The following is a 576,716-nucleotide window of genomic DNA, read 5'->3' on the forward strand; positions in this document are numbered from 1 at the left end:
TGCCTTCCTTGTTGTGCAGATGCCTATTCTGTTCATACGGTCCTGTTAGCATATGGTAATGCATCGGTAATTAGAAACATGTGATGCAAATGTGTTCTAGGTGGACATTCAATATGCACATAGCGCAATCAAATTTGAATTGGGTGAAAGCCTTTTCGTCTGAATATACCAATATCTGCACGATAATTGCGATGCGCTAGTTACAATAACTGCGCACCGCTGGCTCAAATAGTGTCGGAGTAACAGTCCACTCTGGAGTTGGCTACAGTAGTACAAACATACAATAGTACAGAAATAATACAGATATTGTGTATATAAAAATGCTTGATTGGTGTTTACTTTGCACGTGAATGAACTTGTTACATTTACAAATCAGAGAGTACAGTACACTTTGTCACGGCATGACTTATATAAAAAAAAAAAAAATTCAGAAAAAAAAAACCATACAGTATCCAAAGCCTTTTTTTTTTAATTTTATTTAAAAAACATACAGCTATGTCGGATCAGCTAGCCTTTAAAGAAACCTATGTAGTATTTCCTTGTGATACAGTACTGTCTGTATTCAATAAAACAGTGGCTTTAATTTGAAAACTCTGCGCCTAGCTATGGAGCCAATTCATGTGTATTTGAATGGTCCTGTATGTATGTGTGTGGTCTCGTCTGCTGTCATATCGGTACATACTGTATAAACACCAATGATAGCAGCTTGCAATAACAGATTTGCGAATTGCTCAAAAAACTGCTATATTCCAATGTCTCGCAACTGCTTTGTGCCGTTTTAGAATAAATCTCATTTTGTGCCAAAGCACTATTTTTTTGTGAGGGGATTGCGCAAAGATCGAAGATCGGGCCCAGAGAGTCATTAATTGCTTTTGTTTTTACTCATGGAATAAAGCTATAGAAAGGTTTACAGCTTCTGAAAAGATGTCTTTGCATCGTGCAGCAGTTCAGTGTATCTGCGTCCGAAAGGGGAGAAAATGTATGTGTTGTTTTATCAGCAACAAGGGACGTGGTGGACATACAGATGAAAATTCGAATTTTGTTCAAGTGTTGCATTTATGAGCTGAAAACATACCTGAACTTAAAACCTGGCTGCAGCGAACATCCTACAATTATTAATGAAATACTTGCTCTAATGTCAAATGAGGTGTTTCAAAGGCTGTAGAGTTTGGTGAACAACAGTACTTACTATGGAATACTTTTTACGATGAAACAAGAGGCTGTTCTGTAGAATATAAAGTGTCAATCTGCTTCAGGATTGTTAAAGATGATTTTTCTGTTCATGAGCTTTTTTTTTTAGATTTTACAAGACACCTCTGACCGATGCTAAAACATTATTTACCATCGTAAAGGATGCCCTGTAATTTTGACATCAGTTACTGCCGTGGTCAGTGTTATGATGGGGTTGCAAAGTGGTGTACTATCTGGACTGCAAGCTAGGGTCCAGATTGAGGACCCCAGAGAAGTGTATGTGCACTGCATGGCTCGCTCTCTCAGCTTGGTTGTGCAAGATGTCATGCAGCATATACAGTCTGTTAGGAAATTCATACCTCTAATCTTGGGGTTCATAGGTTTCTCCCAAAATGCTTTTTCTGTAAAGGAAAACATGCAGCTGCTAAGAGAAAATGGCTCAGATAATCTATGGAAAGAACCTTGTGCCTCAACTAAAAATCTCAATCTTGAAGAACCCTGCAATCCCCATGTTTTTGCAACCTCAGAAAATGTGCATCGAAAATTGTACCATGAGGCAATTCATAATTTGATTCTGCTGTTAGTTATCATTTGACAAGAATGGAACAATTTGTGACTGGGAGTGAGATCCTTAAAGCTCAGGAAGTAGCAAAGTTTTACGGAAATTACTTTGATGTGCAGAGATTAAAAGTTTACCAAGATGTTTTTTGATATAGCTCGTCAGAAAAACATATCAATCTCCAATGTTCATGATGTCAACAACTTTCTAAAAAACTGAAGGAAACGAATACTTGTGAAATATGTAACCTGAGCACTTCAAATTTTTAAGCTTTCGTTCAGCACCGCCTGTGTAGCTGTAACCGTGCAATAGCCTTGAACTGGCGCTGCTGCATTCTTAAACAGACATAGGCTTCCAGGGCACACCCACCAGCCAATCAGGATCTCCCGATCAGCTATATATATTGTAATCATAGGCAACTAACAAAAAGAAAACACTGCACCATTGAACTTCAAAATAAAATTAACATGGGAGGACAAATGAAGCAAATTGGGTGAACTGTTTTTTTAGCACTTTCAACTGAGCATAATCACAACTGGCAACTGGCACATGAACAATGGATAAAATCCTGTCTCTCTCGTTCTCAAGCTGCCTGTCCCAAGCCTGCAGCTTCTCTCTAGCACCCTATCTCTCACTGAACTACGGTTGTTGTTGGAATAATGCTACAATGACAGAGCAATCAACTGAAAATGAACCATAAACTGTGAACTCTGTCACAAGGCGAGAGGCTTACCTTCAGGTGATTGTTTCTCTGACTAGGAGTAAGTAGGATGTAGGAGTAATGAAAGTAGGACAGTATACCACTAGGATTGTTATCAGACATTACAATCAGTGGTGTAGTGGTAAATGAAAGTTTGATGGAGTTAAATAGATAGATTGAACAAATAAACATGAACAGATTGATTGTTGTTGCCCACCCACCGTTATTGTCTTTTCCAATGAGCATGCAAAGAGTTTGACGTGAGTCGTTGACCAGTGTTGGCCAATATGTTCCACTGTTGACTCATCTGTCCATAGAACATTGTTCCAGAACTCTTGAAGATCATCCAGGTGCATTTTGGCAAACTTGAGATGCTCATTCATGTTCTTAGTGAGCAGTGGTTTTCACCTTGCTACTCTACCATGAATCCCATTTTTGCCCAGTGTCTTTCTGATGGTGGAGTCATGAACACTGACCGTAGCCGAGGCGAGAGAGGCCTGAAGATCCCTGGTTGTTATTCCAGGGTTCTTTGTGACTTCCTGGATGGTTTTATGCCTTGCTCTTAGAGAGATTTTGGCAGGACGGCCACTCCTGGAAATATTCAATATTGTCCCAAACTTTCTCCATTTGGATAACACCAACTGTGCTTTGGTGGAGCCCCAGAGCCTTAGAAATGGCTTTGTAACCATTTCCAGACTGAGAGGCATCAACAAAGTTTTCCAGAGGTCTTCAGCAATTTCTTTTGATCATGGCATGATGTGCCTCTAGAACCTGTGTGCTGACAACTTCTGACGGTAAGGCCCATATTAGTCAGATTTATATTGGGCAGGGCTGGTCGAAATCAGGCCTGATTGTTAACTACAGTATTCAAACAGCTGACCCTAATTATCCCTTTAATTCTGTTGAGTTAACTAGGGGGGCAATAACTTTTTGCACCTGAAGATTGCATGTTTTATTACTTTGCACACCAAACAAATGAAAGAAGCACCAAACTTTGGTGTAATTTTTTCTCTCCCACGGCAGGAAAGAAATGCTGTAACATTGGGTGAAGATGATCACTCAGTACCATTAATTAATGATTCACATTGACTATGCCTTCAAAGGGAATGCATGCACCCAAACCAAGCCAGGAAAATGCGTCCCACAACATTACGGAACCACCAAAACCCTTCACTGTTGGAACTAAGCACTCAGGGCTGTGGAGTTCTTTAGGTTGGCGCCACACATGCACTCCTCCATTTGTCGAGAACATGGTGAAGAATGATTCATCTGACCATATCACATTTCTCCACTGCTCGGTAGTCCATTGCCTGTGCTCTTCGCACCACTGGACTCGCAAACATGCATTGCCAGGTGTGATGAGCGGTTTGTGCACTGCAACCCGACTATTGTATCTCGCTCTATGGAGTTCTTGGCGAATCATTTTTGATGAAACTGGCTGCTCGTGCCCCAGGTTGAAATTTGCAGTCAATTGATCTGCAGTTGCTCCCCTGTTTTGCCTTGCACTTCGAATTAATGCACGTATATCATGATTCTGGAGTATGCGCTTCCGCCCACTGTTGCCCTTTGCAGATGATGTCTTTCCCTCGGATTTCAATGCCAGCATCACCTTAGACACTGTTGCTCGTGAAACATCAGCAAGTTGAGCTGTCTTGGTCACTGAAGCTCCTGCCAAACGCGTCCCACAATCACCCCTCTTTCAAAGTCATTGAGGTCTCCTCTTGCAGCCATGCTAGCCATAATTCTAGGCAACCAGGCCTGTCTAGCATTTTTATACATGACCCTAAGCATGCTGGGATGTTATTTGCTTAATTAGCGCATGAGCCACACCTGTGTGGAAGCCTTTGCTTTCAATATACTTGGTGTCCCTCATTTACCCCCCCCCCCCCCACACACACTTTTAGTATGCCTGTGTTTTTTAGGCATAATAAAAGTGGATCGAACTTGCATCAAAAACACAAGCCAAATTAGAAGAAACAATTGGGGCAACCTTGACCCCCATCGTTTTACAGGTGTGTCTATTTGTTTTGTGCTGGCTAGGCACTTTTGATAACTTTCCGTTTTTTTTTCACATTTCCAATGTGTTTTTGTTTCAGATAAAAGAAACACACTATGGTGTAGTATTTCTTATTAAAACAGTTTATTTGTGGACTCTGTTTCATTTAAAAAAAAAAAAAAACTACTTTTGAAAAATATTGGTTCAGTATGTTTTAGTTTTAAAGCACTCTATTAAGCAAAGCTAGTAAAGTGTTATAAATTAAATAGTTAATAGTTAAAAGTTTTAAAATAAAATGCTACGTTAACACTTTTTTTCTTTTTCATGTCAAAAAAAAAAAGGAATTTAATTTTGCTCTTGGTAATGCATCACAATAATACCACATCTTACAAAAACATTAGAATCAGGGTTCTCAGAATATAAATGAGTTTGCACATTGTCAGGATTGAGTGCTGTTTTCTAGCTGAAGGAACATATGTTTCAACTCAGCTTGTGAGGTCTCAGATGTTTGTTAACAGTTGATTTACTCAAGTTGCAGTTCTTTCACTGTTTTATTTAGCTAATTATTTCTATGGAAATTACACTTGGGTTGCTTTTCATTATGATTTGGTTAGCGCTCCCTGATTTCTAGCAGTATAAAATAATTACTTTGAAAATTGTCTAAATATTTATCAGCCCAGCTGTGTGACACATTGATAAGTAAATATTGTTAGATATTTTGAAAATAAATTATGAGCAAAAGTTCACAGGGCTCAATGTGCAGTTTAATTATTATCAAACAGTCTTTCAGTTAAAATATTGTATTTGTGTATTGCAATAGAGTACAGTGAATACTTGAGGACCTCTAATGAATAATGTATTTTTGGCACAATGTTCCCCTTATTCATTCCAAATTTATCTGTAGGTTTAGCAAAAAGCCTCTGATGCATTGATTGAGATATATGGAAACCCTTCATACTCATTCAGTAGTACATCAGGTAAGGAGGATTTCTTCCAATCAGAGTCAAAACAACATTGTACGACAGCCTTGTGGTGGCTCTACAGCTCTCTACTTTGAAATGTTTTCAGTTATCCTCTCAATGCCTCTCAAAACTCATATGTACACCTAGCATCATGCTATATCTGCATATCTATGCCATGGTGTTGTAATCTGGAGACAAACAGAGAACATATGTTTTGCATGTGTCATTGTGACCCAGACGGAGTACTTAAACATTGCATTATATGTTATGAAACACTATTCTCACTATCTCCAGCCAACAAATAGTGTTGCTGATGTACTGCCAAGGCAAGTGTACCTGCAGAACCGAAATACCCTCTAATATCAACAGCAAGCTGTGCAAGCTAATGCTTCAGTGGGGATGATTTTTAATTTTAACCTCTGTTACTCTTGTTTTGATATATCAACATGAGTATCTAAAGACATACTGTAGTAGCATTGGGTGAAGAGTATGATTAAAGCAAGTTCCCTTTCAATTCAAAGATAACCACCAACCAGTACTTTTGGGATATGCCTCTTTTAGGTAGGTATTCACTGAGCATTTTATGTCAAAGCTGCTGATAGACCCCTCCATGGAGTGACATGTTGAGAGCTGGCTTTCTGCTTTCATGGAATAAGCAGCTCCATTTGAGTACTTTTTTTCTTTGTCGGCCTGCTTCGCTTGTATCGCAGGCCATCTTTTCTCGGCTGTCCATCATATAAGTGTGACTGCCTATGCAGTATTGGTGTGTGTGTGTTGTCTTTCAACGTACACCTTCAGGGTCAACACCGTTCCTTCGCCAGGGCTGGACTTGTCAACTTGTGCTCGGTGGACTCGGTGCATCTGGTGCACACACTACTCGTGCACTCAGTGCACTTAGTGCTTTAGTGCCTTGGTGTGCATAGGGCATTGGTGCATGCGGTGCCTTGGAGCACATAGGGCCGCAGTGCTCGTAGCGCCTCAGTGCTCTTGCCCGCCTTGGCTTTGGCCTGTGTGTCTCCCCTGGTGCATGCTGCATGCTGACCAGGTGTGTGACTAGGTTGCACATGAACCCTGCATTCCTGTCTAAAGTGATTACGGCTTTCCACTGGAACCAATTGTGGAACTAGAGGCCTTCCATCCCAGGAAACTGAATTCCCTACGCCCAGTGAGGGCATTGACAGGATCCTGGGTCAAGACCTCTTGAAGCAGTGACTGGCCCACTGGATTGTGGACACAGTATCAAATCGTCCGATAATGCCCGTCTACCCCCACTTGGGACAGTGGCCAGGCACTCTGTCAGAAGTGTGGCTGCATCAGGGGCTCTCTTTCGAGGTGCTTCATTGACTTAAATTTTTACTGCAGATAACTGGGCTACCTGCATACATTCTCCAGGTTCTACCGACTTAATGTGGTAGATATCTCTAATCCTTAATTAGGCACAAGGGGCCTTGAGATTGTACGCACACACTAACAACACTAGTTGGCGGTAACAAGGCATCCCTCGTATGCTGTCCACTCGCGCTCCCTCATGATGGCTCTGGTATACTTTCCCAAAAGTATTGGTTGGTGGTCGTCTCTGTATTGAAAGGGAATGCTAAGTTACTTACTGTAACCCTGGTTCCCTGAAAAAGAAGACTACCACCAAACCTTGCATCAATCATATTCTCGGGTTCGCTACAAAAGATAAAGTGAGCTCCACGGAGTAATTACTTAATCCCTCGGCAGGCAGGACTGAGGACGTCGCTCCACGGAGGGGCCTATCGGTAGCTCTGACATAAAATGCTCAGCGAATACCTACCTAAGGCAGGCATATCCCTAAAGTATTGGTTGGTGGTCGTCTTCTCTTTCAGGGAACCAGGGTTACGGTAAGTAACCTAACATTAAGATGTATACCAAACCCCAGTTCTATGTACATGGCTTTCTTGAGGGGTAGCTGACACAGTCTTCAGAGAAGCTGAAAAAATAAATTGTGGTGCGCAGTATTGCTTAGTGGTACAGTATATAAAAAATTGTAAAGTACTTTTAAAATGGGTTTATGAATGACTGCCTTGTCCTAAAATTAAATGTAAGCTTCAGCAGTTCTAAAAGAAAAAGCATGTGCATCTTTTCTGACTCTGCAAATAACAGCATATATTAACTAGAACTCTCTTGGAGCATAAAACCTTGCTAAAACTGCCGCTTTTATATTAAATGGATGGGCAAAATCTACAGTGGTCCTAATCTTTTTTTTTATTTAATTTTTTTTTTATTAATTTAGTAATGTTGGATCAGGATTATTTAAGTGTCTTTTGGGAATATAGACTTGATTAAATATTATTTAATGAACCTGTCAAAATATTCTATCTTCATGATTAACATCCTATTATAGCCTGGCAAGAAAAATTCCTGAGCTGTGATTGGCAGCATCATATCTCAGATCTACTACCAGCAACCACCTCACTGAAAAACTAGACAGACATATGTCAAAATGTCAATAACGCAGAATAAATTACACAATTCTTGAAGTAAATTTTACCTTAAACAACATGATAATTGTGGAAACCTTGTTTTGCAAAGATTTCATACACATATCAATTTGATTAATAACTCAATTTAGTTAATATTGAAACATATTAATAGCTTCAAATTAGTCACAAAACTTATTAAAACATATTAATCATAGGCATCATTTGGATTTCTAAATTCATGTTATCAAGTACAAAAGTTAGTATGAAAATGATTCTATAAAAAAAAAAAAAAAAAAAAATGTCAAAACCTAGCAAAAGTACAATCAATACAACTCAACAGCAAAAACAACATTCTATGAACAAACTTAACAAATTAATATTGTATACCAAAAGCATGTTTTTTTTTTGTTTGTTTTTTTTTGACCATCCGTTAGTAATATTTAAAGTTGATGGAGCTTTGTGATCCAGGAAGATTTTGGCACGTTCAGCTTGTTTTTTTTTTTGCCTGTCAGCGATTTGTGGATGTTGTTTGTGCATTGTGGAGATTTCGTTTAGATAAAAACTTCCAAGCAGTAGTTACATCATATGTAATAAACTATAACATTAATATTATGAGTTAGGGTTACAAAAACATCTCGCTATACAGTACAGACCATTGTAAACTGAGGCTACATTTATTGTATGTTGCCAGTATTGCATGTACAGTTGTAATGTATCTATTAGAATATGGTGAATTAGCAGTACAGTTCAAAAGTTTTGTATAATTTATTTTTATTTATTTAATATTAAAATAGTTTCTTATATAATGACATCATTTTGGTTCACAAAGTTGAATGAAGCCTGTGGAGTAATGCACATTAACTTACTGAATTACATACTGCTCTGTAGCTTTCCATATTTAATGAAAAACTATGACATTTATAAATGTGACATTTTGAAATGCAATACGCCTTAAATACTACCGTACAACTATTACAGCTTTTGCGATATCGTTCTGTAGTTTCATTGTACATGATTACAATAAAACATCTGCATTATGTTAATCTAGGCTTTTTTTTTTTTAATGGTCTCAATAAAAAAAAAAAAGAAATGATGCAAAAGTAGCTGTGCCATCTCTCTCAGCAAAAAAATGAAAAATATGTAAACACTTAATAGTTGGTAGTTTTCAAGTGAAAGCTTTAATTTTAAATTTAATTTATACTATAATATATATATAATATATATTATATATATATATGATATATATATATATATATGTGTATATACACACCGGGTATTAGTTATTGGATATTACCCATTCAAGAGATCTAACCAAAGGCACCACACATCCAAATTTTCATGCAAATCCATTGAATGGGGTCAAAGCTCTTAAAGTACAGAAATTGGGGTTTAACATTAAACTGCCTACTTAGCCCTAATTAGCGATAGGCTGACCACCCGTCCCTAATTGGGTGGGACAGTCCCGAAATGTAATGATCAAGTCACATTCCCGGGCTTAATGCCTGCAGGTTGGCATGTGTCCCGAATCCGTAGACACAGTGCAATCTTACAGTTTAGCGCCACAGTCAAACCATAGCATATCTGTTTATAACGCATCATAGCACTGCCCCTCCTGCTTTATTTTGCAATACCCGATGCTTGCTCACTTGCCAGTTAAAACATTTTTAAAAAAAATGTATGTATATATCCAGGCACGCTCCCAGAAATCTTTCACATGGTACGCACATCTCATCTCATGCTGATAACGACTGTGCATCAACATACTGTTAAGTGTTTCAGTCAGAGTGCTGCATTTCTGTACTTTCCCGAGCTTCCCTTTTTAAAAATGAATAAACAGAGCACGCTGCCATTGAGACAAAACAGCAACTACAGTGATAGTCCACAACAATAAAAGCTACAAATAAACCTATTTGAAACACAGACTTAAAGGAAAAACTAGCCCAAAAACATTTTATTCTGGTTCCATTTCTAATCATTTTAATCATTTTACTCTCACAATCACTACAAATAAAAGTGGCCAGTGCCTACAATAGTTTTATTGAACATTGTAATTAGAGATGTATTTATAGCTTTTATTCTGCTGTTTCATACCGTCCATTGTAAGGATCCACACTTTTTCTTATGTTCAGTGGCTACTTATAGGGTATCTTTATAAGGATTGATCTGGATACTTTGTGCACTTCAATTTCTACCTGAGGACCATCTATATTACTGACCAGTGGTTTGATAGTGCTTAGTACATGTAACTGCCATGGCATGAGTAATTTAAATGTTTCTGGAAAAAAATGTATACAAAAATATATATTTGGGATCCAGACATACAGTAAATGGACTGGAGAATTCACAGTTTTTAATCCTAGGAATAACCCCAAGAAATACGGTATATACAGCAACTTATTAAAAAAATAATATCCTTTTATTGGACCATTAATTAGTCATACCCATCACCTAGATATATTCATCCTTATTACATATTATTGTAATATTTTATTTGTTTGTTTATTTTAAATGTACTTTGTTACTACAGTCACTTAAATGTATAATAGCCGATTAGGATAATAATGAAGTCGCCTATACACTGGCTAACAAATATGAACAGGAATTCCACAGAGAAATGGTTCTTTAATTTGTTCAATGTAGATACATGCAGCTTATCACGTATGGCTTGTTTAGTGTCTATTAAAGAATTCATACTGGTATATTTTAGGGTTGACTCTGCTCATACCATTCTGGACTCCATTAGCCTCCAGCCCACAGCCTTATATAGTACATTCCTTCTAAATGCTGCTGATACATTTCTAATTTCATCTGCTTTAGGTTCATACACCACAGTTGATTTATTTCATATTTGCTTAAATGCATAGTCTGCACCACAGAGCTATTACAATTTAAGCCTTTACCAGAACTTGGCTCTGAGGTTATCTGTCAAACAATTTCTACTCTTGCATAAAAATACCACTTTGAAGCTTTGAAGACTGGAATTTGTTATAAAACCTTGAAGCTACAAATTACCATTAAACAAAGAAACAACTAAAATTCCTGCATAAACAGGAGGCAGTTTGACTGCTGGGTTTTCACTTTATCGCTAACATGTTGTAATAATCAAGCAAAACTAAAGTCCAAACAAGACTGGTTCTTTAAAATAAAGCTATTGATGTGCTTGTTTTAAATAAATTAAAAATTAAAAAAAACTAAATAAATTAATTATTTACACAAAGAAATACTATTTAAAAAAAACAAATAGTGAAATGTCTGAAGAATAAGGTTTTATGCTTTCTACTTCTGCATTTGTCACAGAAAAAGAACATTCTAGCTAGAGCCAGCCACAGTATGTTACATCAATCTAAGTGGGGTTTGTGTTTAGTCCAGTAATACTGTGAAATATAGATTCATGTGTCATCGAGAGTTCCCTACTCATAGTACTTCATCTTATTATAGGTGTTGTAGGAGCTGAAGAGTGCTGAAGCTAGTTGTTGTATTTTGGTAAAAGACAAGGCCTTTGATCATCCTATCTGGTCCACCACTAATATCACTCACTACAGCACTAAGAAAGTAAATTAATCAATACCAACAGAGGACCGTGGAACAGAGCATGGGACTAGCTTTACTGGGTATTAGTTTCACGTTCTGATAAGGAATGTCTGTAGTAGCATATAGAAACAGACTGACAAAATGTTTTAAAATATTTTTTTATCAACCACTGGGGATGTAGTGGTGTTTTTTTCGTACATATGAGAGTCACACTATTGAGAACCAACACCTTTTGTCAATTGCATTTCTTTGTACATAGTATGCTAGTAAGCCAGCCACAAAATTGTTCTTTCCCTTTACACATCATATGACAAAAGGGGAAATTTCTTTTTTTTTTTTTTTTTTTTTTTTTAATATTCTGTCATCAGACATTGAAATCTAAAATACAGTAGATGCTGCTTATTAACAATCTCTTGGTTCCCAGCAAAAAGTTGTCATTAACCGGAAGTTGCCAATAAGCGAAAAGCCCCCGTTTTTAAGTGTATTTATATGGAATGATATATACTGTAGTTGTACAAATATGGCACTGAAATGCATGTGTTTAAATGTTACAGTTTTAAAAAATTAACATGAGAAACATGAAATACCCAAACATAGAATTGTTTATTCACGCATGTGTAAAAAAAAAAAAAAAAAAAAAAAAAAGGAGTGGGCTTAAATAGTGCTTACAAACTCAAATTGGCTTTATTGGCAAAACAATAAAAAAAAAGGAATTGTGTTGCCAAAGCACATACATGGCATAAACAACTAAATAGACAGAGAAAACATATCTTTTAATACTGAGCAGTATACCCCTCCCACCCTATATATTAAACAGTACCCCCCCCTCCATCCCTGTATATTAAACAGAATCCCTCTCTCCATCCCTCTCTTTTCCCTCTCTAGTGTGACGTGTTCACTGTTTGTCTCTCAGGCTATGACAGGTCGTCACGTATTGACCAGCTATTATGGCTGTGTGTTTGTCTTCCCCAAGCAGGATTGACATCTTCTGGGTATCGTGCATTTTGGAGAATTCCGGGACTAAATCTCCGAATTTGGGGAAGAAAATGTCTCTTATGTTTTTATATTTTTCAAAGTGTGTTAGGAAGTGAATCTCTGTCTCAACCTGTCCTTACAATGAGTAAAGCAAACATAACAAATATGTGTTGTACTTATAATCAAAAATACGCAGCTGCGAAGTCAGTGTGTTATAAAAGCTGTTTGAAGAATGTGCATAAATCATGCAAGTGCGCTCTGTAGCCCTGGCAACTAGTAATAAAGTTGTCAATAAGCGGCGTGCAGATGCTAATATCAGATTCCATTAACATTACAGTCTATGGGACGAGATTGGTTCCTGGGAACATGTTGCTAATAACCGAAAGTTGTCTTTATCAGGGTTGCTAATAACCGGCATCTACTGTATAATATTTTCTGTGTGCTTATTTCTAAAAACGTTCTTAAATGTATCAGAATAAAGAGCTTTCCGTCAAGCTTTCTGATTGCCATGTTTATCCAAGCTCATTGTTTATCATTCGATCAAAGCCTCTAGAATGATTACTGGACAGTTCTGTAGGAAGCTTGTTTTTATACTGAATGTTTATAGCAAGATTCTGCAAGTAAAGTCATTGTAATAATCACATGTAAATCATTACATAATGTATTGGTGTTTTAAATAGGATCAGTGATGATCTATATAGATCATATAGTGATCTATATAGATCATATAGTGGCTATATTTTATTTTATTATGATAGTGAGTGGCCATGGTGTTTTACATAGTTTTTAGTGGCTGTAGTGAGTAAGCAGATTGAAATGTTCTTTGACTTATTGTGCAGGTGGTGTATAGGTTAGATTACAGCCTTTTTATGATTTCAGATCAGATTAAAGTTCTTCTAATCAGTAAAAGTGTGGATAAAATCTAAATCTACTTGGCACAGTAGACATTTCTAAAGTGCAGGCGAATAGAGATTATAACTGACATACAACAGGAAGGATCAGATGTGATTTTCTTAGACAGGTTCTACCTTGATCTGTCTGTCTGCTACCTGTATGTTAGAACATGCACTTTTATGTGCAAACAGTGAATGTATTGTAGGTCATGGTGATTTACTTTGTCATGATATTGATAACATTTACAGCCACGGTGGGGATGTATGTCGCTTGCATATTTATTTTAGCTGTCTTACCCATATACGTCTATTTTAGATACACATTTTTAAATACAAAGGTTGGAGAAATAATATAAACATAAGATTGGCATACTGGTATGTATCTAGTCCTGCTAATGTTGTGTTTTGATCAAATGATTCCGGCTTATTGTTGATGTGACTGACTCCCATCTTAGACACAGAATTTTTCAGATCTCTCAAGGTCATTGTTGGCTTCCGAGTGACATCCTGAATCAGTTTCATGCTTGCCCAGCTGCTCAGTTTGGGAGGGCAACCTGATCTGGGTAGTGTCTGAATGAGATGATGCATCTTTCACTTCTTAATGGTGGACTTCACTGTGCTGAGAGGGATAATCACCACCTTTGAAATTTTCTTGTACTCTTCTCCTGCTCTGTGCCTCTCTACCACTTTATCCCTGACTTGTTTTGAAAGCTCCTTGGTCTTCATAGTTTCTTTGTTGGAACACTATGTGAGTTGCAGCTTGGAAGTAATCATATACCTGAGGGAAATTATTGAAACCTTTTCACTAATTTTGTGACCTTTCAGACAAATCATTTATACCTGAGCTGCTCAGGTGCCAACAAAATGTGAAAACTTTTCAGGGGGGTGAATACTTCTGCAAACCAGAAAACTTGCAAATGAATCATTTAGCTCGCTTTATTTGTAGACATAATTAGCTTAGTGAATAGAGCTACCACGGGTTCAGTTTTGCGCTTGGTGTGGCTCCCCCCTGCCATGCGGTAATTCTGGTAATTTACTGCTGTTTAGTGAATGAGGCCCAAGGTTTATTAAGAATACACATTTTCTCGGTTCAGTCTCACCTCCACGAGGGCGGCTGTCTGTGAGCCAAGGAGGATCTCCTCACTCTCCTCTAAGTTATAAGCACATATTTTCTATCATCAATTCCTGAGGTCTCTTCCTTTACGTAGCCCTCGATCATGTCCAGTGAATTATATTTATGCAGGTACAGGTCAAAGTATGAGTGGTTGTAGCTGTTTCTGGAAGGCTGAAGGCTCTGAGATTCTGTGTTTGTACTATTTGTTTTAGCACTTCCAGGTTATTGATCTACCATTAACACTAGAACCATCATTTTGACGGTTTGAGGTTTTTAAATTTAGATTACTCTGCATGTCTGAAAGTTATGCGGTTGTCCGTTTATGACCTTTCCTAAATACATGTATTAAATACCTTAATGCCGTTTAAAAGGCAGGATCACGAAAATAAGGAAGTTATAATCCTGCTCACCTAGAACCGCCAAAGCAGTCATTTTGACAGCCTTTTACAATACATGTTTTTATTTTGAAATATTTTTATACTTCACTGCACACAGACTTTAGCCAAACCAGAAGTAAAGGAATCATCAGCTGCTCCGCTGTACAGGCTGACTCACGACACCTCTACAAGTATTAAGTATAGTGTCTTACCGAATTTTGCATTATTTTGACATATGTTTGGGTGTTTAAAAGTACATCTCATTTATAATACCGAAAATTCACATTTTACACATTAATAATAGTGTAAGTAATGAACCACTGAAGCATGCGCATATCTCTAAATAATGCAAAACGGATGGACAATGGTGCTTATGCAGCATGCAAATAACATAGCTACCTCTGTGACTACAAAAGGTACTTATTACATTTAAATTGATGTATTTATTTAAACTGTACCTATCTTTTTAAAAATGTGTAATTAATTTCAGCATTGCTCTATTAAACGGTTTTAGTTACCATACTGTTCACGTGTCATTATAATTACATTAGTGCAGTCAGATTATAAAAATACTTTCGAAACTAATCCAATTTTTGTTTTGTGTTTATAATTGTTAAATAAAGACAAGGTGACCTACTGTTTTAGATCCTTGAAGAATGAGAAGCCGCATAGTTTAAGAGAAAGGTGTAAGTCCAGGTCTGTTTTTGTTTTTGCTTTGTTATTGCATTACCATAAGTATTATGTCTAACACTTCTACTAAAAAGAAATCCAAAAAAGGTTTGCACTCAAAATTTTGAAATTATTTCCTTTATTTCAAATTGAAAACATTTCTTTTAAAAAGTGCAGTTCTCAGTGACGAACATATTTCACCTGTAGGCTTCATCAGCATTTACATTTTAGTCTACGGACCACAAGAAACAACATTGTTTACAAAGCACAGGGTTATTTTTACATTTCTATTAATTTTCTATTAAAATTTCTAATAATACACAATAATAAATAATTTTGCTTTACTTACCACAAAACTGTTTGAGCACTACTATGTTATACACAACTGAATTATTTATGTTTGACCATTGTTTTATAATAAATCATGGTCATTATTGTTTGAGTGTGTGTGTTTCTGTGTGTGTGTGTGTGTGTATGTGTTACACTTTAGTGTGTTTCATTACTGGGAATTTATCTCTTGGAATATTTTTCAGCCACAGCTTTCTTGTCTCTTTATGTACAGGAAATGAAGGAAAACATATTGTTGGGTTGTACAGTGCTGAAGCTGAGCATAATGGGACACAGCAATGTTTGGGTTTATATGCATGTAAAAATCGACTCTACAGTCATGACTGTGTGACGTTGTCACGCGAATACATCGTGAAACAGCAAAATGACGTCCTTTTGGTAGCGCAACTTTAAGGGCATGGTCAATCGCTTTCTCGTGATAAAAATAGCTGTAAAAACCCATCTAAACCTGAGTAGGAATCGTGCTTGTGGCTCACGAGATTTCAGCAGTCAAGATCCAGTTCTTCTGACTTAATCTCACGTAATCTCCAGCAGAAAGGCCATACAAAACATACACATGTGCACACACAAAATGTACATTTATGGACTACTTTAACACTAGAACCACCGGGGTTATTGCAGTTACCACCAGCGTTTATTTACAATATTTGCCAGCAGACCCGGCGCCTATTAGAGACAAGCGATTATTTGAGACCCGGCAATTATTTGAAGTTTTATAATATACTAATACCTACAACCGCAGACTGCAGTCATTATCATGGTACATTTAAAACATTATAAATATTAAAATGAAAGACAAACTATCAGATACAACTCGAAAGTTTTATTGAAGGCTATCAATCATCTGCACAGCCGAAACGTTGTATTTAAATGAACAATTAAACATAAAAGGGTTTATTTTCTAAATTACCACATATAAAGCACTACTTCAGAAAATGAAAAACTATAATAAAATAAACATTTCAAAAGAAACTAGTATGTAAACAGGTTTATGTACATACAAAACTGTAAAAACAAAAGTTGTTTTTAATCTAAAGCAAAAGTAACATGATTTCTCAAGTGTGTGTCACTCGCAGTACAGAATCCAGGTTGAACTGCTGCAGCCTGCAGCTTTGCAGTTTTCTGATTGAAATGTTTCTGCTGAAGCGCTGTGGCTAGCTTCAAGATGAAATCTCTCCTACTGATATTTTACACTGTGCATTTCTTGTACAAAACTAATTGATGGCAATGGAATATTGCAGGTTATTCAAAATAAAAATATGTATTGTAAAAGCCGGTTCTAGTGTTAATGATATTTAACTTTTAGATGTTCCCCACACATGTGCACTCGCACTCACGCGTACACACACACACACAAATATAACTTCGAAGTAGTAAAACGTGTATTTAGTAGAAATTCTATTTTATATAATTGTGTGTGTATTGGAAAGGTAACCAGACAAACAAGTAGCAAATGCGCAACCTAATTCAGAATGTGCGTGACAACATGTGAATTCATTTCTCTTGTTAAATGTTTTTTTATTTGCATGGCTACTCATGAAGCTCTCCCCACGATATTCAGAGTCATTCTTTTCCTACTTAGTTAGCAGACATGGACATGTAAATATCCCCTCCCCTGAATGACTATGCATTGAGTAATCTGCATGGGTATTACCGATTTTGTTTCCTAAATCAGAACTGCATAGCAACGTATTTCCTGAAAAGTATGACAACCAGGAAAACTGTCATGACCTGTGCATGTAAACTCCGCCAATGATCACTGCAGTTTCCTTTTCATCATTGATATTTAAAGTTGCCTGAACTACAACTTATACTTTTTCTCTCAGAAATTAAACAAACAAGTAAAAAAAAAGTTTAATACAACAAAGGAAAAGATGTAAACATACATGTAAACAATATCGTGATATGGAAATTATTATCGATATCGATAATGAAAAATAAGAAAAATAAGGTCTCAAAATGATCTCCTTCCTTGCCAGATATGATGAAGTCATGTACAACATCAACTCACAGATCACTTTTAAAATTATAATTGGTTTGGCTCATTACCCATGAATTGCCACTGTGTTCAACTATACACTAATTTCCATGGTGTATTTCTTCCATTAACAATATCTGTAATTTCAAAAAAATGTGTGTGTGTGTGTTGAATGACTGATCAGAATGACAGAACATGGGTAGTTTTTTTATTTTATAATATGATATTCTCATAATAAATACTGTACTCTCAACTGTGAAATTAATTATACGCTTGTTAAAGACATGAGTTTTCAGCCACTTAATCATTTTTTTAAAAAAGAACAAAAATGTGAGTTTGGCACAGGAAGTTTTCTTTCTTTTTAAAACATTTCTGTGACATCACATTTTGATCTTTTGATTGATTAATTCTATACCTTCTAAAAGTGGCTGTGTGACTTTCAAGAGAAGAGGAGTGCAGGGCAGATATATTGTTGATTCGTCCACAAAACCACAGTCAGAACAATTTAATAGACAGCTATTGTCTTTGAAACCTGTCCTTGTGTACTTGTCTGGCTTGTTAAATTACGAACAGGTGTATAAGCTTAACTCCTTGCCAGTCAATCAGTTCTTGGATAGCTATGGTATTCTGGAAGATGTAACTTTTCATTCCCCATATATCCCATATATCTCCCTTCTACAGTTTGTTATCCATATTCTACAACAAAATTAATTTCCATATAAACAACCCCATTCTAAATTTGATCTTCTGGACAGGGTCAGAAACAACAGCGATTTCGTTATCACTTAGTTAATCCATCCATTTTCTTTCCTGGCTTACAGCGCACTTACATTTTGTCTGAAAACCAATCGCTGGCAATGATATTTTGGTGTTCATCTAGTTTAGGTTTGGCAAAACGATTTAGTCTCCATTTCCGGTTCACATTCCTTTGTCTTGTTTTTTGCATTTTAATGCCACTTTAATATTGTACGTTTAAAACATAGTCCTCACTACTATCTTCACTTACAACAAACACTTAGGATTTCAAACTCAGAGGAACTTGTGACAACATTCACGCAATGTGAGAGACAAACATTTGAACTGTTTGAACTAAGCATAACAAAAGAGCAAAAAACTAATCCAATTACCAATTTAACAATCCATTGAATCTCATTATGAAGTTATCAATTAGGAAGAAATACTTAAGTGAAATAAACAACTATAAGAGTTGAATCGTTAAAAAGTAATCCACAGTTTCTCAAGCCTAACAACACTCCATACAGTGAATGATTTAAAAAAATTCAACACTTTTATTAATATACATGCATGTTAGTAAATATGGTAGTTAGTGATGTTTACTATAAGATATTGCTTTTTTTCATTTTTCCACCCAGCAGACCCAATTTTACAGAGATCTTTAAGACCATCAAGTAGAAATGTTAAGTCTAATAACCCTATGTTCAAGTCAGACTGGCTTACACAAATAGAGCTGTTTGCAAATGTTAATAAAATTGTTCCATTTGTTATTATTGTATACACTCACATGGACTAGTAAAGAATTACACAAATAAACTCACAGTTATTATTGGGAGCTGAAATCCCATCAATCCTAAAGAAGCCCAGACAAATCTGTAATATAATTTTAATAATAGTATAATATAAGGCTTCGAGGAATGTCTAGTACAGTACATGCACATGACAATACTTACATAATTTCGTTATTGCTTTAATCCTATGGCTTGATAAATTGTAGTACACTACTTTGGTGTAATAAATATTAAGCAGGAAAGTTCCAAACGTGTTGCCCTGCTGTTTTGTCCACCTTTGTAATTTACATGGTGGTGCCACGTTTGTAGTTTCTGTCAAAAACAATCCATATGCTGTCCACGGTCAAGGATGAATGATTGAGTGATTAAAAAGAAACCAAAAATATATCATCATTTATATACCTTATTTTATAATAGTGATAAGTTTCTTTTGACACTCGTATATTTAGTTTGTTTTAAGAAACAGAACATAATTCTCACTGCAAAGCTTTCTGTATCACTGTTCCCACTTATGTCACATTGCAAAAATGCAGTTTTAGCAGTTTTCACACATACCTAATGACCTGGCTCTTCTGTTTCTTGTTTTTTATTTATTTATTTTTTTAAATGTTCTCTAGGCTTCAACATATGATGCTTGCTGGCTAAAGCAATGAACAAAAAAAAAAAAACCTATGTGTTCACAAGTATTTCTAGCAAACTGAAAGGCAGAATGAATGCAGAGTTTCATAAGCTTAGTGAGGCAGAAAATAGATTGGGGGCACTGAGGAAATAATGTGTCAATCAAAACAAAAACCTGCAATCAGCTGCGACTATAACACTAATATGCTCTGACCCAGAACTATGGTCATGTGGTAAGCTTTTAGCTTTTATACTTTTTACTATAATCAATAGTAGTGGGGCTAGTAATTGAAAGAGTAAGTAACGGGATTCTGAAAAATACAGCATTATACGTTCCCACGTGTTGCCACAACTGTTTAAAAAACATACCTGTAATTTTTCTTTTCATTGTTAACATCCTGACAACTTTTTACATATATTTAAAGTCTGTTTCAAAGCTCTTTTCAAAATGTCAGCTCTAGTGCATCTGGGTTTGAGGTCTGTCCTCTAAATCATTGTATGAAGGGCGATTAAAAAACAAAATAGCATTACAACAGATGCTCTGGCTTTTCTGTTCCATACCATATCACGGATTGTTATTGCTGTGTTAGCTTTTTGACAATATGGGCAATAATCCTTACTCTATCAGACACTAGAGCTGACATTTTGAAAAGAGCTTTGAAACAGACTTTAAAATTATAAGTGTAAAACATTGTCAGCATGTTAACAATGAAAAGAAAAAAAATGACAGGTATGTTATTTAAATTGTTGTAGCAACACGTGAGTGCGTGTAATGCTATATTTTCCGGAACCCCGCTACTTAAATGCTTTCTACACTTATTCTATTCTGATGCTCCTAAGTTTAACAATAGATGTGTCTGATGTATCTTTCCTGAAAAACTAATTTGTTTCTGACTATATACTGAAATGTTGAGAACGATACTTTGGCATGCATAAAAATTATTTGAAAATGGATGCTCAGCATATTTTTTGTCGCCTGACTTACAGCCTTTTACTGAACATGTTTCTCACGTTGCCAGGGATTAGGATATTCATGATCTCTTACGAATCATATGTTACAAAAAAATCTCCTTAACCATATTCCATATTTCCACCTTCGGTACCCCAGCAAGTGTGGCAACTGCAACCACAGTGCAGCATGTGGTACAGATCATTTACTGCTGAATTACATTTTGTGAACAACCAGGTGTCACGTTTATCTTTTGAACCTAACTCATTTAGCCATTTAGAATGTACCAATGTACATCTGCAGCTATTGAAATTGATTTTTTTCTGCAGATTAAAAAGCAACCACAGTGATTTAAACGTAAAAAAATATATACTTTACCTTTTCAGTATGTTTGGATAAAAGCCAAACCACCCAGTCTGCTTCTTAGATTGCTCGCTGTAAAGCACTCCTTTATAGTTATGTATTTCAATCCTGACAGGATAATGTAGGCAATTTTCACCTGGCAACCGCGGCATTGCTTAGCAACTGCATGTTTGTATATCGTTTCTCTATGTGAATGTGATATTTACTTTGAGAAGTAATTTTGTTTGGATTTTGCATCTAGTTTAGACAACTAGAAGAGGGTCAAAACACAGATGAGCTCCATTTTTAGTTCATTGTGTTGCTATATTGCATTATTTCTATATTGGTATCATGTAAAGATTACTTGACTTGCACAGTTATCATATTATCATACGTTGTCTGTCAAAAGTGAACATTTCAATTCAACTGATATCAGGAACACATACAAGCAACAGTGATTCAGGTCAGTGATGGAGCTGAAGGTTTTCATCCACTAAATGCTGTAATCCACAGGTCTCCAATCCTGGTCCTGGAGGGCCGGTGTCCCCCCTGGTTTTTGTTCCAACAATACCCTACATTACTTTTTTTGACCAATTAAGTGCTTATTAAAAGCTTAATTGGTCCAATTAAGTAATGTAGGTACAGTTGGAACAAAAACTAGGAGGGACACCGACACTCCAGGACCAGGATTGGAGACCCCTGCTCTAATCTATACTGTGATACTGTGAGTGGGTCTCATCATTTAAAAACAAAAGCATTTTTACATGCCCTTATGAACTGGCTGCAGTAATTTAGAAAGGCCTGGTACTTAATTTTTGTTTTTCTGAATATACTTTTATTGTTTCTCAACTGTGACCCTTTTAATGTATTTAAATCAGTTTTTGATGTGCTTATAAAAGCAAAGAGTAGGCATTTAGTTTGCAAGCAAGAGTGTGTTAATGCCATGTTGCCCTTTAAGGTTTTTTGAACGTTCGGCTAGCGTCTCTTAAATCAGAGAAGAGTAGCAGCATTGCTGATGGGTTAAACGAAGCACTCTTTGAAACACAATGTGAATTGTGGTGCAGTTTTCTGAGTGCTCTGGAAGTTAGGTAGATGCCATCACTTTGGTACATTGATGGAATTTCTAGCAGCTGTCCCCACTGCCCCAATGAGCTATGACCTGTCTGAAAGAATATCTGTGAAGCCTTGATCCCAGTCAGCTGTATAACTCACTGTTCTGTGAAGAGAATCAAGTAGGCCTTGTAGAGCAGAGAGAGGTAGCTAATTAATATACTTTTGCTAATTAATATACTCTGTTTTATTACTGTTTGTAGAGTTTATAAAACAAAGATATGGAACTCATAGTTGACCTGTATTACAGTAAAGGAGCGTTGAGATAATTGCAGTCTGCATGACCAGTCCTAGGTAAGGTTTAAATATAATAGTTATTGTTTTGTTTTTGTACACATAAATATGAGCTTTTACTGGTATCACAGCAATATAAATATTGTCCTCTTTAAATGGCTGTTTGCAATTAATGCATCTAAAATACTTTACAGACAGTGTAATTATAATACATGACATTAATCTGTTAAATTGACTCACATTAAGAACCTTCACACTATTCATTTGAATAAAAACAACATTCTGCCTTTATAGCATTTATAGGTAATTTATTAAGTTAAAATGGCTTTATGAATTTGACTCCTGATATGTTATACAATACATGGATATACATATAAACACTGTATATTTTGCTTAGATATTATTTTTAATTTAGTCAAGTACTATTTCAGGCAGCAAGGCTTTTCACATTTATTAAGGCCTTGGTTTCTTCAAGCTCATGAAATGGAAGATGAATTTTAGCACTTTCTTCCTCTCTCCAGGACTGGTAGTATATCAGCAACATGAGGGAGATTTATTTTACCCTATTTGTGGCCTGGAGAGGGAACTTGCCATGTTCCTGATTGTGAGGGAGAACCTCCATTCATACCTGATTATTGGTTATAAATCTTTGTGAAGTTTGGAATGATTGGTTAACAAGTGTCTCTGATCACTGGACCATAACTATTAATCGCATCTGTAATTCCCATTGGCATTTCACATCAGTACCATGGCATGCTGTATTTAACAGAAAATGGGTCACACCAGTAAAGTAGTCATCCTTCCCTAGAGTCTGCATAATACCACAGTCGCAAATTAAACAAAATACCACAATAGATTACCTGAATGTAATCACAAATAACTTCTTATTAAATTATTATGAAGGTTAGGGATTACAGTTAAACGTGGGTGTAGAGGGTTATCTGATAACAGAAGTGTTATTGCCAAACTTTATTGTATTGTATACGGTGCTCTTTTCTGTGTCTGTTTGTTAAATAATGAATGTAAATATATTACCTGAAAGTACAACAAGTGTATTTATATTTGGGTACCGTTTTTCAGTAACTGACAATGGGACAGGCTTAAAAATATATCTAACTTCCACATGGTATTTAAATCTGTGCGGCAGTTAAGTGTTTTACAGAGTCTTGTTTAAAAATACAATATGAATGAGTTGACAGGAGTTGTAATTCCTGCCTTGTGTAGGGTGTTCAGTATTTCCAGCACTCTGACACAGTATATAACGTAAGCTGATATAAGCATGACACTTTCTGTTTACTACATACAGTAGTTGCATTTATGTTTGTTTTAATTTGGTTTAAAAATGTGATGGAAGGATGACTCTGTTATAAAGACATTCTCCTTACAATAGAATTGTTATTTCAAAGGTAATGGTCATTTTTATGCTGATAAAAGCCATTTATTGTGATTACATTGTTTTACAAATCAGTTGACTTACTTCTGCCCCACTGTCACAAACTAACTACTAACATCCCAGAAGCCATCTTTATGATTTGGAAAAAATCACAATCCCCTACCACCATAAAAAATGTTAAGTACCTATGTTTAAATTGATTAAATTGTACATACAAAAAACGATTGTTCTCTAGGAACTACTATATTATTACAATATCTATTTAGCATGACATCCGTGTAACGAGACAGATGGAGAAGGTCTTGTAATCCTGATTTATAGTATACAATCTGAATTATTGTTAACACTATTAAACACAGAGGTGGAATTGTCAGTGTTTATTCCAAATTGTTATAAACTCAATTTTCTACTTGTCAATATTTTTGCTTTTGGCATGAGTAAGGTCTCAAGGAACATATTCTTATATTATAAAAATATGCTGAGAGCAAAAACAATCAATTAGTAAGGAAAGGTGTTTCCTCGACATGTCACCCTTGAAGATCATTGTGTTTGCCACAGCAACCCTGTGACACTTGATGGTTGTCAGGTTGTCAGGTTTTATCTCTTTAGGACTACCACCTTATATACATGTCAATCAAATGTCCAGCCATAGAAGGACATGCCCCAAGAACACATTACATTGGTTAAAGAGTAAAAGGCTCTCACTAATCTGAGACTGATCCCAGTTCAGATAAGTGATTTGCACTGATTGCAACCTGTTTAATTCTACAAATGCCTTCTCTAGTCTGTGTGTCCTCTATTTCATATTTACATTTAATCAAAAATCAGAAAAATACTTTGAATAGAAATAAAGACTGCTATAAATATTTTACACACTTATCATGTAATTCTGATATTTAAGGTTATTTATTTATTTATTTATTACAGTTTTGGGTTGATGCACCTCTAAAAATTGTGATTGAATGCTACCTTAAAACAAGACAATAGTGCAGGTCCATTGTTTTTATATGTTGGGAAAGTATAATAATCTGTAACATGAATGTCTTTCAGCTCCTGAATTCTCAAAGCAGTGTTTGGGATTCATAAAGGTAAGTGTTGCATTGATGTGTAATACAATACTGTTTTATTTTTAGTTAAAATCTTCATGGTTTTGTGTACGATAGACAAGATAGATAAGATGGCAATACAGTTGAAGCTGGAGAGAATGTGCTGTATTGTATACACTTTCTAGTCTCTTAAAAACTAGAATGGAACTAACGGCACTTACAACAGTACATTGTGCAAAAATCCATTATCATACCCTAAACATTGATATTATTAATTATGTATTTTTAATAAAAACCTATTTTATGTAAATCAGCTTTTGTTGAGGATTGTTTCCAGTCATGTCGCAGAGCAAAATGAAAAGATTTATCAACCAATGAATATTCAGTAGAAATTTGTTCACCAAAACTGCCCTTTCTTCCTGGTCCAAACTGAAGTAAGAGTGACACAAAACCAGATATTATACATCAATAGGATCTATGTTGTTATGTTTTTTTGTTTTTTGTCACTGCCAACATTTATGAGATTTACTGCTGTTATATGGAGTGCCTCAATTCTATTTTTGTGGTTTCTTTTAAGCCCTATACAGACTTAAAGAGAAAAAAAAAAATCTATTTTGTTCACTCATGTTTATTTTTTTTTTCTCACATACTTCTTTAGCAGTTGCCAGGTTCTACCCAGCCAATAAGAACTTCAGCTCTGCCACATCTGACAGTGATAAATGGTTGCCTAGCAAACTTGTTCTCTGATTATCCCTGTTAGGAAAGAAACTGGATTATTTGGAAATGCATAAACTTGTGTTACTTGGATTAGGCTGCTCGCCAATGAAAGTATTTAAATTACAGGGGTAGAGTGAGGTCAGGTAGAGGTGATGTTGCATCGGGTGAGCCTCTCTTCCATCATATCTGTAAATCAAGCAATATACTTGCGTTAACTTTGAATCATCTATATTCAGAACATCATATTTAATATTGATCTTTACCTGGGTTCCATAAGTCTGTCAGGATTAAAGTCTCTTCACATCCTATGTACTGTCGGGTATCCTTCAAACTATAGCTATAACACTATTTCAGAACCATCGCTGGGCTTGGGAAAATGTGGAAGAAGTACAACAGTCTCTTAAAAGAGCTAGTCATTGAGTCACAGAACTACATACTATTACATATCTGAAACAAAAACACATTTTAAATGTGAAAAAAAACGCCAAGTTTCTTCTAAACTTAGCTTGTGTTTTTTTGATATACAAGTTAGTAGAAACAATTAGGGCAACCTTGGCCCCCATCGGTTTTATAGTTGTGCCTATTTGCTTTGTGCTGATAACTTGGCAAGAATTCTCAGGTGGCTGACTTCTTTCAAAATACTGCTTGTTTTCTCAACTAATCATATCTATATATATATATATATATATATATATATATATATATATATATATATATATATATATATATATATATAGTAACAAATGTTCCATTTTAAAACAGAAATAAATTATTTAATATAAATATAAATAATGTAGAAGCCAAAATAAATGTGTTCCCTGGTATATTTCAGTGTTGACAAAACATGTTAATTGTCATTAAACTCAGCTGTCCTGTAATATACATATGCTTGGATAAAAGTGCCGGGGGTCTGCAAAAATTAGCAAAAAAGTGGGAGAAAAAGGAGAAGGACTTTATATTTTTACTTTTCTTGGCGACTTATTTCTCTTACTGTATGACAGGTATTTTTTTCTACATTTCACTTAAGAGTGTTGGGAACTACAAATAAAAAGTGAAATAGTGCTTTTGGTTGATTTACCGTTCCTCTCAAAGGATAAATCTGTAAAGTGTAGGATGATTGCGTTCATTTTGGCTTAATAGAAATGTAATATTTAGTCAAGATGGTGTAATTTGATGGATGCCAGGAACCTGTCAAATCTTGTTGAAATGTGTTGGTAAATGTTAGATCTGTTCATGCCTGGAGCCTTTTGTCTTTGTATTTTACACATGTTGAAGTCCATGTGCATCCATCCCAACACCTTCCTTGGGGAGTGTATTATTTTTGGTCAAACATTGGTAAAAAAAAAATAAAACATAAAAAACAACTTTGGAACACAAAACACCAAACATCTGCTTTGGCTGTTGCTTTTCGATTTTGCCATTCCCATCAGGCTTCAGCAGTCTTTGTCTTACAGTGTGTTTCTATGTTTGGATAATTGTATTCCTGATATTTTTAGGGACGTGATTTATATGCTGCATTTAAGTAATCTGTTTTGAAAGGTATTATACTTTTAGTCTTTTTTTCTGAAAATATTTACAGATAGATTATGCTTTTTTTATTTTTTATTTATTTTTTTTTAAATCTAACGCAGTTGTCTAACTACCATATCTGATGTCATTGACAATACAAACTGTGATTTTTTGTATTCCAAATGTAACGGAATTGACTAGTTCAATAATCTAATCCAGTTTGCATTTTAATTTTTTGACCTTTGAAAAAGACGAATGGGTAAAGGTAAAAGTAATTTTCTGTATATTGTAAATTTGATGTGAACAACGTGGCAACAATGTGTAACCTTGTAAATGAATGGTTTTTGTTAAGTATCATTCTTGAAAAACCATACCTTTCTGATTGTATACAAAAAAATATACAGTAAGTATAGTGTATTTGATATTATAAATAATATGAAGTGGGAAGAGAAAGGGTCAGATTCATGGCTCTGGGTACAGAGCTGATTTAATGCTTGTCTTTATCCCATCCTAACCTTATTTCTTAAATTCTTCAAATTCAAAAACCTGTTTTACAATTATGAATTAATGTTGCAGTCCTTTCCTGAATTGTAACTGTATTTTGTATTTAGGCACGATTTATTTTACTCAACCTTTCAATCAACTTTTTTTTTTTAATTATTTTAATCTGAATTATCTGGACAAAGCAGTTCTCTGTATGGAACCAGTCAGTTTACCTGCTTACAAACTTGATTTTAGATATCTTTAGTGTATATTTGTTCATATCCCTTGGAAAATGCTGATAACCATGCATTGTTTTTTAATGATGTTGGTCCATATTTTAATATCTGAAAAACAGAATATCTATATTATAGTATAAACTTTTTTTTTTGTTTAAAAAATCTTCTACAATGCACTTCTACATTTTCAACTGTGTTTTAATTATTTTTTTTTTTTTACATAATTGATTTTATTATTATTTATTTCTTTGCAGTCACCCTTATCCAGGGCGATTTATAATTGTTACATTCTAAAGTATCACATAACTGAATATCACATTACAGATAAGACCTGTTGTAAAGTACAATAAACTCAGTAGCAAATTCCAATAAAAGCAAAAAATAGAGACTACAGTAAATAATTACATGTAAGAGCATGTTTGACTAAGACCAGTTAACTTATATTAAAAATATATGCTTATACAAGTAAAGTTCAGTATGAGCACATAGTAAGTACGATGAATGGCTGAGAATGATTTCAAATAAGTGCAATTACAAAAATGTGAATATGGATACTTGTAAGAGTAAAGTCAAATAGAAGATGCAGAAAGTAGTTAGAATTAAGAGCAGAAGAAGAATACGGCAAGGCATGGAGCAGTTGAGTGCAAGTGCAAGCTGATGCAAGTACTGGTACAATTGGGTGCCATATAGTCCAGTACAGTTGAGTTGTGAGGTTTACAGATGCTGTCTGAACAGGTGTGTCTTGGGGAGGTGCCGGAAGGTGCTGAGGGACTGAGCAGTCCCTGTGGGTAGGTCGTTCCACCATTGAGGGGCAAGGGTGGAGAAGGAGCGGGCTCTGGAAGCGGGGGAGCGGAGGGAGGGTACAGCTAATCTGCCGCTGGTGGAGGAGCAGAGGGGGTGAGAGGGTGTGTAGGGAGAAATGATAGTCTGGAGATAAGAGGGGGCAGAAAGATTAAGAGCGCGATAGGCGAGTAAAAGACTTTTTAATTGGATGTGAGCAACGATAGGGAGCCAGTGTAGAGAGCAAATGCTTTACACCTTAAAAAAGGCAATGCAACATATATTGTTTTGTGTGTTACATATTGTCCAATCAGTAAACAAACAAAAAGTGTACTTATACTTATTTAATTTGTTAAGGTTACCTTTATACTACGTTTTGTAGACAAACATGTGTGCTGCCTAGAAACAGTTTCTTAAAGTAACGGTAAACCTCTGAATTGATGGATGAATAGAAGATGTAAAAAAATATATAATTTTCATTAACATTTTCTATTTCTGCATAGTGATGGCATTATGTTCACTATAACACCAATTGTGACAATCACCATTGAAGTAACCCCCTTTTTGGAAAAATCATCTGCAAATGCTTTATTTACTTCAATGCCTTTCTGTCAAAGCCAGTTTTTTGCTGCTGACTCATAAAACCTAAAAACAGCTACATTGGTTCTATAATCTGACCCACATGTAAACTGTGAGCAAAAAATTGATCGTCACCTGAGCCAACTTGCAAATTTAGAAACTAGGCAAACTAACGAATTACATCAGGGGTGTTTCCGGAAGACACACTTTTTCCCCATCGTATTGGAAAGGACAGCAAATGTGTGCGGGTAATCCCAGTTTACTGAATGCTTGTTGTTTGATGGACCATCAGCTGTTATGAACTTATGAAACATGAAAAATGAGTTCACAGGGAAACAAATAGAGAACCCCGTGTTAGACAGTATTTACTGTTCATTCAGAAAAATTTCAGAATATACTGTATTTAATAGTAGTTCATTTTGATTATTTCAACAAGTAGTTGACATTTTTAATTCACTTGGAAGAGATTTTTTTTTTTTTTTTTTTTGGCTGGTTAGAAATGTAAGAAATAATCTAGTCCACCCATTATACTTAAATGTTATTATTATTATTATTATTATTATTATTATTATTATTATTTATTTATTATTATTTTTTTCTTTCTTAGCAGACACCCTTACCCAAATACCTCTCCAGGGGTTGTCCCTGAGTGGCTCATTCAGTTAAAGCGTGGGATGAGTCACACAGCTTGGATGGCACCAGTTCGTGTTTAGACTGTGCAAAGAGGCCAAACTTTGGTTCTTCCAGGGTGGGGGGGGAGGGATTGCTTCTCCTCATTGCGCAACAGTGAACCCTACTGGCCAGACACGAGCACATTCAGAGTGATAAAAAACAGGGCTGATCTCTGCTGTCTTGGATCAGTAGCCTGCCCACCTCCTCTCTGGATTGCTCGGCGTAAAAGCAATTCTGGCTTTAGGCTTATGAGATCGGAGGATGTTCGCACGCCCTCAGAACGTCTGTGCTGTGTGGGCGCTCGCTGCGTTGAGGAATATATATACGACACACCCACGAGATAATATATTATATATATATATAAGATATAATATATATATCAGTACTTAACATAACTTTTTCTGAAAAACTCTTTAGTTTTTACAACCTTGCAATTCTTTTTTAACACCCTTATGGTATACTTAAAAGTACAGCTCTGGCCAAATGTTTTCCATCACCTTACATAATTAACTAACATATTGAATTACATATCACTGTAAGGTTTGTTATTTTCTTAAAAATAAGTCTTCTTCAGGTAACAAATCAAAAGAGTTTTATATAGGGTGACCGATACGACCTTGCAAGGTTTGTTGATCATCTTCTCTTTCAGGGAACCTGGATTATGGTAAGTAACCTAACGTTCCCTTTCAATTCGAAGACGACCAACAACATACTTATGGGAAAGTATACCAGAGCAGTCGAGAGGAGGAACAGCAGCATACGAGGGACGTGTCAGAACCACATAACCCAATGTTAGCGGTGCAAGTGTGCAACCTCAAGGACCCTCATGGGAAGGATCTATCACATTGAGACGACAGAACCTAGAGAAAGTATGTGGCATAGCCCAGCTAGCAGCAATACAGATATTGGACAGCGAGGCCCCTCTGAAGAGGGCCCAAGATTTAGCCAACCCTCAGGTAGAATGCCTCCCTACCCTCCCAGATGGGGGCAAGCCGGCACTGTCATACGCAGTCAAGACTATGTCCACAATCCAGTGCGACAGTCGCTGCTTTGAAAGGGGCTGTCCTAGGGTCTGTATATTGAACATCATGTGCACTGAGGCGCTACACGCACCGAGGCACCAAAGTACTGCGTGCACTGAGTGCACCATGCACACCAGGCACTGTTTGCACCGTGTTCACCGAGTACCGTGCAGCACTGAATGCATGTGCACCGAATGCTGTGAGCAATGCATGCATCGAGAATCGCATGCACTAAGGCGCTGTGCGACCAAGGCACCAAAGCACCATGCACACTGTGAGCATCACGCACCACGTGCACTGAACACCGTGTGCAATGAGCACTGTGTACACCGAGGCACTGAAGTACCAGGGGCCGAGCGTGCACCGAGGTACTGAAGCACCTGGGGGCAGCTAATGCAGCAGTGCTTATTCTGACCATATGTAGTCACACACCTGGTCAGTGTGCAGCATATACCAGTGGGACACACAGGCTGAAGCTGCGGTGGGTGAAGAAACACAACAGAGAAAAACAACAGGGGAAAAAATACACTTTTTTTAATATATATGTATAGGCCCAACACACCTGGGTGGGCGGGCCAAGGTAGCCAGTGAGGTCTAGTCAACAGTCGGCGAATCACTGAATGGCGGGGATACAGCAGACCCTAGCCCCGGCGGAGGAACTGTGTATTCCCCAAGACTGTAGGCTGAAAAAACAACACACACGCACACACTTTTAAATAATACTGCACAGGCAGTCACTCACATATGACAGACAGTAAACAGTAAAGACAGCCTGCAACACAAGTGAGGCAGGCTGTGAAAAAAGGCACAGAAAGCACAAGAAGAGCTAGAATGGCGCCACTGATACCAGGAAAGCAGCAAACCAGCTTTCAGCACGAATGCAGGGGAACTGCAGTCGACTCGAAAAAACTCTTTCAAAATACGCTCAATTGTAAACACAGATGTCTTACCTTACCATCTTGAGAGGCAAAAAGAGAAATTGCTTCTAATGGCTGACTATTTTGGTCGAGGACGTCACCCCAGGAAGGGGCCTATCAGGTATAAAGAGCTCAGTAAATACCAGGCATATCCCATAAGTATGTTGTCGGTCATTTTAGAATTGAAAGGGAACCACTTTTAGCTGGGTTGAATGTGGTTTTCTCATATGATCAAAGAAGCAAGTCATGCATAGATATTATGTTCCTGTATGCTACACATAATAAAAACCTTATCAGAATAGTTGTTCAGGTTCTGAAATTGATAACCACAGGCTTCGTCAATCTTACAGATGTGTCTGAGTCAGGTTATCTGCCTGTAAACTACTGAAGTTTTAAGTTCATACTGTTTTTTCTCTAAATAAACATTGGTGTTTATCGTTTGAGACTGTGACCTGCTTGAATGTGGCATTGACATTGGAATGTTGTTTGAGAGATTTGAATAATTAAATTCCTTTAACAAGTTATTGGTTTACTATTTTTTCTCTTATAGAGATAAGGTGTAGCACACCCCACAATTGTCACAAATTCCCCATCAATATATTGCCATTATAGAATGTACAATGTAAAAGGATTGTTTGACCACTGAAATTATGAAAAGCAAACAGAAATACAAAACAATGGGGTCTATTTTAATAATCACGTAATATCTTCCCTCCTGAAACAGTGAGTTTGTTAAAGATGAAGAAAATCTCTTACAAACTGACCATTCATGGGGGAAGAAATTACTGGTGCACATTGCTCACACCTAGTGGTCATTTTCATGCTAGCCTAATTTTGTAATGCTACAACATGTCCTAGTCACTTAGGCTTGCTCAGAGATTACCCCAAAGTTAAAATATACTTGTTACTTTATTAAAGTAGCTTTAAAATATGTTTTACATTCTGAATGATTTGTATTGCTATTGAGTGCAGAAACAGTAATACATTAAATGATGATTAAATTAATATAATATAAACTCACAGGGTTTCAATTATTCCTTAAAGAGGACAAAGCGATGTATTTTTATTCAGACTGAGGGTTCAGATTCTTGTCTAGTTACAGTCAATTGGCTTCTCTGTGAATTCGCAGAAATGGCTCAATGGATGAAACCTTACATTGGTGCCCTTGCCCCAGGTAATTGGCTTTATTATTTTACCTGCAATGTTGCAAATGCAATATTAGGCATGTGGTTCAATCAGCTATCAAGTTCTGTCAGTGTACTGCTTTAAATAATTCAGTAGCCCATAAGGCATTTCTAAGTGAGTTATCAGAAAGAAGTGACGTACCATCAAAGAAGATCCATTGTTTATTTCAAGAAATGGTGATGTTCACTCTGTTCTTCACTTCTTTTGAGGATATTATTAGATGAGGGGAGTTCTGAAAGGAAGATCAACAAATAATAAATCCCATCCCATAATAGGACTCCTGGATTGATTGCTGTGTGAACTTTATGTACCATGCACAATCTTTCAAGTACTAAGGTTTTATTGTAATTACCGTATTCCTTCAAATTTAAGATGCAGCCCAAATATCCCACCCTCAATTTGAGGAAAAAATAAAACAAATAAATATGCATTAACAAAAATACAACCTCAATTACGCATAAGGAGGCAGTTTGCCGCCATCTGCTATCACACAGAGCATTACAGTGATGTGCCGTGTCTCATTTCCAGTCGTGATTACTCACACCTGTTTTTCTCCCAATTTGTAAACTGTAGTATTGCTTGGCATCTTGAAAAATATGGGGGTCTAATCAGCATTTCACATTTGTCCAAGCTGATCCTGTTTGTTAGAAATGCTGAAACTGTAAAAGCTTCTCTTTGAATTTCTCAGGAAGATAATGACGCTTCTTTGAAAATGGCTGCCTGTATGCCATAAATGATTCGAGATCAGGCAGTAACATTTTGGACTGCTTTTTTTCAGCAGTAAGTCACATTGGTGCTTGTGTATATGGGCAGTGCCGTCTTTGTTCATCTTTTCCCCGCAGTCAGTCACGGTGCTGTTTGTGTACTCGGTAACCACGTCTTTTATTGGCGATTTAATACACACATCACTACTGTAGTTGAATTTAAGATGCAGACTATTTTTTGAAGCAAACAATGATTTAAAAAGTGCATCTTAAATTCGAAAGAATATGGTAAACTGTGATACCATTTATCCAGAAATATACAGGCAGCATAGTCAGGTGGTTACTTTGTGTTTGTTACTGCTGCAAAACAGCTAGTTCAAATATGACATTTATTTTTCTTTGTGTGACCCGGGTGGCTGTGGTTGACATCAGGCTGATCAACACAAAAAAGTCCATACTGTCAAAGTGAAAAATAAAATCTACAAATTGTTCTAAATTAATTACAAATACAAAATAGAAAATAATTGATTGCATAAGTATTCACCCCCCTTGAGTCAATATTTGGTAGAGGCACCTTTGGCAGCAATTACAGCAATGAGTCTATTTGGATAAGTCTCTACCAGCTTTGCACCTCTGGACACTGCAATTTTTGCCCATTCTTCTTTGCAAAATTGCTCAAGCTCCATCAAGTTGGATGGGGACCTTTGGTGAACAGTAATTTTTAACTCGTTCCACATATTCTCAATTGGATTGAGGTCCAGGCTTTGACTGAACCACTCCAGGACATTGACATTTTTGTTTTTAAGCCACTCCAGTGTGGCTTTGGCTGTAGGTTTGTGGTCATTGTCCTGCTAGAAGATGAATCTTCACCCAAGTCCCAGGTCTCTTACAGACTTAAGCAGGTTTTCCTCCAGGATTTCTCTGTACTTTGCTACATCCATTTTGCCCTTTATCTTCACAAGTTTCCAGGCCCTGACGCAGAGAAGCATCCCCATAGCATGATGCTGCCATCACCGTGCTTCACGGTAGGGATGGAGTTCTCAGGATGATGTGCAGTGTTAGGCTTGCGCCAAACATAGCGCTTAGCATTGAGGCCAGAAAGCTCTATTTTGGTCTCATCAGACCATGAATCTTCTTCCACTTGGTCTCAGAGTCTCCCACATGCCTCCTGGCAAACTCTAGCTCTGTTGAAAAAAACTCACATCTATTTGATGTGAGTTTTTTTCAACAATGGCTTTCTTTTTGCCACTTTCCCATAAAGGCCAGTTTTGTGAAGCACCCAGGCTATTGTTGCCGTATGCACAGTGTCTCCCAGCTCAGCCGTGGAAGACTGTAACTCCTTTAGAGTTGCCATAGGCCTCTTGGTGGCCTCCCTGACTAGTGCCCTTCTCGCCCGGATACTCAGTTTTTGAGGAAGGCCTGTTCTAGACAGATTCACAGTTGTGCCATATTCTCCCCATTTCTTAATAAAGAACTTTACTGTGCTCCAGGGGATATTCAGTGCCTTGGAAATGTTCTTATATCCTACCCCTGATAGGTGCTTTTGAAGAACCGTATTCTGGATTTGCTTTGAATGTTCCTTTGTCTTCATGATGTAGTTTTTGTTAGGAAATGTACTAACCAACTGTGGGACCTCCCAGAAATAGGTGTATTTAACCTGAAATCATGTGAAACACCTTAATTGCACACAGGTGGACTCCATTCAACTAATTATGTGACTTCTAAAGACAATTGGTTGCACCAGAGCTTATTTACGTGTGTCATAGCAAACATGGTGAATACTTATGCAATCAGTTATTTTCTGTTTTATATTTGTAATTAATTTAGAACAACCTGTAGATTTTATTTTTCACTTTGACATTATGGACTTTTTTTGTGTTGATCAGTGGCAAAAACTCCTAGTTATATCAATTTTGATTCCGTGTTGTAACACAATAAAATGTGGAAAAGTGCAAGGATACTTTTGAGAGCCACTGTATCAGTGCTACAGCAGCAAGACTGGCTCCTCCAGCAAAGGCAAACTTGGCAGTGGAAATGTCAAGTGGCAATACTGACAGTGGAAATGTAACATTTCTGTTTGTCAGGGTACATGTTCAGGTATGCCAGGAAGGTGGAAAACCTGAAAAAGAACAGGATTAAACAAAAAACAAAAAAACATTGGAGTAGTAATCCTTGCTTAAATGCTTGGCCAGTCTACATCTTCTTAAAGATCTTTTGACATCTGATCTGTCATCATTCCTGCAGTATTAGTCTCTTTCAGAACCAGAAATAAGTCCACTGGAAATTCTACTCTGTGACTTTGAGTTCTCCTGTCAGGTCAAGAGCTTAAGAGTTTTCTATAGACTGCAAGTGAACAATTTCTCATCCTCTGTATAGGGACTGCCCTTTTTGCTGCATGTCTACAAGCACTGGTTTTTGAATGAATGATATAATATTTTTTATCAGTTATTTTGGTATACAGTCATTTTCCTTTTTGATAAAGTTGTGGCACTTTACATTTCATAAAATGTTCTCATTGGCTCCTCATTATTATGGGAATATTCACTCTCCCACTAGGGATTCCACTGCAAATTAATTTTAGTGATATATTTATTTAAAGGCATTTTAAAATGTATATTTATTAATGTTATACCTTATTGAATTAAACAATACAGGCTTTTGAAAAAGAGTTTAAATAAAACAGAAGTTTGTGTTTTGTTAACACACTAGGAAATCAGGGTCATTTCCATGGTGAGGAGTCTACACATTTTTTTGTCAGCTTAAAAACACCATAGACTTTGGTTTAGGAGATTGATCACTAGTACCCCAAATTTATACAGTGCTCTGCCTTGAGCTTTGCCTCCCTGTTGGCCATTTTATACTGGCTGCATTACACAAATTTAGCCCTGCTCAGGTTTGCTTAGAAACAGCTCATAAATTATGCTGCTGATTTTACTAAATATATATATATATATATATATATATATATATATATATATATATTATATATATATATATATATATATATATTATTGAATTGTAGTGATGATAATTCCTCATAGTTGCTTAAAAGGTGTATTGATTGGCTCTTATGAATAACCACATTTCACAGCTTTCATGTTGGTATTTCTGCATACTGATTTTTCATTATGATTTGTCAATGGCTCGTGATGTACTAGTTTACAGTGTAATAAAGGTTAATTGGAGATCAAGTTACTATCATTTATTTTAAACAAGCAGAAGTAAAGAAAAAAAAAAGGAATGGCCTGTCTGTAACCTTCAGGACTGTTAAAACATGAAAGTATTGTAAAAAAAAAAAAAATGTTTTTTATTTTTGTCAGCTGTCAGCAGAGTGTCCCAAATAATGCTTGGGGTTAAATTCCTCCCTGCAAAAACATGTGGGTGTATAAAATGGGTGTTTGTAGTTTTGTATTTGTATTGTGTATGAATAAATGCGTGTGAGCATTTGAACTGCAGCATTCTGGTCTCACTGCTAACGTTACATGGTGACACAACTCCAATGGACTTAATTAGACAATGTGGGGAAGCTATAAAAAAGGCTAACAAGATGCTCGGATACATTGTGAAAAGTGTTGAATTTAAATCAAGAGAAGTAATGTTAAAGCTGTACAATGCACTAGTAAGACCTCATCTTGAATATTGTGTGCAGTTCTGGTCACCTCGCTATAAAAAAGATATTGCTGCTCTAGAAAGAGTGCAAAGAAGAGCGACCAGAATTATTCCGGGCTTAAAAGGCATGTCATATGCAGACAGGCTAAAAGAATTGAATCTGTTAAGTCTTGAACAAAGAAGACTACGTGGCGACCTAATTCAAGCATTCAAAATTCTAAAAGGTATTGACAGTGTCGACCCAAGGGACTTTTTCAGCCTGAAAAAACAAACAAGGACCAGGGGTCACAAATGGAGTTTAGAAAAAGGGGCATTCAGAAAAAAAAATACGAGACACTTTTTTACAAAGAGAATTGTGAGGGTCTGGAATCAACTCCCCAGTAATGTTGTTGAAGCTGGCACCCTGGGATCCTTCAAGAAGCTGCTTGATGAGATTTTGGGATCAATAAGCTACTAACAACCAAACGAGCAAGATGGGCCGAATGGCCTCCTCTCGTTGGTAAACTTTCTTATGTTCTTATGTTCTTATGTTCTTAATGTTTCGAGCATCAGCCACGTATTCAATTTGCTAAAGAATTATATTGTCACAGCAAACAAAGAAAAGAATGGGATTATCAATTTCCAGACTAAACATCTGTATATGAGCGAGTATATGATCTCCCCCAACACCTCTCACTACAGTGAGAGCCGGTGCTGGGATAAGAATGTAACAGCAGTAGTAACACAAGAGCTAAAATTGCTGCATGTGGATACACATGACTGCCATTATACGCTACAGTTTATAAACTTCACATACAGCTAACCCCGTTTTCCACACAAAGTACCATTTCGTTAAAACCCCTACCACTGCTCACATGATCTGCTCGTTATCCCAAGCGTTCTCCCAGCTCTCTCGTTCTTTTTAATCAAGTAATAAAATGTAATTTATTTAATTAATTAAATTGCAATTTAATTACACAAATTGACATGTGTTTTCAAAGCATACCAATATAAATTAATCAAAGTGCAATGAAATATATACATACATATACACACACACACACACACACACACACACACAGTGCCTATAGAAAGTCTACACCCCCTTAAACTTTTATCACATTTTGTTTTGTCAATGCCTCAGAGTTTCTTGCATTTAAATAAGGATTTTTTTCCACATATCTACACATCGTACTCCACACAGTTAAGGGGAAAAATGTAAAACTGAAAAATCATAATTGGATAAGTCTCCATCCCCCTGTGTTAATACTTGGTGAAAGCACTTTTGGCAGCAATTACAGCTGTGAGTCTGTTGATCTCTACGAACTTTTCACACCTAGATTTGGCAATGTTTGACCATTCTTCTTTACAAAACTGTTCAAGCTCTGTCAAGTTCCTTCAGGAGCGTTGATGGACAGCAATCTTCAAGTCATGCCACACATTTTTAGGTCGGGGCTCTTACTGGGCCACTCAAGGACATTTACCTTTTTGTTCATTAGCTACTCTAGTGTAGCTTTGGCTGTGTGCTTTGGGTCGTTGTCATGCTAAAAGGTGAACTTCCATCCCAGTTTCAGCTTTCTTGCTAAGGGCAGCAGGTTTTCCTCAAGGACTTCTCTGTACTTTCCTTCATTCATTTTCCCTTTTATTCTGACAAGTGTCCCAGTCCCTGCCGATGACAAACATCCCCATAACATGATGCTGCCACCACCATGCTTCACAGCTGGGATGGTGTTCTTTGGGTGATGCACTGTGTTGGGTTTGCGCCAAACATAACGCTTTGCATTTAGGCCAAAAAGTTCCATTTTAGTTTCATCAGACCACAAAACTTTTTACCACATGGCTACTGAATCTCCTGAGTGTTTTTGCATATTTCAAACAGGATTCAAGGTGATTCAAGTAATGGCTTCCTTCTTGCCACCCTACCATACAGGCCAGATTTGAAGAGTGCTTCGGATATTGTTGTCACCTGCACAATTTGACCAGTCTTGGCAATAAAAGCCTCTCTATTTCATACATTTATCTCTATATCCTCGCTATTTCTGTTTTTATTTTTAATACATTTTCTACAGATTTCTAGAATATTTTTTTCACTTGGAAGTTGTGGGGTAGGATGTGTAAGTAAATGAAAAAAAAAAAAAAATGCATTTTAATTCCAAGCTATAAGGCAACAAAAGGTGAAAAATTTGAAAGGGGGTGTAGACTTTCTATAGGCACTGTATATATATATATATATATATATATATATATATATATATATATATATATATATATATATATATATATATATATACTGAGTGTACAAAACATTAGGAACACCTTCCTAATATTGAGTTGCACCCCCTTTTGCCCTCAGAACAGCCTCAATTCGTTGGGACATGGACTCTACAAGGTGTTGAAAGCGTTCCACAGGGATGCTGGCCCATGTTGCCTCCAATGCTTCCCACAGTTTTGTCAAGTTGGCTGGTAGTGGATCTCTACTCCGAATAGCACATTCCGTCTCATTCCACAGATGCTCAACTGGATTAAGACCTGGTGACTGTGCAGGCATATTGGTTCGATTCAGGTGTTTTCCACTTTTTAACTTTCCCCCACATCTGAAGAATATCCGTCGCCACCCTATATATATATATTATATTATATATAGATATATATATATATATCCACAGTAAGCTGAATTCATTGTCATGTTTGTGGAACCATTCCTGGACAATCTTAGCCTCGTGGCATGGGGCATTAACCTGCTAAAAATCCATTAGCATACACTGTTGCCATGAAGGGATGCATCTACTCATGTGGTTTTCTCCATACCCTAGTCCTCCCATCAGCATGAAACAGCAGGAGCCGGGATTCATCAGACCAGGCAATGTTTTTCCATTCCTCCTTTGTCCAGTGTTTTTCGTTCCTTAGCCCACTGAAACTACAGTTTCTTGTGTTTTGCTGAAAGAAGTGGAACGCTGTTAGGTCGTCGGCTGCCATACCCCATTCGTGTCAAGGTACGATGAGTTGTGCATTCTTTTATGGGTCTTTTGGCACCAATGTTGTACTGGACTGTCAGTTGACTAACTGTAGCCTGTCTGTTGCTCTGGACAATTCATGTCAGCCTCCTTTGGCCTATTTCATCAATGAGCCTTTTTTTCGACCACTGGCCTGCCATTGGCTGGATGTCCTTTTGGACCATCCTTCATACACACGGGAAACTGTTGAGCGTGAAAACCCCAGCAGTGTTGCAGTTCTTGACACACTCAAACCAGCACGCCTGGCACCTACTACCATACCCCATTCAAAGGCACTTAAATCTTTTGTCTTGCCCATTTACCCGCTCAATGGCACAGATACACAATCCATGTCCCATTTGTATCAAGGCCTAAAAATCCTTCTTTAACCTGGCTCCCCTTCATCTACACTGAATGAAGTGGATTTAACAGGTTACATCAATAAGGGATCATAGCTTGAGATCATAGCACTGGATTCACCTTGTCAGTCTATTTCATGGAAAGAGCAAGTGTTCCTAATGTTTTGTACACTCAGTGTGTGTGTGTGTGTGTGTGTGTGTATATATAGTCAACAGTCAACCTTGGTTAACTCGACACCCCACAAGGATGCCATTTAGTGTCGAGTTAACCCTGGGTTCACACGAGCCATTGCATTAACATGCATGTAAGTAACAGTTAAATGTCCATATGAAAACAGTTGAAAGAACTGCAGTGAATGAATCAATTACAGTACAGTACTGTAAAAACTCTTTACTAAACATGTAATGAAGATTCGGATGCACAGGTAGTTCTCAATTCACATTAACTTTATTCCATGGTTTAGTATTTAACATTAATGATGTTTGTTACTCTTCTCCTGCACTAATCTACCACTGTGCTGCTGCTATTCTCACCGTGTCTATCCACACACTGTCTAATACTTCCGGTTCTTGACCTTACTTCCTTTGTGTGACTACTGTTTACGTACCATTACTTAAAGGGGCAGCAGTACATTTCTGGACACTACACTCGGTACAACTCGTGTAGTTTGATTGAAATAAGAATTAATAAAATAACTACAGCATTATTTTTACAAAAGCAATCCAACCACAAACTGTTGACTATATTTTTAGTTATTGGCTTGTACTGTCTAATTTGGTGACTTAAATAGCAAAAGTAACACATGTACATTATACAGAATTAACTTGGTGAACAAAAGCAGTAATAAACAACTTACAGCTTCACACACAACTCAGCCATTGTTAATTGTTTTGCATGCAAAAACACGCGCTTTGAAAGATCTGCTGACAAGCTTATTATCCCAGATAATCTGAGCTTTAAAGCCAATTGAACGAGATCTAATGTTTTGCTTTCGTCTCATTGTGCAGTGTACAATACTGTAACCAGCTGCACTTGATAGTTGCGAGGGAATTCATTAACTCTCTGTTACCAGTCGGAGTTCAGTCACATGAAACGACAGTGTCGAGTTATCCTCTTGTCTTTTTCATAGTTTTTATCCCTTTGGTACTGGTAATAAGTCATGTCGAGTTATGAGTAAAGCGTGCTGTCAAATAAAAAAATTGAGGCAGGACGCACATATTTTATATGGAGAAAATTTGGGACCAAGACTGTCTGTCGAATTAAGCGACGGTGTCAAGTTATCCACCAGTCGAGTTAACCAAGGTTGATTGTATATTAGTGATGAGCGATTCATCGAAAATACGGTTAATTTCCGATTATTAAATGAAACACAGAAACTGCGTTTGAACGATTAATAAACTGCACCATTTCGATTAATTATTATACTATAAAGCTTCACGTCTTCCTTATGGCCACTCATCATAAAAGTTACTGCAGCATCCCAGACACTTTGGATTCCAGCGGTTTGCGTTAGCCAACTGAAGCTGCTCTCACTCAGGAATCTGTAGTCCAAGGGAATCTTGGGACCGGCCCTCAAGAGAAAAGCGGTAGAGATGAAATTATATAAATATAGGGTCAGATCAATCACTCCCGAAACCGAAGGTTCATGGATGTTGATATAAATATGGATTTATAAGTGACCTACCCAAAGTTATTGTATTGTTTTACTGGGACTTTCATGTACATATCTGTTATTGTTGACTCAGTTTCTCATTTCAATTTAGTCAGCCAGGCAGGTTAAGAAGTTACTTTTTTTTTTTTTTTTAATAATAATAATAAACAAAAATGTCTCAAATGACTATTTCTTGTATTATGTTTCATTTAATAATTGTTAAATGAAACATGATACAAGAAAGAATGGCAACCTGAAACAAAAGATTATAAAAATAATTGGAATTATTAATTACTAAAAATTATTTTTATAATATTTTGTTTCAGGTTGTCATTATGTCTTGTATTACATTATATTTAATGAGTTAATAAACTTCCAGACATGTATTATTATTATTATTATTATTATTATTATTATTATTATTATTATTATTATTATTATTATTATTTCTGTTATGCAGCATTATCAACTCTAGAGAGTTTGGGAATTTACACATAAAATGTATTACCATGCATAGGCACGCAATATTAAATAATATCACTGTTAACAGAGGACAGGGAAACATGTTGGATCACACAGAGGATCAAGAGAACATTGGTCGATTTTTCCTAAAAATGCTTAGGGGAAGATTTCAGGCAGTTGAGAGAAAGAGTGCTTTGTCAGAGGGTGCGTCCTTTTCTTCTTTATTAAAAAACGGTTTTGTGAAGTGGTAATGTTTATATATTAGTTATGCTGCTTTAGAAGTGACGTCAATATAATGCATACTGTATGCTTTGTAGGTTTGAAAGTGCTGTTGAAAAAAGTTATTTAAGTTTTATTGTAGTTTTTAATTAGAAATAAAAAAATGTTAAGAATGATGTTGTTAGAATAATCAATAATCAGGATTATTTTAAAATATCGAATCGATAATCGAATTGTAAAAGTGATAATCGCTCATATCACTACTGTGATATATATATATATATATATATATATATTATATATATATATATATATATATATATATATACAGCTCTGTAAAAAATTAAGAGACCACTGCAAAATTATCAGTTTCTCTGGTTTTACTATTTATAGGTATGTGTTTGGGTAAAATGAACATTTTTGTTTTATTCTATAAACTACATTTCTCCCAAATTCCAAATAAAAATATTGTCATTTAGAGCATTTATTTGCAGAAAATGACAACTGGTCAAAATAACAAAAAAGATGCAGTGTTGTCAGACCTCGAATAATCCAAAGAAAATAAGTTCAGATTCATTTTTAAACAACACAATACTAATGTTTTAACTTAGGAAAGGTTCAGAAATCAATATTTGGTGGAATAACCCTGATTTTCAAGCACAGCTTTCATGTGTCTTGGCATGCTCTCCACCAGCATTTCACATTGATGTTGGGTGACTTTATGCCACTCCTGGTGCAAAAATTCAAGCAGCTCAGCTTTGTTTGATGGCTAGTGACCATCCGTCTTCCTCTTGATCACATTCCAGAGGTTTTCGATGGGGTTCAGGTCTGGAGATTGGGCTAGCCATGACAGGGTCTTGATCTGGTGGTCCTCCATCCACACCTTGATTGATCTGGCTGTGTAGCATGGAGCATTGTCTTGCTGGAAAAACCAATCCTCAGAGTTGGGGAACATTGTCAGAGCAGAAGGAAGAAAGTTTTCTTCCAATATATATATATATATATATATATATATATATATATATATATATTGTAGCAATGTCAAGAAGGACACAAAGCAGAATTGCTTAAAGTAAACACTTGGTTTATTGCCACATAAATAAATCGAACAAAATAACCAGTTTAAACAATCCAGATTCTTGTAAGTTTCTTCTTCTCCAGGTTAACCCTGAGGTCCTGCTCACAGCCCCTTTTATAGGGGAGCTGGAGGGAGGCAGTGCCCGCCCCAGCCAATCCGCACATGGCTGGAAATACCCTGCCTGACAGTTGGTGAAGGAAGGTACAGGCAGATGCCGATGGGAAACTCCCCAGCCCAGGGATCCTGGAAAGTCCCTGCTAGGAGAGGTGGGCGGCTCCTGTGTTACACAGCCCCCCCCTAGTCCTCATCTTCCCGAGAGGCTCCTCAATCTAGAAAACGGCGGGGTCTGGTTCTCACCCTCTGTGGTCTTGGTGGAACAGCTCCTTGCAGGGTAGCTGTCAGACTGGGATAGTCTGCTGTTGGGGTGGCACCAGCAGGCAGGCCTCAGTGGTGGCGACGACCGGTGCCAGGAATTCGGCAGGAGGCGGCTCCTGTCAAGGTGGAGAAGTCGAGGTACCCTTTTTCCAAGGCGATCATCGCTGCAGCCACTTCCTCTTGCTGCACACAGCCATAGTTGACGAGTCGGGGAGAGGGGGCAATGTTCTAGGTCCAGCCAGGGTAAGGGCTGGACCTCCAGAAAGATGCAACACCCCCGCCTGTCAGTCCATCTGGGCCCCAATGTGATGGAGGAAATCCTATCCAACAATGCAAGAGTCCTGGAATGGGGCAATCCACAAAAGGTGCTTTAGCAACTGCCCCCCAAAGCGGATCGTCACTGTTCCTTTTCCCTCCATCGGCACCAGCTCCCCCCGTCACAGTCCCAGGCAGTGGTTCCCTCCATCAGCCACGATCTCCCTTGACGCCTTTTCAAGACGTCTGACCACACGACGGTTACTGTTGAACCGGTATTCACCAAGCGAACCCCTGGGCGCTTCCCAACTCTGGCCGAGAGTTGCTGGTGTTCCCAACATGGCGACTATCTGGACACTCAGCGCGCCAATGGCCAGGCTGTCCACATCTCCAGCACAAGAGGGGTGGTCGCGGACTGACTCCCGAGCTCTGAGTCGATACCGCCCTGAGGGGAGCCAGTCAGGCGGCCCCTTACATGGCACAGCCTCTTCTATCTCTAGCTGCACTGTCCGGACTCATGGTGGACCCCGTCCCTCAGGTTCCCGACACTCTGTGGCCCAGACCACCTCCCTCTCGTACGCCAGTTCCACTGTTTCCCGGAGGCTGTGAGGCAGGAGGAGTCGCACCTGCACCCGCAGTTCTCCGGTCCCAATGGCCTCTACAAACTGGTCCCTGGCCAGCTCTTCCTGCACCACGGGAGGCATGTGGGCAAAAGCGCAGCGTGTCAAGACCTCTATCGTCGTGGCTAGCTCGCAGAGGGTCTCGCCCGGCTTCCGAGTCCTTCCCTGGATCTCGTTGGAAAATAAAGACAATGTGTGAATAACATAAATCACACAGTAAATTTCACTTAGTTTGTATAATGAATATTAATTAAACAAAAGTTGTTGTATTAAAATTAATTACCAAATTGTTATAAGCTACTTAGCAACTCTATGGCGCCACTGGCATGTACTGGAAAAGGGTATAGTATTGCAAAGCACGGGGGGGGGGGGGGGGGGGGTACCTTTAGTGTTTGTAGTGCTTTGGTAAAATATGTACTCAATACCTGGTGTACACGACATTGTACGAAGTGTTATGGTACATGATCTTTGAAACATACAAAATACACAGTAACACCAATAATTTTAAATTTGAAAACCTAGTACTGTCCACCCCTCACACATGCAGCTCATATTATCCAGGCAGAACTTTAATTTCTTCATTCACCTTCTCGACAGCAAAGTGTTGTATAGCGTAAGCTGCATTGAAAGAAATGTATCAACTCCTCTTTGGGTTGTTTTTTTTTGTTTTTGTTAAATGCCCACATGACCAAAACAAAAGTTGAATGCAGACGGTGCAAGCGACTCTTGATGCATCATGGAAACACATCTCCGTGATCACTTGACAAGCATAAGTTCATATTATTATTAATATGTTTAGTAGTAGTAATATGTGACTGATAACCTGCTTACAAAATGCTGCTTTAGAGGGTTTTTTTTTTTTTTTTTTCCCAGTATACACTTCAAAATAAGGGCTTTGGCACATTCCTAGTTTTAGTAGTGGATTCTAATTATAGTGAGTGACTTCCTGCAGCAAAAAAAAAAAAAAAAAAAAATGCAAATTACAAAAATGATGTGTCAAATTACTTTATGTGTTCACAAATTATTCTTTTTGCAGTTAGCCTCTATATTTGCCTTTACATTGTTAGAAATAATTTGTTTCTGTTCTCAAAGTAAGGGTGAAAGCCAATGACACAGAGCTAATGCCTTGTCACAGTGGCTGACAGCAGATTAGTCAATGGATTACAGTGTAGCCATTAGATGTGCAGGAGGCGGAATGGCATAAGCAAAGAAATGGATGGTTGGGGAGTGAGAAGAATGCATTACATTGAAAGGACAGGAGTTTACTTTGGCAGTAAAAAAAAAACGTGTACCCTTTTGTTCGGTCTGCTTGCTTTGTCCGTGAATGCCTGTGTTCAAAATGTGTACATTTCCACTTAACGATATTTACTGTGTCTGTCAGATGCCAAATGATTGTGAGGCTTAGCCAAAAATATAAAATCTGATCAAGTAGTAAAATGGATGGCCACAAAAATGTTGTTTTTAAAAAGAGCTGTCATAGGTCTGGATTACATGTTGTGAAAATGTCATGATTCACCTGTCTACTGTCATTACTTATTTAAGGAGGTACGGCTGAATTGCAATTTTAAATAATTTTGGTTTGTTAATTTAACAATTCCTGCTTTGAAACTTCATGCTGTATTTGATTTTTGTATAATGTATTACATTTGTATTCAAACATAAACTAAACATAATCCAAAACTATCTAAAATTGTAATTTAGGCGTACCACCTTAAATAAGTCATGCCAGTAGACTTTTTCACATTTTCACAGCATGTAAACCAGGCCAGTGTGTGCACAACTATTGTAGAAACTGTATTCTAGGTCAGATGCCAAGTAACCAATAGGGGAAACAATAGTCTATATTCACAATAACCCAAACACTGAATATCTGTTGTGATTAAAACATATTTTATATACTGTATACAGTGAAACATCTCCTCACATAAAGGTTGACCACATGTATTTCCATGTTCTTGTCAACAATAAAGCCAAAATGAGTAATTATGTGTCCTGCTGTTCTGAAGCTCAGAGCATTTCTTACCCTTGACACTATTGTAGGCATCAATAGTTTTTCCTATGGGTACCATGGTTCCTGCTGCTGTCATGTCATGTGACTGATCAAAGTGAATGTGGTTCAAAGAAAGAAAGCCCCATTCCTGATTCTATAGCCCACAGGTAACAGGTCATATTATTTTTGGTTTTTGTCTGTGGCTGGATCATTTCGACAGGGCAGCTCATTCACATGCTGATAGCTGCAGTCCCATCATACGGATCACATGGATTTGCTGCAAAAACAACTGTTGGTGGCTCAGGGAGATTTAGAAAAGGGTTTACTCTTTTAAAGTCATGGACCCCACAAACCAGCCTTGCCGGCTGAATACCCTTAAACTTGTGTACATAAAAAAATGCATGCTGAATATGGAATTATTTATGTACACCAATTGATTTATTTATTATTAAGCTGATACGGTAATTGAATACGTTCTGGAGTGACAGTTCAATGGTGACTTAATAACTTTATGTCAAGAACAAGTATGAATCAATGAGAGGTTGTGATTGTTTGTCCCATCAAGGTACATTCCTTACTATCCTGGGCAGCACCTTACGGTTTGTTAAACTATTTCACCACTATAAAAAAGTGCCTCCTTCATACCCCCAGTACTGAACATGTTGTTTATTGCATCTGGTCTGGCAACTTGGTCTGACCTTATCTATACCACAAGATCTGATAAACTTCAACTAAACCTTCTCTTACCCAGCCACATCACTAGAGCAACGGTAGTTTACATTTAAGCTCTCGGTAGATTCTGTGGCAGCTTGTATAAAGAGTTAATGTCAAAAACAGAATGTTATCCTTGAGAGTTTGAGATGTGACTCCAAATAAATACAGCGTATAAACTCTTGACTGTTTCTTTATAGTTTTATTAAAGCAACCTGGACAGCATTGTATTCCTAACTCTAATCAAATCATCCAGGACCTTACCCAAACAGGTCATTACTGTATTGAAATATCCACTGTGAAAACTAGATAAGGATTTACAATGATCTTCAGATTTGAACATAAAGTATATAAGTAAATCCCTTTCAAGGACCAACAGAGATCTTATACAGTGATAAGCCTTTTTAAAATGAAGTTGAGAATTTAAGAATTTGCACTGGCTCTTACTGATAACTCCAGAGGGGGGCAGGCTGCATCCTGACGCTCTATTCATTGAAAAGCTTAATTCAAATCATTGTAAGGTTTTTTGGTAAATCCTAAAGAGGACAATACTGTTTACTTAGCTGAATTGTTGGTTTTATGTGAGCCTTTTTCTTTTTGGTAAATCCCTAAATGTGTGAGGAGAATTGCAGACCCTTTGGTTTTAATATGTTTGACATTTTAAAATAATTTGTAAGCTGCTGGAAAACATGATTTGCCACATAGTACCATGACCTCAAGGAGCAACAACATATTTGCTTGCCACATTCTGAGTTGAGCATTCCAAGATCCTTTAAGTGAAGGAAACATTTGGTTCTTTAATGACACGTTTACATCACAATTGAGTCATCTTAAAATGTTTCAATACCACAGCATTGAAACATATGTTAAATATTATTTTCTTCATGAATCTGTAACTTATGTTTAAGCGTAGTTAATTCGGATAATGTTTCAGTATGTGTTGTGTTAAAACAGCTAGTGTAGTACGTTTACAACCCAAATACAAAGAGAAAAGAAGAAATAACATCTACCCTTACATAATATAAATTATAGATTGCAAGTTTACCTAAACTGAAATTTATGCATTTGCATGTTTAGTGGCATCAGTATACTGTACCCCCCACCCGCACCCCCCCGTCCATTAACATTAATGTGATATGTGATCACTGTATAATGAGAGGTGCATCTGATTTTCTCTTGATTTTCTCAACTTTTGGAGGCTGCTGTTTCTGCTCCTCCCAATTTTATTATGAAATGTAACATGTAGAAATAAATAAATAAATACAAGTCAAAATAAATATTGCTTGCTGAATGTTGCTATTTGGAATTCTCCTAGTGTCTGCCAGGATCATTTGATTAATGCCCTCTTCTGGCTGCCTGCTGGTAACCCCAGGAAAGGCAAATCAGGCTAACCCACAGAGACACAGCTCTAGTTCATTATAAAATGATCACACATCATGTCTGTGGATGGGCAAAGAACCACAGGTTAGAAATGTTAATAGGGTAGTAAAACCATTTCTAGTGAGGGGGGTTTCCAGCTTGATGATAATGATAATGATGGGGTTGGGACATAAATTGTTTATTGCTGCAAAACAACATAGTTAGATTTACAGGGTTGGGAAAAAAGTAAGTAGGGTATAAACACATAATGGGCCTCATTTACTAAATTTGGAGTTAGCGCGCATGTGAAGTAGTGAGCCTAACATGCCCGATAAATTTGCCCACCTAAATTTACTGCCCCATTTACTAAGAGAGAACGCATTAATTTACGTGCACAGTATTTGGCTAATTTACATAATGTATTGTGAGCGATAATTTAATGCGCACAATAATGTCAGAGACTTACCCATGACCACCCTGATCAGTCAGTAGCTTATTGTGAGGTGGAGATGGCTTACATTGCCTGAAAATGAGCGATCAGTAGACACAGCACTCAGCTGGGGACAGGCAGAGGCAACGTAAAGTGAAACTGCACTGCTTACCTTTTAATTTTAACATGTATTCCTTGTTTGATGTAAAACAAAACAAAAAAAAAAGCCATTTTCCTGTCTCCTTTAATGGATACACAATAAAAATAATGCTGCGCAATGGCATATTTTTCTTTTTGTTCTGCTTACTCAAGAAATATTGTTCTATGAGATGTAGCCATAATTTTCTTCCATTTCGGCATTGCCATCCTGTAGAGCAAACCTGTCCTCTGTGTGTGAAATTTTATGAGCTTTAGCAGAGCTTTTTTGTGTAAATTTCAGTTTATTAATTAGGTTGCCATTAAAGCTGAATGACAAAGTTTAAATAAATAGTTAATACTCTAAAGCAGGGGTGTAAAACATATGGCCCGTGGGGTAATATTTGGTGGTCCTCCCATTAGTTTATAAAAATGCATTGTATCATTTTAGAATTCTTTAAAACAACTTCTCTCTTACGTCTCTTTAATATAACATGCGTATTCAACACGTGCATTCTGCATTGTATGAGTAACATTCCCATTAAGCAAATCACAGCTCACAGAGGTAGTAAAATAGCTCAAAAAGTGCATAGGGTCTGTTCCTTCACGGTCACATAATCTTGATAAGGATAGGGAAGAGAAGGCTTGTTTAAACTATTCATTTAATTTTCTGTAAAAATTCAATACAGTAACAAAAAAGTAACTGGAGATGTCACGGAAGCAAAAGGTGGAGGCGGAACACAGAAGATTCCAATCATTGGCCAGATGATTATTTTTTCACTGAATAATTTTGACGGCAAGGCAATATGTCTGATTTGCAGTGCAACGGTTGCAATTATGAAAAATTATACCCTACAACGTCACTATGATAAGCTGCACAAAGCAACATATTTTGAGTTTACTGGAAATTAAAGAAGCTATAGAGTCAACGAAAGGAACTTTTTTTAACTTCAAGAAGCCATGGAAAGTGCAGAACTACCTTTCAAGAAAGTACTGGTGGGATTAGAACAGAGGGTCACCATGACTGAGCAATGAGTGGATTGGCTAGCACTGCAGCTGGAAAAAAAAAAAGAAAGAAATGCAGAACTGTTTTCTTACACTGGATTCTGCATCAACAGGCAGTATGTGGAAAAGTTTCAGAATAGAACATGTAATGAGCATTGTTATCAATTGTCCTGACAGAAGTTATAAAAGGTACATTTCAAAATGGTATTGTTTACTATTTCTCATTTTCACAGCTTGTCAGTATCTTTTTTCCAGGGCTGTTAAAAAGGCTATATTTTGGAATATAAGTTAAATATTGAGACTTAGCATTATATACTGACATCTTCTTTTTACTGTTTGAGATTTCCATTGAAAGTGAAGTACTCTTCTATTTCCTCCATTATGTTACATTTTGGTTCATTTATATATTTTAAGGTGCTTTATTTTAAAACTAAAAACCCGTAAACATTTTTTCACATAGAAACAGCTAGTTGAGTCTATGCCAGTGAGAGTCAAGAATAAAATAACAGGCTCAAACCAAAGTCGTAAATCAGGAAAAAATGACAATACATCAAGGGTAAGCGTGAACTTCGATATTATAAAGAGATTTGTATATTTGCATTTGAAAGTAATTTGAATTGAACAGTCATAACTAAACTACTGCAGCAGGGATAAATAACAATGGCAATAAATACATTTTGTTTTGGTTTCTTTTATTTGTTAAGGTGCTTTATTAATGATGGGGAGCATGGAAACCAATTAACAATGCCTCATGAATAATGATACTGTTTATTCAATTATCTAAACACAATGACAAAGTGCACACAATATACAGGAGTCATAAACGCTTTAATCATCATTGTCTATGCCTTCTCAAGGTTGTCAGTCATTGAAGGCAGTGAAGTCAAGGTTGTCAGTCAGTAAAGGTAGGAAGGCACCTGGATGTTAAATATGGCTTGCAGTGGTGGGGACAAGATTGCAGGAGCTTTCAGCCGACCACACATACACTCCAGAAATTCACAAGCCACATTTACAGCATTTCTAGCAACAAGGACTTCCTAGAAAACTTTTTTAGTGATGCCTAATATTTTAGTTAATTAAAGCAACAACTATATTATTTTTCAATCATAGGACGGTAAATACTATCTATGCAACTCCCCTTTCCAGAACTGGTATTGTTGTGTAAATGGGGGTAAAAGTTTGAAAATGGGGTAAATTGGTTCACCAATAGGGGGATTTTATGAGTAGCATCTGGCAACCCTTGCAGTCTCTTAGCTATCCCACAAGCACAAAAACACAGAGAACAGAACAGCCCTGAACAAGAATAACAGTTTACAAATACACATTATTTACAATTATTTACAGAGTACTCCCACCCCTTTCCCCAGTCCATAATCAAGTCCATTCCCACGTTGTCTTGCAAATCAGCAGCCTTAGCAGTACAATAGGTTCTGTGACTAATTTGAAGATATTAATATGTTCCAATATTAACTAAATCAAGTTATTAATCTTGCTATATAATTGATTTATTAAAATGTTTGGATATACTGTTACTTGATTGATTACTGTCTTGTTAGAATATGTTTTGTTGAACAACAAATATAAGTTTTTGACCCGTTCAGATTTTGCTGCTGATGTATTTATTTTCAAAAGGTTTTCTTTAGGTTGTGCTGCAGCAGCGCTCTGCATTTTTATTTATTTATTTATTTTTTTATTTTTACTTCACAGTAAATCCCAGCACCGGCACTGGTCTCAGTGAATTTATTTTGTTAGTTATTTCTTTCCATGTTTTGTGTCTTTATTGTTTTGGGCCCTGCTAAGTGTTAAATAATATTTGCTTTTTTTTTTTTTTTTTTTTTTTTTTTCATTTTACATTTTACTAACTAACAGGTAAATATCTTTGTGGAAATTTAGCTTTTCTTTTTGGCCAGTGCTATTGTTGCATCAAGGTCAGAGACTGCAGAAGCCATAGCTCCATACTATTATATTTGCCTACTACTTCTTTCTGTTCACTCTGTTTATAACGAGATGCAAATTTCGATCTCTCCTGTATAATGGGCAGTCATTTTATGCTGTTCGTAAACTTGCAGTGATATTACGGTAGTTGTTCACAGAAAGAGCTGTTTAGAACATCACAGGCACAAATTCCACGAAGGACAGAGGCTATGAATTTGAAGTATTTACGAACACATAAGTAATATTACAACATAGAGCCCATTGTCATTCTTGTCCAACTAACACTTGCTATTCTATTATAAAAAGGCTTTATGTAACTTTCTTTTTCACTCCTTATGACTTCCATAAATTCGCATGTATTGTAATAATTACAATTTACTATTTGCTATATCCAGTACGTTATTAACAGGAGGAGTTTGTTTGTTATAATACAATAATTAAAAAAAAAAAAAAAAAAAAAACATTGACACATTGTTACAAAGATGGCTGGAGTGGGTGACATCAGACCAGAAACCAGGAACCAGGAAATAAACAAGAGAGGTGGAGTTTTGGGGAAGCTGAGCACTTGCTTGCGCTCAGCATTTAATGAATTAACAGAACAGTAAATAAAAAGGTTGTAACAAACAAAAACACAGGAGACAGCACATTCGCCAAATTAAAGAGCCAAACAAAACAGACTACACAGACAAACACGGTGATCTTCTATTTTAACTATTATTACTATTATTATTATTACAATTACCTCCATTTCTAATCCCGTTCTCCACTCGCTGAACAGAGAACCCCAAGTGAGTGAAAACATGCTGCTTTTATGCAGCTGTATCGAGACTCGATTGCTAATCAATCATTCAATTGGAGTCGTGGTACAACTGCCCGTGAATTAATAAAGTGCAATTCCCCATGCGCACATATTATTACTTTTTACCTGCATGTGAAGTGCTGTGCAATCCTTGTGCCTAAATACAAATATACATTTTAAACACTCGTGTTACACAGACCCGTTTATATCCTGTGTACCAATGACTATACACCAACATTAACACACAACATACAACACAAAATACACACAGGGGCGGGCACTTTGCCACACACATTAAATAAATAAATTACCAGACAAATAGTTCAATAGTTAAGAATAGCCACAACATATATTTCGCAGGACAAGACAAAAGAAGGAAATGTTTTTTTAATAGGCTATTTTTTTTATAAGGATATTATATTAGTTTTAGTAACGTGCCCAACACTGCCCTTATCATATGGTTAAACTTCTGTGTTAACAAAACCTGCTCATAGTAAATTGTGCACATATGGGCTTTAACATGAGCAATTTTATTGCATGATTGTGTTTCCGATGGATTGTTCTAGCCTGTTTTAGCACTCTGCATCCTCAAGATTAGTCAAAGTATACTGTGGGCATAGCGTAAACGAAGTGACTTTTTATACCAGCCTTCCATAACTGTTCTAGGCAAAAAGTCATCTTTTTTTTCTCCACTAAATTGTACATTTTAGTTAAAGCCTACATCATCACCTTTCAGCTGCAAAGCAGAATTGATCAGATAATATTTGTACAGGAGACCTCAGAAAAGAATATTATTCCATTATGCTTAACTTATCCCAGTTCAGATTTCCTGGCTTCCAGGTCTTTTTCCAGAACCCCCCCCCCCCAAAAAAAATTAACTTTTGTGTCCTGTAATTCCAATACAAATTCCACCTAATTTGAGTCTTCACTTTCTTGCTAACACATACATATATCAGGACTAGAGATCCCTTTAATTGAGATCCCTGCCTCTTTGCACAATGCGTTATTCAAAAATATAACAATTATTACAAATATGTTGGAATAATTATGCTTACCTGCAAATGTGACTGCTGTGCAGTTCAACCGATTGTTTTGTGATACAGAGGAGTGGGGTTTTGTTGCAGCAGTTTAGCTTAAATGTGTTCCACTACAAAAGCAGGCTTTTAAATCATTGAAAAAAGGCATTTGTAATCAATTGTAGCCTGTCAAGGCACTATTGAGCTTTTAGAACATCATGTCTGCTTTAAACAACAGTGTTCTTTATTATTTTAGCTGTTATACAAGACTGACTATTGCCAAAATGGTGCTTGTGATTTTTTTTTTTTTTTTTAGATAACTCCCCATATTCCACAGAGATCACACTTTGCAGACCATCAAACATATTTTTTTATTTGTAAAAATTAACTAACCCACAGGGGAGAAAACAAGAAAGATTAAGAAAAAAAGAGCAATATCATAAATTGTCAACCACTCGAGATCCAAACAGATACAATGACTGGGCTGATTGTTTCAAAAGTCACAATTAAGGTACAGTTTAAGAATAAAGACTATGCTTGATGGATCATCGCAAAATAAATATTACTTCTGTCTGTGTTTATCAATCAGCAAACCAATTATTTTCTTGTATGATCGGTGATGCACCATAGAAAGTGGAATAAGAGTTGCAAAAAAGATCCCTGCTCTGGGCTTAAGTGTTATAGTGGATTGCCCCATAGTTACAGTATTTGCGAGCAAAAGTTTGATAAGTATGTAAAAAAGTTAATGGCCATGACATATATTAACAGTATGTACAGAATGGTATATAATTAGGAATGGCAATACATTGTTAAATGTTTCATTAGGTAAGAACAGGGGGTGTTTGTATTATAGTATAACTTATTGTGTTCTTAAGGTACATGCAAAAATGTAAGTTTGACATATATCCGACAATCTGATATTCCCAATTACTTTTTGCTAAATAATATTACCTGTAATACCAAATTTCATCACAATTTAACAAGTGCTTTTCCAGATAGATGCAAAAATGTACAGTAAGTGTGACATACAGGTGGACAAATGTACAAATAGACACCTCCATATATCCCCAGAATCGAATACTCTTAATAACTTAAGCTAAAACATGTTATTGCCAATGTAAAGTGTAAAGTTTACAGCCTTACAACCATCCCCACTATATCCTCATCGCTAACAATTACATCATCAGCAGCTTATTGCAGGGAAATAAATTTGACAAAATTTTCTTTTTTCAAAAATACTTTATATGTATAAAAGAAAATAATGTTAATACAATCGTATAAACATTAGATATAAGCCAGCAAAAACACGCAGGTCACAGCATGCCTTAATGTATACGTTTGTACCATAACACGGACGTCTGTGGAGTCAAAGAAATGACTGACGATTCAAACAAAAACATTACATTAAATACTATGAATATATTAGCATTTCCACCCCATTTCTTATACTCTATTCCAATCAGTATGGATCCACCCTGCTATCACACACCTTCAACACACCTCCTGGTATATAACATTATATAGTGTGTCTTAATCTAATCTGTTAGAAACTGTTTCAAACTAGTCCTTTGTTTGTGATGTTCTGTTTTCACACTGTGTCTCCACTCCTCCACACATCTTGATTAGACACCTGCTAACTTTGGGTCTCTGCTTAGCTAGTTACATGTGCTTTAAGCCGTATCAAAAGTAAACAAAAAATAAACTTATAATCAAATACGTTCTTAATAGTTTATGTTGAATGTCATCTCCAAAATTATAATTAACAGACATTACTTAATTAATCCTTATTTCTGGGCAGCAGTGAGATCAGAATTTTGTGTGTTGTTAATTTAGATTGAATTTACAAAAATTCCTGCTTACAAGACTAGAAAGACTAACCTGGGTGCTGTAGTTATTACTAATACTAATGGATATAAAGGGTAAAAATAGTGCATTTGTATGTCTGGCAAAGTCCAGCCAAAATAAGTATATATGAATGTGCACAAGCACAAGATAAAAATATGCATTCATGTAATATTATTTATCTGATACAGTACATGATTGTTGAACCTGTGTATTGTTTTACCTGACCAAGAACTCGTTAAAATGTAATGCCGAACATGAATAAATCATACGTGCATGTGTCATATCATGTGTCAAGATATGTCAAGATGTATGGTCAATTGTGGTCCCTACAGCAAAATATATGGTTAAAGGAAGAACTACATGGTTGATTAATAACACTGCACGAATTAATAGTGGCCAAACAGTTAGAAACAACAAAATCCAGATCTAACATCTTGACCTGATTTATTCTCAGTATGAAAACCACTGTGAGATTAATTCAATATGTATGCTCTTGCTCTGTAACACTCAAAACCTGAATTTTCAATGACCTTGAAAGGTGGACTTGCAAAATAATCCTGGAGAATTATAAGGACGTTGTAGATTTCTATTTTACCTAGACTGCACATAATTTGTGATTCTGTGCTTTGGCACGAGAACAATATTTGAACATGCCATACAGTATGTTTATTTTGTTTGTGTTGTTTTACATAATCATCTTTTCACCCCTGTTTAAATTACCTTCACAAATACAAATTGCTTTAAAGAGAAAAAAATATTTTCAGATAAGAATGAATAAATAAATAAATAAATGCAATCTACTTTATTTCAACACAGGTGTGAACATTTAAAATGTATTCTTTACCATTATCCTACCTGTTTTCCCTCCAGTGGATTTTAATACATTGCTGAGTGACTGTGTATAAAAGCAGTCAAATGGAGACATCTTCAGAGAGACTGTGTCCAGTAAAGCATGTAAAACATGAAACAAATGGAAAAGAAATGTGCCTGGGAATTTGAGGCGTTATGATGTAGATACAGAAGATCTATCAAGACATACTATTTATTTACCACAGAGACAGAAATAAACTACAGGGTGCAGCAAACATTTACTACCTGACAAGTAAAGGCAGCCATTTCCATTCTCACCAGCGCCTTGTCTTCTGAGCATTGTCATGTTTGTTGTGTGCAGGGATGGTTATTTTGTTTACCTTCCAACTGCTAGCAGCTGCATTTCTTCACCATGCTTGGCAAAGTTTCTAAGACTTCAGTAGGAATATCATAAATTCCAGCTAGTTGTATGCTGACAGTGTCTTGCTGTTACACGCCGCAGGAAACTACAAAACTGAAGAAAAAAATCTATTTCATTACAAGGATTAGATCTTTGACAAATCAACTAAAGACACTTGTATCATTCTGCTTTCCTTTTTTCTCTGTTAGTAGTGAATTAATCTGGTCTTGTCCTCACTTCATAGTGTTTAATGGCACTTGAAATACCTTAGCAAATTAAATATATTTTATGAAATCAGGGAATTTATAGCTGTGCAATTATTAACTGAATCGTCGTCTTATGAAAACACTTGTCTGGAGGTTACTGCACACATGAACTTAGGAAGGTCTTGTTTTATTTATTTATTTTGTTTTTAATGCTTTACAAAAAACCTCTCTGTCTCCCTTCCTCTTCCACCTTCTGCCCCGACCCCTGAACCCTCTAATTTGCTAGCAGGGTTCTTTTTCATGCCATAACACACTTTATTGGCTGACTCAAGGGTTGATTGACAGTTAAGGGAAATCTTGCCAACTCTTCAATTAACAGAATTTAATATTTATTATATATATATATATATGATATATATATATATATATATATATATACACAGTGCCTTGCAAAATTATTCAGACCCTCTTACAGTTTTCACATTTTGTTGCTTTAAAGCTTGACACTTTGAAGTAGGAATTAATATGTGTTATATACACAACCTACTCCACACATTCAAAGCAAAAACATAAAGCAATGAGTAAATAGACAATTAATATGAAATAAAAATGGAAAAGTCATGATTGCATAAGTATTCAAGCCCTTTGCTGTGGCAAACCTAGATTAATTCAGGTGCACAAAATTACTTGAACGAGCCACACAATTAGTTGAGTGGCCTCTGTCTATGTGCAATATTAGTGGTTCTTATGATTTTAGAATAAAAACACCTGTCTCTGTGAGGTTCCTTGGTCAGGTAAGGCATGTCAAGCAAAGATTCAACCATGAAGACCAAAGAACTTTCAAAGCAAGCCAGAGATAAAGTCATTGAAAAGCACAAATCAGGAGAAGGGTACAAAAAAATATCGAAGTCTCTGAATATACCTGTGAGCGCAGTCTACTCAATCATCAAGAAATGGAAAGTGCATTGTACCACCCAGACACTGCCTAGATCAGGCTTTCCCTCCAAACTGAGCAGCTGGGCAAGGAGGAACTGGTGAGGGATGCCACTGTGAGGCCAACACTGAGAGGTTCAATGGCTGAGATAGATGAAATGTGCATCAGTCAACAATATCCAGAACACTTCACAAAAGTAGCCTATGGCAGGGTGGCAAAAGGAAGGCATTTGCTAAAAATAAGCCACCTCAAAGCCTGCATGGCTTGCAACAAAGCACCTGAATGAGTCTGCAAAAATGTGGCAAAAGGTGTTGTGGTCAGACGAGACCAAATTGGAACCTTTTGGTCTAAATGCCAAGCGTTACGTTTGGCGCAGAGCAAACACAGCACATCTCCCAGTCAAGCATGGTGGTGGCTGTATCATGCTATAGGGGTGCTTCTACTCAGCAGGGATTGGAAAGCTTGTTAGGATTGAAGGAAAAATGGATGGAGCAAAGTAAAGGCAAATACTAGAGGAAAACTTGTTTCAACTTGCTAAAGACTTAAAACTGGGGCGAAAATTCACCTTTCAGCAGGACAATGATCAAAAGCACAAGACCAAAGCTACACTGGAGTGGTTAAACAAGAAGAGAATTAAAGTCCTTGAGTGGCCCAGTCAAAGTCCTGACTTGAATCCTATTGAGAATCTGTGGAAAGACTTGAAAACTGCTGTCCATAAGCGATCCCCAAGCAACTTGAGAGAGCTTGAGCAAATCTGCCAAGAAGAATGGGCACAAATCTCATCAAGAGGTGTGCAAAGTTGGTAGAAACTTACCCAAAAAGACTTGCGGCTGTAATTGCTGCCAAAGGTGCTTCCACCAAATATTGAGTTGATGGGTCTGAATACTTATGTAATCAACATATTTCAGTTTTTTCTCTTTAGTTTTTGCTGACATTTAGAAAAAGTTTGGAATAGTAGTGAATCTTCCCATGACTGGCCGTAACGAAGTCACAAAGAAGTCACAAAGAACCCTAGAACAACATCCAGGGATCTGTAGGCCTCTCTTACCTCGGCTAATGTCAGTGTTCATCACTCCACCATCAGAAAGACACTGGGCAAAAATGGGATTCATGGCAGAGTAACAAGGTGGAAACCACTGCTCAGTAAGAAGAACATGAATGCTCATCTCAAATTTGCCAAAAAGCACCTGGATGATCATCAAAATTTCTGGAATAATGTTCTATGGACAGATGAGCCCATGGGCCCTGTTATGTCTGGCGAAGACCAAACACTGCATTCCACAGTAAGAACCTCATACTAACGGTCAAGCATGGTGGTGGTAGTGTCCTGATTTGGGGATGCTTTGCTGCATCAGGACCTGGACGACTTGCCGTCATTGAAGGAACCATGAATTCTGCTCTGTATCAGAGAATTCTACGGGAGAATGTCAGGCCATCCGTCTGTGAGCTGAAGCTGAAGCACAGCTAGGTCATGCAGCAAGACAGTGATCCGAAACAAACATGCAAGTCTACATCAGAATGGTTGAAGAACAAGAAATATTAAGTTTTGGAATGACCTAGTCAAAGTCCAGACCATTTGAGATGTTGTGGCAGGACCTGAAACAAGCAGTTTATGCTCAAAAACCCACAAATGTCATTGACTTGAAGCAGTTCTGCATGAAGGAGTGGGCCAAAATTCCTCCGTGGCACTGTGGAGACTGTTCAATAACTACAGGAAGCGTTTGGGTGCAGTTATTGCTGCTAAAGGTGGTGTAACCTGTTATTGAGTCTAAGGGGGCAATTACTTTTTCACACAGAGGCATTGGGTGTTGCATAACTTTCTTTAATAAATAAATGAAATAAGTATCAAAATGTTATGTTATTTATTCACTCAGGGTCCCTTTTATCTAATATTAGATTTTGGTTGAAAATCTGATAACATTCCGTGTCAGAAATATGCAAAAATGCAGAAAATCAGACAGCGGCAACTTATGTCCACATAAGTAAAATTATGTACCAAAAGGTCCCCTGAGGATACCAGCAGAGGGGCTAGTTTGTCAGATGCCACTGGGGTAAGGGAATGACACCACAGAGTAGTGCTCTGCCTTTCGGCTTGCATGGCGCCCCAGTAACGTTTCAGCATATGATGGACAGAATTCTAGACCCCATAAGGTGTATGCGGCCACTTACTTAGATGATGTCGTCAATCATAGTGAGGACTGAGACTCGCATCTGCCTAAGGTTCAACAGGTGCCAATCCAGTTAAGTGTGCTCTTGGCATGTCTGAGGCAAAATATTTGTGATACAATACAGGGAGGGGTGTTGTTCAGCCCCGGCCCATTACTAAGAAACAGGTACAAGCTTTTCTAGGTCTCATTGGGTATTATAGACATTCCATTCCAAGTTTTGCCATGATTGGAGTCCCTCTCACAGATTTGACCAGAGCAAGGGGTCTGCATATGGTGTCTTGGAGAGCGGAGGCTAACGGCCTTTCGCTCCCTGCAAGATGCCTTTGTCGACAGGTGGTTTTGGTGGCTCCAGACTTTTCCAGGGATTTTATTTTACAAACTGATGTGCCTAAAATTGGGTTAGGGACTGTTTTACCTCAATGGGTTAACTCCAAAGAACACCCCGTTCTTTTCCTAAGTAGGAAACTATCGTCACCAGTGAAAAACTATGCCGTGGTGGAGGAGTGCTTGGCATAAAGTGAGCTTTGGACTCCTTAAAATATTATTTGTTAGGCAGGCGTTTTTTGTTAGTGACTGATCACACCCCTCTCTCCTGGATGCACCGCAATAAGGACCGTAATGCCAGAGTGACCCAAAACTATAAATTTCAAACACTTTACCTTCTTTGTTTCCAGCTCCCTGGTAGTCTCTAATGTAGCTTTGTGTTCTCCTTGTATATATAATACGTGGATGAAGGCTATATTTCCATCCTGAGCCATTTGAAAAAAAGGCATAATACCAGTAGTGACATCAAAAACTGATAATTTGTCTAGAGGAAAATATACTTGAACTTTCACCCATTAGACTCCTCGAGACCATCACTTTCAATTTAATCACAAAATCAATCACTCAACAACACCCACATACACAGTACAATTTGAGTAATATAGTATCTGAAAAGCTTACTAATATAAAGCTTTTTGTAACAACAATAGTAGTTTACAGGAATTTTATAATGTCTAGAGTGCTGTACAGTATGTCTTTGATCCAAACATTTCACCAAATCAGTAAAAGGTATAGGGTATGAATATAACTGTTTTCATGTGGAAAGTGTACATAGTTTCCAATGATTTTAAACATGTCATGCGAGAAAGCAAAAACTATGATCTGCAGTTTGGATGATAATTTGTCTGAGGTTTATTAGGTATTGAAATACTGAGTAAAATAATGTCTTTGTGTCTCCTGATCACTATTTATAACAAGACTACACTGACACCAACCTAGTTTTTTAGGTCCTTTGTTTGTTTGTTTACCATTGCGCAGTGTCTTAAATACATTTTGCTCTATATGAACCGGTAATTTACCAGTAATGGACAGCTGAAAGATAATCCTATTAGAATTTCACGAAATAATAATATTAAACAGACTGGATCTGCAATGAATGCATGCTAGTTCAACAAAGGCATTTGTTTCATCTACCAGTTTGAGTTGTGTGCATGTTTTGCTGTAATGCATGTTATCTTGCATGAGTATAAGGCAAAATATGTACCATATGTTCATTGACCAGTGCATACCTAATTAATCAAAGACGTATCTGGCTAAACTCAACTCCAGATTCTAATTACAGTTCATTTCATAACACTGCTCGCATGCTACACCTGCCTTCCCAAGGGTATTGAGGAACAGCGGCCCCTAATTTATCAAATTGTCTATTTTAGGTTTTTTTTTCTAGAAATGTGTTCCTAAAAGTCTGTGTTTATATTTTTTTTTCTTAAAAAGGAGAATGATTCGTTAGGACTGTTTAAATAAAACAGACATTAGGAAAGCCTTTTATGACATATTGTATGTTCATAAAAATAAATTATCCTATGGCCTGCCTTAGCTAATTTGATGTTAAAGCCAATACTTACATTATTGGTTTACTTTTCTTTTTTTTCTGCTAAATGTACCAGCCTGTTCTTTTACATGTGCTGGGTTTGAGTGAATAGTAGTGTATAGTGTATTATTACACCAACATGTATTTGTATTTACTATTTTGTACATTTGAAGTACAATATATGGGAAAAGGTTGATTGACAGCCTAAATAGTCAACAATGTTCAAGGGCCACCAATATTACTGATGAAAGCCATCCTTCAAAAAGCACATGACAGCTTAATAACATTTATTTGGGCTGTATAAAAACATAAAATACAAGTTTCAATATAGGCTTCTCAGATACAACTTCTTGCACGGTAGCAACTTTTGCAGCCACAGCAACAATTTCTAGCTAATGAACACACAAAACAACCCTCTAGAGCTTTAATAATTGTATTAATTTGTTTACATTCCCATAGCCTTCTATAACCACTGGCACCACACACTTTAGATGAATGATCAATGAAGTTGTTGCACGATCATATTTGTTTTCCAGAATTTCCAAATTAAGTTAATCAGCTCTAGACGTGTTTGATAAACTTAATACATCAGGATTTTCATGCTGGATAGATGTGTTAGAGTTAGGGCCGGACCAAATCCAACCTATCGCTTGTTGACTACAAGTGGGTTGAGACGGGGGAGTGGTTTGCTATCGCCCTGACCAAATCTACTCAATTCCAGTTATAAATCACATCGCAAGACTTTCGCAGGACCGGATTTCATAATCAACTTTGAACTTGTCGAAAACTATTGTGTATTAAGCAAATCGTAAAAAAAATAACACTAAACATCCTGATATTTGCAAAAAAAACAGTACATGCCTCAAGACGCTCCACTGTCGTCATATATCAAACATTTGCGCACAACACTGAATAATTTAAAATGAACAACTTACAGTATCTGTATCGCATTGAAGATATTTTATCCGTGTAACATAATGAAATTGATTGACCCACCAAATAAGTCATTTCTTATTGATACTTGGTAAGAAAGAATAAAAAAGACCAAAAATGATTTCAGTTATTTTAGACAGTTTATTTAGTTTGGCATTTCTCGTGCTGGCAGGATGCAGACTGCTTATTTCTCTCCCTCTCTACTCCATAGTTCTTGTGAACTCGACGACCACAGGTAGTCTTCATTTACCTTCATTGCTGCTGATGCTCTTCTCTCTGTCTTTGTGTTGTCACATGTTCCTCTCACTCATAAAGAGGCAGAGCTTGTACATATCAGAAGGGCTGCAGTTATTGTAAACTAAACTGATCGCGTAATTTATTTTAATATAAAAATTATAAGTCAAGTAGAGTCTTTTGAGCAGGGACTCTATTCAAGTCTTTTGAGCAGGCTGGAGTCCAGTCTTCTTGCAGGGAGTTGAGTCCTTAATTGTACGGAGTCCAGTCTTGCAGTGACTCAAGTCGAGTCACTGACTTGAGTCATTATAACTATGGTAGCTGCCTGGGTAATCTTGTTATGCTCTCAGGGGCGTGCATGACTGCGTCACAGGCACCAGAACGCAGCTTTGGTATATTTATTCAGATTTCAGGGTCTAAATGCCTATTCGGTAATGCTTACATTTCTATTTTAGATAACCATGGTTGTGATAATAATCCAACATTTCGTGAAATTAGCTTTGAAGTAAGACATCTGATAAATTTCTGCATCTTGTTTTGCTGATGTGATGGTACAGGAAGGTACTTCCTACTTCTGAGGCTGTCATATCGACATCATTGTAACTTATCACATGTGTGGGAAGGTAGTTGAAATATTTTGGTTTGTCCAGTGGTGTAAGCTCAGCGATCAGAGGCTAAAATAATTTCTCTCTCTCTCTCTCTCTATATATATATATAGTTTGCATAATGACAAACTTTTATTCATAATTGTATATTTCATCAGATTTTTTCCTGTTCTATATTTTGAAAACATTAAATTTTTTTAAAAACAATTTTGATAAGTATTTCCCCATCCACCGGAAACCTTTCAGGATATATTTTTCTCCCTCTACGATTTGATTGTAAGATTGCAATTGTATTTTCTCCTGGTCCATTTAAATATGTTTTTTTAATAATTTCTGTTTTATTATACTACTGGTTGCCAATGATAAGAGTTATCATCGTAACCTGTACAACAAAATGAAATGGTAAATCAGAGATTTGTTTTTACCCATACCATCAGGAGATGCCCACTAATATACATCCTGTTACCTCAGTTCAAGAAAGTAATATTAACAATACTTTGAATGTAAATACTTATTTCATTATATTGATTTAACATATTTCATTTTTACTGTTGTAATCCTTGGTTTTAAGATGTTCAGTTTGTAGAATAAAGTAACACAACTGTTACAAAAAGTAACACTGCTATATAGGCCATAGTCTCTGTAAGTCGCCTTGGATAAAGGCGTCTGCTAAATAAACAAATAATAATAATTGCAATACAAAACAATATATTGTACAGAAAAGTGAACATGAAATCCTTATAGCATCTTTCTTGAGCAACATTTGAAATCTGTATACATCAGACTGAAAGCACAGCATTTCAAAAACAGTTCTGGTCCACTGAATACAATTCCTGTATTTAAATTAAGAGTTAAAGCAAGTGATGTAAAAAATGAAGCTCTCCAAATGAATGCTGAACTTTGTTTGCTGTTGGCATGTGGCTAAAACCTTGTGCTCCATGTTATCTCTCTGCTGTGAATGAGTTTCCACTGGCAGTCCTTGACAGTTGTGTTTGTTTAGTCTAAGTAGATCATGGAATAGACTTTCCAAAATAAAACACTCTGACCAGTTTATCTCTTGGAGCACTTTTCTGGCTAGATAATAATAATATAATTTGGTTCTCGCCTCCTGTGTTATTTTTTGAATGACTTCTAACATTTATAAAATGCTTATAGCTATTTAACAATTTAAATAAAATCCAAAGTAAAGTGGCATGAGAAAAAAATATGTATTTAATATTTCCGAGTGCAGCAGGTGATTAAGAAGAAAACATATCTTGGAATAAACAGATAAGAATGAGGCATTGTGCAAATTCAAAGTGTAAACATTATTCATTTAAAGTCCTGCTAAATGGACAGAATTTAAAACATTTTGACATAACTTTCTTTAACATTGATTTAATAAATCTGTATGATGGCATTGCCTTTAGCTGCTTCAAGTTCTTCACTGCACTGGAGGCCTGCCACAGTCTGTTCACCACCCCCACCTTCATTTACATATTAGTTAATGAGGATTATTTCAGTTGATAAAGTCATTAAGTTATAAGGCAAACACATCAATACGTGTCAGTTATTTTCTTAAGGTCACGTCATTGTAATGATTCCATGCACATCAAGCTAGCGATGTACATAGACAGTATTCTGTGTCAAACACAAATGTAGCTTGTGAAACTGGGAGATACAGTACTGCAGTATCAAAAACTGTGAATTTAAACATTTTAGAGGAAAATAGTAACCAGTTACAGCAACAGTTACTGTAACAATAACCGCAGTACTAGCTCAGGATTTAGAAACCTCTGAGGCATACACATTTCAGGGAACCATGGGTGGTGGGCTTTGACAAACATTCCAAACAGAAAAGCAGTGCATGCTTTGAGACCTCAAAATAGGAAGGAAGCAGGACATGTAATGTGACAGTATTTGAAGAGTCTGGGAAGGGGGAGGGCCTTAGCTGTTGCTTTTTTGGCATTAATTCCATCTGGTTTGACTTGATTGGTTTAGATTGAAAACAGCTCATTAATAATGTATGTTAAGGGAAGGGTTTTAAACACATACTGTACTGTTGGTTAAACTGATCTCCCTCTATATAAAGAGCCCTCTTTTTTTAAATAGACAAGGAAGGAGCAACTGTAAAATAAAAGAAGGCAGGACTGGGATTTGTTTCTGGAACTGCACTTCACAGCTATGGCCAACAGTTTTGCATCACCTGTAATTCAAGGATTGAGACATAATTAAAAAGAAAACTCAGAAAAAGTCTACCAGAAGCCATGATACAGTATTTCATGTTAGATTTTGAAATGTCACATTTTTCAATTTGTCAGTTTTGTTGTTAACTATATGATAAACTATGCGGTATGTAATTCAGTATGTTAATGTATTCAGCAGGTTTACTCGACTTTATGAAACAAAAAGCATTCCTTCTATAGGATGATGCAAAACTTTTGGCCATATAAGCACTGTTACCCTTTAAGAAGTAGTTGGTATGATAACACAGTGCATGCACATGCTATAGGAGGGGTAATTCGATTAAGGTAAAAAGAAAAATGGAAAAAAAAAATATTTAAAATTTAAAATATGATTATTCTCATCATGGTGAACTTCATGTATTCAGAAAGCTGCCAAGTTGTCATTGTTTTTATTGTTGATGAAGGTTATTTTGCTTTTTTGAATAAGAAAAAAAAAAAACATAGGCCTGTCCTAGAGTTGTGAATTTATTATTGGGATTAGACATATATTTTTTTCTTTAGAGGCCTTTGAAAGAGAACAACCAATATGTGCTATTTCTGTATATTTAACGACGCACCTTCTGACTTTTTTTATCTAGTAGCTTCTTCCCAGTGTCATACCTTCATGTGCAGGTCCAAGGTGAAATTAGTAGAATTCCTTATCACAAAATGCTCTTTCATAGTTTTGAGAGGTGTTGGACTTCGTAACCCTTTCAGAGTAGCCTAAAAGTTTGAAAAAAAAAATAGTACATATCAAAAAGTGCAGGTGTGTCATGTCTCCACCGTGACCATTTCCAATATATTTCGACGGATTCCTTTAAACAATGGACACTTTACTGCAAATTGTTTTGGTGAAATACATTTTTCAAAGGGTGAGCTCAGAGTTGACTCCTGGGAGTTCGTTGATCCCGTTTTGTGACGTCACTCTCCCAGCCCCTCTCTGCTTCTCTGCCTACCTCTCAGTCTGTGTTTGAGTCTCTGCAGGAAAGACAGTCGTAGTTACAGTGAACTACACATTTACAGCACATTTGGTTGTGAGACGTAAAAAGAAATCTCACACACGGGAAATGCCTATTCTGTTCTGTTCATAAGTAACAGCTCCAGATTCACTCCTGCTTTCTTGGGGTTAATCCTTGTTCAAAGCAAGACAGTCGTTGCTTTAAGAGATAAGAAAAGAAAGAAAAATAAGAGACGGTTGTTTTGAAGGTGGATTATTTCGCTCATGCTGTAACTGCACTGGATGTAACTCGCAACGATTCTTAAATTGACAAGAAGAGGAGAAATAGAGGTTTCGTATTTTAAAATCCAGCATGCCGTTAAGGTAAATCTCTATCATGCCATCGTTACGTTGTACCGGTAGCCGGGGGGCTGTTTTAATGTTTAAACTGATAAATGGATACTAGTGTTATAATGTTATGAAGGGAGCATTTCATGTGAATATTAGCAATGTATTATTGCCGTAAAGGGACATTTGTTTTCTTATTTCTTTTATACATATAGTGTGTTATACTTGTGTCTGGATAACGGTAAAAACACACGCCTATACACAAATTATATTTATGCAACCTTTTTTCCCCACCAAATACTTGTACAGTACTACTGCTATTTAGGGAGCACTTTTTCAACTTGCCGTGCTATGTGGAAGAATGTTTGGTGAGGTCTGTTTGTAGTGAATGGAATCTGCTGATTTTGAGATCGCTGAACAGTTTATTTTGTGTCTTCTTTAAACACCGTGAATTGTATTACAGTAAAAGTCTATTGAAGTATCAAATTAAAATCACAAATACTGTAAACAATTAAAAGTAGTTGCAGTTAGATATTAACAATATGTGCATTGTTTATATATATATATATATATATATATATATATATATATATATATATATATATATATATACACACACACACACACACACACACACATAACACTATGACTCATATCATTCTAGTGTGGCAATTATACAACAAAACCATCTTAGATGTGACACGGTAATATTGTTGTGTTTGGTATAATCTACAAGAAATTAATTTTTATTTAGCGGTATATTTATGCCCGTTCTTTTTAATGTAAATTTGTATTTATTTTTTTTTATAATGCCCTGGTTTAGTTTTACAATCAGATACCTAAATTAAACCCTCTAGTATAATATGAATGAAAGTTAAATAATCTCTAACTGCTGGATGCTGTTTTAATCCAGTTACAATGTAATCTAGTTGAGTAACGTAACTAACAACAACAATAATAATAATAATAATAATAATAATAATAATAATCATAATAATAATAATAATAATATATATATACGATATATATATAATATATATATATATTATTGTGGAAGTTGTTTCAACTTGGATATGTATGTGTGTTTAATATAAAAAATTGTCCTCAGTTTGCAGGCAATATTTTTATTTTATTGTTTTTATTCAGGCAATTGACTTTTAAGATTCAGACTTGACACAGGGTCTGCTAAATCAATGCGATTGTATTTTGAGGTATCTGAATTATTTAACTCATGAGATACTAAAGTTGCTTTGTTTTAGAATCACTTTTTGAGATGGAACCCGGGCTAATTAGGCTGGCTCTTGCCAAGCGGTATATGAATAAAGCGTATACATTTACAAATAGTGCTTACATGTATTTAATTCAAACTGAGAGTAAATATTTTGCCTTACAGTTATTGAAAATGAATCAGACATGTATGTGTTGTTTAATATAACCGCATCTTTATATACAAAAAAAATCAACTAGTATGCCAATAAGCTGTGGTATCTTTTATTGTTTCCATTTTTTTAAAGGTTAGTTATAATATTGTAGTCGCTGAAACTGAACTGAATCTACTGTAAAGCATTGGTGGTAAGCACTGTTGGAAACTCCTTCCAAAATGTATTCGGCAAGTGTGCTTACTTTGGTAAATTAATTAAAGCCTTAAAAGTACTTAATTTTCTATGTCGAGCATGTTACATTGACGTTCTTAAGCTCAGAAAAGCAAATCCACGGGGGAAAAAAAAAGTATCCTCTGCATTTTGATAATTGCAGATGGTAATTGTAACGTAAAACCATTTGTGATCCACCAAGAGGTGGAAGCCCTATTTAAGCTGTTTGTGTTGACTGGCTTTGGATTTGTATGGGGGATAGCCGTAGAGCTGTTTATCAGAGCTTCCCTGGGTGGCGCTGTCATTGTTGAACCACTAGGGGCCTGCATACCACTGCACAGTATAGTTCGACTTGTGCAGTAAACACCATCGCAGCATCATCGTGTACATGTCACAGTGCATTCCCTTACACTGAGAGAAAATGCATACGGAACTGATCGGTTCATTTGGCTAATTTCAATAAGTGCGGAATAATAATAATAATAATAATAATAATAATAATAATAATAATAATAATGTTGTAGGTAAAGTGAGTTATTGAATCCCCAACTAGACCACTTGTACATGCATTTATTACACAGAATCAAGGCTGTACAATTTATAAATCCTTAAAAAAAGGAACCTGTACCCTGATCTTAAAATAATGCAGATAATTTTTTTGTTGTTGTTTTTACATCATCAGTATGTGCACAGGAGTGGTGGATTAAGTGAACTACTTGCGGTTTCTCCATGAGTTCCTAATTTATTATCCATAATGTTATCCATTTGCATGGCATGGCATTGAGTGACAGTGTTGAAAGGTTTTTAAAAGTGCAGTAAAGGCTGTTATTGGTGAGGTGTTTAAAATGACTTGTGAGTGAGTGTGTGGAGTGGAAGGCTACATTTTGACAAGTCAGCATACACCAAGGCAGCAGTACAGGCTTTTATGTAGAATTCACACATTCTGCTTCAGTTAATTAGTAGTTTTCCTAATTTGACATGGAGTAATTAGGGCCACTTCACGTGCTGTTCCTTGTCGATTTCCAATTTTTCAATCCTGACAGGCCGGATAACATAAAACAAAAAAACAAAAACAAGTCTTGAAGATGTATTTTTTTTTTTTTTTTTTATTGTATGTGCTTTTCTTTGTACAACATCAGTTATGTAGATTGGAACACAGCAATGACGCAGGTATAGCTAACTCAGGTTCCAAGGGTTTTCAGAGCTGAGAGACTGTTATTTTATTAGTAGGGCTTCTGTTTTTTCGGGTTTTATTAATTGCATTTTTCGGTGATTATTTGTAGCTAGTTTTTGAGTTTTATGTAAATCTTTTTTTGGGGTGGGGGGGCTTTCTTTTTTGATATACTGTGTGGATTTTTTTTTTTTTCCCGGATACTTTCCAAAATGCTTGAGCGTTTTGTTTTTTTTTTCTGTCAAAATATGTACAGTAGTAACTGGACAGTACTTGCACACTTAAGTTGTAGCTTTTTCCCTTTGCTGTCTTCCACAACGAAATCCCTATGGTCACTCACAGACACATTCTTCAGGGATTTTTGTGTGGAGGCATTTTTGTACATTTCACCACAATCCTCTGTATCTTAACTGTAATACAGCTTTAAATCCTGCTAACAAGCCTCCATCCTGATTGGAATCTCGTTTTAAATCTTGCAAGCGGAGTCTCCAATAGAAATGTAGGAATGTGCTGTCACTCAGTAGTTGGGGCGGGTTTAAAGTATTCAGAACGAGTCATGCAAATCAATGATAGATGCAAGTCAGGAAGGCGGGACATTGCCCAGCAGCACTGGGAAATATATTTATTATTATTTTTGTAGTAGGTTTTATTTTTAAGGGAAAAAGGGTAAAGTCAAAGTGAATTGATTAACCATTTCCACAGTTTTTCCGGGGTTTTCCGGTGTTTATTGGCTATCCACCGATTTCACTTTTTTTGTATTGGGTTTTTTTTTTTTTTTTTTTTTTTTTTATCGGGTTTTAATGGTTCAATTTTAGGAAACTTTTTTTGTGTTTAAAGTACTTTTTTGAAAATTGCTTTTCTCCCTGCTATGTGCTCAGCACTGATACCTGATACATAAAGAAAAATACACCAGATTTAGTTTCAAAATAACCCTTGTTTAAAACATTATATTCCATTAATAATCTGACTATTATTTTTTGTTTTTAGTTAAACTGCTAATATAAACTGTATTCTGTTTTTTCAAAATAATTGGTTCAGGTAAATTTAAGTACAATGTCAGAATACATCAACATATAGATATAACACTACTGGAAATCCCAGTAGTAACAGTGTAAACCACTGACAAGTGGTACTTGAATGGATTTAGAAAGTAATAATTAACAGAGCACCAGTAAGCACCCTACATCACATCTGTATTAATCTGTTTTATTTCACCATATTTAAATTTGTCTTTGTCTCCAGTCATGTACTGTTTTTTCAGCATTGCGATTGCCATGCTTTTTGGCAAATACTGTGTGATAAATGAGAATGTAATGCCCACTCTCAGGGCGGGATGCTTGGATAAACCCCTCAGATTGGCATTAAATTCTCATATCACTACTCACTACTCCATACATTGTTCTTTATGTACTGGAGAGGGAGGGGGTGGTTACTAAAAAGGGAATTCCTTCTAGCTAGTGTATAAATGCAGTCTGTTGCTTTTTAGCACTGTGCTGTGATTTTGGTATAAACGAACAAGAAAAATAAGATTTAATTTGGTGCACAAATGAAGGACAGGCATTGTTGTACTATGCTGGCCTTTATAAGCTAAAAGATAAAACCTTTCTTTTCTTATTATAGTCTTTCCAAGGGTTAATAAATTGCTGAGATGTGTTTGGCAGTCCCTGCCATTCACTGATGGCTCATTCTCAGTCTAAAAGTAAAAGCAGCACTTCCTGATGAAAACAACAATAGATTTAGCTTATTATCGTGCAGAATCCTGTAGATTTTTTTTTTTCCCTCAGCAGTTTTTTCTACTTCTGGGACTTAATGGCACACGTGAGAAGATATGTGAATATAAAACATCCACTGAATGTAGAGAGTGAAATCAGCTTTTAAAAATATTCCTTCATAAATTATCAATGATTTACCAGGCAGGAACGGAGCTGAACAATTATTTTACTCTTGGATTGCTGCACTAAATGCTTCTATAGTACATTATTTTCAGAGAGGTGATGTAGGAAATGTTACTTGCATTGAAATCTGTGTCATTTTTTCTTTCCCCCAGTAGGCTATATCATTAAAGTATGTGATTTGCATCACAGTTACACTGAAGCTGAATAACCTGGTAAGCATGGTCATATTTGAAAAAGAACATTTGATTTTTTTTTTTATATGAAATAATAGACATTAATGATAAAAACAGCAGGGCTCTCCATGTGTTCTTAGTTTAAAAAAAAAAAAAAGTATATAGAAAGTGATTCTGTTTTATTGGTTAGTGAAAGATTAATAATTTGTATTGGGCATTTGAGAAAGTATATTGAATATTTAATCAAACTGGTGGTCATAATTTGAAACTGTTAATTATGTTCATGGGCACGCAAGCAGGTAACAGTTACTGTACAGTAGCGGTCTCTCACTATGAGCTACCTAATTTCAGCTGAAGCCAAACTACTGACTCTCAGCAGGAGCTGTTTGACTGTTGAGGTCATGTGAACAGCCGGCTAATGAATCCAATGCAGGTCAAGAGCTGTGCCAGATAAGCGTGAATGTGACAAATGGTAAAGACGTCTAGTATTTGAAGAATGCTGCACATTCCTGCAATAAACTAACACTTCTTTACTTTCAATGGGTCTGATTCCTCTGTCTTTTATTAATCATCCCCATATTTTCCTAAAGTCTGACCTTTGCTATGCCTGATACTTATTGTTTAAATTCATTGACTGGAAATGCATCTTCAAGATATCGATTTGTTGCTAGAGTAATGCTATTGTTGTTTCAATAGTCTGTTTACTTGAAAGGTACAATTAATACATTACCCTCATTATTGAATTCTATTTAGCATCCCGATAGACAACTGCATGTAATATTCCCTATATTTTAGTCAACGGTCTGGAATTGTTTTTACTTGGTTGGTACAATGTCTTTTCTAGTGTGTGCTGTTTTGACATTTTGTTTTTAAGTTTGATTGAGAAAATTTCAATCAGTAAGGTAGAGGAAAAAAAGGGGATGGCATCACTTAACTGCTTCCTAGTGCAGCTGTCCTTCCCTGATAGATTAGGTTTCAGGAGCAGTGATGGATGTTGGAGGCCTGTAGCCAGTTGTGGGGGTTTGCACTGGGGTCAGTTGTACTGATGAAGGTATGGAATTTACTGCCTACTGCCCTGTTTCCAAACGGCAGTTGGATTTATTTGATAGAACAGGAGCACGTTCTCCCACAGCGGTGTTAGCATTCATACAAAGAACTCCAGTGCAGTTGTTCACGAAACATAAGTAAAAGACAGAGCATTGAAGTTAAAAAATAACTATTATAAAAAAGATGCAATTAAAGGTAATTTGTGCCCTTTAAGAATAACAGAGAAATGGAAAATACCAGAGCTTGTATTCAATTTGTATATTCAGTGTCACCCCATGGTGCATCAAAAAGAAATGATCAGAGATGATGTGTGTTACCACAGCAGTACAAATGAGTCAAAACAGTACTGTTTTCCCCACACGTCAGATTCAAATTTGATTGCTGTGGAAAGTACAGAAATGTGGACAAATAACTGTTCAGTTTTGAATTATGGATTCCTTTCACCCAGTTAATTGGTTAATGTGAGTTAACTGGATGCACAGAGACAGAAAACAGTTTGATAAACTAAGATGATGCAGAGTAGCTGATTTAAAATCTGGTTGAACCTATGCTACGAACACAGCATATGGCGAGAAATTAAAAATGTAGAATAAAGTAGAAAGGCTGTGCACACATTGCCAATCAGTATATCTTTAGATCACTGATCCCTGCCAGGAGGGTGAGATGTGTCCAGCGTACTTGGTTGCTTTCCAGTGACTTTTTATTTGGCAGTAAAATCCCAAAGTTTAATTCATTTTAACAGTTTTGCTTTCAGAGCGTTGAGTGTGTCGTGTTCCGAACAGCCTTCGAAATGTTTGTGCCATATATACCACAGAAATCTTAAAGAGTAAGTAGCGGGTTTCCGAAAAATATAGTGTTACATGTCCCCACATGTTGCTGCAACTGTTTAAATAATGGACCTGTAATTTTTCTTTTCATTGTTAACATCCTGAGAACATTTTACACCTACTTTAAATTGTTTGTTTAAACCTTTGCGGTCCTATGTTGGAACAGGTCCGACATCACAATTTTCCCTTTCCAGTCCGATGTCAGATCTGTCCGACGTCATCAAAAAGACGTACAGCACAGGTCTCTAGTCGTTTTTTTCTCTCTGGAAAAAGCCGAGAAAACCTTTTGATGACCGAGTGAGATCAATAGGAGCCGAATGAAACCAAAAAAAAAAAAGGCATAGCTCATAGCCCAGCAGTACAGAGATAACACAGACATAACAAAGGAGGTAGCTGCTTCTGCATCCAGCGCTCAAAGAATATCACTGACATTTGCAGAGCTTACAGTGAATTGACTACAGTGAATTGACTACAGTGATTGTCTCTCTCACAGTTTTAGTTAACTGTGCCCCATCTTTCCTTCACTCCCCACAGCAAAAACACAATGGCCATTGTCTTGTTCTTTTTAATTATCCAAATGTTGCTGTGCCTTGCAGAATGTCTCCCCTAGAAATTTATATTAATTTAAACTAAAGCAAGCTTAACAACTTTGAGAGGGATTACAAGGTGAATGGGCAAAGCGTGGGAAAATGTTTTCTCTTCAAGAAACTACAATAGAAAGATGTAAAATAGTTCTGTAATTTATTTATTTATTTATTGCACTTTTGTAGCGCTTTTTATACAAAAGGATCGCAAAAAGCAATAGGCTTGTAACGACAACAATAATAATCAAATTATTTATCGATTGGAACCCCACGATAACAAATCGCTAATATTTTAATGAAATCGAATATTCCATGAAATTCAAAACATATCTTGTATATTAATTTACTGTCAAGAACGTAATCTGTGTTGCTTCTGAAAGTTACTGAGCATGTGCATCTGTGAACAAATACAGGATGGTGATGCAGAGATTAAGAGTAACCTGCTTTGTTGTAAATCCCAGCCCTTCTTGCACACATCAACCAGCCAGCCAAGTATTTAAGGTCCTAATTCTACTGAATACTTCATCCCCACCACCAAACAGGTAGTAGACCTGAGAGAATTATTCTGCATCCTAATTTTTTCAGCTGTCTTGTTAAGGATTTAAAATCCAGAATCTCAGATTTTCTCTTCCTTATGTCATTTATACCAGCATGTACAATGACCACAGAATCTCTTTTATGATTTAATAATCTGTGCATCTTGATTCAATATCCTTTACTTTTACTCCAGGGAGGCCGGTAACAATCCTATTTACGAGATCTTTACAGCTAAAATCACTATCGATGTAGTGTAAAATTGAATCACCTACTAACAACACCGCACTCCTGATTTCATCCAGCATTAAGTCGTCATTGCCCAGTGCTTGGAATCTATTAGCTAGATCAATCTCCTCTTCTCTCTGTTCACTGCTCAGTGTTGTCCTCCTCTTTGTAGTTGTTAAACACTCACCTCCTGCTTTTCATCCAGATTTCATGTCTCAGGTCCTTCTACACATACAATTCCACTGTCAATCTGTGGCATTGAAACGTCACATGGAGCAGGCGCATTTATAAAGTTAAAATCAGAGTAAGTTCGGCAAACTCCTGCATTCCTTCTTGCAAAGAAAGTCTTCCTTAAATTGAAATGCATTGGCCACCATATACATTTCACAAGAAATACAGATCAAAGCACACATTTCAGAATCCACAGTGTGTGGAAGACAATAAAGAAATATGATTTATAATAATTTAACAAGGAAGACAGCAGATGGCAAAATGGTAAGAACTGAATAAAAACAAAAGGGAAAATTATAGCCTAGGTTATTAGTGACTTAACCCTGTTCTGGACCCAACACAGTTCTCTCACAGGCTAGCTAGGGCCAATACAGATAACCAGCAACAGCCTCTCTCAGGTTTGTAGGACTGGTGGAAGTCTTAGAAATTGGTGACAAGAAACGGTGCAGCTGTTTTTCAGACCCCAATTATAATTAATCTGACCACTTTGTTTTTTATTCTATCCTTCTCCCTATTTGATTTCTCTTGCACTTGAACTTAATTTGTAAAGGAACCCAGACATATAAAGTAGTTATTTCACAAACATAGTCTATACTAATAACATTGATAATATTACCGTATTTGCTCGAGTTGAAGTCGAGAAGTTTAACCACAAAACACAATCCTGAAGTGGGGGGGGTGGGGTGGGGGGTTGTGTCAACGGTCGACTAATACACAAGTAAAAAAAAAAACCTTGTCAGCAAACCTTTAATGTCTGCAAAAGTTATGGCCGGTGTGTGGTTACTACAATCCCCGTCTGTACCAGGCAGGGTTTAGGACCCAGGGGAGCCCTGTTCACGAGGCAAGTTCACATACAATACTTAGCCACGCACCTGCAGGTCTGCTGGGAGGGACTGCCACTTGTTTGTTATTTTTCTTTATCAATAGAAAGTTCGATTAAGCTCAGGTTAACTTAGTTTAGAGAGAACGAATGTGTTCTGTTTCACTGCACTGCAGCTGTACTACCTATCTTTCCCTTGTGAATTACAAACTAATGAAGAGTGAAGATTTAATGTGGATGCTAAAACTCAGAAGATCTCATTGCTACACTTTTCTCAAATGGGTGGGATAAACACAGTTTATTCATTTTTTCTAGCTGGATGGCTAACTTGGATATTATTTTTTAAATGTGCATATTTTTTTGCTACTGAGCTTATAGCCCGCGTCTTGTATTTTTTTGTTTTTGTTGTACTGGACAATTGCTTTAAACAAATGGAACATTGCAACCTTACGTTCAATTAATTCATGGGGGATGAAGTTTAAATGTACGCTCTCCAGTTAATATTATTCATTCAGAATTAATTGTTTGTTGTGGTTTTATTGCATTGAATTGCGCCCGCTTCCCTGTGCAAGTGCTGCGTTTTTTTTTTTTTTGTTTTTTTTTTTTGTTATTTTGCAAGCTTGGTTTCATGTCCTTATTGGAGTGCAAATAGTTTTTCTTGTGTTAACCACTTCAACTCCAGATGTAAAAATGAAACCCCTTCGCAGGTACCAGATTTTGAAAATAATTATAATAATGTTTTCAAAACTGTAATTGCTATAGAATGTTAACATATGATGACTAAAACACAAATAAATGTCCTAAACTGTGTTTTTCATTAACCCTTTATGCTCCTGTGTACTACATGCCCATGTTCAATATATAGATACAAACTATTTGATTTTTAATAATGAGTAATGATCAAATAAAAATCAAACAACATCAAAACGTGTGCCATTAACGACGTGGCATTTATTGAAATGTTCAATACAACAAAACTGCACATTTTTCTTGTGTCTTTTCTTTTGTTTTCATTTTCGTAGCAGACCCTGCACCTTTGTTGCAGTCTCTGCTTCCCTTGTGTTGGAGGGATAGTCACAAATGCATGTACACAGCTACTTTGCGCATGCATTGTGATGGATCTGGCTGCCGCAAATGCCTGCTTCATTACCTGTACATGTACCAAATCTATGATTCAAGAGTATTGTGCTTCTTTGTTTCTTTTAGGTTACTGAAAGATAAAACAAATCAAATATCTTGCAATTTTGAGAACATACCCACAACCAACATCATACTTTATCACTTCCAGAGAGAACGTGCAATATGCTGTATGTAGAACCACTTAAAGATCTGAGAAGTTGTGGGTGTGCATATACAGAAATATATAATGTATGCATCCCAAGGTTTTGATATATATTTTAAAGTTTGCTGAAAACATTTTCAAGTGCTTGCATCATGTCGGTAAATAATATAGAAGGCCCTTGTTTATATTTAGTTGTGAAGCAAATATGTCTCAGATGACTCTTTAGTGTATTTATAGGAAAGCAGCCTATAAATTTCCTTGCCTTATGAGCCATACTTGTACAGCGTGATCATATAACAGCTTAGGGCATTCTAGGAGCCCACTTATTTTACTAAGGCTGGGCGATACCTAATTTTTCACTATCGATAAATCATTCTCCAAAAAAGCAGATGCTTCGATTTATCAACGTTATACAGTAATACGTGTGGCGCTGTGGATTGCTGTGTAACATTGCTAGTAACGCTTTAAAAACTATCATGCATATTAAATTGATTATATCTGTTTATGCATATAGTAATTAAAAAATACATTTAACTTGTTTTTTTTTTTTTAACTTATTTGTGTTACCTTGTACCAGTTGGGGGTCAAAGCAAAATCCAAAAAATAAAAACAGCTAAAACCAAGTTATTTAAATCCTAACAAGTCAGAGTAACAACCAATCAAGAGAAGAAAAAAAAAACTAATTTTACAAAAGTTATCACTGTCCACAGCAGTTTAGTAACATGGCTTATATTTTAATAGTGTTAAGGAACATGATAGTGTCCACATTTTGTTTTAATTTAAGTGATGACTTGCACTTGCTTACAATCTGCCCAGCATTACTGAATACCTTCTCACTAGAGACTGACGTTGCCGGGATGCTTAATTCTTCTGACCAAAGATACAACTTTTGGAACAATTTTGGTGATTTTTTCTTCATTCTTACTCCGGGGTAGTTCAGATGAGTAAATGCAGATTTTGTTTGAGGGTTTGCCATCTCATTAATTGGTCATGCAGATTAGTTGTGTGTTACCGGAGTATCCCAAACATTACTTTCTTTACTTTCTTGCAGTCTTACTTTAGAAAATAATTGCCAAACACTGGAAGGCATTGTATTTGTAGCTTGGTCAATACAGTATTTGTAATTCTAGCACAATGCTCTTAATTTGCTCTGCTACTTTGAAGACTCCTGCACAGATCCAGCCCCTCACAGGGGGTGGGGCAGGGGGGAGAAGGTGAGCTCAATCGCATGCAGATTCAGTGAGTCAGACCTGGGTGGAGCAGAGAAGCTCAGCACTAAATGCAAAAAATAATTGCAGATTCCAAATTTAATAAAAAATAAAAACAATAAAGCGCTTCAGCCTTATATTTTTCAGACATGAACAGTGCTAGTCAGTAGGATTCCAATGTGATTAGGGGATTGGGTGCAAGAGAGGTAAGAAAAAGTCATTTACATACTGTCTTGCTGCTGATCAAAACCGGGCTCACAGACAGCTTTGAAGTTACTGTGGAACAGAGCTAAAAATACATGGCAGGTCCAGTAACACATTTATGTATGAATAAAATAATAATAACAATAACTAAAGTAGATACCGTAGTTAAACTTAGGCTTATTGGGTGTTTCATTTCCTCAGACTACCGATTCAAAATTCACGGTTCAGTGGTTAACGTTTTATTTTTATTTTCTTTTTCCTTTTTTAAGCTTCTATGTACTGGTGTCAGGTTAGGTGGTTTGGAGTACCTTTGGCAGGTCTGGCATGAGAAACTTTTGAACTGTTTCCCAGGTTAAGTTGTTAATCAGGTGCTGCAGATCTAATGGGAATGTGGTTGCATAGCACATGGGGTTACTTGGTGATTTATTAACAGACATCAGCCTACTGCAGTTTTGTTGGCCTCTTTTTTCAGTAACTTGATACCTGCTTGACATCTACTTGTTTTTTTTTTTTTTTAAGGAATGGTTAAAATAATTTTTTGATTGTGGGTAGATTCTAGAGCTATGAGTTATTCAAATGTCCTGTGTCAAACCATATCAAAGAGCTTATTCCACGGTATGACAATATATAAACAATCCTTCCTCTCTAGTGCTTTATGGTCTTTTGTTTTGTTCTTGGAATATTGTGCTGTGCTGAATATAGTGCCATAAGGAGAATCTCCTGGACCTGCTCATCGTGTGGTATTGCCTGGCTGCCAGCTGATGCATGGGGCACCAGAGAATTAGACGTTGTTGCATGCCTATTGTCTGCTGACCGTATCTTTTCTCACAGCCAAAAAAAGGCTTCACTGAAGCTGAAGGGTTGCATCAAAGCTAAATAATATTCATAGAAAATGCAGCCTCATTTAGTGATCACTTATAAACATGGATTATGAATGTTTTTATTCCTGTGGTGTTATAGCAGCCTTTAAAAACACACACACAGATGCATATTTCACACAAAAGCCCACAGGTTTAGGCTAGATAGGAGTTCAGACCTTTCTGTTAACTTCAACAGGCAAGACTGGCAGAATGTTTTACGTTGCTTATCATCCAATCACAGCAGCCATCTGCAATTCCTGCCTGCCTGTGCAGTCACTGTATGTTCAGCATTCTACTGCAGCAATACAAGCATGACAGCCTAGTTCTGTTATTTAGGAAGAGAGTAAAGCTTGTTCTCGATATTTCTGGTCTTTGTTTCATAGAAACACCAAAACCTTATATTTGTTGTAATTTTTATTTAATACTCATTGGAACTGTGGTACTTGCTCGTCTATGTGTTTCAGTTGGTGTTGGCTGTATTATGTATTTATTGGTTAGATTTGTTCTGTTTCTTTTCAATGATATCTCAGACTGGATAGTTGCCAGAGGAGAGAGATACATTGTTGGCCAAAACTGTTTGTTTTGTTGTGTGTGTGTGTGTGTGTGTGTGTGTGTAAACAATCAACCTGACGTATATTAGGAAGGAAGCAGCATTTTGCCTTCTCAGTCAAAGTGACTGAATGCTTTTTTATCCTGCTGCCTGTGTCTCTGCGATACTGTCTTGGCATTCTTTTACAATATCAGCTTCAATCGCACTGCTAACATGTTTACAAATACTTATTAAACTCCATTGAACATGCTATAGTAAGTTGCAAAATAATCCTGATCATTTTTTTGTCACTGGTAAAAATTATCAACAGAATTATCATTAACATAAATATAACTCTTTTTTTGGACAATAAACATTAAAATGTCTGTGAAAATGGGGGGAATCATTAGGAAAATGCATGGATCCAGTGGCAGATGCTCTGCTGTGCAATTTCAGGGCTATTATTTTAAATGGATCTCATTCAAGAGCATTTAGCCGCAGTTTAATTAGGTTAGCTGCGTGTTCAGTTTAATAAAATGTTGGCAATAGTGGTAATGAGCAAAAAAGTCTTAGGAAAACTAATGCTAATGTATTAAAAATTGTGTGCCTCTTTATTTCATAAAGTAAGTCTCAGGTACACATAGGGTTTCCACCTTTTCCACAGACCAAACCCGGACATATTTCTCAGTCAGCCTAGATCAAAATTGCTGTATACTTTAATACAGTTAACATAATACCACCAGATCTCAGTACAAATTAGTAATTATATCACAGTTTTGTGCTGTTGATGTATCTAGCAATTGAATTTGCAAGCCAGAAAAACAGTAGCTATATCATGGTATGTTAGAGGCGTATTTTACCTGAGACAGGTAGCAGTGATGATGAGTAGCACAGTAGTAAATCAATGCAATTTCTGAAGTGACGATGCTGTCTACCTGTTTTTTTTCCCCCCACAGATTTTTTTTTTTCTGCTTTAAATTTTTTCAAGCAAATTTTCATCATCACTCACTGCCATTCTCATATTCACTTTCACATCCAACACATTCTTTTCCTTTTCCAGCAGAAGGCGGGATCGCTGACTGTATGCCACACTCTGATTGGTGGAAGTATTATTGGCAATCCAGTAAAAACCCCCAATAAAGACAAAATAGATGTCTTGCTAAAATTTCCTTTTATACACTATGCCAAAGAAACTACTAAAGGAAGGTTGGTGTTTCTTATCCGTTTCACTTAAAACCGGACATTACGGCATCTGGGCTTGTTAATTGTTGCCACCTAGACACGGATGCCAATTCCCTGACTATGAGTCAAACCTGGACAGGTGGCAACCCTAGGTGCACATTACTTAATCCCGTGTATTTAGACAAATACATTATTCAGACTCTAGACTCCATTGTCTGACAGCATATTGCCAGGCTGTATTTTTTTTTACGGTAAAAAAATGCTTATTTCATGTTATACAATTTCACGATTAAGCATAGTATTTATTAAAGCAGAAAACAATTGTATTGTCACATTTAAGATTGATATTATGCAACAAATGTTTATAAATATTGAAATGTTTACTGGAAAAACAATGAATGTTAAATTGTAGAATATTTAGGGGTAGATTTATGAAAGTGTTAAGGCTGTCGCAAACCAGTTGAAAAGAGTCGGAAGTCTAGGGTGAAATGTACTAAACATTTTTTTTTTCGGTTCAGCCTTAGATTATGGGTGTTCCTACATCAATTCGCAAAAAAGAGTATGGAAATATTACATCTCAGATATTATAATGAGATGCTCTAAAGCTGCAGGCAATTGCGACACTTACAATTGCATCGATTTCTTAAGAACTTTTGACTGTCACAGTTGTTACTGGCATTTCCCAGTCTGCTTTTTACGAAAATCTTTTTGATAGAAACGCTGTTTTTATTTAGGGGTGAAGGTGGGGGGCCCACTATAGAATCTGATGGGATTAAACAGTCTTATTATTTGTTTGAGAAAATGTCGCACAACTCACACTGCGACTGGCCCATCTTAGTACACCTACCCCTTAGTTGTTTATATCCACCTTTGAAAGACATTATATTTTCACCAGTGAATTATCAAACACAATGAAAACATAAATACATGTAGAAAATACCAATAAATACATGAAATTCTCCCTTCTTGTACTCGACAGATCTATCTTTAGTAGAAATATTTCCGATCTTTGATGCAGCTGGTGTCTTTCATTGAAGACATTTTAAAGATATCGTGAAGCTCCGTGGAGTGTGTTCAATCATTTACTGTAAGCAAACTAAACCGGCTGCCAGGTTCCTATGTGCAGTGTAACAAATGTGTTAATAAGGAAAACATTTGCTGTATTTAAATATGTATAGGAATCCTTTGTAAAGGGGAATAGATATCTTCTGTCTGAAAACAGGGGGGCTGTGCCTTTAAGCACTGGTCCTTAGAACTGCGAGAGTCGCTGTAAATTCTGCAGCCTGTGTGATGTCTAACAAAAAAACAAGAAAAACTCCACAATATTAACCATAAACATGGTGCCATTGTCAGATAATGAATCACTGTTTTCACAAACTTGATCTGCATTATTTCAATTTAAGCAAAGCTGGATTTTAAGCAGTATTGTGTAAACGGCCTCACTGTTTGTAGCATTTGTGCCACATTAGAATTAAAAAGACTTGCGGAAGACTCCTTAAGCGCTATTAACTGACTGCAACTTGGAAACGGTCCAGTAAAATGCAAGGCTGTTGTGGAAAGCTGGCATTGATTTGGCATTGATCGATCTGCTATCTGTATCCGCTGCATTTTCAGTTGTCAGGCCCAGTACTGAGTCTTGTGCAGTTTTGAACTTTTCCAGAGCCCCATGCAGTCTCAGAGACCCTGCCAGAGGGCTTTATTTGCACGGAGCCTTTTATAATGGAGTTAAAATGAAACCTATAGCTTAATTTACTGGGCATTGCAGGTGGTCTGGATAGTAAATTGTTTTATAAAAATGTATTTTAACAGGGTAAAGGACAGCATGTCTTTGGTTGTTAAGAATGGGTGCCTGTTATATTAAGCCACATTTTTTCTTACTTAGTATCACATATTTTAATTCATTTTCATGGCCTCATTAACATAAGTATATTCATTTCATGGAGGGGGACCTTGGTAAACTACTGTGTCTCCCTAGTGTCTCATGACAATCTGAGAGGGATTTTAATAGTTCCTTGTGTTCGTATGTATGTGATAAGATTTATACCGAAGTTGTGTTTTTTTTTTTCATCAAGTCATTTTTAATTTTTAAAAATATAATAAAAACATTAGGTTATCAATTAAAAACAACATTTTCAAAGTTATAAATGGGACTACTTTTTTGGCGTAAGGATATTTAAGAAAACAACCAATAATTTTTTGATCTAAATATGATTTATGCTTTTTTTTTCTTCACATCCACCGTTTGACCAGGATTATAAATGCAATAAGGCCCTTCAGGACGTCCATATACATTGAATATACAGATTTATCAGGGGTCTACGCTACCTTGTGTGTGTGTGTGTGTGTGTGTGTGGACTGGAAGGGAGGGTCACCGTGGAAACAGTAGTCTTTCCTTCAGGGCATTTAATTTTCCACTATGAGCTGAGTATGCAGTACATATTCAATATATGAATCAGTCAAGAAAATAAGTAGGCAAGGTTGACTAGTAAACATGACTTTATATATTTTATTTAAATATGGCTGATACAGCATAAGTAAATAAATAAATAACATTAATAAATAACAGAAAATGTTTTTGAAGTTCATATTGTATAGTTATCAAAGTCTTTTTGGCGTACTGCTCTCCATATGGCTTCCTGACTTTGCATAATACTCTTTTAGTAGTGCGTTTAATTCCTGGCCATCATATCTGTTTATATCATCGATTTGAATTTGTTTGAATTTCAGAAAGTCAGAAAACAATAATATTTCAATCACCATTTTAGCTTTTGGAGTAGGGGTGCTAGATTCCCTTTAATAAACAAATTTGAAATTTTTTTCTTATAAATATATATATATATATATATATATATATATATATATATATATATATATATATATATATATATATATTAAACGTGTAAATGTTAAAATAAAAACATTTTGAAAGACGCTGTGTAAGGGGGGTGGTATGCGTCCCCCTTGATGTGCGGTCTCGACAGCAGGAGAAAACCGGAAGTCGGCCATCTTTGGGGAAGCGCGTTACCTGCAAGGGCTCTGAGCATTTTAAAATAAATAATTTTCTGTAAATTACTGTATATATGTCTATAAATAGGTCTTTTACATTGGCTTTTCTACTCTCCTTTAATGCAATTGATACCTGTTTATCCATTTGTGTATCTTAATCACAACTGAGAAATGCGTTAATAGTAAAATTGGTTTAAGTTACTTTTTTTTTTTTGCTGTGAAACCAGTAAATGGGCTTTTAAATCTTAAGTTTTACTTTTTCATTTAAATGCCGAAGCGACTCATCTTTATTAATTTAAATACAGTTACTTGTCATAATGATTGTAATAGTGTGCCCAGCAAAATGCTTTATTTTTCATTCTAGGCGCTTATTAACATGTGTCGATCTTGTTTGTACATTCTGCTTGTAATGAAAAATGAAGGCTTGGCCTATTTAATAGCCCAGTTTTTTGACAGAAAAAAAAAAAAAAAAAAACTAAATTAAATAAATTAGTAAACTAAGCCCTATATTTAAATAAATGTATAAGCAATATAAAATAATAATAGCATCGGTGGTACAATAATGGTCTGTTTTGATTAGAAGGCGAGCATTAATTGCATTATTACAGAAATGTTATGCAGTTTAATTCAGGGTTAGAAACTAACAATATTGTGCTACTAATCCCTTTTGAAACTTCATAGTCCTGATGTAAACTTGGTATTCCTTATGTGAAGTGCCTAAGTTGGAATCAACAACAACAGTTGGGGTCCCTAAAAATACAGTACATATATAATATGTACATCCACTCTTTGTTATATCAGCCCTTGCTATTCTCCGGATTCGGATATATCGTGGTCCTGGAGTCGGCTCCCCATTTTTACAATCTTTAACTGCGCATTCCTTTGCTGCAATATACATAGGCAATTTCACTTAGAATTACTGTGTGTTTAATTTCATACTGCACGTCACAAATACAAATATTCAAAACAGTAAAAAACAAAGCATTAATATACTGTTATATACACACACATTGCACAATAACACAAAGCAAATTAAATATCTATGCTGAAGCGGTTTTTATTTTAGCCAAGGTTTTCACATGTGGCAGCAATGCCCTAGCAAAAGCCACAGGGCATAGATGTCAGCCCCATAGCAACAAACCTTCTATGTTGTGAATGGATTCTTTCAATGCAGTGGATTTGTGCATTTCAGAAAGGAGGGGAAGACTCATGAAATTAATTGGCGACTTAAGTTGATGAAAAGCAATTTTTCCCTGAAGTACGAATTAAAATGATGTGCTGCTTTTTTATGAAAAATTAGAAAAATCGGGGTGCATAGAGGATTTATATTGGACCCCGACGCCCCCGAAAAAACAAGGGAGTGGTTGTACAATATTTGTTAGCCTATTTATTTTTCTATGGGTCTCTCGCTGTATTGCGTCCCTCAATATATATAGTGGATTTATTGGACCCTGACACCTGCGATATATTGAGTGGGTGGTGTATATATGTATGCGTCCATATAAGTCCAATATACAAAGTCAAGTGCCTTCAACCCCGAGAAGTGTGTAAATTCAATGCATACGGACACCCTGAAGGGCCTTATTGCATTTATAATCTAGATCAAACAGTGGATTTGAAGAATAAATCATGTTTAGGGCACAGAGTTATTAGTTTTTTTCTTAAATATCCTTACGCCAATAAAGTAGTCCCATTTTTAACTTTGAACTACACACTAAGTTAGTTTTATTTATTAATTTTATCGGAACATGCAAAAGAAAGTACATCTGTATTTCTGATATTGTGGACATTGCCATGAAAAGATAGACCATGGGGTGGAGTTGAGACAGCACTGAGTTATTTTCCCTCCCCTGTCACTGACATTGCAGACACACTGAGCTGAACAGACGGGAGGATTAAAAATAAATACAACGACGTCTCGGATTTCAGTAGTTTTTCAAGGTGTGTCTCAGAGGGGTGGATAATATGCAGAAGTGTCTTCTGTTTTTCTGTAACATTTACAAACTGCTAAAAATACATTCTTTTTAGTGCAAAGTCTGGTGACTGAGTATAAAGACAGCGATTTTTTTTTGTTTTTGGTATTTTTTATTTGTATTTTTATTGCTATCTTCCAGTTTATTTAATTGTTCTTCATCCAAATCGGCATGTCTACTTACTACTGTGCAGGTAATTGGTCATTCAGTTTCATAGTTACAGCTGTACATCTGTAAAAGCAATTCTGTGATTCAGCGCAGTGATTTAGAATATGTGGCAAGGTTTCAGCTATCCATATCCATCCAATATATGGACAGCTGGAACCTTGCTCGACCAATCACATTGCTTCATGTTCCATTGCCAGCCATGGATTAAAAATCTATCGATCGCACCATAGAGTCCTGCTCAATGTGAAATGTCAAGCAGTTGAAAGCCATCTACACCTTAAGTGGCTCTTTTGGCACGTTGGGACTAGTTATTTGATTTCTGTAGCTATGTGATTTAGATCTACACACAGTAGACTATATAGACTGTGTGTGCAATATCACATATTTTATCACATAATATCACAAGGTTTAGAAGCATCAGATTTATTTGTTAAATTGTTGCTCTAAAACCCCATTACTGTTCTAATGGATATCACTTTTTTTTTCTCTCACATTTCTAGAATCGTGCAATGGCATGTTTTTTCTTTTGGAACCCTATTTATAATCTGATACTTTTATCTGGCATATGCCCTGTGCTGTAAGCATCTTTAGTAGCTTTAAAAGATTCCTTCAGTCAGCCCCCAATAATGTTTGCTTTCATGCTCTTTAAACATTCTGAAACAGGTTTGATATTTCTTGTTAGCATGGGGTCCTGTGGTTAGCAGAACATGTCTCATAAAAGACATCCGTTCTTTTTGAAAATGCTTGTTCTTTTTGAAATTGCTTGTTCTTTATTCCTCTTAGGCTGTCACACATGTGTAGTCTGACAGAAGGTTTTTTTTTTTTCATTGTAGTTATTTTATTTTTGTTTGTAGCAAAGCACAACTCCCATGGTCCTTATGCACAAACTAAACTTTAGTTGTGTAAGAGCATCATAAGAACATAAGAAAGTTTACAAACGAGAGGAGGCCATTCGGCCCATCTTGCTCGTTTGGTTGTTAGTAGCTTATTGATCCCAAAATCTCATCAAGCAGCTTCTTGAAGGATCCCAGGGTGTCAGCTTCAACAACATTACTGGGGAGTTGATTCCAGACCCTCACAATTCTCTGTGTAAAAAAGTGTCTCCTATTTTCTGTTCTGAATGCCCCTTTTTCTAAACTCAATTTGTGACCCCTGGTCCTTGTTTCTTTTTTCAGGCTGAAAAAGTCCCTTGGGTCGACACTGTCAATACCTTTTAGAATTTTGAATGCTTGAATTAGGTCGCCACGTAGTCTTCTTTGTTCAAGACTGAACAGATTCAATTCTTTTAGCCTGTCTGCATATGACATGCCTTTTAAGCCCGGAATAATTCTGGTCGCTCTTCTTTGCACTCTTTCTAGAGCATCAATATCTTTTTTATAGCGAGGTGACCAGAACTGAACACAATATTCAAGATGAGGTCTTACTAGTGCATTGTACAGTTTTAACATTACTTCCCTTGATTTAAATTCAACACTTTTCACAATGTATCCGAGCATCTTGTTAGCCTTTTTTATAGCTTCCCCACATTGTCTAGATGAAGACATTTCTGAGTCAACAAAAACTCCTAGCTGTCTTAAGAGAACTGGTAAACACTAAAATGAATAATGAGGCAAAGTATTAGATTCAGAGTGTTTGTGGTGATAATTTTAAATTAAACAAATTACAGTAATTACAGCTGTATGACCTTAAAGTATGTCATTCAGTTATTTGAAAGTCAATAGTGATAAGTTTGGAGCTGAATAACGTTGATTTGATACCACACACTATTTACAGATTTCCACACATACAGTAGGGGTCTATTTTAACAAACTAGTTGTAGATCAAATTACTGCCACTCTTTGTATTCATTCTGATGGTGTTTTTCACTCCAGATGATTTAGTGACCCTCCTAAAACCTTTACTACAATAATAAAACATAAGAATTAATTATCTGAAAAATCCTGATTTTAGGGCTGCAGTATTAAGATCAGCCACTGTTTAAATCCTTAAAACAAACCCCATATCAATTTTACTTGCAAACACACCATCCCTCGGGACAGTTTGACTGAATGTTGCCAAAGAACAGGACAATAATGCAAACTGAATCCACCACATATTGACTTATTGTTTTGCAGAGAACCAGAGACCAGAGATCCTATAAATGGCATAGCTGTGAAAGCAGGTACACATGGTCCTCCACAATGAAATCTTTATCTTTTCTTCGTCCCCCTGGGCGGATAAGTGCAGAGCAGTGCATGCTCAGCCGGAGATCCCTGCAGTGCAGTTCAGTGCTGTACTGAACAATTTTAATGTTCAAACGATCGCAGGTTCCCTAGTGTAAAATGACTCACAGGGGCTTGTTCTAGATTGTAGTGCTGCACTGTAACCCGAGTGATTACTCTTGCCTCGACTTGAACAAGAGGAAGTGTTCAGTGCATGTTTTCTAACTTTGGAAGCCAGGGGAATTGTGGTGTGAGTGAAAACACAGCGAAAAAAGCACTCTAATTAAACATCTTTCAGGAAGGCTTCATGAGGTAGTAATAACTAGATGGTTCTGCATTTAATTGTGAAAGCCCCAGATTCTGCAAGGACTGTGCAGTAACCCTTTATGGACTTCTAACATCTTTCAGCTTTAAAGGCTATGCTGTCTTAGGCTGTTCCGCTTGTCTGTCTTTAGAATTTAGTGCGTAATGTCAGAATACGTCTATATAGTTTCATACTGTATGTGTTAAACGGCTATCACCATAAACACTTTCAGATCTGCTGGTGTGGTTTCTATAGTGACTAGCATGCATAAAATGTACAGTATATGCTCCTTTTGTGTTTTGTGTTCTTTATAAGAATATCTTTGTATTCCTTGGAAGGGTTCACCATAGAAAACATTGTGGGGCTGTGCTTTCCTTGAATTGTACAGCACAGTATGGCTTGAGACATACTTGGAGTCTGCTTTGACATTCTTTTGAAAAGTGTGAACATACAGAACATTTTTTTGGAATTTCCATTGGTAATATAATTCATTCAAATAATGCAAATAGTAGCTGTTCTCTAAAGTTTGACACAAAGTAAGGAATACACTAATTCCCAAATGTAATGTTTTATTTAGTGTACTTTTGGATACTTTATATACTTATTGATATATCCTTATAGTAGAAACCTGTTCATATTCCCTTACATCTGAAGGATAATGGTGAACGAAGCATTCCCAGCATAGCAAAAGAGTACCTACACTAATAATATGGACTGTCGGCAGCTGAAGAATTATTTGAAATTGTCAAACTATTTTTACTCTAATTTGAATTCGCTTCTCAGAGGTGCCCCCTCCATTTCTAATAGCAAGATTAGTTCAGTGCTGTTTAGAATTCTTCAGTTTACAGGGCTGTAGATCTGTGATTGTATGTCCCATTAAAGGTTTAGCTTTCAGCAATCAAGCTCAAGTAATTGCCTTGGGGTGAAAAAAAAAAAGAAACAAATTTGTCTTTAGATAATTATTTCCTTTTGTGTGGCATGCTTAAATTGACCTAGAAAAATATAATGATTTGTATTAATTTGCTTGCATCTGAATCTGTTAAGTGCTCAAACTTCTCCCTGTCTTTCCTTTTGCTCATAAATGAAATTGAGGAAAATAATATTACCATCAAATCCTAGCTTTCTTTCACAATAAAAAGCCCAACAGGACACAGAACGTTGTTTGTTTTCTATTTTTATAGCAGAATAAAAGCTAATATGATTTATTAACCATGGTTTAAAACATATTATAAAGCCACTGATCTTGAAGTCCAGTTTCAGTAAATTCTGACTGAAGTTCCATTAAACTTTGTTACAGGTTTAGACATTATTTTAGTTTTAATAGATTAAATATAAAACCTGCTTTTTGACATGCTTTAAAATATGATTCTAAAATTGCCTGACTTCTTACAAGCATTGTTCTGCTGTTATTCATCTTAGTGGTATTTTACTATACAGCAAACATATAGTCTATTGTATTTTTATAAAGTAAGTAACCACAATTAGAACTGAGATCCTTCTGGGTTAGTATTTAGTAAAGGACTCCTTTAAAGTATTTGCCAATTGGGGTTGTGATGACTGTTGCAATTGTGTGCGTTAGTTGGCTTTATAGATTTGTACTGTTTATTTTCATGCTTTTTAGGGGATAAATGTTTGTGGATAGAAATTGTAGTTGTGAAAAACATTTTCTTTGTATTAAAAGTATTCCTCACACAGTAGGAAGAGTCAAGCATTTCTCTCATGTGTTTCTCATAGCCTCTTGTGCTCTCCATATTAAAGCAATTTATGAAGGTGATGATTAATTACATCATTAAGGAACTTGCCAACACCCACAAAGCGCAGGAGGACATATGTTTACCACATCAATTTGGGGTGCACTGGGGGCAGAGAGCATGGCAGAATTAGGCCACATCATCTTGGCATACAGCTGCCTGACCTCTGAGTAGTAATTGATAGTACAATATCCACCACTTACACTGTACAGGGCTATTTCAGGTAGCCATTTATATTAGACAAATAGTATTTCAGGGTTCTCGCCAGAGCTGTTGAGCGTAACGGGCTAAGTTGTTATCTGGAAAAATTACGCAGTATTCAGGCCGTTGTGCTGTGTTTTTAGTTTGTGTAATGGCCAAAAAATAACAATAATCCTTGGAAAACTTTAGTCACTTAACAATACTATAAACAAGCTATAAACATACTGTTTCAGCAAAGCAAAAAATGTGTATTTTATTTGAAATGCCATATTTAAATGCCAGACCCTACCATTTACAATACACACATTATATTTGAATTGCACTGTAACTCTGATTCCAATTTAATAAATGCCAAACTTAACTCTACGTGATAAAACGTCATTACAGATTACAAGATTAATGTGATTCATAATATTAGTAGGATTGTACAGTCACTACTGTGTTTAAAAAAAACACTTTTTTTAAAATGTTATTTTACCGTGTTCTTTCACTTGTGATTACTGACAGTAATATTGCAGTGATTCTGACATTAAAACTCAATACATCAGAGTGAGATGAATCCTTCTTTTTAAAATAACAAACGTGTTTATTATTTAATTAAATTATTCCTCTTTAAAATCCACTATTTTACTATTTTCAAAATATATTTCTACACATTTTAAAGAGATAGCAAAAAAAGCTGTGTGTTTTTGGCTTGCTATGTGAAAATGGTCATTCGGGACCAGAGGGTATGTTTGAAACCACGACTGCTTCATCTCCCTGTGATTAGTACCACGGTCATATTTTAGTTGTGTGCATGGGCGACTGGTATTCCTTAGGATACATCTTTCGCAACACGATTCTGGTAATTGTTCTGTACAATTTGTTTTATAAGATTTTTTTTTTTTCCGTTTGGATGCCGTGTTTTTTTTTTGGTTTGTTTGTTTGTTTTTTACAAGCAGCGCCTTCCATTTCTAATTAGAGCCTCTGTCCTCCCATAAACACAATGTTTGTAGCATGCCTATTTAACTACAAATAATCCAATACAACTCAAATGTAGAGACTACTACTATGCAGTAGGCTACGATTTAAAAAAAAAAAAAAAAATGACAGTCGTGAATTAAAAAAAAAAGTTTAGAAAACCTAATATTTATGCTATTTTTGAAAAAAAGAATAAAAACAATACTAATTATATCCACAATCGTAGGGCATTCTTAATGTTTTGAAATGTAAAAACAGGTTTTTCAGTCAGACAGAAACGATGACACTTTGGCAAAAATCTAGTTTCCCCCTCTGTGGAATGGCGTCCATGTGTTGCTAGGGAGTATGATGTAGACTATGCAGCTACCGGCTGACAACCACAGAATATTATATATGCTGACAACCACTTCCACAAAGCGTAAGCATGTGCATGTCCTGCCTCGCCTGCAGGGGGTTGCGAGGATCTCCATTTCTTTCACTGTCCCTGCCCCGCCCACACCCCGCCCCCGCCCCCTGCTTTTGGACTGGGGAAGGGGATGGGAGTACTCTGTAAATAATGTGTGTTTGTAAACCTGTGTTATTCTTGTTCAGATCTGTTAGTGTTCTCTGTGTGTTTTGGTGCTTGTGTGACTTAAAGCTGAAAGACTGAATGTGTTTTAGTGTGTCACTGAGGGGGTTGGGAGCAGGTCTGACACGATCAGTCAGAGATAGGGAGTGTTGGACAAATGAGTGAGGAAGGGGAGGCACTTACGTGTGTCTGTGGAGATGATAGTTTGAAAGTGAGAAGTGGGATCTGGCAACGGGAGAATCGAGAGAGAGAGAGTTGAGTGGTTGAGTTGAGAGGAGAGGAATGAGAGTCATTGTTCACTAAAAGCTAAAATATTTATATAAATACAGCGGTTTCCTACTGCTTTGAACCACAATTATATCCAAGAAACCCCACAGCTCAGCGCTACAATATGTAAATAAATCCTGTTCGTCTGCAGGGCGTATGAACTTCAACCTCTGTCTCGATCTCCTGCTTGTCACTCAACAGACAACTACTCTTTCACTAGTATTAATATCCTGTATCTTTCTAAACAATGGATTAGGAGAGCTCCCTATTAAAAGCTGAATCTCAAAACAATAATAATATAGTACAGTAATTGTCACTGTGGTGTATAATGGTATTTAAAATTCATTTAAGATTCATTTATCCACCTTTTTACATATCCGATGGTCCCATCGCAGTCGGATAGATGACAGATTACTGTACTTTTTATTACATTCATAGGTTTTAATACATGTTTTTTTTTTTATTAGTGTAATGAGTGTCTAGGTTTTTAACCACATGTATGCGTGTTTGTTTTGATCACTGTACTGGTGATTGGGGGACATTTTGAATGATAGGTTATATGTCAACACAAATGCGCCCGTTCTAAATGCTTTTTTAAAAAGGGGTTTTATTGAAATTGTGTGAATTTGTCTATAAATGGTAATGAAAGACGATGGTTTATAAATGGTCTTAATGGAGAAATGTTTTGCTTGATTAGATACTGCATTAGTTAAACACATAAAATTGGAGACAGTAAGCCTTTAAATTTGCTTGAATTCTGCCATCAATTCTACAAGCCATATTCAGGGCTCTTTGACAGAGTCAGACCTAGTTTGTTTAGAGTTTCATTTGATTTCGATTTTTTTGGTTTGTTTGCAACTTTATACAGTATGGACCAAATTTATTTTGGTTTCGCATTGCCTTTTGCAAGTGCATCAGACGGTTGTGCTGTAGGGTATTTGGTTTCATAAAGATATGTGGCACTTTGTGTGGCTGATTTTTATTAAACTCAGATTCACTTGGCTCTTGGCCTTTGCATTATTTTGGGGTCAAGTGAACTAGAATCACCTCTTAATGGAAATGAGGCTTCCATTTCAAGTAAACTGCAGTATACTCTGCTTGTTTGAAAATATGAAATCTAGAAAAAATAAATGAAGCTTGCATTGTTGCATTAGCTAATTAACTGGGTTTGAAAGGACACTAGAAGACACTGCTTGTCTTATCTTATAACTTGGGGTCTAGTTAGTTTGTATATTTGTATCAGGCACATTCTGCCCAAGGCTGAACTGTTTTGTCTGGACTTCAAGTTGCATTGCAAACAATGCAGACGACTCCACTAAAGAACATACAGCGAAAGAAATGAAGTGAACAAACTGAACCAATGCTATTTTTGTGTGCAATCAGTTTGCACTGAGAAGGAAGGAGTGGGTATTAAACAAACTGCTGTTTGTTCCCGCTATCCTTTTAATTTCAAGCTAATGACTCTTGCCCTTGTGCCTTCCATTGTGACAAATCACTGCCAGTCACGAAAGGTTGGAGCAAATTGAACAGTTGCTGAGAAAAGATGACTGTTGAAAGTAAATGCAGTGCATAAACAGAACACTCCTGATCAAAGATTAGACACAAATGTAAGAGAACAAATTTAGTACAGAAATTGATAAAAATGTTGAACCAGTGGCAAGATGATTAATGTTAAATGACATGTTCTGTTGTCAAATGTTGAAAAAGGTGAGACTGATTTACATTTTTCACAAGACGTAGTAAGTTTGAATGAACTAACCGCAAATGGTGAATATTTTGGTTCAAGGGATAGTGATGTATATTACGAAAACATTGTACTGTACATGTAGATTTAAACATAATAGACAAACACACACTGTAGGGGTAGAGAAAGGCACAGACTTAACTGGCACAAATATCTTGGTCTACACAGTGTTGTTATTTTTGCTCAACTCCCTCTCCCGTTTGGTGTATGTTTACTATTCACGTCACAGTGTGTTACAACTAGCTTTACAGAGCTAGATCATAGGGGACCCAGCTGTTCTCACTCAAGGACTGATTATTTCATTAGTCTCAGCAGACCTGGCTGTGTGGAATAGGGTTTGGGGGCAGGGGTGGTGGCAGCAGTAGCAGCAGGGGTACTTTTAAGGGCCTTTGACCCTTGTGTGGCAGCTGCTCATGCAGTGACTGGTTAGACTGGTTAGACGTTTTGAGGTGGGTGGTGAATAATTTAAGTAAGTTTAAATAGACTGTAGGTGATCACTGTGGAAGAAGACTCAATTTAAAAAGAAAAAAATAATATGTTGAGCAACCAACATTTTTTAGCCTAGTAACAACAATGGAAGTAAAGATATTATTTGAAAAGTAATTTAATTTGATATAGCCTACCTGTTAAAAAGTTGGCTTATAACTTGACAGTGTTTAATGATTTCAGTTATTTCTTTAAATAAAATCAGAATAATACATTTTGCCGTAAAACTAGTGCAAAGTTGCACACAGACGGGTTTATTTTGTATGAAATAATTGGCGGTGACAAGCTTTTGGAGCTATGTTGCTGTGGAAATTCCCAACAACACAAAAGAAATGGCTATTTAAAATATCTATTCATAACTAGAAAAAAAGCTATTAACATGTGTACTGCTATTTAGCTATGAGCAGCTTTTGATATTTACTGTTTGTGTCTGCCAAGAAGACAAGCACTGGACAGAGCTTGCATTTCAAGTATATACAACAACCGACCTTTGCATGGAATGCTAATGGATATACATAATAATAAAGTTTGGGTAAAATAAAATCTTCTGTAGCTAATTAATAAGTGACACCCTTTAAGGTATTATAAAGGCATACCACTCATTTGGGCAGAGGAGGTGCCAAAAGTCCGTTCAGTGGTTTGGTGCAGCTCTAGTCATTTTGTTATTCTTTGTTGACTCAGTTCCCCAATTGTAAGAGTAGCACACAAGCTCAGCTGGGTTTCTGGGGGCCTGGAAGTGGGTAGCTTCTTTTCTTAAACCTATAGTACAGCCACCCCTACAGTTTAGTGTCAGCTGCAAGGCACTTCAGAGACTGCAGGTGTCCCTGGCTAAGCTTAAGTATGTGACATCTCTGTCCACTCAAAGAGAATTATGAGACTTAGCTAAACAAACAGGGTCAAGGTGGGAGATGAGAAACCATACTGCCACAACTTTGCTGGATCTGACATACATAATGCCTCAGGTTTCAAAACTGAAAAAAGGCAGTTGGCAGTTTAATTTGTGTTTGAGAGTTGAAATGTAGAGCATTGTTACTCTGCTGTAATTAGAACGTGGATTAAGATTATGTTATAACCGTAATCATTATCCAATGGAAAATAACCTTTCCAGGTCATATCACTTTGTTTGCTGCAGTGAAATAAGTTTATTTCAGCAGTATGAAGCTGTTATTAGCCTGGCAGAGTCCACTTGTCTAGATTTTATGGAGCAGAACACCATTTGGCAGAGAAATTCAATAAATACTGTAATGTGAGAGGAGTTGACATCCAAGGGCTAAGGGGGCACTTGGAGGGGGATTTTTCACCAACATTGTGTTCTACAACCATTCTGAGAATTTCTCTGATATCGCAGGAGCAGAAATATTTGTTATTCAAAAGTAATTTTTTTTTTTTTGGTTTGTTTGTTTTTTAAATGTGCTACAGACAGAAGTGGAATAGCTGTTAATGGTGAGTGACTGTGTTGTATCCAGATTGAGACATTCATTTTTGAATAAAAAGAAAAGAAAACACATTATGAGCCTTCTGAGCTTTTGACCCACCTGTTTAGCCAGTTCAACCGTGTCAGGGTTGTGTCAGTTTCATTTTTCTTGCTCTTGGCAAAGAAAGGAGTTAAGTGTCATTTTATGTCAGTGTTCATCTAATTTACCTAGTCTACATTGTAAATATCTGTTTACATAAAAAGCAAAAAAATAAATAAAATACTGACAAGGAAAGCTGTATTTTTTTTTTTTACACTAAATACATTAACAACATGTAACCTATTTGATATATAGTATTAGTCTCCAAATCAAAGAACGTGGTGCCAAACAAACTGAATACATAATTAGGTCACTGTGTAAAGTAGCTGTATTGCAAAGTCTGCCCAACATATAAATAGCTTTTTTTCTAAACTCAAATTGATACAAAATATAGCATGAGGACAAAGAAGGAGAAATACATCTAGAAAGATAAACTCAGATTGGGCTGTAGGTTAGAAATAATACATACCAGTAATCTTAGGTATTCTATGATTTCTACATAACTACAGTAAATGAAGAGCAGTTGAAAAAGAACGATGCCTACCTAACTATAACATTTGTCCTGGTCCGAGACCTGCAGAGCAGCAGCCTTGAGTACATACGTAGTAAGTATGTGTCCTAAAATAGTATGTTGCTATTCAGAATGTTAGAAAAGGAGAAGCCAGCACTTTTACAAAATCAGTGAAATCCCTATTCATCAAGTAGGACCAATAGATGAAGTAAATATGTAGACAGCAGTGGTGAACTCCCTTCATTGTTGAAGAGTCCCACATGAGTTTCTTTGTATCATCTATGAACCTCTGGTTGTCTTGGTTTGAATACAATGGGTGATATGTGTTTGCCTGGGATAGTGGAATATGTTAGTGGCTACAGTGGGTTTTTTGGGGGTTCTTTTGGGTTCTTTTGGGGGGGGGGGGGGGGGGGTGTCCACCAAACGATGAAGAAGCACAGTTTGTGATTGCTACATTTTCAAATCAGCTCTGTTGTACTGGGGGAAACAGTTTTCACAAATCTTGCTTCTTTTCTGAAACTGTTAGGAATATATGTTATATGCATATTTATGAGAATAGTTATTGTATCACATTCAACTGGTCGTTTAATCATTTTTAATTTTTCATTTATAGCATTTTGCATTCTGAAGAATGTAATGTGTAGAAAAGTAGGTAATTTTAGTAAGCTGTTTAATGCAATGCTTTGTTCTAGCTTACTGCCACCATTTAACAGACATCTTGCTTATGTATCCAATCATTGTGCTATTAAAATAAATTGTGTTGAACAACCATTAAAAGAAAATAAAAATAAATCAGGTAGTAATATAAAGTTTAAAATACTGAGCCCCCTACTTTGTGAACAGTGGCTTGTCTCTTGGGGAGGGTGGTTACTATTAGCGATAACATTATTACATTTACTGCAGAATTCACAGTCCTTAATCTTGACTTGCCCCCCCAACCCTATTAAACGCATGAACTCTCAAAAGTGAACACTGTTTCACTGCTTCGCTCCTTCTTCAAATTAATGTAACTTGTGCTGTTATACAAGTTTTCAACCCGTGATGCAAGCTGTTCATCTGTTGTAAAAACAAAACTTTGATCAGTATGATGTGATTAACTGCTATTGTCAAGAATGCCAATACAGCACGATTTTATCTGACAGGATTAATTCTTCCCTTTGTTAAATCTTTATGACAATTTAACAGATACCAAAATGTACTGAAGTGGGATGGAATTTCGTAGATAACACAATTTATTATGACTTGGTGAAGGTGTTAGTCAGAAACGGATGCTGATTGAACAGAATTTAGTAATAGTGCAACAGCCCAACAGAGACTTGTCTGTCATGCTTGGAGTGACACACATTTGAGAGTATGACTGCAGCATTGTGGCCACAGTTGCCTATTAATTTTCTGTTTGGTAAAATAATGCAAAAATCCAGATGGATGATAATAACGTTTGGAGCATCTGCCAAATGTTGAAATAATCTATTGTTGATTGATTAATGAATTGCTATTCAAAGATTCTTTTTTAATAGTTACCCTCATTAGCCAAAGAAGACCCTAGTCTTTGGCTTCTTTCAGCCAGTGTTTCAAGGTCGACTTCCCCTCCTCCGTCAGTGTTAAGAACCACAAAGCAGCAGGCAGGTGTATCCCGTCTAACAAAGCATGCAACAGCCTGTACACCATGCTGGTATGCAGACAGGTGGACAATGCCCAGCATTCATTCTGAAAGGCTTTTGACTCTGTGACCAGCTGCTCCAGAGGTGAAAATTATTCTTACCTTGCCATGTGTTAGGATGAAGTGGCAAGCACACAGGCAGCAAGTGTGAAGGCAGCTGCAAAAGAGTAATGGTCTTCATAACCACACATTTATCACTTCATAGAAAGTAATGTGACACCTTTCTAATCTGAATATATTTCATTCTGCTGTTATATTATGCAGTTTTGGCCTCGGAGAGGAACTGATGACCCTCTCTGAGGAGACCATAATTCATACTGAAGTTGGAAATGGCACCTAACAGGCTGTAATTAGATAAAGATGAAGTTTCATTCTATTGGCAATCGTGGATGTTTTTCTGCAGAAATTTTTTTGGCTTTTCTGAATGCCGCTTGCCCATCTTTTTTCGCAGCAAAAATCGAGGTAGATATTTCTGCTGTAGATCTTAGATACAAAGAGCAGGACTCAGACTTGTTTGATGAGCTGGAGTCAAATGCGTCAGTAGATATCTCAGCATCACACAATAATCACTTTAAAAGTGCTTAACATATCTCTGTCTGGGGGCTCATTTTTAAATCGAGAAAACTTAATTTTGCACAGACATGAAAATATATTCTCTGTAATCACCGGAATACGTAGTCTTGTAGTCCTAGATTTATTTGTCATGTTTTTAACTGGACCTTTGCAATTGCAAAGGAGTGATGTCCAACAACTTAATTATTTCAATACACTCAAAGTATGTTTATGTAAGTATTGTACAGTTTGTAGCTATATTTCTATCTGTACATCAATAGGCTGCTTGCTGTATATGTAAAAGTGTATAGTACATACATAGAGTAGAGAGTAGCACATGGTAGTCTGCAATGTATGTTATTCCTGTTAGCTTTTCAACAAGCTTATGTGATATCCTGTAACATGCTGCTGTTGTTGTTGTTTTGTGCGGACGGACGAAAGCTGTCCAACATTATTATTTATTATTTGAGACCGGCGAAAAGCCGGTCTTATAAAATGTAGCTGGCATGGATGGAGTTAAATCCCCATCCCGATAAAACCCGTGGGAATGTGGCTGGAGCCTTAATAAGATAAATGATTAATAGGTAATTAAGGCTCCAGCCACAGTATAAAAGTGGGAGGAAAAAAAAGAGAGTTGACAGTGAGAGTCAGTGCTGCCTGGAAGCGAACCAAGTTACTTGTTTTTATAAAATAAATATAGTCAGTGTTTGTGTTTGTTTCGTTTGGCCAATGTGCCCTTTCTTTTGTGTTTTGTTAAACTGTTTTGCTTTTATAATTTAGTAAATATACTGCTGCGTCAGTTTCGCTCCGTAGTGCATGTGTTATTGTTTCATTTCCCTGGTCTGACGTCAACACTGCAACCCTCATGGCCACACGTGCACATTATAATGTTACATTTAGCAGAATGCACAGCGGTTTACTTTTTCACATTACCTGTCCATGTACTATAATCCTGAGAAATAGTGGGAGATCATGCAGTCGCAGACAAAAGTATTGGCACCCTACACTTACTATAAGATAATTCAAGAAAACATGTTGAATACAAGCATTTACAGTGAACATTAGCCACTAAGTAATATGAGAAAATACACAGTTGCTGGTAGTTTAACAGACAATGTGTAATATTTGTTCATGACAAAAGAATTGGCATCTTTACATTAAAAGTATGTAACAATTTAATATAACAAATTTATATATATATATATATATAGAGAGAGAGAGAGAGAGAGAGAGAGAGAGAGAGAGAGAGAGAGAGAGAGAGAGAGAGAGAGAGGTGGCAGGGGAAGGTCAGATTCATCCCTGCCTAAAAACATGTGAAAATGCACATTTTGTTTGATTTAATTGCTTTTGTTTGTATGATTGCATTATTTGTTAATTGTTTACTTATCACCTGCACCTGCAATTATTAAAAATTAGAGCCAGGTACAGGATATAAAAGGGGACGCGTCAGCCTGCTCGAGGCTGCTGCTGCTGTGGAGTGTAGAGCCTGACTGGAAGTCGTAAGGTCTGTTCGAAACCTACGTTTGGTTTTACAAAAATCAGTGTTAGTGTTTTGTTGTCGTGTTGTGCCAGGTAAACAGCTTAGCTGTCCTGTGTGTTAGTCAGGGACCTGCATATGTTTAGTTAGTGCTTTGTTTGTTTGATTTATATTTTAATAAAAGTTCACATAAGCGCTTTAAAAATCTAAGTTTTTATCTCTGGGTCACATTTTTAAAGGGGCACGAACCCAAACTACGGCCAGCCTGTTTACTATATATATATCGCCTGAACAGCAAAAAAAAAAAAAAAAAAATATCCAAGATTAACAGCCAAGGACTTAAAGATTTAGAAGAATGAGGCAAAAGAGTGCATGAAAGAACTGTACAAAGGGACCTGAACCCAGAACAGTTGTATACATGTAGACCTTGCTGCAAACCACTTTTAAAGAACATTGTATAAAGCAAATCATCTAAAATTTCACAAGAAATGTAAACACGAATCTGAAGTATTCTTCAACAAAATTATCTGGTCCAATGAGACTAAAATTGACCACAGTATGTTTGAGAGGAAATAAAGTGAAATCCTTCAATGATAAAAAAAAATGTATATACAGCTAAACATGGAGGTGGTACGATCATGATATGGGAGTGTTTTAGCAGTTAGGGACTGGAGACATTCATGTGATTGAAGAGCGAATGAATGCAGCCATGTATCAAAACATTCTAAAAAAAAAGTACACTGATACCATCTGCTCGTAGGCTGATTGGCAGACAGTTTCTACAACAACATCCCGAAGCATACGGCTAAGTCAACTCCAGAATTCTTGAAGAATACAAAGATATGTATTTTGATATAGATTCTTGTTTGTTAAATTACTAGAAATTGTGTATTTTACTTTGTTTTATTAAAAATTGGTCTACTAAATGATTGTCCTTAATCTGTTGCCTTGAATTGTAGTATAATAAGCGTTAATTGACAATACTTCATTTTTTTCTGCAATTGTTTTGTTTATATTGTCATGATTTAGCACACTGGTTTCATTGGTTCCAAGTTTTCTTTTGTGATTGTTCGGATTACTGTGGTTATGCAGGAGGTACAGTACATGTTTGTGGTTAGCCTGAGGGCACTGTGAATAAACGCATTCCTACTCAATTTCCACAGGGTTTGTATTTCAGATTCTTATTCCTTGTTCGGAATAAAGAAAGAATGACATTTATTACTTCTATCATCAATATTTATATTTAATTGCTGGTGGAAGTTGTACTTTATTGTTTATGCTGACCTGTTAAATACAAACAGTAAAAAAATAGTAATGCCTTTCAGTTTTACTATGTGTATACACTGAAATGCTTAGATTGTCTATTTGGCAAAAAAGAAAAATAATAATAATGGATATGGTACGAAGGATAATCAGATGTGTATTTTGCCATTTGTGTATTTCCCTTTTATTTGGTCTAATCTGCAGTCACAAGTTTCATTCATTTAGGTCACAGTATCCTTTATCCAATAATCCATTTTCAGTAGCACTATTCTGTGGTTTGTGCAGGCTATATGGAGTGAGTGCCATAAACCTGATAGCCAGTAACAATATTTCTGGATCTTTGCCATTGTAGTGTTTCATCACAATTTGAATATTACTGTACTTACAAACTGAAATAGTATGAGATTATACAGCATAATGTAGCCACAAGATCACTGATAGTGACCTCTATAAAGTTCAGCATACACAATGAAATTATTTCTTCCATCAGGAGTCGGTCATGTACATGTGTGAGTAAATGAAAGCTTTTTCTACCTCTTGCATTAGTGCCCAGATGATTGTTAAACCGAAGAGAAATAAGTCAGTCAGAGAGGTTTACAGTGTAGGATTAGGATAAGGGTAGTGCTTAGTTTTAAGTGATGCAGCTCTGTTCCTTTCAGCAGAGCAGATTTTAAGGTAACAAAATCAGATGGAACTAATGAGCTGGGCTTTGGCTGAGAAGCTGGTAATACTGGAGCAGACAGATTCCTCCTTCTTGTGGCTACTTTAGAAAAAAACAGTAATGGTGCAGCTAAGCATTCCACAGGCTAGTTTAATTTGATTAAACCTGGGTTTAAGTTTTTACCCAACTTATTCTAAACAACAGAACAGTGTTGATCAGTGATGGTAAATACATGCATATTACTTGTCAGACATTTATAGTCTTTATATTAATAATAAACGATTCCTTCAGACATTCCTGTATGTTCTTCTGAAGACATTTGTCTGTGCTGTTATTACACCTCAGTTAGACAATGCTAAATGGACAGTGACTTTGATGTCCTCCACTTCCTTTGAACGATTCTATTGCTGAAGAATTGGAAGAATCTACAGTACATCGAGCATCAAATCATGTGTGATTTTTCAGGAACAAACTAGACATGCAGTGTATCGCTTACAAATAACAACAGTAATCAAACAAGTTCTCTAATAAGATTCCTTATTTTAGTTAATATCAAACTACAATCACTGATATTTCTTTTGTTAAACAACATCTGTATTATCTGTGGAGTGTTGGAAGAAAAAAGCGAACACATGGTTTAGAAATAAACCCAAACTTCATTGTTATAAAAAGATGCATCCCAAACACTAGGTCTTGCTCTTTTCATATTGAACTATAATTAAACCTGCTCCATTTTGTAAGTTGCATGTAAACTTATTTGCTAGAGAATGCTGTAATACAGAAAGTTTGCACAGACAAGTTCACTACAGTACTGTTTGCTTTTGTTCTCATAGGTAGGAGTATTTTTATAAATAAGTAACCCTGGGGAGCGTTTTTTCCCCCCTACACCACAGATTTATTTGAGATGGCAGAACTTTTACACAATCTTCAAAAGAAAGCTGTATTTTATAACGCTGAAGTGGCTATTGATGATGTTTCAAGAAACAAAAGTGCCTGTTGTTAACAGCAAGTCTTTTTAAGTACATTCTCTCCAATTGGTATTGTTTCAGAATATATTGCCAGCTTCTTAATGAAATGCTCTATTACAATCTTTAAATGGGTAATTATAAAGACTTTATTCCCAAGATCCCGAGCTGTCTCTTCTTTAATGGCACATTGGCTCATGGAGAGAAGCCAAAATAAAAAATAAATAAAAAAAAACTTGCGAGGTGAACAACATTCTTCATTATTGCACTTTTAAGAGAAGATCTTTGCTAGCTCTAATAAAGTCTTAATGGACAGTGGCTGTGGGAATTCTTCTTTGATGACAGTCATAAATAAAACAATATAACTGCTGAACATATGTGTGCTAGTGTGCTGTATGAAACTTTTATTTCATCCTGGTACAACAGAAGACCAATTCTACACCATTATTTCTAAGTTTGGTTTTAGTGATTTTTTGTTATTATTATTATTATTATTATTATTATTATTATTATTATATTAATTAATTCTATTAAAAAGTTACCCTTTCCAGAAAAAAACCCCCACAAAAAAACAACTTCTATCTGCTTTATATATAATATTTTATATGTTTTAAACAGCTGTTTCAGTTATTTGGGGTAATACCACCAGAGATTACAGGGTCATGGGCATTGTTTCAGTAAAGAAAAATGTCTCAAATCAGACTATTTATAGCCATTTTGTTTTCTTAAAACCTCTTTCTTGACCTTATTATTAAGAGATAGTGAGGACAGGAAAGTGAATTATCCATAATGGCTTTGATGCTAATGTTGCTTATGGCTGATCAAGATGATGGTGTGTGCATGGCACATCTATTTGAATTATTATACCTGTTTATTTTGCGAAAAGCGAGATACTGGGCATTGTATGCGCGTTAGAAGGTTCGGGGTTTTATTGGCTATTTTGATTGGATCGCCCATAATACTTCCACCAATCAGAGGGTTGCATATAGTACTCGTAGCAATCCCACTCTCTGGCAGACTGGTATGTAGAGCAGGTTAAAGACGCGCCTGATAAGGGAAATAATGTGGCAGATATCAAAGTGGATATGAGAATGGCAGTGGTGAAGCCAATTTGCTTGAAAACATTAAAAGTAAATCGGACATTTCCATCAATAGATTTAAAAAATGTGGAATAGATCTGATGTGATCAGAAACCTACAGGCAGTATAAACTGTGCCTGCTACTGTAGTAGGACTGATCTTTTTTTTATGTGAAGCATTTTTTTTTATTATTATTTACAAGTGTTTAATTAAGTAACAGCCAAAATTGTTTGTGTCAGACTTGTTATTATAGTCGATACGTTGTCGATACAACTGTTAATGCAGGAATCATGCAGTTAGCAAAGTCCAGAAACAAAACGTTGAAACGTTTTGCACTGCATAAAACTGAGCTGATTTTGCCTATGCTTGCTAGTCCATTAACCAGTTTAAATCGATTTTGAAGCACATAAAAGCTTTCTCGTTTTGGCTTCAAGTACGGGACGGACGGATGAACATCAGGTACCACAGACAAGAGGAAGGGGGAAGCGGCCCAAAAACTCTGAGAACCACTGCTTTAGCCCATTCATTTGAAAGATCTTCTAATCAAGGAAACCATTCAACTGTTCACATGCAGCTGTAGTTTCTATTGCTTTCCTGAGGCTCATGCCAGGGATACAGCATCAAGAGGTCAGTGACTTTCCCTCGGTGTGAGAATGGCATTTAGATTGGATGAGACATTTTTTTGGAAGGAAATGAGGAAGCTGTTGGTGGCATACTGTACCCAATTTATGCCACAATTCTTCAGGGGACAATCTGCAAGTGAGTTAAGTTGACAATCTGTAAAGCCTGGTAGATTTTTCATTTGCATCAGGTAGTGTATTATGCTTTGCGATGCGATTTTACAAGATCGGCCGATCGATCGATCAGCTCACTTTTGTGATGCGATTCCCTAACGTCAGCTAATGTGCACCAGGCTTATGTGAGTGTATGTGTGATAGAGGGTTGTATTGCTTGTTTTCTCCTGCAAAGAAACAAAAATAAGTCGTTTTGAGTTGATGAGAATTTTTGATTTTCCTAGTTTATTTTTCCTTCAAACATGTTGCATTACACATATAACGTAAATGCTAGAATATGCTACTGAATATAGAAAATTAGGTTTCAAAGATCATGGAAGTAACTTAAGTAATCCTGGTTCTGGTTTTCATTTATAAAAATCTGTATTCAACAGTATCACAGAATATTAACACAAATGATCTTGCAGTATCTTAATACTAGCATCTAAGATTTTGTACATTTTGGAAAAGTATACAATATTTTGTATTGCTGCTTTCATTGCATCTGTGTTGGCTGAGTCAAACATCCAGGATAAAACAGAAGTTAGTGAGCTCTTTTTCTGGCAAACCACCAGAAAGAATTACATGTTGCAAAAAGCAAAGGCTGGAACAGGGGTTTTACTCCAATCTATACTACACTGTTCTACCCCTTTACAATCTTTTAAGAGGATGACTCGTTGACATGAAACAGATCTGATTTGCTGGGGAATCCTGTTCCAGCAGCAGGAATATGCAGAAGGTTGCATCACGCTTTTGATAACCACCATGGAGCCAATGGGATAGCCAATCCACCCAAAGTGAATTAGAAAAGTATAAAGGGCCTGAAATATATGTCTCTATTTTCCTTGGAGAGAGCTACAATGTGTTTTAAAATGTTAGTGATTCTGTTCTTTATTTATTTATTTTTTGATTGTACAGTACCACCAGCAATTTGCTATATCGACAGCACTGCTCAGTTTGTCTTCATTTTATTCATACTTCTAATTTAATGATAATATCCCCCTTCCCACCACAAGGTAATTCCAACAATGTCCTAAAATAGATTTTTATAGCAGTACACAATGTAATGGTAGGGATATTATATGGCACTATGCTGAGGGAAACATTGTGACAAAAGTCATAAGTTGCCTGTTGGAGGTATTATTTACCATGCAACGACAGGTACATTATTTCCTGTATTGTAATTAACTGGAGAGAACTCCAACTGAAATGCTATGCTTTTCACAACTATAATCCCGGTTTAGCTAAGGGTATATCACACCAAATTGGCATTTAGAAACAGTAACAGCAGACACTTGGCATTTTAATTATAACATAAAAGTATGAACCCACCTTTGTGCAACATTCAAACTGGTACTGCCTTGAACGAATGCAGTAGCTATAATTGCTGAACTCTAAACCTAGAGTATGGCTGTCGGCAATTTTTTCCATCGTTGCCCTCGTTCTGTCATCCTCCTACAATGGCGTCCCATGCAGCTACACAAATAGAGCATGGCAACAATTGCTTTGATTGCTTGTTATTATTGGACTGTGTGTGATATTTATTCCTTATAAAAAGTGCAGAATCTCAATGCATTGAGTCTGTGTTTCCCCCTCTTTTTTATCTTGATGAGTACAGTGCCTAAAACCATGTCATCCATTATGCAGTCTAAGGTAGTCTTCACAGATGGCTACATTAGAGCCAAGAGCATTTTTCTTACTTACTACTTTATCTAAGCACACTGGCACAGGATTGTACTTTGGCTTGGGGTTCTTTAGAATGTCACGTACATTTTTCTAAAATATGACTGCTGTTTTTTATTTTATTATACAAATGATAATATGTGGCTAGTAGCTACATATGATTAGTGAAAATTCTCATACATTGTTTAGATAAGGCTACAGAGGTTCATAAGTGGAGGGGGGAGTGCAAAAATCAAATAAACTACATTTAAAATGGGATTTTAGTCATCTGATGCTTAAAACACAAATCATTTAGCATTGCAGATTTTTATTTTGTATGGGGCGTTGCATGGTAGAGGTCAGTAGAAATGTTCCAAAGTAGCTAAAAATTATTGCTGTTGCCTTTTCAAGTTGACTATAAATACTGCACCACAGAGTGTGTGCAATAATTCAACATGATGGCAGAAGTACTTCATTGAAGACTTTTATTGAACTAAGCAGCTGTAAGAATAGTTACCATGGTAAGAGTCAGTAAATAGAAAGTTTGTATTGAGACAGGAGGAAGCTGCAGTAAATGTGATGTTTATTAATCAAAATATAAAAGCACTATAGATTGTAAAGTAACAGAACTGCTCATATAAATACAATCTGTACATGGTTGCTTATTCACGTTGTAATTTTTTTTACTGATACAGTATATGTTTTTCCATTAGCCCATGGCATTAAATTAGGCCCTGTTTTGAGTTGGCCACAGCAATGCAGTTGTTATTCAGTAGGTGTTATGCAACAATTACTATCATGTATGGTGGTGGTTAGAGACAGCAGGAAAAGGAAAAAAAGAAACTTACCTGATTTCCTTGCTTGCAATAGGAGTTTCAAGCTAATGGGTGCTGTTCTTTCAGAACATTGCCCATCTGTGTGCATTAATACAAGGGAACGAAGAATGAAAAGAAACCCTAAAGACCTAGATCACTGAGCAAAGTGATGGTGCATTGTTTATTTAATGGAATTTGTTTTAATTCAACACAGCTTCAATCTGGAGCCAGAGATACATGTTAATGAGGGGAACAATGCTCATTTAACCTGCTCCACTGGGCAAAATCAAGCCAGAGCAGTCCATTTACATATCAGATGGGTACAGACTTCAGGGATGTTGTGCTGTTAGAGACAGAAATATGCAACTCCTCCAAAAACAAATGCCAGCAGTTAGAAACAGTGCATTTCAAAGAGGTCAAACTGGCATTTGTGTAGAAATGTCTGTACAGTAATTACAATAAAAAGCACCCTCTTATGACATTTCTGCAGTATCTGTGATGCTGTTAAGCTTTAAAATATGGCATTTAGTTCAGCCTTTGAGTTTATGCTGGCTGAATTAATTATCATAAGATACTGTATTTGTATTAAGTGTTTAATGTAAAAAGTGACCTGTATTTTTGTAATCAAATCAGTCATGAATTTGAAATTATTATTGCTGTTGTTTTTTGAAAAGCATAACTTTAACATAACATAACTTAACATAATTTTAATAGAACGTGAACCACTCTACACATACTTTGTGAATAGTAGTAATACAGGTGCACTCCACTTACGGACTGCAAGGGACAGTGGAAATCAGTACTTTATAAGAAGTATGTTGTAAACACAGTTTGAAATGCTGTATATAACTGCAAACATAAGTACCTTAAATATTTACTCTCTGTAGACGCGTCATAAATGTTACAAAATCTTCGTTGTCCCTGTCAAATGAATACCGGTAAATATCAGCAACACAAGAAAGCTTAACTGCCAAAGAACTGGAGTTTATTATTTTTTTTAAAAGATGCCCCTGTGGACCTTACAATTTATAAGTAGTACCACTTTACGAATGTATATTTTCGCTAAATGTTAAAATTGTATACCATATACATTTAAACTGTACAACAACCGTGCCAACAAAAACATAGAAGAATAAAAGTAAACAGCAACTGTTTTCCTGCCTGATGTCACAAATGCCGCTGTGACTGTCATTTACTGTCCTGGATGTACCTTATTTGCACAAAATATCTACCTTGGGAACAGGAAAACTCTACAAATTAAACAGTACTGTATGTATTAAACTATGTATTAAACAGAAAAGACCTGCCTGTGGAACAGGAAAACTGTACCTATTAAACAGTGTGTACACTATAAACCCGAGTAATTCCCCGCTGTATGGCAGGGACATGCCTCCTCAACACGTTGTAAATGGAACGCTGTTCTAACAGGATCCGTTATAAGTGGAGTGCATCTGTATTGTAATCCATTAGTAATTATCTGTTTGCATTAGCATGCACATCAGTAACAGCAATTTATCAATACTCAATTAATAAAGTGCAGCTTTCTGCTTTAAAGGTTATTTTGAAAAGAAAACTGGTCCACTGGGGCAGTTTTGAATTATGCCAAAGTATATGTTGTCCTCTTTTAACTGAGTACAGTATGTTCTGTATGCTTTATTACATTTGAGTGCAGTGTGAAACATACCTGCCTGTAGAATATGCTTATTAATCATCATTTAGTAATCAATCAATACAAAAAAATTCTAGGTCTAATACTGTGTTTTTAGGTGTTTTATCTTGATTTGATGAAGTCAATAACGATTCAGCTGCCACCTGCATTTGTATGACAATGACTAAGCCCTTGGACTTTACTGAAATCTTACAGTTGTTCAAATTGCTTTATACAGCACAGTGTGCTGGAGCCTGCAGCCACTTGCATTCATTTTATTGTGATTTTGGACGTGTCAGAAAATGAGCCGATATAGGATATGGAAACAAGGCATCTCTTCAGTGACCAGTATGCTGCCCAAATGGTAATCTGTAGCAAGGCATCTTTAGTTGTCAGCATGAATGATTTTTGGAGGAGCTTTAAAAAAGAAAGACTTAATCACTCTGAAACTCATAATTATTCTTTGGTGGTAAAGATATCAATTTTTTGGCTGGTTGATGGTTTTTGTTTTAATAAAATACATAGCTTTGTGAATAGCCAGCTAAAGCAGAGAGGGAGACAAGAGAAAGGGCTTAGGCATTGTTGCTGTGCTTGTAAAACCTATTGCACAAAATTGAGCGTGAAAAATGTATTCCAAGATTGAATCTGGCGTGTTATCATAAAAAGCATTCAGCATTAATTTGGGGACATGATATAGGTCTGGGTGTTGCAGAAATGGACTCTCCCATTTCTGTGTTGGTAAGGCTGGCATAATTTCAAGACCAGTCCCTCTTTAGTCACATGCAGCATCCAGTGTAAATGCACTGCTTATTTGGAAATAAAGAGAAAATGCATCTGGTTTTATGCTGTTTTCACCCATTTTTATTTTGTTCAATGATAGAAGGGAAGCTATTATAAAACAGTTGGCCATCCATAGCTCTCTAGGATAGAAATTGAGCCTGACAGGACTGATATCTCTTGGTCTTTGCTGTCATTTAAAGTAGCAGCATTAAGGAGGAAGCAAAGAGACAGAAGGGAAATGTGTGCCTCGACTGCCCCTGTGATGGCTCTTTTAGGACACAGATAGTGAAGCAGAACATACAAGCACAGGCATTGGAATTTGACTAGCTAATTAGCCTCCTCATTTGTGTATTTATTATTAGTTTTTAATTCCTTCTGGTACATTATGGGTGTGATGGGCTATTCATGCTACCAATTTGCAAAGCCCTCCCGCCCCCGTTGCCTTTTTTGCTACATGCAATATGGGTACCAACACTGCATTAATAATCTCAATGCTTTTTTTTCAATGCCACGGGCAGTAGCTGTCACTTTTTTTTTTTTTTTTTTTCATTTAAGGCGAAAAGGCATCTCTTTTGAAACAATGTAATGTACTAAATTTGAAGTTAAAAGAAGACTAAGAGTAACATTTAAATTATGCCACAATAAATTTAATAGATTTGAAGATATGGGCTAATAGTTGCTAGAGTTCATGAAACAGCCTGTAGTGGTACTGTATCTTCTCAATGGACCTCAGTCTCAAATACTATAGATCAAATAAGCTCCCCTTTGATTTAGTTACAGGGCTCATGAACGGAATATTGTATTACTTTATGCTGATGGATCTTTCCTGGGAAACCTGGATGCTTGAGCCCTTAGCGATCAAGTTCTTGTCTGGCAATTGCTACATGACCCAGGGGGACAAACATTTAACTTAAACAGATGGGTTAATAATGAGCCTTCTTTATCTTTGCGATGGACATATTTTCAAACCTTATAAAAAGAAAGTAACCAGCTGCTCACTGAATGTCTCATACAAAGATATTTAGGAGTGGGTGCTCTTATATAATAGTTTGGGTATTATTATTAGTAGTAGTCATAGTCGTAGTAGTAAGTAATAATAATAATAATAATAATAATAATAATAATAATAATAATAATAAATGATAATGATAATATGGAAAATGTTTTGCTTTATCAGGGGTGTGTTCAATAGGCAGAGCGCTCCAGAACGTTATGTGGTGCTTTCTATTGAACGACCTGCATACCGAAAGCGCTGCATAACAGGAGCTCAGAGCTGCCTCACTGGAGGTCCAAAATGGCTGACCTGTATTATCAGTGCGGTGGCTGCAAATTGTTTTTTTTTTTTTTCAAATTTGGGTTTGTTTGACCAACACATGTGTGATAAGTAATACTTTTGATGTAATTTTAGCTTTTTAACAAAGATTATGGTATTTTTTTAAAGTGACGATTGTACTAGAAAAGGAAACATGGACTATTTATAACTTGACAAATCTGACTTGTGCCTCAATATGTTAAACCACAAACAAGTGTCAGTAACCACTACATAAATACAGTAGTAATTGAATTAAAAAAATAAATAAATAAATAATTGCAAAACTTTTGGGGCGCCGCGAGAGCGTTTTGCTTATTGAATGCACCCCAGTTGTGCTACTGTATTTTGTACTTGTAAGCATTTATTTTATAGTAACAAGTATACAGTATTTAATAAAAGCATGTCTCAAAACGTTTTTACACATCAGCAAAAAGGTTACATGTTCTTTTCACAATGGCTTATTTACTCTTGGGGACTATTATAAATCTGCTGAAAGAATAAGTGACTGACAGTACCTTGAAGCTGCTCTGGTCCAATGTGAATCAACTTTGCAAATCCATTACATTTTGAATTAGTAGGCACTTATTCAGTAGTCATATCTTAGAGGGGTTGAAAGGACAGAGGGCAGGGAAATTGAGAACCAGAAGCTGATGTAACAGGTGGTGCTTTGCAGAGATTGGGGGCTGAGGTGAATCAGTGGGATCGTGATACTATAGCTGTCCATTTTCCTTGGGATTAGACCTGACATAACTTGACAATTTGTCCTTACTGTCAGCCTGGATTAGAACCATCAAGCATTATAGTACAGTCAATGTTTTTTTTGTTTTTTTTTAAACAAAAATTTACAGTAGTTGATTTACTCTTTAAAACGTGATTATTAAACAAAGATTCTGAAATTTCCAAATACTGGGCTTATTCACTGTGACTACTGAGTAATTAAAATAATGTTTTTTCAAAGCTTATTTTGATTTTTAAAATACAGTCTGGACTAGTTGTTAACTTCTTAAAGAACATTCTAGAACAGTTTAATGCATGTTAAACTTTATTGTATTCAGAAATATAGAAACATATCTGAATAAACATGTTTATCCTAATTAATGCCCAGTGTATCACAGTGGTCTAAATATGTTTAGGAAACTCAAGTTAATGTATTTTATTTTCAGCTATAAAATGACACATGGCTCAATATGAAACCTCACCTAAAAATAACATGCAGTCGATGTGTTTCATAATAAATGCATAGGTTTTTGTTAAGATCTACATGTCTATATGTTTTTTTCTAGGCTGTGAACACACTGCATCTGAGAACTCAGACCAGACTGACTCACTGTGGCCTATGAGCCAGTGAGAACAAAGCTGCAAAAGGATGCTGGTGCCAAGCTGTCGGATGATGCACATAGCCAGGCCAGTGGTGGTGCTCCTGTGCTTTCTTCTCTTAGCAGATGCTGAAAGTAGGTCTTTCTTCTTATTTTTCTACTACACTCCCTTCTTTTTAGTCAACCCTTTAGATGCTGCAAGTACGGAGTCTCTTTGGCCCACGGTAAAATGTGAGGAATGGTTTTATGACATGACTTATATTTTATAACTTAAAGTCTGAAGATTATTGGAAATGTCGGCATTTCTGCAACAAAGTCCAACTCTTATACATTAACGATGCTGGAAACCATTTTATTTTTTGCCTGACGCTTAGATTTTTTTTTTATATACCTATATAACCCTGTAGGCCATTGACATAAGAAACATGGAGTCATTCTGATTGCAAAGACAGCATTTCTATGAAGATAGCACAGGGATAAATATAATTATTGTGCACAGTACAATTCTAGCTGGGTAATGCAGTAATGTTTTGTGAATGCTCATTTCTGCCTGTTCAGGCTATAATAATAACCTGAGGTGAAAAAAGGAAGATAAATCACTAACTGACATGCTTCAGTGAGTAAGAGCATTGCAAAGTAAAAAAAAAAAAATACAGTATGAGAAGGATCTAAAATTTTGCTGGAAACCTGTAGTGTTCTCTGCATCATTGGGTTGTATTCATGAATATCTTCCCTACAATGGTTAAATTAAAAGATGACATTTGGGGAAATATTATGCAAGATAATACTGATACTATTTAATAAAAGTTAACAAAACAACATTTGGAAAGGATTTTTTTGAAAACTAAGCCCCTTTCACACTGGCGCTGCTACCTGGGTCTCGACCCCATGTAGTGTGAAACCAAATGCCTGATGGTTTCACTTCCACAAGGAACAGTTCTGTTTTTTCTGTTTAGCCATATTTCTGTTGATTGAGACACATCTTGAGCCAGATTGCAGCAGGGATGAAGAAACATTTGCTCTAATCAACATTTGGGCCGACGATTCAATAGAAAGAAGCTGAACAGATGAAAGGGTGGTGGTCCAAAAGCAGTGTGAAATCACTTAGCTGACCTGCATGACAGAGCATACCAGTCTGAAAGGGGCTTATATGACAACGTACACTATATAAAACAATAACAGAAAATGGAATTAACTGTATGTTGGTTTATAAATATCCCAAGATCATGCAATGTACAGTATGTATGTACAATATGTGTGTATGGCTGTCCAAAATGTTATTTTAGGCACCACCTAGATTTTGTTGAAAACATCTGTAATAAAAATAAACACTTGCTTTTGGGCCCATTCAAATTCTGTACCCTGTATCACTGTCATAACAGCAGCTTTGATATAGTTTTTTTTGACAGCTGTGCAGGTTGATAGTATCAAAGCCAAAGAAAATTGGCCATGAGTCAGGGGACTTCAGAAACTGTCAAACAACGACCAAGAGACTGCAAATTGGTGTCCAGTGTTTAACCATTGAAATAAAATGACTATCATTATAATGCCATTTGCTGCAGGCTTTCTGTGGAAATACACTTTAAAACAGAGCAACACAGCTTTATTTCTGCTGAGATTGCAAGGTCTACCGTTATACTACAGGAGCCACTACATCTGTGTAAAACTCATAGCTTTTATTATCTACGCTGTAAATACTGGTGACTCCATCCTGGTTGGTGCTGGAATTGAACAGTTGACTGCAGTGCTTTCAGGGCTCTGCTGCAGTATGATGGCTCTGAATTGTATATGAATGTGCTATTTATGGTAAAAGATACATCATGTCTGCCTGACCTCCCTTCGTAGGGATATCTGAGTCTTCTGATCAAGAAGAGCTGGACCAGTAGGACAGTAAATGTTCCTAAGGTTACTTTGTTATGTTAGAATTTGTGTTGCCTTTCAGAATTTCCGAAGCAGAAAAAAAAATGCTTTGCTCAGCTTGAAGAACTTTCTAAATGCTGAAACGTTTTTGTTTGTGTCCTAAAGCTTAATCAACATCAGGCACTGGAAGTTTCTGCAGCTAAATTGTCTCAAAACAGAAAAAAAAGGCAAAGGAAATTGCAACTTTCAGTCTTTTGACATCTGGAATCAATAAGGCTGATTTTTTTTAGATCGCACTATTGAACGATATTTCACTTTGGATGTGCTCTTTAGTGTAAATTACACTGTATAGTTCCTGCAGTAGTGCACTTAAGCCTTGCCCTAGAACCACTAGGTCCTATTATTTTCTCTGGAGTCTTACTGTGTTAGTTTAATTTGTACTGTAAAAGATTCTAGAAAACAAGAATCTGGGATTAATTATTACTCCTGAGCAATGAGGACGGGAAGGAGATCAATTGCCAACCTGTATTTACTTGGTCACAGTGCTTCACAACCAGCACATTACTGCAGTCCAGATATATTGAATATGCATGTATTTACACCCAAGTGACTGAAATGAGACAGTACCCTAATACCTAGTGTATCGGGAGACCGACTCAGGAATTTTTAGAATTGACTTCTTCATCCCTGATTCACAAGCATGATGAAGCTCTGTTCTTAATGAACTATTTCTCTCTTCAACATCTTTTTTTTTATCGGTTAAGACACCATGCTTGTATAATCAAGGCTGTCTTTTGGGCAAATGTTCCACGTTTTTCTAAGTCATATCCACATTTGGATCCTTCATACTGTAAATGCCTATCTCATAAGGAATCAACAAGGACTTCAAATATTATAGTGCTATAAATCCTTGAGCACAGATCTGCTTCATGGTGTTTATTATGTATGTGTGTTTGTGAAAAATTGTTAAAGTAAATACTGAGATGAATAGTATAAACACCTAAACCAACATTTGTTATTTCTATTTGTTATTTCTTGTAAATATGTGCCATATAACACACACATACTACATATACATCATGTTAAATTAAATAAGCTCTCACCAGTCAGATAAATGTTAATGATGTCTTTGACTTTCCTCATTTGTAATAAGAAGTAACTTCTTGTCATTTTGATGCAAGACATTTAATTGTTGAAGATCTATAGCTGACTGCCTTGGCAAACCTCGTTTGTACATACTTATAATGCCTAATGTCTAAGATGCTTTTAAGCAACTTAGACAGACTTCTGCTACTGATCCTTGTACTTAGGTCCTCTTCACACCTGTTCAAGACACCACCATGTGCCACCATCTGTGGCCAGTCTAGACACCACAATTTAGATTAACACTTTCATGTTTCCAAAAGAATGTTAGGTTTCTTACTTGCATTTCTTTAAATTTTGAACATAGTTCCACACTACTTTGCATCAAAGGCGTATAACACATTGTTTTTGTAATTATTTCATAATACCATTTCATAATACCACTGTTGTTCATATATCATTTGTACACATTCCTTATGTTGTTATTCACAGGGACTTTCTTGCATGCAATTAGTCAACAGTCAATTCTGTTTAAAAAATGGAAACTTTTTTTAAGGATAGTTGGTCAGCTGTTAAATAATATTCACTCAGTATATTAAGCAGTTTAATTTGTGAGAAGTTCTTCATTATACCACACATGAATGTAAACTTGCGGTGAATAATAACCCAGCCTTTGTTGGTATAGTCTTAGTTTAGTCTCACTTATTGGAAAGATCATTGAACCAACGCCTAATTAGTTCTTAGCAGTTTTTGAATGCACCTTCGTGGCTGTCACCAGCACATCAATCTGCTTGCCTTCCATTATTTCTGCCTATTCCTTATATATGAAAACCTTGACTTTTTTTCTCACAGGAGCCTTATAATAAGGGTCTGCTTAAATCACAGTAAATTTACATATTTACAAAATACTTTTCGTCTGTGACTTTCAAGTTAATTTTAAAGCTGTTTGTCTTACGTTCTGTTTAGCAGCCTATTGTTTAAAGTGTGTGATTCTGAAGCTAAATATCGATCGATCGTATTTTCTCCAAATTCAATCACAAGATTTACAAAACAATTTACCTCCATCTGCATGTAAAGTTTATTTGGGACATTTCTTGACACGATCCTCAGCCGAAATATACTTTGCTTTTTTGCTTTGTTGTTCATCTTTGGTATTTTACCTCCTATGCTGAAAACTATTTAGCAATCTAATCAAAATAACAATGCAACACTGACTTTGTCCCACCTCCTACTGCACAGTACAGGTCACAGAAAAACCAATACAGACACACTGATACTAGGCTGATTTAAAGCACTGTTATCATGTGAACAGTAAAAAAAAAAGGCTAAGATATGTAGTTTGTGATAGTTTGCAGTGTGCAATAGTTCACAATTTGTCGATTTCCGCGAAATCGTAAATTAGTTATATCCCCTACTTATACTATATTGAGTTTAACATCGGGAAAATCTAATGATAGTGTAGTCCCAAAGGAAATAGTGCTGTAAATCTTGGTAAACATGTGTTTCATGCTCATCCTAATATACATTATTGTAATATATAGGTGTGTTTGCATAAACCTTTGAGGCACGCCACAAATTAGCATTTTTACAACAGTTCAAATTAAATCCCAGTGCTTAATTTGCCTGCACAGTAATTTGATTTAAATCGTCTGATTTTTTTTTTTTTTTCATTTTAATTGCGTATCTCTTAAAAGCTGCAGTTAATGGAGCAATTTCAAAGGGGATGAAGAGTTGGGAAGAAAATGATCCAAGCTTGCAATGTGATCTAGCTTCAGATATTCTTGTATTGAGATCATCAGCATGAGTTCTGTTTGGCTAAAATTTGTATATGCATTTACTACACCAGTACAGTGTACTCTTAAAACCTGTTTAAAATATACCCCATGTTACTGTTTTGCCCAGTATCTGGTTTCAGGACAAAGAATATATAATCAAGAAATCATTATTGTTATCTTGTTTTTGACATTTTTATTGTGAATTTATTTAGATGCCAAATACTACAATAGTAAAAACATTAAAACATACAAAAAAAAAACATTACTTAGTTAAACTAAACTTTAGTGTAACATGGTACGGCTTGTATAAAATACTATTCACATTAATCATTGCAGCTATTATAAATGCTCACCTTGTCTTAGCTTTGCCAATTCCGATGCAGGTCATCAGCTTGTAGTTCTCTGTACTTTTCCACGTAAACAGATACAACCACATTCAACATGCTGAGATGGTTTGGCAATGTAGGACAATGACCTTTGTCCTTGGTTATATAAAAGATTGCCTCTGTAAACTCCCTCCACAAATGGGAATAATAGATTTAATGATTAAGACTTTAGCTGTGGGCACTAATGTTTTTTTTTTTTTTTTTTTCCTATGTGTGCTTTCTTTCTGAAGTGGTTCCAGTTGAATGCTTTAGCTACTGATAAAGTAGATGTTTTCAGTTTGAAAGGGAAAAGAAGGTGAACCATTCGGCACGTAGCAAATGGCAGTCAGTTGCGCAGATGCTGAATAGCCAACATAGTATTGTTTTTTCGAAAGGCAATAAAATAGCATTAAAAAAAGAAAAGCTAAACAGTCTTATAGATACAATAGCATTTGTGTATTAGTTATGTTAAGTATGGATCGAAAATATCTGTGTTAATAATTGATTTCAGCACTGTCAGCTGAGTAACAGTTACCAGTATATGGACATATGTGCAGAGCTGTTCCTCTTATCTATTTAACTGAAATGAGCAGGCTGACATTGTGCCAAACAATTCTTCAATCACTGTTGTGGGCTAGTAAACTATACTGTATGCTGCTTATGTAATTACTGGGATGTTCATCCTGTGTCCTCTTATTCTTGTGGCCGTTTCTAATATATTGTACAATATTTAATTTATTTGCATTGCTTTCACCGACAGCCTTGATTTTTGTGTTCTGACACGTTCTTTGGCATTACAACCGATGATTCACAGCAGTTATTTAGGTTTTTTTAATTTACTGTATTATTGGCATATTATTAATTGTGGAGCACATTCATGGAGTATAATTATTATTTTTTTTGAATATAAAGTGTTGGTGCAGTTGTCTGTGGCGAAGTGAGCACCCCTAGGGAAACAGGCGAAGTGTTCTCTAAAGCCCAATTTGCACGACTAAAAATGAGGGCTGTAAAGAAGGGTACATGTCGACCTTCGAAGGTTTGGAACACATTACCGAAAGAAGATTCAAACCTTTAATAGTACTAATTTGCATAGTTTATTATCAGGTATTCTATATACATTTAATCAAACAAACATTAACATGTAGTTTAAAAATATGTTATATTGAATAGTAACCATGTTTTTATCATTTAAATAAATACAAATTCACATTGTTTATGTACACGTAATAATGATTAAATAAATACTTACACTTTATTACTTGCATTTTTTTTTTACCAGTGCAGGATACCCCGATTTGTATTTTTCTAGCATGTATTCCCCTTGATCCACCCTAGTCTGTTAAAAATAAAGGCTAATTTTATCCAAAACGTAACTTAGGTCAACGAAATACTTCAGACTGGGTGAACATATTTTTGCAAAATGTAGATAAATTAGAGGTTTATCTATTTTATGTCTTTTTATGTCTATCTTTCTGAAACCCGTTTCTTGGACACCGTCTGCCTCTGTGCTGTGACCTTTCAACTGTGGTTTGTTTATTTTTTTAAAGGGGCGGTGCTTTATCCTACTCAGGTGTTATGTATAATGACCTGGTAGTGGATTTTAATACAGTACAAACTTTTGTTTAAGTAATAGGCATTATACAAATCAAAAGATCACATTTTGCAATGACATTTAATTTGATTTGTAGTATTCACACATTGTCAAACGGGTTCTGTTAACGGAAAAATAATTAAAAAAAAAAACACCTGAGAGTGCGTGAATGCCTCCTGACAAACTTTCGAAGGTTTATTTAAGGTCTATTTAACGAACCTTTGAACGTTTGAACACAGCTCTACTCAAAATCATCACATAAACAGGTGGTTTCGGAATTTTTACCAACATGGGTGAAATGTAGTTTTGTGCAAACTGTGTTTTTTATTTTATCCCTGATAATTTTCTCAAATTATTTTACAGGACATTGGGACCTTCTGTAAAATTTCTAACTCAAGTGTCCTGTGTCTTGTTTTTATTCCTGTGTGAATCGAGCATGTCAGTGTTATGTTGAAATTCATCTAACATTTCAGGGGTATTTGCCTTAAAGCAATACCAGCCTTCGCAATAAACCATAATATAAGATTGCAATTGGTACGAGATGTCCTGAGATTCTACAGTTCAGTAAAACACAATGATTGGGATAACCAAATTGGGGACGGGCAAAAACACAAAACATAAATTAATGCTTTTAACTATGCACTAATTTGAAGATATGTATGGAAATGCATATCAATCAAAGGACAAAATGGTTATTCTATCCTTTGGAAAATAAGGTACAACAAAATTATTTATTTAAAACCGGTTCATTGTTTACAAATCATGTACAAAAGCGCCTTCTCTGGCCACAACATCACATTACATTTTTAATTTAGACTGTTATCATTGATGAAAAGGAATCCACTTGTGGGAGGCTACTAGACTTCCTCTGCTTTTGACCAACTCTGAGGACACCTGGTTTTTAGTCCCCTGTGAATATGCCAAGGCCAGTCACGATATGAATCAATAAATACAAATGTATTAATTACTTGTCATGAATACATGAATCAACATAACAGAATAATTAAGAGAAAAGCAATAGGCAAGCATATATTAATAAACTTTATTAATAAACTAAGTGACAAACTAAAATTTCAAAACACGCCAACATACGCTAAAAATGCAGCAGCAAGTCTAACAATAATTATACAATAGCACATAATACAATAGTAAATTTTAACACAATAGTTATTAACACAGCAGCGCCCTACACATGTTAAAAAATGCAGCAGCAGCAGCTCAAGATTATTCTTGCGATGACAAGTCAGTTTTGAAAAGATTGAATAAACCACTTGAATTTCATTTTGATGAGGAGGAATTGTCAGGTTACAAAACAGTACTGTATCAGTTTTGAATTGGTTACCAACAAATCGCTGTAAGTGCCAAAAAGGTGTTCATTTAAGAAAAGTTCCTGCTCCTTTAGGTGGAGCATTTACAATGGGAACATTCTGTTTCACCACAAGGCTGTTCCCTAAGCCGAAGTGTTCTCTTAGGAGGTGTTCCTAACACAGACTACTGTAATATATTTGGTTTTGAGATCCAGAAAAAGAGACCATGCAAACTCAGTAAGCTGACTTACTGAAGAACTGAATATACTATATATATATATATATATAATATCTATATATATATGATATATATATATAATATACAAAAGTTGTGGAATAAAAACACTTGTTTTTTTTTCTGTTTTATTAAAAAAAACAAAACAAAAAAAAAAACATATTTTTTTGTTTAAAAACAAGGCTGATACTTTTTATTGTTAATAATTTGGATGTGGCTAGTTTTTTCCTCTCTGACATGGTGAATTGAGCTTATTAAATCTGGTAATATCTCATTATTTAAAAAAACCTGCATGCAAAAATGAAGGCAGAGAAGACACTGAGAAAGATGAGACAGGAAAGTAATTGATAGTGCAGAAAATAAAACCACTTAGCGTAGCATTGAAAGTAAGGCTGATCAACCGCTAAGCTACAAAGGCTCAGAGCGGTTCTGCAGCTGTAGACTTTTATCAATTCTGTGTTCTGTCATGACTTTCAAGTTCCTTGCCTCAATGTCAATTCAAATTACATCAGGGTTTGTGTCCTGGGGTATTTCTAATTGGTAGTTACCTAGGGGGTAAACTTCTAGGTGGCTATTTCACCAATGGCAACTAATTCTATCTTCTAACCGCCGAGGCGCATTGTGCTAATTAGTGCTAACTATGGTAAATGATAATGTGTGCTATGGGCTGGTAATATGGGTTAATTTGTGTGGTTCTGATAACCTTTGGGCTTTTGCATCTCAGTAAATGCATCATTATGCTTAGACATTAAATTATCTAACGACTCAATCCATTAAAACTAAAAATGAAATGTACACATGGTTACTTCATTGCATAAATGGTTTGAAGGCCCAGGGAAGGGTTAGGGTATTTGATTTGAGGTAGTTTAAGGTGTTAATTTCAGTTTCTTTCAGTTAGGCATAACTTCCTTTTTCATTTGGCACATTCCAAACTGACACCAGGCTGAACATTTTTAGTAGCTTCTAAATGTGCATTTTGTTTGGGATTTATTATACCTTCCCTGTAGCTGTTGTTGGTTTTGTGAAGCCACTCACAAAAAAGAAATAAAACAATGCTCTGCAGGATTTTTTTTTCATTTCGTAGCCTGTAGTACATTGCTGCAGTGGCGACACAGAAGTACATTCCTAAAGCACCCACCCTTTTTCTCTTCTCATGCACACATGTGAGAAAAGCACCCACTTCAAATATGAAAAGGTATGCACGTGCTGCTTGTCACAATCAAAACTATTTCCATCAAGCTGAGCGCAATGTCTAAGGTTTACTGCGCAAAAGTAATTAGCTGTAGTCAAGATGCCATTGTTTTACTATTTGCCTTGAACAACATCTAATGAGTACTATTGAAAAACAGAGCCATGTGTTGGCTGAATGCTTGTACTCTTTATAAAGAGCTGCCGGCACTCCCTGGCTTCATGCTTCTTGACACCTCTAATAGTTCTATTGAAGAGCTGCATGATGAAGTGGATTGGCAGGTCTTAAGGGGATACAGCAGAAAAGCATAGAGCATGGCTATTAGTTCTTGAGGGATCAACTCCAGTCAATTAGCGATTTAATTACCTACACTAATTAAGAGAATGTATGACAACAACCTTACAGTCTATTCATTGTCTTCAGAACCTTACAGTTTAATACTGATCCTTTGAGGGCTTAAAATGTTTCCAGTGTATATGAAAGATACCATGAGAGACTATTCTGGCAAGAAAGGCAGCCCTTTTATTCCAAGTTTGACTATTAGAAGTGGTAAGATTTTGTTTTTAAGGTTATCTACTCCCTTTGAGATGTTATCAATTTATTTCCAGCCTTCCACCAAGATTGACAGTTACCATTGCAGTTACCATTTACTTTGAGGTAAAATGAAGATACATTATCGAACCCAGTCTATCTGCTTTAATAAAAAAAGGGGGAATTCACTGCCTTTCTGCCTTTCTCCAATGTCTTGCTTAATAAAATCTCTTCCTCCCTTTTGAAAGGGGGTGATTACGGAAATCCCCCCACCACCACCACAACATTATTTTTTTATTTTATTTTGGGGTATCACCATCATTAAAATCACTGGCATATATTTGAAGCCTTGGTATTCTGGAATACGAAGTTATTTAGTAAGTCATCTGTACAAAAAAGATATCAAGTATCCCTTCCCACTGTATACATTGCTTTTTACTTATTTTTTAAAATTATTTTAGCTTATAACAAGTGATTGGCTAGCAGATTAAAGACAGAGACCATAGAGGGGGACATACAAGGACTGTCTGCTAGGAACAGATAAACTATTCGCTATCACTCTATTTTCTAAGTACCGTATATTAACAGGAAATCCCTAAATTAACATCCTGCTTACCAGCACAACAATTTGCATTTGTGACTGAGATTGATTTTACAAGCCGTATAAGAAGACTTATTTTACTTTACAGAGGTAAAATGAGCTTATCAGCAGTGTCCTCTGTTGTGGTGCATATTTAATTACTATTATTTTATTGCTTACATCAGGGGATTGCCTTTTAATAATAATACTAATAAAACAGAAAGTGTCAAAAATATTAGTTTCCTCATTGTCCCCTGGTGTTCAATATAACCAGAATGCAATATATATATATATATATATATATATATATAGAGATAGAGAGAGAGAGAGCCGAGACGTGCGCCGAGCAGCAGACCGAGAGAGAGACTCATCTGACGTACCTCTCCTTCGACCGAGAGAGTGCTGGAAATCTGAGGCCGACATAACGAGAGAGAGAGAGAGAGAGCAATAGTTAAGCCAAACATAACTTTTTTTTGGTTGGTGGGCTTTGTTATAAGAGGTAAAAAGTACACTCATTGGAATACCGCAGACAGTGTCTTTAGTTGGTAGTACAAGCATGTGGAAATCTGAGCCCCCATACAGGCTACACAAATGCAACATAGCTAATGGAGTTCAGTTGAGGTGTACTTCCCAAAGTGGAGCGTAATAATAATGGACTTGTGTTTTTCATGGCTTAGACATGTCGTGCATAATGTGCTGCAGATGACCCTCATGTTTTCCCCACTCAGAGAAAGAAGAGCATTTACATGGTGATGGCCATGAGCAATACAAACATGCAACATTTGTTTTATGTAGTGTTTGCTACTTATAATCTTCAGTGCAGGGTCAGATAACTTAAGCTAACAGGTTTAGATGAGAAAAGATAACAGAACTATCTAACCGTCTTTTTTAGAAATAAAGGCCAACTTTAGTCCCTATGGTAGAAATTATATGATAAATATACTGAGTGGGTTTGGTATATAGCAGGGTTTGGGAAATGGTTAGCATATGCACCATCTGAAAAGTCAGTTAGTGTAGTTGTTGCTTAGAAACAAAATAAACAGGAATTTTAAGACTCTGGGAAAGGCCTAAATGATCCGCAACAGCAGAAGAATGTGTAGAAAATTTAATTTAGTAGGTTAAGTCTGTTGGTTACACTTCATAAAAAGAAAAGAGTAACAAAGCCATATTGGCTTTCTACTTTTTAGGCAGGGGTGCTCATATTAAGTGAAAAATATAATCACTTAAAAAGTTCAGACTCTATAGGGGACAGATTAGATCACAAATATTCAGATGCATGGGAGGGGCACAAATCGGAATGATCACATGAAGACTAGATGTTTTTGTTAATACAGTCAGATAGATATTTGTCTCCATTAGAGGCATTTCCAGGTTGAAATATAAGGGAATGTATATCAACTCCTGAGCTTCAAGTGTATACAGCATTTTGTGGATGACAAGAATCATATGCACTTAAGGGCTTTCCCAATCTTTTCTGAACATGGAACATTAACATTACTGCAGTTATCCTTTCTCTGCTCAATGGCAATATCTGATCATACAATTTGAAAGATCTCATTGGTATTTCCATTAGTGAGTGACCAGCCTTTTTTCCGTTAACTCAGTGACACTCTTTTCACAGATGAAATGAAAGGGGGATATGAGTAAAGCTGTGTAACAAAATACATAATCTGATTTACAAGTTAGAAATAATAAAATCTGTAAACAACTGACATGAGCAGTAGAGCAGTGGAATAAAATAACAATTTGCAGAAGAAGGGTTATTATAACAAATGGAATGGAAGAATAATGATAAAGGGGGCAATCAGGCTGCAATAAATTCAGTTTACCAGAACTGTGTGTGTGTGTGTGTGTTTGACTTTAGGGACAGAGGTAGCTGTACTTTTACTCTTTTAAATGTTTTATAAACAGTTCACAAACCATATTCGTTTTTCTGTACGAGGTACATGAACTGAAGAACAGCTCCATGTAAGTAGAAGTTTTTTTTCAGTATTGAGGTATTATTTGGCAATTGGAAATACCCACGAAGCGTCCACCGCTGAGATAATGAAGCCTGAGTGAAGGCTACCAGACCACAGATGGAATTCTGAGCAAACCACATTATTCATGGAATAATGAGGAAAACCATTGCATTCATTATCAACAGAAACTAGTGCTACATATTTGTTTTTTAACATTTCCATTTTTTAATAGCAATAGAACCCTCATAAGAGGGCTTTCCCATGTCGTTAAATGTCCCGAGCCAAAGGTGATGGCATTTAACATAATGCCCCCTTCATTGATTTCTATTGCTTAAACGGAAATTCATGATTTTTGCAGAGCATTTCTGAATGACAGCTAATTCTGGCATTGTAATAGGGCTTTGCAAAATATATGCAATTCAGTATGTTAACGTAACATTATTTAGCAGCTTTCATTGGACATTATAAAGCAATGCGAGTTCCTGCTATAGAGTGATGCAACAGTTTTGGCCACAGTTGAGGTATTTAGATAAAACTAAAAAAAAAAAATGAAATCATATCTTAAATGTAATACCAACTGGTACTTGTGTGTCATCCAGGAGAAAGTGATTTAAGGTAACTTGAGTCAAGTCACACACCTTATTTATTTCATATAAGGAACAGAGCCATCTGCTTATACTGAGGCATACAGCATACTAAATACAATACCGTATTACTTGGAATTACCATCGCCCTTGAATAAGCACAGCCCTTGAATAAGTGGCACTCTCGGATATCAGATTTGTAATAGACGCTGCCCACAAATAAATGCCGTTCTCAGCAATGAAACATGTTCCCTACCCCAGCTCAAATAAATGCAGCACTTAATAAAGAAATGCATACAAAACACAATATGGCAAAACATTACATTTAGAAACAAAATCAATTGAATAAACTTGAATAAAATGTATTTAAAATAATATATTTTAATTGAATAAACTTGAATAAAATCTGTTTAAAATAAAACAATTACACACTCAATCGTACCGGTATTTTACTGTAAAGTTTATGGAACCGAAACAACAAAAAAAATAGGTACTCAGCACTGTCTACTGATACTGGTGCAGGATTAATGAATACATCAGCAACTATATATATATATATATATATATATATATATATATATATATATCTATATATATATATATATATATATATAGCAAGAAAAGTAATACGTTTTAGTTGTAATTCAGGAGCTGTGTGATTATTATTTAATTTTATTAAATGCGTTTCTGTTTTGGTTGTATGCATGGTATTTTGACCAATAAGAGATGCTGAGGATAGACGCAGGATCAACTAATTTTCCTCACCGAAGCTCTGCCTGGATCAGGAGACCGTGAGTGTTTAGTTGTCTTGCTGGTTGAAGACAAAGAAACGCACCATATATTAAAAAGAGTTCAGCCCTGTGACTCTTAGAAACTGCTGTAAGAAAAGAAAGAGAAAATAAACCTCCTCTGTGTTGAATTGACATTCTCTTGTGTTATTTCCCTCTCCACGCTACACTGGTATGTGATCACCTAGTAAAACACGGAACTGATCTGCGAGCTTAACAACATTCAGTTTAAAGATGTAGGACTTCTTCGCCATCTTGATCAAGTTGTATCCACAGAAATAAACTTCAATATATGCCTCCCTCAAAAACCTTGAAAAAAACTGCGCCTTTCAAAAACCATAGTACTTCTAATTACCGCCACCCTTGAATAAGTGCCATAGCTGTTTTTAGCAATTTCAAAATAAACACTGCAGCATTAATTCAAAGTAATGTGGTATATTTCTCTGAAGTCAATATTTTGGAATATATCCAACAATTGTCAAAGCATACAGAAACACACATAACTGTATCTGATGCATGGTGAACCTAAAAGTTGTTATAAACTATGTCTGTCTTATGATAAATACAAGTATTTCTTTAGAACCATTGTACAACTTGTGTGCATTCATAACAGGTGCTCAACACATTCATTTCTGTCATTCTCTGAAGCAGATTGACAATAGTTGAAGCTCTCTGATGTATTCTTCGTTATGGAATGGGCTTTGATGAATTATTCATCGTGTACGTACAGTACAGTATTCTGTTGGTAAAGCACAAGACAGGGATTTCTTTTTATTTGATGATAATACTTTCCTGGGATTTTAAACAGCTAGAACCTCATCAGAGGTCATCAAAGGAGCAGGTTTTAATGTACTCTAAAAGGCACTTTTTTAGTTTTAATTTGTGGTCAGTCCTGACAACAGCATCCCAATTTTCTTTTTCTTTAACAGTGTTTCATCATATAAAATGCTTTTTATATTGTGTTCTGAGAGTGAAATACTGACCGATGAACTGCTGTTATATATGTGTGTGTGTGTGTGTATATATATATATATATATATATATATATATATATATATATATATATATATATATATATATATATATATATATATATATATTTATTTTAAAGGCCTGTTTCTTAGGGGGGTATTCAAAGCAGCTCGCAGCATGTGGGCATTCCACATCTATGTTCCCTGCAGTCTCCTTACCTCTGGGGTTTCAAGACTGCTTAGAAAAAAGTATTTGTGTTTAATATTAGACCAAGACTAAGGAAAATGAAAATTAGGCAGGCAACACAGGTTTTATTGCCATTTAACACTCCGGACCGGGAGAATTGGCATCAGCTTGTCGTGCCACTTTGCAAAAGCCATCTGTATACCGGTGCTGCATTGTATTGTTCACCATGCACACGTTTTTGTTGGAATAGGGATGGTAACTTTAATTATTTAATTAATGCAGAATACTGTCTGTGCCTGTTTCCATAGGCCAGCAGATAACAATTCTTATGGGAAAGATAAATGTTCTACAAAAGATGATTAATGTTTCAAGTGGCTGAAAAGCAATCTGGTAACAGTGACACTGGGGTGCTTTAATGGCTGGCTCTAGCAAAGGGACAAATGCAGGAGAGATCTGATGTGATACATTTTGCAGGACTGTAATTAAACTGTAGGCTAAAAAAGGGGGGTATTTGTGAAGGAGAGCCATTTATACAGAATTCTCTAGCTAGGATTTAGCTCTAAAGGGCTTGTACGGATATTGTCTTAAGATGCAATAACCCTAGCGTTTCAAAAAAGTGCATTATGAGTTCTGACAATACTGGTAAAGCAGTTGAATGATTCATGGAAGCACTGTCCTAAGTATTTGCTCAGAGTAAATCATTGGACACATTTACTTTGCAGGTTTCTTTAAGGAAGCAGCATACATTTTAAATGAAATATTCTCTCTTCTGCAAAAGGATAAAACCATAGTTTCTCAATTTAGATCATTCAGATCACTCAATTCTAACTGGTGTTTGAAGTATCTGCTCTGACTAACCATATAAATCTGGTCATCATAAATAGAGGAATGAATAACCAGTGCTGGCAATAGAAATCTGCAGCTGGGAGTGATTTATTACTCCCAACTGGTCAAGATGACTGTGATTATTGGCTTATAAATGTGTAGAAACTGTCCACTGTGTGATGGTCGGTTTTAACACCGGCTCAAAACATCACTGCACTCAGTAAATGTTTATATCAAGGTATCCGTGTATAAATTCTTCTACTCTCCATTTGAAGTGATCTACTGTATTCACTCATGCTTTATTGGTGTAGATTTGCATGTGTGTGTGAAGAAACTTGAAGTTAGATTTGTAAGCCATTGTAGCCACTGAGAGACAACAGGTTTGTTTGGGCAACTTTGATATATTTTAGAATCTACACACAAACTATGAATGATCTTCTTAATGATGTTAGCAGAACATTCTGTCGTAATGTTTCCCAATGTATCTTGTTTGAATTGTGACTGCCAGGGGTTTCAGGGAATAGTGCAATGACTTAAAGCTATTGAGATATATAAAAGCACATTTTGCAACGTATTTAAGTCTCCCATTGCAAGCTTATGCCAATGCTGGCCTATTGCAATAATAAATGTATCTTCTTGCAAGTCTAATGTATGCAATGACAAATTGACAACCATCAGCTATTAGGCCATTGACATTATGTTAAGATATTTTGGTTAAACTGGATATAGTTATTATCACAAGTGTGCATTCTACTGTGTAGGACATTCATCCTGCAGATAATTAGGGAAGCACTGAATCCAGGATTCGGTTTCGGATTTGGCCGAATACTTAGGATTTGGTAAAATGAATCCTGCATCCGTACATCCATTTTAATACATTCCTCCAATGTGTGCAGTTCTTTTTCAAATAAAAGACACTAATCCGGTATTGAATGTAACTGTTGTACAGTATTTAATGATAAGAACACATTTTATGAACTCTGTCGCAGCTCTTAACTCTCTATTACTGGTGGCGTACACACTACACACGCAGCTGCTGAATGCAAACATACCCCCGTCCCCCGTATGCAACAGCACATTTTTCATGGAGTAGTTATGTACTAAACTGGTATTCTATAGTAACGGTAAACTGTTGTAGGCTTGTGTGCTTTGTTGCTTTGACTGTCAGACGTGTTCTAGAGATTATACTGAGATTAGGAAAAAAAAAAAAAAAAAAAAAAAAAAATCGGTGAACATAAATATACAGTTTTTTCTAACTTTACAACTGTCAGATGTGCAAGACGTTGAACAATATATGCTTTAATAAATTAAATGTTGCGTTATTGCAATGTGCCAATATAAGTTGAACCATTTGGGAACTGCTGTGTTTTATTAAAATATTTTTAAAACTATTTCATAGCTTATTTCATATGTGTTACACACATGGTGCATTTAAATCAATGTGGGTTTTATTTTGTAGGGAGATCATTCCGGTCACTCATCATGGTAACTTTTTTCCTCATAGCTCTCAGTCTCAGATCAGGTGACACAGGTTGAAACGCCATTAAAGAAAATAGTGGGTTATAGCCAGTAGTTTAGTCCTAAATCTTAAAGTACCGGAACACCAATTAAAATATAGATTTTTCTAACACAAATGATTGGACTTCACGTTTTATTTGTACATTGAACTTGAGGGAACACATTTGGCTTGTTTTGAAAGCATCTAGCTCAGTATTTTTATTCGTCACCAATTTAAGAACTGTATCAGTAATTTTTTTTTTGAACAATTTAATTGTACACAACATTCTGAATATTAGCTAAAAAAAAAAATAAACAAACAAACTGCGGTTCTGTTATGTAAGTTGTGACTAACATTACCTACCAGTGTTTTTTTTTTTTTTTTTTTATTTATTATTATTTTAAATACATTTGTAGCACTTATTTATGGTTTTGTAATATATATTAAAACTTAAATGCAAGGGCAGTCGTTCACTCCAATCCCCGGGTCTATCACCGATGTACAAAACAGCTTTAAACCCGCGTTTATGGCCACAATCGTAGCATGCACTTCTGCAGTCAGATGCCATCGTCAGCGTTTTTCCAAAAAAAAAAGTTTTATCGTTCTTAAAGTAGTACTGTAGTTTGTAATAGAAGTAATATTGTTCCCTTCAGTATATCAAAAGGACGACTGAAGCAGACAATTGTGCGGGAGATTTGAACGCACACATTTAAAATACGTGCTATTCAGAGACTCAGATTCTGAACGTGCCATCAAAACTGGTACGTAGGGAATCGGTCACTGATTTATTTGTTCCTATAGTGCTTATTCAGTGGAAAGACAGAAAATAGATCACTACATTGATGCCCAGCCACGGAAATTAGAGAGGTCTGGCTCTATATAAGCATTTTCATTAAAAAAAAAGGTAAATGTTCATAGTTAATTAATAAATCAAGATTCTGCCTATAGAAAAAAAGTACCGGAACGTTTTTCCGGAGCGTTCCGGCCCAAGTTCACCACTCGTTATGGCAACGGTGGTGCTCTCATTTCTTGTAATGGTAAAGTAAACAGTTCTGCATTTTGACATTTATATTGCGGTGGGAGCGGGCTAGAGGTAAATTGTGTAAGTTTCAAACTGAAATCTTATTCAGGGATTTCCATTAGGTAATAAAAATACTATTAACTAAAAGGCTCAAAACTATAGATTGTGCGTGTCACTTGTTAGTAGCTGCCAGTCTGTTTTTCATTCAACAGTTTCCTTCAGTTTTCTTGAGTTTTTGTAGATTCGGTATTTGGTTCGGTATTCAGCCGAATCCCCAAAACTTGGATTTGTTGCATCCCTCATAATTATAAGCATTGAAGAAGCATTTACTTGTTTTTATATTAATTGAGATGCAAAGTATAGTTAATGCATGTCAAACGAAGTTATGGATAAGCTGCTCGCAAGCCTTCTGTGCAACAGAATGCAGTCAATGCTAAACTGTATAAATGGTATACAGTTTACAATGCATGACCTGTTACTACTGCGGTTTAGCCTCTTATTGAAAATGTGCGTGTCATTTACGTGTTGTCCAATCTCAAGAGAATTTCAAACTTCTACTTTTCAGCTTAGTACTTGTGATATTTAATGTAAGGTTGAAAACTTATCGTTAATACTCATTTTGATGCCTCAGAGGAACAATGTAGTATTATAAACACACTACAGAGTATATTAATTAGTACACCTTTTCCTCTGCATACACATAGACTTAAATAAATACAGTTGACATAATTTGCCCATGAAGCATTTAACATTTTTCTCTGTTGTTCACTAAATGACAACATTGTAACTATACATATTTCTTATTTTGGAAAATATAACTTACGGCACAAAATTGAGGACACTGCTATTTTAATCAAAAAAGTGATTTTGGTTTGCTAGATTTTGTCAGTTTCAGTGCTGTATTTTTACTTTAGAGTTTTAAAAGTCTTGCTGTAAATGTAGAATTACATTTAACATGTAAAAGGAAAATGAAATTATTCAGTTTATTATTTTTTATAACTATGTGTCTTAAGCGCAAACAGTCCCAACATTAAGTAAACACCTGCCCTTGTAATATGTAAAGAATATCATACACATTTCAATTCATTTATAAAGCTTAGTTAATTGACAGCATTTGAAAACCATTTCCAAGGTCAGAAGTCTTAAAATCAACTTGCCATTAAAGAGTAAAAAAAGCTAAATGGCTAATTAGCAAGCTATTTAAATTCAATCAGAGGAGTACTCTATCTGGGTTTGATAATTAATGAATACTAATGCTAATTAACATCTCCAGCAGAAAATAATAATAATAAAAAAAAAAAAAAAACATTTTGCCCTAGGACTTCGCCACACATTTATGCATGAAATAATCTGCTCATAACGAATGCTGCGAGTGTGGTCGACTGAAGAGAGCGTTCGAATCTTGGTACTTGTATGTGTTCTGCTAGTCATTTCTTAGCATGTAGCAAGTCCCTAAAATAACCCTTGAGTCCTATCAAATGTTTTATAACTAGAATATTTTTAAATAAAATATTATTTTTGTGTTCTGCTTAGACACTTTGAAATTGTTATTTATTAGGGATTTGACACAGTCTGTCTAAAAAGATTATAGTATGGTGAACATGGTATAGAGACCAGCTCATCTAGTTCAGCTAGCTTAAATGGGAATGTCTGCTATATCAGGCAACATAAAACAAGATTAATTTTATAATATTGATGACATTGATTTGTCTAGCCGTTGCATGCATGCGTTTATCATTCTGGTTAATTAAAATCTAGCAGTGAAGTGGTTAAGTAAAAAAAAAAAAAACAGATCTTCAGAGGTGCTGTGATACTTTAATACATCCGATTAACAAAAGCTGTTAATGGTGCCTTGAGCTGAAGGGAAGTCGCTGGTAAAGAATGAATACACCAAGGAAGTAGATTCTGAGAAAACAGTAAGTGAGCAGGGCTTCCCAAGAGGAGGAGACGTTACCCACAAATAATCCTGTTCATCTGTAGCACAGTAATGATTGTAAATGTTTGTACTTCAAACCACATGTTTGTTTATTCTTGGATTCTGCCAAACGAGACCTTGAGAAGGCAGTGCACTAGAAGATTGCTAGAACTGCAACAGTTAGAAAGTGCAATGCTGGAATTATTCTGAATGAATGCTCTGATGTTTTTAGGCTTTAAATATTTGAAGGCATTTTTAAGATCAAACTTATCTTCACTATTAATGTATACAACAGTAGTAGGCTTAAAGGGCAGCTGTGCACCTTAGAGGACTGTCTTTCAGGGAAAAGTTCAGAAAATCAAAGCTACATTGTATTTCAATTTTCTTTTTGTTTATTTAGTCTGTTTCATTTGTTCAGTCGTCCCCCAAGAAGGATTGATTACATTACAGTGGAGATTTTCCTTTTATGGCAGCATTGCCTTGAAAAGAAAACAACATTCTGTAAAAAAAAATAAAAATAAAAATAAAAAAATACTATAATTCTCTCAATATAAATAATTTTCCATAACTGTTTATTTTCTTCCAACAGCTCTGTTTTAATCTAAAATGGATATGTTCAGTCCTAGATCAAAGTAACTTAAGCAGTTAATGTAGCCAATACCCTTGACCTCCCATACTATTGTTTTTATCCTGGCAATGCGACAGGCTCTCATACTCTTTCTTGGTTTATTACTACTGATTATATATGCCTTTCTTTAACACTTTCTGTCATTAAAGGGAATGAGTCAGCCTTTAAATCCAGAGTCCAAACAGATTATTTTCTGAACATACTTTAGGCTACCAGATATCTGAGTCGCCTGCCGACGTTGTTTGATACAGTCAAGTTCTGGAATTGCAAGCTTGTGTCTTACAGGTATATTACAACTTTTGGTTTTATTCATATGAAAACATTATACCATTAAAAAAAAAAAAAAAAAAACAGCTACTGTATCTATCGAAAAAACAGCAGCGTGCCTTCCTTTGCATCCAAGTCTGATCATTTAAAATGGTATGTACTTTAGGGACTCAATATGAACTACTGTAGATGGATCTTTTTTTTTCTTTCTTTTTTTAAAAAATATATTCTGGGTCATGTTCTGAGCTAACGTTTCATAAAGGTCCTCCAAAGAAATCTATTATCCTACAGTATTTGCTCAGGGTTCCTTGAGAGGTGTGACTGGGTTACATTGAGGTAGCAAAAAAAAAAAAAAAAGTTTACACTAGCCTTAAGCTGAGATTGAAGTTACAGAACATGCAAACTCGGTTTGGAAAATATTTGCACAGCATGCTGATTGACAAAGGTATCTATCTCTGTTTCTGAAACAAACAAGAAAAATATACACTGAGTTTACAAAACTTTAGGAACACCTGTTCTTTCCATGAAATAGACTGACAAGGTGAATCCAGTGAAAGCTATGATTCCTTATTGATGTAACCTGTTAAATCCACTTCATGCAGTGTAGATGAAGGGGAGACAGGTTAAAGAAGGATTTTTAAGACTTGACACAACTGAGACATGGATGGGGTATGTGTGCCATTCAAAGGGTAAATGGGCAAGACAAAAGATTTAAGTGCCACTTCTTTCAGCAAAACACAAGAAATTGCGGTTGCAGTGGGCTAAGGAACGAAAAACACTGGACACTGGAGGATTGTAAAAACATTGCCTGGTCTGATGAATCCCGGTTCCTGCTGTTTCACACTGATGGGAGGACTAGGGTATGGAGAAAACCACATGAGTACATGCATCCATCATGCCGTGTGTTATCATTGCAGGCTGGTGATTTGATGGTGTGGGGTGTGTTTTCATGGCACACATTGGGCCCCTTGATAAAAGTGGAGCAACGTTTGAATGCCACAGGATATCTGAACATCATTATCAATCAGGTGCATCCCTTCATGGCAGCAGTGTATCCATCTGCTAATGGATTTTCTCAGCAGGGTAATGCCCCATGCCACAAGGCTAGGATTGTCCAGGAATGGTTCCAAGAACATGACAGTGAATTCAGCTTACTGCAGTGGCCTGCGCAGTCACCAGATCTCAATCCAATTGAGCATCTGTGGGATGAGATGGAACGAGCTATTCAGAGTAGAGATCCACTACCAGCCAACTTGACACAACTGTGGGAAGCATGGGAGTCAACATGGGCCAGCATCCCTGTGGAATGCTTTTGACACCTTGTAGAGTCCATGTCCCAACGAATTGAGGCTGTTCTGAGGGCAAAAGGGGGTGCAACTCAATATTAGAAAGGTGTTCCTAATGTTTTGTACACTTGGTGTATACATCAAAGTCATCATTATCCCTGCAGCCACATCAGCTTGTTTAATTCCTGATGATCCACGTGAAATAAGACAACATAATGCTTCTTTCAATGATTTCAGTATGGTGGCTTGTATACAATAGTAGTAGTAACTTTGGAATTAAAATTGAAAAATATCACAGTAGGAGAGAGCCCTGCGACTATTAGAGGGGGCAGGGCAAAGCCCTGCTTGTATAGATGTTTTGTGTTATTGTTGTTGTTGTTGTTGTTGTTCTTATTATTTATGTATAAATATAACAACATAAATATAATAATAACCGTGTGGCTTCCAATACGGAATGCTTTATCTTCAATTATTGAGCAGATATAATTTCTTACCATAAAGATAAAATAAGTAGCCTTTATTTAAAAATAAATAAGCAAATAAATAAAATAAAAAAATAAAACAATGTTAAATAAGTGTGCTTCCTCTTTGAATGAAATATTTCCTTGGCAGAGTTTGCAAATTCCATTGTTTCCTGCTTGGTAAAGAAATTCCACCCAATGCGTTACAATGATGCGATTGTTATGTATTCACAAGACAAAATTTAGTGATCAGGAGTGGCGCTTTATTGTTACATCCAAACAGATGCACATGTCTCTTTTGCGACTGCCATCTAAACCCAGCTGGCTCAATTTACGGTAGCTATTGTAACAGTCCATAATGTAATAGGGGTGCTGTACTACTGTTAGTTTTAAAACTGAACATAACAGCCATGTTCACAACAGCAGAATATCGCCAATATATGTCACAAAGATATATACAGTGCCTATAGTAAGTATTCACCGCCCTTGGACGTTTTCACAGTTTGTTGTGTTACAGCTGAAATCTTGATGCATTTAATGGGATTTTTTGGGGGGATTTACACAACCTACTCAACACTTTGAAGAGTTTAGAGCATTTTTATTGTGAACCAACAGTTAATGAAAAATAAAAAAAAAATAAAAAAAACTGAAATGTCTTGGTTAAATACGTATTTACCCCCACTGAGTCAATACTTGGTAGAAACACCTTTGGCAGCAATTACAACTGTGAGTCTTTTGGGGTAAGTCTCTACCGGGTTTGCACATCTGGGTCGTGCAATATTTGCCCCTTCTTAGCAAAATTGTTCAAGCTCTGTCCAGTTGGTGGACAGCAATCTTTAAGTCTTGCCACAGATTCTCAATCAGATTCTAGTCCGGGCTTTGACTGGGCCACTCTAGGACATTCACTTTCTTGTTTTTAAGCAACTCCAGTGTCATAGTCCTACTGAAAGGTGAATATCCTTCCCATTCTTAGGTCTTTTGCTCAAGGATTTCCTCAAGGATTTGCCTATACATAGCTCCGTCCATTTTGCCCTCTACCCTGACAATCTTCCCAGTCCTTGCCGTTGAAAAGCATCCCCATAGCATGATGCTGCCCCCACCATGCTTCACAGTAGGGATGGTGTTACCTGGGTGATGTGCTTTGTTGGGTTAGCGCCAGACACAATGTTTTGCATTTAAGCCAAATAGCTTGATTTTTGTTTCATCGGACCACATAATCTTTTGCCACATCTTTTCAGAGCTGTCATTGGCTTCTTGGTGGCTTCTTTGACCAATGCCCTTCTTACCTGGCAGCTCAGTTTAGGAGGAAGGCCTGTTCTAGCAGATTCTGGGCGGTGCTGTATATCTTCCGCTTCTTAATGGTTGGCTTGACTTTGCTCCAAGGGATATTCAATGCTTTTGAAATCTTTTTATACCCCTCCCCTGATCCGTGCCTGTCCACAACTGTATCCCAGAATTGTTTTAAAAGATCCTTGGTCTTCACGGTAGTATCTTTGCTCTGATTGAACTATCCAACTGTGGGACCTTACAGAGATAGATGTATTTAATCTGAAATCATGTGAACTGCTTTTATTGCACACAGATGGACTCCATTAATGTGTGAATTCTGAAGGAATTGCACCTGAGCTTATTTCGTATCATAGCAAAAGGGGTGAATACTTATCTAAAGAATACTTTTCAGGTTTTTATTTAATTGATTTGTCGTGTCCCCCCCCCCCATTTTTTCATACATTGAAAGTGTTGAGCAGGTTGTGTAAATCAAAGAAAAAAAAAAATCCCATTTTAGTGCATCAAGATTTCAGGTTGTAACACAACAAACTCTGAAAACATCCAAGGGGGTGAATACTTAACTCATACTCAGTTAATTTTGTGTGCACCTTTAGAGCACCCCATAATGCATTGTGCACCAACCAAGGCATGCAGTCTAGCCTTTTCACTGGGTCCTAGTGCCACCCAAAGTACTGGCTTGTGGTATACAATTAAATTCCTGAAAAAAAAAAAAAAAAAAAAAAAAATCAATGGAAGATTTTCTCAAAGTAATAAATTGATAACTGGGTAGTAAAATTGGACCTGGTTTGTGCCGGCGGGTTTAAACCTGACGGGTACCCAGTTTTCAGGTACCAGTGCCGACGTCTATCTAATGTTACATCCCGATATCAGACTGGTACTAGATGACCGTACCCACCGTACCCCCCCCCCCCCCACACACACACACACACACACACACACATACATATGAGTGTCACTTTATATAAACCTGTCTCAGGCTATTCATAACTAGTCACAGTATGATAATGTATGTCATTCACCATTTGTAGGTGTTTCCATTTTTTGATAGATTTGAATATGATCTACTCTTCACATGGGAAGCCCTGTAACAGCAAAATTAAAATGTTTTCATGGTTCCATAAACCTAATGAACTGTAAAAGGTCACCTGTTTCTTGGAATTGCTTTTCAGTTTGCTTTTTCAAACACATTACACAGTCGAGCCTAGTTGGCTGGACGTTTCTTTGTTACATTTTATGATTGTTTTCTCCTCTTACGAACTGAAAGATTTCCAATCTCACACACACTTGCCAGAAATAAATAAATACATAAATAAAATAAATAAATAAAAAACCTCTCCAGTTACTTGCCTTTTTGCTCTTTTTCCTTTCGTGTTTAGCAATATGCATTCCCATTGGTGAGAATCTTAAATCACAAACACAGACCAGGAAGCCAAAGATAGAATACATGTCTTGTCAAGTTTTGTCCTATTCGTCTTAGGTTTAAATTTTCTTGTTCCCATAAATACAGCCTTTGACATCTGTAACATAAATACTTGATGCATTTAATTATTACATAATGTTATTGTAATTTTCACTCTTGAAAAATGCCTGTTCTGTATTTTGAAAGTGGACTGGTAGCACATTATCTATAAAGTGGTCTTCCATCAGAATGCAATATGTTTACAGACACTTGTGCTAAACCTACATCCATATTCTTACTACAGACCTCAATCAAGTCAATGGCTGCACTGAAAAAACTAAAGATGTAACTGACCCCGTTGCTCACTGCTGATTTTAAACTACAACCTGTACTGTCTACTCTAATCTAGAGTCTTTTCTGAAAAAAAAAAACATTAAAATGCGAGATTTAAAAAGGGCACTCCAGTAAGAAAAAATAGTTTTGTGTCTTGAAATAAAATGTAAAAAAAGCCTACATGAGACATGGAGAGTGTTTGTGTAGATATAGTTTATCTAACATTTTTTTTTCCTGTTTTCTATAGAATTGCTAGACCTTGGATATTTACAATGCTACTAGGGGGCTGTCCTTTGCTTTAGAGTGGCGAGTGTTATCAAACCGATCCTATGAAGTAGAGTGATTTGAAGGAGACTCGTGCAATTATGAATGCTGTCAGTTAACATTTTCACAGTAATGCTTTCAATTAATCACTTTGAAGCTTTTTTGTGTTTATTAGAGTATTAAAAGTGGTAAGCCCATGTTAGAGATTTTCTTTTAAAAAAATTACTACATTGACTTTTCTGTTCTTAAACATGATTAATGTATTTTTTTTTTCTTTATATATTTTCTAGTCTTGGTGTTCAATCGAGTTCTAACACAGTCACAAAAAAAGAAAAATTATATTGCCATGCGTATGTACAGTAATTACACAGTTTTTGTCATGTTTTAATGCTTTTATTAAACTGTTACCTTTCGTGACAATAAATGCAAATAATGGTTTTAAATGGTTGTTTATTGTGGGGAGTTCTTAAAACTTTATGTCTGTGTTGGAAAATAGCATAGATTGGATATGCTGTACTGCATGTGCAGTTAAAACTTATCCAGATTTTAATGTGTAGTTAAAACCTCAGCAGCAATAAGTGTAACAATTGTTTTCTGTGTTTTTTTTGATAATGCTGCTGTTTAATGAAATATTCTTTTACGTGGATAAATAAATGAACCCATGCCATGTGTCAGCAGTAACCACAGTCTATCATATCAGATAATTAACTTTTGCAAACATAATGCTAGGACTAATAAGCGGAGGAAACTTCACAATTAAAGTTACTTATCTGTTTATTCTGTTATTTTTTTCATGGGCATTCTTTCCTACACCCCTTTTAAACAGCTCTTAATCCTGGCTGGTGAACCAAAGTATCCCAGCAGCTCCAATCAATTAGAAACTAGTCTTGTGTTCTAAGCTGCCATGCTGTCATTTGTTAACTAAAAATGCAATATACAACAATAATTCCATTGTAATTATAATTGTTATATGCATTCTATATTCCACTGTTGATTAGCATTCAATAGCCTCTGCATCATCTGAAGGTGACCTTACATTCCAGTTTGATAACAGTTTGTTAGCTGTGAATACTAGCTTCCAAGCCCACTGAATCCTTTACCACTTTCCATTTTGTAGAAGTCAAGCTTGGTTGCACTTTTTCCCCCCTTGTAATTATTTTAATGTTTAAAGACATGTTGACAACATTGAAAACACTTGAAGTCACCTATAGATTAAAACTATATTTGGCACTGTACCTTCAAAAAAGGACAGCTGTAATCAAGCAAAGCTATAGTGCATTTCTATCAGAATGGTTACAAATGGGGCATTATTACTATAATTTTATTTAGAAGACACCTTTATCCAAGGCGACTTACATACTGTAGGCTAGGGTAAGTGTACTATGCATCAGCTGCAGAGTCACTTACAACTACGTCTCACCGAAAGATGAAGCACAAGATTGTAAAGTGACTTGCTCAGGGTTACACAATGAGTCAGTGGCTAAACTGGGATTTGAACCCTTTTCTTTAATCACTGCACCACACAGCCTCCTATTATCCAATTATGAATATGTGATTACCAGCTACGTTGTACAATTGAACACATTATAATCAGTGTTCAACTTTACAGTCCAATAGCTTGAAACACAGAATAATATCTGAACATTAAGGTAGACAGTTTAGTGCTTGAATTACCTGAGTGCTCTATCAGTTGTTAACATACTTGTTTTACTTGTCCTGTTTTTGAAAGCTAAGTAAGTTATTCAAAACCTGCGCCACAAGTATTGAAGTCAGCTCATAAAAACCTCCTTTCTTATGTAAAAATGTCCTTTCTTATGTTGGTGGTGTGTGTTCTTTAATGTCAAAAACACACTTTAATTAAGAGGGTGTTTTTTGTCTCGTCAACCCATCTGGCACAGCATTAGGGCACTGGTTTAATGAAATGGAACTTGAAATTAACATACTAGAGTGCAACATTATTTGACTATCAGAGATGTGATAGTAACCTCCCTGTTAAGACACTTGCTGTAAATATATACAAATATCCCATGTTTGCAAGACAAGTGCATTTGGGTAGTACTGAGGCTTGCTGGGTGATATACAATATGTCAGGAATCAGAAAGGGTAATATAAAAGATTCACTTTTTATTTAGTGGCTTTGAAAAGAACAGTGGTGTTCTTGCTACATTTTCTGCGATAATAATAGTTTGTTCATGGTGAAAATCGCATTTTGTATTATTTGAAATCATTATTGGCATTCAAATTTAATGACTCACCAATGAAACTTCAAATTTGTAGTCTGGGGTAAGGTTTGGGTTATACCTTTGCAAAAGGTGTAATAACCAAGCTTTAAAAAACACAATGTTGCATATTAATCAACTGATTATCATGGTATTGCACAGTGCATGTCAACTGCATTAAAGCACAATAATATTATGCGTATGTTTAGAATGCTTGTGTACAAAATTTAGCCTGGCCTCTTTTTTTTTTTTTGCAACCCTGGCTGTCTTTTACCTCAGGCAACGTGGCTTCACACACTCAGTTAATTCCTTGTTCCTCGTATTGCATGAGGGGCATTGCTGTTCTTCTGTCTGATCTCCATTTTGTTTGCCTTCATCTGTCTAGACTTTTATTGCAAACGTTTTAAGTTTCCTGGCTGCCTTAGTAATTGACTGCACAATTTATATTAGGAAAGCCGTTCTATAATAAGTATGCTGCTAATTATTTTTGAAGTCCAATTTGGCAGAGATCATGACTGCTCTGCTTGCATATAAGCTGTGAGGTTGATTTTGCTGCAAACAGTGCACCAAGAATTTTTAAACTGGTTCATGGCTCTTCATTTGAAAACTGCTCCACTGCTAGTTTAAAAACCAGCAGAGTCCAAAAGTCCATCAGTATTTAGCACAACTCTAAAAGTCCTAAAAGAGTGACTTAAAAGAGGTTAATGACTTCTTTAAATGTTCTTTTCATCATGCTATCTCCATATTGTCAGACTGCCATAAAAAGTGATGGCTAAAATTAATTGCAGGTTCTTTTCTAAAAGTTGTTATTATAAAAAAATAAAATAAAAAAAAATCAAGTAGCTATTCAAATCTCTAAATATGAATATGCCACTCAATAACTCTAATTTAGAAGTTATTACTGCATTTTTTTTAAATTTATCAATAATTAAGTACTGTATATTCTCAAATTCACGCCTCCCTTTAATAAACGCTGCACTCAGTTACCAGATTTGTAATAAACGTCACCCTTGAATATACACCACACTCAACAAGAAACAAATAAACAGGGCACAGATTTACGATATTGGACACATTAATCAAAATAATAAAGCCGCCCTTGAATAAACGGCACCCTTGAATATAAGCTGCAGAGGCAATTTGAGGATATATGGTAAACAAATACCAGTAAATTATCTATGTAAATTGTTTATGGCTGCTACTAACTCATACTCATTTCAGCCTAAGAGGTTTGAAGATCATATAGTATGATGATGTTCAATAGGCTCCCAGTGTAGGATACTTAATATCAATATTCATTAGATTCCTAAAATATGTAGAAGTACAATAATATTGAACCCAAATTATGAGATATACATTTCTAAAAACATTGAAGATGCACTAAATGTGGTGGCTCTTCATTATTTTGTGTCTGTTCACAAACGCCATCTTGGACTGCGTCTATGAACAGTCAGTCAAGCAACTAAAGGGTATATGACTAAGAAGTGTATTTACATTGAAAGCTTTTTTTTTACCCCATGTCTTTTTCAAAGAGCGCAGTGCGGCATTTCAAAAAAAAAAAAAAGTAGCATGCTATGAACATGGTATATTGCACAGGGCTGCATGGTCCCTCAATGCAGTTTTGCCTCATTTCAGAATCCATCTGCCGAAGGCCTGCACCTAACATATTAAAGATTGACTGGAGCTTTCAGTCACCAAATTATTCATGCCATGTCTCCCCACGTTAAATTGAAAATAGAGCAGTGGGAAGCTATGAAGCGGAACTTCCTTTCATTAAGTTAGTGAGTATGACAGGGTTATATGATGTTCCAGAGAGAGATGCAGCCTTACACGTCACTAACCTTTTAGCTTTAGGCTTTACACTTTTCATTTGTTTGTGGGCAAAGGCTTAACACTGGATTAACCGAGCAAGTCCCTGTGTTAATTCAGGTAGATTAAGCCTGCCCAGATTAAGCAGTATATATCTAAATGAGGGGGAGGGGGAGGGAATACCCTTTTTGCCACAGCATGTTTGTTCTCTTATGGTAGCTTAGAATTTTTAAAAGCAAAAGCAATGTATTTCCCCTTGTCACAGTGGCTTGTTGTAAGCTTTTAAATAGAGAGATTTTCTCGAGTACCAGAATGCCATTAGTACATGTTTCATGACGTGACTGACTGCTGAATCTTTGATAAGATAATTAATTGTAAGCCCAGGATGGGAAATTAAGTCTTTTTTTGCAGCAGAAAACCTGGTCAACTTCTAGTATCATTTTTATGTTTGGTCTACTTCAGAGAATTACAATGTGCCAACTATATATGCTTTCTGTATTTATTTACTGTAACAGAATACAAAAGAAGAGTATCTTGTCTATAAAAAATGTATTATTCCAATATTGCCCTTTTGAACCTCTGATGATTTTATTGGTTACCGTAAGAGCACACACTTGAAGGAAGTCTAATTTTAGTGTCAATGATACCAGGTAACGTGTCATTGGTAGCCAGAGAGTTATACCACTGTGGAAACATCTATGGGTTAAGAGTCATGAATACTGTTTTTACAGTTTAGTACAAATGCTATAAATATAAAAAAAAAAAAAAAAAAAAAAAACTGATGCTGTCACCTTGGTAAAAACTGAATATCAAAGTTCAAATTTCCAGTCTAGTCTCATCCCTTGGGCCTAGATAATGTGCTTTTTTGTAAGAGTGATCTGTCTCAAATATAAATTTATGGGACTGGTTATTTGCCCTGGGAGACAAGCTCGAACATCCCTCTCACATCATTAAAATGCTTCCAGTCATTTTCTGTACCGCCAAAGATAGCACTTTGCTATAGGATTGGGTGTCTGTAATCTTTAGTCAACGCCACATGGAATGTACAGCATTTCTGCCAGTGTAACAGTATACAGCACATAAAAAAAATAAAAAATCTGGAAACACCAAGACACAGGTATTGTGGAATCGGAAGGCTCCAGTGTCATAAACGGTATTGCAGCTTAAATCATTTGTTATCAGAGCAATGGTTGTATTTTGTTTAGGCTTCTGAGTACAATGCTAAAAGCAGTATAGAGTAAGAAAGAAAAAGAATGTTGACAGAGTTTGGAGAAACAATGGGAACAACTAATTAATGTCTTATGCAAGCAAAATCCCTGCCATGTATATACATGCTGGCTAAGGCAGCAGATCAGACACAACAGGTATTCAAAATAGTAATCCTAGAACAACGTGTCCCTCTAGAACTATTTAACACTAGAACCGCCGTGGTTATACCCATATCTAAAATTGCCGCCAGCAGTCGTTATGACGGTTGCATTTTAAACAACATCAGTATTAAAATGAAAGACAAGCTACCAGATACAACTCAAAAGTTTTATTCAGTCACAACATATCAAACATCTGCACAACTGAAATGCCTTATTTAAATGAACAGTTAAACATAAAAGGGTTTATTTTCTAACTTACCACATATAAAGCACTACTTATCTAAAAGAAACATTTCAAAAGAAACTAGTGTGTAAACAGGTACAGTGCCTATAGAAAGCCTACACCCCCTTTCAAAATGTTCACCTTTTGTTGCCTTATAGCCTGGAATTAAAATCATTATACATACATACATACATACATACATACATACATACATATATATATATATATATATATATATATATATATATATATATATATATATATATATATACACACACACACACACACACACACACACACACACACACCACAACTTTCAAGTGAAAAAATATTCTAGAAATTTGTAGAAAATTAATTAAAAATAAAAACTGAAATAGCTTGGTTGGATAAGTGTCCACCCCCCTTGTAATAGCAATCCTAAATTTGCTCAGGTGTAACCAGTCGCTTTCAAAATCACACACCAAGTGAAGTGGCCTCCATCTGTGTTAAACTGTAGTGATTCACATGTTTTCAGGATAAATTCAGCAGTTCCTGTAGGTTCCCTCTGTTGGGTAGTGCATTTCAAAGCAAAGACTCAACCATGAGCACCAAGGCGCTTTCAAAAGAACTCAGAGACAAAGTTGTTTAAAGGCACAGATCAGAGGATGGGAATAAAAAAATATCAAAGGCCTTGAATATCCCTTGGAACACGGTCAAGACGATTATTAAGAAGTGGAAGGTGTATGGCACCACCAAGACTCTGCCTAGATCAGGCCGTCCCTCCAAACTGGATGACCGAGCAAGAAGGAGAATGATCAGAGAGGCTACCAAGAGGCCAATGGAAACTTTGCAAGAGCTACAGGCTTTTATGGCCAATACTGGTCAAAGTGTGTATGTGACAATATCCCAAGCACTCCACAAATCTGGCCTGTATGGTAGGGTGGCAAAAAGGAAGCCATTACTCAAGAAAGCCCGCTTTGAATCCCATTTGAAGTATGCAAAAGAAAAAAAAAAACACTCGGGAGATTCTGTAGCCCTTGGCAAAAAGTTTTGTGGTCTGGCAAAACTAAAATGAACTTTTTGGCCCAAATGCAAAGCATTATGTTTGGCACAAACCCAACACAGTGCATCACCCAGAGAACCTCATCCCTACTGTGAAGCATGGTGATGGCAGCATCATGTTATGGGGATGTTTCTCATCAGCAGGAACTGGGGAACTTGTCAGGATAGAAGGGAAAATGAATGGAGCAAAGTACAGAGAAGTCCTTGAGGAAAATCTGCTGCCCTCTACAAGAAAGCTGAAACTGGGACGGAAGTTCACCTTTCAGCAGGACAACGACCCAAAACACACAGCCAAAGCTACACTGGAGTGGCTAAGGAACAAAAAGGTAAATGTCCTTGAGTGGCCCAGTCAGAGCCCTGATCTAAATCCATTCGAAAATTTGTGGTATGACTTGAAGATTGCTGTCCATCAGAGCTCCCGAAGGAACTTGACAGAGCTTGAACAGTTTTGTAAAGAAGAATGGGGAGAGACTTATCCAATTATGATCTTTCAGTTTTGCATTTTAATATATAATTTTTTCTCGATAAAAACTTTTTTTCCCCTTAACAGTGTGGAGTGTGGTATCTAGATAAGTGGGGGAAAAAATCCTCATTTAAATGCATGAAACTCTGAGGCACTGACACAACAAAATGTGTAGACTTTCTATAGGCACTGTATATGCAAATACAAAACTGTAAAAACTAAATTATTTTTTAATTTAAAACAAAAGTAACATATGTTTTCTCTTGTGTCTGCCACTCGGTGCAGTTCTGAATCCAAGTTGAGCTTGCCTGCTGCTTTGCAGTTTTCTGATCAAAATGTTTCTGCTGAAGCGCTGTGGCTAGCTTCAAGGTAAAATCTCTTCTACTGATAAGAACATAAGAACATAAGAAAGTTTACAAACGAGAGGAGGCCATTCGGCCCATCTTGCTTGTTTGGTTGTTAGTAGCTTATTACTGGGGAGTTGGTTCCAGACCTCACAATTCTCTGTGTAAAAAAAAAAAAAAAAAAAAGCCTCCTGTTTTCTGTTCTGAATGCCCCTTTGTCTAATCTCCATTTGTGACCCCTGGTTCTTGTTTCTTTTTTCAGGTCGAAAAAGTCCCTTGGGTCGACATTGTCAATACCTTTTATAATTTTGAATGCTTGAATTGGGTCGCCGCATAGTCTTTGTTCAAGACTGAATAGATTCAATTCTTTTAGCCTGTCTGCATATGACATGCCTTTTAAACCCAGAATAATTCTGGTTGCTCTTCTTTGCACTATGATATTTATAATGCATATTTTTATTTCCTGCGTGCAGTACCTTACACTTTTCTCTATTAAATGTCATTTGCCATGTTTCTGCTCAGTTCTGAATCTTGTCTAGATCTTCTGCAAATATAACAAGTTTGCTATTTTCCCTGGTGCATTCCTTGTACAAAACTTGTAATTGATGACTGACAGGTACAGTAGAGATAACATCAGGCTTGTGTGTGTAATATATATATATATATATATATATATATATATATATATATATATATATATATATATATATATATATATATATAGAATAGCGTAGGTTATATATCAATATATAATATTTTCCGTCAGTTGAAAAAGGCAGTCAATCCAACCGCCGGTTCTAGGTGAAGGGATAATAATTCCTTATTTGATCCGTGATCCGGCCTTCATCAAGGGGTCAAACGGCGTCAGGGTATTCAGGGGTGTGCAATTTTTTATCGCCCGGACAACAAGATTTGTGCGAGGGACAAAACGTTTTGCCATTATACTTTGCCCGCCGGACAAATAATTTTTATGTATTTATTTTTCCTATGTTCGTTCTGTTGCTAGAAAACAGGTGTATATTTTTAGAGCCGCGCAAGTTTCTGAAAACTGAATCGCGGAAGTCTAGCACCTACAAATGCATATTTTTAAACATGTTTACATCCCACCCCTATCACTTCTGATTGGCTAGCTGTGGAAAAAGTTGATCTTCTATTGGTTACAAAGAAACCCAGAAATGGCTACCAAGAGTATATTTTAAATTTAAGGTATTATTTATGTTTTTTGTAAACTAGGAAATAAGTGATACTGCTTTCTTAATGTATGAACCTGACTTTTAAATGCAGGAATCTAGTAAAAGTTACAAAAATAAATAAATAAAATAAAATAAAATAAAACCCCATAGTCGCTAAGGTATTAGCAGATTACAAAAATCATGTTGTGTAATTGTATAAGTGAACTTTGTGGTCAAGCGTGTACAGTACGTGTTGGGATGTTTTAAAAAAACAAAAAACAAAAAAAAAAAAAAATGTTTAGAAGCATTTCAAGACAAACTTGTAAATATTTTAGTGTTGCTAACCTAGTTTGCTATTTACCATATTTATATTTTTTATTTAAACACTATTATTATTATTATTATTATTATTATTATTATTATTATTATTATTATTTTACTAGATTTGAAATTAAGTGGTCTTAGTTATTTATTGGACATACACAATCTATTGATTTTTGAAACTAATAAAACATGAAGATTGTCAAATATGTTTATAATGATAGAAATGAAATGCTTATATATGAGATGATCTATACAATATTGTATTGTAAAATATCATGGCAATGCGTTTATGTATGAATTAATGTATGTATTTATTGTTCAGTGAGAGTAGTGCAGGGAAAGAATGTTGTCCTTCTAAAAATAAAAATACATCAGTATGAAACCAGGATCACCGGTTCCAGTTAGCCATCATGGGACAAGATGTGAGTTGAGGAAAAAAAGCTTTAAAATGTTGTACGCTGTTTTAAAAAAAAAGTATATAATAGAAACAAACAAAAGAAAAAAAAATTGTCTTTGCAAAATTGGATGGAGCCTACTGTAATTATTGCATGCATTTTCTTAGAAAAACAGTCCAAAATGCAGAGAAACCTGGTGGGTTATACACAAAGCCTTTAACAATCTGGGGTTCAGCAGTTACAAAACTGAAAGAGCATCAAGAAAAATCAGAATTCCACAAAGCAGCAGTAATAGTTGGCAATGATTTCATATCTGTGATGCAACAAACTAAAACACCTGTACATCAGTAGCTGGATTCAGCTTATAGAGAGTGAAAAAAAAGGCAGAAACTATTTTTATATTTGAATAACTCCTGAGTATTGCTTATTATAGTTGTACCCTTAGTCTGTTATTTAAAATGTACCAGCAAATGTGTTCCAAACTGCACTGAAAGGAACATTTCCTTAAAGTATGATTTACATTTGTTGAGGGAACCTTTTGTGTATCTTGAAGAATTTAGTGAACCCTTGCAAGCTACAAGGCTAGATCCAACTCTGTTATAATAAAACCAAAATCCTACAAGTTATATTCTACTTTTTTGTGTGTGTTTTGTGCAACAGGGAAGGGCAAGTACATTTTTCTAGCATCTCGTCCCTTGGACAAAACGTTTTTTTCATGTAGGTTTTTACTTGTATTTAGGAAAAGTCATAAACGGACAAACACATACCTTTCAGACACGCAGAGTAATTTCAATTTGAAAATGTCAAACCGTCAAAATGACTGCCGTGGCGGTTTTAGTGCTAAACAACACAGACTCATCTTGTTGAGTAAATAGGGTTTTAGCTATCCATGGAGAACATACAGTATACTTGAACTATTATTGAAGAATAATATATTTAAAACAATTTTTCAATATTCTACAGTCAGCAACATATAGCTCCACCATGGCTTTCCCACAGACAAAAAAAAACAAAAAAAAAAACAGATTGAGTAATGTATGATTGGAATGATCTATTAAACATATATTTAAAAAATGGACTTCCTGCCTCAAAGGTTAGTCCAAACTGTAGAAGGCAATTACAATACTTACAGTAATAATATTCTATAAAGCTTGACTTGACAGACTTTGTGTTCTGGACAATTTGTTATCTTGTTACTGTACTTTGTCAATGGGGTAGTATACACAGACATCATACTGTTTAAGGTTATACAGTATTTAAAATCCCTAAATCCATCTTGTTTATGGCACTTGTCTAAGATTGTAGTTTGTTTACAAAGAGTATAAAATCACCAACAAATAGGCACATTTTGAGCAGCTGCAACTCTCTTCAACAGTGTTTTAAATATGTTTGCAGTGCTTTATTCTTTATAAATGATTGATAAGAGCCTATAGATTCATCTGCATATGTAAATATATTTAAATTGCAAGTTGTGGAGGTGTTATTATTTCAACTGTCGGTACAAGTTAAAAAGAATATGAAAAGGCATTTAAGCGATAAACTTGTTTACTTGTAAGCAAATGCCTTACAGATAATGACCTTAAATGATAAAGTGATTGATAACAATTGCTCTGCATCAGCACAGTTGGAGCAACACCTTATTCTGATCTTGATGGTCTCTTAGGAAGGCACCTGTCATATTTGAATTCTGTAGTGGAGTGCAGACACACTGTTCACAGTGAGATAACAAAGAGTTCTGATGCAGAAAAGGAAGCCAACAGTGCATGAATACCTAGTTTTAGTCAACACCAATTGGCTTTAAACCTCCATGAGAACAGTATAGATACAGCAGACTAGTGTGGAGCCCACTTTGAATTGACATTTTTTGTTAGGTTGGGAAGCAACTGCCAAATACCCAGTTCTCCCACACTATTCAGTCTGCAAGGGACAGAGATGTAAATTTGACTATAAGGCTATACCTGTTCAGTTAAAGTTGGGGCTAAGACAATGTTGTGTGGGACAGGGAGATATGAGTCAACACTGCTGTCTGATGACAAGATTGTGAGTGCTTTATAATAGCTGGTAGTTCCCAGACATGCCAAGATAACAGTATGACCCATGTGGTGGTGTTGGACAAAAGGAGCTGTTTTCTCTGAATGAAGGAACTTTTTTCCTTCATTCAGAGTTCTGTCACCTTTTTTCTCACTTGCATTATACAAGTTGTGTTTTAGTATTTACTGGACCAATCAGAACTTGAAAACCTTGAATGACCTATCAAGTGGTAGCCAAACAGCCTATCATGTAAGTGTACTAGTCAAATCAGTCAATGCAATGGAACTGTGCCAGGTAGATGTGTGACAGCAGCAGTTAACGAAGTGTGCTGGAATCATCCTCACACTTTGTTAGCTTAAGCAGCATAGTTGGCAGGGAAAGTTATAATTAGAGGCCAGCATTGTAGTGGTCCACAGTGCAAGCAAAATCTGAGTTACTTTGACCTAGTTCACACTTACTGAGCTGGCCTTGGGCAGTCTCTGAGCCGCCTCAAATTTCCGTTCACAGTTGAGGTTTAGAGTGTAAACAGTGATGTAAACACTGCATTCCCGGAAGTCAACTTAAGAGATTGAGCTGGGAAATTTGCAAACGTAAATATGGCCATCTTATTTTTTGCAACATTGTTGGTACTGTACTTATTGCATAAGGTACGATAAAGGCGTGTGTTGACAGTGCAGTCGGTTATTGTGGAAAGAAGTGATCGTGTTGGATCATGTGTAAATGCAGCAAACAAGGACGTGCACATTACATTAATCACAATACACATTATTATATTAATGGTGACTGAATATGCAAATTCGTATGCATTATTTATCAGTATTGAGATTTACAATATTAACTACAATCTGAAGTGTGTGTGTGTGTGTGTGTGTGTGTGTGTGTGTGTGTGTGTGTGTATGTATATGTATATAATTAATGTGAACCTGATGAAGACACAGTAGTGTCAAAACGTGTTGTTTGTTTGTTTGTTTTTATAGTCATGTTTTAAACTAATAAAGAGATTTATTTGAAGGAAATAAACGAGCAGCAGTTATATAATTGATCCTCTGATAATTCTGCTTCTTGCTCGGTCATCCAGTTTGGAGGGACGGCCTGATCTAGGCAGAGTCTTGGTGGTGCCATACACCTTCCACTTCTTAATAACACTATGTAACACAATTTTTGTTCCTGGGTAGTAAGTGTTATTTCTTAATTGCTTATCCCTCAAAAGTATAGAAAATGGCTATTATTCCCCACAAACTTTGCTTTTGTGACCAGGACAGTGATATTTCCAAATATCACTGTTTCTAATGGGAAAATGGGCAAATGTGTGTCTTTTCGTTCACATAAAGTCAGAAAAAAACAACATATGAATCCAAATTAACATGTATTTATACTAAAGTAATACAAAAATGACTATAAAAGATTTAGAAGTGAGTAGTTTTTCAAGATAATCGTAAATCTCGAAAAACTACTCACTTCTAAATCTTTTACATTACCGTAGAGACTCTACTTTTCATTTTATATATATATATATATATATATATATATATATATATATATATATATATATATATATATATATATATATATATATGTAAGTTTTATCATTTTAATGAAAGCTGTATGATGAAGAAATACTTACCATTCACGACTGACCCATCATCATCATCATCAAAAGTGTCAGTGTATTCAGAGCATTCCCCATTGCTATTTTCCGGACTGGAGATCCAATAAAATCCAAGATCCGTGGTGGGTTTATCTCTGGCCTACTGCTGAATATTTCCAAGATTACTCGGAAAAACTTGCAGGTTTTTCTCTGAACTCCACTCAAAATGGCGTATGATAGCCCCTTGCACCACAGAGAACATGGACATAAAGGAGATGGCTGCTTCTGCATCCAGCGCTCAAGGAATATCACAGACATTTGCAGAGCTTTTTGAGATGTTATAATAATAAAATAATTACTTGGATCACATTATTGAGGAGATTGGTGATAAGAGGAATGATCAGGAGAGGATTTATCGGTATGTCTATAAAGAGGTATGTGAAAAATACAGCGAACAAGGGGCTGGGCTTGGCTGGAGATACAGTACTGAGTGTACTTTTGTGATTCAGTGACTTTTAAACCTGTTTTACTCTTAAAATAAAAAATAAAAAATAAAAAATTAAAGCAGCACATGTAAAATAAACAGCGTGTGTGAAAATCAATTGGACCTGACTCACTTGACATGCACTGAATAAATGGACCACTAAGGGTTAATTTCTGCATCGTTGTTTGAGCTACGTCTCCGCATTGATGCGATAAGGCCAGCCTAGGGCCTGCATTGGGTTTACACATACAGATAGGCCAGCCCTGAGGCGGCATTGCACACTTTAGGCCGCCTCAAAAAGCTGGTCTAAAATTTTTCAAGCGTTCACACATGAGATAAGGCAGCCCTGGGCTGGCCTAAACCACAAGTGTAAACTGGGTCTTTCTGACTATGTTTAACTTTTGGTTGGCCATTACATAATGATTCCTACTGTAGAAACATGTATGTCAATCCTGCATGTAAAATAAATGATCAGTAATGTTTATGATTTTAATTGTACTGTGCAGTGAAAAGAACACTGATATGAACTAATGCTCTCCATTTTAAGAAACTATGCTATATGACAAATTGTGTACCTTTTAAAAAAAAAATAAATAAATAAATATTTCAGGACTTTTAAGCATGTTTTTAAAGACTTTGAGAAATGTTCATAAACATCAAGTTAAACAAGGCTTTAAAATGAGAATAAACTAGCAAAACCACTCTAAAACAGCTGTATAATTGAATAACTGAAAATGGGCTTTAAAAATGAGCCCTTGACAAAACATTACATTAAAATATCCAGTTCTTAAAGTTTTGTGAATGTGAGCCCTGTATGACATGAAAACTACTGATTAGTCATAGACAAACTCATTTAATTTATCTCATGGATTTAGTTATTTTCAGTGTCAATAGATAGGCACAGTAATAAATTAAATGTCTTAATTTTAGTTGAGTTAAAAACACTTTCAATGTGTGTCATGTTCAGGTAGCTATTTTAGAAGTTGCCACATATGATTCTAACTTTCTGTTCTTTTTTACTTTTGCAGTACCACCAAAGTTTACACGAACTCCAGATGATCAAACAGGAGTGTCAGGAGGGGTAGCATCATTCATTTGCCAAGCCACAGGAGACCCAAGGCCTAAGATTGTGTGGAATAAGAAGGGGAAGAAAGTCAGCAACCAGAGATTTGAGGTATTAGGTCTATTGTTCTGATGTAAAATGCTCGACATTTGAATGCTCAAAAGTGCTTGGTACTCCTCGTGGCATGCTTGTGGTCTGTAATGCATTAATGGGCTTTAATAATCACTTTATCAGGCTTTTACATGCATGGTTTAAGTGAGACAAGATTCATAGATCTGGGGAGAGATTTGTAATTAAAACACTGCCTTGCTCTAGATACTGTGATTAATCGCATGTTTGACATTTAAAAACTGGCAACAGCAAAATAATGATCACTGTGATATTGGTGGTCTAAAGCCCTTTGGCTTACGGTGGTTAAATTGCATGAATTTTAGTATCTATAGTGAATTTGATCTGTGCTAAAGAATTGTATTAAGGCTTTGGCTGGTCACCACCAATAACATCACACAGCACAGCTGAACACTGATAAGATTGCGTATTGTTTTTCTTTTAACTCTATCTTTGTCTAATTTGATGACAGTAGATTGGCATTGGTTGCAGTTTTGTTATCAACCAAGTGTTTGATCTTATCAGAGTTTAACTTTTTCATTGAGCACTGTTATTATCTCATAGCACCAGTGGCAAAAGCAAGCTGGCACTGACCCTCTGCTCTCATTCACATGGCACATCATCACTAATAAAGCAAACTTTCTTTCAGAGTCAAATTGATCTCTCCCGCCCAGTGTTCATTCAAACTGGGAGTGATTGGTTGTAACATCACATGCTGTTGCAAAGAACATCAAAGCACACAGCAGCTTGACCACTTCTTCATTAGGGTTAACACTCCATTAATGTATCCTGCGTATACGGTTTCTTTAAAAAATATAAAAACATTAATTGCACAGGTGTTTCTGTAAACTGTAAGTATTTAGCATGTAAGCAATATATATTTGTGTATGACTTACTGTATGGTTTTAGGATCAATGCTGTGCAGATATTTAATATTTCATGTTAGCATTAGGTATGTATTGTGGTTTAATTTGATTAAGTGTTAGGGAGTTGTCACGATTAGGTATTGTAAAATCATTGGAACAAACATGTTCTAACTATTTTTTTTTTTTTTTTTTTGAAGCTCATAAGATTTGTTTTATTTTTTTTTAAATATCCTTGTTTATTTTTAGCCTATGCTTAGACTTACAAAGCTGCATGATAGCATGAATTTAATTAAATTTCAGTAAACTCAGTCAAAAGTTGCATTTTTACATATTGTACGTGTGGCTGAGATAGACTACAGTATTCTGTATTCCATCTAACCACGTCATTCTCCCACGCTGAAACTAAATCCACCTTAAGAAATCAATTATAATGGTGGGGGGTGGGTCTACTTAAATCGCAGAGAATTTACCTATTTTTACCGGGTAGCTTATGGAATAAAATTAGGATTTTGCGGACATTTCATGGACCTGTTTAAACATTACATAAACCTAAATAGATACTATTTCAGAGCATTATAAAAGCCTAAAAATAGTGGTGCTTGCTTCCTTACAAAAACTGAGTGCTGTCATTTGTTAAAAGCAAACATGCAACATCCCCCTGCAGTTGCTGCCAACATTCTGTGTCTCTGTGGTGTGAAGGCTTGCCCATACATTGAGACTGCATGTTCTGCATCCACTGAATTAGATGACAGTATAAGGCAAAGCTTTGCCATGTTATATAGATGTGGAAATCGACTAGAAACAGGCCCAAAACTCAGTTACCCAAGAGCATCTGGCATTCTTTAATAAAGGCCATATATACAGCACGTTCGTTGTCATGTTGTTTGTCCCATCCAGGAATTAATTGTATTAGTACCAAGTCAAAACAAAGAAAACGTGCCTATTCACGTCTAAATTTCTAACTGTGTTTAAAAAGTAAGCAGCAGGTTGTTTGAAGCGATGTGGCTGTGCTAGATCATACCTGTAGTGCTGATTTAACTTGGCTACAACTGACAGGAATACTTTTTTTCTGTGTTGACTTTAAAGTTTGTTTTCTGAAAGCTGCTGTTTGTTTTACGTTGTGTTCAGCAGCCTCTGTAGTAGCCTTTTGCTTAATGTGTGATTCTGAAGCTAAATCGTGATCAATCGTATTTTCTCCAGTCAAATCACAAGATATGCAAAACAATTACCTCCTTGTGAGTGTAAAGTTTATTTGGGAAATGTATTGACATGATTCTCAGCCAAAATATACTTTGTTTTCTTTGCTTTGTCACCCATTTTTGGTGTTTTACCTCCATTGCCGAAAATTTGATTTTAGCAACCTCAATCAAAATAACAGTCCAACAGTGACTTTGTCCCACCGTACAGTACAATTCAAGTACAAAAGTAAGTACAGATGCAGTAACAGGTTGATTAAAACGTTGTTGTGCATGTGAACAATAAACAAGAAAGTTAACTGCTTTGGAGTATTTTGTTTAAATGTTATTTGTCTAAGCACTTTTTTTTTTTGCCTAAGTGCAAAACACACAGGGCGGCGAAGAAATAAAAAAAAAAAAAAAAAAAAAAAACTATCTACAGCATGAAAATACATAGTTTTGCGATCGCTTGCTGTATGCAGTAGTTCATTTTAAACTAGGTTTCTTTTTTTTCTCTCCGTGCATTGTCCCCTAAAATAAGTGAATTTCATGGTGATCCTTCAACTTACCGATTTCTGCGAAATTGCGAATTAGGTAGACCCCTAATTATAATGTTTATTGAGAGAAAAGAATTTGGATTATTTTTTACCATTATTCTTACCATTTCTGTCTGGACATTTAAGAAAAACTGGCATGTTTTATTTTTCTTTATAAACGTATTTATTGAATACCATAATTTAAATTTAGAGATACTGTAGCCAAGCATGATCAGCAAGCAGGGGTTCAGATTTCACTGTGTTTTGATTTGTCCATTGTGAGGATAATTGTATGTTTAATTGTGCCCTAATTGTATAGTAAATGAATAAACCATAGAACAAATGCTTTAAAAAACTATCTGGGTTATCAAATAATACATCATCATGCAAGCAGATGATGCATTATTTGATAACTTCTATGCCAAATACCACTTTTACTAGTTTTCACATTGAACAATGACTACATTTTTATTCCTATTTGCTTGTGGCACTAGAAAGATGAACTCTCAATAAATAAAACTGGTGTGCAATTAAATGTTGCATCGTATGCAGTACTTTGAATCTGTTTATGCATCAGAGGTAGTGCCAAAGCATGCTGTAGATAAAGGGGAGGTATGTGTCAAACATTTTAATGTTATCAGCCAAAATATGCACAACAATTCCATTGGTAAAATAAAGAAAATTATCTTTTCATCTCAGAGTCTTGTTTTAATCAGTCACTGTTAATGGCACTGTTGTATCTTGATGTTCAACACTGGGCATATATTTGAAAATGGTCTTTACTTGGTAAAAGGCTCTGTTTTGAAAACTAGTATTATCTTAAATTGTGAGGAACAATTATTGGAACCCCGGATAGTAAGACAAAGGATTATAATATATACTGAATCCTTAAGATTTCTACACTCCATTGGTAATTACTAATTATCAGACATGAATGTATTATTCTCATTTCATTGTGCTATTCTTACAACAAAACAAACCAAGCTCTCTAAACCGACAACAGACGTGCTACTGAAATCAAGTTTGAATAAGCCTACACACTTTCTGACAAATACTGAACAGTCATGTACATACATCCAATTAAGGGAATTCACTTTTGTGTAATATAATACTTAACAAAACACATGAAATTCATGGCAGAAATAAAAATAATAAATTAGAATTTGAATAAAATACCACTGAATATCTTGTTTTCAAGTCACATGGCTAGTTCCTTTTCATCTAACAAATTGTCATTTTCATTACTATTACTAAATTCAGTATATAGTGTAAACCACAATATCTGGCCTAAAAAGTGTTTTACAAGTCACTGACTGGTAATTTACTCTGAGCCAGCTATTGCAATTCTAAATAAATATAAAACAAAAACATTTATTTTTAACTTTAGAACATGTTAAGTCACATATTCTGGACAAAAAAAACTCCTTTAACATATCTTGTTTCTCACACCTGCAGGTGATAGAGTTTGATGATGGATCTGGGTCTGTGCTAAGAATTCAGCCCCTGCGTACCCCCCGAGATGAGGCTATATATGAATGTGTTGCCTCCAACAGTGTTGGAGAGACAAGTTCCTCCACCAGACTCACTGTATTACGTGGTAGGTCCTCTTTTGTCAGCATCATAAAAATACAAATAACTTTTTTATATCTGGATTTCCAGCTGGGCAGGTAAGCAAAAATATTTCTAAATGTATCTAATTTAATTTGCTTTCAACTGCATGCTGCTTTCAACTGCATGGTTCAATACCGAAAAACTTAAGTAGTCTGGTCAAGAAAGAATTTGGGTTGTTCTCCCCCTTCTTTTTTTTGGCTCATTTTGAAATCACATATGCTGCCCTGCATATACTGAGCAATGAAATTCTGTTGGAACAAGAGAAATGCAAATTAGTTTAGGAGGGTGACCTTGGGTGTTTGGAGAGCGTTGATTGATATGTAAATTAATGAAGGTTATTCCTACATTGTTAGCTTTGGTACCGTCAACTTTACTTAGTAGTAATCTAATTTTCTGCTACACTGACAACATATTTTAAGTGTGACCTATTGTTTTATTAGGGAAAAAAAAGTCTAATTAAAATGCTCAAGTTAAATATAAGAAACCATGCTCATTTTAGTTGAGGTGATTAAAAAAAGTGAGGAATTGTTATCTCTTTAAATGTAACCCAAATTATACAACTGGACAAAGATGAAATCCTACAATATATGTAGTACAATAAATGTAGGTACTGCACTAGATGACCACCATTTAGATTATGTGTTTTCACCAAGCTTGGGCATGTGAATCTCTTGAGCATTTTTATGGCAAATCCCAGGGCCTTATAGGAACATTTAGGTTGTATGTAAAAGTGCTGCCATATAGATAAAATACTGGCAGACTAACTGTCTAGCTAACTACCACAGTTCATCTGAAATGGCCTTTCCTTTGACCACTATTCTGGCATTTTTCTGGCACACTATACAATATTTGGTTATGATTTGGTTATGAATACTGATAGTTTCAATTTGTGATGGGGTACCCTCCCCTTGTGCATGTTATTTATTATTATTATTATTATTATTATTATTATTATTATTATTAGTATTATTAGTATTATTATTATTATGTGATATTTATTGTGTATTTAAAATGACGGTGAAAAGCTGTGTTATTGTTTGGCAGAGCGGAGGGGGAAGCCCCATCCAGTTAAACACCTTGTGTAGAAGGTGACCATCTCCCAAGTGAACTGATTAATTATTGCTAATATTGAGATGGTCACCTGGATAAAAGCTTGCAGCTCTCTGTATTTGGGTGGGAGGGGGTTGGAAGGAGAAGCGGGTGCGAGAGAGACAGAGGAGAAAAACAAAAACGAAACTAAAAGTAAGAAAACTGGATTAACTTACCTGTATAAGGATCAGGGAAGGCAATTGCTCAGCCTGACCGTAGCGTTCTTTTGTTTTCGAGACTTTGTTTTTGTTTGACTATTTATTTTGCTCTGTGAGCAGTGTTTTTTGATCAAACTGTTTTTTTTTTTTTTGTTTGAAAATAAGTGGTGCCGCATCACCTTTGCCCCACAGTGCTTTGCCTTTTTTTTTGTTCCTGCTTCTGACCTGACATCACCACATCAGCCAGCCTTGTGACAGTGCTCTTTTTAAAATCTGTGTAGAAATAAAATGAGTTGTTCCCCACTTCTCTTTCTGTGCCTCGGGGCTATATTTCAGACATTGACTTTTTGCTTTTTGCTCTTACAGTGGTGTGCCGTGACCTCTTAATCAAGGCATGCAACAACTTTTGACATGACATAAAACATTTTCTAACATGCATGGGAATATAAAATATGTGCTTACCTTCATTTTCTACTGAAATCGAAATTCCATTTTCAGAAACTCCTCAGTGACTAAACTGTAGAAATCCGGTAGGCAGCGTATATTCAGTTGTCAGGGAGGCTAAGTTGGACAGGCATCCACCTGCCTTTAGCCGCTTTAAAGTTGAAAAAGATCTTTCCACTGTGGCCGTAGAGTAGGGAATAGTTATAATTAATGCTGCCAACTTGTTGACCTCAGAAAAGCAAGTTTGTAAGTCCAGCATATGCATCGTTTTTTACAGGTCAAACGCACCTTTTTCTTGCAGATGATCTGAGTTATACACCACACACAGTTCAGCCCGAAATCGATTACTGTCAAAAACATTCGGATAAGATACTTCCAGAGATTTCATAACTGTCTGGAACTCTATGAATCTTTTTGGATGCACCAAATGGACAAACTCAAGTTTCTCTACACTTTAAAATCTTACTGACAGCTGCTCACTAATGTTGTCAATGACCGAAAAAAAAAAAAAAGTCATTTATATCTTGATTGGTCATCTGAACTTGGTCTTGCTCTTTTTTGCCTTGATTCATGTACACTCAGCTCCAGCACCTTGATTCATGTACACTCAGCTCCAGAAACACAAACTCAGCATCGTCAAGCATGGTCAGAAAGCCCTTGGCTGAGGAATAGGATGGAGCATCCCAGTCTGCTGGATTTTGCAGCACACTTTCAAAAAGTCAGATCAGCTTCTTTGCTCTGCTTAGCAGTTTGTACATGCCTCGAGTGAAAATTCCACCTAGTAGTACAAACAGAAGGCTGTCTTCATTTAAATATATTGTGAAGAAGATCAGACCGCTTTGTAGATAGAAAGAAAACGCAGCTATTCCTTACATATTTTTTTCTAATATTCTTTGCTGCAAAACTGAGGACAAGATTTAAAACATGTGCATAGCAGTGAAGAAAAAATGCAAAAGGGAACTTTTCACATACTTTTACTGCTGCAGCATCATATGTCTGAGCAACCAACTTGTCACCACATTTAAACTTCTGGCACACCGCAACATGCTTGAAAAGGGCAGCTGCAGTCTGACTGTCACTAACATCAGTAAAACCAACAAAGTGTTCCACAACGTCACTGTCTTTGGTCAACCGGGTGTTGCATACTGGACGGCATGCCACTGCTCTTATAGAATGTGTTGTAAATCCCAGAGAAACTAGTGGTTGTCTCAATCAGTGATCAGTTAGTGTTTGAGTGTTTTGTGCCTCACGTGTACATTTCCTTACGATTTGGAGACAAAGAGCATCTATATTTTTTTTTCTTTCTCATTTTGGTCTGTAACCAAATGCAGCACAAACAAAAGTTATTCTCCATTTTCTTCGTCTAACCATTTTTTTTAAAAGAAAAATAAAAGAACAGAAAAAAGAAAAAAAAAATACATTTTCCGAACCTACAGTTGTGGCCAAAAGTTTTGCATCACCTCGAATTTTAGGATTGAGACACAATACTAAAACTTTTATTTAACCTCATGTAGTCAAAGAAACTACAAAATGATATCACAAGAGTCTACCAGAAGCAATACCAGTAGTACAGTATTTCAGGTTAGATTTCAAAATGTCACTTTTTAAGTTTGTCAGTATAAGTAAAACTACAAAGCCATGTAATTCAGTATGCTAACATAACGTTATTTAGCAGGTTTTTATTCAACTGTGAAGCAAGATTAGTTAGGTGATGCAAAGCTTTTGGCCATAGCTCTATATTGTGGTGCCAATATGTGATTTTATTGTAATTTCATGCCTTTTATGGGTCCAAATAGCTGAACAAATAAATAATAAAGCAAATAATGAATTTGAAGTGACTTGGAATGAGGTTCATTTGTGTTTCAATGGCCTGTGGTAAAATTCAGTAGCATCTATTCTGTAATGGGCTCCTAGTAATTCCATAAAAATAAAAAAAAATAAAATAAAAAGTTATTGTTATAATTACCACGTCATAAGAAGAAAGGCCAGATGTAAAAGGTAACACAGAGATATTGCCATGTGGCTAGATTTGGAATACCATTAATCTATTACCAATTACACAAAATCATATCCATATGTCAAATATATATGACCTAGACCTATTATTGCAGTAGTGGAATAGACCTATTATTACTTCGTTTAGTACAACTAATAAAACAGAGTAGTGCTGTATACAATCATTAAGGAATTCTTATATCTACTTTATATATAGTACATGTACAGTGACATTTAAGTGTTGTTTTTTATATCATGGTAGGTAGTGGTGAAATGTTTGTTGGAATGTGGGAAATGTTTTTTTTATTTTTTTTAGATAATGAAAGATTTAGTGAGATACCCCTTTCTCACTGATGGATGGTTGGTTGTTCAAAGAGATTTATTTTTTAATACTTTATTTTTAAATAAGCTTGTGGTATCTTGTTATCTTTGTACCCTTTTCAACTAACAATGATTGATCAGCCTGTACAACACGCATGGCAGTGATTGGATTTCTTTTCATGAAGCATGTAAGTGAGCTTTCTTTCCCTTTCAGGCAAGAAACCGTTGCCCACAATTCCCTGTTAACTCAGTTCTTGCAAAACATTCACCTGCTTCCATTACTTACAGGCATAAATATATGGTGCATGGAACAGATAAAGAGAACAAAAACTTGAGGATTCAGTTTGAGATTAGAAATGTTTTACAGGCCAGATCAGAGTATTTTGTGCAGATTTTACCAGTGAGAGGGGTGGATGTAACTGCCTGTCTGAACCAGAAGACTTGTTATTAAACCCGACACATGTTTTCAGATTCTCATCTTGCAGACCTAGAGTATTAGAAAAGTGGTCACCCAACACCCCGCTCTGTTTTTTGTTTACAGCTTTTATATTGAAATTTCTCTAAGGCCCTTTTGCTAAAACTGCATGATTCACCATTTAATGAAAGAGTGGGCATCTAAAGCTCTTGGTGACAAAAAGCTACAGCTATATAGACCTCCCAATAGGGGAGTTAAACTAGAGTTGCTTAGTTAGTGTCAAAGAGGTAATGTCTTGATGACCTGAATAAATTAAGTATTATGCAAGTACTGTAGAACCATCAATAAGAGCTCATATAAATACACTGATGTACAGGACTTAGATGTTCAGGGAGAAGTGGGTTGTATACGGACACTCTGATGAGTGAAACAAACACAGCACTTAATGAACAATTCTGTTTATATAAGCACAATGTATGCACATGAAAGTATGTATAAACCTAAATTAAACAGCTGATTTTAGAAAATTACTTTCATTAGACCATGCTCCACAACTGCTTAGCAACGCAGTGTAATTTCGAATAGAACAATTCACCAATTCATTCTGTCTTTGAATTTGAATGAATGTAAGATACATTCCAAAATGCAGCTTTGAATACAAACAGCGATTCATTGCCAGGGACCGTATCATTTAATTGTTGATTCTTTTAGTACTGTATTTCTAAATTCAGCACTATTGAGTGTATAAGTCCCAACATTCATTATTGTTTAAATGATTGTGTATTAAAAATACAAATGTTATTTTTATTTATTTATTTCATTTTCTCAGATGAAGAGAAATTGCACATACAGATTTAGCATTTGCAAGGAGGTCAATCTCTCATTGCTGCCAAGGTTGTAATCAGGATAGGTACAAATCACATGCTTATTCAATAGCCCTTGGAAGGTTTCTGATATCGTATAAATGTAATATTACTGTGAAAATGGGCAAGAAATGGAAACTTGCTATGAATATTTCATAGGAAGTTGTTATCATAGCTGTTATGATTATCCTGATCCAACACAAGTTTATACTGTAAATATACTAATTTATACATTATATATTAACATTTATTAAAATAAAAATACTTTCCCATTGAAGTGCTTCCTCAAAAGGTATAAACAAATGGATAGGTCTGTGCCCAGCTTTATTAAGGATTTTACTTAATAGCTTTGAACCATAAACATGTATCTCATTGACCTTGATAAACCTTTCATGGTTTACAGCATAAACAAATTATTAAATTCCACCAGAAGATAAAAAAGATAAAAAGACAAAAAATGACATAAAAAATAACAGAAAATGCCTGAATAATGAAAGCATTTGCTTAATAGCATAGTCAAATTAGGTTCAACATGATACTCTTTCCCCATCATTAAGCCGATTACTGTTTTGAACAAAACTCTAATTTGGCTATGGTAAACTTGTATCCACATATAGAAAAGCTTTTAATTCTTGGGAAGTGAAAAATAAACGTATTGTTATTTCATTAAATTAGAAATCAATGCTATTATTATTTGAAAATAAACAATTATGAAAACAGCCATTGTTTAGTCCTTTGATTTAAACTGCCTGTAGCATTGCTGTCTAGCCTGGTCTAGACATGATTATGCCTGTGAAATGATGATAATGTTATCCGGTCAGTCGGATCCGACTCTCAGCGATTCTATAGGCCATCTCTCGCCACGCTTTCCGGTCCTGGACTTTCCCTTTCAGCTGTTCTATGCCTAAGCCAGTGTCCGTTTTGATGGCGTCGAGCCACAGCGTTCTTTGGTGGCCTCGTCTTCTTGTTCCACTGACCATTCCAAGCATTATTGCTTTCTCCAATGAATCTGATCGCATCATGTGACCAAAATAAGTGAGCCGGAGTCTGGTGAAAGCCTGTGAAATATGGCAAGCCAAATTATCATTTCAAGATATCTCAAATTGCATTTTAAGATATCTTGAAATGTTTAGAGATATCTGTAAAACATTTCGAGATATCTCATATTGAATTACAGATATTGTTAATTGTGCAGTTCTTAAGATATCTAAAATTAATTTCAAGATATTGAGATGGGGAGCCCCACTCCTATTTTTAAATTGTGCGCTATTTTTATGGTTTATTTGTATTATATGATTTATGTAAATATGACAATATTATTTGTATTATTATTAGTCGTAGTAGTATTATATATATATTGTGTTTTGTGCAGACGGACAAAAGCCATCCGTCATTGTTATTTACTATTGAGACCGGAGAAAAAGCCGGTCTCATAAAGTGTAGCTGGTGTGAATGGGGTTGTATCCCCATCCCGGTAAAACTCGTGGGAATGTGGCTGGAGCCATAATAGGGTAATTGTTTAATAGGTAATTAAGGCTCCAGCCACAGATATAAAAACCCCTCTCCAAGCTCAATATTGGAAGGGTGTTCGAGGGTGGAGAACGAGTGACGAGTTGGAATGTAAAGTTAATAAAGAGAGATAACAATTACTAGACGGGCTGGCTTTGCACCAGCATGACACTACTTGTTACTATTATTGTTTATTTGTTTGGCCAACGTGTCCTTTTGTTTTGAGTGGTTTGTTTTGTTAAATCTTTAATTTTTTATTCTTTAATAAAGCATGAGTGCCACTGCGGCTCAGTTTCACCTGCCATTCCTTGTTTTGGTTTCTGTTTCTGGTCTAACGTCACCCCTGCAAAGCCATCACTGTCACAGATATCTAGAAATCAACTAGGGATATCTGTAAATACATTAGATATCGCAAATCAATTTATTTAAAATAATATGGAAACCGTAAGGATTTTGCTAGTACGCCAAACTGTCATTTAGAGATATCTTAAAATAAGGGTTATCTCTAAATCATGGAAGATATCTTGAAATAACTTCCAGTTCTTTTATAGATATCTTCATTTAGAGCTATCTCGAAATAACTTCCTATTAATTAACTTCCTATTAATTTGGAGATATCTCTAAATAGACAGGAAGCCCATTCAAAACATAGACCATGTTCACAGGAAGTCATTTGTAACCATGGTTTTGTTGCATGTTGACTATGATAAGGGGGTTTCGCTAAATGAGACATTTCTCAATGGCATAAAAAGTATGTTTTTTTTTTAAAGCATAAAGGTCTCTGCTTGAATGGAAAAATAAAGATTGAATAGTAGCAAGCTTCGGTCCATATGACATTATTAATATAATATTATTAGTATAATATTATTATTATATATTTAATAATAATAATACATAATTAATTTATGGGGGTTGGCTGTAAATCAATGAAATGGGTTTTTAAATCCTCCACATCCTTTTTTCTCATTTAAATGTGGAATGAAGAATGAGAATAAGTGACTATGTATTGATGTTAATACAATTACAAATAATGATTGTAATAAAGTGTATCTATCTTAAAAATATATAATATACTTTTTTTTTTTTAAGATGCCAAATTAACACAAAATCAAGTAACATATTAAGTAATTAATATACTGTTTGCCTGTATATGGTCAAGTATTACTAAATAATGTAAAGTATTCAAATTCACGTATGCACACAACTTTACATTAAGTTGTAAAAAGAGATGCCTGGCCTACCTGTTTGAAGTGTGTCTCAGAGGTCCTTTACTTTAGTGCAGTAGTTCCAACATACAAGTAAAAACAGTACTAAACATAAATGGCCGTTCGGTCCAAAAGAACCAAGAAAAATTGAAAGTTTTGTATGAACAGCTGCAGCATGATTTTCTTTAAGTTTTTTCAGCCTTACTGTTATTGTTTTATGGGATAATCTTACATCGACTTCAAAACTGCTGCATTCACGATTCACATGCACTGTCCTCATGAGCGATAACGTGATCACACCCTGTTCGGCCAAATCTATAGCAAATGTTGTTGTGGATGTTTGCTTTTTATTGCCAACAGTAACATCCACAATAATTCTGAATGTTTTCATTTCAAACTGTGAAGCATTGAACTTGTATTTCTGTGGTACGGCAATTTTATTTGGCATAATTATTTACATACCACGGTTTTTCGTCCGGTTCCTCAAAATACTTCCAAATGTGGCTTCCTTTGTTTAGAGATGCCATTTTAAATATAGAACAAACTCAGAAAAAAAATGCTGGTCATTAATGTTATTTAACTCCGTCGTGGAATTGATACCACACCACGCCTACTACAGGCATAAACACACACCAATGAAGCGTCAGATCGACCGAGAATAAAACCCACCCCAGTGTCAATCTTTCTGTTGCACCAATTAGAAAAGCTACATGGAGGCAATTGCCAAACCCCATCCTTTTTATAATCTCCGCCCTTACTGTGGCACTAGAGCAGTCTCGTACGCGACGGACTACTGATGATAAATTACTAAACTTAATGCATAAAATAGATATGCGTTTGGTGACATTTGTCACGTGACCTGTTATACGTTTAGCATATTATTAAATATTTTACCACTTTTAGAGTTTATATGTTTAAACGTTTATAATTCCCATCCCTAGTGGAAGGCTGTACACGAATTGTATCATTCAGATTAACAATAGGGTGGCACATTTTAAGTGGTATTGGCTCTCCACTTAGTAAGTTATTAACATTTTTGGAACTGATTTTTGAGGGAAACACTTTTGGGCAGTGATAACCATATTCCCTAAAACAAACCTGAAGACCAATTAATCAGAATTACCAACAATAAAATAGGTATAATAATTAGACTGACTGTTTTCTTCTTTACCCCATTTGATAGCAAATCAAGTATTAACAGCAAGTAAAAACATATGAATAAAAACTAATAAATAAATAAATACAGGATACAGGATTTGGCATCATTAAATCCATCGTCGCTTTTCAGACCCCACGGTGTTTGCATTGCCTAGAATGTTATTTCAGCAGGAAGCATTATGTGATGAAGGAAAATTGTGTTTTCAATCATTTTTATAATGCTCTTGGCATTCATTCTGATGAGGTGAGGGGTTAGGCATATTTGCAAGCAGTTTATACTGAATTACAAAATCAGTTCTGGTGTTTATTCTGCGAGTCATTTCAGAGAAGCAGAATAAAAGCATAAACAGACTATTTTGGGGCATGATTTTGAAGCAGAAACAAAGCATAAAACCCTTTCTTCCTGTAAGGAATAAACAACAAATTTCACAACACCATTATTGTAAAGATAGCAGGAAGCAACTTGGTTGCAGGAAGGATCGGCCATATTATTTGAGTAGATTCTTGTTTTATTACATTTTTTTTATGGGCAAACTTTGCTTACTTCCAAATAGGGCCCTTTGTTTTAATGCTAATGGAACTGTGTTGCTTTTGGTAAACTGACATGATAAAACAGATCCCAAGTCTGAATGTTGTGCCGGAAATAAGAAAAAACAAAATAAGTGCTATTGTAAGATTATTCATTTATTAGTCATTTAGCAGACGTTTTTATCCAAAGCGACTTACAGAGACTAGGACATGAACTATGCATCAACAACTGTTGTCAACTACAATAAGACCTTGGTTTTGCATCTCAGCCGAAGGATGGAGCACATGGAGGTTAAGTGAGTTGCTCAGGGTGCCACAGTCAGTGTCTGAGCCGGGATTAGAACCGGGAACCTCCTGGTATCAAGCCTTTTCCTTTAACCACTGGTTGATGCCTTGAGAATGATTGATTGATTGATTGATTTGTAGATATTCCTAGACTGTATAAGAAGTGTAAAGGGTTTGGGGGTGCTTGATCTTTTTTTTTTTTTAAACTGTAAATACCTATAGACGCTCTGTGAACCTGTGTGTGGATGCATCCTATTGAAAATCAAGGCCATTGTGTTCATTTAACTTCATCCCTGTTTAAACAAGTCTGAAAAGACAGCTAGGGAATAGGATTGAAATAAAAGGCAACACAGCTGGGGAGGGAAGGAAATTAAAGAAATAGTTAAATCTATAAAGGAATCAATAAATTCAACCCTAAGTCAAGGGTGTCATCTGTTCCTGTCACCGAGCTGGCAGCCATTTAATCATTAAGATGCAAGATCGTGGCAGGACTTAAATCAATGTTAAATATTTTCTGACAGAAAATATAAAGCACACGTATTTGTATAGGGTTTCTGGCTCAATGGTTTCAAATGAAATCTTATATTATAATAACATCAATCAGATACAGCTGATGACATTAGAACCTGCTATGACTATTAGAGAAATACTTTCTTTCTTTCTTTCTTTCTTTCTTTCTTTCTTTCTTTCTTTCTTTCTTTCTTTCTTTGTTTTATCAAAGTAGGCCAAATAGGAACTAGGCAGCTAAGCATATTTTAAACCTGTTGGTTCTCACTTCTGACCGCTTTTAAAATACACAAAAAAAAGTTTTATGACCTATTTTAGAAATCATGTCTATAGTTGTTTATATGAGAATAATCTTAAGCCCCTACCCGGGTGTCATGCGGTTCGGCTATGAGATTTTACACTGCTTTCGGCCTGGGTGACAGAAGCAAGTACACAATGCGTATATCAATGCCCCGGAAGCAGATTGATACGGATGCTTCCATCCAAGCTTATGTGGATTGAACCATCAGCCCAAATGTTGATTAAAGCAAATGTTTCTTTATCTCTGTTGCAATCTGGCTCATGGTGTGCGTTAATAAACAAAAATGTGGCTAAACAGAATAAAAAAATGTTCCTTGAGGAACTGAAACCTTCATGCAGGTGTGGCTGTTTGTTCCTCTTGTGGGTCCCTGCAACCTGGGTCAACCTGATTGTGACGGGGTAGCCTGAACCCGGGTCAGGACACAGGTAGGAGTGCCAGCGTGAAAGGGACTGTTTACTCCATGTTCCTTGGTTCAAAGTCTTTCTGATTCACAGCTCCTTTTACAGATGACCACAGCTGACTCCCAGTTTCTTGTACAGTATATTGCACCTTTGTAAATTTTTTGTTTGTTTTGTTTGTTTTTTAACCAGTCTCGATTTATGGCATATAAATTAAAATGAAGTTAATCCCAGGCCTGTCATTACATTTATTTCATGTTCTGCTTTTACTATAAGCTTCTGAGTATGGTGTGGGCAGCTTCACATTCCTCCAAGCAAAGTTGTAGAATTATTTTATACATTTCCAAAAATAGGTCTGAGAGCTCACACATCATTCAGGTCAGACTCCGCACTTTGGTTGTTGGCAAGTGTGACAGGCAGTAAAGACCGACTTTCACATTTTATAAAGTAAATAGGAGGAATACTTAAGACTACATAAATAACCCAGGAATGAGGCTGTCAACTTTAAACATATAAACTCCTCCGTTTAGTTTAATATATGTTTAGAAAATCCATAAACTATTAACTAGCATTAAGCAGATAACTAGTCTGTATCAATTTTCCACAATCTAGTTTTGTATTATGTTGCAGTTGCATACTGACGCAATGGCAACGCTGTTCCTTATTAAACACCCTTGCTTTTCTCTCAGACTGGCTGTAGATGTACTTCTTTAAATACACCTGTGCCTACACCATTACACAAGCACTGTCAGAAAACTACAGTGCGCAATAATACCCTGCCGGACTTCCTACCAAATGAATACTCAGAGGCAGGCCTGTGGGTTGTAAATTATCACAATGTCAGCATTTTAAAAATATCTCTATTTGGAAAAGGAGACTATGAGAAAAAGAAAAAAGTATTTTAGTAAGCCCATTTTCAGAAGCAATATTTATTGTAAGTAAGCACATTTTTTTTAATCTAGCAGTTTTATTGCCAAAATATATTATTTTTTTCTTAGTTTGCTCATGTAAGTTACTTGTAGATTTGTAGAATGCCCACTGTTAGTGTGTGCTTAAGATCATGCTTTATGTTAAATTAGCTATGAGCTTTTCCAAATCCCCAGGTTTCTAACACAGAAGCACATGTGTGCAAATAACTTTTTATAATCTAAAATCATTTCTAAAATTAAAGTAATAAAAATTTCATTTCCCTCCTTACGAATTCAAAGATCTTATATATAATCCTTTACATTTCCATAATATATGAGTATATCACAAAAAAAATTAGACATCTCTATGTATCAGTGGTATTTTATATTTGAAAAATGGAATAATATACCAAATTATTTACATTTAAATCAAAAATTATACTATAAAAACTTCGACTACTCCCCACGATTGACTCCTGCAAACAAAAATTTAAGGACAGTCTACACGGGAACTTATAAATTAATAACGTACATCATTATAACAAGTATTTAAATCTTAGGATTACTAATAGGTCGCAATTAACAAAATGCAAAGTGATTGAACAGAAGACAAATCTACATCAAATCAATTTTTGCTGTGAACACCCTTTGCCTTCAAAAATACACAGGTCAATAGTTCTATTTTTTAAGTTTGAGGGTTTGCCAATATACCAGTATTTGTTTTTTCTTCAAAAGTCCCCATGCCATTTAATTTATTGCAGGTTGTTTACATGTTTCCAAAAAATGTAAACATGTCAGCCTTACTCAGTAGTAAGTGTGTTTTTTGAATCTGGTTTACTTTAAGCTGTGGATGTGTTTACACTGAGTTTGGGTAGCATTGACTTTAAAATTCCTAACAGATACAGTTGAATGAGGGGGCCATCTGGGGTCATTGGCAAACTTTTCCTTATCAGATCACCCCCTGATATATAGGTGTGAAAAAATGTTGTAAAGTAAGAATGCTTTCAAAAATAGACATGTTAATAGATTATATTAATAATAATTAACAAAATGCAAAGTGAGTGAACAGAAGAAAAATCTACATCAAATCAATATTTGGTGTGACCACCGTTTGCCTTCAAAACAGCATCAATTCTTCTAGGGACACTTGCACACAGTTTTTGAAGGAACTCGGCAGGTAGGTTGGCCCAAACATCTTGGAGAACTAACCACAGTTCTTCTGTGGATTTAGGCAGCCATAGTTGCTTCTCTCTCTTCATGTAATCTCAGACAGGCTCGATGATGTTGAGATCAGGGCCCTGTAGGGGCCATACCATCACTTCCAGGACTCCTTGTTCTTCTTTACACTGAAGATAGTTCTTAATGACTTTCACTGTATGTTTGGGGTCATTGTCATGCTGCAGAATAAATTTGGGGCCAATCAGATGCCTCCCTGATGGTATTGCATGATGGATAAGTATCTGCCTGTACTTCTCAGCATTGAGGAGACCATTAATTCTGACCAAATCCCCAACTCAATTTGCAGAAATGCAGCCCCAAACTTGCAAGGAACCTCCACCATGCTTCACTGTTGCCTGCAGACACTCATTCGTGTACCGCTCTCCAGCCCTTCGGCGAACAAACTGCCTTCTGCTACAGCCAAATATTTCAAACTGCATTTGCAGAAATGCAGCCCCAAACTTGCAAGGAACCTCCATCATGCTTCGCTGTTGCCTGCAAACACTCATTCGTGTACCGCTCTCCAGCCCTTCGGCGAACAAACTGCCTTCTGCTACAGCCAAATATTTCAAATTTTGACTCATTAGTCCAGAGCACCTGCTGCCATTTTTCTGCACCCCAGTTCCTGTGTTTTCGTGCATAGTTGAGTTGCTTGGCCTTGTTTCCACGTCGGAGGTATGGCTTTTTGGCCACAAGTCTTCCATGAAGGCCATTTCTGACCAGACTTCTCTGGACAGTAAATGGGTGTACCAGGGTCCCACTGTTTTCTGCCAATTCTGAGCTGATGGCACTGCTGGACATCTTCTGATTGCGAAGGGAAGTAAGCATGATGTGTCTTTCATCTGCTGCAGTAAGTTTCCTTGGCCGACCACTGCGCCTGAGGTCTTCACCGTTGCCCATTTCTTTGAGCTTCTTCAAAAGAACTTGGACAGCACATCTGGAAACCCCTGTCTGCCTTGAAATTTCTGCCTGAGAGAGACCTTGCTGATGCAGTATAACTACCTTGTGTCTTGTTGCTGTGCTCAGTCTTGCCATGGTGTATGACTTTTGACAGTAAACTGTCTTCAGCAACCTCACCTTGTTAGCTGAGTTTGGCTGTTCCTCACCCAGTTTTATTCCTCCTACACAGCTGTTTCTGTTTCAGTTAATGATTGTGTTTCAACCTACTTATTGAATTGATGATCATTAGCACCTGTTTGGTATAATTGTTTAATCATTCACCTGACTATATGAGTACAAAATCCCTGACTTTGTGCAAGTGTACCTAGAAGAATTGATGCTGTTTTGAAGGCAAAGGGTGGTCACACCAAATATGGATTTGATTTAGATTTTTCTTCTGTTCACTCACTTTGCATTTAGTTAATTGATAAATATAACCTATTAACATGTCTATTTTTGAAAGCATTCTTACTTTACAGCATTTTTCACACCTGCCTAAAACTTTTGCACAGTACTCTACATTTGCTCTGTGCTGCTGGTATCAGATCTTGAAACCGCCACACACCCTTTAACTCGTTTTGTTCGCCCAAGGGGCAACTTTATGGACATCACTGAATACTATCTTTAAAACACTGAAACAGACCCTGTTATTAAAACAACAAAAAAAATCTGATTCCAGACTGTATAGATAGAATCTGAATTTTTCACATGGTCATTAACCCCATTATGGCCAGTTCTTTTTTTACTCTTTTTCAATGATATGATTAACGCAGAGTTAACAATTCTTACCACAGTTGATAACTGAAAAATTACAAACAAAATCCAAATGGTCAGCTTCATTCTCTTTGTCGTGGTTCCACTGTATCTTTTACGAAACATATAACAGTGCAATCAATGAGCTGGGAGCAGGCATGTCTAAAACTGCTCAGGTGTGATGGATAGCATGGATCTGGATGGGTAATAGAATGCTTGGAACTGTATTATCAAAGCTGTTTACTCCAGATCATCATTAGCATGATTGTTTCAGAAAGGAAAAAACGTAACCGAACCAACAACTCAGTCACATTATTTAGCAAAACGTTTTGGTAACCTTGTTGTCATTTTATTATGTCATTGACCATTTTTTGGTGTTATTGACTCTGGTGAAAGACAGATAGTATCCAATGTCAAAACAGGATGTTCTTGTAAAGTGTTGTATTGTTCTTTCAAAATACTTATGCAGGGCCCAATTCAATTTATTTGTTAGCTGGAGAGAAACATTTGGGTACATTTTAATTCCATGCAATAAATGTAGTAAATGTTGTGGAGCCATTCATTTTGGGATTGAATTATCACATCATCAATGGTGTGTGTCAATGATGTGTTAATCGCATCAAAATGAAAATAAATATAATTACCCCCAAATTATTCCCTCTAGCTAATTAGCTAGCCACTTTGAGAGAGACAACACTTACTGAGAAAAAAATAAATAAATAATTTTAAAAAAAATTATAGATATTGTTTCACTCTAGTTACTTTGAACAACTACAGCTAAAAATGAATCATTTGTCTTTATAAAGGTAATTGGAAAAAAAAAAATAATAATTTCAGGGTAGTTGGTCTCACCACCATTCACTATCTTTAATCTAGAGATTGTCATAATCTCCGTAACTCACCATAATGCTGTGGTAAAGTTCCCTGAATGGGATCTGATTGTATGCTTTTCTTTTTTAAATCCTAAAGCCCTCACTTTTGCAACTTGTACATCACAAAAATGGAAGCGATAATGGCTATACAATCTAGTTATTTATGATTGTAATTAAGAAATGGAGTTGACTGTCCATGTTGAAATTGATTTCTGTGAGTAAATCTTCCTAAATTTTCCAGTGTAATTAATAGAGGCCATAAATCTTTGAAAGCGTTATTGGTACAGTAATGTATAAGATTTAAGATGGAGAGCCTATTTAATGGTTAGCTAAAAATTACCCCGACTGTTAACAAGATGAATGTGTTTTTTCATAGTCCTACAGAAACTGAAAAAAAAAACAGCTGCTCCAGCCATAAAATGGTTTAAACGTATTTTTTTAAATGACAGATTGCAACACATACGGAGCAGTTTATAAAATAAACTCCATATCTTATAAATAGAAAATGCGATTGAGTTAAAATTAGGGCAATTACAAGCACACACTATGACTATGTTGTTAATTGTATATAACTGTTCCAATATTTGAGACACATTCTGCTTAATTGTTTGCAGATAAAAAGCACTGTCATCAAGAGATTTCCTAGATATGAAATTCAACTATTTCATATTGATTTAGTGCTGTGTATCACTTGATTGCATTTGATTGCACTTGGGTAACATCAAACACTTGTGGGACAAGGTCATGTGACGTGTATAGAGTTAGGATCTCATACTGTAAATGGTTCTACCACTGTACAGATTTACATATTTAAAAAAAAAAAAAATACATGGAAAAACATTTACCACAGATTTATTTTAATGTCCACAAAATAAAAACATGTATCATTGACTGTTCAATTATCTTTATGTTCTTGAGGTACTGTAGTTGGATCGACGCTCCGAATTATCAGACATGTGCAACCTAGAAAATGCAATTGGCAGAGGTACTTTAGTGAAATGCATTACCAAAACAACACTTGCAGTAAAAAACCTGGAAACAAAAATTTGTTAACACTTCTTTGAGAGTCAAGGGCTGTAAAAGCAGTGACTGTCTTTCCATATCTAAGCCCTTTGCTAGTGATATAATTAAGGAGCTTTGGGTTCTGCTTAAGTGGTCTAATAGAGCTCTTAAGGGAGGAAAGCCCTCCGACATACCATAAAATGCCAATGAAAATGAGATCAAAGGACATGGTTTTACACATCAGTGCATTTAAGAGGGGGTGAATAGTAAGTTGGCTACTGGCTTGAAAAGAGCGCCCACAACCATGACCCAGTGATGAGGATCTTGATTGCCTGGGGATGCTGGGGTAAGATGCAAGTTGAAATGAAAGTTTGACATAAGTAGCTTCAGAAATAGTGTTTACTAGTGGCACTAAATTAACCTGAATAAAAAACAGATTTTGACTTTTCATTTGTCTTTTTGGGGAAATCAACAGAGGTGCTGAGTTGTAAATGATCTGAAGCTCCTAGAGGCTTTTACCAAACATGACTAAATCAGTGTTTGGATTTGTTAAAGTCCGCTGTTGTGTTTGTAATGTCTTTGAATAAGTAGAACCAGACTGGCTGCAGAAAAGAAGAAGTATGTAGGCTCTTTTTCTTTTTTACGCTTGGATTAAAAAAAAAAAAAAAAAGGTTGAGGTACAAGTTCAGCTATTATTTAAAAAGAAGCTGGTTCTTTATATAAATGATGATGTAACTTGCATCCATTAGGGCCACTGGAGAATAAGATGTCTTCCAGTTAGTGCTGTCTAAATGTGAATCATCTCCATCACTAGCTTTATACTTGTAACTAGGGAGATCTCAATAATGTATTATATTATCTCTGTTGCATTCCAGCAAATGCAGTGCATTGGGTGTTCCATCAGTAAATCAGGTCTGTATTCAGTAAATGTGATTTGATACAAGGTCTGAGCGAGGGTTGTAGAGGACAGTAAATACAGTATAAACAGTTAATAAGCTGTGGTTACCTTCCTAATGCACCATATCATAATCTCAGCCATGAGTATTGAATTATTTGAAGTGTCTGCCACTTTGATTTGAGGACTTCTCATCACAATCTGTACTATTTACATAGAAATGGATCTTGTGTAAAACTGTGAATAACAGACGCTAGCTATTTTTTTCCAAATGAGTACATCATTGAGTCTAAACATAAATGAATCGCACTGCTCTGACTACATTGCTTATCTGTCATCATAGCTATCTACTGTAACTGAGTTCAGTAATGGACTCAGTGTAACTTAAAAGATAAGGTGGTGGTACCAATTATTTGTTGAATGTTCTTTCTATCAGGGTCAAAACAATGCAGAAATGTTTGTCTTGCAGACAGCTGTTAAAAACATTGCTTACAATTTAAGATTAAGGGGTAGATGTATGGATCTGCACAAAGTGATTTGCGGGTGCAAAGCCCTCATAAAAATGTGGCGCATGTAAAGAGTGGTGTTCACCTGCTGTTCTGCACCCGCTATCAGATTTGCACTTTGCCATCAATAATCCATTAAAATTATATTGAAATGCATTCAATGAAGAAAACGAGCATGGAATTGGTTAGGCTCTGGATACTAATCTGGTGCAAACATTATAATGTGATGTAAGGATTTTGCAATTAGCAATTGCTGACCCTCCAAGAACTTTACACTTCTTCTTCCAAGGTGCAAACCATTGCAGAAACGAGTAACTAAGAGCTGTATAAAAGCAGACACCTGCATAGACCTGTCATTGGCTTCAGGATGGCTGCTGTGGTACAGTTCCTGATGCGGCGACTCTTGCCTCTTGTTGAGGAGAGGCAGGAACACTTTCGGAGGAGAAGGGCAAGACTAAGACCCTGCATATTCATTCCCAGGGTCATTGTTTGGGATGCCGGAGGATGCGGTATTAAAGCGTTATCGTCTCACTCCGCAGGTCATCTTAGACCTAATAGCTGAATTGAGGGATGAGCAAGACCCAAGCATCAATCTAGGGGCCTCTCTCCTTGCATATGTGAAAGTGCTGTGTTCTCTGCATTACTTAGCCTATGGTTCATTTTAGACCACAGTTGGAATGTCTGGAGGGATAGCCCAATCCACCTTTTCCAGAGTGCTAGGCACATTTCTGGATGTCATGCTGAAAAGGGCAGGCCAATACGTATAATTTCCTAAGGCTACTAGCATAACTGATGTTGGCTCAGACTTTTCCAAACAACTCAGTTTCATGCTGAGTGACCTCAGCCATAAGGACTCTCGGAAAACTTTTCTTTTCCATGCGCTAGGAGGACTTTGCTGCCCTTCCTCTGACATTTTTTTTTTGGTTAGTATTTTCGTGCTCCACAAATGTCATACAGCGCCTACTGCTCTGTGAACTCCTAACTCTGTCACCTCTGGGCTGCACGTGCGGCCGCTAAATAGAGCGATGCGCTCATTGAGACCCTCATTATCATAATTGCGGATCATTATTTGTGTGTTGAGTAATTTGCTTTGCTCTTAAGCTTACATAGGGCACAGTGCAAAATAATGCCTGCCTTGCCTGGCCGCAATGCAATTAGAACTTTGCATCTGCAATTATTTGCACTGCGCCTATACTTACAGCTACACTTAAGTGTATTCAGTAATGGACAAATAAGGCACTGCAGTTTACTGTCACGATTGGAATCTGCTTATACAACATCATCATCAATCTCCAAGCATGTTGCTCCTCTGGCCCTCAAATACATAATACCCTATTGACATTGCCTTTGTTGTGACATACACTTCATTGTAACTTAGGAGATACAGTAGCATTATGACAAAGACAGAGTCCACAGGCACAGTTTATTTAAACACAGAAGTAATTTGTTTATGTGACCCAGAGTATTAGAATCAATGTATTAGCATGCTGACCTGCCTGCTTGTGATTATAAGATGTATAGGTTAATTACAATAAATTCCTGACAAGGGTGGCTTTTGCCAGCTATCCAGCCTGGGAGGGTAGCCTGTCTTAAATTTGACAACTGTTCCGAACACCCACTGAGAGAGATTTCTCCATGGTGTCATCGTGGTAAAAGTCCTTCCTTCAGTTAGTATGCAAATTATGATCTGCAGGTTATGATAATTATGCATAAGGCTTATAAGAGCCAGTGTACCTGCAAGGTCCTGAGCAGTGGGTAATGAGTATGCATTGTTGTTTGTGTGTGTGTGACTCTGATTTGGCTAATGGTAATTTTCTCAAAACTGCTTGAGTAAGTGAATTTCAAGTAAGAAAGCAGCTGGTGGCACAAGATGAATAGTATTAGGTGTTTGAAACAGCTCAGTGGCTAATCATTCTGCCTGGCAGGGGAACTGATGCCAACTGATTGCAGTAGACCATTGCATTTGCTAAACTGTTTTATATTGTGCAGTTCCTGGCTGGCCTAAACTACTGTCTTTGTTTGGAATCACACCTGTACTAAACTCGCGCACAATACTTTTGGATGTAAATGATGATATGAGAACTAGTTGTACATTTTACTTCCATAATCTTACCAGTCATAACATAGACTGATTTACCCTGCGGACTAACAAAGTTGCTGCCAAAAAGTTTTGTGTTATACAAACAAATGTTGTTCCATTTTATCAGACATTACTTTTTTAGCAGAAAAAAAAACAAACCTTAATGGATTATTGCTTAAGGTCACAACTGGTAAATGGAATATGCTAAATGCAATCCTAAATGGAAACTTTTTCTTTTTTTTTATCCCCCCCCCCCCCTCCAATACCCCTTGGTGTTCTTTTAACATTGAAATGTTAGGGCTCAGTGCATTTATGCTTTACCCCGAGGAAACAATTTTATTTCTTAAATGCTTCAAGAGCATTTGAGCATAATGGGCTTTGTACTGCCTACATCAGTTATACCCTGTGGAGAGTCCATTCAGCTTGATCTTCGTTTTATCTATCTCTTTATCCATTAATTTTATCTTGACCTGGGGCACAAAATATATGCACTTTTTATGCTATGTGGTTGTGCACAAATAGAGGAACGACATTACCAATCCATCACTTTTATGAATGATGCAACATTAAAATAAACATAGACCAAAACAATGGTCTGTATTGATTCCTGTAATGCTGGGCTGAAAGGAAAAAAGTATAAAGCCTCTGTATGTAGTTGAGAAAGATGGGACATATGGAAAACAAATGTTATCTTAATTACTTGCATGTCTGCAGTTAAATCAACATACCCAAGGTTGGGTGATAGGGCACTAATTAATTTACTTAAAGGAACTACAACTACTTAGAACTACTATTTTCCAATATAGGCTGATCATTTTGTGTATGTACAGTATGTTTTTGGGACTCCATAAAGTACCAAATAGTCTCTCAGTTTAGAAATGCTAATATTAAATCAGAGTTCATAAAGGCTCCGTTCCAGTGAGTTTTGGAAATTATTTTAAAATCCTCCTCCCAACTGTGGTACCTGCATAGCACACTATGATTAAGGGCTACAAGATAGGAGATGAAATCAAATTGTTATTCCTGGAATACCCCCCCTATATATATATATATATATATATATATATTATATATATATATATATATATATATATATATATATATATAATGTGTGTTTTTGTTTAAACATTTAAAATGGTGATTTCCCTTGAGATTAGTGGGCTCTGATGTCCTAACTCTCCCATCGATTTGTCAGAAGACCATGGGTGGTTTGGGCATCTTCTGCCAGTGAGCGCAAGTTAGAAAAAGCCAGATTTCATAAATGATTGCTGACATGCAGATGTTAGGAGATGTGTGTGTTTGGTGATGTTCCTATAAACCTGAGCATGGTTGTTTTGGATGGCAACAGGATAGATAATCTGTGCAGTCTGGTACCATGCCAGGGTGTTTAAAGACTGTGTAGGAATTTGGGATCTGGTGCCAAAAGCAATTGTAATCCCCCCACCCCCATCAATGCAAGTCATAACCAGGACACCTGAATAGATACACAGTGTATTTTCTGATTATCTGACAGTAGGAACTGCTTTTTTGCCTGCGCTCATGAAAGTGTCTATTTCTTTATTAGGGCCACAGGGATTAGCCTCGGCCTGCAGGCCCTTGATACATACAGGAAATCTGATAGTAAAGAAGTAAAAGAAAATGGTGCCTATTAACAGGCTGATCTACAATTACGTATGGGACTCTGTTTTACCACCCAGTTTTTGTGCATGTTTTTTTCTACCTGAAACGTTTCTCATTTTGTTTTGAAATATGCAAATCTAAACTGTTTTAGAGCTACAGTTTTTAAAGAAAGATTTTTTTTTTTTTTATGGAAATAGATTTTATTCTGACATTTTATCATATAAGTCCTGTTATTACTATTTGTGCTAGGAGTAGAACAGTATTGATAGTTTATATATTTATTAATAAATCATCACTCAACTGCAATAAGAAAACTGTAATCTAAAATGTAGTTTCTCTGTGTTGTTTTTGATCTGTCAATTTAGTAAGGTTAATAAATGAATAATACTGTAAGATGGTTGCCATAGCAAAGACTTGGCAAAGCCTTGAATCAGGTTGTTTTGGTTGTTTACAATGAGGTCAATAACCTGTCAAAAGATCAAATGAATGAGGTAGAACCTCCATGTCTGGAAGCCCTTGAGGTTAAACAATCTAGTGAATGTTTAACTAGTAATTGTGAGTGAAGTGTCAGTCACTAGTGTGAATCCTCCTGCTGTAGCTGTGCAATGATGAGATTTGGAGCTATACTGTAAATGATGAACCCCTCTAGTGTTCTAAATTGTTTCCTGTGCTCAAGTGAGATCTTATTGTTGATAGTTGGTATTGGGATCGACAGTATAGTAGTAGAAACTTTAGAGGCATGAGAATTGATATGATGTGTGTGTTAATACAAATAATGTTCTTTCTTCATTTATAAGATGGAGTGCTGGTGCTGTTTATTTCCCAATGCAGTATAATTGTTATATGTTTTTATCCCCCAGCATGTGGTAAGTTGCCAATCCCACATAATGCATTTTCATGAGAAGTTCTTTGCATTTTGAAAGATCATTTAGAACTTGGTAGCTGATAAGGCAAAGACCCAGGGGGTTGGGGACTCCAACTGTACTTCAGCCCTTGCGTCAGCCAGTGGTGTGTTTGCCCTCCAGCAATGATTTTTTTTTTCCAAGGTTAAAGTTCACCACATTCTCTTAAGTTTGCAGATGTTCATTTCACCTGTTTTTGGCAGTCTTATTACTTTTTTTGCATTTAAAAAGGAGAAAAATGAAAAATTATTTTGAGACAAAAAGAAAACTCCTTCTAATAGGGAAGTGACAGAATCACTTTATTTGTAGGGAAGGGGATGTCATAAAGCATAAAACTCTTCAGCTGTTCTGTTCTTGTAGATGCTGACTGTACCAACATGATTAAATTGAAGATACGGTGCAAGAACAGCGTTTTGAAAATATATCATGCACCCTTAAATACATGTTTCTTTTACGTTGTGGGGTTACTTCCAGATCAATTGTGCTATGGAATAACTTTTTCTTTTTCTGAATTTTCCCTTTATTAAATACTATTTGAGCTGATCGAAACGAGGCAGTCATACAAAAACACTGTACGTTCCTGTAAGTAGCTCAAAGAACTACAACGTGTAAAAATGTTTTTATTTATTTTTTTGTTCCTGGGTAGTAAGTGTTATTTCCTAATTGCTTATGCCTCAAAAGTATAGAAAATGGCTATTATTCCCCACAAACTTTGCTTCTGTGACCATGACAGTGATATTTTAAAATATCACTGTTTCCAATGGGAAAACGGGCAAATGTGTGTATTTTCGTTCACATAAAGTCAGAAAAAAACAACATTAGATTATATCTTGAAAGACTACTCACTTCTAAATCTTTTGTAGTCATTTTTGTATTACTTTAGTATAAATACATGTTAATTTGGATTCATATGTTGTTTTTTTCTGACTTTATGTGAACAAAAAGACACACATTTGCCCGTTTTCCCATTGGAAATAGTGATATTTTGAAATATCACTGTCCTGGTCACAAAAGCAAAGTTTGTGGGGAATAGCAGCCATTTTCTACACTTTTGAGGCATAAGCAATTAGGAAATAACACTTACTACCCAGGAACAAAAATTGTGTTACATAGTGCTGTCATTACAGTATATCTACTTAGGTCAGGTCAGTTGAGTTATCAGTGTGTCAATTCCTTACGTTCAATATCTGATTACAATGAAAAGCTCTGGTTTATTCACCAGAAACATTACCATTATCCTTGACCACATCAATAGAGTAAGCAAAGACCAACTGTCAGTATAAAACTATTAAAAGCCCAAGAGAGAGTTTTCTGCTTAGATCTGCAACACAACAGAATACTAAATGACTCGGTAGCATGTCTGACTGTATGTTGCTTGGTGAATTACTATTGGATGAGAAAGACTGAAATAGATGATGTGAGACTATACTAGCAGATACCATTGACTTATCTACTCCCCTTAAAAATTAAATTCATACCTGTTAAGCCTTTCTTGTATCTCAGTCACAACTGAGAAACATGTTTATAGTAAAATTTACAGGGATTTTCCATGAAACAACTAAATGGGCTTTTAATAAGTCTTACTTTTTCAATTCAAAGTAGAAGTGACTCCTCTTTATTAATGTAAATACAGTCATGCAGAACGATGGCAATAAAGTGTGTCCAGCATAAAATACTTTATTTTTCATTATAGCTTTAATAAAGAGTAGTTGCTGATTAGCATGTTGCAATCTCGTTTGTACATTCTGCTTGTTAATCAAAGATTAAGGCTTGGTCAATTTAAAAGATGATTTAGTTGTTTCACAGAAGAAAAAAAAAAAAACCTGTAAATGAAATCAATTTTACTATTAACACGTTTCTTAGTTGTGATTGAGATACACAAATGATTGAATTCTTTACGGAGAGTAGAAAAGTCTGAGTAAAGCACTGAAATATACACTGTAATATACTCACACAATAAAACAAGCTTCCTTGTGGTTCAAGGATGTATTTTTGCTGTCTTGTTAATGTATACTCCTCTTTTGTGTACTCACTTCTCCTATTATGCTCTAGGCAGTTTGAATGATACAGTACCGTTTTTGTATTCTTCAGTGTACCTCTCTACTTGAATAATGTAACACCAGTGCTTGAAATGGAAAAAAAAAAAAGTGGCAGTACTCACAGTACTCTCATGTTCCCTTTCCACCTCTCCCTGCCCAGCTCTCTCCCTTTTCACACCTGCACACTGGATCCGAGCCGAGCCAAGCCCTCACTGTACAGCTAGTTCACTGTTGTCATTTTGTCGAGCCGAGCCGGAACCGTGAAACTCTGGCCTCGCCAGATATCTGGTACTGGTTCAGTGCTGAGCAAGGCTCGGGGTGGGTTAACTCTTAAGATTTCACTGGAATTGAGAAACATGGGACTAAACCACAGCGCGAAACAGTGTTGTGAAAAAATAAAAAAATAAAACAGGATTACAAAAAAACTAAAGCTCATAACAATAAAGCAGGTCAGACAGCAAAAAAAGTAAATATTATGATTTAATGGACGCAGTTCTTGATCACAGACCTGCAACGACCGATATGTTTTTTTTTGTTTGTTTTTTTTAAATACTGTATATTAATATTGCATGTATAAATACAAGTTGTAAAGGAAAATATATTTAAATGTGTTATGTTTAGATTTTGTTTTTAATAGGCCTGCATTAAATCTATTTTTACTGACATTTTTCAGATATTATCTGTAACGTTTTAAAGTTGTTAGTATTATTAGACAGTCTGCTGCCACGTTTTGTAGCCTACTTTAAATTACTTTACAATTTCAGCTTGAGTGCCTTTAAGTAAGATGACACTGGCTGCAACTCTATTCGTTTTTTGTATACACAACAATAAGCTTACTTGATTTGAAAAACACCATAAACAATACAAGCAACTTTTTACACTACTTGGTGTGATTAAATGAGTAGTACACAACAAAATATGAAAGCTGAACGTTAATTTCAACAAAGAACAACAACTTGTTAATGAAAATATATACACACACATTGTAGCCTACTTCCAAAACAATAAACAATAATAATGATCTGGTTCTCTCTTGCCTTTTTCAATGAATACAATGTAATTAATAGAGAAAAAAATACTAACATAACAACTACCTAGCCTAAGTTTTATTAATCATTTTTGTAATCTAGCAGAGGATTCTGTTTCATACACATCGCTGATAATAGTGTAGTTTTTCTACAAGTACTGCTACGTTGTATGTGATGTACAATACGTGAATGTAAAAATCTCGGCTTGGTTCTGGCTTGGCTCGGGTGTGCAAGTGTGAAAAGGTGTGTCTCCCTGTCCAGCTCGCTCTCAGGCATCCTGTCCAGCTGTCTCTCTTTCTCTCTCTCTCTCCCTGTCCAGCTAATTTAATCTAATCAGTACTGCGTCTAAAGCAACTTGACCTGGACCATTCAAAATAAATTCCCCCACTCTATTTTGCAATACACTCTGGGAGCTGCAGTTGTGTTGTAATGCACTCTGGGAGTTGCAGTTGTTTTGTAATGCACTCTGGGAGTTGCAGTTGTTTTGTAATGCACTCTGGGAGCTGCAGTTGTTTTGTAATGCACTCTGGGAGCTGCAGTTGTTTTGTAATGCACTCTGGGAGCTGCAGTTGTTTTGTAATGCACTCTGGGAGCTGCAGTTGTTTTGTAATGCACTCTGGGAGCTGCAGTTGTTTTGTAATGCACTCTGGGAGTTGCAGTTGTTTTGTAATGCACTCTGGGAGTTGCAGTCTATGCTCTGCTGTGATGTAAACCTTGCAGCTGCTGCTGGGACAACAAAGTAACAACTAGAAAGCCACATAATTGCAGCTGACAAGAAATGAAAATGGTCAGATAGTCAGTGATAAGCGCCAAAATAGCGGGACTCAAATATTTGAAATTGAGAAGTGGTGGTACTCGATACCACCCCATTTCAAGCATGGTGTAACACTGTTGATTGATTATTTCCTCCAATTTTGTAGTTGCCTGAACTTAAAAAAAAAAAAGTTTACATTTTATTGGACTTTTGAAACTGCGATTAAAGGTACACCTTTTGTTATTCATGTTTATTTTTTTTACTCCATGTGTACCCTTCTTAATGGAAATACTAGATAGGCTATCCAATCCCCTACAGTTCTTAGACTACAGAAAAAACAATCTTTGCACTGAATATTATTTTGAGGATGTGAGTGATTATTGTTTCTGATGTTGAAATAAGAATTGTGCAAGGTCAAAGTAGACTGGGTTTAAAAAAAAATGAATATGTCTGGTTTCAAACTGGTTTCTTTTTTAGTAACATTTCAGTTGATATTGGCCAGAAAAAGTGTAAATTTTTTTCTCCAAAGAGAAGAATAATAACTTTGAACTTTATTGGCTGGGACTGCTTAAACACCCGTTTAAACACATAAGTAGCTGGTTAAATTTAAAGTAAGCTGAATCCCATCTATGTCTTATTTGAACTGTTAAAGCCATAAAGCATTTACTGCTGTGAGAGGAATTGTGTTGATACAAGCTCAGAATTCAAGGTCAGTTAGAATGCAATTTTTTAAGTACAGCACACACTAGCACAGCTTGGTAAAAAAACACCCAATCTTAAAATTCAAAACCCATAGCTAAGGGGTTTGCAAATCAGCCAGAGCTTAGTTTTTATGTAGCTTTAGCCAAACTGCACTGCAAACTGTTCTGTGGTACCTTTCAAACACAACAATGAAAATCTGACACAATTTAAAAGGCTATTTCTGGGCTGTCAATCACAGCAAGACCAGGGGTGCACTGATGACATACTTGTTATCTGAGAAGTGCCACGCTGTAGCAGGAGTGTTACACAACAGCATGAAACATGCATTGTAGGGGAATAACAAACCAGAGAGAATAGGAATGAAGAAAAAGTGACATCATCGGGTTGGCACAAGCCAGGAGCAGCAGAGAGTTGGTGTTTGTGTTGTTAATCACGGCCATTTACAGATGGTAAAGTTGAGCTGTAAGAGGGTAGTAGAAAAGCATCAACAGTTTCTTCAGTTTAAACAGAGGAAAACACATAAATTATGTAAGGACAGTTTAAGGACCAGGGAGCACTTGAACAGCTACTTTCATAAATTATGACTTAACCTCTGACTAGTGCTGACTTATAAAAAGGCAGCCTTACCTAATGTAAAAAATAAACTAGCTGGGGGCGGGAGGTAAACAAACATGTAATAAAAATCTGATTCTGCAAGTTAAGGAAAGAAGATACAGTCTATAACAGCAATACAAAATAAGTGTAGGCAGCTTTTGTCCTTCTTGGATAGGTAGCCAGAGTAAATGACATTTTTTAGTAAATTGTTTCTCACCTACTTAAATAAGTTTATATCCTTACCTCTAGCTTTGTTTCAGCTTTCAACATGGCCAGAAAACAGTATGGTATGTATATTATCTGCAGGATAATAGCAGGCATCTAGCTTTTGAGGAATGTGTATGTATATGTATATTTTTACCTTGCCGGTCAGAGAATGTGTTATCTTTTTTTAGAAAGGGCTTCTCTTGCTGTGGAAATGATTGAAAAGGTAAACCAAGACTGGGATAACTACATAACAAAAGCCTAAAGTTTGCAGACACAAATATAACCTCTTAAATGTTTTTTGACCTGATAATCTTTAGACTGTGGTGCTGAAGAATATATAATATAGTGAGATATATTCTTCCTCATCTTATTTCCTAAGCAATTGACCCGTGGCAGTCCTACTTAAGAAAATGGCTTTCCTTTAGAAAGCATTCTGAGATGTTGTTTTATTATAAACCAAGAGGATTTTATAACATGAGACATGAAAGGAAAGGACCTATTCGTCATGGACAAACTAAGACGATCACTAAATCATTTTCCCAGTGGGAAACCACAAAAGAAAAAGGGGTGTCATATGCTTACAAGTGTACATTATGGCATCACCGACAGAAGTTGCGATATTAAGTTAATTTATAGTGACAGTCATAAAAGCCTAAGCATGGCTTTAAAAATAAATAAATAAATAAATAAATAAGCTTCCTGCAATTTGCAAACCATGACAGTTATTTGATTACAGTATTTAAATCTAACCTGTGACCAAGAGAAAGATATAATGATCCAGTGGTACAAAGATTATGTAAGGCAGTGCTAGGACTCAAGTGCATTACTGGCACATGTGTGTTTGCAGGTTGAAATTGTAACTGCTGTTTGCACTCTGATTCTGAAAGGCCCTCTGTAATAATTAAGTGTACATGATGATTTTATCTGTCTTGCACTTTCAGCAGTCTGCTTTTACAATTATTTTGAGGGCTCAAAATTAATAAACAAAAGAATAACTCATGTCTAAAATGTATGTCTTTTTTCTGTTTTCAATTACAACATGTAATCATAATAAAGTGCCTATACTAAGATAATGAAATTTGCATTCAGTACACAATCTGATTTCAGTAAGCTAAGCACACTGGTACTTTGTCAAATAAACACATCCCTGCTGACCTGGTAGATGTTAAGTAATTGGGTTTAAATGTTATTCAAGGCCTCTTGAGAGATTATCATCTTCATTTAATTAGAGCTATTTGTAGTGAACTTATTAGAGAGTTGTGTCTGTCATTATGTCATCACAGACTTAAATTCATTTTAGGCTTGCCTTTTGTTGCTTTCAAGAGTTAGTGTGTTTGTGCCAGTACTTTGCAGCAGTCCTTTGCAGTTTCTTTCCAAGGCAATTGGTTCCATATTCTTTTGAGATGAAAATGTCTTTATTAAGAGGCTAATTGTAAAATTATGAGCTGAATTTCTTCTCTGTTGTTGAATGTAGAAGCCATCCTGTTGCAGTATACTCTGAGATTGTGCCGCTGCATGAGTTTTAAGTTGACGGTATTAAGATATTCCGCTGTTTATTAAAATAGATTGCATTGTCTTTAAATAGAAGAAAACATTGGTGAACATATTAACACTTTTGCTCCTGCGAACATTCGACCTCTTCGAGGTCTCACTGACATAACGTGACTTTTGGCTTGTGTATCAGGACAAATATCCATTTATACAATTCTTTCTGATCCTACTTTCTGAGAGTTGTGGCTACCAGTGACACCATTTTTAGGTAGGAGATTGCTAAATTACACTTAAGGAAACATTTCTAAAGAAATTAATTTGAGTATGTTTTAAAACTTATTTTTTACATTCAGACTAGGTGATCACAGGGTATATTTCATCATAGAGTAAAAACATTCTCTTGATAATCTTCAGATTCTCAGCTATTTTGAAATGTATAATATGGTATTCCTATGGTGGATATTTGTCCTGATGTCGAAAGTCACGTTATGTCAGTCAAACAGGTCAAATATTTGCCAGAGCAAAATGATCAAATCTGTTTTATCAATTACTCACAAATGTTGCATTAATCAGTTCATATCTTCGTAATTGATAGACCCCCCTCGTCATTTATTCTACACAATTGGCCCAGTCATGTTAATGAAACTGATTTTTAGCTTCAGTTTTGTTCTATTTAATTATTTAGAAGATTCTAACAATAGAATCTTGAAATGCATTCAGTATAAATATGAAAGAAAAGTGTTATTGAATGTGTTTGGTTAAAGGCATTCGATTAACAAGACTAACATTTCAGATTAGTTGTTTCTATTGAGAGCGTTTAGTTAAACCATATCTCAAACAGAAAAAAATTTTTCAGCCCCCTCTTTTATAAACCTAAAGTTGTGACTTGGGGCTAATGTCAGTATGCAAGTGCACCGTGGAGGTTTAAAACAGCACATGTCAGCACTCATTGTATTGAACTACAAAGAATACATATTGAGATATTTTTGTTTTCTCTTTAATGCATCAGCCTAGAGACACATTTCAGGGGTTTTAGATTGTTCTGTAGATCCAAGATTATGTGTAGGCTACCTTTAGGCACTGACTACTACAGTAACTGTGTTCAGGTGGTTAGCTCTGTATGTAAAATTAAGTTATCAGGAGAATGGTGTGAGTCCAAATAATCCTGACAAGTCTTCATTGAAAAGGTGCGTCCAGTAAAGGCGCTCCCCATGGAGTGCAGGATGCGCCCTATAGCCTGGACGTTGCCGATTCGAGTCCAGTCTATTCCACTGCCGACCGGAGGGCTGAGGTCAGCCAGGGTGTCCTCAGCTCACCACACACCAGCGACCCCTGTGGTCTGGCCGGGCGCCTGCGAGCTTGCCTGTAAGCAGCATTGTCCTACGATGCTGTAGCTCTGAGGTGGCTGCATGGTGGTAAGTCAGCACAGGGGTGGTAACAGTAGGCTAAGCCTAAAAATTATTGGCTATCCCAAATTGGGGAGAAAAAGACAAAAACAATTGGCAACTACTATATTAAAAAAAAAAAGAAGTAAAATTAAAAAAAAAAAAAAAGATTTATTTTAATCTCTTGGTGATTTCTTATTTAGATGTTATAGCAACGGGATGTCCCTACCATTGCAGTGTTCTTTTATTGAGTAAATAAATCAACTCTTTTTCCTTACATGTTCTTTAGACTGCATCGCACACAGCCTGTACACTGTATATCAGCATTAAGTTTTATGATTTGGTATTGAAAAGATGAGAACAAAGTCTTACCAAGGTCAGTCAGAACAATGGTGAGAGTGAGAGAGGTCTCAATGGTGAGAGTGCAAAAAAAAAAAAATGAATCTTGGCCATAGTTCAGTTGTCAAATCTGGAGTCCTCCATTCTCACTCTCTTTGGTCTCTATAAACGGTGCCTGTTGGTTTTGATATCAAGAAGCAATCCCCCACCCTATCATTTAGTCCATTACAGATCAGAAACACACTACTATAGGACCAAGGATATAGCAGACAATGTCTGCATTTCTTTTTATACTGTAGTACAGTATTCTACAAGTATACTTTATCCAAAATAGTATATTATTATACAGTATGCAGACAGTGAGTGTTCGAGTGCAGGTGGGGTGAAATACAACAGTTCGTGAAACGGGTGCAGTGTAGTCCGGGTTTTGGTGCTGGCTAGTAGCGACAGCTCACGGTTTGTGTTAGCCATCTTAGTGACAAAAGACAAACAGATAGCACTCACCATAATTAATTACTTCCGTTTTCTACCACAACAAAAGGAACAGATTGCTCGGCCACTTCCCCTAAATACCCTCAGTCACGCCCTCTTTTGGTGGTGCGGCTAATCACGTATCCTCCAATCCGTGACTGAAACATCGCCTACCGCATTAAGGCGACGACTTTTGGTATTGTGGCTTCATCCCCTTCCTGGATGGCCGGCTTCTGACTGACCCTGGAATGAACTGCCAAACCATTCAGTACCTCTTACACAGCACCCTCACAGATCGAGAGGGAGATTGTTGACTTGGATTCACTCGCTCTCTGTCACAACATGGCATATTCCATTACGACATTTTAAAAGGCTTGTTTTAATGACTATCAGACAAAAATAATAGTATGATATAACCTTTTAATGGTTGTGTTAATGAGAAGAGTAAACCCCCGTTCTAATGATTGGAATAAGTGGTATAGCAACTGTCTCTTTGTGTGTATGATTACAGTCTAATTAGTGCCTCTGATTTTATTTTGTCAGTATCACAGGCTTTTATGTACTAAGAAAAGGAAGGTTCTTCCGATAACGTTCATAAAGCTGACAAAACCTAGGGTAAATGCTGGCACACATAATCCAACTGCAGATTATAGTGCTATTTTATTAGTGTTCACGATAAAACAACAGTTTCGTTCGGAAGGAGAGATTTACAGTTCTCTGCTCTATTGTTAATAAATAGCACATTTTCCTTACCTACTTTGCTCATATTTCAGGCACCTCATTAAAAATATGAAGAAAGGTTAGAAAATGAACTCTTACTGCATGTCCCACAGTTGCTAATGTGACTAGTCTTTGGTATATAAATCTGTTCCCATCACAATATAAATCAAATGTGCTGTTGATGTACATTTGATGCTGATTAAAATTGACTTACTACTACGTGCTTAACCTTGGGATTGAATTGGATCAAACAGTTTTATTGGAAACCAACTAGATCATATAATGTTTGCTAAAAAAAAAAAAACCTGTTATTTCCTCAGTACAATTCCCTGTGTTGCTTTTCCTCTTGGATAATTATACTCCAAGAGCTGTAGATTTTTTCTTTAAACCACCATAAAATACAGGAGTTGTTTTGGAGTGAGAGTTATCTAAACATTAATTAATGTTAATTAAGGTTAATTCCAAATGAAGTTGTCTCATTGATCTCAAAAAGCCAATTATACACAATGAGAAGATACATTAAGGTGTAGAATTAGCAATAGTCATCTAAAAACATTGGTTACAAATTGATAGTCACATTTTTGCCATTAACTTTATTCAGGTAATTTCTTAGATTATCTTGTTCTTTTCATGGTCAAGACTTTATACAATTGTAATCAATTAAGCCAGTGCCAGCAGTGCTCAACAACTTTGACAGCTCTACCATTGAGCACTAACCCCCCTTAGCAAAGAGACCGCCAAAACTCATTTAATATAGGCACCTTCATTTTAATACCAGAGCTTGAACTGAATAAATAAACAACTACATCAAACTATGAAATCACCACCAAGCCCATATCATATACTCAAATTGGTACTTGTGCCTCTACTGTATGCACCACTGTGTGAAATGAGCTCCTTTTCTTAAGCTGATGGCTTATGAAGAAAAAAGTGACTATTTATACACATCAGCCAAAAGAATACTATGTGTAATCACTGCTTCTGCTTGCAGACAAATGGTAAATCAAGCTGCAATGCACAGACGGTATCTCAGCAATTCAGAGAATAATTATTTTAAATGCAGCTAAATACTTGTAGGTTGCACATGTAAGTGCCTTTCTATCTCCTCTGTGGCTCAGGGAAAATAATGTGGGTATTAAATTACCTATTAGGATACTTGTCAGATCTGTTCTTTCTGGGCTTTTTTTTTTTTACAGCTTCCACTGATGAATCCTCGTTATCAATACCTTGTTTCCATTCTTACACACCGTGATTGATTGTAACCTCAGACTTTAATACAGTCAGCATAGCCCAACAGGTAGCACAATACACTGCAAACACACTGAAATTAGCATGTCTGAACCATTTGTGGTATTTACTACTAATGACAAAGGTGGTGTTGTGTTGGGGTTTAGTGTTGGGGGTAAAAAACAACAACAACAAAAAAACAAGTACATACATACGTACATGCATACATACATACATACATACGTACATACTAGATGGCTATGGCAGGGCAGGAGCCCTGCACATGAAGAGTGGTTTGTGACTATTGCGACAAGCACAACACAGGCAGGTAAACTTACCCCTAAGTCTCTCTGTGAAACTCGAATCCCCCACTCTTCCCAAACACCATATGTGACAGGCTGCTGGTGTGTGGGTGTGTGTATTTGCTGCTGACTGACAGGCACAAGATGGAGACAGAGGTTGAAGTTGACATCCCCTGCAGGCGCATAGGTTTTATTTACAGACACACAGACAGAACCCCATGTGACGCTACCAGCAATGGTAGCTCACGGGATACATACGGTTTGGCGTACAAATGGCAAAATAAAACACAAACTTAAAATAAAAGGTGCCGTGAAAACGGCGTGCGCAACTCCCTAATGCATGGGAGGTCCCACTTACTTAGGTTCACCCTCTATACATTAGTGGGATCTACAATTCCTGAATTCATCTTCTCTGTTCCATACTAAACAAACCCTGACTCCGGCTACTCGCCGGGCCGTCGGCACTTTCGATTTCTTTATGTTCTGATCCCGGGTCACTCTCACGCCGATTAGAGGATTACAGTAAGGTCTTTAGGTCTTTTGTCCGGGTAGCTTGGACGATATTTAGCCCATTGTCCTTAGCTTTGCAACAGCCCTAAGGTGAATAAATGTCACCTTGTTATACCTGGCGCCCTGCTGGAACATGCACCCTGCTGATTATCCACAGCTGGCAATCACACATAGCAACCAGACTCTCCCAGGAGCATCAGGTACAATAAACACACACTATTTACAATACACATTTGCACAAAAACCCCTCCATTTGCAGGGCTCTTGCCCTGCCATATACCATCTCCCTTGAGTAAAGCACACATGGCCGCCACCTGTCCACCTCCCCCCTTGAATGACGCCTCTCTGCATGGATGGGAGTTACAGCTGGGTGGAGGGTACGTTGGGTCTTTGTGTGGGATGCTCTTTCCATCCCAGTGCCCCCTTAAAGGGACCCAGGAGGCATGGATAGGGCTGGTGACCAAGAGGCTGCAGACGAGTTCCTGGTGGTGCTGCGACCTAGGACCCAGGCCCAGTGATGTGAGGTCCAGACACGACGGTGGGGTGTCTGGGAGCATGGGCTGAGGGAGCTGACCCACAGGTGTCGGATTGGAGCGCAGGGGTTGTGGTCTCCACGACTCCTCCGCCATAGAAACCCTACGCTTCTCTCCTTCCTCGCATTTGGGGATGGTAGTTCCTCCTCCTAAGGCTGTCGGGACTGTAGCTCCTCCTTCTTTGGCCCAGGGGATGGCAGCTATTCCTTGGACCGTAGCTCCTCCTCCTCTTGCTCTTCAGACAGGCAGGCAGCCACTCCTACTCTGAGGATGGTAGCTCCTCCTACTTTAGCCTTCGAGGACGGTAACTCCTCCCCCTCTGGCTTTCAGGGCTCCCCCTCTTACTCTTTGGCTATTCACACACATCTCTGTTGGCTCCCCTCTTTGGCCAGCTGGACATTTGCCTTCACAGACCAAAAACAAAATTACAGAGCACCCAGCAGGACTCACCTAAACAACACACTCTCAATCCAACAATTTTCTTCCCTAATATCCCATATGGCCTGATTAATCATCAAGTATTAAATAAAGGCTCCAGCCACATTCCTGCATTTTTTCTCAGGGATAGGAACTAACGTGAGCTAACACAATTAGTATATATGGATCTTTATTTTCATTAAAACATTAACTAGGTTTTGAAATAAGACTTTAGTGTGCTTCACAGAACACATTTTAATACAGTGTTTATTTATGTTTGCGATCAGAACCATTTAAGTTAGGATAGCCAAATAGAAAAAATGGTTTTGTGTCATATGTGCTACTTCTGAAATCAGTTCTATTGGACAAAAAAAGCTCCAATGCATTTATAAAATAACATGAAATTAGTATATTATAGCTTGTGTACACAGAGATAAGCATTCCAATTAGAAAATGTATTATTTTTAAAGAACATTTTATGTTCAATGCTGAGGTTTTTATTGCCGAAATACCTGACAGCCAGACTGGGAACAAGCCATGACTGTTAGCGTACAATAACTTCAGCTGTTTGAATCTGTTCCATTAGAATATTTCTCATGAAAATTGAGTGAAGTGAGTGAATCAAAAAAGTTGCTGTGCATGAGGAAGAGGGAAGGAATTGAATTACCCCTATTAAAAAGGAAAGGAAAGCGTAGGGCAACTCAGTCTGGTTAGCATGCAAGAGGTGTTATCTTGTTGTGCACCTCTACAGTATGTATGTAAAACAAAAAGGCTGCAGTTTTCCACAGCCCCTGAGAAGACACAAAAGATCATGCATATGCATTAGGAGTGAGTTTTGTATGGGCACAAGTCAAACGTGAGCTACTGTGAAGTTGGCTGTATCTAACCCTTTGACATTCACTGTTTAGATAAAGGGAAATATCAGCTCAGTGTTAAGAGGGGATGGATTTGTTTAGCCTAGCATCACCTCTGGAACAAGTTCCTTGACTCTGTGCTGCTGAAAAGCAAACAGCACAGAGGGTAGTAACAGCTTGTGCTTAGCCAAGTAGAAATGTGACAAATATTTAAAGAAGTCCTGAATGCAGTCCCTCAGCTCCTTATGTAGATTGGAGTACAGCACACAGTAGTTCTCTCACAATTCCTCTCTATACACATATCAGTGTCATAATACAATTATGTAATGTCCGTCATATTACTGGATCTGTACAAGTAAGTATATTTGATGGACAACAAAACTAACAAATAAATCTCACTGTTAGGACCCATTGTATATAATGTGTCACAAAGAAAAAACATGGTGGAGATATATTCCCAGGACAACAAACTGTTAAATCTTTTTCACTGGTAGCTTTTTACATTTTGACTTCCAATGTATTTCAATCCCAGAATAATGAACTGATAACTAAACACATAAGGTACATGACTTGAATTGTACTGAGATTACTCCTAGTCCCTGTAGAGCAAAATGTTCGGTAAGCTTAAGGCTCATATAAAACAACTACAGTGAAATAGTAAGAGCATCTGGTGTCTTAAGCAATAATATAAATTCAAAGGTTGTAAAATAATACAGACTGTTTCATTGAGGGCTGCCATATCCTCCACAATTCATAAACTACTACAGGATACCAGTTTGCCTAATTTCCACAACACCTACAGTCTTTCTAAGTCCAAGTTCATCTTTAAGTGGCTGGGAAGCCCATTACCATACTAACCAATGCATGGAAATGAATAGCTCTTCAAATATCCCAGAAATAATCCTGCTTGCCTTTAGTGCTACAGAACACATGCAATTAAGTAGTTGCTAAAGCACAGTAACTTAGACAAATGGTAAAATACATTTCCAAATTGGTAAGTGCTGACACTTCATTAGACTACAGAATGATACAGTTGTCATCTCAGATTTTACTTAGGGGGACAAGAAATGACAAGGTTCTTCTTTGTAATTTGTCATTTTTTAAGTATCGTCATCTCTAAAAAGCAAAACTGGCAACATGCTGTAATAAAGTCTTGCGTTTGTCATTTGAAATGAACCAATAGCAGTAACGGTAATTTCTGCTATTGGTTCATTTACATTAAAAGAATATATGCTGGGGGTGGTAAGAAGTACAGTAGTCTCCACAGACAAGTAATCTTTAAGACAGATTGTATGTATGTCAATATAATGCTCGTATAATGTGTGTCTTTGTGTGAATTTGTTAACACTAATCAAGTTAAACTGTATTGATATATTAGGAACAATGCATGGCTGCTTCTGGCAGCCGCAAAATAAATGCCCTGTTTTTTTCATGTGTTTCAGAGGACCAGCTCCCTTCTGGTTTTCCCACCATAGACATGGGCCCACAACTGAAAGTGGTAGAGCGCACGCGCACAGCCACCATGTTATGTGCAGCCAGCGGAAACCCTGATCCAGAAATTACCTGGTTCAAAGACTTCTTACCCGTTGACACGACTAACAATAATGGCCGCATCAAGCAATTACGATCAGGTAGGGTCTTGTTGTTTTTATGCATTAACGCCAAAGAGCTCCTTCCTTTCCTTTGTGTTTGATTTGTAGGTAATGATTTTGCTTCTACTCCTCTCCTCTTCTGTGTATTATTTGGTGTGTCGTCTTTGTCTCTAATGTTGTCATGCCCTGTTCCAGTGCCTATGTTTTTGCAGCTTCTGTTTATTCCGCATTGCTCACTGCTGTGACTGTATTTTTTGATGATTTCTTTCTTTACTGCCTTTTCACAGTATTTGACGGATCCATTTTCTCCCTTTTCTTACTTTGTTTTCCTTTTTATTTTTCAAAACGGTTAATTTTCAACATTGGGCTTCATTCAGAACTGGAAAAGGAGTACCAAGAGTTAAACCATTAAAAACAAACTAAATAAACCTAAAACACAAAGCAGAATCAACCAAACAAGTATATCTATATTACTATATATATATATATATATATATATATATATATATATATATATATATAATATATATATATATATATATATATATAGTTGTAGTCAAAAGTTTACATACCCCAATGGAAAGTTTCTTGAAATTTCTCAAAAACAATGAATTATAGGAACAATCTTTTGTAGCAAAAGTTTTGAGAATTAGATGTATACAATTATTTATTTTAGCAATTTTTTTGCAAAACTCTAAAAAAACTAATTTGTGCTAGAAATTTAAGTATGATAATGCACAACCTAATTCTAGAAAAGGCTGGATTGTAGTTGAACAGTCTTAAACCCTGTTCACACTTACTGAGTCGGCCTTGGGCTGTCTCTGGGCCGCCTCAAATTTCCGTTCACAGTTGAGGTTTTAGGGGACCTAAGTGCGTTTACATATGTGGCTGAAAAAGAAGCCTAAATTGCAGTGATATGCTTGTCTAGAATGTTAACAGTGACAGAACACTGCATTCCCGGAACATAAGAGAGTGAGCTGGGAAATTCGCAAACGCAAATATGTCCATCTTATTTTTTGCAACACTGTTGGTACTGTACTTACTGCATAAGATACAATAAAGGCGTTTGTTGACAGTGCAGTCGGTTACTGTGGAAAGAAGCGATCGTGTTGGATCATGCATAAATGCAGCAAACAAGGACTTGCACATTAATCACAATACAGATTATTATATTAACGGTGACTGAATATGCAAAGTCGTATGCATTATTTATCAATATTGAGATTTACAGTCTTAGCTACAATCTGGAATGTCTGTATACAGTGACAAAAAAAATTTGTGAACCCCAATGATAATTATGGAAATTCCATAATTTTACCATGATAGCCTTCTTGAATCAAAACCAGTCTTTTCTTAAATATCCAATAGGGTTTATATTAATCAATTCCATGTCTTTTGAAACAAAATGATGTATGAATTAGACAAACAATGATGAATTAAGTTATCCAGGGTATGCGAAAAAGTAAGTGAACCCCTGGTTGTATTGCTCAATTAAGGGGATAATTAGAATCAGGTGTTTAAATAATTAGGTAGATATTCAGGGGTGAGTTTGGGAGCCCCCACCCTATATAAAGATCAGAAACTTTGTGAGTTTGGTCTTTACCATACAGGTGTGTGGAAATACGTCATGCCACGATGAAAAGAAATCTCTGAGGACCTCTGTAAAACAGTTATTGATGCTCGTCAGTCTAGAAAGGGTTACAAAACCATTTCTAAGGATTTGGGGCTCAACCAATCCACTGTCAGACAGATTCTACAAATGGAGAAAGTTCAAGACCACAGTCACTCTACCCAGTAGCGGTTGTCCTACCAAAATCTCTCCAAGAACAAACCGGAAAATCATCAAAGAAGTCACAAAGAACCCTAGAGTAACATCCCAGGATCTGTAGGCCACTCTTGCCTTGGCTAATGTGAGTGTTCATGACTCAACTATCAGAAATAGACTGAACAAGAGTGGTGTTCATGGAAAGATAGCCAGGAGGAAACCACTGCTCTCTAAAAAGAACATTGCTGCCCATCTGAAGTTGAGCACATAGATGATCCACAAGACTTCTGGAACAATGTTCTCTGGACAGACGAGTCAAAGGTAGAACTTTTTGACCTCAGTGAGAAACGTTATGTTTGGCGAAAACCAAACACTGCGTTCAAACAGAAGAACCTCATCCCAACCGTCAATCATGGTGGTGGGAGTGTGATGGTTCAGGACATGGACGGCTTGCCATCATTGACACAACCATGAATTCTGCATTGTATCAGAAGATTCTAGAGGAGAATGTCAGGCCATTCGTCCGTGAGCTGAAGCTGAACCGAAAGTGGGTCATGTAGCAAGACAATGATCCTAAACATACAAGCAGATCTACAAAAGAATGGCTGCAGAAGAAGAAATTCTGTGTTTTAGAATGGCCTAGTCAAAGTCCAGACCTAAACCCCATCGAAATGTTGTGGCAGGATCTGCAGCTGTCCATGCAAGGAAGCTCTCAAATGTCACAGAGTTGAAGCAGTTATGTAAGGAGGAATGGGCCAAAATTCCTCAAAAACGATGTGAGAGACTGACCAACAGTTACAGGAAATGCTGAGTTGAAGTCATTGCTGCTCAAGGGGGTGCCACCAGTTACTGAATCTAAAGGTTCACATACTTTTTCACACATGGATATTGAATGTTGAATCATTTGTGGATAAGTAAATGTGGAAAAATTACCATGTTTTTGTGTCATTTGTTTAATCATGCTATCTTTATCTATTATTAGGACTAATAACATTTTAGGATTGAAATATGTGAAATATGTGAAAATCCTAAGGGGTTCACAAACGTTTTCTCGGCACTGTGTGTGTGTGTGTGTATATATATATATATATACACACACACACAGAGGTGAAAAATACAGCGAACAAAGGATGGAGCTTGGCTAGAGATACAGTACTGAATGTCCTTTTGCGATTCACTGCCTTTTAAACCTGTGTAAAAATAAATAGCGCATGTGAAAATAAATTCGCCTGACGCGCCTGACAAGCGTTGAATAAATGGACCGCTAAGGTTAATTTCTGCATCATCCCAGTTGCTACCTCTTAAAACCGACATTGTTTAATCTACTACAGTTATGCTTAGCAACTGTAGCTCTGTTACGCGCTCGACCTAGTAGGGGAGTGGTTTGAGCTACGTCACTGCATTGACGCGTTAATGCCGGCCCAGGGCCTGCGTTGGGTTCACACATACAGATAGGCCAGCCCTGAGGTGGCATTGCCTACTTTTGGCCACATCAAAAAGCTGGTTTATTTTCATCCGGCCGAGGGCCATCTTTTCATTTTTCACACATGAGATAAGGCGGCCCTGGGCGGGCCTAAACCGCAAGTGTGAACAGGGTCTTAGAGTGTAAAAGGGTTAGACATAGGATGATTGTTGTCAATACCAATGTCAACATGGGAAAAAGTAAAGAGCTATCTGAAGACTTTAGGCAGAAAATTATTTTCTAAGGATACAATTTCCAAGCATTTGAGTATCCCAATTTCAACTATTGTTTCTATTATCAAGAAAACTTATGGTACTGTCAACACTCCCTCGGTCTGGAAGAAAGAAGGTTCTTTCACCAAAAACAAGTAGAAGAATTGTGAGGAAGGTTAATAATCTGAGATTGACTGCCAAAAATATTCAAAGTGAATTGGTTGCAAGTGGGACTGGGGTTTCCATTTCAACCATAGGGCGAGGATTGCATGGTGAAGGTCTCAATGGTCACAAGCCAAAGAAAAAGCCACTCTTAGGAAAACATACAAGGACAAATCTCTTAAAGTTTGCAAAACAGCATTTGAATGATGGATATGAGTTCTGGTCAAAGGTTTTGTGGAGTGATGAAACAAACATTGAGCTACTTGGTCAAGCTAATAGTTGTTAGGTTTGGAGAGTCTGATGAGGTGTACAAAGAACACCATACCTACTGTACCTACTTAAGCATGGAGGTGGTAATATCCTTCTATGGGGGTGTTTTTCCTCTAATGACCCAGGAAATTCAGTTCCAATACATGGTAAAATGATTCCATAGCATACCAAAAGATATTGGCTAATCATCTGAAACCCTCCTCTACAAAACTTGGTTTTAAAGCGCAACTGGACGCTCCAACACAACAATGATCCAAAGCACACATCAAAAATGTACTTCAGAATGGTTAAAGAATAAAATCAAGGTTCTGGAATGGCCTAAAAGTCCCAATCTAAATCCGATCAAAATCCTTTGGTATGAGTTGAAGAAGGTTGTGCAAAAGAAAAGTCCTCGGAATTTGAATGAACTGGAACAATTTTGCATTGAAGTATGGTCAACAATCACAAAAGAATAATTCCAAAAGCTCATCGCCAAATATCCTAATAGTTTAAAAGATGTTTCTATTGGTAAAGGTGCATGAACTAGCTATTAATTTAATTTTCCTTGTCTGGGTATGAATACTTTTGAATTTGCATTTTTGAAGTTTTGCTAAAAAAAAAAAAAAAAAAAAAAAAAAAAAATGCTGAAATAAATAATTTTAGACCTGTATTTCTTGTAACGTTTTTTTTTTCCTCATCAAGAAAAGCTTTTGCTACAAACTATTTTTCCTAAAATTATTTGTTTTTTGAGAAATTTCTAGAAATTATAAATTTCCATTGGATATATAAACTTTTGACTACAACAGTGTGTGTGTGTGTGTGTGTGTGTGTGTGTGTGTGTGTGTGTGTGTGTGTGTGTGTGTGTGTGTGTGTATGTGTGTGCTCTGTGTATATAGTGCTCTTTTCAGTATTTGCAACTGAATCAATACTAGACAGTTTGGATCTAAAACATTGCCTTGCACTAATACATAACACTTTTTTTACATAACCTAAAACATAAAAAAGTTGTATTGACTAACTGATAAAACATGGTGCTTTTTCCAATGGAACATTTTTTTTATACCTATTTAGCCATAGTAGTGTGTGAGACCAAGCAATACCTTTCACATTCCTTTAATTATTTCTGGATCTACAATCTACAACCCCTGCTTCTGGTGTAGACTCCAGCTTTTGCTTCTCTCTTTGCCCAAGGCGTTTCCCTAATACTCCCTTTCCCAACCCTTAATTTTCTCTTTTTTGCTATGATAAGATATACCAATACTTTTTATTCAAACATTTATAAAGCTTATACAAAGTAGTGCGCAGCCTAGCTTATTTGCCCGTAAGAAGCTGTTTACATTGGCTTTAGTAATTATATAATTTTTGAATCTGAGATGTTTGATCATCTGTCGTCCAGAATTCTCAACTTTTTACCTGTCCTGTGATGTCAAGTCATCTTGTTACCTTGCCTTTTACTTGTTGTCAGCAGAACTGTGTAAATTAACCTTCTGTTACTGTAAGCCATAATTTGTTATTCACCTGTGAAGTAGACATATATAGTATATAAAGCTTTAATTCTGAAAACTTTGTACCAAAATCTAAGGAATATAATAATATTTTTATGCTGTCTTTCTTCTCTCCGTATTTAAATCTCCAGAATCCTTTGGTAAGTGCTTAGTTCTGAAGCGCACTTCACCCCCACTAATTTTCATATTGAAACTATTATTAAAATGCATGGCATGCATTTTACTAACAGTTAGTGTAGTCACCAGATATCCGTAGTGGCACACACTTCCACACAATTGTTGTCGTATCAACCATAGAAGCACCTGTCTAAAAGCACAGCTATCACTTTGATGTAGTCAAGTAGATGCCATAATCCCACCTAAACTGCAGTACTTATTTCCCTACCTGCCTCCAGTGTAACCGATATATATATATATATGTGTGTGTATTTATATTTATATATATATAATATATAGATATATATATATATATATATATATATATATATATCTATCAAATATTATAATCCACGTGTTAACATTGGTTCATATCCAATATATGTTTTTAAAAATAGATACTGTGTTAAATATTTTTGTAAGGATAAGTTAAGGGTTTTAGGTTGTCAAACAGTATGTATCTACAGTACCCCTTTGACCAATCTCCTTAATAAGAGCTTCTCAATTTCTGCTCTTGCAGAGATAATGCCAGCACTAGTTGGCATTGTCCATGTGGTACACTACTGTACAACTTGCTTCTTAACCTAATACTGCTATCTAATATCTGCTATCTGTTTTACCAGTAGAGTAAAGTAAATAATCTTTCTTTTTAGTACCTTTATTTACTTACTCTGTAAAATCTAATTTGACTCTTCTTCCAAAGCCCTAGCCTCCTCCTTCTCGTACTAATGCTTCTTCTTTCTAATCTTATTTGCATTCATATTATCCACCCAGGTGGTACACCAATAAGAGGTAAGAGTGCTGAACTAACGTTCACAGAATGATGTAATTCATTCTTGCTGTCCTCCTCATCTTTCTCATATTTGTCCTGCTTCTGAAACAGAAATCCATCACTACCCCATTTTGTTTTCTTATTATTTGTCCTGTTCAGTTATTCCCATTAACTCTCCATGTTATGTCTGTTTTAATTTTCTCTATTATTTCCATTTGATGTTAAAAAAAGGAACTTTTTAAAGTTGCGATATGCTTAAAGAAAAGAATCAACAAGCATATCCAATTCTTTTTTGGCCATAGCCCAGTCACAGCGAATCATTTGTCCCACTTTTTTGTCCAAAACAACCAAACATTTTTTTTCCCCTTAGCTGTTCTTGCTCAGCACTAAAACTCAAGATGGTCTGGATAACCCACAGATATGCAGAGGACACCACCACATTTCTTGTACTTCTTGTACGTTTTTTCCCCCTAAGAAAATCTTTCTATCTTTGCAAACTTTTTTTTTCTTTCTACTCATCTTCTTCTACCTTCTTAAAAAAAAGCCCCAAACAACTACTTTTTTGATAAAGTTTCTACGGTGCTTTTTTCTTCCACCTTTTTTTCTTATTCTTTTTCTTGGGTTGAAAGCTGTTTCCTTTTTTGACCTTTTTTTATTCTTCAGGGTTTGGAAATGGAAAGTCTCACAGAAAGCATAATCTTTTTGTAATTTTTGGCTCAAGTTTAAGGATGATTGTAGCTCAAAGTCTTTTTCTTGGGTTTTGTGACACCACACTGCTAATCCCATTGGTGGATTTTCATGTGTGTCTCTTGGGGGGGCTGTCCAGCTCCCACAGCAGTGTTTGGTTACGTTCTTGTTGGCTAAGGCCATGATTTTTAATTTTGTCTTCTAATCCAATTTGCATTTTATTTTTCAGCTAAGGGTTATGAAAAGGTTGTAAGTTGCACCGGCATTCAATTCTTGTTCTTGGAAGATCTGCATGTCATAAAAGTTTTGTAACTTCCAATGATATTTTGGTATTAATTAATTAACTAATCACATTTCTTTTTTTCTTTTTCTTAAATATAAGCAGCCTTTTTGTGCTTGCTGCATTTTTAAGCCCCCCCCCCCCCCCCCCCCCCCCAAAAAAAAAAAAAAAAAACCCCAAAGGTATTAGTTTTTAAAAGATCCCTGATTTTATTTATTTTTAAACTGTCCCCTACCTTTATGCTGCTTTTGTAAATTGTTAACCTTTTTTGTTTTGATTTAAAAGTCATGCTTCCTTGAGGCAACCTCACCCATCTCCATATTGACCAGTCCAGTGAAATGTTATATATAGCTGGGTTGTAGCTTAACTGTGTCAGTTTTTGTAAATAAAAAAGACAAATAATCTCCTTGAGTTTCTCCATTGCTTCATTTTCTGTCTGTTCAAGAGCAAAAAAACAATAGTGAAGCAGCAAGTCAAGTGGGAGGACCTTCGCATACAAGGCCTATCTGAAAGTGTGCAAAGGATGTTTGTATGGAAAATCTACTGCAGTCTCTAACTTTTCCTTCTGCCCATACATTTTATTTCCATACAGGTGCCCTCCAAATTGAGCAGAGTGAAGAATCTGACCAGGGAAAATATGAATGTGTTGCAACCAACGGTGCTGGTACACGATATTCTGCCCCTGCCAATCTATATGTCAGAGGTAGGAGCAACATAACCCTGCCCACCCACTCTTCCACAGGTTCAGGATATATTGGTAGCAGCAATAAACTGTAAAGTATTTTATATATAGTGATGTTAGACAAATAAGTGAAGGACTACATAAAAGGCGATAACAGGAACACAATAAAAAGATGATTAAAGATTCTTGAGTCCAGTGCATCCAGTCACAAGGGGTTTGTAAGTATACAACTTTTTACATTCAATTTTCTTGCATTAATTTGGACCTGTGCTTTACATTTGTTTTGTTTTATATTTCTTTATTTGAACTGTTTTCATAACTTGATTGCTTGGTGTGTTACTAATTGCCTTTAACTCCTGGTTCTGTGGGGCGGGATCTCTGGACTTGGGTCCTCTTTGATCAAAGAACGTTGAGGAGCTGCTTCAGACATTTAAACACACAGCTGGGGTGTTTCTACTTCATCTGCTCTTTCTTCTTTCTGTTTTTCCTCAGGACAGTGCGAAAATGTCCTTGCTTTTTCAATAATGACCTGTTGCAAGAAAAATAGCTTTTTTAAAAAAAGCTTTTCAGAAAATATGCCAATTATCATATAAAAAAACATAAAATATATCCCCCCCCCCCCCCCGCGATTATGAAGGTTTATTATCCAAATGTAAAGAAATTAAGGAAAGATCATAAATATATGATACTACTTATATTCGTCATTTTGAATATAAGCAGTAAAACTAATTAACCTTGTTAACTTTTTCTGTGCTAGTTTGATAATTTTCCCATCATGAAAATAAAAATAATAAAAAAAATTTTATTTTGTATTGGTAAATATAATCCATACACAGTAACCAGCGTCATAAGCTTGTTACTACAGTGTGGATGATTTTTAAGGTAGACATATAGCCTGATTTTGAAATTATTACGAATTGCTTTTAACTTTTATTCTGTTCTAGTTTGATAATTTTCAGTTCCATGACTATTAAATAATGACACCTTCTGAAGTGATTTTACTTTTTTATTTTCCAAAAATATATCAAATTTCAAAATGATGCTAGCTGTTTTTTCCAGCTCTAAGATACAGTAGTATCAAGGAAGATGCAAATTTTTTCAAGTGGAGACAGGAAGCCTTCAAAGAGAGCTCGTAAAGATATTTCAAATAGCAGTTGAAAGCCTTGATATGGCCTTTTTACTCTCTCTGTGTTTCCCTTGTTTTTCTCCTTTCCTCATTTCATTGTGTTCTGCATCAAACCCCCTACATCCCTCAGAGCTGCGAGAAGGTTGGTGTGTTTTTACTTTTTAACCACCTTACAAAAAATATTAATTTAAAACAATTACAAGAATACAAATGAAATGAATGTAGCTGCATTGCGTGGCCTTTTATCCTTTTTTATTTTCTTTCTTTCCCTAATTTGGTTAAGTGTATGTTTCTGTAGTGAATGCTGTGGTCTTGCTTCCAGTGCTTGACTGTGCCCAATAGTAGTGGTTGTGCATGACGAGAGAGAGTGTGCATTTTGGGGTGCATGGCAACCTGTATATGCACAAACTGTGGTCTGCTCTTGTGGTCTCCTTTTGCTGTTCAGTGTTCCTGCTTTGCTGCTCATACTAGAGCCTGTCTCTCCAGGGGCTCACGTGTTACTTTGCCAAGATGCTGTGTCACAGCTGAAGAATTATCACCTGAATGCAGATTATTTTTTTTTAGTGGTTGATTATAGGGTTCTTAATTAATCCTGCAATATTTGGTGAAAAATCTGCAACTTTCTTGCATTTTATGTGGTCAGTGGGAGTTTCCCAGAGGAATAATGCCTGCTTTTTTTGCCCTTCCATCTTTTCTTGCGGTCACGGCAACTATAGGCCCCCTTTTTTTTGTCCTTAAAAAACTTGCACAAAAAAAGGGCACCTAAGGAAATGGTTACTAAATAATGTACTGTTTTAGTATCTGCATTCAAGATGTAAAGTCTCAGAAACAGCCAGGGACCCTGAAGGGCATGTCTTGAAAACGTCAGAGTGTTTAAGATTGGCTGGGTCCGAAGTACTTTGCTGCTTTCAATTGTTTAACACACACAAGCCTAGAAAACAAATGGCATTGCAATTCTTTAGAGTATGTTAAGCAGGAACACTAATTTAGTACTCTCCCATAATTTATTCCAAAACCCTAAATGGTATTTGCTTGATTGTAACAGTCCTTGTAATGTTGTGCTTCTTTTATTTAAGCTTCCCTTTAGTTCAGACCTAAATAGCTACTACTACTATTTGTCTTTATTGGTTGGTTCGGCTGTATTCACTGAATGTTACCCCTGCTGCTTTTAGTTTGATTTTTTGGTTTCTATCTGATGCTTGGCACTCCTACTATTTTCTAATAGTAGGTACTAAAGCCTCTCCTCCTCTCCCCCTTTTTCTCTTGCCCTCTTCCTTTAAATCTTAGTAGGTTGTCAGATTTCCTTCAGTTTTATTTCTGCCTCTTTTCAATTTTCTCCTTTTTCCTGTACTTTTTATTTCACCCCTCTTCCCACCTCTCCTAAGCATGGTTGTCCTTCAGAGTCAGCCATTTCCTTGTGTGCATGACCGAGATCCAGTTTAAGTACCAGGCTCTTGCCTTGTTTCTTTTCATGTGCATAATACTATATATATTTATAGTTTTTGTTTGTTTTTAAGTTCATTTTCAATGGTAGTGTGAGGTCTTGAGGCTGCATCCACTTTTTGATTGAGAGCAAATCGAGCTGCACTTTTCCATGTACTGTAGTTGGATGTGGTTATCAGAGGCTACATGTGATGTGACAATGTGGTCCGGCACATTTCTTCACATCAACTGGAAGTACGCAGCATTGAAGTTGGTTTCCGTACTCAACTCAAGCATGCTGTTGATCCTCCAGTAGTTCTTCTGTGCTGTTCTATATATATATGTATATTTTGATATATATCTTTTTGCATGGTGTTTGTGTATTGCTAGTCCGTAGTTAGTCCAATGTTGGACCCTGTTAGGTTTGAGTCTACTTGTGTGTGAATGTGCTTTTATAAATCACCAAGCAGTGAAGGTAAATACATAATTAAATAGCTTTATTACAAAAAACAATAAATATAAAATATATATTTTTAAAAAATGTAAGTAGCAGGGTTCTGAAAAATACAATGTTATATGCAACAGTTTTTTTTTTTCTTTTCATTGTTAACACCCTGACACATTTTTACACTTATAACTTTAAAGTCTGTTTCAAAGATCTTTTCAAAATGTCCACTCTAGTGCACTGGGGTTTGAGATCTGTCCTCTAAATCACTGCAGGAAAAGCGAATAAAAAAATAACAAGTGCTCTGGCTTTTCTATGCTGTGTTACCTGTTTAAAAGTGTGGGCAATATCCTTACACTGTCAGTGCACTAGAATGTTTAAAAGGAGCTTTGAAACAGACTTAAAAGTTATGTGTAAAAGTTGTTAGGATGTTAGCAATGAAAAGAAAAATGTTATTTAAACAATTGCAGCATCACGAGAGGGAATGTAATGCTATATTTTTCGTAACCCAGCTACTTACTCTTTAATAATAAAAGTAATCTGATTTAAATTAACATCTTTATTGTTTTTGTGTAGAGAAAAACCTGCTCCCTCCTTTTGTACATGTTATTACCTACTTGTGTTTTGTTTCAGTACGGCGTGTCCCTCCAAGGTTCTCTATCCCTCCAACAAACCACGAGATCATGCCAGGCGGCAGTGTGAATATCACATGTGTGGCAGTGGGTTCCCCCATGCCCTATGTGAAGTGGATGTTGGGGGCTGAAGACTTGACTCCTGAAGACGACATGCCCATTGGGAGGAATGTACTCGAGCTTACAGACGTGAGGCAATCAGCCAACTATACCTGCGTGGCCATGTCAACTCTTGGTGTCATTGAGGCTGTTTCACAAATTACTGTGAAGGGTAAGGGTTTCTGAGCTTATTCTTCTTTAGTAAAGGTCTCCAAACCACTAACTACGGTTTATCACTAAACCGCCTGGAACATTCACTAATATTTGTATTCCCACTTGTTTTTTGAGGTTCCTCAGGGAGGTACTCTCATAAGGGGTGGCTTCTAGACAAAACAAATAGTGATCTGTAATCTCTGCGGAAGAAATAGATACATATGTCATTTTAAAACAAAGCATACCGAACCGGGAAAAGAAGAAAAAAAATATTTTAAATGTAAACAATACAATGCCAATACAACATTAAATAAGGTTTTAGGAGAGAACTGGAATGGACCACTTTTAAATGTCAAACCCTAAGTCAGCTCATCTTGGCCCGCAATATAGATGATCTGATGACAGCTAATTTCATTTCTATCTTTCCTTGAAGCTGCTGTTTAAACCATTGCAGAGAACCATTTTACTGGCTATTTTTAGCCCTTGGGTTTTACTGGATTTTATTAGGCAGTTACCAGTTTTGGAACAACATAAAGATACACATATATAGATATTCTTTACTTGTATATGTGAATCTATTTTATGGTTGTCTTTTGGTTGTTCCATGTTGTAAATCCACTTTCCACTTTCACTTCATGAGCTTCTAAATCTGTCAAAGACTTAAATTGCAAATTAGCTTTGTATGTCCAGGGTTGAATTAAGCAGCAGCTACTCAGAATGTGAAATTGAGTTGAGCTTTTCTTTAGCCCCAATGGGTTTATGCACACATACATTATATAGCCAAGGCAGTGTTCAATCAACATTGATGCATAATAAGCTGTTTACACACTGTAATAGATGATACTTACAGTTCTGTGGCAAATTCTAATGTGAAAGTATTGTGGTATATTTTTTACATTTGCATAAGAAAGAAACCCAGTCATACAGGAAAAGCTCTTAGCAATTTAAAATTCAATGAATATATTAAGTAAAGCTAGAGCAACATTGGTGCTCTGGTATGCTGGCACTGCTTAAAGTCAATCCCTACTCTATGAACCTGCCTGTGATATGTGCCAGCTAAGCAGAGAGCTTGTAGAGCTTTGATTGCACAGGTGAATTTGGGGGATCATGCATCTGTGCATTTTAGACATCTGGCACTGCTTGCTGTTGATCAGACGAGGTAATGATGACAGGAAACCCTGTATCTGCTTCAAACACACCTCTGTTTCAGGGTTATTTTCTGAGCACTCCAAGGTTAGATAAAACATTGTCTCAAGGAGACCATACACTATAATAACAAATTACAAAATATTTAATAAAGCACATGTAATCCAATATCACATAGCCAACTCACTGTGGACTGGGGTATAGGTGGATATGTGAAAATTTCTATAGATGTTCGCAAATCTGACAATGACAATTATGGGACAAAAATAAAGCCCAAACTGCTTTAACACTAGAACCGCCACGGCAGTCCTGCCTTTTACAGTAAATGTAGACACAGTAAATGTAGACACACACACACACACACACACACACACACACAAGTCTGTTATTATCTCTGCTGGACTTGGCAGCCATCAATTTCTTAGTACCAGGGAAAATATTTCATCTTGAAGCTAGCCACAGCACTTCAGCAGAAAACTGCAAGGCAGCAGGCTGCTGCAGCTCAGCCTGGATTCAGTGCTGCACCGAGTGACACACGCGAGAGAAAACATATGTTACTTTGTTAGTATTATATATTGTAGGTATCAGTATAACCGCAGTGGTTCTAGTGTTAAACATGGGGAAATGTTTTACTTTAAAAGTAAGTGAACATAAACGAAATTAAGAATACATTGCTAGGCGGTTTACAATATAAAACAAGAAGCCTTCTGCAAGCAAAACTTTTTAAAGAAATACAAAGCAAGGGGTACTAAATGTACAATAACTTACATTTGATGCCTTATTAACTGTTAAAGAAACACTTAACCCTTTGCAGTCCATTTATTCAGCGCTAGTCAGCTGGGTTGGGTCCAATTTACACATGGTGTTTAAAATTACTGTAAGTACTGTATCTCCAGCCAAGCCCCACCCCTTGTTTGCTGTATTTTTCACATACCTCTTTATAGATGTGCATACTGATAAGTCCTATCTTGATCACTCGTTTCTCACCAAATTCCTCAATAATGTGATCCAAGTCATTCTTTTATTACTATAACATCTTAAAAATCTCTGCAAATGTCAGTGATATTCTTTGAGCTCCTTTGTTATGTCCATGTTATCTCTGTAATGCATGGCGTAATGAGATACGCCCTTTTTTTATTTATTTATTTTTTTGGTTTGATTCGGCTCCTATCAGTCTCACTCGGCCATTGAAAGGTTTTCTCTGCTTTTTCCAGAGAAAAAAACACTAGAGACCTGTGCTTTACGTCTTTATGATGATATCGGACAGGGTCCAACATCTGACTGGAAAGGGAAAATTGTAATGTCGGACCTGGTCCGACATAGGACCACAAAGGGTTAATGGTTTTCTGTTCAGCTCAAGCGGCATCCAGAAGCATTGTCCATAAACAAAATGAATAATCAGTCGGGAAAGTCCATGACCGTCCGGAAATCTCCAGAGTAGCAAGTGTTGTATACTCTTGTGCTTGTGATATGAAAGATTCTGTGACAGTGGGTGTCGTGCTGAATTTTGCACTACTTTGACATATGCTCATGCATGACTGTTTCGTTGAACTTTGTCCATGTGATTACTTAAGCTATTAATGTATTCATCGACATGGTTTATCGTGTACTTTCACTGTAGCCTGAGGCGACTCGTAATTTTGAAATATGTGTTTAAGGTTAAAATTAAAGGTAGAAGCATTTAAAACCATGTAAATGTATAAATCATTCACCCTTTTCCTTACACTATATGCTTAATATGAGCACAGTACTAGTAAGCCGCAGTCTTTATTTGCAGTGAAATATTGCACCACAGTAACTGAAGTTTGATCATTTTGATGCCTAATCCAAACAATGTCAGCGTAGTATTAAATGCCTAATGCACGTTTCAGTAAACCAAAACCATAAAAAAGAATTATACAATATAGTAAAGCACGGTTTAGCACAATAAATACAGTAATGAAACATGGTAACACAGTCACATACATTACATTAATGCAATTACGCATATATATATATATATATATATATATATATATATATATATATATATTACTATATATATATATATATATATATATATATTGAATGATGTATCAGTGCAGTGTAGTATACAAATGAAAGATATAGAATTACATTTTTTTGGATGTAACTGGTTAAAAATATCTATTTCAGACAAAAGCCCTTCTGCTTTATAGAAAATTCTCTATATATGTATGTATAATTATATATGTCTAAAATGTACATTACATTTGCAATACCGAAAGTTAACAGCAAACCACTGCGATGAATAAACTATAGATTAAACAGATGATTACTTAACTATGTCTTATTACCAGTGGTGCAGAGGAGGATGGTGATTTCCTAAGCATGCGAAAAAAATGACAAAATACGAAAAAGCCTTTCGTTTTTAGTATGCTTCCTTCCACTATGCTCTCAAGTGGCTCACTTGTGGCTTGTGGCGAATAACATTTATATCAAAATCAAATCCATTGAGGAGTTCCATAAGAGAAGCAGCTACAGCTGAAGGCTCTTGAGCAAGAACTGGACAGCAATGTGCTTGAGATGAAAAACTGAAGCAGCAACGTATATACTTTGTAAATAGTGTATATATGTTTGACAATCATTTGTACATTCTATCTATACGCACTGTCTATCTGGTTATGAATATCAAAAAACATAAAACACAAGTGTGGAAAAAACTAATGGAAGTCTGGAAAAAGTCCAGCTGATAATGTCTATTCCGAAGGGTGAGCTGGTGTATTAACGAGCAAGAGGATGGAGCTCTCTGGTAGGTTTAATTGATGCAGTTTGCGCTTCACATCTTGTACAAAATTCTTATGTAATCAGTCTTTAAAAAGTCCCCTATCCATCCATGCATTTTTATGTGATCTATAGATCACGGGAAGTGCTTAGGTGTTTATATGTTTAAAACAGAAAGGTTTGGCTGACTTTCCCACAATCATTAATGGAACCTGATGTGTTGGTGCACAGCAGTAGAGTTACATGGTCTTTAACAACTTTGAATCCTGGTGCTGATTTTTCAGCTCCAGTTCTCAATGTGCGCCTAGGAAAACATTTCTAAAAAAGACCAGTTTCATCACACTGAAACTAGTGCATGCAGGTCGGTAACGAATGGCTCCATTGCTTCTGCTACTACACAGAGTTTAGTTTCTCGCCTTTGATATACAGCTGTCATATTCCATGATGCTGCTGAAAGAACTTCAGCCAGCCAGTTGAAGCCTTGAACTGAGGATCGCCATCCAGCATAGAGCCTCATGCACTAAACAGTGGTAACCAGTTTACCACACAGTAAGTCCATTACTACATGCTTTGGACACCTGCTATATTCGCTAACCAGCTGCAAATGACTTTGCACGTGAAATGAATCGCGTGGAAAAACATACCGCGTGCAAATCATTTACATACAATTAATAATGGCAGTCCATGGAAATGTATTCAAATTATCTCCCTTTCTTAAGTATCTCAGAGCGTGTTAAGTTTATGGCTTATTGAAACCAGACGGTGTCTGTCTAAATCACAATATAAATAGAGCAGATCACAAGTATTGCTGCGTGGGAAACATGATAAACGCATATATCTGCTTTCAGGTTCTGTATTTAATTTTTTCCAGGATAAACGATTGCCCATGTTCTGCAGAACACTACAAATAAAATGTCAGATATAGGCTACATAGGATGGATTTTGTTGGTTTTGTGGATTAAGGGCACTATTTTAACATACAGTTTTGTAATACTGTACATAATGATATGATTCTGAAAATGCAACTTACCAAAAGATGACTGCACGTGAACTGTATTACATAATCATTTCCTTTATTCAGATTCCAAACATGTTGCTTTCTCAATGCAAGTTGTATTGTAGGAATAGACAGTGCTGTATAAAATCCCATGATGTCCGCGCACTTGCAATCCCTTTAAAAAAAAACACATTTATATTTGGCCAACATTTCACTACCAGAGTACCTTCAAAATAAACCAGAGGGGGATAAAGGTGAACAAATATTTGTTTTCAGTTAATTATTTTCTTTTTCTCCGATTTGACCGTCTCACAGGAAGACATTCCTTGTGTCACGCAGAATTCTGTATCTCCGCACGATTCCATGGCTGCTTAGGTGCTGTTTTTCAAAGCTGGACGTGGATGCACGATATTCCTGTGCCCGAGTCCCGCCATTGAGTTCTGCTGCAGTTTGCAACAAATATTGAAAACAAGACCAAACTAATTCTATAGCAAAAATAAAACAGCACATTTAACACCACTGATTTCTACAGTACACTCAGACTCCTGTGTTGCTCAATACACAGAACCCTTGATTAAAAGTAACCTTATAAAACTGTATTTTTCTTTTAAAACACATTTTAATTTTATTAGATGCAAGTACTGTGCAGGCATCAAATCTAAGGGGATATAGAATTCTATGGGGATGCAGAAATCTGTGTAACACCGGGCCGCCTCCCCTCATCGTACGGAGACCCACTGAAGATGTAGCTGGTGCCAGCTGGTGCCTCCTTGGTTGCTGTCATTCTAACAAAGTGAGAGCCGGACTCCCTGTCCTTTGGAGTGCCCATATACTAAAATAAAGGGTGCTGTGATGACTGGCAAATGAATCATTTAGCTCGCCTAATTCGTGCATACTAGTATATTAGTGAATAGAGAGGTCACACCTTCCTTTTTGTGCGTGGTATGGGTTTCTCTTACCACGCAGTATTTCAGGTAATTTACCACTGTTTAATGCATGAGACACATTTGGCTTTATCACTCAGAACTGGACCAGCTGTTGGCACTCCTCATTTCTCCTTTGTACAAACTAGGTAAAAACTGCTTTGTCCAGTTGATCATCTTGATCTCTGTTTGCAAGCACTGAATGATTCTGTTGATCCCACAAACTATTTTATATTTTCTTCTGCCTTCTTAATATCTGTCACGATACTTTTGCCTATCCCAAAATCAGCTGCTATCGTTTCCCTATTTTCTCCCTTTTCAAGTCTTAAGAGGATTTCCAATTTTTGTTGTTGTTAAAATGTTTTCTTTTTGTTGCCATCGCGGATGCTGCACCTGCTGCCGACACCATTACTGCTGTACTAGCAGGCTGTGTGGTCTGGTGGTAAAAGAAAAGGGCTTGTGACCAGCAGGTCCCCAGTTCAAATCCCAGCTCAGCCCCTTACTGATTGTGTGACCCTGAGCAAATCACTTAACCTTCTTGTGTCTTTCTGGCGAGATTTTGTTGTAAGCGACTGTGCAGCTGATGCATAGTTCACATACCCTAGTCTCTGTAATCCACCTTGGATAAAGGCATCTGCTAAATAATAATAATATTAAGCATGGGTGGTTAATTGGTCAGGGCAGTTACATGACAGTTGGATGTGAAACATACCAATGTACTGAAATAAGTTGAAAACAATATCTCTGAATAAAGTTTTTCTGACAATTAAGGTTTATTTTAAATTGCTGGAGAAGGTCATTTGTTTACATGTACTAATTCAGATGGCATTTATGTATTTTTTTATTTTTTATTTCAGCTTTGCCAAAGCCTCCTGGAACCCCTGTGGTGACCGAAAGCACAGCCACAAGCATTACACTGACATGGGACTCTGGGAATCCGGAGCCTGTTTCTTATTACATCATCCAGCATAGATCAAAGTCTGAAGAGACATACAAGGAGATAGACGGGGTGGCCACCACACGGTACAGCGTGGGAGGCCTCAGTCCGTACTCTGAATACGAGTTCAGGGTGGTGGCAGTGAATAATATAGGAAGGGGCCCACCGAGTGAGCCAGTGGAAACTAGGACTGCTGAACAGGCCCCCAGCACTGCGCCTCGTCAAGTAACTGCACGAATGCTCAGTTCCACCACCATCCTGGTCCAGTGGGAGGAGCCAGAGGAGGCAAATGGACAGATCCAAGGCTACCGAGTTTATTACACCATGGAACCCAGCCAGCACGTCAACAACTGGCAGAAACACAACGTGGGTGACACTCACATTACAACCATCAGTGGCCTCACTCCACAGAAAACCTACCATGTCAAAGTGCTTGCGTTCACCTCTGTTGGAGATGGGCCCTTATCAAGTGACATCCAGGTTATAACTAAGACAGGAGGTGAGCTTTAAATATGTTCCATCTAATAACACATATCCTTGCAAATTCCAGGATTTATTACAGGCAAAAAAGGCAGTGCACAGGCTGTAGAAATTGAACTGAAATTCATCAAGAGGAACATTATCAGGGGAGTAGTTTTCTATTTAAATTACCCTTTGCCAGAATATGCAACCTGCTACCATTGAGACAACAAATAGCTCAACAGCAGTTTACATTGTGAATTGGTACCTGCTACAGCTTGGATCATGTTTGCAAGTCTGTGTTTTACTAAACATGTACATTTGGTTGAGATGTTAAATTATTTATTTCACTGTAGCTTTTTTTATATTCAGAATTCCAAGGAAAATGTCATAAACTGTGAAAAACATGTGCCTTTAACCGCAGTTTATTTTATAGCAACCTTGGAGATTTAGACCACTAATATTCCATGTTCTTTTTCTTGGGATCAGGGTAAATATTTTGATAGACTAATAGCATTGCTTGGGTGTTTATAAACCAAGGCAAATTAAAGTTATAACAGATACATTGAAATACAAATTTTATGTTTAATTTTACAACTTTAACAAAAGTTAACAAAAAATTAAGAAATTAGTGTTTGAAAAGAGAGACGAGACTTAAACTTAGGTATCTCTGGCTCTGTGGAATTGTAAAATTTGAATGCATAAGGAGGGACTGTATCTCAAACAGCTGGGACGAAAACACGGGCACTTGGTCTGTCATCGGACTGTTATCTACAGAGAGGCTGATCCAAGCTGAAAAAATGTCCTTGTGCACACTAGACAACAGCTGGGACTAGAGAACTGTCTATGCCAGTTAACTTTTTTTTTTTTTTTTTAATACTCCATGAAATGGGTTTTTATACTACCTATAGAAGATTAGAACTTGGTGGATTTGTCATTTGTACAACTGTGTATTCTAAGCAATTATGTTGTCACATAATTGTTGACTAAGTAGGCTTTACATCTTGCATACCTCATTGCCCTTCATACTTGGAATGCAGCATGTTGAAGTTTTACAGTCTGTTTTTAGAACAAATTAGATTCATTTAACACTGTAAACAAATCACATAGAAATTCTGCCCTGGGGGGAAATTAAGTTGATCTAGAGGTTGAACAGGTGTGATGCTGTGATAAATTGAAGCTATGCTCCTGTAAGTAAAAGCCTGTGATTTTCTATTTTCTACCTGGTGATAGTTTAAGCAGTTTTCAACCAAGGCCCCTTCAGATGAAATTGTATCCCCTCTAAAGTATTACCCTCTCGTGTGTGTTTTTTTGGTCCCTAATACTTTTTTTTGTATCATTTGTATTAATTTGTTTATTTTGTTATGTATAGTTCCAGCTCAGCCAACTAACTTCAAAGCCGAAGCAAAGTCTGAAACCAGCATACTGTTATCATGGGTGCCTCCAAAAGGAGACTCAATCATTGGTTATGAGCTTGTTTACAAAAAAGGGGAACAAGGAGAAGAGGTATTAATCCATTTTCTTATATAGCATGATAAGCTGACATTTAAGGCTAGAAGTACTTTGTTGCATGGCAGTTTATCCATTCCGAATTTCACCACAAGCTTGACAAGGCACGCCTGAAGAAAAGATTAAGAATACATTGAATCACTTAATTTTAGCACTCGCTGGGAAAACTTAAAATGCAATTGTTTCTAAACCTTTATTGTATATTTTCTCTCCTATACAGCAACATGTCACTTTTGAGCCCGACACGTCCTATCTGTTGCAGGGACTGAAACCCTTTACAAACTACTTCTTCCGTCTGGCTGCCCGCTCCTCATATGGCCAGGGTGCTGCCACTACAGAGATATCAGCTGAAACCCCACAGACACGTAGGTCTTCTTTGAATGATCATTTACGGCCTCTTGTTCAGTCAGTCAAGTTTGCCACAAGCATATGTGATGGTTGAATAAGTTTAAAAAAAAAAAAAAAAAAAAAAAAGAGTTGACAAATAAAAGATTCCTTTTCAAAAGATCCTAAAGATACAATTGAGATTATTAATAATCCTAGATGACTAACTGACTTGCAACATAGTCCATTTGGTGTTAAAACCACACCTGCAGAAATCCCCTTGGGTACCAGAAAATATAAATATAAAGAGTTTTCTGCAAAAGGCTTTAGACAAATTAATTATTCTGCCAAGCCTTAATCCGAGGCATCTTCATTTTTTCTCATTTAAATTGGTACGCATCTTTTGAAACAGGAATGCTATGACTGATTTGAAACCGAGCTATAAAAACAAGGTTTGGACCTGGCTGGCTCCTGAGGATAATATTGTTGAAACTCCTTTTAATATTAAAAAAAAAAAAAAAAAAAAAAAGATTATGAGGACATTCCTTGTGTGGGCTTGACTGTACAGTCAACTGAAAAGTTTAAAAGGATTACAGAAAATTACATTTATATTTGTGGATACAGCTAGGATTTTATTGTTATTTCTAAAACTAATGACAGCATTTCATAACTTTGAAGTGCTGATTTATAGGCATCTAAGAAAACCAACATAACAGTTTAAAACCTTGTCTCTTGGTATGTCACATCAGCTCAGTTATGTACGGTAATAGGATGAGGGAATAGACTGAGCTTTCTGAGGCAAATAAACATACATAAACCTTCCTTCAATACAGGCCAGAGAACTCTGCCAGTGATTTGTATTAGCCATCCTGATGTTCTGTGCTTTGAATTTGAAATGATCTGATATTGTTATTAAGCCTGTTACATCACAAAGACAACTCAACCACTAGCATCCTCACTCAGAACCACAATAAGTAAAATGCTGGATATGTAAACAGACCTCTGGTTTATAAAGTCTTTAATCCCAAACAATTGACTCATTTTTGCCAAAAAGAGATCTTTATTGATTAATAAGAAAGGACAATAAAAGCAAACACTTGAGGGCCAATTGTGCAGCCTTTGTGCCTAACCATGCTATTGTATCTTGTTAAATCAGAGGTCTGATACAGAAGCAGTAAGTCAACAGGTGGGTACAAGTTACAGTCCATGATCATCAAGTCTGTCCTGAACTTGGTACGTAAACTAAACCCAATATTATTTAGGGCTTTAAAAGATTTCATATTCAGATGGCCATGCATGCCTCTGGTCAAATAATGCTTTTAAATAACCTTTTGTACTGTATAATATATTCAAGCTTTTACCACAGAGCAACAGACTTCAGAAAGGTTGGTAGATCTTGTAACATCTCAAACTGAAAAAAAAAGTGTATAACACACTTTACGCTCTAACCTTTATTTTTTGATTTGTGGCAATTACTTGCATATTTGTGTTGCATAAATTTTATAGTTTCCGGTATACCATGCCAAGCTTCAGAATATTGCTGTACATGCATTCCTTAGATGCTATTTAATGGTTTACTTAATATTATTTACTTTGATGCTGATCAGCCTAAAAGTTAGTTTATGAAAAACATGAGAGCTGCCCTTTGCAGCAATCCTACGTAACTCAGGATAATGCACTGTAGAAGACAGAAAATAAATGGTTAAGCAGCACAGGTAGGTGTTATATGAAGGTCCTATTTTTAAGACATTGATTCCCTCATAACATATCCTCAGTGTGTGATTTTCATTTATTCATTGGTTAATCTAACTCATAAGCCAAGGAGTTGGTCTTGTTTTTGTTACTTTTTGTCATCTGATTTTCAAATACATCAATGACTTTTATTTCATTTAAGTACTTGGTCCTATTATTATTATTTTTTTCAGTTTTTTTTTTTCTTTTCTGTGTCTTTTTTGTTTGTTTGTTTGTTTTATACCATCACCCAACCCATTCTCACCCAACCTTTTCTGAACCCTGAAACCAAATAAATGTAATAAATAAATAAATAAACACCCAACCCCCGTAAACCCATTAGAGCCCTCGGCTCCTCCACAAGACATCAAGTGCACTAGCCCCAGCTCCACCAGCATTCTGGTAAGTTGGCTACCACCACCATTGGAACTGCAGAATGGATTCATTACCAAGTACTCTATCCAGTATGCCACCATCGAAGGAGAGGACACAAACCCCCGTCAAATCTCAGGCCTCTCCCCCGAAACCTCCCAGTACCTCTTGGAAGAGTTGGAAAAGTGGACCGAGTATCGAGTGACAGTGAGCGCCCACACAGATGTTGGACCGGGCCCTGAAAGCTTGCCCCAGATCATCCGCACCGACGAGGATGGTATGTTGGGTCCCACAGCTCCAGTAGACAACTAGCAATTTAGGCTAACACACGTCTAACCCTCTCCCTCTCCCAACGCTTTTGCTCGGGCTTTATTCCTGCGTCACTATGTATATCAATATCTAAGTGAAAGAACTGACTCCCACATTAACCCCCAAAGACATCCGTTGTTTGCTATTGCACTCCAGCAGAGTATATTTTTTTTTTAATATACATTTCTATTTAACTTTTTTTTCCCCTCCAGCTTAATTCGTGCTGTACATTTTTACTCCTCAGCTATATAGTGGGCAACTTTAATTCTAAATTCCAAATGCCTCTTTTTTTCTTCCTGACAATAAACTTGACTTTTTTTGTGTTGTTGAGACTGAACAAACACTTTGGTAGTGAAAAGGAGAACTCAAGAAGCCATGGACACTTTTTTTTTTCCCCCCCGACCTGAAAGCATTCTTCTTTTTGTCTTCCTGCAAACTGTTGTAGAAGAAATAATTCACAGCCAAATTCGTAGATCTTTTGGGATGCTTTGCTCATCAAAGCATCTTCCTTGGCTTTTTCTTGCATTTTTCCCGACAGTTGCATTTTTTTATTCCATTTTTTAATCCACTGATCACTTTTTTGATGTTTTTCAAAATGTTAAGTCAGATGTCAGACCTTTTTTTGGGGTTGTTTTTTTTTTCTTGCCTTTGTTAAAATATTGATGTCATTCAATATTGTGAGATCTGCCTATTTTTGTTTTTAAAACGACTCTACGGAGTTGGGCAGGAGGGGGTCACTGTAATCTTGACCTTTTGTTTTATCCCATGATGTTCCTCCAGTTCCCAGCGGTCCCCCTCGTAAAGTCGAGGTGGAGGCTGTCAACTCCACATCAATTAAAGTGATTTGGCGTTCACCTGTCCCCAACAAGCAGCATGGGCAAATCCGAGGATACCAGGTGCATTATGTGAAGATGGACAATGGAGAGCCAAGAGGACAGCCCATGATTAAGGACATCATGCTTGCTGATGCACAGGTAACCAACTTCAAATTCTGGACTTCTGTATTTTATCAGGAATAGGCACATTTAGACCATAGCAATAATGTCATACGTTTTAAATGGGTTTTTGAAAAATGGAAGTGGCATAATGATTCATGTTCTAATTTTCATCTTCAACACTGCATGTGGTCATACAGTAAAATTCAGGCTTGCACATATTTGAAATATAAGTCAGATGTAGACTAGTCTCATATAGTGTATCATGATTGTATTATTATTATGTAATATACAATTGAAGAGAATCATTAGTTGGCTAGAATATCTGAAGTTTAGATTTAAAGAATTTTCTGTATTCTGTGGGTTGAGCTGTTGCATTAGAATCCAAATGATATTAGATGTTAGATCAACTTTTTTATGGACAAAACATGTGTTTTGTTCTTACAGTATGATGAGGGATTAGCCTGCTTGGATTTCCTACAACTCTAAGCAGTGCTTTACCATCCTTCTATTTATACAATTCTCTTCAATTTATAAACTGTAAACTGTTCTTTTTATACTTTGGCAAAATGTTTCTTTTTGCACTTTACTGTTATCAGCAGGTGATCATATCACCACATATGGTAGAATAAGGATTTTAGATAACAGATCAGTTACTTTATTAAAATAGTTTGTTGCACCCTTCATCTTCATAATTTATCAAATGGTGATTACTTTTCAGTGTCTAATGCACACTAAACATACTTTAAAGAATGCAAAAAAAAAATGATATATTGTAAAGTTCAAGATAAAGTTAATCAAATGTGCTTCTTATTGATTTTTTTTCATGTTGGGTTGCATATGGTTGGACAAAAAATGAGAAACACCCGCCATGACACTGGCAATAACATGGGCAGTGATGATCTGACATATGAAAAGTTTTTATTTGTGTAAGGTATATGACCATTAATCAGTGATTATTGTCTCTACTATACTGAGTCATCAGCTCTGAGACTGTTCACTGTGACACATCCCTGCTGAGCATCCATATAACCAGCAACAGGGTTATAGTGGTGACAAGAGTACATGTGCCCTACATACTTCCTTTCTTATGTCACACTTTAGAATGTTGCATATATTCTACAGAGATCCAATTGTACAGTTGTAACAACATTTGCTAATAACCTTGTGTAATGCAAGTCATAGAGGTGGCCTGTCTGTCTGACCGTCAGTAGTATTTCACCGTAACATTTGTACAAAGGTGGAGAAGCACAATTATGATGAGAATCTGGTGGTATATGGATGTATCTCATGTACATAAAGTAGATCATTGATACTGATAGCTCTATTTTCTATATGTATAGCTTTAGCAGGGGTTAACATGGTTATTTGTACCTGTCTGTTGCAGGTGTTTGCATTTTTTTTTTGTCTAACTCCTGGAAATAAGTATGCAATGAAGCCATTATTCTAACTTTCATATGTTACTCATGGTGTTTCTGTGAAGCACTTAAAAAATCTCCAAGGAAAACAATTCTGCTGCCTGTTTTCATATTTTGTAATGACTATTTTAAAAGTTTTGTTTTTTAGTTATTTATTTAGTAGAAAATAATAATCATTCCTAACTGGAATACACGTACCTTATATTGGCATAATAAGAATAACATTAGGCCCAAGTAATATATTTTCACCTAAAATTACTAAATCAAGGCAGATTTAACTCAGTCTCGGCTCTTTTGAATTATTTACAACGTTTGTAGTTTTAATAGAAAGTTTATACATGTGTATTGGCTTTAATATAGCATGGGTGTACCCATAGTTTATATGTAGTATACAGTAGTGTATACAGTAGTATATACATTTTTTACAATGTTACTGTCGTCTTGTCTCTGTCAGTGCTCCCATATTTAGTTTCATGTTATTTTTTTTTTCCTTTCTGACACGTTAATCTCAATCAGTGGGAATTTGATGATTCTACTGAACATGTGAGTACTTTTAGACGGATGCAAGAGTGTAACACTTGTTTATGTTAAGTGTCTATCTCTGCATGATCTAACCAAGTCTTGATCATTTATGTATTTATCTATTCATGCTCATGTTTGTTGTTTTGTAATGAGTTTTGGTTTTGTGAATTTGCATGGTATTCGAGATCACTGTGTACCAGGGGCTCTGTGGCTTTTGTTTGACATTTCGATTCTGCTGATGACAATGGCTGTAACTAACATTTTGAGAATAGGTTTGAAGCATGACCGATCAGATACATTTTATGGCAAATAGGATTTTTTTTTTTTTCAGCAGATTTTAGCAGACCCAGATTATTTGAACCTGCTGGTGATAAAGTGTAGTTTATAAAACCTGTACATTACTTATTGTTGTTGCATCCTGCCCCCCATGAATTGTTGCACTTTCCTTTTAAACTTACTTGGAATGTTTTAATGAAACTCGTTTTACTTTCCGCCAACTGTCCTGGATGGCTACATCAGTGCTCTGTCAGTCTAAATGTCACACTACCTGTATCCAACTATGATTTCAGTGAAAAATAGCTGCCGTAGAAAACAGTAGATTGTTTCAACCTAATTTTGTGTGTGATTGATTACCACTTGTTAGAGCTACATTAATATAAGATGCGGAGGTCTATTTTAATGACTTATCAGTGGCCGATCTACATCCTGCTTCCCTTTAGCTCTGTATTAATCATGCTGGAAATATTGTTGTCCACCTTCTTAATATTATTGGAAAAATAAATAAATAAATAAATAAATAAATAAGTAAAACACTAGGAAGAAGAAAAATAAGAGGAATTATGAAAAGGACCTAATTTTCTAAGGAAAAAAAAAAACCTTACACTAAATGTTTAAATGCTATAAGTGTCCGTTTGCTGCATTTGCTACATTTTTAAGTTACAATACATTTTAAAAAATGAAGTAATTCAGCTCAAACTCAATGGCATGTATGTTTTCTTTTGTCTTCAGGAGATGGTAATTTCTGGTCTTCAGCCTGAAATGACGTACTCTGTCACTGTGACAGCTTACACAACTAAAGGAGATGGAGCTCGCAGCAAGCCCAAGCTGGTGTCAACAACTGGTGCAGGTAGAGCATTTTCTTCTTTTTTTTTTTTTTTTTTAAACCGTGAAACACAGTTTAACAGAAGGAAGTGCAGCTGATGCGTTTATTATAAGAGTCAGTTTCTAGTGAAAGATTAACATTAACATTTAATTAAAAAATAAAATGTATTTTCTATGTGAAAATGTGTTATGTTTCAGAACCCAAGACAAAACTATACATAAATATACAGCTGTTTTCACAGACACAATAAGTATTTATCTCAAACTTCTTGTTTTAATGTTAGGTAGTCCAAAATGTGTGTTAAACACTGCAATAAATAATTTTATTATCTTGTGTTTATATATGTTTCAGTTCCAGGAAGGCCCAGACTCCTAGTTAGTCCCACCCAGATGGGGACAGCTCTAATTCAGTGGCACCCACCAGTTGAGACCTTTGGGCCTGTGCAAGGTTACCGTCTCAAATATGGCCGCAAGGACACCGACCTTCTAACCATACTAGAATTTTCCGAAAAGGAAGACCACTTCACCGCCACGGACATCCACAAAGGGGCCTCCTATGTCTTCTGTCTTTCCGCCAGGAACAAAGTTGGCTTTGGTGAAGAGATAGTGAAGGAGATCTCAATTCCTGAAGATGTGCCGAGTGGCTTCCCGCAAAACATTGTTGCCGACAGTCCAACTTCGACCACTTTCCAGCTTAGCTGGCAGCCTCCGGTGTTGTCTGAGCAAAACGGTGTCATTGTCAAATATACTGTGTTATACAAAGATATTAACAGCCCCAACAACCCGTCCGAACTCATTGTCATGCCTCCGGAAACCACAGTGAAAATTAGTGGTTTAAAAGCAGACGCAACGTATGATATAAAAATACGCGCATATACCAGCAAAGGGGCTGGCCCTTATAGCCCAAGTGTCCAGTTCAGGACACAGCCACTGGATCAAGGTAGGATCTCTCCCCAACTGCCCCCTCTCAGAAAGAGAACGAGAGGGGAATCAGATTATATATTCTGAATCTTTACAAAATTTTCATAGGTAATCTTTTCCTATGCATACACGCAACAATAAGTTACAGGTATAGTACTAAAGCTACCAATTTATCCCACTGTCTGGTCATATCAGTAATTCTGTGCAAGGGGTGCAGCTTCCAAAGGTAAGGCAGACACATAGTTAGAAGGTACCGTAACAGAGTTTAAAGGCTGATGTTAATGGTTGATTACCAGGTAAGAAACCTGATTTCCATTCTTCCATTACACTCTGAAAGAATTAAAAGCGGACTGTAGCTGAAATTGTAACCCTGTTGTCTAAATCATCTGCACTGCCTTTTCTTTTAGCAGTGTTTGCAAAAAATTTTCATGTGAAAGCCGCAATGAAGACATCAGTGCTGCTAACCTGGGAGATTCCAGAAAGCTATAACCCTGCCCAGCCTTTCACAGTAAGTGGCTTCGCCCTCAGGTCTTAAACAGTGAGCTGTATAATATAATTCATTCAAACAGTGATAAATCTTAACTGCAAATTGGGTATAAAAGTATTTCCATTAGGTAACTTTTTGGTGATTTAAAACACCCCATTTTCAGTTCCTTTTTAAGACAGCACAGCAATGTGCAGCACACCGTACACATACTACCTGGAAAACATGTTTGAGGGAAATATTTCAACATATTTTATCTAAATGAAGAAAATCCATCCATCATAAGCGAGTTCCATGCAGGAATAGGATTGCAAAACATCTGTCATCAAACCATGTACAGTCAACAGAACAGCTACTGTAGAAAGCCACTGCTAATTTTCAGAAGATGTGTGAATAAGGCTCAGTATGCATAAGTTATGTAAATAGATATAAAAAAGAGGTATCAGTGCGTGACAGGATAACGCTGTGGCCCCAAGATGTTACCGGCAGGAATTAGAGACTCAGAGACAGAAGCTTCAGTGAAGCGCTGCTGCACACATTTATTACACAAAACATGGTAACAAATAAATTGGCAAGAGGGACAAAATAACAGGTTTAAACAAATCAGCCCTGTACCCAAACAGTGCTGACAGTCTGGGCATTCACATTCACTGAACAGTTACGCACAAAACACAGTTTCACATACCTCAGTCCCTACTTCCAGACAAAGGAATCCTCCCTTTTATACATGTGGACATTCTCCAAATGCCTAATTGGAGAATGGCCACACCTGTCATTGTTGGTAGGGACATAATTAACCCCACCTTTGCCAACCTTACATTCCCACATACACTATTTACACAAGCAGGGTTTTTTTTTTTTTTTTTTTTTCTCTGCCACACAGTGTTTCTTATTTGTATGGTAGTGTTCTTTCAGAAAAAAAGATAACAACTGTGAGTGAAATGCGTTGAGCATCAAGCTAACTATTTTATGAAAGTATTTTAATTAGTTTTTATTTTAGTTTGGGTTTTGTGTACTTATTTTACTTGGTTCAGAAACTTCTTCTAAACGTTGTGGTCCACTGGTTAAAGAAAAGGGCTTGTAACCAGGAGGTCACTTAACCTCCTTGTGCTCCGTCTTTCGGGTGAGATGTTGTTGTAAGTGACTTTGCAGCTGATGCATAGTTCACACACCCTAGTCTCTGTAAGTCGTTTTGAATAAAGAGTCTGTTAAATAAACAAATAATAATAATAATAATAATAATAATAATAATAATAATAATAATAATAATAATAATAATAATAATAATAATAATAAAAAAAGCTTTCCAGTCATGCCTTAGGTTATAAAGCAACAGACTATTTTTTTCACCCCAGGGATTTTTAAGGACTTGAACTTATATATCTATCTAACATCTATCCAACATTAAACTTTTGCCTTCAAATTTTGTGTTGCAAGTGGTAATGCTGTGCCAAATGTTCAAAGGGCAATGCTTTTAAAACTTTTAAGACTAGCTCCAAATAGATTTGTTTACAACCTTTTTTCTTTACAATTGATTTTGCTCGTGCTTCATATCTTCACAAGGCTGTTTATTACAGCGGGCAAAAGGAAATCTTGAGGAGACAGGGGACTGTTATTCCTTTTCATTGGATTAAAATAGACAGTTATAGAAAAACTGTAATTACATCAAATAAATCACTTTAAAATATTAATAACCATGGGTTATATTACAGGCTCTCTGGTCTATGTGGGGGCTATTTTCTCAATTCAAGTAAATAGTGTCTGTGGTTCAAAGGTGGCAAAGTTGATCTAAAAGCTCCTTACTGAAATACTGGATAAATTAATTTTTTGAAAACACGATTACAAAATATGTTATTGAATAATTATAAGAACCCCTAATTAAAAATAACAAAATATTCACTTCAGAGTTAAGAGTTTATCAAGTCTAGGCATTCCATAGTATCACCCTTAATCAATGTTGACCTTTTATAGATTCTCTATGACAATGGACAAAGTGTTGAGGTGGATGGGAATGTCACGCAAAAACTGATCATCAACCTTCAGCCGGGTACCCAGTACTCCTTCTTACTGACGAATCGAGGGAACAGTGCCGGGGGACTCCAGCACCGTGTTACAGCCATGACTGCACCGGACGTACTGCGCACTAAACCCTACTTCATAGGGAAAACCAACACGGATGGGATGTTAACTGTTGAACTTCCTGCTGTGCAAACAACAGAGAAAGTAAAGTGAGTATTGATCCCAACATTCCACGTTACCATCTTGATAAAAAGGAAAGTAATTAGAACGGAGGTGGGGCAGAGTATGTTATTATAAATTTTGTTGAACTGGCACTAAGCAACTCTACAGGTGAGTGCATGGATTCACAACTCAAGTTTTTTTTTGTTTTTGTTTGTTTTTTATCTGTCTGCTACACCACATAACTGTCCTTCTTATCATAACAAATTAATTAGTGCTGAACTTCCCAGCAATCTTAATAGAAGAAAGAAGCACACCTGAAGCCACTACATCCTACTAAATGAAAATCCTTTTAATTTCAGATCACATCTAAGCATCTTATTAGCTCACCAGGCCCAGGTGACGTATGACAATCAGTTAACTGACCGTGCTTAGAGAAGAAGTATAACATCATTTTATAGACAAAGAACACAGTAAAATGTCTCTGTTATATATAGCATTTTAGTTGTTCTTTATTGCTTTTTATCACAGATACAAAAATAAATGGAATGCTAATACAAGACTGTCCAGACTCCCTGCAGTGCTCAGAACAGTGGAACACATTGTTATGTGGATTGTGCATCATTCATACCCAGGAAGTCTCTGAGGAGGACTATTGTTTAGTCTGATCTCAGACTGCCTGTGCTGTTGTGATTGTATTCTCAAAAGCTGCCATTTTCTTTACAGGGCATACTATATAGTGGTGGTGCCTTTGAAGAAACAACGTGGAAAGTTTATCAAGCCCTGGGTCAGTCCAGATGAGATGAATCTGGAGGAGGTATGTGTGTAACCACCACCTAATTTCATGCTTCATAACCAAATGTAAATTGATCTATAATCAACACATGCCTGTATGGGCACGAGGGGCCAATTAAAAAGGAAAGACTTTAATAACATATATATGTATCGCTCACTCTAACACGTGCCAAGTTGGTTTACATTTTACTTAAGCGCCAGCTAGAATCAACGGTATCTTATGATTTACCACTGATATCCCTCAGACAGTTTTTCAAGAACACAAATGAAGTTTGATTTCAGACATAACAAACAATAAATATACTCCTTGCAAGTCCAAAAAAAAAAAAAGGGGGGGGGGGGGGGGGGGGGGGGGGTAGCATAATAAAATACCTTTTTATACCACTTACAAACAAAAAACATATTTGAAATGGTTCACTCTATATTTTCTTTGGTATAGATGTATCCATCCATCACTTTCAACACCCAATTATATGATATACAGTATACTTTTATCTTAATTAAAATTATGCACACATTTTGACAAGCTTTGTCAATGGTTTTGTAAGTTATAAGATAAAATCCATTTACAGAAACTTCTTGTCAAAACATGTTTAGTAGTTTTAATACATATATATATATATATAGATATATATATATATATATAATAGACCGGTAATATATTATAAAAAGTCTGAATCCTACGATAGAGAATTCTTTCTGGATTACAAAACGCAACGGTATGCAGTTTAAGAACAGAAATCCTCAATCAGAAGAATACATGTGATTCACCTTAAGGCTATTATGTTTTCAGCTTGCATTTGTTATGTTTTTCTATCATTTATTTACATTTCCAGGGAGACTATCTGAAGTAGTCTAGGCTCACACTAATTCCAACAATATTTTAGGACAAGAGTCATATTTTATGTCTATTTATGTTAATTTCCCAGAACATATTCTTAAGCACAGAATATCCATATTGACAGTGTATTCATCTTGTTTAAATATTACAATGACATGTATTATTATGAGAACAGATAAGTTGAAGAGAACTGAAATTACTTTTTTTTTTTTTTTTTTTTTTTTTTTTTTCCATTTTGTGCAGTTTCTGTGATTATAATCTTTGGCTGAATCACTTTTTATGTTTAAATGGGCATCAATTTGGCCAGCATTGGGAGCTGTCATAGATTAGTCATTTCTTTTATTGTTTTAAACAAATAAAAAGAGGAATACACAGCAATGGTGATCTACAAGCCTGGGTCGTTGTCACAGTATGAGTGATTATCAGGCATTACTCTTCATATTCCATTTACTTAAGTAAATATCTGCACTCTGACCTGCAAGAGTTTCTGAAAATGTAGTGGGTATAGCAAATACCCATTAAGCAATAGAGCAGTCGCTACTGCTGTAGAGAGAAGCTGTTGTGTTTATAAACTTTGCCATTATCATAACTGATGTAGGTCAGGAATTGTTTTCTGTGAAGTCGTAACCCAGGACTTTGGAGAGATAGTGTCTCATGCAGTTGGTATGGACACAGATTTACCCCTGGTACATTTTTAACGATGGGGCCGGTGAGCTACCAAGGAATGTGTGAATTAGATATCAATCTGGAGGGCTAGAACAATCATTTCCACACAGGTCTATTCATTATTTAGTTTATTAATTTATCTACATCCTGTATCAATACAATTTGAATATATCTGTTCAGCTACAGTACATACCCATGTATTACATAGAGATTGTTATGCTAGAGGGGAATTGATTTTTTAAAAATCTGTTTTACCAGGAAAGCCCTTGAGATGAAAAGACACAATTTCCTGACTCTCCTGCAGGGCAGTTTACTAAATTAAAATAGGAAAACACTTAATAAAAAACGTGAAACTGATATGGCAGGCAGAATTTTAAAACAAAAAGCATTTTAGTCAATTGTAGCCTGTAGATTCCATTGCTGTAGGATTGTATAGAAAATAACCAGGGGTACTAGATTTAACTTTACTATCTGTGTGTTTTACTCAGTAATCTGTAATATGTGTGACCCCTTGTGTAATTTTCTCCTTAGCTACTCAAAGAGATTAACAGAACAAGCAGAAGCCTCCGGTTCAGGAGGCAAGCAGAGCCCAAATCCTACATTGCTGCTTATTTCAAAGAGCTCCCCACTGAGTTCACTCTTGGAGACCAGAAGATCTATGGCGACTTTGAAAACAAGCCACTCCAAAATGGTCAAGAATATATCTTTTTTGTTTTGGCTGTTCTGGAGATCTCCGATAATGTAAGTTTTATCACTTGTAGCTTGTGTATGTTTTCTAACAGTAGTTTAATCTCAAACAAGAGTGAATTTAGAATTAGACCTGCCACTGAGTAAGTTATTCTAATGTCTTTGATAGTATTAGAAACTGCTTGTTAGATTAAAAGACCAAGCCTAGTAAGAGAACCCTGCAGTCAAATCTGCCACTTATTTTAGTCCATTTAAAAACAATTAACTCTGGAACCAAATCCAATATAGAGTGCTGTCAAGAAACAAAGTAATTTCTATAAGAACAGTTTGAAATACATGCCTAATCAGAGGTATACTTAGATAACCCACACTGTTTTAATTGGAAAAGAGTGCTGAGAATCTTATCGGAGATATTTATGTGTCAGAGGATAATAGATTAATGATTTGGTAAATTTTGAGGGGTATTCCAGAGCTGTGGATTTATCATTTGCATCAATTCTTTGCTCAGTACTCATTATAGTAGATTGAATGCCTGCAGGAAACACATTCCCTGTTTATTAAATAAATCCTATAAAAGTTATATTGAGAGATCAAAATAATTGCCACTTTCTCAAGCCTTGAAGACAATACTCTTTAAATGCTCCTTTTCGACATTTTTAAATGGTTACTGTACATACAATTGTATGCATTGCTTCAAAGTGGAGCCCCATGGTGTGCTGCTGGTGAAATATGTTCTTTTTTTGGCTGAGGAATTATATAAGGGTTCTGTAATGTCCACAGAATCAGAATTTACAGCTAGAAACTGTATTTTGACTCATATGGGAGTTGGTTACCAAAGTTTAATCATATAATATAACCATAAAGAAAAAGAAAGATTTCCTATAATGTTAACCTCAGTGGATGCTGAGATGCATGTCTTCTTCATTTTCCACAACACATTAACCCAACTCCCCTTTTGCAGTTCAGCAGCATATAGACATGCTAACACAAGGCACATCTAGTCAGCGTGTCACATCAATTTTGGCATCCTTGATTTTTATATCCTCTGTCGCTATAACATCTGACGATGTTTCCCTTGTGCATCTCAGGCCAACCTTAGAGGTTTGTGAATGCTGGCTTTTTGTGCTGCCTATGACATCAGCACATCTAGCATCTACAACAGATTATTGAAGATCATGTTTAAAGATTTTTAATGATTCCTACTCATTTCACTACTTTTTCAGGAATGTTTTGGTCTTGATACAAGTGGATTATTGTATTAGTATGTATTGCTAAGCGGTAGTTTTAACCAGTGGCTTTACAGTTGTAATTTTATGTTCGAAGGGACAGAATTAAAAAATGTTTGTGGCACTTTTTTCTCAAAAGGATTGAGTAATGTTTGAACTCTTAAAATAATGTTTATACCCTTTTAAGAGACACAGTCCTCATTGACACCAAAGAAAGCATGGTAATCAGGTTTCCTTGAATCAGAGTATCGGGTTCAAACTTGGTGCTGAGACCTGGCTACTTTTGAATCGGTCCTCAGTATAGATCCTGTGAAGCCATCACAGTGACTCATTTGAGCTCCATGAAATATTAAAAAGTGCTTCATATGAATAGAATGTGTAGTGTGCTTGTGCTTTAGATGCATGCACCATGTATTGACTATAAAAAGCAATATAAGAAAATGTACAATTAATATGACTTGATGTGTTTATGGTTATTTATGTCTTTACCCAGTTATGGTGACATCCGTGGACCTTGTGTGCACCTCTCCCATTGTGCATGAGTTTTATTTTTCTAACTTTATTTCAGACAATGTACTCTACTAGCCCATATTCAGATCCAGTAGTTTCTGCTGACATTGATCCCCAGCCGATCATAGATGAGGAGGAAGGATTGATCTGGGTGGTGGGGCCAGTGCTTGCTGTCGTGTTCATTATCTGCATTGTCATTGCCATACTCCTCTACAAGAGGTAAGGGAATAGGACAGAGCTGCTGGAGATAACCTCTTTATTCAACTTTAGCGAGCAGCTGCTGTCAAAGCTCATTTATGTCTTCTCATCAGAAGATTTTGCCACTTTGCAATATGTTGTATGACACAAGTAGGAATACATAGTCAAAAAGCTCTGGGCCTCTAATAGAGGTCTTCTTGAGGACCTTGATCTCAGAGCTATAACTCTTTAACCAGCCTTTAAGCAGAACAAAATTATGTAAAATAAAATAACAACCGCGACACATGTTCTAAAATTGAGCGCTACTGTTTTAATGGGTGAAGTTTGGAGAACTTTTTTTTAAGGTTTTTTTTGTTTAGTTTTTTTTATTAAAGAGCGATGAGTACATTTTAAAATTAATAGTAAGAAACATGTTCATTGATTTATGCGTACATGGATCTGGTAATCTGGCAATAAATATATGAGGTCTTGCAATTTGCATTACATTAGAGAGCAATGCAGCATTTTTTTTGTTATTTTCTGCACTTAGAATTGGATTTATGCCATACCTTGTTTGTGAACATATCATAATGTTGCCACTAGAACTTCCGAGACCATCACAAATTGCAACCAGATGCAGTATGCACATGTATGTATGCTTATTTAATGCATTTGGATAGATTTTTTTTTTTTTTTTAGGAATTTGATACAGTACACAAAATAATTAAAGTTTTATTATCTTCCTCTTATGTGCATATGAGGACCACAGTAAATGGTTACATAATTGTATTTCCTACATAATTTACTTTCAGCCTTAAATTCATTTTGGAATTATGGCTATGTTTTTCATGTAGACAGACAGATAGGCCTTAATAATGTATTTGTCCTTATTAAAGGCAGTTCTTACATCCACAGCTTCATGTGAAAAAAAAGTGTGTTATTTAGTTTGTTTCTTTTTTCATTCTGTGTTCTGCTATCAGCTCCACCATAAAACATTTCATGCATGAAGTCAATCAAATCAGTGAATATCCTATTCAAAGAAAAACTCCTGCTGGATTTAGTTGGTATCAAATTATACTTCCCTCAACCACCCCCTCAGGCTAGCTAATTGAGAATAGTGCTGTTTTGCAGCTAGCAAGGAGAAAAAAAAAATATGACATGTAAACTGAAATTATTTCTATAGTGATCTTGCAGGGTTGTCATTTTAGCATCACCCTGTCCACTCCATTATAGCATGATTAAAACACATTATCTGTTTTGGTGAGCTCTCACTCTCTAATTTGCTGTTAGGATACATGTCCCTGGCAATACAGCTGTGACTGAAATATACTGTTGTCATGGTTACTGTTATTTTGCTTTGGCCTTCTAATGCCTCGCCTTCTTTCTTTATGCTGCGTCTAAATGGAACAGCAAACCCGACAGGTAAGGAAAAAGATTAAGGATATGGCGCTTTATGTATTTATTTATTTTTTTAATTTTTTTTTTTAATTAATTATTGTTTTGGTACCTTTTCAAAAGGAACGTGACAGGTTGTTTCACTTTCACAGAAATTGTAGTTCAGTTAAACTTTCACTTTGGTGCTGGTTGTACTATATGTCTTTAATAATGATGTATTAGAAAAACCTAAATCGTAAGATTTGATGCTTTGAGTGTAATGTTGTGTTCCTGAGAGCAAACCGCTATTGGAACACAATGACTATTACCTCTATGTCACCACAAGTCAAGTAATTATCACTATGTTTACACAGTTTGATTCTTGGTAATCATTTACTGTGCTTCCATCAGTCACTGCACACAATTATTGTTGCCAACAGTAGTTAGTGACCTGTCTAAAATGTACTGCCCTGGGTATGTTCCCATACCTATTTAATGCAGATTTTCTTAATGTCAAGTATATTTCAACCTCACTAAAATCTCAGTGCAGGGCATGTCTTTACTTCAAACAGCAAATTATATTTCAAAATAAAATGCATGCATTCCCTTTAGACAATTAATGCAATCACTTGGTACTATGAATTTGTGAACAGCTGGCTTCGAGTTTTTAGTGCTGATATATCAACATTTAGATATATCTAAATTTTCTCAACAGTATGACATCACAATCAAATTTACTGACTGGCAGGGAACAATCAGTCTACCGGTACTGTACTTCTTTTACACATTTACATGGCCTTCACAACTTAAAATCAAAGCATTTCACATTTCTAATTTTGATCAAGATGTACATGCACAAAGCAACCTTGCCTTGACTTTTAATCTCATGATGAGAGTGCAATGAATCACTTATTTGAGCCATCTTTTCAGTATTGAGGCGGCCCCCTTTGGCTGGGAAAATACAATTTGAGATACCCCATAATTAGCTCTAAGTTCTGAATTTACAGACTTGATACAATTGTGTTGCATGTCATGTATTCCATTCATTGTCATGTGTGTGCTATACTATTTAAGAATTCCATTGACACCTAACACTGTACAGCATGACAGTGCCATGATGCAACATCCTAACGCTGTTGCAAAATACTTTTTAGTTTTTAAAAGGTCAAAGAAAACCAAATCTAATCATGCAGCATCGGGTTAAGCTAAATACAATGTTATACTAAACAAGCAGGCATGCTGACCTTCATTTTTGAGCATCTGCTTGTGGCATAAAATAGCCTACATTATTACAAGCGTTATCAACACGGTAGAACAATGATTGGGCATGTTCAGTCCATTACTGAATTGCATACATGCCTTTTGTGTGTCTACTTTCAAATGTAAGATATTTTGACAAGACAGTGACAGTTCATCTCTGCCATTTTTGGAAAGCCTGGAGTCAAGGTCTCCAGAAACTGTGGTCTCTGGCTTGTTGAGTGACAGTGCACTGCATGTTTGGCCTTGTATGCCAGCATGTACCATAATACTTGTAGTACACTGTATGTCAGCCTTAAGCAGTCACTCAGCAGATTTGTTTTGTCTTCAAGAGCATATCAGAATATTTTTAAAGCAAATTCCAGTAATGTGTGGCTGACATTTTATGTACTTTTTAATTCAAAATAATTTAATCTATAAAAAGATTGAACAGAAGTATATCATGTTAAATTAAAAATGTATGTTGTACCATATGTTTATAAGCACTTAATGTTGTAGAAGCAGTAATATTGAATAGACAGCTGTGAGTGTTTTATTTATCACAGAATTAGGTTGATAATATCTAATAATCTGTTATTTGTCAGTATTAGTTCTAGACATCTACCTTGTGTATTAAAGTGTTACTGAACTGTAAGGTTTAAAAAACAATGCATTACTTTCCCTAGCTTTCTGCTCTGTTTTACATATTCCTGCAATATCTTTTTCAACATATTTACAATTGTTCTGATCATTTTATTAACATATCCCTAGTGATAAATCTGTTTACGTGAAAAGCATTTACCATCTCTCCGAAATCCAATAAATTGCCAAACATCGATTTTCCTTCTTCCCTCTTGCTTTACCCCCAAAATACCCAAACCAGTCAGATTCTTTTTTTTAAATAAAATAATTTTGTAGCTTTAATTTTTGAATCTGGAAAATGTAAATATAATATGTTTTACTGACTTGCACAAAACAAATCCAGAGGGCGGAAGGTTCGTAACCTAGCAACGCACTGACGTTGGATACTTAACATAAAAACACATAACTATATGATCAATGTTTTTTTACGCAAACTGGTTATGAGAGACATTAAACTGGGCTCTAATTTGATGAGTCAATTCACCAATATATAACTGAATCTGGGGAAATTTCGGGACTGATGACTAATCGATGCATCAATTGTTGCATCTCTAGTTTTTATATTTTCCTGCATGAGCTGAACTTTCAAACTTACTCTGATGCACTAGTGCTCATGCAGCTCATGCGTCTTCTTCTGTAGTGGCTTGTAGTAGTTTTGTAATTTTGTTCAGTAGTGATCAATTCTCAAAGTCACAGTTCCCTCTTTAAAAGGCATAAACCTTGTGTGTTGCTCATTCAAACTGCCAGTCTGTTTCATCTCATTCCCCCTCCATCTTTGTCTGATGGTCAGGCTGCCTAGACCTGAGCTGTTCTGTCTCCCACAGGCTGCATCTGTTACTGTTAGTTCATTGCTACCCTTCCCCTCAAGCGTTCTGTACTTTCCGTTGATCCAGCATTCACAATATCTTTAGACACCAGCGCTGAGGTTGATTGCGCTCTCAATGAATTACTGCTTTTCAATATTCATATCCATTTCACCCAAAAGTGGTTAGTATAGATGTGAAAGCAGTGCCTCTTTTTTCAAATTGATTTTGTACATTTGTTGTGCAGTTTAGCTTTTTTTTCTGTTTGTAGGTGCATTTGTTTGTGATGACATCCATGGTACATATTTTTTGTTTGTTTTTTTTTTTTTTTTCATTCAGGAAAAGAGCAGAGTCTGACTCCAGAAAGAACAGCATTCCTAATAGTAAGGAGATCCCCTCCCACCACCCGACAGATCCTGTGGAACTCAGGCGCCTCAATTTCCAGACCCCAGGTAAAAGCCTCCACTTTGAGTCTGGTGTTTGTTAATTGTGAAGGTGTTGTCTTGAGTGAATATGACACAAACTCCAGTGGACTTTTAAAAATTATATTTTCTTTAAAATACATTTGTGGAAATAGCAGAAAAAAAAAACAAAAAAACAAAAAAACTTTACATTCTGAAAATAAAGCTTAAAAAAGGATACAGTATGTAAATACAGCATGTAAATATAAAACATGTTTTGAAAACAGATATTTATATTAGCATTTCTGTTGTGACAAATTGTATGCAGAGATTTGGATGGTTTTAAACTGAACAAAGAAAACTTTTTTCAAATAATGTGTTTTTTTGTATTTGTTTGTTATTACAGTATATAGATGTATAGTGGAGCCAAGTTTAAGTATTAATTGTAAAGCGGTGTTCCCAAATGTTTTATTTTACTCTTTTTATTTAAACATCACATCATACATGTTCAATAATGCCTGGAATCTCAATACGTTTTTCAAAAAAAAAGTGTATTTTTAGGCATATTCAGAAAATATGGCATATGTCACCAACATTGTTCTCCTGAATATTATGTTACGAAAATATGTACCACTCAACATGACTAACTTTTGAATTGTATTTACAACAGATGTATCCATTCTTGTCATATTCTTTTCAATACATATCTACAACATATATGTGAAATATAGGGATTTGAACCTCTGGTTGAGTCAACACTGATGACATGTGTCTAAAGAATGATTTGGTAACAAAATTACCTGTCACAGAATTGTCAATAAAGATTACAATTCCATAGCTCCTCAGATGTCATCAGTATGTGAGTTGATACTAACTGTTACTTACCAACTGACTTTCCCTTTTTATAGCATTGACCAGTAACTCAGTTCCCTACACCTCCCTGATTGGCTATATCCCTTCCCTCTCTAGCCAAACCACTCAGTCCTTATATGATAATTGCTCTAGCTCTCTCGCTCTCTCTCAACTTGCTCAAAAAGGTCTAAATATATTTGTCTCTCTTATATTTTCTTTCTGAGCTCAAGTATTGAATATGAGTTACATAAATCCCCACCTCCATTTTCTAAAACATAAAGTCACACACATATTCCTTTAAAGGGAACTTTATGTTAGGATCCAACCTCTTTTGATGGTCAGACAGGGTTCTTTGCTATTCAAAGTGCTAATACCTGTTTAGTACTGGGAAGTCGTATTTTCACTCAGTTAACAGCCACTTACTCCACAGGTTAAGTGGAGAGAGAAAAAAAATGATATTTGTGCCTACATATAACTAATGGAGGGCTTAGATGTGAAATTAAGAAATGCTAATGATACTCAAAATAAAAAACACAGAAACAAGCAAACAAGGTCAAACGTTCCCTGTTAAAATAAAGGACCCACAAAGACATACTGTACAACCCCCAACTTACCACCAACATAAGACACACACCTACACAGTTTCGATTTTCACAGCAACTTGACTGCAGTTTAAAATGTAATTAAATAGTGTTTTTTTTTTTTTCAGTGCTGCATAGTTCATGTAATGTATTTGTTGAAACAAAACAGAAAAAAAGAGGGGCCAGAAAGATGTAGCGCAGTTGGCAGACTGAAGCTTGTGGCTTCTCATTCCCTTTCATCCAATAGACAAAGGTGTTTACACCGAAAGTACATTGTAGGACTCATTTGTGGAGGTTCACATGAGCGACCAGTAAAATGTTTCTTCCTAGATTATTTATAAAAACATTCAGTCATGCAACTCCAGACCATTGTTTAGTGCTGTTTTTTTTCCCTCTCCAAACCCCTCTCACTACAATATGCTGTTAGTGAAAAATAATTTGGAAGTCTGGTTGTTTGCTCTTCAGTTAATTGTGATTGTTGCTATTGCAAGAGCATGAAAAATTGTTTTTGTTTCACTGACAAAACTTTAGCATGTAAAAGGCTGTGTTGTAAACTAACGTATGCAATAAAATAGAATTTTTTTTTTTTTTTAAAGTAAGATCCTGCCTGTATTTACAGTGGCTCTCAAGTATTCACCCCCTTTGACTTTTCCACATTTTATTGTGTTTAAATATGGAATCAAAATGGATTTAATTAGGAGTTTTTGTCACTGATCAACACAAAAAAGTCCATAATGTCAAAGTAAAAATAAAATCTACAAATTGTTCTAAATTAATTACAAATATAAAACAGAAAATAACTGATTGCATAAGTATTCTCCCCCTTTGCTATGACACACCTAAATAAGCTCTGGTGCAACCAATTGTCTTTAGAAGTCACATAATTAGTTGAATGGAGTCCACCTGTGTGCAGTTAAGGTGTTTCACATGATTTCAGGTTAAATACACCTGTCTCTGGGAGGTTCCACAGTTGGTTAGTACATTTCCTAATGGAAACTACATCATGAAGACGAAGGAACATTCAAAGCAAATCTGGAATAAGGTTCTTCAAAAGCACCAATAAGGGGTAGGATATCAGAACATTTCCAAGGCATTGAATATCCCCCGTAGCACAGTAAAGTCCATTATTAAGAAATGGAGAGAATATGGCACAACTGTGAATCTGTCTAGAACAGGCCGTCCTCAAAAACTGAGTATCCTGCCTAGAAGGGCACTACTCAGGGAGGTCACCAAGAGGCCTATGGCAACTCTAAAGGAGTTACAGTCTTCCACGGCTGAGCTGGGAGACACTGTGCATACGGCAACAATAGCCCGGGTGCTTCACAAAACTGGCCTTTATGGGAGAGTGGTAAAAAGAAAGCCACTGTTGAAAAAAACTTGCATCAAATCTCAACTAGAGTTTTCCAGAAGGCATGTGGGAGACTCTGAGACCAAGTGGAAGAAGATTCTATGGTGTGATGAGACCAAAATAGAGCTTTTTGGCCTCAACGCTAAGCGCTATGTTTGGTGCAAGCTTAACACCGCACATTATCCTGAGAACACCATCCCTACCGTGAAGCATGGTGGTGGCAGCATCATGCTATGGGGATGCTTCTCTGTGTCAGGGCCTGGAAAGCTCATGAAAATATAGGGAAAAATGGATGCAGCAAAGTACAGAGAAATCCTGGAGGAAAACTTGATGATGTTTGCAAGAGACCTGAGACTTGGGTGAAGATTCATCTTCCAGCAGGACAATGACCCCAAACATACAGCCAAAGCCACACTGGAGTGGCCCAGTCAAAGCCCGGACCTCAATCCAATTGAGAATATGTGGAAAATTGCTGTTCACCAAAGGTCCCCACTCAACTTGGCAGAGCTTGAGCAATTTTGCAAAGAAGAATGGGTAAACATTGCAGTGTCCAGATGTGCAAAGCTGATAGAGACTTATCCAGATAGACTCATGGCTGTAATTGCTGCCAACGGTGCCTCTACCAAATATTGACTCAAGGGGATGAATACTTATGCAATCAATTATTGTCTGTTTTGTATTTGTAATTAATTAAGAACAATTTGTAGATTTTATTTTTCACTTTGACATTATGGACTTTTTTTGTGTTGATCAGTGGCAAAAACTCCTAAATAAATCCATTCTGATTCCATGTTGTAACACAATAAAATCTAAGATAAAGTCCAAGAGGGGTGAATACTTTTAAGAGCCACTGTAGACTGTATATATATATATTTTCATATCTTTAATCCTCTGTACTGTGCATTCGTTTACCTGGCCTGTTTTTATGATTTTAAGTTATCCATTTCATTTTTTTAAAGTGTACAACCTTTGATTTATACCACCATTTCCTTTGCAGGTTCAGGTGTCTCCGGTTACCCTGGTAACCTCCATTCGTCAAGTTAGTTGGCCTTGTTTATGCATATGTCACTTCCAATGTTTGGTGTATATACCTTCTTTTTTTCTCTTTAGGCTCTTTAAATGTCTATTTTAAGTTCACCTTACACCATCTAATCTACACAGTGTTCATGTCATCCATTACAGGAGGAGAAGTTTGAAATGACATTGTCTAGCTTGTCATTACTCAAAGCAGAAGTCATCATCAGGCCTAACTTTTGTCTTTCTTTGTCTAGCTAACCTGATTGCTACGCAGCACAGTAACATTTTCTTTTACACTAGGAATGTAAGCTTTGGAAATATGCTTGATGACTTCTCATTGGCTTCAGAACTCATCTCCTGTGAGCATGTCCTGCTTTGAGTAATCAAACTCTCTGCCTAACGAGACTCACCTTCCCATTACTACTTTACACACATCATACTTCTTCACCTGTCACCTGAATCTCTGTAGGATGATTTACTCAAAATGTGTTTCGTCTGATTTGGCAGGTATGGCCAGCCACCCCCCTATTCCCGTCATGGAACTTGCTGATCAACTTGAAAGGCTAAAGGCAAACGACAACTTGAAGTTTTCACAAGAATATGAGGTAATCTGCTTATTTCCGTGTTTCATGTATGGTCCCCTTTCATTACACATAGTCAATATCAAAACATGCCAATAATAACATACCCTAGACAAATTGCATTTTATAATTATAATTCTTTGGACAGAAAAGGTTCATTTATCCATACTTGTATATAAGGCAAAAGCTGCCTTTCGGTTTCTTTCTCAGAACTCAAAAACAAAGTTGCCAGTTTAATTATAGTTCACTCTAGCCACTTTTTTTAGGCATGAAAGAGACAATATATATTCAGCCTTTGGTGCTGCTGAGGTTAAAAGGCAATTTTATGCACAGTGTTATACTCACATAGGATATGGCAGTTTAAGTATTTAAGAAATAATATAATGTGATGGAAGAAAGTATACAGAATTGAACTAATAACAGTATAAATACTCACAAAACTCCTCAACTTCCACCACCAAACAAAGGGTTTCTTTCTTTTTTATACCATGTGGCTAGGTCTTAATTAATTACCAATTATTTAATTAAGACCCAGCCACATTCCCCACATGTATTCTGCAATTAACCCAATCCCTACCAAACTAAATACAAATACATCACCCACATCGTTTACATCAGCAGGGCATCCACCCTGCCACAAGCACATTTACTACCTTGGAATAACAATTGTTTACCATTTAATATTTATTGTGCTGAAAAGGTTACAAACTCTACTCTGTAGTGTAATCATAGCACAGCTCAAAGAAAATATTATATGGAGTATTCAGTGAAATGTATTTATTGGAAAGGTGTCCCAGGGCTAAGGATGAGGGCATAATAACATTTCAATTACTAAAAAGTACAAATTAAGTCATCTGGTTTGAACTACAATGAATGGTGTTTATACTTTTTTTTGTCTTTTTGAAGCCTTCTGTTTTATTAAGCCCGAAAAGGTAATATACAGACTTGCCAGATGCATATTTTTTTCTGATCACCCTACAATACACTTCAAGAAATGTCAACCAAGTACTATCATGGGTGCAATTCATTTTGAAAATTTGTGCTAAACTATTAGACACAATGTGTGCTATATAAACCTTCTCACCTGTGCATGTGGTTGGGTCATGGGAATAGTCCAGACCCAATGATAAACTATCATCATCTATGGTTGCTAAAGAATAAAACAATTAAACATGTATATTGGTGGCAGAATTGAATGTTGCTGGTGCTATATGAGGTACCCCGGACCTAGAATCTAGCGCCATAGTGCCAAATTTGCACCCCTGACTATAAACAGATCCCCTGGATCCAAATGCCCACCTGTGCAGAAACTCAGAGAAGAAATGTACTAAACAAGCGCAATATACTATTTGTGACTTTTTAGGGAATGCTTTGCAGCAGCAGTTTCAGTTCAAGCATAATGAGTATGTAACTATGGGAGTTCCTGCATAAATTCGCAAAGATAGGGGTGGAGGTAGTGCAAATGAGGGTCCTCAGATATCATAATGAGTACAAAAGACAATTGCATCAATTTAAGAACTGTTTTAAACAGTCACAGTTGTTGCTGGCATTTCCCAGTCCACTTTTTCTCATGCGTTGCCAGTTGAGCTCAATGTATTTTTTGAGGCGAATGGCCACATAGTGTACTTACAATCCTTAAACTAATTTCCATGACATTTCTGGTTTCCCCAGCGTGTTGGGAGCAATAGACTGCACACATGTGCTGCTAACCCTTCCAGCTCATTCTGAACATCTGTATAGGAAGAGGAAACACACCTGTTCTATTACTGTGCAGGTGTTTTGTAATTGTGCACAATTTAGCACTGCGTCCCTGACTACCTTAAATAAAAACAGACAGTATAGATTTGGCTTATTGGCTACTAATGATAATACGGATTAGTGGTACCGTATAATGCAAATGTGTTGCTGGCACATTGTCAGTGCGGCACTATGATCTATTTGGTGTTGATTATCTAGGCTGCCAAGATAATAATAATAATAATAATAATAATAATAATAATAATAATAATAATAATAATAATAATAATGATGTTTCAATTAAAAATAATCTTTTATTCTCATTGTACACCAAAGTTACCACCAATGGGCTGCTGTATGATTAGGAAGAGCTTTTCAATAGAAACACATAAAAAATAAGTCCCAAATTCAACCCCCGTGGTGACGTCTTAGACTACCACTAAATTGATGGAAAACCACCTTTATATATATATATATATAGATATATATTAATATATATATATATATATATATATATATATATATATATATATATATATATACAGAGAGAGAGAGAGAGCGAGAGAGAGAGAGAGAGCCTTGTAAAAGTATTCAGACACCTGACCAATTCTCTCATATTGCCGAGTTACAAATGGTACATTGAAATTTGGTTCTGTTCGATATTTTATTTTAAAACACTTAAACTCAAAATCAATTATTGTAAGGTGACATTGGTTTTATGTTGGGAAATATTTTTAAGAAAAATAAAAATCTGAAATATCTTGCTTGCATATGTATTCAACCCCTGTGCTGTGGAAGCTCCCAGTTTGCACTGATGAAAGAAATTGCCCTAACGAGGAACAATTACCTTACCATTGGCCTCTACCTGTGAACCATTAAAGTTGCTGTCACATTTTCTGGATAAAAACCCCACTGTTGAAGGATCATTGGTGAATCTGAAGGAAAATAAGACCAAAGAGCATTCTACAGAAGTTAGAGATAAAGTAATACAAATGCATAGATTAGGGAAAGGGTACAAAATAATATCCAAGTGTTTGGATATCCCAGTGAGCACAGTTGGATCAATAATCAGGAAGTGGAAGCTGCATCACACCACCCAGGCACTGCCAAGAAAAGGCCGTCCCTCAAAACTCAAACAAGAAGGAGACTTGTGAGAGAAGCCAACAATCACTTTGAAGGAGCTACAGAGTTCAGTGGCTGGGAGTGGAGTAATGGTGCACCAGTCAACCATATCAAGAGCTCTGCATAACACTGGCCTGTATGGGAGGGTGGCAAGAAAGAAGCCATTACTCAAAAAGTACCATCTGAAAGCACGTCTGGAGTTTGCCAGAAAGCATGAGAGTGACCCAGCTGCGGTGTGGGAAAAGGTTTTGTGGTCAGATGAGACCAAGATAGAGCTTTTTGGCCAAAACTCAAAGGAACTTGTTTGAACAGCGCGGTTGCGCTACTGCATTTACAGAACCTAACTTCATTAAGTGCACTAACTAAACACTTTTTCTGGAACCATCCACTCAAACCAGGCAGCTACTCTGCTTACTGGTTTAAAAAATACACTTCACAAACAGTTTTCTCACACAAACAACCAGATTTTCCTACTACATAACTTCAAAGTTGCACCCTCACGATCAGGCTTCTCACTCTGCAGCAGCCCAGAACAGACTGGCTGTTATATTTTTATTCTCTGTAGCTGGCTGTAATTTTCAGTGCTTGCCAGCTGGTCATAATAATTAACACTAAATACACAATTAATACATTATAGGCTTTTTAGCCCTGTGGCCTTCTGGGGAATGTAGTCCCTCCCTCCACTTGCCAGGCTACATTATATATATATATATATATATATATATATATATATATATATACCACACACACACACACACACACACACACACACACACACACACACACACACACACACACACACACACATGCCGTGTTATACCGCAATAACGAAAAGCGGGAGGGGGTGGGAGGCACCGTGGGACACATAACAACACACATCTGACTAAAATACAAAATAAAATAACTCCCTCTCTATAGTGCAAATATAGTGAAGCAAAAATGTAACTTTCCGTTAATTAACCATGCATAAAGCACCATGTAATCAACACTATATTTTACAAAAAATAAAAAAGTAAAAAAATAGGTACATTCCCACTCATGGATCATTTTAATTAGCAGTTTTTAACCACCAATGTGTGATGACAGGTTGAGAGTGAGAGGAAAGGAGTGAGAGCCACTGTTAGCTAAAAGTTAAAAGAGTACAGTGGTTTATAACTGCTTTGAACCGCAACTTGTCTCTGTCGTATTATTTTCCTGGAAACCCTGCAGCTCAGCACTACAGTAATACGAAATATTACACTATGCAGTAACTGCTATAGAGAGGGAGTTTTGTTTCAAGATATCCTAAAAAAGGAATGATGTTATAAAAAAATAGTATAAAAAAAACAACTGTGCTATGAACAAATGATACAAAAAGATGTAAGTCAAACAATTCACAATAGGGGCTAAAATACCCCTTTTTTATGTACCAGGCACTGGTACTGATGTACTGACTTGACTGTTTTACTCTCTAGTGTATTCTCTGAAATAATCCCAATACTTTCCAGACCCTGGGTGCTCACCTACAACAGGACCAGGCCATGCTACAGATAGCCTTGGATTTTGTACTTATTACTTACAATTATATATTCTGTGTGTTTCTCTGTTGTGTTTTTATGTGTACATTAATCACAGTGATCTATTCCAGAAAAAGATGAGTGCATTTCAGGCCGAAACAGTATAAAAGTAGACATCACGTTTCTTTATTGTTTTTTGTGGTTGTTTTTTTGTTGTTGTTTTGTTTTTTGTTTTTTTTAATCCCTGGCATTGCGGTTCCTACACATTAAGCAAAGTGGCAAAAGACACATTTTCATAAAGTAATACCATTACTGTGGTTTACTTATGCTTTTAGATATACACGCAAGTGAAAAACTCATATGCAACTTAAATAAACTCTTCAAAAAATGTAGAAAATGGGGCATTGTACAAAGAAAAAAAGACACCTCATCATTTTTGTTTTCATTCATTACAGTTAGGATTACCAACTGGCCCCAAAATTCCAGGACACAAATGAATCGATTTTAGAGGCTTCAATACATATGTATCATTGTTTAATTGTGGTGGCAATTCTGTCCAGAGATCATCATAGCAGCATGTATTAAAACTGTGTTACTTGAAATTGTATATGGTAAACAATAATATCTGTCAAAATAGTACAACTCTAGTTAAATGGAATTTTGCATTCACCCGCACGCTTTCTCATTTAACCTTGTGGTTAAGTTTCTTTTTATTTAATATTTCTTTCTGCTTCACACCTGCATCTATATATATCCCAGGTTTGCCAAATCTGAAGCAGCACTTTCTTAAGCCTCTTTTTTTTAATGTTATCCCTACTGTCCCACACTTGCCATTTTATAAACATTCATGCAAATTCTGGCAAGGAAATCTGTTCAAGGCAACATGCGCTGTGATAATTATTTTTTAATATTTATCAACTATGTAATTTATGGTAGACACTGAAGTGGATGTTTTCCTTTAAATGAATGTGTTTAAATATTCAGATAGTTTCTCTGCACTTAAAAAAATTATAATTACACCAATGCCTCTGTTTCCACATTGCACTACTAAAGTCTTCACTTGTTGATCAACCAATGAGCACTGACACAAAGCTAAATGGGGGGAGATTTGTGATCAAAGTTAAGGCTTGGCCAATCAACATGCAGTGATAAAACTGACGTTAATGTTGGCCAATAGCAGCTAAAAGAAACAGAAGCAGCAGGAGGAAACAGAATGCAAGCAGCATGAACTGTGCTGAATGAAAGCGCATTTGAGAAACGTTGCACGCTAGTGGAGTGTGTCATTGGCTGGAATGCATCTGCGTTGGATGAAAAGCAGGTTAATTAAGTCCCGGTACCCAGCACCAGCATTAAAATAATATGAGAACTTCACCCCTTGCTGTATTACATGCACAGTACCAGTACTGTATGTTAAAACACATACTATACCATTATTTAAAAAAAAAAAAAAAAACAATACTTTCAAAATGGTACTAAAATACAAAGGAATAATAAGTAATTAAAAGTACACTCAAATAGTGTATTTTTAGATTGCTTACTACACTGGGTGCTTCAAATAAAGGGCAATAATACACTTTCAGATTGAACAAAGTGGAGCATGACCAAAATATATTTTCTCCTTTGCATTCTCATTTTTCTTAAGTATGAATTTCACATATCACGGTAATTTACAATACAAAAAGGTGAAGGTATTGTGTTTCCAAGTCAAGGTACAATAATTTAAATGTATTTCGGTCAAGTACTGAATACTGTAATAGGTTGTTAGGAGCAACATTATTATACACTGTTTTAAATAAAACAGTGTTCTCCTTAGGGTCTGCTCTGCTTTACTGAACATCCAAATCCCCAAGGTCTCTGAATACAGTAGTCTCCAGCTAAGAGAACATCCCTTGGGAAGCAGGCAAAGTATTATTATAGTATTCTCTAAGACAGAGTTAGCCACCAGACACAATATTAATCAATAAATACAGTGCCTATAGAAAGTCTACACCCCCTTGAACCTTTTTTACATTTTGTTGTGTTAATGCCTCAGAGTTTCATGCATTTAAATGAATATTTTTTTTTCCACTTATCTCCACACCATACTCCACACTGTTACGGGGAAAAAAATATTTAATATATTAAAAATACAAAACTGAAAAATCATAATAAGATAAGTCTCCACCCCCCTGAGTTAATACTTGCACCTTTGGCAGCAATTACATCTGTGAGTCTTTAGGATAGGTCTCTACCAACTTTGCACACCTAGATTTGACAATATTTGACCATATTTGACCATATTTACAATACTGTTCAAGCTCTATCAAGTTCCTTTGGGAGCGCTGATGGACAGCAATCTTCAAGTCATGCCACAAATTTTTGATTGGATTTAGGTCGGGGCTCTGACTGGGCCACTCAAGGACATTTACCTTTTTGTTCCTTAGCCACTTCAGTATAGCTTTGGCTGTGTGCTTTGTGTCATTGTCATGCTGAAAGGTGAACTTCTGTCCCAGTTTCAGCTTTCTTGAAGAAGGCAGCAGGTTTTCCTCAAGGACTTCACTGTACTTTGCTCCATTCTTTTTCTTTTCTATCCTGACAAGTGTCCCAGTCCCTGCCGATGACAAACATCCCCATAACATGATGCTGCCACCACCATGCTTCACAGCTGGGATGGTGTTCTTTAGGTGATGTGCTGTGTTGGGTTTGCGCCAAACATAACGCTTTGCATTTAGGCCAAAAAGTTCCATTTTTGTTTCGTCAGACCACATAACTTTTTGCCACATGGCTACAGAATCTCCTGAGTGGTTTTTTTTTTTTTGCATACTTTAAAAGGGATTCAAGGTGGGCTTTCTTGAGTAATGGTTTCCTTCTTGCCACCCTACCGTACAGGCCAGACTTGTGGAGTGCTTGGGATATTGGTGTCACATGCACACTTTAACACTTCTTGGTCATAAAAGCCTGTAGCTCTTGCAAAGTTGCCGTTGGCCTCTTACTAACCTCTCTGATCAGTCTCCTTCTTGCTCGGTCATCCAATTTGGAGGGATGGCCTGATCTAGGCAGGGTCTTGGTGGTACCATACACCATACACCCTACACCCTACACTTCTTAATAATCGTCTTGACCGTGCTCCAAGAGATAGTGAAGGCTTTTGATATTTTTATACCCATCCCCTGATCTGTGCCTTTTGAAAACTTTGTCCCGGAGTTCTTTTGAAAGTGCCTTGGTGCTCATGGTTGAGTCTTTGCTTTGAAATGCACTACCCAGCAAAGGAAACTTACAGGAATTGCTGAATTGATCCTGAAATCACGTGAGTCACTACAATTTAACACAGGTGGAGGCCACTTGTTAATTTATTTTATTTCCAGGCTATAAGGCAACAAAAGGTGAAAAATTTGAAAGGGGGTGTAGTCTTTCTATAGGCACTGTATATATGTATTACTTGTCATGACGCACATGCATCAACTTATGAAATTAACTGAATAAGTAAAAGAAAAGCAATAAGCAAGTGAATGTTAATAAACTGTAATAATAAAGTAACTGTAAAACTAACATTAATAACCTAACTATCAAACTAAATTAACATAAACTAACTGTCAAACTAAATTAACACAGCACCCCTACACATGTTAACAAATGCAGCAGCATTATACAAGATAACAGAATGGTGAAACAACTCAATAGAACGGGAAACACCAAATTGCTGGGTTACTTGTGTCTGATGCAGGTTTTTTCAAGCGCTCGAACAATTTCCAACTTTTTGTAGCTAGAGAAACAGCGGTGCATTTTGCTGTTTGTTTACATGCCATTTTGTAGCGATGAGGTGCACTTGTGGAAATCAGAATACAAAACAATTCAATGATATGTCGCTTTTGAAAAAACTGAATAAACCATTTTAATTTATTTTAATGATGATGAGTTATCAGGTTACAAAACAGTACTGTATCAGCTGTGAATGGATCACTATCAGTGCCAAGGTGTTCTTTTAACTAAAGTTCCTGTTCCTTTAGCCAGAGCATTTACAATGGAGAAAAATGTTTTTCACCACAAGGTGAATATATGAATAATATAAAAATTTCTCTCCTGATTTGAACGATTTAGTTGAAAGTCACATTTTCATCGTGTATTTCCGGTTTATAAAAACCGGGCGCAAATAATGCCTGAGGGGAAATATTGCAGCTCAGATAAATAGAAAAAATTGCCTAGAAGTAGTTGATGTGTGCATTAATGACAGTTGCTTGCATCATCAATGATGGAAGTTCAGATGATGAAGATGTGGAGTTTGATTATGCTTTCCTGTTATGCTACAATTCGTATCTTGTCATATATATATATATATATACTTATTATATATATATATATATCTATACAGGAATGGCAACCGGAGGAGAGTCAATAATTTGTTGTTTTGGAAAGTTTTTTAGACCTTGCAGGCATTTTTTTGTATTGAACATTTTAATGCTGTAGTGCTACTTTGTATGCTATGTTAATTTATTAATTTCGCCCCCTACACTTTTGCCTTAACTACAACTTTATCAATCAATCAATCAGTTTTTATTTTATATAGCACCTTTCACAGTGGACCACCATCACAAAGCACTTTACAAGATGCAGTAACAATAAGAAAATCCATAATACTTTAAATACAGATAAATGCATAATACATGCTATAGTTTAAAAAATAATAAAGTATTTTAAAGTAAAATAATAAATAAAGTGCATAATACATTACAGTAGCATAATATATGAAACAGTAGTAGCAACACAGCAGCTAATATCAGATATCATGCTTAAACGGCACAGAAAGCAAGAGAGAACTGGTGGGTCTTGAGATTTGATTTAAAGCGAGGGACGGTGGGAGTATCACGCACCAAAGCAGGGAGAGAGTTCCAAAGAGTCGGAGCCATATACACTTTTGTTTGGGGATAACAAGCAGGCCAGAGTCAGAGGACCTCAGCTTGCGGACAGGGACATAGCGGGTCAGCAGGTTGAGGAGGTACTCGGGACCTGTGTGATGAAGGGCATTGTAGGTGAGCAGGGCAGTTTTGAAAATAATCCTGAAATTTAGTTTTTTGAGAACCGGTGTAACTCGGGAAAAGCTTAAGGGCAGCAGGAACCGAGCCAGTCCATAGACAGGTTTAGAGTGTGCATAATGGAAGGAGCAAGATCAGAAGCACAGAGATGGATAAAGTTAGTTGGCTAGGGTTCTAGGGGGCACATGGCAGTAGTTGATTTCAACAGTAAGCCGGAGATATCAGCAATGGAGAGATGAGAGAAGGAAAGGGCAGGAATGGCAACCGGAGGAGAGTCAAGGTGGTCAAGTAGTGAACTGGTTTTGTGGTGGGAGAGCGTGGAGTAGATGTTGCCAATTTTTTTACAAAAGAAAGAGGAGAAATCAGTGACGATAAAATGAATTCAAGTGGTAGAGACAGACAACAGAATGCGATATATGATGATGTACAATATTTGGCCTGTTGCCGACTGGGCTTAGTGAGATGATAACAATAGATATTTCTGTGGCGATCAGACCGCTGCTTAAGTCTGCCAGCAGCTGTTAAGGCAGAGAAGGGGGAGGTAGAGGGAGATTGATTCTAGTGCAAACAAATCCTGGAAGTGGCATAATGCTGGGGCTCTCTTTCCTCCTGAACTATCCTTAACAAGGATCATGCAAGCCTACAATCAAATGTTAGAGAACTGCTTTTGTATCAATAAGGACAAAACTCAAACAACTAAACATAATAATATTACATAATTCTGTTACTTTATACTGCTTTGGATAAAATCTGAGCACACCTGTTTGTGTAACAAGCTATCTGTGTTATTTTTGTTAGTGCTGTCCAGAAACTTAAGTATAGCATATGAGAAATGTACTGATTTAAAATAAATCTAAAACAAAATCAGTCTGAGAAGAGTCCCAAGTTTCTAAGGAAAGCTTCTGATTGCTGCTAATTTTGGTATGCAGAGACTGGTAAAGAGGTGAAATGCTTTAAATGACTGTGGTTTAACAAGAACAAAAGCCAGTTAGCTGTACATTTCTCAAGATAAATGTTACTTTGTACTAAAACATTCTTAATAAACCATTCCAGTGAAACATGTAACTAATTGTGATGAGGTAACCAGACTCAAAAGTTAATTTTCGAAAGTTAACATAGTGAAGTATATCGAGCCTCTGTCAAACCATTAATTATGCAGTCTAATTTATACTGAATTGCATGCTCTCTGTATGTGGGTTTGCATGTGATTTTCTAAATACCATAGCACTAGCTGTATGGTTGTTGGTAAACCTAATTTAGATACTGTTTCATACCCTTTAATTAATCCAAAGATAGACTTATGCCAAATGAAAGCTAACCTCTACTTAGTTCTGGCTATCATACTGCAGGAATATAGTAGGACACCCTTTTCAAATGAAGCCTTTCAGCAAACTCTTAATACCACCTTGGAGAAATCAGCTTCTTGAAGTGGATGCAAACTTTGCACTGCTACAGCAAAAATCGAACACACACAAAATGACATATTTTAAATTTCTAGATCTCAAATTAACAGTAATTATTTTTAAAAAAGCAATATTACTAGTTGTCAAGCATTGTCTAACTATTTCAAAATAGTTATTCAGCATGTAACTGTATGTGATAGGGTACACCTGTGCATTTTATGTTTTGTATTATGTTTTGTGTATAATATTATTTAATTGCAGGACGTCATTGTTATTGTTTTATGTTTTGGCACATCTCGTGAGAATGCGTGGCTGTTCGGCTAGTAATTATTTAATTAGCTGACAGTCACACATATTTATTAATCTCATGCAAACTATGGCCGAGTGGTAATAAGGTAATGAACTGGCAGTTAATCCCTTGGCCATAATATAAAAGACCTACAACTTTGGCTACACGGGGAGTGTTCAGGAGTGGAGAACGGGAGTAAGAGAGAGAGGAGGTAAAATAATAATTAGAATAAAACAATTGCTACTTGTTATTATTTGTTTCTTTGTTTTGGCCCTTCTGCTTTGTGTTTTTGTTTTTGTTTTAATAAAAAAAAAAAAAAAAAAAAAAAAAAAACATGAGCGCATTTGAGTCTCGCTGTAATACTTGCCTGTGTTGTGGTTTCATTTCCTGACTAACCACCCAAGCTATCCTGTCACACTCTAATCTAGGTGTTTTTTTTTTTTTTTTTTTTTTTGATTTTATTGACTTGTGTTAATCAGTGTAGTATCAAGATAGTAATATAGGATAGCATCAGTGCAGGCAGACACTGTTGCATTCAGTACAAATCTTTCACTATACTGCCTACATTCAAAACAGAGTGACCTGTGTTGTTCCAGCTTCAGCTTTTTCCTACCTGAAAGTTAACTTGGTAAGGTTATTTCCAGAGGTGATGGATCTCCTTTATTCAAGTGACAAGAAAAATTACCTCACTAAAGCTGCAGTTTAAGTCTGACCTTTTCAAAGTTTCCTTTGTTATTAGTTGTTTCACATCTGTGAAGAAGTATATGACGTGCAAGTACAAATGGCTAAGAAATTATGACTGTAGCTGCCTTGGGAGTCAGAATTGTGTAATTAGTTATTTGTGGTTTCGAAAGGTTTAAGGTTATATCCTAAAAAAGATTCTTGTGGTCAATTTGAGAGACAGAAGCTCAGTTACAGATATTTAAGGTAGGTATATAAGGAGGTGCTATATGAAAAGTTAATTAAACTATTCAGTATCCTGATTATAATGTATTATGCTTTCACTGGAATTTGTTTGCACAGCTTTATTCAGACTCAGGCTTTTATTGTGATACTGTGAACGGGTGGGTGGCAGTGCGTGGGGTGTAGGGGTGATGCAGGTGCTCCAGACAACGACAAACACAAAGTTCACAGTTCAAGATCTTTTATTTCTTTTTAATGTTCTCCTTGACCATATGAAATAATAATGCTGTCTCTACCCAACTATGGGTATTGCCGGCGTATAAACCAAGGGGTTACAGTCCCAAAATAATAATAGAAAATACAGACAGTTTCCAGACAGTACGTGCTTTAAACAGTGGTGCTTGCTTGTTTACAGGTGCAGTGAAGCGTCAGCTTCCAGATTTGTATTAGCCGTCTGGCAAAGACAAATGTACAGTTACTAAAACAAACAAAAAAACTTCACTCACGATTTCAAAGTCCTTGTTTCCTCCCATTAACCACAACAAAGGAACCAGTTACGGCGTCACGTCCCCCTAAAGTACCCTAAGCCTGCCCCCTCCAATAGCTAGTTCAATCACATCTCCTCCAACTAATGACTGAAACTTTGCTCACCGTACTAGGGCGATGACTCCTGGTACTGTGACACCACCTCCTTCCTGATTGGCCAGCTTCCGACTGACCCTGGAATGAACTGCCCAACCATTCAGTACGAGGCACACAGTTCCTGTTGTACAGTGCCCTCACAGGTCAAAGGGGAGATTGTTGATTCAGAGTCATTCAATCTCTGTCACAGATACATACCTAAAGAACATTTGACTGTTTTGGGCATGTGCAGAAACCACAGGCTAAGTTTAATCTTGATGAATATTCAGATTATTTTGTCTTGTTGCTAAAATAAAAAAATGTAAATGTAGTGTGTATTATATGGAAAGTAAGTGTCAACCTGCTTTACAAAACATTTTCTAAACGGTATTAATAAAATGTGCATCGTTTCTCTTGCAGTCTATTGATCCAGGCCAGCAGTTTACATGGGAGCACTCCAACCTGGAAGTTAATAAACCAAAGAATCGATACGCAAATGTGATTGCATATGACCATTCCCGGGTCCTGCTTTCTGCTATTGAAGGTAAGAAATGTATGAAATAGCAATCGATAATAATAACATTTCAGAGGCAAACTAAAGCCAGAGTCTCATGAGACAAAAAATCAGGTGTCCCCAGAGTTGGTCAAAAGCAGAGGACATTGAGTAACCTTCCAGATGTGCAGTTTTCATTAAGGAAAGTTGATAAATTCTAAATGAAATGTGATGTGACCAGAGAGAGCGTTGTGCATGATTTCTTTTCCGAAGGCTACCAGCACCAACCACGTTGAATAACTTTTTCTTCCCTTGAGTGACAGGTATTTCACTATAACTTGAAATGCTTTGTTCAAAGAATCAATTTCTTAAGTCGCCAATTATGTTTTGTATTTTCGGCCGTCCCCAATTTGGATATGCCCAGTCACAGCGGTTTACTATAAAATTTTAATATTCTATTATGGTTGATTGCAAAGGCTGGTATTGCTTTGAGGCGAATACCCCAGAAACACTTATTTCAAACCAGCCATAACACTGACATGGTCGATTCGTACACAGTAGATTGAAGACACAGGATGCCTGAGTTTGAAATTTTACAGAAGGTCTTGATATCCTTTAAGTAAAATGTACGTTCATAAGGACAGAGGCACATGTTTGTTTATTCAGTTTAGATCTCTTTTTTTTTATTCAGCTGCAAGCCTATCCAGTATATGCATCGATGACTTGAATAATAGTACATTAATTGAATTGAAAATGCTATCATACATTTTCATGGATGACTCTGTTGTTATAATTAACATTTACAGCAGTATACATTGGAGCTGTGAGAAATATATCAGATTGGTCAACGGGTTTAGGGTTTGTGCATATTTATTTGGAATGTTTTAGTGTAAATGTCAATGTTAAACTTGTTTAAAGCCAATACAAAATCAAATTTCCTGCATTAAATTAGAATTCCTAATTAAAGCTACCAGAAGCATACTATAATGTGAGTTAACCTAGTCATTTAATTCTGAGATAAAATATCTTGACTAATAAATACAGTTAGCTTCATGCTATTCTTTAATTTGTGACTACAAAAGAAAATAAAATAAAAAATCTTTAAAAAAAAGTCCATCTATGTATTAAGGTATTTATAAGATTAAAAGATTCTGCCAGACATTGCAAGTGTGTGACAGCTGTGTTTGTTTCAATGTTACCATAGTAACAAATTGTCATAATTGCTTTCCAGTCCACAATCAGTGCACTTGGTTTTTTGTTTTAATACTAAAATATACTATATAGTTTAAATACAGTGGGTGGCTATTGGTAGGGAAAATGGCCAGAGTTCCAGTATGAGCTAGAGAAAGTACAGAAAATGAACACGTTTTTGCAGCAGGCCAGATTAAATGGTTCTTTAGTAGTTTGGGATTAGTCGTGTAATGAACCATTTACCTTTTCAAGAGAATGTTACACGAAAAGAAAATCTGTTCAAACCAGATAACGCTAATAAAAGGAGATAAGCAATTTCTAAAAGGAATTGCTGGTGTAGAGCTCCTAAAACTATGACATAAATGTTAACAGACAGTAACAATAGCAAGTAAATTAAGACCAGAAGAAAGCAAGTCTCTAACATTAACTTTCCTTAACATCAACATTAACACAACATAGCTGTATTCCCACAGAAAATGCAGGATCAGTGCCAGCACTGATGCTGCATTTCATATTTTAAATTCACCTTTTACACAGAACAATATTGCCAGTTCAGTGTCTGCAATTTGGCGGCTTACCCCCATTTACACAGAACTCGCGTTAACATAATTTGCTAGTGTTCAGAACTGTGATCAAAACAATGATGCCTTTGGTACCTGGCGTGGTAGGTGTGATATTTCTCATTATACTTTCTGAATATCACAATAGACTAATGAAAAGATTGGAAAAAATACAGATAAAATTTTGCCATCACTTGCTTTTTATTACGCAGAACACTGCGTGTCATTAACTTTTCTGCTATTGTGGAATACACATGAGCATCTCGCAGTTCCATCAAGTTGTGCATTTATCTCTTCTTTTGATAACCAGCGTGCATTTTAAATGTTTGTAGTCAAATCTCCCGCACAATTGTCTGATTCAGTCATCCTTGCGATGCACCGAAGAGAATATTAGTACTTCTATTACAAACTACAGTACTACTTTAAGAAGGATTTTTTGTAAAAATGCTGACGACGACTGCTGACAGCAAAAGAGCATCCTTCGATTGTGGCCATAAACACACGTTTACAGCTGTCACAGAGACCCGGGGATTGGGGTGAACAACTGCCTTGCATTTAAGATTTAATATATATATATATATATATATATATATATATATATATATATATATATATATATATATATATATATATATTACAAACCATAAATAAGTACTACACATTTATTTAAAATAAAAATACTTACATTAGGGATATGTTACTGACACAACTTAGAATACCAGAATATTCTGAATGTTGTGTACAATTAAATTGTTCAAAACTGTCAGCTGATAGTCTTTAAAAAATATATTATTTTTTCTTTTTTTCTTTTTAATTGTACTGATACAATTCTTAAATTGGTGACGAATAAAAATACTGAGCATTAGTGTGATTCGTAATTTTATTGAATGCAGAGCTCCAGAAACAAGACGGGGGTAGGATGTAATGTACTATATAGGGAATCGTGGTGATTGAAGTTCTGCGCTGAAGTTGACATAATAGGAAAAAATAGAAAAAAAAAACATGCGTTATAAAAATAGCCATAAAACAATCAAACCACCATTATCCTGACAACATTATCCTGCTAGTTGCTTTCAAAACCAGCCAAATTTGGCTAGAAAAATGGCAATCTCAGCACTGGGGCAATAGCCTTAAATGTCACATGCGAGGCGCATGCATTATCTATTAAAATGAATGTACCCTGAAGTTCAATGTACAAATAAAACGTGAGTTCCTATAATTTGTTTTAGAAAAATAAATATTTGAATTGACGTTCCGGTACTTTAAGATTTAGGACTATACCACAGAAAGCTCCATTACTTCTTTTTCGGACCAATTACTGCCTGGGTCACTTGCCATTTTGTTGGATTTATTTCTTCATTCAATACTTGGTGGAAAAGGAAATTTTGTTAATTGGGGGAAAAAAAAAAAATCCACTTTGAACCAAGATACTGTGGCTGTGATGGCATTGCTGTTTACACTGAAAGTAATGCACTTCACTACCTGCACTGTGGCGTCACTGAACCACCTCGAGACATGGTTCAGTGGTGGAATAAAGCGTGGCTGCATTTTACCAGCATTTCCCACTTACACTTAAGAACATAAGAACATAAGAAAGTTTACAAACGAGAGGAGGCCATTCGGCCCATCTTGCTCGTTTGGTTGTTAGTAGCTTATTGATCCCAAAATCTCATCAAGCAGCTTCTTGAAGGATCCCAGGGTGTCAGCTTCAACAACATTACTGGGGAGTTGATTCCAGACCCTCACAATTCTCTGTGTAAAAAAGTGCCTCCTATTTTCTGTTCTGAATGCCCCTTTGTCTAATCTCCATTTGTGACCCCTGGTCCTTGTTTCTTTTTTCAGGCTGAAAAAGTCCCTTGGGTCGACACTGTCAATACCTTTTAGAATTTTGAATGCTTGAATTAGGTCGCCACGTAGTCTTCTTTGTTCAAGACTGAACAGATTGAATTCGTTTAGCCTGTCTGCATATGACATGCCTTTTAAGCCCGGAATAATTCTGGTCGCTCTCTTTCTAGAACAGCAATATCTTTTTTATAGCGAGGTGACCAGAACTGCACACAATATTCAAGATGAAGTCTTACTAGTGCATTGTACAGTTTTAACATTACTTCCCTTGATTTAAATTCAACACTTTTCACAATGTATCCGAGCATCTTGTTAGCCTTTTTTATAGCTTCCCCACATTGTCTAGATGAAGACATTTCTGAGTCAACAAAAACTCCTAGGTCTTTTTCATAGATTCCTTCTCCAATTTCAGTATCTCCCATATGATATTTATAATGTACATTTTTATTTCCTGCGTGCAGTACCTTACACTTTTCTCTATTAAATGTAATTTGCCATGTGTCTGCCCAGTTCTGAATCTTGTCTAGATCATTTTGAATGACCTTTGCTGCTGCAACAGTGTTTGCCACTCCCCCTACTTTTGTGTCGTCTGCAAATTTAACAAGTTTGCTTACTATACCAGAATCTAAATCATTAATGTAGATTAGGAATAACAGAGGACCTAATACTGATCCCTGTGGTACACCACTGGTTACCACACTCCATTCTGAGGTTTTTCCTCTAATAAGTACTTTCTGTTTTCTACATGTTAACCACTCCCTAATCCATGTACTTGTGTTTCCTTGAATCCCAACTGCGTTCAGTTTGAGAATTAATCTTTTGTGCGGGACTTTGTCAAAAGCTTTCTGGAAATCTAAATAAACCATGTCATATGCTTTGCAATTATCCATTATCGATGTTGCATCCTCAAAAAAATCAAGCAAGTTAGTTAGACACGATCTCCCTTTCCTAAAACCATGTTGACTGTCTCCCAGGACCCTGTTACCATATAGGTAATTTTCCATTTTGGATCTTATTATAGTTTCCATAAGTTTGCATATAATAGAAGTCAGGCTTACTGGTCTGTAGTTACCTGGTTCAGTTTTGTTTCCCTTTTTGTGGATCGGTATTACGTTTGCAATTTTCCAGTCTGTCGGTACCACCCCTGTGTCAAGAGACTGCTGCATGATCTTGGTTAGTGGTTTGTAAATTACTTCTTTCATTTCTTTGAGTACTACTGGGAGGATCTCATCCGGCCCAGGGGATTTGTTTATTTTAAGAGCTCCTAGTCCCTTTAACACTTCTGCCTCAGTTATGCTAAAGTTATTTAAAACTGGATAGGAACTGGATGACATGTGGGGCATGTTGTCAGTATCTTCCTTTGTAAAAACTTGTGAAAAGTAATCATTTAATATATTTGCTATTTTTTTTTCTTCATCTACGATTTTGCCATTTGTATCTCTTAAACATTTAATCTCCTCTTTGAATGTTCTCTTGCTGTTGTAATATTGGAAAAACATTTTGGAATTGGTTTTAGCTCCCTTAGCAATGTTCATTTCTATTTCTCTCTTGGCCTTTCTAACTTCCTTTTTGACTTGCGTTTGCAGTTCCGTGTACTCTTTCTGCTTACTTTCTTTTTGGTCCTTTTTTAATGCTCTATAAAGTGCCTTTTTTCGCTGAATATTTTTTTTTAATTGATCTATTAAACCATTTTGGCAATTTAGTTTTACATTTAGATTTGTCTACTTTAGGGATGTAATTGTTTTGTGCCTCTAGTACTACATTTTTGAAGAACAACCATCCTTCTTCTGTGGGTGTTTTCTCTATTTTACTCCAATCTACTTCTGTTAGTCTCTGTTTCATACCTTCATAGTTTGCTTTTCTAAAATTGTAAACCTTAGCTTTAGTCATTACTTTTGGGGTTTTAAAAAACACTTCAAATGAAACCATGTTGTGGTCTGAGTTTGCCAGTGGTTCTCTGACCTCTGTTTTAGTTATTCTATCTTCGTTATTTGAAAAGACTAAATCAAGGCATGCCTCCCCTCTAGTCAGTGCCTTGACAAATTGTGTTAGGAAGCAGTCATTTGTCATTTCCACCATTTCTATTTCATCCTTCGTGCTACCCACCGGGTTTTCCCATTTTATTTGGGGGAAGTTGAAATCCCCCATTAGTATGGCTTCTCCTTTGCTACACGCATTTCTAATGTCATTGTATAACAGATTATTTTGCTCACCGTCTGAATCTGGCGGTCTATAGCATGCTCCTATTATTATGCCCTTTGAATTTTTGTCCGTTATTCTGACCCATATTGATTCGGTTTTATTTTCTTTGTCCAGGTTTAACACCTGGGCTTCAAGACTGTTTCTTATGTATAGCGCTACCCCTCCTCCTCTTCTGTCCTGCCTGTCTTTCCTATACAGTGTATACCCACAAATATTATATTTGTCCCCATCACTCTCAGACAACCAAGTTTCAGTAACACCTATCACATCATAGTTACCTGTTAGTGCAGTAGCTTCAAGTTCTAGAATTTTGTTTCTGATACTTCTAGCATTTAGATAAATACATTTAATGGTTGTCTTACCTGAGTTGTTGTTCTTGTTTTGATGCGGTCTCCCTTCTGTTTTTTTGTTGATTTCTCCCCCCTTCCTTTCTAGTTTAAATGCTTCTGAACCTGCTCGAGGATCTTTTCTCCAAGTAGACTGGTTCCCTTGTTATTTAAGTGCAGTCCGTCCCGTCTATACAGATAGTCCTCGTTGTAGAATGTGGTCCAATGATCAAGATAGGTGAAGCCTTCCCGTGTGCACCACGTCTTCAGCCATGCGTTTTGATTAATTATTTCCAGCTGTCCATATGGTCCTTTGCAAGGTGCCGGTAGTATACCAGAAAATACCACAGTTTTGGTTTTCTCTTTTAATTTCCTTCCTAGCTCTCTGAATTTGTTTTGCAGGGATTTTGGTCTGTCTCTTCCAATGTTGTTTGTACCGATGTGGACGACTACTACCGGGTCGTCTCCTGTTCATTCTAGGAGCCTGTCCACGTTCTCAGTGATGTGCTTGACCGAGGCTCCCGGAAGGCAGCACACTGTTGTAGTAAGGGGGTCCAAACTGCGAATTGAACTTGCTGTGTTTCTCAATATGGAGTCCCCAACAATCATGACCTCCCTTCTTTTTGCTGTCTGGTCACCACTGTCAATGGGGTCCTGGATGTTGTTCCTTTCATTCTCTTGTTGTTGGTTCTGCTCATCAAAATTCTGAAGTGACTCAAATGTGTTGGTTGTTTTGATTTCTGGTGGTTGTGTTTAACGAAGTTTCTTTTTTTCCCTGCTTCTGCCTACCTGAACCCAGCTGTTCTGACCTTCTATCTCCTTGGTGGCTTTCAGTCTGTTAGGGGTGATGCAGACTTCCATGAATTGTGGGTGTGCCAGTTCCTCAAGATCCTGTTGCTGTCTCACTTCTTCCAGCTCCATTTCTAGCATACTTACTAGTTTATGCAAATCCTGGATCGCGCGGCACTTTACGCACACTTAGTTTAGCTCCGCTGGGTTTTCTCGGATTTCCCACATCAAGCAGGTGTCACAGATTACTGGCTTGAAGACCATGTTGAGGGTTTTTTATTTTTTGAAGTTTAGTTTCTTCTGCAGCCGTCAACCTGCTTTCAAACTGCTTCTAAACTGCTCTGTACTTTTCCACGCCTGTACTTCTCCCACTCGCTGTCGCTTCCACTCGCTGTCGCTGGGAAGACTGCCTCGTTTAACTGCGTTGTTCTGCTGTGCTGTTGGCTCCTCCCCTCGCCCGTATCTCAGAACGGCGCTGAATTTGAATCAGCTGCTCCGAGTTTCAGCTTGTTTGTTATCAGTAAAACACACGTGGCTGTTTGACTTTGAGCTGCTGCTGTGTTTCCCTAATGTCCTTTGTTTTCTGATTAAAGCAATTCAAGATGCAATTTCTCCTTACTGCTTCTAAACTGGTGTGTACTTTTCCACGCCTGTACTTCTCCCACTCGCTGTCGCTTCCACTCGCTGTCGCTGGGAAGACTGCCTCGTTTAACTGCGTTGTTCTGCTGTGCTGTTGGCTCCTCCCCTCGCCCGTATCTCAGAACGGCGCTGAATTTGAATCAGCTGCTCCGAGTTTCAGCTTGTTTATTATCAGAAAAACACATGCGGCTGTTTGACTTTGAGCTGCTGCTCTGTTTCCCCCAATGTCCTCTGTTTTCTGATTAAAGCAATTCAAGATGCAATTTCTCCTTACTGCTCCCACTCGCTGTCGCTTCCACTTAACGTGATACCGCATCAGTGCCGCCACAGACACGACAAATTGCTTCAGTGTAAACATGCCTCATGATGCTCAAGTTGTAGTGCTACAAAAAAGGAAAAGTTTGCTTTTTCTCAAAATTTAAATACATTATAATGCATAGTCCTGCTCTTGTTTTGATGGTGTTTCATATTATATTTATATATTAGCAGCTCTGTTTTATTTCCAAATACAAACAATACATGAACAAAGTACAAGAAATATAGTATACACATTAGGTCTTCATAATCCAAATCCTTAAAGTTAAATAAATAACGGCAAATAAATTTTGAATCACTAGAAATGGCACTTACTGTTTTAGCACTGCCTGCTTTCCAGTGATGTCATCTGTGCACGAGTAAATGTACAGGTATGACGTGTCCAAGTATGAATACTAAAAGTAATGGGCCCTTCACCCACCTCTAAAATATAATTCAAAAGATACTACTTTCACTTCCCTAAAATGTGTTTGTTTACAAATGTAGAGTGTATATATACACACACACACACACACACACACACACACACACACACCCACACACCCACACCCACCCACAGTACTGTGAAAAGTATTTGCCCTCTGTCTGATTTTCTGCATTTTTGCATATTTTTGACACTAAATGTTATCTGATCTTCAACCAAAATCCAATATTAGATAAAAGGGACCCTGAGTGAACAAATAACACAAAATTTTGATACTTGATTCATTTATTTATTAAAGTTATGCAACACCCAATGCCCCTGTGTGAAAAAGTAATCGCCCACTTAGACTCAATAACTGGTTACGCCACCTTTAGCAGCAATAACTGCATCCAAACGCTTCCTGTAGTTATTGATCAGTCTCTCACAGCGCCGTGGAGGAATTTTGGCCCACCCCTTCATGCAGAACTGCTTCAACTCAGTGACATTTGTGGGTTTTTGAGCATAAACTGCTCCTTTCAGGTCCTGCCACAACATCTCAATGGGGTTTAGGTCTGAACTTTGACTAGGCCATTCCAAAACTTTAAATTTCTTGTTCTTCAACCATTTTGATGTAGACTTGCTTGTTTGTTTCGGATCATTGTCTTGCTGCATGACCCAGCTGCACTTCAGCTTCAGCTCACGGACAGATGGCCTGACATTCACCTGTAGAACTCTCTGTTACAGAGCAGAATTCATGGCTCCTTCAGTGATGGCAAGACGTCCAGGTTCTGATGCAGCAAAGTATCCCTAAATCATGCCACTACCGCCACCATGCTTGACCGTTGGTATGAGAAACTTATGTGAAATGCAGTGTTTGGTTTTCGCCAGACATAACGGAGCCCATGTTGGCCAAAAAGTTACACTTTTGACTCATCTGTCCATAGAACATTGCTCCAGAACTCTTGAGGATCATCCAGGTGCTTTTTGGCAAACTCAAGACAAGCATTCATGTTCTTCTTAGTGAACAGTGGTTTCCACCTTGCTACTCTGCCATGAATCCTATTTTTGCCCGTGTCTTTCTGATGGTGTAGTCATGAACACTGACCTTAGCCTAGGCGAGAGAAGCCTGCAGATCCCTGGATGTTATTCTAGGGTTCTTTGTGACTTCCTGGATGATTTTACAGCTTGCTCTTGGAGAGATTTTGGAGGATGGCAACTCTTGGGAAGATTCACTACTGTCCCAAACTTTCACCATTTGGACAGTATGGCTCTGCCTGTTCTTTGGTGGAGCCCCAGAGCCTTAGAAATTGCTTTTTAACCCTTTCTAGACTGATAGGCATCAACAACTTTTTTTTTTTTTTCTCTTTTCTGGAGGTCTTCAGGAATTTCTTTTAATCGTGGCATAATGTGCCTCTAGAGTCTGTGTGCTGATAACTTCACTCTGATGGTAAGGGCCAAAGTTAGTCAGATTTATATTGGGCAGGGCTGGCCCAAATCAGGCCTGATTGTTAACCAACGTATTCAAACAGCTGACCATAATTATCCCTTTAATTGGGTTGAGTTAACTAGAGGGGCAATAACTTTTTCACACCTAAAGATTGCATGTTTGATTACCTTGCACACCAAACAAATGAAAGAACCACCAAAATTTGGTGTCATTTTTTCTCTCAGACTCCCTCTATATATTACTACAACCCACAAAAAGATTTGACCAAATTCAATGTGAAAAATGTGCAAAAATGCAGCAAATCAGACAGGGAGCAAATACTTTTTCATGGTACTGTATATATGTATATAGCTTGTGGTGTGTCTGTCAAATTTTCTTATAGTTTTACCTGCAAATGTATGACTGGGTGTTTTGAAGTGTCGATACAAATCGTCTAGTCTGTTTAGGGCTAAGTTAAAAAGATGTCTCTGTCATTTAGAGGTATGATGGTTAGAATAAACTTTTCACTGTTGTCTTTTGGTTGAGCATGGAAGTGTGTAGTTTAATTGTATTTTGCTGAACAGTTTTGAAGCCTTTATGCTTAGTGATTTTTTTTTTCAGTTTTATGCCTTACATACATCTTAACCATTAAAGCTCTTTTTTTCCCCCACCATTATACAAATAATTATTAATATATTTTTCACAATTATAAAGGGCTACTTTTGATGTCAGTATTTGTCTTCACAGCTTAAAATACATGCCTTGACTGTCTATATTGCCAAGCAGTTTAAAACAATGCTTTGAATTTAAAAAGCATACATACTTTGGTGTTCTCATGAAATCAGTTACCTGCAAAAGGGAAAGTTAGAGCTCAGGCAGTGGGCAGACGTGCAGCCCATGCAGATGAGACTTATCTTTGCAGACCATGTGTGAACACTGCTCACAGCTGCCAGTCCTGCAGCAATGACTTGCTGACAGCCTGACTTCTCACGAGATTGAAAAAGACCAACTGCTTTCATTTTAGAAGAAGCCAAAAATATATAAATAAATAAACACACACACACACACACACACACACACACACACACACACACACACACACACACTGGCAAACACGGGTTCTTCAGAATTAATTTATTTTCTAAAACGATGTGACACAAATTATTCATTTGGTGGAACCTTGATTTTGAAACACAATACCAGACACTAAGAATATTTTAGCCTCAATATACCTCAGACCCTCCTAAAAGTGACAATTGTATTAAAGAATAGAAAATATCTAAGAAAGGCTAGCTTTATAGTTTCCTTTGTATAAAAATCAGAAAACATTGGCTTTTGGCAGAAACATGTATCTCTTAAGCCATTATGGATTGAGACAAGACCACTTCCAATCAACAGTGTTGGTCATTTGATAGAAGGTGGTCCATCACCACATCTAAACTTCAGGCCATTTCCTTGTTATTACACAAAAAATAGGAACCACCAGAATTCAATTTTTTATCTTTTTTTTTAAGAAAGCTGAAAGATAGGATTGACCGTAAGAGAAGACTAATGTACTCTGGTGGTTGTTGTTAGGGAGATTGCGTGTAAGATTGAAGTACTTGCTAAAGGCATGTCTGAACCCATCAGCTATTGGGATAAATGACTTTAGAGACCATCAAGTTGAAGAGAAAATCAACAAGTTATGATGAATTATGTGCTTTAAAATTAAACCTAGAAACAAAGTTGCTGTTTGCCTTAAGGAATCATGAGTTCTAGTATATGTCAACTGTGGGTTTAAAAATGAATCTCTTACAGTGGGCAATAAAATAGGGATTTATATAGCATGAAACTTCTTAAAGAGATATACATACTGTATAATAAAACAACTAAATGCCTTGTCAAACAAATAAGTATATAATCGTGATTTAAAATTTTGGCCCTGATATGTTTCGGCAGAGAATTCCAAAAATAGGGAATGCGATACCTGAATAAGCTGAGTCTTCGGGATGGTCAATAGCCCTGCCGTAGTAGAGCTTAGAGAACGGGCTGGAACATATTCAGACAACGGAACCGATTTTTATGACAAAAGTCATGTCGCTGACGCTGTTAAAATCTTTAGAACCATGCAAGGACATTGGTTGTCAGTGAAGCCCATATCCATTCTAAAATTTCAAAAGGCAAGTGATCATTATGATATTATTACTTTAGGAAAATTAATATTATCCATTTCTATTAACAAACAAATGAAAGCTTTAAGGAAAAAAACTAAATTACATATTTTAATAAGATTATCACCATATCGATAACCTCCTTTGTTGTGATGCAAGACGACCAAACATCTCTTTATTATGAGTAACAATTTTTTCAACTTTTTCAACTGTATATGGAAAGTGTATATTCTGGAACATACTTTTTTGTCACAGAGGTCTTAGAAATCGTGAAAATCATGAGTTTGAACAAAAGCCTGAAATCTTGGAAATGGATGTAAAAACACATTTGGTTAGGCACATCCTTTATTTCCTTTAAAAATGCAGTAGGTCATGCACTGAAATTACAAATCTGCAAGTATCTGTAAATTGTTTTGTTGTAAGCACACAGTATTTACATGTAGCTATGTAAATCAGCGAATGAGATTTGTATTTTGTAGCTGAGCGAGGAAGCAAGCATGTAAATTAACACAGCTTGTATGTTACTGTAAACTCTGAAACAAAAAAATGGGCTTGCATCTTTAAAAAATATTAATTAATACTTGCATTTTATGTCTTGAAAGTTTTTTTTTTTCATACAATGTAGTGTACCCAAGTATCTACTGAAAATAAATACTCACTCTCTAAAACTAAGCATTGCAAATCAAAATACTTCAGACTGCCATTGAACATCTTTTATTTCCTGTAAACTGGATAAAACAAGAGGTTTATCTGTTTTTTAGTGGTTTTTCTCTGATCTTTCTGATGCTACGGCCCTGTTTCTTGGACACGGTGACTGCTTATGTGTTTTGACCTTTCAACTCTGTTTTTTTTTTTTTTTTTTTTTAAATGGGCAGTGCTCTGTAGGCTACTCGGAAACCAATTTAAATGTCTTGTTCTTATTATTGAAGTAAAAATATATACCGTTTCATTTTGAACACTGTAAAAAAAACAATTATCTGATGAAATATATTATATATATATATATATATATATATATATATATATATATATATATTGTGTGTGTGTGTGTGTGTGTGTATGTGTGTGTGTTAAACAAGCACATTTAACGCCAGACACACAGGGAAATACGAACACCATTTACTTCAGACGCCATCTGTTACGCGACCAGTGTGAAAGCCTGCATCATACAGTATTCTAAAAAAAAAAGTTACATTGGTTTGAAATGACCTTTAACTAAGTTTTGTACTCTAAAGTAACATTTAAACTTGTCAGCAGTCAATAACAATACTCCTTTATATTATTGTTTTTTGTGTACTTAAAAGCTTTTGTGTAATTTGATGTAGCTAAAACACCATTTTCTGTTGTCCTTTCTGTGAATTTTTTAATTTAACCTTTTTTAAATTCTTTTTTTTTTCCCCACAACTCGTCCATGAAATGTACTACAAATTACCATGCCAAAATCGTAGCCTTAATTACGAGTAAGGCCTTGTGTTTTTCACGACTTGTCTTTTACCTGTAATATAGTCCTACAGCCATAAGATGGCGATATAGCCTCCACAGTAAGCCACGTAATGAGAAATCATTAAACAATCATTCCATTACATTGCTTCAACCATTTGTATTGCTCATCCCATTACTACAAAGTACATATTAGCAAATTAATAAACAGAACGCTGTAGGTGGCTACTGACATTTATTTAACCCTTACATCCCTGTGAATACGTATAACAGGGTTTTAAAAGGAAGTTTTTTTTTTTCAATACTCATAAGTGTAAATACATTATGTATGCACTTTTCTTTCTCGTTCCTGTGTCCCTGGGCAATTGCAATTGAATTGCAATTGGCTGCGCTTGTAACAAGATAACTATAAACAGTGAATGTCAATCATAGGGGGGCATATCCCCCTCACTTTTTCAACTGTATATGGAAAGTGTATATTCTGGAACATACTTTTTTAGATATATCCATGATATAGAGTTAATGTGAGAATAAGAACATATTATTTAGATATACCCATGATATAGAGTGGTATATTTTTTAACACTAAAATAAAAAACTAAATGACAAACATTTAGACAGTAAGACATCAAGAAAGACAGCTGAAACTTTGTTTCAGCATTTCTAAGTATTTTTAAGTATGCTATATTTTGATCATGGTTTATGTTTAGAGTGTAGTATTTCAAATATTGGATCATATTTATTTTTCACCTTATGAACATTTCCTTTTTTGTAGGTATTCCTGGCAGTGATTATGTCAATTCCAACTACATTGATGGCTACAGAAAGCAGAATGCCTATATTGCAACACAAGGCCCCCTCCCAGAGACATTTGGTGACTTTTGGAGAATGATTTGGGAGCAACGCAGTGCCAACATTGTCATGATGACTAAGCTGGAAGAAAGATCAAGGGTATGTTAATGATCATTTAATACTTAATGTGGAATCTCCAAAAGCAAAGGAAAAGATTAAGGGGAAATTAATGAGACAATCACTATCAGCTTTTGGAGCATAGTATTTTAGACATCAACTCTTTCACATGAAGCAACTCGCTGGCCTCTTAATTCTTCTAACAGCCATGAACCCCCATCAATACAGCAACACTTTAATGTCGGATTATTCTTAAGAAATAAAAGATGCTTAAATGTGCATTTGAAATGGAAACACTAAGAAGTCATGATGAATAAATAAAACAAAGAATGTGCTGTTTGGGAAACATTAATACTTTGCTTTCATGAAAAATAATAAGTTAAATGACACTGATAGTACAAACCAAATTGATTTTAAAATCATTTAAAAGCAAATAACATTACCACTAGTTCCATTTTTTTTTTTTTTTTACTCTATATTAATCTTGCTCTATTTGAGCTTCTGAAGCGAAATTTGAATGTGAAAAAGTACAACTCTAAATGTTTCTTCTGAAGGTTTTCTAATTCTAAACAATAACATTATTATAAAGTGAAATAATGTATACATATACATTTGTTTTCACTTTGATATTCATGTTTTGCATTGTAATTTCACTTATATAAAAAAGTATTACAATTATACATGGTCAATGATATCCTTCCTATAAACTTTTGTTTTTTTTACATTCATATTAGTCATTGTGGTAGCATGAGATTCATGTATAATAAGATTAGGTGGTGGCGTGTGACCTGTGTATAATAAGATTGTTCGTCTATAGTACTGTTGATAAAACTGCTAACCTAAATCTTTAAAAACAAACTCAACCACCAGTACATGAACCCAACAAAACATTGTCAAAATAAAAAACAATGGCCAGCAGATTTAAAACTGAATCTGCAGAAGACCAATAAATGTGTGGAAGACCAGCAAACTCAAAACAACAATATGCAAAATAGATCTATTAAGAAATTACGTCAGCCCTGCAAGGGATGTTAGGCAGTGTAAGAACATAAGAACATAAGAAAGTTTACAAACGAGAGGAGGCCATTCGGCCCATCTTGCTCGTTTGGTTGTTAGTAGCTTATTGATCCCAAAATCTCATCAAGCAGCTTCTTGAAGGATCCCAGGGTGTCAGCTTCAACAACATTACTGGGGAGTTGATTCCAGACCCTCACAATTCTCTGTGTAAAAAAGTGCCTCCTATTTTCTGTTCTGAATGCCCCTTTGTCTAATCTCCATTTGTGACCCCTGGTCCTTGTTTCTTTTTTCAGGCTGAAAAAGTCCCTTGGGTCGACACTGTCAATACCTTTTAGAATTTTGAATGCTTGAATTAGGTCGCCACGTAGTCTTCTTTGTTCAAGACTGAACAGATTCAATTCTTTTAGCCTGTCTGCATATGACATGCCTTTTAAGCCCGGAATAATTCTGGTCGCTCTTCTTTGCACTCTTTCTAGAGCAGCAATATCTTTTTTATAGCGAGGTGACCAGAACTGAACACAATATTCAAGATGAGGTCTTACTAGTGCATTGTACAGTTTTAACATTACTTCCCTTGATTTAAATTCAACACTTTTCACAATGTATCCGAGCATCTTGTTAGCCTTTTTTATAGCTTCCCCACATTGTCTAGATGAAGACATTTCTGAGTCAACAAAAACTCCTAGGTCTTTTTCATAGATTCCTTCTCCAATTTCAATATCTCCCATATGATATTTATAATGTACATTTTTATTTCCTGCGTGCAGTACCTTACACTTTTCTCTATTAAATGTCATTTGCCATGTGTCTGCCCAGTTCTGAATCTTGTCTAGATCATTTTGAATGACCTTTGCTGCTGCAACAGTGTTTGCCACCCCTCCTACTTTTGTGTCGTCTGCAAATTTAACAAGTTTGCTTACTATACCAGAATCTAAATCATTAATGTAGATTAGGAATAGCAGAGGACCTAATACTGATCCCTGTGGTACACCGCTGGTTACCACACTCCATTCTGAGGTTTTTCCTCTGTAGAATGATGGCTGTCAGATAGCAGAGGCCTTTAAGTGGCTTCACTTCACTTTGCAAATCTTCTACAGCGATTCTTAGTAATAATACATGAAATAATAGATATGGTTTTCCATTGTTTTTGGAAATAGTTCTACAATTTATGTCATTATGTATCTCAGATTGCTGTGTAATTTTTAAAAATAAATATAGCAAATGTTTGCCTGATTGACGCACTACCTGTTACACTGCATTTAGGAACTCTGTTTAGTTTGAACACACTGCATACAGCTGCACCATTTCTTTAAAATGTCTTCAACGAAAAAAAGGTCAGCTGCATCAAAGATTGGAAGTATTTATGCTAAAGATCACTCTGTGCAGTACAAGAAGGGGACATTTCATGTGTCTGTTGTTATTTTCACATTTATTATGTCTTTATTTTGGTTGATAATTCACTGATGGTGAAAACAGAATGTCTCTAAAAGTTGGACATAAAAAAACGCAATATTCGCAGTTTAGGATTTACTTTTTTTCAAGTAAGCATTTGACTATTTAAGATAATTAGTTGTGTAATAACTTTAGAGAAAATTATGCTTTTTGAATGAATGTGACAATGCTATTTGTTCTGCTTATATAAATATTATAAATATAATTTTAGACTGTGAAATGCCATGAAATAAGACATTTTTTACCAAGAAAAAAAATACAGCAGTAATTATGACAAAAAATATACACCAGCACTGTATGTTATAAGGCTGTAATTCCATCTCGGGTTTCTCTGGCTAGTGCTTGTGATTTATATAAAACTATAACTTCTCAGTAGAATTACAGCCATATTATGTACAGTTAGGTGTATATTATTATTATTATTATTATTATTATTATTATTATTATTATTATTATTATTATTATTATTATTATTGTTGTTATTTATTTATTTTTGTCCTTGGCCGTACTAATACTACAATACGTTTCATTTGCCAGTGTAGTCACATGACATTGTGGTATAAATAACAATAGTTTAACGGAGCTGACAGTTGTCATGTTAGGTCACTGTGTTCTTAGTGTTACCAGCAATATTAAGAGACATTTGGAAAATAAGTGTGTCCTCAGGGTGTAAATTCAGTGCTATTTCTTGCTATTGGTCTTGTAGTCCAGATTACCCAGATATTAGCTGTGTTTTCTTGTTATACCTGCCTATGGTAGCTGAGAGGTTTATTTTTCAACAGAAATGGACCTGCTAAGGCACAGCCGCTGCACTGTAGCATACGGGACTACACGTGTCACATACAAATAAACGTACTTGTGATGCAGCAGCAAATTACTTAATTTTACACAAAAAATATAAATTATTGTATGAAACCTATATATCATAACCTACATATATATACATTTTTTGTTCTGTCTTTTATTAATATAATTTCTGGACTGAATATAGAAATATTTATTTACAAGGAAACACTTGTATACTAATGTTATTTTTATCCTCAAAACATCCATTATTTTCAGAGTCAACCATGCAAATAAACACTTAGAAAATGCTCAATACAAATCCCCAACATGTTCTTTTTAAAATACATAAACCGCAAATGGTCTGTAAGCAACGTATCAAAAATACATACAATTTTGCAAGCAACACATCTATCTACAAATAGGCCAGAGCCACAGGTAAATGTACTTGCCCTCAAAAGCCATTTCTTTTTATTTTTTTTAATTTAATGAAAGTTGTTGAATTTTTATACCAACACAAACATAAGGAGTTTTCACAGTATTATATACATTTTAGTATGACAGGAGTGCAAAAATGAACTAGCCAAATGTTATTCTATAGTCATCATTTTAAAAATCATACAAGCAAATAAATGTTTAATAAATATTACTGCAATTCCCGATGTATTCTTGCTTTCTTTTTTTTTTTGCTTTATAAAAAACAAATCTGCATAAACACTTACTAAAATAGGCATTTCTGTAAGCAACACCATCAACAGACCAGAGCCGAAACACATTTCCATCCACAAACAGACATTTATTTACCAGCTAGTTTCTTTTACAAAAAAAAAAAACATGAATAAAAAAAATGTAACCACAATCTTTACCTGCATTGTTATGCATCATGAAAACCAAACAAACAGCATAAACCATATATAATATAGCATGGCATAAACGCCTACAGCACTTTTGCACTTGAAGTAATAAATAAACACACCTTACTGTGAGTTGTCGAGACACATCAGGATTAGCAAAGGGAAGCTTATTCTCAGTTCATATGCAATAAAGTCCTTTTTAATGTTTTGTAAATCCAGTTCTATGGTATGCTGAAAATATATAGATCCTTTTTTTATGTGTGATATTTCTAATTATTGTATTTGGTAATAAAAAAAAAAAAAAAGTTTGCCTTTCTTTTGCTTCTGTTGTCATTCAAGTGCAGATTTGCAAGACAAAATAGAAACTTGTCTCGAGACATTATTCGCGCCAATCCTGGCGTTGCTTGCAGTGTATCTTTCGCATTCCAGTATTCTTTCATGTCGGGCTTCCTCACTAACCCCATATTCAGCCACAACCCTAAAACAGCATGTAATCTATTTCTTGTCATACCGCCAGAATCCATTTTGGATTTAGCATTTCTTTACTTTTTGTTCATTTCTAATGCATATTTGGTGGACTCTGATGAAAATGCCAACTCAAAGAATTCAGCTGGTCGGGCTGCGCTGCATGGTATGAATCTCGGACCACTAACCTCTGAGTAATTCTTTATATTCAATGTTATTTTCTGTTCTGGTAATTCTGTTAGTTGGGTCATCCTCTTCCTCATTGTGCTCTTCATTTAAATCGATATCGCTGTCATCCCCACCCAGATTCATATAGGCTTGCCCAGTTATGCTTTTATCAGCCTCAGAAGCCGTAAAACCCATAAATGATTCTCCTTCTTCGTCAGACTCACAACACACTCACTAAATTTATCATCTTTCAACCATCAGCGGGGGTATACGTGTTTTTTTTTTTGGTTTTTTTAAACCAGTAAAAAGCTGTATTTTGTTTTGCAACTATTTAATTGGCTAATATTAGTAGCAAAACTCTCTACTTTTGGTTTTTGTTGCTATGTAAAATAGCCCATTAAATACATTTCTGACAGCAAATGGGAGGGACGACGGTGCTTTAGCTGCATACATCACTGGGCCGATTATTAGCCCAATAGTACTCTGAGGGTAAAGGGTCAATCCCTGCTGTCACAACATCAATGACCCCATGCATCATCCATGCTTCATACAGTTTTTGTGTAGACTGCTTTTGTAAGGCAATATGTCTAGACTGTGGTCTTACAGTTCTTTTAAATAAATAAAAAAACATACCTGTGTGTCTTTTTTATATGCTGTTTTAGGTTTAATAGTATATGATGATGAGTTTAGCATATTGCTTTATTGTAATAAAAATTCTGAAAAAAATTAAATGATGTAACTTATTAACTTTGTTTCCACATAACAAACTTCTGTCTATAGTGTAGTTGTTAAGTTTGTAATTATAGACTCACTTAGATTTACAAATATGACTATATGTATGATTGAATGGTGTAAGCTGATCTCTTAAAAGGTGAAGCTGCCTAACTAGTTATTGTCAACTGTATAGCCTGTATGCATTAATTTTGTGTTTAAAGAATCTATGTTTGCTTTTAACACAACAGGGTTGTGCAGTGGGATATGTAAATAAGATGTTGTTTTAGAAGGAGATGCAAGATTAAGAAATTCAAAACTTTTACATCATTACCTTATTACCAAGGAATTACATTTTTCTTGTATGGCTGTTTCCTTTCCTCCTTTATTTTCAAAATGATGCAATGCACTCTTCTGTTGCAGGTTAAGTGTGACCAATACTGGCCTACAAGAGGAACTGAAACCTATGGGTTGATCCAAGTGACATTACTAGATACGGTGGAACTGGCAACCTACTGTGTTAGGACATTTGCACTTTATAAGGTGAGGTTTAGGTGTAGCATTACGGATGTGACTAGAGCAAGCTAACAAGACAGCTAACAAGCTACCATGGCCATGTCCCTAGTATTGGGATAAATCTACTTATAATATTGAGATGTTAGTCTGCCAGTGCTGTTCTCCTCATATACATCTTGTTAACAATAAAGAGATTATAACAAACCAATAGCCTTAAATACACATTCATTCAATCTACATTGCCCAAGTGAAGCCAAATGTGTCTGATTGTTATCCAGTGCCACTGGTATCACGAGTACCAAGATTAAAATGATTGTATTATTATTTAAATAGATGTGACCATTTGACCATAACTACCAGGAATACCCCTGAATCAAATGCAGATGCTTTTAAATCCAATGTTAGCCTTTTACCAATTACTAATAATGAATTTGAAAGCAGAAAAATAAAATAAATTTGAATGCGAAAAGAAAACATGAGACTTTCTATAACACTTTATTAATCCCCGAAAAGTTATAATTGTAGATAAATATTATAGAGTGATTTGTTGTCAAAGTAACATTTTTCTTTAATAACAGAATGGTTCTAGTGAAAAGAGAGAAGTCCGACAATTCCAGTTTACAGCCTGGCCAGACCATGGTGTCCCTGAACATCCTACACCATTCCTAGCCTTTTTACGTCGTGTCAAAGCCTGTAACCCACCAGATGCTGGGCCAATGGTTGTACACTGCAGGTAAGCACTCACGCTTAACTTCATCTTAGGAGGCTGTGTGGTCTGGTGGTTAAAGAAACAGGCCTGTAACCAGGAGGTCCCGGGTTCAAATCCTGGCTCATCAACTGATTCACTGTGTGACCCTGAGCGTCATTTAACCTCCTTGTGCTCCGTCTAACAGGTGAGACAATGTTTTAAGTAACTCAGCAGCTGATGCATAGTTCACACACACTAGTCTCTAAGTCCCCTTGGATAAAGTCATCTGCTAAATAAACAAATAATAATAATCTGGCCTAAGATCTTTATTTGACCCGACAGTAATTTTATTATTATATTTTTACTTGGACATCATGTTTTATTGTCGCTCTATTATACTACGTTGACATTCAGATGTGAGGTGAGGCATATTTCAGCATGTGCAAACAAATACCTATTCATACTTGTACACAGAGTTCTTATCCTTGTATGGGTACCTGTGCTGAAACTGGAAATTGCATGCAAATCAATTTCTTGCACTCAAAGTGAATAGACAAGTTTTGTATTGTTGTTTGATATATATATATATATATATATATATATATATATATATATATATATATATATATATAGTATAAATATATATATAGTATAGTATAGTATTTTTTATCATTTTTAAATAGTTTGTAACTGTTACCCATTACTACTTTTTACTTGGCACACCCCTGTTAAAAAGTGAGTTTTGATCTAGAACAACATATTGTGCATTGGCCGAGTTGTGTTGTTAGAGGACTCTTCTAAGGTCAACACTGATTCTTATTAAAACAAGCAAACAAAAGAATGATAGCTAGGATCCTAGCTACAGGAACATTATGGTTACAAGTTGAAATCCTTCCTGGGGATACCATTGACATACCAGTATGAGACATACTACTCTGGAACAGAGTGTGTGTGATTGATGGGCTGATTGATGAAGTTCTAAACTTAAATTGAGTCCTACTGTAAATGCTGTTGATGTAGAAGATCCCAAGGTATTTGCTGATGAATACTAAGAGCAGTATAAATGACAGTGTGCTAGGCAAGCTAAAATCCTTTACCTTTGCATGTTCAGCAGAAACCATGTGGGAACTAGCTAGTAAGCACTGGGGGTCTCCAGAAGAATATCATATATAATAAATCATAGTATAATATAATAGTAAATCATAATATAATATCATACTACAATAAGTAAATATCCCAAATAAATAAAGCAATTAACAACCTGCATAGCAAATATAGGGTTCATAATATGCCTGCTATTTCTAGTGATTGTACTTCAGTGATTTTGCTCCCTAGCCCTTTGTTTCAACGATGTTTCTCAAGTCAGGTGTGAACAATTCTCTTTTCATTTATGCTGTGAATAACGATCTTCTATCCATGACCCATGTGGCCTGATGGTGTATTCGTTTGTGCTAGGAAAAATGAATTTGACCCATAGCTGACCCCAATGGCCCACTAGTCAAGTGTTATTGATTGTACTGTTCTATTGTTAATACTGTTCAATCACACACTGGTAGAGCCTGAATTCTGATTGGTTTGTGGTGTCTGCATTAACCTCTTCTACAGTGTTGCAGGATGACTGTACACTGATGAAATTACAGTGTGCATGTATGGTCAACATTCTAAATTTAATGGTATATGTTTACCTTGCAATGTGTTTGATTAAGTTTTAATTTAATTTTCAAATAGAAAAGGGAACAACGTAGGTCATTTTATTTAAAAAAAAAAAAAAATGTAAAATACCATTGTATTTTAAATAATGTTAAATAGAAATCAAGTTAGAAAAAAAGGAACATCATACAGATAGAAATCATACCTTCCACAGCAGACATTACCGGTAATTTATTAACCATAGTGAGAATTAAATTCTTTAGTGTTTACCAAAAAGACAGTGACCTCTGTGATTATTATTTAAATTGTCATGGTAAAGTTGATATTAACCACCCAGCTGCCCATTTATTTTGTCATTTTCTAGTTAAAAACGCTCTTTTTTTGTGCAGATTTTTCACTCTTGTCTCTAAGCAATTTGGACAAAACAATTTTTGCTATATTGTTTTTAAATACATACTTTTTTATTGTGATTATGATAAATGGAAATACAGTATTTCAATAGGACTTAAATAACAAAATAACAACAATGTTTTTGCAATTGTAGCATTATAATATAGAGCACAACATAGCATTTTTTTCCAGTGGCAGCGTTGTAAGTATAAATAACATAATTCTTTACAATTGCAGCAATAAATATTATAATTCTTGTGCAGGCATATACATTTTTAGATTTTTTTTGGTAATAGATTTCAAAGCAGGCACCCTTCAAACTCTCATCAATGCTAATGTCTTTATCTAGCACATATACATCACAACACTTGTGTCGCAAATTTTCAATCCCATCATATACAGAATCTTCCTCATTTTCAGGCACGAGTGTATAGCGCTGTTATATGAATTAATATCTGTGAAATGTAGGTACAATAAATAAATAGGTCATTTTGACCAGTACCAAACCTGACAAGGCTTCCTTAGAACCTGTAACACCAACAAATAAATAAAGAAATCTTCTCATTTTAGTCTGTAGATACATAGGCATCCATTTTTCGCTCTCAGCTGTGTATATACAGATGACCCGGTCTGTCAAGAACATTTCTTAGGGACTGCTGCCATCTGCGAGTAAAAAAGAAAACTGCTTGCACTTTTACAATACAGTTTTCTTATGTTTTCATTGAAGCATGTTAAAAAGACGTGTTAAACTTTGCAGATGCGCTTATAAACGGCTGCATGCTATTCCTACGGGAGTGACAAATTTGGACTTGCATGCGCCGCACCATGTGGAAATCGCAGGATAAGCAGCTGAGTGGTTGAGGCACAAGTGGGGGGGTGGGAGTTGTTGCCTCAGGCAGGGCTGAAATTACAGGCATTATTGCAGAGGATGTATTTTTAACATTAGCTAGATAATTACATTGACTCGGCACAATCAGGTATATGCTTTGGGTTTGTTGAAACAGCCAAAGAATGATGTACTGCAAGTAAAGAATTTTAAATTGAGAATCCAACTGTAGCTGTCTTTCACAATCTCTCTTTTATATGAATGGCTGGAAATGTGCAGACACTAACCTTTCATTAAATGCAAACAACAGCAGTCAATAACAGTGTTAGGAAAACCTTTTTCATAGACTAAAAAGAAAACGACCACATGATGAAATGTGTATTAACATATTACATGTCGACACACACTTAGAAATATTTCTTTCAGTTCTGGCTTTGAATTTATCAGCCTTGCATGTGGATATTCTTCATTACAATAATTTAGCAAAAGTAAAATACAAGTAAAATTAAAGAGAGCAATTCACTTAAAATTGGATGTGGGAGCAACATACAGATATTAGCTGTGTACTGCAATAAAAAAAAAAAAAAATGATACAGTATGGTTTTATTGCACATTTTCCTTTAAGAAATCATGCAGGAGGCTTATTAATCATCTGTTTTTATTCTGAGTGCCGAGTTATTATTTATCAGCTTGTTTTACTGTATTAATTTGGCTATTTGTCACATTATTCTTGAAAGGAAAATAAGTGGTTACAGCTGAGTCTGGTATGGAAGAAGTAATTAAGTTACCTACAAGGCAACAGCTGTTTTTGAGATGAGCTCTGAATCTGAATTACTTTTGAGAAAAATAATTCAACCATCTGTAGGAAATATGACAATATTTTTATAACCTTACAGCTAAAATCTGGACGGCAGGGAATACTGAATTTCCTTCGAAGCATACAAGGCAAGGTGATTTAATTCCCAAATATTTTTTTTTTTTACGAGACGGGAGATAGACTAGAACACATGTGGTTTCCACGGATTTCATATAGAGTTGCCTCAGATGCAGCAGAGTCAAGGTTTAAAAAGTAATTTGATGTAAGAATCATGCCAGAGTGTGACATGCCATATGGATCTCATCATGAAACACTTGGCTAATGATGTAACTGTCACATGATCCGCAAGTAATTTAAATTTCTTGGATACCATTCGCACAGCTTGCCTTGTCCTTAGTAGTTTTTTTTGTTTTTGTTTTTTTTTAAATCAGTTTCTGCTGATTTCATGCATTTATGGTCAACTACTGTGTAACTAAACACATCAATTATTGTAATAACCAGTTTTCTTACTAGGTTATGAAAATAAGTAAGAACTGCAGAGGAGTAAGTTAATTTTATGTTTAGTAACCATCTAGACCAAACAAAAGTCATGTATGATTTATATGAAATTGCCTAAAACAGATGTGATGTTTTTTTTTTTTTTTTAGTTTTTAAAAACAATACAGTAAAATTATGAATGAGAAGTCTTTGTAAACATTTCACTTTTTTTTGTTGTTGTTAAAGAACCCACTGACAGGCATAACATATGTTTTTGTTTTTGTTTTTAGGGTTTTTATTTTTTTGCTCTGTCATGCATAACCAATGTTATTTGGGTTAAAAAAAAAATTAAAGTTTAGGTTTATCTATAGTTTTCCATACTATGTAATGAAAATCTGACAGAAATTGAAAAATGTGACATTTTGAGATTTAACATGAAATACTGTACTACTATTATGGCTTCTGGTAGTCTTTTGCAATATAGTTTTGTAGTCTATATATATACTGTACAGTATGTCTATTTTATAGGTGTACATATATATTGGCAGTTTCCCTTAGAATTACTGTTCATTTTATTCTGTACTGCATGATACACATCACACATAAAAATATTCAAAACAATTAAAAACAAATCATTACTATCGTACTATTTCCATATACACATTCATTGCATAATAATACAAAGCAAGTTCAATATCTACTTGCTGAAGCGTTTTTTTATTTTAGATGACGAGTTGTTCAGTTGTAGCAGGCAGCAATGTAGCAAAAGGCACAGGGCAGTGACATCACTCCCTAGCAACAAGTCTCCTATGTTGGGAATGGGTTCTTTCAACGCAGCGGGTTTGTGCATTTGAGAAAGGAGAGGAAGACTCAAGAAATTAGTTGGAGACTTAAGTTGATGAGAAGCAATTACCCTCCGCGGTACTAATTAAAACGGTGTGTTGTTTTTTATGAGAAATGAGAAAAAGCAAGCAAAATTTAAACAAATATTTACGATATAGTCATAAGTGAAATGGAATTAATGCACTGGGCCTCAGTCAGACGATAAACGGGCCGCAGGTTGAGTGTCCCTGACTTAGATCAATCTCTTGATCTGTTAAGCAGTGCTGTGTATTTTGGAACAGTAACATTCAGCCAGTTATTTTGACATTGTATTTAAATGAAAGAAAGAATTTTGAGACATCTAGCATTGAATATCTTGCATATTCAGTGGTCCTGAGTGTTTTTTTTTTTTGTTTACTGGATCTCTTTTTGGAACCATTTTGAAATCTTTATGAACATTTTTTTCTTTTGCGTTTTACTTCTTCTAAAATCCTTTTGGTTATTTATTATTTGTTAAAATCTTTGTGCAGTTGTGGTATTCAGTTGGTCTAATCAGTGGGGGGGGGGTCTAAATACTGCCACTGTTTAAATACTAAAATAGGCATAAACTTAACATTTTAAATAGTCACTACAGACTCACACAGCTCCCTTTTTGAATGGGAGTATTTCCTCCCTGTATATTTTAGATGTTTATCGCAAGGCTTATCACTCAGTTAGATTCTTATTCCTCAAAACAAATGAAGCCTGAAAATTGTATAACTACGACATTGTACTCTGCCAGGATCACTGAAGTATCAAGCCTAGAACTATGTTAAAATAGTAACAAATTATTCATTTAGGGCCAAACTTTAAACATAACCATATGAAGATTTCTGACACAAAATGGCTTCCATACGCATCTTAATTTTATTCTTGCATGCCTATATCACATCATGGGACATTAACCAAATTTTAGCTCAGGGGACCAACTCAGTCATGATTTTATAAATTAAAAACAAATGTTGCAATTGAAAAAAGAAGAATGGCAAAAGGCTAGATACCTAGTAGGCATGTTTGCTTAATGGATTGGGTAACACATTTAGTTTTAAGCACCATCCTAAGGACTAAATCTGAGATGAGGTTCAGGAATGGCATATAAAGAACCCAACAGGAATGCTAAATGTATATTTTAAATTTCTCTCTCCCAGAGCCAGACATTACAACATTTGAGTTGTTACTTTTAATGACAGACAACAGGAACATTGTGTTATTAAATTATATGACAGAGATGAAGCAAGGCAATAAACCATGTATGTACTTAACCTATCATACTCTCAGGTAGCACGGGGCATATATCAGTATAAAAATGTGATGTTTAGACCAGTAACCATTGATACCAGTTGGTGGCTTTACAATAATGTGATGTCCTTCTGAAGAGGTTTGTTTGTTCCAGGAAGTTTTTGTTTTAAAGTACTAGGATTTTCCACTTTAGGTTGTATTAGTATTTTTGTTTTGTTTGTTCAATTCACTGTGAAGCCCAATTTAAAAAAAAAAGTGCTGTTTAAAACAGTCAAGTGGATCGTATCAGAGGTTGGTTACATATCGCCATTTGAAACAACAAACTTAATTGAACTTCATCTAACCAGTCTGTTTTTCCAAATATATCGATGAGAAAGTTATTGTTTTCAAATGTTGACACAGATTGCATCTTGAAGGCATTCGCACTCTACGGGTCAGCCTCTGAGTATTAATTTGACAGAAAGTTGTGGACATGTGGTTGTTTCACAACTGTGTACATGCCAAACAAAAAAAAACAAAAAAACGTGAACCAGATTTCCTGAGTCAGTATGTAATTGCAATGTAATACAAAAATATATTGGTGATAAGTTATTACTAGTAAACTAAACAGAGATGTTTACATATCTAAAGGTGTCAGCTTTACATAGTATCAGTGATGATGCCCACATGTATCTGTGTTTAATTGATTGATTAAATGCAAATTCCCAAATTGATTTTGCCTTTGAGGCAGCTAATCAGATATCATAGGGGGGGGGGGGGGGGGGGGGTTCAAAATTCATCTTTGTTACTGATGGATGTCCTTGAAATAAATTAAACTCCAACACATCAAGCTCGGCTCAGAGATTTCTCCATAGGAGGAGTTTTCCTATTCTTTATGCACACTGTGATCAAGTAGTTCTTTCCCAGCATGAGTTAGGTTATTGCTTTCTGGAAGGGCATTGTTTCCTTCACTGCATGCACTATACAGCTTTTAGAAGAAAATAACAAGAAACATTTGACTTCTCACCTACATATTAATAGTATATATGATGGCAATTAAACAAAGAGTATAGGTTATTCAAGGACTACTTTATACACTTTGTTTACAAATTTAAATATGTTCACACTTAAGGATTTGGGTTATACTGTATATATTGAAAATTATTAACTTTCTTTTTTTTTTCAGTGCTGGCGTTGGCAGAACTGGGTGCTTCATTGTAATAGATGCCATGTTGGAGAGGATAAAACATGAGAAGACTGTAGATATTTATGGCCACGTTACTCTAATGAGAGCTCAGAGGAATTATATGGTTCAGACGGAGGACCAATATATCTTTATCCATGATGCACTGCTGGAAGCGGTGACATGTGGAACTACAGAAGTGCCAGCCAGAAACCTGTATGCATACATTCAGAAACTGACACAGATAGAATCGGGGGAGAATGTAACTGGAATGGAACTGGAATTTAAGGTAAATCAAATATCTGTGCATTGTAACAAGACAATGTAAAACGAGAGGGCTGTGCAACAGATGGATAATATCATAGAAAGAGAGACAAAACTATTTGGTTTATTATTATTATTATTATTATTATTATTATTATTATTATTATTATTATTATTGTTGTTGTTATTTATTGCTATTTATTTCTTAGTGGACGCCCTTATCCAGGGGGTCTTACAGTTGTTACAAAGTATCACATTACAAAATTAGTAATGACATTATTACATTGCAGATAATAGCAGTTATAAGATATAATAAAATCAGTAGTAAGAGCAAATTCAAATGAGGGAAAATAAAAAATACAGTAAATAATTACATTTAAAAGCAATCACAACTAAGAGCAGTTAAACTTAAAAATATTTGGTTATACAAGTAAATTCCATTAAAGCAAGTCAGTAAGTACAACGAATGTATCGGAATGATTTCAAATAAGTGCAATTACAAAAAACGTGAATACGGTTACCTTTAAGAGTAAAATCAAGTACAAGATATAGAAAATGTAATTATGATTGAGAGCAGTACTAGAATATAGCAAAGTGTGGAGCAGTTCAGTGCAGGTACTGATACAGTTGGGTCCATATAGTCCAGTATAGTCAAGAGTTGTGAGGTTTAATGATGTGTCTTGAGGAGGCACGGTAAGGTGGTCAGGGATTGAGCAGTCCTGATATCCCTGAGTAGGTCGTTCCACCACTAAGGGCAAGGGTTGAGAAGGAGCGGGCTCTGGAGGCGAGGAAGCGGAGTGGGGGACAGGGAGTGTAGGGATAAATAATAGCCTGGAGGTAGGAGAGGGCAGAAAGTTTGACACAGCGATAGGAAAGTTTTAAACTGGATGCGAGTGGCGATAGGGAGTCACTGGAGGGAGCAGAGTAGCATGGGAGAAACGAGGATGGGAAAAGACAAGGCGAGCAAACCTATAGACTGTGTCCCAATAATCAATTTGTGGTAAGAATATACAAGCAATTAGCCCTTTTTGTAACTACAGAAAAACAAGACTGGCATCTATAAAAGAAACCTATTATGAATGTAAGTTTATTTAAGCAAGATTATCAATGTGGACCTTAAAATCAAGATTACTATCCAACCAGATACCCAGGTACTTATAGTTATCAACTATCTCAGTAATGTTGTTATCTAAAGTAACTAAAGATAATACTTTAGTAGCATTTGTCCTTGTATAAGAAGATACCATAGCTTTTGTCTTACCAGAAGTTTTAGATTAATTAAGGCTTGTTGAATGGAATCAAAATCATCCTGCAAATTATTGATTGCCAAGGAAGGGGAGGGATTGTATAAAATAGTGTCATCTGCATAAAGATGGTGCTTACAGTGTTTAGTGTTATCACCGATGTTATTAATATATAGGACAATAACAATAACAGGCCCAGAATAGATCTTTGAGGAACACCCTTATTTAATGAAACAAGATTTGACATCATATTTGCATGTTTGACAATCTGTGGTCTATTAGTAAGGTTATTTTGAAACCATCCAGCTGCTTGAAATCCAATACCAGCACACAATAATCTTTTATTGAGTAATGCATGAGCAACCATATCAAAGGTCTTGGAAAGATCAATAAACAGATATAAACATGTTGATTTTTTATCTAGAGTCATTTTGATATCATCCATAACTTTCAGTGCTGCAGTCACAGTACTATGACCTGAGCTAAAACCAGATTGCATGTTGTTTAAAATGTTGTTTGTATCCTAGTAACATTTCAGTTGATTACTGACCATAGATTCCAAAATTTTTGCCAAAACTGACAAATTGGAAATTGGACTGGAAATGTTCATGTCAGATGGTTTTGCAGCTTTTAAGGGAGGAGTAACATAGGCTGACTTCCAGACATTAGGCAGTTCATTTGACTCAATTGAAAGATTATAAATATAAGTAGTAGGTTCTGCAATAATTACACCAGCAAGACAGATATGTGCCAACAGGATGTACCGGCTTCTTACAGTCAATAGCTTGTAGAGATTTTAAAATATCAGTTGCTTGAAAAGAACAACATTGAAAGCTGGATGAACATGGGGAGGATAGACTGTTACTATCGGAGTTGCATAGAAGTTCAAAATTAGAGGCATCACCGTTTTAATCATCAAAAATATGACCCGCTTTATAGAAATGCTCATTAAATGCACTCAACATATTAATCGGATCAGAAATAATTGAATTTCCCAATACTATTTGTTGAGGAAATCCAGATGAAGTTTTACATTGCAAAAGTTTAACTGTTTTCCAAAATTTAGTATGATTAAAATCTTCAGTCATGAGTTGAAGAAAGTAATCTGATTTAGCTTAATTAAGAAGGTACACTTATTTCTGAGTTATTTAAATTCCCACCAGTTTTGTGTTTTTTTGGCCTTTCTAGCTTAACCCAACATATATTCCTTTGAATAATTTCAGCAAGATCTTGAGAGAACCATGGATTTTCTCTGCCTTTAATTCTGAATTTCTTAGTAGGAGCATGTTTCTTTTTTATTAAAATAATTTGCCATTCTTGTCATGTTGTGGTTTTTTTTTTTTTTTTTTTTTTTTTTTTTTCTGGACTTGCAATTTTAGTGCATTAGTGATTTAATGGCTTCCCCCTTCCTAATGAAAAAAATGAACACATTTGAAATATTATTCAGTTTAAAAGCCCTTAGTGTATTGGGGGTCTGTAAATGTCTAAATACCCATGATGTACTCCAGCAGAGTCAGCAGAATAAGACTGCATGAGACTGGCCCCCCTATTCTTATTATAATGCATATATTTTACTTTCAATAGCATATGCTGTATTGATCCCAGTAGAGGTTTGTTTCCAATATATCAGTATCTATCAAGTATAGGTATTTGAAAACTAACAAAAGTGTGTAAGTGGAAAGGTGGCGTGCATATTTGAATGGCTAGATGTCTAAAGTGTACAATTAATATGTAAATTTATATGTAACTTACGGTACTAAATTAATTATTCTATAAGCAGTGAGGCATCATTTTAGATTTCATATCCAAGGAAGTAAGTCGTGTGTGTTACTTCGGCTTCTCTTAGTGGTATGTTTTTTTGTCCTGTTACAGACTTATTTTTCTCAGAAGAAAGGTACAGCAAAGGAACAGCAATCCATTTGTCTCCCATTTACCAAACTACTATAGTAAATAAATAGAAGTTTTGAGTTTTGAATGGCTGTGACTGTAGGGAGCTTGTAATCTTCTCTGCACGTTTTCCCCCTGTCAAGGAGCTTATTATTAATGACAGTCGTGTGTTTATCTTACAAGAAGTGCTTTACATAAAATGCAGATGTACTAAAGTATGTAACTGTGCGATTTTTAACAAAATGTGCGTTATCTCTCCCCCACAGCGTTTAGCCAACACTAAAGCTCATACGTCACGATTCATCAGTGCCAATCTTCCATGTAACAAATTCAAGAACCGCCTTGTTAATATAATGCCATATGAATCCACAAGAGTATGCCAACAGCCAATCCGAGGGGTAGAAGGCTCGGATTATATAAATGGCAGTTTTATTGATGGATATAGGTAAGGGTTATTAGTACATTTTTTTTTAATATACAAATGTCCAGAATATTTTTAAAACCTAATACATATCTAATTATTAGTGTTTTTAATTCTTATTCTGTAAAGGAACTATATTTTGTCAAATCTTTTCCACTCAATCGAAACATAAACATTTTCCATAAAATATAAGCACAGGCTTTTACTAATCTATAGGTGCTAGAAGTGGAAATTTCACTGATATGTATGCTTTATGAAGTGACACGTAATCATGAAAGTTGGTGTTTTGTAGTGCACAAAGACTATATGACTTGGAAACTCTGTTAACCATAGCTAATACTATGCTAAATCTACAGCATAAAAATTATATCAATAAAGCAGTATGTGTGCTGTGCATAAACAAGGCTAAAAATGTTCAACAGTGTAATTGCTTGATTAATCTGTCTTAATGTTGTTTTTATGTGCAGGCAATCATTACTTTAAAGATTTTGCAGTGAAAGGTTTTTTTAAAGCATTTTTCTTTTTCTCTCCCTTGTGCTCTTTGTAGACAACAGAAAGCCTACATTGCCACACAGGGACCCTTAGCAGAGACTACAGAGGACTTCTGGAGGATGCTTTGGGAGCACAACTCCACAATTGTTGTCATGCTTACAAAGCTCAGAGAAATGGGGAGGGTAAATGTTGATTATTTTTATTCAGCGCAGTATTTGCTGATACCCATGTAACTCTAGTTTTATCAGTCATGCATCCTAACCCTATTGAAGTAAAGCTGAAGACTGAAACGGGCAAGCACTTGGACAACAGTTGCAGTACTGTACACTTCTGTCAAGGGTTTGTTAGAACTGGTACTGTAAATGCATCTGCCTGAATCTAGGGGGTAAAGAAAATCTGCCTTCTCTCAAAAAGAATTATGTGATGGTGGATTGTTTGCTGTCAGACACATTGTTTTCTTTTATTTGTTTTGGTCCACCCTATGTTTAAATATATTCATTAGTACGTTGGGTTTCATTTTAATGGTTACATATCAAAATTAAATATGTAAATTAGAGTGCTGCACTAGTTTAAAGGTAATGTATTATATGCTGTTATTACAGTATGCAGTACTGTGGCAAAGTGGTTTGTAGTGCTCCGGTGTATAGGTGAGTTGAGGTGCTCCAACAAAGGACAAACACAAAGTCTACCGGTCAGGTTTCTTTTAATGTCCTTTTTAAACCGGGTTTCAAATAATAAAGCTGGCTCTACCCAGCAATGGGTATTGCCAGTGAAAACTGGACCCAAAATAATAAAGCTGGTTCTACCCAGCAATGGGTATTACCAGCTACAAAACAAAGGAGTTGCAGTCCCGAAATAATAAACACAAAAACATGTCTCCAAACTGGGTGCTCTGGTGCAGGTGCGGTGCTCTGAGTGCTGGTGCTCGTGCGCGTTCAGGTCCGGGCTTCTTGCTGCAGCTCCAGCTTCGTATCAGCCGTCTGGCAAAACAAACACAATACTCCTCAATGAACCCACACTTCATTCAAGATTCCGTCCTTGTCTCCTCCCATTAACCACAACAAAGGAGCCGATCACATCCCCCTAAAGTACCCTAAGCCCTGCCCCCTCCGATAGCTAGTTCAATCACGTCTCCTCCAATTCATGACTGAAACTTCGCTCACCGTACTAGGGCGATGATTCCAGGTACCGTAACGCCGCCCTCTTCCTGAATGGCCGGCTCCCGACTGTCCCCAGGATGAACTGCCCAACCATTCAGTAGGAAGCCTGCAGCTCCTGTTGTATAGTGCCCTCACTGGTCGAGAGGGAGATTTTTGATTCGGATTCATTCGCTCTCCGTCACAAGTACACATAGTGGTGATGTTGCTGTATAGTTTATCTGTATGTTGCGTATGTATGTCAACATTTTTATTCAGGTTATTAAATTGTATTTGTTAAAACACTGTGGCCTTTCTTTAGCATTTGTTTACAACCACAATATTTTTCCACAACAGGAAAAATGTCATCAGTACTGGCCTGCAGAAAGATCTGCCAGGTATCAGTACTTTGTGGTGGACCCCATGGCAGAATACAACATGCCCCAATACATCCTGAGGGAGTTTAAAGTGACTGATGCTCGGGTGAGTTGGGTGGATTTTGTTCTATTTTCTACTTATTCAACAAGAATGTACATTTTTACACAATGGCATGGTTTTGTTTGTAAGAATAAGATAAAAAGTTCTGTATATTTTAATTAGTTTACCCCAAATAACATGGTACCTTTGTCAAGGGAAGTGTACCATAACTGATTTTAAAAGGTAGGATATGCATCACTTCTTGACTGACTGTTTTTCCCTTTTTGTTTTTAATGGATTTCCAGGATGGACAGTCTCGGACAGTAAGGCAGTTCCAGTTTACTGATTGGCCCGAGCAAGGAGTGCCAAAATCAGGCGAAGGGTTTATTGACTTCATTGGCCAAGTGCATAAAACAAAAGAACAGTTTGGGCAGGATGGGCCAATATCAGTTCATTGTAGGTAAGAGACTGTTGATTCCAAATGGGCTTACATTGTGAATGCTGTCCACACAAATGAGTTGGATATAACCATAAGCTACTGAAGTAAGTCAAGACTGATTACTTAAAATGTGTACTGTGTCAGCTGTGAAGCTGATATGGTAAGTACTTTAATTATGAAAGTCAGTTGGTTTCATTAGCTGTTGCTCCACAGAGGCATGGACTAAACTCCTGCCAGCCTGAGCTTTTCAAAGGAGTTTAAATGGTGCTGTAAAATAAGGAACTTGTCTTGATAGCTCAATTAAGTTCATAATGGCCAGGCCTCAAAATTCACTCCTGGTGTTCAGACAAAAAAGCCATTTACAGTGCCCTTACGCAGGGGTAGATTGAAACAGGGCTCTCAGAAATATTTGTGTTGTTGTTTATTATTTTATAATTACTGCTTAGCGAGTTGGAGACCATTAGCAGGAAAGCCTTTAGCTGTTTGATTGTCACCTAATTAAAGATGTGTTTTTGTTCTCACACAGTGCTGGTGTCGGGAGGACTGGTGTTTTTATTACACTCAGCATTGTCCTGGAGAGAATGAGGTATGAGGGGGTGGTGGATATATTCCAGACTGTCAAAATGTTAAGGACACAGAGGCCAGCCATGGTACAGACAGAGGTAAGAAAAAATATATACATATATATTATTATAAAAATAACCATGGGTCATCCGAACAACGGTATGTGCTGAAAGTCATTCTCAATATAGTTATATCCCTACATGACTGCATTTGTTGCTAGACTGCAGTTTAATACAGTGAAGTCGGTAACGGGAAGCAGGCAGGATTTGGGGATGGGTCATTGCATTGTGGATAATTGTATTTGCACACCTTTACAGTTAACGTCTGTCTGATATGTTAGAATGTGTGCAGCTTACAGTCAACAATTTGCAAAGGTGACCTCTTGAATTACTGTGTTTTCTTACCTCAGCCAAAACTTGAACAAGAATCCTTTAAAATCTAGCCAAAATCTTCCCTATGCAGAAAAACATGCCCTGCAGAAGCAGCAGAAAGCCCACACATATGATTTCATATCCAAGCATGCTTTTGAAGCAATGAAGACACCTCTAGTCACTTATTGTCTGGTATTGCAGAGTAACAGCAGAGGAGGAAAGGTCTTCATGTGTTAAAGTATAAATTATTCTAGCATTAGGTTAAACACAATTTACATTGCACTAGAGCATAATGGAAACTGCTGCCTAATATCTAGATGAAAGTTTGTCACAAAAATTAGTTGGGTCCTTAACTTGTGGTAACTTGGGTAAAGTAAACATAATGAAACAGATTGTATCTTCACTGAGAAAGTACAAACGATAACATAGCTGTTGCCATGCTCAGTTTAACAATATTAAATGCTTCTCTGTACAATGTACTTGTTCATTTGTAATGTATGCTGTCAATCTATCTTCATTGACTTTGTATTCTAGCCTTTTTGTAAACTAGCAGTGCCCAGAACTTTATTTTTCAATTCTAAAGATGGCTTCCCTGACATGTCAGTCAGTCATAACTAGTTTGTGTTTCAGCAGAAATAAAAAAGACATGTTGTGTAAGGGTGCCTCAGATGTTCAAAGTCTCCTTGTTCCTTAGGACCCCAAGCTGATTGGCAAGAAATGGCAATGAAATGTGTTCCTACTAAATGTTTGTTCATTTTGTTTTCATGTAGCCTTTAGCTTTGTTTTAGCAGACACATACAAACTCAGCTTCAAAAGATTAAAATTATAATCGGTGGTTTATACAAATGGAGTCATAACTTACACCTGCTGCATTTCACTACCAATTTAGTGCCAAAACAGCAGCAGGATGTGTGTTGGTTAGAACATTCAGCTTTTATCTTTGGGGTCCGATTCCTACCTAAATACGTTTGTTTACAAAACTGACATCCTGACTGCATATAGGGCAGAAAACAAGAAGACATAAAGGGGAAGCCTCATCTGTGCTTGCTTGGAAATTCAAATCTCAAGAAAGCAGCCTGTTGTATGAGTGCAGTTGAATGTCAGGTGTTAATTATCATCTCCTTCGCTCCTCTTTAGGATCAGTACCAGTTTTGCTATCGAGCCGGATTGGAATACCTTGGAAGCTTTGATCACTATGCAACGTAAAAGCCCAATCCACCCTGGATTTTACAGCAGGCCCTTTAAGATCCAGAGAGCCTCTTCTGAGCCATAAATACATGCTTGAGAAGTACTTCTTAACTTCTAGCTAAAGACAAATTGAGTGAAGAATATTAAAAAAAGAGATATAATTAAAAAAAAAAAAAAAAAAAATTCCAGGTGGACCAAGAATTTCCTATTTAATAACCTACCCTGAATGAAACAGAAGAATCCTGACTGTTGAGGCATCTTTAAAGAAGTGTTGTTGTTGTTTTGTTTTTTTTTCAGTTGCCTCAAGGATTCAACTTGGGTTGAAATTTTAAAAACTAAAATCTTGGGAGGAGCAGTAATTGCTTTCAGGATTGTTTGAAAACTGAATGCGCATTGTAAAGGTAAACTTTGATAGTGATGCATTCATGTGGAAGAGAACATTTCAGTAAATGGACACCAGGTGTTGGTAAATTACAAGAAGACACTGCTTCAAAAATACCCCCTTCCCATCATAATGCTCATAACTAATTCTTAGGGAGAAACGGGGAATGTTAAAAACAAAACAAATAAAAAACAGAAAGTTACTGATTTAGTTTTTTAGTACTGTATTATACTGCTGACCTGTGCTTCATTTTTATCTGTGTAAACTTGGTTCCTTCATTTTTTAAATTAATTTTTCATGTAGATTTTTTTTTTTTTTTTTTTTTTTTTAAGCTGTAGAACTGTTCAGTGTACAACCTGGTCGAGGAAGTGTTACATTTCAGTTTTCTAGTTTCTTTTTTTTATCCTACCAAACTTTTACTCTGTTGCAGGGTTTCTTGTGTCCCTTTTTTAAAACTGCCTCATAATGATCATGTGATAAAGTGGGGCTTTGTGGAATCAACAGGGATGCGCAAAGTATAAAGTTGCTGCTACTGATTATCTTAATTCTTCCATGTTAAGGTGATGTATACAAACAGCCTCTGATGAGATACTTATAGTGGGGGGGGGGGGGGGGTAGACTATTTTAAAAAGGCTTCCATGATGAGATTTTGTAATTAAGGGGAAATTAAAAGTTTTTTGTTTTCCCACTGGAATGCACATCAGTTGGATAAAAGAGTATTCAAATACAGTGCATCTTTTCTCGTGCAATAACTAGCTATATTATAAATAGGATTTATGTAGTTCTTTTGTGATTCATTGCATAATTATTTCCTGAAAAGAGGATAGGGAGATTGTCATAGGTGCACCAGTGAGTTCAGTGTATTGTACTTACATCATATTGGTAGTGATTTGTTCAGAAGGCTGCAGTAGTATAGGTAAAAAGCCTACTTAGATGTCATTTTTGTGATGTAATAGTGCAAGGCATACAAAATATAATTCTCTTAAAAGTAGGTTATTTAATAGCATAATGATTAATGTTTTAATTTTGCATTTAGAGTGCCTTATATCTAATGCCTGTTTTTTTATAATGTTCATTTTAAAGGCTTTATGTATCCTTAACTTAGTTCATATTTATTTCATTTTACTTAAAATACTACAATTTATTAGATTATATAAAATTATATATGCAAAGAACTCAATTACCATTCTCCTTTTTGTAGGTTTCTTTAGATCTTGTTCGGGCTATGTTTTAAAGGGATATAGTTTCACATGGAGGAGGTACATGACATATTTGGCCTTACAGAAACAGAAACAATAAGAAGGGAGGTTCTCTATTAATCATGAAAACAGGCCATACACTACCCCTTATACTGCATTATTTCATATTTGAAACTATTAATTTAACAATTATATTTTTTCTAACCCTTTAGCATTTATTAGCACTTTCAAAATGTAGACATATTTATATACATTATATTAGCGGCTTTTTTTTTTTTTTTTTTTTTGTCAGCATGCTGCAGTTTGTGTCAGGGCAGTAAAGCCACATAGGTAACTTGCTCAACGAAACCATTTGTGAAGGCACACATACAGCAGCATTTGTTATATTGAAGAAGTACAAGCTACTTTGTGGAAGATAGACACTTTTTGACTGTTCGAAGACCAAACCTTAGCAGTAAGAAGCACTTTTTATACATATTACGGAAGGCTACCTCTAAATGGACGCTGGAAAACATTTGGTTGTACAGTGTGTTACGCTTCGTACAGTTTCACAGCTGAAAAAATGGCCTTATGAAAAGAACAAGGCAGTGGACGGGTCACATTTCTTTGCAGAACCGGTCAGAGCCAGATTAGAAAAAGAACCACTGGAATCTACTCACATTACGATCCTGACAATCTGAGGTAGCCACTTGTACAGTATGTTTAAGTCTGCAGATGCGCTTTGAAGCTTTTGCTGGAAAAAAAGGATGCATACGAGGCACCTTCTTTTAATTCTACTTTCTTTAGTTTTGTAGGTGTGCATTCCAGTTGCTTCCTTTCCCTTATTTTTTCCGCAATATCAGTTTCTGCAAATCATTTCAGCAATCTGGGTTATTTGTTTTTCCGTTAGCATAATGAGTAAGGTGCTATATTATTTAATCACATTTAGGTGTAGGTATCATGTATCATTTACTAATTAGTTAAATTCAGAAACCTGTATAATTGGGTGGGGGTGGGTATGCATGGTGATGCATTGCAGAAGGCCACTGGGGGCCTGTTAGGAAGAGTTGCACTTTCTATATCTTTGTACTATGCACTGCCCTATTGATTCTAAACCCAATAATATATTACTTGAACCCATCTGTAAGAATTTACTTAAACGTTCACTCTTTGTGTGTATGTAAATAACACAGAATAGCAAACAAAAAACACACAAAAAAAAAAAAAAAAAAAAGAGTTTGTGGCAAAAGAGCATCCATGTCTGGTGCCATGATACTCCAGCAGAAGACTGTAGATTTTGTCATAACCATCTGTTATGTGGCTTTGCCATTTAAGCTTGGAGTGTCATTACAAAAATAAACGTTGTGTTCTCTCCTCTCTATCTATCTCTCGTCTGGATGCATAGACTGAAAATAATAAATTAAATTGTAAAAAAAAAAATGGCTTGTTAAAAGAATCTTACGATTACCTCTGATTAGTAGTACACGTAAATGTTTTTCTGAATGAAAGGAGTGCTTTTTATTTTCTTACTTGGGTTACATTGGTGGCGAAAGAAGTCTGTATGAAAATCAGTTCTTTGCTGACACAAGTTCCATTTGTTACAAATGAATTCTAATAAAAAAAAATATGTCAGTGTTATGCACTATAGTCTCGATTCATTAATCTTTCTTTTTTCTTACAGGCTAGTTCACCTTTTCAATGCAGTGCTGGGCATTTAATCATTCCCATTAATACGGAAAGCAGAAGAAAATATATTTCACAGTCTAGTGGATCATTTTGTGGTTAATTAAAAATACTTTAGTTACACTGGCCTCTGGACCTGTCATTGTTTTGTTTATATGATAAAGGTTCTGGTTTAAACAGGTGTCTTTGCTTGAAATGTTATCACTGCTGGAATGTTAAACTCAGAAATATTCCTGCAGCATTCGTAGAGCAATTACATAGTAAACTTCACACTTGTTGCCCTGCCTAGTGTTAAAGTAATTCACTATATCCTGGTATGGGTAGAATTAGGGCCCTACCAAATTCGCTTGCAATTTTGGTAAATATCACGGTCGTAACATTTTAAAAATCTTAAATTTCACGTTTTCAGCTATTTAAATCTTACATTTCATGGTGGTGTAACAAAGTATGAACATGTAGTTAAACTGCAAAATATAAATATTAAAAAGACCTGAAGTTAAGAAAAAAGCATGTGACTAACAAAGTAGAAACGCTAAAAGAAAATGCAACTGAAATCTAGAAGATCACTCTTTGATTGATGTGCTTCTGTTGTTGTTATTAAGAACTGTTTTGGTTTTACATGTCATTTTTTGCAACAGTAACTCAAAGACTCTTCTGAAATGCTGAGCATTAACAGGTCTCCATTTTTACCTAAGCCAGGGGTTCAATGTGAGCATGGAGCATCCTGCAACTGCTTTTCTCTGTGGTCTAAATACCTGGCCATATTTAGACGCAGTTCTCTCTGCAAGCCCAGGCAAGGAAGGACAGGTCTGCAGCTGGACAATATATCCAGACACTAATAAATATAAACGTGAAGTCCCTTAAATTACTGTCATTTTTTATTAATTTTTTGTCCTAAGGTTGCTGCTTGTACTTCTACTTCATATATATATTTGGTTCCAAATTCTTTTACAAGATCCGCTGCAGTAATGATTGTAGCACTTTTTGATTATTTTGGATACTCATTTTAAAATCTACCATAGGTCTAATTTGACTCGCCTAATGGTACTACCAGTTGAGATCCGTAGGTCATACTAAACCCACTCCGGATGCCCGTGTCTACCAATCAGTGAGTACAGCCTGGTTACTAGCTTCTGTCAAGTATCAATCAATAAATTCATAATGAGCTTTCTTTTTTAAATTGAAACAAGCTAATAATCGCATCAGGAACCTGAAATGGTACATATATTTTAGTGCAGGTTAAAACTACACAAAACAGGCCAGATTTCACGGTGCAGAATTAATATCATGGTGTCATATTTTTTACGGCCGTGAAATGGGTAGGGCCCTAGCTATAATGTGCTGTAAATAATAGAACAACCTGTAACAAAAGACTAAAATATGTAATCTACCATGCAGCACCATCAAACATAAGTGGTGCCCTGCCCCACTTTAGCTTTATGTCTAAAATCAGCAAGTACATTATGCAAAATATGTATTGAGACAATGGGTAGTATTCATTACAATATCTTTAAACTACTCCAGCAATATTTATTATATATATATATATATATATATATATATATATATATATATATATATATATATATATATACTGTGTAACAAAAAAAAAAATTATACAGTATAATTACAGTATAATTGTAAATCTCAAAAAACTACTCACTTCTAAATCTTTTGTAGTCATCTTTGTATTACTTTAGTATAAATACATGTTAATTTGGATTCATATGTTGTTTTTTTCTGACTTTATGTGAAAGAAAAGACACACATTTGCCCATTTTCCCATTGGAAATAGTGATATTTTGAAATATCACTGTCCTGGTCACAAAAGCAAAGTTTGTGGGGAATAATAGCCATTTTCTATACTTTTGAGGCATAAGCAATTAGGAAATAACACTTACTACCCAGGAACAAAAATTGTGTATATATATATATATATATATATATATATATATATATATATATATATATATATATAGGGAGATAAGCCCTACAGATTCATGCATAAGATTGTTGCTTCTGCTTAGTATTTGCAGCCTTTGGGTTGAAACATTTAGCATACCTTTTTACAAAAAACATACTCTCTGATTTACTCCATGGTTACAAAGGTGAATTTACTAAATGTGTAAACTAACTTTGGAATTTTGAAACTAAAGTGTTATCAAGACTGAAGAAATAAATGGCGATAAGGCCAGCACCTTGTAGAAGAGGCCATTGCTGATGTCTTCTGGTAAGGGGCTGAGTCATCTTAATTCATTGCAGATGGAAGTGCAGTGCTCACTGCCATGTCCGTAATTCTAGGCATACCGAAGGATCTGTTGTTAGTTCTTCAAAGAATAAAACAATGTTAATAAGGACATTAGATCCTCAAAGCTTTCGGTCTCCAAGTGGTCATTAGCAAGATTTTTTGCAAATGGAAAAGCCCCCAGTTGTTACCAAACCACAAATAAATAACTCAAAGGTCTGGTAGGTGGTATTTCATTTTTTATTATTACTGTTACAATTTGAATAGTTTTTTTTTTTCCTTTCAGAAACAAATTTTGCACATTTTTAGTTCTAAAGAATGTTGGGAGAAGATTACAGCCAATGCATTATAGGAGGCCGTGTGGTCCAATGGTTAAAGAAACAGCCTTAACCAGGAGGTCCCCATTTTAAATCCCAGCTCAGCCACTGACTCATTGTGTGACCCTGAGCAAGTCACTTAACTTCCTTGTGCTCCGTCTTTCGGGTGAGACATTGTTGTAAGTGACTTCTAGCAAGTTAAATTAAAAACAATATTGTAATTTAATCATCTGCTTAACCAAGTCATTTTTTTTCCATATTGTATTATGTTTGCACAAATTGGTGATACTTAGCAGTTATAGTATCTAATTTGAGTTAGCATGTTCCACTTCCCAGGCCATGGTATTAAATGGGAAAAAAAGCTGTATAGTGCATGTAGCCACTGACATTGCTACAATAACCAGCAATGGACAAAATTGGTTGTGTGTTGGATATCATCTGGTCTTAATGGTGCAAGAGATTTATGTCCCTATTCATAAAAAAAAAAATGTAAAGACTTGTACTGAATGGCAGTCGGCCCATTGAACTAAATGGAAAAGCAAGGGGTGAGTGTGAACTGCAAACATACGGTTCAAAGACAAATGTCTTACCATTCAGCTAAAGAGCAAGCTCTGTTAAGTCTTATGCTGATATCAGTAGCATTAACTCATCGCCCGCTAGGAGGAGATCCATTACAGACTGCTTTGAGTTTATAAACTTTCTCTTAAGTGAGAAAACATTTCATGAACTTCAAAAGTGATATACTTATTCAAAACGAACATTTAAAAAATCCTAATTATTTTGGGATCTACCCACTTTTAAACTCACACATTTTAAATCAGCACAGCTCAAGTGTGGCCCCAGGTCAGCCCAACTACTGCCAGCCAGTGTGAGTACTGTTGGATGCACAGAATGCTACATTCCCTACTGTTGGATCATGTAACTTCATTTTCCAAAACCAAGTGCCTGGATCTCCAGCTGGTCTTATGAATGGACTGATGGTTGTACCAAACACCTGTTATGGTTTTATTTTTTTTTCTAGATTACTGTTTGTGAATGCTTACATGTACACACTCACAAACCTCTCCCTTCACTAGAGTAATGACTGTTGTGGATTCCATATTGATCCTAGGGCTATTTGTACTTCAAGCAAAGTAGAATTCTGATTTTTGTGGCATGAACCACCAATATTTCCATTACCATAGCACCAATCTCAAATGAATTTACACTGTATTCAACACAGCAATATTGTGACAGTTTGATAGTTCTAGACTCATTGAGTTGTTTCTGCATAACTACCTGATACTATTCCATTTTTTTCATAATTATATTTTAAATTACATTATTTTTTGTTACAACAAGCTAGCTTATTCTTTTCTTCTGTTGTATGGAAATCCATTACATTAACTTACATTTCTGGGTTCCTAAAATATTTTGACTGGATGAGGAAAGGATTAAATTAATAAGATACAAAGCAGTACTGTATGTACAATTTGCAATTTGGGCAGTTTTGTTCCACCTGAATTATTGAGGTTGAAATAATTAAAACGGAGACATACACAAATGATTGAATGAATGAGTGTTTTATAAATGAGGCTGTCACATTAATTATGATACATTACTACATTTGACTCTGTGCTTGCTACCAACTATGGGTTGTATTGGATTATTTTAGTCTTGTCTGACTGCTGGAAACACCTCAGTTCATATGAATCCTAAAACATAAAAAAAACAATGTCCTCATATGATTATTATATTTATCATATATTTAGTTATTTTATTATCACTATGGTTGTTAAGACAGCTATTTACATGTGTAATGACACAGGGGAAGGTTTCTTACAAAATGATCTACCTAGTCTAAACACTTAATTGTTTTACTGTATTTCTTTAGGCTGCAAAGGAATCCTCTAAGACAAATCTGAAGGAAAGCCGGTCCCCAACAGCTCATCCTTAAGTTGATATCCCCGCAGTGATTTATTATAAGGCACATGTGCTCAAAGGGTATAGCTGCCATTGAAAAGATTGCAAAATTAGTAACAGGATAAAACAGTTCTGATAGAAGTGCTAATTGGTGCAATATTACTTGCCACAAGTGTTATGTTATATTCTCTAAAACTTGGTTCCTAATAATGCCACGTAGTTAATAAAAAAATGGCTTTTATTCATCTTCGCAGGTATTCAACTAAAGAGCCCCAGTTACAGAGGACTCTTGTGATATCTCGGTATTTATCAGTAAACTTTAATAAAATAACACCATTACACCATGTGCAGCAACTGTAACAGTATTATATCAATATTAAAGAAACAAATGTTTCCATAATGAGATCTAGCATCATAGTTAAAAAAATATGCTGTAAAGGTGAACAACGAATTTGGCAATAGGTAATGTCTGAAATAAAACTTTGTGTAAATTAATTGCACACATACTTGCATAAATAAAATTTGGTAATACAGTTTAATAAGGGATCAGATACCAAATTATTTGTATTACAAAATGTTAGTTTAGAAAAAATAATACCTAATTTGCACACAGTCCTTCCAGTATTTTCAATACTCTACCACCATTGAGGTACGTCTTATTGCCCTGTCCCATTAAATTTACAGTATACAGTATAAAGTTGTAGGAAAAACAATTCCACATACTGTATTATTCAAAAGGAAGTACAATATTCAGTACCCAAATAAATCTGGGCTTTTAACACATACTGTAAAGTCATATTCAAAAGTTGCTCTTTATTTTTTTTTTTTAAAGGAGAAAAGTGTGTTAATAATTTCAGAAAAACAAATGCTTACGTATGCAAAATGATTGATCATTAGCCCCTCTTTGTAGCCTGTATTATGAGAATTGCCATAATTCCAAAATAGAAGAAACATAGTTGAATTTAGAAGGGTATTGAAGAGTACCTTAGTTGATTAGTAGCTGACCACTTTATTACAGTTATGTACCATGTTGTTGACATTTTGTATTCCAATTTCCAATTCCTGTTTCATAATCCTCTTATCGTGTTCTAGTCCTCTTTTGCTTCAGATCTAATTAGCTGGAATTTGTGGCAGCCTGGCTAAATTTAGTTTAGTGCGATGGTGTGGACAATGACTAGTTATATAAAACAAAACTGAAATTGATTTTTATTTTGCACACAAAGATAAATACAATTTTTAGTATACCACCATGACATTAACAAACCTCAAAAACAAAAGGGTGTTCGTATGATATCCATTCTAAGGGTGAGCTCATTTCTACAAAGAAAGGGCCCTAAAAGGGCAGACAAACGACAGACTTTTTTTTGGTCTAAACCCTGTGAGCCAAACCATCATAACTGGTTATTAAAGCATAACCTAAGGTGGTTGTTGCTAATAATATATATATATATATATATATATATATATATATATATATATATATATATATATATATATATATATATATATATATATATAGTACTGTGCAAAAGTTTTATGCAGGTGTGAAAAAATGCTGTAAAGTAAGAATGCTTTCAAAAATAGACATGTTAATAGTTTATATTTATCAATTAACTAAATGCAAAGTGAGTGAACAGAAGAAAAATCTAAATCAAATCCATATTTGGTGTGACCACCCTTTGCCTTCAAAACAGCATAAATTCTTCTAGGTACACTTGCACAAAGTCCTGGATTTTGTAAGCATATAGTCAGGTGAATGATTAAACAATTATACCAAACAGGTGCTAATGATCATCAATTCAATAAGTAGGTTGAAATACAATCATTAACTGAAACAGAAACAGCTGTGTAGGAGGAATAAAACTGGGTGAGGAACAGCCAAACTCAGCTAACAAGGTGAGGTTGCTGAAGACAGTTTACTGTCAAAAGTCATACACCATGGCAAGTCCATGAGCACAGCAACAAGACACAAGGTAGTTATACTGCATCAGCAAGGTCTCTCCCAGGCAGAAATTTCAAGGCAGACAGGGGTTTCCAGATGTGCTGTCCAAGCTCTTTGAAGAAGCACAAAGAAACGGGCAACGTTGAGGACCGCAGACGCAGTGGTCGGCCAAGGAAACTTACTGCAGCAGATGAAAGACACATCATGCTTACTTCCCTTCGCAATCGGAAGATGTCCAGCAATGCCATCAGCTCAGAATGGGCAGAAAACAGTGGGGCCCTGGTACACCCATCTACTGTCCGGAGAAGTCTGGTCAGACATGGAAACAAGGCCAAGCAACTCAACTATGCACGAAAACACAGGAACTAGGGTGCAGAAAAATGGCAGCAGGTGCTCTGGACTGATGAGCCAAAATTTGAAATATCTGGCTGTAGCAGAAGGCAGTTTGTTTGCCGAAGGGCTGGAGAGTGGTACACGAATGAGTGTCTGCAGGCAACAGTGAAGCATGGTGGAGGTTCCTTGCAAGTTTGGGCCTGCATTTCTGCAAATGGAGTTGGGGATTTGGTCAGAATTAATGGTCTCCTCAATGCTGAGAAGTACAGGCAGATACTTCTCCATCATGCAATACCATCAGGGAGGCATCTGATTGGCCCCAAATTTATTCTGCAGCATGACAATGACCCCAAACATACAGCGAAAGTCATTAAGAACTATCTTCAGCATAAAGAAGAACAAGGAGTCCTGGAAGTGATGGTATGGCCCCCACAGAGCCCTAATCTCAACATCATCGAGTCTGTCTGGGATTACATGAAGAGAGAGAAGCAACTGAGGCTGCCTAAATCCACAGAAGAACTGTGGTTAGTTCTCCAAGATGTTTGGGCCAACCTACCTGCCGAGTTCCTTCAAAAACTGTGTGCAAGTGTACCTAGAAGAATTGATGCTGTTTTGAAGACAAAGGGAGGTCACACCAAATATTGATTTGATGTAGATTTTTCTTCTGTTCACTCACTTTGCATTTTGTTAATTGATAAATATAATCTATTAACATGTCTATTTTTGAAAGCATTCTTACTTTACAGCATTTTTTCACACCTGCCTAAAACTTTTGCACAGTACTGTATGTATATATATATATATATATATATATATATATATATATATATATATATATATATATATATATATATATATATATATTGTCATGAATGTCCATTTGCTATAAAGGTCTCTGATGTACAGTTTTGAAAGTATCATGTTGTACTACACTAGTTTAAAGAAAGTTCTCAGTTTGCTCGCCACTGTTTCACTTCTTAGATAATTTCACCTTAGTCGTGTCTTTGGGTTAAAGTATGTTGCCTAATGTCATACCATATATCATGTTTCAAATCACAATGTTATATACATTCTCTAGCAAATGGATTAAATGACAGTTAAGATGTATGGCATTATTTTGTCAGCTATGACCACTTTGAAGGAGTGGTATCCAATGATACTTCAAAATCTATTTTGTAACCTTTCTTCACAAAACCAGCACATGGTTGAATTTAGAAGGATTTTTTTCTTTAGAAAGTGTTAATTAATAACCCAAGCTGCATATACGACGATTATAGTGCAATTCTCTGCGGTACAAATGCCTTAGTAGAAAGAAACAGTTGCATCATATGATAGGGTGGTAATAATAATAGTAATAGCTTTATATAATGCCTTTCATAGTGGACCACCCACACAAAGTGCTTTACATGTTATGAGACTAGAGTGTGTGAACTATGCATCAGTTGCAGAGTCACTAACAACAACGTCTCACCCGAAAGATAGAGCACAAGGAGGTTAAGTGACTTGCTCAGGGTCACAGAATGAGTCAGTGGCTGAGCTGGGATTTGAACTAGGGACCTCCTGGTTACAAGGTTGTTTCTTTAACCACTGGACTACACAACCTCAATAGAGCTTATTCCAATTTGTAAACAACATGAAGATCTCTCTCTATTGGAGAATTTCCATGGAAAAGGAAAGCCCCCTCTTTTTTCTCTCTGTTTTTGGTAGTACTTTCGGGTTGCGTGTATTTCCCTGAAATTTTCTTTTAGCCAGAGAAATTCTCATCCCAAATGCAAATGACCTAATTCATATTAAGGTACAGGAGGGTATATTTTAAATTCTTTACAATTTGGTCTCGCTCAGCGACTGATATTGTACACATTTCTTAAAATACTTTGGCCAATGCTTAATAGCAGTTTTTCTTTATTGTTGTTATTCATGTTTAACATGGGAGCTAGGAGCAGACTTCCAAGCATTCCAAGGAAGGATGAGATCAGACTTTTTTGAACCAGAAAGCATTCTCAACATTAAACAGATCCTTGCTGTTCTGGAAGTCCATTAGCCAAAGCAGTAATATCTAGAAATAAAGGAGACAGATGCTGGACCTCAGGCAAGTCCCCCTGGGCAAGGGTGGCAGCATTTTTGATGGATAAAAGAGAGGAACATTCATATCCCAGGGTAAAGTTTCTGAAGGAATCATTAAATTATTTTTCATTGTTTAAAGCTACTATAGATGTCAGCTATGCAAGCAATATGTTCTTAAACAGTATACACATCACTAGCATGTGCATGCACAGGCACATGCAATATATTGCCATCTTTAGCCTCAAAGGCTGGACTATCCAGTAATCTTAAAACAAAATCTGACATTCAGTAATTTCTATATACCAAAGGATCAGTGGTCCAAAGTCACATCTTCATACACTACAGTGGCCATTTAGCACAGTCTACATATGCATACAATACTGTATTTATCCCTTATTCTTATAGCTCAGTGTAAAATAAAATAGAAACTGATTGCTTTGACTTACCATGTCCACACTAATATGATACAGTAACTTGAGGAAATAAGGATTTATTGACAGCTTGCAAGGCAGTTAGTGCGGATCTGTTCAAAAGTCACAGACGTTTATTTCAATGTGCATTTTTAAAGTAAGTTAGTAGCAGTGTGGTGGTAAACATGGTAAAATAAATATATGCACACTTTTAAGAGTTTATTTTAGTAGAAAGGCTCGAACGAGCAGGATTAAAACAGCTGGCAGAATCCTGACAAATAGCTTAAAATTGCTGTCATTTGAAGAGATATGTGCGATTTTCTGGAGTGCCATGACTAACTGCAAGCCCCGACGCTTTATGCTGTGTAAGGTGGAGCAGAGACGAGAGGATACTAACTAGGCAATGGTAAGAAATTGACTGACTTTCATTGTATTTAGTAATTGCTTAAAATGTAATACTGTGTTCTCACTGGTTTGGTGACGCTGCCTGTTTGAATTTTTAAAATACATTCACAGCGAATATATGTAAGTACATTTATTTCTGTCTACTTAAAACATTTTAAATGGTTTACATGGGAGATATAGTGGTTGGGAATGTTCTGTCTATAGACAGTTTTCCTCTTAAAAAGTATTTTGGGAATGGGAACTAAAAAATGAGTGTGTGTTTGGAATGTGTACTGTAGGCAGGCATTGGCAAAAAAAAAAAAAAATAAGTTGCTTTCAGCTTCTTGCAATTTACCGTAAAAAAAAAAAAAAAGCCATTTTATTTTCCTTACAGTTTTTCACACTGTGAATTTATATTTTTATCAGCGCTGTGCATTTGGTTACTATGGCAACGCGGTCAAACAAATACCGACTTCATGATTGGTGTTCATAATACTACCGTACAATAGTTTGATATAATTTGAAGGTATCTGTGGTTTTAAAACTTCATAATTATTTCTACGTAGTAAAGCAATACAAAAACTTGTGTTTTGTCTTTCAGGTTTGCCGTTAACTTTTCTTCCATGTATAAGATTTCTGGAAATTGGTTCATTAGCGTGTCAACATCATTTTAAATTTTTTTTGCAAAACTTGAAAAATGTTGCTGAATGTGTAACTCAAGGCTGTTTTAAAAAAATCTATTTTTGTCTGCTTGTTATGTTTTTTGCAGCCAACGCAATATCTTTTTATAGTTGTATCTGAGAAAATGCAATGAAAACTAAAGCAGCATTATTTAGCTAGAAACGTAGTATTCTCAGCACAGCTAATATTTTAGTGTTGGTTTGAAGGCAGCAGGAGCTTAGCCTGATTTTTAATTTTTGTTTGACAGATGCCCTTATGTAGGGCGAGTTACAGAGGTAACAAGTTATTACAATATAGCTAAGAGATTTACAATACAGCTAAGAAAGAAAGCAATACAGCTTTTTGTTTGGGGATTTTTTTAGTTTCTGATTGCGCTTTTTTTGTCAAATGAAATGGTTTTTGTAGTTATTGTGCACAGTGTGTTTGTTTCGGTAGGTTGTATGCATAAGTGGTTTGTATTTGTAGTGTATACGTGCAAGTACTGTTATAAACTGCACCAAACATTCTCAGTCTTGGCTACTTTGCTCTGCTCAAACCCTGGGGAGATATTTGATGTATTCAGAGTTTTAATTGATTTATATCATGTTTGTAACGTAAACTATTTCCTGTGACATCAGACCTTAGGTACTTAGGTTCCACCCGAAGTTGGGGCCCATCCAAATTTCCATTCCTAGCTATGCCCCTGCTTTAAAGACTTTTTTTTTAGTAATGAATTTGTTGTTTTCCTTTTCAGTCTTGTACACATGCTCTGAATATATTTTAGCAGACATGCAGTTTTGTTCCTACATAAATAATTAAGCACAAGATGTGACAAAATATGTAACATGTAAAATGTCATGTTGTCTAACATGATGGCTTCCTTCCTCATTGAAACCAACATTGATCCCATGTGCATATTCATTATCTGATAAGCAAAAGTTGTTAATTCAATCAATGAAATACTGGTGTGACCTTAACCTCTGTAATAGGACCCTATAGCTTACTACTCTCTATTTAAAAAATACATGAGCACTTGTACTGATATAGAATTAACCTTTTGGTCATTTTTAATGTTGGGAAGTTTTAGATCATGAGGTCAAATACAGTACACTTTATTGCCAATAGTTCTCAACAAGATAATGTGTTTGCCTATGTTGACCTTCTTACCCTCCTGAATAAATGATTAAATCTATTTTACAATGTATTTTCAGTATATGTATGTCAGTAGAAAGACAAACATCCAATTCAACAGAAAGAACACTGGCACCCCATAACTGATCCATTTTGTGTTGCAGTGTAAACGCAGTAACACAAATGCCTGTATATATACAGGTGCAATCACTTTTAAGCAACATTGCTAAAAAATGTGACTACACAGGTCTGGATCCCCACTAGTGATATTTTAGTCCAGGAACACAAGCAATTATTCTGAGGATAGCTGTGTTTAAGATACATTTGTCCTCCTAATCAGAATAAATGACCAGTGCAGCAAAATGCAAGTGGAGTTAAGCCCCAATATTCCTCAGAGAATAGAGGCTTTCAGCTGCAAACAAATCCATTACTGCTAGGTAAATAGAACGCATCAGCAGTTTTACCTTATTTAAATGTTTCTGGTCCATGACTATAGGAATCCTCTATTTTCTATTAGGTGGTGGATAGCCACAGCTCATAAGCTCAGTTAATCTTATACAATGCAACATGATTAAACTCTACCTTATGTGGTTATGGTGCATGCAAAAAATAGCTGTGGCTATCTGTGTGTAATGAGAAAATTCCATTTACTCTAGTAAAACATGTTTTTAATTTTTTTTTTTTTTTTTTGCAAGTTAAACACCTGTAAGATGTTGGATTGCTCAGCATTAAAATTCCAGCAGGATTTGGGAAGTAATTAAAATAAGTTGTTATGAAAATAAAATATTTTCTAACTATCTTACAGTATTTCCTCACTGTCGGAAGGTGTTTAGTGGTTTTAATTTGGAAGGACATAAAAGGTATATTGTGAAAATACACTTGAAAAATTAGGCTAACAGCCCTGAAAGTAAAGAAGATGTCTTGTTTCCTTTATGTTTTACGCTGCTAATCTAATGAAGACATTAGTGTCATATACCCATTTTCTGTATTCTTACAGCCATTTACATAGCTAACCACTGCTTTGAACTTTTCTCAAATCTACAATTATTTCTGTGAACTATATATATATATATATATATATATATATATATAATGATATAGATCTATATCATATATTATATATATGTGTGTGTGTGTGTGTGTGTGTGTGTGTGTGTGTGTGTGTGTGTGTGTGTTAGTGTTAAGGACTTCCTGATACACATAATAATATATATATTTTTTTTGTATATATGTTTTCTCGACTGATATAATTCCATGATTAATTAAAAACCATATATTGTACTGTACTTTTGTTCAGAGCTGATTAGGTGACACCTCAAAACATTTGGAAAATGTCATGACACTTATTTGTTTTGAAAATCTCAGATCAGAAAACTGAATAACAATTAACCTAATTAACTGAAGTAGGTACTGAGTTTTGTAAAGACTGCTAAAATCATCAGTTCACCTTTTATTATCATACTAAGAATGACATGTTTTACACTTTTTGAAAATCACTGGCAGCAAAATGTGTGATGTGATGTGAGATTCAGTTTGCTTGTTGTATTTCAAAATTAAACTGCAGGGAAATTTGATGGAAAAATTGCAGAAACAGATTTAGCTATGTAAGATGTTTTATATTAAAAAAAAAACAGTTAAAGTAGTAAATTTATGAAGATGAGGAAATTCAATATACTAATCTTAAAACTACTGTAAAATGTATACTACCATTATCTGCCCAAATATATGTGGACATTTTATTGTCAAAAATGGATGGGGGTTAGAAAGTGAATTTTAATTCCTCTGTATCATATTCTACCACGTGTTGGGGGTCTGACAAGGTCTTTAGCAATTTGCTATAAGAATTCACTAGATGGGACTGTTTATTGTCAACTGCATGGTGCACTAATGCATCGTTATTCAACATACTTAGTGTTCCACGTTTTCGGTTTTTATCTTTAAAAATTCCAGGAATTTATTTTACATATATTAAAATAGGGATAGAATTGGTACAAAAAAACAAACGTTTTATTGAAACATTGGTAAAAATCGGGGGGAGATACACACTTTACATGTGAAATTTGATATGGAAATAGTATCTGCAGAAGGTATGATCATGACATCAGCACAAAACAAGCCAGGTTTATTCACCTTGAAATCATAAAAAGAAAAGAAAATTGACAGAACTGGGCAGTGCAAACAATCGGGAAACACTTAAAAAAATCACACTGGACATTTACATCAATGCATTCCATAGGTTTACCAACTAAAGCATCACCATTTTCTGTCAAATATTTACGATTACATTGTCGGCTTTAGGCAGTATTTTAGCTGATGAACAGACAGTACTGTTGCATGAAGTTACCAATATATACTTTTCTGCAATAAACAGTGGCTGTCCAGCAAAGCACAGTGCTCTGACAAACTCATTAACACAGTCATTCTACGCTCTTTTTATTAAAGCGTGTGTAAAAGCCGCATAAATGGATTGCTTGCCTCTCAGTTCACTTTCTTATTTTAATTTAATGTGTCGCTTATTTTTCAGTATGTACTTTTATTGTCAGCGCAAATATGCACCTCAATGCAGCAGTAATTGCAGCGCTGTGCATTCCCTGCCTCATCTGACCCACTTTAGTATTACAGTGCACTCCATTTATAATAATCACATCCATCCTGCATGATTCGATTACACCGTGTAACAATTTTTTTTTTTTTTGTTCCTGGGTAGTAAGTGTTATTTCTTAATTGCCTATGCCTCAAAAGTATAGAAAATGGCTATTATTCCCCATAAACGTTGCTTTTGTGACCAGGACAGTGATATTTCAAAATATCACTATTTCCAATGGGAAAACGGGCAAATGTGTGTCTTTTCGTTCACATAAAGTCAGAAAAAAACAACATATGAATCCAAATTAACATGTATTTATACTAAAGTAATACAAAAATGACTACAAAAGATTTAGAAGTGAGTAGTTTTTCGAGATTTATGATTATATTGTATTTACAGTATAATCATAAATCTTGAAAAACTACTCACTTCTTAATTTGTTGAAGAGGGACGTCCTCACAGAAGCACATCGCCATTTTCTCTTTCATCTCTCTGAGACAGGTCGTACATAGCTTTTGCTTTCGCACACCGAATTTGGGTGATTTGTTTAGTTTTTGTTCCAAATAAATTTCAAATTCATGGTAGTCACGCTCTCGATAGTTGGTAACACTGCTCTTGCTATATTCTCGAGTCAGTTTTCTGGCGAGAGCTGGTTTCGACCCCTCTTCAGGGATTAGCGAGCGGCCATTACTCTCACTACATGAGGCTTTGTGTAGCTGATACACCGTGTGAGAGCTGTTGTGGTGCTGTAAGGTTTCTCTGACGCTGCGACGTCAAACAGGTGCCCTTCTCAAGCCTTGGGATATCCTAGCGCAGCTGCGCTTGCCCTCGGTGACCACACCGATTGAATCGGCTGCATACCCCGGCACTGACCGCAGTTTTCCCACCGACTTGCAAGCCATGAGAGAATGAGACCGGTGGTCCAAAAGCCTCCGCAGAGGTCATCCAGGACCCCCCCCCCCACTACAGTGACCAAGGAACTCTCCCACATAACCGGGTCACCATCCCCTTACCCACCATCCATACAGAGGCGCAGACACCTCTCAGGGGAGGCTAGAGGGTCACCGTCAAGGCAGACGGTCGCCACACAGGCACCGCTCCCCTTCCCCAGGGGACAGGAGGTCGCCTCGCAGGCATCGCTCCCCTTCCCCACGCAGGCACAGATGTTCGCCATCGTAGTCGACCAAGCTCAGCCGAGTGGCGCTTCGCAGAGCTGGCAGAGACTGTAAGGGCTCAGCAAACCATGCTTGAGACCGTACTGAAGTCTCAGGGCAGGCTGCCCCCTACCACCGGGCAGCCCCAGCCCCCACAGTCTCGTTCCCCATTCCCTCTGCCTAGACCAGACGAGCTGACCTTCATGGCATCCAGGTTGGACGTATCGGACCCAGCCACCTCTGTCGGGCAGGCCACAGTGGGGAGCACCCTGCCACCCTTGCCACACTTGTCCCAGAGGAAGGAGTTCTGGGCGCTAATGCAGCGTGCAGCTGCAGCCACGGACGTCCCGTGGCCGGCGGAACAGGAGGGAAAGAGGAACTGCTTCCTCCAGCAGAAAGGTCACCCACAGCATGCCCTCCCCTTATGCAAGGACTTCCTGGATTTGGTGTGCTCCTCCTGGGGCAACCCAGCATCTGCACCCTCAGCATCCAGAATAGCGGAGTCTCTGCTGCACACTGTATGAGCCCAAGAAGCAGGCCTAGGTGCAGGGGCACGATCATGGTGCTGGTGCAAGGTTCCACCTTCACCAAGGGGGATAAGGACCCAATATGCCTGTCAAAGCCTTGCAGAACAACGGATGCGATGATGAAGAAGGCATACGTGTCTTCAGCGCTGTCCGTGCGCATCAGCCGTTTAACTGTCACTGGTTCTCAGTCACATCAAAACAATCAGAACAAGTCTTTGTGGGTAGGCAACTTGCCAACAATCACGATTATGTTTACTCAAGGCTGCAGAATCCTATTTTACTACAGTATCTAGTATACTTGAGAAGCGATCGTCTCGTGAGGGTGCCTAGTTTAATTGTCGTGTGGTGTTACGTGTAATGAATGGCCTTTGAATTAAAATAACATTACAGTACAGTATTTTACTGTCAGAAATACCACTGCATTTAAGCTTCTGTGGCTTACTTATTTTTAGTTGCGATGCAAATCTCTGCAATCCCCTCTTCCCTCCCTGTTAAAATATATATATATATATATATATATATATATATATATATATTATATATAGATATTAATATATATATATATATATATATATATAGATAGAGAGAGAGAGAGAGAGAGAGAGAGAGAGGGAGGAGGCTGTGTGGTCTAGTGGTTATAGAAACAGGCCTGTAACCAGGAGGTACCCAGCTCAGCCACTGACCCATTGTGTGGCCCCGAGCAAGTCACTTAACCTCCTTGTGCTCCATCTTTCGGGTGAGACGTTCTTCTAAGTGACACTGCAGCTGATGCATAGTTCACACACCCTAGTCTTGTATCTTGTAAAGCACTTTGTGATGGTCCACTATTGAAGCCGCATATCACACAATAACAGTGATGTACTCAATAGGTATTCAATGAATGTGTATTCACTTTATTGAAACAAGTTTTCACTTACAGAGAACACAACAAAACATCCCTGCACAATGCAGTGGTACATTCACTGTCTAATTACAAACAATTCAGTGTTTCCTGAGTCACTACACTATCCATGCTGCGTACGTTCCTAATCACGCGAGATGTGATCAAATTCAAATTCAAAAACAGCGTTATTGGCTGTACGCGTCATTGCACTTGATACAGTACCATCTTACATGCAGTCAGTTTGCCCTGAAATTTTGCTTATAAACGGATTGCTTGATTCTTGAGTATTTTAGCATGATTAGTGTAGAAATTATTTTGTCTCAGCGATTTTGATCACAATACGCGGTTGATTCTTGTATCAGTGATTATTATAAACGGAATGCACTGTATACTCAAAATATCAAAACAAAAGCAATATACATTTATCAGTAAGCCATCACAATTAATTGCTAGGGATGAAACAGTAGCAATATATGTTTTACTTTTCAACAACGATCAGTTTATTATCAGTTGAGCAAAAGCAACTGAACAACATAGATAAATAAACTCAGAAGCGCACAGCACAAAAAGTTATAAATAAAAGTCTAATTTCTTTTTCTTTTTCTTTTTTTTGACAGAAGGGTATTCCTTTACCTTCAGTCTAAGGCTGTTCACAATCAACACAGATAATGCGCTTCTCCACGCCGCCTTTGTGCTCAGGGCACAACTGTCCAAAGTTTTATTTTTATTGCACTTGCCAACCTGGCATTGACGTCTCTTCTGGCTCTGAACGGGGTTGCCAGCTTCAGCTGTGGGTACACGCTTGGCAGTCTTCCTCTTTTCCAAATGCTTCTTGTGAAGCTCCTATGCTAACTGTAAAATATATTCTCTCCTTGGTAAATTCTTCTCCTTGCATTCTTTGTAAAGTACCCAGGAGTTGATGACTGTTAGGTCCAATACATTGTAAAACACCTGAACAGACCACTGTCGGGAGCCAGCTTTCACGGAATACTTCCGTGCCATCTGATCTAAAACATCAACTCCATATTTTGTTGCATAGTAAAACTCCACGGTCTCTGGTATTTATTTTCACTAGTCCCGATGCTAATCGACTGACCAAAGCAGCGCAGCTGGCAAACAGGCGATCCAGAAAAGCCTATTGTACTCTTTGATTAAATATTTGCTCTGACAGGAGTTTTCTGGAGAGCTTAACATTTTAAATGCCAATGCCTTGTATCATGATTTAATGTACAGGCCTAACATCTTTGGGCACATTTATATTAGTTATTCATACAGATCATTAAATTAAAATGTTATACTATAATCTTCATTCACAGACCCACATTCATTTGCTTGTTAATCCATTTGATTTATGAAAAGTTTATATATACTATAGAGATTCCAATCTCTTAAACAGCTCTTTAAGTCTATTTTCATCTTTAAAAAAGCAATTTTTAAAAATATCGGTAGTTTTCTCCAAATTAGACAGTAAAAAGGATAATTTCTCAGCCCAAGAAGTGTCAAAGTATTACAATCTTAAAACATAGGAAGTTTGAATACATTGTGGTTAGTTGTATGTTTCTAGTTGTTGTATGTGTAATAGTTTCTATTAGGTGTTTGTGAGGGCATTGCTAGGGTATGTTATGTATATGGGGTCCTGTCACAAAGACGGGCGGAGTGAGTGACGTCAGACCAGAAACAGGAAATAAACAACGAGAGGTGGAGTTTGGTGGAGCTGAGCGAATGGCTTCGCTCAGCATTTAATGAGTGAACAGAACAGACAGAAAATAAACGGTTGCAACAAACAAAAACACAGGACACGGCACATTCGCCAAAACAAAAGGGACAAACAAAACGGACTATCACTAAACAAAACACGGTGAGCTTCTATTTTTTTTATCTTTTACAATTATCTCCATCTCCAATCCCGTTCTCCACTCACTGAACACACAACCCTGAGTATGTGAAAACATGCTGCTTTTATGCAGCTGTACCGAGACTCGACTACTAATCAATCATTCAATTGGAGTCGCGGTACAACTGCACGTGAATTAATAAAGTGCAATTCCCCGTGCTCACATATTACATTTTACTTGCATATGAAGTGCTGTGCAATCCTCGTGCCTAAATACAAATATACATTTTAAATACTTGTGTTACACAGACCCATTTATATTCCATGTGCCAATGACTATACACCAACATTAAAACACAACACATAACACAAAATATACACAGGGGCAGGCACTTTGCCACAGGTCCCCATATCTAATAAAATAAAACAGCTTTGTTTGAAACTAATAAATATAAAATATATATATATATATGATATATATATATATATTATATATATATATATATATATATATATATATATATCAGCAAAATGTTATAAATGTTATAAAGTTACATATGTGTATATATATAGAAACAATATATATAAACTTGTCTTGTTTTGTATAATTGAAAAAATACATTTCATAACATGTTTTAATACGTTTGTTATATTTTTCTTTGTAAAAGAAAATTTTTATACTGTACATTATACCTACATAGTGATATTCCTGCGGTATATATAAAACTCTCCTCAGTGGGACGCAGATAGATAGGGATTGGGAGGAAAGTCACAGAAGTTGTGATCTCTTGTTCCGACTTCAAAACACATATCACATTACTAACTCTGCCTTTAGGGATCGAATGACAGCAGTAGGGAGCTGTGTGCAGCAAGCAGGCTGATACTACAGCCAGAGTCCTGTAATAGCACAGTACTTGTGAGTGCTCAGAGCAGCACTGTACTACAACCAGAGTGCTTTCCCGTGCACTTGTGGATTAGGACTGAAAACCTGCCATTTTACCCCCTTGCCAGTCCTAAACAAAAAGATTTTACAAAACAATAACACAGTTCAGTGATTATTATTAATTCAAAATATAATTATTTTGGTAATTATATGACTGTCTGGACATTCACTTTGTCATCCACTCACCTCCTGACAGGCATGCATACAAAGAGATCAGATTGAAAAATAAAACATAGAATAGACAGCAAACCTTGATGTACGCAGGTATGGCATGGTACTGCAAGTGCTCTTTTGTTTGAGATACATGCATACATCTTGGAGTTGAAGTGGTTAAGCAAATTAAACTCAATTTTGCCTAAATTAAAATTTTCCCAAAAGGTTTGTTCCAATGTTAAGTTAATGGCATTGGACTTTTTGGCAATGCTGGCTCCAGAGATCAACCAAAGTGCAGCCTTCATAATATCTCAGCATGGTACCTGCCTGGAATGGGCAATCGCAAAGGTGATGGGCACCTCCACAGTAAGCCTTGACAGTAATGCTGGTGTCCCAGTACTACCCCCCTCAGCCCAGTTTCCTTACCTTAGCTATCCAGTCCTTTACATTGATGTTAACATCCTACATTACTTACCTTAGCCATGCATTCTCTTTCATTGATGTTAACTTCCTTTATCACCTCTCTTTTGAGGTCCCCGATCTGCCTCTTTCTTCCTCAACCAGAGTCAGTTGCTATACTATATGCTAATGAATCCCCAACAACCCACCTCTGCTAGATAAACCCAGACTTTCCACCCCAGCTGTTTCACCTCAGTGGCTAACTCAGCATAGCAGAATTTCTTCCTCATGTATGTCTCCTTCATGAATACTCCCATAGCACTAAATAAAATCTAATTAAGTAAATCCAAACTCATGCTGCTTGCTTTTACTCTTTTCCATTCTCTCCCTCTCTCACTCCTGTCTCCTCCTACCATGTTTCGCTAAGATCCGCCCCCAACCCTACTCTATCTTTCAGATTGGCTCACTGTGGTAGTCTCTGACCTTTACATCTAGCTCCTCCATTGGCCAGTGAGCTGTTGACTGACAGGTCCTATGCTTTCCCGGTGCTGTTTAAACTCAGAAGTCCTGCGCACAGCTATTGCGGAGCCCGTCATACGGGGCTACATTAACATTATGATTTATAGTGCTAGACAGTGGCAGAAAACTGCTTTGAAAGGTTCATGGTGCTTCAATAAAGGACATTATTTCTTCTACAGTAGCAGTAAATGCGACAGGTATGAGTGAAGAGTTTACAGCTAGTGATTATGGAACAAAAATCGACAGTACCTCAAGTGCAAAACACAATATACAGTATGAGTAGTGACACCTGCTTGCAAATTAATCTTTAAGGACAAAATGTTACGTATACTGGAACAAAATCATGTTTTGGGGGTAGAGTAACTGGTACTGGTGATCACTGTGTAAATAGGGACTGTAGTAACTGCCAACAATTAAGCTAATACTCTTGTGTAACTGTGATATGCATGCAGCGGCATTGTCATTATAATTCATAGTAAACTCACAGATTCATTTTAATGTGCTCAGTGTTCCAGCTCTTGTACGTAACCTGATCGCTTCATCGCTGCTTGTTCCAAATTCCCAATAACTGCCTGACTTGCATTTATTGTTTTGACACTCTCTCCTTTATATTTTCAACTAGCTTATTCTGAATCATCAGCTATTTGATATTCACTGTGAGTTTCTCTCTTCAAGTCCCTTGCTGGTTTTCACATTGTTAATGTCTCACATTTTTTATGCTTGTCAAATGATTGTTGCACGCATGGTCCTATTTCTTTTTTTTTTTCTTCAAGCAGCTGCTACCTCTATTTTTTTTCTTATGTCACCTGAAAGCAGATTGCACTTCTGAACCTCAAACCCATTTGTGGGAAACACTTTAGTAAAATGATACTTTATAACATATCTATAACTTATGTTATAAACACTAGACAGTCAACATAATAACTAAGGGTGCCCAGAGGGGTATTGTTGTGTCTGTGTATAGTGCAGTAGTATTACATCAGGCACCTGGTTTCAAATAAAAAAGTAATGAAAACGAGGAAAGAGTTTAAATTTAAAGATGCTGCAAGTAAAAAAAAAAAAAAAACTAACAGCACAAAAAATCTTAATTTAAGACAAAAAAAAACTTCTTATAAGATAATATATGAATGATTTGCTTTTCATGGTTTCTTGTGAGACAAAGAAAAACAAACACAACACCTTTATTTAAATTATATACCATTCATTGTTTTCTTTCTTTGAAAAATACATATATAATGTGTTGCACGATTGAGCACACGCACGAACTAAAGGATTACCCTTGAAAAAGGATAAAATCCCCAAGTTAAACAATATTCCTTTAGAAAGATGGTTAGAAAATCAATTTTTCAAAGTGAAAGTAATATATCTCTGAAAAGAATGTGATTCTGAGCCAAATGTTCTGTCTGTCTGTCTGGCCTCCTCACTCATGCAAAATGGAATGACACTTAGTTCCACAGTGTTAGACTTAACTCTCCTCCATCCATCCTGGATTGGATCTCTATCTCTAGACTTGACAGTCGTCACTGTCTTACTGGATGATTTACCTAATGATGATTTTTTAAAATTTTTTTTTACATATTTTCCTTCTCCAAATCAAAAGTAATAACAACAGTACTTATGTATTACTTGTACTGAAAATTGCCATACCTGTTACAAATACTCATTTCCACTTGTTATCCGGCACATCCATAATACTACAAACATTCTATAGCAATACAGTGTTATACGGATATGCATGGACGTTTACAGTATAAGCAATCTTATAATTGCTTTATGGAGCTGTATACATTGTAGTGTGTCATTTTCTAGTTTAATAAATACTATAATTACTCAAACCATTCATGTTTATTGACATATTATTAATGGATCTAAAACTAAGGTGTGACCCATTTGTAAAACATTGAAATGTTTATGTTATCCATATTGTCATCTTAATGTTATTAAGGATGAAGTTTACCACTTCTATTAGTAACTTCTCTGCTATTGTATTCTTTTAAAATGTAAGACCACTGTCAATTATACATAATATAATATATAAGTCCTTTTCATTTCATTCATGTTATTATTAGTATTTGTTTTCATTATTATTAGTTTTTATCTTTTGCTTTTACTTTGCTGCATTGAACATACAGAATGTATTAACTTGGTGAATTTGCACATTTAAGCAGGTTGTTCAAGTTTTTTGCTGATAAGAACATTTATGAACGAGGAGACCCTTTGGTCTACCTATGTTTGTCCGGTTCCTTGTAGCTGATTGAATTCAAAACTTTGTCAAATTGGATCTTAATGGATCCAAGTAATTCAGCTTCAGCAACATTACACTATGTGTCTATAAAATATATTTTCTAAAGAAAATAATTTTGTACTGTTTAGATTCAGCAGGTTTATATCAAAATAATTAATGCTAGACAAAATATATTAGAGTTCAATTTGATTTTTCAAATAAAGATTGTGACAAATAAGTGTGATCTTTTTAAAAATGCATTGCCACTTTCTGGTTATCCTTGGTCATATTCTGAGGTCTTGTTTTTAATCTTGTTAGGAAGTTTTAATCTAGTGAGATGATGTAGTCAATCAAGTAAATAACAGGTTTAAAATACTGTATTCCTTCGAATTTAAGACGCCCTCAAATTTAAGACGCAGCCCAAATTTACCACCCTCAATTTGAGGAAAAAATAAAACATAAAATAAATATGCATTTACAAAGATTCAACCTCAATTACGCTGTTGTATCGTACAAAACTGACACGAAACAGTGTTCTTGTTGTGGATTAACTACAGAGCTTGTTTAGTGTGCTGCACTCTGTATAATACTTAACGTACACCTACTACCTCTCACGTATGGCATCACACAGCCTGGCAACAGCAAGCACGACACAACACTCCATGACATCAGGCAACATGTAACCCAGCAACCACAACATCATTGAACATTGTTTGGCATGTCAAAAATTACAGGGGGTCTGTCCAAGCTAAAACTGCTTTTTAGAAATGCTAAAATTGTAAACGTTTCTCTTGGAATTCCTCAGGAAGCTTGGTTTGTTTTTTCTCAGCAGTGTCACGTTGCTGCTTGTGTATTCGGGCAGAAGACTTTGTTGTTTTTTCTCGGCAGTCAGTCATGTTGCTGTTTGTGTACTCGGGTAGTCACGTCTTTTGTTGCCAATTTTAATACATGCCTCACGATACTGTACTCGAATTTAAGACGCAGGCTAGTTTTGAGAAGCAAAAATTGTTAGAAAATTTTAAGGAATACGGTACACATTCAAAAGTATTTTTTTTTTTTTCAGTGGTCTATTTTAGAAAAAAATTTCTATAGCAAAAAACATCTTAATTTCAATGTGATATGTTATAAAATTGTAAACAAAATTGATCTGACTGCTAGTTTTCTGTTCTATTTAGCTTGGCAGTGGAAATTACAAAAAAATAAACAAAAAGATAGTTATGTTAAAGCTTATATAAATTACCAATAGTCTGTCATAATCAAAAATGCAATATTCTGTGCTGTATAATTTAAAAGGGCTAAAATGTAAGTAGTCTATTCAATATTTAATCCACTATACTGAAATTGTCATATTTTAATGGAAAACGCCATGTTCAGTAATAATGGCTTGGTAAAGCTGATAGCATCTCTAATATAGGCAAAGAGACTTTGAAATGATATGAAGTTCCTTTCAACTGCACTGAAGTTACAGCAAGTAGAATTAGTTTTATAGCATTGCAATTTTTCCAATGTTTAAAGCTGTAAGGCTGCAGATGCCACAGGAAAATATGAAAGAGCAAGCACAGGCAAAGATTTATGCATTTGTAGCTGCAGAATATAAGCATATTCCTGTAATGGTTGTTTTGAAAAAAAAAAAAAGTTAAATACATTAAATATATGTTCATTTTTCACAAATATTACAATGTTACAATATATTATAACAATATATATTTTATGTAAGTTAAAATCAATTCCGCAAAATTGTCTGTTTTTAGCCGTGACTGTATTGTGATTTTTTACATATTTTTACTGTGAAAATCGTATCCTTAATGATTGTCACTGCTTGCAACCTGGCACCTCTCTCTGTACAAATCAAGCACTGGTTATTGGGGTTGCTTACAGTCAATCATTATAACTTAGGTTAGGATTGGTTGCTGCAGAGAGCTGGCCCTGTGATTCCACATGGTTCATAGAGAATAGAGGACTAGTTCTCTTGCATTCAGGGCTTCTCTTAATAAAAGTGTCCTGGTGGCTGAATTGTGCTGTGCGTCTACAGTGACCTGTGTGTCATTCACTTCCACTGTATTCAGAAAAGGGGTTGGACCCTATTTGACCCTACCTGTGACTCTCACCTTGTTGTTACAATACATTCCAATTTTTTTTTCTTTAAAGCTAAATGTGGAAGATGACAGCTTAAAATACCAGTATTATCTGTTTTCAGGCACTGATTGCTTCTGCTCCTGCTTATTCACTTATTCACTGCATTTTATTCTATGCTTTTTTGTGGACTGGGCTGCCATTTCTTATAATTAAGAGCTGCTATAATCTCGATTGATTTCCCAAATTGCATTGAAAAAGGTTTGACCTTTCTTGCTGTAATTAAGTCTACACGGATAACTGATGTTATGTGTTAGTAGTTTTGATGTGTACATGCTACTGCGTTTAGGGTATTATTTTTGAACATGCACCCTAAGCTTGCATTTCACTTGAACAAAGTTTAATATTCTGTTTTATTCTGCACATCTGGAAATAAACCAGAAATTTATCCCGATTCTCAAGCCCAGCTTTTTGAGAGCACGCTGTGTAACATGAATCCACTCGCAACAGGGTTCCCAATAAAACCGAAGCTTAGTATTAATGTAAGTCTCTTGCAAAGCATTTTCTCCATCACATTATATAATTTACATTCAAACTCCATCTCGATAGTTTGTCAAGTGCAATCACTGTTATTACAGTTGCTATAATCGATTGAAATCATAATGAAGGGAACAGAAGGAAATCAATAGACTAAATTACAAATAAAGAGAAGCTATTATTTAAAAGCATTTGGCTCAAATCTTCCACATTAATGGAGTCAGAAATGGCTGTGGTACTCTGAGACACTGCAGTGTGTAATTCACTTGAGTGCATTAGAACAACGAAAAGCTATTGAAACTATTAGAACCTCCTACCAAGAAATTGTCCACCTCACTAGAAGCACAACTGAGTCGTTTATTATAGTCCCAGTTTTGACATTGCCAGGCTTTTTTTTCTAATCAGGAGAGGTTATTTGCCACATGGCACGGGAATAAGTAGTACAACTGCTTTGCTTTCTTACAGCTAATATGACATTACGGGCAGAGATGTATTGGATAAAGCAGCACACATTGAGCTCAAATCTGCTCCGCAAAACAAAACAAAAAAAGGTCCAAAACTTAGCATATCTACAAATCAGCATACTGTTAAGATTAGCCTAATTGAAGTATCAGCTGGAGAAAATTGTGGGTGCAGTTGGGTTAATGAAGGGGCAGCAGTGATGTATAACTGCATTCCCATTATAAGGTTATCAGTCATAGTTTTGCTGATTCTGATAAGACGGCAATATTCCTGCATCCCTTTTGTGCCTGGCTATTCTGTAGCTTTATAATAGGGTATAATTAATAATAGGTTTAAGCAGGGGCAGTGGTTAACTGAAGAATATTTACAGTGCATTATGAATATTTGTTCTGTTATCATTCTCTGTTGTTCTTTTCACCCACTAACATCTTTCTACTAATGTCTGTCTTTAAAAAAAAAAAAAATAATAATAATTTGTTGAATATTAGAAAATGGATCGCAGCTTTAACCTGATTGGTTAATACAAGGGTTATAATCTCTGGTAAAGGACCTTGAATGTTATCTTTCAAACTGTGTTTAACCCTTTAAGGACCGGGATCGTGTTAACATGATCATACTGAAGTGGGGTTCGAGGACCATGGTCATGTAAACACAATAAAAAAGTACTTAGATTTGATGACTTATAGGGCCACCATACTTTGCAGTACAGACTTGAAACACATATCATTGGATAGAGGAGGAAATTACATTCACGTCCTGATAGCTTTTTTTTTTGTTGTTGTTTGTGTGACATCACTGAGAGGGGCATTTAGTGTCTAAAGGGCGGAGAAAGTTTTGGCAGCTCGGAGAGAAAAGACATCACAGCCTGCTTCAGAGAAACTTGTAAGAAAGATAAGAAAGACATGGAATAATGCTGTAAATCTGAAGAATTTGCCATAGTTATATCAGAACATTTATTCTGTGTCATGTGTTTTAATATGTGTGTGTGTGTGTGTGTGTTTTTACAACATTTACAAATATCAAGAAACTAGTGACAATAAGCAGATACTATTTCATGAACAAAATGTGTCAGGCACATTTCCTTGTTACTGATATTAATGGAATGAATAACTATTATTTTATTTATAAATGTTTATTTAAAAAAAATAAATTGAGAGTAGTGTCCATAATTGCTTATAAAGACCCTGACAATAAACGTGTAGTATGTCACTGCAATCACTCAGTAATTGTAATTTGTAATTTGCACAAACAAATATTTTTAAACAAAACTTTCAGGAAATAGTGTAAGGTCCCTTGGGTCATTGAATCAATGAGCAGAATTCATAATAAAAAATACAAAAAAGTGAAATGTTTGTACAGTTTCTGATGTATTGTATTTTGTTCCATTGAGTGTTCTGAAAAAAGGACACCATTTTCAAAATGCTACCTTGCTGGCTTTGGCTACTTTAGGTCCCAGTCAATCTCCATCTGCAACAATGAAATCAAAACTAAACAAACAGGGCTATACTCAAGTAGTTGCGTCCCTTTTCTACTGCCAAACTCCTCCCTGTGATCAGCATGGCACATTTCTCTATCCAACATTGCCTACCCCACAGCTGATCACAATAGATTTGTTTAGCAGTCTTATAACTACTCCCTTCCAACAATCTGGCCGCCTTCCGGTTCCGTTCTACCACGGAGTTGGCCCATCCCTGTGAAAGCGTCCCATCAACCTTACTTAGTACCCTTCCTGGTCGGGAGGGAGATTTACACAGACTCCTTCTCTCCCCATCACAGTGTATTTTACCTTTTTTGTGCTTGATGAAAGAAAATCTTCATTCTTGTACATGCCCTTAAAACTAAAACCACCGAGATTTCGGACTACATACCACCACCGCACCCGCAAAACTGCTTCGATATAGAAATGAAAAACAAACAATCGGATACAACTTAATATTTTTTATGAACATCATACATAACATTTTCAGAACAGAAACTCTGTATTTACATTGAAAATTAAACTATTTTCTTATTTTTTTTCAAAAAGACCACAAATAGATAAACATGAAAAACTGTAATAAAATAAACGCAATAAACTTCTGTGTGAACAAGTGTAGAAAGCTGTCTGCACATATAAAATTATAAAACATAAACAAGTGTAACGTCTCACGGTCTTCAACCCGGTTGTCTGTCCCCATTCACTGGTCTCCTTTCGCACAGCAGACAGTCTCAGTAAATCACGGACACCAGGTTTGTTTGTGCTCTGACCGGTGGAAACATATAAAAGCAATCAGATCGATATTTCTATTTTACAACATAGGACCTAATGATAACTTAAATACTGAAACTTACACAAAAACACGAACATGCAATCAAGTCCTAATTAAAAAATACAAATAAAGTTGGCTGTACTTTTATTCTTTCCATGTTTTACAAACAGTTCACAGTAGTATTATTTTGCAATTGGAAATACCCACGAAGCGACCACCACTGGGATAATGAAGCCTGATTGAAGGCTACCAGCCCACAGATGGAATTCTGAGCAAACCACATTACTCATGGAATAATGAGTAAATTGTTTTGCAGTACTCATTACAGGGGGCGGGCCTTACCAGACGGTAAAGCCCTCTTCAGGTTCTATTTCTTAAATAGGGTTGTTCAAAGAATACTGTTAAGTGTCTGAGATATTATACTGTAAGTGGCCCACTGTAATGTTGGCACTTTCAATTGACAGTTGAGTGGAATTCCGAGAAGTGCCTCAGTTATGGTTTTTTAACCCCTACATGCTGGACAGCTCTAATTTCAGGACTTAAATCTTGATAACGCAATCTCTCTTCCGGGTTGTCTCACTGGAATAATAAGTCGTGGGACAATCAAATCAGTCTTTCTGAGCCTTGTCATTGGATAAAGCTATGCAATAGCAACAAAAAAAATGTATCCGTACATGCCAAATTTGCCGATACATTTAAAAAACATCACACAGGAGACATGTCTATCAGCGCGTAGTTATGCTCAGAAATCACCAGAAGATTTGTCTGTATGTTGTAGTTTTGCTCAGAAAGCACCGGAAGATTTGTCTGCTGTAAGGCAAGTATCTCCTGAACATAATTCAATAACGAATGTAGCTTCAAAATAAGAACTTGAATAGTTTTTGTGTGTTTTAGATTTGCTTAAAGTGATGACCACATTTATTGCATTACCTCATTATATTTATGTTTATTGCTTTATCACCATATAGTTTGTTTTTCTATAGAGGTTTTTTATTTATTTATTTATATTTTAGTTATTGTTGATTTGCAAAGCATGGTTATATTGAATTCTATAACCTTTGTATATAAATATGATTGTCTCTTCATGATGCAAAATTAATACAGTACATGAATGCAATGGGAAACCTCTTTGTATGCTTCGCCTTGCTTCCAAATTTGGCACTCTCTGGATGCTGATCAACATTGTGTTGCTAGTGAATAGTAGCATAAAGTTATTCTCAGATGGATTTGGTTGAAGAGAAATGAAAAGGAATGGATGACCAAGGTAATTAAGCTGGGCTGGATTGAGTGCTGGGACACCGGCATCACCTTCAGGCTTACCCTAGGTGTGTTCATTTTTGCCAGGTAATAAATTATCAAATGTAAGTTCTTATTTGGATTTTTTTTTTAATGTTGTGCAGTTTTCTTGTTATTTATTTTATAATATACATGACATAAACAATTTTACTCTGAGAATTAAACTTGTTTTGGGAAATGTGTTTTTTGATGCACTTTTACTAAAAACAACTGCATTTTTCACATTTGTTTATTCATACATTTCATGGTTAAAGGGTTTTACATAAGATTTGGCAATGTAGTTTGTGATATTTTGCTTAGTCTGAACTGCTTCAATAAGATAGCTGACAGCGCTGAAAATATGTTCAGTTTCAGGCATTTTGGCATTCAAACAATGCTCAGACAAAAGCTTGTATCTCCTCAATGGTAGAAGATATTTAAAATATGTTTATTTAAAATCCTCATAAAACTGTGCAGCTGTGACATGCTAATATGTTTTATATATTAGAAAGGGGTAACAAATGGAGGTTTCTAAAAATATTATTTATTACATTTTTTGGAGGCTGCAACTATATATATATATATATATATATATATAGTGCCTTGCAAAGGTATTCAGACCCTCTCACAGTTTTCACATTCTGCTTTAAAGCTTGCAGTCATGACACTTTGAAGTAGGAATTAATATGTTATATTCACAACCTACTCCACACATTCAAAGCAAAAACAAAATAGATAGTTAATACAAAATAAAAATGGAAAAGTCATGATTGCATAAGTATTCAAACCCTTTGCTGTGGCAAACCTAAATTAATTCAGGTGCACAAAATGACCTTAACGAGCTACACAATTAGTTGAATGACCTCTGTCTGTGTGCAATATTAGTGGTTCTCATGATTTCAGAATAAAAGCACCTGTCTCTGTGAGGTTCCTTGGTCAGGTAGTGAATTTCAAGCAAAGACTCAACCATGAAGACCAAGGAGCTTTCAAAGCAAGTCAGGGATAAAGTCATTGAAAAGCACAGATCAGGAGAAGGGTAAAAAAAAATACTGACATCTCTGAATATCCCTGTGAGCAGTCTACTCAATCATCAAGAAATGGAAGGTGCATTGTACCACCCAGACACTTTTTAGATCACGCTGTCCCTCCAAACTGAGCAGCCGGGCAAGGAGGAAACTGGTGAGGGATGCCACTGTGAGGCCAACGACAACTTTGAAAGAGCTACAGAGTTCAATGGCTGAGACGAGATATACAAAACACTTCACAAAACTAGCCTGTATGGCAGGGTGGCAAGAAGGAAGCCATTACTAAAAATAAACCATCTCAAAGCCCACATGGAGTTTACAACAAAGCACCTAAATGATCCTATAAATATGTGGCCAAAGGTGTTGTAGTCAGACGAGACCAAATTGGAACTACAGTCAAGCATGGTGGTGGAAGCATCATGCTATGGGGTTCTTCGCCTCAGCAGGGACTGGAAAGCTTGTTAGGATTGAAGGAAAAATGGATGGAGAAAAGTACAGGAAAATACTAGAGGAAAACCTCTTTCAGTCTGCTAAAGTCTTCAAACTGGGGCAAAAATTCACCTTTCACAGGACAATGATCCAAAGCACAAGGCCAAAACTACATTGGAGTGGCTTAAGAATAAGGAAGTGAATGTGTTTGAGTGGCCCAGTCAAAGTCCTGACTTGAATTCTATTGAGAATCTGTGGAAAGACTTGAAAACTAATGTCCATAAATGATCCCCAAGCAACTTAAGAGAGATCTTGAGCAAATCTGCCAAGAAGAATGGGCACAAATTGCACCAAGCCATTGTGCAAAGTCAGTAGAGACTTACCCAAAAAGACTTGTGGCTGTAATTGCTGCCAAAGGTGCTTCTACCAAATATTGAGTTGACAGGTCTGAATACTTATGCAATCAACATATTTCAATTTTTTTCTCTTTAGTTTTTGCTGACATTTACTATAACTTATCTTACCCTTAGAAGTCTTCAGTTTGAGCATTCAAGTTATAAAATATTAAGTTTAAAAAAATGTGTATGTGTAGGAAGTGTCTGAATACTTTTGCAAGGCACTGTGTGTGTGTGTGTGTGTGTCTGTGTGTGTGTGTGTGTGTGTGTGTGTATATATATATATATATACATACACACAATCCTGGAATATATGATATCATTGTGAACATCTACTTTCTGTGGATATATTTGGTTTAATTTCTGATTTAGGGTTGCCAAACTACAAGAGCTAAAACACAAAGTGGTCATATTCATGCCCATATAGGGTCATTCTGTTTGGGTGTCAAAGGGTTAAACCGGGTGACATAACCCATACCAAATATTGAGAATAAAACACTGTACAAACTCAATATGGTGCTGTTAATGTCATGGATAGGGCAGTCTATAATTTAATAATACTTCAGAAGTTCAAGGTTTGTAAATAGGCATCAACATTTTTCATCAATTGTCATCAAAAAAGTATGCATGATGCCTTGCATGGAATTCATCCACTATTCTGCTGGAAATCCAATCAAGCCTGCTATCCCTTTTAAAAATGGCTTCTCTCTTACCCAAAATATTGTACTTTTTTTCCTGTTACTTGCTGTACTGCGGGTACTGATCAAGATGTGTTTATATGTGATATATTTATGTACCTTGCAATCATAAAAACTACTTCTAACAACATTAATGCTGCAAAATGTTACCAGTCCACGAACATTGTTCTTTTAATTCCAGTAATACATATTTCATTATAAAGCATCCAGATTAAATATTAATGTATTTCTGGGTGATGTATTACAGTCATATGACAAATTGTTTAAGAGAACAGAAAATAGGAGTTTAAATGGTAATAGCAACAGTGTGACAGGAATAATAATAGCTAGTGTGTACTGTATGTATATACAATAGGTAAGAATACCTATATTCCTAAATTACTTTTTAAATTATATATTAATAGTGGGTATTAAGTGCAAAATAATACACATCACGGTATTCCAAGAACATAATTTTAAGCTTCATTTTGTCCTCTGTATTCCTATAATGAAACGTTGCAGACTCATTTTCTTAGGCATGGCCTAAGATTTACTAATTTGGTGGCGCATTTCTGCAATGTATTGGAATTCATCATTAAAAGTGAATGTTATCCTAAAATTACAGGAATACCTGCCAATGTGAAGATTGTCAGGACTAAGGAATCAAAGACAATATCTTGTTTGTGTATTCAAAAATTCCAGATTTATTAAAATATAAATATTTAAGTAACTGAAAAAGTCTGGCTGCTGCATTTTTATTTTTGCAGTTGCGTGAACACTCATAAAATTAAATTAAAAGTCAAACACACTGTTTCCATAGTTTCCAAACTCGCTGAATCAATGTATTATATTTAGAAGTGAGGTTCTGAACAAGATGGCTGTAGGGGTGATGTCAGGCCAGAAAGAAAAACACAAGCAGGCAGTACTGGGGTTGAAACTGAGATGCAATGACTGTGCTCAGCGTTTTAATAAAACAAAAAGGTTTAAGCAAAACAGCACTCAGCACTTGACACCAAATAAAATAGATGAACAAAATGACAAAACAGTAACCAAAAGTGGACTAACAGACAAACACGGTCAAAACATTGGTTATATATTTACCTAGTTTAGTTTTCTCGTTTTTAATACTCTCCTCTCCACACCCGTTCTCCACTCGCCGAACACACAACCCTGAGTGAGTGAAAACATGCTGCTTTTATGCAGCTGTACCGAGATTTGATTGCTAATCAGTCATTCAATTGGAGTCTCGGTACAACTGCATGTGAATTAATAAAGTGCAATTCCCCATGCCCACATATTACATTTTACCTGCACATGAAGTGCTGTGCAATCCTTGTACCTAAATACAAAGTACACTTTATAACACTTGTGCTGATAACCCATATTTATATCCTGTGTATTTTATACATAAACACCAACATAAACACGCTACATACAACATAAAACATTAATAAACACAAAGGGGAGAGTCACTCCACCACAGAGGTGAAATCATTTTTTTATTTAATTATTTTATATCATAATCTGAATCTGACAGGATAGCAAAGGGTTATTGAGACTCAAAGACAGTAACTGCAGTTTTTAGCGCTGGGGCGTGCATTTATTAAACGCAATTAAATCAAAACCCTGCTCACAGAGCAAAATAAAAAGGGTAAACCAAAACAAGTTGCGAACACAGACATCGACAAAAGAAAATCCCTCGCCCAAGTCTTCCGCTATCACTGAGTTTTATTTGAATTATAGGCGTGCGTCCATGTCTCTTTCTCATACATTCTCACATGAATTTGACAGGGATATGATTTAACCCCATCCCTGCCAGTGTTATGTCTCACTAATGATGCTTTATTACTTGAGGGTGTACAAATCAAGCACATAGCATTGTTGTAAGACACATGTTTCCTGAGAGAAGAAAAGCTTGTCCTAAAGTATTAAAGTGATCATGTTCTGCAGCTCTCAACTAATATATTTATTGCTTCTGATTGGAAGAAACTGCAAGATGGAAGTCTTTGACAATAAATCCTAATAAGTGAGCATTCAAGCATTAGGATGCAGGTGACTTTTTGACCACCACAGCTCATGAGTTTTGTTTGTTTGCATACACCATTTTGACATACTGTCTATTTATTCTACCATTGACATATGTATGTACATACATATGCATTATGACCCACCCCCCGTGAGGCTGAAAATGAGGTGTGGGTTGGAAAGGAGGCACCAACTGGAAAGAGAGGTTTACATTTACCTGGCTTGATTAGTATTGGTAGCTGACTTACAGTGGCTTGCGAAAGTATTGACCCCCCCCCCCCCTTGGCATTTTTCCTATTTTGTTGCCTTACAACCTGGAATTAAAATGGATTTTAATTTGGATTTCATGTAATGGACATACACAAAATAATCCAAATTGGTGAAGTGAAATGAAAAAAATAACTTGTTTCAAAAAATTCTAAAAAATAAATAACGGAAAAGTGGTGTGTGCATATGTATTCACCCCCTTTGCTATTAAGCCTCTAAATAAGATCTGGTGCAACCAATTACCTTCAGAAGTCACATAATTAGTTAAATAAAGTCCACCTGCGTGCAATCTAAGTGTCACATGATCTGTCACATGATCTCAGTATATATACACCTGTTCTGAAAGGCCCCAGAGTCTGCAACACCACTAAGCAAGGGGCACCACCAAGCAAGTGGCACCATGAAGACCAAGGAGCTCTCCAAACAGGTCAGGGACAAAGTTGTGGAGAAGTACAGGTTAGGGTTGGGTTATAAAAAAATATCCGAAACTTTGAACATCCCACGGAGCACCATTAAAGCCATTATTAAAAAATGGAAAGAATACGGCACCACAACAAACCTGGCAAGAGAGGACCGCTCACCAAAACTCACGGACCAGGCAAGGAGGGCATTAATCAGAGAGGCAACAAAGAAACCAAAGATAACCCTGAAGGAGCTGCAAAGCTCCACAGCGGAGATTGGAGTATCTGTCCATAGGACCACTTTAAGCCGTACACTCCACAGAGCTGGGCTTTACGGAAGAGTGGCCAGAAAAAAGCCATTGCTTAAAGAAAAAAATAAGCAAACACGTTTGATGTTCGTCAAAAGGCATATGGGAGAATCCCCAAACATATGGGAGAAGGTACTCTGGTCAGATGAGACTAAAATTGAGCTTTTTGGCCATCAAGGAAAACATTATGTCTGGCGCAAACCCAACACCTCTCATCACCCCGAGAACACCATCCCTACAGTGAAGCATGGTGGTGGCAGCATCATGCTGTGGGGATGTTTTTCATCAGCAGGGACTGGGAAACTGGTCAGAATTGAAGGAATGATGGATGGCGCTAAATACAGGAAAATTCTTGAGGGAAACCTGTTTCAGTCTTCCAGAGATTTGAGACTGGGATGGAGGTTCACCTTCCAGCAGGACAATGACCCTAAGCATACTGCTAAAGCAACACTCGAGTGGTTTAAGGGGAAACATTTAAATGTCTTGGAATGGCCTAGTCAAAGCCCAGACCTCAATCCAATTGAAAATCTGTGGTATGACTTAAAGATTGCTGTACACCAGCGAAACCCATCCAACTTTAAGGAGCTGGAGCAGTTTTGCCTTGAAGAATGGGCAAAAATCCCAGTGGCTAGATGTGGCAAGCTTATAGATACATACCCCAAGAGACTTGCAGCTGTAATTGCTGCAAAAGGTGGCTCTACAAAGTATTGACTTTGGGGGGGTGAATAGTTATGCACGCTCAAGTTTTCTGTTTTTTTGTCTTATTTCTTGTTTGTTTCACAATAAAAAATATTTTGCAAGTGGTAGGCATGTTGTGTAAATCAAATGATACAAACCCCCCAAAAATCAATTTTAATTCCAGGTTGTAAGGCAACAAAATAGGAAAAATGCCAAGGGGGGTCAATACTTTCGCAAGCCATAGTACCTCAGTCCAATGTCTGCTTGTACAATGTGGATCATTCTCGGTAGCAGCAATGTTCCAAGATGGAAGTGATATTCTAAAGCTTGGAGAGAAACAAATTGTGGGGTAAAGAGGAGATAAAACAGAATATCAACAATAATACAAATCTACTTTAAAAAAAAGTCATTATGTTTAAAGGCAGATTGTTTCTAACCACACATTGTTTCAATTATTATATTTAAGTTGATGAGTTAAACTAGGTATATTAATAGGTATATATATCTATAATCTATATATATATATATATAATATTATATATATATATAGTATATACTAATTTCTTTCTTTTAAGCCATATTCTTTTACATGATAGTATACATTGCATTTTGCAGCTAAATGCAAATATGGCAGGAATTCCAAGTATTTGTATGTTTATAAAACATTTTATGAGTCATTCAAATTTCCTCATCTCCACAGCTAATTAAAACAAACATTTTCATGTACGTGTTTTGCACAGATAGCCAACACAGAAAGGTTTTCTAATAGCAGCTACAGTATGTCAACTGGAAGAGACTCTTCTCTATAATTAATGTTATGAAGCCAGTGTCAAAGTCTTTCACTTTATTGTCTAACAGTTTTTCATGCAGTAAAGATTTTCCAAAAGCACTGTTCTCTCCAATGACTGTTTTGGATGGGAATTGATTTGTTTTCATTTTTAAAAGAACGCTCTGGGATTGATGCCTAGTTGTCTTTTTAACAATGCTAAATTGATGAATACTGGCGAAGTGAAAGACATTTACAGCTTGTTGCAAGGGGATGGAGTACATAGAATTGATCCGCTGGGAATGGTTTACACTATAGAACATTTGGCACATTATTTGTAGTGTAAATACCTATTTGATTTAATCTGTAGCCTTCAGCCAAACTTTTAAACCATAGCTTTCTCCTCCATAAACCTTTATGAAGGTAAAAAAGCAAGAGAGCAATGTTTAATTGCTGTTAGGTAGCTGTTATTTAGATTTAATTTCACTTTCTACATTTTATTTCTAGTGAAGTTTAACTCCCAGTGGTCTCAGTTTTTGTTCCTGGATTTGTGCATGTCTTCAGCAACAGATAGGGAATAGCTGGGCTACAGATGCATTGAAAATCTCGAACTAGATAAATACATAGCCTTGTCACTAATGTGGCAATGTTATGCATAGGAGCTGAACAATGTGACATGGATTCTGTTTTTCAAAGAAACAAAATCAATCTTTGCAGGACAGCACAGCTTACTTGATTTATTGCCCCATTTGCTGATGTTTGACTAAATTAATTTGAAGTTGAGCATCATGAATGAAGTATGCTAGGGAGCACATGCATGTCTCGGTGATGGAAGCAGTAGTTTTGATAGATACATCTATTAGGATACTGTGGAGTCTAAGAAGTTTACTGGAATTTATGATTGTATGAAATGTATTCTGTTTCATTCTTGTCTAAATTCCTAAATTCCCTGTTATGGTGACCAGATTTTTAAGTCCTTAAACTGGGACAGTATAGAAATATTGTGAATAACTAAAACTCTCTCTCTCTCTCTCTCTCCCTCTCTCCCCGTATCTAAATTTTTTTTATTTATTAAATAGTTAATTCTTTTTTTTCAAAATATTTAATTTCTTACCTTTTAATATGTCATGGTAATTGTTCTGTAAATGCATTCCTATTGCAGTTTCTGCTTGGATTAATAGATACTAGGAAATTATTTTTTCAGCCACTTCCTATTATTAAATAAGAATCATATTTTAGATTATGTGGTGGAAAGCCTAAAGGTGATGAAATGTGTTAAAAATCCAATATTTTGATTTTATGCAATAAATTAAGCCATAAACTTCAAATATTTACAATAATCAATAAATAATCGCAGTTTCCTAAAAATCCCAACCCCCAGCATCCTTTGCAACTAATTTACATGAGTCTGCTCCGGCAATATGCATATATGACAAATACATATATGAAATGAACAAGATGGGCTGAATGGCCTCCTCTTGTTTATAACCTTTCTTATGTTCTAATGCTTTGTATGATAAATATATTGATTAATATTAAATTTAAAAAGGCAAATACATGTTTCAATACAATTAAATATATAATGTATGTACTGTATGGTGTTTTATATATATATAAAATATATATATATATATATATATATATATATATATATATATATATATATATATATATATATGTTTAATTATAATAGATTCCAAGTTAAGTTGTCACAATTGTAGTAATATGTGAAGTCCGTTTGAATACTTATGTAAAGAATTATTAATAAAAATCAGTCAAGGTTTTAAAATTTTACAGCGATTTATATAGATATATTATAGATATATATATATATATATTTATTAGTATATAGATATATATATATCTATATTATCATATATTATATAACAGGGAGTTTAAATAAAAATTTATGACAACTATTGTATTATATAAAAAAATTACATTAGCCATTTTAAACGTATGGTAAGTTTGTTGCAATTGTATATTTAACAGTATATTGTAATCACGTAAATTTTGCAGACAGTTGAAATAAAATTAATAATGTATAAAAAAAATACATTAAAACATTTAAACATTATTTATAAATATTTTAATTAAATATAATTTATTTGATATATTTATTTTATATGTTGAAAATATATGGTAAGGTTATAAATATATTATTTATATATTTAAAATGTTTTCCATTCACACACACACACACACACACACATATATATATATATATATATATATATATATATATATATATATATATATATATATATATATATACTAGGCGACTAAATGAAGACATTGATAAAGACTTTTAATTGAAATATTAAACAGACAAAAGTTAAGATTTTTGTTATGAGCAAGTGTGGACAGGATGGTCGAGTGGCGATGTTACACACCAGTGAGTAACCACACACAGCAAGTACTACGAGGCGAGTTTCAGATGCACTCGTATTTCTTTTATTAATAATAAATTGAATGTTTAAACAAAACAAAACACTTTCCCCCAAACAAAAAGGCACGTTGGCCAAAACAAATAATGAACAAAGACAAGCAAGCAAACAAATATTGTGCTGGTCTTAATCCAGCAAGAGTAGCAATTGTTCATATATTTTCAATTCTTACCTTTTAACACTAGAACCGCCGAGATTTCTGACTACATACAACTGCCACACCCACAAAAAGTGCGGCTTCATTTTAAAACGGCTTTGCTATGAAAATGAAAAACAAACAATCAGATACAACTTAATTTTTTTTTTTATGAACATCATAGATAACATTTTCAGAGCAGAAACACCGTACTTAAAACGAAAATTAAACTTTTTTCTTATTTTTTCCAAAATGAGCACAAATACATAAACATGAAAAACTGTAGTAAAATAAACTTTACGCAATAAACTTCAGTGTAAACAGGTGTGGAAAGCTGTATGCACATATACAATTATAAAACACAAATAACTAGTTATATAAATAGCATAAAAAAAAATGTAACATAACTTATGCAACGTGAAAGCGCTTTGAGTGAAACAGAGTTCAAAGGCGCTGACTGTCTGTTCAGATTTCTATTACAGCTTTCCTAGTACAATCTACGCAGAAAACACAGACTGCCACATTTGCCACAGATTGCCTTTATACAATGGGCGCAGACATCAGAAGTTCTGTTTTTATTGCATTTAGCAACCTGGTATTGTCTTTTATTTCATGTGCAAGTGGGCGCAGCGCTGGCTGAAGGTTGAGGGGCATTTGCCAGCCGGCTTTTGTGTCTCTTATCAAAATATTTCTGCCCTTGCTCTAGGGCTAGCTACAAAATGAAGTCCCTCCGAGTGATTGTGTTGCCGGTGCACTCCTTGTACAAAACCAAAGTGTTATTAAAAAAAAACATCCACAGGCCACCTGCGAGTACCACCTTTGACAGAATATAGCCGTGCCATTTGATCCACTATCGTACTTCGATGCGTTGTAAAATGCAACAGTCTCTGGCTTGTGTTTAGCATTAGTCCCGAAGGTCACTAATTTGCGCAGAGAGCTTAGAAAAAGTTTTTTTTTTTTTTAAACCTGTACACACTCAGTGTGGCACAGTCGTTCTGCCTGAGGAGTGCAGTGGAATGCAGGGGGACAGTTACAAACTTGATTCAGCTGATTCAGAGGACAGGTAGACAAGAAAAAAGTAGCATAGCTATATCAAACTGTATTGTGATTCAATGTGTATATTTTGTGACAACTAATAATAATAATAATAATAATATATGATGTGCTGGAGGCACGCTGGTGTGTTGGTTAGCACTGCTGCCTCACAGCGCCAGGGTCTGGGTTTAATTCCGGCCTAGGGGTCTGTCTGTCTGTGTGGAGTTTGCATGTTCTCCTCGTGTCTGCATAGGTTTTCTCCAGGTACTCTGGTTTCCTCCCACAGTCCAGACATGCTGTTCAGGTTGATTGGTCATTCTAAATTGCCCTCTGTGTGAGTGTTTATGTGTGTGTGGTGCCCTGCGATGGGCTGGCATCCCATCCAGGGTGTAGTCCTGTCTTGCACCCTGTGTCTGCCGGGTTAGGCTGCAGCTCACCACAACCCTGTAAAGGATTAAGCAGTTAATGATAATGGATGGATGGATGGATGGATATATGATGTGTAGATTGACTTTCGTTAGTGTTTCAGCACTTGACAGGAGTATATAATATGTTCTTTCACAATGACTTTGATTTTATTACAAAGCCCAGACTAAATTGCCGGCTATATTGTATTGATTTCAATATGACGCATAAACTGCGGGTCTGGCAGTTGAAGAAGCAAGTGTTTACAACTTATTCATTTTTATGATTCTGCAGATAAAACACTGTATGGGTATTTAATTAAAATATTTAGTAACACTTAAGAACGGACATGCATGAGATATTCACATACGTGGAGATATTTAAATTTGAATTGCAAAAGACATTCAAAAAGTGGCTATGGCGGTGCTAGTATTAAGTTCCTCCTCTGATCAACCCCAAACCCCGATTGAGAGGTTCCTGACTCTTATGCAGCTGTGCTTAAGCTTGATTGCTTGTCAATCATTCAGTCATGCTCAAGCATATTCTAAATGTTAATTGATTTGGCAGGGGAGGCAATTAACCCTTCCCTACCAACCTAAACCAACAGTGCAAATAAAATACATTTAAATTATAATACAACAGACTATAAATAAACACAGGGGAGGGGTGTACCCCATCACAGTAACAAAAAAGGAAAACCACAGGATAGCGATGAAAAAGAGCATGACTCAAAACAAGCAAAGAAACTAATGGAAAATAACAGCATCACACAAGCAAAGAACTGTTTATATTACGGTTATATTGTATCTTTACTGAATTCTACATTCTCTCTGTGAATATGACTGAATTAATTGACCTTTTCACATAAACAGAAGGTCAATATTTGCTACACAAAGATCAGCACACATTTTCTCTTAATGGGACCATTAACCTTTTGCGGTCCTATGTCAGACCAGGTCCGGCATCATCAAAAAGACGTAAAGCACAGGTTTCTAGTCGTTTTTGCTCTGGAAAAGCTGAGAAAACCTTTCAATGGCCTAGTGAGACTGACAGGAGCTGAATGAAACTGAAAAAAATAAATAAAAAGGGTGTATCTCTTAGCCCCATCCACTACAGAGATAACATGGACATAACAAAGGAGATAGCTGCTTCTGCATCCAGCGCTCAAAGAATATCACAGACATTTATAATAAAATAATGACTTGGATCGCATTATTGAGGAGTTTGGTGATAAAACGAGTGATCAGGAGAGGATTTAAAGAGGCACGTCTATAAAGAGGTATGTGAAAAACACAGCGTACAAGGGGTGGGGACAGTACAGAATCCTATTGCGATTGTCGATGCCTTTTAAACCTGTTTTACTCTGAAAAAAAATATTTTAAACAGTGCTTGTAAAATAAACAGCATGTGTGAAAATAAATTGGACCTGGTTCCCTCTGCTGGGTGGTGCATTTCAAAGCAAAGACTCAACCATGAGTACCAAGGTGCTTTCAAAAGAACTCCGGGACAAAGTTGTTGAAAGGCACAGATCACGGGATGGGTATAAAATATATCAAAGACCTTGAATATCCCTTGGAGCATGGTGAAGACGCTTATTAATAAGTGGAAGGTGTATGGCACCACCAAGACCCTGCCTATATCAGGCTGTCCCTACAAACTGGATGACCAAGCAAGAAGGAGACTGATCAGAGAGGCTACCAAGAGGCCAATGGTAACTTTACAATAGCTACAGGCTTTTATGGTCAAGACTGGTCAAAGTGTGCATGCAACAACAATATCCCAAGCACTCCACATATCTGGCCTGTATGGTAGTGTGGCAAGAAGGAAGCCATTACTCAAGAAAGCCCACCTTGAATCCCTTTTAAAGTATGCAAAAAAAAAACACTCAGGAGATTCTGTAGCCCTGTAGCAAAAGGGTTTGTGGTCTGACGAAATTAAAATGGAACTTTTTGGCCAAAATGCAGTGTTATGTTTGGCGCAAACCCAACAAAATGCATCACCCAAAGAACACCATCCCTACTGTGAAGCATGGTGGTGGCAGCATCATGTTATGGGGATTTTTCTCATCTGCAGGGACTGGGGCACTTGTCAGGATAGATGGGAAAATGAATGGAGGAAGGTATACTCCTTGAGAAAGACCTACTGCTGTCTGCAAGAAAGCTGAAACTGAGACAGAAGTTCACCTTTCAGCATGACAACGACCCAAAGCACACAGCCAAAGCTACATTGGAGTGGCTAAGGAACAAAAAAGTAAATGTCCTTGAGTGGCCCAGTCAGAACCCTGACGTAAATCCAATCAAAAATTTGTGGCATGACTTGAAGATTGCTGTCCATCAACGCTACCCAAGGAACTTGACCTTGAACAGTTTTGTTAAAACGAATGGTCAAATATTGCCAAATCTAGGTGAGCAAAGTTGGTAGAGACCTATCTCAACAGACTCAAAGCTATAATTGCTGCCAGAGGTGCTTCCACCAAGTATTAACTCAGGGGGGTGGAGACTTATCCAATTATGATCTTTCAGTTTTGTATTTTCAATATATATATTTTTTCTCAATAAAAACTTTTTTCCCCTTAACAGAATGGAATATGATGTGTAGATAAGTGGAAAGCACTGGGTGTATATATGTGTGTATATATAGCAGACACCGGTAGAGTGTCATTTTTATAGGGATAAGGTGACGTTATCAAGTTGAAACTTAAGGCAGAATTCCCAAATCCTGGTCCTGGGGGCCTACTGTGTCTTCTGGTTTTCATTCCAGATGAGTTCTCAGTTACTTAATTGAACCCTTAATTGAACCATTCATTAGCTTAATTAGAATTTTTAAATTGTTTTCAGCTTTTAAACAGTTGGAGATTTCACATTAACAATACAATTTTACAAGCAACTTGAAATCTGCAAGTTTTGAGGAGCTGAGAACAATTAAAAAGGTATAATTAAGCACATTATTAGTTCAATTAAGGGTTTAATTAAGTAACTGAGAACTCAGTTGGAATGAAAACCAGAAGATAGTGGGTCCCCAAGAGCAGGATTGGGAAACCCTGCCTTATAATTGTACGGAACACCTAAAGCAGGACTTCTCTCGGTCCTGGGGACCCCCTGTGTCTGCTGGTTTTCATTCCAGCTGAGTTCTCAATTGCTTAATAAGACCCGTAAATTAACTGATAATTTTCTTAATTAGACCTTTTTATTTGTTTTCAGCTCTTAAGCAGTTGCAGACTTCAAGTTAGCTGTAACATTTTATAAGTAACTTGTATGTAGGTGCGGAAAACAATTAGAAAGGGGCTAATTAAGCAAATGATCATTTCAATTAAGGATCTTGTTAAGTAATTGAGAGCTCGTTGGAATGAAAACCAACAGACACAGACACACCTCCGAAATGTGCTCCTGCCAATCTGTCATTTTTTGCACTGTGGATCCACAGCGAGGTCACCAGACCTATAGTGCCGGAGAACAAAGATTTGGTGGCTACAGGGGTCGCTGATGTGTGGTGAGCCATGGATTCCCCTGCCGACCTAAGCCCTCCCTGCCCTGGCAGCACTTGACCAATTGTGCACCGCCCACTAGGAACTCCCGGTCACGGTTGGCTGTGACATAGCCTGGACTCGAATCCGGGCAGCACTTGGCCAATTGTGCACCGCCCCCTAGGAACTCCTGGTCACGGTTGGCTGTGACATAGCCTGGACTCAAATTTGCGATCCCCAGGCTATAGGGCACATCCTGCACTCCATGTGGAGTGCCTTTACTGGATGTGCCACTCGAGAGCCTTGCTTTTGGTTATGTTTAATGGTGCATATCTGCTAAAAGGGTGTGTTTGTGTGCATGTATGTAGAGATGGTTTCCCTTTTGAACAAACCAAACTATTTGATGCCTTACTGTATAGAAATTTGCATAAACAGAATTTGGAAAGATGATGCAAAAAACATACCACATATAGCAGAGAACCTTTGTTCACAAATTGTCTGTAACTTGAACATTTTCAGTATTTTGCTGAAATGTAAATTATTGGTATGCTTTTAAGGATCATGCAGATCACTGCTTTTAAAAAACTGAAAAGGATAATGCGTCCTTAATCGACAATTGGAAACTTCTACTTTGCACACTACAAAGTAACTTTAATATTATGCCATTAAATGTAGTTTAAATTACATCTGTCAATTTGTCCAAGCACTAGTAATACACCAATACACTTAAGTCAGATCTTTGCTGCACCCCACAGAGATATGCAGTTATCACAGCACATAATTGGTAAAAGAGCTATATTTATCATTGATTTTAATTCAATTGTTTGGTAGCTTTATAGCTTCATTTAGCTTAGTCCTTATTAATACAACTGAAATTGCTGTTGGAATCTTTTGACAGGTAGGACTTTGTCGCTTGTTCGTGAGCGGAAGCGTGCAGCTGTGGCGAGTAATAGGAGATGCGTTGCTAGGCAGCCAATTGAGCAGTTAGACATCAATTTACTTCTCCTTTGATAATGTGTGATTGTAATCTTGTAATCAGTGTTTGCTGTCCTTAGCAACCATTGAAACTGTTTAGCTTGTTTAGTCATTTACAATAACCTTTCTATACGATGAGCCCCAGATTTTTGAACTATGTTGTCGGAACTGTTATGCCTTTTATATTAAAGTTTTCAAAAAGAATATATATATATATATATATATATATATATATATATATATATATATATATATATATATATATATATATATATATATATATATATTATATATATATACTTTCGACATTATCTGTGATAGAGATTTTCTGTCAATCGCGGAAACTAGCGAGACAAAAAGTGAAAGTACAAACGTATTCACATACAATCTAAAAACAAACAATACGATAATTTTTATTTTATCATATGTTTATAAAATATTTAATATGTCACACGTTACGTCGGAAAGATGCGTGTGCATGAATGTCTCTTCAAATGTTTAACAGTATTTTATTGATTAAAAACAATGTCGAAAAGTTTCAAAATGGGCATACACGACAAAAAATTTTTTTTTATTGTGTTAAATTAAAAGTTCATTTAAATTGGTTTAACAAAATCAGAGAAACAGTAACTGCCCTCCAAGAAAAGTTTACCCAAGTTTTCTACTCTTTCCAAGATATGTGCATTAATGAGTCGCTTATGCTGTGGAAGAGAAGACTCTCATTCAAGCAGTACATTCCCTTAAAGCGACATCGTTTTGGGATTAATTTGTTCGTCATCTGTGATGAGAAGACCAAGTACATTTCTTATGTTATTGTTTATACTGGTGGCACTACTGATATTCTTCACGACACAGATCTCGTTGTGTCTCATGAAGCTTTACCTGGGCAAAGGCCACATACACAGATAATTGTTATAACAGCCCTGCCCTATTTGAGTGTCTGCACAGTCAATGTGCGATCTAACGGAAAAAAAAAACACCCTAGTTAAAAAAAAAAATTAGAAAAAGGCAAAATCCAGTTTTTACACACAGATAAGTTGCTGGCTGTGAAGTGGAGTGACAAAAGAGATGTGCATATCCTCACCTTTGGGCGTAGGCCTGTGATGATCACAAGTCGATCACGGCACTGGGGATAACAAGGTGAAAGCGGAGTGTGTGCTGGAGTACAACCAGAAAATGGATTTGGTGGACAAATTGTGTGCAAGGAAGTCTCTCAAGTGGTACAAAAAGTTATTCTGCCACTTCTCCACAAAACTGCATCCAAAAAAACAATCACTTCCAGCAAGTTCAGACACAACCTCATCTCGCAGCTGGTAGAAAAATACCACATACCACGGAAGTGATCCAGTGGAGGATGTCCAAGCTCAGATAACCCCACAAGGATCACCAACCAACATTTTCCACATCCCATACCCCAAACAGCAAAGGGCAGTCGTACACAGAGCAGGTGTCACGTCTGTATCCACACCACTCATAGGCCCAGGCAAAGGAAGAACACGCAATTTATGTGCATGGAGGGCAACACAGCTCTGTAGTATCATACGCTGAAGCATTATTGACACTCTCACTCCCTCCGCCCCGTCCTCCTGTTAACCCGGACATGATTTCCTCTCTCTCTCAGCTATCAGCTATGTTTTGTTTTTTTTTTACATTTGAAACATGTTACAAGCAGGCTCAGCAAATGCTCTAATATCCAGAACCAAAAGATTTGTTTTTTACAGCACTAATGCCTTTCATATTGTTGTAATATTACCTAAGCACTAATGTGAGCAACCTCTATTTGCCTTTTTAATAATAAAAAAAAGACTTTAAATGCACTGAGGCAAAGTGCTAACCAGTGTGCAGGTGCACGTGTGCAGCAGTGATCAATAGACAGACAGACAGTGATAATCCAGGTGCAATGGTGTTTTATTTTAAATCCAGTTATCTGACGACACAAAACACACATTAAATAATAACAATGATAAGCAATACAGCGGCGTGTATGGCTTTACTGTAATCCATGGGTTGGTCCTGAAATAATAATAGTCTCGATCTGTTACACCCACACGTAACTCAAGCACAAGTCCACAGTGCGTGCTCCAGTGCTTATAGTGCAAATACAGTTTATTGTTCAAACAAGGTGAAGTGTTGTCCGAGTTTAGTACTGGCCTTTGGCGACAGCTCCGGATCGTATTTCAGCCATCTAAATAATAGCAAACAGTATTTTCAGAAAGGACAAGAAACAAACAAAACACTCACGAGAACAATACAGGTTTCTCCTTCAGGTTCACATTTAACCATTACAAAGGAACAGATCACCTCGCTTTGCCCCCTTTTGTATCATCTATCATGACCCCTCGGTTAACGAGTGCAACAGCTCCTCCAATCCATGGCTGCCCCATTGTTTCCCTTCCGGGTTGATAATTTAGTGTACCAGAGCTCCATCCCCTTTCTGGATGATCAACTTCCACCTAACCCTGGGAATGAATTGTCTGGCTATCCAGTCCAGTTCCCTTTAAATAGCACCCTCACTGGTTGGGAGAAAGATGCATCACCAAGAATAATTTTGTCTTTGTCACATGCATTTACATTTGTTTAACAGAATTATTAGTGCATGACTTTCATGTTTGTAACTTCAAAGACTATTTGGTCATTAACTATAAACAAAGAACAGGTGATACTGTAAAAAGGTTTTCCAATGTCAAAAGCTCTCAGAGTTAATAGAAAGTAACTTTAGTAAGCTGAGACAGTTGACCAAAACAAAATTTATCTGGTATTCTACCAACCATGCTTTAAAGAGACAGAACACTGTCCTGCAATGTATCTAAATGGACAGCCACATAGAGGCATCTGTCACCAGTACCTTGCCAGGGCTAAAACGGGCAACTCTCACACATTTATTGAGATGTCACTTATCAGCAGGAGGTTAAGAAAATCAAAGTAAACTCAATTATCTATCTGCTGACAATGACAAAACCATTTCATTTTTGAGCTCTTAGCTGAATGTGAGAAATTAAAAGCGTGTACATTTTTAATGAGCACAATTATTGGTTCATCAGTCACCGAACCCATCTGCTGTAGAGTTTTCCAGCGAATGAGGAGGGGGGGGGAGAGACATGACTAAAAAGTGTTGTTGCGAATGTTTAAAAGTTCTGTAAAGAATGGCTAATGATATGCATTCATCTTGTGCACAATCGAGATGCTATGAATCACTCCATCAACATATCTTGTTCGGTTAGCCATTAATTTTGAGAACTCACACAAACTCTGCACAACTAAACCTCTGCAATGTCAGATATCACCCTGCAGACATTCAGGCTTCTTGTCAAGTGTGCTTTCAGCAAAATGTATTACTCATTTCAGCTGCATTATTCAAACAAAACTGATTATCATATCTGTCTGACAGGGTCAAATATAAGGGGACTGTTGAGCAGCAAAAATCAGAAGAAAAACTTTTTTTTAATCTGTTGAAAAGGTTTACACTTGATTTCTAGGATAAAAAAAGGTTAAATATATTATGTTAATATAGAAAAGGTTCAATTAAGGTGTGCCTCTCATTTCCATTAACTAAGTACTCTGATTTAATATACTAGTCATGGCTTTGTGTGTTGTATGTAAAAAGTTAAGATACTGTACTTGTATAGACTACATTTATTCTGCTTGCATGAAAAGCATAATGAGAACCTACACAATGCGATCATGCATTTCACCAGCTGTTGGTCTGGCATACTTTGGCAGACTTTTTCTGATTTAATGTAATGGGTTATAATTATCTTTTGGATTTGAGTAAGCTTAATTTAATGCAATTATTTTACTTTCCGAATTGTAAATAAATGTAGGGCACACTTAAAAAAACGTGACCCTAAAAAGGTTATTTAAGCATAGTTTAGTAGGAAGTCATTCCAGTCATTAAAGTATAGAGGTTAAAGGATGAACAACAACAAAAAAAATCTTACATCTAATTAGCATAAGCAACATTATCTAATGTGCCCTTAAATTTGCACTACTCAAAAAAAAAGTTTATCGTTTATTGGTAATAGATGGACTATTCTAGTGCCAATCTGTATTTTAATACGTTTACACTGATGCACACATCATGAATAAATCACATTCTGTAGCTGACCTTTATGATTAAGTATACAATAAAACACGACAAGTAATCCCCAAAATCAAAACATAACTGAGGAAAACAAAGATGTAAAAAGCTGGATTAAAGCAAAAAATCCCTCCAAAACCTCAACAAAGTAACATTCATGAAGCTATAACAATAGTACCAACCACACGTAAGCAGTTGCAAACATCATGCACTGTGGATTGTCAGGTCATGGGTTCAGTCTATGGCCAGCCTTGAGGCAGTCTAGACTGAGGTGAAACCACAGCTATCTAAAGCCTTATTGAGTGCTGTATGAAATGTAGGTCAAAAAGTCACAGAAATGAGAAGTTCAATAACACATTTATAAGATATAATATTATTATATCCAGGTTGATTTATATATTTAATTATATATATATATATATAATTATATATATATATATATATATATATATATATATATATATATATATATATTAGCTCTTAATCGAGAATCGAGAATGTCGAGAATGATAAACGTCCTACTCGTAATATACTAGTATTTATATTGGAATTTTTCGAGGATATACAGGAGTATCTTTGCAACCATCACAAAAGGGTAGGTAAACCTGGGAGTATTCAAGGCAAGTACATTTAAAATTTTCCTCTTTGCAGTCAGTGCCATGTTTTGAGATTCCCACTACCTTCCCAACCTCCCCCTCATAGTTGACCTTTCCAGTGGGGTTGCCAATGGAGCTGCCTCTCTGCCTATAAGCAAGTCAAAATGCTATGGAGCATGCTATGTCAACAATTTTGTATTATTTAATAAAAAAAATAAATAAATAAGGAATTGAAGCAATGATTACATTTTCAAACTGCATGTTTTTTTTTTTTTCGTGTATGTTCAATAAACAAGCAAAAGCAGATGTCCCCCGCACAGTACTTGTCTGAATAGAAGAGGAATGCACGAGGAGACAATACAAAAACTTTTGCTCATAAAGGCATTGCTGAAAAGCGTGGCAGAGCTGCTTCTAGACAGTATGTAACCAATGGCATTGTAATGATGAATAATAACAAATCTATTGTTAGTCTATAATTATTTGTTTGATGTTTATTGCAAATGTTGAATTGATTTGAAGTTCAACACTGTATACTGAATGTAACAAAACAAATGACACATTAATAACATATTGTGGCAGTGCGATTGCCCTGCACAGTGGTAAATTAGTGTTGGTGTGATTTATGTGGGAATGGGTTTATTGTGTATTGTTTTGGAGTTGATTAGTTTGATTGTATTATTGTTTACAGACGGGCGCTCGATTGAGACTTGCTGCCTGCTATGCTTGGTTGAGGGAAGGGCAGCAAGTGATTGGCTGTGCTGGTCCTCAATCAGCACGTGGGCGGGTCTCGACCGAGTGTCCGTCAGTTTAAAAACATCCGCGGGAGATTGCTCGGGGCTGCTGCAAGGCTTGCCGTTTTCACGGCACCTTTTGAGTTATAGTTTGGGGTATTGTGTTTTATTTTGCACTTTTTGTACAGTTTGCTGTATTTGTCCTCTGTGCGTTACCATCGCTGGTAACGTCACATGACCTCCTTTATTTTACTTTTCGTTTTCTGTTTGTTGTTAATAAATCCTGCGCACCTGTGCCAGCGCGTCAACACCAACCTCTGTCTCTCTGTATGCTTGAACAGCGGCTACCCACGCGTGTGACTCGAGGAAGACCCTGTCACATATGGTATCGGAAGTGGATTCCGCTGCATCCTGCCGAAGCAAGGCTAGATGGCTACAGAGAGACAGGAGGAGCAAACCCCTGAAATTTTTTGGGGGGGACAAGGGCAGACCGCAGATAACCCTGAGGGGCTGCTGAAGGAGAGGGATGGAGCCGCTGTCCTTAAAGGCACTGCGAAGGAGCCGAGACATCCCGCCCGAACGCCAGAGAGGCCGAGGAGGGTCCGTTCCCGAGAGCTGCAGAAGGAGGAGTTCCGGTCCTGGAAGCTGGCGAGGGAGGAGGAGAGACTGCCTGCCCGGACGCCAGCGGGAGGAACTGCCTGCCGAGCGTCAGCGAAGGAGGACCTGTCGTTTTTGGGGGATCGTCTCAGAAGGAGGCGGGTCAATCCTCTGGAGAGGAGCCCCGTGAAGGGACACTGGGTTTAGGGGGTAAGCGGGGTTGAATGGGTGCCCCTTATAGAAGCCCTGGGGGTTAATAATTGTTGGTGTGTTAATTGTTGCATGTTAGTAGATTGTTAGTAGATTATTGTATAAATGATGGTGATGGGAAATAAATAGTGATGGTAATGATAAATTATCGAGATAATAATGATGATAAATTATATTGATGATACTGTGGTGATAACATTGGAGCCAGTTAGCTGTCTGGTGGTTGGTTGAGGCTGGCTGGGCTCGAATGTTCCCTCCCACCCACCCATATGTAGTGTGTTAAATAAAAATAAATAAATAAATAAAATTAAATAAGTGAATGGTGTTGTCGGATGAACCCTTAGGGCTCATCCTAAGGAGGGAGGTATGTGGCAGTGCGATTGCCCTGCACAGTGGTAAATTAGTGTTGGTGTGATTTATGTGGGAATGGGTTTATTGTGTATTGTTTTGGAGTTGATTAGTTTGATTGTATTATTGTTTACAGACGGGCGCTCGATTGAGACTTGCTGCCTGCTATGCTTGGTTGAGGGAAGGGCAGCAAGTGATTGGCTGTGCTGGTCCTCAATCAGCACGTGGGCGGGTCTCGACCGAGTGTCCGTCAGTTTAAAAACATCCGCGGGAGATTGCTCAGGGCAGCTGCAAGGCATGCCGTTTTCACGGCACCTTTTGAGTGCCGTGAAGGTATTGTGAGGTATTGTGTTTTATTTTGCACTTTTTGTACAGTTTGCTGTATTTGTCCTCTGTGCGTTACCATCGCTGGTAACGTCACATGACCGCCTTTATTTTACTTTTCGTTTTCTGTTTGTTATTAATAAATCCTGCACGCCTGTGCCGGCATTTCAACACCAACCTCTGTCTCTCTGTATGCTTGAACAGCGGCGACCCACACGCGTGACTCGAGGAAGACCCTGTCACACATATATTAACATAGTGATTAGTTATTAGTTGAATCAGAAGTATGTTTATAGCAGAGGTTGGGAACCAGTGGCCCACAAGGCTTTTTGTGGTGGCCCGGAAGCATTGTTTAGTTTTAGTTATCGACTAACAGTTATTATATTTATTTCTGTTCTCCCACTACTTGTGCTGTCCTGCTCACTTGTTGCTAGGCAGATTTTGCACAGCTAGGATGAACATGTCACTGGTTGCTAGGCAGCAGCATACACTTGCGCAGCTGGGACGAACTCATCACAGCAGTATACACTTGCTGGACATTGCAGTAATTTGGTCCTTAATTAGAGATACATTTATTATTTGAAATAAAGCTTTAGCTCCAGTGGCAGAAACGAGTGCTAGTGGCATTCATAGTCAAGACTTGCATGAGCCAGCAGCTAAAAAAAATCCTGACCAGTCTGAAGTTTTGGTGCAAGAAAATAAAATATTCCAGTTGACTCTGCCAGAATAAAAGCCACAATTCTGCGGCTGAATCAAATTTACGAGCAACAAAAGCGATCTTTGAAACGTTTTATGACTGACTCTGAACTGGTGATGCTGGCTAGTTATAAAAGTTGGATTCTTTTGAGATGGAAGTAGGAATTGAGTGACGCAGACATTGTATTCAGAAAATAATCCAGATGAGGATTACCACCAACACCTCAGCAAACACAGTGGACCAGATTTTAAAATGTTTTAATCTGGATCAGAGTGATCCCATATTTTGTAATCCTATATTTTGTGATTGAGATTACTTTTATCTGGATCACTTTGATCTGGTTTTTCAGAAAATGTCACTGCTGGATTACATTTATCCTGATAACAAATATATCACAATTAAGAAATCCAGTTTTTTGAATAGGCTAGTTCTTTTTTAAGAGGCATTATTTATGCTATAACCTAATTTAACTAAAGAAATAAGATTGTGGTAATAATGATTAATACACAACTTTATTTTGTTTTATATATATATATATATATATATATATATATATATATATATATATATATATTATATATATATATATATATATATTTTTTTTTTTTTTTTTTAACAAAATCTAAATCACTTTTAATATTAGTGCACAATTAACTCATGGAAATAATGGTTATTTTATTTATGCCTACTTAGCAGAAATTAAATAACTAAATCTAAATTGAATAAAAATATTTTTTTTTTTTTAAAAAAAGATGTGTTTTCAGTATAAGCTTTGTGAAATTTTCAATTAACATGGTTCATATACAAGCACACAATGGCGTTTGCTGTTGTAATAAATCTCTTACTGTGCAAATTGGATATTATTGATTATTTTGTTAACATTAACCTTTTTAGTAGTATGAACACACCGGTACATTCACTGCTCTCTGGTCCCCAGGGAGTACAAAATTACCAGTACGTTCTGCAACTTTAAACTTGAATTACTAACCCTACAAAACCCCTGATCACATGATATTGTAACACAAGGTTACTGTAACATCTGTTATTGGTCCTTTGCACCCTCTGCCAAATATTGACTGAATTACATATAATTATCCCAGTCACAGAAATGTCAACAGTGTTTGTAAACCAGCAAAAATTGCTCAGTGAGAAAGAAGTATTAGTAATAATACTAAATTCAGATTCTGATTTAAATCCAAATACATACAATTCTTCCACAGAATAGGATATCAGCGAGTGTGTCAGTGAAAAAAAAATAAACCTCACTCCCGTAGGACCGGCAGTGCATTTTAGAACTGTCTACTCAAATGGTTAATTATGCAGGGCGATTTCATACATTGCACAGTATTGTCAGAGCATTGCAAAAGCTGCATCTTTTATGTACAGTGTCAAATATTTTTCCTTTTCAAAACATCTTTTGGAGCGGGTGTTGGAGCGGGAGCGGTGCTAGAGGCTTTTCGTACTCATGCTCCGCTCAGACACTTTACCCGCTCCACTCCATGCTCCTAGCTAAATGGTCCTGCTTCGCTCCTCACTCCGCTCGTGCCCCACTCCTCACTCCGCTCCTGCTCCACCCCTCACTCTGCTTACGCTCTGCTCCTCACTTCGCTCGTGCCCCACTCCTCACTCCGCTCATGCTCCACTCCTCACTCTGATCGTGCCCTACTCCTCACTCCGCTCGTGCCCCACTCCTCACTCAGCTCATGCTCCGCTCCTCACTCCACTCGTGCCCCGATCCTCACTAAACTCGTGCTCCACTCCTCACTCAGCTCAAGCCCCACTTCTCACTCTGCTCCTCACTCAGCTCGCGCTCCTCACTAAGCTCGTTCCCCTATCCTCACTCTGCTTGTGCTCCACTCCTCACTCCACTCATGCCCCACTCCTCACTCCGATCATGCTCCACTCCTCACTCCACTCCTCATTCCGCTCCTCACTCCGCTCGTGTTCCACTCCTCACTCAGCTCGTGCTTCACGCCTCACTCCTCCCGTGCTCCACTCCTCACTCTGCTCCTCACTCCGCTTGCGCTCCGCTCGTGCTCCACTCCTCACTCCGCTCGCGCTCTACTCCTCACTTCGCTCGTGCTCTGCTCCTCACTCAGCTCATGCCCCGATCCTCACTCTGCTCGCGCTGTGCTCCTCACTCCGCTCATGCTCCACTCCTCACTCCGCTTGCGCTCTGCTCCTCACTCTGCTCATGCTCCATCCTCACTCGGCTCATACTCCACTCCTCACTCTGCTCACGCTCCACTCCTCACTCTGCACGTGCTGCACTCCTCACGCCAATTGCACTCTGCTCCTCACTGCTCCTCACTCCGCTCACACTCCTCAATATGCTCCTCACTCCACTTGTGCTCCACTCCTCACTCTGCACGCGCCGCACTCATCATTCTGCTCGCACCCTGCTCCTCACTTCGCTCGTGCTCCACTCCTCACTTCGCTTATACTCCAATCCGCTCACATGCTCTGCAGTGTACTGTATAACCAGATCTTATAACCTTATTTTGATTGTAAGTCAACAAACCATTAGAATTACCATATAAGTGTCTACCTTAAAGAATTCAATTTTTGTGTATCTTCTATTTGTCTTGCTTTATGTATCCAAACATAAAAAAACATGAACTAGGAAAACTCAGTTAAAGTAGAGATTGATAAACTAGTTGAAACTTAGTAAACACTAAAATGTATGGCTTGTAACAAACTGTAATTGCCATTCTAAATCTTGCACTTTATGATTTCTAAATATAAATGTGTCTTGCTGAAAACATATGCAAAGATATCATAGCTGATTAGTTCAGTTAGTTAGGCCCTCCTTCCTATTTCTCTAAACTTTGAATTGTTGTTTAACAAGCACTTTTCTGTATGGAGGCATTTTTAAAACTGTGACAGTTAACCTGCAGACCAGGTTCACTTGTATACTGGTTTTTGCCTAAAATTCCATGTAATGGGTGCAAAATAGTTGTGAGACTGGAAAGTCGGAAGAATGATGCAAGTATGACCCTTATTGGTCTACAGCTTTAGCCTGTGACAATGATAAATGTAAGACTTCTAAAACATTCAGTATATTTGTCATCTATTGTGTGGCAGTTTTCATAAACTCAACATGTCTGTCAAGGTTGGATACGTTTCAAGCTGTCCATCTTAATCAATTAATCAATGTTCAATCAAAACTAATTAACTAGGCAATGTATTTAAAGTGCTTTTCATTTTTAATTACTCACCACCTCTAACACAAATACATACTGAAAATCAGTGCAAACAAATTGAGGTTTTTGTTTGTTTTAATACTAGCAAACTTAACTGAATCACTGAAACCTGCAAATTACCTTTCAGATGCAACAAGGATCTGTCGGAAATGAAGTCTGCCTATACAAGGAAAGCATTATCAGCACAGACAGACTGTCATGTGTATCAGATTTCTGACACTCTTCTTCGCGTTCATCGTCTTAATGGGCAGACCTGTCAACTCTCTCTTGTCACCATGACATGAATGTGTCCAATCCCTTGGGGATATCTTGGATGCAATTTACTTCTGTAAGCATCACAGTTTGTAAGCTATTCAAATCTGGGGCAGATCCAACTGATTTCTCATTTTAATGAAAATACAGATACATGTTTGGCCTATGATCAAAACCTGCATTGCAATACACATTGTTTAGCAAATACTCAACAAAAGAAAACAAAGAGAAATTAATATTCAACCCCTATTTAGCTTCTACAGCAAACAATTTAAACTGGGAGCTTGTTTAGAAAATATTGTTTAGGGTGCCCACTTTAACCCTATTGAGGACAGACAGGTCATTATAATTTCAATTGAATTAGATGGAATGATGACAATTACATACAACGTGATGACAAGTATGATATATATTTTTTTCAAATTAGCAAAAGAGCCTTTGTCAGACTTCAGGCAATCGCCCAAAACATAGTAGTTGGATCTATAAACCAGGTACAATATTTTTGTATCATTTTTTAGCATAAAGTTTTAGATTTTTTTGTTTTCTGACAGGGAGGTTGGTGATTTAAAGTACCAAGCTTACCTAAAATACTAACTCGCCAAAATGTTCATAAACCCCTAAACACATTGTGGCAAAGTGCCTGCCCCTGTGTGTATTTTGTGAGGTGTGTTAATGTTGGTGTATAGTCATTGGTACACAGGATATAATAGAGGTGTTTAAAATGTATATTTATGTTTAGGCACGAGGATTGATTCACGTGCAGGAAAAATTTAATAATATGTGAGCACAGGAAATCATACTTGATTAATTAATGTGCAGTTTTACCGGGACTTCAATTGAATGATTGATTAGCAATCGAGTCTTGGTACAGCTGCATAAAAGCAGCATGTTTTCACTCACTTGGGGTTGTGTAGAGAACAGGTGTCGAGAAGGAAAAAGTAAAAAAAGTAAAGTAATTTAAATTTAACCACATAATTGCTATTTCGTGCTGGAAGGACCAGCACAAAATTTGTGCATTTGTTCGGACTCACCGTGTTTGTTTAGTGTTAATCCGTTTTATTAGTCTATTTATTTTGGCCTCAAGTGCCGTGTCAGCTTCACCAAACTCCATGTCTCTGTCTGTTTTGTGTTGGTCCCTGTTTCTGGTCTGATGTCACCCACTACAGCTGTCTTTGTGACACACATTTACAAAATATTTACTGTAGTGAAATATCCATGGAAGAAACTTTAGGGATGACTCTCCAATCAAACCACATTTTACTGAAGCTCCAAGCCAATGCAGTGCAGCATTTCACTGTATACCATGGCTTCAAAGCACACACATTAACAGAAAGCATACTAAATCTCTCTACATAACCACTACTGCTTACCAACCAGAAAGTTGATGATGAGGACACGACAGAAGAAGCTTCTTCACATTGATTCTTGTAAAGAATCTGATTTAGATGAGCCTGCACATCCATCAAACAATTTTGTTTAAAATCAAAACCATGCATGGTATTTATAATATTGTTTCTGATCCTAGTTCCTGAAGGTTGTGGCTATCACTGGTATTTTTTTATTATTTATTTATTTATTTATTTTTACAGTTAAGGTAGGATTAATAACCTTTAGACCTTTAGCATTTTAGAAACGTGAAATACACTATTTGTATATTTGTACTGGTTCAAGGCCTACAGTCAAGTCATGTCAGGCGTACCAGAAAAAGATTTTCAGTCTGCAAAGGGTTAAGTGCTGTAATATTAACAGGACTATTGAAATATATTATTCTAATTAAGGTTAATTGTTATAACATTATTCTTCTGCATGTAGATTTTTAGTAAGTACATAGTACAATGCTTTGTTTAGAAATAAAAATTCAAAAACTGGCACTGAATCTCACTGTAGCCTTTGACTAATTTTCCTTGGAATTTTTGGTATCATCTGTAATCCTTCTGCCTATGTAGTCATTTAGAGGCATTCTCTTACAGCAGAAAAGCATCCAGTTTTACAAATTATTTGCTTATGACTTACCAATAACAAATTATTGTTTTGCTAGAGCAGTAATGATATTCCAAGTGACTATGATGTCCTTAGAAAAAGGTAATTTAATTATTTTAAAAAAGAAAATAACTGATTTCAAAATGAATACAACATGGTATTTAAATTACAGATTGCAGATAAAGACTATGTGATGCTGTATAATTTTAAAGCATGTTTTTTTTATGATTTTATTGAATCTAACAAAAATAGAACAAATTACATCTTGAGATTAGAATATGAATAAAACATACTGATTACATTTCAAAAAAAGTCAGGTTAGAAAGAAAATGTTTAAGCAATTTCTTTGATACGTAAAAAAAAAAAAAACTTTCTAAGCTCATGTAAGCAGAAGTGGGCTGGGACTTATGTTGGGTTTCCACTGGTGATTGCATAAATATGTGACATGCATGAGTGGCAATACATATCCACAGGCGATGATATATATACCATTGCTTTAAAAGCATTAAGTGATGCACAATAAGGGTTGAGGTTTTTCTACCTTTAAAATGTCTCTTCACATCCCAGAAGCATGCATGTCCTGGAAAGTAAGTGGTGCTGCAGTAGCTCCACAAGCTTGAATAATGGTCATTCACTGGTACACGTTAGGTACTTACCTAGCTGTTGATATACACATAATTTGTAAATATTTTTTGGTATAGAACACTGACATTTTGAACAATAAAAACATTGAAAAGTATGGTCTTTTTTTTTTTTTTTTACAAACTCCCAGACTACTGGATTTTGTTTTAGTTTGACCTTTTTATTTTATTTTCTCTGACAATTTCCTGTAGACCAAATGTAAGTCTAAATCAAGTTGCTTTGATTTCCCCTGAAACAGGAATTCCAAGCATTATTAAACATAACTGCCCTTTAGAGATTTGGGTTAAACAATATTCTTTTTCCCCAAACACGCATTAGAGTTCCAGCAAAGTGCATATTTGTATTGCATTTGTTTTCTTTATGTAGAAGAGAAAGCATTTAGAGTGATTTATGTTGATTTCGTAATGCAATTATGCCATGTTGGGTCTGAAACATTTCATTTCCTAATCCCTAACTAGGAAAAAAAATATCTGTAAATGTCTGTTAATTTCATGCAAGTCCTGGGCAGGTTGTTTATTTTCATATGTCTCTAGCAATGTTTCCAGATGCATATGCGCTATGTACCATAAGTGAGACATTTCCACATATTTTTTTTTTAAGAAATTCTTAATAAAACATTGAGTTAGCATTTCTTAAAAAGACACCTGAGCTAATCATAAAGAGTATCTGAAGGTGAACTTTTGAGGGTTAATGCTGAAACTTTTATGAATTTATCATTCTCCCCAATAACTTCAATTTCATAACATTTTTAAACCAGTATGTTTTTTTGTGCAAACCTCCACTGTGTAATATAATTTCAACAGCATTCATTGATTGCACAGCCTCCATGGGGATGGTGCTGAATTACTGGTTCATTCAGTGGAATACAAATATTTACAATCTGTTCAACACCATCCACCACACATTAGGCCAAAAGTCTCCATTCAAAGATTTCTCAGCCAGCAGCTGTTGGACAGATGGAGCAGTGATGGGGGTGTATGTGCTGCATAAATATAATCTGAACATGGAATACAGGCAATATGGACTTTATCATGTCATGTTTTGGTAACACTAAACTAAGGTGCTGCTTATTAATGTTTTATAAATGTTTTCAAAATATATAAAATATGCTTAATAACTGCATTATAGAGTGTTAATAAAACATTATAGATGATTTATAACCAGGCACTAGCCATAGACAGAATTACGTTTTTATAAAGGGGACAGTTTTTAGTCACATTGTACTTTGGGATGTTTAGCACCAGAAGGATAGGATATATTCATACTTAGAAGCCCTCTAGAAGCTTTCTGACGGCTGTATTCAAAACAATGTAAATAGTATAACGAAAGGAGAAACAGTCGGATGTAATTCGTTTTTTGTTTTTTTTTGAGTACGCCACAAATATGTGAACAACCAACGCATGCATACCTATATATCACGGCTTGGAAAAATAGCAACCTCTGATTGGTTAAATAGCATCACATGACCTTGCATATATATATATATATATATATATATATATATATATATATATATATATATATATATATATATATAGTATAGCATGGCTTGCATACTAATGAGCCGCTTCACACTGAAATAAATCACTACGCACCACTACATTCTAAATTCCATGACAAGCTGCCATTTTATTTGTTATTAGTTGCAAAACCACAGCCAAAGATTAATGGCATTCAACCTATTTCCTTTAATATATCTGGGGATGAAACTCTAGGTAACTAGTACAACACCAACTTTGAGTGAAATAAATAAATAAAATAAGTGTACCAGGAAGAGTAGACACTTAACAGTAGACGAGGAACAGCTAAATGAAATAGAAAACGAAGACTGAAAAACACACACACACACACACAAAAAAAAAAAAAAAAAACTACAGCATGGGCTGTTTAATGTACTAATAAAAAAATATGGACATTCATTTTATGATGAAGATGAGGACTAGGATTCAGTCTCTAGTTTTGAACGCCTAAGTCAGAGATCTAAGCTTGCGACCTGATGACTGACGAGATGTTAACAATTTGAAGATGTGAAAATAAATAAACCGGCCCTGGATTTTAAGTGCCCTTTGACTCCCAAAACTGAGGGGACTGTCCCCTGACACCGCCGTGTCGGATTGGACACCACGGTCGGATTGGTGCGTCAAGTCTGGTTTGATCATCAACTTAATCTTGCACGACTTGGACGCGAGGGTGTCCAACAACTAACAAAAACATATTTTGTGATCCAAAAGGATAAAAACATACTAGAATATGTGTGCCTCGCATATAACAAGTTCAGAACTCACTTCAAGATCTGGCTTCAGTCTCCTGTGCAGCTGCTTTCCTTACTTCCTTAGTGTCATTTGAAACTCCGGCCATCATCATAGCTTGTATTCAAATATCCAGTTTTAGTGAGATGGCACTTTTGATGCAGAAATTCACAATAAAGTAATGTGTGCAATTTATTTTTAATAAGTGAACAATTAGGGACTATATGACACGGTGGATGTATACACAATAACAGTTTCTGGTTACGTCTTAATTAAAATGTGTTTAAACCACTTCGGGCCGTGCGATTCCGATGATATATCACAGTGATATAATCACAATTCTGGCCCGTTTTTTTTGGCCAGGGGTTTATGGTCTTGTGCGGAAGTATGTATCTGAGTGTCTGGAATGTCAATTAGCTGCCCCTAAGTTAGTTCGCCCTGCACCTCTGGTCTCACTGCCAATTATTGGAGTACCGTTTGAGAGGATTGGTGTAGATTTAGTAGGCCCTCTGGAGGGAGCAGAGTCAGGATATCGGTATATTTTGGTAGTAGTGGACTACGCAACACGATATCCAGAAGCTGTTCCCTTACGCTCTATGAGTGCAGAAGTAGTAGCAAATTAATTGGTTAAAGTATTTTCTAGGGTGGGAATCACAAAAGAAATTCTCACTGATCAGGGCACTAATTTTATGTCTGGCTGTATTCAGCAATTATACAAATTATTGAAAATCCGTTCAATTCGAACCTCAAACGGATGGGCTTGTTGAACGATTTAATCAGACTTTAAAAAGTATGGTGCGCTGCTTTGTAGATCAGGAGAAACGTAATTGGGCTAAACTGCTTCCCTACTTGCTCTTTGCAGTTCGTGAGGTACCACAATAATCAACGGGGTTCTCTCCGATTGAGCAGGAACAGATGTGCACGGGCACGGGTTGCAAAGAGCACAGGTGTGCATGGGGTGCATGGATGTGTACTGTATGCACGGTGTCCATGGGCACGGGTGTGTGCGAAGCACAGGTGTGCACGGGGTGCATGGAACAGATATGCATGGGGCACAGTGCACGTGCGTGCATGGGATTGCACTGGTGTGCACGGGCATGGTGCACAGTTGTGCATGGGCACAAATGTGCACGTGCACAGTGCATGGGAGTTCACGGGGCACGGGTGTGGACGGGTGCGCGTTTCGCTGCGAGGGTGTGGTGAGACACACTTGGGGAATAATCCCTCAGAAAACCTGATTAAAATTTAAATTGGGAGATCTAAGCCAACACACAGGGAAAAAACTCTGTGCAGCTACTGTCTGGAGCAGGCTATGGTCTAATAAAGACCGCTGCTGAGGGTCTAGCAGGCTATGATCTAAAAAGATCGCTGCTGTAGTGTTCCATCTGTCCCACGACCAACACACACACACCTCGTGTTTCTCTCTGAAAGAAAGAAAAACAAATGTTAGTACAAGTAATAAAATATACAGGTAATAACAATAAGCTATCAAAGTAAGTAATAATAATAATAATAAGGGAGACAGACTCAAAGTCAGCAAGCTGAAAAGAGCGAGAACGCTCGAATAAGCGACTCAACCGAGTGCTTAAGGGGCAATGCCAGCCGGCACGTTGATTATGAGAGCTAAAGGCGGGCGCGAAAGAGGCTGGGCTTCCTACGCTCTGAATAGTCATTTAGCACCCGAGGGGTGGGGCGCTGACGTCAGAGCTATGGAGGCCTAAAGGCAGCTTTTATATTAAGCTCAGCATAATCCTATCACCTAACGGTGATACCCATTAGTTGATGGCTATTTTTGAATTGAAAAAGAACCACTTTAACTAAAAGATTGTACACACATGCATATACACCACATTAATTAAGTGTATGAAATAAATATAAGGAACTGCAACTATCTGTTTGATAACAGTCTAACCTTGCGAAATACTTCATTAAAGACATAGATAGTGTTTTTCAAGTGTGACCTGTTTAATTTGTATAATTTGTACATATCTTTACAATAAGGTTAAGATAAGAAAAACAAATTACTTGAGTAGTTTCTTTAAATTAATAGTAATAGTGTATTAAATTGTAGTTACTGGGTCTTTACCGCAATAAAGATAAAGATCATTTAAAGCAGTCGAATGTGATGGAGGATATGCACTCTGGAGCATGTGGTTCATCAGCCTAATGGAGTCCATAATGTAACCCTTGATTGCTCAGACCTGGAGGCAGCAAAGAAAAAGACCAGAACCTGATAAGGTCATCTCATGAGGAAACATCTGTCCTGTATGTTTCTGCTTATGCCAAGTATAACACATTATATATTAAAATAACACATAAAAAATAGTGCCTCATACATAATCATAATATTACTCTTGTAAAAAACAAAAAACAATTCCTGCAGTGTATTGTATCTTGCTTAAAGTAAAATGTCAAATAATATAAGACAGTAATCTTTTGACAAAACAAAACATATTTAACAGCTCCATGTCAGGCACCCAGTGCTCATTTATCTTTCATCAGGTTTCAAATTGTGAAGTGTTTTTTTTTAGCTAATTGTGGCAAGCTGGCCTGAGTGGTGGCGTCAGACCCAGAAGAAACACACACAGCACTGCGAGTGAAATGTGAACGCGCTGCTTGTGTGTTTAATAACAAAAAAAAAAGTTCAAACAAAACACTGATACAAAAACAAAACGGCATGTTGGCCAAACAGACAAACAAAATGGACACAGAACAAACAAACAAATATTGTGCTGGTGTATAACAAGCACGCGTAGCAATTGTTTATATCTGTAACAGGGAGAGAAGCCCTGTACAGTGTTTACTTTTAGAATTGGGTTTCCCCCCTCTGCCCCTGTGTTATTTTGTATTTGTTTTGTTTTATGATTTATTGTATTAGATTTGTTTAAATGACAGCATAGCCGTGTTGTTTTTGTTATTGTATATATGACGCGAAGCACCGTGTGTTTTGTTATTGTTTTTGTATTGTTTTGCAGCGTGGATGGGAAGCCCCATCCACATTAAAAGCCTGTGCAGAAGGTGGCCATCTCCTGAATTAACTCAGTAATTAATTTGTTGCTATTCGGGAGTTAGTTTTCCCTGCTCTGGGTGGGTGTACCGAGGAGAATACAGGAGAATGAGGTGATTGAAAACAAAGCAAAAAATATAAAGATAGGATCAGTAAAGGCGATTGCCCAGCCTGACCTAGATGGGTTTTGTTTTGTGTTCGTGATTTGTTTTGTTCAATTATTTATTTTGTGCTCTGTGAGCAAGTGTCTTTTTGTTTGTTTAGATATTTTATTTCATTTTGTATTTAATAAACGGTGCGCGCTGCGCCTTTGAACTGCAGTTATTAACCTCTGTGTTTTTGTTCATCCTTCTGGCCTGACGTCACCACTCAGCCATTTCCTGTCACAATATCTTTAAGCTTTATTTTACCTCCTGATCCTCGTTCTGCCTCCGAACACAACAACCTGTGTCGTCGTCTTTTTCTATAGGGTTTATGTCCATCAAGTTTCTGTCGAAACTTATTTTCGCCACCTACTGTACAGGTTTGGCAGTTAGAACTGCCATACTTACTTTAAAATATCTATGTTATATTTTTTCAATCTTCTGGTTTTTCTAACATATTTTCCAGTACTCCCAATAATACCATTATCTATTTTACCTCCATCACCTATACCATCTTTAAAAAAAAAAATGGAAATAAGACCCTAAATTCTTTCCACATATCTTCTCTCACCTCCCTATATCTAATACATTCAACCATCATATGCTCCACTGTTTCCTTTACACTACATAACCCACTGTCAGGTACTTCAATCCTATATAAGTGTTCTTTAAGTGTTGAATGCACTATAAGAAGCCTTATGAATGCTACCTCCTCCTTTTTTTCCTTAATTCCATATATTCTGCAATTCATTAATAGTCTGTTTCTCAGTTATTTTATATATTTCTTTTAATCCATACTGCAGATCCATATACACTTTCTCTTTCTTCACTGTTATTTTAGCTAACATATCCACCCTCTCATTCCCATCTCTTTCTATATGAGCCCGATGCCATGCTAAAATGACATACAAACCTAAAAAACAGCATTATGAAAATAAATACATTATTTCCTGCACTAAATGTCTTCTATCAACCTCCCCTCCATTTCTAATTGCCTGTAAACCCAATAAGGAATCTGAATAGATTACTTCTCTATTCACCTTGACCTCTACAATCCATTGCAATGCCAATATAATCCCTATCAATTCTGCTGTCATAATTGACACATCACTTGTACTATGTATATGCTTTCCCACCTCAAATTCTGGTATATAATAAGCTGCTGCAACCCTGCCATTATCTGTACTTTTTTACCCATCTTTAAAAATTTTACAATAATTCTCCCAATCATTGTTTAACCATCTCAATGCCTGTTTACGAAATTCATCTCTGTCCACAACCCTGTGTCACCAGTGATCACTATAGTTAGAACTAAAGAACATCTCTTAAACTCAGGTAAAAACATCTTAACACACTTATGTAAAACAACTCAATAATTGTGTAACTGAAGTAAGAACCACACAGAATGAAGGCAGACGTCATGGAAACATAAGGTATAAAAACTGTATAATATAATTTGAAGCTAGTTCATTATTTGGTTTTACAATAGAATGGTTTCAGTTGTTTCACTACCATGGAACCTGTGGAGCTGTTAAACAAATTTAATGTCTAGGATGTACACCATATGCTAAATGTAGCATATACCTACAGACACCTCTTTATTATAATTGCCAGCAGGGACAAGTTTGAAAATTCGTACATTTTCTGCCTACCTAGTTCTAATCCTGTTTGAGCACTTCTAGCTGCTTAACAAGCACACCCTATGTACAATTGTAGGTTTGCATACCCAAAAGAACAGAAGCCTAAAGAGCTTAGCTGTCCTGTGCGTTAGTCAGGGACCTGCATACGTTTAGTTAGTGCTCTGAGGGAGCTAGGGTTTTGTTTGTTTGTTTGTTTTGTATTTTGAATTAAAGTGCACGCAAGCGCTAAAAACAAAGTTTTCTTCTCTGGGTCACACAAGAGGCATAAACTCAAATTACGGCCATCCTGTTCACTATATATATATATATATATATATATATATATATATATATATATATATATATATATATATATATATATTTGAACCCTAACTAGTTATACATTCACTCCAACTACATAACCATTACGCTGCACAGATTCACATCTTAGCCCTTTCAACAGACTAGGCTACTGTTTACATTTACCCTATCCAAACAGCAATACATTGCCTCAGTATGGGTTTAACAATTTTTCTATTCTCGTAATGTGTGTGTGTGTGTTATAAGTGATATCTGAAACTAAAACACATTGAAAATGTGATAACATGTAAGTTATCAAAGTGCCCAACCAAGTGGAGATATCAAAATCACAGGCACAATAAAAGCAGAACGAACGCATGAAAAACACAAATCAAGTTAGTAGAAACAATTGTGGGAACCTTGACCCCCACTGCTTTTACAGTTGTGCCTGTTTGCTTTCTGCTGGGCAAGGTTGCCCCAATGGTTTCTTGAAACTTGGCTTGTGTTTTTGATATCTCCAGTTTAAATGGCTGGGCACTTTTGATAATTTGTTGTTTTTTCACATTTCCAGTGTGTTTTTGTTTTAGATATATTACTCAGAAGTTACATATGAAAAAAGAAAGTTTACATTTTCGCCGGCAAAGACTGTTACATGAACAACCTTTATATTAAGGGAACTTCAAAGTTGCATAAAAAATAAGGGTCTGAGACAGAGAGTGAATGAACTGTAGTCAACAATCTCTCTCCCGACCTGTGAGGGCTCTGTGTAGCAGGAACAGTGTGCCCCAGACTGGATGGTTTGGCAGTTCATTCCAGGGTCAGTCGGAAGCCGGCCATCCAAGAAGTTGTGAGTCACAATACCAGAAGTCATTGCCTTAATGCGGTAAGCGGTGAGTCAATCGCTACCTAAGGGGGGCGGGACTGAAGGTATATCTGAGGATGTGGCCAAGCAATCTGTTCCTTGTGTTATGATTACGAGTCGAACGACAAGGAAAACTAGTGTACTTGTTTGTCATTGTTAGATGGCTAAACTATCCAGGAGCTGTAGTGAGAAGCCAATATTAAACCAAGACTACACTGCACCACTGTACAATATTGCATTTCACCACCTGCACCAAGAGCACGTATTCTGGACTTTAAAAACGTGCTGTGTTCGTGTGTGTGCTTATTTGTGCTTTATTATTTTGGGACTGAAATCATGTTTATGAACAAAGTGATACACATTGTTATGTAAAGCCTATTCTTTATTATTTAAATGTTGCAGGCATGCAACCCATCATATTAAAGAGCTGTTTTTCACTGTGAACTGTCTTTGTGTCCATCTTTACTAAGCACTGCATCACCTCTACACCTGCTCACTGCTACTCACTTTGCCACAGGGTCATATTCACACAATTATTTTTTTTTTCCAGTAAAAATACACAATGTTTATGCTCTAAATCTTTAAATAAGTAAACCAGGTGGTTATTTGTGGAGCTCCTATATGCAAAATATATTGTTTTCACATACAATGCCTTTTCCTCTCGGATACTAGTTAAAGTCTTCACAATTTACAGACTTAATTCTGTATTTGACATACAAACACCTGAAGAGTAAATCACTCGCAGATTGTTCTCAGGTGTGAAAGGGAACAGTAGTGAACCTAATCTAGAACAAAGTTTGAAAATAATATAAGTTGTGTCCTAGTTATGCAACATTAACAGTTTGTACACACAGACATAATGGGCGAGGCAATTCGAAATCAAGATCACACTGTGGGAAATACCACTGGGTGTCTTCTGCATATCAGTGAAACCCCATATTCAATTTGCAAATACCTGAACCAAGGGCCAGCATATATAAAAGCCCTGAGTAACATCATAGCCATAGCAGCCATGTTTGGATTCAAACCAGGATAGAACTACACAAGACAATCATATCTGGTAGGACCACTCTCCAAAACTGGTTGACCACTGTGCTGTGCACTGCAGATGGGTTTAGTAATGTTAAAGAATCTTAATCCATAATAATTAAGAGATTGTTGCAAACTTTAAATAAAAGGTCACTTGCCTGTGGTGAGGACGAAAACCAGATTATACACATCCAGACACACAATTTCAGGAAAATAACTATTGGCTATTGTAATATATATATATATATATATATATATATATATATATATAGATAATATATATATATATATATATATAAATCAGTCATTTTGAAACTTTCACCATGTTCGGTAATTAAAGATGTGGTGGGGGGACCCTGCCGGTATTCGACCGTGTCGACGGTATGTGACATTACACTTTTTATGTTCCCGAAAAACATTGATAACGTTTAAGTGCTCCCCAAAAATGTCAATGTGCACATTGAAGAAGGGTTGCTTCTGTTTTTGGACAAGGAAGTTCTTGGTATCAAAATAAAGGTAAGCGATTACAGACAATAGCTTGTGTGTACAAAGTCAGTTAAAAGCTGAATTATTAGTTACATAAATTACTTTGGTTTAACTAAAAGAACAATAAGACAATAAGAATTTAAAGACACTGCAGAACAAGCTGCAGTCACTTTCAGCAAATAAAGCTTTAATATACAATAATTTGCACGATCGAGCACATGCACAAACTGAATGACTAGCCTTGAAAAAGGTCAAGTTACCCAAAGTATATTTTAATAAATGACAATATTTTAGGAAAGTTGTAAGGACATCCCTTTTTAAAAGTTTGAGTAATAAATTTCTGAAATGAGTTTGATTCTGAGTCTGACCTCCTCTTCCTTCCTCCCCTGGATTGGCGATCTATCTCTAATTTGAGATTCAGTCATCACTGCCATATTGGAGCCAGGAGCTGATTCAATGCATTTTTTTTTTTTACCTATATATTTTTTTCTTAGAATAATGAGTAATAGAAAAATTTGTCATGTATTACTTGTACTGTTTGTGGGTTATATTCCTCATGGAGGGTTTTAACTAATGGGATAAAGTACAAAGTAAAAATTTTGATCGACTGAAATGGTCAAAGCAGAAAATGCACAGGCACAATTTGAAATACATTTTAAGTTTTAAATGGCACAGTTCACATTAGGAGTAGAAAGTTACTGAAGTTAATGAAGATGTTATCAACCAAAATGTTGGTATTCACTTAAATCTTAATCTAATTGTATTCTTGTCTAGACAGAAGTTCACCATGACTATCAAAGTGTTTGGGAGGACTTGTGAAATCTTTTTCATTTAAACATTTATAAAGAGCTTGCCATTATCCTTTGAAGCTGTCCTATTATAAAAGCTCAATGTCTAGACAGTAAATATTTCAATAAAGTGAACATTTAAGGCGATATAGAAACCCTTAACGGGGGTGGGGGGGGTGGGGTTACTTCTGTATAGTTTCATTTACTTCTATATAGTCAATTGAATACATTTAAATTGAATATAAGAAGACATTTCCCTAATCAGCAGACCTGTACATTTTATACAAAATAAAAATAAAAAACTCAATTGCATGGTTAGGAAGGAGATGTTATAAAAGATATACTGGTGTTTTTGGAACGGCAGATTTCTTCTATAGTACCATGTTTAACATTTTAATATATATAGTAACATGAGCACAAGCAGACTTTATTTTATATAAAGTTCTCGGGCTATTAAAAATAATCTAAATCCCAGCACAGCATCGTTTTCTTTCAATTAAAAAATAGCCATCAACTAATGGGTATCGCCGTCAGGTGATAGGATTTTGCTGAGCTTAATATAAAAGCTGCCTTTAGGCCTCCATAGCTCTGATGTCAGTGGCCCGCCCCTTGCGTGCTGAATGACTATGCAGAGCGTAGGAAGCTCAGCCTCTTTTGCTTTCAGCCTTGATCGGGATTGAATGGAACTATACAGTTGCTCTTACATCTCTCTTTTATTATTTAATTCAGTGTCTGTACGGCTGCCCCTACCCCGGGTTTATTTCACTGAATCTGTAGTTTTATGTTCGCTGAGCGCGGGCCACAAAATCACCGGGCTCGGTTGGTTTTTAGTGCCCACTTTTAGCTCTCGTATTTGGTGTTATTACTTGTATTATTTTATTACTTGGACTAACATGTTGTTTTCTTTCTTTCAGAGAGAAACATGAGAACATTACAGCAGTGGTCTTTATTAGACCATAGCCTGCTCCAGGCACTAGCTGCACACAGAGTTTTTTCCCTGTGTGTTGGCTTAGATCTCCCGATCTAAATTTTAGTCGGGTTTTATGAGGGCTTATTCCCCAGGTGTGTCTCACCACACCCTTGCAGCGACACACGCACGTGCTCACCCATGCCACTGTGCCCCGTGCACTCCCATGTACACCCGTGCCCCATGTACTCCCATGCACACCCGTGCACCCTGGTCCCTGTGCATTCCCGTGCACACCAGTGCCCATGCACCCCGCGCACACCTGTGCCCGTGCATACCGTACCCTGTGCACATCCATGCCTTGTGCTGAGACTTCTGAAGAAACACCTTCGGGTGTTACATTTCAAGATGCTCAAGCACCACCATGTTGTCCAGGCCATTTGGCCGGGCGATTGGTTTACCACCGTGGACCTGAAGGATGTGTACTTTCACATACCCATCAAGCCTGGGCACTGGAAATACCGTCGCTTCGCGTTTCAGGGCAGGTTCTATGAGTACTGCGTACTCCCCTTTGGCCTGTTCCTTGCTCCTCGCACCTTTTCCAAGTGCACGGACGCCATTCTGATGACTGATGAATTAAATAGACTACTGGCTTGTCTGCGCTGAGTCACAGGAGCAAGCCATGGCACATATGCCGTTGGTTACAGACCACCTCCAGTGGCTCGGTGAACGTGAAGAAGTGCCGCCTCATGTCAAGCCAGTAATCGGATTTTCTGGGCCTCCAACTGGACTCAGTGTCTATGAAGGCCGCATTAACAACTCAGAGAGTTACCGCAATAGAGTCTTGCCTCTCCCTATTCAGGTTGAGAGAGACAGTAAGCATGGTGCTTTGTCAGCGCATGCTGGTGTTGATGGCTGCTTCCTCACAGGCCCTTCCTTTGGGCCATCTCCACCAAAGGCCTTTCCAGGCCTGTTTCAACTCGTTTGCACTTCACCTGCAACGAGACAGACATTGCAGGCTGCTGATATCCCAGTCCTACTGGAGAACCCTGTGCTGGTGGAGGATCCCCTCCAACCTTCGTCAGGGGACAACCATGGGTCCCATCTTACGGAGGGAAGTAATCACCACAGACGCCTCCAACCACGGCTGGGGCGCAGTCTAGAACGGTGTGGCGACTCGGGGAGTGTGGACGGGGCCTTGGGCCTCAGCCCACATCAATGCCCTGGAACTCAAGGCAGTAGATTTCGCCCTACAGCACTTTCTTCCGGTGGTTCGGAACAAACACTTGCTGGTGAGGTTAGACAACACCATGGTTGTGGCATATATCAACCGCCAGGGCGGCCTGAGATCTCTGATCCTTCACTGCATGGTGGTTTTGCTTTACTGTGGTTGCAGCCTCTTCAAGCAGTCCACTTACCGGGCCAACCAACTACGCCGCGGATCTCCTCAGTGTCTGGTTCGAAAGACATATGTCTTTCGAACCAGACACTGAGGCGCTGTTCTGTGTATTTTTTACATGTAGACTGATCCTGTCCTACTGCCACATGGTCTCCCTCGCAATTGCTTTGGTATAGTACCTATTAGTTGATGACTATTTTCGAATTGAAAGAGAACGTAAGGTTGTGGATGAAACCCCGGTTCTCTGAAAGAGAAAATAGCCATCAAGGAGAGAGGTCACTTCAGTAGCCCTTGCGGCCTGAAGCAAAAGAGGCGGAGGGGCAGGGCGCTGACGTCAGAGCTACGGAGGCCTAAAGGCAGCTTTTATATTAAGTTCAGCATAATCTTATCACCTGACGGCGATAACCAATTATTGATGGTTATTTTCTCTTTCAGAAAACCGGGGTTGCATTCGCAACCTTACTTTTGTAGTGGCTTCTATACAAGTAAAGTGGCACGCCATTTATCCACATGCTTGGTTGGACATAGGGGAGGTCCCGGGTTCATGCCCAACCTCTGTCTGTGTGTGGATTGCCTCGCCTTGTGTGAGGCGCCTGCCTGCAGAACCAAGATCGCTACAATATTAAATAATAGTAGTGTTGTTAGTTTTCTGAGATTTCAAACAAAAAATATAATTCTATTATATATATATATTTATATATATATATATATATATATATATATATATATATATATATATATTTTTTTTTTTTTACTTTAAAACTAAATAAATAAGCCTGTTGTGTAATTTAAACTTTTCTTACATTTCAACAAAATACGTGCCAACAGAAGTGTTTTATTTTCGTAACAGCTTTTTAAAAAAAATTTGTTCTTTTGAACCTTGAGAAAAAACATCATAGTCTTTTGTTTTAGTGAGGCCTAATATGTTTGCTGGGATTCACAAAGTAGTAACTGCCTCAGGAGAACACATTTTATAGAATCAGCGTCCTTCTGAGCTCATACCAAGAAATGAACCCTCCCCTCTGTACTGCTGCTGTCTTCGTGTCGACTCCGCTGGTTTTAGACTGATCCATGCGTCGTTTATGTGTGTGTGTGTGTGTGCACTGTGGGCAGTACATTGGCAATAATGTATTGTATTTCAGAACTAAGACTCGTCAGGGAGCAGCGGATCAATGAGGTTATAGAGTATAAAAGCACTCATCTATGTAGTGATTGGTCCAAAAACTAATCCTAATCATTGTAAAAAATAAATCTAACAAAGATTTCCTAAAAAGATAATCAAAACACAGACCCTGCTATGCCATTCCAAAACTACTTCGTAGGGGACTTATGTACTGAATACTTAACACAAACAAATTTACACAAATTTACAAATTTTACACAAATTAGTGTAAATAAACAGAATTAGAACACCAGAAACAAGACTAATCCCAGTCCCAATTCAAGGCTACAAGTGCTGTAATACTGGCGAAAATAAAGCATTTTGCTATAGTTTTGAAGATAAATATACTCCAAAGAAACTTGAGGGCTAGAGTTAATGTAAACACAAAATATACCTAACAAATGGCATAATTACTAGCAGTAATATTCATATAGGACTGTTAGAATAAACTGGTTAAGACCCAATAATATTGTAAATCATCTGCATTCATTAAAATAAATATATAAAATGAACGCTATCTAGACAAGCAAAAGGACCACACTTTTTAAGATATCTAGGTCAGCAAGACCACATCTTTAAAATTGGCTTTCCACTAAAGCAAGGTATTTTGTTCTTAGGGAACGCCTACAAGTACAGAGCGAGCAATTAGATTTATTTTGGCAATGACTCATGTCATTTTTTAAATGTGGCAGCTGACGGAATATGGTATGATGATTGGACACCGCAAAGCTTTCCTAAACCCCTTCCACGCAATCACGCATAGTGTGAAACCATGTACCTGGGTCGTATACGGGTTAACACAGGTCCCAGCAACCCACCTCAGGATGTGGGTCAACACGCTTTGACCTGATTTGAGCAAGGCAAAATGCATGACAGAGGATAGAATAACCAACAGCCACACCTGCGTGAAGGTTTCACCTCCACAAGGAACATTTTTGTTTTTTCTGTTTAGCCATATTTTTGTTGATTGAAACACACCATGAGCCAGATTGCAGCAGGAATGAAGAAAAGTTTGCTCTAATCAATATTTGGGCTGACTGTTCAATCCAGAGAAGCTTGGATGGCAGCACCTGTGACAAGCTGTTTCTGGGGCTTTGATACAAGCATTGCTTACTCGCGTCTGTCACCCAGGTCAACCCTGCTTTATTAAAAGCAGTGTGAAATTGCGTAGCTGACCTGCATGACACCGGGTCCTGACCACGTTAGGTTCCAATGTGGGTATTGCATGCCACTGTGAAAGGGGATCTAGTTGTGCCATGTTTTCAGCCATGACCACATAAACACACTGTCTCTTTGAGTCATCTTATTTAAGGCTGCCATCCAAACTTGTAAAAGTTTGCAAGGAGGAAAAATAAGCAACCGGTCATCCACAAAAAAAAAAAAAAAAAAAGATATAAATGGCTGGATTCACAAAGACAGGGATCAGCAAGTGTCTTTGGGGTGCAGCTGTGCCACTTGGATATTTTACTCAATGTGTGTTGTTATTGGCTCTGCTACAGACAAAACACAAGCACCGCCCCCTTAAGAACCATTCAGACTTTTAGTGCATGTGCTGCAGATTTTTTCCCCTGTGGCTTGCCTTTATTTTCTGCCAAGATCATGGTACTTTTCCACACCCTGAACTTAACAACTCAAAGTAAAAAATAACTTTTTAATGCAAGTTGTTAAAAGAAACAGAGGGTGAAATAGGTCTATAGAAATCATTTCAGTTTTGTTTTTCAGTGCCATGAAGTTTCAAATGGTGTTACACTAGATCAATTAAACCAGTAGGCCAGTAACATACATCCCCTACTATGCACATGACTATGCATTAAAAATTAGATCTATCAGCGTACTGTTGTAGTTTATTCCCATTCATGTTTTATGTACAGCTTACTAAACTCAAGCCCCTTTCACACTCCTACCCTGGTCCCAGCGACCAACCTCAGGATATGGGTCTACGCACTTTGACCCAGGTTGAGCAAGACAAAATGCTTGACGGCCATTCCTGAGCCGAAGCAATACCAAACAGCCATGCCTGCGTGAAGATTTCACTTCTGCAAAGAATGTTCTGTTTTTTCTGTTTAGCCATATTTTTGTTGCTTGAGACACAAGCGGTGTAAAATCGCGTACCCGAACCGCATGACACAGGGTCCTGCCCGGGTAGGTTCTGAACAGGGTAGGTCATGCTAGTGTGAAAGGAGCTTCAGTGAAGCACATTCCAGTTCCAAGTTTTAGAGAATGCACTTGGAGAACCGAGTGTGAAAGATGGGCCCAGTTCAGTGGGATCTATTTATAAGTTTAGAGTGTTTGGGTTTTCTCCAAAAGCCTCAGCATGACTACACTATAATCAGTATGATGAAAAAGTTGATTTCCTTGACATACATCAACATAATTTACAGAATAGTATGGAAAAAGAATTGTCAATTAAATGTTAAATCACCAGTGTGATTTTCCAGTTATATGCAAAAATGTAGGTGTGACGTATAGAAGGACAGAATCTGAAATCCTGATTAATGTATGCTAAATAATGGTACTACCAGGTCTTATAAGAATTGGATAAGAGATTCTCTAGATATACGCAAAAATGTAAGTGTGACATACAGTTTGACCAATGTACGAACAGACACCTCCTTCCTATATGACCAGATTCTGATAGTCTCAATAACATATGTTAAATATTGTTAATACCAAGTATGTGACAATTGATAAGCAGTTCTCCAGATGTATGGAAAAATGTGAATGCGAATAGGTCTATACATACGTGTACATGTATATATGACTAGTTTTGATCAGCTTCATAACTTTATTTTTCCCTTATACTTTATTACAAGTAACTTAAAATACTGAACAAGTTCAGAAAAATAAAGCAACAATAAATACGTTGTACGCTCAATGTAAAAAACTCTATTATCTGGCAACGTACAATATGAAAAGTAAAATAATGTATATAACAGTCGGTATGAACTAAGTTATTGTAATACAGTACAGTAGTTAAACATAAAAGTTAAACAGGTGTGTACAGTATCTCACTATAGATCTTGTGACTACAATGTAGCAGAAAACTATTTGATGTGGCAGTATGCACAGTATTCGGCCGATTGAGCTGATAAACAACTGTAAAAAATTGTCATAAGTCTGTGTAGCAGGGCTAGGAGCTCTACTAAGGAGAAGGGGGCAGGGCAGAGCCCTGCTCCTATAAAGAATATTTGTTTTGTTTCTGGCAGAGTTGAGATTAGGCAGCTCATCCTCTGCCAGTGTGTGTAATTAAAAAGAAAACCTTGTGTAGAAGGTGGCCATCTCCCAAATTAATTGAGTGATTAATGTGTTGCTAATTGGGAGATGGTCACCTAGATAAAAGCTGGCAGCTCTCTGCAGTATGGGTTGGTGTTGGAAAGGAGGAATGAGAGTGGGCAAGGTGATTAAAAACGAAACTAAAATATAAACTAAGGAACAGTGAAAGCGAACTGCCCAGCCTGACCTGTGTTGGGTGTTTTTTGTGTGTTTGAGATTTGTTTTTGTTCACACTTTTTATTTGGCTCTGTGAGCAAGTGTTTTTATTAAATCTTTTATTTTGTGTTAAAAAAAAAAAAAAAACAGTGCCGCAGCATCTTTTCATCTCAGTACCTTGCCTGTGTTTCTTCCTGCATCTGGCCTGACATCAGAACCCGGCTATCCTATCACAGTCTGACAACCATTTGCATCCATGAAGGCTTATGTGCTGAGGCTCGAGTTTTACAGATTCACTTTGCCATTTTCTGTGTCTTTCTTGCCGACTTTTCCTGCTGTCATGTCACTGCTATTTCTGAAACACTCAATCTTTCTTTTAAAAAAAAAAAAAAAAAAAAAAAACACTTGAATGTTGTTTGCATTATGCAATTATCCAAATTAAAAATGCAATTATCCAACATGAAAACAGGTGGAGTCGTCTGTACTTTACAGTTGATATGCTCGCCTCCCCTTATATCCTCTTCACAGTGGATTTCATATCCAGGATGAAAATAATCATTTTGGAATTGGTTGGAACAAGGTTTTGCAATGGAATAGACCAGGGGTCTCCAATTCTGGTCCTGAAGAGCCCCAATCCAATGGCTAAAGATGTGGAACACATGTTAATCTTGACTAATTAAGCCAATAATTGGTTTAATTAAGTAACTGAGAGTTCAGTTGAAATGGAAACCAATTAGAAGTCAGATAATTTCTTACACTTAAAAAATCAAGAAGGGAACTGGAAAGGACTTGGAACCTGAAATTAAAAAGCTTGAGGCATTACATGACAAGACAAGATCTGCAGGTTTATATAAAACACTTACTAGGAAAATGAATAAATACAATATTTCTAGCACTTACAAAATAGAGAAAACAATGCTCAGAACCAGGCAATGCTATTATGAGCAGGAGATAAGGCACATAAACTCTTGTCTTGGCAATTAAAATAAGGCATTGTGAATACCTGTCTACAACATGTTAAAAATTATTTGTTGGGGGTTAGGACGATGACGACTAATATTCATTTTTTAAAATTAATTGAAACTACCTGTGCTTTCACATATGGCCAGTGAGGCACTGGAGCAACCAATCAATAAGGGAGAAGTTCTATCTGCCTAAATGACACTTCAATCCAGCAAAGCATGCAGTTTAGATGGGCTCACAACTGACCCCTTGTTTAAAATGTGCCAACATATTCTACATACTGGTATTTTACCCCCAACCCTTCATGGTGCCCTTATTTCCTTAATCTGTAAGCCTGATAGAAACCCCGCCTTCTGTGGATTGTATTGTCCCATATTGTTCATAGCTAAAACACTCCTTCTCAAGCTTGAAAAAGTTCTACTTCTTTGATTAATGCAGACCAAACAGGGTTTATTAAACGTAGGATGTCCAGCAATAACTGAAGGCATTTTCTTCTTATTATTGATTAAGCCAAGTGCTGGGACGGCTCAACAATAGCAATTCGCTCGACGTGAAAATAGCTTTTGACCGCGTGCAGTAGGATTATCTTTTCAAAGTATTGGAACATTTCCAATTTGGTCACTATTTTGTAAATTGGATCAGCACCCCTTTTGATAACCCTCAGGCCAAAGTTGGCACAAATGGAGTAGTCTGCAGTTCGTTTTCTATCTCACGCGGCACCAGACAGAGATGTCCATTGTTCCCTTTACTATTTATGCCCTTAACTGAAAAAATAGGTCTGATCTAGGTATTACTGGCTTAGATATAGGGAACAAAATTCACAAAATTTCTTTATATGCAAATAACATCTTATTTTTTTTGGCAAAACCAGGAACCTCATTGAAAGCTCTTTAAGAAATTATTGAAGACCTCAACAAATTTTCAGGATATAAGACAAACTGGTCTAAGAGTGAGATCCTCCCCCTCTCAGATTCAGACCACTCCCAACTGGAGCAGCTCTTTCCATTCAAAATCAAACCTAATGGAATAAGATATCAGGTATTTACATAGATAAACATTTTAATAATTTATATTTATATAAGTTAAATTACATCTCACCCCACTCACGTATTTCACCAAATAAAAGCCTGATACTTACAACTGCGGGATTATATTCAATTAGTGCAGGGAGGTGGCTCTCTAGACCAGCCTAAGTACTCATTTTTAGAAGCCCTGTTACTTAAACCATATATTATGTTTATTTTGGAAGCGTATCAACTCCTCTTGAGGCAGGCTCCAGTCAATAATAAACATCTGAAAATTAAACATGAAAAGGATGTGGGAACGTAAGGTTGCGGATGCAAACCCCGGTTCTCTGAAAGAGAAAATAGCCATCAACTAATGGGTATTGCCGTCAGGTGATAGGATTAAGCTGAGCTTAATATAAAAGCTGTCTTTAGGCCTCCGTAGCTCTGATGTCAGCGTCCTGCCCCTCAGCAAAAGTGCTTCAGGCCGCAAGGGCTACTGAAGTGACCTCGCTGCTTGATGGCTATTTTCTCTTTCAGAGAACCGGGGTTACATCCGCAACCTTATGTTCTCTTTCAATTCAGAAATAGCCATCAACTAATGGGTATTGTGTACCATAGCAGTCGCGAGGGAGACCATGTGGTAGTAGGACAGGATTGGTCTACAGGTAAAAATATACATGGAACAGCGCCTCACCGTGTGGTTCGAAAGACATATGTCCTAACACTATTCTATGAACTGAGGGTCTTTAACAGTACAAAATCATACCGGGATACTATTACCACATGGGTAACACTGGAGAGTGTACTCAAATAGTACAGCAGTCGAAACCACACTAACACTAAATGGTCTCTTTCACTGGTGTAATAGAGTCCAGCTCATTCAGTCTGTAGAACCTCATGAAAGTGTGTGGCGTAGCACATATTTCAGACATTGGGACACCTCAAAAGAGAGCCCAGGACGTCGCCATATCCCTGGTAGAATGCTCTTTCAATTGCCTCGGAGGGGAAAGGCCAGCAGATTCATAAGCCAGAGCAATGGCGTCCACTATCCAATGGGACAGGCACTGTTTAGACAATGCCTGACCCAGCGTCCTAGAACCATAGCACACAAACAACTGTTCAGTGTGTCTGACACCCCTTGTACGGTTAATATAGCACCTCGATGCCCACACTGGGCAGAGCATGTGCAACCGTTGGTCCTCCAGAGAAGAGAAGGGAGGAGGATGGAATGCCATCAACTCCACAGATTGGTTCACGTGGAATGGGGATATTATTTTCGGCAAAAATGCTGAGTTTGGTCGCAGAGACTCTAGACCCGTCTCCAGCGAAGCGAGTGCAAGAAGGGTGCACTGAAAGTGCATGCTGCTCGCTCACCCGTTTGCTGAAGCAATAGCCAGCAAAAACGTAGTCTTTAAGGACATGAGCTTCAGATCCACAGTGTGGAGTGACTCAAATGAGGCTTTTCTAATAATCTTTGGAGAAACTGTAAGATAACTGCCATGGGGCAAGTAACTGGGTCCTGGCCCTGGTCGAGACACCAGTCCTGAAATAATGCCACTTATACGCGTATTGCGACCTGGCAGAGGGACCTCTCTGAATAGTGGCAATAACTGCTGATAACAGCCCTAGAGCTGACAGGTGTTCCCGTTCAGACCCATAGCTGCATCAGCTGGGGGTTCAGGTGCCACAGATCGCCTTGGGCTTGAGAGAGGAGATCCACCCGCAGGGGGATCTGCCTCGGCTGACCGTGCAGGAGATGCACCAGGGTCAAAATCCAGGTCCTTCAAGGCCACTAAGGAGCTACTAGAAGCACAGTAGTTTTCTCTACCCTGACCTTCTCTAGGAAGGCGGGGAGCAGTGGTATCGGTGGGAAAGCATATAGGAGACAAGCAGGCCACTCGTGGGCCAGGACGTCGACTCCTAAGGGACTGTCAAGGTCTCTCATCGAGAACCAAAGAGGGCAGTGCATAGACACCCGCAACACGAAAAGATCTAAGTCTGCTCTTCTGAACCACTCCCAGATGCATTCCACCTCCTTGGGGTGCAGATGCCATTCCGAGGCCAGAGGAACTCCTCTGGAGAGGAGATCCACGGAGTAGTTGGTCGGCCCGGTAAGTGGACTGCTCGAAGAGGCTGTGACCACAGTAAAAGCAAAACCACCATGCAGTGAAGAATCAGAGATCTCAGGCCGCCCTGGCGGTTGATATATGCCACGACCATGGTGTTGCTTGACCGCACCAGCAAGTGTTTGTTCCGGACCACTGGAAGAAAGTGCTGTAGGGCGAGATCTACTGCCCTGAGTTCCAGGACATTGATGTGGCCCCGTCCAAACTCCCCGAGTCCTCACACCATTCCAGACTGCGCCCCAGTCGTGGTTGGAGGAATCTATGGTGATTACTTCCCTCCGTAAGATGGGACCCATGGTTTTCCCCTGATGAAGGTTGGAGGGTATCCTCCACCAACACTTGGTTCTCCAGCAGGGTTGGGATATCAGCAGTCTACAATGTCTGTCTCGTTGCAGGTGAAGTGCAAACGAGTTGAACCAGGCCTGGAAAGGCCTTTGATGGAGACTTGGACTTTTGCAGGTTCATCCTGAGACCAAGCCACTGGAGGTGGTCTGTGACCAACGCCGTATGTGCCAGGGCTTGATCCTGTGACTGAGCGTCAGACAAGCCAGTCGTCTAGATAATTCATCAGTTGAACGCCTTGAACCCGCAGCGGGGCCAGAATGGCGTCCATGCACTTGGAAAAGGTGCGAGGAGCAAAGGACAGGCCGAAGGGGAGTACGCATTACTCGTAGAACCTGCCATGAAACGCGAAAGAAAGGTATTTCCAGTGCCCTGGCCTGATGGGTATTTAAAAGTACGCATACGAAACAACGCATATTGTGACTTTGTATATACAGTATGTTGCATTGTTGAAAACTTGAATAAAAAAAGTGTTGAAAGAAACAGAAAGCAGAAGACCTTGTAGCTCTCCAAGACCAGGACTGGAGACGCTGGAACTGACTGAAAGGTCCAAAGATTTTATCAGCAGAATGGATTTTGAGCCTATTTTAATGCTCTAACAGCTATTAATAATGCAGTCCTTAAATTCAGAAATCTACTTTTTCGCCACCCTCTGCCCTTTATTATTAAGGATGTTAGTAATGAGGTTTTCAATGTGAGGCTAATGACTAATTATTGAATCTGCAACCTCAAGTAACACATATATTTACCAAAAATGTACTTTGGAAAGTGATACTCAAAAAAAGGACTTAGAAAAAAATCAAGTGTTGCCCTTTAAACAGTGAACACAACTCATTAAAAAACATGGAAAATATCATTGCCAAAAATATCTATCAGCAAAGCAAACAATAGTTTGTGTATTCAAAGTAAATCAAAAAAAGTGGAGTTATTAGTTATAGTACAGGTCTTTTGAGTGTTCTCTATCTATACCAGTACTATTACAACATTAAATTTTACATCTGATCTCAAATAAGCTAACAAGGAACATGATAAAAATATATACTTCCCTGCAAAGGGTTGCATTTTTTTTTATTTAACTAAAACAAGGAAAGGAAGACTGAATTTGAAAACATGACGGCACGAAAAGAAGCTATTTTTACACAAACAACTTGAAATACCGTATTATTACAATTTGCCGCCGCACTCGAATTAAAGAGGCCCTCATACTGGCGCAGATATATGTGCACATGGACTGAAATAGTAACCTAGAAAAAAGAAAACAAATTTGAAATAAAAATATATATTTTAGGAAGTATACCCTTTGGATATCACTTTTTTTTCAAAGTGGATGTATGTTTTCGAGTCAGAAGACAAACAAACTGAGGCCTGCAGCAGAGAAAATAATTGACACAGCATGAATCATAAAGGCTTGTAGTTGTTGTGGTGACAATTACAAAAGAGGCAGCTCAGTTGTGTTGATGAAAATGGTATTACAGGGCTCTGACAAAGCTCTAAAGAGACTCTTGTGTTATTTTCAGTTCATCCTAAAAAAGTTTAGTTACAAAAATAAAAACTGTTGCAGGATATCCCGCAAAAATAAAAATGACATGATTAGAATGTTGTTTTACATTTCACACAGCAATTGTATAGTGCTATTTTATAATGAAAGGAGTGCCATGAGACTGAATCACACATCACAATTAAAATAATAGTTGAAGCAATTAATGCACATGTAGGGTCTCAGCTAAAAATAGTTAGTGATTTGGTTCAGACAATGTAACACATCTGAAATCTGACCAAATAATAAATACATCATTTAACCAATATTTATAGCATATGTAATGCTGGAATCTTCAGAATCTGATGAAAAAATAACAATAATACATATCACAGCTAATATTACCTACAGATATCATAATATCTATCAGTTAAACATACAGAGAAGGGGATATTGCATCCTGTGAGTCAGCCTGCCTCTCAAAATGAATGCAAGCAGGCTCATAGGAAACAAGACACTCCTAGTTCTTCGTTTAAACCATCAGGCTGTATAGTTTTAAGATTTTTTTAAAAAATCCATTTAGATTCACATTGTAAAAGTCTTTGCTCAAGATTACCAGCTATACGGGCCTGTAGTATTCTTAAAATAGCACGAAATCTCAGGGCCTTGAAAATCTCTTGCTATGGGTGAATTAGGATCTCATCTTCAGATAGTGCTTTTATGTTTGTTGATGCATTTCTGGAATTGACGACTGGTTTTACCTATATACTGTAGATTACAAAGACATGAAATTTGATAAATCACATTATCCAAAGCACATGTAATACACTGTTTAATCTTATACTGTTTTCTAGTAGCAGAACTCATAAAAGTATCTGTTTTATGGCAATTTTCACAACCCGCACAGGTGTGGCAAGGGAAAAAGCCAAATACTTCATCAGTCTTACCTGAATTGTAATTACAGTTGCACAAGTATCAGCATGAACTAAAGTGTCTCTCAAATCATTTCCCCTAGAATACGTAAACAGCAGCATGGTATTAAAAATTGTCCTACCAGTAATATCAGTGAATAGAATATGCCAATATCTTATAATGAAGTTTTGTATCTCAGCGCTGCAGTATGTGGAGTGAAAGTTGTACAACGCATGCAGGAATAATTATTTTTTACTTTTTCTAGGCACATTAAAAAAGTTAATGTATCTCTTTTAAACGTGTGATACAAAGGGCTTCAACTAGCTTCAACTGTTCCGGATATTCTCTCGCTAAAAATGTATCATACAGTTTGATCACTTCGAGTTTAAAATCAACAAAATAACTGGCGATATAGCAGACCCTGTTTTAAGAGATACAGTGTTAAACAGTTGTCAATAATGATCCATAATATTATCAGAGGTCCAGTTTTAAAAAGTCACCAGAATGTGACAACTGAAACAAAAGATTATACAAAGTAAATCTAAATATCTAAACGGATTGTAGTTTAAAGGAAGTGTGAGTGAAGTAGAGGTGAACTACAAGCTAATCAAATGAAAAATATAATAGTTTAGTGTTTCTTAGAAATAGCACTAATTGGATTGATGGTGAGGGTAAATAAACAGCTTTACAGAACAACGACAGGGATAAAGGTAACTGATGATTGTGTGTCTATCTGAGTTTCATTACATTTAACATTGTTGTCTTTGGTTTGTAGGTTGCAACCTTCCAAGCTAGGCACGCATACCATATGTTTAGTATTGATATCCATGTTCCCTGATTATTTTACAATTCAATAATTCTGTAATTCAGTTGTAGATGTGCTTTTTGGTGAGGTGTTTAATAGGGTTATAGTGTTGGCTGTAAGAGAAACTACTGAATAAAGGACTCTGGTCCCCTCAGCATTTTTTAGAAAACCATGCTATGAAGATTATGGATTGTTCTGTCCTTTTAAACACCATCGCCATTAAGATTAAAGCAATCTAAAGCATATTTTGTGGATGTGTCATTCCATGCCAACCCAACCTACTCATTTTGCAATACTATAGCTAACATTTGGTTTGGCTAAAGATATCACATATTTATATGGCTGATGGCTGGTCCCTTTATGCTAATGTGGACGTTTTAGTAGCTGCAAAATGTTTCTGGACAGATGTAATATAGCTTTTACCAGTAGTTTTGAAAATTTGCCTCAATCTTTGACCTTGCATTACTGAGGGACAGCTAAGCAATATTCATAGAAGGAGTGTATATATTACCAACCAACAAAGGTGAAGACATGTATAAGTATAGGGACTTTTCAATGGCTCCCTAGAGCTCCCTACTGCCACTGGTAACTGAATGGAATTACATTATTGAGTATAAGGCAGCGCAGAGTGTCATTTCTGATAACCATAGCCCTCAGGAGGAATGTAGGCGTTTTCTTCTAGTCGGTGTCATTAGCATTTAACTTTAACACAATTTAGGCCTTTTGGTCTTATCCCCCTGGAGCGTCCAATTTATCGAGTGTAATTCTACAAAACACTTAAACTCAAGGTTCTGTCTCTCTCCTAGTCATCAGAACAACCTGGTGCTGCCACAGCAGGTAACTTGTTGTAAGTGACTGTCAACTACCTGGGTGGAGGCCATTAACTCCCATTTTTAAAATTAGATACTATAGATGTTTGTGAACAAAAATGAAGCATTCTCTGTGGTCCACTGTAATGTGAATGTTACTATCAGAGGATATAGCACTCCTGTTGGTTTTATCTGTCAGCTGATGTCTTTTCTTCAGGGTAAAAAGGGAAAGAGCCTAAGGCAAGTTTGTTGTTTTGACACAAGGAAATTAATGAGCTAACTAGGAAACAAAAACAAAACAAAAACAGCAAACAGTAACTAATGACTTTTGTATCTACAACATTTAAATGACTTTTCCTTTTCCACCAGTCTGTCTTTAAACCTGAAATTGACTGCCCTAGTAAAAGTAATAATTAATTATGATTAACATATTTCTAGTTACTGTTATAGTTTCAGTGCGAATCATTAATGGTGATCAAATACGTAGTTGTTTTCATTCTTACGTAAATGACATGAGCTGGAAATTTGAACTGATAAACAATCTTTTGTGAGCATTGATTTTTTGTTGTGTCTTTGTGCTTTATAGAAATGCATGGTATAATAAAATAATATGCAACTTATCAGGAAAAACTACATTTAAGAAAATAAAATGCAGGAAATTGATTCACTTTAAGGCATTCACTGTCCTCCAAAGGGGACAGTCAACCAATCATTCAATCAATCAATCAATCAATCAATATTTATTTTATATAGCACCTTTCATAGTGTACCACCATCACAAAGCCCATTACAAGATAGTGAGGAACAATGCATAATACATTAAATACAGTGAAATAAAGGGCATAGTACATATAAATAGTATATAAATAGTACATTATATAAATATAGTAAATATAAATAGTAAAAAACAATGCAAATACATTACATACAGGTATAATACATTAAATAAAAGGCTAGGGAGGGAGAAAACTGAAATAGCAATTTAGACAACAGCTAATAACAGATATCTGGCTTAAAGAGCATTGATCTGAAGCGAGCGACTGTGGGAGCTGCACACACTAAAGCTGGGAGAGAGTTCCAGAGAGTCGGGGCCATGAAGCTAAAAGATTGCTCTGCGAGTGTGGTGTACTTTTGCTTGGGTATAACAAGCAAGCCTGATTGCATGCAGGGACATAGCGGGTCAGCAGGTTGGAGAGATACTCTGGAATTTTGAAAGTAATCCTGAGCTTTACAGGTAGCCAGTGCAGCTGGGCAAATCAGGGGTTAATGTGATCATGATTTTTACATCTGGTAAGGATCCTGGCAGCGGCATTTTGAACTAGCTGCAATCGGTTTATGGAGCATGACGGAATACCACCACAGAGCGAGTTGCAGTAGTCGAGTCGAGAGGAGATGAATGCATGACAGAGTATCTCTGCATCTGGGAGAGAAAGGTAGGGACGGACCTTTGAGATGTTTTGGAGGTGGTAGAAGTAGGATTTGACTACAGAGGAGATTTGGGCATCAAAGGAGATGTTATTATCCAGAAGTACACCAAGGCTTGGTACAGTTGGGGAAGGCAGCAGCAGACAGTTTCCAAGGTTCAAGGCAGCAATATTGAGATTCTTGAGTTGAGTTTTCAATCCTACTAGAAGAAGTTCCGATTTGTTAGTGTTGAGCTGAAGAAAATTTGCAAACATCCAGGTCTCGCTGAGGGACGGACCATGGCAGAGGGACATCCAGGGTCATCTGCATAGGAGTGAAACATGAGGCTATGTTGCTGAATGAGGTGACCCAAGGGAGGCATGTAGATGTTGAAGAGAAGAGGCCCAAGAACAGACCTTGTTCCAGTGGCTAAACTATGCCCTCCAAAATCATAGTTCCGTATCTGTCTTATAGTTTCAGAGTTTATAGCTTTCAACGTTTCCAGTTAAAAATAAGTTGTTGGTATTTTAGAACAAAATTAACTGTTTTTATGAAAAGGAGTTTAAAACACAATGTGTGGGTTTCACCCACATGATCACACATGACATGAGTGGCAGTACTTAATACTCTCCTCTGGCATATGCATAAACCTTATTTTAGATTTTATGTAGTATTTTTAATGAGCAGGTCAAAAGTTAAATATAGATACAGAGTATGTTGAGATCATTTAAATATACCCAATGTCTACAGCATAACATTAACAACAATATAATTTAAGCAATAATTTCCAATGCAGTGATCATTACCTGCTAGATCATTCACAGCGACAAAATAGTCTAGGGAGATTTGTGTCACATAAATCCAAACAAGAATAAAATATTTGTTTGATATGTGGAAAATATTGTTTGGAAGATTATTTTTTTATGAACAGTTACAGATAGTATTTATCTTATTTCAAGATTTCCATTACATGAGAGTAGATGTTGAACTTGCTGATTTGAACTTGTCTCTCGCCAAGATAAGCACCAACTAAGATGTAGCTTTGCAGAAAACTAATGTGATCCATCTGCATCTCCATCCATTTGCGTAGTTTTCCATCTGATGATGTAGATATACTTCTGTCTGGTGTTGATTGCTGAAGTGTAATGCTGGCTCCAGGGATCAGCTCATTTTGCCTCCCCAGTGCATCAGCACACACAACGGCTGTGATGCTGGCTCCGGTGATCAACCCAGTGCGGTCTCCCCAGCACATCAGCATGACAACCGTCTGAATTGAGCTAAGTAGGGTACATCTCTGGGGTCTTCAAGTGGGCACCTTCCATCCTTGGTGTTTTGTTGACTAGCCCAGCATCACCCACCTCCATCCCCCACTCAGCTCAGCCCAGCCTGTACATCAGCGTTGCTTTCTTTCTATTGTGCTTGAGATCACCATCCAGAATCTTTCCGTCTCAACCACAGCCAGTTGCTGCTCCTTTCTGCTGCTTCAGATAAGTTCTTCACAACTTTTAGCAACTGAACCCGACATCTCTGAGAAACTTGGTCCATCCTCGCTGTTCTGCTTCAGCAGCTAGTTGAGCATACCGAAGTTTCTTCCTCTCATACGCCTCATCCACTGCATTTTCCTATGGCACTGTTAGCTCTACCAGATGAACAAGGCGTGCTGATCCAGACCATAGGACAATGTTTGGTCTAAGGTTGGTGGTGGAAATCTCAAGTAGAAAACTAAGCTGTTGACCAACATCTGCCAGTATTTTCCAGTCTCTAGCAGTTTCCAGTTGTCCTGGGCGAGGCTTGGTTTTAACACCTTTTCTTGGTGGTTGCTCTCCTGGATGGAGGAATATTGTCTTTTGTGTGTATTGCTTTGATGGAACTGGTGGCAACTTATTTTTAAGGTTATGCTTGTCTTCCAATGCTAAGGCCAAACATCGCAGCACCTGGTCATGGCGCCAAGTAAACCATCCTTGGCTAAGACCCACCTTACATCCTGCCAAAATGTGCTTTAATGTTGCAGGTAATGAACACAAAGGACATGAGTTAACCTAACCCACCCAGAGGTTTAGGTTCTGTGGTGATGGGAGAACATTATATGCTGATCTGATGAGGAAGCTGATCCTGCTCTGTTCCATTGTCCATAGGTCTTGCCAGCCAATCTTGCGTTGTTCCACACTCTCCCATCTCATCCATTCTCCCTATTTGGCTTGGGAAATGGCCTTTACACACCTGATCCTCTCCTCCTGCTTGTGCACCTCATTGACTACCCGCTTCCTCCGTTGAGCTGGGGTTGTCTTATGCCATGTAGGAGGAGCTGAACTGAGACCAAAACCTCCTTTTCCATGCTGAACTTGCCCCATAATAGCTCAGATTCAAAGGGCAGCCTTAGCATCTTCCACAGCTTTCTTTGCCATCCATTTTTTTCCAGTTTTCAACATAGGTGCTGCCTCCCTTCCTTCACCTTTAACTATAGAGATGCTCCTTTATTTAGTGGACTTGAATTGCATTGTGCCCATTCAATGTTCTTGGTTAATTTGCCCAATAACCAATTAGTGCAGGCTACTGTTGTAGTCATTGTTATCAAGTCATCCATGTATGCTCGAATTGGTGGTAGTCGCATTCCAGAAGCCAAGCACTCTCCTCCCACTACCCATTTTGATGCCCTAATAATTACTTCCATTGCCATAGTAAAAGCCAGTGGAGACATGATACATCCTGTCATTATTCCAACTTCTAGGCATTGCCATGTAGTGCTGAATTCTGAAGTTGAAAAAAATTGAAAATCTCCAAAGTAGGCTTTCACTAAATTTGTTATTGTCATCGGTATGCTGAAAAAATCAAATGCTGCCCAAAGAAATTCACGTGGCACTGAACCATATGCATCAGCCAAATCCAGGAATGTCAAACGGAGCTCCTTCCTCTACTTTTTTGCTGATTGAATTTGTTGCCAGATTACACTGATGTGTTCTAAGCATCCTGGGAAACCTGGAATGCCTGCTTTTTGTACTGAAGTGTCAATGACGCAGTTCTTTAATAGGTAGGTTGACAATCTCTGCAATAATGCTGAAGCAAATCTTGCCTTCTACGTTTAATAAGGAAATAGGACGAAACTGACCGATGCTTGTAGAATCCTTTTCTTTTGGTATAAAGACTCCACCTGTTCGGCGCCATGCTCTTGGTACAACCTGTTTTTCCCATGCCACTTTCATCAATTTCCACAGGATTCGTAGAACTCCAGAAGCACTCTTGTACACTGTATGGAACTCCATTAGGCCCTGTAGAAGATGATGTCTGTGCTTTTTTCACAGCTTGCTCTACTTCTTTCCACTTAAGTGCACAGTCCTCCATTTGGTATTCGGATGGATTGATAGGTGGGGTGTCTGAAAGAATTGCCATAGGCTCCTGCCTTTTTGAATCTGTATGTGTTGCTTCCAAATATCTCTCCAGCTCAAACTTAGATGATTTTAGTGTGCCATTTTTCTCACTGGTGAAGATCTTCTTTACAAATTTGAATGGATCTTTATAAAAGTTAGTTCTTGCATGCTCTTTCTTTTTGTAGTGTTTTTGTAGGTGCTCAGCTCTGCGCAATGTTGCAAGCTTATCTTTTATGACCCATTTGTAACAGATGGAGTCACATCCTTCTGACTTTGTTCTGCTTTTCTCCATTGCTTCCTCAACTGCCTCCTTTCTCTAACTAAGTGTTCAATCTCCTGCTGCCATCTAGACTTTCAAAATCATCGTTTCAGTGTAGTAAACCTTTCAGTAATGCAGTGATCTGCCGGATAGGGCCTAACTGACCTCCTGGGCTTAAGATTAGTATCCTATATTTTGCGGGGTGTCTAATTTTCAAATTAACATGCCTCAGATTGCAAAACTAGGTTAGGATGTTAATCTAAGTTTTTTTGTTTTCTTTTTGTGATGCTATTTGACAAGTTTCACAAACACTCTGCCCCTGCGAAGACCATGAAAGGATGGTCCTTGCTTCCTTTTCTCTCTCTTTACATTTTTAAATAATTGCAGTAAAGTTGAGATACCGGTGTCAACAGTATGGAGCAGATGGTTTTTAAAATGTAAAGGGACAGTTCTAAAATTGCAGCCCTCTACTGTGAGGTTTATAATTGCCAATATGTTTATGTGAAATGTGTGGGAAATTATTTTGGAGACCACCAGTCTTGCTACATCAATACTTTTATTCCAAACAACAAACGTGGTATGCTGTGTGTTTAAATTGATGTCATCTTATGTTGTGTATTTTAAAACAAAAATTAGCACAGCACAGAATCCTGTTTTAAAACTAAAAAAGAAAAAACATTACCATGTGTTTATACAAATTACTGTAATATAATCTATTTGCTGTCATAAGTAAAAGACAAGTAAATATCATCAAAGTTATAATGTTTACCTACTGTACATGGGACCCTTAAAAAGCTGGTGTTTTTAGTGTAGGAAATGTAAACTCCAGAGTAGTTTTGCACTGAAATTAGGAAAGAAATTACTTTTGTTTCTGAGTTGAGTTGTTATGTGAGAGCTTGGCTGAAAATCTTGTCATTGCGACTCATTAGGAATGTTCTATTTGGAAAGTCACAGATGATCATTACCACTATAATATGGAGCCACTGTAATGAAAAACAATTCAGCAGTTCCTATGCACGGATAGTTGTGTTTGTCATAAATGTATTGTGGAGCTTCAGAGTGAATGATCCACATCTTATTGGGCGATGCTTTCTTTATGACTAACAAGTGAATGTTACTGAAAGGTTGGGCCAATGTCAGGCACAATCTAATTGTTAACCCTAAACCACAGCTCCATCTCTGTAAAATGTTATCATTAGGTGAAACTAAAGAATCTGACTCTAAATTACAAGCGTCTGACTGGGTTCCCACAGGCTTGTAGAGGAATATTTTAATGATATTAAAATTTAAACTGAAACTAAGTTACTAGTCATAGCAAAGACATTAACCAAGATGCTTGTACTTTTTAAAATTCTACCGCAGACTTTAAAATTGAGTGTTTGAAATTATCAGCGTATTCCTAATCTGACCAAAAACATCTCGCACATACAAAAAAAAAATAATAAAGGGTGGGCTATAAAAAATAGACAAGTTTTAAATATATATATATATATTATATATATATATATATATCTATATATATATATATCTATATATATATATCAGTATATAATATATATATATATATATATATATATATATATGCACTAACTTGGCCTCACCATGTTTATGGCTAACAGTAAATACTAGTAATATTGGCAACATTTTCTTTTTTTTCTTTTTAAACCTGGCCTCTGAGATGTCACATCTTGATATGGCTGATGTCGTTATTGTAACTTGACTGTTTTTGTGATGTTTTAAACACTTTTTTATCACTTTTAACATTTAGTTTTTTATCACTTTTAACATTTACAATATGTTTTGCTTCTTCAAAAAGGAGAACAAAAATTGTAACAATACCATGTGCCTCCATTAATTGATGATTGTTTATATAAAGCTATTTTTGGTTTATAATGGTAATAATCAGTTCATTCCTGGAAGTTAATTATACCTTTATCTAGCATTATTGACACTGATGAGCAGCAATTATCAGCAAGGGAAAAATACAGAAAGCCTTTACTGTAGTACAAGTATAGATAATTTGGGGTAGGATTTTATAACACATATGTAAAATGCTGGTTTATAACTAAAACAACATTAATTTGTGTAATGTGCCAATGCAATGTTACTTGAGTAGTCTAAAAGTCGCAGACATGTAATGACCAATGAAACTACACAGAACAGTATTTCATATTCTGTTCAGAATGCCTTGTGTTTTCTTTGTTAACTTTTCAGAAATTGAAAACATTTTACATTTATACCATTCCAGCATATTTTTTACAGTAACTTCAGTTCGTCAAAGTTCTTGACATATTAAGAAAATGTCACCAGGCTATGTCCAGTATACAAATTATCAACACAGTACCAGGTATTGCGCAGGTATTACAATAGTATTACATGTTCATATTATTATATGGTCATAGTATTACATGGTCATAGTATTACCTGATCATAGCATTACATGATCATAGTATAACATGATCATAGTATTACACGATCATAGCATTACATGGTCATAGTATTATATGATCATAGCATTACATGATCACATAGTATTATATGTCCATATATCCCCTGTAATCTAAAGTGCTGCCACATATTTTGTTTTTTGTTAAAGGAAATTAAACTGCTAATGAGAGGAGTAAAAAATACTTTGAATAGTTTTTTTTTTTTTTTTTTTTTTTTTTCCCTGGGATCAAATTAACACCCTGGTTGTGTTGTACACATTTTGTATAATTTGCAGTTTTATTGTCCTTTCACACAAAATTGCAAATTACATTTTTTATGTAAAGACTTTGATAAGTCTGTCCCACTGTGCTTGAAAATTTGAACAACTGCTGCTATTTTGTCTAATTAACAAGCGGTCAAGGCGTTGGCAAATCACCTATAAAAACCCCATATCAGGATTCATGTATGGAGTGGGTAGGAACATAAAATAAAAAAGAACACTCTAGATTTGAAAAAAATAAGTATATTTTTCATTTAAAAAGAGAAAAGAAATACTAGGTAAAATGATTTGAATTTAAATAGTTTGCAAAAATAGGGAGTCTCCCGTTGTGAAGCATACATTGTTCACAGCAGTGTGTCTGGCTGATGAAGCACCCCATATAATGAAAGGAATTGAGTTCTTATAATAAAACCAATCTTCATGGTGGGAAAATGACATTATGGTTGTCAAGAAACGGATTCCTTTAATTTTTACAGTCAGAAACATGACTTTGTGATTAGCTTTACCTAAATAATTTGCTTCTGAAACATGTGTCGTATTTAAAACAAAAAAATAGCCTTTGTGAAAAAAACTATTTAAAGAGAGCAAAACCGCAGTAAAACTGTAAAAATCCTCTACTACCATACCAAATAGATTTTTACACACAGAACAGTGATTATTATGTATTTATTTATTTTTATGAAAGAAGAATGTGACAGGTAATTATGAAACAACTAAAATGAAAATATGCCATAACAAAACACTGGTCCCTATTAACAAAAAAATATATATAAGACAAACTCGGATTAAACTCATTTCCTAATGCTACAAATACTTTACACAGTCCCGGCCAAATTTAACACTTGCTTATTGTAAATTACTTCTTAGAATACACATTCACTTCACACAAATTTCATGTTTGTGCAAATTATTTTGGAACCCCCTCATGGAAGAGCCGAGTGTACAGGATATTGGGAAATATAGTGCTCACACATCAATGACATTTCCATGAAGCATAGAAATGTGTGACCGAGGCAAAAAACCTGCGTTATCCTTGCAGACAAAAGTGGAGGCGTTGAAAGTGGTGGATAATACACCACAAGAAAAAGAATGAAGTTGCTGTAGATTTCAGCATTCCCGTAAACACTTTCTCAACCATTCTGAAAAAAACAGGATACAATAACACAGTAAGTAAAATAGGGGATGCATGTCATCAGCCTTTTTGATTTGCTCAATACCCGGATGTTGAGGACACCTGTGATCACAATAGGATAAACAGATTTCAAAATGCAATGAATACTTTTTTAAAGTTCATTTACAAGCATATTTTCCATAAAATGCACAGTACTTTTAAAAACGTAATACTTTTAATTGTACAGTAATTGAAATGTTATTTCAGTGTTAATGTAACTTCAATAAAAACTGACAGTATGTATTTGGCTTAGACTCCTGATAACAAGAAATAGTGATAAGACGATTCTTTTTGCCGGACCCTTGAAATTCGTATAAATGAGAGTTAACTATTTTTCCCACGCAAACGTATCTGAACAAAACTTACTATTCAGGATATACCCCTAAATATCTCACAAGACAAATGCATGCTGCCAGTGAAAAAAACGACACAGTGTATTATGGTTGTCTGTTGTTTTTAGAGTAATATATATTGAGCTATAATATTAGGGTATATACCATGGTTTGTATGTTCTAGGTATTTTCAGCCACTGTTAAACAAGCAGAGCAAGCTAGAAATAACTGCTTATTTTTGTGTTAGTTATTTACATGATGCACCGTATACAGCCCAATAAATCTGTTGATGCAGAGAGCAGGTTAGGAGTTTAAAGAGCGCCATGCCTCGACAGTGGATAACTGAAGGATGAAAAAATTAGACTATGAAGGCAGCTGCAGACATATCTTTTCCTTGACTGTTTTATGCCAACTGTCTAAGATGTTTGTGGCTTTGTACTGATTTTGTTGGCGTGGTTTGGGACTAGTTATCTATTTGGAGGGTATAGTCAATGCCCATACATTTATGAACATTGTAGCTGATCAGGTACGTTCTTCAAAGCTTCACTTGTGCACTGATGGATGAGTTGAGTTTTAAGATGACAATGCAACTATTCAACCTGTGTGTGGTTCGAGGAACATAAATTAGAGCTCACACACCTGCTCAATCCCCAGATCTCAATGTAACTGAGCCTCTGTATGATAAGTTGGAGTATCGAATTCGTCAGTGACCAGAGGCGCCTGCATCATTTTTAGTGACCTTGTTGTATCCAGAACACCCTGACATCTATCTTGCTCAATGTACAAAAGACACATAAATGCATGCTACGATTATATAGCAAATTCTATGAAATGCAAACAACAATGCAAACCACAAATTGTGTCCAGTTTTTGCTGTCTTTTTTGTTTAGATCTGTTCTTGTGCAGCATGCCTCAATGCCGTGTTGTTTTTAACTGCAGAATTGACCTAATGACAGCCTTTCCTTTACGTTTCAGAGATTTCTCTAAATAGAAAAAAAATTGCAAAAATTACAGAACCCTTTGGAGATTCTATTCAGTGTCATTCGCTCCATCTAATACCTTCATGCACTTCTGTAAAATATGTTAAAAAAAAAAAAAAAAATGAAAAAGGGCAGAGACCTGTCTGATTCATCAACTTTTCTTTTAGAGGTAAGGATTATGACCTCCAGTCTATCTGTGTATCTGCTGTAGGAAACAGAAAGGAATGTTCACTGTTCCGTGGCAGAGGAGCAACACAGTCCAAGATGGCTGCAGCCATGCATGAAGCGAGTTGCTGTATGAAAAAGGCAGCTACTTATTTCATTTTTAAACTTTAATGAAATATCCAGGAAAGCTCAGTCAATGTGTACAACATTGTGAACAAAGTTTTCTCTGTGCAGTTTTTGGTGCTTTCACATTATTGTGCTATCTATATATATATATATATATATATATATATTATATATATCTATATATATATATACAATTAGATATAATATATAGATATACTAGACGTTTGTATTCATAACATAAGTAAAAACAAATCATGATTTTAAAAAAGGCAACCAATGTTTACAGATGTTTGCTAGATATTTTATTTTCAGTACCATTTCAAGAATGCAATGCAAGAATGAATGGGTCATCTTTAAGGTATATGCGAACTGCAAAGATGGTTTCAGCACAATGTAAGGAAATTACCTGAATGTTGGGTTATTCTTTTTTTTATTATTCTGGGAAGGCTTTAAGGTCAGCATCCTGCATTTAGCATTTACATATTTCTAGAGCAATTCAATAAATAAACAATGCCTAAATTCTATTGAGGTCACATTGCATTTAAAAAGATATGTTACTAATATAAAACCAAAAAGAGATAATCAAGGATACATGTAGGATAACCTATAAACAAACCAAAAAACTAAAATAAGAACTCATCCCAAGAGAAACAATGTCATGGATTTCTTTTCAATTAGTTAAATCTGCCATTGGAACACTTATATTTAAAACCAACTGCAGTCAGTAGTGTTCCACTGCAGATGTGATTCTTAATCATTTGTTTTAGTTTAAATTTCTAATTTCCAGGACATGATTGCTTCAGCCTTTAAACACTGTTTTAGTGGAATAAAAATATAGTGCCAACAATGTGCTGTGGTTAGAACTAAAACGTTTAGACAGGAAAGTAACTTAAGCTCCACAATAATACCATAGTGTGTAGTATCTGGAAGTAATAATGTTTATTATCAAGAACATTCAACGGAACAGCTGCATGACATCATTTGAAGTTTAACAGATTGCAGAGTGTTGCTTTTTTTCACAGCATCTGTCCAGGGGGGCACAAATATGAGCTAAACTTTATAAAACTGGAAAATGCGGCTGTCTAAGTAGAGCATGAGAACATTCTGATGCATATATGTGAAGATGTATTGTAAAAGTCTAGCTGTTTGTTTCTATGTGGATGTCATCAAGTTTGTTTTTTTTCTAATACAAACTAAATATGCAAAACTATCTGCCAAAAACGTATAGTAAGTTTATAGCTAAAATCGCTTCTGCCAAAGTCCAGTACATTCTAAATAATGTGAGGTCTCGAGCTTCACTTTTCAAAAAATACCACAATAAGTGACATAAAAGCAGTGTTTTTATTGGATGAATTCCATTAAATAAGAGTAGATGTTAAAACTGCATGCTGATATTGGACTTAGCCCTCACCAAGATAAGCACCAACTAAGACAAGGCTTCTTTGACTGTAAACTAATGTGATCCATCTGCGTTTCCTTCAATCTGATGATGTAGATATCCTTCACCCTGGTGTTGATGGCTGAAGTGTAATGCTGGCTCCAGGGATCAGCTTATTTTTGCTTCCCTGGTGCATCAGCACACACAACAGCTGCAATGCTGACTCCATGGATCAACCATAGTGTGGCCTCCCTAGCACATCAGCATGATAACCGTCTGGACTGAGCTGAGTAGGATACTTCGCTGGGTGGGCATCTTCCATCCTTGGTGTTTCATCGACCACGTCCGACATTACAATTTTCCCTTTCCAGTCCAATGTCGGGGTGGATCTGAGCAATACACATAGCCTTTGCACCACAGAGATAACATAGACATAAACAAAGAAGATAGCTGCTTCTGCTTGCAGTACTCAAAGAATATCACTGACATTTGCAGAGCTTTTTGAGATGTTATAGTAATAAAATAATGATTTGGATCACATTATTGTGGAGTTTGGTGATAAAACAAGTGATGAGGAGAAGATTTATCAGTATGCACGACTATGAATAGGTATGTGATAAATACAGCGAACAAAGGGTGGAGCTTGGCTGGAGATGCAGTGCTAAGTGTCCTTTTGCTATGCAGTGCCTTTTAAACCGGTTTTACTGTGAAAAACATCTTTTAAACAGCGCATGTAAAATAAACAGCGCGTGTGAAAATAAACTGGATCTGACTCACCTAACAGGCGCAGAATAAATGGACCGCTAAGGGTTAAGAGGGCTCGACAGTGATTCAGGCATCCCAGCATCACCACCCTCCGTCCCCCACTCAGCTAAGCCCAGCTTACTTACCTTCCTTTACATCAACGTTTTATTAATGTATGGTTGGAAAGTGCCATACATGAACAATTGCTTAGAGCAATACGAAAGGACTGCATCAGACTGCAATACAGTGCCGTGACTATATAAAGAAACTAAAAATACAGTACAAAAAGGTTAAAGATGCCAACAACAAAAGTGGCAACTGTACGACAAGAACTAGAAAACCAGAAGCAAGCACCAGAAAAGCAAAGACTGCTTATTAATGTGTTGGCATAACTGGTGACTGCACTTACAAGGAAAACTGATCAGCTGGATAAAACTGTTGTACTAAACTTTGCACTTATTTTTTTACATAAGCAGGTAACACTATAGACTTGTAAAATATTCAGTTTTTATATTTGTGTTCTAAATTACTTAAATACGGTCTGTTTAATTTTTATATCTGTGTTTGTGTTTATTTATATACAATACAACATTTTTTTAAAGCACTCTCCAGTACTTATTTGTTTGTGCAATACCTCATACGTAGAATTTAATGGCACGCTTTTATATTTTAGTTTTTTATTAATTAAAAAACACACAAACATTGTTAACTCACATCAACAATGCACAAAAACAATGAGTTTAGTATGAATTAATGCAAGCATAATGATAAAGTAATGCCCAGCTGCAAAGTGTAATGCCAAAGCATGTCTGCTGTCCACTTCAGAGGTATCTGGGTTTTCTGCCATTACATACACCGGTTGCTGCAGCTGCACAGAGTGGGCGAAGCTTGACCAGTCCTCAAAGTACCTTTTGCCTTCCTGCTCACAAATGTTTGTTTTTACAGATTCAATTTTCTACATATATGCTATTAAAAATACTAAAGATGTATATACTTCAAAATCTTTAACATTTACTTAGATATTTTGTTTTAATGATTTGTATTTACATAAGATTTAGCTGCTGGATGAGAACAGTGCTTTTAACATTGAGGGGAAGACTAAATGCAGAAATACACATAATTTTTCTTAGCAGTACTTACAAAGTTGAAGTAAGCTAAAAAAAAAAACCCAACAACAACAAAAAAACTACATTTATCAAATACCTTCTGTCAATAACTACATTTTTTGCCAATAACTTGATTTCCTCACTTCTATTAGCATTATGGTATCATATTGAATAATTACAAAACTCCATGGCCACTGTAAAACTATACTATACTCAACCACTACAATATTTGCTTTAATAGCAAACATAATGTAAAAAGCAATACAACAACAAATATTATACAATGTTTTACATCTTGTCCTGTGTACAGCTTTTTTTTAATTTTTAAAGACCACCAACACAACAAACAAAATACTTTTTTGCTGCCAGTTGCTTTTCGCTTCTTGCTATTTACTCTAAAAATCTGTATTTATAAGCATGTCAATTAAAGTGCGGACAACAAAAATAAAAACAGCCATTCTTTCAACCTCCATGTTTACAAATGATCCGTTGTTTCTGAAAAGACACAGAATCCCAGCATCCTGTTCTTCACAGAATGCCATTTGATATCTGGCATTGCGCAAATACTTCCTAGGTTAACTGTACCTGAGAAAATGCAGTGGAAATGCAGGCAGCCTGTGGCAGGACAGGTCACTGCCTGTAAATAACATATTGTTTTGTGGTGCTTTGGTGGTGGTTGGCAGGGATAGGATTAATTTCCTATCCCTGCCAAAATACATGTGAGAATGTGGCTGGAGCCTTAATTCGATCATCGCTAATTATTAATGAATTAGGCTCCAGCCACATCCCATAAAAGGAGAGCCAAGGGTTCCATTTGGGAAGAGGAGTTTGGTGAGTGAACCTGTGTTTTGTTTCTGCACAGTGATGGCTCTGCCCAGCCTGACCTGTGTTTTACATTTTTGTTTAACCCTCTGCGGTCAATTTATTCAACGCCTGTCAGGTCCAATTTATTTTCACACACGCTGTGGTATTTTACACGTGCTGTTTAAAATTATTTTCTTCATAGTAAATAAGGTTTAGAAGGCACTACATATCAACAGGAAACTCAATACTGCATCTCCAGCCCTGCCCCACCCCTTGTTCACTGTATTTATCACATACCTCTTCATAGTTACGCATACTGATAAATCATCTCCTGATCACTCGTTTTATTACCAAACTCCTCAATAATGCAACCCAAGTCATTATTTTATCATCTATTATGACATCTCAAAAAGCTCTGCAAATGTCTGTGATATTCTTTAAGCTCTGGATGCGGAAGCAGCTATCTTGTTTGTTTCTGACTGTGTTATTTCTGTGATGCAGGCCCTGTGTGTATTGTTCAGATCAGCCCTTTGCCTCGGCTCCTATCGCTCTCACTCAGAGATTCAAAGGTTTTCTTTGCTTTTTCCGGAGAAAAAACAACTAGAGACTTGTGTTTTTCCGACATTGGACTGGAAAGGGAAAATTTTAATATCGGACCTGGTCCGACATAGGACCGCAAAAGGTTAAACCTTTATTTTGCCCTTGTGCCTTTTTGTTTGTATTTATGTTATTTTTGTTTATTAAAGTGCGCTTTAGTGCTTGTATTGCAATTTCCTGGCTTCTGAGTCTCACTGCCGTCCTGTCACACCATGGTAAAAGCCAGTGGTGAAGAGGTGCATCCTGCCAATTTCATGTAGTGGTGAATTCTGAAGTTAAAAAACTAAATTGCAAATCTTCAAAGTAGGCTTTCACTAAAATGCTGCCCAAAGAAGCTCATGTGTTATTGAACCATATGCATTAGCTAAATCCAGGAATGTCACATGGAGCGCCTTTTAGCTGTTTGAATTTGCTGCCAGATCACACTGATGTGCTCTAAGCATCCTGGGAAACCTGGAATACCGGCTTTCTGTACTGAAGTCTCAATGAAGCAGTTCTTCAATCTAAGCTGACAATCTCTGAGCAACAGTGCTGAACAAAATCTTGCCTTCCACGTTTAACAGGGAAATAGGGCGAAACTGACCAATACTCGTAGAATCTTTTTCTTTTGGTATAAAGACCCTACCTGCTTGGCACCATGCTCTGGGACAATCTGTTTTTCCCATGCTACTTTCATCAATTTCTTAGTACGGAACTCCATTAGGCCCAGTAGATGATGACGCCCTTGCCTTTTTCACAGCGTGCGCTACTTATTTCCACTTCGGTGTGCAGTCCTCCATTTGGTTTTCTGGTGGATAGATCGGTGGGATGTCTGAAGGAATTAATATAGGCCTTTTGGAATCTGTGCATTACCTTGAGATATCTCTCCAGCTCAGACTTAGTTACTTTTAGTGTGCCACTTTTTCTCCCTGGTGAATAACTTATTTGCTAATCTGAATGGGCCTTTATAAAAGTTAGTTTTTGCAGTGTTTCTGTAGATGCTCAGATCTGTGCAATGTTGCAAGCTTATCTTTTATGACCCTTTGTAATAGATTGAGTCCCTACTTCTGACTTTGTTCTGCTCTCCTCCATTGCTTCTTCAGCTGCCTTCTTTCTCTAACTAAGACTTTACAGGAATAGTTTGTACTTTCTTCTTTCTTTTTTCAACTCCAAACCTCTCTCTTCCATATGCGTAGAAGGTATCCACAAATTTATCCAGCTTGACTGTCCAACCCAACCTTTACCAACGCAAAACAGAGGTCTGTGTTTACTGTGTCCCATGTTGTTTTCTCAGAGGCTCTTGGCCATTTAACTCCAGACTCGTGCCCGTTGAGGTTCTTTTCTCTCTTATGCTGGTTCATCTGACCGGGTTCGCAAGGATCATTAGGTTCATCATTAGTTGTGTTTATGCAAGTCCTCATCTATGACAGGGGTGCTTATCCCACACAGGAGATTTTTCTTGTAAAAATTATGCTGATAAGTTGTTTACAAAGAGTCATCACTAAACTGACAATTGCAATACTGGTTTTGGGATCAAAACAAAGATCAGTCACCAAAAGCATGTATTTTATCTGTGAGCCTTTCATTAGTCTGTCTGCCACGTTCCTCTTGCCTGATGCAGTTTTTCAAACTATTGTCTGAGCCAGGTTTATGAGAAACTATCCATGACGAGCTAGGGTATGGAGACAAGGTTAAAAAGTAGTTGCTGAAATTAGTATGTTTTCACAAGGCTTGAAAAGCAATTCATTTCTAACTTTCTTTCTAAACCACTGTTTCAGAACATGGGCAGGTAACCATGGCACTTCCAACCCATGTCTTTTTTGCAACCATATTATTGATTAATTGAGGAAAGTAATCTTCTGACCAGATCCTAAATCACTTATTCATTGAATTATATCTTTTAAACCTAAAATGGAATGGCACTCCAGGACCAAAGTTACTTTTCCCCAAAGCATAATGTGAATATTAAATTGGTTTATGAAAGTTGAATCCTGAATGCCAGATTCTACCAAATTATTCAGGAATCAATCTGAAATTAAATAATTGTTTTCTTTTCCTTGGGTTTTGGTAGATAGAAGTAATGGTCCACATTGAAATTAGATGATTGGCATCTTGATAACAGAAGTAGGAGAAAGAGATTATTCCTAACAGTGTGTTTATAGATGAGTCTGTGCAATCAACACAAGGCCAGTTGAACTTTACCAGAGCTTATATGTGGACAGGCCAGGTGTTTTGTGGTATACAGTATTATGATAAGAGAAAAATAAAAGCAGGGAAGGCTGCTACTGTACGTTTTGGTGTGAATTAATTTCATTTGTATGCAAAATATATTTTGAAATACAAAATGTTAGTTAGTGCAAGCAAACTATTGGTCAGCCTTTTGCTGTCGCATATAGAATTGGCTTGAGCCTATTTTTATAAAAGTGTTGGAATTGAGATAGACTGCCACATTGCTTTAGTTAAACCTCACTAGGCAGTTCTGGCAACAATTGGAAAACAGTTCAAGGCCCAAACATCCTCAAAAGACATATATGCTGATCAATGACATATTAAAGTCAGAAATATGTGTGTTCCGAGATCTCCAGACTTCCAGGGAAATGGAGGAGACGCACTATGCTAGGCTTTTAGAGCATTACCTGAATGTCTGCATACTTTTGGACACCACCACATTTGCATGTGGAATAGCTCAACTGAGCTTGTGAATTACTGCAGGAGTGTAAATATCCAACAGTTATTGCAGGTAACTTTCAGTCACTGATGTCAACACAGCTTTTGATTAAAAAAATGATCCTTGCATAACAAATTTACAAGAGTCTGGGTTCTCATATAATTATTATTTTATTTATTTTACTCAATATCAGAAAATGTGTCTTTACCAGCAGCATCCTTATCTATTTCATACAGCGACAAATAAAATATGCATGGGAAATGGAGATTAACACATGCCTGACGGCTTGTATAAGATTCCATCAGTAAAACATCTCTGGGATCAAAACTCATTTTTTCTTTCAAATTACTGAATGTCCTGCTTATCTGAAAAGACTAAAAGGGCTTAACTTTAAAATATGTTTCACTAGTTACATATGATGTAATGTGGAATAGTAAATGTCCAAATTATTTCCAATGTCTTCCTCACATTTTATGAAAGAGATCATCATTACTATTCAATTAATATATGTTCACCTTTATTTTAGAATCTTAGTTTGCCTTTTTCAGATAACACAGAAGGACAATCAGCAAGTTGAAAGAACAGAAAATATATTATTAATAATAGGACTACCTGCATTTAAGATTTGTGAACAGAAAAAAATATCTACATCCTGGCATTTTTTAGTTAAGGTGGTTGATTTTACAACAAACACACGGGCTAAGTTTCGGGACATTGATTTAGTGCCATATTGTATATACTGGGACACTCTGGTTTCTAATTCTTTTAGCTCTAGTCATACTGGATTTACTTTTACACTGCCTTGACAACCAAACAGTCCGCAGACTTGGAGTGTGATATTGATTGTGGTTTTCCATTGTCTTTCGTGCAAAACATCCACAGGCTGCTTAACTCTTTAGTGTCAAGAAAAGCTTTGCTGTTTTTGAACTATTTTGTCCACATAGAAACAATGGAGAAATACATATCTCTGTGGTCAAGTGCATTTAGGGGGAAATGCCATTTTAATGTACTGTGCTGTGTTGTTCATTGTTCTGCCTTTCTAACATGGCAATCATTCAAACTGTAAAGAACAGGCAGGCTGTATTTGAGTTAAATCTAGGACTTCAAGCTATAGTTCTGCATTTTGGCTAACACAGAAGGTGTGCTTGACAGTATACGCATCTGCCTGACATTCTTACATACACTATGAAAAGGACCAATCAAGAAGAACATATAAACAAGCAAATTGAAACTTCAAGTGATAGCATATCAACAGCCCCCTCAGCATTTACCATAGATCTTTGTTTGTTTTCCAGCAGTTATTTTTCTTTTTTGCTTTGTATTGTCAATTATTTTCAGTGAAAGTATGTAACTTTTATACAGAGTTTCCAGCTCCATGTACACACTCTATGCTTAAAGCTGTACTCAGTGGTTGAGTGTAATCAGAGTGTATTTAATTGAACCATAATAGACTTCTGGACAACCACCACCAAAAAATCTAAGGTCTGGTTCTATTTACATTTTAAAGTTTGTTTTATTCTGCTTTCATCTCAAGGTTATCATCCTTGATGTTACCTGACCTTACTTGTTGGAATTGTAAAACATTTGCATTTCAGGAGAAAATCTATGCTAATACCAAGAGTTATTGTTTTTGTACCTTTTTTTTCTGCGTCTGCAGGTTGTTTTTTGGAACTTGCACTATTGATTTCTGTATTGGTGACACAGCACTATCTTGAATTGAAATATAAGACAACATGGCACTTTAAAAACTTGTTTGTGAATATGGAAATGTTTAAGACAAGCATTAGCATTTCTCGTCAGGTGAATGCTGATATTGTTTTCCTTCTTTCAATCTCCCTTTCTGGTTTGCCAAAATGATTTACATGTATTTGTTGCAGAAGAAATAAAAAAGGTCGACGGCTAGTCAAAATCCATGTAGCCTTCACTTAAAGTTGGTCTAGTATCGGGAGTCAAGCTAAGATGTATGGGCTCACTTCTATAATGGCTGTAAATCCAGTAAGGAACACCAGAAATTCTCAAAGCTGCTGCTGCTTAAGTCTATTTAAATTTGTGGTCTATTTATTTTATTTTGTTGTGATTAATTTGTCTTTTCTCATTAAGAAGCTGGGTCACAAGTGAATAAAATAAAATTATTAAATAAATAAATAAAACATTGCAGGCTTGAGCATTACTGGTGCTATCAATTTTGTATTCTGAAAGCATATGTCACAGCAATGGAAACAAAGGACACTGGTGTTTACTCTTTTTAAGTAGTTTCCAATATAGTTCATAATCCTTGGTAAGTCATGTATAATAAAACATCAATAATGTGCCTTCAGGCAGTCCGTGGGCATGTGAAAAGTACTAAATAATAATAAAAAATATGCAGCATTTATGACCCTTACAGGCACCTCCAGAAAGTGCTGTTTATCATCGTTTAACAATTTTTATTTAGCTGCTAGGGGAGGTCTTTTAAAATAATACATATGCAAGTAGGGGATAAGAACCATTGAGAATTTGACTTATATAGATTCTAATAGTTTGACCTCAAAATGTAAGATTAAAGTTATGGATGTAGCAGGAGCAGGCAGTGACAAGACGACATTGGTTTCAGAGATTTGTTTTGACTGAAAAAGGGAAAAACAGGAAAATTGGACATTGATCTTACAAAACAGCATCCTGGCTTGATAATTTGATCGGTTTGGACCTGGTTCCAAATGTGGGGCTAACTTGGACCAGCGTAACATTCCACTAGAACCCACCAGTACTGGTTTCCTGTCCCACAAGTTTTAATCTACCACTAGCTTCTGGGATTTCTCTGTCTACAACAAGAATTGCATTCATTTTTTGTGGCTCAGACTTGTTTGTAATTCTTGTCACTGACATGTCTCTGTCTGACCTCAACCCCCTTCCCCACTATGTTGCTTAATTATAAGTTGATGAAATCAAAGTATGATTTCTTATTGTGGTGTCCTATTATTTTATATTGTATACATATATGGCAGGGGTACTCAATTACATTCAGTGGCGGGCCAGATAAGGCAATGTCCAAACCTTGGGAAGCCACAAGACAATCAAGCTGTGAGTACTGGTGGGTGGTTGTTTAAATGATAATGAAAAGATGACTTTCGAATCACACTTCACATACAGTAGCAGAACTTTGCAACACTTGCACCAATCAACTAATACATGTTAGAAATAATTACTTACAATGATACAATGCTTCACTGCCATTTAATAATAAAAATAAAAATAAAAAGCAAATATATTTTTCCTGATATCTTGCAAACAAATAATTATACAAATCTCACTGTAATGCTATTGAAACAGCATATTATTCATTTTAATTTTATTAAAACTAGAAAATGTTCTGAAAATGCCTGTGCAGACAGCATTCAAGTTAACATGAAAGCACTTCAATTAGTGAACGCTTTATTTATGTTGTAAATAAAAAGTTTACAAATTAAATACATATCATGACAGTAAAGAGAGGGAAAATAAACAAGTGCATATTCAATGTGTCAACTTTGTAAGGAGTGCCATAGGCATATTTCTTACTGTTGCCAAACAGGGTTTTTTAAGCCCAAATAAAAGATCTTTGACAGGCTTGGTTTCTTTTGCCAATTTCCTGTGCCTGAACACTTACTGGTGGCTGCATTGTTATTTTTTTTTTTTTTTTATCAAAAATAAAGAAAATAGACATTTGCACTTAAGTTTTTCATGTATTTCAATAAAAATGCCAAACTGTTTCTCATTTTAAAATATACAGCAGCTCCTTTCAACTTCCCAAACCTTTCGATAATAAACTGGAGACAAAAATCTGGTGTTTTACAAGATTTAAAAAGAACTGCTCTGACACTAGGTCAAATATAATAGGTTAATCAATCATATAACTTAATAGAATACCTAAGCTAAAGTACATTGCTAACGTATTTAAATTAAACGACTACAAAAACTACTTTCACTTTCATGTTCCAATCACACGCTGCACAATTTCCAGCTAAATATAACAAAATTAAAGCGATTTCCAATAATATTTATTCTAAAACCATATGTAAAACTGTAATATTCCAGAATAGGTTGTGAAGGCTTTATTTTGCTCCACTGTATTAACTATGAAGCAAAGGATGTTAAAACTTAAAACAGTACAAAAATATATATCGCTTTTTTTCTTATTTTATCCCTGCCTTTGTAGTTTCTTCAAAATAAAGCTGTCCACACAAGTGAAAACTATCAAATTTAACTTAAACTCTTCAAGAAATAAATGCATCACATTGTTGATGTTGTGCTAATACCACACATCATTTGCTATTTTAGACAGACGTGGATTTTTGCCTACAAATTAATGTGCAGTATGTTTGTAAGAATATTCAGTTAGCTTCTCTGCATTAAAGAAAATAATATTACTCCAATACACTGTTTTCATATTGAACTAACACTAAGCTAAATAGATTTGTGACGCATGCCAAAAAACAAAAACAAACGCTTTTTAGGGGACACAAATACCCTGTAGGTAGCGGCGACATCACAATCTTGCGTATTAGCAATATCAACTTTTGTAATGAAGGACACCTGATGCTCGACAGGCCAAATGGATGGTTGTCGCGGGTCGCCAATTGATATATAGGCTTGGTTTACAAAAATAAGTCACAAAAATAAGTCTTGCTAATTTGGAGTACCATTTTGGCAATTTGGGTTTACAGGTAGTTTTCTTTTAGGGAGAGAAATGGTCTTTCAAAATTCAAATGAAGTGAAATTTAAATATGAGATGGTGTATTTAAAAAATGTGTCAGACTGGCTATGCACGACTATTGATTCAGGTCAGCTTTCATAAACTGGGTTTAGAAGATTTAAGGTTGTGTTGAAGGACATGCAGTAAAGAGAAAATAACCATGACGAGTCCATGTATAAATTTATCAAACATGGGATTTAACAGCTTGCTTCGTGAATTTTACCACAAAAATCCAGTCAGCATGCTTCTCTGGGAGCCTGGCTGACCCAGAGGGACTGAAGTTCAGGCTGCCACGCCACACGTTTAAGTTTGTTAATTGCCATCGTCACCACTGACCGCCAGCAAGATTGGGATGTCCAGCTGCCCTCAGTTCTGCTGGCCTGCTTCTCCCCCACTCTACTAATGCTCGTCCGGGAGCTGCATACCAGAGATAAGGGATGGGGCACTGTGATTGATTGTGGTTATTACGTTGTTGCAAAATGTTAGTGCTATTTAAAGGCTGCCAGATCCTTGTGTGAGTGTAGGAAGGAAAGCTGAGGGTCCTGTTGAACAGCTGTCTACTGTGCTTGCTGAAGAAAATAATTGCTGCTTGTTCCTGAATCTCTTCTCGTCTCCTCTTCCTTCTCTCCAAATAGCTGGTATGCTACAATATATTTACAGAAAATATGTTTAGTGGAAAATCTCTGTGATAATTTAGAAGTTTTGCAAACCAAAGTTTTTACATCCTGTTTTCCCCTAATTTTATTTGTATTTATGTATTTTAGGAACATTAATGCTTTCCTTTTATTGTGTTGAGAATTTTTTGGTTCTTCAGATAAATTACTAAATTAGTGAATTTTGTGTTTGCTTTCTCGAAGCATCATCTGGTCATTGTCAGATGTAGAAAATGCTTCAATTTGAGGAGCAACATTATGATTTACATGTCTATATTTCTAAATTATAATTTATGATTCAGATTCATAACCAATTTCAATCCTAGCATCTGAATACATTTTTTTTATACTATTGGTCAATCAAAGTGATCCCCTTGTTCTTGAATTGATCTGTGTCACTATTATCTAGTGAAAACTAGATAGAACATAATGAGAGAACCAATATATCTGAGGTATGTATTATAGTAGTAAGATTAAAATTGGTTCGGTATTATATAGTATCTCAAATTACACATCAATTAGTAACTTATGCAAGTGCCCAGATGAAAGCAAAACATAATCAGCATTTGTTTGTGATAGTAATAATTCAGCTATTGCATGAGTACTGCAGTTTTTGATTAGTGAAGAGCTAATCCTTTTTAAATGTGAACTGAACATAAATAACTTATATTCGTTTTGTATGTATTTATTTATTTATTGTCAAAGGGAATACATATAACCTTTGACCTATTTATTATTATTGTTTTTTTGCCAGAACAAACCTTTGGCAGAAACCAATCTTTGGGGAAAAAAAAAGGATGCTTAAAATGTTTGAAATAAAATGTATATCTTATGATTTTCTAAGAAATACAAAAATGACAGATTTAAAATGAATTTACATGTTTTTGTTTAAACTAGCTAAGTCCTTGTATTGCTAATGCAGAGCACAGTATAAAGTAGCACGTCCTCAGAGTTACTGTATAACAAACTACTGGGTGATATAATTGTTCTTCATTTTGGCCGAAAAAAAAAAAAGTTTTTATCGTGGTAACTGACAAGACGGGTATGCTAGTCAGTCACAATAGCAGAAACCTTTTTTTTTTTAAATATTAATAAAGTTATTTTTCAACATGTCAAGCAGATAAGAAAATTGCATTTTAAATAACCCCATGTCGATATTCTGACTTAAACCTGGAGTCCTTATTACATGCTCAATTTACAGTTTAAAGTAATTTCTGATCTTTCTAAAATAGCTCTCATGAAAGATCTGGGTCACTTAGTTCTTTCCAGTAAAAAATTAGCTGTCATTAACTTTTACCTGTGATATCTAATCACAACACAGTTTAATCTAGGAAATACAAAATTAACATATTGCAATTTCAAAATTAACTACTTTTGCCTTATTATAATTTGGTGATAAAATGGAATGTCTTAGTTCAAACAAAAGTTTTATTAATAAGTCAATGGGGCACAAACATTGATGCTTAAAACTTCTTGAAGGAGAAAGAAATCAAAGAAAGGGCCATATTCTCAAAGATTTTGTGATTATATGCAACCTTTTTTGCATTGCGAATATCATGCATCTATTTGCAAGTCTGTGAAATTCAAGAGAGTTGCAGGGAAATTGCCAATATCGCCGGGTTGCAGAAATGAATCCATTTAAATGAATCTAAACAAGAAATTTCTCGCAACTCAAACTACACCCAATTGATGCATGTGAGGCGAGTGGCTCAGTGTTCAAAAGTATAGAAAGGGCAACTTTAAGAGATAATAATATCTGACAAAAAACAAACAATGCTAAACATATGCTACGCAATTACACCATCACTGTACTATACATATTAAAAATAATTATCAGTTCTATGAATTTTCATATTTAATACATTCAAATGCTTATAGACCAAGCCAAACCTTTAACTACTAAACCAATGAGAATCATATTACAGAGCACAAGTGATGATTAGAAAATTTGGACGCCAGTCAACCCTGCGACTATCCAGTCATCCATGCCATTCAAAGGCATCAACATTCCTGCCAGCAGTGATTGCCTGGCTCTATTCAATTTATACTGCAAAGCTATATCCGCAGAGCCCGTCCTTCCTCCTCGCCTGCAAGCAACTTCAAGCGGACGTATCTTACCTGCTCCACAATCCGCACCCAACCTCACAGAGCTTTCTCAAATCTCTCTTCCACTCCGAGACCCTGTTCTCCATCTTAATCAAAGCATCTTTGAAGATTTCAAAGACCTCATCCAGCCTATAACAAGCTTTATTGCATCCATCAATGCCCAGCTCGACAACTTGGATAACCGAGACACACTACCAACTTCATCACCTCTGTATTTTCTAATCAGTAGCTTCCACTTCCAGTACATCATCCTTGGTCCCCGCTATCGACTTCCCAGAATAAAGCCTTGCATCAGGCTTCTGACTCCCACTCAGCCTCCAGCATTAAGCGTCACTCCCTTTCAGCTAATATTACGAAACAAATAATTGAAGGTTTCTTGGTTTCATCATTTGGTCCCCGCAGCATCCCCATACCCTCTTCAAACGCCTCAACTCCGACATCTGCTGTTCAACTGAATTCAACACTTTTCAGCCTCCTACAATCTGCCCCACGCTACATGGCCACAGCGCTAGCCCTGGCTACTAGATCATCCTACACACCACAGGCTGGACAATACTCACAACTTTCTGTGTACAAAATCATATACTGTACATCCTATCCCATTCAATGAGCAATGGATCCTAACCTTTATTGTCTATGCAAGCGATTCTCCCCCATCTAGCTACCGCTACCGTCAAACCATACATCTCCAGAATCCAGCACTTCTACCGCCTCATGTCTGTGCCTTCTCCAACTCTTCTATCCATTCCAAAAGTCCGTCTGACACTCAGAGAGATCCTCATGAGTCCCCCCCCCCCCCCCCCCCCCCCCCCGGGGGGTCCATTCTTTGATCACAGGTAACCCTTTACTATCATTTCGTTTCAGGTCTCAACAGTGCCAAGACCTATTCTCTTGCCCCGGGAGGCAACTCTGCCGGGTCAGAGCTTTCTTATCTTTTCAGATCCTCGGGACATGCAGCCTTCGAGACCGAGCCCTCTCCTCCGAGTAGGACGGCTCCCCGGTCAGGGATCTCTTACTATCCAGACCACTGCCTGTTCAGAACTCTGGGCCGGCAGCACGCTTCTCTAAGTCAGTCTCTCTCTGCCCGCTACTCTCCCACTAACAGCTCGTTTCTGCCTCCTCTGTCCTATCCTATAGTCCCAGCAAATGCCTCGTGAAAATATAGTTAAAAATAAAAGATACAGAAATGTACAAGTATGGAAGCAAAAGAACAATAAATGTAATAATTGTAGCCAGTCCTTAGCTACTGAATTACTTCTTATACAGGTGTGTTGCTTATAAATGAAATGTATAGATTAGTATAAAAACTTGATTTATTTTGCTCTAAAATTACTTTTCTTACTACAGAAAATTTAAAATAGGCATACTAGCCTGGCATTAGAAAAAGGCATTGTTGTCCAGACTATTCTTTTAAACACTTGATACTTTGCCAGTTATACAGAAGGGCATCTGAAGTTGAGCATGAAAGGAATATTTCACTTTGCATTATCGTCTTCTTCATAACAAAATGAGTGCTTTAATACAGTATAATCTCTGTGAAAAGAGACCATTTTGTGGTACATGCATGCTTGAAAAAAGGATACATAGCCTAGCTCAAACAGGCATAGATTCATACCCTTAAAACTGACTCCACAGTCTGTGCTACATATACCATCTGTAGGTCATTACCTCTTCCAACTACATACAACGATCTCATTCATTCATACCCCCAAATAATTGTTTTTCATTTCATAACAGAGATACATTTAGTTCAAAATCCAATGGGACCATGGGACCTTTTACGCCTTGTACACACACAGCCTAAACGTGGTTGTGAGTTCACCTTTTAATATGGTTTAAGTACACACAGTTCAGTTGCAAAAGGCAACGAAAACCATACTAGTTAATCCTGTTTGGAACAAGTAGCGAGTTCAGTTATTAATTCAGTTTGGTTACTTAATGTACTGCAACTGTATGTGTGTGTGTGTGTGTGTATTAAAACTGCAGTAAAATAACCGCAGTAGGTGCTCGATGAATTTCTGCGCAACTAATGATGTCATTGTTTATCAGACATTTCCGTGTGATAAACATGCCTAAATACATAGGTGCCTGATGAGCCAAGTTGAGTTTGTAATATTGGGGAATAGTAAATTCATAACAATAGTAAATAGTGCATACATATAACATACTTTTCTTTAATCAAAGTACAGTTATAATATTCGTTTGTAAGAAGAAAAAAAAACGCAAAAATTGTATTTTTGGTTTTGCAACGTACATAAAACAATATGGGACAATGCCACAGTGCGACTGCAAGTCGTTTTTTCACCGATATCAAACTTCTCATCTGTGTGTTTTGGCACGCCAGTAAATGGCAAAGATGCATCTACGACTCCTTAGACATGCAGACATTTTTAATCCAGTTTTTTGGAGAGGTCCCGGGTTCGCTCCCACCCTCCATCTGTGCGTGGATTGTCTCACCTTATATTAGCCGAGATCTCTACAATATTATCACACATAGGCAGGCTTTCCATGCAGTTTAGAAACTCCAAATTTTCTCTCCATTGTCGTGAGAATGTGACATAGCACGCATATATAACGCACATTCCTCACTCTATAGAAAGTGCGCGGCCAAAGCACTGTATGACTTAAAAGGGTGAGTAAATTACCTTCTCATGCTAAAAAGCTGTGCAAATTGATCAAAAACTATATTGTTTTGCATGGAAACATGTCCAAAAGCTGTATGTTATGTTCACAACACTTCAACAGTGAAGATCCCATTTGTGATGTAACCTTGCACAACTTTGTACTATAGCTAAAGTCCATACCAAGCAATTCAGATCAAAACATCTGAGGTCTTCTAGAAGTAGTCCTGGGGACAGGGCAGTACAGACATTAAAACAACTTTGTACATAAAATAAAGTGTCCCGGTTTGACAGAGCAGTGCCAAACAATCACAACAGTGTCCCCCAGCATGCACCTCTCAGCCTTGTCTGTATGGCACAGGACCTGGCAGCTCTGTCTCGTTGCTGTGTTTGTGGGGAGATAGTCCAACAGGTGGCAGTAGCACGAGTCACCCACCGGCTCGATATATTATTACTGTTATTATTATTATTATTATTATAATAACAATATTATGGGAAAGATGGGCAAGTAGGGTAGCCTATTGTAGATTTACTACCAGTATTTACAAAATGTACTGTACTAAACATCTGAAACTTTGTTGATCCTATTTTTTTATTGTACATCCCACACATCACTTAAGCAATAGAACCTGAAGAAGGTGCTTTAGAGCCTGGTAATGCCCACCTCATGTCTTTAAAGGACCCAGGCCAAAGGCGAGTGCATTTAGCATAAAGAGAAGGGCCTTACCAGACGGTAAAGCCCTCTTATGAGGTTTCTATTGCTATTTAAAAATGCTGTTTATTTTTTTCATGATTTTATGCAGCACTAGTTTTTGTTGCTACTGCATACAAATGTTTTCCTCATTATTCCGTGAGTAATGCGGTTTGCTCAGAATTCCATGTGTGGTCTGGAAGCTTCAGGCTTCATTATCCCTGTGGTAGAGGTCAAGTTCTGGATATTTTAAATAGTCTAACTAATACCTCAATACGAAAAAAAAAAGTTTATACTTGATGGGACTGTTCTTCAGTTCAGGTACCTTGTACACAAAAGCAATCATGGTTTGTGAACTGGTTGTAAAACATTTAAATAAATAAAAGTTCCGGGAACTTCATTTTTTTATTAGGATTTGAGTGCAGGTTTGTGTATTTGTGTAAAATTCTGTATTTTAGAAAAATAAAAACATATCTAAGTGATTAAACATATCTAATATGTTTATTCAAAGCCTCTTCCTGGCTTTTTTAGAGAAGATAGCACCATACCTGTGTTGTTATTATTATGATATGCTGACTTAAAGTTGCTGAAAGTAATCAGACTGCATCCAGTTGTTTGATTTCTAAATGTTTAGGATCCAAGTGGGTATCCAGGAGAACATATTAATATGAAACAATACATTAGAAAATAATACAGTCACTGCTTCTGATTTTAATAGTATAATCTTTTAGCATATACCATGATTATAGTTTGTGGTGATTAGGTGCACACTCAATGGGGTAGGTAAACCAATCAGGTTAAAGCTAATCTCTGATCCATTTTCTAATTACCATTTTAGAAACTGTTGCACAAATTCTGGCAAGGTAGTAAATTGGTGCAATACACACACGTTGTGCTACGTATTTCTGTCAACTATGTAATTTATAGTTGACACAGACATGGAATTTTGTCTTTTAATTCATGTGCAGCAATGTTTGTTCAAATATTCAGACAGCTTCTCTGCACTAAAGAAAATAATATTTATCAACCAATGAGCATTGACACAAAACAAAATGTGCGGAGATTTGTTACGTATGCCAAAATGAAATCTGATCAAAATTAAAAGCTGGATAGCGGCACCAATTAAGATAAAGGTTGATTAAGAGAGGAGTTAAGGGGGGCTGCTTTGGCTACACAAAATCCCACTGGTGGCCGCATTTGAGAAACATTGCCCAGGCAACTGTTTTTCATTATTAATTTATGACATTTACAAGCTTTTTGTAGATAGGCAAAAATCTATGCTTTTCTGGGCTTTTATTTTATTATTCAGTCTAAAATATGAATTGACCACTTCTTTCTAGTATTGTCCAGATGTATTGAGAAACCCTAAGGACTCAAATAACAGCATAGATGTGAATCATAGTGCAGGCTTTGCCTCTATTGCGACAAATTACAGTGAACTGCACCACATAGAGGGGTAGATTAATACAAAATAAGTAGATGTCTTCAGTGTCCTGTCATGTTTGTATGCCAGGTGTTTTTCTTATCACATTCAAAGTGTGTCTCAAAATACAAGATAAGGATAAGCAGGAAAGGCAGGAATGTTATTTTTTCAAATTTATTGTCCACTACTGTCTCCACTAACCTAAAGCTAAAACCATTTGCCAATTGTTGTCCTTTTTCTTATTTGTTTGGGATAGAGCCATCCATTTTATTTTACATTTGCTCAGGCAATTGTTGAAGCAATCAAGTATGTACCGCAGGGCTGGCTATTGTCACAAAAAACACTTCAGTTTACTGCTGCACCAAGATAGTAAAGTTTTTGTATGATGTTTAGCCAACACTATTGGAAATAAAAAGGATTTGGTTAGAAAGGGATGCAAATTTCACAGTTTTACAACTTCATAAAAAGAGGCAAATAGTGCATTTTCATAGTTGCATTTGCAGTGTGCCTGCCCCTGGAATTGTTGTACTTTCAAGCCTTTCATTTTTTTAAAAATGTCTAAGAACTAAGCACACAGAAAATTGTTTTATATAGCAAGCACATGTTTCAATTTTTGACTTGCATCAAATAATGATAGGGATTACAAATGGGAAAGGTTTAATTATTCTAAAAATATAACCCATTGTTCATTCAAAAGTTCTGTGTTCCAAAAGGAGCTACTCATAAAAAATAAGACTATGAACATTGTCAAAAGTTATACACTCAGTAACATAACATTATACAGTATCACTTCAAAACTGTAACCTGTTTACTCTCATAAAATGTAATTACGGTAGCAAAAATAAACGTTAGTTTATATTTACACAAGTACATGTAGTTGTAAATAATACAAATTCAATTGTGTAGGTCTACTTATTTAAAATTGTAGATTATGTTTAGAAATAAGAATTATATTATATAGGCCTACATTTCTATTAGTATACTAGTGCATTTTCTTACTTCTGTCATTTCAGACAAATCTGTACCAGTGTTCACTGGTTCCTTGATTTAGCTTTCTTTTTTGCAGGTGGATTCACAAAAAAATAACTAATATCCATCATTAGACCAGTGGCACTATAATTTTCTTTAAAAACTTTTGACAAGGTAAACGGGATTGATGCTGTTCAAATTATCCGTTACACATGATGCAACAGTCAAATTCGGACAAGACCAATAAGAAAAACTAATGTGAGCCTGGGGGAATTATTTTTAATGCGGCCTAGAACTTGTTTGACTAACAAGAAAACAAGAAATCAATTTTTTTAGCCTGTTACCCACACTGAGAAAAGTGCAGGGAACGTTAGGGTGGCCAAACACGATTTTAGATTACAACTTAAACATATCAAATACTTTTTAAATGTATTAGAAACACTTTTTACACACCAACTGTAGCTTCTTTATTTAGCTGGTGGTCATGGTTTATTTTACATCTCTGCCGACTTGAGCTTTCTTAAATTGCCAAAATATTTGCACTAAATGAATAACACATTTTAAGAAAGAATGTTACTGTAAGCTAAACAACCCCTTTATATTGGAGGAACAATATTTTATATGTACAAACTGACAGAGCAGGACAAACAGAAGGTAGTAATAGTGTGACACCAACATAGATGATATGTCACAGCAAAATTGCACTTTTGCCATTATCTCAGAGCAGCGAATGAGTTAAACTTAGACAAACCTGAATAACGCATTAAAGGACCATGATTATGTAAACACGATAAAAAAACAGTTTGGTTTTTAGACTTATAGGGCCACCGTACTTTGCAGTACAGGCTTGAAACACACATCAATGGATAGGGGAGAGACTGACGTTCACTTCCTGTGTTGTTTTATTTTTTTCGTGCGACGTCACAGAGGGCATTTAATGTCTAAAGGGCGGAGACTGTTTACAGCAAGCAAGAGACAGACAACAGCCAACAGCAGCCGGTGCAGCAAGCTCTGGGTAACAAAATGCAGCAATTGAAACGTGTATTCTGTGTCGTTGATAGTTTCCTTCAAAACCATGATCAAAATACAGTATCAATTCACAAAAAAGATCTTCTGCAGACACTTTGCTAAGGCTGCAAGTACCATCGCTTGATTTAGAAGAAGCGTGTTTGCAGTTAACTGGATTTACAGAATTTACAGATTTAAAGGAATTACGATAATTGAGGTGAAGAATAAAAGGAACAGTATTAATATCGTAATGTACCTAAACCGCGGTAAACCGAGAAACCGGTATACCGACACATCCCTATCTGGAACAAATAAAAAATGGAAGGTTTGTACACGACTACATTTCACAGATGTCGATAAAAATTCTGAGGTCTCCTGTATTTGTGGTCATTTATAGTCATGTGCGAATCGTATTCAGGATGAATTTAACATAAGGTTTAGATGAGGTTAAGCAGGCCAAGTGTTTGTGTATGCCTGCTAGTACTATCACGAGACCCTTTCATCAACAAACCTGAACTACCAGACTAAATGCCTCTACACACCAACGTGATGTGACAAATGAATGTGCTGTACGACACACCGCACCATGACAAACAAAATAAAACATGTATTTTTGATACGAGCCGTTCACACTGCCTGCGATGCAACGATCGACACTGAAGTGATGCAAAAAAAAAATAGGATTGGTGTCTATTTTTGTGATTTTGTACTGTGACAGCTAGGGAACTGACCAATGAGAAACACAATTTACCTTCAGTAAACAGTGACGGAAGAAAAGATAATTCTTGCAGTATCAAGTTATACAATAAAGGACACAAAAATGATAAATACATGGCAATGAGAAAGCAAATCTGACAAGTGCTGAATATATGGACCGCAAAGGTTTAATTATGTATTTGATTCTAAGTTTCTTTACTTCTGTGTTGAAGTTTTATTTTCATATTTTGATACAGCTTAAAGCACATGTAACTAGCTAAGCAATACATTTGCAGTCTCTCGTATCTTGACATCTGGGCAGAGAGCCAAAGTTAGCAGGTGTCTAATCAAGATGTGTGGAGGAGTGGAGACACAGTGTGAAAACAGAACACCACAAACAAAGGACTAGTTTGAAACAGTTTCTAACAGATTAGGTTAAGACACACTATAGAATGTTATATATTTGGGTGAGTTTCACCCCCTTACCAGGAGGTATGTTGAAGGTATGTGATAGCAGGGTGGAGCCCTACTGATTGGAATAGAATATAAGAAATGGGGTGGAAATGCTAACATATTCATAGTATTTAATGTAATGTTTTTGTTTGAATCGTCAGCCATTTATTGATTTGACTCCACAGATGTCTGTGTTATGAGACAAATATATACATTAAGGCATGCTGTGACCTGCATGTCTTTGCTGGCTTGTATCTAGTGTTTACACGACTGCATTAACATTATTTTCTTTTATACATATAAAGTATTTTTGATTAAAAAATCATTTGTCAGGTTTGTTTCCCTACAAATCCAACACAAGTACAAAATAAACAAAATATGCAGAGGGGCAAGGTGTACCCTATCACAGTCCCTGTAAAACCTGTATGCCAATCCTAAACACAGTGTACATGCTGTAGTGATGTCACTCGAGAACAACCCACTCAAAATTTAAGCAAAGCAAAAGTTCTTCTTGTTCTTTTATTGTGAAGCTGGAAATGTGTTTGAAGGTATCATGCCGATACCACAGATTACACTGTGTAACAATTTTTTTTTTTTTTTTTGTTCCTGGGTAGTAAGTGTTATTTCCTAATTGCTTATGCCTCAAAAGTATAGAAAATGGCTATTATTCCCCACAAACTTTGCTTTTGTGACCAGGACAGTGATATTTCAAAATATCACTATTTCCAATGGGAAAATGGGCAAATGTGTGTCTTTTCGTTCACATAAAGTCAGAAAAAAACAACATATGAATCCAAATTAACATGTATTTATACTAAAGTAATACAAAGATGACTACAAAAGATTTAGAAGTGAGTAGTTTTTTGGAGATTTACAATTATACTGTATTTACAGACACTATAAAGACTTTAACAAACTCCTCTTGTTCAGACTTGGCATTTAACATTCACTCAACCACATTTCAACTGTGTATTTGGCAGGGATGGAATTAAACCCACCCCTGGCAAAATTAAATACAAAATACACTTCTGCCCTGTCACAGTGCCCAATACACATTCAAATGTATACTCAGTAGTGTAGGAACATGTCGACTCTGAAATCATGTTTCTGTTCCAGCATGTTAATGAAAACAGGACAAAATAAGAACTCAGTTAGAAAATAGGTTTGCTGCTACGATGCATATTCCAAAGGGAAAAAGCCGTCAGAAGAGAAGCAAATTTGTCCACTATATTGTAATTAACAGCCTAAATCCCAGTTAAAAATAGTCACATTTTGACCATTATGAAAATGTTAGTGTACTAGAAGTTTGTATAAATAGAATATTAGTATTCAGAATGATATAAACTAAGCTCTGTTTGCTTGTATGTGTTTATCCAGGATGGAACCAATGAGAGACACTTGTAATTGTAAGGGGGTCCATGCAATATGGCAGCAGCAGTTACATTAAAAAAAAAAAAAACCTTCAATCAGTTAATGTAGAGCAGCAAACACATATTATTTGTATTATTCATGTGAAACTTTTCCACTATCCATCATTTGCTTTGTTGTGGCAAATGATGACTGAAGTTATGTATTGCCCTATTGGAAGTGAAACTGTATGCCTCAGTGAGTTCTATCATCATTTCACCCCCTAATGAGAGAGATTGTTTGGAGGCAGATGAAATTAAATTGTAAGCTCTGCTGACTTCGACAACAGGTGCTGTTTGTATAAGCCAGAGGGAAGAGAGATTTTCTTATAGAATTAACACTTTCTTACACTTGTTCTAGTTGCGTTACCAACCAGGTACTGCACAAAAACAATATCATATTTTACTAACACTGTATTGTATTTATGATTTTTAAAACATCTGAACCACTCCACACATTGCTAACTTAGGTAAATTGATTGTTTATTGGTAAGAATTTTAATTATTTGTTATATTTTAGTGGTTGTATTATCCACCTACACTATATAAGAACTCCCATATTTAATAATTTTTCAACCACATATGTATCACTCCTGTCAACCCATTTCTCATGATAAAATAGATGGTTATTTCTCATGAAATTTGGACTCCTTTTTTCACAACTGTATCTGCTTGAAAAGAATTCTGTCTTTAAGATTACAATTAAAAGTTTACATTACTAATGGTAAACCATCCACTTTTCAGGTCTGTGTCTCACAGATGACTTTCTGCTGCTATGGAAGCATTTCATAATTACTACTTTTTAAATGTCTTTACAGCACATCACTAGCTGAAATTGTGGGATGAGTAATATTGTAGCTATTGTACACGGATTGTTTAAATATTATTTTGACATTTGTACACTTTTTTAAGTACATTTATCAGTATGTACATTATTTAAAAGTAACATTGCCAAAATCAAACTTTTAAAAAGATATACTGTGAATACCTAGGAGAGCTAACCTACTACTGTCAAAAAAGATGTGAATCACTATATTCTAGTAAATTTCTACAGTGTACTAGTCACAACAATATGTTGCTCACACAATTCTGTGTAAAATGCAATTTATGCACATTTAACTATATACTTGTTTAAGATGACTATTCTTATTGAAACATGTTGTGCTTTCTTCAGTATAATCTTAATGCTGAAGGTATAAAATTTGCATGTGGGAATATAACATTAGGCTTGTAAACAAAAGTGTTTATGCTTGTGGCAGGATACACATTTTATTCATTAGAGAAATAAAATGTTTTAATGGCTTCTTTGACTGTTAATGATATTGTTTTCATTTTGAACACATCATTGCACAGATATTGAAACCATTAATTTCTGTAATAGGGTATATGTCTAAGGAGTATTGCAAATAGCGTGTTTGACAGTTCATATTGTGTTAATAAATAGTATACTGTATAGTTGTGATTGCCAAACATTTAGATTTTCATAGCTATCTGAGGGCGGCTTTGCATTTCAGCATTTTTTCCATTTTAAAATAAGAAATATGATTGAGCATTGTTCAGCTATCAGATCGACCTAGCATTAGACATGTCTAAGCATTCTTCTGTAATGCTATATAAGAGCTGTTTGTGTGAGATGAAGTGATAGCAAAATAACCAGGGAGTATTTCACTGAGTGAACGAAAACAAACCATTAACAGTTATATGTTGGCTGTCTGCATTTAACTAGTGATAGCTTTGTATGATAATCTTAAACTTACAGTCCTATGCATTTATAGTATAACCTCATATAAATATAAATCCTTTCATCTCAACAACCTCAAATTTTCAAATAAACATACAAAATATGTTTTGTCTTTGTTTACAGTATTTGTGTATGTTGTTTTCCAACATTCTGGAACACTGTAAAAGTGCTATATTTACCAACATGGACAAATCTCCTGAATATTTTAGCTATGATATTTTTGTCATGTTTCCTTGAGCATGGAATTACTGCACTGTAACCTAGTGCATATTGCTCTGGTCTGCCTGCCTCCCAAAACACTTGAAATGAGCCATGACATTACACAAAGGTTTTATTTACCTGCCACAATATGTATTTATTATAAATTAACAACCTGATGTACTTTAATCATGCACCCTTGATTTAATATCAACTGGGCTTTTAAAAAGTACATAAAACATTCCGATGTTATTTTAAATAACTGTTATTCTATGTTTTTATTGGCAACTTATTGATGTCTATGGTTTTATTAATGGATCATTAAATGAAATTGTGACCCAGGACTTTGCCTTTCTCAGGGATGGGACAGGAGGTAAAATATCAGATGGTGGGCCTTATCTACGAAAGGAAATTACTGTCTCATATCAGTGTCCGCTCCAATTCTTCTGGCCATTCCAGCAATCCACCTGACGCTCCGTGGCATATCTAAGAGATCCCCTCCAACTTCCCCATTTTTACTTCCTATTTCCTCGGCTATTCTACAGTTGCTCATATCAATCTTGCGAAAAGGATGTTTCAACCCCTTTGATCTCCTTATGGAAGTCATGTGCTTAATTGCTTTCTTTGGATTCCTCAGATGCTCTGAATATACAGTCCCATCCCTTTACAGCTTCCCTTCTCTCAGCATCTGTTTCAATAACATCTCCTTAGTTTAATTATGCTCTACATCTCTAAGACAGATGAACTTCATTAGGGTCAATTTATACAGCTGTCGAAGATCAATTCTCCATTATGTAACTACACCTTCATGTCTAGGCTTTCCTCATGATGGATCCACTGTTCACCAGCTCCTCTCGTGCAGTAGTTACAAGACATTGGTTCTCAACTCACCTTGCCTCTCTCATCTCCAAAGTAGACCTTTCTCCTCAGTTCTACACTCCTCACTCCTTTAGAATTGGAGCAGTCGTGTCAGCAGCAAAAGCACACATCAATCAGCATCTAATTAAGAGCCTAGGATGCTGGTCCTCCTCAGCAGTAGAATCATACATACGCACATCTGTTTCCAATGTAGTTGTAGCTCACCAAAAAAAAAATTGTTAACATGTCTGGAGTTGAGGCTATCTGATCCGCCGGTGGGGGGTGTGTGTATATACATGTGTGTGTATATATATATATATATATATATATATATATATATATATATATATATATATATAAATGGGGGGGTCCTCTCCACTGTGCAGCAGGTAAACACATAATTTAACTCTACCCATTATTTTGTCCTAAATAAATAATCAATTTTGTTTGTCCAGTATGGTTTTTTTACTCCTTTCATAAATGTTATGCATTGGCACGTGAACTATTGTTTATCCCATTGGTGTGGGGTTATGTGGGGAGCCGGGGGTCCAATCTTTGGGGGTAAGTGAGGCTCACTTCCCCGACCTCTATGGCTACCGCCATCCACCCTTCCACCGGGGGTGAGGGTTCTCACCGCGTGAGTCAGAGGGGACCTCCTGCCACACACTCTATCCTTTAGCAGCTCCTGCTCTTTATCTTGCTCAAATTGAGACTGGGCTCTATTTCCAGCTCCCTAACCTTTTCCAGGTTCTTCAGTGCAAGAGCCTATTCCTCCTACACGACTGCAACTCCTCAGAGCCTGTCGTGAGCTCCGCCAAGCCAATCTAGCTTATGTGTTTTCTGGTTCCTGAGGACAACCTGCCTTCAAGGCCGCTCTTTCTCCACTGGTCAAGAAGGCTCTTACCGGTGGGGAACCTCTTTTCTTTCTTATCCTATCAACTGAGGCCACTCAAACTACCTCTCCAAGTAACAACCTTTCACTCCAGCCCTGGCTCTCGCCCAGTGAAATGATGCCCGATGTTTGTTGTTTTGTGTACAGCTTCCTAAAACTTAAAGGAGACCACCAGAAGGCTTCTGTAGAACAAGCATATATCTAGTGTTCCAGATTCATCACAGTACAAATATACTTAGAAATAGAGTAAGTGAATAACTCTCAATGTCTTACACCCAACTTCAATAATCATGCTACAAAAGAGGACCTACTGTAATATACAGTCAGCCCTCACATATCCGACCCTATAAACTCTTGACTTCAGTAACATTTTATTGCGTTTGACACATAACTGATTATTTCATTTTGGTCCATTCCAACCTTTGTATCTTTTTTGTGTTCCCTGAAAATACATATCTGAAAGGACAGTGTTTTAAAATAAGTAAGCTTCCATTTAGATGTACTGTATTGGTTTTGTTGGTACAGTACTATATTTTTAACAACAGTAGTATTTTAATTCAGAACGATATGATTATGAAAATCCCACTTCAAAACTAAAGAGACAACACGGTAACTGTAATACAGTACATACTTTTAAATCTGATACGTACTGTAGAAGTATGTAAAATTTCCCATTAACGACCTAACAGGAAAATGAAATCAAAATGTTACCCATGCACAGAACTGCGTAAAACATGAAAGGCAATGCAATTTAGCAAAACCAAAAGATAAAAAAAAAAAACAGTATCCAAAGTCAGTATTCAGAATTGCAGAACATAGTGCTCGATAAAGCCCTAATGTCACAGTTCACTTTCAAATGTCTTTCAAATGAAAATACACAAAAGCAAGAAAAGATCACAGATTAAAAAATAAACTGTTTAATTAAAAACTGTTTAATGATTAACTGTTACATTACCCCAGCTTGTCTCATTTGCTTTGTCTTGGCTGCACTTTCGTCAGGTGAAACTGGAAGAAGTGCTGCGTAACTGCACAATATAAGACACACTGATTTGGCATTAGACAGAATACATATTTTTTTTTTTTTTAAATGCGGGCTGTGAAGGATAGTCAGATAAATTGTAACATTGAAGAGATGGGTTTGGTATCAGAAAACTGGTGACAGAGTCGGAAATTGCGTGTGACGGCTAAGTGCATTAAATTTTTATTATATATATATATATATATATATATATATATATATATATATATATATATATATATATATATATATATATTGTGGAATTCTTAATACAAGGGCTCTAAAACACGACTGAGGTGTATCTGGGTAATAGGATGTATTACCCCTTGGAAAATGTAGATGGGAGAATGCCCTTATATGAACAGCAAAAAGTATAGAGTAACTGGGTTTAGGAATACACTAAAGATGTTAAAGGGTAAAATCATACAGTATTATGCAAACTAGTATTGCTGTGACCAGACAATTGCTCTCTGGCAATAACGGAGAAATAAATTTGTGCTTCTTGTTAGCTTCAGTACAAATTTTTACGAGAACAAATAGAATGACACAACATAAATTAGATCAGTTAGTCCAAGTGAATTCAAATATACTTGGTGTAGAAGTCGTATCCAGAATTTTTTCTACATTATTCCAGTTGTTAATTTTCATCAAGTCAAAACCTTGGAATATAATTACACAAGGTCAATGACTACAGAGGTATACTGCATTCTAATATGTCAAGGATTAACTGCTTGGAAAGTACAAGAAAAACTGCTTGAACTTAAACTTGAATGTCCTTTGTTATCAAAATATGAGCTGCTTGAGATGCATCATTCATTCTCGACAGGGTATTCAAGCTGGTACATAAAAGCAAAATTGCATGAAACAACGGACAGCTATCATACCTTGTTTTATGCTCCTGTTGATTCACAATCTCTCAACTGATAAACACAGAAATAAACGTTTACTTTTAGAGCGTCCAATTATTTTACCCCTGTTTTCTCCCAAATTGGCAATCTCTTCCTGATGTCAAGCCAATCACATTTTTTCACCTGTTACAGTAAACATAGTTGTGCCCTTGCTGCTGAACTCTCGAGTAATCAAGTCACATTTCCTATTGTACCTAACCTGCAGGAAAACAAAGGCCAATGCAGCCAAGATCAGCAACACATCATGACTGGGCGTTAAAATAGCTATAGTTCCCAATTTCATGTCATTCTGTAACTTTTAAATCTTGATTTAGTGATAATAATTTTTAAGAAAACTTGTCTACAGATTACAGAATGAACAATACCTAACTCCCCAAACCAATGATGTGCTGTATCAGTTGTAAACTTTTTTTCCAGTGTATAATGTAATACAAACCTCTTCCTTGCTCTACCATACTAATGGTAAATAAACACCATTTCAATGGGGAATTCAGTAATTGTTGTATTTTAAAGAATGTGTAGAATTGTTGAATTTGATATAAATCTGAATACAAAGCACTCAAAAGGCTTTGCATGCATTTGTGAAATTACTGTGTATACTCGATTTACCATGCATAGACTCACATGGAGTTAAAGTGTACTTCCTTTACCTCTGATCTATGGAATTTCAATCTTCTTTTCATTCCTAGAGCAACTTGCCCATGCTTGATGTAACACTAGGTGTACAGGTAGACATAACAGCACTTTAAAAAATAAAAACAGTCTATTTAAATCAAAGCGTAGATTTCAAGAGCATGGCCTATGGTGTCTGATGTGTTTAAAAGACCAATGAACAGATGGAATGTTCCATTACTATTGTTATTTTCTTTTTATAACATAAACAGCATTATATTTACATGGCCATGATTATTATTATTTTTTTCCATCAAAAAGCTCCTTTAGTGTAACCTAGTTACCTAAACTCTCAATATCTTTTCATCTAAAAAATATTTATTATAATGTAAATTAATAGGTATGGCTGGAGGGGGTGAGAGTGTACCACATTAAGTTAGCTAGCATACTGCCATTCTCCCTTACACTCCAATGAAGTTAAATTTGGTTATCTGAGATGGCAACAGGATTCTCCAAGGTCAAAGCCAATGGCCTAAATTCTGCTAGTTCAAAATATAAATTACATTAACATGAGTTAAATAGTTTACCCTGGGGGCAGCAGTTCAACTATCACTGCCTATCACTTAGCTGTCCATGAGTGATGTAAGGAAACGCATAAAGCTATCCTTAAAGGATACTCCAAAAAGCTCATCAAGACAAAATGTTGTTCATATGGCTGACTTTGATCATTTAAACTGCACAAATTGTTTTCTTAAGGACAATCAAAAGCCACAAAAAAAATTCCAAATTAACATCAGTAAAATCAAAAAGTAAAATGTGGATAACCGAAAAAGTACACCTTTTTGGTAAAAAGAAAATAAATACATGCATATGCAAATAAGGTATAAACATCCTGTATAAACATTCTGGGCCCAATTTTCATTACAGGGTAAGGCACTGACGCAAAGGCAAGGGTCGTTACATCTAAATTGGGCACTAGGTGTGCGTAAATGGGAGCAATCTAACGTTACACTGTGAAAGTATTTTGGTACCATGTTTTGCCCTGAGTTTTTATGCCTGCACTACCACCAGGTGTCTGTCAAAAATGTTGGGAGTGGCTTTATCATTTTCACCTCATCAATTCTAAAGACAGGGCAAAGGCAGGGGTGCTGGAACTAAGGGTGCTGGGGGTATATATAGGGGTTACAATTTTGTTCAATGGCTTTCAGCACCCTCACTTTAAAAACTGTTCCAGTGCCACTGGATAAAGGTTTACTTACCTTTGCAATCCACAGCAGGTTTTATCAAATAGCAAAAGCTATCACAGAATAGCTACTGAACACACACTAAATAAGTTATAATCCCTTTGAGGGATACAACTAAGGAGACAGTCAGTATGTTTACATGAGTTTACAGGGATTTCTTTTTTCGGAAAACATAGTGCATTTGCACATATGCAATCGTAAGTAGGATGGGAACAGACACCAGTGCTCAGTTCAGTCTGCAGTAAAACTGAGGCATGAATTATCAGGTGTTTTAGACTGAGCAAATTTGAAAATTCTTATGCTGTATTCAACAGATTATTATCCTATTCATCTCTCTTGTTCTAATTCCTCAGCGTGTGCAAACTGTCCACTCCTTGCAACTGCTTATTCTTTTCTTCATATAAATTCTCAATGCATTACCTAGCTAATATTTATAAAATGTACTACTGTGTTGGTCATGAGATCCAACAATTAGCCAATTGGGATGCAAGAGCCAATTGAACAGAGGTTTAATAAAGTATCAGTATGTATATAGCAGGCCCAAACATTTTTATGTAAAACTGTCATTCTCCCAGCTCTCCTTGTTCTGGCACTAAGTATTTTCTCTGTGTGTCTGAAAAGTTAAATCATTATTGCCCCTGCTTTATTTTGCTGTTGTTATTGTTTTGGCAGGAAATATGGTTAAAGATGTTTTCTTGAGAACAGTGTTCACGTTTTGGATGCTTATGCAAGCAAACAGGAATGATCAATTTCAGGCTCTATTATCATTTGCCAGTAGACATAAGAAAGAGAATGGGAGGATCTGGGGATTTAACATCAAAGGGTTGATTTTGGGTTTAGCATTTGGGGGTGTTGGTGAAGGTCTCAGGAGAAGGCTAAAGGCTGAAGGAGAAGGTTAGGAGTAAGGACTGGTGAGAAAGGATAGTGATATCCCAGTGTGATGACACTGACTAGAAAGAGAACTTGAGGATGACCAGAGCATCATTTCAAAAACTCTGTAGCTTGTTTCATGAATCGTGTGGGAATTGATACCTTTAAATATGAGAGTGGCAATAGTGCTGTATAAATTAGGAAGTGCTGGAGAATACAGAATAGTTGCTAACCAGTTTGGGGTACATAAAAGTACTGTGAAAAATTGTGTATATGTTCTGCAAGGGACTCAACTCCCTACAATTGAAAAAGCAATAGAGATTGCTTCCCATTTTGAGCGAATGAGTGGGATGCCACAGGTTAGTGGCTGTATAGATGGCCTCACATACCCATTCTTCCTCCATCTAATGGGTTTCGTGGTTTTATAAATCGAAAAAGGTAGGCGTCCCTAAGTCTGCAAGCTGTCGTTGATGACTCATATTGGAAAACTTTGTTGTTTATATTAATAGTGGATATCCATTGTTTCTTGCAATCAAATTCTGTCAAAAAACTATCTTGTTAAGACTTAGAAAAATGAATTAGCATCGTGAGCTTTATTCTGCCCCACTTTCATAGATAGTAGTGGCTGCTACACCAGCTATTTCTGAATTTCCCCACCAAAATGAATGAAATAAACTTTTCATGTTACTTTTCATAATTCATGATACCAAACCAAATTCAGCCCTTTGGGTATTATTAGTTGTCTTAACAGTTCAGCCATATTTAGGTGACAATATTTTATTAAAATAAAGTAAGGTGGTGGAATATTCATGATGAAAACAGGTTGAATGGCAAACTTGAGAGAGAATAAAGGAAACATAAACAGTGGTTAGAGACAGGTTCTTACATTTGGGTTTTTTTGTGTTTTTTTCATGTTTCTAGATCATAAATTACTCCATGCTAAGCTGTGCACACAATGCATGCATGTTAAAAAAGTTCCAAAATCTAAAAGCATTCAGATCTGTTACCCTAAGTAAAGATATTCATCAGTTTAGAAGTTTCAAAATTGTTTCTAGTGAGCAAATACTGCACATAACTAATTATGTAGTTTCATAAACATTTGTATTTATTGAATCCTGTTAATGCTACATAATTTTAAACACAAGTAAACATTTTCAAAATAAAATTACTTTTACTAGATAACATCACAATTACCCTATACATTACCTATGCCACATTAGCATTTAGTTTTATATTTTACATGCAATTGTATATAAATGCAAATTTGCAATGTTGCTATTACACATTTGTATTTTGTATTTTCTTGTTCACATAGCACTCCAGTGGTTGGTGAAAATGAAATTCTGATGTACATCCCTGGAGACCAAGCAAGCTCATTATTCGAGTGGCTAATGAAAGGATAACTCTCTTCTACCCAAAGGACTCCTGCACAGGAGTAATTCAATGCTGCTTTTATGACGTCTACAAGAATAGTGGTAGAAATAGCATTTGGGAGAGTAAAGGCAAGGTGGCTGTTGCCTGTCTAAGAGGAGTGATTTTCACTTCACCTTTACTCCCTATGTCATAGCCATTTGTTGTGGTCTCCATAATCTGTGCAAGAACCAGAAAGAGCAACCAACACAGTGGCATGAAGAAATTCAGACTGAGGGAGTGAGGCTACCCCAACAAGTATGTCACAAAACAACTACAACAGCTGGTAGAGACACAGAAATCAATCATCTTACTGTCTATTTAGCTGAAAACCCCTCTTTGTAGACAGTATACCAGAATTTGAACTTGAATACTGGGGGAATGTATACTGCAGGTGGTGGCCTTGACTACTGCATGTAGTACAAAAAATGTAGGGCAGCTGGCTCTTTGAGCTTATATATATATATATATATATATATATATATATATATATATATATATATATATATATATATATATTGTAGCAAACTAGGTTAACGCAGGCAGGCGCATCACACAGGACGAGGCAATCCACACACAGACGGAGGGCAGGTGCGAAGTATACCGCCGATACCGTTGTACAAAAGAGACGGCTCCTTTGAAAGGAGAGTATATCGGGCTTATGTCACCTACCAGGGCTGCTCCGATAAACAGATTAATCGGGTCGATTAATTAACTAATTCATTGATTGGAGATTTTCACAATTTAATCAAGCAGCCCTAACTGCTTACATGCCCTGATCAAAGTTTCATCAGTGTCAGTCATGTGGACAGCACCAATGATGTCTCTTTTCACAGCTGAAAAGGGTGTTAATAGGAATAAAATAGCAAACATTTCAGAACTGGTAAGAATGCAGCTGTGACAGATACTAAAAAAAAAAAAAGTCTGCATCACGATAAAAGTTTCCATCGGACGGGTGCTGACATTCTTTGGAAGTAAACAACGAAACACTCCAACGCATTATGCAAGTACAAGTACAGTTGTGTACAATTTAACTTTGTTCTACTTTTCAGTTTTAGTCTTTTAATTTATTTGAGCTAATGAAAACAACCTGTAGATTTTTTTTGTTTGTTTGTTTCATTAGATTTATTGTGTACCCACAATGCATTTGTAAATTACCCGACAATAATGAGAATCTGTAGTGCACTAATAGGTCTTTTCAATGCTGAAACAGGAGTTACTAGGAATAAAATAGCTAGGGTGACCAGAAGTCCCGGTTTAGCCAGGGCATTCCCGGTTTTCCATCAAAGGTCCCGGTGTCCCGATGTTTTGCTCAAAAACTTAAAAATGTCCCGGTTTTCAGCCACTTCCTGTAGCACGACACGTTGTAATACCTTTTGTCAAAATAATGTCAACAAAAGTTTTTAGTTTAGTTTATGGCACCTGTAGTTGAAACAAAATTAGGGTAATCAAGAACATTATTTTTATAAAGTGATTAACAGATATACGTGTTTATTCCTCAGTGTGCCATGCATTTTCATTTCATTTATTTATTCAATATGAATCTACAATTGTGTGTAATACGGTAATTTTGCAGATGTTCAGTTCTGGCGGCATTTAGCCCAGACACTAGGCAAAGCAGTGAGAGGTTGCAAGCACCCAACAACGTGCAAATCAGGTTACAATGCTGTGACTGTGCATATTATGTATTGTTTTGTATTTTTATTATGTATTATGTTTTGAAGGATGGGCGAAAACTCATCCGCCATTATTTGTTATTGTTTTTAAATACCTCTAATGAGAACGCGTGACTGTTGGTTAGTAATTGTTTAATTAGCTGACAGTCATGCAGAATTATTAAACTCGTGCAGACTATGGCCAAGGGGTAACAAGATAATTAAGAGCCAGTTAATCCCTTGACTATAATATAAAACACCTGCAGCTTTGGCTGCATGGGGTGGGTTGTCCAGAGGAGAAAAGAGACAAGTAAGAACAGATACTAAAAGTAAACAATTGCTACTCGTGCTGGCTTTAACCAACACGATACTTGTCACCATTATTGTTTGTTTGTTTGTTTGTTTGTTTGTTTTGGCCCTTGTGCCTTTTGCTTTATGAAAGTCTTTTTGTTGTTTTGTTTAAACCTTTTATTTGTTTAATAAACTTGCCGCAGCGCTTTTCGTACACCAGTCTGCTACTGTTGTGTGGTTTCAGTTCCTGGTCTGATGTCATCCACCAGCCATCCTGTTCACAAATGCCTATTAATTTCCATCTCCATCTAGCCTGTAAAATCCTATTCGTCTTAGCCTGTAAAATCCTATTTATTTGCTCCTTTACTGTACTTCCTCCTTCCAAAGAAATCAGAATACAGATTTCTGAACTGCCCTACTTACTTCATAATCACCTTGTATAATGAAGCCTCTGTCCTCACATAAGTAGTCACATTTTTCCAAGTAATTGTAGCCTACCAAGCATCATCATATTAACAACAACTGACACACATTATTCTGATTACTGGGAAATATTATGTATACTGAAGTAAAACCTGTAGAGCTGTCCCCTTCAGCTGGACCTGCCTCCCCAACTTGATTGGTGGTCCCTCCTCTGGGCTTTCATGATCTGTCTGCAGACCAGGATCCATTCAATACTGCTTTCTGAGCGTGAATAATGCTCTTCATTTGTGGAATTGGGATATTTGCCTTAAAAAATAAAAAAAGAAACAGTGAACAAAAATAAACTCTTCCAACAGTGCAAACACATAATCAAATAAAACTACAGCATGTGCTGTCTATTTTAGAAAGTCTACCACATCAACACACTATATCTCATGTGGTAAACTTACTTTCTAATCACCCTGTACATTAAAACTTACAGTGGACTAAATATAGACAAGGAACTTTATTAAAGAAAAAAAAAACACACAGTACGTACATTTAAACTAAAAATTATTTGGCTCCCGTTTTATTTTAATGCCATCAATTTACTGGGCAGTTGCAGTGAGTTTTGTACATTCAATTTACAATATTTAAACTACCAAAATTATCTTTCTAATAAAGAAAATAAATTGCTTAGATTTTCTACACAAAATTACTGTTGTGCCAGCAAATACACATCGATACAAATTTTTACTGATAATAAACATGCACCAGCCATGTTTTACAGTATTTGTAGACTACCGAGCTAACATAATTGCTCCAACAGAAAATGACACCATAAAGAAATGCATGTTCACATATTGCTCACCTTCCAACTGCAAGTCCTTCTGGCCACCTGGTAAGTCGTCTACACTTTCCTCTTCTAGCACACCGACATCTGTTTAGTCCCTCCAGGATTCTGTGATTCTGTGATTCTGCGATAGTGGAAAAAATGAAAACTCAAACATTTTATCCCTACTATCACTGTACATGTCACTAGAGCGCATATACACTATTTGTATAGTGAGAAGTGTCGCGGGGTTTCAGTACAAGCTTTAGTTCAGCCATGGAGAGATTCCTAAGGCCATTGGTGAGCTCTGGAAACAGATCTAAATTAGCACCAAAACATAGGGCACAAGTGCAAAATGCAAGTCCAGTATTTCCAATAACTCACCGTTATAGCTTCTGTGAAAACAGCAGAAGACTGTGACAATGACCATGGATAGACAAACAGTAGCTACTGAAGAACGAAATAAGGTAAGATTAGTATTATGATTATTATTTCACAAAAGGATTTCATAGTTTGGTCGCAAGTTCAAAGCGAAGCGTTGTTCTGTTACTCCTATGTGAAAGGTGATAAAAACAATAAGGGCCTTGCTTGTACTCCCTGTGTTGCAGGTCCTGAATGATCACATTCTAATTATATATGGAAATATACACAGTAGCAACATGAATGCTCAAAAAGGAAGGGGACGATGAACTATATTAGATATTATCCGACTACTTGGGATGACTTAACATTTTTGTGAAAATCCTTTTTTTTTTTTAAATCATTACTTTCTCTGTTTGTTTTATGGTATGTGATGGTAGCACTTTCACATTGTGGTCAAAGAAACAAAAAGGCTAGTTTATCAGCCTAGCTGTCACTGTTTCCAAGCGCTTGTCACCATTTCTGAACGATGTCTATGTTCTGTCTTGATGTGGATACATTTTAAAATCACAACATTTTGGTGAACAACGCATGTTTCTAAAAATACCCTGATACATTTGTACAAAAATGCTCCAAGCCTACTACACAATTGTAAAACAGTACATTTATAAAATATACCAATGCTAATTTGAGTCCCAGTGTACCAGTCTTATTCTGCAAATGTTATTATTACTAATGTGATTAAATATAGTCATATTTTTTTATCATAACTGTATTTAATTTATTTTTAAAGAATTGTTTTATTTTTTGTATATTTAAAAAAAAATGGCATCCTATAGTATGTGCTGTAAGAGTTTTTTTTTTTTTAAAGTTAACTCTGCATTGTATGTTTTTTTTTCTTCTTTGATTCCCATAAAATATGTCAAACATGTTTTCTGTTTTGTTTCAGATTTTAGTAATGTGATTTAATAAGAAAAATAATAATCATTTCACTAACTGACTTACTTTCTTATTTATTTATACTCATTAACACTGTTTTTCATTAAAAAGTCATTGCAGCAGAATTTTACAGAAAACACAATTTTCTCAACACAGATTTCTGTGGGGACTATTTATCGACCACTGGAAAGCTGTAAAAGAGCTCATCCTTCAGTCCAAGCATGTCGTTCATCAGATCGAAAATGGAAAAATCGAAGGAGAAGTCCCACTTTTTTAGTTCCTTCTTAGTTGCTTCGTAATATTTGGATTTAAGTGTTTTCCAACGGTTTGCAATTTATTCAGTAGTTCAGCTGCATTCGTCTTTTACCAGATGTTCTTGTGCCATACTAAATATATTGCTGTTTAACATCCATCAAACTGTTTTACAACTTCCAAGTTATTCAAAGTATTCATTAAACAAAGGGGGTCCCTGAGTAGCTCATCCAGTTAAAGTGCTGCCACAGGGAGTGAAGGATGAGTCATACAGCCTGAATGGCGACAGTTCGCGTCCAGGCTGTGCAAAGAGGCCGAACTTTGCCGGGGACTCCAAAGAGGGCATCACATCGGCTCTGACACTCTCGGGGTTAGGATTCTGGCTTTCGGCTTGTGAGATTAGAGGATTCCCTCAGAACGTATGTGCTTTGTGGGGAATAGCTGTGTTGAGGAGAAAAACATAATTAGACATTCCAAATTGGGGGAAAAATAAATACAAATAACAATTGGTCACTCTAAAATAAATAAATAAATAATAAACATATTATTTCAGCTTCTGACCAAAATACACTTTTCTCCTTTCCTCCTCTATCTTTGCCCTGGTGTTAATAATTAATGAGAGAGGAGAGGAAATTATGTAACAGTTTGCACATGAGAAGAGTACACTATCAGAATATGTTTTCTGGAAAGTGTGTTTACATTACATAAATTGTTAGTTTTTGGACTACTAATGGAATATTCTAGATTAACTAGATTCAAGTCCTATTCTACTATTTGAGAAACTGGCACATATTCCATTCTTGTCAGGTTTAATATGCACAGACATGCCGAAGAATCGGACATTAAACCTATAACTGCATTAACAAAACAAGCAACAGACATAACATGGTGTTTATCTTACACATTCACAATAAAGCACGTCTGCAATGTGTTAGTTTATTATTGAACAGAGAAGATTAGTTCAGCTATTGTAGATCCTACCAGAGTTTTCATACACTGTGTTGTATGTGATACATGCTCTCCCATTGCTGGCAGTGTCACGTGAGCTGTTCAATGTGTTGATGTAATTAAACCTGTTCGCCTGCGGGGCTTATCAACTGTAACCTCTGTCTCGATCTCCTGCCTGTCACTCAGCAGAAAATGCACACACCGACATAGCAGACGGCTACTCTGTCACAAGCATTAATACCCTGTATCTTTCTAAACAAGAGATTTAGGGGAGCTCCCTAATAAAAGCTGAATCTCAAAACAATAATTGTGTGAATATAGTAATTGTTACAGCTGTGTATAATGGTATTTAAAGCAGGATTCATTTATCCGGCTTTTTCCATACCCACTCTTACTCTGGTCCCACCGCAGTCGGATATGCGATGGATTACTGCAATACAATAATTACTCAAGCTAATTACTGCTTAGTGCAGTTCTTATATAGCCTAGATTTGTGAAATGACATCACATTAGAGGCCTACACAACCTTCTAAGTGTATCTAATTTCTTGTAATCACAGTATGTGATTCTAAAGTCCAGAATTTGTCAGCATTCCATCCCTGCTCCCTGCACTGTCACCAAACAACCACTTTTCATAGTGTAGGTATAGATTCAGTCATGTTGAAGTTGCAAAGGGTAATGTGCACTGCATTAATGTAAATAAAGGGTTTTATTAACATCTTAGTTTGATTTAAAAAAAAAAAAAAAAAAAAAAAAAACAGGGTGCTGTTTACACCTTGGATCAAACTCAGACATTGATCTCTTCTTTAAATGCGACAGCCTACAACCAGGCTGATTGGTACTGAATATTTGCTACCCTAAATATTCTGTAACCCATCAAGTGTTTTACATGCTGTGATGATCAATATTTTCTTTTTTTTCACAACGACAGCTCTTAATCAGGGCATGGAATTGTGCTACAAACAGAAACCAGCAATTTAAAGCTTCTGATTTTGAAATGCTTATCAGTGTGCTCCACCGAGTGGAATTTAGTTTTAACTGAAACTTTCCTTCAAAAAATGTCAGCAGCCAAATTGTGTTATCATTTGTTTGCCTTCACCTATTGGTCCCATCAAATTCCTTATACAAGTTTACCATAGTAAAAGCATAGCTAAGTGCAATAAAGCAAAGGCACAGCAAAGCATATTGAGGTATGATGAAGCATATAAAAAAAAAAAAAAAAAAAAAAAAAAAAAAAAACATGGTAAACTGTAGTAAATGCATAGTACAATATAAGCATGGGAAAAGCATGGTGAAACTCCAAAGATACTGACAAATCCTATGCAGAAATCATCTTTTTAAGGAATAGCGATATACAGGCCATTAAATCTCTAGAAACTCTCTTGTGCACCCTGCTGGAAAAATAAAGTATTGGATTTAATTCAAGCTGCACCGCGTGATAACTGCGGTATACTATGCTGTGCCTCGAGGTACTACAGATTTACCGTGGTACCGGGGAAGTTTTTCACGGAAACCACTGCATTCTTGATTTTGGTAGCAGTATTCACAGTAATAACCTTTTCACTGTGTAGTTTGTTTAACATCAACACTAATTTAAACACAGCAGCTTCAATGCTGTGATATTATCCACAGAACAAGTCTAAGTTACATTTGTGTAGAGATTTATTCACCACATAATTGTTTGTATTATTTATACTGGTTTAGAAGTTCATATCAGAATGCTCATATCTCAGATGACGTGGAAACTTCAATTTTGGACACCAATGGAAGGTTGGGTGACATCCAAATTTGGACAGCTGCTAAGGGAAAGACACTAGGAGAGTAAGACTGACAGCCAAACAGAAACTAAGGGACTCTGACAACCCAATTGTATGCCAAGTTGTATACATGCATGATTAGAGAACAAATGTCCTGGACAACCTTCGAGATGAAACACCAGACAAGTAGACACAAACTGAGTTTTCCTGGTGCTCTCCAGTGTTCGATGTGTACATCACCATAAAAACTATGTTGCATTTGGAAAACAAATCTGATGGCTTCCATGCTCCCTGCTAACAACCAGGCTGGAACCAGTTCATATTATTTAGATTGGCACATTTTTTACATTTCACTGTAAGTGAAACATATTCCAGCAATTTACTGTCATATATTATTTTTTGCTCCTGTGGGAATTGCAACAAAGTTTAGAGAGTTACACAATGTGAAGTAGCTAATCATTATTTGGTTACATAACATGTTCATATGGTTTGAACAGTTTGCATTGTGAAAATACTTGTCAATTCCTCTCTGTGTCTCAAGATGGTTACTAACATTAGGTTAATTATAATTTAACACAAATGTTCACATGTCTTTCTAAGGGAAACTTGTTATCTGCTGTAGGTAAGGTAAACAAAAATAGAACAAAGCATAATATAATTTTAATGGCAACCTTTGCTCTTTCTAGCCTAATGCTTTTTCTAATGGGCAATGTTGCTGACATAATTTATTTGGTAAAATTTAAAAAAACAATGCCACTCTTATTGACATGGATTTAGGGATGTAGGAGCCAGTCATGGACCGGAAGGGTTATGTTTTCTTACCGTTGCCTGCTTTTGTTTTGGTGGTCAGCCCTTGTTTTTAGTTTGAAGCTCTGAAGTTAACAGTATATGCTACTCTGTAGAATGTCACATCACTCCGATGTGGAGCAGGCAATTAATTCTCCTCTGAATACTAAATTAGAGTCCTACATGGGCCGTGGATGACCTGCAAAAGCAGGTCGTGTTCGGGTCGGAATGTGAACTTTTTCGCAGCTTGCGGTTCAAAAAAAAAAAAAATTGGGTCTGAATTTGAATCACCTAAAACGTTTTCTGTCCTTTCAGCATACTCGGCTGTAACCCTTTCCCAAATAACATATTAGAAGGTAAATGTACCAGTATTTTCTGCACTAAAGCAGGGGGCGATTAGGGAAGAGTCAGCTGACTAAGCAGTGTTGTTCTCGCTTGTTCGATATGTCGCAAAAATGTTTGTGGACAAGGTGAAACAAAAGATAATGCAGGGTGTACTGGATAATAGATTGAGAGGTAAATCACAAATGTGGAATTATTTTGGAATCACAGCAAATGCAAATAATAAACATGTGACTGGATTCGTTGATTGTAAAACCTGTCATTATGTTTTTGTAAACGACAACCACAAAACTCTGTGAAAGCACAGGTGTAGCTCCCTTTCAACTGGTGGCGTGAAAGGAAAAGACAGATATTTTACAGTAAATAAGTATAGATAGTTAATGCTACAATGTCAAAATATATTCAGACCACTAAAAAAAGCTACCACGCTGTATAGCCTATTGTATAAACTCAATCGGTGGAAACTGGTAGAGATAACTATGTGTGAATGAGAGCGTGAGAGAGTCAGTCGGTGCAGGCAGTAGGTAAAGGACAAACACTTATTAAAGTGGGTCGGGTCACGTGTAAGAAGACAGTGTTGCAGCGGGTTGCAGGTTCGGGTTGGGTCCTGTAGTAGCGTGTCTGGGTCCGAAGCGGGTCGTTAAAATCGGACCCACACAGGACTATTCTAAATGATTCAGTATTCTAATTCGGATGTGGGCACATTCTTAGAAATTAGTGATGAAATACAGTATGGCATGTAAGATCTAAGTCTTATATGGAAATTCTTTTTTATGTTTAACTTTTTTAATACCTTTTTAAATAAAAAAGAAGGATGCATGTGCAGTAGAATAATTGTGACTCCTGAATAGAAGAAACAATGTTTAAGACTATTGAATTCTATTGAGAATTTGAGCAAAAACTTGTCTTTTTAATGATAGTTTACATATTGTGATAACGACAGAGGTAGAGTGATCAACGGGAAATATGTGCAGGAGACATTTTGTTGGGATAGTGCCTTCATACAAAATGCCTGACGATTACACAAAATGGTTGATGGGGAAATCTGCCCAGACAGGTGTGAATGGGTGGTATCTGTTAATGGGGGTAATTAAACTCCACAAAGCCACAAAGAGGTGTGTTTTGGAGGAGAGTTGTTTTGCTGTATTTGTGTATGGTGACGAGGAGAGTGTTGTTGCAAATTATTGCTCCCCTGTGTTGATATGGAACGTTTGGACTACCTTGCCAGCTGTAAGATCCTGTTGTAATATGAAAACCTGTATTGTATAGCGAACTTTGTTACTTGAACTGACGATCCTGGAAACCAGGAGAGAATAAAGTACCATTCCTTGTCCTGATTGAAGTGAGATATCAGTGTGTGTTACCGTTATTCTCATACCGATTGGTATACAAGTTTACCATATATGAACATGTTTACTTTCTCTTAGCATGAGACACCATTAAAAGCAAGCTAATATGACAAAACATATTGATTTACATTATGATCACTTTATTTTCACCCTGCTGAGTTTTCCAAGTGAGCAGGGACTTATTAAAACTACAGATGTAGAAAATAAATAAATAAATATATAAATCACTATTTAGTTTTGGGTCATTTAATTTTTATCTAGAAACAATTTCTGTAAATTATTTTGTAACATGCAGTATATTTTTTTTCCACCCATAATAATAAAACACGTAAAATAAACAATGCCCTTAATAGTGGGTGTGTCTTTTCCAGAATTGAAGGTTTCTGTGATTTTGTCAACTTCAGCTCGCTGCACACATCTGCAGACTCAATTAATTATGTTTTGTGTGTGACTTGAGTTTGGGCTTTCCAATGGTAGTTCTTTTTAAGGCAGTCTAGAAACACTAGGGTGACAGTCTTGATGGAGACGAGACGGTTGCATGGGTACCAACTATCATGCCCCTAAATGTTGCAAAAGAGTTTCAAACAACTCTCACACAGCTTATGTAGGTCCAGTGGATTACATGACATGGCAAATGTGATTTGTATGATATATAAATGTCAGAGATTACAGTATCACAGTTCAGGTTGTACTTAGTCAAAGAATAGCAGTGTGAAAGACCATTTGTTTTCTTTATTTTTTTAAATAAAAACAAAAAGTACGCTGACAAGGCCAGACTAAATCACCATGCAGATTAGGCTATTGTAAATGTTATATTGTTACAGCTGACTTAAAATGAAGTTTTAAAGGGAAGCGTTTAGAATGTATAGGTCAGAGGTGGCCAAACCGCGTGTTTATTATTATTTCTTCTTCCCTTCTCTTTCTTCAGTTTCTTTGAGCATGCATGTTTACTCCAGGACATTTCGTCACTTGATGACCTTCAACACAGCCACTGGTGCATGCATGTCGATCACCTCAAGTGAAAGCCGGATGTGCAGTTGAAAGTTAATCTTATAATTTTGCTTATAAAAGTGCTTGTTCATTTTGTGGAGACAATGGCATTGAGCAAACTATCCATGAGTAATAAACAAAAGTATGAGGCTTTCAGCCAGAATGGGAGGAAGAGTTTGCTTTCCCTGTAAACAGTGGTAAACCTCTGTGTGTCATCTGCAACAAATTGCTTACACACTGTAGTTTGTACAAGACGATCATCATTATGAAACAAATCACAATAAATTTTCATCTGAATATTCTCCTGGAGTGTTGGAGCTAGACTAGAGAATGCATGTATAAATGCTATATTGCAGGTCTAAAAATATTTAGTCTCGTCACATGCAGGTACTGTAATCCCTTTCAAAGTAAATACAGTGCATTTGTCATCCTCAAAGTTCTCAAAAGTAAATACACGCAGCAGTCATACTTTTTTTTTGAAAACCTAGCATTCAGATCTTCAAGGGAAGAGCTTGTCAAAAATAACACTATGTAACACAATTTTTGTTCCTGGGTAGTAAGTGTTATTTCCTAATTGCTTATGCCTCAAAAGTATAGAAAATGGCTATTATTCTCCACAAACTTTGCTTTTGTGACCAGGACAGTGATATTTCAAAATATCACTATTTCCAATGGGAAAACGGGCAAATGTGTGTCTTTTCGTTCACATAAAGTCAGAAAAAAACAGCATATGAATCCAAATTAACATGTATTTATACTAAAGTAATACAAAAATGACTACAAAAGATTTAGAAGTGAGTAGAGTACTAGATTATACTGTATTAGGAAATAACACTTACTACCCAGGAACAAAAAAAAAAAAAAAAAAAAAATTGTTACACGGTGTAATCCTTACAAAGAATGTCTTTTTATGTGGGGTTTTTGGCAAAATCAGGGCGGTTATCACATTTTGCTTCATAATAATTGAATATGTTTTAGTTAAAGTGCGTAATACATACAGTATAAACAAAAATAATGGAAACACACCATAGTGTTACATTTAAAGTAGAATACACTGTAGATCTACAGCACAATACAAATTGCACAGAGACTGTGTAGGCTCTACAATGCTCTATCCCTTGTTCTTGTGTATTTTTCTGCCATCAAGAGATAACAACAACTGCATAGAATAAGTGCAAGAATCAGTTATAATTAGGCTTGCTACTTTTCCATTTTAATCGGTAAAGCTCGTTAAATGTCAAATTCCCCAAAAATATGAGTTTGACTGAAATAAATTTATATACGATTAACGTCGGTAAAACCACTCGCTATTTTTTTTCATACCAAAATTATATGAAAATTAAATTATAGAAATCAGATTCTGGATAATAAGTGCAAGTTAGTTCTGTTCAGCTATCTAATGTTTTGTTCTGTGCATATTATTTTTCTTGTAAATCTGTGCTTTAAAAGTCTGTGTAGTACACTTTTATATTGCATTTTCTACGGCTTATTTGTGTAGGATCTTTATCTATACAAGGTAGCTCCGCTGAGACCAAACTAGAATGTTGGTAACCATGGTGTTGTTGTATGTTGAATACGATAAAGGGGTTTCGCGAAATTAGATGTTTCTCAATGGCATAAAAAGTCAGGTGGGTTTTTTTTTAAGCATAAACGTCAATTTCACAAATTCTCTGCTTCAGCTGAAAAATAAAGATAAAAAAAAAACGTTGATATTAATCGTCGATTTGGCAATAAATAAATAAATAAATAAATAAAATAGTAGCAAGCCTAGTTGTAATGTTTGAATGAATTAAAAAAATAAATAAATAAAAATGCTAGTATTTAACATGTCTTGCTTGCAAACATTTAATGTTTGTATGTGTCTTGCTGCTCTCGGTCACATGAAAATTTTGGTATGCGGCTCATAATGGGAGGAAGTTTGGCCACACCTGGTAAAGGTGAATTAAAAGAATTGTAAAAATCAACATCAGATTATACCCAAATGCTATTAGAGGCTAGAGGTTTGGAGAAAACTGGTGCAAATGTAAGGCAATTATCTGTTAGGGCACTTATCTGTAGAATGTAAAAGACAGATGGACAAAAACATTGAGGACCCAAAAAACTGCTGGTATTTAAAACTTAAATAGGTATTCAAACCCATTTTTTATTACTTTATATCAAGGATATTGTAGCGATCCGTGCATCTATGTAATTGTGTCTTGTGTGCTGTAATTCCTGCAGTATTGTGTCCCTTTCCCCCTCTGTATTTCCCTAAGTGCCTTAGACATTTATAAAAATAAGATAAAAATAGTTTCAAACAAAACACAAGTATTGTCAAATTAAGAAAATGATATTTATTAGTGATACATTTATAGCTGGTTTCATAGACCCCGGTTAGCACAAATATTGGACTACATAATGCTAGTCATGGCCTGTGAAAGACTGATAATCACATGCAATATTTTTATTTATTTATTTATTTATTTTTTTCCCTGTAGGAGTATCTTTTATTTAGAATTTGGCTCCTTTTCATAGAAAGGGTTTTCAAGCACTACCACCATTGCCTGGAATTAAACAGATAACTTGAAGCAAATGCCTTCAAATGTATTACCAACTATCTGAGCCACACAGCTACCAGACATGTTTGAGTTTCCCATGAACAGAAGGTGGTCAATTTGTCAGCACGACTTTTTTGGCATCTTCCAAATATGGCAAGAAGTTAGAGAGCATGTTTTTCCTCAAGAGATATGTGAATGAAAATTACTATGTTTTGGGTCAATCTGATGAGGAAAAAAAACATCAATCATAGAATAGAGATTGGTATTTATGCAGCTGGAGCAAGAATCTATGTGTTTTTGACATACCAAAGTTCACTCTACCATATATAATAGTCATGTCAACCTATATAACCCTCCCAGTCCAAACTTTGGTTGGTCCCCCTTTTCTCAATGAATAACCATAAGCAAAACAGAAATCAAGGTCAATAACTTCTCATTCCAATTAATTTTATTATTAATCAGTAATTTAGCAGATGTTGTCTTTAGAGATAGAGGAGTTGCCTTTAAACCTTTGCAGTCCATTTATTCAGCGCTTGTCAGGTGCGTCAGGTCCAGTTTATTTTCACACGCTGTTTATTTTACACGCACTATTTAAAATGTTTTTTTTTTCATTTTTTTTCTTTTAAAACAGGTTTAAAAGGCATTGAATCACAAAATGACATTCAGTGCTGTATCTCCAGCCAAGCCCTTACCTCCACCCTGCTGTATTTTTCACATACTTCTTTATAGATGTGCATACTGATAAATCCTCTCCTGATCACTCGTTTTTTCACGATCCAAGTCATTATTTTATTACTATAACATCTCAAAAAGCTCTACCAGTGTCTGTGATATTCTTTGAGCACTGGATACAGAAGCAGCTATCTCCTTTATGTCCACGTTAATCTGTAATGCATGGGGCTATGAGATACGCTACCCTTTTTTCCGGTTTCATTCGGCTCCTATCGGTCTAACTCGGCCATTGAAAAGTTTTCTCGGCTTAGCCGGAGAAAAAACGACTAGTCCTCTGCTTTCCGTCTTTTTGATGATGTCGGACATCGGACTGGAGGGAAAATTGTAATGTCGGACCTGGTCCGACATAGGACCGCAAAGGGTTAATACATGGTGAGAGACGTTGTACAAGACTGGAAAACTGTCTTGATTATGAGTTAAGGATTATGAGTTAAGGAGTTCCACTATTAGGAGCATGACTTGACATGACATGACGATCAGGCTATTCCTATCGCCCTGGGAGGCGCCTCTGCTGAGCATAGCAACTTTTGTATGTTTTCAGATCCTCAGGAATGCTACTTTCAACCAAGCTCCATCCAAGGCAAAAGGAGAGCTCATCAGTCGGGATCTTGTTTTATCCTAATTTAAGCAGGGCCCTATCTGGCCTACCAAAGCTGAGTTACGGGATCGAGCCTCTATCCTTGGCCGAGCATCACTCGCTCGGCACACCTTACTATCTTCACAGCCCAGCGGACAGCCGGTGAAATAAAGGTAAAATCATCTGAAATGTTCCAACTTGGTACTTCATGCATGCTTGCTAGTTGATGCCTTTGGTTGCCATGTAACCCTTTGTTTTTTGACTAGCCATGCTGTCGAAAAGATAATATAATTTTTCACATGATTACTAACTTAACTGGGCTCACTGGGCAATTGTCTAAACAGCATACAGCAAGATGTATATGTATGGTCAGCTACTCTTACAGCAAATCCCTGAACTAGTTTGTTATTTCAAAATGTAATACATCTATTTTTAATACTTTGTCTCTTTACAGGTTCATCCACCACTGACTAGTAGAGACACCTGCTGGTATAGACGGCACTGCTGTGTGATCGAGCAATTATCAGCTTTGCCCGTATCTGCAGCATTTGCTCATACAACATGTGTAAGGTATCTTGAAACCATTTCTTCATTAACAAAGAAAACCAGAAGGCAAGGTTATAATGAGAGGTGAAACAAGAAGATCATTTATAATCCTTAATATAAACCCCACAACAGAAAACACACATTTGAAAAAGGCAAATTTGATAACTTTAATTAACTCTGTAGGCTTATTAGCCAACAATATTTAAAAAATAAATAACAAATACATTATTACAAAAGAGAATTATATTTTTATATATAAATCTTAGAACACTTTTAATATGTTTTTATTTAATTGTTTTATATAACAAAGGAAAACTAACAATAGTGGTTAATGCGTAACATGCCTGGAAGCAAGCTATAAACATTTAGTTTTAATTTTTAATTAAATATATTTTTAAAATCTGCCAATTTAGATATTGTATATAAACATTCTAAAAACAAGTGCCTAAAGAGTCAAAAGTCAAAACTTAAGTCAGCTTAGAAAATCGTTAAAATACTCAAAGTATTAAAAACACTTTACAAAACAAGCATAAAGGCATATGCTTTCAAAATCGATCGTCATTTAAAAAATATTGAGAAAGACAAAAATATTACACATATGTACATTTGCTTCCCTGGCTGATAAGAACACACTGCTTTAGTGTTCTGTCCAACTTCAGCAAGGCAGATTCCAATGTGTATTAAATCCACTCCTGTTCATTGGCCCTGGTGTTTGAAGATAAGGTACCCGGGTCAGCCACATAGTCATCCTTGAACCTTTAGTTCGGCTCTCTTTGTCTCTTTCTCTCCCCCTGAATTACATATTTTCCATAGAATGTGTCCTCAAAACGCATGCTGGATGCTGTTGACTGAAATAATTGCAGATTAAACTCTTTGCCCTCAATGAGCATCAAGATTCCCTGCTTGGAATTGACTACAACAGTTTTCCTTTCTTCAGCAACATGATGTAACAGGACAACACAACTTGATGAACTGAGTACATGAGTTTCAAATAGTAAGTTTCTGGTACTGTTACTGAGAAACCTTATTGGACAGTCTTAGTCTGAACCTGAATACTAATAATTGGTTTATACATTACTGAGCTATTAGCAACAAGAAAATAAAAGGAACAACTCCACTCATACAAGTTGCACCCATTTGTAATCTAAATCTAACTATTAGATTTAAACTAAAATTACAGCTAAAGAATGGGAAATGGGAAGACTAGATAAATCAATACCAACAGCAGAGGTGCTGAACATGATCAGCGTAGTTTTAGAAAACAGTTATTTTACATTTGTTGATAAAAATTACAAACAAAACGTTGGTACAGCAATAGGATCTAAATTAGGAATGCATTTTGCCAGTACATACATGGGGAAATGGGAAGAACAATTACTTAGAAAATCAGAAAGAGAACCTTTAGAATACATTTGGTTTGTAGATGATATTTTTGGGGTTTGTACACATGGAGAAGAATCTCTTTTCCAGTTTCATAAAATGGCAAATGAAATACACAGTAATATTAAGGTGGACCTTCGATGGACAAGAAAAGAAATATAATTTCTAGATACCCTAGTAAAACTTGAAGGTTCAATTGAGACTGACCTCTTCATAAACCTACTGACTTGCACCAGTATTTACACATGTCCTCTGCACATCCAATACACACTAAAAGGGCAATCCCAAAGGGGCTAGGAATAAGAATACGAAGAATATGCTCTAAAGAAAGTGACTATGTAAAACAAAGACATGTATTAAAAACAAATCTTAAAAAAAGACGATACAAAGAAAGAATTATAGAGACAGTTAAGAAAAGAGGATAATCTAAAAAGAGATGATCTACTAGATTATAAAAATAGAGATACAAAGGTCAAGAGAGTCCCATTAGTAATGACGTACTCTAAACTTTTGCCCAATATTTCTAAGATAGTTTGAAAACATTTGTGGGTTCTACACAATTCAAAAAATTGAAAAAAGTATTTCTTAAGGCCCCAGTTGTAGCATTCAAAAGAGAAGCTAATTTAGGTGATATTCTAGTTCACAGTAAGCATAAAAGAATAATTGACAGAATAAGTTCTACAAATACTTGCACTAGTACATGTAAAGTTTGTAAATACATGGACAAAAGTAAAAATATAATTAAACATAAGAACACCACATATCCACTAAAAACTAATATCTACTGTAAAAATAGCAATGTTGTTTATGGAATAGCCTGTGAAAAATGTGATGAAATAAAATATGTTGGAGAGACTGGAACAACTTTATATAAAATAATTCAGAACCACTTTTCATTAATTTGAAATAAAAAAAATGAATGAACCAATAGTACAGCACTTCACCAGACAAGGACATGACATAATTGATGTAAAGTTTGTAGTCCTAGAATAGAGCTAAAATTAGACAATGCGACATATAGAAGAATAAAAGAAAGTAAATGGATAAATAGACTGAACAGAATTATGCCAGCGGGACTCAACAGAAAAGAATGAACTAATTAATTCCAATAAATATATAAAAGTTAAAAATAATTAAATAGACAAAATTAATTCAAAAGTTGTGCATGCTGATGCGCTGGGGAGACCATATCAAGGCTGATCCTCAGAGCCAGCATTGCATGATAATATAAATATAAGTTTATATAAAATAATGTTAATTAGAATTAATATAGATTTAAAGATATAAGTAAAAGTGATGTCACATATAGAACACCATTACATCATGTAAGAATAAATCATGGATTTGAATATAAACAATAACAAGTAGTTGTCATGCCGTCAAACACCTATAAATACCTCCAATGTTTTGATTCAAACACATGCTCCCTTGAGAAAGATATGTACAACATATCGAAACATTGGGCAGCTGGCTCTTTGAGCTAATATATATATATATATATATATATATATATATATATATATATATATATATATATATATATATATTTTGTAGTTTCTTTGACTACATGATGTTGAATAAAATATCAAAATTATGTTAGTATATTTTTTATTTTATTTTTTATTATCTCACTCCTAAAATTATAGCTGTATAATCCCTTCTTTATCTAATCTGATATGTGGAATTCAGTGACAGATAAATATATAAAGGGATCCTTGTACAAAAAAAAATATCCTTTTTTTAATACATCAAACATATTTAAGTAAAAATAAATGTCATGTCTTTCTCGTGCACATTTCAAAAACTGGCAGATCTGACTGTACTCATATTTAAGCTGCCGGCACTGCTGCATAGGCACAGAAAAGTTTAATTGTGAGTGATAATGGACCTTTAGTTGTTTGTAGTTAAAGCATATTAACTGGAATTGTATTGTGTTAAACTGAAAATGATATCAAAGATACATGATTAAAAAGTTAAATTAAAATGTAGGACCTATATATATATATATATATATATATATATATATATATATATATATATATATATATATAGTGCAAAGACTTTTTTTTAAAGGATCTGACTACCTGAACGTGACGAACTTAAGAAACGTAAAGTTTTCAGATGTACTTGTCATTTTAGAGGAAAAATGCAGCTGTCTGTGCAAAATAATGTAAGCAGTAAATGTTTAGGACAAGCAAACGTTCTAAATTAGTTTTATCCTTCACAGTACTAAGTTAATCCACTTGAACAGGATCATTATGAATCAGATTTGGTATGCTGCAATCAAGATCTTGTTCAGTCTGATTCAGCATATGATCTACCTGTGATGATTAACTTCTGGTGCACTGCAATCAAGATTATTGGGTGTACTAACTGTAGTCCAATCAAGTGGACTAAACTGCTTAATCCACTAGTTAGACACATCAAGTGGACTAGATGTGGTACGCTGCAATTTACCTTATTTTTATTCTATTAATGCCATTAATCTTCTGGGTATATCAAAACTCCAGAGGGATCCACGAAGAAATTACATCAGTTTTTTTTTTTTTTTTTTTAATTTTAATTAATAAAAGTAGTACTGTGTTTATATTATGGTTTTAATATAAATGAACAATAATTTTTATTAATTACTGTTTTATTAGGTTAATTCAATTTTAGAATCAATTTTTTCCCCGTCTGACATAGATTCAAACTCCCGCACGTTCCCATCGCGCTCATGCTGAACTAGCCCACTCCCCCCTCTCCCACTGCACATCGTACAATTTGTTATTACTGCGTTGTTATGGTCATGGAGAAATGGCTAAATGCAAAAAACTTAAACAAAAGCAAACAAGCGAAAAATGTTTGCTTGCAAAAATACAGAAATTGTCAAATTTCTAGTTTAAATCTTTGCAATCTTAGCACTGACTGTGACAGATCAAAGCAGTAGTACAACTGTCAATAACAGCACCAGGGCCGTTGCTAAATAAGCAGGCCTGCTTGGTGTAGAAACAGAACTAGCTAATCCTAGCCCACCTGGTCCAACTCATCTCTGATCCCGACTTCTTATGCACTTAAGCAAGAAACAAACAAACAAAAAACATCCACAAATAACATTTACCAAAAACAAAACACAAAAAAACAAACAAACTCCAAAGAGGTTAACGTTGTTGTTTACTATTCAAATGACAACGAAGTGTTAATCAGCCTATCAGTGCCTCTGTACTGCTTTTCTGTGACCTGTACTGTGCAGTAGGGGGTGGGACAAAATTGGTGCTGCTGCATTGTTTTCATTTAGGTTGCTAAAATCTAGTTTTCAGCATTGGAGGTGAAATAGTAGAAATGGACGACAAAAAAAGCAAAGTATATTTCAGCTGATGATCGTTTCAAGATATTTCCCAAAGAAACTGTACATGCAGATTGAGGTAATTATTTTGAATATCTTAATGTGTCTGGAGAAAATACAATCGATCGCTATTTAGCTTCAGGATCACACATTGAACAAAAGGCTACTACAGAGTTTCCTTCTGAACAGAACGTAAAATAAACAAACAGCTTTAAGAAACCAAACTGGAAAGTCATCCCAGACAAAAAGTATTCCTGTCGGCAAGTTAAATCAGTACTAAAACGATCTAGCACAGCCACCTCCCTTCAACCTGCTGCTTACTTTTTCACAGTTGGAATTTTAGACCCGAATAGCCACGTTTTCTTTGTTTTGACTCGGTACTAATAAAATAAATTATTGGATGGGATAAATAACATGACAATGAACGTGCTGCATACATTGCCTTTATTAAAGTATGCCAGATGCCCTTGGGTAACCGAGTTTTGGGGCTGTTTCAAATCGAGTTCCACATCTGTATAACTTGGCAAAGCTTTGCCTTACACTTCATACCAATTCAGTGGATGCAGACGTGCAGTTTCAATGTATGGGCAGGTCAACTGCGGGGGAATGCTGCATGCTTGCCTTTAACAGATGACAGCACCCTGTTTTAATAAGGAAGCAATTATCACTATTTTTTAGGCTTTACAGTTGTTCTGAAATAATGTCTAGGTTTATTTAATGTTTAAACAGGTCCGCGAAATGTCTGCAAAATCTTAATTTTATTCTGCAACTTACTCGTGAAAAATCTGTAAATTTACCGTGATTTAAGTAGACCCCTAATCATGAGGTAGGTAACGTTTCATATTGCTTTCAAAGTACACTATAATGTAATGTAAATACTGTAAAAACCATTGTATAAGTCGATTTTCTGGGTGTTTTTGCAAGGCCCTTAAAAGGGGGGAGCAACTAATACACCGGTGCGATGTATGCAACTCTTGACTGACCTCCTCTTGACCCAGACGCATGTACGTGGAGGAAAAAAAATATTGGGATCCGTAGCAAACAGCTATAGGTTAGAAAGCCGAATATCAAGTTTTCCGTTAGTTATAACTGCACTGCTATGATAATGCAGGTGTCTGTCTTTGAAACTGGATTAAGTAGGACAGTCAGCCAAAAAACTAAAAACAGGTTTGAAACAAATGTGAATTTGCCGAAATGCATGGCAATTTTTCCACCAAATCAGGGGATCTTCATTGATGTTTAATGGAGTTTCAGAAGCATAAATCGTCATCTCTTGTTTCCTTGGAAGTAGTGTGTGTTTGTTGTCGTCCACGAAGTAACAATTCCATTGCTTGGTCGGTCTTCATTTTCTTTTTAACAGGTAAGTCCTCTAAGCTGCACTCACTTGTACAGGCACGATTTCCATCATTTTCAGAATCTCATAGCGCCTTGCACTAAAGAGATAACAAGTAACAATTTCCTTTGTTATAAAACATAACAAAGGAAATAGCTGCTTCTGCATCCAGCTCTCAAGGAATATGACATTTACAGAGTTTTTATTTGATGTTATAGTAATAAAATAATGACTTGGATCGCATTATTTAGGAGTTTGGTGATACAACGAGTGATCAGCAGAGGATTTATCAATATGCATGTCTATAAAGAGGTATGTGAAAAATATAGCGAACAAGGGGTGGGGTTTGGCTGGAGATACAGTACTGGTTGTCCTTTTGCGATTCAATGCCTTTTAAACCTGTTTTACTTTAAAAAAAAAATTACAGTATGTGTAAAATAAACAGCGCATGTGAAAATAAATTGGAACTGACACGCCTGACAAGCTCTGAATAAATGGACTGCAATGGGTTAAAACTCCACAAACAGCACATTTTACTTTTCCATTTTGTTCTTTTGTAAAAAAAACTTTCAAACCTCTGACGGTATTATTTTAAATGAAATTGACAATTTAACTAGCAAAATCTGTTCTTGAAATGCTGCCTACCTCTAATCTCTAGGTTTTTTTTTTTATTTTTATGTCACGCTTACTCTGAAAATGTATATGCTGCGTAGTGGGTGGGGAGTTTTTTTTTTTAAATTATTATTCAAAGGAACCAAAGAAAAAGCAATGAATAAGAGTAGGTTTAGATTTTGCCCGTCTTAATAAAAAACAGTCCTAGTAATGAACTGATAGATGTGTTTTTTTTTTCTTTGGTTATTTTATCCATCGATGCTTATTCCAACAAGTCGATGCATCGATGCATTCCAACGAATCGATGCATTCTTCCAGTCCTAAACAGAACACAATATTCTAGATGAGGTCTTAGTAATGCATTGTAAAGGTTTAACATTACTTCCCTTTATTTAAATTCAACAATTTTCACTATATATCCAAGCATTTTCTTGGCCTTTTTATAGCTTCCCCACATTGTCTAGATGCAGACATTTCTGAGTCAACAAACTCCTAGATTTTCTTCATAGATTCCTTCTTCAGTATTTCCCACATGGTGTTTATAATGCACATTTCTATTGCCTGCATGCAGTACTTTACACTTTTCTATATTACGTGTCATTTACCATGTGTCTGCCCAGTTCTGAATGCTGTCTAGATCATTTTAAATGACCTTTGCTGCTCCAATGGTGTTTTCCACAAATCCTATTTTTGTGTCGTCTGCAAATTTAACAAGTTTGCTTACTATTCCAGAATCTAAGTCATCAATGTACATTAGGAAGAGCAGAGGACTTAATACTGATCCCTGTGGTACTCCACTGGTTACCTCACTCCATTTTGAGGTTTCTCCTCTAATCAGTACTTTCTGTTTTCTACATGTTAACCACTCCCTAATCCATGTGCATGCATTTCCTTGGATCCCTACTTCGTTCAGTTTGAGAATTAATCTTTTATGCAGAACTTTGTCAAAAGCTTTCTGGAAATCTAAATAAACAATGTGATAACTTGATTTTATGCTCTGTTAATTATTACTTTTTAAATCCATTAAAGTACCATTTGTCAGTGGTTTACACTGTTACTACTGGGATTTATAGTACTGTAGTAGTATTATATTTATATTTTGATGTATTTCGCCATTGCATTTAAATTTACTTAAACCAGTTATTTAGAAATCTTGAAACACAGAATAGTTTCTAGTAGTTTAAACACTTTAAAATGATTCATGGAATAAAATGTTGCAAACAAGGGTTATTATGAAACTAAACCTGTGTATCTTTCTTTATTGGTGTTGAGCATGTAGGAAAAAAATCAATTGTAAAAAAATTATTTTAAACACAAAAAAAGTTGTTTTCTTAAAATTGTCTCAAAAGGGGGAAAACGACTTTTACGCCAGTACGACCTATACCACGATTTTTATGGTACCTGGAACCAATGTTATGTGGAGTATTAAATTACTGTGCTATTTAGTTTTTTTAATTAATTGTGTTGCTGAAAAGGTCCTAACATTTAGACTTTCTTCTTTCGTGTCGAAACGTTTGTTGATTTATTTAGATACTTAACTTTTGCTTTGAGTGATCACATATATGGAATACGTTCTTAACATTAGTTAACATTATAAATTTATTTTAAAGAGGATTTTCGGTTAGTATTGTACAGTATTTTCACCATATGTTTACACTGGGGTACGGTAACCCGGCAGCGAGGATTGTGTATTTTGTGTGGGTGATGTCCCAGGGGCAAAGACTCCTCAATCTGGCCCTGACCATCCATCACCCATTGCGAAACACCTACTCCCATGTAATGGAAATCATGTTCCTAAATTAGCCTGTGCTGCTATTTTTTTTGCAGTCTAACAGCAATAATAGGATGTTAAGTATGATTTTCTTTAGTTGCCATATTTATATTATATTGATCAAATCAACTCACTTGAATTACAGAATGTGCAAACACACTCACAAACTGGACTATGCTTTGCTACACACACTCCAAATAATATAATGATCTGGCCATACAGCACATATTCCAACATTTACTTTATTGTTGTGATTACTGAGGTGCCATGCAGCCATTTTGTATAGGAGATTAAAACCAAGGGCACAAAAATGCACAAGGCTGTATATTAAACCTGGAATATTTAAGATTTGTGAAACAAATAGTCCATTGTGCAGAGGCAGACACTGAGACACTGTTCACATATTCAAATGTTACAGAGATATTTGACTCTCAGACATTCTTCCGTGATTAATAAAAACCACCATCAACAACATAAAAACATCATAATGAAAAACAGACAAAACATCAAAACTCTAGTCAAAACAAATACTTATGAGGCGTCCTTTAACTTTTTTAGGGAGCTCTTCATCTAGTGTATAAACATCCTCCCGCTTTGCTAAGAGCTGAGAGCCATCTTCAAACTCCATGTAAAGAATCAAACACAGGGAAGCAGACATCTTTAAGAGATATGAGGCAGCTTTGGTGGCAATCGTGTAAGTAGAAGCTGGGTATTTTCTTGTGTCTGTGGAAATTTCATGTGGCTGCAAATTGCAATAGCCTGAGGTGCAGCTAAAGACGTAAAACATTTTGACCGTAGCCAAGATAACAGCACACTTGTTTCTTGACATTTTCTCATTAGTAAACCCGGAACTAATGTTACAGGCAACCACAGTGAACATCAAGCACTGATAAGGAGGTATAATATGTTTAGTAGCACATGTACACCATTCCCAAAACAAATCAAAGCTGTCAAAAAAATAAATAAATAAATTTTTATATATATATATATATATATATATATATATATATATATATATATATATATATATATATATATATATATATTTGGGAAATGATATAAATTTTAACCAAATTTGTGTTTGCAGGTGTTCTGCTTTCAAAGCGGATTTGTGGTTTTCTGTGAGAGGCATTGAATACTTTCTAATTGGATCCACAACAAACCTCAATGACCCATAAAAATAAAAACTGATTAATGACAAAGACAAGCAGTTAAGGAATGAACAGACTGTTTGAGTCATAACATTCAAAAGGACACAAGCATGCTACTCCCTGGGGCTGAAGGATTCACAGAGTTATGGGGATTTATTTTGACTCCCTGGCTAGGTGTGCCCCTAGCTGGGAGGAATGGGGTGGTCATAAGGGTAAATCAGGGATAATTGGATACATTCTATTCTGTTAATGAAGTACAAGGTTAATTTTGTTGTTAGACTTGTTGGGGAGAAAATATGTTATGCAAGGCAATAAAACTAAATACAGAAAATGTTCCTGGAATTCATATTGTGAAGTCAACCCTTCTGTCCACATATTGGCCATGCATGAGTATGTTTAAGTGTACACGTAGCTGTTACCATACACATCGGTTTTCTAAAACATTTCATATGTTACAGTTGGTGTTTTAAGGGTGACAAGGAATAAACAAAGATTGTGTGTATCTTGGATTAAATACTAGCTACGGTGAAATAAAAGTTGGTAAACAAATTCTCTGCATTGTTGATTTGTTTTAGGGTCTTGTAGAATTTTAAACAACTCAACACATTCTCTTACCATTGTAGTAATACTAAAATATTGCGGCACAACATATTACTGTTACTATATACTCCACCCTTCAGTCTTTTATAGCGATTGATGAGCTCTCTGGCAATTGTCAATACATTCCAACATTTGTCACTAAAGCATGTAAAGCAAATTAATTTAGCACTACACTGTCCTCATGTTCGTGTTGACTCTGGATTTTAGATACTTTTACAAATCAAACACTTAGAAGCTGATGATATTTGAGGTCATACTAAGAAGATCAAATACTGCAAGTTGAGGATTTATTAAAGTACAATATATTATTTATAGGCACCCCAGGAGCTGCTGGCAGCCCTGCCACTATGCATATAAAAGCAGAAGCTTTGAAAGGAAACTGAAAGTCTGGGGGGTATTGACTGAAGTATCTAAATAACACAAGCAATTCCACAGACAGATACAATAGCATCACATTTTTGATGTAAACATTCTGTTGAAAATAGAAATTTAGTTATAGCCCACTGATCAGGCGTCAGATAATGCTAAACCTGTGAGCATGTAAGCTCAAGTAGGACTTTCTGCCTACATTAACAACACTGTATGTGGCCAGAATCCATTAACGACTGACTATTAACCCAACAGATTATCACATTGAGTGGGCTGCAAAATAATCAACCAACTCACCTTAATATGACGGATCCTAATATTACAGAAAGGACACCACAGAGCTGGGAAAGCTTAAAAAATATGAATTTGCCACTCCTTAACTCATGCTTATACATTTACATGATACTGCGTTGGCATTGCAAAGGTTATAGCTTTAAGTTGCCTTGTGATTGGATTGGTTGGCTACAACTTGGGGTTAAAGGAATATAGTCCTAAAGCATGTTCATCTCTTAGACATGTGTAAAAGTTTTTGCTGCTTAAATCTTGTGAATACTTTAGTTACTTATTCATAAAGCATGTTTGTCCCTGCAGACGCTTAATCTGTCCTACATTTACTGTTGATAGCACTGTGTTTTTTTTTTTTTTTTTTTAAATGGGTATATTGCTGCTGAAGAATGGTTACGTTAAAAAAAATAAAAAAAATAAAAATTAAACTGAACTAGTGCTGAGGTTAGAAGTTTGAAGGTACCTCTGTTAGCCTTTTTAAAACTAGGGACAGGCTCCACTTGGGGGACACTAACCTACAGGGCGGTCTTAGGTTCTAGAATTATCTTACTGGGTGTGCTCTCACAGGGTGGCATTTGGTCAAGGGAGGATTCTGGATAGGGCTGAGGAGCAAACCTTTATCAAGGATGTTGCCACGCCCTTATAGAGTTCTCTGATATAGAAGGTAGTCTTGAAGGGATACTGAAAATGGGTGTGTGCGATTACCTTCTCACCACCTGCAGAATTTGGAAAGAATTAGTGGACTTTTTCTTTGAGGCAGTTATTGCTATGACTGTTTGAGAGAACCCTTTGTGCTCTAGTTTTCAAGCTGCTAAGAGGAAGTTGCCTAGGTTGGGGTATAGTAGCTGGGACAGTAGGTCTCTGTGGGGAGGAAGGTGATTTAGCTCATTTTAAGTATAAGCCCAAACCTCTGAATTTTTGAGAAACTTTTAACTGCACGTAATTTTATAAAATATCGTAAAATATAACGTGCATATATTATTTATATATATATATATATATATATATATATATATATATATATATATATATATATATATATATATATATATATATATATATATATTATACGTGCAGTTAAAAGTTTCTCAAAAATTCAGAGGTTTGGGCTTATACTATATATATATAATTGTAATGTCTCTTTTAATATATATTTATTGTCTGTTTGAATCTATCCAGTGTTTTTGTTATGTACTATATAAATATGCATAGTAATTATTAATATAATACAAGAATTATAAGAAGGTATTATAAAATGCAGTATTTTCAAAGCTTTTTATTAATCTGTTCTTATCAAAATGGATTTTTGAAAAGTAATCACATTCCTTTCAACTCTGCACTTAACCACCCACAGAATTCCGCTAGGCAATATAAAGATCCTTTAAACTCTTTGAGGCGGGCAAGTGAATCTATGTAGAATGGTCCCCACGCCAACTCCATGGATAGATAAATAATTAAACACTTTAATATTTTAATACAGTAAAGTAACTGCTGTATCGCCTCTCTTTGTACTCCCTGGCAATAGCTACATATTTTTCACCAACTTGTACAGAGAAATGCTATTTTAATAAGAAGAAGAAATAAAAAGGGGGGGGGGGGGTTATTATATTTAATATGTATCACAATCTGGCAGATTACTTTGTAACAAGATATGAGACCCATAGGCAAGAACCCTATGCTAAAAGGCTCAAAGCCAAAGTGTGTTTAAGACTTGGGAACTGTTAATAAGTGGCATGTGAATTTCAATTTCTAGAACTCATTTATGTGGAAGGCTTTTTTCACTCAGTCTGTGTGTTTTTCCATCCCCAGTTGGCCTTGATGCAATGCTAGTGATAAAAGTGAAAGGCTCACCTGATACAGTGGCTTGCGAAAGTATTGACCCCCCTTGGCATTTCTCCTATTTTGATGCCTTACAACCTGGAATTAAAATGGATTTTTTGGGGGTTTGTATCATTTGATTTACACAACATGCCTACCACTTTGAATATTTTTTATTGTGCAACAAACAAGAAATAAGACAAAAAAACAGAAAACTTGAGCGTGCATAAGTATTCACCCCCCCCAAAGTCAATCCTTTGTAGAGCCACCTTTTGCAGCAATTACAGCTGCAAGTCTCTTGGGGTATGTATCTATAAGCTTGGCACATCTAGCCACTGGGATTTTTGTCCATTCTTCAAGGCAAAACTTCTCCAGCTCCTTCAAGTTGGATGGGTTCCGCTGGTATACAGCAATCTTTAAGTCATACCACAGATTCTCAATTGGATTGAGGTCTGGGCTTTGATTAGGCCATTCCAAGACATTTAAATATTTCCCCTTAAACCACTCGAGTGTTGCTTTAGCAGTATGCTTAGGGTCATTGTCCTGCTGGAAGGTGAACCTCCGTCCAGTCTAAAATCTCTGGAAGACTGAAACAGGTTTCCCTCAAGAATTTCCCTGTATTTAGCGCCATCCATCATTCCTTCAACTCTGACCAGTTTCCCAGTCCCTGCCAATGAAAAACATCCCCACAGCATGATGCTGCCACCACCATGCTTCACTGTGGGGATGGTGTTATCGGGGTGATGAGAGGTGTTGGGTTTGTGCCAGACATAACGTTTTCCTTGATGGCCAAAAAGCTCAATTTTAGTCTCATCTGACCAGAGTACCTTCTTCCATATGTTTGGGGAGTCTCCCACATGCGTTTTAGTGAACACCAAACGTGTTTGCTTATTTTTTTCTTTAAGCAATGGCTTTTCTCTGGCCACTCTTCCGTAAAGCCCAGCTCTGTGGAGTGTACGGCTTAAAGTGGTCCTATGGACAGATACTCCAATCTCCGCTGTGGAGCTTTGCAGCTCCTTCAGGGTTATCCTTGGTCTCTTTATTGACTCTCTGATTAGTGCCCTCCTTGCCTGGTCTGTGAGTTTTGGTGGGCGGCCCTCTCTTGCCAGGTTTGTTGTGGTGCCATATTCTTTCCATTTTTTTAATAATGGCTTTAATGGTGCTCCATGGGATGTTCAAAATTTCGGATATTTTTTTATAACCCAACCCTGATCTGTACTTCTCCACAACTTTGTCCCTGACCTGTTTGGAATGCTCCTTGGTCTTCATGGTGCAGCTTGTTTGGTGGTGCCCCTTGCTTAGTGGTGTTGCAGACTCTGGGGCCTTTCAGAATAGGTGTATATATACTGAGATCATGTGACACTTAGATAGCACACAGGTGGACTTTATTTAACTAATTATGTGACTTCTGAAGGTAACTGGTTGCACCAGATCTTATTTAGAGGCTTAATAGCAAAGGGGGTGAATACATATGCATGCACCACTTTTCCGTTATTTATTTTTTAGAATTTTTTTAAACAAGTTATTTTTTTCATTTCACTTCACCAATTTGGACTATTTTGTGTATGTCCATTACATGAAATCCAAATAAAAATCCATTTTAATTCCAGGTTGTAAGGCAACAAAATAGGAAAAATGCCAAGGGGTCAATACTTTCGCAAGCCACTGTACATGTAGGAAGTGTTGGAACAGTCCATCAGCCCTCTTGACCTGAACAGCTTGTCCCACTGCTGGAGAACTTAGCTGGAGGCAGTCCCTGGTCTGGGGGAGCAGCAAGAGAAACATGTTCCATAATTTACTGTTGCAGGGCAAGTCTTAAAGGGTACACAAAGGGTACACAATGACCTTTTTATTTTACTGAGATGGATTTACCAGTGAGCAGGAGGATGATGGGAAGTATAGTATAATATTGCAGAATACAATTTAAATTAGGTTGAGTAGGAGGACGTTTCAGCAGAAAGTTACAGGTAAAAGTTGGATTTTGTCTATTTAATTCCCATGGTGTTCCACTGCTTGCAACACAGGGCATTTTTATGGCTTTACCATGTAGAAATGGCTTTTCTACTGACAGCAGCACATTAGGTATAAATTCGCACTGCCCCATTTCTAACACAAGGAGGGGGACAATGCAAGCACCATAAAGCAATGGATGTGAAAAGGAAAGGCGAGTACAGAGATATGAGTGAATTGTCACAAAGATTCAACTCTCCTGTTAAAGGAATCAAGGGACCAGGTTGTGTACCAGTGAGACAGGGTTTGTCTTCAGGCAACCCTCTCTAATTTTGAAAAGAAGGAAATGCTTTCAGGAACACCAGAAGCAAGAATATATAAACTACCTCGACAAAGAATGACAGAATGGAGGTTTTACTATACAGCAAGAAAAGCAGAGAAAAACCCTGTCCTGTATCAAAAACTAGTCTGGAGAATATTAGTATCAATAAAGGGACCTGTACTACTGTATATTACTAATATATTATTAGTATATTAGAGATTTTATTTTGAGTATTAAAAGAAATTAACAACAAAGTGGTATGTATAGCACAGTAAGGAAAGACTTTTACCATTGGATGGCTGCAAATATTTGTTATGGATGTTTTATCGGGGGGGCTAGTTCAAGGAAATAAATAAAAAGGAAATAAAACAGTTCACATTGTAGATGATGATGTATGGTTATCGTTAAACCCACACACAAACAGCATGTCATGTACTGTACTATCAACAAAGCTGCACTATACAGCTTAATTTTAACATAATTGTCTTCATCAAAATGTATGAATGTAAAATAAAAAGTTCTGTTGACAGCAAACTAAAGTTTAATAATGTATGACATGTAAGATAATGGCTTTAAGTCGTCCACAATTAGGCAGATAGAAAGTTAATGCTGGCCATTATTACATATTTTGATTAATGACGAAGCACCAATCATAAATGGACAAGAAAATGGGAAAGTGGATTTTTTATTTCAATGTAGGGTATGTTTGTAAACTCTCAGGAACAAGCTGTTTGTATACTACTAGAGCCTTCACTGGGGTGTTCGTAAAATCCTCTACATTATAGTTCTGCATAAACAATTTATTTTGTGGCAACAGGGGACACATTGCTACAACTAAGTGTACCCAATTAGTCATTCTATTAAATTTTTCATAAAGAGAACAGCTTAACAATATGCACCCCAAGTTTTTAAGACGCTATAATCAACTTGTTATCATCTTTTTATATATTCATGACATTTGGAGTTGCTCAGACTTAAAGAAGATATTCAAATAAATTGCTCGTGATTTTTGGGAGCAAACTAGATTAAACAAACCACCTTCAGTGGTACTTTGAACACAGCTGCCCATATTTATGATTAAAAATCAACTGCCTCTCTACATAAACTCTTATCTTCCCTGCTAGCACATAAGCCTGATAGGGCTGCAAGCCACGGTGAGAGATAACAAAAAAATAATTTGTTAACATTCAGCTCTGAGAGGAATGAAATTTTATTTTAAACCCAAGCTTAAATTCCCTGCTTTAACAGCAGTTTATTTTGACATAATGTGAATAAAATGTAATATTTATACATTTGGTTGTCGTTGCTATGGCCATTTCACACTGTAACCATCTCCAAATGTGGTTACTTGAGCAAAAGAAATAAAGCAAACATCGCAAATTCTCAAAATAAGTTTTCTATATAGATAATGACAATTAGAAATCAAAAGTCATAATTGTCATAAAAGTCATAGATGTTATTAGTGCAACAATTTGTTTTGTACCTACCTGTTGCCATTCAAAGACTTAGATAAGTATTAATCAGAGCTATGTGTTGAGTCCTTCATAAAAGTGCAGGAAAAAATGTCTAAAGCACATGCTCTGTACAGTTCTTAAGAGAATGGCTTCAATAAATTTTCAGTTCTAGTGTAAGCTGTTGGAAAAGTAAGCTCACTCTGAAGGAAAAAAAAGGCATGGATTAAGATTTTGTGTCATTCTGACATGGACTTGAATGGAACAAGGTCCCTAGCTGACCATGTTAGACAACAGGCCAACAGTTACCTTAGTTCACCTTTTTAATTCTGGTTTATCCATCTTAATTAGAAATGGTGTAAGATGTGTCAGTGCCTAAATGTACATTCCTTGTCAGTTCTTTCCACACCTTCATGTATTTTGCAAAATGTGGCATGCAAGCAGATGTCAATAAATTATTGATCAAGTAAGTTGTAGTCAGGACACATTAGAAAAAGCCAGTAATCTCTAAAGGGTTTCACTTGAGAATAATGTGGGATAAGATTTTTTTTTTTTTTATGTTATTTAATAGATTTAGCATGTAAATGACCCATATTTTTTAGGTTACAGTACATCAGAGGTCTGCTTATGTTTAAAACCCAGCTTACAGTGATTGTGTGGTATGCTAGTGGTGGCTCTGTCAATTATCTCACTGATGAGGTTATTAATCATGCCAGGTGGCCATGTGTGCTGGTCACATAGGGGGAAGGTGTGTGGCAGTGTGGCAGAGCGACTGTGTGAGTTTGGGGAATATTGGGTGGCAGGGAGGGAGTTAAACTCCTGTGCAAAAAAAATGTGGGAATGTGGCTGGAGCCGTGAATTGAATAATTAAATAATTACTTAAAGCTTCAGCCACAGGTGCATAAATGGGGTGATCATGGGTGTTAGAGGAGCTAGAGTTAATGTCGGTATTGGTGGATGCTCATGTAGCTGTGTCTGTGTGTTTCGTAAGTGTTTTTTGGCCCTTGTGTTGTTTTATTTTGTTAATGTGTTTTGTTCGTGTCAGTTCTGTCCAGTGTTTTGTTAATGTCTTTTGTTCGTGCCAGTTCTGTCCAGTGTTTTGTTAATGTCTTTTGTTCGTGCCAGTTCTGTCCAGTGTTTTGTTAATGTCTTTTGTTCGTGCCAGTTCTGTCCAGTGTTTTGTTAATGTCTTTTGTTCGTGCCAGTTCTGTCCAGTGTTTTGTTAATGTCTTTTGTTCGTGCCAGTTCTGTCCTGTGTTTTGTTAATGTCTTTTGTTCGTGCCAGTTCTGTCCAGTGTTTTGTTAATGTCTTTTGTTCGTGTCAGTTCTGTCCAGTGTTTTGTTAATGTCTTTTGTTCGTGCCAGTTCTGTCCAGTGTTTTGTTAATGTCTTTTGTTCGTGCCAGTTCTGTCCAGTGTTTTGTTAATGTCTTTTGTTCGTGCCAATTCTGTCCAGTGTTTTGTTAATGTCTTTTGTTCGTGCCAGTTCTGTCCAGTGTTTTGTTAATGTCTTTTGTTCGTGCCAGTTCTGTCCAGTGTTTTGTTAATGTCTTTTGTTTGTGCCAGTTCTGTCCAGTGTTTTGTTAATGTCTTTTGTTCGTGCCAGTTCTGTCCAGTGTTTTGTTAATGTCTTTTGTTCGTGTCAGTTCTGTCCAGTGTTTTGTTAATGTCTTTTGTTCGTGTCAGTTCTGTCCAGTGTTTTGTTAATGTCTTTTGTTCGTGTCAGTTCTGTCCAGTGCCAGTGAAGCTGTCCTGTCACACTCAGATAAAAGTTTATTTAAAAAAATGCTTCATGTTCAAGTTTGGATTTGTGTGGCTAGAAAACAGTGAAAAAGTAATTCTTTTCAGTCTCCATTAATGAAAATATAGTGTCAGGTCTATGAGTAACACAGTTAAATGGCCAACATGTTCACCCGCTCTGTGAGAAGGTGGTGTGATCTGGATAAATCTGGTGTTGTTCTGTCCCTCCATGCAAAACACGCTAAATCAGATTATTTCTATAAATGTCATTATCCTAAAATTCCTTTTGTCAGTGTAAACTGACATACAATCTCAAGTATCAGAACAAAGGAATTGGGCCCAGATTAGTTTTAAATCCTAGCAATGCCATTGTGTGAACCTGTGGGGAAAGTCAAACTGGTAACACATTAGCAAATGCAAGATCCCAGTGGAACTAAAACCTGTGTCTGTTTTCAACTAGGATAATCTGGGTAAACAAATACATGTATTATTTGTTTCTTTTGCTTTCATAACTATTTATTAATCAACAGTGTGACTGTGTAGAATTGGGGAGAATTAGAATGTACTGCAATAATAATAGAACACAATAGAATAAAAAAAATTATAGCACTTTCCTTGCATCCAGCTCAAAGCGCTTTACATAATAATCTGCTATCTATAAGTACTTTTTGTTGTGGGGGGGGATGCTTAGACAAGTAATCAAAAGAGGATCAATTGAAAGTGGCATTTTGTGTTTCACATTTCAAAGTATGTCTGACAAGATTGAGATCAAGAGCATTATTATTTAGACCATTAGTTTGAAGATTATGGATTTGTGCAGGCAGCATATAAATATTTACAGGGTCCCTTAATATTTCTGATTCAGAGCCACTAAAAACAGAAGAGGAGGTGATTATGTAGTTAAAGGTCTTGCATTTTGTGACACCGGCACTATTTTATATGTTATTCACCCTTGTTCACCTCACAGCAGACACTGGTATGTGCATGGCAATCTGGAGTTTCATTGCTACTTGTCTCTGATTGTTTGCTTGAAAGCTACACTTGAAACTATACACTTGCTAACAAGAAAATGTCAACCTCCAGACAAGAATGTATGAAAAAATAAATTGTAACACAAGCATCTCAGCACTTCATTACAAGGATTAAGTGTTGCTTGAAAAGACTAAGACAGTTTTTGGTTAACTGAATCAAGCATATATTGGACTCAATATTCAGATTCAACAGCTGAAAGTATCACCTGTTTTGACAGTAACAAAACAGAAGCTTTGTACAGTTATTGCCAAAATGTTTGTATTTGGCAGTATCTCTTATCAAAACTAGACAATCTTAGAATATACGTGGACACGGTTTATCCATAGTGTTCTACACTTGTACTGAATATATATCAAAGGGCTCATTATGTCTAATTTAGAAACCTAAATTTTGCTGTGCCAGACCTGTCAAGAGGACATTTTGCTCTTGTCAATTAACTACCTTTGAGGAAGAATGCAATGATTTTGATAATTTGGGTATTTTACTAAGCAAACTTTTTTCACTTGCTTGCTTTTCTTTTTGTTTCTTCTGTTTAGCTGCGCTGCTCAGTCTCTCCATACTTGACATTGACATTCGGCCTACTACAGTATACAACCGTCATTCGCGGTTGCATCAATTTGATGTGAAAGATGCAGGCCTGCCCCCATATAAGGTCATGTTTCACGTCACTTGTCATCGTCCCTATGTCTGAGTTGAGGGTGTGTGTTTCCGGCAGAGAGAGAGAGTGGGTGGTGTTGTGGCACTGCACCATGTTGCTGTTTGTGTTTTAAATTAAATGTTAGGTTATTTATTTTAGACCTTGAATTCCTGTTTCTCGTCTCTTCAGTCTTTGAGACAACATGTGAATAAACAATAATTTTATTAATTAAAAAAATAAAAAAATGCATTGTATGTTTTTCGTGGGCCTCCCTGGAGTTTGGGGCCTGGACAAATGTCCCGTTGGTCCCCCCCTTAAATCCAGCCCTGACAACAAACTACCAAAGAGCAAATCGGAGAAAATAGAAAGCTGCATAGGTCTTTGTGCAAAGCTATTTACACATTGTGAAATTAACAGGAAAACAACAAAACACAGAAGCAAAGACAGTTTCTTCAGTGTTTGTGTAGTATTGTTATTATTTGTTTATTAGGAGACGCCTTACCTTTGCTAATGCGTTGACAGTTCCTGTGGACATTTTTAAAATGCTGCTGCCTAGCTGTCCTAGCGTACCACCAGAATCTTATATTGAATATGATCTGTATATGAATATGATTCTGTAGGTGAAATTACATTCAGGGCCTGGATGTGCCACCATAAGTTGGGCATAATTTAAAATGTTGTGCATTTCTCTTCAAAAAAAATAGATTGCAGAGCGGCACAAAAGCCAACTATACAATATTGTATACCAACTTTAAAAAATACAACATTCATACACTGTACCTACACAACATCATGTTCCCTGCTTTGAACTCACAAGTTCTTGACACACAGTTCCAAGACGCAGATGCATTTTAAACATGGATTTAACAAAAAAAAACACCCTCTGACAGAAGTTCAGACAGAAGTATGTCAATGCCAATCCATTAATATGTAATGAAAATCAAAGACTCCACTAGCAGCATACTACACTGTCATTAAAATCTATTACATTAAAAAGGCTCAGCTATAAGGTGGTTAGAGCTTAAAAAGGCCAACCAGAGCTTGTAGTTACAAAACTGATTTGTCTGACTAATACCCACCCAATATCCAACTAACTCATCAAGACAAAATTAGCTGATTTGGGGTTAGTCAGGGTAAAGCTGTTTGCCATCTTTGCTTTTTTCAGAGCAATCAAATGGTAACCTTACCCCCCCACAAAAAAATAAATAAAATACACACACACACACACACACACACACATATATACGCAAACAATATTAAAAACAGCCAGTTCTGTTTGTTGTGTATTTATTTCAATTACATACAACAGAAAATGTAATACATTGCTTAGGAGATACAGAACATTATTGTCCGATTCCGTACCTGTGTTTTATGTTAGACTTCTCAACAAGTTTATCAAAATTAGTGTAGGCAACATCAGGTAAATTGGGAGTGAGCATGGGTTTAGAACTGAGACTGTTCCCAGACAACAGCAGAATGTGTGCCTAGTTACCTATTTACTTCAGGTCATATTGGCATCTTCCAATACAGGTTGGAAATGTAGATTTTAAATCACCAGACTGGTGGAGCAGCATAATACTGGCCAGAAAATAATGTATAATTTTAATAAAAATAATTCATAATTTATGGCCAGAAAATGATGGGAAAAATGGTGACATTTTCTCATTACTTTAAAAGAACAATAAGAACAATTAGGTTTCTACATGCATACACAAATCACAGAAAGATCCAATACCTAAAACAATAAAGGAAAACATAGCATATGTATCCAAGCAAAAGTGCACCACACTTGAAGAATGCTCACAGCTTCATGGCTCCGACTCTTCAGAACTCTCCCAGCTTTGGTCCATGATGCTCCCACCGTCACTCGCTTTAAATCAGCTCTCAAGACCTACCTGTTCTCTCTTGCTTTCCATGCTCTTTAAGCCTGATATCTGCCATGGTGCTGCTACTATTTCATGTATTGTGTTACTATCATGTATTATGCACTTTCCTCTGTATTTAATGTATTATGCATTGTTTTTTATTTTATTTTTATTTTTTTATTTTTTTATACTGTATATCATGTATTATGCATTTCTCTGTATTTAAAGTATTATGGATTTTCTTGTTGTTATTGCGTCTTGTAAAGCTCTTTGTGATGGGGGTCCACTATGAAAGGTGCTATATAAAATAAAGATTGATTATTATAATTTTTTATAAATACAAACTACTTGTTAAAGATAAAATTATTAAAGATAATTAATGCTGCCCTCTGAAGGCGTGTGGCAATTATCAAGGGGTAGAAAATTCCCAAAATCTTAACATGCCCAGTCGGGCATGTAACTAAATTTTATATGCCCAACACAAAATTTTACATGTCCAAGTGTGAAACTGAAAAACACTTTTCTGCTGCTGGTGATTCCACACCAATAGAGGACTTCTGGACTACATGTCCTGCTGTGTGTCATAGTGTGTCTCGTGCCAACAGCCTCAAACATCCAATGTTCCACTGCTGCATCCTCTTAATTGCCATTTTTTTCATCAAATAAGCATACATCCAGTGCTTAATTTGTGCCAGTCGTTCGTGCAGTTATATTGCTGTTATCTGTAGATAACAATCTCATAAAATGCTTTATTTTTAAATTCTCAACACAGTTGTATCAAGTCTGAAAGTTCTTGCGTGTACGCTAAAGAGAGACAGTCCGCTGCCACGTTTGTAGCCTACTTTAAATTACTTTACGATTTCAGTTTGAGTGCCTTTTAAGTAAGATGACACTGGCTGCAACTCTGTTGTTTTTTTTTTTTATACACAAATAAGCTTACATGATTTGAAAAACGACATGAACGATACAAACAACTTCTTACACTACATGGTCTGATTAAATGAGTAGTACACAACAAAATATGAAAGCTGAACATCGTTAATTTCAATAAACGACAACTTTTTAATGAAAAAAATATACTGTAGCCTACTTAAATAGGAACATTAGCCTGCTATATTATATTAAACCAAAACAATACAAAATAATAACAATCTGGTTCTCACTTGCCTTTTTCAATGAATAGTATTTAATTAATAGAGAACAAAAACATACTAAGATAACAACTACCTAGCCTAAGTTTAATGAATCGTTTTTGTAATCATGCAGACTGTGGGTTAAACCAATGTTCTTGTTGGGGTGCATATTATTTTTTAATCAATGTCTTTCTTCTGGAGTCATCTGAATGGCTTTTAATTTGTTGAAACCATTTAAATGCAAAACTATAACAAAACATGTATACAGGCTTTTTATTTTATTTATTTATTTATTTATTTATTTATTTATTTTTGTTATTTTATTTTTATTATTTTAATAAATTTTTCTGCATGCACTACTACTTGTATATGATGTAGAATACGTGAATGTAAACATCTAACACTAGTTCAATACTCTTTCAAACAAACGTATTATGATTTTGAATTTAAGGTTAAAGTATTATTGTAACTGCACCTCTTTATTTACAAATTAAGTACTGCATATGTCCAGTATACTGTCACGTAAACAAAGTGTTTGGGGGGCGGATAGTTTAACAATGGCGTACTCAATGACACAAAATAACATTATTTTAAAATAAACTTTGAAGAATGCTCAAAATTTGAGCTGAATTTGATTAAACGCTCACATTTTCACAATCACATTTTCTGCTGTTCGCGCAGATGCTGAGATGGGATGTAGGTAAAAAAAGAAAAAGTGATGTGGGAGCAAATAAGGAAGTTTAAATCTGTAACAAAGTAATCGCTTGCTTTTGTTTTTAGGGCATTGAAAAATTTTAGTTGCCCAACTCGGGCATGTAAGCAATTTTTTTTTTACATGCGTGGGGCATGTCGGGCAATATATTTTCAAACACTAATTATAGAATATGGGTTTAGAATGTTAATAATATGTATCACAATAAGCTGGCTTTCAGCTGCCAAACTTGATAACCCTGCCATTGCTTAGAATCTTCTGTCAGCTCAATTAGTTTACTAGGCAAGCATTATTTTAACATCAAGCAACATTTCTTCTTAGGGTAGTGTTCAGTCTAACTTCTCTTCAAAAAAGTGTTACCAATACATGGAATTGAAATACTTGTATATTGCATCTAGCTGTAGATTATTTGCCGTCAATGGTTTCATTCATTCTAAAGGACTACTGTGCGATTTAATGGAACAACCTGTGGAGATACTTTGGTGACCAGAGGATACACTCAGTGAAGTCATGAATCCTGCTGCGATATTTCAAAGCCCCAGGCTGATTTCAGCAATGTGAAATATGCCTTCCTCCCTCAATTCTATTGCACACCAGGCCCCCAGTTTCTCTCATGAGATGGAAAGAATGCAGGTGGACTTCCAGACTTACAATAGCTTGGGAGTTGTCTACATTGGTGGGACAGATAGTGGTTCATTCAGGTTTAGGTTGGAGAGCTTGTTAAACAGTTAGTCTCACACTGGTTCCCCAGGTGCATGTTTTGACATTAAGCACCTTTAGAACTCAGAGTCCATTGATAATAAAATAGAAAAAAATAAGGGGAAAGCTTCTCAAGAAATGATGGTCTAATTCACAACTCTTTATCCGAAAGTATTTTTGCACCACTAAAAGTATTTTTGCACCATGGAAATTCAAGTTTGTGGCCAATGTGAGCATGAAAGGCTCATCATCAAAATCATTTTCTTCACTTTCTGCATATTTTTGGTGAAAATAAACTGTTTACCATTAACACAAATTATAGAGTTCACTTCCTGTCAAGTTTTATAAAATGTTAACTTTTTGTTCAGTTTCAAGTGCTGAAACATTGCCAAAAACCAAAGAAAATGAGACTATAAATCTCCTTCAGCATTTCGCAGGAAAGGAGAAACTCAATACTTATTTTGCTTTGCAATTGGTGCCTAGTCAATGAATGTACTGGACCACAGAGCTCTCCCATGCAATAATCTAACCCAGGTGTTTCACTTGACTTCACACCCACTCAATGTCTACAGCTTCACTGGCCATAGTTAGACTCAGCTGTGAACAGCTTATAACACATGGTCAGCAGATTTGAGTACAGTTCCAAAGTAAACACTGCATTGTTTTCTTTCTTTTTTGTACTACATACATACTTATACCATCCCCACCAGGCTTCCAACTGTTGCACAAGTAGATTTTTCTTCCAGAGTACAAAGGTTATTATCCTTCAGTAGATGAGCTTTTGAATTCTGAAACTCTCGCTCTTAACAGTGGCTTAGTTTGAAAATGCCAAGTTAGCTATCAATCAAGAATACCCACAGGGAATACTAATAGGTATTAAGCACAGGAAGTATTTTTTTCTGGATATCTTTCATGGCAGCTTGAGGGCTGGCCAGTGTACAGTTGGCAGAACAAGGTGCCTTTTTATTTGTTTTTTTTTCTGACTTGTGAAAGAAAAAAAAAAAGAAAACTCAACCCACCAATTACTTTAGAGTAAGTGGCAGGGTTCTGGATAGTATAGTGTTATACATCCCCATTAACCAGCAAGTCACCAGTTCAAATCCCACTTCTGCCACTGACTGACTCACTACTGTCCTACTGTAAGTGACTCTGCATATAATGTATAGTTCACAAGTGATTTGTGATGGTGGTCCACTATGAAAGGCGCTATGTAGGATAAAAAAAAAAAAAAAAAAAAAAAAACATAACAAGACTTTTTAAAAGAGCTTTGAAACAGACTTTAAAGTTCTAAGTGTAAAAAGTTGTTAACAATGAAAATAAAAATTACAGGTACATTATTTAAACAGCTGTAACAACACATGGGAACGTGTAACGCTATATTTTTCGGAACCCTGCTACCTACTTTTTAAACAAAACTACAAAGATAAAACTGGCTGCCAAAATAAGTACAGCGATAGTACAGTATTTCTACATTATAAGGAATGAAAAAAGGTCACATGTTGACAGTGCATGTATAGTGGTTTGCAGAAGTATTCACTCCCTACCAATAATGTCACATTTTGTTGAAGCACAGTTTTGCAATCTAACTTTTTTTATTCAAAGCTGTAGTGGTTAAACTCAACACTAGTATATAAACAGGAGGTTGAATGTCATCAGAACTTGCAAAGAAAATGTACAAAATGAAATCTACATGTTAACCTTTAGATGTAATTCAGTGGACGCTGTACAGGGCGCTCCCTCGCAGAGCTTCCAAGTTTTATAGCTGTATTTGGTTTCTCTAGGCTCCCTGGCAGCACTCAGCAGGGGTGGGATTAGCCACGCAAACTACTTCCGGGGGGGGGGGGGGGGGGGGGGGGGGGGGGGGGTCAGTTCACTTGTCAATCTCTTTCTTTGTTATTTATACACTCAGCACTGCTTCAGCCCCCTGTCTGTGTTTGTTTTTGTCCTCTTCCTCCTCCACTTCCTCTTATTTCTAATACCGCTTCGTCTGCACACTGATCCATCTGGGGGGGGAGTGAGTTTCGCTCCTCCTCAGCCTCCTGCCCAAATCACTGCCCTCCCCGGCAGTTCCTTGCCAGCTAGAGTTGACCCCCGGCCACAACTATGCTGTCGCAGCTCCTGCACTAGGCTCACCAAGGCCACAATGTTGCTATACCATCTATCTAGTTTCTTTTCAGGTACGAGCACCTTTGTGCCCCTTCTGGCTGGCCGAGTCCCCACATGCCGAGCCGGGCCTCACCACAGACCCGAGACACTTTATCCTAACTCTCCACACCGTCCTGCTGCCTGAGGATGCTGCACTGAGTAGTGACGGATTATGTCTCTCATTGAGTGTCTTTTATGTTTGTCTTCTCATTCTCCTTGTTCGACCAGCAGCTAAGAGACGCCGCGTAGCTAATGACCTGGACTGAAAGCTTTGTCTTTATTTATTCTGTGTCTCATTGTCAATAGCCGCTCAGCTCTGCGTTGCTTTGTTGGATCACTATGTGAGTTGCAGCTTGAAAGTCTTTATATACCTGAGCAAAATTATCTACAAGTTAAACCACTTTGAGTACACACAGGATGAAACCATTTCACTAATTTTGTGACCTTTCAAACAAATAATTTGCACCTGAACTGATTTAGGGCTGCAGTACCAAAGGTGTTGAAACTTATGCAACTGAGATTAATCTGTTTTTCCTCTGTAAATCTTACTTATCTACATTCTATATTCATTTTTTTTTTTTACTTTATCAATGTGAAGTAGTTTGTGTAGATTCTACATGTACAAGTCTAATTTGAAAGTGTCGTGGAGTATGTTCAGGTACCAATAAAATATGAAGACTTTGCAGGGGGGTGAATACTTCTACAAACCACAGTAAATAATGGTTATAATGGTTATAATAATACTGGTAATAATAATATGTATCAACATCGCAATCTGAATGTTATACTGACATCTGAATAATAACGTTCTATCAATGTTGCAATCTGAACGTTATAACGACTCAATATTGACCTAAATTAGCTTTCATATGCATTAATAAACACATATGTGTACCCCTATAAACACTTAAGTGACTATAACTAAATATCTTTAAAATATGTATTAAGCATAAATTATATTACCCCCAGTTTGTATAGGAATTTTAAGCTTTTATATAAACAATAAATAAATAAATAAATAAATAAACCGTGGACCACCATCTGATTACTTCAAATTATTCTGTTTTTAATGTACTAGTAAATAATAATAAAACATAAAAAAATACATGATCATTATTATTATTATTTTGTCATTGGGCTGTTGTCTTTAAAAAAGGTGTTTAAACGTTTTTGTTAACATTAAATACAATGTATAGTAGTGTGGCAAAGTGGTTTATTGTAGGTGCAGTGCGTGAAAGAAGCAGACAGAGATAATTATAATCCAGTTTAGAAATGTTTTATTATATTTCCCGGTCTGGCGACCAAACAATAATCCCAGCCAATATCCAGCAATGTGTATTGCACTGTTTAATAATAACGGGCAGCAGTCCCAAGTAATAAACACAGTTAGTACATCCAAAATATACAAACACTGTCACCATATAAATAAACCAAGTCACAAAAAAACATTTACAATAAGTATTTTCTCAACTCTAATTAAAAGAAATATATGTATTCCCTAGCAGAGGTAAAAAGTTATATATGCAGTATAATGAAACTGAAGAAAGAATACGCTAAAACATCTACTTGAAATATTACAGGGACAGCACTTTCATTTTGTCGCCTCTGTAGTCGACTGTAAAATTCATGGGTGAAAATGGCCAATGACCATTTTGACTGAAACTGGAGCAAAACCAATCTTTTGGCTATGGGTCTTGAGGCCGCCTAGGTCCCCTGAAGCTCTGGGGTTGTACACTGCTGCAATAACTTTTGTCTATGTGTCAATTATTTTTAAACAAAACCTCCATACCATGCTATGGCAGGGCGATTGCCCTGCACAGGTGGGAATTAGTGCTGGTGTAATTTTATATGTGGAAATGGGTTTATTTTGTGTCTTTTCGGAGTTGATTTTTTTGATTAAATTATTGTTTACAGACAGGCGCTCGATTGAGACTTGCTGCCTGCTAGGCTTGGTTGAGGGGAAGTCAGCAAGTGATTGGCTGTGCTGGTCCTCAATCAGCAGGTGGGCTGGTCTTGACTGAGTTTCCGTCAGCATAAAAACATCTGGTGGAGATGGCTCGAGGCGACGCCATGCTGGAGCGGTGTATACTCGGGAGGAGAGGGTCTGCTCTGCAGGAACAACAGCTACGCAACGCTGATACTGCAAGCCGTGCTTGTGAAGGCAATACCCAGCCAAGGACGTATGAAGCAGCAGGAGTTGTTGTATGAATACCATATATATAATAGACTCCTTGTATTTAACAAGTGCTTATAAACATTAAATATTTATAAATGTAAAGAGTTTGAAATAAAAATAATTACCGTTGGTAGGATTTGAACCCGCACTGACAATTGAGTCAAATGGATCTTAAGTCCATTGCCCTAACCACTCGGCACAACAGTTTTTCCTTCAAACATAAGAAAATAAATAGAAAATAAGAATGAAGCTTACCGGGGTTCTGAGAATCATGGCGGTGAGGTGTTTGAGCAAAAAAGGTTAAAATGATTGAGACTACGAAGGGTTGTTTTTTAGTTTTTTTTTTTTTTTTTTAAAAGGGAGCAAGTCTCATTTTTTTGCATGTTTTTTCAGACCTCATAAAAGGAGGAAAATATTTGTGCCGATTATTAGTGTTACACAAGATGTCTCATACCGTTGTTAATTCCTACTCTGAGAAAGTGGATCTTGAGGATCAGCAAATGTCTGAATTTATAAAAGCCTTTATAGCAATGCACATTAGCCCTTCCTCAGAGGCTAAAGAAAAAACCAGATAATGTAAAAAAGGTTCAAGAGAGTCCAAGCAAGGGGCCTTTAAGCATCTGTTCCAAGGATCCTCTGTGTACGGAACATACTCCTCTGGGGACTGAAGTGAAAATAGACCCAAATGAGAGAGAGGGGGGGGCGGCTGCTTTAGGGTAACTCTGAAAACGCTCCCTAGGGGCGGTGCCTCAAAGACCCTATTCATGAATCTCTGATAGGTCGTCTCAAAGGATCCCCACGGGGCCAGAGGCGTCATCACACCTCATAGGCCGACACCTAATCTTTGGGAGCATACTAAAGGGGTCCCCACAGGCCCTTTTGATTGAAGGAGTCTGACGCCATGTCTTCTGTAAACTTTAGATACTTCTCTGAAAATGCCATTCTTGAACATTGCGGTCTTGAGATGGATTGGAACAATGAAGAAATGACCCAGCTTATAAAAGACTTTGAAAATGTCCCCCTCCTCAATCCTGCAGTCTGACGACATTGACTTGAAAAAGTATTAAAGATCTCTATGGGTTTCATAGCTTCTCTATTGGAAGTGATCATCGACCGTGATATGGTGAAAAATTGCAGCGGTTGCAAAATTGATCACCCGAGCCATCTGAGACACAGCTGCCTTTTTGAAACTGACCTAAATTATTTTGATCAACATTTTGAAGAAATACTAGAAAAAAATACACGTCCCGTGGCTAATGCTTCTGGTGGCTAAAGCTCTAGCTTGTTTCAATTTCCATCCATCTTTGACAAAACTTCAGAAACTGGTGGAAGATATTTTAACAGAGCTAAGACCAGAACACAGCATTAGACATAAACTGCGCCTTCTACAAGAAACCCTGGATGACAAGACCCGAGACATTGTTAACAAAATAACCAGAACTTTTTACCACCATAGACACTTAGTGACTAATCATGAATGTTTGTGTAAAAACTTTACATTTCTTCTTGATAAACTGCGAATAAAACTTTTGAACTTCACACATGTCTCAGAGGTGTTATGATAAACTTTGATTAAAAACTTTTTGAATTACATATTTGTAGCAGTTGTGTTATTTTGGTTAAAGATGGCACATCAGCGTATGAAAAAAATATACTACGATCCCTCAAATCCTTGGGGGTTAGGGGTTTTACAGACTCTTCAAAGGGCTCTGGGGTCTGAGGGGCCTAAAGTCTCTGAGAGGGCCTTAACAGACTTTTTATCGGAGCATGACTCATATACGTTGCATAAGCCCTCTAAAATAAACTTTAAAAGAAACACTGCATTTGTATCTAATATCGATACACAGTGGCAAGCTGATTTATTGGATTTGTCTAGCTTGTCAAAAGAAAATGGAGGTTACAAGTACATGCTAACATGTATAGATATCTTATCTAAATATGCATGGGTAATACCATTGAAAAATAAGTCATCTAAGACGGTGTCAGATGCTTTCAAGAGGATTCTCAGCACGGGTAGGAAACCTAAAAAATTACAAACAGGTAAAGGGACAGAATTTCTGAGCAAAGCATTTCAACACATGCTAAAAAAAAACATGATATTCTACACTTTACCACAGGGAATGAACTAAAAGCCTCTATTGTTGAGAGATACAACAGGACTCTGAAAACCAAAATGTGGAAATATTTCACCGCTTTTAACACTCACAAGTATTTGGATAAACTACAAGAAATGGTTCAGGCTTATAACAACTCCTTTCACCGCAGTATTCAAATGAAACCTTCGGAATTAATGAAGACAATTCATTTAAAGTGTGGAAAACTTTATACTCTAAAAAGAAAAGCCCTAAACATATAAAGTCCAAGTTTACAGTCAGTGACAACGTTAGAATTTCACAGTTAAGAGCTCCCTTTATAAAAGGCTATGAACAGACATTTACGGCAGATATTTTTACTATAACAGAATGTATACCGAGATTTCCACCGGTGTATAAACTATATGATTATAATGGATAGTCTATAATGGGCACCTTTTATGAACCAGAATTGCAGAAAATAAATGTCAAGACTGATAGGTTGTTTAGGATAGAGAAGATAGTTGCTGAGAAAAAGGAAAATGGTAAAAAGTCTTATCTAATAAAATGGGCCGGTTGGCCGACAGATGAGTCGCAGAGCATCAAGTGGTGGATCTAAAGAGTTAACAAGTCCGGGGTGTATTTAATTACACTTAAAACATTATTCAAGATGTCTCAAGACTCTTTTTATGTGTCTCTGCCTAGTAACGCTTCACAGGATGTTTTCCCTAAAAATGCTATTTCCAATTTTACTTCCAAACTAGTTAAAACAATTAATCTACAGGGAAAATGGGAAGTATGCTTAGCAGAGATTCAATATCCCCATACATGGGATAATATAAGCCTTAATGACAGCATTTTTATTACTTATGATATAGAAAAGGTGATAAAACGTGATTATACTATACCAAAAGGATATTACGAGACCCTTCAGGATGTAATAACGACCATGAACGATGTCCTGCTCGGAAAAGGACTAGATCAGACAGGTGACGTGGCATCCAATGAACAATATAAAAATGATTTGAAATTAGTCTATAAATTATAGAAAGACGAATTTATATAAAAAGTACTACTCCCTTTAAGATTTTTGCCAAAGAACAACTCGGACAAATGCTGTGATTTCGTGAGACTATAAAGGGTGAAACTACTATTGACTATTGGGCCATATTGAGGTTAAACTGTATAGTGCTTATTTGAGGACCAACTACCCCGCCGATATCCGAGCGGGTTTTTATACCATGTATGTCTATACAGATATCATTACACATCAAGCCGTTGGAGATAGTTACGTGCCTCTTCTAAGGTGTGTCCCTATTAAAGGCAAAAACAACAATACAATCACTGTAACTTATGACATACCTCATTATGTACCACTCAGCAAGACCAACTTCGATCCGATAACTATACAAGACGGATCAAAACAAGTTGGTGCCATTCCGTTTTGGGAAGGTTGTAGCGAAGTTGCATTTCCGACCTGTAAAGCCTCTTTTTTACACCTAATTGAAAAGAAAAATGAGACCTCAGGGATATGTCAATCCTTATATTAATTATTACAAAAATCAAGCCGGTAATGGTTTACCTGGATTTTCTAGAGCTCCTGTAATGTATGGAGCGGGTATAGGGGGAATTTTTTCAAGTATTTTATAAGCTGGGTCATTTCTTCACTGTTCCAATCCATCTCAAGGCCGCAATGTTCAAGAATGGCATTTTCAGAGAAGTGCCTAAAGTTTGCTGAAGACATGGCGTCAGACTCCTTCAGTCAAAAGGGCCTGTGGGAACCCCTTTATTATGCTCCCAAAGATTAGGTGTCGGCCTATGAGGTGTGATGACGCCTCTGGCCCCATGGGGATCCTTTGAGACGACCTATCTGAGATTCATGAATAGGGTCTTTGAGGCACCGCCCCTAGGGAGCGTTTTCAGAGTTACCCTAAAGCAGCCGCCCCCCCCCCCCCTCTCTCTCATTTGGGTCTATTTTCACTTCAGTCCCCAGAGGAGTATGTTCCGTACACAGAGGATCCTTGGAACAGATGCTTAAAGGCCCCTTGCTTGGACTCTCTTGAACCTTTTTTACATTATCTGGTTTTTTCTTTAGCCTCTGAGGAAGGGCTAATGTGCATTGCTATAAAGGCTTTTATAAATTCAGACATTTGCTGATCCTCAAGATCCACTTTCTCAGAGTAGGAATTAACAACGGTATGAGACATCTTGTGTAACACTAATAATCGGCACAAATATTTTCCTCCTTTTATGAGGTCTGAAAAAACATGCTTAGACCTGCCCTTTTAAAAAAAAAAAAAAAAAAAACTAAAAAAAACCCTTCGTAGTCTCAATCATTTTAACCTTTTTGCTCAAACACCTCACCGCCATGATTCTCAGAACCCCGGTAAGCTTCATTCTTATTTTCTATTTATTTTCTTATGTTTGAAGAAAAAACTGTTGTGGTTGAGGCAATGGACTTAAGATCCATTTGACTCAATTGTCAGTGCTGGTTCAAATCCTACCAACGGTAATTATTTTTATTTCAAACTCTTTACATTTATAAATATTTAATGTTTATAAGCACTTGTTAAATACAAGGGGTCTATTATATATATATATATATATATATATATATATATATATATATATATATATATATATATATATATATTCCATACTCCTATATAAAATCCACGGCCCCTCATTATATATTCATATATTCATAAATAAGGTCAAAAAGGTCATCAATCAAACTTTTAGCATAAGCTATAGTAATATTACTACTGACACGTGACTGTCTATCAAATACTTCTCTCTGGACTCTCTCTCTAGATTCACTCTTTCTTCAATCAACTTTGCTCTCAGCTCATCAAACTCTGAAATTATTCAACGAATACGCAATGATGTAATCTTCAAAGCGGTCCCAGAGAAGATGGGCTGCCTCCGGAGCGATGAAAGCTTTTGCCTACAATACAGACTTCACAGAGATACTACACTGTGCTGCTGCCCAGAGGACGGCCATGTTAAGATGACTTTGTTTTAAACATCGCACCAACAGAATAAGTATCAAACTTATATTGTGTTTTTACATGTAACTGAACTGAAGCCATGATAGTGATATCGTCACAATACGTAATGTGTGTTTATCCAATTAGATGCTGAACATTGACCAAGCGTACTTAGCCACGTGGAAGCTGATAATGTGTGACTGAACCGAACAATGCACTATGCACTGAACTATTAAGACTGCTTCACTAATGCAGAACTCTATGACCAGAGAGCACATCAAGGATTTATTATGAACATTTAACAATGCATTACTTTTCCTTTAATTTTTTTTATTTGTTTCTTCTTTATACATATGTTTTTAACTATGAAGCCTAACCTTTATTCTTCTTCCTTTGAAAATATGAATAAATGGAATAATAATTTGGCTTGTTAGGTTTATTTTTGTCTTATAACAAATACACATTTATGATTGATTTGAAATACTTAAACATACATAATATTAATTGATAATCTCTTTTCATCATGACTCTAGGGATAATTAAGCCAGAATTGCTAGTTCTTATTGAAGTATTGTGTTTATTATGGTTAACAATTACAATATGCGCTCTAATGGGTATTTTCTGTAATAGTAATTGGTGAGGACACAGTTATGACATAAACCCTAGATATACAACGTAAATATGCACAATATTAATACAGTAGTTTGATATAATTTCATCATGTTTTGTTATTAAGCAGTATTATTTTATTGTTATACTATTTACTGTGCAATGTTTCCTCACTTAAATATACAAATGAATTAATACAGCTCTGCTTTGACGAGAATCAAACTCTTGACCACTTGATTTATGGCTGAAATATAAACCCAACAAATACAAGCATACATACATAAATACATACATACATACATAAAATTGAGCATCTTCCTCTCGCAAAAATCTCTTCCCTCGGAAACTTTTTGAAGACCAACAGTGACAGTTGAGGTAAGTTGGTTCCCTACCATAATTTTATAAAACTTCAACTTTTTAAAATGTTTTAATTTAAATGATTTAATTATGTTTTCTATACATTTCCCATGTATGTATTCTTGTGGTTTTTTTCTTAGAGAATAACAACTTCACACGTTAAGGTAGGTTAGGAATTTAAAAATATAAGATGGATACGTATGCAGTGGTAGTAGTGGTAGATAAAAAAAAGTGGTTAAACCCCTGTATTCCCGAGCCGTGTGGAAAACGGCTGCAATCCCACTTTTTATATTTTGTTGTTAACCTTTATGTAGAGTTCAGGGGGCAGGAGCTAGGGCTTTTCTAATTTCAGCCTGTCAATCATCATTAACCTCTAAGTCAATCATTATCTACATCTATTTAAAGCTGAGTCACATCTATCTCCCTTGTCAAGTGTTTTGCTTTTCCATCCTCCTCCCCCCTCCTTCTTTTGTACCATGTGCCTCTGTCATCAGTCCCCACTGAGGGGCAAGTGATCTCACTGCCCCAACCTCGAGTCAGGCTACGCTATCGTACCTTTGCCTTCGGATAAGGGGGGTTCTCATCGTATGAGTTAGTGGGGACCCCCGGCCACACCTATCATTTCTCAGCTCATGCACTATTACTTAACCCAAATCAGAGGCTCATGGGGGCTCCCAAGTGGCGCATCCAGTAAAAGCGCTCTGCGTGAGTGCAGGATGCGTCCTGGATGTGGATGTCGCCGGTTTGAGTCTGGGCTATGCCACAGCCGACCGTGGATGGGAGTTCCCAGGAGGCGGCGCTCAGTTGTCTGAGCGTCGCCGGGGGAGGAGGGGTCTAGGTCGGCCAGGGTGTCCTCGGCTCACTGCGCACCAGCGACCCCTGTAGTCTGGCCGGGAGCCTGTGGGCTTGCCTGTTAGCTGCCCGGGAGCTGCGTTGTCCTCCTATGCTGTAGCTCCTGGGCAGCTGCATGGTGAATCCGCAGTGTATAAAGAAGCGGTCGGCTGATGGCACACGCTTCGGAGGACAGCATGTGTTCGTCTTTGCTGCTCCCGAGTCAGCACAGGGGTGGTAGCGGTGAGCCGAGCATAAATAATAATTGTCCATTTTCAAATTGGGAGTAAATAAAAAATAATTGACAACGACTAAATTAAAAAAAAATAAAAATAAAAAATCAGAGGCTCATTCTTTCCTCATACTATCTGCTTGGGATTTAGCCTGCTGTGTGTTTAGTGCTCAATATCCCAACTAACCTTTCTACCTTCTATCTAATTCCAGATTCTCAGAGGGAGCTCTCTGCTACCACCGCAAGCAGGTATCCTATAAACAAGGTAACTACTTTTCTGTCCGTTCAATTTTCAGGTTTGCACCCGCTACCTATTCCACCCTCAAGGGATTCAGGTTTGCATCTGCAACCTATCCTCACCTATCCTCAAGGGGTGCTATGCACAATCTTGGAGGACACGCCTCTCCTCATACAGCAAGACAACCTTTTATATGTTTTCTCTAGAGGCATGTCTACCAACTAAAACTACGAACTAACAAACTATTCTAATAGCCTGGCCTCCCACCCTATGAATTATTAGTTTGTTTACAGGTAATGGTGCAAGGGGTTTTAGATTTCTGACAGAAAGTTTAAGATAAAAGCTGTCATTCTTTACCTGTATGGTTTTAATAGTTTGCATTTCCAGTATTCTATTTCATTGAAAAAGGAATGTCATTACACTTTTTTTTGTTATTGGTGTCAAATTATGTGGTCTTTTTTTTTTTTTTTCTTGGCTATGATTGCCCGTTCTGAATTAATAGGCATTGGCACACAAAATAACTTTGTCTTATTTTTATACTTATTATTGAGTCACCCAAAAGCTTTGCACTCTCCATGTTGCACGCTATGGGTTTTCACCACCGTATCCCATAAACACATCCACGCAACTTTTAACTATCAGGGATATCAACGACTTGACAAATCAACTTCTCCTTCTTATTTAAATTACAAATCATCTGTTCTCCAATATTGGACTGACAGTTGTTTTACAGTACTGCCTTTTTCCAGCTTCTCAATGATTTCAAGTTTTTTTTTTTTCAAATCGTCAAAACCACGTGTTTACTTGCAGACCTATTTACGTTCACAACCACACGAAGTGATTGACCTTGACCTAATAATATAATTTTTGTTGTTCTGCAAACACAGTTCATCCGTAAACTGGAAAATCCGCCTACGGATAATCAAGCATAGTGGTACACCTAGAACTCCCAGGTACAGTTTATTAAAGTAAAATGTTAAACAAAGGAAAGCAAGTACAGTTATTCTGAATCAAATGTAAAGTCTTTGTTTTATTCATCAAAATAAATAAATAAATAAATAAATAAATAGTATAAACTTACTTGCAGGAAGGACCAGTCAAGAGTTGTTTCTTGTTTTATACCAGTAAAATTGTCTTATTCCTGTAAGAAATGGTGTCATTGCCACAGAGTGTGCTTCTAAAGTGAGTTAGAGGGTGCTTCATTGCATTCCTAAACTAAACGGTAAAATTTAAAATGAGCGAATCTGCATATCGGCCTGTATGTGTGTGTCTGTGTGTCTTACCGTTTTGACAGCAGATTGCGGTATCACTATTTGCATTTAAATCCCATTCATAATTTTTGTGGGTGTCACCATCTTTCTGTTGATCAGCTCACCCGCTCTGAGAGTCTGTCAGTTTGTTGAGTCAGCGTTGAACCAACGTTCTGGGTCACTAGCTCTTAATGGTCAATTTAAGAATGATTTTGAGAGTTGTTGCTCCTTAACGTTGAATTTAGGAACGCAGCCATAGGAGTAAGAGTATGAGTTCTTTTTTTTTTTCTTGCATAGAATTAGCTAAAATAAGTCAGAAAATGAACTCTAATGATGACAAAGCCTATATGAGTCAGCTGTGCTCAGGCAAAACTGTCAACTTCTATTTTCCCTACCACTGCACACAGGCTTTAGGGACTGTATCTTTGCTTTGCCAAGGCAGTGATGAGAAAATGTAAGGTCTCCTTAAAAATATATTTTCTTGAAAGGTTGGGTTTTTTTTTGGGGGGGGGGGGGGGGGGGGGGGGGGAGACTTTAAATGCATCCACACATTCCCTTTTAGCTCGGCATGGTAATTTTTAAAATGCCAAATACATTTTCTTTTTAAATAATTACAAAATGTTTTCATGGTGACCCTATGGCTATATTTTAACTTAAAACTGCTAACATCATATGAGATAATGTGAATGCAACAACACACACCAACATTGTCTTATTCATTGCAATATAAAATATATGTTAATATCATTTTTACTAGATCATTTCTGGTCGAAGCCAAGGGGGTCATATTTTTGGCTGGGTGACAAAAATAAGAGCTAAATACTAATGTAATAAATATGACAGCAAAGACTTGCATGGTCAAAATTGCATACCTACCATGTAGTTTGTTATTTGTTAGACTGAACAGTTTCCCTAGTGTTGACTTGTGCTCTAATAAAATGAATTGTGATCTGACATTTATTTTGTTTTCTCTATGTCAAAATAACTTACCAATTATAAGCCATCAGGTATATTTAAACAATGAACACTTAATCAAGACATTAAATATATTTTCAACCACTTAATATCATCCATTTTCTTATGCCTTAAACACTTGCAACCTTGTAACAACTCAGGACTATTATTTCAGGACCAACCCGTGGATTAAAACAATGCAATACACGCCGCTGAATTGCCTGTTTCTCATTGTTATTGTTTACTGCTATTTTGTCATCAGATTTTGGGATATAAAAATAAATAACATTGCATCTAGATTATTGGTACCTGTCTGTTCTTTGATCTTTCCTGCACCTGCACACTGTAAACCACTTTGCCACCCTTATATTTTAACATTACATTCTTAAACTCAGTGAGCATATTAAAAGTTCAATATAAAGCCATACAGATAAATACAAGGCTAAGTTATCAAACAGTAAGTTTAATATTGTAGGCACCTTTTTTTTTTTTTTTTAGTGGTTGCCTCTGACGATGGATCCAGTTGGATCTGTAGCTGGACTTGGATGTCTACGCTTCAACCTGTGTAGCTATAATTAATTTGCATAATTTGTATTTTTTTTTTTGTTTTGACAACCTAGGTCAGTGCGACAGTTGGACACATCGGATATTAATAAACGTTTAAACACATAAAAAAAAACAAAATTGACACTAACCGACGTAGATTTTGGATACTGTTTGTTGGGTTGTTTTTTCTAGTGTGCAGTTTCCTATTAACTGAAGCCATTGTTTTCTGAGAGAGGTAGTTGTTAGTGGAAGTTTTAGGGGAGGTTGTCACAAAGACGGCTGGAGTGGAGGACGTCAGACCAGAAACAGGAACCAGGAAATAAACAAAGAGAGTGGTGGAGTTGGGTGGACCTGAGCAAATAGTCTCGCTCAGCATTTAATAGTGCACAGACAGACAGAAAATAAAAGGTTGCAAGACAAACAAAAACACAGGACACGGCACATTCGCCAAATTAAAGAGACAAACAAAAAACAAACTAACCCTAAACAAACACGGTGAGCTGATATTTCTAACTACCATTATTATTTTATGCAGCTGTACAGAGACTCGATTGCTAATCAATCATTCAATTGGAGTCGTGGTACATTTTAATACAATACAATTAATACAATTAATAAAGTGCAGTTCTCTGTGCTCACATATTATTAATTTTTACTTGCATGTGAAGTGCTGGGCAATCCTCGTGCCCAAATACAAATATACATTTTAAACACTTGAGTTACACAGACCCATTTATATCCCGTGTACCAATGACTATACACCAACATTAACACACAACATACAACACAAAATACACACAGGGGCGGGCACTTTGCCACAGGAGGCAGACAAGCTGTGCAGCAAAATTGCTATGCATATTTTTACGCATTAAATTGAGTGCGTATTTCAGATTTTTTAATACGTAAAAACAGTAGGTATGCAGTTTACCAGACCACTGCCGTATAGTTTATTTATAATATGTTTATGTTTTAAAACACAAGACTAAGCTCAGAATTATCTTCAGAAACAAACAAAAAAAGGTAATGAATACCAAAAAGTATTTATTCTAGTGCTGGGATATTCGACATAAGTATTCGAATATTCGTTCATTTGCAAGACTTTATCAAAACCATTATAGGTAACATTGTATTAAAGCTGAAAAATATCCCATAAATAAGAAAGACCTTACACTTGTGAATTAACTACAAAACAAAGGCTGCCATACAGTAGTTATGGTTAAAAAAAAATAAAAATAAAACCTGTGTATAGATAATGCATTTAGTTAATAAACCCTGCCCTTGTTGAGTCATGGCAATAAACAATGTGGCCGTAGACACATTTTCACAAATAACTTAAAGATACAAATGGCAAAATCATAGATGAAGAGGAAAAAAATAGCAAATATATTAAATTATTACTTTTCACAAGTTTTTTACAAAGGAAGACACAAACAACATGCCCCACATGTCGCAGCAGCAGCAGCAAAATGATCTAGACAGCATTCTAAAATGATCTAGACAGCATTCAGAACTGGGCAGACACATGGCAAATGACATTTAAAAGAGAAAAGTGTAAGGTACTGCACACAGGCAATACAAATGTCAACTATAAATCATGAAATTGAAGAAGGAATCAATGAAAAAGATCTAGGAGTTTATGTTACCGCAGAAATGTCTTACATTAGACAATGTGGGGAAGCTATAAAAAAGGCCAACAAAATGCTCAGATATATAATGAAAAGTGTTGAATTTAAATCAAGGGAAGTAATATTAAAACTTTGCAATGCATGAGTACGACTTCATTTAGAATATTGTGTTCAGTTCTGGTCGCCTTGCTACAAAAAGGATATTGCTGCTCTAGAATGATACCAGAATTATTCCAGGTTTAAAAGGCATGTCATATGCAGACAGGCTTAAAGAATCTACTCAGTCTTGAACAAGGAGGACTACACAGCGATCTGATTCAAGCATTCAAAATTCAAAAAGTAAATGACAATGTTGACCCAGGGGACTTTCAAGTTGAGAAAAGAAACAAGGGCCAGGGGTCACAAATTGAGATTAGATAAAGGGGCATTCAGAACAGAAAATAGGAGGCACATTTCTACATAAAGAATTGTGGGAGTCTGGAACCAAGTCCCCAATAATGTTATTGAAGCTGCTTGATGAGATCTTGGGATCAATAAGCTACTAGCAAACAAACGAGCAAGACTGGCTGAATGTCCTCCTCTCATTTGTAAACTTTCTTATGTTCTTAAAATAAATGTGGAAAAGGCGGCATTGCACAATGCAAAAAACTAAAACAAAAACCAAAAAAAAAACATTACAGTGAACATAACCAAAACTAGGATTGCATCATTATAGAAAAATAAAACATTGATCACTAGATGAGCCATTACTTTTACAAGTTGGAGTGACATACCTGTATCATATTGCAGAAAGAAACGATACCCAAATCAGAAGCGTCACTGGCAATATACACTATATATATATATATATATATATATATATATATATATATATATATATATATATATATAGTAATTCAAATATTACTCAATGAGATACAAAATGTTCTTGCTAATTTAGAAACTTGCACAAATTCTGGCAAGGTGATAAAAACATGTTTGCCTTCAAAAACATGATGTTAGTTCAGATATTCAGATATTTCTCCCAGCACTACTTCAATCAGATCAATTTTGCAAACTTCTCAATGACAGTGCCAGGCTCTTGAGTCAGAGTGGTTTCCAGAGTGCTGTCAGAAGAACAGAGTGGCACAGATCAGGCTTTTGTTGCACTTCCAAGCCAGAAGATTCTGTCTGCTTATGGCTTTTAACTCAAAAAGCACATAGATAACAGACACATAATGTCTACAAGGGTCCCAGGAACAGGAGTAGCATATACTGTACCTTTTCAAAATAATGAAAACATTAGGGGCTCAATTTTGTTGACGGGGCAAACATTTCATACCCTTGAAAATTAATTTATTCTAGACCGTTTCATATTTTTAAGTGTACCTTTATTTTGTTTATCAAGTTTGAAACGTATGCACAAAGACAGCAAAATATTAAGTGCATATATCAAGTGTAAAAATTCATGTTGGACTATTAAGACTTTTCAGAAATGATTAACTAATATATGACACCAGTGGTAACATGTATTATCTATATATATATATATATATATATATATATATATATATATATATATATATATATATATATATATATATATATATATATATATATAGATTCAGAGCAGCACTAAAGTTAATGGCACCACATTCAAAATCACAATTCCCAACCCAAAATAAACTCCATTGCAAACCGTCTGAAGTATGTATTATAAAAAACAATGTTGTCTATGAATATAACAAAACATTGCAATCACATATGCAAACATTGTTCAACAAATGCACATATTTGTAAATACTGCATTAACAAATGGTGCTATAGCAATTTGGTGCACTGGCAACTTATTCTTCATGAACATCACGGCAAAGGCAATCGCTAGGGCTACGATCAGCTTATAGGGCATGTCAGTTGCTCTTGATTTGCTAGCTGCTTCTGCCTCCCACGTTTTCTTTTTTTGGTCAGCGCTAACAAATTCCCACTAGCACATGGATAGTGTTCCCAAATGTTATTTCACCACTACAGTATGAATGTGTTCATAGCATATTTTGAAACCAAAGGATTTCCTACTATTTAAATTAGCTGTATCTTGGTTTTAGATCAAATAAATAAATGATGATGGCAAGTAATTGTTTTATTTTTATTTAGTATCATGAATAACAAAATATGAGAAACACAGGAAACCTCCAGAGGTGACATTCATTAAGTTCCAAGGAAACAGTTTATTTGTAACATGCAACATTACTACCACTTTCCTTCTATTGAAATGGAAAGTTAAAACTTTCGCAGCAGAAACATGTCACCAGGCCTGCTTCCAGGATCTGACAGAAATCTGTTTGTCATTATGTAAAGCAGGCAACATGCTGTTAAAACAAATGCACGTTCAAATAATATAACAAAAGTACTGTTATAGCTTCAAATCATGTACCTGTTTGATATCTCTATTCAAAATTGTTATAGCATTATGCACTGACTGAAAATATATTGAAGGATGCTTGTTCTTTTGGTAGAAGAAACATATTTGGCATATAAAAATAATTTCATCACATTTTCTGCTTTCAAACCAAGAATACAAACCAAGAATCACAATTGGCAGCTTTTATGTAAATTACATTTGATCAATGCCAACCTTGGAACACAGTATGCATTAAAAAAACGTGCTTTGCATGTAGTACTGTATAAGAGAAGATTAGCAATAAATGTCTGGATATCATACATACTCCAAATGATTACTGTATCTCATTACAAAAGATCATGAACACAGCTGGCATAGTGCCTCCTATAACCATTGTACCGGTGCTGACCCTTGGCATCAGTATGCTGTTTGCTAATTCTCTAGACCTGCCAGCAAAACAGGAATCTAAACTCGCAGACAGATTCTGGATCATATTCATGCAAAGCATAATGTGTTTTTCTTAGAGCAGGTTGTGATATCTGCATAATTTAACACAAACGTGATGCTGATCAGGAGGAAGGTCTTTGGTTAGTAGCTTCAATGAACCCTATGTGAACAGGACAAGTGAAGTAACTCTTGCACATAGTAGCACTGAAATTATTTTTAATCCTAATGGTGGAAATCAACCAATCCAATATGTTTTTGCCTTATGTGTATGGGCTGTACAATGTTATACAGGTTCAAAATATCTGTATTGATTATTCAGCCTTCAATAAATCTGGTATGCACTGCAAATACTATGTGCATGCAGAATATCATTCTAACTGTGTTTTAAATGCCCTCTAAGTAGAATGTCTTTGATGTGTTTATTATATAGCAATGTGGACTGCTTGTCTGCTATCTTGGCCTGGTCACTCTTTCAAATGAGAAACTGTTTCTACCTAGTAATTGGTAGTTAATAGTCTTTCATTTAAGAACTCTTTCTCTACTACAATGGCATAAACATTATAATTAGACATGTTTTTAATAGGTAAGCTTGACCTTGGTACAGCTTCCTACACAATGTGTCATTGGCTAACACCCATGCCTTTGGATGTTGCTTCATGTACTGTACTTTAAACAAGTTGAAACTAACTAACAGTTTTAATACAGGATAACGTGCCATTATTAGCAACAATCAAGCATCTGCCATGGGCTAAAAAAAATAATCTTGGTTGAGGAATTAAGAGTTATTACAGTTACTGACAAGCCTACAACCTTGCAGCACAGGCTATATATTACCCCATTAAATACCGTCTGTCCGAGCCAAGTGGCTCATAACTGTGCCTGAAAAGCTGCTCAAAGTGTGAAAGGAAATGTAAACCAAAAAATATATCACATTTATCTCAGCAACAGCTAGTTATGAAAAACCGGTAATAATCAAAATATTATATATTCTATATATAATATATATATATACTCTTCCTATTATCTATATATATATGATTACATAATAGTAAATTTCACACTTATTTTGTGATTTCAAACGTTATGTTTACTTGACAAAATGAATAATAATATTAAGCAGTGGCTTAACAAATCCTAACAAGTGCAAAAACACATTTCAGTTTAGTTTAGTTGTTCTGTTTTTGCTGTGCAGCGAGATTTACTCAGAGAGAATTACTGAATCGTTTTTATAATACACAGTTTTTATAAATATTTTCCCAACTGAAAATAGTCAGACTTTCATAATAAAAATAGTTTATTTTTAAACACGACAATGACAGAATTAAGTGAAATACACCAAGTATCTTTCTAGTGAGCTAAGCCTTTTCAACTTTTAAACGTATCTGATTACCAGGCTTGAAACAGAACACAAATGAATTGTGCCCTAATAGAAAAGAAAAATCTTCTGTAGAATAAATGTATTGCTCTTTTGCGGTTTTCCCTTGCTTTTTCCATTGATTCACCATGTTTATTAATATGTTTTACCACTCCTCTGGGCTTTACAATGTCTACGTATGCTTTACCAACTTTTACTGATTAAACTTTTTGCATTTTCTTATTTATTTGGTATACAGTACCTGTAATTTACCTTTGATATTTCAACTGAATATCACCATAATGCAGTAATTTCTCCCATTATGTGTAATTTAACATATTTGAATATTGTCATATTTGTCTCAGCAAGGTCAAATGTCAAATTGTTTAAAGGGATGATTCCTTAACAAGAAAATTCTTAATAGTAGCATTAATTAATATTTTCAGCAAATCTGTACAATAAAAACATTTCACTGTTACTGATAACTTAATAACCGGTTCCTGTTAACAATACCATGCCTGGAGAAGGGACTGCAAATCATCTAAACCCAGGGTACTTAATACATGGTATATATGTAACAGCAATATGGATGTATCTCAGCTGTTCAATATTAATTATTCACCTCCACAGATTTCAATTTCACATTTTTACAACTTATTATGAAAAAGGATTCAAAGCAAAAACATTTTGTGGAGACACTGTGCTCAGTCCTGTGGCAAGCAGTCGTTGTAGAAGGAGATCCAAGTATACATGGCAGTATATCTGGTATTCCAATAGGAACTTTCCAAAGGGAGTTTCAGTTTATCAGTGGTATCTGTGAGGTTGAGGAGGAGGGATAGCAGATATATGACTGTTTAAAGAAAGTCCTACATAGCCAGATACTGTATAATAAGAAACATTATAAAGTATTGACTTCCCAGGAACGTATAGGTATAAACTGTGTGAAATACATTTGCACACGAATAACTTGATATACAGAACTTTGTTTTTACTAGTTGTTTTTGTGCAATTATTTATTTATTAACTGAAAAAGCAACACCCCCTTCCTTGAGAAATACCACAGCTGATAGCTTGGTGGTGGCATGTCATGTGGTATTGCACCTTATGTTGTAAATAAATAAAACCCTGATGCCCATGTGACGTTTGCAATCATAATCCCTCCATCTCTATCTCACAATCTACCACTGAACTCCCAAACCCTTTTACATTGGGATGTTTGTAATAAAACGTTATTCTAATCACCACAAACTAATCTGAGACATCCTTCACTTCAGAAGTCCATTTGGTTTCTCCTCTGCAAAGTTTTTTATGCCCCGATTCCACCAGCACCATGAAGCCAGTCCAAAACACGAATCTCGTTCCAGTATCAAACGGGCTGTCACTGGTTTCAACTACCATCCAATCTGCAACCGGACAAAGGTAAGAGATTGTCTATATGCTGTAGCATGCTTTTGTTATTGCCATTTATAACTGCTTTACTTTTACCTACCTCCAATATTTTCCTGATAGTATCATTAATTGAGAAGACCTCTATTCTACCTTATTTTTGAATGCTATCTGTGCTTTAACACTAACCTTTTGTATCCCTCATCAGGTAGCTTCCTCCTTCCCATGACAGCCATTTGGAGAGAACGAGTTCTGATAGCCAACAATGCTAACGGGATTATATAGTCTTAAATCAAACCAGTTTGTTCTTGCCTGCTGCTGATGGAAATGATTGTGACTGATCTCAAATTGCTATCAGTTCTGTCCCAGTGGCATATGGAATGGTGGCATTCGTTTTCAACTGCTATCAATCAAGCATTTAAAGAAGCATTAATCAGTTAAAAAAATAAAAGACAGCAATGACCAGAGCAGACACAGGCAGATGTGAGTTTGTGTGCATCCCTTCTAGTTACATCTTACCCAGAAGTTGTTTTCTAATGGGCTGTTTGTGGGACCCTAGGAGAGGAAGTGGGAAAAAAAAGAAAGCCTGCATATGGGGGTTCCTAAGTGTGTCCAGCCAGCATGTGCCAATACAGAACTCAGCTCACATCCCATTATGTTAACTGGTTTTGCCTCTCTGTGGTTACTGATTATAAAAAATAAGTGTCAAAACCACTGTTTTAAAATAGAAATGTATATTTGTGTTTGCCCATTATGTAATGTGTTAGTAAAATATTATATTGACATGCATTTTTCAAGAAATTGTAATCTGCCTTCAACAGTTTGAATTTGAACCAGATTGATGTAGTAGTAGAGATGGCAATCAATTCAATGTTACAATACCTTACTGCTTTTAAGACTTGTATTCCATAAAAACAAGCTACTGAAAATGTAGATTTTTTAAGTGGCATGATTGGAAATGAGAACGTACATATCCTGATCAAAAATAATATTTTAATCAAAACTAAATATTTTCTGTTAAGAATAAGATAATGACTTTCAGAATACATTTCTTAACATAAATGATGATGGTGATTATGAAAATTGTATTGCATAATGATTTTAGCAGGGCATTAGGGGGGGAAAAAAAAAATTCAAGGGCCTTTAAAATGAGATCTGTCGTAATTTATTTTCAGTAAGCCTCAATCATTATTCTTACTGTACATAGACACTAAAACATTATTGTTGTAAGATACTGTATTTACTACAATATGCCTTTTTTTGATCTGCACTATAAAAGTCAGTGTATCCTATTCTAGCATGTTGTTAGCACTAGATACAAAAAAAAAAACCTATGCTCTTATCTACTAAAAAATGTTCTCTACCTTTGACTAAAAGAAGGAGGGACCCCTACATCCACAGCCAGATCTTCCTGCTGAGGCCTGTTACTGCTTCAGGCTTTTAATTTCTTCTGACACACAATGCTTGACTCCTGTCTGAGTAGAGATGCTGATAATGAAATGCCCACGCCCAATAGCAAGCCTGTAACCAACTGAGACAGTATCCCTCAGGATATAGTGCAAGCACCTAAACCAGCTGTGAAAAGAAAATATTCTATGAAATGTGAAATTAAGATCTCACCTTTGGCTGGGTAAATAAAAAGGATAAAGTAGATTTTTTTTTTTTAATGACATTACAGGTTTGGTGGTCATTTATGTATGCAGTTAGTCTGGTAATCTAAGTTTCTAGACCTTCATAAAATGCTAACTGCATCATTTGAATCATTTTTGATGTTGACACATAAAACAAAATAATATGCATTCTTTATGTACACAGACCCTGAAGAGTTGACCTTCATGAGACCCCTGAGTAAATCTTTTAGATACAATGCTATATTGCTGCCATTTTTGCTATAAGGGTCAGAATATTTTGGCACATAATTTAGACAAATGCATTTTTCATATCTACTCCCACAGTTAATTGTTTGGTTTGGATTAAAATTGTGAATGCATGAAAAGTTGTTTTTATCTAAAAATTGATAAATCCTCCTGTTAAATTCTCTGGAGAGTCAAAAGATTATTCCACTTGTTCTGTCACTTGTGACTCTTCTGTGTCATTTTCAGTAGATTTCTCATATAAGACATGATCCTTCAGGAAATAGTATGCCTTATTTGACATAATCACAATAATATGGAATTGGTTGAACTGGGCTGAGTTACCTCACTCTTTTTACTCCAGCGCCTTGATTTACTGTCCACAATAAACAGATTTATTGGTTTGATTATTTATTTGCCATTAGACAAAAATCAATTTAAGGCTGGGTGAAGGGACAGATAAGCAATTGTTCAGGGATAGGTCTTTGACATAAATATTCCTATAATCTGAATACATTATGTATCCTAACACCTAAATGTTCTTCCATAGATTAAGTTTAACCAGAAAATCTATGGGACCTTACTGCAGTGTACACTTCAGGGTTACCTTGTTGGGATGCAGATCTGACATATTAATTAACTGTGTCTTTGTGTGAAGCAGCTGATACTTTTAAATCTTCTAGCTATGCCTCTTAGCTTCATTCCTTCTTTTCCTCAGCCCATCTCCCAAATAAACTACTGTTCATATATGACATTACTTCAATCATGAAGACTCAATAATGGTAAAGATTTAGATCTATAATACCATTCCATACTATCTCTTTTTTTGCCTCCTGATGTTAAGCAACACTAGCAAAAATACTTTCAAGTCGAAGATGGCCACCAAAAACATCATTATGGGAATTATGCCTGCCTATTGGTAGATGTCACTGAGCTCTTTCTATCAAAGCTGCCGAGAGTTCCTCTCCTCTCGGTGACCCCTCGGTTCTGCCTACCGAGGGTACATATCCGCCACGTAGGGGAGACTCACTCTCTTTTCGCTTCTCAAGATTGGTACGGTAAGACCTCTGTGTTGCATTGAGTTTGTATTGCTTAATGAGTTATTGCTAGTTCCCCTGCACTTCCCGGAATTAGTAGCTTTTAATTCGTAGCTTTTTTTCTGATTCTTACTATTTAGCACCTGCTCGCTCCGCGTATCAGGCTGCTTCTCTTCTGTCTGTCGTCGCAGGTCAGGCCTTGTTGTTTAGATTGTAGCTGCACATCCCCGTGCTTGCGCAGAGGACTAGCTGCAGCGGGCCCCCTTCAGCCTGACCAGCCGTGTACTCCTCACTGAGGCTTGCCCTGTTGTCGAAATGAGATATATGCAGGCTGCGTCGGTCTTCACCACGTGTGTAGGCCTTACAATCGAACAGACAGTGTGCTCTCCCCCATCTGTACTGTTGTATTATCTATTATTGCAATATTTGTATTATTTTATTGTGATTTACTGTGTTGTACAAAGTCAATCACCCACCGCGGCTTCAGTTCATGTGTGTGACCAAACAGTCAGGGTAGGCACCGTTGCATAGCTGCCCCCGGTGTTTTTTAAATACAACGGTGCGTGCTTGGCCCGTGCTACTTAGGTGCTACGGTGCGCAGGGTACTCACAGTACCGCTACAGGCAAGTGCGTCGGTGCTGCACAGTATTCGATGCATGCAGTGCACGTGGTACGCACGGTGCCCAGCGCTGCACGGTACTCGGTGCAAGTGGTAAGCAGTGCTCGGTGCACACGGTACCCGGTGCACCTGGTGCACGTTATACTGGTGCTGCACGGCACTCGGTGCACGCTGTGCACATGGTGCTCAGTGCACGTGGTGCGCATTGTACCCAGTGCTGCATGGCATGCACGGTCCCCAGCGCTGCATGGTACTTGGTGCAAGTGTGCACATAGTACTCGGTGCAAGTGGTAAGAACAGTGCTCGGTGCACTCGGTACCCGGTGCACCCGGTGCACGTTATACTGGTGCTGCACAGCACTCGGTGCACGCTGTGCACACGGTGCTTGGTGCACGTGATGCGCATTGTACCCAGTGCTGCATGGCACGCACGGTGCATGCGGTGCACATGGTACACACAGTGCACATGGTACGCACGACTCCATGTGGTGTGCACGATATCTGGCGCTAGTGTGGGATCACACTGCTGCACGGTAAACGTTACACATAGTGCATGGTACTCTGCGCACAGAGCTTGGGTTGCATGGTGGAAGCAGTGCACATGGTGCTTGGCCACTGCTACAGACCTAGCGCAACAGTGCCTGTCCAGCTACTACGCTCTTTTTCTGTGTAACAGCCTGCATTGCTTTGCAATTGCAGTCTGCTTAAACCTTACAGTGCTCACTGTTTTGTGTTTTCCTCTGCTATTGCAGTTTAAAAAGAAAAAGAGATGCGTGATCCTCCATCGGACCCCGGCTCTGCCATGCTCTGTAGAGTTGAATCAAGCTGACTGCCTCAGCTTGCCAACTCGGCGCACTGTCTTAAAAACAACACTGAATCAGTTACCCACATTGCCGTGGTAACTGTTATTTTTACCCACACAGCTTGCTGTAGAGTATGTATGTATTTGTTTCTTTACTGCCTTGCACTTTAGAAATAATAGTAATACAAGCGATATTCCTCCACCGGGACTCTGCTGGCCCCGCTGTTGAGTGGCTTTCGTCAGCTTGTTTCAGCCCGCCTACTCAGCACGCTGTTTAAAAAAAAAAAGCAATTACACGTGCTGCCGTTTTAACCTCACAACCTTGCTGTTGTGTGTGTATATGTGTTTTCTTTACTGCTTTGCAGTTTAAAAAGAAAATATAGTATGATTTCCACTGGGACCCAGCTCTGCTGCGCCCCGCTGTTGTGTTGCATACACTGGCTTGTTTCAGCCCGCATACACGGTGGGCTGGGAAAACAAGACAAAATCAGTTACACACTTTGCCATGGTGACAGTTATTTTTTATCCACACAGCTTTCTGTGGTGTGTGTGTATTCCTTTCTTTACTGCCTTTCAATTGCATCAAAAAATAGAAATTTTCATGCACAATAAAGGGAAAGAAATTAGAAAGCTTTCAGATGCAAAGTGGTTGTGTGATTTGGTATAACCGAACAGCTCAAAAATTTGAATGTGAAACTGCAAGGCTGTAAACAAGTCATTATGTATGATGCATAATCAAATGTATGATGCTGTTAAGATGCCTAAGCTACAGTTACTCGTGTGGGAAAAATACAAGCAGCAAGGAAACCTTTCCCATTTCCTAAAGTATCAAGCTGTATGTGATTCTATGGCGGATTTTACTTTTCCTGGTAGTGTGTTTGCTGCAAAACTAAACGTGTTGTGTGTTGATTTTGAGCACCGTTTTTCAGATTTTTCGCAAATGTAGACGTGCCTGTTCCAGCTTTTTTCAAACCCGTTTGGCATAGATGTGAAAACTGCACCAGAAGCCATCCAGATGTAATTTATTAAATTGCAGTACAATAGCGCACTGAAAGCGAAGTTTGATTCTGTCTCGACTGAGCAGTTTTACCCATTCCTTCCAGCCACATTCCCACAGCTCCACATTCAGGCTGCACAGGTCATGTCAGTACCAACTTCTGCGAATAGCAATTTTCATTGATGAAGATTAATAAATCTGCTGAAAGATCTCACTTGAAATCTGCCCATCTGACTGGGTCTCAGCCTCAACAATGCCAGAGCCAATTAATAGCAAGCTTACCTGTCTGATGACAGAGTAGCAGCTCTCCAGCACCAACTCTCCCTGTTTCGACACGGATCGAGAGTGCCCCTTGTCTTGTGCCGCAGCAATATCAGACATCGAGCTGGGCTTGCTGCGCATGCACCTGCTGCAAGCATGGCTCAATGCGTTCCATCTGCATCCCAAGCATGACAGACACCGTTGTCCGACAGTGTGTCTTGCATGCTTGGTGGACCTGCACTGGTGGAGGACTACCTCTCACCAGCAACAAGGAGTCTGAATGGGAGTAGTTTCCAACCGCGGTATAGTGACGTCGGACGCCTCCAACACAGGTTGGGGCGCGATCTGGAAAGGCATAGGAATCAGCAGGTCCTGGTCGGGCCGCTGGACGTCCCTGCATATCAATATCCTGGAGCTGTAGGCGGGTTTCCTTGCCCTCCAGTGCTTCCTACCCGTGGTGCGTAACAAGCATGCGTTGATCCGCACGGACAGCACATCAGTGATGGTGTATGTCAACCACCAGGGTGGCCTTTGGTCCCCGGGGTTATATCTCCTCACCTTCAGGCTTTTGACTTGGGCCCAACGGAACCTGCTGTCCCTTCGGGCGACGCATGTCCCAGGCGTGGACAATCGGGCGGCGGACCTCCTCTCGAGGGAGGGTCCGCATCCGTCGGAGTGGCGGCTCCACCCTCAGGTGGTGCAGCGCATCTGGGAATGGTTTGGGAAGGCGCAGGTCGATCTCTTCGCCTCGGCGGAGATGACTCTTTACCCTCTGTGGTACTCCCTCCACTGCTTCGGTGGTCCACATTTCCTGGCTTCCTGGTTTCTCCGAGGAGCTCCGTGGTTGTGCCCTCCTAGGAGGGCTATACTCCCTGAATGGAGCCTTGAGGTTGTACTTGAGGCTCTCACACAGGCCCAGTTTGAGCCTATGTACTCCATTGAGTTGAACTATCTGTCCATGAAAGACAGGCTTCCTCTTGGCTATCACCTCTGCAAACCCTGCTTTTCTCTCCAAGGTGGTTTCAGCCTTCCACATGAATCAGTCTGTGGAATTGGAGTCCACTGTTTGCTTTGGCAGAGGATAGGAAGTTGAACTTTTTCTAAAAAAATATAAAATACCAAGAAATGTGACAATATTAAGACAATTATCTTCAAATTGCATACATTTTCCATCACACCAGAACGCGTTTTTTTTTTTTTTTTTTTTTTAATATTCAGTAAGTCAAAGGCTGAGTGGGATCCAATCGATTAGTTCAATTCCGCTGCACAGATTGATCCATTAAAACCCAAGATGAAATCGGACCAGCTGTCATGCTGCTTTTCTCCTAAAGTAGAATGCTCAGATCTGCTTCATCTGATTCCAGTTTTCCATTGCAAAAGCACTCAGTTTTTATAATTGATGCACCTTTCAAACCTACAAATGGAGACTCAAGCTTCCTAATATTTCCCTTTAGGTGTTTTTATGTATTTTTTATTGTAAAGGCACCTAAGCGGAATGTTCTGAACTAAGCCAGCCTTGGAATGGCTTGCGCTCAGCTCTTCATGCAGTTAGTAAATTCCTTTTCAGAATAATGTTTTCCACACAAAGCCTACTTCTCAGTTTACTTGTCAAATACAAAGTACCAGAAAGAGCCTGGGGCCATCACTGCAGTTCCTATTTCCCAACTTAATGTTACTTTGAGGGGGAATTTATTTAAAAATATATTTAAAGCAGACAGTGACCAAAATATACATGCTACAAGAGGGACCAAATAGTCATTTAAACTGTGCATAATCTCTCTTTGTGCAAGACGAGTAGAAATAATTCATTTTTGAGAACAGAAGTGGTTCACAGTTAAATGTGCTCTTTGAAGCCACTAAACCATATTAAGTAACCTACCTTATCAGAAAAATATCAAATGGGTGTCATTAGTAGCGTTTATTTTTCTATTTATTTATTTATTTATCTTATGTAGACATGTTTTCAAAAGGTTGTAAATGACAACTCCAGTGTTAATCAACAAATCAGTATGTAGCATTGATTTTGTCATTTTCAAGCAGTCGCTATGCCTGTTTCGTTATTAAACAACATGCTAATATGATTTCCGAAATTATGTTGATTTACGAAATAATGTTAATGATGAGCAGTGCTTCTTGTGACTATTTGTTTTGTTTGCATGGGAATTTAAAAGGAAATTCATGTTAATTGTCATAATTTATCAGGAGTTAATTTGCCCAAGGAAAAGGAGGGTTTTAATAAACGAAAAACTGTATAACTCACCTTGAAACAGAAATTTAGCAGACCGTGTCTGTGATGCCAACGGTACAGGGAGAGAGAGAGAGAGAACAGGACCAGAGTTAATTTCTTACCTAGATAATTCAATATTTTAGCCTATTCTATACCTGTTGTTGTCTATGAGATTTAACCATTTGTAGCCTACGGAACAAATATTGCCAAATTTGTATACCGTTATTTGCCCCCAGTGTAATGTTACTACCAAGAAATGATCAATGAAACTGTGGTCTATTTGAACTCTAGATACATACATTGGATGTCAGCTAACCTTTACTGTAGATTGTATTTGAATTATACAAATAAAAACCTAACATTAAATAATGAAATCTTGGTATAGAAAATGGCATATTAGATATTACAATAACATTTTCTTATGTGATTGCGGATTTGCAAAGCATCCTTGGCTTTTAACGGCTGTGTCTAATCCACACAAGAATGAAGAACAGACATACAAGGGCACACAGATCCACTAGGAATGTGATCAAGATCATTGTCATGGATTTTGCCGAAACGTATTTGTAATGTTGTCAGATTCCACCCACACTTTATGTACAATGTACACTTTCACCTTCACATGCTTTTAGGCATAGAAAATGTTCTTATAATACTGTAAGTGTTCGGTGGCTACTTCCAATCATGTTGAGTTTATTTATCATGGAGGGGAGCAAACAGTATCAGAGAAAATGTATGATTAGAGGAATTCACTGAACAATTAATTATAAACAAATTGTGTATTGGGTTAGGAGAGATCTATCATAATTTTAAGAGCTTAATAAATATGAGGTAAACCCCACCCCTGTGCATATTTAGTTTGTTTTGTATTTGTGTCGTGTTTTATGATTTAAATGTATGTATTTGTGCACAGTGTTTTAGATTGGCAGGGAAGTATTGATTGCCTTTCCTGCCAAAGCAGTTCACATGCAGACTGTGCCTGTGTCCCACTGAATGATTTAACAAGCAGTCGAGCCCAGGCACTGCTGCATAAAAGAGGTGAAACTCTCTCACTCTGGGTTGCGTGTTCAGAGGAGGAACGAGAGAGCCAAACAGTAAGATTTCTTAAACTAGAAACAATTGCTACCTGTGCTGGTTTTATTGGATTCTAGCCTGAAGCGATGTACATACAAAAAATAACAATATCTGTGAATTTATCATTTAACTTTATTACTAAAAAAAAATAAAGTAGGGGGTCCCCGAGTGGCCCCCAGTCTGGTAGAAGCGCAGCCGCGTGGTGCGCAGGGTGAGTCATACAGCGCAGGTTCGCGTCCTGGCTGTGTGAAGTAGGTTGATGTTCACTGGGGACTCTGAAGAAAGCATCGCATTGGCTTTGGCGCTCCCATAGCTCTACAGTGAACCCTGCTGGCCAGGTGTCCAGTGTGCTCAGAGCAGACACCTGCAGAGCTGGCCTTTGTCCTCTAGAGGTCAGTAGCTCGCTGACTTCCGCTCTCAAGTTCCTGGATGAAAAAGGAAGGGCGTGGGATTGGAGGACGCCCACTGAATCTTCGGGTCTCCTTGAAAAGCAATTGGGCATTCCAAATTGGGAGAAAATCAAGGGGAAAAATTATAATTGACCACAATTCAATAATAATAATAATAATAATAATAAATAATAATAATAATAATAATAATAATTGTTTATGTGTGCTCTGATATGGCAAGGTTGAGGAAGCACAGTTGTATTATAAACTATGTATCAAAGGATCACCTCAGTCTGAATGAACATCTCAATATTGTGTGGAGATATTTGATATATTGGAAAAAGTTGACTATCTCTAAACATTTTGCAATAAATATGAATCTTTTCCACCTCAGGTATGACACTGGCAAATACCCTTTCATTGGCAAATACTTGGTTTGTACATGCACAAGTGTGGAGATTGGAGATTAATAGTCTGCAGCCTGCTCTGAATGTATTTCAGATTTCTTACGGCTCTTCTGTCAATAAAGGGCATAATTTTATGATAAATATGCAATCCCAATCTTCCTGAAGCTGTTAATTGAGGTATTACATGGCAGCCTGGTTGCAATAAATATGCACAACCAGCTTCGGCAGAAATAATAAATTCCCAGAAGGGTTGGTGCACATCTTTTTTTCTCCCTGCCTGCCTGTTTTGTTTTGTTTTTTTATCGCCTGAGAAACAGCAAGAGATCAATGGGTTAGATTTGGCTATGTATACATTGCATTGAGTAAACAAAACTGATGTATAACTGCTTACAAATAAGATGTTTGAAATCAAATCACTTATGATGTATACGCTGAGTGAGTGGACTATAAGGTACAGTTGGCGCTTAAAGATCCTATTCATGAATCATGACAGAGTACCAGGTCACACAGCACACATCAGGCAATTATATGCACCATTTTCCCACACCTCTCACTCACATCAATATGTGTATCACAGTTGAAGTCTGAAGAATATTATCATTCTTGGAATGCAATAACTGCCTTCCACACATTCCTGAACAATAAAAAAAGACATCAGTTGCCTTTCTTAGCTGACAGTTGTATTTTGAAAACAATGTTTTTCTACCAATCTGTTTATCTACACAAGTGGGAGGCAGTTTCTGTACTCTGTGGAATAACTTCTAATGGACAGAAACATTAAACCATTTTACTGCACAAAGCAAGGAACAAAAGAAACAGAACATGATGTATTGGGAAATATACAGGGGAATATGCTTTTATATCACTATGGCTTTCACCATTTATCCCTATATAGGAAAACCTAATTGCATTATTTGTTGGGACTGATTATATGAGCTGTGGGAAGGTCTTCACGTTCATTGTGTGTCAATCAATATTTACTTCAGGTTCAACAGCATCTATTGGATTTGCTTAGCTATATACTATCAATATGACAAAAACACTGCATATTTAGGCAAGAAGTCAAAATGAGAGTAGATAATAGAAGTTATTTAATGTGATCCATTTTTGTTTGAGCTCAGTGAAGGTAAAATCTCTGTTTGCTGAACAGTATGGTCCTCTGCAAGCATATTTGGCTCGGGTCAATGGGCTAGTGTTCTGTTTGGTTTGTGAACTTCACCTCAGGAATTGCCACTGCACACATCACATGTTCCCACCTGCAAAATCAAGACGCATACAATGTAGCATTACATGTTTCAGTGCATTTTCAGAACGTTTTTTTTTTTTTTTTCTGGCAAACTAATACACTGTTTTCTTACAATACTGAAACCAATATATATTGCTTGGATTTATATGTACTATTTGTAAATCCCCCACGACTGACTAATTTGTTACAAAAAAAAGCAAATGAAATTACTGACATGCATTCAGTATAAAAAAGACACATCTTTCTCTGTGCAAGTCTGTTTCAGTCACAATGCAGGCAGATCTGACAGACTTTGATAGTGGGCTGATTGTATATGCTCATTAGTAGGTGTTTCTGTACCAGTAGTCAAGATAAGACATTATTGATGTTTCCCCGAAGAACCATCTCAGAAGTGATGGCTTTGGAAACCATTAAAAAAAAACTGACTTTACAACACATTTCCAACCCTGAATTAACAGAAAAGTGATTGTAATCACAGAGTAAACAACATGCTTCCCTCTAGAACAGAAGAAATTTGTGCCGAAGTGACTGCCCATGAGTTATCAGGCCTTTTCAGATATGATATTTAACTTAAATCTATCATTCTCCAATACTGATTTATTCTTTGATTCTCTGATAAAAACAGGCCTTACTCATACCTGTCAACCCTTTTTGAGCACAACTTGTATACCACAGCTTTCAAACCCTTAAGGAATGCTTCCAAACTTTAGGAAATTTGGCTCTGACTCAAAAGTCATAGTATCAAAAATATGAAACAAAAAATCTCAGAGTTTATTAATTAAAATCTGCAGAAAAAAAGCTTTCTCATCATTTGCTGTGTTCATTATTATTAATGTCTTTAACAGTATAACATAATCTAACATAATATAACGTTATTAACATATTTAACATTACAACATTAGAACCGTCATCCCTAATGAACAAGAGTCAAGCTGAAGTCCAGTGTACAGGGCTTTGCTGTAGTCATTTGTAGTCACTTGTAGTTTTCTTGGCTGTTTCAAGAATTGCTGGGGTTACATTCAGCTTGAAGCAAGGGTCATCACAATTTATTTTGCATTTCAGGAATGCAGTTAGAGTAACAGGTAGCATGTTCTTTCTGAATTCTGTTTGGATCTTGTGGACCAAGGAGAAGAAGGTTTTGTTGGCTGTGGCATTTTTGCAAACTGCTTCAGCCTTTTTTGAAGGAAGCAATTAGTGACACGCGTGCCCTGCATCAAATTGTGCACGTGCCCTGCATGTTTTTCCCTTAATGTAAGGTTTTGATTTGCCCATAAGATTTTCATCTTATGAAAGTGTTAGCTGAAAGACTTGAAAACTTAAGAAAAAAGCTTAAGAAATATGGGAAACCCGTAAGAGTTGACAGGTATGCTTACTTGTTGTCAGTAGTTTGCTTCAGTGCTCCACCTCTCAAATTGCAGAGACAGAACTCCTGAATAAAAATGAAGTAAACGCATTATATTAAGCAAGTCATACTGCCATTTATTTGAGTAAAACACTTACCCATTATTGGAGTGTCACTGCCACTGCAATTGCAAAGCTACAAATCACAAAGCTGTCACTCGGGTGGTTTAGGTATTACTTGCAGTAGACTGCATCACATTAATGCTGACAAACTGAAGAAAACATATCCATTTTCAAAACATTAATTAAACAAATGCCAATACAACACAGCTCAAAGACCATTTTTGCCTTTACAGAGCCATTTGTTTCCATTCAGCTTCAGTGAAGCCAGCAACATGATGGGTTGTGCTGAAATGCAAGAATACTATCAGGATTGAAAACCTGGAATATTGCAGATATGCTGCTGCTTCAAACAGATTTCTCCAGCATGCTTAATGAAATATTTTCACACCGTTTGTTAATTCATAATAAAAATAAACTGAATTTCAGACACAAGTTGGCTGTGTTGTTCTTAAAAGTGGTGGAGTGTGGTGTTTTCAAACTATACAAAAAGCATTCTGGAACTTATCTACATATAATACAAACTACTATAAACAGTTACTAAAATTAAATTAGCTACCTGAGCTTGTTCAGTTTACTGGAACTCAAATTATATTAAAATTGGTTGAACTAAATGACATTACTTTGCACGGTTTTTATTAAGGCTATCACTTTCTCAGTTGTTTTTAAGTAAACTCAAGTTGCCTGATTTACAGTAAAGTTGTTTTTTTAACATTTTGCATTATTATCATTGATTGTATTGGAACTGAGGGAGTACTGCAAGTATTAAGGCTCAGAAACAGAAAATACAAAAACAGAAACAGAATACAAAAATCAAAACTGCAACTTCACGATTTTTTTTATTATTTTTTGGTTTTAATAGAAAATAAATTGACAACATCTAAATCACAGATCATTTTCATTTACTACTGTAGTTTTCTAACATTAAAGCATCATAGAACATGCTATGGCTTTTACAGATTGCTCGCTAGTTACCATTGCTGCTTCCTGTGTATCTCTTTTAACACAATTGTGATTGATTTGATATTTTCTTTGTATATTTACACATAATGAGTCATTAAATCAGTATGGTTTTCTCCTGAAGTAATTTGATTTTTAATGTTTAAATCATTAATTAATGTTAAGATGTAATGATTATTGCAGCCACATAAGTACATTGTATTCATGTTCTGTTCAGATGAGAACAAACTGTAGAGATTATCAACAGTGAAGTGGATAATTTGCTCCAGGAGCAATGCTCTAGTTGATTAAGGCCCCCAGAAATACAAGTTATAGCTTTGTTAAAAAGTAATACAAAGTAAACCTGAGGCTGTGACATTAAGCAAAGCGATTGTTGTAAGTCACAGGATGTTCTCTTGTTTACACTATAAATGGTAAAACATTTGTTCTGGAACTAAAAACCTATTAAAAAAATGTGAGTGCTGGCTACCCTCAATACGGTTTTTTAATGGCCTGTGCAGCAGCTTTTTTATTTTCTGAATTTCTGAATTGTTCTTGGAATAGTCTTTATTTTCTCTAATTTTAAAAGGCGGAACACTTAAAATATCATATAAGTTGTTCTGACAGTCACCAAAGAGACATACCCTCAAGCATGACAAGACCTTGCCAGGGGTGCCAATTAAAGCTTTTAAAAATCAATTAATTAAGAGGTCATTTTAATTCCAATGTATCTCCAATAACAAAAACACAAAAAGGTGATATCAATGGAACTCAGACCCCCTAATTAAATATTTAGTACCTAATCTACAAAATGTACGATATCGACATTCCTGTTCTCTTCATCTTACTACAAAGACAAATACCATTTAATAATGTCATGCATGGTTAATATTTTTTAATTGTTAATACTGCCTGAGGATTTTTCATTTTATAATTAATCTAAATTGATAAAAATGATAATCCCCCCAACCATGCATCTCAGGTGGGGAGACAGCTATATTCCCCAATTGAAAATGCACTTTGATCTAAACATGTAAAGCACAATAAAGGAATTAAATCTGCAGCCCTATACTTCAGCCCAAAATAACAATGATACAAGGATGGACAAGTCTTGTACAGCATCTAATGGCTACCTGTAGTGGGAACAACCATTTTATAATGTATCATACATTTGAAAACTAAAACTGGATATATAATAGATAGACAAGGCTTTTTTTTCATAAATATACTAGAGATTGAACTGTAGTATGCTTGATTTTTTACAGCCTTGGGCCATTTATAAGGTATTTAGATCCAGCACTAATTATATTAATTAAATATACCCCAATGTGTTCCTTCTGTATTTAGTGGAGGATGATGGGGATGCAGGCTGAATCTTGTTCAGTACTAATGAAAACTGCTATGTACTGCTGTCCAGGCACCCATCACACAATGACTGCAGGACCAGTTACTCTGAATTGCCTGAGTGCCGACACCGTAGCAGCCTAGAAATTTGAAATATAAAAATAAATGTTTGTAACATCAGTGCAAAACTTTTCCAAAGCAGTCCTAATGAAACTGTGCAAGATGTTGGGTCCTAGGTTGCACAGACCAAGTGCACACATCCTATTCCTGGACATATACAAGTTCTGTCTACTATTGGCTTTTTGGCAGATCGGAGGCATAACTGGCATTACACAAGCCTCTTAGCGCATTGATGTCTTGGGTTTTGGACGCCATCATTTCCCTATGTCCTTCAATTTCCTTACAGGATTGGGTTAAAAAGGAATTTTCATTCAAATGCTGGGTTCCCCAATACAATCTGTGCTATAGACTCTTCATTAGCTGCCCTATGACTCCATAATTCATCGTTAACCAGTTTATTGACATCTCTAAATAATATAATAATACCTGCCAGTTTTTAGATCAACAATAGACCAGCACCCTTGTCTTTTTTTCTGGAAACATAGAAGGAACATGTTCAAAGCTGTTAACTGAAAAAAGGAAGTTACTTAAGGACAGGAGTAAACCTTGAAAATATTTTGGAAACAAATTTAGAGTTGTAAAATGTACATGAAAATCTATCAAATGTCGTTAGTATGTTGTTGACCTGTCACATAATTACCTCCAGTATAACTAGACGGTCTAATTTTAATTAAACTGCACTAGCAGTCATAAGCAATTACTGGCAAACATATTTTAATGCTGGCTCACATTTATCTGTTCTATAATGATTTCCATTACATGAGAGTAGATGTTAAAACTTCATGCTGATTTGAACTCGGCTCTCACCAAGATAAGCACCAACTGAGACGTAGCTTTAGAGTAAACTAATGTGATCCATCTGTGTCTCCATCCATTTGCCTTTCTTTCCATCTGATGATGTAGATATCCTTCTGCCTGGTGTTGATGGCTGAAGTGTAATGCTGCCTCTAGGGATCAGCCATTATACATGTTATTTCTCCAGTCAAGATTAACAAAGAAATACAAAGTACATAATGTTTCCATCTTGGAGCTTGCTGAGGCATTTACATTGTAATGATATGATTCATCTCCATTGACCATTCTTGCAAAATATGTTTTGTAAATAAATAAAGACAAATGTGTTTTAATTTAAATCTTGGCTTAGGGAACAAACTTCCGACCTCATGGATACAATGCCTGATTTGCCTGAAAAAAATTCCCTTTTCTTCTGTTGTTAATTATCAAAACCAAACATTTTGGGCCACTGTAGTGAACCATAATGTTCAACTGCTAGATCGTTGCGGTGGTATAAAGTATAATACTCTGTTTTATTGATGTCATTGCAAGGACACAAATGTTCTGTTTTTGAAATGTCACTTAAACCATGAACTCTGGGGCTTTCAGCAATTAAAGCAACAAAAAACTGTCCAAAAAATACTGGTAAATTAGTGGAAGTGAGGTACAGGCATTTCAATGTGCCAAGGAAATGTGCAGTTTATGAAGAGGATGCACCATGGGGAGCAGTGGTTTATGGAAAAATATAACCACTCAATGATTTCAGATTAAAGATACAATGAAGATTCTGCAACCAGTGTCTGAGTCATACTTGGCTTTAGTTTAAAAAAAAACAAATGATGAATGCCAGGGCTTTTGCTTACTTCCCTCACAGGGGAAGCAGTAACGGTGCACACAGCAATATTTGTATATATTTTGAGAACCATGCATCCAACTGTTATGGGACTTGTTATGGATATTCCTTTTATTGGGACCTACAGTAAACGTTTTGGCCTTGCCTTTTGACATACCCATTAAATACACTTATTGACATCTCTAGGCCTCCAGTCCTAGCACTAAGCTATGTCTATTTAATGGTAACCAACACTTATTGACATGCACCTGTACAAGGCATCTCCTACAGGAGATGAGCCCATTTGATCCATTATCCTCCAGGAGGGAGCTGGGAGGGCAGGGTTCGCTGTTTTCCTCTCTGTATGAGAAATAAACCTCTGGAATGAGGGGTTTGGTCTTCAGGCCCTTTTTGGCCTGCACTGGGACACAAACTGACCCATAACTACTCTGCTTTCTTCATGCTTGTTGTCTTGCTGCAAATATAAAGGGCATTGAATTTGTTTAGTCATTTGGCCGTTGAACAAGATGGAGGTGGATAGGGATTTGGTTGTCATTTTACATTTGAAAGCTGTCTATCTTCTGCTATATTGAAAGATGGTGGATACAAAATCATTTCCCTATTAGTAAATGTACAGCAGTTACATGCTGGGCATATACTGTGAATTTCTTTCAGCTAAATCCCATGGGTCAGCCACATTCTGTTCTACTATCTGATCACTTGACATGGTATGGCCCACTTTTATTATCAAGTCCTTCATATCCAATTCCAAATATCATACTGCCCACAAGGCACCATGTGGAAAGCATTTTTAGAATTATTATTTTTTTTTTTTTTATTTAGCATACTCCTTTATCCAAGGCGACTTACAGAGACTAGGGTATGTGAATTATGCATCAGCTGCAGAGTCACTTACAACAATATCTCACCTGAATGATGGAGCACAGGGAGGTTAAGTGACTTACACATTTCAGGATATTTCAGGATTACACAATGAGTCGTGAGTGACCCGGATTTTAAACTGGGGACCTCCTGGTTACAAGCCCTTTTCTTTAACCGCTGGACCACACTTTGTTTGTGGTGGAGGTGTACAAATAATTTACATTTTGAATACAAATAACCTAGAAATAGTCGATAAATCAACAACTGTATTGTGAAATACAGTATACTTAGTGTTCCACGTTTGCAGTTTATTCCGAATTTTACTGAAAAGTTACAGGAATTTTTTTGTTAACTGGACGTCGGTTTTTACTGATTTATTTTTTGTCTTTTAGTCAATATTTTCCAAGTACTATTTTCTAGGAAATACACAATATTTTGATTCAAATGCTGTTTTATTTAGACTCTGACATTGCAATAAGCAGCCCTACACTACATCCTAGGATACAGCAGATGTTTAGATGTCAGGGGATCAAACAACGTTCAAACGTGGTGCGCTGTCACTTCACAAACACATTATCACCTGATTATGTTGGCCAATCAAAGTCTGATTGTTGTGGCAATTGCTGGGCGTAGTAACTACTAGCTTGATCAAAAACTAAATTGAAATAGAATATTTTTAGTGGATGAAGAACAGGAGAAAATGTTAATCAGTTTCTGAATTAAAAAAAAGCAAAAATAGCAGATGAGGCAGAAGATTCATAGCGCTGCAATTACTGCTGCATTGAGGTGCATGTTCACGCTGACAGTAAAAGAACAAAATAAGTGACACATTAAACTAAAACAATAAAATGACCAGAGAGAAGCAATCCATTTCTGCAGCTTTTACACACGATTTAATAAAAATAATGCACTGTGTTAATAAGAGTGCTGTGCTTTGCTGGACAGCCACTGTTTATTGCAGAGAGGTATGTATTGGTTACTTTGTGCAACAGTATTGTCTGTCCATCAGCTAAAAAACTGCCTAATGCCAACAATCTTAATTATAAATATCTGACAGAAAATGGTGACGCTTTAGTTGGTAAACTTATATGGAACGCATTGATGTAAATGTCCAGTGTGATTTTTGACACGTCTCCCGATGGCTTGCACCACCCAGTTTTGTCAATTTTCTTTTATTTTTATGATTTCAAGGCGAAAAAACCTGGCTTGTTTTGTGCTGATCTCATGTTCATACCTTCTGTAGGCTATTTCCGTCAGCATAGCGATTGCCCAAACGTTCACCAAGTACCGGCTAACTTGGAAAAAGTGGCTTCGACTTGCATAGATTCTGCTTCATCATACATGCCAGGGACATTAAACTTAATCAGAAACCAGAACTGCTACGCATCCTATTCCACATGTAAAGTGTGTTTACTGAGATCCCCCCTGATTTTTACCGATGTTTTAATTTTAAAAAATGTAAAAAACGATTTTATCCCTATTTTAATATATGTAAAATAAATTCCCCGATTTTTTTTTTTTTTTAAAGATAAAAACCAAAAACACGGAAGTATAACACTAACACTAAAATGTTCTATTGTAGAAGATTTCCAGCTGTAAACATGCTTGTTTATTTGATTGCAATTGCTTAATTTTTAATGTTAAAGACATGATCTACTGGAGCAGTTGGTAGCAGAACATTTTCTTCAACACTCCAGTCATGTTAAAGGCAGCTTGAGAACAACGTCTAAGAATAAGGTACACTAGGCTATGTACACACACACAACCAGTTGGCTTGACAACCGTATTTATAAATGACACTCGCTGCGGTTGTTTGTTGTACACACACTCCTTTCATTACTGAAGTGAGTGCACGCCCTGTTTAAACAAACCACTGAACTCGGGCCATCATTACATGTCGATCATGAGGCTTGGTATGAGAACATGGAGGCTGTATTTTTGTTTATGCTTTTGGAAGAAAGTACTGTACGTAATTGATCGAGAGCTTGTCAAGCACTCTTTACTGCAAAACCAGCAGAGACACTGTTTTGCTTTTTCTGCACTGCTAAATACAGTGGCGATGATCTGAAGTACCATGACGGTAGATCGAAACATTTGGGCGAACTTCCAACCAGAAGGCTGGTGGGAACGACTTGAGTGGTTTCCAAATGACTGAATTAAAAATGTACTTATGTCTAAGGAGTCGTATATGCATCTTTGTCATTTACTGAGACATTTCCTGGAGTGCCAAAAAACACAGATGAGATGTCCGGTATCAGTGGAAAAACGAGTAGTGCCGCACTGTGGCGTTTGGGGACACAAACTATCCCATGCTGTTTTATTTAATTTGCAAAACCAAAAATACATTTTTTTAAATTTATTTTTTTACAATAAAATATTATACAACTGTACTTGTATGCATGTAGCAGGTCAGCAGAAGAAAACCCTGCACATTATTAAAAGGGGCAGGGCAAAGGGTATATATGTTTTTGTTATTGTTATTACTATTATTATGAATTATTTGTATATATGACGGCATAGCGGTGCTGTTTTGTTTTTGACGGCGAAGAGCCATATGTTATGTATTGTTTTGCAGCATGGATGGGAAGCCCCATCCACATTAAAAACTAGTGCATGGTCACCTGCATGAAAGCCTGCAGCTCTCTGCACTCGGGGTGGGTGTTCTAGAGGAGAGAACAGGAGCAAGAGCAAAAACTAAACTAAAATACAGATACTACATAGGATCAGTGAAGGCGATTGCCCAGCCTGACTGAGGTATTGTTTAGTCTTTGTGATTTGTTTTTGTCTGCCTTTTTGTTTTGCTCTGTGAGCATTGTTTATGTAAAACATTTTTATTTTATTTTTGTGTTAAAATAAATGACGTCGTAGTGCCTTTTTGCACCACAGCACCTTTGCCTGCGTTTCTTCCTGCATCTGGCCTGACATCACCACAAAGCCATCCCTGTCACCATGTACTATTTACTATTGTAATGAATTTACTATTCACCGATATTACAAAATCAACTTGACTCATCAGGCACCTATATACGTATTTTTTGAGCGATGTTTATCACACGGAAATGTCTGATAAACAATGACATCATTAATTGCACAGAAATCCACTGAACACCAAAAGCAGTTGTGTTAGTGTGGTTATAATACACACACACACACACACACAGTTAACGTGCATTAACTAACCAAACTAAATTAATAACTGCACTTGATACTTGCTCTGGAAAGGATTAACTAGTGCGGTTGTCGCTGCCCTTTGTAACCGAACTGTGTGTGTATACAAACCGGGTTAAGCGCAAAAGGTGAACTCACAACCTCATTTAGCCTGTGTGTGTACGTAGCCTAAGTCGTGTTTATATTACACAACTTGAATGGTTTAAAAGACATACTGAGACTCAAATATTCATTCTTATAAGCACTCATTGTTAATAAACTGCTCTTAGCATATTGCCTGGGACTAAAATTTGTGCCTGTCCTCATAACATTGATATCTTCTTCCAGTTTGTTTCTTTGGATAATCTGATCCAGGTTTGCTTTTCTATATAAGACACACTCTTTTCCTGGTAGTAAGGCACAAATAGTGGGCAGATAGCACAGAAAGGCTCAGTTTGTATTCCCTCTCTGTATAAAAATTCTGCTTTTTATTTTGCCAGAGATGAACAAGAGGTGGCTCTGTTTTGGGCACTTCTGTTAGTGAAACATCTGTAATTCTAGGTGAAAAAAAAGTGTCTTGTAAGAAAAAGGGACCAAGAATAAATCACACATTGGGGAGCAATCAGCACACAAGTAATCTGGACATCCATCATTTCCAGTCTACTCAAAGAGAGTTTTTTTTTTCTTGTTTCAGAATTAGAAGGAACTCAGAAACAGACAAGGTAAGTAATAGCTACGACCACCCCAAAGAAAATCATGTTTTCAAGTGTTATGCAAACCACTGCAGTACTAACATTACACAACTATTACAACTAGAAGCATAAAGCTGCAATGCTCCATAATCATGGTACATTTCACACTGAAATGTAATTCATTGGGTCACTGGGTTATCTTCTTCATCTCTATAGGTAAAACTGTAAGAGAAACAAAATCACATTCATCCAGTTTAATTCATCAGAAATGCATTTTATTTTTACATCCATCAGAAGTTGTTGGTTATAGGGAAACAAGTTTCTTCCCCCTTGAAACCCAATTGCCACAACATCACTCAATGTGCCTGTGACAAGGGAGCTGAGTGGATGCAGGTGCAGGAGTGATGCAGTGCAGAAATGAAACAGAGACTTAATCCGTTTTTAGTAAAGGGGTCTTTTATTTGTAATTCCAGGTCTGGTGACCAGTGACAATAATAAACAAACAATAATAAATCACATATATCTGCCCCATAACAATACAAACACGGTCACCAGTCCAGGGTGAGTGCAGTAGTGCTCGTGGTGGGTGAAACATTGTATTGCTTTGTGACAGTAAGTGCAGTGCTGTTCCCGTTTTAGTGCTGGCCCTCGGCGACAGCTCCAGAATCGTGTTAGCCATCTAGTGCAACAAACAAGATGATTATTTACACAAACAAACAAACAAAAACACTCACAAACTGCTTCACTTTTTAACTCCGGCTTTCTCACAGTCCTTCTTGGTTTTTTCCATTTAAACCAGTAAGAAGGAACAGATTATGATTCTCCGTCCCCTTTTACGCTGTCAGGCATGACCCCTTGGTAAACGAGTGCAGCTGTCTCTACAATCTGCAGCAGCTACATTGTTTCCCTTCCGGGTCAATACATTCTTGCAACGGAGTCTCGCTTCTTTCACACTGTCTGACTTCCTGACCCTGGGAAAGAACTGTCAGATCAGCCCGACCAAAGAACTCTGTTCTCTTTGCTTAGCTCTCTCACAGGTTGGGAGGGAGATTTAGAACCAATAATCATTGTATTTCTGTCACAGTGCCAAACAGGCATGTTCCTGCAACTACTTTGTATACCAAGCTGTTTTTCAATTTGATGCACTATTTAATATGATTCCACTTTGTCCAGAAAGACCTTGTACTTAATGCAACAAACCTGAATAATATAATATAATAATATACTTAGAACAAAGTTTAAAGAGTTTTATTGTCTCAAAAAGTAAACATAAATAAATACAAAAAAAAAATTGAAAATCAGAGAAAAAAATGAATGAGATTGCAATGCTACATCTCAGGATGCTTTTTACAGTCTTCATCGTAAGGGACACTACCGTCATTCATATACACACATATGTGTATGTATAATATATATCTAATATACGTATAATATATATATATATATATATGGTGTGTGTGGTGTGTGTGTGGCTGGGGCAGAGGCTCGGGTAAGGGGAAAGGGGAAAGGCTGGTCCTCACACTTGGTTTGCTTTCTGTCACTTCGAACTGAACTCTTGACCGTCGTTTAGTCAGCTATTTATAGTTTAAAAACTGCTAATTAAAATGATCCACAAGTGGGAATGTTACCTTTTTTTTATTTATTTATTTATTTATTTTTTGTAAAAAAAATATAGCTTGATTGCATGGGGCTTTATGCATGGAAATTTACATTTTTGCTTCATTATATGTGTATTATTGAGAGGGAGTTGTTATATTTTGTATTTTAGTGTGCCCCTCACCCCCTCCCTCGTTTATAATAGTCTTCGGTTATAACTTTCAATTGTGTGTCCCCCGAGACCCGTGTTACAGCGTGTTATATATATACAGACATTATTTGCCATTTTTACCGTGGCACAACAGAAGCACCAACATTCTATTTTTGAGGCAGTCAAAAGGTTAAACCGCAAATTTAAAACATTGCCTTATGAAGTTAAGATGAAGAACCTTGTTAAACAAGTAAACACTACTCTCAAAAATAAAAGGAAAAAACTAACATGATCTTAGACAGTACACTTTGTAATAGAACGCAACAACAACAACCATCAGACAATACTAAAGAAAGATTAACCTGTTCAGGTTATGACAGAATTCAAAAGAACACAAATAATCTGCAACATGTCCCTGTATAAATGACAGGAACCTTTGTATGGTACAGTATATATCAAAACCTTGTTCCAGGCCTCTGTTCCATACAGTTACTGGTGCATTTTTGCCCCATCTGCAACTTTTAGATATCCAAGTCAATAGTAGTACAGTGCCCCTTGTAGAGTGGACATGCAGGGGGCAGTGCCTGTGCAGTTACTGAGCTGTATAGAGAGAAAAGTAACAGGTGAAAAAGGAAGCTCCACAGCAGGGCACTACCACATGACAAAGGATCACAAATATTGAGATTTAATGCATTTTTCCAAGTTAAATACATTGTCCATGTGTATCTGATAATCTGATAAACACAACTAGAAGTATCTTCCCTGGTTTCTCAGGAGATTTAGACCTAGACCATTGCTTAGGCTATGGCAGAGCACTACCATTGTTTATTTCATAGGTCATTGAACTCTGTAACCCTGCCGTATTACCAGCTGCATATGTCAAATTAATATTCAGTTTATGTTACAGGCTGTATGACTTAATACTTTTGTTACCCTCACACTAATTGGTTAGTGTGAGGGTATATCAGGACGTTGCAGGCAAAGTATTTTGGAGTGACTCTTGCTTTTGACTAGATGCAGTAATTAATTCACTAAGGAGCCTCCACCAGGATAAACAAGAATAATAAAAGTATTCATAAAGTTATATTGAAAAATCCTTCATGAAGAATCATAGCCCTTAATCTTTGGACTCAAGATCAAGTTTTTAATCTGCTGATGGTTGGTTGATTGATTCCTATAGTTTAGCTTTTTATAATATGTTATTATGGGCTGTTTTGCAATTGCAAACTGTGACTCCAACTGACATCCAGGGAACCGAGAGCAGGGACATCCTACCAGTCCAGGGATGGGTGCAGTCAGTATAGAACCAAATATCAGTAGACACAAAAAATAGTATGCTAATAAGTATGCACTCCATTTACATTTCGAGGATCCACGACATTATGTCTGTAGAACCTAGTAAAGGTATGGGGAGTAGCACACACCGATGCATTGCAAATGTCTCCAACAGATGCACCCTGGAATAAAGCCCACGAAGTTGCCTGCCCATGGTGGAATGGCCAGTTAGCTTTTCTGGAGGGGACAAGCTGCCAACCTCATAGGCAGTCCTGACCGTGTCAGCTAGCCACTTCAACAGCCGTTGCTTAGACAGGGCTTGACCATGAGATTTAGCCCCATAACAGACAAATATTTGTTCGGTGTGCTTCCAATTTTTCATCCTGTCAATGTAGTACGCCAGAGCCCCAACTGGTCAGAATGTATGGTGCTGTAGCTCCCTGTCAGACTGGAAAGAAGGGGGATGGAAAGTCTCCCATTCCACACACTGGTTGGTAAGGAATGCCGAGATTGTATTCGTCAAAAAGGCAGGATTGTTATGAGTGTATTCTTTGTCCTGGCCTCTGTAAAAAATAAAAAGGTTTTCGCAATAGAAATCTAACTCACTCGCTATGCAGAGGTGATAATGATGTGGGAGAAATTTGTGTTTGTAATTGAATGTACTTGTTAAAATTACATCTCTATTCCAGGTCCGACATTCCAATTTTCCCTTTCTGGTTCCGTCATCAAAAAGATGTCAAGCACAGGTCTCTAGTCATTTGTTTTTTCTCTGGAAAAAACAGAGAAAACCTCTCAATAGCAGAGTGAGAAAAAAGAGGGCCAGATCTGAGCAATATACAGACGGCCTGCACCACAGACCTAACAGGGCCAAAAAAAAAAAAAAACAAGATAGCTGCTTCCCCATTCAGCGCTCAAAGAATATCACAGACATTAGCAGAGCTTTTTGAGATGTTATAGTAATAAAATAATGACTTGGATTGCATTATTGAGGAGTTTGGTGATAAAACAAGTGATCAGGAGAGGATATATCAGTATGCACTACTATGAAGAGGTATGTGATAAATACAGCAAACAAGGGGTGGGGCAGGGCTGGAGGTACTGAGTGTTTTCTTGATAGGAGGTGCCTTTTAAACCTGTTTTGCTATGAAAAAAAAAAAAACTTTTAGACAACGCATGTAAAATAAACAGCGAGTGTGAAAATAAATTGGACCTGACGCGCCTGACAAGCGCTGAATAAATGGACCGCTAAGGGTTAATCTGAAACCTGAGAAGCTGTGATGCGAATCAAGTTTGTCTTCCCACCTCCCTTCACCCTAAACAGCCCAGATCTACTTCAAAGGATGTCACAAAGATGGCCGGACTGGGTGACTTCAGACCAGGAACAGGAACTAGGAAATAAACGACAAAGAGGTGGAGTTTGGTGGAGCTGAGCGAATGGCCTTGCTCAGCATTTAATAGTGCACAGACAGACAGAAAATAAACGGTTGTAAGACAAACAAAAACACAGGACACGGCACTGGTAGCCAAAATAAACAGACAAACAAAACGGACTAACACTAAACAAACACGGTGAGCTGATATTTTACTTGTTATTACTGTTATTATTATTATTACCTCAGTCTCAAATACTGTTCTACACTCACCAAACACACAACATACAACACAAAATATACACAGGGGCGGGCACTTTGCCACATTTAACCCCCCTTGTGGAAAGCACACATGGCCTCAATGGCCACCTCCCCCCTTAAAATCCCACAAGTCTCGTTCAAAGTCCTGGGCAAAGAACAGGGACTTTAAGGGGTTGATGGGCGGCAATGTTGCCAGTAGCCAGGCTGCTACTGGCCATGCTGTCAGCAAAAGTGCTGGCCAAGCAGAGCTGACTGCAACCCCTGGCGTAGCAGTTCCAGCGACCCCAGGCGATGCGGAGCAGCTGGCAACCCCAGGCGATGCGGAGCGGCTGGCAACCCCTTCTAACACCACATCTAACACCACATGTCACAAAGACAGCCGGAGTGGGTGACTTCAGACCAGAAACAGGAACTAGAAAATAAACGACAAAGAGGTGGAGTTTGGTGGAGCTGAGCGAATGGCCTTGCTCAGCATTTAATAGTGCACAGACAGACAGAAAATAAACGGTTGTAAGACAAACAAAAACACAGGACACGGCACTGGTAGCCAAAATAAACAGACAAACAAAACGGACTAACACTAAACAAACACGGTGAGCTGATATTTTATTTATTGTTACTGTTATTATTACTACTACCTCCGTCTCCAGTCCTGTTCTCCACTCACCGAACACACAACATACAAAATAAAATACACCCAGGGGCAGACACTTTGCTACAGGACTATATATTGGTAACAGGGTTGTAAGGTTTAAATTGGGGAATGGTTTAGATTACCTGATGTGCTGATCTTTATAGTCTTGTATAAACAAACAAAGCTGATTTTGATTTAGCTACTTTGATGAACAATTAAAATAAGATAATACTTTAACTGAACTGATGATATTGAATGTATTTGAAAACAACAACTATAAATGTCAGAACCATTTCAAAATTAATAGTTTGTCTACAAGTTTGAAGTAACTAATACTACAACTCAACACTAAATGCAAATTAAACTGTTTCCAAACGTAAGTTGATAATGCAGTCTTCATCCCAACCAACACAAAAGACGCTGCTTAACACTGTTACTGTACGTAATGTAAACAAGTCCTGCATGTTCATGTAAGTAACTATACTGAAGTCAAACTATTATGAACATGTTTGTTTAAATGTTTTATTCCTGCTTGTGTCTATACTTATACTTGTAGTACCATCATTTCTAACTTCTATATTCTACTTGCTTTTGTTAGCCTTAATAAAAGTGATATTTTTATGCATTGTGTTTTTTCTTTCCTGTTATGAGTACTAAAGTAAACATTTATAGAAGCAACAATGTCCTTATCTGAATAAGGCTCTCCAATCAGGTCTGTCTTGAAAGGAAAAATGGCAATGACCGCAGTCTATTTGTGCCCTCGCGGTTGGGCCATGATTGCGTCACTGGCTCAGAGAGCAGCTTTGGCATATCAAATTGAGGATTCGGGTCTTTAGGAGGTAAAAACCCATACAGTAATGGTTACATTTCGTACTTGAAAGGGGACTGTCTAGTAAGAATCGTAATGGAAGCCGTTAAGCAGACAACAGGAACAAAATCAGAGCTCACAATACAGTGACAGCTACAGAAGAATGATTTTATCAGTCCACTTTCCACCACAACCATAATATGAAAAGGTATTATTTATTTATGAAAACCTGTAATATACGGTACATTACATTCATTAACCATGTAATGTGCCATACCTTGTAAAAATGTCTGAAATCAAAATCATGGTTTGAAAAGTAATACATAAACCACTTAAACACATAGTAAGATTTGAATTGACTCAGACTCTGCAGGGGTCCTAAATTGTTAGGGGAATATTCCTCAATAGTTACCAGCATTATTTCTCCAGGATCGTTAGTGGCAGAACTCTGCAATGAAGTCTGTTCTCCAGAATGGTCCTTTAATGTTGAACCTTGTGAAACACCTTTATTATATATAGATATGGAAGCACAACCGAATGCCAATAATCAGCCATATATCAGCCTGTCAGATCTCCAGTCTTGCTCATTGTGACATGAAACCTTCTTGTACTGGATGTAGAACTGTTGTAAACTTTATTTGTTTTACTTTAAACCTCAAATGGACAGAAATGCCCAGGAATTCAATTAAATCATCTAGTGGACTTGATTACTGCTTGGTGGCTTCCTACTGCCTGCTGCTATTTGGAGAAACAGTACACCTTTTTTATTAAATAAATACCCTACTTTCCAAGTTCATTTCTGGAACTTCTTCTCTGGTTTAAAAGTGCTTTCATGTCTGAGCTGGATTTAATTCAAAGGTCCCAGAGGTAAGAGGCTGGACCATGGAGCAGACCATCTGCAAGTTCCATCAGATATGCAGATGAAAAAGTTTGCAATCATGTCACTAAAATAATGGAATAATTTGCTACTAAACCTCATTACCCCGCAACATCTTTCAAAGTGATGACCCCAATAAATCATTTTCCCTGCAGGTCACTTTGTTCTGGGCACTCAAATACTCTGGGCTGTTCCTGGCCTGTCACTCAGATGAAGGCAATCTAAGATATGGATTGGCTTTTCCATCCTGTCATGTTTTAGAAATAGATATATTATTAATACTTTTTCTCTCCCCTTTTTCTCTTTCTTTGCCCTTTCTAAGACTCACATCTGGTCTTTTATTTGATTTTAGATACATTTATTGTGACATCTAGTCAATTTTAAAACTCCCTGGTGATTCTGAATCTGTCTTCTATATACAAGGCCCTTGTTATGAACATTAGGGAAATATGTCATTCAAGGTAGTGTAGCAACTACTAGAGACTGCAAAGGAGATTGGGATTTTAAGAAAAAGCAACAACATTTTTTTTATGAATACAAGCATAAAGAGATAATCTGAAGCCCAAGAGACATCTTAGTAACTTAGAGCACCATACATTAGTGAGCTTAAATACTGCAGACTGTTGGTGCTAAGCACCCCAATTTGAATTAAGTCTTAGTAGTTTAATGATTAAGTATCTCTGGCAGGGTGATAGCCCTGCCGTGTTTGTTAATGTACGTGTTGGTGTAGGGAATATTGGGTTGGCAGGGAGGAGGTTAAATTTCTCCCTGACAAAACACATGGGAATGTGGCTGGAGCCGATAAGAATGCCCAGCGCCAGCTCCAGAGCCACAGAGGGAGGAGCCACTGTCGTTACTGCTGGAAGTCCCAGCACCCCTGCCAGCTACACAGCAGGAGGGCAGCTGGAACAACTACCTCAGCGCTCTGGGGGTCTCAAATTGGTGCCTCGCCTGCATGCCGTGTAGGCACTTCCTGTTAAACTGCTCTCTCCCAGAGGATGAGGAGAAGGAACAGCGACTGGAGTTAGTAGGATTAATGTTGGTGGAGGTAGAAGTCTGTGTTCTGTGTGCTGTGCTGAACCATCTTATTTCCATTTGTGAGTTTGTGTAGAACATTTGGTTTTGGCCTTTGTGCCGTTTATTTTGTTAAGTGTGTTTTGTGAATTATTTTGTCTGTGTTGTTTTGTTTATTTGTAAATTAAAACAGTGCAGCTTTCTGTGTCTGAGTCTCTCTCCCTGCCATTACCACGCTACGTTTTACATATTTAAGAAGTTGTTTCCATAAAAATACAAATTTTCCCTCTTATTTTTGTTTGTATTTGTTCACATTACCTCAGCAACAGCTGAACTTTCAGATGGTATCCATAAACTTATACGTCTGCAGATAGACTAGTTCTTAAAGTGAGGGAGGTTTCTTCAGTGTTGAAAGTATTTACCATTAAATCACAGTTAAGTATAAAACAGAACATCAATATTGGCAGTTGCTAAAACAATTGCAATTCCTGAGGGGGGAAAGGTTGTCTTTTTGCAGGAGAAAGACTAAAACTTTGGAAACCCTGCAATCATTCAAACAGTTAGAACAAGCTGCTGAACCAAAGACAGGCACCTAACAGAGGTCTCATATGTGTTTCCAGGTGTCAATGTTAGACAGCTGTGTTTTCTTGACTATTATAAAAAGTAAAGGTGATAAAAGCTGAACACTGGCCTGAACACTGAATTGAAACCAGGACATACAGTATACATTTAATATAATTTTTCTAGAAACCCATACTTTTAAGTACTGTATGTTTTTTTATTGTATATTTGGATACTTTTTTGCTTTGCAGGCCTTTTTACACAAAAATAAATGGCCACTACAGTGTTGTAAATTACACTTTTCAAAAACTAGCAATTGCTATACATTCAATTATGAAAGCTTGTCCTCCCTAACCTTTTACAGGCAACATTGATTTTTGTTTTCAAAGCTTATGATCAAAGCTAGTAAATTTCACTTTGTCTCCTTAGGGAATCAGTTGACAAGCTGAAAACCAGCAGAGGAGAAATCTGGTAAAAATGAAAATGTCAATAATAATCTGCTATAATTTAGTCCCATTTGGATATGTCCACCAAAAGGCGTTCTCAAGCAGATCATTCAACATACTCCTCGCACAAGTGAAAAACGGGCTCCAGGTCTGACCAATAAGCAGCTCCTGAGTTACTCTACTGAATATACTGCAGACCTTACTTTTGTATTGCTTTAATAAGCATGAATATAAATACATTAATACTGTACTTTGCTGGCTCATTTGTAAACAGCCCTTGCACATTGCAAGACAGCAGTTTATAAAAACAAGGCACCATTTCAGCTTCCTGGTTTAACCAAAGATTAAAAATCCTGAAAGGATAACATTGTAGACTTATGTTTGGTCATATTTTGTCATAGTCTGTGATGGACAATATGGGATGCAATATAAAGACAGAAACAACAACTATTGATTGGGGCTGCTCTGATTAACAGATTAATCGAACCGGTTAATCAACTAAATAGTTAATATTTTAATCAGGCAGTTTTTTTGGGGTGGGTGAGGGAGTTTGTTTGGCTGGGCATTTTGAACTCCATTTCCCAACATCCCCATTCATTTTAAAACTGTATTGGTGAAAAGGGTGTTTTTAATGTTTAAGTTGGATGTACAAAGTTCATTTCAACGGTGTTGACTGTGCAGTGCATTTGGCCTGGCTGTGACTCTAACGTTTTGTTTATTGATGTTAGTACTGTTACATTGCTGTTTAAGTTGTTTATGTATACTGATTTTTACTAGTTTATATTGTGGAACACGGGTAGAAGAGTTGTTTTTACCAATGTTTACCTGTTTCATGGTCCTGAATTTAATGCCGAAAATCTGGAAGCCCTAAATATAATGTAAAAAAAATAAATAAAACAAAGGTTGTTCATAAAGAGCCATAAGTGTTATATACAGTATGTTTTCATCAAAGACAAAATCCATTCTCAGTTTCTGTGCATTATATTTTGCTATGAAACTCTTTCATGGATTGACGTTGTACTGTGAAATAAAAACACTTTTAAAATTATCAAATTCCAATTGGGCTCGTGTTATTTTAGATTCTATTGATATTTTTAATGTATTAATAATCAGGACAGCCACTATAAGATCATTACCTTTATTAAAAATGTGCAGACATGAATCTAACGATTAATCAACTAATGCCCAGAAATTAACCAATCAAAAATTTTAGCCCTACTATTTATTTATGAAGCATTTTGCACACCAGAGACACCAAAAGACATTATACTGAACAGGTTATGATGTCATACACATTAAGATTTTAGATGTATTTTTTTAATGTAGGGTATTGTGCCATACACTGTACTTGGCCAAAGGTTTTGCATCACCCCCGACAGAATTAATAGATGTTGCTTCATAAAGTAGAATGAAACCTGCTGATTAATGTTATGTTAATTACATACCATTTTATAGTTTTCCATATACTTAACAAAAAACTGACAAAAATTTAAAAATGTGACATTTAAAAATCTAACATGAAATACTGTACTACTATTATGGCTTCCGGTAGACTATTGCAATATCATTTTGTAGTTTCTTTGATTACATACATTACCCATCAAAAGTTTTAGAACACCTCCATTTTCCCAGTTTTTATCGAAATTTACGCAGTTTAATGTCTCAATGTACTTTGAAATTAAAGCATAGATCAAATAAACAATTGGAGATAAAAAAGAAATCATGGAATCGTTTTGTTTAACAAAATTTAATCTAAATTTTTGACTCATCAAAGTAGCCACCTTTTGCAGATATAACAGCCGAACACACTCGTGGCATTCTTTCTACAATGGAAATCAAATACTGCGGAAAGTTCTTCCCAACATTGTTGCAGAAGTTCCCACAAATGTGTTGCACTTGTAGGTTGCTTTGCTTTCACCCTATTGTCCAGTTCATCCCAAACAAGCTCGATGGTTTAAGTCTGGAGACTGTGCTGGCCATCCAGGTAGTTCTGACATAGCCTGAAGAACTATGACCTATGTTTTGGGTCATTATCTTGCTGTAGGATGAACCCCTGACCAACTAGGCATATAACAGAGGGTATTGCATGATGCTGTGGTAGCCGTTTTGGTTCAGGGTGCCACACACACTGTGCAAGTCACCGACTTTGGATCCAGCAAAAGAGCCCCAGACCATCACGCTTCCTCCTCCATGTTTGACAGTTGGTGTCACACACTTTCGCCTACTTGATTGCATACAAAAACCCTGCGTGATGAACCAAAGATTTCAAATTTTGATTCATCGGCCCATAAGACCTTCGTCCAGTCGTCACTAGTCCACTGGTGGTGCTTCATGGCCCAGACAAGCCTCTTTTTCTTATTTTGCTATCTTAGCAATGGCTTACTTACTGCCACTCGACCTGTCAAACCTGCAGCTCGAAGTCTTCTCTTCACAGTTGAAACTGAGACTTGCTTACTTCGACCAGTGTTAAGCTGTGCTTGAAGCTGTTGTCCTGTGAGCCGCCTATCATGCAAGCTGTTGACTCTCAGAAACTTGTCTTCTGATTCTGTTGCAGCTTTAGGTCTGCCAGACCTCTTCCTGTCAGAGTTTCCTCCAGTTTCCAAGTGCCTTTTGATGGTGTAAGAAACTGTACCCACTGACACCTTGGCTTTCTTTACAATTCCTCTAAAGGAAAGGCCTACACTTTTAAGGGTTATAATGGTCTGTCTGTCTTGCTTTGTTAATTGCCTTTTTCTCGCCATTATGGTAGCAATATATTACTTCCTGCAGTATAATACTGTCCAAATAATGCTTAAGAGGGTGTAGTAACACAGTCTGTTCCAACACTGCTTTTATACAGACAGAGGGTTTGTAAGTGTGATGAGTCAAAGGGGTTTCGGTCTGCAATTCAGCCTCCCAACAATAGAAGGCATCAAACCAACTCGGGATTTCCCTTACCAAGGTCTTGTGACCATGACAAAAGTCATCTTTTTGAGGGGCGGCACCTTGGTGAGGGGCGGAAGTACGAGTATGTAAATTCCAGCCACTGGAGTCAAGTGAAATTAAGGATACCTGTCAGTTTGGGATTGGTGATCCACTGACTACCGGGGAGGGGTTTGCATACTAAAGGGAACGTGCTACTGTGTTCGGGGTTGGTCCTAAGGAATAGAGGCGGGGGAAAAAAGGCTGGAGGGAAGTACGTGGGAGTTTGGACTGTGTCACGAACGGAGGCCTTACTAACTTGGCTCTTTTCTGTTTTTATTCCTTTTTGTTTTATTTTTGGATTTAAGCAGAACGCGAAGAGGACTAAGAGGCTTCCGTTCCTTTATTTTTGATTACTCCAGCACTCCCTCCCTCACATCCTTCTTTATTATTTTTCTTTTTTTTTCCGTGTAATATTAAATAAAATTTTAATTTTTACACGTAAATCACTGTCTGGAAAATCCATTTTTACCCACACGCCTCACAGTAAGTAATCAACAAAAGTTGGGACACTTGTAGGAATTGTTAGCATCAATTTTCATTTACTTCCATTGCTGCAGAACAGCTGTAAGTTGTTAACCCATTACTTGTTCCCTGAAAAAGACCTTTTTGTATAACTCTGAAATGTACATTATTTTTCAGTTTTTGGTAACCTAAACTTTTTTTTAACCTCTGGCAGTTTATCGCTTACCTTTGTACCATTTCCGGTTATTCACTGGACTTGAACTGCTTAAATTTCAATAAAAACTGGAAAAATGGGGGTGTTCTAAAACTTTTGACCGGTAGTATATAGGTTTTTTTTATTATTATCTCTCAATCCTAAAAGTCCAAGTAATACAAAACTTTTGGCCATAGCTGTACAGCATTCAGGTAATTACAATTATTGGAAATTTTAATAATTCCCGAACTTGTATACAAATAGTATGTTAGCTAAGGCAGCAGGTGTCACTGAAGAGTCATTTAGAAAAGAGTTTTAAAACTACAAAAAAATAAATAAATAATGAAGGAAATAAAAGTAAGGATTCAAAAGAAAACTAGATCAAGTAGATTGAGCAATTTACAGGAAAGATAACAAACAACTGCAGTTCTTAAACAAAAACAATCCTTCTTGTGGAAAGAAAATGCTGTGCTAGTGAACCTGCTGGATTAATTATGCCAAGAAAAGGGCTTGAAATAACTTGAAAAGCCAGATGAAGCTAAAGCCCTTTATCCTAATTGGTGCCATGCAATGGTCAACTAGTCCCAACAGGCCTTGTAGTAACTCTGCTAACTGCTAATAGTTGCCACACATTGATATTCTGTGACGCATGAGCGAATAATGCACCAGTGACTATACTAGATTTACAAATGAGTGCAAGACCTGCCATGCATTCAAATGAAAATGCATCACACCAGCCGGCCAGATGGAATGGACGTGAATACAGCTTTTAGGAATTTGGCAGAAATCAGGTGCACACCTGTGTCTGAACATGAGTATTTCTTTTATTCTCAAATTGTACAACACATTACTTGTGTGCCAGTTTGTATTTGTGCGCTGGGTGGATCTGAGATGAGGAGGAATAGAGTGCCAATCTGGCAATGCATTGTTGAGCTGAATGCCTCTCTGACCCATGTGCCGGCATTGCTACAGCAGAATACGATGATCAACCCGGGCGTGTGGTCAATGTAGGCAATAGTGTGTGTCTACTTAGAGGGAACTGCAGAGAATAAAGGGTACTAAAGAGAAACCTTGGCAGAAGCTACCTACATTTGTTCAAAGTGCGATAATTGCAAACCTCTGCTTGATAGGGTACCCTGGAAATCGGCTTCCCTGGGCTGAATAAGCCATGCGTGAATGAAGCGTTTACTTTTATTCAGCAGTTTAACAATTTCTATGAGAGTTAGCTTCATCTCTCAGTACCTGTTGTTTAACTGCAGTCACTGGAGTTCTCGTTTGAGGTGTGCATAGTGGAAGATGCCAACTCTTTGCCTTCTTATTTCTTCCCACTTGAATCACGACCTGATTAGGAAACTGCATGAAACGTGTAAACTAGATTATAAAGTTTATGTTTCAATAAAATGGACACCAAAAAAAACTTCTTTAATACTAGTCAGTGTCAATTAGTAACGGGCCCTTATAGAGAAAACATAATTTACAGTCAATGTGGCATAATAGTGAATTAACCAAATTAGTAAATTATCAAATGATAAAATATCGAGGTAGTACTGTATGCTGGAAAGACGCCCACGACAGAGAATGGTTTTAGAGTGGATATATTTATATCAACAGGATGATCAAAATTGTTTCACATGACCTTTACCAAAATTATATAAGTTTGGTTTTATACTATCAATGTGGTTATATTGTCAATATTCCAAAACAAAGTATTAATACTTACACTGGGTATCTCTCCAGGCTCCAGTCCATTCTGTCCACTCTCAGTGTCGCTCATGTCATCATTCTCTGTTGAAACACCGCTGGTCTCTTCCTCTCTGGGGTGTTCAATTTCTGTGTCGGAGTTCTCTTGTAGGTTATGCAAGCCCGTATCTTAGGTTGCTGTCCTCTGGGGAGTTATGTCATAGTAAAAGGTCAGGACCTCAGTGTCCTGGGTCTCCGTTCTTTGGGTAGTCAACTCGTTGCAAAGGGTTAGATTCTCTGCAGCAGAAGAGTTCCTTGCAGAGTCACCTCACTGCAGAGTGAAAGCCTCTGCAGCAGAGGTGTCTGTCCTTTGGGAGTCAAGTTCCCTCCAAATGTGATGCTTCTTGTGATTGCAATCCTCTGGGGTTTGGGATTTTGAGTCACAGCAAGCTGCAGAATCTTCAGATGTCATATCATTCCGAAATGCCGGTGCTCCAGAATTCACACCATAGCAACCTGACGTGTCTTGACGCTTTGCCTCACCCAGGACAGCTGGGATTTCTGGATTCATGCTCTCAATCAAAGCTGCTGGTGTCTTAGAATTTAGATCTTCCCAGATCATTGGAGCCTGAGACCTTACCTCACCATGGCTGAGGGGGTTGACTTCTTCACAAACTGCTGGCCATGGAGATTCAAGTCCATCAGTAATTCCTTGAGTTTCAGGGTTCACTGCTACATTAGGTGTCAGGGTTAAAGAGGTCAAGCCTTTACAAAGTACCAAAGCTACAGTGCATTACTGAGTGTAGGAGACAAATACTGGACCTCTTCACTTAGTGCTGGCATTAAAGAGTTTGCCTCTTCTCTTGGTGCAAAAGGTAAGGTGTTCACTTCATAAGCAGCTGTTGGAGATAGAGAGTTTACTTTCTCACTTAAAGCTTGAGATTGAACGTGTACTTTATTACTAACTGCTGGTTGAATTAGTGATGGCACCTCATTATTAAGAACTGGAGTTAAATAATGTGTATCACCAGTCGTAAACAGCACTTCAGCGCAGCTGGCCAGCATTAGAGATTGGGACTCTTCAGTAAGTTTTGGAGCTGAAAAATCCCTCCATTATTGAGGGAGGGGGACCAAGAGTCATCTTCCATGCAGTGTGTCAGGTCCAGGGGATTTATTTGATCACAAAGTGTGGGGCTGTGCAGTTTTACCGCATCACAATGCACTGGATTTAGACATGGTATCTCATTGACAATTACTGGAGATGCAGACTGAACCTTGAGACTTGGTAGTGAATGTATCCCACTCACTTGGAGTCGAGAGTGTTCCTCTCTGCAGACTGCCGTGGCACCGGGAAGTTTTGTCTCATCACCACTTGCTAGAGTTAAAAATGGCCCCTCTTCACTACCTGGTGAAGCTCTAGATTGCACATCAACACACCGTTCTGGCAGTAATGGATTCAGTTCATTACTGAGTGCTGGAATTACAGAGTTTACAACATCACATAGTTGCACAGTTTGAAACTGCACCCTACCACTACCTGATGAAGTTGTGGCATTGACCCCCTCACTACCTAAAGTGGGGAACTGTACTTTATCAGTTTGACCTGTAGTTACCAAATTCAACACACTATTACATTCTGGGGACAGAGCCATTTCAGCCATGCTGGCTGTAGTAACTTCATTGCAATCCATGAGGCTGTGAGGTTTCAGTTCATCACTATGTATTTCAGACCTTAACTTTGGCATTAAAGAGTTTGCCTCACCATCGAAAGAACTGCCTACTCCACAGATTGATGGGATTTCACACTGGATTTCACTGTGGATTTCACTGTGGATTTCATTACATACTGTGGTACTGTTAGAATCTACAACATTACTGCCTGCTGGGATCTGAGACTTTGTTTCATCTTGGATTGTTGTAGCTAGACATCCATCATCCGAAATGGTGGGGATGTGAGTTTGACTCATTGTAAACTGCTTGAGTATCTATCTCTTTACAATCTTCCAAAGTGTGAGACTGCTGCTCCCCTCCAACACTCATTGAGCAGCAAGAAGAAAGGAGGGGCCAGGATGGGCTGAAGTCTCTGGAATTGTTCTCGAGAATCCTGATCTTCTCCTCCTCTCCCACATTTATTTTCTCTCTGCACTTATTTCCTCTCCATTCTTTCTGGCTCTTCCCTGGGTGACAAAACAAGTTAGCTAAGCAATAAATCAAACACACTACCCAATTTAGTTTCCTAATATAATTAATATGTGTTAAAAGCACTTAACAAACCTTAATTTGCTGTGCTACTTTGGCAGGAGAATATTGTGCAAAAATGCATCACATTTTGAAAAATGTATAATATTGAATAGTCTTAAAAATAACAAAATCTTGAATAAATATATAGTCAGCATATCCATTACCCAGATACACGTCAGTTGTGTTTTACAGCCTTTGTATTAAGAATAAAATGAATCCCCATTATTTATATGTAACCAATTAATGCACTTACCCGTCACATGCGATTTCCGTCGCCACAAAGTCAATCTCTTCAATGTTTCAATTTATCTGGTTAGGCACTGCCTTTTTTCCCTTTAATATGCAGTATGTCATTGTGGCAAAGTAGTTAGTGGAGGGGAACAGGTATAGCGGCGATGCGATGCAGGAGTGACAGGCAGACAACAGTTTCCAGTGAAAAGGTGCTTTTATTTATAATCCAGGTCTGGTGACCGTTAAATAATAAATCCCCGGCTATACACAACAATGTGTAAAGCACGGGGATAGCAATAATAGGGCACAGTCCCGAACAAAACAAACACACGGTCACCAGTCCTGGGTGAGTGCAGACGTGCTTGTGGTGGGTGAAGACACTGTATTTCGTGACGGTTCCGTGCAGTGGTGATCCGGATTGTGCTGACCCTGGTCGACAGCTCCGGATAGGTGAGTTAACTGTCTGGTGGTGCAAAACGCAGACAATTACAAAACAAACACAACACGTAATTCTCTGTAACAACGAGAGCTCCTCTCTCGCTCCTTCTCTCTCCGAACGTTTACCCAAACGAAGGAGAAGATCAGCGTTACCCTGGCCCCTATATGTAATCCCGCATGATATCGAGATAAACGGTTGCAGCTGCCTTATTACTTGCAGCTGCCTCTCGTTTACCTTTCAAATCAATACGGTCTTACAACAGAGTCGCGCTTCCCTCCAGGCTGACTTCCCTGACCCGGAAACGAACTGTCAGGCCAGCCCTTCCAGATACTTCTCCTCCCGTTCTTTAGCGCCCTCACAGGTCGGGAGGAAGATTCATCACCAGAACTCATCTTTCCGTCACAGTCATGCACTAAAAATTCAGAAATGTCACTGTGTAAATTACTTGGTTGTGTATGCACACAGCATTTGCATGTAGCTATGTAGGTCAGTGCATGAGATTTGTATTTTGTAACTGAGCGAGCATGTAAATAAACAGATCGTATGTTACTGCAAACTCTCGGTTGTGATCTTTACATACATACAGTGCTTGAAAACAAAAAATTGGGCTTGCATCTTCAAAAAATATTAATGAAATGTCTTGAAACTTTTGTTCATACAGTGTAGCTAAGCAGTCTGTTGAAAATAAATACTCACTTTCTCTAAAACTCAACATTGCTAAACAAAATAATTTAGATTGCTGTTGAACATCTTTTTTTATTTCCTGCAAACTGTCTGTTTCTGTTCTTTTTTCTGATATTTGTGATGCCCTGTTTCTTTATTTCTTCTTTTTTTTATAAATTTAGTTGTCTCCAATTTTTTTACCCCGGTTTTCTCCCCAATTTAGTGTGCCCAATTGTTATCTGTATCCTCGGCCCACCGCTCAACCTCACCCCCACACCCCCCACCCCTGCCAAACTGGGGGAAAACTGGCGAAACTCTGCTCCTGCCAATCCTTCATTTTTCTCATGCAGATTCACAGCGAGGCCACCAGGACCTATAGTGCTGGAGGTGGAGGACAACACAGATCTGGAGGCTCCACTGCAGAACCACAGGCGCCCTATTGGCCACAGGAGTTGCTGATGTGCAGTGAGCCGTGGAGCGCTCAACCAATTATGCGCCACCCGATGCCCTGTTTCTTAGACACAGTGCTGCCTATTTGATTTGACCTTTCAACTCTGTTTTTTTTTCTTTTTATGTTTAAAGGGGCAGTGCTCTGTAGGCTACTCAGAAACAACCAATCTAAACGTCTCATTATTATTAAAGAAACACTAAATGCCATTTCATTTTGAACATGTTAATAAAAACAATTTCAAAGTGTACGATGAAAACATATATATATATATATATTAATACGCTATATATATATATATATTATATATATATATATCGATATCTGTGAGTAGAGAGCGTTTTTTTCGCCTGGGGTGTCACGGACCCCACAGTACACGTGTCATGTATTTCCCTCAAGGGAGTAATGTAAAAGGCATTATAAAGTAATATTTCCAATTATGCAGGGATATTATTGACTGACTGATATCTAAGTTCTGACTGTACTATAATTCAATCTCTTGAACCAGGTTAAGCTGTTTGTTAACAAGTTGAAAGTTCTTTAGCTATATATATATATACTGTATATAAAAAAAAGTATGAATATACTGTAGATAACATGGCTTTATGATTATTTTTAAAATAAAATGTAGTCTGTGGATTTTTTATGGATGAATAATACTGTACATATAAAATGTATTAGGGATGGACACCAATATCTATATTTTGATATGATATTGATATCATTCAATATCGATAATAATTTCCAAATTGTTATATGGTGGGATAAGAAAAATAAAAAAAATCACCTATGCTGGCAAAGACTTTTTACTGCTAATTCTACTAAAATATAAAAGCACTATAAATCAAGTTTATTTTATATTAAGATACAACAAACCCTATACATACCTATCATTGTTAGTCTCGTAGGCAGACACCACACATACGGTATTATTTAACCACTTTATTCCATTGATTGGCGTTTTTCTTTTTCTAAGAACCCGATTAACAAATGTATTTCAAACATTCAATAGTTATAAATAGGGCCCTGCGTTTTACACAACTTGCTTTCTTAGGCTGCACTTCATTCCTCCCACCGCAAGGTGGTCATGTAGGCTGCTTAATTAAACCACTTATTGATTAATAATCTCACAATTCCTTTAATCATCTCAAATAGTCATTCTATTAACACGCATTGATGCATTGATTAGGCGACAGCAGCAGCTCCGGACATTTATTTAGCCTTGCATCCCTTTATTACCAGTATGTCTTATTCAATATTATTTTTAGAATGTGTGAATGAATAATTTAAATGTTTCAGTTTACTAGTAGGAACACATAATTTGACAACAAAATATTTTAAAAAACAGCACTGATTCCTAGAACAATTCATATAAAATACTGAAATCGTAACATCAATGCTGTAACATATATATTACAAATAATAATAATAATAATAATAATAATAATAATAATAATAATAATAATAATAATAATGCAAGGTTGTTCGCAAGCAGCACACTGCCACTTACAGTTTCACGAAAGAAAATGCCCCATGCATTAAATGTTGCTATTAAACGTAAGCATCATCAGTTGGTTAACCCTGCCTTCTTTCATAGATTGACATTGTTCTGTAAAAACTTGGCCATAAGAAGGAACACTTCTTTCAGCATCTACAGAATTGGTAACAACTGACAAATATATTTTAGCCTTTCATGTTAAATTGGGAAATAAATCTTCAGCTTTCTTCCAAAATTCATTCAAAGTCAAAGTTCAAACTTTTCTGTTGCATATGGTAGGTATTTGTCCATTTCTGATTTACAGTCAGCATCAAATCCTGGAATAGAATATAATGGGCTTCCAGATCCAAACTACACACTTGTTGTGAGTCGAATATCTGCCACCAGAAAGTTATGAGCTGGTTATAAAAAAAAAGGTTTTTACACAGTTTGTTTATTGCACCGCCTGTGCTGTGTACCTCTTGTGCCATTGCTTGGTATGTATTTATTAATTCTCCAGCTTTATTATATGTTTGATGGACTCTCACTTCATGGCTTTCAAACCACTGAATCAGATCCACCAGTCCCTTGGCATGCATCACAATTAGGGAGAGTTGAGATTTTAAACTTTGCACATATTTAAGCAATTTCTATAGGTCCTTTAACACTACAGTGTTTGGTGAAACGTGCATTTCCTTTTCTATAAAGCCTGTGTAAAAAGGGATGTATTTGGAAGGATATTCAGCAGCGAATATCCCCATTGTGTTATGCATAGCTTAGGTGGCCTTCTTGTCTGTACAGCCTTCTTGTCGGATTGCTTCTGTCAGGTGGTCTTTAAAATGTAATATTCTGCTTGGGCAATGTTTAAACAATTTTTTTAACGGTTGCAACCAGCTTGTCTGCTTTTGGAAAATTATTTGCCCAGATATTGCTGGCAAGGGCTATTATGTGGACCTGCTGTATGAATTGCTCCTACATTTATTATGTTTGTTCAGAAATGCACATCATTTGGGATTATCAGTTTTTTAAAGGAGAATATTAGCACAAACAAATGCCTCTGTCAAATCAAAAATAACATCTTGTTGGCGTTCACAATTTTTGTTCCCTTACGTTTTTTACTGGAGGACGTGGTCTCATGCAAACTATGAAGGTATGAAACAGAGTCTAACAGAAGTAGGTTGGAGTAAAATATAGAAAAAGTCCACAGAAAAAGGATGGCTGTTTTTATAGAATGTAGTACTAGAGGCAGAAAACAATTACATCCCAAAAGTAGACAAATCTAAATCTAAAACAAAATTGCCAAAATGGTTTAATAGATCAATTAAAAAAATATTCAGCAAAAAGGAACTTTACAGAGTGTTTAAAAGGGACCTAAAACAAAGTACACAGAAAGAATACACAGAATTGCAAATGCAAGTCAAAAAGAAAGTTAGAAAAGCCAAGTGAGAGATAGAAATGAACATTGCTAAGAAGGCTAAAACCAATTTCAAAATGTTTTTCCAATATTACAACAGCAAGAGAATATTCAAAGAGGAGGTTAAACGTCTAAGAGATACAAATGGCAAAATCATACACAAAGTTTTTACAAAGGAGGATATGGGCAACATGCTTCACATGTCGACCTGTTCCTATCCAGTTTTAAATAACTTTAGCGTAACCGAGGCAGAAGAGTTAAAGGGACTAGGAGCTCTTAAAATAAACAAATTCCCTGTGCCAGATGAAATCCTCCCAATAGTACTCAAAGTGAAAGAATTTATTTACAAACCGCTAACCAAGATCATGCAACAGTCTCATGACACAGGGGTTGTACCGACAGACTGGAGAATTGCAAACGTAATACCGATCCACAAAAAGGGAGATAAAACCAAACCAGGTAACTACAGACCAATAAGCCTGACTTCTATTATATGTAAACTTATGGAAACTATAATAAGATCCAAAATGGAAAATTACCTATATGGTAACAATATCCTGGGAGACAGTCAACGTGGTTTTAGGAAAGTGAGATCGTGTCTAACTAACCTGCTTGATTTTTGTGTGGATGCATACATCGATTAGGGAGTGGTTAACATGTAGAAAACAGAAAGTACTGATTAGAGGAGAAACCTCAAAATTGAGCAAGGTAAACAGTGGAGTACCACAGAGATCAGTATTAGGTCCTCTGCTATTAATGACTTGGATTATGGTATAGTAAGCAAACTTGTTAATTTGCAGATGACACAAAAATAAGAGGAGTGGCAAACACTGTTGCAGCAGCAAAGGTCATTCAAAATTATCTAGACAAGATTCAGAACTGGGTAGACACATGGCAAATGACATTTAATAGAGAAAAGTGTAAGGTACTGCACACAAACAATAAAAATGTGCATTATAAATATCATATGGGAGATACTGAAATTGAAGAAGGAATCTTTGAAAAAGACCTAGGAGTTTATGTTGACCCAGAAATGTCTTCATCTAGACAATGTGGGGAAGCTATAAAAAAGGCCAACAACGTTCTCAGATATATTGTGAAAAGTGTTGAATTTAAATCAAGGGAAGTAATGTTTAAACTGTACAATGCATTAGTAAAACCTCATCTTGAATATTGTGTTCAGTTCTGGTCACCTTGCTACAAAAAGGATATTGCTGCTCTAGAAATAGTGCAAAGAAGAGCCACCAGAATTATTCCGGGTTTAAAAGGCAGGTAATATGCAGACAGGCTAAAAGAATTGAATCTATTCAGTCTTGAACAAAGAAGACTATGCGGCGATCTGATTCAAGCATTCAAAATTCTAAAAGGTATTGACAATATTGACCCAAAGGACTTTTTCAACCTGAAAAAGAAACAAGGACCAGGGGTCACAAATGGAGATTAGACAAAGGGACATTCAGAACAGAAAATATGAGGAATTTTTTTACATAGAGAATTGTGAGGGTCTGGAATCAACTCCCCAGTAAGTTCTTATGTCTCATAGCTGTCAAGTTCAGCCTTTCATTTTCTGTATTTTTCTGATGATAAATGTCAGTCCATTGTTGACTTTTGAGTGTGGTCCAAACATAAATTGCAAGTTGTGCAAAATAAATTATACCCATTGGTGTACAGAACACCAGGTGTATATTGTTGAGTGCTTTCACTCAATGAAATGCTTTTTGATTGCAATGTCTTTGACTCCATCTTTGGGTCTCGATTTTTCTTTAAAAGCATAAATTCTTTTAAAGCATGAATCAATTATCATTTATATACAGAGCATCAAAAGAAACATATCACTATTATAGCACATTTATTTCGAAAAAATAAGGTATATAAATGATGGACATTTTCAAAATGTTTTTGTTTTTTTTAGTTATTCAATTATTCATCCTTGACCATGGCACGTTTGATTGACTGAAGCATATGCCCTTAATCACCTAATTAGTGAGACAGTTGATTGGATACTGGATATGGAGTGATTTCAGCTGTTGAATTGCAAACTTGAATAAAAGCAATAAAGAAAATGACAGAAAAAAAAAATAGATTAGGGCAGGGTACTGTGGATCGCCATCTTGGGTACTCACAGTCAGCAATTTCAAACTTGGAGAGACGGTATAACCAGACACCCTCTGCCAATGACAGCCCACAAACTGGGAGACCAAGAATTACAACACCTGTCAAAGATCGACAGATGAGGGTGCAGCATCTTCGTCAAATATAAGTGATAAGTTCTTTTGATGCTCAGTATACTCATCATAATTAGCTTTTATTTTTCTAATTAGTCCAAGCATAATGTGTTGATTTCTTAATTGTGAATTTGATTACTAAAACTGGAGTGGCTGCAGGAACATCTAGGGGATAGCAGTTGAATTACAATTGAAAAAAAACAGGCCCGTAAAATGCAGGACCCTAGTTATGAATCACAAATCCACAACCTGCACCCTCTCTTGTATGTTCTACTGTAGTTTCTTCACCTGTTTTCTTTCCCCAAACTGAAACTATATCCTGTTTTAAAAAAAAAAAACATAATAAACAGGAAAATCGTCTTAAATAATTTGATTTAAGATGATTAAGCACTATTGGCATTATTTTGAGATATGCACATGGGTCAGTGATTCATTGCATTTTGTCCGTGTGATTTCTCATGCTATTATTAATGTTTTTTTAAAATGTGAACTTATAAATGAGATGTACTTTTAAAGCATCAAAACACATCTCAAAATAATGCAAAATTCAGAACGACATTGTAGTTAATAGTTTTAGAGGTATTGTGAGTCAGCATTTATACCTGATAAGATTCAATTACTTCCAGATTGGCTAGAAAGTGAACAACCTCGAACCGTGCGCAGCAAAGTATAGAAATATTTCAGTTTTGAGGTGGCTGATCATGGAATAATAAAACAATATAATGAGACCTTGTTTTTCTCCATGGATATTGTGATACGTATGTATGACTGGCTTTTCGGGTACTCAATATATCCCTTAATCCGGTAAGCATTCACTGAATCTTAAAACTCAATCAATTTCTGCTGCCTACAAGGTCTATGAGAAAGTAAGAGAGTGTACTTCAGAACTGCAGGAGAGAGGGGTGGAGGGGAAGGTCAATTTAAAATGACTAGAGCTTGTCATGAGTGGATTTATAGCTTTTCAGACAGCTGGGGCATGCAATTGATGGGTGACACATAATCAGCCCTTATCTCTCACCTGAGAACTGGATTGTATCCAATGGCTTGTAATCCTGCTGGATTTCACTAATGTTTGCCTCTCCTTCACTAGACAGCAATCCTGTCTCTCACAGCTTCCCTTTCTCTGCTGTCCTTTCCGGCTCTCCCTTGACCTTGAAGCCATGTGTAACTGCTCCAATGGCTGCGGTTTCTGTAGCTACTGTCTTTCTAGCTACTCTCTCCTCCTTTGGAGTTTTAGACTTTTTAGATCGAGATTGTGGGTGATAGAGGCTGCTGTAAGAGATAGCACTGTCAAGGTAAGGAATGGCTGTCATGGATAAGATGTTTGGCTGCATGAATCTAAGCCAACCCTTACAAGCCTAGAGTGGCACTATCTTTCCAAACAAGACAACGCCACACACACACAATCACAGACACACACAGTCACAGATAAAAGTATTCGAGCAGTTAAAAAATGATAAAAACCACGAAACCAAGAAATTGATTTCTGTAATTTCTAATTTTTCTCTTGAAAGGTATAAATTACAAATTCGGCTTTATAATAAAACAACAAATTATTACAATTATTACAATTATTACAACATGCATGCAGTGAAAAATAACATGCAAAAAATTATTTCATACTATAACAAAAGTATTTGGGCAATCAACATATTTTGTATGAAACCCATTCGCTGCTAATTATTGACAATTTTCATAACTGAAAACATTAGGTTACTTACCGTAATCCTGGTTCCCAGAAAGAGAAGACGACCACCAAAACATTACATATGGGATTATCTGCCTATTGGTAAGTATTCTCTGAGCTCTAAGGGGGCCTTCGTGAGAGTCTCCAGTATAACGTCAAGGCTCTATTCAGGGAGAACGGCCCTCCTGGAAGGGTGTTACCGCTGAGTGCTTTTGAGAAACCGGATAGCTAAAAAATTCGCACCGGGAGGTACCGAATCTATGGGGGCATGATATGCGGAGATAGCCACTAAATACACCTTAACCAAGACCACAATAGTGGAGTCAACCGGGGGAAATCCTGCCAGGCCCAGCTTCTCCGTGCCCTCAACACACTCGCCGTTGACACTGGTCGATCACAAGAGGAGCGCACTCCCACCTTAAAATCAGGGAATGGTGGTAAGGGCTTTGTTGTGGACATTGACAAAATATTTTTGGCTTCTTTTTAATCACTCGATCATTCACCCTTGACCATGACACGCTTGAGTGACTATGATTGAAGCATATGCACTTAATCACCTAATTAGTGAGACAGTTCATTGGACACTGGATATGGAGTGATTTCAGCTGTTGAATTGCAAGGTTGAATAAAACCAATAAAGAATATCACAGAAAAAATAAACAATATGCCACATTAGTCAAGACAGCAGCGCATTCGTGCAATAGGACAGCGTACTGTGGCTCGTCGTCTTGGGTGCTCACAGTCAGCAATTTCAAACCTGGCGAGACAGTATAACCAGACAAACTGGGTCAATGACAGGCCATGAACTTGGAGACCAAGAGTCACAACACCTGCCCAAGATTGAAAGATCATTTTGCAGCATCTTCGTGATGTCAATTGTTAATCAGCACAATAAAAAGAGTTTGTCATTTTTCAATCACATCTAGTGTATTTTATCTATATGTTTCTTTTGATGCTTAGTATACAATAAGGGAAGAGAGGGTTAAGAGAGTACCATTAATAATTACATATTCTAAATTATTACATGTACTTCATAATTCAGAGAAAATTTAAAAAAGTATATTTGCATAAGTACCGATCATAGCTTTTAGAAGGGATGCAGATCTGGTTGACATTTTAGTCAACAACGATACATTAAGGGGCTTGTAAACCTGTAAAAGCACATGTAAAGTGTGCAAATATATTGGTAAAGATAAATGTGAAATCACAAATAAAGAAAAAATATATTCAGTCTTAAAAAATCCATCATGCAAGGATAGCAACCTTGAATATGGTATATTATGCATACAATGTAATAAAATAAAATATGCAGAAGAGACAGGTACATCATTATATAAAAGAATACAGAACCACCTATCAAATATAAGAAATAAAAAAGTAAATGAACCAGTAGTTCAGCACTTTACAAAGAACATACACACCATGGATGACCTAAAGTTGTTGGTTTTAGAACAAATTTAATTAGATAATGTACAATACAGAGGAATACAAGAAAATACATGGATAAATAAACTAGATACCATGATGCCTGGGGGTTTAAATAGAAAGGAACAGTAGATAGTTACATCATTAGCTATATAGTGAATGGCATCAGAAAGACATTCAAAATATAAATAAATGAGCTAAAACACACACACACACACATATATATATATATATATATATATATATATATATATATATATATATATATATATATATAAATAATAATAACTGCAGTGTACAAATATGTAAAAAATGGGGAAAAAATGGGATGTACATGACATTTCAGACAAAGGCCCTTCTTCAGATGTATAGAAAGAAAAGCAAACACAGTGCAGTGTCACGTGTTTTGAAGAAAATTCTGTTGTACAAATCTGATTAATTAATCAACACATAAATAAATAAATAAATAATTAAAAACTCTAGTGCATTTGTTATATGCATTAAACTGATGCTATTGAAAAGCCTTTCTATTAAGGACCACAGTAATGGAGCGCAAGCTGCTTTAGAAACAAGCTCCAAACGTGAAGCTTTCTGTTAGCCAGTCTACAATCAGTAGGGCCTGTTAATTGAGAAAATACTTTCTTTCTTTTTGGCTCAAGGCCCCCAAGGCATAAAGCATCCTGACTGAGGACCCCTAATCAATAAATCCATAGACATGTACCATTTTGTTCTCCTTACAGTCACCACCTTTGGTTATACTGTATAATGGAATATACTATTAGCGTGGGCATTGGCAATTAATTATAAATATCAGCCAGAGCAGATAGTAAGTGACACTTGAAATAACACTAAATCACTAAACAGCAGTGTTTGTCAAGTGCCATTGTCATTTAAATAGATTATTTCTGTACAAAATATTCAGGGCCCTCAGTTTTGGAACCCCTGGTTTAAATGTATTACATTTTAAAGGTTGAAAAGCGGAGTTTAACATAGAAAATAAGTTACAACCATAACTATAAAAATACTGTTTAAAAGCAAAACATTTTTATAAAGCCTTTGTAACATTCTTAGCAAGCTTTCTCTACAGTTCTAATGTCTTTAAATCCTCATTCAATTTCTCTTTATCTTTTTCTACTTTCTCATTTCAGATAGAAAATAAACTGGCAATTTTTGACAACATTTGAATGAACATTCTCAACGGTTTCCTATTTTAGTTTGATTGCTTAGTCCCAGTCAAATTTGTTTTCTCTTCCATTATGTTGGCAGGTCCTTGCGAGATATGTTCAAGTCATGGAGAAATTAACTCCTACCAGGAAGAAAAGATTTTTGGAAGAGGCAGTCTTTACAGCCTTCAACCTCAAAGATCAAGCACATATTAATTCCCTGGTTATCGCCTTCTGTACATTTCAATTAAACTGTATTGTATGAAACTGTTATGTTAACATAACATTACAAATACAGCATTGTTTTATTTGTTGTTGTTTTTTTTAAGATCAATTACTCATTCTTCCTATGTCAAAAATATATTGCTATCCTCAGTAATATGGCTACAGGCTTCTTTCAATATAATTTTTGCTGTCTCCAGATGGCTGTGGCAAAGGGGTTTGCAGTGCACAGGTGTAGAAGTGATGCAATGCGTAACAGATGACAGACAACAAAGTTCACAGTCCAAACAATTATTTATTGGTTCAGTTTATTGGTGCACTAAAAACTTAAACACAAGATTGTGAGCCAATATTAGTTAAGTAATCAGAAAAGAATTAAATGTATGGCTAAAACCAGAGTAAAAGAAACAAAACATGCTTTATTTCACTTTTTTTTTTTTTTTTGCACTTGTCTGACTGGTTTCACAGACCTAATAGGCCTAATGCTAACTTGTAGTTAAGGTAGATCAAGAGTAGTGCTACTCAGGCTCGTTAAAACCAACCTTCAGCTTTATTTGGAAAAATAAAAGATTCTCTCATTATAGACTTTCCAAATGTATGATTATGCAAACCACTTGGGCATAAAATGCAGGACTGGTGACTGCCTAATTGCAACAGCAGGATTTAATACACACAATTTGAATTCCAACAAGCTACTATTAATATCATATATATTATATATATACGCTAATAATATATATATATATATATATATATATATATATATATTTCTCCTATTTCTGACATACACAAAGATCCGTAAGGTGCACATCAACCAGTCATCACTCGAACATCGAACTATGGGGTGCAGATGTAGGACATAATTGATATCAGAGAAAACACAATACTTTCCCATCCATCAACCACAAACAAAGTCTGAACTTTATGTATCTTTTTTTTGTATGTTATCTGGTTCCTGGACTTAAAAGTAATTAAAAAGAAAAAGATGAACGTTTCGACAGTCTTCATCAGAGGTAACAAACAGATGTACAAATCTTCCGTCATATACACTCATGATTAATACATAAACATGCATTTCTCATTCCCTAATCAATACAAAATCAGTTTCAAAACATTTTCAAACCAAGGCATTCTCACATTTAGCACTTTACAAAGATCTAGTCAATTAGCAATAAACAAAGTATAACATTCAAAGTTTTTTTTATAGCCATTATATATCCATTAGTCTAATGTAGAATATTTAAGTTAATTGTTAAAAGTCTTAATTGATTCAATTCATAAAAATGAGGACAATTCCGTACGTTCATTTAGTCCCTTAGGATTTTCAGTCTCCAAATAATGTTCCAGAAGCACTCTTTTTGTAAAAACTGCCTATCTACATTCCCATCCCTCCCAGGTCTATTAAATCTTTCCATCCCGCACAATTTCAAAATTTCAAATTCAAAATTTCAAGGAGGCAACATTGTGCTTATATTCATGAAAATGTTTAGTAACCATCTAATAGCACTATTATGCTCTGATATTAATTTTTAAAGTTCTGCTAGTATTTCCTACATATGCAAGTCCACATGGACAACATAATCACATTTTGGGTACTGCAATTGATTTCACCTCAAACTTTAATTTTTATACCTGTGTGAGGGAGCAGGAATGTGTCAGTTTTGTAAATATTGTTACATTATGCACAATTATGACAACAATAGTTCCCTGGTAGAATACCAAAGTGGAAGGTAGATTTAGGTTTATAATGATCTGCTCTTACTAAAAGATCTTTTAGATTTCAATCTCTTTTAAAACAAAACAACTGCAGCGTTTTAACCTCTATCGGTAACGAACTATCCGAAGCAATAATGTTCCAACATACCAATGTTCCACAGCTTACACTGACCTTAACAAAATATGTAGGGCAGGATTTTCAAAAGTTTGTAAATGATAACTCCAGTGTTAATCAACAAATTGGTATGTAGCATTGCTTTGGCATTTTCAAGAGGTCGCTATATGACAATCTCGTTATTAAATAATCATGTTAAAGTGATTTCTGAAATTATGTTGATTTACAAAATAATGTTAATAAAATAATAATGAGCAGTGCTTCTTGTGACTATTTCTTTTGTTTATGTGGGAATTTAAAAGCAAATCCGTGTTGTCATCAGTCCTACATTGCAGGAAGGGATGCATGGATGCATAAAGTACAGTGGCAATGGCAGAATCAATAGGCAAAAAAATAAGGATATGGCACTAATAAATATATACAGTTTTGGCTAGAACTTAAGGCAACATGATTGTGAAAACCACATGACTGGAGACATGCATGTATTCTCTCTCTATTAAACACACAAGCACGCACACATGGTATTCCATTGTTTTATATATAATTTCAGTGCCGATATTTTTTAAAACAAGACCTGACAGCCCCACATTGTACTTTTTAATTATTAGATTAAATATTTACAGAATACTTAAAAACTGCTGCTATAATCATGATTCATTTATTATTATCATTAATAGCGTTATTATTAAATTATACCAAATCAAGTTTTTTATTTACAATGAAGGTATCTTATACTGTGTCACCCTCATACATACTAAAATACATACAAAAGTTGGAAATAAATTCCAACCAATATAGGTAGATGGCGCCCCATCCAAAAAATACATTTAAAAAAGTTATTTTTTCTTTTAAATCCGTGCCATTCGATTTTTATACACAAGATAATTGTAAATCAGCATTATATACGTGACATTATCTAAATGTACATTCTGCATGACAAAATACACAATTTTAAATTACGTTTACAAATTATACATAAAATAGATATTTCCATTATTTTTTATTTAATTTCCATTTGGCTGCTGCTCGCAGGTGAGAGAGCCGTCTCCATAACGGTGAATTATGCTTCCATTAATTTTTTTGATCTCGTTATTCCCCTTCTTTAGTCGTTGAGACAGGAAGTGATGCACGTGATCTGCGACAATTAAGCTTTTCAAGGAGAAATCGCTAACAACCTCATCGACTCAATTTCAGAGCATTAACAGACTGATTTAATAAATGTATTCCATTTGAAAATCACTTGCTGCTAAAGTTCTCGTAACTATACCACAAGTTTAATACAATAACACTGTTTTTTGGAAATCCTGCGCATATACTTTTAAACAAATTGCCTGCAGCATTTAAGAAAAACAGCTCACAAGCCAGCTGATGAATTTCAAATAACCTATTAATATGTATGATTTTCAGAACAGTTTTTTTCTTTTGTTTATTTATTTATCCAATGCCCACTTCCACCTCCACTACCTGATGCATAATGTGCGATTTTACCCATGAAACTGTTTTTGACGCTGCTATTATAATTCCATTAATGGCCTCCATATCCATCCTTAACTTATAGATTATGACCTGCCCTTCGGCTTTGTTCCCAATGTACCCCATTATCTGAGCACCTTGTTAGTTGGTAACATTTTTTTCAAATGTATATCCTCAATGTGTACTTTATCACATTACAGAAATGAAGACAAACACCCTTAACCACGATTGAATTTCTTAAGTCAGTCAAGTCTCATGATCTGAATATTTCCTTAATTAAGATAGTTGATTTGTTATCCATTGCTGTTGAGAGGAAAATTAAAGAATCAGACCAGGGTGTGCAGAAATGGTTGTGAATTAATTGCATGTCTAGTGTGTTTCAGAGCAGGGCAATGGGTGAACACTAAAGGTCAGACTGTGTGCCCTGGAACGTAAGCAGTCTAGTAAACCACAGACTATGTGCACATCATTTGATGTGTTTTATTTGCGAATGATAATTGTGTAGAATTTTATAAACTCTCAGAAGCTTTACCAATGACATAATTTACATGCTGAGCAAAAGCTCCCCCAAGAGATGACTTCTGTGAGGCATAGTAAATAGAGCCATAAAGCATTTTTTTATTTCCTGCAAAACAAAATAAGGTGGCTAAACAAGGCATGTTAAGATAATGCCACACCACAGCTGCATAAAATTGTTCTCTGTAGTTTAATGTCTGCAGTGGAGTGAATGCATTGCTGACAGTGGTGAGATTTGTGAGGCCATTAAGTGTGGCAAAATTATCCCTTTGTAGGACACATAAAACAGCATTTTTTGACACACATCCACTGCCATGCCATAAATGCAGCACCAAAACAAGACTTTATGGCTGCATGTAAATATAACTAGATACCAAAGATGGTGATTCTACCTACTGAAGCAGCAGATGTTACACAGTTTAATGATGTACCTGAAGAGACATTCCAGCTCTTGGGTATTCTTGCTTGATGGAGGCAGTGATGTCAGACACAGACAGAAAATCCTATGTATTTACATTAGGAGCAGCTTTTCTGTCTTGGTGACAGCCTTGGCGATGAGCCAAAACTTTGATCTAGATTTTAAAGGAATCACAATTAAGAGGATGAGGGCTCAAGAATGCTGGTTCTTGTTTTGTGAAGAGCTGAATCCCTGCACATTTGAATCTCTAGATACAGCCTTGGCTGGGACAAAGGACAACTCACTTTACTGAAAGATCTGTGTATAGATGAGTCAAAATGATTATTATTATTATTATTATTATTATTATTATTATTATTATTATTATTATTATTATTATTATTATTATTTCCTGCTAGATTTTCATACTTCGACATCCCAGAGAACAATAATGTCAAGTAATTACATTTTCATTGTACCTCTGATTAAAAGACACTGAAATTCTGACAGACAATTACAAAAATGTCCACTGGAAATCCTTTTATCATTATGAAAAGCAGTCATAAAAACATAGACATGACTCTTAACTTCCCTTTTCGTTTAAACACATATACTATGGAATCCAGGACATGCTGCAACACCAAGATGACAAATAGTTGCTTAAAGAACAGTTTGAGAGGATTACTGTCATTGCTGTTGGACACAAAGGCTTAAAGCCAAATAGCCAGTAAATTAGTTAGTGTTGATTTATTGAAGGAAAGAGTACATCAAGAAAACTTGGACATGTGGAAGGAAAAAGTGATATTTATAAATTGCTCAGCCTTAAAGTGACATTTACATATGTTCTACAGGACCAATTCAATTGCATTTGTTTTCCTATAAACATGAAAGAGCATGTTGGTAGATGTACAAATATATAGCACTATATTTACTTATGTGTTTTTGTAGCTCTTTAAGTTGTATTTTTTTTTTTTTTTTATTAAACTGTTTACATCCTGGAAAAGTTTTCACACATAGGTCTTTATCAAAATCTCTTTTTTTGCAGGCCAACTCAAGCAACATTTTCTATAACTCAATAAAATAGTGAAACACATTTGACAAATTATATTTAATGATTAAGCCACTATACTTTACATTTACAATGAAGTACTACACAACTGCCTCCCTGTACATCCCTGTGAAGTTGCTAGTTTAAATACCATGCAATGTTTTGCAAACACAAGCTCCCGGGTTGCTTTAATTAATACCTGCACACTGAAGAACAGTTCGTCAGCTGTGTGAATGTGCAGGTAAGCAATCTTACAGAAAAAAAAACCCAAAAAGCAAATACAAAACTGAAAAACCTAAAATGTTAATTTTCCAGTTTTCCAGTTTTTTTTCCCCTATTTCACTTTAGGGATTGCATGTTGCTGCTTTGGGACAAATGCACACCTCTGAAAGCTAATATATTTTGTTACCAGATTCTGTAGTACACATATGCCTATGCTTTTACTTCAAGCACCCATCTCAAGCTAATCAAGCGCACACAATTGTTTTCCAGTCCTTTTATATTTTTCAGATAGCATGCAATATGATGACTTTACCATTGGTCGTTCCACACCAACTTTTGTTTCCTCTGCTTATTTGCTGTTCTTTTCATTTGCTTTTCTTTTGAAAGTTAACAGATCATCAATTTTCAGTATGAGTACAAGGCGTACAATTTAAACAGAAACAATGTACACATTTTGTCATTTCAATAGGCTGCTGTTAATGTTATCCTGCTGTTCACAGGAACCCTTGCAATCCAGGTAATAAAACTTGTACAATGTAAAATCATGCATGCGCTGCTGTACCCTTCATTATCAGGCTGCTCTGTTAGCACTGTGAGCGGGTAGTCATGCTTTCTGCATAGGACCTTTCACTAAGTAATCCACTAGAATGCTGTGTGAGTGAATCTAAATGAGTTCTAGTCATAAAGCACAGAAGGATTCTCATGTTTAGATTGTGGTTTTCATGCATTCAGGATTATTACCAGTGTGTCCTGTTGAAAACACATGGTTGACTGCCTTGATTTTAGAACTTGAAGCTAGTGCACTAATAAGTAACTATGATGTGATAGGTGTTACAGAAACTTGGTTGTCTGAGAGTGATGGGGGCGAATATAATATTTGTGGGTATACACTGTATAGGAAAGACAGGCAGGACAGAAAAGGTGGAGGGGTAGCGGTATCCAGAATTATTCCGGCTTTAAAAGGCATGTCATATGCAGACAGGCTAAAAGAATTGAATCTATTCAGTCTTGAACAAAGAAGACTACGCTGCGACCTAATTCAAGCATTCAAACTTCTAAAAGGTATTGACAATGTCGACCCAAGGGACTTTTTTGACCTGAAAAAAGAAACAAGTACCAGGGGTCACAAATGGAGATTAGACAAAGGGGCATTCAGAACAGAAAATAGGAGACACTTTTTTACACAGAGAATCGTGAGGGTCTGGAATCAACTCCCCAGTAATGTTGTTGAAGCTGACATTCTGGGATCCTTCAAGAAGCTACTAACAACCAAACGAGCAAGATGGGCTGAATGGACTCCTCTCGTCTGTAAACTTTCTTATGTTCTTCTGTTCTTGAGTTTGCACATAGTTTCTATTTATATGCTCTAAAAATTCAAATCTATCTCACTGTAAAATAAATATTTTGGAAGTGAATTATTGTTTCTAGTATTGTTTCTTGTTGTCCATTCCTCTCCACACACCACCTACCAATTACCCTGGTTATTTCTGCTCAGCAGTGGTTGCATTGCTTCCAGTGCAGGTCCTGGTAATGGATTGCAGAACTTAAGGTTACTTAGAAATTGGTTTTCTTAACATATTATTTTTTTGGCAATGTTATAAAAATTGCCTGGTACCCCAAATTAATAGGCAACCGTTACAAGCATCAGTATTGTTTGTGCACATTTAACACAGTTTTATTGCACTCCTTACTTGGGTGATTGCAACGCAAATGTGTTTGGGCTTTCCAAAAAATAATAATTAAGAGATCTAAGCCATTTATGTAAGAGGTCGACTAAATCCTGTTGGTCCAGTTGAACTGGAATGACCAACAAAGATTTCTATCAAAGACTACCAATTGTGATTGCAGCCTTTTTGAACACATTAACAGCCTTAAACTGGATACATTACCTGTAAATCGAGATTCACTTTTTGTGATAATATTCAAATAATTAACAAAATGTCCCTAATCTTACTTCATGCTATGCAGTGGTTTTAGTCTTGTCCACTACTTTATGTACAGGACCGAGATCACAAGAACTTTTTCATCGAGAAAAGTAATCAGATAATATGACTTTCGATTACTGCAGATCTTGTGATGATTTAAACTTGAGGTGAAAGGCTTCAACCCTTACTGCCAATCCCCACAGCTGTCCTGCATGTAATGCTACATTGCTATGTCAATTGTCATTTGTTAAAAAACAGAATTTATTTTATGGCCAACTGTTGCAAATAGAAATATAGAATGCCAAGGAGATTTAGTGAATTAATTTATATTGAGTTAAATGTTAAATTTATATTATTATTATTATTATTATTATTATTATTATGAAGAAAAGCTAAGAACTCAGTTTTTATCTGGGAGCTGACTACTTACACATATTGTACAATAAATATAAAAGCACCATTTTGTTGAAGTGTGTCTAAATCCTTTGAGGAAATAAATCTAATGTCAATAAACATCCAACTACAATTACAAAAGGTATGGTGCTTTGAGCAGAATATTCAAACTGATTGGGTTAATTCACTACAACTAAATCTAGGCATTTATTGTTCCTAAGGACAATCTCTTTTCGTAGATATCAGATGCTGAAATATTTGCATGGTACAGTGCCTTTTGAAAAGCATCCCCCATAAGGATTACACCAAGAGCACCATCACATCTGTGCATCTCCCCACACCCAATGAGACTCTGTAGATTACTGCCTACCAAAGCAGATGGCTTCTTAACATATTTAGGGCAAATTATTTTAAGAAACACTCAATTATAAAACACTCTATATAAACAATTATGCAATCCAGTATTGATGCTATCAACCCACGATTTCCATGACTTGACCTGAAAATTACAACAACTTGTTAGGTAGACACCTGTGCAGATTTGCCTTTAAACGTTCTGATGAGCTGTAAACACCCAGATACTGACATAAAAATAGACATTGTGTATGTGAATGTGTATGCCCTGTAGACATTTGAATGTGTATGCCCTGTGGAGCTGCCCAATGGATCAATGAAGTATGATATTCTGAAGTATATAAATCAATAGCATAAAAAAAAGAACAGGAAAGGTTGGATGACCCAACACAACATTGGTTTTCTCTCATAACCAAGATGATTTATTTTCAGTTTTTACAGATTTTACAGAAAACTCCACAGGTTTTACAAAAGCTAAGATAACTGTGTACAGGTATTCACACACAATATACACCAGAACTACACAACATTAAAAAATAAATACGGAAGCAGTGAAAGGGGAACAATACTAAAGCATCTTCTCTGCAATGCCTTGCTTTGTTAAAGAAAATATTGCTGCCTGCTGTGATCTATTAAGCGTCAAGAAAGAAATGCGCTGAAATATATTATCCCCATATAGCAGCACAAATATGAACTGCTGCTGCTGTATATTTTAGGAGGAAAAAAACATTCACTATTTTGATACACTGAATGAAAGACAAAAAATTAAATAAATGAATGCTGGAATATGGTGTAAAAGGGTACAATTGGAGTAAAATAAAGGAACAGTAATCTCGGCTTTTAGGCCTTGGGTTTCTTTACAACCTGAAACTACTCATTTGGCTTTCACTACCCCTGTATTAAAGGTTTGAACAACACACCACATTTTTAAATTGCCTAATATTACAAGAGTGAAAAAAGATTTGGAACGATACAGTCTTTTTTTCCAATGCAAGTTGTGATGTTGTAAGCTTACGAAGCATTTAAAAAAAAAAAAAAAAAAAAAAAAACGTTAAGTTGAGACTTTTCAACTGTAAACAGGCATTTTATTATAAGACAATCATGCTGTGCAGTTTGCATGAATTCTGGCTAGCCAAACTGTGAAATGATTTCTGTTATAATGGGAGACTATGCACATGATGTATTAACTTTTTTGTAAATTACAAAAACAAAGATTGTAATGACCTCCTATCGAACAAAAAATAAAAGTGTTTGTTATGGACAGGATGACATATATTCACAGGGTAAGATGTTCTGGAATTTTGACAAACCTTAACAGTGACTCTCATATGTCATATACCAGGCATATGGAAATGAGGTGTTATTTTTGTTATTATTATTATTATTTTTTAAATACACCACAACCATGTAACATGTGATGTTGCAGTAGGATTGTGGGGAGAAGGAACTAGTGGATCTTATCCAAGACTTACATGGGTGAAAGTGACCAATAATCATTTTGACTGAAACTAGTGAAGCGAAAGCAATCTTTTGGCTGTGGCTCTTGGGGCCTCCTAGGCTTCCCGAAGCTCTGGGATTGTACTAGCTCTCGGATGCATTCTAAGCCATTTTGGGTGACTCTCTGAAGCAAATTTGAACTTGACTGTAGAAAAAGAAATCCAGAAATTACTTCACTTCCAACTTGTCAGATGGATCAAGCTGATAAATCATGCTAGTTAAAAAAACATATTTTTTTAAAATGTTACTCATCAAACCTTTTACATGTATGCTCAATTCATGTAATATTAATTTTATAAAACCTCAGCTGCAAAAATCTTATGCAATCTGTGCTTAACTCAATCAGATATCATAAATTCAGGGTTCATACAGTTTTTCTGATACTAATTTCAAGGACTTTTCAAGGCCCTTCAATGACTTAATTTAAGGAGTTTGACCATTTTCAAAGTTGACATACTATTGCCAACTGCACAAATAATGCTTTTGTATTAACAGTTTATTTAACTGTATAATAGCAAAAATCTTGGATTGGTACTGACTTTGAGTATAAATAAGCTCTGGACTAGTAAACATTGTTATTCATTAATACAGAGTCAGTTTTGGTATCTATAGATGAGTGTTTCATTCTAATAGCAGTACAACAATTCAGTGTTTTAATCAATGCCAGAAGCTATAGTCCAAGAATAGGTGCCTAACTTGTTAAAAAGTGAGGGGCAAACTGAAGTACTAACGGCCGAGCGCAGAGAGGCAAGTGTATTATTTTATTTTTTTACAATTAAGAAGCTCTAAGAAACCAAGCAAACGTTAGGTTATTGATGTTAGGTTAGGTTATTGTTATTAGGTTAGACTATTGTTGTAAAACACAGACATTGTTTTATCTCGGTTTCATTATTATTATTATTATTATTATTATTATTATTATTATTATTATTATTATTATTATTATTATTATTATTATTTCTGACACATTTTTCTCAATGCATCTCCTCCTACAGCTGATCAACTTGATATTCGGCAAAGCTATTGCACTATATATTTATATTTATGCTATTGTTTTTATTACCAATTGGACAGGCTGTGGCCCGCAAAATCTGCAATGGCTATAATTCGAGAACCATGTCACATAGAACTGTTCTGTTTGTGCATGCTGGAAGATCTCAACTGATTCTGTATATGAAAAATTGTGTATACTTGATGTAGAACCTTTATTTTGAACTTTGACATCTTTTTTGGGGGTCATAAAATGTTTGATAGCTTATACCGCCTTACAGACTGCAGACAGTGTCATGCTTACTATTGAACATGTATAGGAAAGCAACTAAGACCTTTGCAAACATGTCTTGGACTTTGACCTGTCGTTCATGGTCAAACTGGACAAATTCATGGTTTTGACAGTGTATAGCTCCTTACACACTGCAGATTGATGTTTGCTATAGAACCTGTAAAGGAAATCAAGTATGCCATATCCAAAAATGACCTTGATCTTGACTTTTGACCTATCACCTTTTACAACACAGATGAACTTTCTCCAGAAACTTCAATTCTGGTTATTATTATTATTGTTACTTAGTTCTTAGCAGACACCCTTACCCAGGGTGACTGAGAGTTGCAGACAAAAAATACATATAGAAAATTACAGTACAATTAAGAGCAAATGCAAAACACACTACTATTTGATATCAGGGCAGTTCAAGAGCAGTGTTGATAGTTATGTCAGGGTTAGATACAAGTGCAAGTGGAATACACAATACTGTAGATTAGGTTAAGTGCAAGATTAAATACAATAAAGATAAGTGCAAGTTAAAGTGACAAGTTGGTTAGACACTGGGCAGTCCTGACATCTGTAGGAAGGTCATTCCACCACTGCAGGGTGAGGGTGGAGAAGGAGTGGGCTCTGGAGGCAGGGGAGCGTATGAAATGTAACCATAACCATATGGGTAAGTGTACCAAAGCTGTCGCAAGGGCAATATTGCTGAACGATTGGAATGCTACAAGGCTAAGCCGAGAGGCTGCCTTGTGCATTACCATATGGAACCCCTGTAACAAGTAGCTAGTAACCAGTGTTTAAGCCTATACTCAAAAAACCTAATTTAGCCCCTTGCAGTCCTATATCCGACATCATCAAAAAGACATAAAGCACAGGTCTCTATCATTTTTTCTCCAGAAAAAGCCGAGAAAACCATCCAATGGCCGAGTGAAACCAATAGGAGCCGAATGAGATAAGATGGACACAAACAAAGGAGATAGCTGCTTCCGCATCCAACGCTCAAAGAATATTGCAGAGCTTTGAAATGTTATGGTAATAAAATAATGACTTAGATTGCATTATTGAGGAGTTTGGTGCTGGATAAATGGACTGCAAATGGTTAAATCCTACTATTTTAAGCAATTTTAGACGTCTATCCAATTTACCTTCTACAGCTAAGGTTTTACAGAAGGTGGTAGCTGGTCAATTCAATATATTTCTTGGTTGTAACAACATTCTTGAAAAGTTTAAATCTGGTTTTAGATCTGCCCTAGTCAAAGTCCTAAATGATCTACTATTGCAGTGGTACTGAACACTGGCCCTTGAGATCTATTCCAGTCGTGGTTTTTATTCCAACCAGGCCTTAAATGAGTTAATTGTCTCTTAGCAGCTTCAATTAACTACATTAGAACCTGCTTGGAGTAAAAACCTGGACTGGATTTGATATTGAGGGACAGAGCTGAGTACCACTGTACTAATGAGTGCAGACTCTGGTTCCATATCCATTTTCGTTCTGTTAGATCTAAGTGCAGCATCTGACCATTGATCATACATACTATTTTAATTGTTCACCTTGAAAGCTGGTTAAGGCTGTCAAGAAATAGGAACTGTTTTAGTCTGATTTAGGGCAGAATTTTGTTTCAATAGCAGACTCTTTTTCACAATTATCTACTATCTCCTGTGGTTCTTGGCCCAGTACTATTCTATTTATACATGTTACCATTGGATGTGATTATCCGTAAGTACCACATACATTTTCACTGGTAAACTGATGATACACAACTTTACATCTCGGTAAAACCTGGGGATACATCAGCTGCCTCCACCCTAGCATGTCTGTCAGAAAGCTGGATGTCCCAATTTTTTTTGCAGTTACTTAAGTCTTCCTGTTAGCTTCTCAACAGCTATTGCAGCTGGCAAATTCCATAAAAACTAATTTAGGTAAATATAATTTACCAGAAACTTGGGATGAGGCTAACATTTGTAATGTCACTAAATTATCATTTACATAATATTGCCAAGATTAGGTATTTTCTATCATTGCCTGATGCTGAGAAGCAAATTTATACATTTGTTCATCTAGACTAGATTACTGCAATACTCTGTTGTCTGGGCTAGCAAATCATGCCTTATTCCATTTGCAGCTTATTCAAAATGCAGCTGCTAGGGTGCTAAGTAGAACAAAGAAAACTGACCACATAATTCGAGAGGAATATCCCATTCTTCTTTATTTGCAGGAAAATACTACACTGTGGTAGGGAAGGAGGGTCTCGCCATTAAGTGGGTGCTGGACTCCCTGAAATGTTATTTGCTGGGGAGGCTGTTTGCTTTAGTGACCACACCCTTACCTGGATGTACCAGGATAGGGACAAGAATGCCAGGGTTACCAGGTGGTTTCTCAGTTTCCAGTCTTTTAACTTTACTGTTGAACACCGTACAGGGGCTAAGATGGGAAATGCAGATGGTCTGTCCTGGGTTCATTGTTTACCTTCTGGGGTCACTCGCTCCGATGGGGCTATGCTGAGGGGGAGGATATGTGGCAAAGGGTACAGAAGAGTTATAGACAGGAGATGTTACGGGCCAAGAATTTCGAGACACTTTTATTCCGTGTAACGAAAATGTAGTCCTCTGGTTCATACTAGCCATATAAAAAAACTACACTTCCCAGAAGTCCTGGGGGTTTCAAAAGATGGCTCTTAGGAGTAATTTAGTTTTTTAACCCTTTAAGAACCAGGATTGTGTTTACACAGTGGTGACCAATACACCAAACACTGCGATCCATTTTGGTGGATCTCAACCAGTAAGCTATGACCAAGAGTTATTAGCGGGATTCAATATAATAATTTCCAATACGTAAGACAGCAATAATAAAACAAAACAACCACAACAACAAAAACATAACAAATGTGCAATCAAAGTGTGTTTTTTTATATATATATATTAAGCACAGGTAGTTATAAAAAAGAAACTTGCCAGCATTTTGCCAGAGTCTTGAAACCAGGTGTAGGCAGGGCTCTATGCTAACCTTTTTTAAGTTTTAATATGAAAGCTGAACATTAATATCGCAAAAAACAACTAAGTTACATGAAAAAAAATACTGTAGACAAATTAAGTAAAATCAGGGTTATGTGATTCTGAAAAGCCATTATTTGATATATTTACTACTGCTTAATCTAAGTTAAAAAATAAAAGATATAGGTGGGAATTGAACTCAAACTTATTCATGGCCCCGCGGCAACATAAACCTGCTAAGTTCTTATTTCATTTTTAATAACTATCTGATATTCTCTCATCCTTACCTTTTTTCTTTTAATATTGGTCTGATACCCTCTCTTCCTTAAGAAATTTTGGGGATTAATACAAAACAAAAGAATATGTGCCTATAGGTAAGTATCTCTCCTAACCATTTTCCGAGTTCACATTTACTTAAAGTGTTTTGTTAGCTAACGTTATCCATGTGTAGACCTTGGGTCAAACCAATATTTTCGTATATGGAGAATTGATTGTGATTTTATAAATGTGGCCCATCGTCTGAATACTTTTCCATTTTTATATTGTATTTTAACCATTTGCGGACCAATGTGGGACAAGGTCAGACATTTTACCTTTCCAGTCCTATGATGGACCCTGTCCGACATCATCAAAAAGAGTAAAGTACAGGTCTCTAGTCGTTTTTTCTCCGGAAAAAGCAGAGAAAACCTTTGAATGACCTAGTGAGATTTACAGGAGCCAAATGAAGCCGAAATAAAAGTACGTAGCTGACAGCCCCCTGCACCACAGAGATAACACAGACATAAACAGAGAAGATAGTTGCTTCTGCATCCAGCATTCAAAGAATATCACAGACATTTGCAGAGCTTTTAGATATGTTACAGTAATAACATAATGACTTGGATCGCATTATTGAGGAGTTTGGTGATAAAACGAATGATCAGGAGAGGATTTGTCAGTATGCAAGTCTATAAAGAGGTATGTGAAAAATACAGCGAACAAGGGGTAGGGCTTGGCTGGAGATACAGTACAGAGTGTCATTTTGCGATTCAGTGCCTTTTAACCCTTTACAGTCCATATATTCGGTGCTTGTCAGGCGCATCAAGTCCAATTTATTTTCACATGCACTGTTTAAAATATTTTTTTCAGAGTAAAACAGGTTTTAAAGGCATTGAATCGCAAAAAGACACTGAGAACTGTATCTCCAGCCTAGCCCCACCCCTTGTTAGCTGTATTTTTCACATATCTCTTTATAAGCTTCTCAAAAAGCTCTGCAAATGTCTGTGATATTCTTTGAGCTCTGGATGCAGAAGCAGTTACCTTCTTTGTTTATGTCTGTTGTACCTCTGTAGTGCATGGGGCTATGAGATAGGCCCTTTTTTGTCGGCTTCATATCGGTCTCACTCGGCCATTAAAAGGTTTTCTGTGCTTTTTCTGGAGAAAAAACAACTAGAGACCTGAGCTTTACAGGTCCAACATCGGACTGGAAAGGGAAAATTGGAATATTGGACCTGGTCCGACATTGTACCGCAAAGGGTTAAACCTGTTTTACTCTGAAAAAAAAATTAAAAAATGAAACAACACATGTAAAAGTAACAGCGCATATGATGAATAAATGGACCGCTAAGAGTTTAACATTTTAGAGACGGTTTTTTTGTGGGGGCATTTGTAGACGAATCATATAAATGGACCTGGGAGACTTTCACCCAATCTGCATGACACTTCCTCTTCAAATACAAGCACATATATTTAGCAGTTTGCCTATTGAACTAACTGTAACAGTAACTAACTGAACTGTAACAGGTCATACTGTAAAAACATAAAGGACCCATATTTTTTATTAAATCCATTTCCAAGTTTTGTATTATGCACTATATTTACAGCTTAGCATTGAAAAATTAAAAGAACAAACCTAGAAAGATTACCCTGAACTTTTCACATGACATTTTCAAGTCGATCTATTAAAAATTTCACAAAGAACTTTGTTATGGATACATTGAATCATTTTTCTTATCAGCCATCTGGATAAATTACAAACTACAAAGCAATTATATGACAACATTTAACCTTTTTATGAAATTATTGTACCAGCTCAGTCAAGCAATATAAGCATACAGATCCTATTATCTTTTGATGTTGTTCTTTCAGACCCAGTCTAAACCCACTTAACACATTTTATACTGAGATGTATGTGTTGTTCACCAATAAAAAGATTTGAAAAAGAATGTATAACTATATTAAAAAGCCTTCTTTTTATTGTCTCATAGAGCAGTTATTTAAGGAAGGCTACATGCTGGGGAGATTATTGATACAATGCAAGGCTATCGCAAAGTGGTTTGCAGTGCACAGGTGCAGATGTGATGCAGTGATCAGTAATAACAACTCCAACAATGGTTCAATGGTAAAATCTGAAGCTTTATTGATGCTTAAATAGCATGACTGGCTAATCACAGCAATGTGTACAGCCCAGTCAAAGCCCACAGGGTTCAGTCCCAAAATAATAAGGATACACACACTTTATAACACCTACACGATCACCAGCCCAACAGTGAGTGCTCCGGGTGGAAGTGGTGTTGTGAATACATGAAACAGTGATAACAGTGGTGCAGTGCATTCTCACGGATATTTAGCCATCTACAATGGCAAATAAATAGACAACACTAAACACTCATGGTTTCTTTTTATTCCTCCAGGTCATTTCGTAACAATAACAGAGGGACAGATTGCTTCACCACATCCCCTGACATACCCTCAGTCACGCCCTCCAATCCATGACTGACACATCGCCTACCGCATTAAGGCGATGACTTCTGGTATGGTGACCATCCCCTTTCTGGATGGCCGACTTCTGACTAACCCTGGAATGAACTGCCAAACTATGCCATTTTATAAAAAAGTGTTTTAAGTTTAGACTTAAAAATACCCAGACTCAGCTTCCCTGACACATGCATGTATTTGCATTCCATAGTTTAGGGGCTGTAAAAGAAAAAGCCCTCCCTCCCGTATTGATTTTACTGACCCTGGGAACAACGAGCAGCTCTGCTTCCTTTGATCTAAGAGTGCGATTTGGGAGATACACGGTCAGTAGCTCCTGCAAATGGCTAGGTGCTGTTCCATTCAAGGCTTTATAGGTCAATAATAAGATTTTAAAATCAATTCTATACTGTACAGGGAGTCAGTGCAAGTAGGCTAAAACAGAGGTGATATGCTCATTTTTTTTACTTTTAATCAAAATTCTAGCAGGGGTATTCTGAACAAGCTGTAGGCGGGACACCGCACGTTTTGGGATGCCAGAGAGGAGTGCATTACAGTAATCAATTCTTGAAAAAACAAAGGTATGTGTTAGTCTCTCAGCCTCAGATAAGGAGATAATAGGTCTCAGTTTGACTATGTTTCTCAAGTGATAGAAGGATACTTTAGAAACTTCCTTAATATGAGACTGACAGGGTCTTGCTCTTGTCACGTGTGTGGGTAGCTGCTGATTAAACATACAGAGAAACAACTTGGGGTGGAGTTGAAATGCGGAACAGGCGTGCAGGATTTATTAATAAACAAACAGAAAGAAAGTAAATAAAGGTGGTCATGTGACGTTACCAGTGATGGTGACGCACAGAGGACTAATACAGCAAGCTGTACAAAAATACAAAATAAAACACAGTACAAAAAACTACAAATAAAAGGTGCCATAAAAACGGTTTGCGCTACTGCCCTAAACAGGAGGTTCTGCTGGATTCCAATTCTCTCTATACTGTAGGCTGTTGTTGCCTGAAATTAAGCTCTGTTCCTACCCCGCCCCAGTATATACACGACCGCCGGTAGCTGCAGTTTCTTCTTGCGTGAATGCTGGAACCCTGATCCTGGTCAACCCATGCAGTAGTCAGCAGTTCTCTTCAGCAGGATTCCAGACCTCCGTAACGTTGAGTCTCATGGCCTTGCAGCAGCCTCAAGCCATCTCCCGCAGATGTTTTTGAACTGACAGACACTCGGTCAAGACCCGCCCACCTACTGATTGAGGACTAGCACAGTCAATCACTTGCTGCCCTTCCCCTCAACCAAGCCTAGCAGGCAGCAAGTCTCAATCAAGCGCCCACCTGATTCAATTACACAAATCAACTCCAAAAAGACACAATAAAATCATTCCCACATACAAACCACACCAACACTAATTACCCATTGTGCAGGGCAATTGCCCTGCCACAGAGACTCAAATGATAAATCAGGATCAAAGATAACACAACATTTTCTATTTCAGTTTCAGGATTTCATAAAAGACTGGTAGGGTTAAACACATGCAGTCCTAATTTTTTTAGTTTGTTTTGGGAGTCTACAAACCTTTGTTTTGTCTGAATTCAACATCTGAGAAATCCAGCACTTGATATTCACTATGAAAGGCACTATAAAAGGAGCTATATAAAATAAAGAGTAATTGATTGATTGATTGATTGATTGTTATCAGCAAGGCAATCAGCAAATAACACCCCAACAGAAGTATCAGCAGGTTTTAAAGACAAATACAACTGGGTGTCATCCGCATAGCAGTAGAAGTTCACACCATGTTTCCTAATGATATCACCCAATGGTAACATACAGTGTTGCTTGAAAGTATGTGAACCCTACATGGGGTGGTCTTTCTTTTCATATATTTTAGACAAAGAACCTTATAAATCCTTGTCACAAAGACGGCCGGAGTGGGGGACGTCAGACCAGAAACAGGAACCAGGAAATAAAAGACAGAGAGGTGGAGTTTGGTGGAGCTGAGCGAATAGTCTCGCTCAGCATTTAATAAATGAACAGACAGTCAGAAAATAAAAGGTTTGTAACAAAAGCAGCACATGGCACATGAGGCCAAAATAAACAGACAAACAAAACGGACTAACACTTAAACAAACAGTGGACTAACAAACAAACACGGTGAGTGAAAACAACAGTTATACATATTTGACTTTGTTTACTTTTCTCGTTTTTAATTCTCTCCTCTCCACACCCATTCTACACTCACCGAACACACAACCCCAAGTGAGTGAAAACATGTTGCTTTTATGCAGCTGTACCGAGACTCAATTGCGAATCAATCATTCAATTGGAGTCGCGGTACAACTGTATGTGAATTAATAAAGTGCAATTCCCCACGCTCACATATTATTACTTTTTACTTGCACAAGAAGTGCTGTGCAATCCTCGTGCCTAAATACAAATATACATTTTAAACACTCGTGTTACACAGACCTGTTTGTATCCCGTGTACCAATGACTATACACCAACATTAAGATACAACATATAACACAAAATACACAAAGGGGCAGGCACTTTGGCACAATCCTTCATCTAAATCTAAATTTTTGATGAGGATAACCTGATAACAAACAAACACACACACACAAAAAAAGACATATTTTCATTATTTATTTAACAAAACATGTTTATGTAACAGAAACTCAAAAATCCTTGTGTGCAGAAGTAAGGGAATCTTTTGAGTCAATAACTTGTGGCACCTCTTTTAGCAGTGATGACTTCAACCAAACATTTCCTACAGTTATTAATCAGTCTGTCACATCTTCCCTGAGGAATTTCTGTCCATTCCTCCTTCAGAACTGCTGCAACTGCTTCACATTTGAGGGCTATCTTGCCACAACAATTCTATTGGGTTGAGGTCTGGACTTTGACTTGGCTAATCTAAATCACAAAATGTATTCCTCTTAATCCATTCTTCGGTAGATTGGCTGGAATGCTTAGGATCATTGTCTTGCTGCAGTACCCATTTTTGGCGCAACTTCAACTGACTCTCCTCCAGAATTTTTTGGTATAACTCTGAATTCATGGTTCCCTCAATGATGCTGAGTCATCCAGGGCAGAAAAACAGCCCCAAACCATGACACTCCCACCACCATGCTTGACAGTTGGGATAAGGTTATTTTGGTGGTGGGCAGTGTTAGGTTTTTGCCAACGTCGTGTTTGTGGTTGTGCCCAAAAAGATCAATTTTATATTCATCCGTCCAGAGAACTTTCTTCCAGAAGTCTACAGGATCATCCAGGTGGTCTTTTGCAAACTTAAGACGAGCAGCGATGTTCTTTTTGGAGAGCAAAGGTTTCCTCTTGGTTACCCTCCCATGAACACCATTGCCATTCAGTTTGCATCTTATTATTGAGGTATGAACATTGACATCAGCTGCAGCAAGGGAGGCCTGCAGATCCTTTGATGTGGTTCTGGGGTGCTATGATTTTTAGTGTTGCTCTGTGGGATAATTTTGAAGGACGTCCACATCTAGGTGGTCTTACCGTGGTCTTAAATGTTCTCCATTTGTAGACTATCTGTCTTACAGTGGACTGATGGAGCCCAAAATGTTTCGCAATGGTCTTATAACCCTCTCCAGACTGATGAGCACTTACAACTCTCTTCCTGAGGTCCTCAGAGGTCTCTTTACATCGTGGCATGGTGTGTGTTACACTGACCTGTACGGGTAAGACCAAACTGACCAGGTTTTTACTTTTATATAGGAGAACGCTGCCCAAACTCTGTCCTGGAGATCTGCTCTTTGATTTTTTTTAACTTGGTACCCAACCAAACACACTCTGTCAATGACAGGCCACAAACCTGGAGACCAAGAGTCACAAGACCTGCCCAAGATCGACAGATCATTTTGCAGCATCTTTGTGATGTCAATTGTTAATCAGCACAATGAAAAGTCACTGCACCTGCTCTAAAACACAGTTTGTCATTTTTCGATCACATCTAGCGAATTTCATACAAATATAAGTGACACTTTTCTTTTGATGCTCAGATATAAGTGATATGTTTCTTTTGAGGCTCAGATATAAGTGATCTATTTCTTTTGATGTTCAGCATACAATGCCCACAGACTCTTTCTTTCGATTATTTAATAATTTGCACACTCGATACAATATCCTTAGTTTTTACTCCAGGAAGGCATGTAACATTTTTGTTTATAGGGTCTTTTTGGCTAAAATCAATTGCCTACTAACAAGACCTCCCCCTATATCCGCTCAACACATCGCCAATGTTGTTCAGTGCTCATCCATCTCCTCTTCCTACCTTTTCTAGCGGTCACCCATTCCTCATTCAACTCTTGCCTTTCAACTGTATTTATTTGCTCAGGTCCCTCTAAACATACGCTTCTGCAATCAGCCATGTGTTATTAATTTTGTTAAAACTGGTTTCAATGAAATGCTCACAATTGTGTATGCCTCTGAGAGTCTCTATTTGTTTTTCAAGATCAAAAGCCTTTTGCAATAGGGTCTGAGTAAAAGAGCACTAACCGCCAAATACATTTCACAGGACTTACAGCTTAATGCATGCATATCTGAACCCATGATGGGAGGAGATAATAGTTAGGAGAGGAGTTAGAAGAAGACAATAATAAAATAGACAAAAAAGAAACTGATAGACAATACCAGAGGCAGTTCAAGTGTGGATCAGTCAATGTGAAACCAAACGGGCCTCAGATGAGTTGTAGTTCCTTGCTGCTATTACATGACATCCGAGCATAATGACAATTAACTTGTTTTCTCAACATGGAAATACACTAGGGAACACACTTATTGTGATGTCTATATCAGATTTATAATATAATCATATAATTAATTATAATTATAGTCGGTCGTCTCTTAAGAGAGCCCTGAAACATATAAAACCTCTAAAAGACTCAAGTAGTAAGTGGAAGCAGTAGTAAGAGTATCAGACTAGAACTCGCGACTTTTTACAACCAAAAGGATAGTCACATTACGAGTAACACCAGGGTCTAATCCGTTCCTGCATACCAAGGAGTGCTATGACCAACTACTCTAACGATACGATGAACACCAGGGGGTGACCTGTGGTTCCTTGTAATAAAGACTCTTAATCGATACGACTTCTTGTTGGATATATAAACCAATTTACTTACTTATGTATCTATACAGAAAAGGAAGAAATAGAACTATAAGTAAAAAAGTCATAGTCTATGTTTATTTGAAACGGTAAATTATGACATACTTTACTTTTATTTACGTAACAATCACCTAAAACTATAACATGTGTTTTGTAGTGTATTATTTATATCTTGACTTTTTATAATCCGAATTGTCAAATGAGGTCTGTACTCGGTCAGTCGACATAATGTACGGTGCAGCTTTAGTAAAGCGGGCAGGAGAATTCATCCATTTCCCTGTCTCTCATGAGCTGCAACAAAATACACAGCAGGGTTTTCTTGGGAGGTATGGGTTTCCTGGTGTCCTGGGAGCCATCGATGGCACACATGTGCAGCTATGTGCACCAAAACCACCTCTACATAAATTGTAAAGGGACCTATTTTGTCAACGTGCAAGAAGTGTGCAATGCCAATAACTACATCAAATGTGTATGCAAACTATCCCGGCTTCGCTCATGACTCACTCATTTGCAGCGGGATGAGTTTAAGAAGCTGGTTGATAGGGGACATCGGGTATCCACTGAGGTGATGGCTACTGACACGCTGCTCAACCTCACGACCCCTGCCCAACAGAGTTATAACCACACCTTTAAATGTGCCCGTACTGTAACTGAGCGCACATTTGAAATCCTCAAAACTGATTCTGATGTTTGGGTGTCTGTGGCGGTACTACCGTACGCTCCTCAGAAGGTTAAGAAAATTATCCTGGCTGGTTGTGTTTTACACAACATAGCTCTCCGTAACGGATGTGATGTTGAACTTACAGAAGAAAGATTAAATGGTTTGAGGAAAGCAGATGCTCAACTCGAAGTCCCAGTGTTGGATGCTGCAGATGCTACAAGTGCCAGGCAGGTCAGGCAAAACCTTATAGATTACTTTTTTATTTTGTAAGTATTCACTCTCCACTTCCAGACTACTACTAAAAAAAAAAAAAAAAAAAAAAAAAAAAAAAAAAATCAGCTTTGCTTGAGGGGCTTGGTCATCCTCCTCACTTGGGCTTCTGGACATTTTTTATTTTTTTGCACTTTTGTCTCCTTGCTTCTTTTTTGGGGTTTCAAAATGCCATCCATTCACTATCATAGACACACAGGTGCTCTTAAAGGGAATGTTGAATCCTTATTGGTTGTAACCCTACTCCCCCCACTGTGGTTTCATTGGCTGTCATAGCGGTTCACTAACGCTGTCATTTTTGCCCCGAACGGAAGCAGCCAAAATTTTCAAAGGATGATCATCAAATAGTCGTCACCTGAGACCACTGTTCATGCATGATAGTGCTACAGCACACAAGACGTCGAATCAACACATCTGGTACTTGATAGATATTCATTTCAAAAGGTGATCTCACAGGTCTAGAAAAGTTGTTGAATTTGAGACTGCTGGATTGAAGACATGGAATAACATCCAGCACACAATGTGCAAAATTAGCAGAAACTAAAATCTTTATAATATAACAATAGTAACTTTTTTTCTAATAATAGTAATAGTTTTCTTTGATGTTTTCCTATGACATTTATTCAGATTTGCCTTATATAATCACCCGTAACAATTCCTTAATGCAATGACCCCTACATTTGCTCCTATTTAGATAAATAATTAAATAAATTGTTTATTGAACATGATATAAAGATTATTTCTGAGCTAGCATGGCCCAACAAGCACAAACACAGACACTGACAGATGAGTTTAATATGTTTACTCTTTGCACAGCAATTATTAAAGTTGTAATCAAAACAAGAAAGCATTCACCAGCAACTAAAGGTATATAAATCAGAAACCACCCTTACAGCAGCAAAGTACATTGTTTCAACTGGCATGGCTTCTAAAAGTATGCTTTTTCTGCATACTTGAACTTATTTAAAATCACATCACTGTCAATAAAAGCTTTCTATAAAATGAAGCGAAGGAATTTGAGCTCCAACTAGCTGACAGTTCCCATGCTGACTTTGCCTTACTTTGACTGTTTTGTTTTGTCATTCTGTAGCTTAATGTATTCTGAAAGGCATGCCTGTACGGTATCAGTGGATACTCAGTGGAAAATAACAGACAGTGAGCAAGTAATGAGCAAGTTTTTGAGCAAAAAAAAAAAAATGAAACACGTTTAAGTAGTTCACATACACATAGCCACTTCCTTTCCTGGCTAAGACTGACACCTAATGAGTCAGTCAGCACCACCCCCCCCCCCCCCCCCTTTCCCAATGTCTAGTTCAAATCTAATATTTAAAGATTGTTCTTTATTTCAATCAATCAATCAATCTTTATTTTATATAGTGCCTTTCATAGTGTAGCACCACCAGAAATGCATAATACATGATATACAGTAAAAATAAAATATTTGGGTTTCACAGTGCATTACCCAAGTCCAGACTTAAAGCTTAAATAAAAACATCCAGTGCTAATATTACCAGATATGTATGATGTGCAGTGTTGTGCTGTCATTCTGTATTTTACAATAACATTCCTCCATTATATGCACCCCCTTCCGAGCTTCAGTTCCAGTTGACTGCACTTCGTGCATCAATGACTTTTTGTCCTCATAGAGGCGCCACCACCAGGAATTATAATAGAAAACAAACTGATAACAGTAGATACAGGTTTTTAGGATTATTTAGTCATGCCATATTTAAAGATGTAATTTACTTTATTGTTTTACTGTAAAGGCTGTCATCTGTTTAAAGTAATCGTTCAAACAAGGCTCCTGATTCACTGTAAATTGTCTGAATATGCCACATTTATCACTTGTTTTGCTTGGTAGCAATCCACAATTAACAAATTATCAATCTATGTCTATTATTACTTATGGAGAATCTGAATAGCAGCTTATAAAAACAGCTCCAAGTAGCTCTGGACTGTAACGTCTGTATCTACTGATTTTTAAAATAATAGATATATTTTATGGCTGATGCATAATATACAATGTCTATGTACAATGGTACATTGCAGTCTATGTACTCTAGTTATTGTAATCCTGCATGCAAAAAATGGACATAAACAACTCTAGTTATGACTAAGACTCTTGAGAGAACTGAGAATGTTTGTAATTACAGTCCTTAATTGGTGTGTGCAGCTTATTTTTTTAGTGTGGCACAAAACATTGCCTATGCAGTTTTGAGTGATCATTTAAAATGACTAATCTAAATGATTTATTTTACCTATTTGAATCCCACTGATATAAATGCTGCTTCTCTGATATGCTATTGTATAGATCAAAGTGGCTCCCCTTGCTGAACTTTATTGCTTTAAGATACTGTATACTGGTAGTCATTTTCTTTCTAAAATGTTGATCTCTTAGTCTGCACAGAAAACACCAAAATAGCTGTGCAACAGAAATAACGCACAGTGTTGTACTGTAAGTGACTTAAAAACATAAGCTTTTTAAATTGCTTCTGAAAGGATGCATGTGACAGACTGGTGAGTGGATAGAGGCCCAGAGACAGTCTGCAGTTCAAAAAAATACTAATTGTATTATAAATAACACAAAATAAAAGTGCACAAAGGCAAAATAAAGGGATTTAAACACAAAAAGAAAGACAAAAAGCAAAATGTACAAAATAAAGGTTTCCAGGCTGGGCAATGCCTTCACGGGATTCACAAATCTCAAAAATACACAAAAACTAAAAACTACCAACCTGCTTCCTCAACTCCCTCCTCCTAAATGAGAAGCAGAGGCCCCTTTTTATGTCAGGTGGCTGGGCGCTGATTGATCGTTAATTAACCTAATCAACTACTCAACCCCAGCCACCTGAACATAATAAACCCAGGCAGGTAGGGGAAATTAACCCCATCCCTGCCAATTTAAAAAGGGCAGAGCTTTGCTCTGCCACAATGCAGTTTAGCTATTTCAGAACATGTTGTCATGTTATTGGCCAGATGGAGATTTGCAATATGTGATAATTAAACTGCTGGTCATATTTATCAATACAAACTATCAACCTACTATTCAAATGGACATATATTTTGGCCAAACAAAATGTCTAGTCATGCCCAGGTAGAAAACTGATTAGTAACCAGATTTCATCCCCATAACTAATGTGTTAAGCGATCTTCTCAGGGATTATGTATTTTTGTATATATAGCTATTAAGCAATGTCCTTCCCAGATTGATAGCAAAATTACAGCCTTGTTGACAATAAGCTGATTTTAGCAAGGAGAAGAAAAGAAAAAAAAAAACACATTCTGTTGGATGAAGTTAGGACAGTTAAACCAGTGAACTTCCCAATAAAGCTGGGTTCAATAAAGAATGACTATTTGCAGACTATCCCTTGATCACAGGCCAACATATTGGTTAGGGAAATTACCTACACTTTAACAGGCCTGGTCACACGGGCAACCTTTGTCTACGGCAACTAGAGGAACACATTTGTTGCCTGCGTGTTGCCTTGCAGTTTGCGGTGGTCACACGGGAGACAAGCCTGTCGTTGACAAGCTGGTAACACACAGGCAACAACGTACTACAAACCAATCATAAAGCACCTTTTTGTCACGAGACGTAAACATGCTGCGAAGGAACACTATGAAAAATGTTGTAACAAACTCTTACATTATATCAAACTTGTAGTTAATTCTTAATTAAATAAAAGTTGTTCATTAGTAGAATTATTTAGTTAGGAATACATATTTAATGTGCCAAATACAATAAATATATCGGTATTCATTCTCCTAAACAATGTTTTCAATACTTTTAATTCTAGGCTTTCAAGAGCTAGAAGGCAGACCTGAGATTTTTTTTTTTTTTCACTTTGTTTACTGTTAAAATGAAAGATGTTATGATGGGGGGTTAATGTAGGAATGACAGGCATGCTACATACACAAAAACTTCATTTAAAATAAAACATATTTTAAAAAATATCCTACACATGTATTTTATTATTGTAGAATTGTGTCCATAACTTAAATATGTTATTGTAATCGTGGACATTAACATTCACTTATGCACATACACACTGTACTGCATATCTATAGACTACATATAAGTAATTGAATGAAATGCAGGAATTAGAATGTATCATATATGTTGGGTGTCTGACGTTATGATCTACCCTTATCGTCAGTGACACTACTATCATATTTGATTGGCTGGTATTGAACAAGTTGCCCTTGTGTTGCCTGAAAAATAGAACATCGTCCTAAATGGGAGACATGTTGCCAGTGTGTTGCCGGTGTGTCGCCGGGGTGGTGCCCAGGGAGGTCACACGAGGTGACAAGCCGGCAACATCTGTCACTCCCATGTTGCTGTCAACAAAAGTTGCCTGTGTGACCAGGCCTTAAAACTCTCCTGATCGCTGCTGTTACACTTTATTCAGAGACAAAAAAAAGAAAAAAGAAATGCAATAAGACAATCTTATTCATCACAACATCCAATCTAACTTTTCAGAAGCAGACTGACGGTATCACTGAAGTGACAAACCTGGCTAGACTAAAATGACAACACATCCCTTACAAGAAGCTGAGTGCAAATAAGCCTGCAGTTAACCAATAATTCAGAGATGAAACAGTAATTTCTGTCTATTATGTCAATGCATCTTTCTATTTTTCAATTTGAACCTTCAGAGCTTTATTTGCCAAGAGCAATAAAGGAAACAGTTTTAACAGTAGTTCAAGCTCACCACATTGAGATATATGAAGATTTTAATATCATAAGTGAAAGAACGGGATTGGAAGATGCAGATGCCTATCTCGAAAGGAAGACTGACTATAATAGTAATGCAACCCTTTTATTTTAAAGAGAAGGGTGTTAGACTAAACAGATCTGTATGATTTTCTTGGTTGTTTTAGTACAGAAAATACTATTAATTGCACAGTTTAAAGTTGTAAAGGTCATGTCAGTCAAGCCATAAATTGTCTTGTATGGGATAATATAAACCTAAATAAATAAAAACCATCTTAAAGAATATCTCACTTAAAATAAGATTTTTTTTTTTTTTTTTTTTTTTAAACAATAATATGCTGTCATTTACAGAATAATACTTGGAGCAGCAGTTCATTTACCAGACAGACAACTAATCACTTCAATAGTTAAGCGTCTCAATCTGTATTATTTATTTTATTGACAAAAAATCAGTCCCCTGTGGCTCACCTAGTAATGACTATTAAGTTCTGGTCACTTTTGTCGACGGCAACAAGAGGAACACATTTGTTGCCTGAGTGTTGCCTTGCAGTTTGCGGTGGTCATACGAGAGACAAGCATCTAGTTGACAAGCTGGCTACAACTTAATGCAACCCAATCATAAAACAAGTTTGTGTCACAAGACGCTACACATGAATTTTTTTATTGTATTTTATTTGTAGAGTAAATATGTTATTGTATTTGTGGACATTAACATATGCTTATCCACATACACACATAGCATATCTATAGCCTACATCTGATTAAAATGGATGACTATGGTCTATAGTCTTATTATCATGTGACACTACTGTCAAATACGATTGGCTTGTATTGAAAATGTTGCCCTTGTGTCGCCTAAAAAAATAGAACAGCGTCCTAAAGTGGGAGACACGTCGTGGGTGTGTCAATGGGGTGTTGACCAGGGTAGTCACACGAGGCGACAAGCAGGCAAGATCTGTCATGCCCATGTTGTTGTCGTCAAACGTCGCCTGTGTGACCAGTCCTTTACGCTTGGATTGCAGGGAAAGTCATGCAACCAGAAGCATACTGGTTTGAATCCTGGTTGAGTAGAGTGGCTGGTAGTGGGGAAAAAATGAAGCACGAGAGAAAGGTGTCAATATTGACCTCTGTTTCTCATAACTGGAAGTTCACAGAAGTGGGTTTGAACCACAAAACCAATTCCATTAAATTGACATGGTTTATTTTTGGATTTCAGGGTGGAAGGTTATGATAGGCAGTAAGATTGCACCTCTTGTACTGACAAGTGTACAACCCTCAGCAGACACTGAATCACCATGCCACTTAGTTTCTTATTACTCCCTGTTCTGATTAATAGGCTATAAATGTTTTCAGCTTTCAACTCTGCAAAGCAACCTGTCTAGACCGCTATTAAGCAAGTGAAAAGTGGAATGTTAATGGTAATTCAACTTTAAATATAGATCAGTTAGATGCATGTATGCAATCATTTTAAGGGCATCCAGAACAGAAACATGCATTCCCTTCTAACATAAATAATCAATCAGCTACTCAGTTGATAAAAACATCATTTAAAAATTGCAGTATTATTCATACTTAGTATATATCATGATATATCTATGTATCCATTTATTTATTTTTAAAATCAGACTTGAACTGCATCTTTGATTTACGTGCATTTAGTTATAACTGAGGGTCAAACAATTGACAGTATTGACTTCAGCACTTGTTCTAAATAAAATGCAAATAAAATTAAGTGTTTCCCAGCACTGCCCTAGACTAGTGTCATAAGCACTAGCCTTGCTGTTACAAAAATCAATAGCGCTAATAAATCAGAGACAAGAAACAGGAAATGAAATACTGATCTACTCCAGAAGCAGCTTCCCTCCATTACTTATCACTTTAAAAAGGTGGATGGATTTTTCAAATTTCCACTACTGCAAAACATTACAGAAAACATTACATACTGCCAATGTCTAGACATGTTACTTTCTCAGAGTGGGTATTAAGGAGAGGAAATACAGGAGCTGTGGAATGGTGCAGCTAATAATGTATTTGCTGGAGTCTGCTGAGACAACAGGTTCTGTCATGAATGTAGACACATTTCTACTCAGCATAAACTCTGCTCTTACAGCAGAGTATTTTTTAAAAATTATTATCTATTTTTTTGTTTTATATCCACACACAATCCTGTACATGATTTAAAACTACCTGTACATTATTATTATTATTATTATTATTATTATTATTATTATTATTAGTAGTAGTAGTAGTTGTGTTTGTTTTTTTTTCAGTTTTTTTACTAAATGTACCAAAACAAAGTTAATTTTTTTTATTTTTATAAGGACTGTAAATGAAATGTTTAAAACCAAATCAGAACCAAAAGAAACTGTACAGAGCACGCCACTTAGAGCCCACTGGTCGACAAAGACCATCATGGCGCCAGTGGACTCTGCGTTAGCATGCTCTAAAGAAATCCAGGATCTGACAAGGGCCCTGAACATGGCTCCCCAGTCAAAGAGGCCCTCCCTGATGATCTTGTGCTTCCTGGTCTTGTAAATTGCGAGTTTACCAAGAGCCAGGAGCAGATTCACCAGGAGGTCCCTCTTCTTGGTGAAGTCATGAACAGGGTGCCCAAAAACAAGTAGTATTTTTTTTTTTTTTTTTTTTATTCTTGCTTTTATTGAGCACAAACAATCAATAGAGTATCTGTTCAAAAGAGAGACAGTCCAGACACTGGCGACATGGCTTCTCTTCTGGGCTTTTACTGAGAGGAGTCTTTGCCGAATGGATGTGTGTTGATGTCGTCAAGAAGCAGGAGCTGGTTCTACAAGCCCAGCTTGGTCCTTCCCCAGTGACTCTTCTTGGAGTTGTACCTGATCTTGTTGAGGAATTGGCCTGTTTTGCTTCTGCTTTTTCATTAGGAACTGCTTGATCTTGAAGGTCTTGTGGGATGACATAGTGAAATCCACAACCCTATCACCACAATGGCAAAGTGGTAGTAGTTGTAGTATTTCAAAACGAAAATGTAGTATTCCATAAAAATATATGTGTATGTCAGTGCTACTGTAAGTGTGCTGGTAAACAGATGTCAGCTCAATGTACCAAAACGTCGGACTAATTTCCCACAAATGGGAAAAAAAAAATAAATAAATCCCATTTAATTATCTTTAATCACTAAAGACCTGGTACATACTTTCTTGTACAGAAGGTCTTTGGGATTTTTCTGAAGTTGGTATGATCCAAGAATGAAAACCTAATCTAATAAAAACAGCTTTCCTATACAATAAAATGTTTAAATGTAAACATAGATAAACCTAGCACAAACAGCCCATAAGAAACATTTGTTCCAAATCTGTATCTCCCTAAGGCACCAGGCTTGAGATTGCTGGTGATCAGGGGGTTGTGTTTTCACAGCTGCTGATTCCTCCTGCCCCTTGAGAAGCCTTCCCAAGCAAATAGCAAAAATAAAAGAAGCAAAACAGTCAGTCAGTAAAATGTATTTTGACAATATTGATTAAGAGGTTACCATATTATACTATCCTAAACTATTTAATGTCTTCTTAAAGCTACAGTACTCCATCTTTGTTATATTTTACAAATATATGAATGATAAAAACAATAAGGTCCAGTGGTTAAAGAAACGGGCTTGTAACCAGGAGGTATCTAGTTCAAATCCTAGCTCAGCCACTGACTCATTGTGTGACCCTGAGCAAGTCACTTAACCTCCTTGTGCTCTATCTTTCGGGTGAGAAGTTGTTATAAGTGACTCTGCAGCTGATGCATAGTTCACACACCCTATTCTCGTATCTTGTAAAGTGCTTTGTGATGGTGGTCCACCATGGGAATGCATGCAATGGAATAAAAATATTTGCATTTATAGTAATATGCGTGGCTCAGTAGGGAATGTAACAAAATGCTGGATTACCTACATGATTTATTACAAAACACCTCTGTAACAGGGCGATGTTACAATCGTGGGTTGTCACTGAGCAGTGGGTGTTGAGACACCACACTGGGGCAAAGATTTTATTACAACACAGGCCCCGACGCTAGGGTATCAACAATGGTAATCCTAGCGCCAGATTTAATAAAGAAAACAACGCTAAAAACAAAAGTTTGCCCACTAATGACGAGCACTAATCCCACAAAAAGGAAGGTCGATGCAGAGCGGCTGGCAACCCCAGGTGATGCGGCGCAACAGGCAACCCTAGGCGATGCGGCGTGACAGGCAACCCCAGGCAATGCCAGGCAGGCATTCTTGGGCGAAACGTGGCAGGCATCCTTGGGTGAAGCGAGGCAGGCATCCTTGGGCGAAGCGAGGCATGGAGTCAGGACAAGCTGGGGTGTGGGTGTTGGCCCTCTTCCCCTTTCCCCTTTTCTGCCTCCTCCTAACTTTCCTCTCCTGGGCCAGTTCCTCCTCTCCCTCTTGGTAGGGACAGCGCACCACCGGGTGTCCGAACTCCCCACAGGTAAGACACCAGCCTTGGTCCTCTAGACCACCGAGGAGGTCCTCCAGATCCTGGCAGCCATATCTCCAGCTCCAGCCTTCCATTTCTTTATTATTTTTCTGTTGTTGTTTTTGTTTTTTGTTTTTGAACCAGAAACTGCGGTCGGAGGAAGCAGAGGCATCTCCTGGCGGTGGGCTGGTCTCGTAGCCTTCAGACGAAGCTACTCTTCTGCATCCTCCACCTTTCCCTGATTGAGGGCCTTCAAAAAGAGAGGGTCTTCATAGGGGCAAACTTCCCGGAGGTGCCTATAATCCATGCAGGAGGCACACCATGGAGCCCCTCCTTCCTTCAACTCCTCCTGGCGATTACGCCATGGATGCCTTTCTTCCTCCCATCCCATTTTTTTTTTTTTTATTAATTTTCCACACGCAGTATCCCTGGTCTGATGCTTGGAGGTTGCTGTTGTCCCGATTCTGACACCACATGTCACAAAGACGGCCGGAGTGGGTGGCGTCAGACCAGAGCCAGGAAATAAGCAATAGAGAGGTGGAGTTTGGTGGAGCTGAGCGCTTGCTTGCGCTCAGCATTTAATAAATAAACAGACAGACAGAAAATAAACGGTTGTAACAATACAAAAACTGAACACGGCACATTCGCCAAAATAAATAGACAAACAAAACGGACTAAACAAAACACGGTGAGCAGATATTTTCCTCCTACTACTACGACTACTATTATTATTATTCGTATTACCTCCGTCTCCAATCCCATTCTCCACTCACCGAACACACAACCCCGAGTATGTGAAAACATGCTGCTTTTATGCAGCTATACCAAGACTCGACTGCTAATCAATCATTCAATTGGAGTCGCGGTACAACTGCACGTGAATTAATAAAGTGCAATTCCCCATGCTCACATATTATTACTTTTTACTTGCACGTGAAGTGCTGTGCAATCCTTGTGCCTAAATACAAATATACAATATACAAATAGTGTTACACAGACCTGTTTATATCCTGTGTACCGATGACTATACACCAACATTAACACACAACACATAACACAAAATATACACAAGGGCGGGCACTTTGCCACACTGCCATATACCTGAATCTCTCTTATCTCACCTTTGGGTTCACTGTTGGTTGAGTACCAACAACATCACTTTTGATTTTTTTTTAACCTCAAAATTTCACGAATGCAGTCTGTACTTAAAAGTATAAACGACAGCTGTGCAATCAAAAGGGCTGCGACACAATGCATCCTTTTGCAAAGTTTTTACAGCTGTCTGCACCTGACATATCACATTCATCTGGACAGAAGTATGAACCAGCCTCCAGGAAAACTGCTCCCAGTATTGTAAGCAATTCTGGTAGTGGCAGAAACACTGAAATTGTAAGGTATTTCACATGATTTCAGGTTAAATACACCTGTCTCTGGGAGGTTGGTTAGTTCATTTCCTAACAAAAACTACATTTTTTCAGGAACATTCAAAGCAAATCCAGAATAAGGTTCTTCAAAAGCACCAATCAGGGATAGGATAAAATAATATTTCCAAGGCATTAAATATCCCCCGGAGCACAGTAAATTCCATTATTAAGAAATGGAGAGAATATGGCACAACTGTGAATCTGTCTAGAACAGGCCGACCTCAAAAACTGAGTATCCAGGCAAGAAGGGCACTAGTCAGGGAGGCCACCAAGAGGCCTGTTGCAACTCTAAAGAAGTTACAGTCTTCCATGGCTGAGCTGGGAGGCCCTGTGCATAGGGCAACAATAGCCCGGTTGATTCACAAAACTGGCCTTTATGGGAGAGTGGCAAAAAGAAAGCCATTGTTGAAAAAACTCACATCAAATCTTGGCTAGAGTTTGCCAGAAGGCATGTGGGAGACTCTGAGACCAAGTGGAAAAAGATTCTATGGTGTGATGAGACCAAAATAGAGCTTTTTGGCCTCAACGCTAAGCGCTATGTTTGGTGCAAGCTTAACACCGCACATTATCCTGAGAACACCATCCCTACCGTGAAGCATGGTGGTGGCAGCATCATGCTATGGGGATGCTTCTCTGTGTCAGGGCCTGGAAAGCTCATGAAAATATAGGGAAAAATGGATGCAGCAAAGTACAGAGAAATCCTGGAGGAAAACCTGCTGTAGTCTGCAAGAGACCTGGGACTTGGGAGAAGATTCATCTTCCAGCAGGACAATGACCCCAAACATACAGCCAAAGCCACACTTAAAAGCAAAAAGTTCAATGTCCTGGAGTGGCCCAGTCAAAGCCTGGACCTCAATCCAATTAAGAATATGTGGAAAGAGTTGAAAATTGCTGTTCACCAAAAGGTCCCCATCCAACTTGACGGAGCTTGACCAATTTTGCAAAGAAGAATGGGCAAAAATTGCAGTGTCCAGATGTACAAAGCTGGTAGGGACTTATTCAAATTGATTCATGGCTGTAATTGCTGCCAAAGGTGGCTCTACCAAATAGTGACTCAAGGAGGTGAATACTTATGCAATCAATTATTTTCTGTTTTGTATTTATAATTAATTTAGAACAATGTGTAGATTGTATTTTTCACTTTGACATTATGGACTTTTGTTTGCATTGATCAGTGGCAAAAACTCCTAATTAAATCAATTTTAATTCCATATTGTAACACAATAAAATGTGGAAAAGTCCAAGGGGGGTGAATACATTTGAGAGCCACTGAATCAAACATTGATGTATATATCAAATACAGTGCCTTGCAAAAGTATTCAGACCCTTAACCAATTCTCTCATATTACTGAATTACAAATGGTACATTGAAATTTCGTTCTGTTTGATATTTTATTTTTAAACACTGAAACTCAGAATCAATTACTGTAAGGTGACATTGGTTTTATGTTGGGAAATATTTTTAAGAAAAATAAAAAACTGAGATATCTTACTTGCATAAGTATTCAACCCCTGTGCTATGGAAGCTCCCAGTTTGCACCGATGAAAGAAATTGCCCTAACGAGGACACAATTACCTTACCATTGGACTCCACCTGTAAACCATTAAAGTTGCTGTCACATTTTCTGGATAAAAACCCCACTGTTGAAGGATCATTGGTAAAGCTGTGAATCTGAAGGAAAATGAAGACCAAAGAGCATTCTACAAAAGTTAGAGATAAAGTAATACAAATGCATAGATTAGGGAAAGGGTACAAAATAATATCCAAGTGTTTGGATATCCGAGTGAGCACAGTTGGATCAATAATCAGGAAGTGGAAGCTGCATCACACCACCCAGGCACTGCCAAGAAAAGGCCGTCCCTCAAAACTCAGCACTCAAACAAGAAGGAGACTTGTGAGAGAAGCCACAGAGAGGTCAACAATCACTCTGAAGGAGCTACAGAGTTCAGTGGCTGGGAGTGGAGTAATGGTGCACCAGTTAACCATATCAAGAGCTCTGCATAACACTGGCCTATACAGAAGGGTGGCAAGAAAGAAGCCGTTACTCAAAAAGTACCATCTGAAAGCACGTCTGCAGTTTGCCAGAAAGCATGAGAGTGACCCAACTGCGATGTGGGAAAAGGTTTTGTGGTCAGATGAGACCAAGATAGAGCTTTTTGGCCAAAACTCAAAGCGCTATGTGTGGTGCAAACCTAACACTGCCCATGCCTCCAGACACACCATCCCTACAGTGAAGTATGGTGGTGGCAGAATCATGCTGTGGGGATGCTTCTCATCAGTAGGGACTGGGCATCTTGTTACAATTGAAGGAAGAATGGATGGAGCAAAATACAGGAAAATACTGCAAGAGAATCTGCTTCAGTCCACTAAAAAATTGAAGCTTGAGAAGAAATTCACCTTTCAGCAGGACAATGATCCCAAGCACAAGGCCAAAGCAACATTGGAGTGGCTCAAGAACAAAAAGGTGAATGTCCTACAGTGGCCCAGTCAAAGTCTTGATCTCAATCCCATTGAGAATCTGTGGCACTATTTGAAAATTGCGGTCCACAAGCGTCGTCCAACCAACCTGAACAACCTGGAGCAAATCTGCCAAGAAGAATGGGCCAAAATCACTCCGACATTGTGAGCAAAGCTGGTACATACTTACCCCAAAAGACTTAAAGCTGTTATTGCTGCAAAAGGTGGCTCTACCAAATATTAATGTGTGGAGGTTGAATATTTATGCAAGCAAGATATTTCAGTTTTTTATTTATCGTAAAAATATTTCCCAACATAAAACCAGTGTCACCTTACAATAATTGATTTTGAGTTTAAGTGTTTAAAAATAAAATATCGAACAGAACGAGATTTCAAAGTACCATTTGTAATTCAGTAATATGAGAGAATTGGTCAGGGGTCTGAATACTTTTGCAAGGCACTGTATATATCAAACATTGATGAATATATGAAATATCAATCCGTGTCAAATATTGATGTGTGTGTGTGTGTGTGTATATATATATATCAAAGTTCATATATTGCTTGTTTGGCACCCCATAGATTGTGATGATTTATGTTAAAAGGATATACAATAGTTTTTAACCTCATCAGTTTCATTTAGAAAAATGAAAGACACATATGAAGTTCTGCATTTCAATATTACACAATATTTTGTGTCAGAAGTACTGTGTGGGAACCAAAGGGGAAAAAAATGTTTTTTTTTTTCCCCTGACCAAGCTTATGAAAGAAATATGCAGGTCGTGCAATTTATCTATACAGTAACCCATAGTTACTGCATGCATCCTTGTTTTGAAACACAAAACCTTAGTAGTTCAGTATGTATAACAGTTACATGAAGAGTTGTCTCGACAAAGACAACAAAAAAAAAAAACCACTAAAATTAAATTTCCATGTAGCTGCAGAAAATATAGGGTAGTAAATTGGTGTTAATTAGTGTACATTTGCACTTGTTTCTTTCCTGCCTTACCCAGATGAAGAGAGCTCTGTATCTAAAACGCTAGATTTTTTCAAAAACATAATTGGACTAATAAAATACATTACGACATTCACACATCCCCCACCTCTGACATTGACAACAGAAAAAAAATATCCAACAGTTATAATGAAGCAACATTTCCCCAGGAATTGTGTGAGCCTAGTGACATTTTGATTAACTTAATTAACCCAAGTAGTGTGTCAGCTAGTTGCCCAATTCTAAATGGTTTTAAAATAAGTAAGTATAGTCAAAAGTTTACATAACCCAATGTCCTTGTACTTCTTGATAATAAAAACAACAATTGAAATTGGGATACTCAAATGCTTGGAAATCTTGTACCCTTCTCCAGCTTTATGATAAGAAATATTTTCAGAAAGCTGTTGATTTTTTCCCCATATTGACTTATTGGTAAGGACAGCAATCATCTTATGCCTAGCTCTTTTATAACCTCTAAGAATGTTCATCTACATTCCAGCATTTTCTACACTTTCTAGAATTAGGTTCTGCGTTATCATGTTGAAATTTCTAGCACCTTGTAGACAGTACTATCACAGCATCAAAGGCTACGAGTCCTTCTGAATTAGCATTTTTGGAGTTTTGCAAAAGAAATTGCTGAAATAAATAATTGTAGACATCTATTTCTTTGTAACTCCCCCCCCCCCCCCCCCCCCCCCTAGATGTTTTCGTTTTAATAACGATGTTTTCTAAAAAGGATTTATCCTAACAAAAACTCTTTAAGCCCTTTAATTTTAAAGGTAAACCTAAATTCCATTTAATGATGTTGACGTATATATTAAAAATTATATAAATTTATATATATATATATATATATTATATATATATATATATATATATATATATATATATATATATATATATATATATATTGGCCGTCTATAGCTCAAATAAAAACAATGAAATTAGTTTAAATAGTCAGATCACCTAAGGAAAAGCTTATAACTGATATAGAAAGTGTTTTGTACTGTTAGGGGTAAGTAACTGTTCCACAAGGAAAAGGATTATATGCTGTAACTGTGATTTGTCTTTCTGACCCAACCAGTGGGTAGAAAGAAAACAGGCTAGAACATTTATGAAGCAAGCTTTAAAGCAGACCCCATACAATACCTTTAGAGAGCCATCACAATTTCTCTTTGATATCGAGTATAGGACTTTTCACAGGCAGGTTAGTCAACACACTGGTGGTCACAAATTGGGACTCATATTTTTACTTTCAACAGTAACATAAGGAGTCTCAAACCAGACAAAACACAGATGATGCCCAAGATTAGGTTTCATGGCCCAGGGTTCCCAAAAACCCTCTGGACAACCATAATTCAAGCAACTTCTGTGACATGATGGAGTGGACTTTCAATCAAGCTGTGAGGCGTGTATTTTTTTTAATCTGGAGCATGACAGAATTCAACCCCCTCCAGCAAAGCACAAGCAAAACTGAATTCCTAGATTTAAAAAAAAAAAAAAGAAATACAATAAAATAAAAACTACAAAAAAGGACAGTAACTTTCATTTCCTTTTTCAAACAAAAAAGGATGCAACTTTTGCATTTAGCATTATGTGCATTAATAAAACTTGTCCAGATTTAAAACTAAAAGATATAACCTCAAGCGAATAATCTGGTTAAATAATGTGGTGATTTGTTTCTATAAATGAACAGATGCCAATTAAAAATCACATTTTAAATAATGTGTGAAAAGGATATATTGCACAATACCTGCAATGCTAAAACCCTTTTGGAGGTTAACTTCATTGCAAAGAGCTACTCATTATGGTGCATTATCTCAGATGCAGGTGTCAGCTGGTGCTGTATAGAAGACTAGTATTGAAAATAGAAAGCTGACAATGGTAAAGTGATGACAAGGAGCTAACGGTGCGTTTCGTGACAGATAGACTAATAAAATTCAGGATTCAGGATTTCCTTACACTGGTACAGTACCGATTGGTAACAAATGACATTTGTGGATAAAATGCTGTTTAAAGACACAGCCGCCATCAGGAAATACAAGTGGAGACAGTGAATTGTAGGAAAAGGACATTGTGCTTCTTACTGTAAAAATAAACTCAATGGGAAACATGTACAGGTGAACTGCATGTAAGTTTGACACTTTCCTCCAGTGGTGGTGACTGATGAACAATGACGGTTCAAACACTATAAAATATTTGGAGAAAATAAAAGACAGGAACTTTAGCTAAGTAAACTTAATTACAACCTTTGTTTACCCAAACTATTGTAATGAACATCCATTATATTCATATGCCATTTATTGGGAGTGGTGTAAGTATAGACACAGTGCAAATGCATACGGATGCAAAATTAAAATTGCATTTTGCACTGCGTCTTATGCAAGCTAAAGAGCAATGCAAATTAGTCAACATGTACAAATAATGATCCACAATAATGATAATGAGGGACTCAATGAGCACATTGTTCTATTCAGCAGTCGAACTTGCAGTTAGGAGTATAGAGAGCAGTAGTCGCTGTTTGACATTTGTGGAGCACAAAAATACAAAGCAAAAACAAAAATATGTCAGAGGAAGGGCACAGAAAGCTTTCTGAGAAGGAGCTGAGAGTCTTTATGAAGTTGTTTGGAAAAGCCTCAGCCAACATCAGTTATGTGAGTATCCTTAGGAAATGACACCTATTGGCCTGACCTTTTCAGCATGACACCCAGAAATTTGCCTAGCACAAAGGTGGATTTGGCTATCCCTCCAGACATTCCAAATGTGGTCTGAAAGCAACCACAGGCTAAGTAGTGCAGAGAACACAGCACTTTCAGATGTGCAGGGATAGCCGTACCTAGATGGATGCGGGGGTCTAGCTCATCCCCTCTTCATCTTGCCCTTCTCCTTCGAACATGTTCCTGCCTCTGTAAGAAGGGGTCAGGGACGTAATGTACATTGAAGTAGCTGAGGTGGCCGCCATTGTAAAAAAAATCGGCTCGGTTTTTTAAAGGAAAAATTTAAGAAAAGTACAAAAATATATGTAAAGATTTGTATTTTTTTTTTTTTAAATAATTTGCCACTTACATTTTAAGAGTTGCACAGAATCCATGTTGTCATATTATTTTTGTAGTTACCATTTCTTTGTAACATTATTGTGATCTTATGCTATATTTAAATGTTACAGCTGGGGGTATCTACACTGACATGTTCGCTTCTCGTTCTCATTGGTCACTTTCCTTAGTTACACCGTGTGTAGCGCCGGAATTGGATCCAACATCTTTTTATGATTCAATCCCATTTTTTGTTCTTGTTAGTGCAACCAGCCCCTGGAGCAAAGAATAGTCCCGGATATTATTTAGTGTAGTGTAGCGTGCTGTACTACGGAAGCGTATTACTGCCACGTAGAGCAAAATAAAATTCAGCACAGTTATATCGTTATAACGATATAACTATTTTGTTAAAACGATATAATTATTTCGTTAAAACGATATAACTATTTCGTTATAACAAAATAACTATATCGTTTTAATGAAATAATTATATCGTTATAACGAAATAGTTATCTCGTAAAAACGGAAATTGAAACAGTGTCAGTCAATGGCGGATTTGGTGAACAAAATCAGATTTTATTTTGGATTAGGCCTTCACCATAAGGAGATTTTGGCATGTTTAGCGCACTTGGATGGAATTATTATAAGCATTAGAACACTTAGACGGTACTTGAAAAGTACAAGGCTGCATCGACGAAAACATCAATCTGATGTGCTAGACGTGGCACTATATTTAATGCAAGAAATTGAACACTCTGGACAATTACATTGATACAGATTAATGCACTTGAAATGCATTCAAGAAGGATTTGTTGTCAGCCAGAATGACGTTAGACAGTTGCTTAATATTATTGACTCCCAAGGAGTTCACTTTAGGGGTAGAAATCGATTGAGACGCAGAACATACCACAACTCAGGTCCTGATTTTCTATGGCACCTTGATTCCTATGATAAACTGAAACCCTACGGAATCTGCATTAACGGAGCCATCGATGGCTATTCTACACATATTATTTGGTTAAAAGCATCCGGCCATAGTAGCAAGTTATTTTATGGAGGCTGTGAAATCAAGAATGGGGTGTCCCAAGCGAATACGTGCAGATTTGGGAACTGAAAACGGCCACATAGAGAACATGCAAAGATTTATGAGATCTGACCATGAAGACGAATTTGCACAGCGAAGTTTCCTGTATGGTTCAAGCAGCCACAACCAAAGGACTGAGTGCTGGTGGGCTTTCCTGCGCAAGCAAAATTCACAGTTTTGGATGAATTTGTTCCAAGGTCTCAAGGATAATGACAAATTTGCAGGAAATTTTTTAGATAAGAACTTGATACAGTTCTGTTTCCTACAAATAGTACAGGTAAGTTTCCCATTTAAACGGTGCTCAGAGTAGAGTATACTCTTGTCTCGCAATTTTTTAAACGATTTTAAAGCAACCTGGGTGCTGCGGTGCTCCTGTTAGTTGATTGAAAGCTAGCTTGAATTGGAGAAAGTAAATTACATTTATTCACTTTAATCTTTTCAATTATTGTCTAATTGCAATTCCATATATGCCCAATAAAAATACATCTATCTTTCAGTTAATGAATATATAGTACATATCTATTCCATTACACTGGAATCAACACATTGGCAAAATATGGTTTGCAGATTAAGTTAAGACAGATGCTAGGTTACATGCTTAGGACCACAACTAATTAGCAATGTTGACTTATATCTTAATAATCAAGTCGAAACCTTTGCTGTTTAGGATCTAGTTTATTGTTTTGCGTTTTATTTCTAGTACTACGTGTGTGTGTGTGTGTGTGTGTATATATATATATATATATATATATATATATATATATATATATATATATATATATATATATATATAAAATCACACACACACACACACACTCTGCCAGCCCTGTATTTAGTTGACATAAGGCATTTCTAACACTTTGGTTTATTATCTACAGGATGACCTCAACAGAATTGTTCACTTATGGAATAATCATGGTATTCGTCCTTGCCGGAATCAAGTTGCACTTTGTGATCGCCCAATGATGATGTATAAATTGCCACATCTATATGGTGCCCAAGCACATTTGTGTGAGGTCACTGCCAAGCATGCCCACATGTGCCTGGAAGAATGTGTACAGGAGGGCCCCCTTCCTTGTGACAAAACTGTATTTGAACTATGCTGTTTGTTGATGCAGGAAAATGGTTGCAGCCCAGCAACCAACCCATCAGATGCAGTTCTGCTCTATGAGTTCCTTCGAAACACAATATACTCATATTTATAAATAAAATAATGGCTGGTCCAGTGTGTTTTACCAGGGAGTATGTTGGGAAGTGTATATAGTTAGTGTTTTCTTTTTTACCGCTGAGTGTGTGTGGAGTCCTGGAGGGTGCGTGAATGGTTGAGTGTGGTACTGTTCTTTCGCGCGCACTTTCTGTGTGTGTGTGTGTGTGGTCACTTTGCCTGCGCGTGAAGTGGCCGCGCTGATTGGTGCGGCGTTCGAGAAGGCGTGGTTCCGAGTCTTGCTGTCAGGGATCAATTGTAATAAAATGTAATTACTTCATGATAGCTATCAGATGTACTAACTAGTGTGTTAAAGACAAACATGCACTGTTCCTCATAAATGTGTCTGAACGATTAAAATATATATTTTTATCAGAAATAAAAATTACTTGGAAATTCTATAACAATGCATTAAACCCATAATAAATTAAAGGTTGATGTAGGTGAGATGAAATAAAATACATTTTCAATTTTGTTTTTTTCATTATTTATTTTGAACAATATCAAGAACAACAACTTTTGTCAATGTTACATATTTCTCTGGGTATTTAACAGAAGCCCTTCAAAGACTAGGCTTTTTTCACTACATTGAAAAACAAAAGTACTGAATCCATCTTTCATGGTGTGACAGGGCAGAGCCCTGTCTGTGTATATAGTGTGTTGTTGTGAGATTGTGTCCATGTGAGAATGTTTGTTTGATTGATTAAAACCTGTGTGAGTGCGTGTGCGATTCAAATCCATGTGTGTGTGTGTGTGTGTGTTGTTTAGATAATTGTTTATTGTTCACTTGTGGTGGTTTGTTTGTGATTGTGTAATGCACGGAGAGAGAGGGGGGGGGGGGGGGGGGGGGCTCGGTGTGTGTGAGAGAGTTGTTGGAGTAGGGAGAAGAGTGGAGAGTGTGGGGTGGGGTGAGGGTGCGGGTAATACTGTGTGCTGTGTTGTGTAAATAAACATGCGTTGAAGCTCTTAATCTGCAATAATCTTCTTATCGAAATCCTGCTTCTGACACTATAACGTGGCAGGATGGTGACCCTGACCAAATGAACTTGGAACACCATGTCCCCAAAGCATCAGTGTCTAATGTGTGCAGTACTAGTTAAGTGTTGTAAGATTTTAAAAAAAGTTCCCAGTTGGTGTCAAATAAGTAAAGTATGGGCTGCAAAAAAAGTTTTCTTTTTTTGTGTGTTAACTGGAGACATGTTTATAAAAGGATGTAGAGACAACAAAAAATAGTATAAAAATAAAATGATCTGTAAATCACATACCACGTATCCATATTTTAACATTTCTGAAATACTTCCTGAAAAGGAAAGCTGAAATTGTAGAAAACAGACTCAAAACTACAACTCA

The 576,716-nt window shown here is 36.6% G+C and overlaps 1 protein-coding gene and 1 pseudogene across 42 annotated transcripts; one reads left to right on the forward strand and one right to left on the reverse strand.

Moving 5' to 3' along the window:
- Nucleotides 1-67,923: 67,923 nt before the first annotated feature.
- LOC121295932 (receptor-type tyrosine-protein phosphatase delta) lies at nt 67,924-294,844 on the forward strand. 42 transcript variants are annotated; one of them, XM_041221061.1, is made up of 39 exons: nt 67,924-68,258; nt 114,174-114,341; nt 154,892-155,037; nt 159,067-159,208; nt 197,109-197,297; nt 202,745-202,753; nt 203,544-203,561; nt 205,101-205,211; nt 206,447-206,458; nt 208,817-209,086; nt 215,733-216,311; nt 217,644-217,777; nt 218,001-218,145; nt 220,179-220,484; nt 221,297-221,490; nt 223,386-223,412; nt 224,400-224,517; nt 224,845-225,432; nt 225,821-225,921; nt 227,869-228,125; nt 228,802-228,892; nt 230,909-231,118; nt 232,859-233,019; nt 234,388-234,399; nt 235,067-235,117; nt 237,372-237,484; nt 241,212-241,253; nt 241,739-241,836; nt 254,813-254,936; nt 268,947-269,122; nt 274,954-275,073; nt 275,625-275,779; nt 283,160-283,445; nt 286,818-286,996; nt 287,520-287,646; nt 288,958-289,083; nt 289,323-289,477; nt 289,983-290,118; nt 291,529-294,844. In XM_041221061.1, the coding sequence occupies exons 2-39, from the start codon at nt 114,257-114,259 to the stop codon at nt 291,595-291,597; spliced, it is 5,862 nt and encodes a 1,953-aa protein (XP_041076995.1). In that variant the 5' UTR covers nt 67,924-68,258; nt 114,174-114,256; the 3' UTR covers nt 291,598-294,844. The 42 variants fall into 42 exon arrangements, with proteins under 42 accessions (XP_041076995.1, XP_041076996.1, XP_041077065.1 ...); XM_041221062.1 differs by having other exon boundaries at nt 225,824-225,921; XM_041221131.1 differs by lacking the exon at nt 235,067-235,117.
- A 268,693-nt stretch (nt 294,845-563,537) lies between these two features.
- On the reverse strand, nt 563,538-563,679 carry LOC121327916 (annotated as a pseudogene).
- Nucleotides 563,680-576,716: the final 13,037 nt, after the last annotated feature.

The sequence above is a fragment of the Polyodon spathula genome, chromosome 2 (assembly GCF_017654505.1).
Source record: "Polyodon spathula isolate WHYD16114869_AA chromosome 2, ASM1765450v1, whole genome shotgun sequence".
In the NCBI taxonomy this organism is placed as follows: Eukaryota; Metazoa; Chordata; class Actinopteri; order Acipenseriformes; family Polyodontidae; genus Polyodon; species Polyodon spathula.

Coding starts and splice junctions, on each gene's coding strand:
- LOC121295932 (XM_041221061.1), top strand. CDS start 114,257: ATGCTGGTGCCAAGCTGTCGGATGATGCACATAGCCAGGCCAGTGGTG. Junction 217,778..218,000: donor AAGGGGAACAAGGAGAAGAG/GTATTAATCCAT, acceptor TCTCCTATACAG/CAACATGTCACTTTTGAGCC. Junction 275,074..275,624: donor GGACATTTGCACTTTATAAG/GTGAGGTTTAGG, acceptor CTTTAATAACAG/AATGGTTCTAGTGAAAAGAG.